Source organism: Spermophilus citellus (assembly GCF_964194105.1).
Source record: "Spermophilus citellus genome assembly, chromosome: 4".
In the NCBI taxonomy this organism is placed as follows: domain Eukaryota; kingdom Metazoa; phylum Chordata; class Mammalia; order Rodentia; family Sciuridae; genus Spermophilus; species Spermophilus citellus.
In genome coordinates, this window is record NC_138185.1 from 108,057,746 (window position 1) to 108,490,000 (window position 432,255).

General features: G+C 41.7%; 6 protein-coding genes, 1 long non-coding RNA gene and 1 pseudogene across 11 annotated transcripts; 3 read left to right on the top strand and 5 right to left on the bottom strand.

Moving 5' to 3' along the window:
* Window positions 1–12,133: 12,133 nt before the first annotated feature.
* LOC308648176 (CD276 antigen-like) lies at window positions 12,134–13,482 on the bottom strand (the record flags this gene model as incomplete). Its single annotated transcript, XM_081292855.1, has 3 exons — window positions 12,134–12,706; window positions 12,871–12,960; window positions 13,479–13,482. The coding sequence occupies 3 exons, from the start codon at window positions 13,480–13,482 to the stop codon at window positions 12,354–12,356; spliced, it is 447 nt and encodes a 148-aa protein (XP_081148981.1). The 3' UTR covers window positions 12,134–12,353.
* Window positions 13,483–15,233: 1,751 nt separating this feature from the next.
* LOC308646312 (45 kDa calcium-binding protein-like) lies at window positions 15,234–16,725 on the bottom strand. The gene has a single exon (XM_081289069.1). The coding sequence runs from the start codon at window positions 16,478–16,480 to the stop codon at window positions 15,413–15,415; it is 1,068 nt and encodes a 355-aa protein (XP_081145195.1). The 5' UTR covers window positions 16,481–16,725; the 3' UTR covers window positions 15,234–15,412.
* A 59,771-nt stretch (window positions 16,726–76,496) lies between these two features.
* On the bottom strand, window positions 76,497–95,207 carry LOC308646314 (CD276 antigen-like; annotated as a pseudogene). Its single transcript, XR_014024411.1, has 6 exons — window positions 94,752–95,207; window positions 81,553–81,690; window positions 78,488–78,862; window positions 78,085–78,399; window positions 77,216–77,554; window positions 76,497–77,051 (listed from the first exon to the last, which is right to left on the bottom strand). The product of XR_014024411.1 is annotated as a CD276 antigen-like (transcript).
* A 16,209-nt stretch (window positions 95,208–111,416) lies between these two features.
* Window positions 111,417–112,924, top strand: LOC308647876 (45 kDa calcium-binding protein-like). Its single transcript, XM_081292392.1, has one exon. It carries the CDS (start codon window positions 111,678–111,680, stop codon window positions 112,743–112,745), a length of 1,068 nt encoding a protein of 355 aa, XP_081148518.1. The 5' UTR covers window positions 111,417–111,677; the 3' UTR covers window positions 112,746–112,924.
* Window positions 112,925–145,137: 32,213 nt separating this feature from the next.
* Window positions 145,138–232,649, top strand: NPTN (neuroplastin). 4 transcript variants are annotated; one of them, XM_081291637.1, is made up of 9 exons: window positions 145,138–145,419; window positions 179,818–180,165; window positions 185,041–185,212; window positions 189,533–189,627; window positions 201,419–201,555; window positions 202,975–203,248; window positions 210,332–210,353; window positions 211,310–211,384; window positions 231,192–232,648. In XM_081291637.1, the coding sequence occupies exons 1-8, from the start codon at window positions 145,329–145,331 to the stop codon at window positions 211,368–211,370; spliced, it is 1,200 nt and encodes a 399-aa protein (XP_081147763.1). In that variant the 5' UTR covers window positions 145,138–145,328; the 3' UTR covers window positions 211,371–211,384; window positions 231,192–232,648. The 4 variants fall into 4 exon arrangements, with proteins under 4 accessions (XP_081147763.1, XP_081147762.1, XP_081147764.1 ...); XM_081291636.1 differs by lacking the exon at window positions 231,192–232,648 and adding an exon at window positions 211,914–212,937; XM_081291639.1 differs by lacking the exons at window positions 179,818–180,165; window positions 231,192–232,648 and adding an exon at window positions 211,914–212,937 and having other exon boundaries at window positions 145,140–145,419.
* Window positions 212,484–311,423, bottom strand: REC114 (REC114 meiotic recombination protein; the record flags this gene model as incomplete). The annotated part of the gene is made up of 6 exons (XM_081291640.1): window positions 212,484–213,199; window positions 217,238–217,324; window positions 221,848–222,057; window positions 230,566–230,649; window positions 283,925–284,014; window positions 311,265–311,423. The coding sequence occupies 6 exons, from the start codon at window positions 311,421–311,423 to the stop codon at window positions 213,035–213,037; spliced, it is 795 nt and encodes a 264-aa protein (XP_081147766.1). The 3' UTR covers window positions 212,484–213,034.
* Window positions 311,424–313,403: 1,980 nt separating this feature from the next.
* Window positions 313,404–383,700, bottom strand: LOC308647467. The gene is made up of 3 exons (XR_014021628.1): window positions 383,566–383,700; window positions 357,126–357,209; window positions 313,404–313,568 (listed from the first exon to the last, which is right to left on the bottom strand). It is a non-coding gene; the product is annotated as an uncharacterized lncRNA (long non-coding RNA).
* A 344-nt stretch (window positions 383,701–384,044) lies between these two features.
* HCN4 (hyperpolarization activated cyclic nucleotide gated potassium channel 4) lies at window positions 384,045–426,018 on the top strand. Its single transcript, XM_081291076.1, has 8 exons — window positions 384,045–385,625; window positions 405,958–406,381; window positions 415,148–415,309; window positions 417,491–417,709; window positions 420,588–420,734; window positions 420,827–421,067; window positions 421,769–421,933; window positions 422,048–426,018. Exons 1-8 carry the CDS (start codon window positions 384,829–384,831, stop codon window positions 423,514–423,516), a joined length of 3,624 nt encoding a protein of 1,207 aa, XP_081147202.1. The 5' UTR covers window positions 384,045–384,828; the 3' UTR covers window positions 423,517–426,018.
* Window positions 426,019–432,255: the final 6,237 nt, after the last annotated feature.

Below are 432,255 nucleotides of genomic sequence, written 5' to 3' on the forward strand. Positions count from 1 at the left end.
CCCCTGCCCTGGCTCCGGCCCCGGCCCATTAGGCGTTCGGTCTTCTGCTAGGGAGGATGTCGGGCCCGTCGCTCCCCAGCGCCCTGGCCCTCTCGTTGTTGCTGGTCTCTGGCTGCCTCCTCCCAGGGCCAGTCGCCGCTCAGAACGGTAAGCGGGGCGCCGGGGGCGGGCCGGGCGGGGGCTGTGGGAGGTCTGCTATTGAAGGAGTTGGCCCGGGCCCGGAGGGGTGCCAGAGCCAGGGGAAGGGGGCCGGGCGGGAGTCTGAGGGGCTGCGGGTCTGAGGAGAAGATGGTGGTCAGGGGTTTGAAGAGGTGCGGGTATAAGGTCTTCCGGAGACCGCCTGTTGGAGAGGTGGGGGCGTCCGATGTGAGCCCTACGTGTTGGCGACTTTGGGGCTCCACCTCGCTTGTCCCTCCGGGTCGGCGAGGGGACACCGAGGAAGCCAACATGAGGAGGTGGAGTAGCGGGGGCGGATGAGGAGGGGGCGCGTTTCTTATAGACGGTGGCAGGAGACAGGCGTTTGTGTTCTTGGAGGTGGAGGGATGGTGTCGGTCGGCTCCCCGAAAGAACGGGATTCCCGGGCACTGGGATCGACTAGAATTTTGTTTGGGCCCCGTAAAATTGGTGACATTTTTAAAAATAAGGGGAAAATGAGGAAGGTCATGAAGAATATTGAGTGAATTGAGTACTAGAACCCTAAGGAGGGGGTGTAGAATCGAAGAACCTTGGATGTGGGGGTGGGGGGAAGATAAAGGAGTGGGTTGACTGCAGTAGGGGACCTTGTACGAGAAGCAGCAGTGTGTCTCCAAAGGAGCGGAGGGAAGAGGGTTGGGTTTGCTAAAGAGGGTGGAGTGCCGGGCATTCTAGTTTAGTGGTTGGGAGTGCAAAAAGGAGTTTCTAAATAAGGAGATGAAAATGAACGGGAGGATGGGGAAAAAGAGGTGAAACTGAGGTAGGGGAAATATTAGAAAAGTAAGGGTGTCTGGGTATAGAGACGAGGGTATGAGGAAACTAGAAATCATGGAAGGGAATAAAATGCAGGAGGATATATTAGGGAAGGGAGGGCATTCAATGAGTTGTGGCAGGAGACTGTGTGGTATTGGATGGGCCTTTGGAAAGGCAGGGACACAGCTGCGACTGTGCGGTGGTGGGATGAAGGGTAGTTGCTGCCCAGAGGGATGTGGAGGAAGTAGGCTTTTCAGATCTAAAAGTTTCAGGACCGAAGAGTTTCAATATCTGAAAAGATGTTATTTGCGAGGAATATAAAAGTAGCCTCTGGGTAATGCAGGGTACAGTGGAAATAAGAGAACTTGGTTTTGAACTGATTGACGTTCTTTAGAGAAGATGGAGAAATGGTTGGGAATCATAGGCATGGGGGCGTCTAGGCAAAATAGATTCCGGTTGAAGGCATGTGTTACCAGTTCAACTGCTGAATTGATCTTTCAGAAGCAAGACTAGGAGTGTGAGTCTGTTTCTGCTGTTGTGGAAACAGATATTTAGAGGTTTAAAGTTTTTTAATATGAAAAAAATCAGTGCTGGAGAATGAAATATAAATTATTTTTTTTACTGATCTCAGTGTTTATTGTTTTGATAGAGCAATTCAAATTACTCTTGTAAAAAGGACTCAAATTTAAATGACTTCAGTTTAAAAAAAATCAGAGAAACCAGGCTTAAATGTTAAATATTAAAACGAAAATATATCACAGGATTGAAAAAACATCATTGGCTAAATAAAAGTATTGTACCAAATTGTATTTTTCAAATTTTATGTATGCTTTATGGTTTTGGATAATCACTGTGGGGGGCAGAGGGAGTTAGGAAAGACATTTTTCTTTCTCTTGTGTTTGAATATGCTAAGTATAATGGGTGTTTTTTCCTGTTTTCCTCCAAGTGTGAAGCCACTGTGGAAGACACAGTAGAGTTAATCTGATTTGTCTTATCAGGTTTTTGTCTGTGCTTACAGAAGGAGTTAAACCTAATTTTGATTTTGGCTATTCAATTTATGGAAATAGCTTGGTTTGTTTGTACAATAGGTGAGATTCTCGATCTTATGTGTTTAATCTCATCCTTTTGATGATTTATGGTGAAATTGTAGTTTCTTAGCAACTAAAGCAAGGTTTTTGGATGGGTCTTCAAAGACATCTGGCTGCTGTCAGTGATGTGTGTTCTAAATACAGTGTAGAACAGCCTTTCTCTTGAAATGAGCTTGAATTCAATCACATGACATGAAAGAAAAATGAAGATCATTGGGTAGTTGACCCAAATGAATGTACAAATTGAATTCAAGGAAGAAATACCTGTTTTTTGAATTTGAGTTTATATAGTTAAGGATGCCATTTTATAGCATTCTATAACATACCTTATGATAATATACAAACTTAAAATTAGTAAGATAGTCCTGCAGTGGTCTGACTTCATGTCATTAAGTTGTTTTTTTCTTAGTGTTTCAGAAAGGGATATTATATTCTGTATGATGTGAAAATGTTAGATTATTTATGAAAAGGATGTTTCAAAAAAAGTATTTCTGGATTGAGAATCTGGTAGTTTATGTTGAGAATAAATGTTTTTCAAAAGGCCCCTGTTTTCACTATTCTTAAAATCAAGAGTTTGGATTAGATGACCCCCAAGATCTCTTCAGCTCCAAAATGAGTATGTGACCCATTACCATATGGATTCAGGGCTTTCATTCGGATGGATTTTGTTTCCTATCCAAACATGTAGACTTGAAAAAACAGTTTCAAGTAAAATCCTTATTTGTTGATTTTTGTATGTATCCTCAAAGATGTGGTTCATTTTAAGGAAGAAACATAAGACATTTGAAAGCTTTACTTAAAATTGAGTGAGTATAAACCAGCCTGTATAATGTGATCAAGAGCACAGGCTTTGGACTCCCATAGAACTGGGTTTGAGTTCTACTTTTTGTAGCTGAGTGACCTTGAATAAGGCAGGCCTCAGTTTCATTTCTGAAATGGGGATTACAATCTCCTGGGGAGAATGTGAAGATTAAATGAGATAATGGAGATTTAGTTTCAATGCCTGACATTGGATCACTAAATGTTAACTATTACTATTATTACTTTAAAAAATAACATTATTCTTTATTTTTCTTCATGTGTATGTATATTCTGAACACTTGCTAGTGCTTCTGTCATCTTGAATAAAAGTAAATGGGTCTTTGAAGACCCCAAACAGAGATTTGTGCTTTTGCTATATATACAACGTACATACATACATATATATATATATAATTATTTTTTTTAAGTATCCACTTTAATTTGCACATGGTTGAGTTGGTGGGAGACATATTTAATGTTCCCTAGAAACCTGCTGGCTTTTTGTTTTAAGACAAATGACATGCTAAACATCATGTAACAGATTTTAATATAATTAATCCAAATAAGATTTGACCAGAAGTTTGCCATGAACTAAAGACTTTCCTCAGGAGATCATATTGCTTTCAGTCTCTCAAGCAATTGACTAAAAATAATCACAATTGATATCAGTGGAGCACCCAGGCATGAGAAATTGATCAGGAGTCTGGGAGGAAAGGCCATGTTTCTACATTCAGGATCTTTTCATGGGTTTTTTTTACAGGGTGGCTGTGGCCAAATTGGAGAGGGGAGGGGGGAATGTAGAACTTAAATCTGTGAATATACCAAGGTTTTTAAAAACAATATAAGGGGAAAAATAACCTACTTAAAATATAATCGTGCTCCAGAGTGAATTTATTTGACACAGATTAAGATTGAAGTTCATTACAGGTCTGATTTTGTACTAGTTATTCAGATCCTCATGAAAAAGTAGACTTTTTTAAGAAAAGCCTTTTCTTTATCTGTACCGTTCAGATGTAAAACATATTCTCTTGTGGAATATACCTTTAAACACTAATAAAAGGCAACATGTTATTGTACTGTCTTTATAAAAATGTTTTTGTTATCACATTATATTATATAATATCTTTATTTTTTAAATAAAAAGTACTTAATTAGGCCTTCAGAGATAACTACATGTGACTAAAAATGTGCTCTGTTTGGACCTCGTTTTTTTATTTAATTAATTTGAGGTAACTTTTTGAAAGTAAGGTGTTTTATATGTGAAATTTGAAACTTTGCTCCATCAGTGTAAAGGTTTTTTTGTTTGTTTTTAAATATCAGACAATATGGGAGGGTGATAAGGTGTTAGCATCTATAAAGTGAAATGTGGAGAGAAACAACCAAGGTTTGTTGAATCATACAGGAGATGTTCAATAAAAGTTTGAATAAAATTATGCTGTTTTGGAAAAAGTGAGATTTGTGAACAAATTTCTGATGCATTTTATTTAGTTTATTGTTACAGTGAGCCCAATCTAGACAGGGTCAGGCATAGAGAATGAAGTTGTAGGAGAAAGGAAAAGACAGAAGAAAGACTTCAGTAATACCAGGAAAAAGCAGAATATAAGAATGGGGGATGAATCTTCATTTAAGGAGCATCTGGAAAGATAAAAGCTGTCAGAATAAGTCTAGAACAGAGGACTTTAAAGTAAATTGACACAGTGAAATTAAAACAAAGGTGCAGAATTACCTCCTGTACCTAACTGGCTTGGTTTTTAGTATGCCTCATAAACAAAGCATTTTATATAATTAAAAAATGACACTGATAATATGGAGTTTAATTTAAGAAACTTAGATAATGCATTTTTAAACTTGTTTGTGAAGTTTTGGTGGATTTTTCTTCAATTAATACTTTTAGATGCTAAGAATTAGCTTTGGGAAAAGAGGAAAACCTCTCCAATAAAATTAATTGAATACAAACTATTTTATAGGCTTAAATATATAAAGAAATTCACTGAATGTAAAAGTGATACCATATAAAAAACTTTATCTCAGTGATATTGATTATTAAATTTATAAAAGAGTGAGTACACAAGTAAAATGTATCTGTTTTTCTAGAATTCATTCAGCTTGGGAGCAGGAGTCAAAATTTGTACCTAATTTCAACTTAGTGTTTTATCTAACATTGAAAGTAGGCCTAACTTTTTTGTTTGATTTTCGTGTGTATAAAGACAAATGCTTATCAGTAAAACCTAATTAACTTGAGGTTATTTGACCTGATCACTTAGAACCTTTTAAATTAGTCTATCTGAATGGCAATAAGGTTTACTAAATAAAGAACTTCCTAAGTATCCACTGTAATTTGCACACAGTTGAGTTGGCGGGGAGACATATTTAATGTTCCCCGGAAACATGCTGGCTTTTTTGTTTTGTTTCCTTTTTTTTTTTCAGCAGGAACAACAACCAAAACCTCAAGTCTTATCTGTTCTTTAAAACAGATGTGATCAGCTTGATGGAAACATACTGTGTTATGTTTCTCATATTAAAAAGTGCTAAATGGTATTCTTCTGCTGTTTTGGAAACAATTATGGAATGTTTTAAGACTGGTCTTCTTACCAAATAATGTTAATTACTGGAGCTTTATACCCTGCTTTATTGTGTTTTTGAGAAGTATATCAATTTGGATATGCTTTGCTTCCCTTTGTTTTATCATTGATAGAACTTGGGTATTACTTCAAATTGACTAGACAGTGAAATGTAAATAATAATGTGAAATCATTCTCAGATTGTCAGGGTTCTATATGTTGTGTAAGGTTCTATTTTGAGAAAACATTAAGTCCCAAATTATACCAGTATTTTATTTTGTTTTGTTTTTTTGTGGTGCTGGGGAGGAGACACAGGGTTCGCACATGCTCTACCACTGAATACCTCCCCAGCCCATACCAATGGTTTTAATCATATCCAAGTGATACTCAAATTCTTAATGTGATTAAATATAAAATCATGACAAAACCTCAGTGCCTTTTCTGATGGAATACTAACAAGGCACAATGTTACAGGTTTAGTAAGATACATAAAAATGAATAGGTAAGAGTGTGTTTGCATATACAAATTATGCCATTGGTTCTTCATTTTTTCCTGATGGTAGTATTAGCTATCATTGGATTAGATGATGTCTAAAATTCACTTCTAGTTTTACAAATTGCACAGTGCTTAGGCACTTTCTCCAATTGGAAAAGAACCCAGAGAGATAATACTGTTTTAAAACGTTTTTAGAATTTACTTTTAGAAATAATGAAATTGATTTTAAGGCATGTACTTTTTTGAAATCTGACTGCCTTAAAATCTACTTCAGACAACACTTGGAGTTCTTGTTCAAGGAAGGCAGAATGGTATCTGTTAAACAGAGATCTCATATTAAACTTGCTGGGAAAATTGCCAGCATGAATTAAAACAATTAAGAATTGAAAAATCCTATCAGGTAGGTAAGGTATTTTGTATTCCTTTCTATTAGTTGAAGGCTGACTAATAAGATAATGAAATAACACTGAACTATTGTTATTTATGTTATTTTGTCCTCTTAGGTAGTTTTTATTTTATTTTTTTTTAGTTACATGTGACTTATTTTCATCTATTCCTTTTGTATTTAAGACCTCTAAACCAGTCTGTTGTAGTTGAAGAAGGCAATCCAAACGTTACCTGAATTAAATCCATGGAAGTTCCTAGATTGATATTCCTTAGAAACAACATGTTTTGTTTTTAAACATTCTTTTAGTTGTAGATGGATACAACACCTTTATTTTTATCTGGTACTGAGGACTGAACCTAGCGTCTCATTTGTGCAAGGCAAGCGCTTCACTACTGATCTACAACCCCAGCCCGAAACAGCATGTTTAACGGTCCCAATTTATAAATTTATTTGTTGTAATTATTATCTGTTAGATCCATTTCTTTACTGTTCTTTTCTTCTGTATTTTTGATAGAATTTCAAACATGCAAAAATAGAGCAAATGATGTAGTAAACCCCTATACACTGTAATCTAGCTTCAATAGTTATCCTTTACATCCTTACTGCTTATTAATTAAAAGATAACTGTAATTTTTTCATTTCAAACTGGAATTTTCCAGAATCTAAAATACAGTTGGCAGGGCTTAGTTTGTTAGTAAAATGGAATATTCACAAGTAATCATGTTGAAATAACTTCAAAAATACAAGAGCGCTTTAGAAAAAAGCTTTAAAGCTTTTTCTTTTTTCTTTTTTTGGTCTCTGACCCAGATACAAAAAGTTTGTGACTAAAGTAAGAACATAACATTGTTACATACATAGTATATAAATCATTTAGTAAACCAATGCCTATCCCTGTTCTATATGGATGTATTTAAGATAACCATAGTGACCACCTAAATTGATTTCACAGCTCATGAGTGGGCTGTGAGATTTAGTTTAAAAACCAGCATTTTCACTGAAGGGGTAGTTTTTGAATTTTGTTTTATTTTTCATATACTTTATTAGTCTAGGAATAATCTGATGTTTTTTATAAACAGGATTTTCACAAAATGTTTATCAATAATATCAGCATATGATGTTACTAGTCCTTGTTAGTAAAGAAAGTACATTGTAAAGATCACACATTAGTCATTTTTTTATATAAGGTACTCTCTCCCGCCCCCTATTTTTAACCAGAAGGGGGGGAGTGAAACTGCAGAAATTTTAATATCATAATCAAAATGTAACTTTTCTTCCAGTATGTTTAGTTATCCTTTCTTTTAAATTAGAATTTGTGTTCCTTATTATCTAGCCCCTGCCTTTGAGTTATTGGTTGAGTACAGGGATGAGAGTATTACTGTTTATTCTTATCTGAATGCTCACTGTAATGCTGTTTCAGGCACATTTCTGGTGAGTACAGATTGACTTGAATACTGGCCAAGGGAAGGAAGGGAGAGGGGAAGCAGGATCATGACCAAAGAATCATCTGCCTTTTGGGTTTAAGGTCCTAGAGTAGCAAGATTATTTTCTTGATTTTAAATATTGCTTCTGGTAGGGAGAAAAGGGCAACAAGATGTTCTTCTTTGTTTGCTACTGTCTATGAAAATACTTCTCAATCCATAGATGCAGGAATTTGTTAAATTTAACTTAGATTTTTTTTTTATTGTTTTTATGTGTATGTGGTACCAAGGATTTAATCTAGGGCCTTGCACATGCTAGGCAAGTGCTCTACCACTGAGCTACAGCCCCTTTTTAAAATTTTATTCAGATAGGGCCTAAATTGTTCCAGTTGGCTTCAAGGTTGTGATCCTCCTGCCTCAGCCTCCATAATAGTTGAATTAAAGGCATGTACCCCCACACACAGCTGGCTTTTTTTTTTTTTTTTAATTATACAAGTTTAGTAGATTTGTGGACCATTATGGAGCAGCTGAAGGAAAAAACAAAAAACAAAACAACACAGTTCCAGCACTGAAATCATTAATGCTGAATTTCAAGTTTTTCACCAAGGGATATGAAGTAAGTGGTCTTAATGCAAACCAGGAAGCTGCTACCTGGAAAAAAGCAAGCATAAAGAGGTTTTAAATAGCTTGCAGTGAACTGTCATTGAACTACTCTTAGACAAATAACAGTGATCATGTTAAAATTAAGGTACTGCTAATAGTGTTATAGTTTTCTTATTAAGATTGAACTCCAAATAATTAAGAATACTTTCTAACCATGTTTAGGAAAAGATAGATAGTTCTATTCTGATGGAAGCTTAAGATTTAGGAGAAAAGCCTGAAGGAGCTAAACATAGGAAAAGGGAGCATAAGGGGGATGTGATTATCTATTAATACCTTCAAGGTAGCAGTGTAAATGAAGTAAGGGAATTAGGCAGTCTCCAAAGATGGATGGGCTGTATCAAAGAGCAAAGGCCTAAAGCATGTGGAAGAAAAGGATAGGTTTAATATTAAAAAGATGATTTTAATGAAACTAGCAGTTGTTTGTGCTCACTCATTGTCAGAATCATTGTAAATAGGGCAAAGGACTGGTGATAGGGACCTCATAAAACAAAGGGAGGAGCTTTTTCTACTCTACCTAGTAACTGTTTAGTAGCTCAGGAGAGGGGAAAAAATATGGAAATTAATGTGGAATGTAATGAATTTTCCAGACAATTTTTAAAGGATCAGAAATTAGTATGTTTCTGATGTTAAAGTTCTGATTATGAATTCAAGAAAAATGATAGTTTAACTTTGAAATCGTTTAAAGTAGCTTTTAGAAACTGCTTGTAATATTTTAAACAGGATCCTGTTTACTATAACCTTCATAAACAATTTCTTTTTGTTGTTATCATAAACCTAAATTATGAAATTCTTCCAGTCTGTTTAATACCCAGTAGAATAACCAGCTTACTAGACTTTGGTCAGAACCAGTAAAAGTTTAACATTTGGCTGTTAGAAATTAGACCTTCCTTTTTTCTGTGGCAAATATGAACGATTAAGAAAGCCTCACCACCTGGAAAACAGCACTTTCATCCTAACTTCTAACACTTTATTAGCCAAAATTCTGTTGTGATAAAGCCCCAGCCTGTCTTTTAGGAGTGGGAGCTAGTGTTTTATGACCTCCCAAAGGATGGGAGCTCACTTTAGTTGGAAGAGTAGAAGATTGCCAGTTGCCAGATAAAATGTGCATGCCCAGTTACATTTGAGATAAATTTTTATTGTTAAATCTGGTAACCATTTATTTATTTGTTTATTTTTGCTATTTTGACCTTCCATTTCAACTTAAAAGACATAGAAGCTTGTAACTTGTTGAGCTTTTGTGTATTAAAAGAGATCTTTTTGAAGTAGATTTTTTAAACCTTTATTTATTTATTTATTTATTTATTTATTTATTTATTTATTTATTTTTATGTGGTGCTGAAGATTGAACCCAGCGCCTCACATGTGCTAGACATGCTCTCCACTGCTGAGCCACAAATCCAGCCCTTGAAGTAGATTTAATATGGGCAAAATTATGTTACAATGAACATTTTGTATGAGAGGATATAGTTTTTAGGATAGTGATGTTTTATTTTGGTTGCATCACAGTTCTATATGTTTTCTTTAGTTCATCTGCCTTATATTTGACAGAGTAATTTTAAAATTTATCCTCTGAAAATTAAAACTATTCAGAAAGCAGACGAGCAAAGGGCTTTAGGCTATTTTTGAGCAATTTCCCTCTTACAGAAAATACTTTAAAACTTAGGGTATTATTGCCTGATCATTGATTATAAGAATGTTTCTGGGCTATTAGCTAAAGGCTTGTCCTTTTTCATATATTTGACCAGAGGCTTGGAATATACCATATTCTTGGCTTTGAAGAAGAAAATGGTATGAATGAATAAATAACTGACAATACCCTTTTCTTCCTAGTGAGTTCAGAATAATTTTGAGTTGCTGAATCATAGTCAGTTGATTTAGACAGTCAAAGGAAAGTGAATGTTAGCTTTGCAAACCAAGGAAGTAATTTCTTTTTTTTTTTTTTTTTTTTTTTTTTTTTTTTTTTTGGTACTGGGGAGTAAACGAAAGGCTCACTTCTCAGTTCGCCACCGCCAGAAAAGCAGGCGGAGCGTCCCCTAGCCCCGTCACGTGGCCAGAAGCGCCTTAGCACGTGACCTACAACAAGCTAGACCAATCAGTTTCTGCAGGGGCGGAGACACCGAGTTTGAGGGGCGGGAATATCAGACGAAGCCTCTTTCTCTCGCGAGCTTTTCAATTATTCCTGCTCAGCCGCCAACGGCCCGGAGCGCAGGTCTCGCGAGGCTTGGGCGCTGCAGCGGTAGGAGGAGGACGGGGAAGGACGGAGCGGAGTCGCTGCTTCCTCCCTCGCTTACTCCCTCGCGCGCTCGCCCGCCCCCTCCCTCCCTCCCCTCCCTTCCCCTGCCCTGGCTCCGGCCCCGGCCCATTAGGCGTTCGGTCTTCTGCTAGGGAGGATGTCGGGCCCGTCGCTCCCCAGCGCCCTGGCCCTCTCGTTGTTGCTGGTCTCTGGCTGCCTCCTCCCAGGGCCAGTCGCCGCTCAGAACGGTAAGCGGGGCGCCGGGGGCGGGCCGGGCGGGGGCTGTGGGAGGTCTGCTATTGAAGGAGTTGGCCCGGGCCCGGAGGGGTGCCAGAGCCAGGGGAAGGGGGCCGGGCGGGAGTCTGAGGGGCTGCGGGTCTGAGGAGAAGATGGTGGTCAGGGGTTTGAAGAGGTGCGGGTATAAGGTCTTCCGGAGACCGCCTGTTGGAGAGGTGGGGGCGTCCGATGTGAGCCCTACGTGTTGGCGACTTTGGGGCTCCACCTCGCTTGTCCCTCCGGGTCGGCGAGGGGACACCGAGGAAGCCAACATGAGGAGGTGGAGTAGCGGGGGCGGATGAGGAGGGGGCGCATTTCTTATAGACGGTGGCAGGAGACAGGCGTTTGTGTTCTTGGAGGTGGAGGGATGGTGTCGGTCGGCTCCCCGAAAGAACGGGATTCCCGGGCACTGGGATCGACTAGAATTTTGTTTGGGCCCCGTAAAATTGGTGACATTTTTAAAAATAAGGGGAAAATGAGGAAGGTCATGAAGAATATTGAGTGAATTGAGTACTAGAACCCTAAGGAGGGGGTGTAGAATCGAAGAACCTTGGATGTGGGGGTGGGGGGAAGATAAAGGAGTGGGTTGACTGCAGTAGGGGACCTTGTACGAGAAGCAGCAGTGTGTCTCCAAAGGAGCGGAGGGAAGAGGGTTGGGTTTGCTAAAGAGGGTGGAGTGCCGGGCATTCTAGTTTAGTGGTTGGGAGTGCAAAAAGGAGTTTCTAAATAAGGAGATGAAAATGAACGGGAGGATGGGGAAAAAGAGGTGAAACTGAGGTAGGGGAAATATTAGAAAAGTAAGGGTGTCTGGGTATAGAGACGAGGGTATGAGGAAACTAGAAATCATGGAAGGGAATAAAATGCAGGAGGATATATTAGGGAAGGGAGGGCATTCAATGAGTTGTGGCAGGAGACTGTGTGGTATTGGATGGGCCTTTGGAAAGGCAGGGACACAGCTGCGACTGTGCGGTGGTGGGATGAAGGGTATGCACCTGGGCTAACTGGGACCTGAAAAACAGATTAAGGGATCACCCAACAGGCAGTTTGGGTCTAGTGGGCATCTTGACCACATGGGGGCAGCAGAGACAGCCCTGGCCAATCCAACCGGTGCCTTTAGGGAGCTCCACCTGAGGAGGCCCCACTGTCTCCCAGAGCTTTAGAATCAAATGGTGCCCATGGACTCAGCAATGCCTTCACATCACCCAGAAAAGTTCCTATAGGAAAGCACCCTCACCAAGTCCCTGGGTGTGCCTTGTGGCTGCCCCAAAATTCCTACCCACTCCTCCAGATTCCAGGCAGGCACTTTTCCTGTATGTAAGAAGCATAAGCACCATCTCAAGTATGCTTAAGAGAGAAAATATTATAAATGATTCTTATCAGCTCATTAAAGCAAGTCTCTTAAGGACTTCTTGTTTGGGAGATTTTGAGACACCCAAAATCGGAGTGATTTTTAAAAAAATTTTCTGACCATCTTGAGATTCTACTTAAAAAAGAGGCAGTTGCTCCCTCTGTCCTTCCCCAACTGATCTTGCCCCCTCACCTGTGATGGTGACAGAGCCATGTGCGTCCTGCTGCAGCACAGGGTTGCGCACCAAGCAGCTGTAGGTGCCATCAGCGCCCAGCACCACCCTCAGCACGCTGCGCACGTCGAACAAGCCCTGTTCGTTGGCCATCTGCGACGTGGTCACGTTGCCAGTCAAGGGTGTACCCTGCCCATCCTGCCAGATCACCTCGGCCTCAGGGTAGCCCCGGTGACTGAAGCAAGTGATGGTCACCATGTCCCCAGGCCGCAGGTCCTTGCTGGGCTCCAGGGTCATGCTGGGTTTTGAATAGGGGGCTGGAGAGTGGCAGAGAGCAGTGAGTCAAGGACACAATAAGGGTAGGGGGATGCAGAGCAGGGTACGTGTGACTGTGAGCACACGGGTCAGCAGTGGGGCTAGGGTCCTGGGATCAGTGGTGGGGCAGTGGGTCAAAAGATGGCACCCCGCTCCTGGTGCTCACCTGCCACCTGCAGGCTGACAGCAGCACTGCCGAAGTCCCGAATGCTCACAAAGCAGGTGAAGCTGCCTTCATCAGCCACACGCACGCCACCTTTTGGTTATTATGGATAATTCTGCTATGAAGATTAGAGTCCAAGTATTAACTTTTGATTCTTTTGGCTATATACCTAGAAGTGGAATTGCTGGATCATATGGTCATCTTATATTAAAGATTACAGGCATGTGCTGCAGTACCTGGCTCACTGTGGTTTTGATTAGTTTTCCTAATAGCAAATGATACCAAACATCCTTATATGTGTTTGTTGGCCATCTTTTTTGAAGAAACTTCTGTTCAACTTCTTTGCCCAGTTTTGAATTGAATTGTTGTTGATGTTAGTGTTGTTATCAAGTTGTAAGAGTTTTTCTGTTTTACTGATCTGATTTATTATTATGTTTCTCCTGAATTCCCAAGAAGCATACTTTGAATCTGCCAGAGTTATCCTGTTCAGTATGTAGCCACTAGCCACCCATGACTATTAAAATTTACATTAAAATATAATTAAAAGTAAATAAACTTTAAAATCCAGTTCCTTAGTGGCATTAGCCACATTTTGAGACATTGATAGTCACCCATGGCTAGTGGCTATCATATTCAACAGGACAGAAAGAACGTTCCTGTCATCGCAGAAGGTTCCACTGGGCAACACTGTTCTGGATCTACTATCCCCACTTCTTATTTTTTTTCCTCTCATGTTTTGCACCTCTGTTTTATGGTCTTTATTCTGAGAGATGTTCTTGGCTTGTTACGAATCAGACATTTAACTGATCTTCAACCCTAACCATCATATTATTGACCTTTAATATTTAATTTTAAATTTTATCTGGCAACTAGTTTTACAATGTCAGTATTTCTTTTGTTTTCTTTTGTTTTGACTGCTACCTTTTTGTTGCAGCATATCCTTATTTTTTTTTTTTTTTTTTTTTTTTTATATTGCTAGGTCCGAGACGGCTCGCCTCCCAGGTTCCTGCCTCCAGCCGCCCAGCAGGGCAGCGAGGATTACTCAGGGCTAGCAGGAGAGAGAGAGCGAACACGCCTGGGAGTAGCCTTTTATTGGGGAAACAAGAGATTCAGGGGAGAATTCCATCCAATGAAGGTTGAGGGGGGGCTGTACTCCAAGGTCATGGTCAGTGATTGGGTCTCCGGGGTCAGTGGTCAGGCACACCCCCACACGGATGGGCTCTCTCATCAGGAAAGGGTCGGGTAAGCTCCGACACAGCCAGAGCGCCTCAGGCCCTTAACGGGAGTCACCCAATCACGTGTCAGAATGGCTCCCCACAGGAGACGTTACAGAAGGCAGAGCCGGTGGGGACTTTCCTGCTGACACGACGTCTGGGATCTGAAGTCTTTCTTCTGGTCTACAAACCCATCCAGATGCTCACACACCCTCACAGCTGTCAGGGTCCCCCCCTACTGCACAGAAGCAGGTCCTGGAAGATGGCCAGTCACACGGGAAGGCAGGTGGCACATCAGCCATCCTCAGGCACCGTCCTGCTCTCCACACCCCCCCACCGTGCTCTGCTGCTGACCCCCACACAAAGGCGACTCATTGAAGCCACCCACCAGCTCCATGGGCACAGTCCCCACTGGTCACTGCTGTCTCATTTTCTGCAGGCTGCCCTCTTCCATCTTTAGTACAATCAACTGTTTAACAAAAGCTGGGAACCCCTCACGTTAACCAAATGCCCACCTCAAAAACTTCTAGTGAGGGCTGGGGCTGGGGCTGAGTGGTGAAACACTTACCTAGCACTGGGTTCGAGTCTCAGCACCACATATAAATAAATGAATACAGTAAAGGTCTATCAACGTCTTAAAAAAAAAAAAGATAGAAACAAAGACAGACTCTAGTGGAACTGCCTGGCCTGAGACACTCCCAGCTGTCGTGTTCGTTTTTTCCACCAAAAGGAGGGAGCATGAGAAAAACCAACTTATTCTAGATCAACGGTCCTTGTGACAAGGAATGCTGGCGTTTTCCCAGGTTGCATGCGGTCCCGTGTGGTCCGACAGGCCCCAGGCCTGCCCAGTGACCCACCCAGCCCTCGTCCAGGAAGCAGGGCCTTCCTGACTGCCCGACCACTGCCAGTAGAGCTGATTCTGTCCTTTCAGTTTTCCAGGAAATGGCAGGAGGTACGCTATTTCCCACGGTGTGGGCAGCCCGCGAGGGGCCCAGTGCTGACGCGGTCAGCACCTTCAGCAGAACTCAGCAGTTCTCAGAAGAGATGGAGCCATGGAGGCCCAGAGGGCAGAGCCATGCTGGGCACGCTCAGCTCAGTCTGGCCTGGGGACTGGCCACCCGCTGGACCCGCACTGCGCAGGGACACACAGGATAGTGAGCAAATCTTTAATGAACCTGGGCCACGCTGTGGTTGGGAACTGAGCCAGAGCTGTGCATGGCCCGCAGGAAGGAAGGTTCTGGGCCGCACACTGTGGCTGGTGGTGACCCCTGCAGGTGGGACGACCCCCCCCCCCCAGGGCCAGAAGCGAGCTGGGCCCAAGTCAGGGCCACTCAGAACTCCTCGTGCACGTTGCGGGCATAGTCCATGAGCTTGCTGCCCGTGAAGAACTCGCTGTACTTGAGCACCTCCTCGGGCTCCAGGTGGTGGTTCTGGTTCTCGTCAGCAATGGCGATCATCTGCTTGGCCTCGTTGAGGGCGTTGTACTCGTTCATGGGGTCCATGTAGTTCTCCAGCTCCTCCATGGTCACAATCCCATCGTGATTGGAGTCAATTAGCTCCTCAAACTCTCTCTTCCTGTCTTTCACCCAGCTGTCGTCAATGTCCTGGCCCTGCTGGTTTTCAACGGTGCCCACAGGCAGCGAGATGAACTCAGGCAGAGAGAGCTGCTTGTCGCCGTCCTGGTCCAAGTCCCGGACGATCTCCTTGACCATGAACTTGAGCATGCCCCGGCTGTGCTCAGGGTGAAGGAAGGACAGGAACTCATCCTCCGTCAGCAGCAGGTCTGCAGGGGGATTGTCTGCCTGATACCAGCGGTCTCTGAGGTTCTCCAGGACTTCCTGTGTCTCCTCATCCACCTTGAGCTCCTCGTGGTTCCTGATTGCATCAGCAACCTCTTTCTCACTGTGGCCTTTGCTTACCAGAAACTTCACTTTGTACTCATCCCAGGAGACGCGGCCATCGCCGTCAGGGTCCACAGCGCGGAAGTGCATCTTGTTCTCCTTAACAGCCTCCTGGAAGTGCTCGGCCGTCTTCTCCATGATCCAGCGCTGCATCTCCTTGGCACTGATCCTCCGGTCAGTGTTCACATCCACCTTGGAGAAGATAACCATCAGCTTTCTCCGGCTCCTCCGTGGCTCCGCATCCTCATCAAACCCGTCCATGTCTTTCCCCAGGAAGACCTCCTGGTGGAAGTCCTTGTTAAGGTGCCCGTCCATCTCCAGCTTCACCCCATTCAGGTGGTCTGGGGGCAGGATCTCGTTCTCCTCCCTGTTGACTGCCCTCTCCCGAGTGGAAGAGTGGTTGGCGGGTCGAGCAGATGCGTCCATCAGAAGGATAACGCCCAGGAACCAGAGGCAGTGTGCAGCCAGGCCACAGAGGGGAGCCTGCCTGGACACCATCGCTGTGAGCCAGAAAGGGTGGACAGCTGGTAATGTGCAGGCCAGGAGCTGGACACAGGGGAGCTGCAGAAGGCCGTGGCTCCAAGCAAAGCCCCAGGCACCACCAAGGGCTCAGGCACGGGTTGAGGCCCGGGGCCCAGAGCCTCCAGACCTTGAAAAGCAGTTAATGGTCGCCTCCTGCACGCGCCGGTCCCGGAGCGCAGCGGAGCGCTCGCACCGCTAGCCACCTCGGCTCAGGCCGCCGCCATCTTTCTTCCGGGAAGAGGCGGGCCAGCCAGAGGGCCGTCGGGGACGCGGGCGCCGCCATCTTTCCCCCGGGCGGAAGCACCCGCCAGCATATCCTTATTTTATAGATTCAGTTTCCCCTTGATTATCTCCAAGGACACTAATTCATTTTAAAAATTATTTTTAAGTTCTTCTGTTTCCTGAATCAACTCCATGTCCTCCTGGGTTGAATGTCCTATTTGTTCATCTTGGTTCTTCTCTTCCATGCTTTCATTTTCCTTACATGTCTACAGATTCTTACAATTTATATTTCATAAATGCAAGCCCAGGCTGACAGATAGCTTACATTCACCCTCAACAACTGAGGCTTCATTCCCACAACTGGCGTTTTTCCTTAGTTGCAAGATTGGTATCAAGCTCACAGGGTAAGATCAGGAGCATAGGTGCTAAAAAGGAAAGCCTTACTCTAGAGATGAATGCTTTATTTTAATCGTGGGTAGTACTGCCTTTTTTTCTTCTTCTTTTTTCCTTCCTTACTTTCCTCCACTTATATTTTGAATTTACAGAATTGTCCTGGGCCTAATCAGATTCTCTGGTCTCAAGATCTGACTCAGGCTCCCTCTGGGGCAGATTCTCCAATTCGATTAGAGAGTGCTAATCATGACTTCATCCTGCCGTCTAGCACAGCAACCATCTGCTCTATAAAGAGAGACAATGGAGAGCTAATGACTGGTTCAGTTGTTCCAGGGCAGACCTTCATTTAGTTTACTCCAGGTTCCACTTCTGTTTCCTGCCCCTCTTGACTCCTTGAAGATCTTTGAGGAAAAAAACAATCTCTAGTTTACTTTTCAAATTTCTGCTATATCTATTTAAGATGTGGATTTCTCTGCTGTGCTTTCTTCATCAATGGAATGCCATCTTCCTTCATTGACCTTTGCTTTTGCAGACCTCTTGTGCACTGGATTGAATTAGTCTTTAATATGTAATAATCTGTTATCATCCATCTACAATGTTCTTCTATCATCATCATCATCATCATCATCATCATCATCATCACTGTTGGTTTTGGTCTTCAGGCATTATGAAGACTCTCTCCTTGGACCAAAACTTTATTTAGGTTCTTTTGAGTCTTCTGCTTAACAGACTCAAGCTTGGGCTTCTCTCTCTGTCCTTGTAGAATCCAGCTTGAGCAAGAATCCTGCTAAGTGAGCTCAGTGAAAATTTACCCCTCACCCTTGGTATCTGACCACCCCAGCTTGCCTTCAGTAAGAATTCTTTCAAGGGGCTGGGGATGTGGCTCAAGCGGTAGCGCGCTCCTCTGGCATGCGTGCGGCCCGGTTCGATCCTCAGCACCACGTACAAACAAAGGTGTTGTGTCTGCCGAAAACTAAAAAAAAAGAATTCTTTCGAGTCAGTCTAGCAAAAATCACCCTATCCTTGATGTTTCCTCTTGGCAATTTACTGTTCATAGATCCCTACCCTGTTTCATGGATATAAATTTCCATTTATCCTTTTTGGAATCACAGTTGGGTCCAATCTTTGTCCTATTTCAAAATCCCATTGTACTGGTCCCTATACCTTTTATCATGGCCTTTTTAAAAATAGAGTCATCATTACCTTTTTTTTTCTTTTGGTACTGGGGATGGAACCCAGGGGTGTTCCATCAGTAAGCTACATCTCCAGCCCTTTTAATTTTTATTTTGAGATAGATCCCACTAGGTTGTTGAGGTTGGCCTCAAACTTGCCATCCTCCTGCCTCAGACTTCCTAGTAGCTTGGATTATAGACAGATGCCACTGTGCCCAGTTTCATTACCATCTTTTTAAAAAATTTTTTAGTTGTAGATGGATGTATACCTTTATTTTATTTTTTTAAATCTGGTGCTGGGGTTCAAACCCAGTGGCTCACTCATACAAGGCAAGCCTGCTACCACTGAGCCAGAACCCCACCCTCATTACCATCTTTGACAAGTGTTATCAATCATTTTTTTCTTTACTAGGAACCATCTCAACTCCTAACCCTCTTCATAGAATGAGTGTATTTTTTGCTTTGTGTATATTTGTATTTTTAGCATGTAAATATTACCAAAGTTTTGTTTTGCTGCTTTTTTCAGTCAATGTTGTGTTTTAAGTACACATCTATGATATCCTATAGATTACCAATTAATGCTTAGAGTGTATAATCCTATTCTCTGTCCAGAAAGAAAAGAACTGGAAATATTTGGGGAATAGCACTAATGGCAACAGCTGTCTGTCCTTCTGGCCAACATATATTCAGTTTGCTTTCCTCCCTCATAAAAAACACACTCCCTCCCTACCTAAGAGAATTGTCTGAAACATTCCACCCAGTCAGCCTCACCCTTTATCCTGGGGATGCACCTGTTCCCTCCTTTGGCCCTGACTTCCTGTCCTGGGAGTAGCTACCCGTGTCCTTTGTTCTTTATAACCTCTGGCTTGCCTTCTTTCTTCCCTATTATCTGAAGAAGGCAGCAGCCCATTTCCTGCCCACCCATAGTTGAGGGCCCAATTTTACATTCACAATTTATTTGGTTTTAAAATGATTTTTTAAAAAAAAATTTGGAAGCCTTCTTAGTTATTTGATTCTAGTCAACACCAGCTGTACAGGCCATCTACAGTTTTCTAGATGTACTTCTTGGATTTGCTGCATTTCTGGTCTTCTCATCCCATCCACTCCTTCCTCTTCACTTAACTATAGGAAAATATGGAGCTATCAGGCTTTGGTGGAAAGGCCTCACCTTTAGTTTCTTTTCCCAGAACCGTTTTGTCAAATAAAAGGAATTATTGCCTACCTCACCCTTAAGTAGACATTTTCTCTGAGACATCTTCATCCATTCAAAGGTTTTTCTTTTTTTTTTTTTTTAATATTTATTTCTAGTTTTCGGCGGACACAACATCTTTGTTTGTATGTGGTGCTGAGGATCGAACCCGGGCCGCACGCATGCCAGGCGAGCGCGCTACCACTTGAGCCACATCCCCAGCCCCCATTCAAAGGTTTTTATCAGCAGATAAAATGATCATAAAACTTGACTTGATCCTTGCAGAAAGGCTGAAATTTTAATTATCTTTGTCTTCCAAGGTCCTTTTGATTTTTTCTTTTATTTGACAGGGTTGAGAAGAAGTTCTTACTTCCAACTATTCAAGACTCCAGTTTTTTGCTCTCTTTCAGTATTTTTTTTTTTCATTCCTGCTGGGAAACTTCCCAATTATTTTCTGGCCTTATCTCAAATGCAGTCATTAGAAGCTAAAGCTTGTCACTGTCTTCCTTTCCCCTAAGGTTAAAAGACAGACTCAGCTTCCTGATCATTACAGGTAGAAGTTTTATCCAATATTTTGTCTCTGTATGTCATGAATCACCATTCTTTCAACTTTTTGTTTATTTGTTTTTAAGGCTGGCCTCCAACTTGAGATCCCCCACTTCAGTGTCCTGAGTCTCTGAAATTATAGGCATGTGCCACTGTAACCAGCCAGTACTATTGATTTTTTAAAAACATTTATTTTTTAGATGTAGTTGGACACAATGCCCTTATTTTATTTATTTATTTTTATGTGGTGCTGAGGATCGAACCCAGGGCCTTGAACATGCTAGGCGAGCCCTCTAACGCTGAGCTACAACCCCAATACTATTGATTTTTAATTTAAAAAAATATTTTGACTGTGCTTATTTATTCTAATAAATTGTCTGATGTTCTGTTACATTTTCTATACATATGATCATAGATATCATTTGAAAATAATGATAATTTTGTCTCTTAATTCCAAACCCTGAATTTCCTTCTTCTCTTTTGGTATTATAGTGCCCAGTTCGAATAGCAGTGGGGATATCATTCAGCTTTGGCTTGTCATTTTAAATGTGTGCCTTCATTATGCATGTTTTTTTTTTTTTTAAATTGAAGTATAAGTCCCATGTGTTGAAATCCATAGGTCTTCAATGAACTATCCAATCAGCTTTGGTGGATACAGAATATTTCCTTTCCCTTAGAAGTTCCCCATGTGCTCCTTTACCTCAGTCCTCCTTTCAAAAGCAACTATGATTCTAATTTCTATGTTATATGTTAATTTTGCTTATTCTGGAATTTCATGTATATAGCATTATAACTGAATGTCTTTGAATGGTTTCTTTGGATCAGCATCATATTTTTAAGACTTATCATGTTGTTAGTTGCTTCATTAATTTGTCCTTTTTGTCACTTAGTAGTATTTAATTATACAAATATGCCACACTTTATTTATTCTCCTTTTGATGGGCATCTGGGCATCTGGGACTATTATGGATAAACTACTATGAGCAGTTTTATACAGGCTTTTTGCAGACATGTTTTTATTTCTCTAGGTGTGGAGTTGTTGGGGCATAGGATAAGTGTATGTTTAACTTTTTAAGAAACTATCAGTTTTCCAAAGTGATTGTCCTATTTTACTCTTACCAGTAGCTTCTGAGAGTCCCGTGATCCATATCTTCTCCAGCTGTCAATCTGTTTTTCATTTAGCTATCTTATCAGGTATGTGGTGATACTTCATTGTTGTTTTTGTTTATATTTCTCTGATGAATAATGATTCGAAGCATTTTTCATCTACTTATTGGCCATTTGTGTATCTTCTTTCGTGAAATGTCTGGCTTTTAGGGTATTTAAAAATGGTGTGATTTGTCTTATTGTTGAGTTGCAATAATTCTCAATATATTGTGGATACAAACACTCCAAACTTAGATATATGTGTTATGAATATCTTCTCTCATTCCATAGCACACCTATTTATTTTCTTAACGGTGCTTTCTGGTGAATGGAAGTTTTTAATTTTGATGCAGGCCAATTTATCAATTGTCTTTCTTATGATTATGCTTTCTGTATTTTCCTTAAGAAATATTTGCTTACTTTGAGGTCACAGTAATATTCTCCTAGAACTTCTAGTAGGTTTATTATTATTTTAGCTTTTCTATGAACCATCTATTTGCCTACTCTGTATAGTGTGAGGTAGAAATTGAGGGCCTTTATTTCCCATATGGGTTTTCAGTAGTTCCAGCACATTTGTTGGGGATATTTTCCTTTCTCCATTGAATTATTTTGATACATTTATAAACAATTATTTGGTTTTCTATATTTATGTGTGTGTTTGTGTATTTACTTTCTATTGATTTTACTAGTTAATTTGACTATCTTTTCATTAAACACACATTATCTTGGCTACAGTGTTTTTTTTTTTTTTTTGTTATTGTTGTTGTTTTTGGTCCCAAACTTCTTCATTTTCCTGGATATTTTTACTGGATGTAGAATTATATATTTTCAGATATTTTTCATTTGACATTTTAAAAATATCACTCAATATCCTTCTAGCTTCCAAAATTAACTTTTCTAATTTTGATTCAAAATTATCAAATGTTACTATTACTCCTTTGAAAGTAATATGTCTGTATTCTCTACTGCCTTTAAAGTTTGCTAGTTAGCTTTGGTTTTCAACTACTTAACTATGAAGTGCTTAGGTGTGGTTTTCTTTGCATGTATCCTGCTTGGGTTTCAATGAGCATCTTAAATGACATATTTGATCAGTTTGGAAAAGTTCTCAATCATTAGGTCTTTCAGTTTTGCTTCTGTCTCATTCTCTCTGTTTTCTGGGACTCTATTTACATATATGCCTGAATTTCTGACTGTGTCCTAGATGTCTCATGTTCTGTTTCTTCCATTTTTTTTCTCTGTAGGGCTCAATTAGATAATTTATATTTATCTTTGAATTCTTTAATCCTCTTTGTTGATAGTAAATCCATTTAAATGAATTTTTAATTTCAGATATTATATTTTGCCACTCCAGAAAGTCCATTTGCTATTTTATACATTAAAAATTCTCTGTTGAAGTTTCCTTTTTAACCAATTTGTTGCATTTTTTCATTGTCATCATTAACATATTTATAATATTTATTTAAAATGCCTGTCTGTCAGTGACTGTCTACAAGCTGCAGAAAAAGCTTTCATCAGATTTGGGACTTGTAGATTCCAGAAATGTGATAAAATTAATTCTGTTATTTAAGCTCACCAGAACTGTGACATTTTATTATGGCAGTTTAAACAAATGAATATACCCATTTATAAATTTCTACTCTTAATTAATTTAGCCTGAATAGTGTCTTCAAACCTAAATAGTTGATAGCAACATCTCCTCTTTGGTGGTGAAATAAAATATCTGGATTTTTTAATTATATAAACTAAACAAAACAAAGTGCCCATCTGCTAACCTCATTGACTCATCTGTGAGTCTTCTTCTTTTTTTTAATTTTAGTTGTTGATGGACCTTTATTTTATTTATTTGTATGTGGTGCTGAGAATAGAACCCAGTGCCTCACGCATGCTAGGCAAGCACGCTACCATTGAGCCACAACCCCAGTCCGAGTCTTCCTCTTTTATCCTTTTCTTTTCTCAGTATGTGTGGTCTTATTTCTCACCCTTTCATATGACACACAATTCTTTATTGTTTGCTGGAAATAAATGGACTGAAACTGAAGATGATGACATTTTTGTTCCGGTAGGTTTTGCCTTTCTCTTATTAGACAGGTACTAAAAGGGGTCAATCAAGCCAATACGATTAGAAAACAAACTGACTATGGCTGTGCTGATGTTTTCTACCCACAGAAGTGAAGGAAAAGGCCTCCATTGCCTGGGGAGAAAAGTCTACAACTAGAAATCCCTCCCCAGATATATCCATCTATCATGTCTGACTCTTTCCCTTCCAGCCACAGTACTTGCCCAGACTGGGACACATCTTTTTCCAGAGGCCATCCCTCTTGCACTTAACCAGTTTCTCCAAGGTGTAGTTGGGGAGGGAAATCTACAGTTCACTTAATACAGCATCAGCATGGGAATCTGAAACCCCTATCTACTTTCCATCAAGTTCCCAGATATTTCTGGACTGCTGATGGTTCCTCACCTCATTTTTTCTAGCACTGGTATATATTAGTTGGTTGTTAAATTTTGTCTATCATTTCTGCCATTTCAAAGTAAGACCATGTTCTAAAAGCTTTTCTTCTTTTTCTAAAGGATCTAGTAGAAGCAGTGATTTTTGTGTGGCTTTATAACTTACATTCATCCCCTCCTCTCTTCCCACTTTCCCATTTGTAAAGTGGGAACAGATAGACCAGAGGATGTTTAAGGGTCTTTCCAACCCCCATGCATTGTGACTCCAGGTATCAAGCCCAAGTGTTGTTTGACAGGTTTTCTTCTTTATATTCAGTATCAGTTCAGAAATGTGAGTGGCAGCACCATATTCTCCCTGATTTCACTTGGTAATAAATAGTCAGATAGCAAAATGCAGATCTGGGAAGTGAAGACTGTCTTCTTTTAGGAAACAAACAAACAAACATACAAAAAAAGAGAGCATAGACCATCTACAAAAACCATTCCCATGCTAAGCAGCTGGGTTAACTGACGAGGGGATTATTCTGAGAAATGTAAACTTGGTGGCAGCAGGTGGGTATATAGGAGGAGGGGCAGTTCAATGGTGTTTTGCTCCTTCCCAAAGCAAAAACAGACTTCTCACTAATTTTTGTCTTATAATCTGGCCTCTTTCAGAGCCCTTTAAAAACTGCTAATGATGAATGCAAAACTAAAACTCTCTAGATGATGCCAAAAAACAGAATGACCTCCAAGAATCATGCCTATCAGATATTCAATTATGGATTTGTTGAAGCAGAAACCCTTAATGGTTCTGGGAGGGACTAAAATCTATTCTGAGAAGGGTTGGAGGAATTGAAAGGAGCACTAGGATGCTCATTCTCTCTTAGATCCAATGTTGGATTTAGCTGGGGACCCCCAGCCCTAAAGACCTGAGCCTAATGACTCTGGAAGTAGGAGGGCTAGGTGACAGGTGACAGATTCCCAAGAAAAGAGGCACACAGGTCCATGATTGTGAGCATCAGAAAGCCATAGACTATTGGCAAGGGCCTCAGTTCAACCCTCATATAAGATGGGGAGACTGAGGCTGAGAGAGCAGAGACTTGCCTGATGTTACATAGGGAGTCAGTAGCTAAAGTAAGAGTAGAATTCAAAGCCTCTTACTCCAATGCAGGAGTCTGATACTGTACCCACATGCCTCAGGCAAGACCCTGATACTTCTAAGCCCCCCACTGACTCTGAGGGTGCCCCTGGCTTAAGCATAGAATAAGGGCTAATTAAATGTGTGCTTCTGGATAGATACTGTGGTACCCTTCATGGCTGAAGGACTTATTTCTCCAGCTGCTACAAGTCCTACAGGAAGATGACTCTCAGGTCCAAGCCCTCTTTTTTTTTTTTTTTAAGAGAGTGAGAGAGGAGAGAGAGAGAGAGAGAGAGAGAATTTTTAACATTTATTTTTTAGTTCTCGGCGGACACATCTTTGTTGGTATGTGGTGCTGAGGATCGAACCCGGGCCGCACGCATGCCAGGCGAGCGCGCTACCGCTTGAGCCACATCCCCAGCCCTCCAAGCCCTCTTTGGGAATTGCCTCTGCTCAAGAAAGTAACTTAAATCAAGGTCATTTCTCCTCCTAGGAGATCCACATCCTGATTTGTGGTTGGGTATAAAAGACCTGCTGTGTCCCCCACACAGGACAACTCCGAAGAGGTGACCCCAGCTTCAGAGTGCTCCCTATGGTTGGCCAAAACCTTTTTTGAAACTGTTCTGTAACCCAACTTATGCTGCCCAATCCTCTTTTCTTTCCTTCCCTAGTGGAGCTCAAGAACACTCTTTACAAAAATTCCAACATGCTAATCTCAGTGTATGCTTGCTAAGAACCCATCCTGCCATACTTGGCCTAACTAACAGTCTTGAGGCAGCCAGAACCTGGGTTGGGGCTGGGGTCTGGTGGTTTCAGTCATGGTGAAAGAGCAGCTGAAGAGAGACAGATCTTGAGGTAGGGCATAGATTCTGTACCTGCATGCCTGCATTCCTGCATTACCTCCTTCCCATACCAACTCTTCTGCCCAGTTGTGATCTTGCCTGCAACCCCAACAACAGAAGAGAGAAAGGGTTGCGTGATTATTGCTATTCTAAACCATGACCTTCATCATTGCTTAAAAACCATGCTATATCACTGGAAGATCAACTGCTGTTTATTATAGCCACTACCCAAAATCTTCACACCTCTTCTCAGGCTTCACCTATTCCCACTTATCTCACTCTGTGTAGGTGATCTTGCCTTATATGTCACAGAAAAAGAAAAAATTATCAGTGGGTTTCCATCAATTTCCAATCTCACATTCTTATCAATTACCCATCCTCATGTTTTTCCCTCCAGACCAAGGGAAGGATTGTTCTCCCCAGGCTCTGTGTTCTGTCCATTCCTGCTTCCTTAGAGATCTCCATATGCCAATTATTATTCCCCTTCTCCCTCATGAGACTTATGGTCTTCCTCTCTCAGGGTATCTTCATATGGGCACATAAATATATTTCAATCTCTTACATCTTGAAAGAAGCATCAACCACAGACTAGGAGAAAATATTTGCAAAATACATATCTGGTAAAAGACTATTATCCAAAATATACAAAGAATTCTTATAACTCAATAATTAGAAAACAATGGCACAAATCTATAATCTAAGCAGCTCAGGAGGCTGAGGTAGGAGGATCTCAAGTTCAAAGCCAGCCTCAGCAAAAGTGAGGCACTAAACAACTCAGTGAGACTCTTATCTCTAAATAAAATACAAAATAGGGCTGGGCATGTGGCTCAGTGTCCGAGTGCCCTTGGGTTCAATCCCTGGTACCCCATCCCCCCAAAAAAGTGGACCAAAGACCTTAATAGACACTTCACCAAGGAAGATATACAGATGGCAAATAAGTACATGAAAATAAGTTTCACATCCCATATCATTTCAGCAATACAAATTAAAGCAATGAGATAATACTACACATCTATTAGAACAGCCCAAATCCAGAATTTTGACAATATCAAATGCTGGTGAGGATGTGGAGCAATAGGAAGTCTTATTCATTTCTGGTGGAAAAACAAAATGGTGTAGACACTTTGGGAGACAGTTTGGAAGTTTCTTACAAAATCAAACATACTGTTACCATACAATACAGAAATCAGCAAAGGGAAGAGTGGTAGGAAATGAGATCAGAGGATAGAAAAGGCCAGATCATGTAGGGCCTTGTAGGTCAACTTAAGGACTCTGCTTTTACCCTGGAGAATTCTGAGCAGAGAAATGACAGGATTTGCCTATTTTTGAGAGTATCACTCTAGCTTCTATGTAGAAAGTAAACTATAGAGTGTGAAAGTGGAAGGAGAGAGATCAATTTGGAGGACACTATAGTTGGGGTGATGGTAGTGGAGACAGTGAAGGATTGCTCTCGTTCTTTCAAAGGCCAAGCCAGTAGGATTGCTCCTGTGGATTTTGAAAGAAAGAGAAAAATCAAAGATGACTGTAGAATATTTGCCTGAGCTATTTGAAGAGTGGGATTTTCATCACTTGAGAGAGGGGAAAGCTACAGGACCAAACAGTTTGTTGTTTTGTTGGCATTGTGGTGGGGGTGGGGTATTAGAGACATGTTGAGTGGAGATGTTGAGTTGGCAGTTAGATGCATCAAATTCAAGAACATGTTCCAAGCTGGAGATTTGAATTGGACAAGTCCCACTCAGCACATAGATGGCATTTAAAGGCATCAGCCTGGATGAGGGGACCAAGGGAATAGGCAAAGACCAAGGAGGAGAAAGTTCTAAGTACTAAGTCCTGGGGTTCCCAGCATTAAAGGGTTGGGAAAAGGAGGACCTAATAGAGGAGACTAGAAAGAGTGTTCAGTGAGGTGAGAAGAAAAGCAAGAGAGGATAGTGTGGTAGAAGGCAGAAAGTGTTTCAAGAAAGAGAAGGGGGTGATTCAGGGGACAGTGACTGAAGCAGAGACCTCCAACGAGTAAGAAAGTAGACCTCTTCAGCTGCACTTCCACCAACCACCAGGAGGGGGCTCAGTAGCAATTGCCCATAGCAACCTTGATGGGAAGCCCTTGGGAAAGGGTAGGCAACACAGAGGCAAACAGTCCCTTCCTGGCTTTGCAGGGTGCTTGTCTGTAGCGCTGCCCTGCTTCATTAATACTCCTGCTACAGGATGGAAGAGGAGATCCTTCTGGTTCTCTCTGAGAAATAGTCAGTGGCTCAGCATCTGCTGAGGAGCCTGGGGAGGATTTTTTTGGAGGAGGATATCTGGGTCCAGCACAGTTAACACACTTCCCCAGGCCACACAGCTAGTTCTTGGCAGGGCTGGGAGGTAAGCCTTGGTGCCCTGGTCTGCAGCCTGCTGTACTGTCTACATCCCACTTCCGTCAGCTAGGGTTAAGGCCTTCCCTCCAGAGTTCAAACTCTCCTATGGTACAACATTGGTGGGGAATGGAAGAGCATGAGGAAGCTCTCAAAATGCCAAGGGAGATATGACACGGATAGCACAGGAGAGCAGAGAACACTGTGGGCAAGGTGCATATTAAGTTGCCCTGTTTCTTAGAGGAGACTTTGGGAAGTGAGTGGATCTGTCTAGTTAGAGAGGAACCACTCTGATAGAACTGGACCGTGTGAACATTTATGGAGGGGCGTGAAGTGTGGAAGGGATGGACAGAGGCCACATTGTTATAAGGCCAGGGATGAAAACTTTGCTGCTGCTAAAGTTTCTGTTAGAAAGCCCAAGGGCCACCGCCTGGCACTCCTGCCTGTGGAGTGTCAGGTTTCCTATGAGAGACTGGTTGTAAGGATTTCTTAAGAAGTTATACTGTGATGATCTCATCATGGGAAATGAGGGAAGGAGAAGAAGTGACAGATATGTTATTGTGCTGAAAGTCCTGTTTCAAGAAAACAATGCAAGATTGTATTCATCAGCAATCACTAACCACAAAACATGGAAGAAGTAGTTAAGCCAATAAGAAATAATAATCCACATCTGATGTAGTAATCTTGGATGATTTGGGTCCCCGGGCAGAAAGGATCACTTCTGGCAACAGAAACAGAATGGAAGGGAAATTATAAGAGGACTGACAGGTTCCCCTGACCCCCGATGCTGGGGATGGACCTGGAAACTTGCACAATCTAACATGTGTTCTACCATTGAGCTACACCCCAGGCCCCAAGGGCTGGTGGATTCAGAGTGCCCCATTAGAAGAGGATGGGTACATTTCTCTCATCACTGCAGCAACTGAGCATTCCTTTGAGGGCTAAGACTATGGCAAGTTGCCCTGGAGATAACCAGGCAGTGCCGCAAGCCCGTCTGAAAACAAATGTCCAAGGGACCCTGTGACTCTGAAGACAGCAAGATTAGTAGTTAAGGTTCAGTATCTAAATTGAGATTATGGTGTCTGGGTTTTATGGGGCTTATTTACTGTTTTCCATAAGGGTGTCAACCCTGCCAGCATCACATGCTGGACTCCCTGTTCTCCAAGCCAGGGCACTTGATCTTATTCTTCTGTCAGAACCCTTCGTCATTCTGATCTGTATTCACTTCTTGGAGCCTGTCATGGTCCAAATCTAAGAGCAGGGCCAGGACTAGAGGAGTGAGGCAGGAAAGGACCCTGTGGTGCAAAATTAAGGGAGGTGCTCACTTTTAGGTGAGCACAAGTGTGAAACCTGATTTGAATAATCTAATTATTTGTATATGGGAGCTATTAGTAATCAACAACTCCCAATAAGATGGAAAGTTTACCCTTGTATAATGAATTACCTCCATTTTTATCTGTTGTTTTGCCTTTTAACTGTCTCAGACCTCCTATTAGGAGGACACCAGTGACTCACTAGCAGCAGGACACAAGCTCCGAGACAGATTCCTGGTATTGGGAATGTTGTCAACCTGGGCTATGGAGAAGGAATAGGAAAGAGAGAGGAGCTGGGGAGGGGGAGAACAAAATGGGAAAGGGTGAACAATAAGAAGAGGACACAGTGGGTCAGAAGGAGGCTGCTAATTATACAAGCTTGTTTATAGTTTGTTATTTCGTAGTGTATAGGTTGAAGTTGGGGTGGGGAGTTCCTGGATGATCCTCCTTGGAGGATCTGTTCCTCTCTCTCTTTATGTTGCTCCTGTTATTTTGCCTGCCAGATGCTTCCAGATGTAAGCATTTGGATCTAGACATGTGAAGCCTATTTTAAGATTCAATTCCCAGGAATAGGAAGATAGAAAGCAGGAACCTGCAGCGGTCACTGTGTCCCATACACAGCCCTATGCTGGATTCAGTCATCAGGGGGAAATGTGGTTGCCTTAGACTAGACTGGATTGAATGACTCTGGATGGCAGCTCTGTGAGCCCTAAGTGAGTGGGCAGAGCCAGGTGATGGGGGCAGTGGCCTTTGCCAAGATGTCAAGGACCCGAGGCCTGAAAATGCAAACAACTCGGGAAACCAATGCCAAATTAATTGGTTAAGTGTCAGAGCGACCCTCAAGAAAATGCCCAACTGGGGCCCTTAAGCCCAGGCATGGCCAAAAATTGATTTTTCTTTCTTAGAGAAGCAGACAAAATTAATAGATTTGAGTATCATTCTTAAGCAAGGCATCCCAATTTCTCTGAGCTGCTTTCTAAAAGATGGGTTGCTTTGCTGCTCTAAATAGCCAGGAACGTCTTTACAGCCCCCACTTTTAAGCTCTTAAGGGATCCAGTTTGTTTAAGTGCATTTAAATGGATGAGAGAAATACTTGTCCTTTTATATGTCAAAAGGAGCAAAGGGAAGTAATTTCTGATTTTTCACAGTAATCTTATAATTTCTGCCCTGATGTAGTACTCAGCCTTCTGGTACTGTAAGAAATAAATTAGATAATCCACTTATAAAGAGAAAAGTTTGGACTGGGGATGTGGCTCAGTGGTAAAGCATTTGCTTTGTATGAATGAGACCCTAGATTTTATCTCCACTACTGAGAAAAGAAAGAGAGAAGGTTTATTTATTTATTTATTTATTTTTTTCTCCCAACTTCTGACCAGTGAGTTTCACTTTCATCTCATTGGCCACTCCAGCTGCAAGGGAATCTGAGAAAGGAAGTAGTTGCAGCTATGCATAGAGCTTCTTAGAACAAAACTACTCTGTTGGTAAGGAAGATGAAAATAAATTTTAGGAGACCATTAGTCTAAGGGCAAATGAGAACAGTGGAAGAGCTTCAAGTGGCAGAGGGACAATATAGGAGGAGTCATAACTTTAAAAAAAGTTCTCTGGCAGCTGAGGAATTAGAAGAATAAGCAATCCTCACAGCAATCCAGTGAGGAGTGATAGGACCCCAGATGAGGCTGGGGTGGTAACAGGATATTCAGAGAAGGGATGGTTTCCCAAGATGTTTCTGTGCATCCCTTCATGCCAGTTTGGATATTGGCAGTGAGGGAGTGGGAGAAGTGTAGGCTGAATCCTGGTTTGGGGCTTGGGTTCTTCCAAGATATCTAGGAGGAGAAATGGTTTTAGGAGACAGGTGATAGTCCAATTTTGCACATGTTGAATTTAAGGAGACCAGAGGATGTGTATGTAGGGAAAGAAAGTGGGAGAAGGCCTGTCCCAATCTGGATTTTCTAGTTTGTAACCTCTTTGGGGAAATTGAGGCAAAACTGGAGACAGACTGCTCTGAATCATCCATGTCGGTGCTGGCTTAGGAAGCAGGAGGGGAGAAGCGGGTGGGGGGTTGTCCAAAACAAATTTCCATCCTAAATGTCTCTGCTTTTTATGGGAATCTCTGTGAAGCATCCCTACTCCCAAGTAGGCAACCAGAAAACATCTGTGAACTAAGGAGACTCCTATGTGCTAGAATGATCACACTAGCTGTCTATGTCCAAGTGTCTGGCCCAGTGTCTGAGTGTCAGATGAGCTAGTCCTACACACATACCATCGGTGCCTTGATGAAGCTGCTTCTCTTTCCTGAGGGGTAAGAGAGCCCTAAATTCTGTTTCCAGGAATGACAGCTGATACCCATTTCTTTCCCTCCTGGCTTCTGCTCTCTGTCAGTACAGACTGCCCTTACTGTTCCTTCATTGTCCATCAAGGCTGAGTCACATCTTCCCTGCCAGATTCTAGATCGTCTAGAACAGGACCTGTGTCACTAATGCAGGGCCCACACTGACTCTTCATGAAAGGAAGGAAAATTCCTTTAGATCAGTTCAAATGCTATCTCTAGGGTCCTGCTGCAGGGTTTCTGGGTCTCTCAGCCCAGGGACACCTCTGCCTGGGATACTTTGCCCCCAGGCTGCTGGACCTACAGAGGACTATTCATTCTGAAACTTGTGAGGCCTAAGGGACAATGGGAAGCAGTGTGAATTCATCCACAGTCCCTAGAGGTGATGACCATTCTCAAATTCTATTCAGAAATACTTGTGCACATAGACACAAATACAGAGAGTTGCTTGAGTGTGTTCACAAATATACACACCTGTGCCCCACTGCCCTACTCATACCTCAGGGATGAAGTTCAGTTTGACCAAAGGCACATATATCAAGGGACAAATCCTGTCTCCTCCCTAAAGAGCTGAGTGTCTCCAGGTAAATTACATAATCTTTGTGTCTGAATCTTCTTATCTGTAAAACTTAGAATAATAGCATTCACCTGAGTTGCCATGAAGATTAAATGAGATAAAATGATGAAGAGCTTAAAATAGTGGCTGACACATCAGACAGACACAACAGTTTCATGTATATTTCCTAAGTGCTCTTCAATATTGCTGCTGTCACTTGATGGCAAGTCTGGCAACAGAGCAAGGTTGGAATCACTTCGCCCCTCTGAGCCTCGATTTTCTTATCTGTAAAATGGGAATAACATTATTTTCTTAATAGGGCTGTTTTGAGGATCTAAGAGGTCCAGGACAGAAAGCTCCCAACCTAGACTCTGGCCTACAGCAGTCCCTCTACATTTGAGCCCTTCCTAATTGTGTGAGGAAGAACAGATCCAAACACAGGTGTGGGGGCCAGATGCACAGAGGTAAAATCTGGTAGGGCCTGACTCCCATCTCCTCCCAGGCTGGAGTTGGAACCTGTAAGGGCCAAGCCAAAGGCAGAGGTGTCAGGTCTACTCTTTTGGAGCCTGGGCTGATCAGCAACCTGGCATGGGGTCGGGGACAGGGCTGGTCTGATAGTCGTGGGTGGAAGGAAAAGAGGAAACCAACTCAGTAGAAATTGCCCTGCGGTTGGCTCAGGCGCCCACGACACTGTATTTATAGAGAGCTCCCAGCAGCTCTTAATTTCTCGTGGTCGAGTTAACCCTTTCCGAGCCGCTGTGCCTGCCTAGAGTCGAGGGAGAATAGAGGACTGGGATCGGACAGCCAGAATCGAGCTCTGCTCTGCGGCCAGCAGCCCGGAGGGTGGGAGTGGTCAACGGCCAGTCACCTGTCCTCTCTCACGGAAAAGAAACTTTGGCTTTTGAAGCGTGAGATACGGGTGGGGGAAGGGCAGTGAGTAGACCGTAGACCAGCGCCACCTTCCCAGAGTCTTTCCCTCCAGGGTCGCGACTGGGGTCTGGGGCGGGGTCCAGGCCCGCGGCCCTGCCCAGCGGGCGGGCTCGCTCCAGCTTTTGCCCCAAACTGCTGCTGCAGGGCCAATCCGGCCTCTGGGGCTCACCCGGGCCGCCTTTCTGGGCCCGCGGCTTCCTCCAGCCCGCCCCGCCCCTCGGACTCTCCGCCGCCCCCGGCCCTCCTTCGGGCCGGGCCTCGCGGCGGCTGCGGCGACTCGGCTGCGCTCCGCCGCGTCCCTGAGTCCCGGGAGTCGGCGCAGCGCGGTGAGTGCTTGCGTGGCGCGGCACGGAGCGGCGCGGCGCGGAGCGGGGTGGGGCGGCCTTTGTCTGCGGCGGGGCCAGGGCCGCGCGGCCTGTGGCAGGGTGGCCGGAGCGCGGCCGGCGCCCCCTCCCCCGCAGCGCCCCGCACCCCAGCGCTCCTGGGCCCCTCCTGCTCCGCACTTGTGAGCGCGCTGAAGCCGGGCCGCCGATCGGGCCCTGGCGCTCGGAGTCAGCTGCGGGCTCCAGGACGCACCGCACCCCTAACCTGGCTTTCCCTTCCCTGGGGCCGAGAGCCGGCTGGGGCACTGTCCGGCCCGCGTAGAGCCGCTGTGGGAGGCTGCGTGGGTGACTGTGATGACTGAAGCCCTGGGTGTGGAGCTGGGATGGGGGCAGATCTTGTCATTGTTGGCGGTTTTGGAAGCTTAACGAAGCGGCTGTCCGGGGCTGGGAGGGAAGCAATCTCTGGGGCCCTGCCGAGGCCAACACTCTGCCTGCCAGCTCTGAGGAGGGGGAGCGCGGGTGTTAGGAGGGTCCACCGTGTTTGACCCTGAAGAATGAAGGAGTGGATCATTGAGGGACTTCCACTGGCTGCAGTAGAAATGAGAACAGATTCGGGGAAGGGCTGGTAGGGGCAGCTTAAGAGGACCAAGAATAATAGGTGGTGATGCGGGAACGGTATGGGGCAGTTTGGGCTTGGAAAGTCCTAGAGAGATTGGGGTGAGGTAGGATGGAGAGGAGTTGGGGAAGACAGTGGAGGGAAGGTAGGGGTACAGGGTGGACACACTAGAGCAGAGGAGGTTGAATCTCAGTGCCCCAGGGGCCCTCCATTGCTAAGGTTTACTCACCAGTTGGCCGATTTGGGGAGCCTAAGGCAGTGAACTGGCAGAAAAGGGGATTTATTTCTAAGCCAAACCTGCCTAATGAGAAATGTGTGATGGATGACTCAGACATGGGATCTATCATTGAGGGAAAACATTAAGCAAATAGTAAAGCAAAGATTTCTGTGTGTACTTGGTGGAGGTGGGGTGTTTGATTTAATTGAGAAAACCTATTTATCCCCTTTAAAGTGATTGTGGATAATCTGTAAATGAGCCTGATCTCTTCATTGAATTAAGGCCCCAAGTCCTTTTCTTATGAGCATGAGTGTAGTAGTTACTTTCTATATTTGAAAGTAAGGAAGCTGTTTGAACTGTAAGAGAGCTCTTTATTTAGTTGAGCCTCCTCTCTAATTCCCTTGGGCCTCCCAGAAATCCCTAGGAAATCTGATGCTGGGCAGCAGTTTCCTTGTAGCTTGGGGGCCTGCAAATTGATGGGACATTTCTGAAAGCCAGGGAAATGGAAGTCTGTACTTGAAGTTGAATTCTAAACCTGTGGGATGGGTTGGGTGGATCTGAGCAGCAGGCAGAGATGGAGGGCCCTGGGGCTGCTGGGTAGGAAGTGGTGGCTCAGGTTTCCAGTTTGCTTGGGAATGGGAGTATTGTGGATGTATGCATTTCCTTGATTGCTGGAGTTTCCCAGCTTAAGCACTAATCCTTAGTTAACTGTGGGCCGTGGAATCCCCCCCCCCCATGTTGGCTGTGCCACAGTCAGCTTAAAGAGTGTCCTGATGTTAATGAAAAATTTCCACGTGATTTTTGGATCAGCCCTGTGAACATCAGTTTTGGCTCTAAGACATCATATGGCAAGGAGATTCTTAAGGGAGAAAGCTTTTGCTGGTGCAGTAAGTGGCGTCAGCTGCATCATTTGTCCCATGACTGATCTCCAAAGTTCTGTACGCTCATGGCATCAGTGGGGTCTTCTGCACCCCTGCAGGGAGCTTTCTAATACACTATAGACTCCTGTGCTCTGAGAGATCAGACCATCGAGCTTGTGAGAGGAGAATCCTGAGCTAATGCAGCATCAGTGTGAGAAGAGGTGTTGGGATTTTGACCCAGTTTTCCTCTTGTCCTTGTCCTTTAGCTCTGTCCCCCCCATCTGATGGGACAGGTTGACTGAATGTCCGAGATGCTCAGATGCCTGACAGCTGGGTTGGGTGCTTTAATGCTTTTAAGGGGAGTTATAGAAGTGGTGTTCTTTCAGAGTACTCCTTTAGGGAGTCTGTGTCATGATCCTAGTGAGGCTGGCTCTGAACCTTCCTGTGGGAATCCCCCTTCCTTAAACACTGGCCTTCTCTGCAGTAGGAAATCTTTATTATTTGGAGTAGGATTTGGATTTGATACTGAAGTGGGCAGTACTATTTGGGGTCAGAGATACAGTGTGGTCCTAGAGCCATGAGTTATATTCCATACACTGGAAGAGACTGCTAGGAAGTATTGTACAAATGCCTGTTGCCAGATGATTCTTCGTTGGACATACAGGGCTTGGGCCATCTGCAGAAAAATGACCAAATCCAAGCAACCTCTGAGATTATAACTGCATGGGGGCTGCTGAGCTGTGGTTCTGAGTCACAGGGTCAGGGGAGAAGTAAGAAGGGAAGGATGACATCACTACCCATTATCCTCTGAGTGGATAGGACTTTTCATTGCTGTCCTTTTCCCATGTCCCTGGGCAGTAGGGTCAGGGAAGTCCACCAGCTAAAGAGAAGGGTATAGCCAGGTCCTGGGAGTGTGATGGGGTCAGATGGGGTCAGAATGGATCACACTCTGGGGAAGGGTCACAGATACTGTTAATGTAACCCTTGCCTGCCACCCTGGTTCAGCCACCCTGTAGTGTGCTGGATTGGAGCATTGGGTTTTCACATTTTGGGGACAGATCTATACTGGGTGTTTAATAGATGTTATCTGATGTGATTATCATAGCAGTCCTATGAGATTGGGGATCCTTAGCACCATTGCACAAACAAGGAAACCCCAGGCCCAGGGAGGGCAAGTCATGTGCCCAAAGACACACAGTTGGCAAATGGTGGAAGTGATCTATTGTCTGCCTAAAAACTGGCTCTTTCTGACACTCTGAAGGCAGCTGCCAGGTTTTATACTCATTTTGGAGCCTAGCAAACAGGTTAAGTAAGGGTCCCCTAGGGTGGAGAAGACTCATCTGGGGAGCTAGGGAGAAGGACGCCCCAACCTGGAGACCCAGAGACTAGTGTTCCTCACAGTATAGTCAGGGCCATTGCTGCTAGTTCTCGCTGTCCCAGAGGCCTGGTGTTTGTCATAGTGGGCCGGGAGTCCCTCCTACACCATCTGCTTCTGACTTATGCTACCACCACAGCTGACCCCACCCTCCCTCTCATTCTCTTTGTGATCCAGAGAATAAACGCTCTCTCCACACCCTTAATGTCTTTGGATATCTGTCCTTCCCAGGGGAAATGCTGGAACGGGTGCTTAAGGGTAAGACCTGTCCTGGGAGAGCCAGAGGGGTTTGCAGCTTAAGTGGAGAGATGTCAGCAGAGTCGTTCTGACAGACTGAGTCTCTTTCTGGGTAGAATCTGTAAGAATTTGGAGGCAGGGAGGCATTGAGCAGAATGTACCTGGGGAAAATGTGCCCTTCCTTGTGTAGAGTCTGGAAAGGCTTCTGACAGGGGTGGGACTTGGAGGCCTGTTTAGATGGACACCTGGCAGGGCTCTACAGATGCAGGTGCAGGTGCACATGCTGAGGCCTGCTGGCATTTGACCTGGGATCTGCTCTCTGGTGTGGTCTCCTGTTCTCTCATCCCTTCTTGTCCCCTCTTGTTGTTCCCCTTGTGGCCATCCTTTCTTCTGGCTGGACCTCCTTTGGTGCTCAGTGTGGCTTTGACTTCTTTCAGGGCTCTGTGCCTTCAGGGGTGTGTGCATCCCTGTGCACATACAGGTCAGCTTCTCAGCCACTGCACAGATCTCTCTTCAAGATGACATCGTACCGGGCATGCCCATAATCCTAGTGGCTCAGGAGGCTAAAGTAGGAGAATTGTGCATTCAAAGCCAGCCTCAGCAACTTAGTGAGGCCCTCAGCAACTCTAAATAAAGTATAGGGGCTGTGGCTGTGGCTCAGTGGTAGAGTGCTTGCCTAGCATGCGTGAGGTACTGGGTTCGATCCTAAGCACCACATTAAAAATAAATAAATAAATAAATAAAGGCATTCTGTCCATCTACAACTACAAAAAAAATTTTAAAAAATAAAGTATATAAAAGGGCTGGGGATGTGGCTCAGTGGTTAAGTTTCTCTGATTCAATCCCCAGTACCAAGAAAAAAAAAAAAAGATGGCATCACACTGCCTTGTCAAGTGGCTGTTGGTCCCTAGAAGATGAAAACACATTTTGGGGCAGCCCCCTGGTCAGAAGGGAGTGATGGAGGCAGACTCTCTGCTGTACATGAGTCTCCCCATGTGCTCAAGCCTGCTGAGGCCTATGGTTTTGCCCCCTCCAGGTTCTGAGCCTTGACCTCGGTGTGGAAAAGATGTTTTAGTGAGGACAGTGTGTTTGGGGAGGCCACTCACTCTGTCCAATGCTTGTTCTGTTCCCTTCTCTTCCTTGTGCTTCCTCCAGGCATGGGGGAAGCAGGTGGAGGATGCCAGGGAGACCTTGGGCTACTCTGCCTGGCAGCCCTGATGACAAGCGGCAGTCCTGACTCACACAGAAATCACTTGGAGAGGAAGACTGGATTGCTCTCTTGGGTGGGATCATGGGACTGGGGCGTGGTGCCCAGTGGACAGCCTTGGACAAAAAAGGCCCACACTGATTCAGATTGTCAGGAAAAGGGAAGGGCAACAGAGGCGCTTCCCAGGCAACTCTGGAGACCCCACTTCCTTTTCCCCAGGGCCTCCACCCATTTATGGAGCCCCTAGTGTTTATTAGGTCTGTTTAGATCCTTTTACTCAGTTGAGTCCTATAATTATCCCCTGAGGATAGGGTTTATTATTCCCATTTTACAAGTGAGCAAAATGAGGATCAGCATATTTCCCTTAAGCCACCTGACTTTGGAGGTGGCATTGTGAATTTGAACCTGGCTCTCGGACTCCAAAGTCATCTTCTTAATCAGTAGAGCTCATTTCTTGTGATGTCACCAGCCCAGCTTGTGATTATGATCATAGCAAGGGATGGTGGCTTGAGCTCTTCTTTGATGGTTGAGGGGATGAGGACTCAGAGAGGCCAGGGATTTGTCCTAGGGAATGGAGCAAGTGGTGGTGGCACCTGGTCTGAAATCCATATAAATCGTCGATGTTGTGTTTTCCTTTTTATTTTTTTCTTGTTAATTGCAAAAGAATTACATGTTTACTGCCAAAGTAGAAAGGAAATGTAGGCTCACCCTCACTCCCACATTCCAAGGTTGGGTTCATGGTCAGGTTTCTGGATCCTTTTCCTACATACAAACATCTGTCCATCCATCTGCTCTCCATCTGAACACACATGTACTCCTTCAGTGAGCAATGCACCAAGGTAGAATTAAGGACGTGATAGCTAAATAAAGCAGACAAGGTTCCTACTCGGGGAGGTACCAGTATGACATGGGGACCACAAACGGAATGCAGTGGATAACAGGGACCTCCTTTGAGTGGCAGACCTCTGCCTTGGCTTTCCTGCCAAGGGCATCTTCAAGGTAAAGAGGTATTAGCCATGTCAACCAGGATGAAGGATGCATGTTGGCAGAAACCCTGTGAGGTTGGAAAGAGGGTCTTAGGATGTAGGAGCAGGAAGCAGATCCCTGTCCACGCAAGGGGCAGGTAGGGAGAAGTGAGTACTGGGAGGTGGGCAGGGCCAAGCCAGACTAGGCTCTGTAGAGGCTGAGATCTTAGCCCAAATAAAATGAGCAGCCCAGGGATTAACTGTCAAAGGTGGTTACTTGATGCAGTTTATGATTTTATAGCAGTTACTCTGGCTGCTGTGTAAAGCATAGGTCATATAGGTGGGGGAGACAGTGAAGAGGCTTTGTAGTCCATCCAGGAAGAAATGATGGTGACTTGGAATAACCAGGAACAGAAGCAGAGGTGGAGAGAAACAAGATATATCCAAATATATTCAAGGACTCCTAGTTCAAATGGCCTTTAAAAAAAGAAAATATTGGTACAAGTATTTGTTAAATATTTGTGCAGCCTGCTTCAGGTATCAGAGCTTAAATCATGATATTAGGGTTCTTTGTCTCTCTAGTTTTCATCTCTGCCTCTACTTATTTGTTTGGATCTGTTCTTTAGATGTTTGGTACTGAATGGTTACTAACAGCCCCAGACCACATCTTTCCCAGCAATCAGCAACAAAGAGCCTTTACTTGAGACTCTTTTGGCTCTTGCAGAAAAGCTCTGGGGAAGTCTCGATTGGGTGCAGCTTGGCTCACAGCCCATTCCTGAACCAATCATACAGAGGGGGTGGGGCAGGGGTTCTCCACTGAGTCAGATCTGGTCACATGCCCACGCTTGCTGCTGGTTGCAGGCTCCCTTTACCTTCCCCCCAGCATCCTAGGAACTGGGTTCCTTGCAGGAAGGTGGACCCCTATTATCCGAAGGAGCTAGTCTGGAAGGAAAGGGGCATACTACGATGAAGAATACAGAGGAAAATAATTAATTGTTAAAGACTAGCTGCTAGAGACACGGATGATCTGCCTGGCAGCTGTTTTGCTTCTTTGTCGACTAAGTAAGGAGCAGATATTCAGAAGGAATGGGATGCAGGCCAGGTGGGGAGGTGAGAGTCTATTTTAACTGGATTTGTAATCTAGCCCTTGGGATTACCTGTCCCAGTGCTGAGTGAACTTGGAGATAATATCTGTGATAAGCTGTCAGGGATATTTCAGGACAGTCAGTAGAAAGTGGGAGAGGGGGCAGAGGAGTGGTCACTGTTTCTCACTATTCCTGCTTTTCACCATGTACAGAATCAATCAATCCTTCCAGAATCCTTAACTGACCCCTGAGTACTTCCCTTGCCTCATCTTTGACAGCCTCTCCCAGAGCCCTGTCTTCCTAGAATGTGATGTCATGTCCACTAGTTCATGCCTCTGTGACTGTTCCCCTCCACCCTCTGCCAGGCAGCTGAGTGTCCCCCTCTCTGTGCAGTTGTTACTAAGCCTCCCAACTCCATTGAGTTGCTTTACCCTGTGTGCCCAGACTACCTTGTATAAACCTAAACCTGTGTCAAAGATCTCATCACAGTTCTTTGTTTCCCAAACCCTTTCCCCTATTATTATTATGAAAATTTGGCATTTTAAATATTTATGCCACTTAGCAGCTTTGTACCCTTGAGCAACTTATTAAATCTCTCCATCCCTGAATTTCCTCATCTGTAAAATGATATAATAATAGTACGTAGCATGAATGAATAAATGAATGCTGGAAGGCTTGAAATGGACAAATAACTAGTTTTAGAGGGAAGAAAACAGATTGCAGAAACAGGAAATTAGTGATCTGTGCTTGATTCCTGGCAAAGTTCTGGAACCAGTTATCAAATAAGCCCTTGAGGAAGAGCCCGTCAGGAGGAGCTGGCAGGGCTTTACTATGGTTTTGCAAATGGGCCTTTTTCCTTGTTCTACACCATTTGATTGGTCCCCAGCCAGAAATAGTGAAACCCCTCCTGACAGCCTTGGGGATGAGATGGATAGAGGGCACTGGGTGGCAGCACAGGAGGAAACTTCCTCTGTCTCAATGATGAATTGTGGATGGCCATTAATCTGGGGGCAGATACTGCTTTGGGTCTTTCCTATTCCTGTCCTTTCCCTGAGGACCTTGATGACATATGACCACAGCATGGAGGAGAGAACAACGTTTCTATATGATATTCTTTTTTAAAATTTATTCACCAAAAACTATTAAGCATCTTCTGTGCACCAGGAACTATCGAAAACAATACTTCAAAAGCTCAAGGCATGGCTACACACACTGTCAGTGTGCTTACTGCCACTGAATTGTTTCCTTAAACAAGGTTAAAATTGTAAACTTCATGTTACAGGTATCTTACTACATTAAATAAAGAGATCATGGTATGAAGGGATGGACTTGGTTTATCTGGGTAATTATAATAATAACAAATGGAACATTCTACAAGGCTCCACTCCCTCCCCAATTCCATCAGAGGAGGACAGCAGAGAGGTGAGACAGCAGCAATGAGTGCAGATGACTTCCACTTTGTTTTTTGCTTTTGTGGTACTTGGGATTGAACCTAGGGCCTTGTGTATACTAGGCAAGCTGTCTATCACTGAGCTACATCCCCAGTCCTGCAAATGACTTGTGATCGTAGGCCACAGATTTTATAGCCTGTTAGTTTGGTGACCCATGTGACATGGCTCCCCGGTGGTAACTTTGTCAAGATCAAATGGTTTAGGTCTATAAGGAAGGAGGCATGCTTGTTCCTTGTGGTCCAAGGGATTGAATGTGTGGTTCATGGGATTGAATGAGGTCAGTTGGACCATCGTAGACTATATTAGAAGACACACATTGGCTCAGAATAAGGAAGTGCTTTCCACTGAAGAGAGCTGCCTGAAAGCAAGTGGACTATGCTAGGAGGTAGTTGGCACTTGTCACTAAAGAGGGTGAACAGGTGGTAGGGGTGGGCAGAGAGGGGTCCTCTGTTTTCTGTCTCTGTCTTTCTGAGCCCTTGCTGTGTGTCCAGGAGTCCATGAGATATTTTGGAGTGGAAGCTCATTAGCTTGAGTTCAGTAGGAATGGTTCTTCCCCTAAGCATGCTTCATCTCCAGGTTTCCCCATTCTATTCTGTGTACCTGGGACCATTTGTTCTTTTTTTCTTTTTTAATTTTTATTTTTTGGTACTGAGGATTGAACTCAGGGATACTCAACCACTGAGCCACATTCCCAGCCCTTTTTATATTTTATTTTAGAGGTAGGGTCTCGCTAAGTTGCTGAGGCTGGCTTTGAACTCATCATCCTCCTGCCTCTGGGATTACAGGTGTGAGCTGCTGTGCCTGTCTCACTTGTTCTTGACTTCCAACCATTCTTGACTCTTCTCCTTTTCAAACAATACCCAGGTCCCTTCACCCTTGAAATATCCCCTGAGCTGGGCTAAGTGACTGTGATGAGACAGTCTCCAGTTCATATTTTGAGATACTTATTTTAGATGTGGTTTCCTTTTGTGGCTCTGAGCATGGCAATTTTCATAGCCTGGAGAGAGGGGGAGAAGAGAAGGGGGAAAGTAAGGGAGGGATGGCTCCCTAAATTAGTTAGTTCAGATGCTGTAAGAAAGACCCAAAATAACAGTGACTTATGCTAGAACAGATGCTTATTTCTCACCCATGTGACCGTCTGGGAATATCCAGGACTGATGCCGCAGCCCTGCAGGATCCTTCTGTCTTGCTGTTCTGCAGTGCCCAGAGTGTTGTCTTTGGCAGTGTGGCCCTGGAAGCCCCTGTCTGTGTGCCAGCCAGTGGGAAGCGGGAGGAGAAAGAAGAAGATAAGTTCCTCCTCTTCAAGGGCATGACCAGAAGTTGTATATATCTGCTTCTCTCAGATCCTGTTAGCCAGAAGATGGTCATGTGGCCACATCCGCCTGCAAGGGAGGCTGTGATCTGTAGTCTATCTGAGTGGCCCTGTGCCTAAGTAAAAATTCTACAGAAGGGGAAAATGGCTAGAAGGGAACTGCTACTGGTTTCTGCCAGTCACTATGTACATTTTAATGTGATGATGGCCGCTAATAGCCTGAAGTTTAAGGATATAGTACATAAAGGCTTAAAATACTGATGAAGTGCTATCAGCTTCTAGCAAATATTTTCTTTTAGAATGGGAACATGGAGCTCAGACAGGGGAAGGCACCTCATTAAGACTGAAGAGCAAGGCTGAGCATGGTGGGTGGCTCTTGCCTGTAATCCCAGTGGCTCAGGAAGCTGAGGCAGGAGGATTTTGAGTTCAAAGCCAGCCTCAGCAACTTGTAAAAAAAATAAAAAGGGCTGGGGTTGTGGCTTAGTGGTTAAGCACACATGGGTTCAATCCTAGTACCAAAAAAAAAAAAAAAAAGATTGAGTAGCAAAATATCAGAGCAGGAACTGGAGACCAAACTTTAGACTTACTTTCTGCTATTTCAAGGAAGTCTGGTTGAGTGGGTGACAGAGCTAGGACTGGTCCCTTGAGGTCAGAGAAGGGGTGACTTTTTCTTTCTCCAGCCTTACCTGGGGAGCTACTCATTGTTCTTCAGGAGTCTTGGGGCTATTAGGACCCTGAGGTGCTTTTCAGGGGCCCTCACTATATCTTAAAATGTATCCTGTACTGAACTGTACCAATTTATGTGCATATCCATCTTCCCTGTTGTAGTCTGCTCCTTGAGAATAGACAAACTTGGTCGCCTCTGACCCTACTGTCTCCCCACCCCTCCAGGCACTCAGTGAGTAGTTAAATGAATTTCTGAGTACATGAATGAATCTATGTTGAAGGACTTCTTCACTTGCAGATAATAGAAACTTGACTCAAATGGCCTTAAAGAAAAAAACAAAGATTGGCTCAAGTATTTGGCCGTCTAGGCATGTAGCTTGCTTCAGATATAGCTGGATCTAGGAGTTAAGATATTTTCAGAGCTCTGTGTCTCTCTGATCCTTCTCATCATTTTTGTGAGAAATTTGCCCAAGGAGCCCCTGCAGGGATTGGAAGGAGTTGGGGCTTGGGAGATTGAGTGATGCTGGTGGTCATGGAGGGGTTAAGCAGTTCTTATGGGGCATCCCAGGTTCAGGGCATTTTGACCCAGAGCCTAGTCTCAGCCCCGTTTGTTTTGGGTTCATGGGGATGCATCTTGGGTCCTCTCTTGGGAGTGTCCCTGTGGCAACTACTTCTGCTGGGCTCTCTTGGTGCTGTGGAATTCTCAGTTCTCTTTGATTCTGGCTGTCAGGCCCACAAGGGTGGGCTTCCTGGGTCCATAGTCTAGGAAAGGAACCCAAGGAAGCAGGCCAAGTGCCCACCCATGAAAGCCCCTCCTCCTTCCTCTGGAGGAAAGGACAACTTGGCCCTTTGGGGAGTCCTGATCAAGAGAGGTGCTTCCTGTGCTCCCCAAATGCACAGAGTCAGCAGACATGCCCTGGTGACCCTAGGTCAGCAATCACCTTGACCAATATGGACTACAGGTACGGACTAGCTTATCATAAGAAGGGTCTTGAGAAGCAGGCAGAGGAATGTGGGTTTCCTTCTGTAGTGAATAGGGAACCACAGGAGGTTCTTTTTTTTTTTTTTTATTGGTTGTTCACAACATTACAAAGCTCTTGACATATCATATTTCATACATTAGATTGAAGTGGGTTATGAACCCCCAATTTTACCCCAAATGCAGATTGCAGAATCACGTCGGTTACACATCCACAATTTTACAAAATGCCCTATTAGTAATTGTTGTATTCTGCTACCTTTCCTATCCCCTACACAGGAGGTTCTTGAGCAGGGGAAGAATGTGAACAGATTCCTGTTTTGGATGCAGCTGAGAGAATGAGTTTGGAGGGGGAAAAAGTGGAGGTGGCAGGCACCCGCAGCAGTGGGGCGGTGGGGGAGGCAGCCCAGGAAGAACAGATAGGCCTTGGTTCTGTCTGGGGGTGAGAGAGGAAGGAATCTGGGAGCTCCTTCGCCCTTAGTGCTGGTGCTTCCTGCAGAGTGTGGGTAGGCACTGTGGAGGCAGCTGCTGAGGTTGTCCTGTGGGCTGCAATGGCCCTTGTAGGGCAGGAAGTGGTGCCTGCCAAGGGTGCCTTTATGAATGGAGCACGGGAGGCTGCTGACTCAGCAGGCAGCAAGGCTTTGAGGCCACCAGATTTTGGACCGGAAGTGTCTGGAAAGGAAGTGGCTGCTCAGGGCTTCCCCACTGTGGGTGGCTGTGGCGAGCCGCTTCTGCGGACTGTGGTCGCCATTACAAGATGGCGCTAGCCTCGTGGTGGTCTGTGATAAACAACTCCTTATTTGGGAGAGTTGGCGCATGGTTCTTTGACACCCTATGAGAAAGTTCCACGTGGCAGCTTCGCATTGGGGCTTTAGATACTTTATTAAGGCTGGGAGGGGTTTCCGGGGAGTAGTAGAAGAAAATTCAAAGATCCGAATAAACGGCTGAAAGAAGATTCCTGGTGTTGCGTCTTCCTTGCGGGCGAGGGGGTCACAACAAGTGGTGCCGAAACCCGGGAAAAACCAGGCCTCTCAGTCGTCAAGAGTGGTGCACCAGATCGTCCCGGTGAGTGGGACCCCATCGTCTCGGAAGAGCGAGACCCCATCGTCCCGGAAGAGCGGGACCCCTCGTCTCGGAGAGCGAGACCCCATCGTCCCGGAAGAGCGGGACCCCTCGTCTCGGAGAGCGAGACCCCCAGCGTCCCGGAGAGCGGGACCCTATCGTCCCAGAGGGTGGGACCCCTTTGCAGCTGCACTGTGTACTTTCGTGTTTGTTTTCTGTGTTTGCTTTGTTGTTGTGTCATGGGTGTCACATCTTCAAGTCCACTCCTTCTGGCCTTGGACGGCCTGTTACGTTCCAAGGGCCTGAAGGTGAAACATAGCACTTTACAGAGATTTTTACAGAAGATAGATACTGCTGCACCGTGGTTTGCATATTCGGGCAGTCTTACCATACCTAGTTGGGACAAGCTAGGCAAAGATCTTGACTTTGCTTCTGAGCAGGGCATATTGGAAGGTGGGGTAATTCCCCTTTGGAAGATAGTCCGTAGTTGCCTCACAGATGGCAGATGTCATGACGCACTTGCTAAAGGACAGGAAATTCTAGAAAAGTTACATGAGGAGAAATCAGAGACGGCAGACAATGTGGTATCTCAGGGGGATGGAAACATGCAGAGCGTAAAACAGGGGAGGAAACGATTGTCTCCGGCAAAAGGTGAGGTATTTCGGGAGGATAACAGTGTGCGAAGCGAGAAGCAGAGAAGGAAACGCTTGTATCCAGATCTCAGTGCACTGCGCACGCCCCCATGTGAAAGTGGGTCAGAGGAAGAGGCGAATGAGGAGGAGGAGCTTGGGAGGCTATCTTGCCAGCTAGGGAGTTTGGCTGTAGGAGACGAAAACAGAGATAGACAGGGGTTTAAGACATGTGATCCTCCGGATCCACCGCCGTATGGTGGGGGTGTTTCGGGGAGAGCTTTCCACGCTCAAACATGGAAAGCTGTTAACGCTGAGATGGGTCTTGCTTATCCAGTTTTTCAGGATGAGAATAGGGGAAGATTTTCGGAGCCTTTAGATTTCAAAATTGTGAAGACCCTAGCAGAATCTGTGCGCACTTATGGAGTGGATGCCGCCTTCACATTAACTCAGGTGGAGAGTCTATCTAGATTCTGTATGACTCCCTCTGATTGGGCTAGCCTTGTTCGGGCTTGTGTTTCTCCAGGCAAGTATTTGGACTGGAGAGCATTTATGCTAGAGGGCGCAATAGAGCAAGCCGCTCAAAACAATGCAGCAGGGCATCCTCACTGGGATAGGGACATGCTTTTGGGGCAAGGTAGATTTGCTAATCAACAGACAGGATTCCCCCCTGAGGTATATAATCAAATTAATAACATTTGCATTCGGGCATGGAAGTCACTTCCTAATAGAGGAGAGATATCTGGTAATTTGACCAAGATTTTACAAGGCCCTACAGAACCCTTTTCAGATTTTGTAGCAAGGATGGTGGATGCTGCTGGAAAGATTTTTGGAGATCCTGATAGAGCCATGCCCCTTGTCAAGCAATTAGTCTTTGAGCAATGCACCAAGGAATGTAAAGCAGCAATCGCTCCTTTTAAGAACAAAGGCATAGAAGCATGGATGAAGGTGTGTAGAGAGATTGGAGGACCTTTAACTAATGCAGGTCTTGCAGCTGCTGTCCTTCGGATTGCAAAAGGGGGCAATCCTGCTGCCGGAACATGCTTCCATTGTGGGCAACCCGGTCATATCAGACGTGAGTGTCCCAAACTAAACAATTTTACTGGACCTCCTCACGGTGGCCCTTCCAATGGCCTTCGTCCACCGGGATTGTGTCCAAAATGCAAAAAGGGGAGGCATTAAGCAAGAGAGTGTAGATCAGTGAGGGATATCCATGGACAGCCTGTTTCAGCTGGGCCAAAAAACGGCCGACGGGGCCCCCGACCCCAGGGCCCGCAAATATATGGGGCAATGGAGAATGTCACACCCGAACCCGAGACATGGCCGTCTCTACGCCATCCCATGCAACGCGGAGAGCCACTACAGGTGCCACAAGATTGGACCTCTGTTCCACCTCCAGACTCGTGTTAACACCTAAGATGGAAGTTCAATTGGTGGAAACTGAGTTCAAAGGGCCTCTACCACCTGGCACTGTAGGTTTGCTAATTGGACGTGCATCTTCTATTTTACAAGGTCTTCATGTTTTCCCTGGAGTCATAAGTCCTGATACTGTAGGGATAGTAAAGGTTATGGTGGAAGCTCCAAAGGGCATTGTGTCCATCTCTCCAGGGGATCGGATTGCTCAATTACTAATTTTGCCTAGTTTACATGATCACTTCCCTGCGGGCTCTAAGTCACGGACAGGGAATAAGATTGGTACCACCGGAGGGAATTATGCTTATTTGTCACTAGATATGAGCAATCGCCCTACTTTGGAATTAAGTATAGAGGGTAAATCTATTGTGGGCTTACTCGATACAGGGGCAGACCATAGCATTATTGCACTTAAGGACTGGTCTAAGGGATGGCCAGTGCAGACTTCTGATCAGTCTCTGAGAGGACTTGGATATGCCCAGGCTCCTCAGATTAGCTGCAGGCATCTATGCTGGAAAGACCCGGAAGGACATAATGGTACCTTTCAGCCTTATGTGCTTGATTTACCTATCTCTTTATGGGGCCATAACCTGATGAAAGACATGGGGTTCATTCTTAGTAATGACTATTCCCCAGTATCTCAACAGATTATGCAAAATATGGGGTATAAGCCAGGTCTGAGACTAGGAAAATATCTACAGGGACATAAACATCCTGTACAAGGTCATCAAAAGCTTGACAGATTTGGTCTGGGTTTTTCCTAGGGGCCGCTGAGGCTCAAATACCCATAACATGGCTTACCGAGGAGCCTATTTGGGTGCCTCAATGGCCTCTCCCCTCGGTTAAATTGGCAGCAGCTCATGCTCTAGTTAAAGAACAGCTTAACTTGGGTCACATCCAACCCTCTACTTCTCCATGGAATACTCCCATATTTGTCATTAAGAAAAAATCAGGGAAATGGCGCCTACTGCATGATCTCCGAGCAGTTAATGCTCAAATGCAACTTATGGGGCCCATTCAAAGAGGGCTGCCTCTGCTCTCCTCTGTTCCTCAAGGCTGACACATTATTGTTATTGACATCAAAGACTGTTTCTTTTCTATTCCTTTGCATCCTAAAGACTCACAGCGTTTTGCCTTCACCCTTCCCTCGTGTAACCACGAGGAGCCAGATCAAAGGTACGAATGGATAGTGTTGCCACAGGGAATGGCTAATAGTCCCACGATGTGTCAGATGTATGTGGGGCAAACACTCGCACCTCTCAGGTGCAAGTATTCCTCCATCAAGATCATTCATTATATGGATGATTTATTATTGGCTACTAAATCAGAGCAAACAATTCATGAGGCCTATGCAGACCTAGTGAAATTGTTAGCTCAATATGGACTGCATATCGCACCTGAAAAGGTTCAAACAGGGGACTCTATTAAATATTTGGGAGCAACAATTGGGTGTGACAAATTACGACCACAAAAAATCACCATACGAACTCAGGATCTCCAAACTCTAAATGATTTTCAAAAATTGCTGGGGGATATTAATTGGATACGAGGATATTTACATATTTCTAATGTTATGCTGCAGCCTTTGTATGCTATTCTTAGGGGTGATCCAGATCTTACTTCTCCTCGTAGCCTCACCAAAGAGGCTAGAGCAGCCCTTATGTCGGTAGAAGAAGCTATACAACATGCAACTTTATGCAGACTCCAGTGTGACAAACCTTTCCAGCTATGTGTGCTTGCCACTATGCGGCAACCCACTGGAGTACTATGGCAAGAGGGACCTTTGCTATGGATACACCCACATGTATCCCCAGGAAAATCCTTAGAATATTATCCTGATGCTGTTGCAGCACTAGCACTTAAAGGGATTCAACAAAGCATTCAATTTTTCGGACAATCACCTTCTTCTCTTATTATACCCTATACTAAAGCTCAACTTAGTGTTTTGTGTGCTACTCTAGATAACTGGGCTATTCTATGTTGCTCGTTTCAAGGAGACATTAATAATCATTACCCTTCTCATCCGTTACTCCATTTTGTTAAAGAACATCCTATCATTTTCCCTAAAGTAACTGCATCCAGTCCGATTCCGGGGGCTGTTAACATTTTTACTGATGGTTCCAAATCTGGAATGGGAGCTTATGTACTTAATGATTCTCCCCCTGTCCAGCATCAATTTGCTCCTGGAAATCCACAATGGGTAGAACTGCAAATTGTTATTGAGGTTTTTAAACAGTGTTCTTTTCCCTTTAATCTCATTTCGGATTCCATCTATGTAGTGCAAGCCCTAAAAATCTTGGAGGTTGTGGGAGCTATTAGTGATACCCGTAATGTATCTGCTTACTTTAATCAGCTTCAACAGCTTATCTGTAGCCGCACTGCTCCTTTTTATCCAGTACATATCCGGGCCCATACCTCTCTTCCTGGCCCATTATCGCAGGGTAATGCCTGTGCAGACTTAGCCACTAGAGGTCAGTTGATCTGTTTGGCTTCCTCCTTAGAGGAGGCTAAATTGTTTCACCAAAATTTCCATGTTAACGCCTTAACACTGCGCAGGCGTTTTTCCATTTCAAGAGCAGATGCTCGGCAGATAGTATTACACTGTCCCCATTGTGTCACATTTCTTCATCCCCCTACTTATGGAGTGAACCCACGGGGATTAAAACCGTTGGTTGTCTGGCAAATGGATGTGACACACATACCTGACTTTGGTAACCTCAAGTATGTCCATGTTTCTGTTGACACGTACTCCGGAATTATTCATGCTTCTGCTTTATCAGGAGAGAAGGCACATAATGTCATTACTCATTGCCTGGAGGCCTGGGCGGCGTGGGGTGCGCCCACGTCCCTTAAGACTGATAATGGACCTGCTTATACTGGCAGACAATTCACATCCTTTTGTTCTGCTATGGGAGTACAGCTTACTCATGGTTTGCCTTACAACCCTCAAGGGCAAGGCATTATTGAACGTGCTCATCGCACCTTAAAGGAAACTTTACAAAAACAAAAAGGGGGAATAAGAGCTGAACATACTCCTAAAGAACGCCTGTCCTTAGCTCTCTTTACCATTAATTTTTTGAATTTGGATATTCATGGTCGCTCTGCGGCCGATAGACATGTGTTCCCTCAGCCCTCTGTGATTGGCTATGTTAAGTGGAAAGATGTTCTTACGGGCCAATGGAACGGCCCTGACCCCGTGCTGACATGGGCACGAGGATCTGTATGTGTTTTCCCCCAGGATCGCACGGAACCGTTGTGGGTCCCGGAACGCCTGACAAGAAGAGTCTTGGCGCCAGCTACTCAGCAACAAGAATTACCACGGCAATCCCGCGATGAGGATCTTCATTCTGCTGAGTGCCCTGCCTCTGGTGCTGATGCCGATGACGCAGACGACACCGATGCAGTGGTGGGCAGTGGCACGGGCTTGGCCAATGCCGATGCCGGTTCATGGTAATTCTAGTGTCCTTCCCACTCTGTTCTCTACCTCGTGTGAGATGTCTGCTCCCTGTGCCTCTCCTAGAGGGGACATGGAACGCACTTACAATCAATCTCAAGTTAATCTCACAGGAGTGTTTTGTTTTAGCCTTGGGAACGCTCATTGTATCCGTCTTAAGACCAAGAATTTGACTAACTGGGACAACCCATTGCAGTCCAATCAAGTCTCAGGGAGCATTCTCAGTGCTGTATTGGGCCAAGTAGTCTCAGGGGAACAATCAGGCTCAGGAACCTCCGTAAATAGCTCTGCTTTAACCATAACTACCTTGGCTAGTATCTCCGAGGTATTAATCCCAATGCCCCCATATTCTAGTGGACTTCCTTATGCCACTCATTTTAAGGCTTCTCCTTACTGTACCCCTAATCTTGGTTTCCCCCCAACATTCACGCCCTGTCAGGATTATTCTTGGGAAAAACGTCAAGTTGCTAAAGGTTTCTCCCTTTCCCCCTCTCTTAAGAGGTATGTTTATAACTTTGACAACAGTGCCAACTCCTCTACAGGAGTGGGTTGGTCCTGGTTTCAATGGCTGATTTCCAACACAAAGGGGGCCTCAGCTGATATTTCTGCACTGGCTCAATTGCTGGGAGCCAGAAGTTGGCTGGCTAATGTTTCTGGCACTGTTTACGAGAGTGAGCGAGGTAGTAGACTCACATCTGTTTCGTTCAACTCTCTGTTGGATAATGCCACATTGCCCCCTGCAGCGGTTTGTGTTCAATCTCCGTTCTTACTCCTTTTGGCTAATGACACCACATCAGAAATGCTAGATTGTTTTAATGTTAATTGTTTCTTATCTGAGTGTTGGGATGGTTCTTCGGCTGTAGCAGTGGTTATGAAAATTCCAACCTTTGTTCCAATCCCAGTCATTGCGGACCCTGATACATTCCCCATTGTTGAGCTACTTAGAGTCCGCAGGGATTTTGGAATCACAGCTGCTATAGTGACAGCCGTGGCGGTATCTGCTGCTGCAGCGGTCGCGGCCAAAGTGGCCATGGCCAATCAAGTGCAGACTGCTGCCACTGTTCATCAAGTGTGTCTGCGTTTGCGTCACGTTTGTGTTTTCTCCCTGCACTTCAGAGTGGCCCACCCTCGAGTTGAATGGCCCCCAGGAGAGTCCCTCCCGTTTCAGCCGGGGCCTCATGGCCATCCAGATCATGGTGATGGGTGGGGTCTGTGCAGTCCGCTGGGAGGATTCCACCCGGCGGTATGGCGGATCTGTCCTGTCCCTGTTCCTCCCGGCCCCTCCACCCACCTGTCCTCTCCGCCCCCTGGCCGTCTCCCCTCCCGGGAGGAGAGAGGGGTGCTCCAGCAGGCGCGGTGGACAGGCAAACGGAATGGGGGTGAGGTCGGCGGGGGACCGCCCCTCCTCCCCCTCCTCTGCCGGCAACCGGCTGCTACCGGGCGTATTTCCACCACAGCGGGGCAGATGGGGTTGGAGTAGGAATCTGCAAGGGACTGCGTTCCCCCTCCCCCTCCGTCCAGCCAGCGAGCAGAAAAAAAAAGCGGCTCAGGGGCACCTGGCCCTCTCCCTCCCTTGTGGGGATAAAAGGGACCGGGTCCCCAAACCCCCCCCCCCCCGAGTGTTACAACCCTCCCCGGCTGCAATGATCACCAAATCCCGGGGCAAAAGAATCGAACGGGTCTTCCTTGAGTCAGGCTGCTTGAAAATGAAGCCCAAGGCCGGTGATAAATTCCAACTAAGGCTAAATACTGAGACTAGGAAAGCAATGTTTTCTCTCCCTCCCGTAATCAGCTTGAGTGCAAATAGAGATGCCTGCTGGAGATTTAACAACTTTGACCTCTCGCTTTGACTTTTCTCAAAGCCCTGTCCTCATTATTAAACTGGTGTTAATTGGCTTTAGAGATGGGAACCAAATTTTCAGTCACAAATTTGAGTCTCCACTCAGCTTTCTTGGGGAAGCCTAGCACTCAAACAACTGTAAGCAGAGGATGAGCTTTTTGGGAGCTGATTACTACAAAGTTAGGAAAAAAAAAAAATGCCTAGTGCCTAAGGTCAAACCAAACTGGAGGAGCTGATCCTGTGGGTGAAAGATAAGATTAAGGGACTCCCAGCAGCTGCCAGAGCCATTTAGCTCTGGGGAGTTCCCTGGGTCATTATCTGAATCTTAAGGATTAAGCCACCTTTGTTTACTTAAAAAAGAAGGGACACTGAATGCAGGAAAGACAGTCACACTGAGACCCTTGATTTTATGCCCCTACGTGAAAACATTTGGTCCACTCGTGGGGAAAGTCTATGGTGCCACTGATGGGAGTCATAATTAAATGAAAGTTCAAAATTTGGAGGGATATATTCTTATCTGGTTGTCTGATTGTTTCTTAAAGATAAACTAGGTTAAATGTGTGTCTAAAAAAATAATTTTTATTGTAACAATCTGGTATCTGAATGGGTTTCTAAAGCATTGCACTATCTTGCAGTTAAAAGTTGGATTTAAGCAATTGTTTAGTTTGATTTCAGATAGTTCTAAAGAGTTTCAATTTTGAACTGGGTAGCCTAAGGAGATTTCACTAGGTATACCAGTGCATTGATTGGGGCAAGGATAGTAAATTATGATTTGGTATCTGTTTCTCTCAGTGTGTAAGATTTAGGAAAAAGTGTTAAATTAAAATGTTGGTCTGGCTTATTGAAATGACATTGATTAGCAACAGTCTTGGGAATTTTCAAAGCTTAATTTTAGATATACATGGTAGTGTGTGGATTTTTCCAGGTGATTTAATGTAACCTAATACTACTTTAGGAACTCCAGAACAAAGAAAGTAGCTTAATGATCCTGAAGGAACTTCTTCTGATGGTGGCTTTTATATTATCAAGAAAGATCCTATTTTCAGTTTTGTGTGAGCAAGTATCTTAAATTTACCATATTTTCAACTTCCAAACCTGACTTAGGGTTAAAATGCCTTAGGCATGAAGTTTCTGCTCAGAATTCCGGTTTTCCCAGTTCCTTCCAGACCTCAGCCAGGACTTAAATTGATATGCAAATAGAAGAAGCCTGGAGCACTCAGTAGGAGACAGATCTGAGGCCCAAGGAAAAAAAAAAAAAAAAAGTAAAGGTGTCTTTTACCTGAACTCAAACTAGATTAAACCAGAGTAAATTGTATGGCATTTACTAATTACTGGCCGGTCAATTTTTTCTAGGACTTTTGCCTTTTCTTAGATTCTATGTTTTTTTGGAGCTCATGATTTTTATCCTACAGACAAGTTAATGTTTTTCTGATAAGTTCTATTTTTGATCAACTGGAGTTTTTTTTAACATTGCAATGAGATTTCACCTGAGAAAACTGCAATGCCTTTTGTGTTATGTGTTACTCTTGTTATGTGTTGTATGTCGGTATGTCTGTATGTGTGTATGTCCATATATCCTGCAGTGATATGACAATTAACAGATGTGGAGCGCTCATAAAAAAATTAAAAATGGATCCAAATATCTTTGATTCACGTGATTCAAATGGCTCAATTTAGATTGGGTAAACAGATGAAAGTAAAGATGTCTTTAAAATTAAGCTTATAAGTTTTTCTAGGTGTTCAAAAAGGCCCTAATAAAATGTTGATGTCTATGAAATAATCTGCTTAAATTAAAAAGTTTACAAGTATTGTTTCAAGATGTGAACAGAAGGAGGTTAACAGATAGAAAAGAGAAACTAGAAGGTTCTAGGTATGGATTTAATAGAGGGAAAATGTGTTTCTGGATAAGAGAGTCTATGTGATTAAGTAATTAAGAGGGTTTAAGTAAGTGATAAAAAAGGTCTGTGCAAGTTGGTTATAAGTAAGTTTTTGAACAAGTAATTTGAACAAGAAATTAAGCAGCTGGTTAAACAAGTGCTGTTGTTTTAGAGAATTGTGCTATGTTATTTCTTTAAAAGCCAAACTTGGTTAGCATAAAATCATCAATGTAATTGTGATATTACTAATGTGTTCATATCTTCCAGGTATACAAGTCTGTAAGGTAGAAGCTTTACAAGCTGGTGTTCTAAAGTTGTATGGTAATTTTAGGTTCAAAGAAAAAAAAACATGTTGGAAATTTATTTATCATTTGTGTTCTATAACTGGACTTGTTATCAGTAAGATATGTAGAGTTCTATGTTGCTTTCTACACTGAGATACAATTTAAATGTATTTTTAAGTCAATGAGAGCTTAATCTGGGTGAAGGTTTTATTGTGAGACACAGAAATACTTTGCTACTTTCCAACAAGAGGTTAGAAGCTTCCAGCCTTCCTTTAATTCATGTTTTAGATGTGATATTATGTTGTGTTAGCTAATATTCATGTGAACTTGAGCAACAATTTATGTAAACTTTGTAAAATGATGTATAAAAAGCAAAGATCAGCTTCAGAACTATAGTATTTAAGACTTATAAAGAGCCCCACCTTACTTGAGATAAGGCTCTATGTCACATCTCACTGCATGTGAAAGTGACTATGAAAGAAGTAGGCCAGATTTCAGTGCATTTAAAGTTGTGCCCAAAAGCTGGTTCTTGTCACGATTGCCAGGATACCAAACAGGGGATGTACTCTGCCAAAAATTCTAGATAGCTATTACATAGACTAAATATGTTTTTACCCTAGTTAGTTTTGTTTTGCAGTTTGCCTATAGATGGTTTAAGAATTGCCTGTTAATGTTTTAAAGAGGTACTGCTTTAAGAACTCACAACCTGGGTTAATTTAAGATAATGAGTTATAGGGAGTTGCCACCTACAGGATAGAGAGATAGACATAAAAGTTCAGCACCCTTAATATAAGGCTGTTGACTTATTTGCTAGATGTTTAAGATTAAGTCTTAAAATTAAAAATTTGGCTCTTGCCCTCTGAGTCAGTCTGAATCAGGGGATAGGGGACTTCTTCAAAGGGCTCTGCAACTCTAGGCCACATAACCTCCCGATCAGGGAGATTAATGAGACCAGTGGAAGACAGGAAGCCAGTCAGTGCATTTGCTGTGAAGAGGAGGGTCATCAGAAAAGGGAGACATCCCTGATGCTTCAGAGGGAAGCCACGTGGTCAAGCAAGGCCTGGACCCATCCTAGCGCAAATGGCACTAGCAGAACTGAGAAGCTGCTGTGAAGTTCCCGAGGACTCCCAGAGTTAACTCAGCTGACTGTTAACAATAGATTGAAAGGAAAGTCAGTTTGACTTGCTTCATCTTAAACACTTAGCAAAGACAGTCAAAGCCAAACACAGCTAAACTGGAGGCTACAAAAGAAATTCTTAGACAAAAATGCCTGATAACTGTCAAAGGGACTGCTAGAGTAGTTTTAGTCTAAGGCCTTTATTTCTAACCAACGCAGGTAGGCTTGACGTTTGCTAGTATGGTTATTCAGCCCTAAGTAACAGAATTAAAGATTTCTCTATTAGACACAGAGGTCATACTAGCAAAGGATTTAGCAGGATCAGATGGCATTAAACTATTAGACTATATCTTAAGGAAAAAGACATCTGTAAACCTAAATATTAGTTGTTGTGTTTACATCCCTGACATTTCTGACAATGTGACAAATATCCTTAAAGATTTACATGCTCAGATGGAAGCTATGTCCTCAGCAACTTGGTTGTGAAAACAATATCTTAGCTCCTAGTTCCTGGTATTGCCTGATGGAAAACATTGTTGATCTTTGTCTTGGTCGTTATACTCATTGGCATATTCCTGTGCTGTGGCATTTATTACTGCACCAATATGGTTCCAGTACTAATGAGTTCTTGTTTCTCTTATAGACCACCTATCATTCGAATGGCCCTCCAGCCTATTACTTCTCAATTGGACTTTTATCATGGACCACTCGATAGACCCGATATTTTTAACGGGGACTCCAAACTGCTTGCCCCACGCCGTCCCTTTTCAGCCTGAAGAAGCCAGAAAGATTCTCTTCGTCCCCCTTCCTCACAGCAGTAAGGAGTTCCCGAATTAGAGGGGGAAATGAAGCCAGATTTAAAGTTAGGTAGTCAGTGTAGTTAGATAATACCGAGTGAAATCTAAAATGGAGGCCATGCTAAAAATGTTTCCAGGAAACACAGGACAACCCATGGTAATCGGAAGGCAATATGCTCCACCGACAGAGATGAAAAATGAGACTCCCCAATAATTATGATTCATTACTTTTAAGATTAAAAGTAGTCAGAAAAAGGAGTGGGGAATGAAAGGGTAAAGATTCTAAGCTGGAAACCTTGAATTAAAATGTAAAAGATTAAGTACTATTAAGTCCCTCTGTTACACCCAGATTCCTGAGATAGTTAAGACAACGCCCCTACTGGCCATTCAGCCTAGGGCCCTGTGCAGTTTTTCACAGGGCCCGAACCAATCAGTTTGAATGTGTACCCAGTTTAGAAGTGACCAATCACCCCTGCCCAGCCTGTTCCCGCCAATGAATGGACTAATCATGTATCAGAGTTGTTGTTCAAATTTCCCGCGCCTCATGATGATTTGTTCTGATGTATGCAAAGCCCCCCGCCCTCTCCAAAAAGTGTACTTAAGCCCTGCTTGACCTCTGCTCTGGGCTCTGGGCTGCTCTCCCTTCTTGAGTAAGCACAGAACCCCAGCGCGCTGGAATGGATCCCTAATAAATCCCCCTTGCCATTGCATGGAGCTAGTCTCGTGTGGTCTCTCCTTCTCCGACGCTTCGCCGGACCCTTACATTACCACTGTGAAATTTCAGAACACCCAAAATAAAGTTTTTTAAAACTTCTAAAAGATTTTTTTAAGTCGTAGAAAAATCAAATTAATAATATAATTTTCATCATTTAACGCTTGAAGAAAATAGAGCAATGCCTTAATAGTTCTGAGGGAAAGTTATTTTCAAGCTAGCATTGTCTGTCCATTCCAACTGTCAATCAAGTATGAAATAAAATAAGGATTTTTCTAACATGCAAAAACTAAGAAAGCTTCTGTCTCACAGACTTTGTAGGAGGGAGATTCTTAGGGACATAATTAAGCAACATGAAGGTGAAAACCAAGGAAGAAAAAGATGTTGAATTCTTGATGTATTCTCTTATAATGCAACTAATGGCAGCTTAAAGAAATATGGTTTTATTTTTCTCCCATCACAAAAAGTCTAGAGACATTTTATGATTGATTTAACCTTGCAGGGATGTCTTTAAGTTTCTGAGCATCTTCTTTTTCCAGTTCATTCATTCCTAGAATTTGGTTTTCATCTTCCCTAATGCAGGATGGCTTCAGTAACCCCACGCATCAAATATCTATTCCTAGGCATTCGGGAGCTCAGGCAGGAAGATTGCAAGTTCAAGGCCAGCCTGAGCAATTTAGGCAGAACCTGTCTCAAAACTAAAAAACAAACAAAACCCCCCAAACACTTAAAAGGGTGGGATGTAGTTCAGTGTAGAGTGCTTGTCTAATATGCACAGGTTCCTGTGTTCAACCCCATCCCTGTACACAAAGCATGAACGCGCACACACACAAAAAGAATATGTGGAAGACAGGCTTGGTTCAAATGTGGGGAGGGAGAAACAGAATCCATTTCTTTTGGACTCCTTCAAGTATCATAGGCTCATGTTGTTGATCTTATAAAGAAGGAAATATAAGCTGATTACAGTGCTTGGCTCTGCAGTAAATGATAATATTAATTTTTATCAGTTTTCAACTTTTGGGATCAATCTGTAGACAAAATACAGAAGATTTAAACTTGTTTATCCAACGAAATATTAATGATAGCAACTACAGCAATGTGGAAGTAGGGAGTTGGAAGTCAGGATATGGAGTTGAAAGGATGAGTAGAGTAATTGAAGATCCAAAGATACTATTAAAAGGTGATGGGGGGGGGCTGGGGTTGTGGCTCAGTGATAGAGCACTTGCCTAGCATGTGTGAGGCCATGGATTAGATTCTCAGCATCACTTATAAACAAATTAATACAATAAAGGTCAATCAACATCAAAGCAAAAATTGGGGGAAAAAAAAGGTGATGAAAGGCTGGGTGTGGTGATGCACTCCTGTAATCCCAACAGCCGGGGAGACTGAGACAGGAGGATTATGAGTTCAATGCCAGCCTCAGCAACTTAGTGAGGCCCTAGGTAACTCAGTGAGATGCTGTCTCTAAATAAAATATATATTAAAAAGGCTGAGGATGTGGCTTAATGTTAAAATGCCTCGGGGGAGTTCAGTACCTGGTACCAAAAAATTAAGTTAAATTTAAAAAAATGTAAAAATATGATGGAGGGAGAAATACCTTATTGAAAGACATAAAATAATTAATATTAATTAAAATAACAAAACCTCATAACATTAAAACAGGAAAAGGGAGGGAAAATATGGAGGGTAGTGTGAACTCTTGATCCTTCATACAGGAAGTTGGTAAATTAAAAATATTAGCTCAAGAATATTATTTGGACTTATGGAAGTAACTGTTTCGAAGAACTAAAGGAGAAACAGTTAAAAGCAGTTGACTTCCACTTCTTTCTATAAAGGAATAAGTGCTGCAAAAATTACAATCCCATTAGAAGCAACTAGAACACAAGATAAAATATATGAAACAACACAGCCCAGAGATGCAATTCCTGAGAGATGGGAAGCAAATGTAGGGCGTCCTATAATTGCCCAGCTTGCTGCCTCAAGGCAATTTTTTGACTGCAGTGTAGGTGGGGGTGTAACCAAAAAGTACCAGCCTTGTTGAGCTGAGGAGACAGTGATTGGAATTTGGGTAGACTGAGGTAGCTAGGGTGTATGGGCCTGTACCAGAGAGGAGGAAACTGCATAAATAGAAAGCTCTAGACTCCCATCAGCTGAGTACTGATCTGTACATGCTGAGGGTGAAATTCCATTGAGGCTGAAGAAGGAAGCACTGGAAAGCACTGAGTCAAAACCAATTCCTGGAGCTCACACATAACTGGGTCTAGTGTTTGTTCCCACCAGCTAGAGTAAAGAGACTATAATACATGGGGCATCCTCAGAGGGGGAGGGCCTTCAGAGGAGGCCTAATCAAACTTAGGAAAATGGATCCTCTGATGCCAAAAGAATGTAGAGCAGCAAGTTTCAAAAGGATCAAACAGATACACATAACTTGCATGCCCAAATGAAGCTCAATACTCTTTTAAAGAAATACAATAAAATGTAGCCTTTAGTAAGATCAAATTTACCATGTAGGGTATCCAATGAAAAACCACTGACATGCAAATAAGCAGGAAATAGAACCCATAGCCAAAAGAGAAAATGATCATTAGGAATGAACCTAGAAATGACCGAGATGGTGGAATTAGTAGACAAGGAATTTTGTGTGTGTGTGTGTGTGTGTGTGTGTGTTGCTGGGATTGAACTCAGGGCCTTGCACTTTCTAGGCAAGTGCTCTACTGCTGAGCTACATCCCCACCCCATAGATGAGTATTTTAAAGTAGCTACTGATTTTTTTTTTTCTTTTTGCAGTGCTGGAAATTGAACCCAGGACTTTGGATGTGCTATGCAAAACACTCTACCACTAAGCTACACTCTAGACTGTTATTTTAGATCTTACAAAGAGCTGAGGATTTGGCTCAGTGGTAGAATACCTGCCTAGTATGTGTAAGGGTTTGGGTTCAAACACACAAAAAAATATAAATTTTATTTTAAGTATTACAAACATGCTCATGATGGAAAAGAAAGCAAAACAATGAGGCGACATTAAAAGACTCAAATTGAATGTCTAGGAATGAAAAATACAATTATCTGAAATGAAATCTAAATAGGATTGGATTAAGACCAAATTAAATAGTACCTGTAATCCCAGCCACTCGGGAGGCTGAGGTAGGAGAATTGAGAGTTCAAAGCCAGCCTCAGTAACTTAGTGAGGCCATGTCTCTAAATAAAAAAAAGGGCTGGGGATGTGACTCAGTGGTTAAGTGCCCCTGGGTTCATTACCTGGTATAAAAAAAAAAAAAAAGAGGGAGAGAGAGAGAGAGGTGGGGGGCATTGGTGACTGTGAACACCTAGCAATAACTATCAGAAAAGAATCATTCAGAGGAAAAAGACTGCAACACACACACACACACACATACACACACACACCAGACTGGAACATAAAAACTGGAAATACAAAAGGGTAAGGGGACAGAAACCTATCAGAAGAAATAATGGCATAAAATAAAAAATTTTCCAAATTTGATCAAAGCTGTAAACCTGTAAATCCAAGACTCTCAATGAACTCCAAGTAGAAGAGAAAGAAAGAAAGAAAGAAAGAAAGAAAGAAAGAAAGAAAGAAAGAAAGAAAGGGAGGATTATAACCAAACTGAAAAACTAGTGATCAGAAAAAAATTCCAACAGCAGCCAGAAAAAAAGAGACACATTATGTTCAATGAGACAAAGGCAAGAATTATAGTGTCACAGGGAGCCGCCTCAGAAAACACTCTAAATCCAAATTCAAACAAAAAAAGGGCTTTATTCACCTGGCCAGCAACTGTCACCCACCAATAGAGACTGATGCTCTATGGGAGAACAGCAATTTCCTGGCCTGTGTCTTGGGAATTCAAGGACAAAAACCACAACTCAGGGGCTTTTCTAAGCGTCATGCAAGCAAGCAAGTCACAGAAGCTAAAAAGAGCCGTTAGCTTACAACTTGGTTAACCACATCTGGGGTCCCAGCAAGTGTTAAACAACTATCCTGAGTTTCAGCTGAGCGGGGGCAATAATCTATTTCAAAGTCTCCTAAACCCATAAATGTACTCAAGCCCAGGATGTAGCTCACCATGACCACCATCATATCCTGAGTTGGGGACATTCTATGGGGTATAAAGTACAGAAAAACAATTTTTTATAAGAAGACAGCTTTCGTTTCTGTTTCTCAGAAATGGGTCATGCAGTTCCCTCTTCACAGGAGCAGTAACAGAAAAACTAAGATGGAGTCTAGAACAGCTAAGATGGAGTCCCTACTGCCATGCTTTTTGTTTATATAGCCACAGTAACTCCATCCCGCTGTTACCGCTGTTGGCCGGTGACGAGTCCTTGCTTCCCGGATGTTGAAGAATAACACCAGAAAAGCATATGCCGAGGCAAGTACGCGAGGCAAGGTCAGAGTAGAGATTAGAAGTTTATTAAAGGACAGCAGAAAAGACTTCTCCCGGAGGAAGAAGGAGACCCAAGAGGTGGAATCCAGTTGGCAGGCAAATGTGTTTCCCTTTTTATAGGTTTGGTGATGGAATGTAGGTTGGAGGGCCCGAGGGGTGGGACACAGGTGGGCCAAAAGGGCAGGAAGGACTTAATTATCACCTTTTGGGATGGGCTTATCATTTCTCTGGGATGGGCTATCCCCAAATCTGTTGGGGGCTGTTCATTAACACTTCTTTGAGGTGGACTTTCATTAACACTTCTTTGAGGTGGACTTTGGCCTAGGGCCTCGGACTTCATTAACATTCCATGAGTCGTCCTGTGTTTTCCCTGAGTCATTCTCAGCATGGCCTGCATTTTAGATTTCACTCGATGTTAGACCCAATTTACCTAACTACACTGACTACCTAACTTTAAATCTGGCTTCACCGCTATCCCAATACTTATTTGATGCTTGCAGTTATCTCATTTACTCATCATTTTACTACTGATATCTATAAGCCTTATGTCTATATGATCAAGCTAATACCAACTATAACCTATAACTTATACTCTTACTGATTTTATTGATTAGTTTATACCACAACAATAGTAGACTTCTCATTAGAAATTATTTGAGACCAAAAAATCATTAAAGAATTGAAAAAAAAAATGATCTGTTGACTTAGCAGAATTCCATACCTGGAAAAAATACCCTTCAAAAGAGAGGATGAGCGCTGGGGATGGAGCTCAGTGTAGAGCACTTGCCTAGCATGTGTGAGACCCTGGGTTCAATCCCCAGTGGAGAGCGAGAGAGAGGAAGCCGGAGAGGGAGAATATGAAGATTTTTTTTTTCAAATAAACAAATACATAGAAAATTCATCACCAGCAAACTTGTCAATGATGTCTTTAGGCAGGAGAAAAATGATCCAAATGGAAATTTGGATCTATGTATAAGAATAAAGAATACTGGAAATGATAATATATATATATAAATATAATAAATATTTTTCTTATTTTTAAATATCTTTATAACATACTGGATTATTCAAAAAATATTTTAGAATTTCCTTTTTTAATTGATTTTATTTTTTTAAATACACGACAGTGGAATGCATTACAATTCTTATTACACATACAGAGCACAATTTTTCATATCTTTGTATGCAAAGTATGTTCATGCCAATTCATGTACTTTTTTTGCATTACAATTCTTATTACATATATATACCAAAAATTTTCATATCTCTATTTGTATATAAAGTATGTTGACACCCAATTCAAGTCTTCCACATGTACTTTGGATAATGATGTCCATCATATTCCATCATCCTTGCTAATCCCCTGCCCCCTCCCTTTCCCTTCCTCCCCTATTCCCTATATACAATTTCCATTATGATCCATTCCTGAGTTTTTTTTGGAAGTATGTTGTTCAATTTCCAATTATTTGAGGATTTTCTCATTGATTTCTAAGATATTCCTTTCTGATCAAAACACATACTTTGTATGGTTTCAGTACTTTTAAATTTGCTGAGACTTGTTATATAGTCTGCAAAAATGTCTATCTTAGTGACTGCTCTGTACTCTTAGAAAGAATGAAAATCCTACTATTTTTGAGCAGAGAAATGTTAAAATATCCAACTGTAAATGTGGGCTTGTCTATTTTACTTTTCGGGTTTTGCTTCATGTGCTTTGAAGTTCTGTTATCATGTACCTAGAATTTCAGATTATTATGTGCTCTTGGTGACTTGACCCCATAGTTATTATGTAATCTCTTCATTATTCCTTGATAGTATTCTTCCAAAATCTACTTGATATTAATATAGTCTTTCCAGTTTTCCTTTAATTAATATCTGCATGGGATACTTTCTCAATTCTGTTACTTTAAATCTATTTGTGGCTTCATGTTTGAAATGGTTATCTTTTCAATAGCACATAGTTGAGCCTTTTAAAATCCAATCTGACAATCTGTACCTATTCATTGTGTAAGGGTCCGGCGAAAAGTCGGAGGAAGAGACCACCAAGAGACTGACTCATGCAATTGCAGAAGGGGATTTATTGAGGATCCAATTCAACGCGCTGAGGCTCCAGGCTCACTCAAGAAGAGAGAGCAGCCCAGAGCCCAGAGCAGAGGCTAAGCAGTGCTTAAGTACACTTTTTGGGGAGGGCGGGGGCTTTGTATACATCAGAACAAATCAGCATGAGGCACTGGAAAATTGAAAAACAACTCTTATACATGATTAGCATATTCATTGGTGGGAACAGGTCAGGCGGGGGTGATTGGTCACTCCTAAGCGGGGTACACATTCAAACTGATTGGTTCGGGCCCTGTATGCCTACGTGACAAGCTGCACAGGGCCCTAGGCTAAATGGCCAGTAGAGCGTTGTCTTAACTGCCTCAGGAATTTCAGGTTCTGGGTGTGGCAGAGGAACTTAACAATACCTGGTCCTTCACTTTTTAACTCAGGCTTTGCAGCTTAGAAACTTTACCCTTTCAATTGGAGTGTATAAAAATCCTAAACTTGGGGCTGGGGTTGTGTCTCAGTGGTAGAGTACTCGCCTAGCATGCACGAGGCACTGGGTTCAATCCTCAGCACCACGTAAATGTAAAATAAAGATATTGTGTCCACCTGAAAAAAAAACTTAAGAATAAATATTTTTTAAAAATCCTAAACTTATGGAATTGCATACTTTTAGTATGTACAGTTTGGTTTTTGCCAATTATATCTCAATCAAACCATTTATAATATTTACTGACACTCTACCCTGTGCCACTTACCATGCTAGACACTGGAAAATTAACAGTAAATAATAGCCCTTGGGCATTCTGACACTAGCCACAGTATGGCAAACCCTCTATTATAAAATTAAAACCCATTAACCCTCTTGAAACACCAAGTGGGCCAATTTCACCAATTTTGACATAATTATTATTTTAGAGAGCTTTAGAGATGAAAGTTAAGACCTCGTAATGGCTGTGTCATCTGAGGGAGGTAACACTTGGGACAGTTCTTGAAGTGTGGTCTCCAAACCAACAACATCAGCATTCCTGGGGAACTTGTTGGAAATGCAGAGAAGAAATGCGGGATGTAGGTCCAATCCCAGGCCTACCAAATCAGAAATTCTGGAGATGGGGCCCAATGATCTGTCTTTTAACAAAACTTCCTTTTGATTCCACTGCATACTCAAATTTGAAACAACATGATTTCATTTGAACACCTATTCTCAATTTTGACTATATATTGGAATCACCTGGGGAGGTTTAAAAACATACTAAGTCTCCCCTCCAGAGATTCTGATTTAATCGATGAGTTCTAAAGATGGGGATATTTTTTTTAAGTTCCCCAGGTGACTTAATGTGCACCAAGGCATGAAATGCAGAGCATTTGCATTATATTAGAGCACACCACTCTGCTGCATGAACTGGGCCCCATCCCAGAAAATTAAATTGAAATCTCTGAGCCTGGGACCTGGACATCAGTGTATATACCTATTTTAGTACCGGTACTTTTTTTCAAGCTCCCCAGTTGATTCTAATGTGTAGCCACTCAGAATCATTTCATTATTGTAACATTCGTGGCCTCCTTTTACTTGCTTCTCTCATGGGCTCTGGAGTGAGTTTTCTGGTAAGCAAATTGGCAGAAAGACTTGAGTGAGCTTCAGACCTGCCCCTGTCAGAGAGCAGGTTATTTGGTTCCACTTCTCCATAATCATCTAAGTTTTTCAGTGTCAGAGTCCTGGCTATCTTGTGATAGTTGGACTGCCAATGTCTCTGCCTGGATACATCTGGCAAATTCAGGGACAAAGTGTTAACCAGCTCATGTGGCCAGCGAACCCATCCATGTCCTCCAATATCACCTTCACAAGGGGGCTATTTTTGACCTCCATATGCCTACTCCTATGTCTCTGAATTGTTTCTAAATTTGAGCAAGGATTAAATGGTGTTATGTTTTAGACCCTAAAACCCAACCTAAAACATGGAGAGTGTAACTTGGCTGTTGAGTTGCCCTGTCCCATCCCTTCATTGATCATCTGAGTAGAGATGATACCCAAGGCACTTCCTAAAGAAATGTGTATCCCAAGTGCTGGGGATATAGCTCAGTTGGCAGAGAGCTTTCCTTGTATGCAAAAGGCCCTGGGTTCAATAAACAGCATCACCAAAAAAAGAAAAGAAAAGAGAATGCGAAATTACTGGCATAGTGTTATGCTAACCTTAGGAGACCTTGAATGGAAAACTTGCCCAAGGACATTGCTTAATCCTCAGGGAAGATTCATGCTGCCAGAAGAGGGTCATGCAAGAGACTGTCTTCCCCTGGATGGTGACTCAGAGTATTTGAATCTTCAGTATATTCCCATTAAGGTCCAAAAGACTTATATTCAAAATCTTCTTTTATTATCTGCTAGGGACTGGGAACAGGTCTTTCTCCTTTCTGAGCCCTGGCTATCTTGTTTATGAAATGGGGTTGTTGTGATAACCAAGTGGAGTAATATGGAAAACTTTTCTAAACTGAGAAAAGCTGCAATATACAGGGTTGTTAAATGAACTCCCGTTGTAAGATGAGAGGCTGGATATGGAGATGTGTGAAATTAACCTAACATGGAAGGGTTGATAACAATTTTCAATGATACTGAGAGGAGAAAGGAAGCTCCGAGGGCTGGTCATCTGGTAATCACCAGAGTCTCCTTGTCTGGAGGGATAACCCATCCTCCCTCACGATCCACCACATTGGTATCTGTTTTCTGTGGTTCATTAACTTTCCACATGGAGACAGCAGCCACCACACCACAGCCTTAGGGGAAGCTTTCTTCCCCTTTATGGTCTAACCCGAGGGACACATGGCCCTTCTTTAAATTCCCCACAGCACAGCTGAGTCTGGAGGGGGCAGCTAAAAACTGTTATTAATTAAAAAAAAGTGGTAACAGAGAGTAACTTGTGATCTGGATTAAAGAGAACACAGCTTAACTATTCCTTTGGCTGCAATATACTCTTTATTTACTTATTTTTGGTGTGTGCTTGTTTTGAGACAGGGTGTTGCTGTGTTGCCTAGGATGTCTGGATATCTGGTCCTGAACTCCTGGGTTCAACTTGAACTCTGGCGCTCCAGCAATTCTCCCACCTTAATCTCCCAAGTGGCTGGTATTTCAGGCATGCACCACCATGCCCTCCTACTCGGTTTCCTTCAGGGCCAACTGAGGAGGTTCTGTACTAACCTACAGGTTTCTTAATAGATGACTGAAGTCTCGAATCCTTCACATGGGCTCGAGGTGTTGCCTGATCTGGCCCCAGCACCTTCTTCCAGCCTCAGCCTCCTTTTGGACCCTTTCCCCTTACTCTCTGAGCTCTAGGCACATTGGACTCCTCTGCACACTTTGATAAGCTCCTTTCTGCTTCAGAACCTTCACATTCACCTGGGAACAGACCTCTCCTGCCCATGCCTGTCCCATCTTTGCCTGAGTGACTCTTAAGCATTCTTCAGAGTCCAGCACTGTGCCTTTCTCCAGGAGAATTTCTTGTCCATTCTTCCCACCCCGGACTCAAGTAGGTTTCCCTATAATATACTCTCTTATGTCCAATATGTCTACATTTACCACAGACCAAAATTATAATTCAGGAATTGCAATTTTTATTCATCATTGTCTATGTTTCCCACTGCAATGTAAGATGTTCACCATTGTATACTCAGACCCTTGCACAGAATAGGCACTGAACATTTGTAGAATTAATGAGAAATGAATGAATGGTGAATGATGATGACTTCCCAGAACATGTAGGATTACAGTTGGGCTTTGAGGCATCGAAGAGATTCTATTGTCAGAGCAGTAGAGTGGAAAGAACTCTAAACCAGTCAGGAGACTTTGATTCTGAATCCAGCTGTGTGCCTCACCTATTCACCCAAAGACAGTTATTAAACACCCACTGTATGCCAGGCAATGTGTTAGGCACTGGATCACAGTAGCCTTCTCATGGAGGTCTAGAGAAGGAGCCAGAGGCAAGCAAGGAAGCAAGCAAGCAAGCAAGCAAACAACAAAAAACAAACCATACCTGTAAGTGTAAAATCCCTGCAGTGATGAGTGCTATGAGGAGAAGTGTGTGAAAACAGGAATGTATGCAACAGTGAGGTTTAACTGAGTTAGGGAGACCAACAAAGGCTTCCCTGACCAGAAGATGATTTTGATTTCATTTTTAAATTGAGGTATAGGTTCAACAAGTCTTGATAAGTGTATGCAACAGCATAATTATCACCCAGATAAAGATGTGGAATTTTCTATCACTCCAGAACATTCCCTCATACCCCTTTCATCAATCTTCTCTGCACTCCAGGAAACCACTGATGCAGATTTTTCTTTCTATATAGATTAATTTAGCCTATTTTTCTTTCTATATAGATTAGTTTAGCCTATCCTGGAACTTGGTATCAATGGAACTATACAATATATATTATTTTATTTGGGGGGGGTGTTCATTTTTTTTCACTCTGCATTATTTTTCTGGGATTAATCTCTACTGTGCCATGTATTAGTAGTTCATTTTCTTTTTTATGCTACATGGTATTCCATGATATGACTATTCCACAGTTTGTTTATCCATTCACCTGTTGATGATTACAGTATGTGGGTTGTTCTTTGTTGTGGCTATTATGTAAAACTGCTGTGAACATTCTTATACTAATCATTTTGTGTTTTCATATCTCAGACTGTGGGGATACAGAAGTAGAATTGCTAGTCATAGATTAGGTATGTCTTTCACTTTATGATAAACTGCCAAACAGTTCTCCAAGGTAGTGCTGTCATTTTAAAATGCATACTATGCATGAGTTCCACATTCCCACCAACATTTGTACTGTTAGGTTTAAAAAAGATTATTATTATTATTTACAGGGGATTGAACTCAGAGGTGCTCTACCACTGAGCTACATCTCCAGTTGTTTTTATTTTTTTAATTTGAGACAAGGTCTTACTAAGTTGCTGAGACTGGCCTTGAACTTGTGATCCTCCTGCCTCAGCCTCCTGAATTGCTAGGATTATAGGTGTACCGGTTAGGTTTTTAAAATTCTTAACTTTCATTCATGTGTGTAAAGTGGTACCTCACATTGGTGCTAATTTTCATAATGGGAAGAATGATTTGAAGCTGACATTTAAAGGATGAGAAGTATACCAGGTGAAGAGGATGGAGTGTTAAGCAATCTGGACAAAAAGAACGAAGTACACAAAAGGCCCCAAACTAAGAAGCAGCAAAGCAGTCACCAAGAACTGAAAGGGAATTGTTGAATCACGACACAAAGAAAAGACCACCGACTCCAATTTAAATCAAATTGAAGCAAGCTTATTTTGTGTACACAAAGAAAGCTGGCCAGCGACTGTCTCTCCCAAAACCAGGCTAAAGAGATCAGCTCAGCTCTCAGGGGAAAAAAAGGTTTATATAGCATAAAAAGTTACAAACGGGGGCGGGGGGTGTCTTGGGAACTTATAGCTAACAGGGTTCTGGCAAATGTAACACAAGGGCAGATAGCAGATTATATGGCATGATATTTCAAGGTAGGGAGTAAATTCAGATCCCAACATCAGAATTCATGAGGCAACTCTGAGGTTTCATAGAGGGTTGTTATCTGGTCAAGGAGAGCCAGGCACTGGTGAGTTCAGAGCACAGGCAGGAATTCCAAAGTTTAGAAATCTCAGTAATTTATAGAGAAACAGAAATTAACTTTTCATGACTTTGTGACGAGATGGCTCCCAATCTTAAAATGGAATTAGGCTGGGTTCATCAGGAATGTGGTGTGGAGTGAGGCTGCTGCAGGGGGTGGTGTGTAGCACCAAACCATTCACTTTGAGGGATTGTACAGGCCTGGGCAATGGACACAGAGCAGTGATCACAGTTAACAACAATAACAAAAGCAAATATCTACCATAAGAACCCAGGAATTTCATATAACTGGGAATTAGGGAGGAAGGCTCAGAATGACCCAAGTTGAATTTCTTGTCATCCATCTTAGCAGAAAGGTGATCAGAATAGATTAAATTTAATTCAGAGAAAGCAATAGGCATTTCTTGCATGTGACCATTGTACTTGCAAATTCATGCTTGTCGCTTATGAAAGGGTGGAATCAATGGGTGAGGATGAGTTCCCTTTTGAGCTCTGAGATCACTAATTCAAAATGAAATCATTCATCCTGTGTGTGATTTTTCTCTGGCAACCTTCAGCAGCTCAGGTGCAGGCATGAAACCTCATTTCAGACTGTAGTGCTCAGTCAGGTTGTGATTTTCCCAGAAATATTCTGGAGACTGAGGCGACAAGAGAATGATTGTAATGATGAGCTATGGGCTCTAAACTGGACCATGAAGGAAATGAAGAATGGACAAAGAGAAATTGGTGGGATTAGCAGATCAGCAGTCTTAATGAGACTGAAGAATTGGAGGAAATGGAGAGTGGAGTATCACCTTTTCACATGTTAAAGATGGAGTTCTTTGAGGGTATTATTAAAATGTTAAGGGTGTAACTTAGGTGAGGAAAAGATTGCTGGATATTAGAAGGTAGAAAAATTGAGACACCAAGATAGTAAATAATAATCAGGCTGGTCATTAACTTGAATTTTTTTAGAATAACAATATTTTATTTTTTTCCAATCTTTATTTGTGCATTATAGTTGTACATATAGTGGGACTCCATGTTACATATTTGCACATGTACATAGTATGACAATATAATTCAATATAATTTGGGCAATATCCCCCCCATATTTCTCCTTTTTCTCTCCTCCTCCTTCCCCACTTCCTTTTCTCTACTAATCTTTTGATTTCTATTAGATCCTTCTCACCCCACATTTCTTTTCCTATTTCCTCTTTAGCTTTCACATATGAGAGAAAACAAATGGTCCTTGACTTTATGAGTTTGGCTTTTTTTGCTTAACATGATGTTCTCATGTTCCATTTATTTTCCTGAAGATGACATTTAATTCTTCTTTATGGCTGATCAGAGCTCCATTGGGTGCATGTTTATTCATTCATCCATTGATGGACACCTAGGCTGCTTCTAGAGTTTGGCTATTGTAAATTGTGCTGCTATAAACATGGATATGCACATCTCACTATAGTATGCCAACTTTAATTCTTTAGGATAAACACCAATGATTGGGATAGCTGGGTCATATGGTGGTTCTATTTCTAATCTTTTAAGGAAGCTCTATACTGATTTCTATAGTGGTTGTATTAATTTACAGTCCCATCAACAGTGTTTCTTTTTCTCCACACCTTCTCCAGTATTTATTATCATATGTATTTTTGATGGTTGCCATTCTAACTGGACTGAGATAAAATCTCAGTGTAGTTTTTATTTGCATTCCCCTAATTGTTAATACATCATTAACAATGTTCAACATCTGAGTATATTTTCATATATTTGTTGAAAAATGCCTGATTAGTTCATTAGCCCATTTATTAATAGGTTTTTTGAATTCTTGCTATAGTCTGTATATTAATCCTCTGTCAGAATAATAACTAGCAAAGATTTTTTCCCATTCTGTAGATTTTCTCTTCACGTTTTTGTTTCCTTTGATGAGAAGAAGGAAGCTTTTAAATTAATGCTATCCCATTTATTAATTCTTGGTATTATTTTCTGAATATTTGAGGTCTGATCGAGAAAGTTTTTGCACGCACCTATACATTAATATGGGTAATTGGGGCTGGGGATGTGGCTCAAGCGGTAGCGCGCTCGCCTGGCATGCGTGTGGCCCGGGTTCCATCCTCAGCACCACATACCAACAAAGATGTTGTGTCCGCCGAGAACTAAAAAATAAATATTAAAAATTCTCTCTCTCTCTCTCTCTCTCTCTCTCTCTCTCTCTCTCCCCCTCTCTCACTCTCTCTTTTAAAAAAATATGGGTAATTGGATTCACTATGGAGTTCAAGGATGGTACCAGGAGTTGGAAGGGGAAGGGAAAAAATTATATTGACTGGAAAGTCAGAAGATGACAGCAATTAAGATGGGCAGGGTTTAATATCTGAATAGCAAGAACTTTCAAGGAACAAGAACTTTCCAGGAGGAAGAGGGAACTCCAATAGGAAGTTCAAAGAACTTTAGGAACTTTAGGAATATTATTACTGTATTCTTCTGACGGACATCCTTCCAATGGCTCAGTGAACCACACCAAATCAACACAAGTGAAGCCTTTCGATTGGGAATGTTTTATTACAGGTCTTTCCACCAGGGGGCGATATCAACACAGGAAAGTCGACCTCCAAAGTCGTTTTTCCAGGCCAGGAAAAATATGTCTCAGCCTAACCTCTGAGGACCTCTAGGGCTCTTTTGAGGTATTGCAATGAAGCTCAGCGATCACTTGGCAAAGCTATACTTGAAGAGATTTTTCAGTGTACATAAATATTAACAACAAAAATTCAAATCCCTAAATTCCTTTAAAGAAAACTGAGTTAATGTAAATTTTGTTTATCATGTATTACTGCTACAGAAGAAGACTGAAAGTACATCAACTATCATGTGAGATTTGGTGACATTTTCTTCAATGTAAAAAGGTTCCTCTTAACTGCATGTTTTGAGAGTTGATTGGTCACACCCATCCTTAACATTTTTCTTCCTGAATGTTTTTGGTAAGCATGACACAGTTGGAAAAATTTACTAGGCCAGAGTCAGAGTTGGAGTACTATCACTATTATCAAAATTGGAGCATTTACTATGTACCAGAAATTGTTCTAAACATTGCACAAAAGTCTACTCATTTATTCCTCTTGTGGTCTTATGAGGTTGGAACTATCGTTAGCTACACTTTACAGACAAATAAGCCAAAGAGAGGTCACCTTCCAAGGGCCACATAACTAATAAATGCTAGTGGTGGTGCTGAGGTGGACTTGAATTTGATCTTTTCCCCAAACGGAATAGTCCAGGTTATGCTCTTTGGACAAACATCCCTGATCTCAGCAGCTTAACTCAGCAATTGCTATCTGGGCTATGTGGGTTGACAGCAGGGCTTAGCTTATCTTGCTAACTCAAGAACCCAGGCAGACATAAGATTCACGTTGACATGTGTGTTCATCATCATTGATTACCAATCATCCCCAAGGCAAGGAGTATGCAACCCTAAATGTGCTGGAAGTGCTCCAGGTTTTGAATCCAAGTCTTCTGCTTGGAAATGATGCATGTCACATGTGAGACATTTCACTGACTGAAAATAAGTTGCATTTGGGGCTGGGGATGTGGCTCAAGCAGTAGCGCGCTCGCCTGGCATGCGTGCGGCCCGGGTTCCATCCTCAGCACCACATACCAACAAAGATGTTGTGTCCGCCGAGAACTAAAAAAAAATAAAAAATAAAAAAAATAAATATTAAAAAAAAAGAAAATAAGTTGCATGCCATTCCCAACTTCAAAAGGGCAAGAAAATGCACTTCTCTCATGAGCCTAGAAGCAGGTAAACCAGACTGTTTGGCATTAATGATTAACACAAACACTTTGAGCCCCTGGGCAGGTCATGTTCTCTCAGCCTCAATTTCCCTATCCACAAAACAATTTTATAAGGCTCATTTGCTGCAAGGATCAAATAGAGAATATTTGTTATGGTTACTATGACTGCATCAAGGAAAGCTTCCATCAACTTTGATAGTCCTTCTTATAGGGCTGTGTAAGGGCCTTTGTTCAGATGAAGATACATGCCAACTTTTTCTTTTTCTTTTCTTTTCTTTTTTTTTTTTTTTGGATTCACACACCTGAGATTTTGAAGAAATCTAGTTTTCACTTCAATCTACAACATTTCATAGTTATAGTCCTAGCCCTTGCTAGAAAGCTCAATCTGGAACTACCAGCTGTCTGGTTCCTGTTGAAAGCTTGAGACTACATTAGCTTCAGAGAATGTGAGGATCGCCTTCCTCCAGGTTCTCCAAGCCCTCTTTTTGAATCGTCAGGGCAGCTGGACTATTCACTTGGCTCCTCATTGTTTTACTCCAGACATTCCCCAGGATGTCTGCTGTGACTCAGAGATGAGCCAAGCAGTAGAAATTCCTTTGCCAACCACCAGCACTGAAGGTAGTACAAAAAACACCCTTAAATAAGAACATTTTCCAAACTTTCATGAAACCAGTAGTGACCATATAGCCAATAAACTTCCACAGGGCTTTGTTGGATGCCCTATAAGTCATTTGGCTCTTCCTCACTCCTCTGACGGACTAGGCTGTGAACTCTGTGAGGACAGGAACTGTATTCTCACATGGATTTCATCGTGTCTGGTACACAGCAAGTAATGGATAAACAATTCCGAGGAGTATTTATATAAATTGGTACATGATGACTTCCTTGTGGAATTGTGTCTGTGGACATGCAATTAGGCTAGTTGAACTTCTGGCCCTGAAAGACTGCGGAGCTAAAATAAGGCCAAACCCGGGGTGCAGGGAGTAGGCAGGGGTGGAAAAGGAGGACATTTCAGGCAGGCAGGCAGAACAGATGTCGAGGCAGGAAGGCACAGCCAGCGCAACACTTTGTCTGGAAGTGAAATATACGCGAGGGGAGGCTGGGGTCTGTTATCGGTAGAGGTCTATAGTCGAAGTCTAGAAGGAAGAAGTAGCTCTGAATTGATAGGGGATACAGAATTGATAGGCGACAACGAGATGAAGCATAAAAGCGGAGATGGCGTATCAGATTTTACAGCCAAGAGCGCTAACGCATGGCTAAGGAAATGTATTGTGTTCGCAACGCTTCCAGTTATTTACGGGAACGCCCGTTGCAGAGATGAGTAAACGAAAGGCTCACTTCTCAGTTCGCCACCGCCAGAAAAGCAGGCGGAGCGTCCCCTAGCCCCGTCACGTGGCCAGAAGCGCCTTAGCACGTGACCTACAACAAGCTAGACCAATCAGTTTCTGCAGGGGCGGAGACACCGAGTTTGAGGGGCGGGAATATCAGACGAAGCCTCTTTCTCTCGCGAGCTTTTCAATTATTCCTGCTCAGCCGCCCACGGCCCGGAGCGCAGGTCTCGCGAGGCTTGGGCGCTGCAGCGGTAGGAGGAGGACGGGGAAGGACGGAGCGGAGTCGCGGCTTCCTCCCTCGCTTACTCCCTCGCGCGCTCGCCCGCCCCCTCCCTCCCTCCCCTCCCTTCCCCTGCCCTGGCTCCGGCCCCGGCCCATTAGGCGTTCGGTCTTCTGCTAGGGAGGATGTCGGGCCCGTCGCTCCCCAGCGCCCTGGCCCTCTCGTTGTTGCTGGTCTCTGGCTGCCTCCTCCCAGGGCCAGTCGCCGCTCAGAACGGTAAGCGGGGCGCCGGGGGCGGGCCGGGCGGGGGCTGTGGGAGGTCTGCTATTGAAGGAGTTGGCCCGGGCCCGGAGGGGTGCCAGAGCCAGGGGAAGGGGGCCGGGCGGGAGTCTGAGGGGCTGCGGGTCTGAGGAGAAGATGGTGGTCAGGGGTTTGAAGAGGTGCGGGTATAAGGTCTTCCGGAGACCGCCTGTTGGAGAGGTGGGGGCGTCCGATGTGAGCCCTACGTGTTGGCGACTTTGGGGCTCCACCTCGCTTGTCCCTCCGGGTCGGCGAGGGGACACCGAGGAAGCCAACATGAGGAGGTGGAGTAGCGGGGGCGGATGAGGAGGGGGCGCATTTCTTATAGACGGTGGCAGGAGACAGGCGTTTGTGTTCTTGGAGGTGGAGGGATGGTGTCGGTCGGCTCCCCGAAAGAACGGGATTCCCGGGCACTGGGATCGACTAGAATTTTGTTTGGGCCCCGTAAAATTGGTGACATTTTTAAAAATAAGGGGAAAATGAGGAAGGTCATGAAGAATATTGAGTGAATTGAGTACTAGAACCCTAAGGAGGGGGTGTAGAATCGAAGAACCTTGGATGTGGGGGTGGGGGGAAGATAAAGGAGTGGGTTGACTGCAGTAGGGGACCTTGTACGAGAAGCAGCAGTGTGTCTCCAAAGGAGCGGAGGGAAGAGGGTTGGGTTTGCTAAAGAGGGTGGAGTGCCGGGCATTCTAGTTTAGTGGTTGGGAGTGCAAAAAGGAGTTTCTAAATAAGGAGATGAAAATGAACGGGAGGATGGGGAAAAAGAGGTGAAACTGAGGTAGGGGAAATATTAGAAAAGTAAGGGTGTCTGGGTATAGAGACGAGGGTATGAGGAAACTAGAAATCATGGAAGGGAATAAAATGCAGGAGGATATATTAGGGAAGGGAGGGCATTCAATGAGTTGTGGCAGGAGACTGTGTGGTATTGGATGGGCCTTTGGAAAGGCAGGGACACAGCTGCGACTGTGCGGTGGTGGGATGAAGGGTATGCACCTGGGCTAACTGGGACCTGAAAAACAGATTAAGGGATCACCCAACAGGCAGTTTGGGTCTAGTGGGCATCTTGACCACATGGGGGCAGCAGAGACAGCCCTGGCCAATCCAACCGGTGCCTTTAGGGAGCTCCACCTGAGGAGGCCCCACTGTCTCCCAGAGCTTTAGAATCAAATGGTGCCCATGGACTCAGCAATGCCTTCACATCACCCAGAAAAGTTCCTATAGGAAAGCACCCTCACCAAGTCCCTGGGTGTGCCTTGTGGCTGCCCCAAAATTCCTACCCACTCCTCCAGATTCCAGGCAGGCACTTTTCCTGTATGTAAGAAGCATAAGCACCATCTCAAGTATGCTTAAGAGAGAAAATATTATAAATGATTCTTATCAGCTCATTAAAGCAAGTCTCTTAAGGACTTCTTGTTTGGGAGATTTTGAGACACCCAAAATCGGAGTGATTTTTAAAAAAATTTTCTGACCATCTTGAGATTCTACTTAAAAAAGAGGCAGTTGCTCCCTCTGTCCTTCCCCAACTGATCTTGCCCCCTCACCTGTGATGGTGACAGAGCCATGTGCGTCCTGCTGCAGCACAGGGTTGCGCACCAAGCAGCTGTAGGTGCCATCAGCGCCCAGCACCACCCTCAGCACGCTGCGCACGTCGAACAAGCCCTGTTCGTTGGCCATCTGCGACGTGGTCACGTTGCCAGTCAAGGGTGTACCCTGCCCATCCTGCCAGATCACCTCGGCCTCAGGGTAGCCCCGGTGACTGAAGCAAGTGATGGTCACCATGTCCCCAGGCCGCAGGTCCTTGCTGGGCTCCAGGGTCATGCTGGGTTTTGAATAGGGGGCTGGAGAGTGGCAGAGAGCAGTGAGTCAAGGACACAATAAGGGTAGGGGGATGCAGAGCAGGGTACGTGTGGCTGTGAGCACACGGGTCAGCAGTGGGGCTAGGGTCCTGGGATCAGTGGTGGGGCAGTGGGTCAAAAGATGGCACCCCGCTCCTGGTGCTCACCTGCCACCTGCAGGCTGACAGCAGCGCTGCCGAAGTCCCGAATGCTCACAAAGCAGGTGAAGCTGCCTTCATCAGCCACACGCACGCCCTGCAGCCTCAGGGACGCGTTGCCCTGTGCCAGCAGGTCTGGGAAGAGCATGGTACGGTTGGCATAGGCACTGCCCTGGTCCCGGCCCTCAGCAAAGCTATGCACCAGCTGTTTGGTGTCCGTCAGCTGCCAGATGAGGTTGAGCTGTGCCAGGCTGAAGCCAGGCTCAGGTGAGAAGGAGCAGCGCATGGTGGCATCAGTGCCCACCAGGGCCACCACCGGGTCTTCAGGGACCTGGACCTCCACAGCTCCTGAGGATAAGACCAGAGGGGTAGGCAGTGAGGACGGGCAGGGACTCTATACCCCCCACAGCCTCCTCCACCATCAAACCCCAGTCCCTGTTCCATCTTCCTATTTTCTCTTTAGACCCCCAAACAGGATTTTCAGATATGGAGTCCCCCTAGTCTGAGAGGAAACAACAGGTTGGCCTTGGACTGACAAGATCCATCCCAGGGGTCCAGGACTGGGGCTGAGTGATTCTCAGGGGTTCCAGCCAGCAATCTCCCCTTCTGAGAAGGACTGCTCCCCTTCCTATACCAAGGTTCCCTGCTGACCAGATGCATCTCTATCCTACCCTGAAGTTTGAAAAGCCTTGGAGTCAAGAAAGCCTACAAACACTGATACCATGCCACCACCTGGGGTCCCCTCAGCTTTCTCCTCATCATTGTCAGACATCTTGTTGTTCTGGGAGATTGTAATAGAAGACAGATTTATATCCTCCCAGCCCCTGTAGAAAGAACCAGAAGCCCCCTCCCTCAGAGAAATATTTAAACAAAAAAACCTGTGGGGCTGCTGTGAGATGTGATGGTGACAGAGCTATGTGTGTCCTGCTGCAGCACGGGGCTGCACACCAGGCAGCTGTAGGTGCCATCAGCATCCAGTGCCACCCTCAGCATGCTGTGCACATCGAATAAGCCCTGCTCATTGGCCATCTGCGACATGGTCACATTGCCAGTCAAGGATGTATCCTGCCCATCCTGCCAGAACACCTTGACCTTGGGATAGCCCCAGTGGCTGGAGCAAGTGATGGTCACCATGGATCCAGGCCACAGGTCCTTGCTGGGCTCCAGGGTCATGCTGGGTTTTGAACAGGGGGCTGGAGAATGGCAGAGAGCAGGGAGTCAAGGACACAATAAGGGTAGGGGGATGCAGAGCAGGGCAAGGGCATGTGTGGCTGTGAGCACAAGGGTCAGCAGTGGGGCTAGGGTCCTGGGATCAGTGGTGGGGCAGAGGATGGCAACCCACTCCTGCAGGCTGACAACAGCGCTGCCAAAGTCCTGGATGCCCACTAAGCAGGTGAAACTGCCCTCATCAGCCACACACACACCCTGCAGCCTCAGGTAAACGTTGCCCTGTGCCAGAAGGTCTGGGAAGAGCACTGCCCTGGTCCCGGCCCTCAGCAAAGCTATGCACCAGCTGTTTGGTGTTCATCAGTTGCCAGATGAGGCTGAGCTGTGCCAGGCTAAAGCCTGGCTCAGGCGAGAAGGAGCAGTGCAGGGTGGCATCAGTGCCCATCAGGGCCACCACTGGGTCTTCAGGAACCTGGATTGCCATGGCTTCTGGGGGAAGGGTTATGGGGTGGGTGGTGAGGAGGGGACTCCCCGATCCTCCTTCTCTCCTCAGCTATCCCTAGGCTCTGTCCACCCTGCCTTTTAGGTCTGAGACCCAAAGTAAGTTCATTGCCTTTGTTCTTTATTCAGTCAAAAAGAATATGATGAGCACCTACTATGTGCCAAGCATGAGTTAGGAAAGCAACAGAATGAGACCAAGGTTACATTCTGCAGAGCATATATCTTAATAGGAGAGAGGGACAAAGTAGCATACAAATGCTCACAGGCCTGTGATTAGGGTATGAAAGAAAGAAAGAAGCAGAGGATGGATTAGAAAGCAAGGTGGTAGCCAGGCACAGTGATGCATACCTTTAATCCCAGTGACTAGGGAGGCTGAAGCAGAAGGATCACAAGTTCAAGACCAGCCTCAGCAATTTATTTGTCTCAAAATAAAATAATAATGTAACTCAGTGATAAAGTACCCCTAGGTTTTACCCCTAGAATGGAAAGAAAGTAGCTTTTTACAAAATCTGGAGGGTACTGTTTTAAGTGTTTGTATGCAGTATTGTGGATTGAAACCAGGGACAGGGGTGCTCTACCATGAGCTCCATTCCCAGCCCTATTCCTATTTTATTTTGATACAGAGTTTTGCTAAGTTGCCCAGGCTGGCCTTGAACTCAGGATCTTCCTGCCTCAGCCCGTGAAGTCACTGGGTTACAGGCATGCACCACTGGCAGGTACTTTACATCTGCTGGGCTAGTTGCATTTTCTCTAAGCACATTCTACTTTTACAAACTGGGAAGTGGAACCTAACATGGCATTCACCAAGATGCTAATAGCGATTTTCTCTGGATAAGAGGATGACAAGTGCTTTTTCTTTTCTTCTCTTCCTAAATAAATATCATTAGCTTTTATGCAAGAAAAAAAGAATAGCCATGCCTTTAAATATGGTGGTGGTAAATCACAAGCTCTTGAAAGAGTCCATATTCAGCTGAGATAGAAAGCCGGTGTAAGAGTGTCCCAGGTAGAACAGCAGGTGGGAAGGCTCTGAGGCAGGACCCAGAATGAAACCATCCAGAAGGTACCCTGATGGGAGAGGGCATGTCTGAACCATATGCAGAGAATTTTGAGAGACCAGAGAAGGAAATTAGGGGCTTTTGTTTGTTTGCTTGATTCTTGTTTTTTTATCTGTAATGGGAAGTCATGGGGTTGGGGGTGTTAATCAGGCATAATGCTTAAAATTCACTCTGGCTCCACTGCAGAGGGAGACTAGATGGTAGAAGGGCAGGAGGGAAAGCAGTTAGGGGTGACATCAGTGGTCCTTATAAGAAGTGGTGGTGACTTGGCTTTGGAGAGTAGAAATAGATGAAGAAAAGTGGCCAGATTCAAAGTTGATTCAGGAGGGGGAATAATGAGTGTGCTGATGGGTTGGGGTGAGGGGAAGACAGGAGCCTGAATCCTGGAAGCATAGGTCAACTCCAGCCCTAAAGCAGGCCCCAGGACATGTCCAGTTCTCCCAGACAGGGGCAGGATCCTCTCTCCCATTCCTGCCACTGTCCCTTGGAGTTCTCCTGCAGTCTCCCAACCCAGGCACCTCTGCCTCCGCTGTAGCTCTCCTCCACTGCTCTGGAAGACTGGGCAGGGTCTGCTGCCTTTCTCCGGGAGGCTAGCACTGCCGTTCCTTAGGTAACAATTACATTAGGCAAGGGCTCTGGGTAGGCACACTCAAGATATGTGAAGCTCGGTCTTGAAATGAAGCTAACTGAATATAGCACCCATGGACGGTTTAGGAAAACAGCATTTTATGGTTAATACTTTTACTGTAAATTACACACATAATCTTTGCAGTGTGTGAAGATCTCAAAAGGTCTTAAGTTAGCTCCGGATCTCTTACTGAAACCCATGAGAATTTGAGCAAGTTCTCATCCCCTTCCAGCAGGACCAGAGTATCCCTTCTAAGGGACATGTGGAGCAGCCCCTGGGGAGTCACTCATACAAAGCCCTGTCTTGAGAAATCAGACCCGCCACAGTAGAGACATGCATTACCTCCTTATGACCACTAGATGGCGCCAGACACACGACTCTTTCCCCTCAGAGGCAGACATTTCTTTACCATGTACCAAGAACTGTGTGGGTATACATCATTCCTTCAATATGGTTACTGATTACCTACTATGTGTTAGACGCTCATCCTGACCTTGGAGATATACCCTGCTCTTTGAGCAGGGTAGCAGCTCCCAATAACCAAGTACAGTATGTCAGGTGGAAGTGAACACTTGGAAGAATGCAGTGAGGTAGGGGATGGGGAGGGACAAAGGGTGGCATGCTATTTTATACAAGGTAGCCAGAGAAACCTTGCAGAGATGTCATTTGAGCAAACACTTGAATGAAATAAGGGATGGAGTCATGCTGGTGTCTAGGGGAGAAAGTTCCAAGCAGAGGAAATGGTACGTGCAAAGGTACCTGAGGAGGGAACACGCGGTGTGTTCAGGAAACTGCATTATCACCTACATTAGTGCACAGTGCTCACATACCCATTCTACAGACAAGATAGTGGATGCTAAGAAAGGTAAAGAAGGTTGCCTCCTGGATCCCAAGAGGTGGAAATGAGTGTGGCCCTGCCAGACCAGCTTAGCAGGAGCCCAGGTGGGAGTGAGTACTCTCACACACACTACCATGATGGCTGACCCTCCCCTCACCTGTGAGGCAGAAGCACAGTACCCCCAGGGCTGTGCCCACATGTACACCCATGCCAGGGCTGACCAGTCTGTGCAGCATCTTCCCGTGAGGCAGTCGACAGCTGGGCTCTCCGTGGTGGAAGACTGCCCTGCCCCTGCCTGTGGAGAACAGGAAAAGGAAATGAGGTCTTTGTCTGCAAAGGTCCTACCCAGGCCCTTTCTTCTCAGCTCCCCAGAACTGGCTTGGAAGAATACTGCAACTGCCCCCACCTGCAAGACTCCTGGCTGTGGGAGCCTGGTGAGGTGCTGCAGGAGGAAGTCAGTGGGAAGGCTGGACCAGGACAGGTGGGCAGGGGCAGCTGACATCCACTCTCAGTCCTATAATGTGAGCATCCAAATGTGAGAAGGTGGCCAGGCAGCAAGGAACACAAGGCCAGCCTGCTGTGGGTCAAGGCTGTGCACAGATCACCTTTACTCTAGACAAGAACTGCTGGGGACAGTAAGAACTCAGACTGCAGCCAGACTCGGGGATCAGCCCTTGGTGTACACTCTGCCCTGAAGGCAGCTGGGAGCCACTGAAGGTTCCCGAAGAGTGGGAATGGCATGGTCAGAGCTGAGCTTCCTAAAGTTTAACCTGACAGGTACTGCAGAATAATCAAGGGGACCTGGACCAAAATGACAAAGCAGGTCTGGGTAAAAGTGACAGCAGTCGAGAATGTGGGGAGCAAGAAAGGAAGTAGCAAGGCTGTCCTTGGTTGGCTGTGAGCCCCAATGACTGGGAGGGCATTCACTGAGGCAAAGAGCGTGGAAGGGTTCAGTGATGGGCATGTGAAGCAAGTGGGAGTTTACAGAAACTCCCAGTGGGGAGGTCTAGGAGGTAGCCGAGTATGTGAGTGTCGGGCTTCAGACGCTTATTTGCTAGTTAAGCACATGTGTACTGAGTCACCAAGACCCATCAGAAATGAAAGAGGCCAGGAATGGGGGTGACATCTAAGGCTGAAGTCAGGACTGAGAGAGAAGTGGATCTATGGCCACAAATCAGGCCTAGGCCAGGGGACCCTAAACTTCCTGGGTACAGCCCTGCTTCCAGTCTGATCTCCCCCAAGGTGCCCAATTCAGGCAGGCTGCACATGCCTCTTCCCTGTGTCCCACAGGCTTGATTGCTCAAGCCACGTAAACAGTGTCCACCTATGCCAGCTGACCCCGATCAGCAAGAATACGAATGGTCCCCATCTCCTAATGACCCTGGCAGACAGGCTGCATGACTTGGTTGTATTTGTGCAGGAGAAAAAAAAAAATTCCATCCCAGATAAATTAATTTGTTAATGTCATGTCAATTGCCAGTTAACACAGCTGAGGCCAGGCCTGCTACCTCTCTGCCTGTCCACGCAACAAACTTCACCTAGAGCCAAAGCATCGGTTCCAGTCACAGATGCCCAGGCTCAACCCTTCCAATCCCTGCCAAATTTCCCCCATCCCCAACAGCTGCGCTGAGGGAGTCCCTCAGCTAAGCCAGGTGCATCCTGGCCAGCCCCAGCCACCCACAGTGGGGAAGCCCTGAGCAGCCACTTCCTTTCCAGACACTTCCGGTCCAAAATCTGGTGGCCTCAAAGCCTTGCTGCCTGCTGAGTCAGCAGCCTCCCGTGCTCCATTCATAAAGGCACCCTTGGCAGGCACCACTTCCTGCCCTACAAGGGCCATTGCAGCCCACAGGACAACCTCAGCAGCTGCCTCCACAGTGCCTACCCACACTCTGCAGGAAGCACCAGCACTAAGGGCGAAGGAGCTCCCAGATTCCTTCCTCTCTCACCCCCAGACAGAACCAAGGCCTATCTGTTCTTCCTGGGCTGCCTCCCCCACCGCCCCACTGCTGCGGGTGCCTGCCACCTCCACTTTTTCCCCCTCCAAACTCATTCTCTCAGCTGCATCCAAAACAGGAATCTGTTCACATTCTTCCCCTGCTCAAGAACCTCCTGTGTAGGGGATAGGAAAGGTAGCAGAATACAACAATTACTAATAGGGCATTTTGTAAAATTGTGGATGTGTAACCGACGTGATTCTGCAATCTGCATTTGGGGTAAAATTGGGGGTTCATAACCCACTTCAATCTAATGTATGAAATATGATATGTCAAGAGCTTTGTAATGTTGTGAACAACCAATAAAAAAAAAAAAAAAGAACCTCCTGTGGTTCCCTATTCACTACAGAAGGAAACCCACATTCCTCTGCCTGCTTCTCAAGACCCTTCTTATGATAAGCTAGTCCGTACCTGTAGTCCATATTGGTCAAGGTGATTGCTGACCTAGGGTCACCAGGGCATGTCTGCTGACTCTGTGCATTTGGGGAGCACAGGAAGCACCTCTCTTGATCAGGACTCCCCAAAGGGCCAAGTTGTCCTTTCCTCCAGAGGAAGGAGGAGGGGCTTTCATGGGTGGGCACTTGGCCTGCTTCCTTGGGTTCCTTTCCTAGACTATGGACCCAGGAAGCCCACCCTTGTGGGCCTGACAGCCAGAATCAAAGAGAACTGAGAATTCCACAGCACCAAGAGAGCCCAGCAGAAGTAGTTGCCACAGGGACACTCCCAAGAGAGGACCCAAGATGCATCCCCATGAACCCAAAACAAATGGGGCTGAGACTAGGCTCTGGGTCAAAATGCCCTGAACCTGGGATGCCCCATAAGAACTGCTTAACCCCTCCATGACCACCAGCATCACTCAATCTCCCAAGCCCCAAACTCCTTCCAATCCCTGCAGGGGCTCCTTGGGCAAATTTCTCACAAAAATGATGAGAAGGATCAGAGAGACACAGAGCTCTGAAAATATCTTAACTCCTAGATCCAGCTATATCTGAAGCAAGCTACATGCCTAGACGGCCAAATACTTGAGCCAATCTTTGTTTTTTTCTTTAAGGCCATTTGAGTCAAGTTTCTATTATCTGCAAGTGAAGAAGTCCTTCAACATAGATTCATTCATGTACTCAGAAATTCATTTAACTACTCACTGAGTGCCTGGAGGGGTGGGGAGACAGTAGGGTCAGAGGCGACCAAGTTTGTCTATTCTCAAGGAGCAGACTACAACAGGGAAGATGGATATGCACATAAATTGGTACAGTTCAGTACAGGATACATTTTAAGATATAGTGAGGGCCCCTGAAAAGCACCTCAGGGTCCTAATAGCCCCAAGACTCCTGAAGAACAATGAGTAGCTCCCCAGGTAAGGCTGGAGAAAGAAAAAGTCACCCCTTCTCTGACCTCAAGGGACCAGTCCTAGCTCTGTCACCCACTCAACCAGACTTCCTTGAAATAGCAGAAAGTAAGTCTAAAGTTTGGTCTCCAGTTCCTGCTCTGATATTTTGCTACTCAATCTTTTTTTTTTTTTTTTGGTACTAGGATTGAACCCATGTGTGCTTAACCACTAAGCCACAACCCCAGCCCTTTTTATTTTTTTTACAAGTTGCTGAGGCTGGCTTTGAACTCAAAATCCTCCTGCCTCAGCTTCCTGAGCCACTGGGATTACAGGCAAGAGCCACCCACCATGCTCAGCCTTGCTCTTCAGTCTTAATGAGGTGCCTTCCCCTGTCTGAGCTCCATGTTCCCATTCTAAAAGAAAATATTTGCTAGAAGCTGATAGCACTTCATCAGTATTTTAAGCCTTTATGTACTATATCCTTAAACTTCAGGCTATTAGCGGCCATCATCACATTAAAATGTACATAGTGACTGGCAGAAACCAGTAGCAGTTCCCTTCTAGCCATTTTCCCCTTCTGTAGAATTTTTACTTAGGCACAGGGCCACTCAGATAGACTACAGATCACAGCCTCCCTTGCAGGCGGATGTGGCCACATGACCATCTTCTGGCTAACAGGATCTGAGAGAAGCAGATATATACAACTTCTGGTCATGCCCTTGAAGAGGAGGAACTTATCTTCTTCTTTCTCCTCCCGCTTCCCACTGGCTGGCACACAGACAGGGGCTTCCAGGGCCACACTGCCAAAGACAACACTCTGGGCACTGCAGAACAGCAAGACAGAAGGATCCTGCAGGGCTGCGGCATCAGTCCTGGATATTCCCAGACGGTCACATGGGTGAGAAATAAGCATCTGTTCTAGCATAAGTCACTGTTATTTTGGGTCTTTCTTACAGCATCTGAACTAACTAATTTAGGGAGCCATCCCTCCCTTACTTTCCCCCTTCTCTTCTCCCCCTCTCTCCAGGCTATGAAAATTGCCATGCTCAGAGCCACAAAAGGAAACCACATCTAAAATAAGTATCTCAAAATATGAACTGGAGACTGTCTCATCACAGTCACTTAGCCCAGCTCAGGGGATATTTCAAGGGTGAAGGGACCTGGGTATTGTTTGAAAAGGAGAAGAGTCAAGAATGGTTGGAAGTCAAGAACAAGTGAGACAGGCACAGCAGCTCACACCTGTAATCCCAGAGGCAGGAGGATGATGAGTTCAAAGCCAGCCTCAGCAACTTAGCGAGACCCTACCTCTAAAATAAAATATAAAAAGGGCTGGGAATGTGGCTCAGTGGTTGAGTATCCCTGAGTTCAATCCTCAGTACCAAAAAATAAAAATTAAAAAAGAAAAAAAGAACAAATGGTCCCAGGTACACAGAATAGAATGGGGAAACCTGGAGATGAAGCATGCTTAGGGGAAGAACCATTCCTACTGAACTCAAGCTAATGAGCTTCCACTCCAAAATATCTCATGGACTCCTGGACACACAGCAAGGGCTCAGAAAGACAGAGACAGAAAACAGAGGACCCCTCTCTGCCCACCCCTACCACCTGTTCACCCTCTTTAGTGACAAGTGCCAACTACCTCCTAGCATAGTCCACTTGCTTTCAGGCAGCTCTCTTCAGTGGAAAGCACTTCCTTATTCTGAGCCAATGTGTGTCTTCTAATATAGTCTACGATGGTCCAACTGACCTCATTCAATCCCATGAACCACACATTCAATCCCTTGGACCACAAGGAACAAGCATGCCTCCTTCCTTATAGACCTAAACCATTTGATCTTGACAAAGTTACCACCGGGGAGCCATGTCACATGGGTCACCAAACTAACAGGCTATAAAATCTGTGGCCTACGATCACAAGTCATTTGCAGGACTGGGGATGTAGCTCAGTGATAGACAGCTTGCCTAGTATACACAAGGCCCTAGGTTCAATCCCAAGTACCACAAAAGCAAAAAACAAAGTGGAAGTCATCTGCACTCATTGCTGCTGTCTCACCTCTCTGCTGTCCTCCTCTGATGGAATTGGGGAGGGAGTGGAGCCTTGTAGAATGTTCCATTTGTTATTATTATAATTACCCAGATAAACCAAGTCCATCCCTTCATACCATGATCTCTTTATTTAATGTAGTAAGATACCTGTAACATGAAGTTTACAATTTTAACCTTGTTTAAGGAAACAATTCAGTGGCAGTAAGCACACTGACAGTGTGTGTAGCCATGCCTTGAGCTTTTGAAGTATTGTTTTCGATAGTTCCTGGTGCACAGAAGATGCTTAATAGTTTTTGGTGAATAAATTTTAAAAAAGAATATCATATAGAAACGTTGTTCTCTCCTCCATGCTGTGGTCATATGTCATCAAGGTCCTCAGGGAAAGGACAGGAATAGGAAAGACCCAAAGCAGTATCTGCCCCCAGATTAATGGCCATCCACAATTCATCATTGAGACAGAGGAAGTTTCCTCCTGTGCTGCCACCCAGTGCCCTCTATCCATCTCATCCCCAAGGCTGTCAGGAGGGGTTTCACTATTTCTGGCTGGGGACCAATCAAATGGTGTAGAACAAGGAAAAAGGCCCATTTGCAAAACCATAGTAAAGCCCTGCCAGCTCCTCCTGACGGGCTCTTCCTCAAGGGCTTATTTGATAACTGGTTCCAGAACTTTGCCAGGAATCAAGCACAGATCACTAATTTCCTGTTTCTGCAATCTGTTTTCTTCCCTCTAAAACTAGTTATTTGTCCATTTCAAGCCTTCCAGCATTCATTTATTCATTCATGCTACGTACTATTATTATATCATTTTACAGATGAGGAAATTCAGGGATGGAGAGATTTAATAAGTTGCTCAAGGGTACAAAGCTGCTAAGTGGCATAAATATTTAAAATGCCAAATTTTCATAATAATAATAGGGGAAAGGGTTTGGGAAACAAAGAACTGTGATGAGATCTTTGACACAGGTTTAGGTTTATACAAGGTAGTCTGGGCACACAGGGTAAAGCAACTCAATGGAGTTGGGAGGCTTAGTAACAACTGCACAGAGAGGGGGACACTCAGCTGCCTGGCAGAGGGTGGAGGGGAACAGTCACAGAGGCATGAACTAGTGGACATGACATCACATTCTAGGAAGACAGGGCTCTGGGAGAGGCTGTCAAAGATGAGGCAAGGGAAGTACTCAGGGGTCAGTTAAGGATTCTGGAAGGATTGATTGATTCTGTACATGGTGAAAAGCAGGAATAGTGAGAAACAGTGACCACTCCTCTGCCCCCTCTCCCACTTTCTACTGACTGTCCTGAAATATCCCTGACAGCTTATCACAGATATTATCTCCAAGTTCACTCAGCACTGGGACAGGTAATCCCAAGGGCTAGATTACAAATCCAGTTAAAATAGACTCTCACCTCCCCACCTGGCCTGCATCCCATTCCTTCTGAATATCTGCTCCTTACTTAGTCGACAAAGAAGCAAAACAGCTGCCAGGCAGATCATCCGTGTCTCTAGCAGCTAGTCTTTAACAATTAATTATTTTCCTCTGTATTCTTCATCGTAGTATGCCCCTTTCCTTCCAGACTAGCTCCTTCGGATAATAGGGGTCCACCTTCCTGCAAGGAACCCAGTTCCTAGGATGCTGGGGGGAAGGTAAAGGGAGCCTGCAACCAGCAGCAAGCGTGGGCATGTGACCAGATCTGACTCAGTGGAGAACCCCTGCCCCACCCCCTCTGTATGATTGGTTCAGGAATGGGCTGTGAGCCAAGCTGCACCCAATCGAGACTTCCCCAGAGCTTTTCTGCAAGAGCCAAAAGAGTCTCAAGTAAAGGCTCTTTGTTGCTGATTGCTGGGAAAGATGTGGTCTGGGGCTGTTAGTAACCATTCAGTACCAAACATCTAAAGAACAGATCCAAACAAATAAGTAGAGGCAGAGATGAAAACTAGAGAGACAAAGAACCCTAATATCATGATTTAAGCTCTGATACCTGAAGCAGGCTGCACAAATATTTAACAAATACTTGTACCAATATTTTCTTTTTTTAAAGGCCATTTGAACTAGGAGTCCTTGAATATATTTGGATATATCTTGTTTCTCTCCACCTCTGCTTCTGTTCCTGGTTATTCCAAGTCACCATCATTTCTTCCTGGATGGACTACAAAGCCTCTTCACTGTCTCCCCCACCTATATGACCTATGCTTTACACAGCAGCCAGAGTAACTGCTATAAAATCATAAACTGCATCAAGTAACCACCTTTGACAGTTAATCCCTGGGCTGCTCATTTTATTTGGGCTAAGATCTCAGCCTCTACAGAGCCTAGTCTGGCTTGGCCCTGCCCACCTCCCAGTACTCACTTCTCCCTACCTGCCCCTTGCGTGGACAGGGATCTGCTTCCTGCTCCTACATCCTAAGACCCTCTTTCCAACCTCACAGGGTTTCTGCCAACATGCATCCTTCATCCTGGTTGACATGGCTAATACCTCTTTACCTTGAAGATGCCCTTGGCAGGAAAGCCAAGGCAGAGGTCTGCCACTCAAAGGAGGTCCCTGTTATCCACTGCATTCCGTTTGTGGTCCCCATGTCATACTGGTACCTCCCCGAGTAGGAACCTTGTCTGCTTTATTTAGCTATCACGTCCTTAATTCTACCTTGGTGCATTGCTCACTGAAGGAGTACATGTGTGTTCAGATGGAGAGCAGATGGATGGACAGATGTTTGTATGTAGGAAAAGGATCCAGAAACCTGACCATGAACCCAACCTTGGAATGTGGGAGTGAGGGTGAGCCTACATTTCCTTTCTACTTTGGCAGTAAACATGTAATTCTTTTGCAATTAACAAGAAAAAAATAAAAAGGAAAACACAACATCGACGATTTATATGGATTTCAGACCAGGTGCCACCACCACTTGCTCCATTCCCTAGGACAAATCCCTGGCCTCTCTGAGTCCTCATCCCCTCAACCATCAAAGAAGAGCTCAAGCCACCATCCCTTGCTATGATCATAATCACAAGCTGGGCTGGTGACATCACAAGAAATGAGCTCTACTGATTAAGAAGATGACTTTGGAGTCCGAGAGCCAGGTTCAAATTCACAATGCCACCTCCAAAGTCAGGTGGCTTAAGGGAAATATGCTGATCCTCATTTTGCTCACTTGTAAAATGGGAATAATAAACCCTATCCTCAGGGGATAATTATAGGACTCAACTGAGTAAAAGGATCTAAACAGACCTAATAAACACTAGGGGCTCCATAAATGGGTGGAGGCCCTGGGGAAAAGGAAGTGGGGTCTCCAGAGTTGCCTGGGAAGCGCCTCTGTTGCCCTTCCCTTTTCCTGACAATCTGAATCAGTGTGGGCCTTTTTTGTCCAAGGCTGTCCACTGGGCACCACGCCCCAGTCCCATGATCCCACCCAAGAGAGCAATCCAGTCTTCCTCTCCAAGTGATTTCTGTGTGAGTCAGGACTGCCGCTTGTCATCAGGGCTGCCAGGCAGAGTAGCCCAAGGTCTCCCTGGCATCCTCCACCTGCTTCCCCCATGCCTGGAGGAAGCACAAGGAAGAGAAGGGAACAGAACAAGCATTGGACAGAGTGAGTGGCCTCCCCAAACACACTGTCCTCACTAAAACATCTTTTCCACACCGAGGTCAAGGCTCAGAACCTGGAGGGGGCAAAACCATAGGCCTCAGCAGGCTTGAGCACATGGGGAGACTCATGTACAGCAGAGAGTCTGCCTCCATCACTCCCTTCTGACCAGGGGGCTGCCCCAAAATGTGTTTTCATCTTCTAGGGACCAACAGCCACTTGACAAGGCAGTGTGATGCCATCTTTTTTTTTTTTTCTTGGTACTGGGGATTGAATCAGAGAAACTTAACCACTGAGCCACATCCCCAGCCCTTTTATATACTTTATTTTTTAAAATTTTTTTTGTAGTTGTAGATGGACAGAATGCCTTTATTTATTTATTTATTTATTTTTAATGTGGTGCTTAGGATCGAACCCAGTACCTCACGCATGCTAGGCAAGCACTCTACCACTGAGCCACAGCCACAGCCCCTATACTTTATTTAGAGTTGCTGAGGGCCTCACTAAGTTGCTGAGGCTGGCTTTGAATGCACAATTCTCCTACTTTAGCCTCCTGAGCCACTAGGATTATGGGCATGCCCGGTACGATGTCATCTTGAAGAGAGATCTGTGCAGTGGCTGAGAAGCTGACCTGTATGTGCACAGGGATGCACACACCCCTGAAGGCACAGAGCCCTGAAAGAAGTCAAAGCCACACTGAGCACCAAAGGAGGTCCAGCCAGAAGAAAGGATGGCCACAAGGGGAACAACAAGAGGGGACAAGAAGGGATGAGAGAACAGGAGACCACACCAGAGAGCAGATCCCAGGTCAAATGCCAGCAGGCCTCAGCATGTGCACCTGCACCTGCATCTGTAGAGCCCTGCCAGGTGTCCATCTAAACAGGCCTCCAAGTCCCACCCCTGTCAGAAGCCTTTCCAGACTCTACACAAGGAAGGGCACATTTTCCCCAGGTACATTCTGCTCAATGCCTCCCTGCCTCCAAATTCTTACAGATTCTACCCAGAAAGAGACTCAGTCTGTCAGAACGACTCTGCTGACATCTCTCCACTTAAGCTGCAAACCCCTCTGGCTCTCCCAGGACAGGTCTTACCCTTAAGCACCCGTTCCAGCATTTCCCCTGGGAAGGACAGATATCCAAAGACATTAAGGGTGTGGAGAGAGCGTTTATTCTCTGGATCACAAAGAGAATGAGAGGGAGGGTGGGGTCAGCTGTGGTGGTAGCATAAGTCAGAAGCAGATGGTGTAGGAGGGACTCCCGGCCCACTATGACAAACACCAGGCCTCTGGGACAGCGAGAACTAGCAGCAATGGCCCTGACTATACTGTGAGGAACACTAGTCTCTGGGTCTCCAGGTTGGGGCGTCCTTCTCCCTAGCTCCCCAGATGAGTCTTCTCCACCCTAGGGGACCCTTACTTAACCTGTTTGCTAGGCTCCAAAATGAGTATAAAACCTGGCAGCTGCCTTCAGAGTGTCAGAAAGAGCCAGTTTTTAGGCAGACAATAGATCACTTCCACCATTTGCCAACTGTGTGTCTTTGGGCACATGACTTGCCCTCCCTGGGCCTGGGGTTTCCTTGTTTGTGCAATGGTGCTAAGGATCCCCAATCTCATAGGACTGCTATGATAATCACATCAGATAACATCTATTAAACACCCAGTATAGATCTGTCCCCAAAATGTGAAAACCCAATGCTCCAATCCAGCACACTACAGGGTGGCTGAACCAGGGTGGCAGGCAAGGGTTACATTAACAGTATCTGTGACCCTTCCCCAGAGTGTGATCCATTCTGACCCCATCTGACCCCATCACACTCCCAGGACCTGGCTATACCCTTCTCTTTAGCTGGTGGACTTCCCTGACCCTACTGCCCAGGGACATGGGAAAAGGACAGCAATGAAAAGTCCTATCCACTCAGAGGATAATGGGTAGTGATGTCATCCTTCCCTTCTTACTTCTCCCCTGACCCTGTGACTCAGAACCACAGCTCAGCAGCCCCCATGCAGTTATAATCTCAGAGGTTGCTTGGATTTGGTCATTTTTCTGCAGATGGCCCAAGCCCTGTATGTCCAACGAAGAATCATCTGGCAACAGGCATTTGTACAATACTTCCTAGCAGTCTCTTCCAGTGTATGGAATATAACTCATGGCTCTAGGACCACACTGTATCTCTGACCCCAAATAGTACTGCCCACTTCAGTATCAAATCCAAATCCTACTCCAAATAATAAAGATTTCCTACTGCAGAGAAGGCCAGTGTTTAAGGAAGGGGGATTCCCACAGGAAGGTTCAGAGCCAGCCTCACTAGGATCATGACACAGACTCCCTAAAGGAGTACTCTGAAAGAACACCACTTCTATAACTCCCCTTAAAAGCATTAAAGCACCCAACCCAGCTGTCAGGCATCTGAGCATCTCGGACATTCAGTCAACCTGTCCCATCAGATGGGGGGGACAGAGCTAAAGGACAAGGACAAGAGGAAAACTGGGTCAAAATCCCAACACCTCTTCTCACACTGATGCTGCATTAGCTCAGGATTCTCCTCTCACAAGCTCGATGGTCTGATCTCTCAGAGCACAGGAGTCTATAGTGTATTAGAAAGCTCCCTGCAGGGGTGCAGAAGACCCCACTGATGCCATGAGCGTACAGAACTTTGGAGATCAGTCATGGGACAAATGATGCAGCTGACGCCACTTACTGCACCAGCAAAAGCTTTCTCCCTTAAGAATCTCCTTGCCATATGATGTCTTAGAGCCAAAACTGATGTTCACAGGGCTGATCCAAAAATCACGTGGAAATTTTTCATTAACATCAGGACACTCTTTAAGCTGACTGTGGCACAGCCAACATGGGGGGGGGGGGATTCCACGGCCCACAGTTAACTAAGGATTAGTGCTTAAGCTGGGAAACTCCAGCAATCAAGGAAATGCATACATCCACAATACTCCCATTCCCAAGCAAACTGGAAACCTGAGCCACCACTTCCTACCCAGCAGCCCCAGGGCCCTCCATCTCTGCCTGCTGCTCAGATCCACCCAACCCATCCCACAGGTTTAGAATTCAACTTCAAGTACAGACTTCCATTTCCCTGGCTTTCAGAAATGTCCCATCAATTTGCAGGCCCCCAAGCTACAAGGAAACTGCTGCCCAGCATCAGATTTCCTAGGGATTTCTGGGAGGCCCAAGGGAATTAGAGAGGAGGCTCAACTAAATAAAGAGCTCTCTTACAGTTCAAACAGCTTCCTTACTTTCAAATATAGAAAGTAACTACTACACTCATGCTCATAAGAAAAGGACTTGGGGCCTTAATTCAATGAAGAGATCAGGCTCATTTACAGATTATCCACAATCACTTTAAAGGGGATAAATAGGTTTTCTCAATTAAATCAAACACCCCACCTCCACCAAGTACACACAGAAATCTTTGCTTTACTATTTGCTTAATGTTTTCCCTCAATGATAGATCCCATGTCTGAGTCATCCATCACACATTTCTCATTAGGCAGGTTTGGCTTAGAAATAAATCCCCTTTTCTGCCAGTTCACTGCCTTAGGCTCCCCAAATCGGCCAACTGGTGAGTAAACCTTAGCAATGGAGGGCCCCTGGGGCACTGAGATTCAACCTCCTCTGCTCTAGTGTGTCCACCCTGTACCCCTACCTTCCCTCCACTGTCTTCCCCAACTCCTCTCCATCCTACCTCACCCCAATCTCTCTAGGACTTTCCAAGCCCAAACTGCCCCATACCGTTCCCGCATCACCACCTATTATTCTTGGTCCTCTTAAGCTGCCCCTACCAGCCCTTCCCCGAATCTGTTCTCATTTCTACTGCAGCCAGTGGAAGTCCCTCAATGATCCACTCCTTCATTCTTCAGGGTCAAACACGGTGGACCCTCCTAACACCCGCGCTCCCCCTCCTCAGAGCTGGCAGGCAGAGTGTTGGCCTCGGCAGGGCCCCAGAGATTGCTTCCCTCCCAGCCCCGGACAGCCGCTTCGTTAAGCTTCCAAAACCGCCAACAATGACAAGATCTGCCCCCATCCCAGCTCCACACCCAGGGCTTCAGTCATCACAGTCACCCACGCAGCCTCCCACAGCGGCTCTACGCGGGCCGGACAGTGCCCCAGCCGGCTCTCGGCCCCAGGGAAGGGAAAGCCAGGTTAGGGGTGCGGTGCGTCCTGGAGCCCGCAGCTGACTCCGAGCGCCAGGGCCCGATCGGCGGCCCGGCTTCAGCGCGCTCACAAGTGCGGAGCAGGAGGGGCCCAGGAGCGCTGGGGTGCGGGGCGCTGCGGGGGAGGGGGCGCCGGCCGCGCTCCGGCCACCCTGCCACAGGCCGCGCGGCCCTGGCCCCGCCGCAGACAAAGGCCGCCCCACCCCGCTCCGCGCCGCGCCGCTCCGTGCCGCGCCACGCAAGCACTCACCGCGCTGCGCCGACTCCCGGGACTCAGGGACGCGGCGGAGCGCAGCCGAGTCGCCGCAGCCGCCGCGAGGCCCGGCCCGAAGGAGGGCCGGGGGCGGCGGAGAGTCCGAGGGGCGGGGCGGGCTGGAGGAAGCCGCGGGCCCAGAAAGGCGGCCCGGGTGAGCCCCAGAGGCCGGATTGGCCCTGCAGCAGCAGTTTGGGGCAAAAGCTGGAGCGAGCCCGCCCGCTGGGCAGGGCCGCGGGCCTGGACCCCGCCCCAGACCCCAGTCGCGACCCTGGAGGGAAAGACTCTGGGAAGGTGGCGCTGGTCTACGGTCTACTCACTGCCCTTCCCCCACCCGTATCTCACGCTTCAAAAGCCAAAGTTTCTTTTCCGTGAGAGAGGACAGGTGACTGGCCGTTGACCACTCCCACCCTCCGGGCTGCTGGCCGCAGAGCAGAGCTCGATTCTGGCTGTCCGATCCCAGTCCTCTATTCTCCCTCGACTCTAGGCAGGCACAGCGGCTCGGAAAGGGTTAACTCGACCACGAGAAATTAAGAGCTGCTGGGAGCTCTCTATAAATACAGTGTCGTGGGCGCCTGAGCCAACCGCAGGGCAATTTCTACTGAGTTGGTTTCCTCTTTTCCTTCCACCCACGACTATCAGACCAGCCCTGTCCCCGACCCCATGCCAGGTTGCTGATCAGCCCAGGCTCCAAAAGAGTAGACCTGACACCTCTGCCTTTGGCTTGGCCCTTACAGGTTCCAACTCCAGCCTGGGAGGAGATGGGAGTCAGGCCCTACCAGATTTTACCTCTGTGCATCTGGCCCCCACACCTGTGTTTGGATCTGTTCTTCCTCACACAATTAGGAAGGGCTCAAATGTAGAGGGACTGCTGTAGGCCAGAGTCTAGGTTGGGAGCTTTCTGTCCTGGACCTCTTAGATCCTCAAAACAGCCCTATTAAGAAAATAATGTTATTCCCATTTTACAGATAAGAAAATCGAGGCTCAGAGGGGCGAAGTGATTCCAACCTTGCTCTGTTGCCAGACTTGCCATCAAGTGACAGCAGCAATATTGAAGAGCACTTAGGAAATATACATGAAACTGTTGTGTCTGTCTGATGTGTCAGCCACTATTTTAAGCTCTTCATCATTTTATCTCATTTAATCTTCATGGCAACTCAGGTGAATGCTATTATTCTAAGTTTTACAGATAAGAAGATTCAGACACAAAGATTATGTAATTTACCTGGAGACACTCAGCTCTTTAGGGAGGAGACAGGATTTGTCCCTTGATATATGTGCCTTTGGTCAAACTGAACTTCATCCCTGAGGTATGAGTAGGGCAGTGGGGCACAGGTGTGTATATTTGTGAACACACTCAAGCAACTCTCTGTATTTGTGTCTATGTGCACAAGTATTTCTGAATAGAATTTGAGAATGGTCATCACCTCTAGGGACTGTGGATGAATTCACACTGCTTCCCATTGTCCCTTAGGCCTCACAAGTTTCAGAATGAATAGTCCTCTGTAGGTCCAGCAGCCTGGGGGCAAAGTATCCCAGGCAGAGGTGTCCCTGGGCTGAGAGACCCAGAAACCCTGCAGCAGGACCCTAGAGATAGCATTTGAACTGATCTAAAGGAATTTTCCTTCCTTTCATGAAGAGTCAGTGTGGGCCCTGCATTAGTGACACAGGTCCTGTTCTAGACGATCTAGAATCTGGCAGGGAAGATGTGACTCAGCCTTGATGGACAATGAAGGAACAGTAAGGGCAGTCTGTACTGACAGAGAGCAGAAGCCAGGAGGGAAAGAAATGGGTATCAGCTGTCATTCCTGGAAACAGAATTTAGGGCTCTCTTACCCCTCAGGAAAGAGAAGCAGCTTCATCAAGGCACCGATGGTATGTGTGTAGGACTAGCTCATCTGACACTCAGACACTGGGCCAGACACTTGGACATAGACAGCTAGTGTGATCATTCTAGCACATAGGAGTCTCCTTAGTTCACAGATGTTTTCTGGTTGCCTACTTGGGAGTAGGGATGCTTCACAGAGATTCCCATAAAAAGCAGAGACATTTAGGATGGAAATTTGTTTTGGACAACCCCCCACCCGCTTCTCCCCTCCTGCTTCCTAAGCCAGCACCGACATGGATGATTCAGAGCAGTCTGTCTCCAGTTTTGCCTCAATTTCCCCAAAGAGGTTACAAACTAGAAAATCCAGATTGGGACAGGCCTTCTCCCACTTTCTTTCCCTACATACACATCCTCTGGTCTCCTTAAATTCAACATGTGCAAAATTGGACTATCACCTGTCTCCTAAAACCATTTCTCCTCCTAGATATCTTGGAAGAACCCAAGCCCCAAACCAGGATTCAGCCTACACTTCTCCCACTCCCTCACTGCCAATATCCAAACTGGCATGAAGGGATGCACAGAAACATCTTGGGAAACCATCCCTTCTCTGAATATCCTGTTACCACCCCAGCCTCATCTGGGGTCCTATCACTCCTCACTGGATTGCTGTGAGGATTGCTTATTCTTCTAATTCCTCAGCTGCCAGAGAACTTTTTTTAAAGTTATGACTCCTCCTATATTGTCCCTCTGCCACTTGAAGCTCTTCCACTGTTCTCATTTGCCCTTAGACTAATGGTCTCCTAAAATTTATTTTCATCTTCCTTACCAACAGAGTAGTTTTGTTCTAAGAAGCTCTATGCATAGCTGCAACTACTTCCTTTCTCAGATTCCCTTGCAGCTGGAGTGGCCAATGAGATGAAAGTGAAACTCACTGGTCAGAAGTTGGGAGAAAAAAATAAATAAATAAATAAATAAACCTTCTCTCTTTCTTTTCTCAGTAGTGGAGATAAAATCTAGGGTCTCATTCATACAAAGCAAATGCTTTACCACTGAGCCACATCCCCAGTCCAAACTTTTCTCTTTATAAGTGGATTATCTAATTTATTTCTTACAGTACCAGAAGGCTGAGTACTACATCAGGGCAGAAATTATAAGATTACTGTGAAAAATCAGAAATTACTTCCCTTTGCTCCTTTTGACATATAAAAGGACAAGTATTTCTCTCATCCATTTAAATGCACTTAAACAAACTGGATCCCTTAAGAGCTTAAAAGTGGGGGCTGTAAAGACGTTCCTGGCTATTTAGAGCAGCAAAGCAACCCATCTTTTAGAAAGCAGCTCAGAGAAATTGGGATGCCTTGCTTAAGAATGATACTCAAATCTATTAATTTTGTCTGCTTCTCTAAGAAAGAAAAATCAATTTTTGGCCATGCCTGGGCTTAAGGGCCCCAGTTGGGCATTTTCTTGAGGGTCGCTCTGACACTTAACCAATTAATTTGGCATTGGTTTCCCGAGTTGTTTGCATTTTCAGGCCTCGGGTCCTTGACATCTTGGCAAAGGCCACTGCCCCCATCACCTGGCTCTGCCCACTCACTTAGGGCTCACAGAGCTGCCATCCAGAGTCATTCAATCCAGTCTAGTCTAAGGCAACCACATTTCCCCCTGATGACTGAATCCAGCATAGGGCTGTGTATGGGACACAGTGACCGCTGCAGGTTCCTGCTTTCTATCTTCCTATTCCTGGGAATTGAATCTTAAAATAGGCTTCACATGTCTAGATCCAAATGCTTACATCTGGAAGCATCTGGCAGGCAAAATAACAGGAGCAACATAAAGAGAGAGAGGAACAGATCCTCCAAGGAGGATCATCCAGGAACTCCCCACCCCAACTTCAACCTATACACTACGAAATAACAAACTATAAACAAGCTTGTATAATTAGCAGCCTCCTTCTGACCCACTGTGTCCTCTTCTTATTGTTCACCCTTTCCCATTTTGTTCTCCCCCTCCCCAGCTCCTCTCTCTTTCCTATTCCTTCTCCATAGCCCAGGTTGACAACATTCCCAATACCAGGAATCTGTCTCGGAGCTTGTGTCCTGCTGCTAGTGAGTCACTGGTGTCCTCCTAATAGGAGGTCTGAGACAGTTAAAAGGCAAAACAACAGATAAAAATGGAGGTAATTCATTATACAAGGGTAAACTTTCCATCTTATTGGGAGTTGTTGATTACTAATAGCTCCCATATACAAATAATTAGATTATTCAAATCAGGTTTCACACTTGTGCTCACCTAAAAGTGAGCACCTCCCTTAATTTTGCACCACAGGGTCCTTTCCTGCCTCACTCCTCTAGTCCTGGCCCTGCTCTTAGATTTGGACCATGACAGGCTCCAAGAAGTGAATACAGATCAGAATGACGAAGGGTTCTGACAGAAGAATAAGATCAAGTGCCCTGGCTTGGAGAACAGGGAGTCCAGCATGTGATGCTGGCAGGGTTGACACCCTTATGGAAAACAGTAAATAAGCCCCATAAAACCCAGACACCATAATCTCAATTTAGATACTGAACCTTAACTACTAATCTTGCTGTCTTCAGAGTCACAGGGTCCCTTGGACATTTGTTTTCAGACGGGCTTGCGGCACTGCCTGGTTATCTCCAGGGCAACTTGCCATAGTCTTAGCCCTCAAAGGAATGCTCAGTTGCTGCAGTGATGAGAGAAATGTACCCATCCTCTTCTAATGGGGCACTCTGAATCCACCAGCCCTTGGGGCCTGGGGTGTAGCTCAATGGTAGAACACATGTTAGATTGTGCAAGTTTCCAGGTCCATCCCCAGCATCGGGGGTCAGGGGAACCTGTCAGTCCTTTTATAATTTCCCTTCCATTCTGTTTCTGTTGCCAGAAGTGATCCTTTCTGCCCGGGGACCCAAATCATCCAAGATTACTACATCAGATGTGGATTATTATTTCTTATTGGCTTAACTACTTCTTCCATGTTTTGTGGTTAGTGATTGCTGATGAATACAATCTTGCATTGTTTTCTTGAAACAGGACTTTCAGCACAATAACATATCTGTCACTTCTTCTCCTTCCCTCATTTCCCATGATGAGATCATCACAGTATAACTTCTTAAGAAATCCTTACAACCAGTCTCTCATAGGAAACCTGACACTCCACAGGCAGGAGTGCCAGGCGGTGGCCCTTGGGCTTTCTAACAGAAACTTTAGCAGCAGCAAAGTTTTCATCCCTGGCCTTATAACAATGTGGCCTCTGTCCATCCCTTCCACACTTCACGCCCCTCCATAAATGTTCACACGGTCCAGTTCTATCAGAGTGGTTCCTCTCTAACTAGACAGATCCACTCACTTCCCAAAGTCTCCTCTAAGAAACAGGGCAACTTAATATGCACCTTGCCCACAGTGTTCTCTGCTCTCCTGTGCTATCCGTGTCATATCTCCCTTGGCATTTTGAGAGCTTCCTCATGCTCTTCCATTCCCCACCAATGTTGTACCATAGGAGAGTTTGAACTCTGGAGGGAAGGCCTTAACCCTAGCTGACGGAAGTGGGATGTAGACAGTACAGCAGGCTGCAGACCAGGGCACCAAGGCTTACCTCCCAGCCCTGCCAAGAACTAGCTGTGTGGCCTGGGGAAGTGTGTTAACTGTGCTGGACCCAGATATCCTCCTCCAAAAAAATCCTCCCCAGGCTCCTCAGCAGATGCTGAGCCACTGACTATTTCTCAGAGAGAACCAGAAGGATCTCCTCTTCCATCCTGTAGCAGGAGTATTAATGAAGCAGGGCAGCGCTACAGACAAGCACCCTGCAAAGCCAGGAAGGGACTGTTTGCCTCTGTGTTGCCTACCCTTTCCCAAGGGCTTCCCATCAAGGTTGCTATGGGCAATTGCTACTGAGCCCCCTCCTGGTGGTTGGTGGAAGTGCAGCTGAAGAGGTCTACTTTCTTACTCGTTGGAGGTCTCTGCTTCAGTCACTGTCCCCTGAATCACCCCCTTCTCTTTCTTGAAACACTTTCTGCCTTCTACCACACTATCCTCTCTTGCTTTTCTTCTCACCTCACTGAACACTCTTTCTAGTCTCCTCTATTAGGTCCTCCTTTTCCCAACCCTTTAATGCTGGGAACCCCAGGACTTAGTACTTAGAACTTTCTCCTCCTTGGTCTTTGCCTATTCCCTTGGTCCCCTCATCCAGGCTGATGCCTTTAAATGCCATCTATGTGCTGAGTGGGACTTGTCCAATTCAAATCTCCAGCTTGGAACATGTTCTTGAATTTGATGCATCTAACTGCCAACTCAACATCTCCACTCAACATGTCTCTAATACCCCATCCCCACCACAATGCCAACAAAACAACAAACTGTTTGGTCCTGTAGCTTTCCCCTCTCTCAAGTGATGAAAATCCCACTCTTCAAATAGCTCAGGCAAATATTCTACAGTCATCTTTGATTTTTCTCTTTCTTTCAAAATCCACAGGAGCAATCCTACTGGCTTGGCCTTTGAAAGAACGAGAGCAATCCTTCACTGTCTCCACTACCATCACCCCAACTATAGTGTCCTCCAAATTGATCTCTCTCCTTCCACTTTCACACTCTATAGTTTACTTTCTACATAGAAGCTAGAGTGATACTCTCAAAAATAGGCAAATCCTGTCATTTCTCTGCTCAGAATTCTCCAGGGTAAAAGCAGAGTCCTTAAGTTGACCTACAAGGCCCTACATGATCTGGCCTTTTCTATCCTCTGATCTCATTTCCTACCACTCTTCCCTTTGCTGATTTCTGTATTGTATGGTAACAGTATGTTTGATTTTGTAAGAAACTTCCAAACTGTCTCCCAAAGTGTCTACACCATTTTGTTTTTCCACCAGAAATGAATAAGACTTCCTATTGCTCCACATCCTCACCAGCATTTGATATTGTCAAAATTCTGGATTTGGGCTGTTCTAATAGATGTGTAGTATTATCTCATTGCTTTAATTTGTATTGCTGAAATGATATGGGATGTGAAACTTATTTTCATGTACTTATTTGCCATCTGTATATCTTCCTTGGTGAAGTGTCTATTAAGGTCTTTGGTCCACTTTTTTGGGGGGATGGGGTACCAGGGATTGAACCCAAGGGCACTCGGACACTGAGCCACATGCCCAGCCCTATTTTGTATTTTATTTAGAGATAAGAGTCTCACTGAGTTGTTTAGTGCCTCACTTTTGCTGAGGCTGGCTTTGAACTTGAGATCCTCCTACCTCAGCCTCCTGAGCTGCTTAGATTATAGATTTGTGCCATTGTTTTCTAATTATTGAGTTATAAGAATTCTTTGTATATTTTGGATAATAGTCTTTTACCAGATATGTATTTTGCAAATATTTTCTCCTAGTCTGTGGTTGATGCTTCTTTCAAGATGTAAGAGATTGAAATATATTTATGTGCCCATATGAAGATACCCTGAGAGAGGAAGACCATAAGTCTCATGAGGGAGAAGGGGAATAATAATTGGCATATGGAGATCTCTAAGGAAGCAGGAATGGACAGAACACAGAGCCTGGGGAGAACAATCCTTCCCTTGGTCTGGAGGGAAAAACATGAGGATGGGTAATTGATAAGAATGTGAGATTGGAAATTGATGGAAACCCACTGATAATTTTTTCTTTTTCTGTGACATATAAGGCAAGATCACCTACACAGAGTGAGATAAGTGGGAATAGGTGAAGCCTGAGAAGAGGTGTGAAGATTTTGGGTAGTGGCTATAATAAACAGCAGTTGATCTTCCAGTGATATAGCATGGTTTTTAAGCAATGATGAAGGTCATGGTTTAGAATAGCAATAATCACGCAACCCTTTCTCTCTTCTGTTGTTGGGGTTGCAGGCAAGATCACAACTGGGCAGAAGAGTTGGTATGGGAAGGAGGTAATGCAGGAATGCAGGCATGCAGGTACAGAATCTATGCCCTACCTCAAGATCTGTCTCTCTTCAGCTGCTCTTTCACCATGACTGAAACCACCAGACCCCAGCCCCAACCCAGGTTCTGGCTGCCTCAAGACTGTTAGTTAGGCCAAGTATGGCAGGATGGGTTCTTAGCAAGCATACACTGAGATTAGCATGTTGGAATTTTTGTAAAGAGTGTTCTTGAGCTCCACTAGGGAAGGAAAGAAAAGAGGATTGGGCAGCATAAGTTGGGTTACAGAACAGTTTCAAAAAAGGTTTTGGCCAACCATAGGGAGCACTCTGAAGCTGGGGTCACCTCTTCGGAGTTGTCCTGTGTGGGGGACACAGCAGGTCTTTTATACCCAACCACAAATCAGGATGTGGATCTCCTAGGAGGAGAAATGACCTTGATTTAAGTTACTTTCTTGAGCAGAGGCAATTCCCAAAGAGGGCTTGGAGGGCTGGGGATGTGGCTCAAGCGGTAGCGCGCTCGCCTGGCATGCGTGCGGCCCGGGTTCGATCCTCAGCACCACATACCAACAAAGATGTGTCCGCCGAGAACTAAAAAATAAATGTTAAAAATTCTCTCTCTCTCTCTCTCTCTCTCTCTCTCTCTCTCTCTCTCTCCTCTCTCACTCTCTTAAAAAAAAAAAAAGAGGGCTTGGACCTGAGAGTCATCTTCCTGTAGGACTTGTAGCAGCTGGAGAAATAAGTCCTTCAGCCATGAAGGGTACCACAGTATCTATCCAGAAGCACACATTTAATTAGCCCTTATTCTATGCTTAAGCCAGGGGCACCCTCAGAGTCAGTGGGGGGCTTAGAAGTATCAGGGTCTTGCCTGAGGCATGTGGGTACAGTATCAGACTCCTGCATTGGAGTAAGAGGCTTTGAATTCTACTCTTACTTTAGCTACTGACTCCCTATGTAACATCAGGCAAGTCTCTGCTCTCTCAGCCTCAGTCTCCCCATCTTATATGAGGGTTGAACTGAGGCCCTTGCCAATAGTCTATGGCTTTCTGATGCTCACAATCATGGACCTGTGTGCCTCTTTTCTTGGGAATCTGTCACCTGTCACCTAGCCCTCCTACTTCCAGAGTCATTAGGCTCAGGTCTTTAGGGCTGGGGGTCCCCAGCTAAATCCAACATTGGATCTAAGAGAGAATGAGCATCCTAGTGCTCCTTTCAATTCCTCCAACCCTTCTCAGAATAGATTTTAGTCCCTCCCAGAACCATTAAGGGTTTCTGCTTCAACAAATCCATAATTGAATATCTGATAGGCATGATTCTTGGAGGTCATTCTGTTTTTTGGCATCATCTAGAGAGTTTTAGTTTTGCATTCATCATTAGCAGTTTTTAAAGGGCTCTGAAAGAGGCCAGATTATAAGACAAAAATTAGTGAGAAGTCTGTTTTTGCTTTGGGAAGGAGCAAAACACCATTGAACTGCCCCTCCTCCTATATACCCACCTGCTGCCACCAAGTTTACATTTCTCAGAATAATCCCCTCGTCAGTTAACCCAGCTGCTTAGCATGGGAATGGTTTTTGTAGATGGTCTATGCTCTCTTTTTTTGTATGTTTGTTTGTTTGTTTCCTAAAAGAAGACAGTCTTCACTTCCCAGATCTGCATTTTGCTATCTGACTATTTATTACCAAGTGAAATCAGGGAGAATATGGTGCTGCCACTCACATTTCTGAACTGATACTGAATATAAAGAAGAAAACCTGTCAAACAACACTTGGGCTTGATACCTGGAGTCACAATGCATGGGGGTTGGAAAGACCCTTAAACATCCTCTGGTCTATCTGTTCCCACTTTACAAATGGGAAAGTGGGAAGAGAGGAGGGGATGAATGTAAGTTATAAAGCCACACAAAAATCACTGCTTCTACTAGATCCTTTAGAAAAAGAAGAAAAGCTTTTAGAACATGGTCTTACTTTGAAATGGCAGAAATGATAGACAAAATTTAACAACCAACTAATATATACCAGTGCTAGAAAAAATGAGGTGAGGAACCATCAGCAGTCCAGAAATATCTGGGAACTTGATGGAAAGTAGATAGGGGTTTCAGATTCCCATGCTGATGCTGTATTAAGTGAACTGTAGATTTCCCTCCCCAACTACACCTTGGAGAAACTGGTTAAGTGCAAGAGGGATGGCCTCTGGAAAAAGATGTGTCCCAGTCTGGGCAAGTACTGTGGCTGGAAGGGAAAGAGTCAGACATGATAGATGGATATATCTGGGGAGGGATTTCTAGTTGTAGACTTTTCTCCCCAGGCAATGGAGGCCTTTTCCTTCACTTCTGTGGGTAGAAAACATCAGCACAGCCATAGTCAGTTTGTTTTCTAATCGTATTGGCTTGATTGACCCCTTTTAGTACCTGTCTAATAAGAGAAAGGCAAAACCTACCGGAACAAAAATGTCATCATCTTCAGTTTCAGTCCATTTATTTCCAGCAAACAATAAAGAATTGTGTGTCATATGAAAGGGTGAGAAATAAGACCACACATACTGAGAAAAGAAAAGGATAAAAGAGGAAGACTCGGACTGGGGTTGTGGCTCAATGGTAGCGTGCTTGCCTAGCATGCGTGAGGCACTGGGTTCTATTCTCAGCACCACATACAAATAAATAAAATAAAGGTCCATCAACAACTAAAATTAAAAAAAAGAAGAAGACTCACAGATGAGTCAATGAGGTTAGCAGATGGGCACTTTGTTTTGTTTAGTTTATATAATTAAAAAATCCAGATATTTTATTTCACCACCAAAGAGGAGATGTTGCTATCAACTATTTAGGTTTGAAGACACTATTCAGGCTAAATTAATTAAGAGTAGAAATTTATAAATGGGTATATTCATTTGTTTAAACTGCCATAATAAAATGTCACAGTTCTGGTGAGCTTAAATAACAGAATTAATTTTATCACATTTCTGGAATCTACAAGTCCCAAATCTGATGAAAGCTTTTTCTGCAGCTTGTAGACAGTCACTGACAGACAGGCATTTTAAATAAATATTATAAATATGTTAATGATGACAATGAAAAAATGCAACAAATTGGTTAAAAAGGAAACTTCAACAGAGAATTTTTAATGTATAAAATAGCAAATGGACTTTCTGGAGTGGCAAAATATAATATCTGAAATTAAAAATTCATTTAAATGGATTTACTATCAACAAAGAGGATTAAAGAATTCAAAGATAAATATAAATTATCTAATTGAGCCCTACAGAGAAAAAAAATGGAAGAAACAGAACATGAGACATCTAGGACACAGTCAGAAATTCAGGCATATATGTAAATAGAGTCCCAGAAAACAGAGAGAATGAGACAGAAGCAAAACTGAAAGACCTAATGATTGAGAACTTTTCCAAACTGATCAAATATGTCATTTAAGATGCTCATTGAAACCCAAGCAGGATACATGCAAAGAAAACCACACCTAAGCACTTCATAGTTAAGTAGTTGAAAACCAAAGCTAACTAGCAAACTTTAAAGGCAGTAGAGAATACAGACATATTACTTTCAAAGGAGTAATAGTAACATTTGATAATTTTGAATCAAAATTAGAAAAGTTAATTTTGGAAGCTAGAAGGATATTGAGTGATATTTTTAAAATGTCAAATGAAAAATATCTGAAAATATATAATTCTACATCCAGTAAAAATATCCAGGAAAATGAAGAAGTTTGGGACCAAAAACAACAACAATAACAAAAAAAAAAAAAAAACACTGTAGCCAAGATAATGTGTGTTTAATGAAAAGATAGTCAAATTAACTAGTAAAATCAATAGAAAGTAAATACACAAACACACACATAAATATAGAAAACCAAATAATTGTTTATAAATGTATCAAAATAATTCAATGGAGAAAGGAAAATATCCCCAACAAATGTGCTGGAACTACTGAAAACCCATATGGGAAATAAAGGCCCTCAATTTCTACCTCACACTATACAGAGTAGGCAAATAGATGGTTCATAGAAAAGCTAAAATAATAATAAACCTACTAGAAGTTCTAGGAGAATATTACTGTGACCTCAAAGTAAGCAAATATTTCTTAAGGAAAATACAGAAAGCATAATCATAAGAAAGACAATTGATAAATTGGCCTGCATCAAAATTAAAAACTTCCATTCACCAGAAAGCACCGTTAAGAAAATAAATAGGTGTGCTATGGAATGAGAGAAGATATTCATAACACATATATCTAAGTTTGGAGTGTTTGTATCCACAATATATTGAGAATTATTGCAACTCAACAATAAGACAAATCACACCATTTTTAAATACCCTAAAAGCCAGACATTTCACGAAAGAAGATACACAAATGGCCAATAAGTAGATGAAAAATGCTTCGAATCATTATTCATCAGAGAAATATAAACAAAAACAACAATGAAGTATCACCACATACCTGATAAGATAGCTAAATGAAAAACAGATTGACAGCTGGAGAAGATATGGATCACGGGACTCTCAGAAGCTACTGGTAAGAGTAAAATAGGACAATCACTTTGGAAAACTGATAGTTTCTTAAAAAGTTAAACATACACTTATCCTATGCCCCAACAACTCCACACCTAGAGAAATAAAAACATGTCTGCAAAAAGCCTGTATAAAACTGCTCATAGTAGTTTATCCATAATAGTCCCAGATGCCCAGATGCCCATCAAAAGGAGAATAAATAAAGTGTGGCATATTTGTATAATTAAATACTACTAAGTGACAAAAAGGACAAATTAATGAAGCAACTAACAACATGATAAGTCTTAAAAATATGATGCTGATCCAAAGAAACCATTCAAAGACATTCAGTTATAATGCTATATACATGAAATTCCAGAATAAGCAAAATTAACATATAACATAGAAATTAGAATCATAGTTGCTTTTGAAAGGAGGACTGAGGTAAAGGAGCACATGGGGAACTTCTAAGGGAAAGGAAATATTCTGTATCCACCAAAGCTGATTGGATAGTTCATTGAAGACCTATGGATTTCAACACATGGGACTTATACTTCAATTTAAAAAAAAAAAAAACATGCATAATGAAGGCACACATTTAAAATGACAAGCCAAAGCTGAATGATATCCCCACTGCTATTCGAACTGGGCACTATAATACCAAAAGAGAAGAAGGAAATTCAGGGTTTGGAATTAAGAGACAAAATTATCATTATTTTCAAATGATATCTATGATCATATGTATAGAAAATGTAACAGAACATCAGACAATTTATTAGAATAAATAAGCACAGTCAAAATATTTTTTTAAATTAAAAATCAATAGTATTGGGGTTGTAGCTCAGCGTTAGAGGGCTCGCCTAGCATGTTCAAGGCCCTGGGTTCGATCCTCAGCACCACATAAAAATAAATAAATAAAATAAGGGCATTGTGTCCAACTACATCTAAAAAATAAATGTTTTTAAAAAATCAATAGTACTGGCTGGTTACAGTGGCACATGCCTATAATTTCAGAGACTCAGGACACTGAAGTGGGGGATCTCAAGTTGGAGGCCAGCCTTAAAAACAAATAAACAAAAAGTTGAAAGAATGGTGATTCATGACATACAGAGACAAAATATTGGATAAAACTTCTACCTGTAATGATCAGGAAGCTGAGTCTGTCTTTTAACCTTAGGGGAAAGGAAGACAGTGACAAGCTTTAGCTTCTAATGACTGCATTTGAGATAAGGCCAGAAAATAATTGGGAAGTTTCCCAGCAGGAATGAAAAAAAAAAAATACTGAAAGAGAGCAAAAAACTGGAGTCTTGAATAGTTGGAAGTAAGAACTTCTTCTCAACCCTGTCAAATAAAAGAAAAAATCAAAAGGACCTTGGAAGACAAAGATAATTAAAATTTCAGCCTTTCTGCAAGGATCAAGTCAAGTTTTATGATCATTTTATCTGCTGATAAAAACCTTTGAATGGGGGCTGGGGATGTGGCTCAAGTGGTAGCGCGCTCGCCTGGCATGCGTGCGGCCCGGGTTCGATCCTCAGCACCACATACAAACAAAGATGTTGTGTCCGCCGAAAACTAGAAATAAATATTAAAAAAAAAAAAAAAGAAAAACCTTTGAATGGATGAAGATGTCTCAGAGAAAATGTCTACTTAAGGGTGAGGTAGGCAATAATTCCTTTTATTTGACAAAACGGTTCTGGGAAAAGAAACTAAAGGTGAGGCCTTTCCACCAAAGCCTGATAGCTCCATATTTTCCTATAGTTAAGTGAAGAGGAAGGAGTGGATGGGATGAGAAGACCAGAAATGCAGCAAATCCAAGAAGTACATCTAGAAAACTGTAGATGGCCTGTACAGCTGGTGTTGACTAGAATCAAATAACTAAGAAGGCTTCCAAATTTTTTTTTAAAAAATCATTTTAAAACCAAATAAATTGTGAATGTAAAATTGGGCCCTCAACTATGGGTGGGCAGGAAATGGGCTGCTGCCTTCTTCAGATAATAGGGAAGAAAGAAGGCAAGCCAGAGGTTATAAAGAACAAAGGACACGGGTAGCTACTCCCAGGACAGGAAGTCAGGGCCAAAGGAGGGAACAGGTGCATCCCCAGGATAAAGGGTGAGGCTGACTGGGTGGAATGTTTCAGACAATTCTCTTAGGTAGGGAGGGAGTGTGTTTTTTATGAGGGAGGAAAGCAAACTGAATATATGTTGGCCAGAAGGACAGACAGCTGTTGCCATTAGTGCTATTCCCCAAATATTTCCAGTTCTTTTCTTTCTGGACAGAGAATAGGATTATACACTCTAAGCATTAATTGGTAATCTATAGGATATCATAGATGTGTACTTAAAACACAACATTGACTGAAAAAAGCAGCAAAACAAAACTTTGGTAATATTTACATGCTAAAAATACAAATATACACAAAGCAAAAAATACACTCATTCTATGAAGAGGGTTAGGAGTTGAGATGGTTCCTAGTAAAGAAAAAAATGATTGATAACACTTGTCAAAGATGGTAATGAGGGTGGGGTTCTGGCTCAGTGGTAGCAGGCTTGCCTTGTATGAGTGAGCCACTGGGTTTGAACCCCAGCACCAGATTTAAAAAAATAAAATAAAGGTATACATCCATCTACAACTAAAAAATTTTTTAAAAAGATGGTAATGAAACTGGGCACAGTGGCATCTGTCTATAATCCAAGCTACTAGGAAGTCTGAGGCAGGAGGATGGCAAGTTTGAGGCCAACCTCAACAACCTAGTGGGATCTATCTCAAAATAAAAATTAAAAGGGCTGGAGATGTAGCTTACTGATGGAACACCCCTGGGTTCCATCCCCAGTACCAAAAGAAAAAAAAAGGTAATGATGACTCTATTTTTAAAAAGGCCATGATAAAAGGTATAGGGACCAGTACAATGGGATTTTGAAATAGGACAAAGATTGGACCCAACTGTGATTCCAAAAAGGATAAATGGAAATTTATATCCATGAAACAGGGTAGGGATCTATGAACAGTAAATTGCCAAGAGGAAACATCAAGGATAGGGTGATTTTTGCTAGACTGACTCGAAAGAATTCTTTTTTTTTAGTTTTCGGCAGACACAACACCTTTGTTTGTACGTGGTGCTGAGGATCGAACCGGGCCGCACGCATGCCAGAGGAGCGCGCTACCGCTTGAGCCACATCCCCAGCCCCTTGAAAGAATTCTTACTGAAGGCAAGCTGGGGTGGTCAGATACCAAGGGTGAGGGGTAAATTTTCACTGAGCTCACTTAGCAGGATTCTTGCTCAAGCTGGATTCTACAAGGACAGAGAGAGAAGCCCAAGCTTGAGTCTGTTAAGCAGAAGACTCAAAAGAACCTAAATAAAGTTTTGGTCCAAGGAGAGAGTCTTCATAATGCCTGAAGACCAAAACCAACAGTGATGATGATGATGATGATGATGATGATGATGATGATGATGATAGAAGAACATTGTAGATGGATGATAACAGATTATTACATATTAAAGACTAATTCAATCCAGTGCACAAGAGGTCTGCAAAAGCAAAGGTCAATGAAGGAAGATGGCATTCCATTGATGAAGAAAGCACAGCAGAGAAATCCACATCTTAAATAGATATAGCAGAAATTTGAAAAGTAAACTAGAGATTGTTTTTTTCCTCAAAGATCTTCAAGGAGTCAAGAGGGGCAGGAAACAGAAGTGGAACCTGGAGTAAACTAAATGAAGGTCTGCCCTGGAACAACTGAACCAGTCATTAGCTCTCCATTGTCTCTCTTTATAGAGCAGATGGTTGCTGTGCTAGACGGCAGGATGAAGTCATGATTAGCACTCTCTAATCGAATTGGAGAATCTGCCCCAGAGGGAGCCTGAGTCAGATCTTGAGACCAGAGAATCTGATTAGGCCCAGGACAATTCTGTAAATTCAAAATATAAGTGGAGGAAAGTAAGGAAGGAAAAAAGAAGAAGAAAAAAAGGCAGTACTACCCACGATTAAAATAAAGCATTCATCTCTAGAGTAAGGCTTTCCTTTTTAGCACCTATGCTCCTGATCTTACCCTGTGAGCTTGATACCAATCTTGCAACTAAGGAAAAACGCCAGTTGTGGGAATGAAGCCTCAGTTGTTGAGGGTGAATGTAAGCTATCTGTCAGCCTGGGCTTGCATTTATGAAATATAAATTGTAAGAATCTGTAGACATGTAAGGAAAATGAAAGCATGGAAGAGAAGAACCAAGATGAACAAATAGGACATTCAACCCAGGAGGACATGGAGTTGATTCAGGAAACAGAAGAACTTAAAAATAATTTTTAAAATGAATTAGTGTCCTTGGAGATAATCAAGGGGAAACTGAATCTATAAAATAAGGATATGCTGGCGGGTGCTTCCGCCCGGGGGAAAGATGGCGGCGCCCGCGTCCCCGACGGCCCTCTGGCTGGCCCGCCTCTTCCCGGAAGAAAGATGGCGGCGGCCTGAGCCGAGGTGGCTAGCGGCGCGAGCGCTCCGCTGCGCTCCGGGACCGGCGCGTGCAGGAGGCGACCATTAACTGCTTTTCAAGGTCTGGAGGCTCTGGGCCCCGGGCCTCAACCCGTGCCTGAGCCCTTGGTGGTGCCTGGGGCTTTGCTTGGAGCCACGGCCTTCTGCAGCTCCCCTGTGTCCAGCTCCTGGCCTGCACATTACCAGCTGTCCACCCTTTCTGGCTCACAGCGATGGTGTCCAGGCAGGCTCCCCTCTGTGGCCTGGCTGCACACTGCCTCTGGTTCCTGGGCGTTATCCTTCTGATGGACGCATCTGCTCGACCCGCCAACCACTCTTCCACTCGGGAGAGGGCAGTCAACAGGGAGGAGAACGAGATCCTGCCCCCAGACCACCTGAATGGGGTGAAGCTGGAGATGGACGGGCACCTTAACAAGGACTTCCACCAGGAGGTCTTCCTGGGGAAAGACATGGACGGGTTTGATGAGGATGCGGAGCCACGGAGGAGCCGGAGAAAGCTGATGGTTATCTTCTCCAAGGTGGATGTGAACACTGACCGGAGGATCAGTGCCAAGGAGATGCAGCGCTGGATCATGGAGAAGACGGCCGAGCACTTCCAGGAGGCTGTTAAGGAGAACAAGATGCACTTCCGCGCTGTGGACCCTGACGGCGATGGCCGCGTCTCCTGGGATGAGTACAAAGTGAAGTTTCTGGTAAGCAAAGGCCACAGTGAGAAAGAGGTTGCTGATGCAATCAGGAACCACGAGGAGCTCAAGGTGGATGAGGAGACACAGGAAGTCCTGGAGAACCTCAGAGACCGCTGGTATCAGGCAGACAATCCCCCTGCAGACCTGCTGCTGACGGAGGATGAGTTCCTGTCCTTCCTTCACCCTGAGCACAGCCGGGGCATGCTCAAGTTCATGGTCAAGGAGATCGTCCGGGACTTGGACCAGGACGGCGACAAGCAGCTCTCTCTGCCTGAGTTCATCTCGCTGCCTGTGGGCACCGTTGAAAACCAGCAGGGCCAGGACATTGACGACAGCTGGGTGAAAGACAGGAAGAGAGAGTTTGAGGAGCTAATTGACTCCAATCACGATGGGATTGTGACCATGGAGGAGCTGGAGAACTACATGGACCCCATGAACGAGTACAACGCCCTCAACGAGGCCAAGCAGATGATCGCCATTGCTGACGAGAACCAGAACCACCACCTGGAGCCCGAGGAGGTGCTCAAGTACAGCGAGTTCTTCACGGGCAGCAAGCTCATGGACTATGCCCGCAACGTGCACGAGGAGTTCTGAGTGGCCCTGACTTGGGCCCAGCTCGCTTCTGGCCCTGGGGGGGGGGGGTCGTCCCACCTGCAGGGGTCACCACCAGCCACAGTGTGCGGCCCAGAACCTTCCTTCCTGCGGGCCATGCACAGCTCTGGCTCAGTTCCCAACCACAGCGTGGCCCAGGTTCATTAAAGATTTGCTCACTATCCTGTGTGTCCCTGCGCAGTGCGGGTCCAGCGGGTGGCCAGTCCCCAGGCCAGACTGAGCTGAGCGTGCCCAGCATGGCTCTGCCCTCTGGGCCTCCATGGCTCCGTCTCTTCTGAGAACTGCTGAGTTCTGCTGAAGGTGCTGACCGCGTCAGCACTGGGCCCCTCGCGGGCTGCCCACACCGTGGGAAATAGCGTACCTCCTGCCATTTCCTGGAAAACTGAAAGGACAGAATCAGCTCTACTGGCAGTGGTCGGGCAGTCAGGAAGGCCCTGCTTCCTGGACGAGGGCTGGGTGGGTCACTGGGCAGGCCTGGGGCCTGTCGGACCACACGGGACCGCATGCAACCTGGGAAAACGCCAGCATTCCTTGTCACAAGGACCGTTGATCTAGAATAAGTTGGTTTTTCTCATGCTCCCTCCTTTTGGTGGAAAAAACGAACACGACAGCTGGGAGTGTCTCAGGCCAGGCAGTTCCACTAGAGTCTGTCTTTGTTTCTATCTTTTTTTTTTTTAAGACGTTGATAGACCTTTACTGTATTCATTTATTTATATGTGGTGCTGAGACTCGAACCCAGTGCTAGGTAAGTGTTTCACCACTCAGCCCCAGCCCCAGCCCTCACTAGAAGTTTTTGAGGTGGGCATTTGGTTAACGTGAGGGGTTCCCAGCTTTTGTTAAACAGTTGATTGTACTAAAGATGGAAGAGGGCAGCCTGCAGAAAATGAGACAGCAGTGACCAGTGGGGACTGTGCCCATGGAGCTGGTGGGTGGCTTCAATGAGTCGCCTTTGTGTGGGGGTCAGCAGCAGAGCACGGTGGGGGGGTGTGGAGAGCAGGACGGTGCCTGAGGATGGCTGATGTGCCACCTGCCTTCCCGTGTGACTGGCCATCTTCCAGGACCTGCTTCTGTGCAGTAGGGGGGGACCCTGACAGCTGTGAGGGTGTGTGAGCATCTGGATGGGTTTGTAGACCAGAAGAAAGACTTCAGATCCCAGACGTCGTGTCAGCAGGAAAGTCCCCACCGGCTCTGCCTTCTGTAACGTCTCCTGTGGGGAGCCATTCTGACACGTGATTGGGTGACTCCCGTTAAGGGCCTGAGGCGCTCTGGCTGTGTCGGAGCTTACCCGACCCTTTCCTGATGAGAGAGCCCATCCGTGTGGGGGTGTGCCTGACCACTGACCCCGGAGACCCAATCACTGACCATGACCTTGGAGTACAGCCCCCCCTCAACCTTCATTGGATGGAATTCTCCCCTGAATCTCTTGTTTCCCCAATAAAAGGCTACTCCCAGGCGTGTTCGCTCTCTCTCTCCTGCTAGCCCTGAGTAATCCTCGCTGCCCTGCTGGGCGGCTGGAGGCAGGAACCTGGGAGGCGAGCCGTCTCGGACCTAGCAATATAAAAAAAAAAAAAAAAAAAAAAAATAAGGATATGCTGCAACAAAAAGGTAGCAGTCAAAACAAAAGAAAACAAAAGAAATACTGACATTGTAAAACTAGTTGCCAGATAAAATTTAAAATTAAATATTAAAGGTCAATAATATGATGGTTAGGGTTGAAGATCAGTTAAATGTCTGATTCGTAACAAGCCAAGAACATCTCTCAGAATAAAGACCATAAAACAGAGGTGCAAAACATGAGAGGAAAAAAAATAAGAAGTGGGGATAGTAGATCCAGAACAGTGTTGCCCAGTGGAACCTTCTGCGATGACAGGAACGTTCTTTCTGTCCTGTTGAATATGATAGCCACTAGCCATGGGTGACTATCAATGTCTCAAAATGTGGCTAATGCCACTAAGGAACTGGATTTTAAAGTTTATTTACTTTTAATTATATTTTAATGTAAATTTTAATAGTCATGGGTGGCTAGTGGCTACATACTGAACAGGATAACTCTGGCAGATTCAAAGTATGCTTCTTGGGAATTCAGGAGAAACATAATAATAAATCAGATCAGTAAAACAGAAAAACTCTTACAACTTGATAACAACACTAACATCAACAACAATTCAATTCAAAACTGGGCAAAGAAGTTGAACAGAAGTTTCTTCAAAAAAGATGGCCAACAAACACATATAAGGATGTTTGGTATCATTTGCTATTAGGAAAACTAATCAAAACCACAGTGAGCCAGGTACTGCAGCACATGCCTGTAATCTTTAATATAAGATGACCATATGATCCAGCAATTCCACTTCTAGGTATATAGCCAAAAGAATCAAAAGTTAATACTTGGACTCTAATCTTCATAGCAGAATTATCCATAATAACCAAAAGGTGGAAATGACCCAAATTTCATTAACAGATGAATGCATAAACCAAAAAAATGTGATATTTATATATATTGTGTGTGTTTATGTACATATAGGTAACATATATATAATATTATATATATATAATATTTTATATATATATACATACATATATATATATATATATAATATTCAGCCTTAAAAGGGGCTGGGGTTGTACCTCAGTGTTAGAGAGCTTGCCTAGCATATTTCAGGCACTGGGTTCAATCCTCAGCACCATGTAAAACTAAACAAATAAAAAATAAAGGTATATAAACATAAAAAAGGAATGAAATTCTAATACAATGAAGATGAACCTTGAAAATACATAGTAGTGAAGTAAGCCAGACACAAAATGACAACTATTTTATGATTTCATTCATATGAAATGCCTAGAATAAATAAATTCATAGAAAGTACAATAGAGGTTGTCAGAGATGAGGAAAGAAGGAATGGTGTGTTAGTCAGCTTTCTGTCACTAAAACAAAATACCTGAGGAAATCAACTCAAGAGAGAAGAAAAGGTTTATTTTGGCTCACAGTTTTGGATGTTCCAGTCCATGATCAGTTGGCCTCTTTGCTTTGAGCCTGCAATGAGGCAGTACATCATGGCAGAAGCTACCCTCATGGCCAGGAAGCACAAGAGAACAAGGAGGGGCCTGGGATTCCACAATCCTCTTCAAGGGCCTACATCTAATGACCTAAAGACCTCCTACTAAGCCCCACCTTGAAAGGTTCACTACTTCCCAGTATTGCCATGCTGGGGACTTCAAAGTATATTCCCAAAAGAATGCTAAGCCTTTGAAAACATGGGTCTTTGGGGATCATTAAAGATCCAAACTATAGAAAATGGGTAGTGATTATTTAATGGGTTCATAGTTTCTGTTCAGAATGATGAGAAAGTTCTGGAAATGGATAGTGATGATGGTTGCATAACATTGTGACTATGCTTAAAATTGTACAATTAAAAATATTAAAATAACAAATTTTATGTTATAAATGTTTTAACACAGTAATACATTAAAAAAAAAAATAAAGAAGTCCATGTGCCTGTAATCCTAGCAACTTTGGGAGGCTGAAGCAAGAAGTTGGCAAGTTTGAGGTCAGGTTCACCAACTGAGCAAGACCCTAGGAACTTGATGAAATCTTGTCCCTGTCTCAAAATAGAAATAAAAAGGGAGAAGGATGTAGCTTAGTGGTAAAGTGCCCCTGGGTTCAATCCACTATACAAAAAAAAAAAAAAAAGAGAGAGAGAGAGGAGAGAAGAAAGGAGTGTGAAATAAAGATTAAAAAGAATGATTGCAAAGGTAATAAGAAGTTAGTAAGACCCAATTTTTTATGAATACATTTAATAGACTGGATGATTTCTTAGGAAGTGCATAAAGTACCAACAACAGATTCAAGAAGAGGCAGAAGAATTAGACTGTAGGAGAGAAGAAGAAAACTTTTTCCTCTTCCCTCCTAGTTTCTCTGTCCGGGGACCCAGAAATTAACTAAGAAAAGAAGATAAATAAGGGAAAAGTAACCAGTACATTTGCATGTGCAGTGCACAATACACAGAAGAGCTCAATGATGAAACACTTAGGGGTGGTTAGAGCGTGGGCCTATCTAGCACCTTAACAAAGAACAGTGAATTTGTAGAAAAGTGATAAGAAAGAGGGAAAGGGTTTTAGGTTTCCAAAGGCAGCCAACCATGGGAAGGTACTTCTGGAGACACTGATGGAGTCGGTCATTTGTGTAGCCCTTCCTGGCACTGACTGCCTACTTTGCGTCCATAAGCCATCCCTGGGACAGGGGATTTTGTCATTGCTCACTTCTCAGTAGAGTCTTCTTTCTGTCAGATAAAGGAAGCTCCGGGAAGGTTGCTTTCTGCATCTGTTGATTCTCAAATGCCTTCAGCTTAAAATAATAGTACACCAAACTGGCATATTTAAGGGTGGCATTTTCTGATCCCCTCCAAGAAAGACATATAATTGTTAAAAAGAAGTCAAGAACCACCTTCCACCACCTGCCCCTCCCTTCACCACCAATGCTCAGGCCTGTAGGATTTTATAGGCAAGTAATTTCACATCTTCAAGGAAAAAATAATTCCTACAATCTTTTTTTAAGTATTTTTTTAGTTGTAGATGGACACAATATCTTTATTTATTTATTTATTTATTTATTTTTATGTGGTGCTGAGGATTGAATCCAATGCCTCACATGTGCCAAACGAGTGCTCTACACTGAGCCACAACCCCAGCCCCAGTTCCTATAATCTTTATACTTACAGTTTTCAAACTTGGCTGCATATCAGAATTATTTGGGTCCTTAAGTAATTGATTAATTAATTAATTAGGTGGTGGGGATTGAACCCAGAACCTCACCCATGTTAAGTACATACTTCACCTTTGAGCTACATCCCCTACTCCTACCCTGGGTACATTTTAAAAACATATTTTCTGGCTTCTCACACTCAATAAACTACAGTCTCTAAAATTTGGCCTGGGAATCTATTTTTTCCATAAAGATTTTTTTTTAAATTTCAGAAGTTATATTTAGTGATTGTAAAACAAACAATGTAGACGTGTATTACAAAAAAGTAATTCTCTTTGATTTTTCTCCCTAATCCCTGTAGTTCTGAAACAAATGTTATCAATTTATGTGTATGTGTATTAATTTATGTATATCCTTTTGTATTTTTTCCTGTGATTACACAAAGACAAATGATATCTATGCTTTAGAATATATTTTCAGGTGGCTGTAATGCAAAACTTTCTTGGATGAGTGTTTTGATGAATTAAACTATCCCAAAGCATAGGAAAACATGGAAGTTTGAGTTCTGTAAACCTGAACTCAAACCAAAGAAAGATCACATGAAGGGAAAAAAAATTATAGATTAATCTCATTCATAAAGACAAATGAAAATTTAAAAATAAAATTTAGCAAAGATGACGGACTAAGCACATTGGTATTTTCTTCCTCTTGAAGCTGCAATAGAATGATAGTCAGATTAGAGGATCTAATAGAACAAAAGGAATGAAAGTGGACCATCCCAAGATAACAGACTCCAAGACTTCTGGCAAACAAACACAGACAAAATCTACTCATGCTTGAGACAGAAAGTGCCTCCTGTTTGGAGGCTGAGAAAGAATCTGGTACTTCAAGAAGAGCCCAGGAGTTTGCAGGTGAAGAGAGAAGAGTTATGAGGAGAGTAGAGGTTAAGTGGATGTCTTTCCATAGCAACTTTCCAAGATGCCCTCCTTAGACCACTCTCCTTGCTATCTCTACTCACTGGAGGTCAGCCAGAAAGGAGTAACCACAGAGAATAAAGGTTGTTAGGTGAATAACTATAGCTCAGTAGAAGGCCCTTTCCTTTTGATTCTAAAAGTCATCTCTAAGCCCAATCTTGCTAAAAATAACAAACCTCATCCCTTTATCCCTGAAACTTGTGGTTAGCCTTTTCCTTCAGGGAGACATTAGATAGGAAAACAGGGTTAAACTCATAAAACATACAGGGAATTCATACTGTAAGGGTCCGGCGAAGCGTCGGAGAAAGAGACCACGAGACTAGCTTCATGCAATGGCAAGGGAGATTTATTAGGGTCCCGTTCTAGCGCGCTAGGGCTCTGTGCTCACTCAAGAAGGGAGAGCAGCCCGGAGCCCAGAGCAGAGGTCAAGCAGAGCTTAAGTACACTTTTTGGAGAGGGCGGTGGGCTTTGCATACATCAGAACAAATCATCATGAGGCGCTGGGAAATTGAACAACAATTCTGATACATGATTAGTCCATTCATTGGAGGGAACAGTTTGGGCAGGGGTGATTGGTCACTTCCAAGTGGGGCACACATTCAAACTGGTTGGTCCTGGGGCCTATATGCGTATGTGCCATGTTACCTGGAGCCCTTAGCTATTAAACAACCAGGGAATCAATGGAGATATTTACTGAGCAGCTCCCGCATTGTCCTAACAACTTTACAGACATTACAGGTTCCGGGGATAGCAGGGGAATTGTTTACTTTTTAGCCCAGGCCTTGCAATCTAGAAGCTTTACAATGCCCTAGTCTTTTACACTTTAACTCAGACTTTTGCAGCTTAGAATGTAAGGGTCCGGCGAAGCGTCGGAGAAGGAGAGACCACACGAGACTAGCTCCATGCAATGGCAAGGGGGATTTATTAGGGATCCATTCCAGCGCGCTGGGGTTCTGTGCTTACTCAAGAAGGGAGAGCAGCCCAGAGCCCAGAGCAGAGGTCAAGCAGAGCTTAAGTACACTTTTTGGAGAGGGTGGGGGGCTTTGCATACATCAGAACAAATCATCATGAGGCGCGGGAAAATTGAACAACAACTCTGATACATGATTAGTCCATTCATTGGCGGGAACAGGCTGGGCAGGGGTGATTGGTCACTTCTAAACTGGGTACACATTCAAACTGATTGGTTCGGGCCCTGTGAAAAACTGCACAGGGCCCTAGGCTGAATGGCCAGTAGGGCGTTGTCTTAACTATCTCAGGAATCTGGGTGTAACAGAGGGACTTAATAGTACCTAATCTTTTACATTTTAATTCAAGGTTTCCAGCTTAGAATCTTTACCCTTTCAAGAATCAGCTTAGAAATTTTACCCTTACATTACCATCTGTTCAGAAAAAAAAAACATTGTTTCTCTTCCATAAACATCAAAAAGCAAATATAGACTATTGCTCATACAAATAAAAGCAAAAGACCATGAAAAAAAATATATATATAAAATACTGGCTCAAGGGCTGGGTTTGTAGTTCAGTGGTAGAGCACTTGCCTAGCATATGTGAGGTTTGCTCCTCAGCACCACATAAAAATAAATAAATAAAATAAAGGTATTGTGTCCATCTACAACAAAAATTTTTAAAAATACTGGATCAAGATAGGCACAGCAGCATAGGTCTGAAATCTCAGCGACACAGGAGGCTAAGGCAGGAGGACTGCAAATTTGAAGCCAACCTGGGCAATTTAGTGAGGCCCTATCTCAAAATAAAATTTAGAAAGAGGGCTGGGCAATGTAGCTGAGTGGTAAAGAGCCCCTGGGTTCAATCCTCAGCACTCACCCCCAATCCCAGAAAAAACTAACTCAAGGGCTGGAGTTGTGGCTCAGTGGTAGAGCGCCTGCCTACCACGCCTGAGGCATGGGTTCGTTCCCCAGCACTGTTGGGAAAAGTATAAACGGCAGCCGTACCCCAGAGAAAAAACCCCAACATGGCGCCTAAGGACTTCTTCTTCCTACCTTCTTCTTCTCTGCAGTGGCCCGAAAAGTTCCCGCCCTTGTGAACTCTCCCGCTGGCGCCAATTTCAAATCTCGCTGGCGGGGAACCTTAGCCCCAATGAGAACTAATTCCTGGGCGCGGGAGCTGATATCTGGAAGAACTTGCCAATAAACGGGTGGCCTGCCATTTATCTAAGCCCTACCATCTCCCCTTTAGTTCTATATAAGCACACAGCTTTTTGCAATAAAATTGGAATTCTCCCGGCGAAGTGTCTTTGCGTGGGGAATTCTTTCAAGCACCACATAAGAAAACTAAACAAAATAAAGGTATTGTGTCCATCTACAAATAAAAATATTTTTAAAAAATCTGACTCAAGCGGAATAAAGATTGTAGAGAAAACCTTTATAAACTCTATTTCCAGAGAGATTTTTAAATGATATATATCCATAAAACAAGTACAGATTGCTATGTAACAGTTATGGAATAAGAAATCGCTCCTAGAATTTTAAGTATAATTGCTGAAGTTAGAAATGTAATAAAGGAATTGGCAGATGAAGGAAATCTGTTAGAATATAGAGTAAAAAGCAAAAGGGATGAGAGTTTTAAGAGAAAAGATAAGAGAGAATTGACCCAGAAAATCAAACATTCTGAAAGAGAATAAAAAGAACATGAAAAGTCAGAATTCATCCTGAGTGGTAAAGAGATGACTTGCAGATTAAAAGATCCCCACAAATATTGAGCAAAGTAAATGAAAAAGACCTATACCTTGACATACTGAAAGGGTAAAGATTCTAAGCTGGAAACCTTGAATTAAAATGTAAAAGATTAAGTACTATTAAGTCCCTCTGTTACACCCAGATTCCTGAGATAGTTAAGACAACGCCCTACTGGCCATTCAGCCTAGGGCCCTGTGCAGTTTTTCACAGGGCCCGAACCAATCAGTTTGAATGTGTACCCAGTTTAGAAGTGACCAATCACCCCTGCCCAGCCTGTTCCCGCCAATGAATGGACTAATCATGTATCAGAGTTGTTGTTCAAATTTCCCGCGCCTCATGATGATTTGTTCTGATGTATGCAAAGCCCCCCGCCCTCTCCAAAAAGTGTACTTAAGCCCTGCTTGACCTCTGCTCTGGGCTCTGGGCTGCTCTCCCTTCTTGAGTAAGCACAGAACCCCAGCGCGCTGGAATGGATCCCTAATAAATCCCCCTTGCCATTGCATGGAGCTAGTCTCGTGTGGTCTCTCCTTCTCCGACGCTTCGCCGGACCCTTACATTTGGTGCGTTGGCCGGGAACTGCACATCGCCGGACAGGAAGACCAACGAACTGCTCCGGGGGTAAATAAGGCGCCTTTCTCTCTCTCTTTCCTCTCTTTCTCTCTCTCTCTCTCCTCCTTCTTCTCTCAGGTGCGATCGCTCAGGTTTGTTTGGTCTCTGGCAACTCTGGTGGGACTCAGGTTTGTCTGGTCTCTGGCGGCTCAATGGTGGGCGTAAGTCCCCAGAGGGCATAAGCTCTCAGAGCCTCGGGTGGGGTTGGCAGTGTGTGTGTGGCTGTCAGTGGAAAGCGTAAGCTCCCCCTGGCGGTGACTGGCAGACGTGCCTCAGGAGTCACAAGCCACGCCCCCGAGGGACGCTTTGGGGGACTCGGGGGGATGGAGGTGCCCCCCATCAGGTAGAGGGGCAAATGAACCCTCGTCGGTGTATTTACTGCCAACCCGTCTGGTTTTGCCGGCAACTCTTTCTGTTGAATTCACTGTCTGTCTTTAATTTTTGCTTCTGAATTTGTGTTAAACTTTACTGTGTGTCTGCGTTTGCGTCACGTTTGTGTTTTCTCCCTGCACTTCAGAGTGGCCCACCCTCGAGTTGAATGGCCCCCAGGAGAGTCCCTCCCGTTTCAGCCGGGGCCTCATGGCCATCCAGATCATGGTGATGGGTGGGGTCTGTGCAGTCCGCTGGGAGGATTCCACCCGGCGGTATGGCGGATCTGTCCTGTCCCTGTTCCTCCCGGCCCCTCCACCCACCTGTCCTCTCCGCCCCCTGGCCGTCTCCCCTCCCGGGAGGAGAGAGGGGTGCTCCAGCAGGCGCGGTGGACAGGCAAACGGAATGGGGGTGAGGTCGGCGGGGGACCGCCCCTCCTCCCCCTCCTCTGCCGGCAACCGGCTGCTACCGGGCGTATTTCCACCACAGCGGGGCAGATGGGGTTGGAGTAGGAATCTGCAAGGGACTGCGTTCCCCCTCCCCCTCCGTCCAGCCAGCGAGCAGAAAAAAAAAGCGGCTCAGGGGCACCTGGCCCTCTCCCTCCCTTGTGGGGATAAAAGGGACCGGGTCCCCAAACACCCCCCCCCGAGTGTTACAACCCTCCCCGGCTGCAATGATCACCAAATCCCGGGGCAAAAGAATCGAACGGGTCTTCCTTGAGTCAGGCTGCTTGAAAATGAAGCCCAAGGCCGGTGATAAATTCCAACTAAGGCTAAATACTGAGACTAGGAAAGCAATGTTTTCTCTCCCTCCCGTAATCAGCTTGAGTGCAAATAGAGATGCCTGCTGGAGATTTAACAACTTTGACCTCTCGCTTTGACTTTTCTCAAAGCCCTGTCCTCATTATTAAACTGGTGTTAATTGGCTTTAGAGATGGGAACCAAATTTTCAGTCACAAATTTGAGTCTCCACTCAGCTTTCTTGGGGAAGCCTAGCACTCAAACAACTGTAAGCAGAGGATGAGCTTTTTGGGAGCTGATTACTACAAAGTTAGGAAAAAAAAAAATGCCTAGTGCCTAAGGTCAAACCAAACTGGAGGAGCTGATCCTGTGGGTGAAAGATAAGATTAAGGGACTCCCAGCAGCTGCCAGAGCCATTTAGCTCTGGGGAGTTCCCTGGGTCATTATCTGAATCTTAAGGATTAAGCCACCTTTGTTTACTTAAAAAAGAAGGGACACTGAATGCAGGAAAGACAGTCACACTGAGACCCTTGATTTTATGCCCCTACGTGAAAACATTTGGTCCACTCGTGGGGAAAGTCTATGGTGCCACTGATGGGAGTCATAATTAAATGAAAGTTCAAAATTTGGAGGGATATATTCTTATCTGGTTGTCTGATTGTTTCTTAAAGATAAACTAGGTTAAATGTGTGTCTAAAAAAATAATTTTTATTGTAACAATCTGGTATCTGAATGGGTTTCTAAAGCATTGCACTATCTTGCAGTTAAAAGTTGGATTTAAGCAATTGTTTAGTTTGATTTCAGATAGTTCTAAAGAGTTTCAATTTTGAACTGGGTAGCCTAAGGAGATTTCACTAGGTATACCAGTGCATTGATTGGGGCAAGGATAGTAAATTATGATTTGGTATCTGTTTCTCTCAGTGTGTAAGATTTAGGAAAAAGTGTTAAATTAAAATGTTGGTCTGGCTTATTGAAATGACATTGATTAGCAACAGTCTTGGGAATTTTCAAAGCTTAATTTTAGATATACATGGTAGTGTGTGGATTTTTCCAGGTGATTTAATGTAACCTAATACTACTTTAGGAACTCCAGAACAAAGAAAGTAGCTTAATGATCCTGAAGGAACTTCTTCTGATGGTGGCTTTTATATTATCAAGAAAGATCCTATTTTCAGTTTTGTGTGAGCAAGTATCTTAAATTTACCATATTTTCAACTTCCAAACCTGACTTAGGGTTAAAATGCCTTAGGCATGAAGTTTCTGCTCAGAATTCCGGTTTTCCCAGTTCCTTCCAGACCTCAGCCAGGACTTAAATTGATATGCAAATAGAAGAAGCCTGGAGCACTCAGTAGGAGACAGATCTGAGGCCCAAGGAAAAAAAAAAAAAAAAAGTAAAGGTGTCTTTTACCTGAACTCAAACTAGATTAAACCAGAGTAAATTGTATGGCATTTACTAATTACTGGCCGGTCAATTTTTTCTAGGACTTTTGCCTTTTCTTAGATTCTATGTTTTTTTGGAGCTCATGATTTTTATCCTACAGACAAGTTAATGTTTTTCTGATAAGTTCTATTTTTGATCAACTGGAGTTTTTTTTAACATTGCAATGAGATTTCACCTGAGAAAACTGCAATGCCTTTTGTGTTATGTGTTACTCTTGTTATGTGTTGTATGTCGGTATGTCTGTATGTGTGTATGTCCATATATCCTGCAGTGATATGACAATTAACAGATGTGGAGCGCTCATAAAAAAATTAAAAATGGATCCAAATATCTTTGATTCACGTGATTCAAATGGCTCAATTTAGATTGGGTAAACAGATGAAAGTAAAGATGTCTTTAAAATTAAGCTTATAAGTTTTTCTAGGTGTTCAAAAAGGCCCTAATAAAATGTTGATGTCTATGAAATAATCTGCTTAAATTAAAAAGTTTACAAGTATTGTTTCAAGATGTGAACAGAAGGAGGTTAACAGATAGAAAAGAGAAACTAGAAGGTTCTAGGTATGGATTTAATAGAGGGAAAATGTGTTTCTGGATAAGAGAGTCTATGTGATTAAGTAATTAAGAGGGTTTAAGTAAGTGATAAAAAAGGTCTGTGCAAGTTGGTTATAAGTAAGTTTTTGAACAAGTAATTTGAACAAGAAATTAAGCAGCTGGTTAAACAAGTGCTGTTGTTTTAGAGAATTGTGCTATGTTATTTCTTTAAAAGCCAAACTTGGTTAGCATAAAATCATCAATGTAATTGTGATATTACTAATGTGTTCATATCTTCCAGGTATACAAGTCTGTAAGGTAGAAGCTTTACAAGCTGGTGTTCTAAAGTTGTATGGTAATTTTAGGTTCAAAGAAAAAAAAACATGTTGGAAATTTATTTATCATTTGTGTTCTATAACTGGACTTGTTATCAGTAAGATATGTAGAGTTCTATGTTGCTTTCTACACTGAGATACAATTTAAATGTATTTTTAAGTCAATGAGAGCTTAATCTGGGTGAAGGTTTTATTGTGAGACACAGAAATACTTTGCTACTTTCCAACAAGAGGTTAGAAGCTTCCAGCCTTCCTTTAATTCATGTTTTAGATGTGATATTATGTTGTGTTAGCTAATATTCATGTGAACTTGAGCAACAATTTATGTAAACTTTGTAAAATTATGTATAAAAAGCAAAGATCAGCTTCAGAACTATAGTATTTAAGACTTATAAAGAGCCCCACCTTACTTGAGATAAGGCTCTATGTCACATCTCACTGCATGTGAAAGTGACTATGAAAGAAGTAGGCCAGATTTCAGTGCATTTAAAGTTGTGCCCAAAAGCTGGTTCTTGTCACGATTGCCAGGATACCAAACAGGGGATGTACTCTGCCAAAAATTCTAGATAGCTATTACATAGACTAAATATGTTTTTACCCTAGTTAGTTTTGTTTTGCAGTTTGCCTATAGATGGTTTAAGAATTGCCTGTTAATGTTTTAAAGAGGTACTGCTTTAAGAACTCACAACCTGGGTTAATTTAAGATAATGAGTTATAGGGAGTTGCCACCTACAGGATAGAGAGATAGACATAAAAGTTCAGCACCCTTAATATAAGGCTGTTGACTTATTTGCTAGATGTTTAAGATTAAGTCTTAAAATTAAAAATTTGGCTCTTGCCCTCTGAGTCAGTCTGAATCAGGGGATAGGGGACTTCTTCAAAGGGCTCTGCAACTCTAGGCCACATAACCTCCCGATCAGGGAGATTAATGAGACCAGTGGAAGACAGGAAGCCAGTCAGTGCATTTGCTGTGAAGAGGAGGGTCATCAGAAAAGGGAGACATCCCTGATGCTTCAGAGGGAAGCCACGTGGTCAAGCAAGGCCTGGACCCATCCTAGCGCAAATGGCACTAGCAGAACTGAGAAGCTGCTGTGAAGTTCCCGAGGACTCCCAGAGTTAACTCAGCTGACTGTTAACAATAGATTGAAAGGAAAGTCAGTTTGACTTGCTTCATCTTAAACACTTAGCAAAGACAGTCAAAGCCAAACACAGCTAAACTGGAGGCTACAAAAGAAATTCTTAGACAAAAATGCCTGATAACTGTCAAAGGGACTGCTAGAGTAGTTTTAGTCTAAGGCCTTTATTTCTAACCAACGCAGGTAGGCTTGACGTTTGCTAGTATGGTTATTCAGCCCTAAGTAACAGAATTAAAGATTTCTCTATTAGACACAGAGGTCATACTAGCAAAGGATTTAGCAGGATCAGATGGCATTAAACTATTAGACTATATCTTAAGGAAAAAGACATCTGTAAACCTAAATATTAGTTGTTGTGTTTACATCCCTGACATTTCTGACAATGTGACAAATATCCTTAAAGATTTACATGCTCAGATGGAAGCTATGTCCTCAGCAACTTGGTTGTGAAAACAATATCTTAGCTCCTAGTTCCTGGTATTGCCTGATGGAAAACATTGTTGATCTTTGTCTTGGTCGTTATACTCATTGGCATATTCCTGTGCTGTGGCATTTATTACTGCACCAATATGGTTCCAGTACTAATGAGTTCTTGTTTCTCTTATAGACCACCTATCATTCGAATGGCCCTCCAGCCTATTACTTCTCAATTGGACTTTTATCATGGACCACTCGATAGACCCGATATTTTTAACGGGGACTCCAAACTGCTTGCCCCACGCCGTCCCTTTTCAGCCTGAAGAAGCCAGAAAGATTCTCTTCGTCCCCCTTCCTCACAGCAGTAAGGAGTTCCCGAATTAGAGGGGGAAATGAAGCCAGATTTAAAGTTAGGTAGTCAGTGTAGTTAGATAATACCGAGTGAAATCTAAAATGGAGGCCATGCTAAAAATGTTTCCAGGAAACACAGGACAACCCATGGTAATTGGAAGGCAATATGCTCCACCGACAGAGATGAAAAATGAGACTCCCCAATAATTATGATTCATTACTTTTAAGATTAAAAGTAGTCAGAAAAAGGAGTGGGGAATGAAAGGGTAAAGATTCTAAGCTGGAAACCTTGAATTAAAATGTAAAAGATTAAGTACTATTAAGTCCCTCTGTTACACCCAGATTCCTGAGATAGTTAAGACAACGCCCCTACTGGCCATTCAGCCTAGGGCCCTGTGCAGTTTTTCACAGGGCCCGAACCAATCAGTTTGAATGTGTACCCAGTTTAGAAGTGACCAATCACCCCTGCCCAGCCTGTTCCCGCCAATGAATGGACTAATCATGTATCAGAGTTGTTGTTCAAATTTCCCGCGCCTCATGATGATTTGTTCTGATGTATGCAAAGCCCCCCGCCCTCTCCAAAAAGTGTACTTAAGCCCTGCTTGACCTCTGCTCTGGGCTCTGGGCTGCTCTCCCTTCTTGAGTAAGCACAGAACCCCAGCGCGCTGGAATGGATCCCTAATAAATCCCCCTTGCCATTGCATGGAGCTAGTCTCGTGTGGTCTCTCCTTCTCCGACGCTTCGCCGGACCCTTACATTACCACTGTGAAATTTCAGAACACCCAAAATAAAGTTTTTTAAAACTTCTAAAAGATTTTTTTAAGTCGTAGAAAAATCAAATTAATAATATAATTTTCATCATTTAACGCTTGAAGAAAATAGAGCAATGCCTTAATAGTTCTGAGGGAAAGTTATTTTCAAGCTAGCATTGTCTGTCCATTCCAACTGTCAATCAAGTATGAAATAAAATAAGGATTTTTCTAACATGCAAAAACTAAGAAAGCTTCTGTCTCACAGACTTTGTAGGAGGGAGATTCTTAGGGACATAATTAAGCAACATGAAGGTGAAAACCAAGGAAGAAAAAGATGTTGAATTCTTGATGTATTCTCTTATAATGCAACTAATGGCAGCTTAAAGAAATATGGTTTTATTTTTCTCCCATCACAAAAAGTCTAGAGACATTTTATGATTGATTTAACCTTGCAGGGATGTCTTTAAGTTTCTGAGCATCTTCTTTTTCCAGTTCATTCATTCCTAGAATTTGGTTTTCATCTTCCCTAATGCAGGATGGCTTCAGTAACCCCACGCATCAAATATCTATTCCTAGGCATTCGGGAGCTCAGGCAGGAAGATTGCAAGTTCAAGGCCAGCCTGAGCAATTTAGGCAGAACCTGTCTCAAAACTAAAAAACAAACAAAACCCCCCAAACACTTAAAAGGGTGGGATGTAGTTCAGTGTAGAGTGCTTGTCTAATATGCACAGGTTCCTGTGTTCAACCCCATCCCTGTACACAAAGCATGAACGCGCACACACACAAAAAGAATATGTGGAAGACAGGCTTGGTTCAAATGTGGGGAGGGAGAAACAGAATCCATTTCTTTTGGACTCCTTCAAGTATCATAGGCTCATGTTGTTGATCTTATAAAGAAGGAAATATAAGCTGATTACAGTGCTTGGCTCTGCAGTAAATGATAATATTAATTTTTATCAGTTTTCAACTTTTGGGATCAATCTGTAGACAAAATACAGAAGATTTAAACTTGTTTATCCAACGAAATATTAATGATAGCAACTACAGCAATGTGGAAGTAGGGAGTTGGAAGTCAGGATATGGAGTTGAAAGGATGAGTAGAGTAATTGAAGATCCAAAGATACTATTAAAAGGTGATGGGGGGGGGCTGGGGTTGTGGCTCAGTGATAGAGCACTTGCCTAGCATGTGTGAGGCCATGGATTAGATTCTCAGCATCACTTATAAACAAATTAATACAATAAAGGTCAATCAACATCAAAGCAAAAATTGGGGGAAAAAAAAGGTGATGAAAGGCTGGGTGTGGTGATGCACTCCTGTAATCCCAACAGCCGGGGAGACTGAGACAGGAGGATTATGAGTTCAATGCCAGCCTCAGCAACTTAGTGAGGCCCTAGGTAACTCAGTGAGATGCTGTCTCTAAATAAAATATATATTAAAAAGGCTGAGGATGTGGCTTAATGTTAAAATGCCTCGGGGGAGTTCAGTACCTGGTACCAAAAAATTAAGTTAAATTTAAAAAAATGTAAAAATATGATGGAGGGAGAAATACCTTATTGAAAGACATAAAATAATTAATATTAATTAAAATAACAAAACCTCATAACATTAAAACAGGAAAAGGGAGGGAAAATATGGAGGGTAGTGTGAACTCTTGATCCTTCATACAGGAAGTTGGTAAATTAAAAATATTAGCTCAAGAATATTATTTGGACTTATGGAAGTAACTGTTTCGAAGAACTAAAGGAGAAACAGTTAAAAGCAGTTGACTTCCACTTCTTTCTATAAAGGAATAAGTGCTGCAAAAATTACAATCCCATTAGAAGCAACTAGAACACAAGATAAAATGTATGAAACAACACAGCCCAGAGATGCAATTCCTGAGAGATGGGAAGCAAATGTAGGGCGTCCTATAATTGCCCAGCTTGCTGCCTCAAGGCAATTTTTTGACTGCAGTGTAGGTGGGGGTGTAACCAAAAAGTACCAGCCTTGTTGAGCTGAGGAGACAGTGATTGGAATTTGGGTAGACTGAGGTAGCTAGGGTGTATGGGCCTGTACCAGAGAGGAGGAAACTGCATAAATAGAAAGCTCTAGACTCCCATCAGCTGAGTACTGATCTGTACATGCTGAGGGTGAAATTCCATTGAGGCTGAAGAAGGAAGCACTGGAAAGCACTGAGTCAAAACCAATTCCTGGAGCTCACACATAACTGGGTCTAGTGTTTGTTCCCACCAGCTAGAGTAAAGAGACTATAATACATGGGGCATCCTCAGAGGGGGAGGGCCTTCAGAGGAGGCCTAATCAAACTTAGGAAAATGGATCCTCTGATGCCAAAAGAATGTAGAGCAGCAAGTTTCAAAAGGATCAAACAGATACACATAACTTGCATGCCCAAATGAAGCTCAATACTCTTTTAAAGAAATACAATAAAATGTAGCCTTTAGTAAGATCAAATTTACCATGTAGGGTATCCAATGAAAAACCACTGACATGCAAATAAGCAGGAAATAGAACCCATAGCCAAAAGAGAAAATGATCATTAGGAATGAACCTAGAAATGACCGAGATGGTGGAATTAGTAGACAAGGAATTTTGTGTGTGTGTGTGTGTGTGTGTGTGTGTGTTGCTGGGATTGAACTCAGGGCCTTGCACTTTCTAGGCAAGTGCTCTACTGCTGAGCTACATCCCCACCCCATAGATGAGTATTTTAAAGTAGCTACTGATTTTTTTTTTCTTTTTGCAGTGCTGGAAATTGAACCCAGGACTTTGGATGTGCTATGCAAAACACTCTACCACTAAGCTACACTCTAGACTGTTATTTTAGATCTTACAAAGAGCTGAGGATTTGGCTCAGTGGTAGAATACCTGCCTAGTATGTGTAAGGGTTTGGGTTCAAACACACAAAAAAATATAAATTTTATTTTAAGTATTACAAACATGCTCATGATGGAAAAGAAAGCAAAACAATGAGGCGACATTAAAAGACTCAAATTGAATGTCTAGGAATGAAAAATACAATTATCTGAAATGAAATCTAAATAGGATTGGATTAAGACCAAATTAAATAGTACCTGTAATCCCAGCCACTCGGGAGGCTGAGGTAGGAGAATTGAGAGTTCAAAGCCAGCCTCAGTAACTTAGTGAGGCCATGTCTCTAAATAAAAAAAAGGGCTGGGGATGTGACTCAGTGGTTAAGTGCCCCTGGGTTCATTACCTGGTATAAAAAAAAAAAAAAAAGAGGGAGAGAGAGAGAGAGGTGGGGGGCATTGGTGACTGTGAACACCTAGCAATAACTATCAGAAAAGAATCATTCAGAGGAAAAAGACTGCAACACACACACACACACACACATACACACACACACCAGACTGGAACATAAAAACTGGAAATACAAAAGGGTAAGGGGACAGAAACCTATCAGAAGAAATAATGGCATAAAATAAAAAATTTTCCAAATTTGATCAAAGCTGTAAACCTGTAAATCCAAGACTCTCAATGAACTCCAAGTAGAAGAGAAAGAAAGAAAGAAAGAAAGAAAGAAAGAAAGAAAGAAAGAAAGAAAGGGAGGATTATAACCAAACTGAAAAACTAGTGATCAGAAAAAAATTCCAACAGCAGCCAGAAAAAAAGAGACACATTATGTTCAATGAGACAAAGGCAAGAATTATAGTGTCACAGGGAGCCGCCTCAGAAAACACTCTAAATCCAAATTCAAACAAAAAAAGGGCTTTATTCACCTGGCCAGCAACTGTCACCCACCAATAGAGACTGATGCTCTATGGGAGAACAGCAATTTCCTGGCCTGTGTCTTGGGAATTCAAGGACAAAAACCACAACTCAGGGGCTTTTCTAAGCGTCATGCAAGCAAGCAAGTCACAGAAGCTAAAAAGAGCCGTTAGCTTACAACTTGGTTAACCACATCTGGGGTCCCAGCAAGTGTTAAACAACTATCCTGAGTTTCAGCTGAGCGGGGGCAATAATCTATTTCAAAGTCTCCTAAACCCATAAATGTACTCAAGCCCAGGATGTAGCTCACCATGACCACCATCATATCCTGAGTTGGGGACATTCTATGGGGTATAAAGTACAGAAAAACAATTTTTTATAAGAAGACAGCTTTCGTTTCTGTTTCTCAGAAATGGGTCATGCAGTTCCCTCTTCACAGGAGCAGTAACAGAAAAACTAAGATGGAGTCTAGAACAGCTAAGATGGAGTCCCTACTGCCATGCTTTTTGTTTATATAGCCACAGTAACTCCATCCCGCTGTTACCGCTGTTGGCCGGTGACGAGTCCTTGCTTCCCGGATGTTGAAGAATAACACCAGAAAAGCATATGCCGAGGCAAGTACGCGAGGCAAGGTCAGAGTAGAGATTAGAAGTTTATTAAAGGACAGCAGAAAAGACTTCTCCCGGAGGAAGAAGGAGACCCAAGAGGTGGAATCCAGTTGGCAGGCAAATGTGTTTCCCTTTTTATAGGTTTGGTGATGGAATGTAGGTTGGAGGGCCCGAGGGGTGGGACACAGGTGGGCCAAAAGGGCAGGAAGGACTTAATTATCACCTTTTGGGATGGGCTTATCATTTCTCTGGGATGGGCTATCCCCAAATCTGTTGGGGGCTGTTCATTAACACTTCTTTGAGGTGGACTTTCATTAACACTTCTTTGAGGTGGACTTTGGCCTAGGGCCTCGGACTTCATTAACATTCCATGAGTCGTCCTGTGTTTTCCCTGAGTCATTCTCAGCATGGCCTGCATTTTAGATTTCACTCGATGTTAGACCCAATTTACCTAACTACACTGACTACCTAACTTTAAATCTGGCTTCACCGCTATCCCAATACTTATTTGATGCTTGCAGTTATCTCATTTACTCATCATTTTACTACTGATATCTATAAGCCTTATGTCTATATGATCAAGCTAATACCAACTATAACCTATAACTTATACTCTTACTGATTTTATTGATTAGTTTATACCACAACAATAGTAGACTTCTCATTAGAAATTATTTGAGACCAAAAAATCATTAAAGAATTGAAAAAAAAAATGATCTGTTGACTTAGCAGAATTCCATACCTGGAAAAAATACCCTTCAAAAGAGAGGATGAGCGCTGGGGATGGAGCTCAGTGTAGAGCACTTGCCTAGCATGTGTGAGACCCTGGGTTCAATCCCCAGTGGAGAGCGAGAGAGAGGAAGCCGGAGAGGGAGAATATGAAGATTTTTTTTTTCAAATAAACAAATACATAGAAAATTCATCACCAGCAAACTTGTCAATGATGTCTTTAGGCAGGAGAAAAATGATCCAAATGGAAATTTGGATCTATGTATAAGAATAAAGAATACTGGAAATGATAATATATATATATAAATATAATAAATATTTTTCTTATTTTTAAATATCTTTATAACATACTGGATTATTCAAAAAATATTTTAGAATTTCCTTTTTTAATTGATTTTATTTTTTTAAATACACGACAGTGGAATGCATTACAATTCTTATTACACATACAGAGCACAATTTTTCATATCTTTGTATGCAAAGTATGTTCATGCCAATTCATGTACTTTTTTTGCATTACAATTCTTATTACATATATATACCAAAAATTTTCATATCTCTATTTGTATATAAAGTATGTTGACACCCAATTCAAGTCTTCCACATGTACTTTGGATAATGATGTCCATCATATTCCATCATCCTTGCTAATCCCCTGCCCCCTCCCTTTCCCTTCCTCCCCTATTCCCTATATACAATTTCCATTATGATCCATTCCTGAGTTTTTTTTGGAAGTATGTTGTTCAATTTCCAATTATTTGAGGATTTTCTCATTGATTTCTAAGATATTCCTTTCTGATCAAAACACATACTTTGTATGGTTTCAGTACTTTTAAATTTGCTGAGACTTGTTATATAGTCTGCAAAAATGTCTATCTTAGTGACTGCTCTGTACTCTTAGAAAGAATGAAAATCCTACTATTTTTGAGCAGAGAAATGTTAAAATATCCAACTGTAAATGTGGGCTTGTCTATTTTACTTTTCGGGTTTTGCTTCATGTGCTTTGAAGTTCTGTTATCATGTACCTAGAATTTCAGATTATTATGTGCTCTTGGTGACTTGACCCCATAGTTATTATGTAATCTCTTCATTATTCCTTGATAGTATTCTTCCAAAATCTACTTGATATTAATATAGTCTTTCCAGTTTTCCTTTAATTAATATCTGCATGGGATACTTTCTCAATTCTGTTACTTTAAATCTATTTGTGGCTTCATGTTTGAAATGGTTATCTTTTCAATAGCACATAGTTGAGCCTTTTAAAATCCAATCTGACAATCTGTACCTATTCATTGTGTAAGGGTCCGGCGAAAAGTCGGAGGAAGAGACCACCAAGAGACTGACTCATGCAATTGCAGAAGGGGATTTATTGAGGATCCAATTCAACGCGCTGAGGCTCCAGGCTCACTCAAGAAGAGAGAGCAGCCCAGAGCCCAGAGCAGAGGCTAAGCAGTGCTTAAGTACACTTTTTGGGGAGGGCGGGGGCTTTGTATACATCAGAACAAATCAGCATGAGGCACTGGAAAATTGAAAAACAACTCTTATACATGATTAGCACATTCATTGGTGGGAACAGGTCAGGCGGGGGTGATTGGTCACTCCTAAGCGGGGTACACATTCAAACTGATTGGTTCGGGCCCTGTATGCCTACGTGACAAGCTGCACAGGGCCCTAGGCTAAATGGCCAGTAGAGCGTTGTCTTAACTGCCTCAGGAATTTCAGGTTCTGGGTGTGGCAGAGGAACTTAACAATACCTGGTCCTTCACTTTTTAACTCAGGCTTTGCAGCTTAGAAACTTTACCCTTTCAATTGGAGTGTATAAAAATCCTAAACTTGGGGCTGGGGTTGTGTCTCAGTGGTAGAGTACTCGCCTAGCATGCACGAGGCACTGGGTTCAATCCTCAGCACCACGTAAATGTAAAATAAAGATATTGTGTCCACCTGAAAAAAAAACTTAAGAATAAATATTTTTTAAAAATCCTAAACTTATGGAATTGCATACTTTTAGTATGTACAGTTTGGTTTTTGCCAATTATATCTCAATCAAACCATTTATAATATTTACTGACACTCTACCCTGTGCCACTTACCATGCTAGACACTGGAAAATTAACAGTAAATAATAGCCCTTGGGCATTCTGACACTAGCCACAGTATGGCAAACCCTCTATTATAAAATTAAAACCCATTAACCCTCTTGAAACACCAAGTGGGCCAATTTCACCAATTTTGACATAATTATTATTTTAGAGAGCTTTAGAGATGAAAGTTAAGACCTCGTAATGGCTGTGTCATCTGAGGGAGGTAACACTTGGGACAGTTCTTGAAGTGTGGTCTCCAAACCAACAACATCAGCATTCCTGGGGAACTTGTTGGAAATGCAGAGAAGAAATGCGGGATGTAGGTCCAATCCCAGGCCTACCAAATCAGAAATTCTGGAGATGGGGCCCAATGATCTGTCTTTTAACAAAACTTCCTTTTGATTCCACTGCATACTCAAATTTGAAACAACATGATTTCATTTGAACACCTATTCTCAATTTTGACTATATATTGGAATCACCTGGGGAGGTTTAAAAACATACTAAGTCTCCCCTCCAGAGATTCTGATTTAATCGATGAGTTCTAAAGATGGGGATATTTTTTTTAAGTTCCCCAGGTGACTTAATGTGCACCAAGGCATGAAATGCAGAGCATTTGCATTATATTAGAGCACACCACTCTGCTGCATGAACTGGGCCCCATCCCAGAAAATTAAATTGAAATCTCTGAGCCTGGGACCTGGACATCAGTGTATATACCTATTTTAGTACCGGTACTTTTTTTCAAGCTCCCCAGTTGATTCTAATGTGTAGCCACTCAGAATCATTTCATTATTGTAACATTCGTGGCCTCCTTTTACTTGCTTCTCTCATGGGCTCTGGAGTGAGTTTTCTGGTAAGCAAATTGGCAGAAAGACTTGAGTGAGCTTCAGACCTGCCCCTGTCAGAGAGCAGGTTATTTGGTTCCACTTCTCCATAATCATCTAAGTTTTTCAGTGTCAGAGTCCTGGCTATCTTGTGATAGTTGGACTGCCAATGTCTCTGCCTGGATACATCTGGCAAATTCAGGGACAAAGTGTTAACCAGCTCATGTGGCCAGCGAACCCATCCATGTCCTCCAATATCACCTTCACAAGGGGGCTATTTTTGACCTCCATATGCCTACTCCTATGTCTCTGAATTGTTTCTAAATTTGAGCAAGGATTAAATGGTGTTATGTTTTAGACCCTAAAACCCAACCTAAAACATGGAGAGTGTAACTTGGCTGTTGAGTTGCCCTGTCCCATCCCTTCATTGATCATCTGAGTAGAGATGATACCCAAGGCACTTCCTAAAGAAATGTGTATCCCAAGTGCTGGGGATATAGCTCAGTTGGCAGAGAGCTTTCCTTGTATGCAAAAGGCCCTGGGTTCAATAAACAGCATCACCAAAAAAAGAAAAGAAAAGAGAATGCGAAATTACTGGCATAGTGTTATGCTAACCTTAGGAGACCTTGAATGGAAAACTTGCCCAAGGACATTGCTTAATCCTCAGGGAAGATTCATGCTGCCAGAAGAGGGTCATGCAAGAGACTGTCTTCCCCTGGATGGTGACTCAGAGTATTTGAATCTTCAGTATATTCCCATTAAGGTCCAAAAGACTTATATTCAAAATCTTCTTTTATTATCTGCTAGGGACTGGGAACAGGTCTTTCTCCTTTCTGAGCCCTGGCTATCTTGTTTATGAAATGGGGTTGTTGTGATAACCAAGTGGAGTAATATGGAAAACTTTTCTAAACTGAGAAAAGCTGCAATATACAGGGTTGTTAAATGAACTCCCGTTGTAAGATGAGAGGCTGGATATGGAGATGTGTGAAATTAACCTAACATGGAAGGGTTGATAACAATTTTCAATGATACTGAGAGGAGAAAGGAAGCTCCGAGGGCTGGTCATCTGGTAATCACCAGAGTCTCCTTGTCTGGAGGGATAACCCATCCTCCCTCACGATCCACCACATTGGTATCTGTTTTCTGTGGTTCATTAACTTTCCACATGGAGACAGCAGCCACCACACCACAGCCTTAGGGGAAGCTTTCTTCCCCTTTATGGTCTAACCCGAGGGACACATGGCCCTTCTTTAAATTCCCCACAGCACAGCTGAGTCTGGAGGGGGCAGCTAAAAACTGTTATTAATTAAAAAAAAGTGGTAACAGAGAGTAACTTGTGATCTGGATTAAAGAGAACACAGCTTAACTATTCCTTTGGCTGCAATATACTCTTTATTTACTTATTTTTGGTGTGTGCTTGTTTTGAGACAGGGTGTTGCTGTGTTGCCTAGGATGTCTGGATATCTGGTCCTGAACTCCTGGGTTCAACTTGAACTCTGGCGCTCCAGCAATTCTCCCACCTTAATCTCCCAAGTGGCTGGTATTTCAGGCATGCACCACCATGCCCTCCTACTCGGTTTCCTTCAGGGCCAACTGAGGAGGTTCTGTACTAACCTACAGGTTTCTTAATAGATGACTGAAGTCTCGAATCCTTCACATGGGCTCGAGGTGTTGCCTGATCTGGCCCCAGCACCTTCTTCCAGCCTCAGCCTCCTTTTGGACCCTTTCCCCTTACTCTCTGAGCTCTAGGCACATTGGACTCCTCTGCACACTTTGATAAGCTCCTTTCTGCTTCAGAACCTTCACATTCACCTGGGAACAGACCTCTCCTGCCCATGCCTGTTCCATCTTTGCCTGAGTGACTCTTAAGCAGAGTCCAGCACTGTGCCTTTCTCCAGGAGAATTTCTTGTCCATTCTTCCCACCCCGGACTCAAGTAGGTTTCCCTATAATATACTCTCTTATGTCCAATATGTCTACATTTACCACAGACCAAAATTATAATTCAGGAATTGCAATTTTTATTCATCATTGTCTATGTTTCCCACTGCAATGTAAGATGTTCACCATTGTATACTCAGACCCTTGCACAGAATAGGCACTGAACATTTGTAGAATTAATGAGAAATGAATGAATGGTGAATGATGATGACTTCCCAGAACATGTAGGATTACAGTTGGGCTTTGAGGCATCGAAGAGATTCTATTGTCAGAGCAGTAGAGTGGAAAGAACTCTAAACCAGTCAGGAGACTTTGATTCTGAATCCAGCTGTGTGCCTCACCTATTCACCCAAAGACAGTTATTAAACACCCACTGTATGCCAGGCAATGTGTTAGGCACTGGATCACAGTAGCCTTCTCATGGAGGTCTAGAGAAGGAGCCAGAGGCAAGCAAGCAAGCAAGCAAGCAAGCAAGCAAACAACAAAAAACAAACCATACCTGTAAGTGTAAAATCCCTGCAGTGATGAGTGCTATGAAGGAGAAGTGTGTGAAAACAGGAATGTATGCAACAGTGAGGTTTAACTGAGTTAGGGAGACCAACAAAGGCTTCCCTGACCAGAAGATGATTTTGATTTCATTTTTAAATTGAGGTATAGGTTCAACAAGTCTTGATAAGTGTATGCAACAGCATAATTATCACCCAGATAAAGATGTGGAATTTTCTATCACTCCAGAACATTCCCTCATACCCCTTTCATCAATCTTCTCTGCACTCCAGGAAACCACTGATGCAGATTTTTCTTTCTATATAGATTAATTTAGCCTATTTTTCTTTCTATATAGATTAGTTTAGCCTATCCTGGAACTTGGTATCAATGGAACTATACAATATATATTCTTTTATTTGGGGGGGGGTGTTCATTTTTTTTCACTCTGCATTATTTTTCTGGGATTAATCTCTACTGTGCCATGTATTAGTAGTTCATTTTCTTTTTTATGCTACATGGTATTCCATGATATGACTATTCCACAGTTTGTTTATCCATTCACCTGTTGATGATTACAGTATGTGGGTTGTTCTTTGTTGTGGCTATTATGTAAAACTGCTGTGAACATTCTTATACTAATCATTTTGTGTTTTCATATCTCAGACTGTGGGGATACAGAAGTAGAATTGCTAGTCATAGATTAGGTATGTCTTTCACTTTATGATAAACTGCCAAACAGTTCTCCAAGGTAGTGCTGTCATTTTAAAATGCATACTATGCATGAGTTCCACATTCCCACCAACATTTGTACTGTTAGGTTTAAAAAAGATTATTATTATTATTTACAGGGGATTGAACTCAGAGGTGCTCTACCACTGAGCTACATCTCCAGTTGTTTTTATTTTTTTAATTTGAGACAAGGTCTTACTAAGTTGCTGAGACTGGCCTTGAACTTGTGATCCTCCTGCCTCAGCCTCCTGAATTGCTAGGATTATAGGTGTACCGGTTAGGTTTTTAAAATTCTTAACTTTCATTCATGTGTGTAAAGTGGTACCTCACATTGGTGCTAATTTTCATAATGGGAAGAATGATTTGAAGCTGACATTTAAAGGATGAGAAGTATACCAGGTGAAGAGGATGGAGTGTTAAGCAATCTGGACAAAAAGAACGAAGTACACAAAAGGCCCCAAACTAAGAAGCAGCAAAGCAGTCACCAAGAACTGAAAGGGAATTGTTGAATCACGACACAAAGAAAAGACCACCGACTCCAATTTAAATCAAATTGAAGCAAGCTTATTTTGTGTACACAAAGAAAGCTGGCCAGCGACTGTCTCTCCCAAAACCAGGCTAAAGAGATCAGCTCAGCTCTCAGGGGAAAAAAAGGTTTATATAGCATAAAAAGTTACAAACGGGGGCGGGGGGTGTCTTGGGAACTTATAGCTAACAGGGTTCTGGCAAATGTAACACAAGGGCAGATAGCAGATTATATGGCATGATATTTCAAGGTAGGGAGTAAATTCAGATCCCAACATCAGAATTCATGAGGCAACTCTGAGGTTTCATAGAGGGTTGTTATCTGGTCAAGGAGAGCCAGGCACTGGTGAGTTCAGAGCACAGGCAGGAATTCCAAAGTTTAGAAATCTCAGTAATTTATAGAGAAACAGAAATTAACTTTTCATGACTTTGTGACGAGATGGCTCCCAATCTTAAAATGGAATTAGGCTGGGTTCATCAGGAATGTGGTGTGGAGTGAGGCTGCTGCAGGGGGTGGTGTGTAGCACCAAACCATTCACTTTGAGGGATTGTACAGGCCTGGGCAATGGACACAGAGCAGTGATCACAGTTAACAACAATAACAAAAGCAAATATCTACCATAAGAACCCAGGAATTTCATATAACTGGGAATTAGGGAGGAAGGCTCAGAATGACCCAAGTTGAATTTCTTGTCATCCATCTTAGCAGAAAGGTGATCAGAATAGATTAAATTTAATTCAGAGAAAGCAATAGGCATTTCTTGCATGTGACCATTGTACTTGCAAATTCATGCTTGTCGCTTATGAAAGGGTGGAATCAATGGGTGAGGATGAGTTCCCTTTTGAGCTCTGAGATCACTAATTCAAAATGAAATCATTCATCCTGTGTGTGATTTTTCTCTGGCAACCTTCAGCAGCTCAGGTGCAGGCATGAAACCTCATTTCAGACTGTAGTGCTCAGTCAGGTTGTGATTTTCCCAGAAATATTCTGGAGACTGAGGCGACAAGAGAATGATTGTAATGATGAGCTATGGGCTCTAAACTGGACCATGAAGGAAATGAAGAATGGACAAAGAGAAATTGGTGGGATTAGCAGATCAGCAGTCTTAATGAGACTGAAGAATTGGAGGAAATGGAGAGTGGAGTATCACCTTTTCACATGTTAAAGATGGAGTTCTTTGAGGGTATTATTAAAATGTTAAGGGTGTAACTTAGGTGAGGAAAAGATTGCTGGATATTAGAAGGTAGAAAAATTGAGACACCAAGATAGTAAATAATAATCAGGCTGGTCATTAACTTGAATTTTTTTAGAATAACAATATTTTATTTTTTTCCAATCTTTATTTGTGCATTATAGTTGTACATATAGTGGGACTCCATGTTACATATTTGCACATGTACATAGTATGACAATATAATTCAATATAATTTGGGCAATATCCCCCCCATATTTCTCCTTTTTCTCTCCTCCTCCTTCCCCACTTCCTTTTCTCTACTAATCTTTTGATTTCTATTAGATCCTTCTCACCCCACATTTCTTTTCCTATTTCCTCTTTAGCTTTCACATATGAGAGAAAACAAATGGTCCTTGACTTTATGAGTTTGGCTTTTTTTGCTTAACATGATGTTCTCATGTTCCATTTATTTTCCTGAAGATGACATTTAATTCTTCTTTATGGCTGATCAGAGCTCCATTGGGTGCATGTTTATTCATTCATCCATTGATGGACACCTAGGCTGCTTCTAGAGTTTGGCTATTGTAAATTGTGCTGCTATAAACATGGATATGCACATCTCACTATAGTATGCCAACTTTAATTCTTTAGGATAAACACCAATGATTGGGATAGCTGGGTCATATGGTGGTTCTATTTCTAATCTTTTAAGGAAGCTCTATACTGATTTCTATAGTGGTTGTATTAATTTACAGTCCCATCAACAGTGTTTCTTTTTCTCCACACCTTCTCCAGTATTTATTATCATATGTATTTTTGATGGTTGCCATTCTAACTGGACTGAGATAAAATCTCAGTGTAGTTTTTATTTGCATTCCCCTAATTGTTAATACATCATTAACAATGTTCAACATCTGAGTATATTTTCATATATTTGTTGAAAAATGCCTGATTAGTTCATTAGCCCATTTATTAATAGGTTTTTTGAATTCTTGCTATAGTCTGTATATTAATCCTCTGTCAGAATAATAACTAGCAAAGATTTTTTCCCATTCTGTAGATTTTCTCTTCACGTTTTTGTTTCCTTTGATGAGAAGAAGGAAGCTTTTAAATTAATGCTATCCCATTTATTAATTCTTGGTATTATTTTCTGAATATTTGAGGTCTGATCGAGAAAGTTTTTGCACGCACCTATACATTAATATGGGTAATTGGGGCTGGGGATGTGGCTCAAGCGGTAGCGCGCTCGCCTGGCATGCGTGTGGCCCGGGTTCCATCCTCAGCACCACATACCAACAAAGATGTTGTGTCCGCCGAGAACTAAAAAATAAATATTAAAAATTCTCTCTCTCTCTCTCTCTCTCTCTCTCTCTCTCTCTCTCCCCCTCTCTCACTCTCTCTTTTAAAAAAATATGGGTAATTGGATTCACTATGGAGTTCAAGGATGGTACCAGGAGTTGGAAGGGGAAGGGAAAAAATTATATTGACTGGAAAGTCAGAAGATGACAGCAATTAAGATGGGCAGGGTTTAATATCTGAATAGCAAGAACTTTCAAGGAACAAGAACTTTCCAGGAGGAAGAGGGAACTCCAATAGGAAGTTCAAAGAACTTTAGGAACTTTAGGAATATTATTACTGTATTCTTCTGACGGACATCCTTCCAATGGCTCAGTGAACCACACCAAATCAACACAAGTGAAGCCTTTCGATTGGGAATGTTTTATTACAGGTCTTTCCACCAGGGGGCGATATCAACACAGGAAAGTCGACCTCCAAAGTCGTTTTTCCAGGCCAGGAAAAATATGTCTCAGCCTAACCTCTGAGGACCTCTAGGGCTCTTTTGAGGTATTGCAATGAAGCTCAGCGATCACTTGGCAAAGCTATACTTGAAGAGATTTTTCAGTGTACATAAATATTAACAACAAAAATTCAAATCCCTAAATTCCTTTAAAGAAAACTGAGTTAATGTAAATTTTGTTTATCATGTATTACTGCTACAGAAGAAGACTGAAAGTACATCAACTATCATGTGAGATTTGGTGACATTTTCTTCAATGTAAAAAGGTTCCTCTTAACTGCATGTTTTGAGAGTTGATTGGTCACACCCATCCTTAACATTTTTCTTCCTGAATGTTTTTGGTAAGCATGACACAGTTGGAAAAATTTACTAGGCCAGAGTCAGAGTTGGAGTACTATCACTATTATCAAAATTGGAGCATTTACTATGTACCAGAAATTGTTCTAAACATTGCACAAAAGTCTACTCATTTATTCCTCTTGTGGTCTTATGAGGTTGGAACTATCGTTAGCTACACTTTACAGACAAATAAGCCAAAGAGAGGTCACCTTCCAAGGGCCACATAACTAATAAATGCTAGTGGTGGTGCTGAGGTGGACTTGAATTTGATCTTTTCCCCAAACGGAATAGTCCAGGTTATGCTCTTTGGACAAACATCCCTGATCTCAGCAGCTTAACTCAGCAATTGCTATCTGGGCTATGTGGGTTGACAGCAGGGCTTAGCTTATCTTGCTAACTCAAGAACCCAGGCAGACATAAGATTCACGTTGACATGTGTGTTCATCATCATTGATTACCAATCATCCCCAAGGCAAGGAGTATGCAACCCTAAATGTGCTGGAAGTGCTCCAGGTTTTGAATCCAAGTCTTCTGCTTGGAAATGATGCATGTCACATGTGAGACATTTCACTGACTGAAAATAAGTTGCATTTGGGGCTGGGGATGTGGCTCAAGCAGTAGCGCGCTCGCCTGGCATGCGTGCGGCCCGGGTTCCATCCTCAGCACCACATACCAACAAAGATGTTGTGTCCGCCGAGAACTAAAAAAAAATAAAAAATAAAAAAAATAAATATTAAAAAAAAAAGAAAATAAGTTGCATGCCATTCCCAACTTCAAAAGGGCAAGAAAATGCACTTCTCTCATGAGCCTAGAAGCAGGTAAACCAGACTGTTTGGCATTAATGATTAACACAAACACTTTGAGCCCCTGGGCAGGTCATGTTCTCTCAGCCTCAATTTCCCTATCCACAAAACAATTTTATAAGGCTCATTTGCTGCAAGGATCAAATAGAGAATATTTGTTATGGTTACTATGACTGCATCAAGGAAAGCTTCCATCAACTTTGATAGTCCTTCTTATAGGGCTGTGTAAGGGCCTTTGTTCAGATGAAGATACATGCCAACTTTTTCTTTTTCTTTTCTTTTCTTTTTTTTTTTTTGGATTCACACACCTGAGATTTTGAAGAAATCTAGTTTTCACTTCAATCTACAACATTTCATAGTTATAGTCCTAGCCCTTGCTAGAAAGCTCAATCTGGAACTACCAGCTGTCTAGTTCCTGTTGAAAGCTTGAGACTACATTAGCTTCAGAGAATGTGAGGATCGCCTTCCTCCAGGTTCTCCAAGCCCTCTTTTTGAATCGTCAGGGCAGCTGGACTATTCACTTGGCTCCTCATTGTTTTACTCCAGACATTCCCCAGGATGTCTGCTGTGACTCAGAGATGAGCCAAGCAGTAGAAATTCCTTTGCCAACCACCAGCACTGAAGGTAGTACAAAAAACACCCTTAAATAAGAACATTTTCCAAACTTTCATGAAACCAGTAGTGACCATATAGCCAATAAACTTCCACAGGGCTTTGTTGGATGCCCTATAAGTCATTTGGCTCTTCCTCACTCCTCTGACGGACTAGGCTGTGAACTCTGTGAGGACAGGAACTGTATTCTCACATGGATTTCATCGTGTCTGGTACACAGCAAGTAATGGATAAACAATTCCGAGGAGTATTTATATAAATTGGTACATGATGACTTCCTTGTGGAATTGTGTCTGTGGACATGCAATTAGGCTAGTTGAACTTCTGGCCCTGAAAGACTGCGGAGCTAAAATAAGGCCAAACCCGGGGTGCAGGGAGTAGGCAGGGGTGGAAAAGGAGGACATTTCAGGCAGGCAGGCAGAACAGATGTCGAGGCAGGAAGGCACAGCCAGCGCAACACTTTGTCTGGAAGTGAAATATACGCGAGGGGAGGCTGGGGTCTGTTATCGGTAGAGGTCTATAGTCGAAGTCTAGAAGGAAGAAGTAGCTCTGAATTGATAGGGGATACAGAATTGATAGGCGACAACGAGATGAAGCATAAAAGCGGAGATGGCGTATCAGATTTTACAGCCAAGAGCGCTAACGCATGGCTAAGGAAATGTATTGTGTTCGCAACGCTTCCAGTTATTTACGGGAACGCCCGTTGCAGAGATGAGTAAACGAAAGGCTCACTTCTCAGTTCGCCACCGCCAGAAAAGCAGGCGGAGCGTCCCCTAGCCCCGTCACGTGGCCAGAAGCGCCTTAGCACGTGACCTACAACAAGCTAGACCAATCAGTTTCTGCAGGGGCGGAGACACCGAGTTTGAGGGGCGGGAATATCAGACGAAGCCTCTTTCTCTCGCGAGCTTTTCAATTATTCCTGCTCAGCCGCCCACGGCCCGGAGCGCAGGTCTCGCGAGGCTTGGGCGCTGCAGCGGTAGGAGGAGGACGGGGAAGGACGGAGCGGAGTCGCTGCTTCCTCCCTCGCTTACTCCCTCGCGCGCTCGCCCGCCCCCTCCCTCCCTCCCCTCCCTTCCCCTGCCCTGGCTCCGGCCCCGGCCCATTAGGCGTTCGGTCTTCTGCTAGGGAGGATGTCGGGCCCGTCGCTCCCCAGCGCCCTGGCCCTCTCGTTGTTGCTGGTCTCTGGCTGCCTCCTCCCAGGGCCAGTCGCCGCTCAGAACGGTAAGCGGGGCGCCGGGGGCGGGCCGGGCGGGGGCTGTGGGAGGTCTGCTATTGAAGGAGTTGGCCCGGGCCCGGAGGGGTGCCAGAGCCAGGGGAAGGGGGCCGGGCGGGAGTCTGAGGGGCTGCGGGTCTGAGGAGAAGATGGTGGTCAGGGGTTTGAAGAGGTGCGGGTATAAGGTCTTCCGGAGACCGCCTGTTGGAGAGGTGGGGGCGTCCGATGTGAGCCCTACGTGTTGGCGACTTTGGGGCTCCACCTCGCTTGTCCCTCCGGGTCGGCGAGGGGACACCGAGGAAGCCAACATGAGGAGGTGGAGTAGCGGGGGCGGATGAGGAGGGGGCGCATTTCTTATAGACGGTGGCAGGAGACAGGCGTTTGTGTTCTTGGAGGTGGAGGGATGGTGTCGGTCGGCTCCCCGAAAGAACGGGATTCCCGGGCACTGGGATCGACTAGAATTTTGTTTGGGCCCCGTAAAATTGGTGACATTTTTAAAAATAAGGGGAAAATGAGGAAGGTCATGAAGAATATTGAGTGAATTGAGTACTAGAACCCTAAGGAGGGGGTGTAGAATCGAAGAACCTTGGATGTGGGGGTGGGGGGAAGATAAAGGAGTGGGTTGACTGCAGTAGGGGACCTTGTACGAGAAGCAGCAGTGTGTCTCCAAAGGAGCGGAGGGAAGAGGGTTGGGTTTGCTAAAGAGGGTGGAGTGCCGGGCATTCTAGTTTAGTGGTTGGGAGTGCAAAAAGGAGTTTCTAAATAAGGAGATGAAAATGAACGGGAGGATGGGGAAAAAGAGGTGAAACTGAGGTAGGGGAAATATTAGAAAAGTAAGGGTGTCTGGGTATAGAGACGAGGGTATGAGGAAACTAGAAATCATGGAAGGGAATAAAATGCAGGAGGATATATTAGGGAAGGGAGGGCATTCAATGAGTTGTGGCAGGAGACTGTGTGGTATTGGATGGGCCTTTGGAAAGGCAGGGACACAGCTGCGACTGTGCGGTGGTGGGATGAAGGGTAGTTGCTGCCCAGAGGGATGTGGAGGAAGTAGGCTTTTCAGATCTAAAAGTTTCAGGACCGAAGAGTTTCAATATCTGAAAAGATGTTATTTGCGAGGAATATAAAAGTAGCCTCTGGGTAATGCAGGGTACAGTGGAAATAAGAGAACTTGGTTTTGAACTGATTGACGTTCTTTAGAGAAGATGGAGAAATGGTTGGGAATCATAGGCATGGGGGCGTCTAGGCAAAATAGATTCCGGTTGAAGGCATGTGTTACCAGTTCAACTGCTGAATTGATCTTTCAGAAGCAAGACTAGGAGTGTGAGTCTGTTTCTGCTGTTGTGGAAACAGATATTTAGAGGTTTAAAGTTTTTTAATATGAAAAAAATCAGTGCTGGAGAATGAAATATAAATTATTTTTTTTACTGATCTCAGTGTTTATTGTTTTGATAGAGCAATTCAAATTACTCTTGTAAAAAGGACTCAAATTTAAATGACTTCAGTTTAAAAAAAATCAGAGAAACCAGGCTTAAATGTTAAATATTAAAACGAAAATATATCACAGGATTGAAAAAACATCATTGGCTAAATAAAAGTATTGTACCAAATTGTATTTTTCAAATTTTATGTATGCTTTATGGTTTTGGATAATCACTGTGGGGGGCAGAGGGAGTTAGGAAAGACATTTTTCTTTCTCTTGTGTTTGAATATGCTAAGTATAATGGGTGTTTTTTCCTGTTTTCCTCCAAGTGTGAAGCCACTGTGGAAGACACAGTAGAGTTAATCTGATTTGTCTTATCAGGTTTTTGTCTGTGCTTACAGAAGGAGTTAAACCTAATTTTGATTTTGGCTATTCAATTTATGGAAATAGCTTGGTTTGTTTGTACAATAGGTGAGATTCTCGATCTTATGTGTTTAATCTCATCCTTTTGATGATTTATGGTGAAATTGTAGTTTCTTAGCAACTAAAGCAAGGTTTTTGGATGGGTCTTCAAAGACATCTGGCTGCTGTCAGTGATGTGTGTTCTAAATACAGTGTAGAACAGCCTTTCTCTTGAAATGAGCTTGAATTCAATCACATGACATGAAAGAAAAATGAAGATCATTGGGTAGTTGACCCAAATGAATGTACAAATTGAATTCAAGGAAGAAATACCTGTTTTTTGAATTTGAGTTTATATAGTTAAGGATGCCATTTTATAGCATTCTATAACATACCTTATGATAATATACAAACTTAAAATTAGTAAGATAGTCCTGCAGTGGTCTGACTTCATGTCATTAAGTTGTTTTTTTCTTAGTGTTTCAGAAAGGGATATTATATTCTGTATGATGTGAAAATGTTAGATTATTTATGAAAAGGATGTTTCAAAAAAAGTATTTCTGGATTGAGAATCTGGTAGTTTATGTTGAGAATAAATGTTTTTCAAAAGGCCCCTGTTTTCACTATTCTTAAAATCAAGAGTTTGGATTAGATGACCCCCAAGATCTCTTCAGCTCCAAAATGAGTATGTGACCCATTACCATATGGATTCAGGGCTTTCATTCAGATGGATTTTGTTTCCTATCCAAACATGTAGACTTGAAAAAACAGTTTCAAGTAAAATCCTTATTTGTTGATTTTTGTATGTATCCTCAAAGATGTGGTTCATTTTAAGGAAGAAACATAAGACATTTGAAAGCTTTACTTAAAATTGAGTGAGTATAAACCAGCCTGTATAATGTGATCAAGAGCACAGGCTTTGGACTCCCATAGAACTGGGTTTGAGTTCTACTTTTTGTAGCTGAGTGACCTTGAATAAGGCAGGCCTCAGTTTCATTTCTGAAATGGGGATTACAATCTCCTGGGGAGAATGTGAAGATTAAATGAGATAATGGAGATTTAGTTTCAATGCCTGACATTGGATCACTAAATGTTAACTATTACTATTATTACTTTAAAAAATAACATTATTCTTTATTTTTCTTCATGTGTATGTATATTCTGAACACTTGCTAGTGCTTCTGTCATCTTGAATAAAAGTAAATGGGTCTTTGAAGACCCCAAACAGAGATTTGTGCTTTTGCTATATATACAACGTACATACATACATATATATATATAATTATTTTTTTTAAGTATCCACTTTAATTTGCACATGGTTGAGTTGGTGGGAGACATATTTAATGTTCCCTAGAAACCTGCTGGCTTTTTGTTTTAAGACAAATGACATGCTAAACATCATGTAACAGATTTTAATATAATTAATCCAAATAAGATTTGACCAGAAGTTTGCCATGAACTAAAGACTTTCCTCAGGAGATCATATTGCTTTCAGTCTCTCAAGCAATTGACTAAAAATAATCACAATTGATATCAGTGGAGCACCCAGGCATGAGAAATTGATCAGGAGTCTGGGAGGAAAGGCCATGTTTCTACATTCAGGATCTTTTCATGGGTTTTTTTTACAGGGTGGCTGTGGCCAAATTGGAGAGGGGAGGGGGGAATGTAGAACTTAAATCTGTGAATATACCAAGGTTTTTAAAAACAATATAAGGGGAAAAATAACCTACTTAAAATATAATCGTGCTCCAGAGTGAATTTATTTGACACAGATTAAGATTGAAGTTCATTACAGGTCTGATTTTGTACTAGTTATTCAGATCCTCATGAAAAAGTAGACTTTTTTAAGAAAAGCCTTTTCTTTATCTGTACCGTTCAGATGTAAAACATATTCTCTTGTGGAATATACCTTTAAACACTAATAAAAGGCAACATGTTATTGTACTGTCTTTATAAAAATGTTTTTGTTATCACATTATATTATATAATATCTTTATTTTTTAAATAAAAAGTACTTAATTAGGCCTTCAGAGATAACTACATGTGACTAAAAATGTGCTCTGTTTGGACCTCGTTTTTTTATTTAATTAATTTGAGGTAACTTTTTGAAAGTAAGGTGTTTTATATGTGAAATTTGAAACTTTGCTCCATCAGTGTAAAGGTTTTTTTGTTTGTTTTTAAATATCAGACAATATGGGAGGGTGATAAGGTGTTAGCATCTATAAAGTGAAATGTGGAGAGAAACAACCAAGGTTTGTTGAATCATACAGGAGATGTTCAATAAAAGTTTGAATAAAATTATGCTGTTTTGGAAAAAGTGAGATTTGTGAACAAATTTCTGATGCATTTTATTTAGTTTATTGTTACAGTGAGCCCAATCTAGACAGGGTCAGGCATAGAGAATGAAGTTGTAGGAGAAAGGAAAAGACAGAAGAAAGACTTCAGTAATACCAGGAAAAAGCAGAATATAAGAATGGGGGATGAATCTTCATTTAAGGAGCATCTGGAAAGATAAAAGCTGTCAGAATAAGTCTAGAACAGAGGACTTTAAAGTAAATTGACACAGTGAAATTAAAACAAAGGTGCAGAATTACCTCCTGTACCTAACTGGCTTGGTTTTTAGTATGCCTCATAAACAAAGCATTTTATATAATTAAAAAATGACACTGATAATATGGAGTTTAATTTAAGAAACTTAGATAATGCATTTTTAAACTTGTTTGTGAAGTTTTGGTGGATTTTTCTTCAATTAATACTTTTAGATGCTAAGAATTAGCTTTGGGAAAAGAGGAAAACCTCTCCAATAAAATTAATTGAATACAAACTATTTTATAGGCTTAAATATATAAAGAAATTCACTGAATGTAAAAGTGATACCATATAAAAAACTTTATCTCAGTGATATTGATTATTAAATTTATAAAAGAGTGAGTACACAAGTAAAATGTATCTGTTTTTCTAGAATTCATTCAGCTTGGGAGCAGGAGTCAAAATTTGTACCTAATTTCAACTTAGTGTTTTATCTAACATTGAAAGTAGGCCTAACTTTTTTGTTTGATTTTCGTGTGTATAAAGACAAATGCTTATCAGTAAAACCTAATTAACTTGAGGTTATTTGACCTGATCACTTAGAACCTTTTAAATTAGTCTATCTGAATGGCAATAAGGTTTACTAAATAAAGAACTTCCTAAGTATCCACTGTAATTTGCACACAGTTGAGTTGGCGGGGAGACATATTTAATGTTCCCCGGAAACATGCTGGCTTTTTTGTTTTGTTTCCTTTTTTTTTTCAGCAGGAACAACAACCAAAACCTCAAGTCTTATCTGTTCTTTAAAACAGATGTGATCAGCTTGATGGAAACATACTGTGTTATGTTTCTCATATTAAAAAGTGCTAAATGGTATTCTTCTGCTGTTTTGGAAACAATTATGGAATGTTTTAAGACTGGTCTTCTTACCAAATAATGTTAATTACTGGAGCTTTATACCCTGCTTTATTGTGTTTTTGAGAAGTATATCAATTTGGATATGCTTTGCTTCCCTTTGTTTTATCATTGATAGAACTTGGGTATTACTTCAAATTGACTAGACAGTGAAATGTAAATAATAATGTGAAATCATTCTCAGATTGTCAGGGTTCTATATGTTGTGTAAGGTTCTATTTTGAGAAAACATTAAGTCCCAAATTATACCAGTATTTTATTTTGTTTTGTTTTTTTGTGGTGCTGGGGAGGAGACACAGGGTTCGCACATGCTCTACCACTGAATACCTCCCCAGCCCATACCAATGGTTTTAATCATATCCAAGTGATACTCAAATTCTTAATGTGATTAAATATAAAATCATGACAAAACCTCAGTGCCTTTTCTGATGGAATACTAACAAGGCACAATGTTACAGGTTTAGTAAGATACATAAAAATGAATAGGTAAGAGTGTGTTTGCATATACAAATTATGCCATTGGTTCTTCATTTTTTCCTGATGGTAGTATTAGCTATCATTGGATTAGATGATGTCTAAAATTCACTTCTAGTTTTACAAATTGCACAGTGCTTAGGCACTTTCTCCAATTGGAAAAGAACCCAGAGAGATAATACTGTTTTAAAACGTTTTTAGAATTTACTTTTAGAAATAATGAAATTGATTTTAAGGCATGTACTTTTTTGAAATCTGACTGCCTTAAAATCTACTTCAGACAACACTTGGAGTTCTTGTTCAAGGAAGGCAGAATGGTATCTGTTAAACAGAGATCTCATATTAAACTTGCTGGGAAAATTGCCAGCATGAATTAAAACAATTAAGAATTGAAAAATCCTATCAGGTAGGTAAGGTATTTTGTATTCCTTTCTATTAGTTGAAGGCTGACTAATAAGATAATGAAATAACACTGAACTATTGTTATTTATGTTATTTTGTCCTCTTAGGTAGTTTTTATTTTATTTTTTTTTAGTTACATGTGACTTATTTTCATCTATTCCTTTTGTATTTAAGACCTCTAAACCAGTCTGTTGTAGTTGAAGAAGGCAATCCAAACGTTACCTGAATTAAATCCATGGAAGTTCCTAGATTGATATTCCTTAGAAACAACATGTTTTGTTTTTAAACATTCTTTTAGTTGTAGATGGATACAACACCTTTATTTTTATCTGGTACTGAGGACTGAACCTAGCGTCTCATTTGTGCAAGGCAAGCGCTTCACTACTGATCTACAACCCCAGCCCGAAACAGCATGTTTAACGGTCCCAATTTATAAATTTATTTGTTGTAATTATTATCTGTTAGATCCATTTCTTTACTGTTCTTTTCTTCTGTATTTTTGATAGAATTTCAAACATGCAAAAATAGAGCAAATGATGTAGTAAACCCCTATACACTGTAATCTAGCTTCAATAGTTATCCTTTACATCCTTACTGCTTATTAATTAAAAGATAACTGTAATTTTTTCATTTCAAACTGGAATTTTCCAGAATCTAAAATACAGTTGGCAGGGCTTAGTTTGTTAGTAAAATGGAATATTCACAAGTAATCATGTTGAAATAACTTCAAAAATACAAGAGCGCTTTAGAAAAAAGCTTTAAAGCTTTTTCTTTTTTCTTTTTTTGGTCTCTGACCCAGATACAAAAAGTTTGTGACTAAAGTAAGAACATAACATTGTTACATACATAGTATATAAATCATTTAGTAAACCAATGCCTATCCCTGTTCTATATGGATGTATTTAAGATAACCATAGTGACCACCTAAATTGATTTCACAGCTCATGAGTGGGCTGTGAGATTTAGTTTAAAAACCAGCATTTTCACTGAAGGGGTAGTTTTTGAATTTTGTTTTATTTTTCATATACTTTATTAGTCTAGGAATAATCTGATGTTTTTTATAAACAGGATTTTCACAAAATGTTTATCAATAATATCAGCATATGATGTTACTAGTCCTTGTTAGTAAAGAAAGTACATTGTAAAGATCACACATTAGTCATTTTTTTATATAAGGTACTCTCTCCCGCCCCCTATTTTTAACCAGAAGGGGGGGAGTGAAACTGCAGAAATTTTAATATCATAATCAAAATGTAACTTTTCTTCCAGTATGTTTAGTTATCCTTTCTTTTAAATTAGAATTTGTGTTCCTTATTATCTAGCCCCTGCCTTTGAGTTATTGGTTGAGTACAGGGATGAGAGTATTACTGTTTATTCTTATCTGAATGCTCACTGTAATGCTGTTTCAGGCACATTTCTGGTGAGTACAGATTGACTTGAATACTGGCCAAGGGAAGGAAGGGAGAGGGGAAGCAGGATCATGACCAAAGAATCATCTGCCTTTTGGGTTTAAGGTCCTAGAGTAGCAAGATTATTTTCTTGATTTTAAATATTGCTTCTGGTAGGGAGAAAAGGGCAACAAGATGTTCTTCTTTGTTTGCTACTGTCTATGAAAATACTTCTCAATCCATAGATGCAGGAATTTGTTAAATTTAACTTAGATTTTTTTTTTATTGTTTTTATGTGTATGTGGTACCAAGGATTTAATCTAGGGCCTTGCACATGCTAGGCAAGTGCTCTACCACTGAGCTACAGCCCCTTTTTAAAATTTTATTCAGATAGGGCCTAAATTGTTCCAGTTGGCTTCAAGGTTGTGATCCTCCTGCCTCAGCCTCCATAATAGTTGAATTAAAGGCATGTACCCCCACACACAGCTGGCTTTTTTTTTTTTTTTAATTATACAAGTTTAGTAGATTTGTGGACCATTATGGAGCAGCTGAAGGAAAAAACAAAAAACAAAACAACACAGTTCCAGCACTGAAATCATTAATGCTGAATTTCAAGTTTTTCACCAAGGGATATGAAGTAAGTGGTCTTAATGCAAACCAGGAAGCTGCTACCTGGAAAAAAGCAAGCATAAAGAGGTTTTAAATAGCTTGCAGTGAACTGTCATTGAACTACTCTTAGACAAATAACAGTGATCATGTTAAAATTAAGGTACTGCTAATAGTGTTATAGTTTTCTTATTAAGATTGAACTCCAAATAATTAAGAATACTTTCTAACCATGTTTAGGAAAAGATAGATAGTTCTATTCTGATGGAAGCTTAAGATTTAGGAGAAAAGCCTGAAGGAGCTAAACATAGGAAAAGGGAGCATAAGGGGGATGTGATTATCTATTAATACCTTCAAGGTAGCAGTGTAAATGAAGTAAGGGAATTAGGCAGTCTCCAAAGATGGATGGGCTGTATCAAAGAGCAAAGGCCTAAAGCATGTGGAAGAAAAGGATAGGTTTAATATTAAAAAGATGATTTTAATGAAACTAGCAGTTGTTTGTGCTCACTCATTGTCAGAATCATTGTAAATAGGGCAAAGGACTGGTGATAGGGACCTCATAAAACAAAGGGAGGAGCTTTTTCTACTCTACCTAGTAACTGTTTAGTAGCTCAGGAGAGGGGAAAAAATATGGAAATTAATGTGGAATGTAATGAATTTTCCAGACAATTTTTAAAGGATCAGAAATTAGTATGTTTCTGATGTTAAAGTTCTGATTATGAATTCAAGAAAAATGATAGTTTAACTTTGAAATCGTTTAAAGTAGCTTTTAGAAACTGCTTGTAATATTTTAAACAGGATCCTGTTTACTATAACCTTCATAAACAATTTCTTTTTGTTGTTATCATAAACCTAAATTATGAAATTCTTCCAGTCTGTTTAATACCCAGTAGAATAACCAGCTTACTAGACTTTGGTCAGAACCAGTAAAAGTTTAACATTTGGCTGTTAGAAATTAGACCTTCCTTTTTTCTGTGGCAAATATGAACGATTAAGAAAGCCTCACCACCTGGAAAACAGCACTTTCATCCTAACTTCTAACACTTTATTAGCCAAAATTCTGTTGTGATAAAGCCCCAGCCTGTCTTTTAGGAGTGGGAGCTAGTGTTTTATGACCTCCCAAAGGATGGGAGCTCACTTTAGTTGGAAGAGTAGAAGATTGCCAGTTGCCAGATAAAATGTGCATGCCCAGTTACATTTGAGATAAATTTTTATTGTTAAATCTGGTAACCATTTATTTATTTGTTTATTTTTGCTATTTTGACCTTCCATTTCAACTTAAAAGACATAGAAGCTTGTAACTTGTTGAGCTTTTGTGTATTAAAAGAGATCTTTTTGAAGTAGATTTTTTAAACCTTTATTTATTTATTTATTTATTTATTTATTTATTTATTTATTTTTATGTGGTGCTGAAGATTGAACCCAGCGCCTCACATGTGCTAGACATGCTCTCCACTGCTGAGCCACAAATCCAGCCCTTGAAGTAGATTTAATATGGGCAAAATTATGTTACAATGAACATTTTGTATGAGAGGATATAGTTTTTAGGATAGTGATGTTTTATTTTGGTTGCATCACAGTTCTATATGTTTTCTTTAGTTCATCTGCCTTATATTTGACAGAGTAATTTTAAAATTTATCCTCTGAAAATTAAAACTATTCAGAAAGCAGACGAGCAAAGGGCTTTAGGCTATTTTTGAGCAATTTCCCTCTTACAGAAAATACTTTAAAACTTAGGGTATTATTGCCTGATCATTGATTATAAGAATGTTTCTGGGCTATTAGCTAAAGGCTTGTCCTTTTTCATATATTTGACCAGAGGCTTGGAATATACCATATTCTTGGCTTTGAAGAAGAAAATGGTATGAATGAATAAATAACTGACAATACCCTTTTCTTCCTAGTGAGTTCAGAATAATTTTGAGTTGCTGAATCATAGTCAGTTGATTTAGACAGTCAAAGGAAAGTGAATGTTAGCTTTGCAAACCAAGGAAGTAATTTCTTTTTTTTTTTTTTTTTTTTTTTTTTTTTTTTTTTTTGGTACTGGGGATTGAACTCAGGGGCACTTAATCACTGAGTTACATTCCCAGCCCTTTTTTATGTTTTGTTTAGAGACAGGGTCTCTCTGAGTTGCTTAGGGCCTCAATAAGTTGCTGAGGCTGCCTTTGAACTCATGATCCTTCTGCCTCAGCCTTCCAAACCACTGGGATTATAGGCGCACACCACTGTGCCCAGCTAATTTCTTCCCTCCCTCCCTCTCTTCCCTTGTCTCTCTCTCCCTCCCCCGCCTCCATTCCTCCCCCCTCTCCCTCCTCCCCAGTTTGCTTGTTTTATTCGGGGAAGGATCTTCTCCTTTTTAGTGGAAGTACTTAGTTTCTTCAGCCACTACAAGGTGGGGCCCGCCATCTATGATGGCAGAGGGTGGGTACTTTGGGCATGTTCTTATCTCATAGTGGCACTGGTAGTTATGGGTGTGGTCTCATTCATCATGATATCCTATTTGGTATAGGAGCTGAGTGAGGGCAGAATGAGGCTCCCAATGGTGAAAGACAAGACCAGCCTCAGCTCTTTGCACCTAGCAGCAGTCCAGGGATATAATTTCTTTACAGTTAATGAGGCTCCCAATGGTGAAAGACAAGACCAGCCCCAGCTCTTTGCACCTAGCAGCAGTCCAGGGATATAATTTCTTTACAGTTAAATTTTAATCCTAAGAAAAACCATGATTTCATGAGGGGTTTTGGTAGTGGTTTTTATTTTTACTTTTTTGTGTACTGGGGATTAAACCCAGGGCCTCATGCATGCTATTAAAATTTATTAATTGCTTAGGTCTGGTTACCCAGGAAGATAATAAAACAGCACACTGTATGTAGAAAAACTAAGAATGTAACAGTTAGAATGTAACAATTACATACATATGTTAACTGATAAGAGTTGTGTTGTAATGGTGACTCAGGTATTATAGGTGGAATTGATATTGATTATGTGATTTCCTGAAAAGCGAGCAACTCTTGGTAAAATTCCAAATGTAACAAAGAACAATCTATCCTCACTTTACCCTAATTGCATTCCTGGAATACTGAGTGATGATTAAAACTGTGCAAGAGTACTTTGTGTCATGTTTAAAACAGGTTCTTGGCTTAGAACAAGTTTTCCATCTTCTTGACTGTCACTTGAAAGTTTGTGTAGGAAGAAGCACAATTATTTGTTGTATAAGATGTTTCCCTACTTTGTGGGATATTAAGGATCCTTGGGACCAGTAGTGCCATTTTAGTCATTGTATCAACAAAAAAGTGTCCTCCCAAATTTGCAAAAACTCCTTATAAAAGGAAAAGCAGCCCCTATTAAGGATAATTCTAATTCCAGGGAATCAGGAGGCTGGGGCAGGAGAATCACAAGTTTGAGGCCAGCTTCAGCAGCAAGGTCCTGTCTCAAAAATAAATAATAAAATAAACATTTTTTAAAAAGAGGGAAAGAGAAGGAATGAGGAATGCTTAGTGGTAGAGTTCCCTTGGGTTCAGTTCCCAGAAAAAAAAAAAATTTCCCCTTTTGATACTGCACTTGTAAGTACCTCTGATATAGGATTGTAGCACTTAGTCCCCTGGACTGCTGTTGGTCAGAGCCACACCTTTTCTAGAAATGGAAAGGCAAGGAGAGCAGCTATTTACTTGCCTTTGTGCTTTTGGTTAACATGAATGAAAGCATAAATTTTGAACTCATTTACCATTGGAGTGAGGCGAAAATACCATATACTAATTTGGAAAATTTGTGCTTTGACTGAAAACACTGAAAGGTGGACTTGTAAAAACTCTGTGCTGGTCAAATAAAACTGTCAATGGCCCCCATTTTGCAGCCACTTCACGAAAGGATTATATTGTGAATTTTGCAGCCTCAGAGATTGGATTGGAATCCTGATATTTGGCAAATCTCTTAATAATCTCTCTTAGCTTCTGTTCCTCATGTATTAGGCATAATGCACAACTCACAGAAGGTGGTTAGAATGAGATTGCATACATAAAGCACCTATCCCTGACCTGATATGTAATTGGTAAAATTTTCTCTGTGCCTAGATGCATTCAGTTATCTTGATTTATTTTTAATCTATTGTTTGAAAGCTAGCTGTGTGTTCTTATAGTGAAACGGTTTTGAAATTTGAAATCTTTAACATAGGAATATTTGTACCCCCCTTTCTTCCTCTCTAATTTTTAACAGAAGCAAGGAAGTAATTAAAATGAACTGTTTTGATTAACACATGAAATACCATTTAGGGTACTTGGAGCCTGATGCTTACAACAGTAACATGCTGATTTCCAAACTATTTTAGTAGATCACCTTTCTTAGCCTTTCAGGGTAGCTTTTAACATTAGCATATACCTAATAGTAATGATCTTTATTTTTGAAGTAATCTTGGAGCAGGTAATTTGCTAAATACTACAGTAATTTATTCCACCTCAAAATTAGATTGTACCATAAAAGTAACATGTTTTAGGATAGAAATTTAGTGACATGAATTTTACTAGGAAAGTCTGGTGTATGATTTTCTTCCAGTTATTTCAGTGAATATTTTGAAACCATGTTTTCTGGGTTCTTGTACAATGCTATAGAGGCATGTCATATTTCACTATGTAATTGTCACAAATTTTATGTCTTTTTTTTTTTTTGCAAAAATGGGATGCAACCATTTGAAGCTTTTTTTAAAAATGTGTGCCCATTTTACTTAAAAATCATTTATTACTAAATTGTTTTTGGTGAAAGGTTAGGATGCATGGACTATTCACGAATATATGGATAAAATTAACTAGTCCAAATCAACATGCATCATTTCTTATGTTCTTTCTGACAGCTTAGCAAACATTTTTCTGGTCTGGGAAAAAAACAAGTTGTTATTGATTTGTGCATTATAGTTGAAATATTACACTTGAGAAAATTTACCACAGTGTTGAAAAATATGGAATTATAAAATTGAAGTCTCTGTGTCTGAAAATTCTGCACCACTATCATTGGTTTTGTTATCTGACACTGTCCTCAGTGCTACTCTCATATAAGATGTGTATAGCCTTAGATCTGCAGGGATTTAAACAAACCATACAGCTTGGCCTTTGGAAATATAGTGATATTTCTCACATGCTGAGGATTCTAGGCTTTCACCTTGCAGTGCATGAGAAGAAAAAATGCAACCCCCTATGCTACTAGGAATGTTGCTGTTCTGTTTACCTTTTTTTTTTTTTTTTTTTAGTGTAGAGGGATACAATACCTTTATTTTATTTTTTTCTGGTGCTGAGGATGGAACTTGGTGTCTCACATGTACTAGGCAAGTGCTCTACCACTGAGCTACAACCCCAGCCTTTTGTTTACCTTTTAAGCAGCATAAGAAACAGGATATTACCATACAGTAATTATGGGATAAAAAGTTATAAACGAGTTTTCGGGCTGGGAAAAACAAACAGGATGCTGCAATTATGTGGTAGTGATGATTATAGTGAAATATGGTATATATTTTGCTATATGTTTTGCTTGCAAACTTTAGCAGCAGAAAGGTTTTTTTCTTTTTCTTTTTTTTTGTCTTTCTTTTTTTGGTGCTGGGGATTGAACACAGGGGCACTTAACCACTGAGCAGTACCATTAGTCCTTTTTATTTTTAATTTTGAGACAGGGTCTCACTTAATTACTTAGGACCTTGCTACGTTGCTGAGGCTGTCCTCAAACTTGCAATCTTCCTGCCTCAGCCTCCCAAGTAGCTGATGCCCAGCCAGCCAGCCTGCCTTCCTTCCTTCCTTCCTTCCTTCCTTCCTTCCTTTCTTTTCCTTCCTTCCTTCCTTTCCCTCCCTCCCTCCCTCCCTCCTTCCCTTCCTTCCTTCCTTCCTTCCTTCCTTCCTTCCTTCCTTTCTCCTCCTCTTCTTTTTCTTTTTGTTTAGTACTTAAGACAGTGATCTAAATGGTTAGAGCAATTTCAAGAAACATGTTTTTTTCCCACATTCTTATATTTCTGTTTCTATCTTTGTTTTCCTTCACAATATGATATTGAGTCCTTTAAAGAGATCTATTCCCTGGTTATATTGTGTACATATAATCACACATAGGCATTTGTGCGGGCGTACACACACAGACACACACACATGTTTGTAATATATCTATACACACTGTATGTGTGTGTGTATGATTTTTAAAATATTTTTTCTTCCTATATTTTACATTTTAATTTTCTTCTCTTCCCCATACCTCCTTGGTTCTGTTTCATCTGGTGTCTTCAGTTGTTATAGATTTGGCTCTTTTTAAGTCTTTATTTATTCAAATTCATTTTAGGCAGAGGGATGGCATATTCTAGTATGCTTATAATAAAAAGTTTTGTTGACTGGTGTCTTTGATCAGGAGTGTTTGCATCTGGGACTTCTGAGTATTTTTGCATTTCCTTGTAGCTATTTAAAGATTTTTCTTTTATGGTAGAGCTTTTTCTAATATTCTTTTTTAATCTTTTAATCCTCACAGGGTCATAATGTTCATATTTTTCAGAAACAGCTCAGCTAGTCTTCAAGGCCTAGTCACAAAGGAAATTAATTCCTGATGGATCTGGACATCAAGGCAGAAAGAATTCCAGGCAGACGGCTAGTAATGAATATTGATTGGGGACTTGAGGTACTTTCTGTGGGCTGGTAAATTTTAGTGTTTTCCTGCAAGGCTACCACTTACTATTGTACATCAAACCTTCTGAACTGTCTGCCCATGGAGTATATAATTTGCTACCCAGTGACAGATAGACATTAAAATTCAATTATGGGATGGGGGTAGTGATAGGGAGTAACCAGATTTTGTACCTGGAAGATGAAAGGGCAAATTTTGATATTCATCAAAGGGAAAAATCAAAACAAAAGCCTCTTATGAGTATAGAAAGTAGCAGTTCTTGTTTTAGGAACATTAAACTACAGTGAAAATTGCTCAGAAATTACCAGAAGTAAAAGCTTTCTGGCATTTGTAGTTCAATAACATGTATATTTTAGTAGCTTTTAAAAGCCAGAGTGGGAGAGTTTGGGTGGAATGTGTCTTTAGTGGCATTTTAGAGTGTCACCTTACCATTCTGTAACACTATCTGTCACTGAAAGAATTGTATCAAGTCTTAAGTTCTCAAAATACACCTTTGGAAAAACTTGATAGGCCCAGTAGTACTAGGTGAGCTTGAGGAAACCAGATACATAAGCTTGTCATTAAATTCTCTGCTTAGAATTCTCTGAGTCTCTTTGAAGGACTCAAAATCATATTGTGAAGGAAACAAAGATAGAAACAGAAATATGAGAATGTGGGGAAAAAAACATGTTTCTTGAAATTGCTCTAACCATTTAGATCACTGTCCTAAGTAGCAGAAGAGGAGGAGGAGGAGGAGGAGGAGAGAGAAAGAGAAAGAAAGAGAAAGAAAAGCTGGGCATCAGCAACTTGGGAAGCTGAGGCAGGAAGATTGCAAGTTTGAGGACAGAGAAAAGAAAAGAAAGAAAAAAACCTTTCTGCTGCTAAAGTTTGCAAACAAAACGTATAGCAAAATATATACCAAATTTCACTATCAGGTTTAATTTTCAAAGAATAGAGGGAATATCAGCAGATAGGAAGATGACCCTCCATTGGATAGTGGCTAATCAATATTTTTACTTAAAATTATTTCATTTGTTTTGAAAGAATGGAAAAGTTACTGGATTTTTTAAAATTATGAAAGGACTTACATTGAACTTTAAAATAATATGTAGGTGTTTCGAGTAAGTGTTCGAATATTCAAGATTTCTACCCAAAAGAATTGGGATTAAAAAAAAATTCAATGATATATTGTTCTTTTCTACTTTATTATTATTATTTTTTTTTAATGCAGCACTTTTACCCCTTGATTTCTACTCCCCAGGAATAAGCACTGATAGTATTTGTGTATACTTGCAAAACATGTTCTCTGAAGATACATACATACTGTGATGCTTTTCATGTAGAAGTATTAACTGTTATAATTCATTTTGATTTTTAAAATTTTCCTTTTTTCAGTATAGTAATTGGCTTGACAGATATTTAAGTTATACTGATGATGCCCCATTCTTGATAATGAAATTTGCCTTCTAAGCAGGCCTCTCTTATTCCATATAGGGAAAAGCTTCATTAAGTGGAAAAGAACAAGGTAGGAGTATAGCTAGCTTAGTGACTGAGCACTGCCTAACATGTGGGATGCTGAATTCACTCCCTAGTGCTGCATTAAAATAATAATAATAATAATAATAATAATAATGTAGAAAAAACAATATATCACTGATTTTTTTTTTAATCCTCAGTCATTCTTTTGGGTAGGAATCTTGAATATTCGAACACTTAATATTTTAGCCATATGGATAATTTCTGGGACACCTAATTTTCAGCAAAAGCATTCTAGAAATAATTTTGCTATCCTTTTTATACCTGCATGGAAGGGGTCCTATGTATACTTTGCAGTCAGTGGTTAAAATACTTACACATGGATGAAATAAGGCCAAAAGAACAAGACAGTTCCTTTAAGGTAGAATCTATAAAATTTTACAAAATAATCATCCTATACAAAATGGATTTAATAAAATAATTTTTATTACAACGTTTGTCAGCCTATTTGTGGGAAAGAGCTACTTGTCATTTACCCTGAGTTTTGAAATATAGGAATATGCACATGATAGGAGAGTGCAGAGGTGTGCTGTTAAGTTCCTGTTTGGAAAGGAGAGGAAAACACTATTTTCACCCCTTTTTCATGGAAAGAAAGTGTTAGGGTATGTGGTTTCAGCAACCACCACGGAGATCTGCTAGGAAGAACTGGAGAGCTATAAGGTTCTACTTTACTAGTTAGGAACACCGGCTTAAAGTATTAGTCCCAATTAGTTATGCCAAACACTTTTTAAACTCTGTATCTACATAGAATTTCTGTAGCATAGGTAATTCAGATAATTGGGGAATGGATGTGTAGTAATAAAGGCCTGAGCTGATTCCCTTATAAGAAAGAAATAGAATGACTTGTTTCCCTGTCATTCCAAGATAAAATGTTCTTGTATTAAATAGTGTCTATAAGATATTATTTAGTTTTAATTGTCTGTAGTAAACAAAGCATTGCTGTTGGTGAGGCAGTACAGTATAGTGTTGTAGCCTCTGGAATTATACTGCCAGAGTATGCATCCTGTCACTGCACTCTGTAGAATGGGAATAATCTTTAAAGTGATAGATTGTATTGTTATGTAGTAAATTAAATTGTATGATATACTTTGCATTATGTCTGATGCATAGGTAATCAGTTGCTTTATAATGAATTTGCTTTCAATGATATTAGTTATATTAGTTATATGTTCAGTATCTTTTGAAATGTTCTTCATTTTTTTAAAGAATGTTCTACTCAAGTTTGCACAGTGGTTTTCTTCAGGGTTGGTCTTAAAAGAAAAAAAGAGATTTCTAGGCTGTATTTTTTGAGTCTAGGAGGTTTGCAGAAAATCTGAACTTCTCTTTTAGAATTGATGATGAGTACCATGTCAGAGTAATTTGAAAAAGAGAAATTATATTCTAACTGTAAAATAAAATCTCAGATTAAAAAAAATTTTTTTTTGAAATTTTTTTGGTTGGAGATAGACACAATACCTTTATTTTTTATTTTTATGTGGTGCTGAGGATTGAATCCAGTGCCTCACACATGCTAGGCAAGTGCTCTGCCACTGAGCCACAACTGCAGCCCCTAAAAATCTATTTTCTACTCAGTTTTAGTTGCCTTGCGGTTTAGTTTTTTCAATGAAAAGTAACTGCTGGGATATCTATAAGAAGTTTAAAATATTATCAAAATCTGATTTCCTGGAACATAAGATTCTATTGATATTCAGAAAAGAATATCAACAAAGAAACATGGTTTTGTTTATTTTACTGTTTATGAATGTACTAATGATTTCCAGTGCATCTTAAGGGTTTTTTATTTTTTATTTTTTGTACCTGGGATTGAACCCAGGGGCACTTAACCATTGACCCACATCCCCAGCTCCTTTTTGTATTTGATTTAGAAACAGGATCTCACTGAGTTGCTTAGTGCCTCTTGCTAATTTGCTGAGGCTGGCTTTGAACTCAAAATCCTCCTGCCTCAGTCTCCTGAGCTGCTGGGATTATAGGTATGCACCACCATGCCTGGCTTAAGTTGTTAATAGGTTTAAAAATAATTTATTCTTAATCCTCAGTTAATGAGAATCTTACTTTTCATCATTTTTTAAACAAACATTGAGTGTATTATATAGCATGGCATTGTAGAGATATAAAATGTGAGAGAGACATATCCTCATTTCCAAATAATTTATAATCTATTAAAATTTATTTTTTGCCTCATTACTTTATTTCAATTAATTGACTTTTCCTAATAATGTAGGTTTGTAGAATATTAGAGCTGAAAGTATCCTAGAAATCATTTATTCTAATCTTTTGATTGAATACATGAGGGAATTGAGTATTCAGGTTTTTACATATCTATGTATGTGTATATATATATTTATTAAGTAAAATTATTTCTATACATTAATATTCTTTTTTAAAAAAATCAGTTTACATTGATATATGTTCAGCATTTTATTACCATAAAGTTTGATGTTCATTTCTAACACATCTGTCAGTACAGGATAATACATTCTATAGTCAGTGCTAGCCTACACAGTCTTGTCCTGTCTTCTACCAAGTTATGATTTTACTAGATATGATAATACCCTGATACTGCTAAGACAATACTCTGATACTACCTTTTGTAAATATTAGGGTTCATTGATCTTTACATAGACTGTATTTAAAATTAAGAGGTATTTTCTTCTGTTTGGGCAATAGGGCCTTGATTTATGTACTATAATTTATAAAGACAAGAGATTCTGGTTAGTGGTAAAATTATCCCTCTGTACATACACATACATAATTGTTTTGATATAAATATCAAGTAATATTAAATGTAGAAGAATAAGGTGGAAGATACCAGTTTTTTTTTTAAACCTTTATATTTTATTTTCGAACCCAGTGCCTCATGCATGCTAGGCAAGCGCTCTACCGCTGAGCCACAACCCCAGCCCAAGATTTTTTAAAGATTATTTTTTGTAGCTGGACACAATACCTTTATCTTGTTTATAATTTGTTTATTTTTATGTGGTGCTGAGAATTGAACCCAGTACCTCACATATGCGAAGCAAGCACTCTACCTCTGAGCCACAACCCCAGAAATAGAAATAAAAAACCAGGAATTTGGAAGTGCCTTGAAGAACTTTATATATTTGAGTCTGAGACACAAATATTTAATAATTACAAGGTTTTTTGGAAAATTGTTGTTCAGAGTTCTTGGGAAAATCAACTGTATTTAGAATTGGAAGTTAATTGACCTGAAGCTTTATTCTGGGGTGGCTCTACTCTAATTGCTTTATATTATACAATACATCCTCTAGGTTCCTTTTAAGTTGAGTAACCATGATTCTCAATTTGTGCCTGTTGCCCCATCACAATTATTAATAGCATTCCTTTCACAGAAGCGTCCTAGTTACTGTACCTGTAAGTATAACATCTGCTCCTGGGTACTTGACATAATGAAGGCTTATGAAATTTCCTTGTATATTGGGCAGCATTCTTTTCCTTAAGATGAAAGATTTCCTTTTAATGGTGTTGGGAGGGCATTAAGATTAACCAAATAAAAGCCTGGGAGATCTCAAGCTAGAAAAACATCCTGTGTTTTCTGTTCTTCAGTCAGAAACAGAAGACAGATGGATTTAACTAGCATGTCTGGGTTGAAGCAAATTCTCTTTGCTCAAAGGTAGTTTTACATTTATGTATCATTTTGCTTTTTGAATTTATGATCAGTGTACTCAGTCCCAAGGCAAGTAATTTCAGTACCTGATTAGGAAGTGTTTTTCAGTTAAAACTTTTTATTTAAAAAAATATATAGACTTGAAATTTTAGAATCATTTTAGGTTCACAGCAAAAATGAATAGAAGGGGCTGGGGATATAGCTCAGTTGGTAGAGTGCTTGCCTTGCATGCATAAGGCCCTGGGTTCAATCCCCAGCACCACAAAAAAAAAAAAAAAATGAATAGAAGGTACACATAGAAAGTTCGCCCATATTCACTGCCCCAATACCTATACAACCTCCCTTACAATCAGCATCCACTACCAGGTTGGTATTTTTGTTACAGGTGATGAACCTAGATTGACACATCATTAAATGATATGTATCCACCGTTATAGTACCAGTAGTTTCACTGCCCTAAAAATTATCTGTGCCTTACCTATTTATCTCTTAACTCCTGGCAACTACTGGTCTTTCTACTGCTTCCTTAGTTTTGCCTTCATAATATCTCATACTAGAATCATTCTATGTAATAGCTTTTTTAAGCTGGTTCTTTCACATAGTAATTCGTATTTAAGGTCCCTCCATGTCTTTTCATGACTTGCTAGCTCATTTCTTTCTAGTGCTAAATAATATTTGTTTGGAAGTATATTTGATTTTAAGAAAGTATTATCTATCTAGAACGCATACTAAATTCTACAAGTAGAATTTTAAAATTCTTTTTAACAATGGGTTGTGAATATATGATAAATTCCCATTTTATGAGGGTAAAATTGCTTGTTGCTTTAAAAGCGATTTGTTCTATGTTACTGAATGAACTATAACTATGTAAGTTGTTGAGAATTTGGGAAGAAATACAGGTTTTCATAAATAGTGTAAAATACTAAGTATTTCTTAGACTGTTGCTTAATCTCTCCATGAAAGTAGTTTTTGCTACTAATATGACTTAAGTGATAGGAAAGTTTGCAGTTTCAACACCTTGTTAGTATAGACTATAAATAAAGGAGCCAAATTTGTCTTATTTCATAACTTTTTATAACATTTTTAAAAGTTCAAAGTAAGACTCTTAAGTTCAGTTGGGTAGTCTTAATTTGTTTAAATTGAGAGACCACTGGATCCTAGAAGAGACAAGGAAATTTCCTATTTCATGTCATTTTTGAAGTGGAGAGTCTCTTGGTCACTTGTCTGTGTCAGTCACATCCTTATTTTCCAGAATCATCTGGTTAATCTTTACAGAAGTATTGAAGACGACCAGAAGGTAGGAAAAAGAGTATAAACACAATGGAATACTAATGAACTTTATCACAGTCTATAATAGAAATCAATATTTCTGTTGATATTTTCCCTAGAAATGTCTGTGGTGTGTGTGTGTGTGTGTTTCTTTTTTGGTACTGGGGATAGGGCCTGGCTAAGTTACCCAGCCCAGCTTTGAACTCGTGGTCAGGCTCCTGCCTCAGCCATTACAGTACTCATTATAGTACTCTTAGTATAGGATGGAGCCAGTTTATCCTTGGGCTTTAGGCTGAGATTTCATACGTTTTCCTTTCTAAAAGTTGAGGAAATTTGCTTGGAATTATGTGTTAGCTTTTTGGGTTTTTGTTTTTTTTCCGCCCCTCTTCCAACAAAAAGCATTTCCAAAGTCAATCAAATGAGTGCTGTTTTTCTGAAAGGTCGAGGATTCTTTGCAGAAGCTAATAGCTTCATACATTCTACTCAAGTGAGCCCAGTGCTGCTGCTAGTTTGGATATTGTGCCTTCTGTCTGAACATTGACATCAAATATGTGAAAAGAAGAATAAAGTGTTTACCTATCATCATTAAAAGTATTTTTCCAGATATGCAAAGCATCTAGTTCCTAATTTGATTTATTTTACACTAATAAAAGTGCATTGCATTCAGTGCTGAGTCATTTGGAAAGAATAATAATTACGTAGAAAGTTCCATTTTCGGTCTCATTTTCATCCACCATGAATGATTTAATCTTCTCCCAGGGTTTCAGCTTCTGCCTGTGCAGATGATTCCCTAGTGCATGTTTCCAGCCTCCACCTCTCTGGATTTTAGATCCTTATTTTTAACTATGTCTGGATGTCTCAGCAGGATAACTTACCCTGTATATTCCTCCAAAAACAATTCTCAGCCTGCCTTCCCTTATTCCATTTATGGTTTCACACTATCCCATGTTCAACAAGTTCACTTAGTTGTATCTTGTGAACATTTCTCATTCATCACCTTCTCAACATTCCCACAGACACTCTTAATTAGTTGACTCATTTTTCATTTGGATAATTGAATGAACTTCCCAACTCCTTCCTGACTTATTTCCTTACTTCTGACGTCCTTTGTACTGCCAGCAGCTAGCTTATTCACACCCATTTTTCTATGAGAAGAAGCCCAAGCTGCATAGCTTTGGAATACATGCTCTTCATAGCTTACAGGATGCCTTTCCTTCCTAAATTGTGATGTGTGTCTGATGTAGTCTGCCCTATTTTCTGAGTAGCTTGGGCACTTAACAGGTGCTTTGGATATAATAACATTCAAAGAATGTTGAATTTTTCTACTTTTAACCAGAACTGCTCCTTCCTACCATTTCTCAACACTGTTCACATTAGTTTATCTTGCCCAGAACAGGACTGTCTCTTCCTCACCCCTGGACAAAGCTAGATTTAGAATGGATTTCTGGGTATATATCAGCATAAATGTTCTAGGTGCATATCAGCTCTCTTCCTCAGCAAAATTGGTTACTTCTCATATCTATTCCTGTTAAGTATATCTGTAACAGAAAGAGTCATTATCATTTGTATTTTGATTATTCTTGTGTCTTACATTTTGCAAGATTGAGAATTAGGAACAAAGTTCAGTTACCCCTGTGCATACTACCTGGTAAGTGGTAAATTGAGTTGAAGGCATGTTCTCAATTTATAGATTGGTAAACTGAAAAATGTAAGATGAAATCATTGTTTTGGAGTCATAGTGAATGACACAGTTCTTTAAGCATCAATTTTTGCTGCTTTTCTTTTTTTGGCCATGGTTACAGACTCAACTGCTGGGAGAGTCTTTATATGGTCTCAGAAATATCCATGTGGCTTTTGTGTGTGTGCGTTGGGGGGTACTGGGAATTGAACTCAGGGGCACTTGACCACTGACCCCACATCCCCAGCCCTATTGTGTATTTTATTTAGAGATGGTCTCGCTGAGGATGGCTTTGAACTTGCAATCCTCCTGCCTCAGGCTCCCGAGCAGCTGGGATTATAGGTGTGTGCCACTGTGCCCAGCTCCATGTGGCTTCTTTGCCCTTATTTTTCCTCTGTTTGGATGTTAATGGACCTTTATTTGATTCATTTATTTATTTGTGGTGCTGATCAAACTCAGTGCCACACACATACTAGGCAAGTGCTCTACCAGTCAGTGATCCACAGCTCCAGACCTTCCATTTGAACACGATAAAAATGTTAACAGTTTCAGAATCTCTTAGACATTAGTTGTCGAAGGATGGTCCCTGGATCAGCAACACCAGCATCACCTGAGTACCTATATAGAGCAAAATCTCAGCCCCCACTTCAGATCTACTGACTCAGAAACTTTGGGGGAGGGGTGCAGCCAGCAGTCAGTATTTTAGTAAACTCTTCAGATAGTTCTGATACATGGAAAGGTTTAAGAATCACTGCTTGGGCTGGGGATGTGGCTCAAGCGGTAGCATGCTCACCTGGCATGCGCGCGGCACTGGGTTCGATCCTCAGCACCACGTACAAATAAAGATGTTGTGTCTGCCGAAAACTAAAAAATAAATATTAAAAAACTTCTCTCTCTCTCTCTCTCTCTCTCTCTCTCTCTCTCACACACACACAAAAAAAAAAAATTAAAAAAAAAAAGAATCACTGCTCTAATGTATTGCTATCTTAAGTAAGGAAAGTATTGTCTTTGATGTATAATAACTGTTCCCAATATGGTTTTCACTATAAGCTATTTATGCCTTGGAAATAATTCATTAGCTTGGAAGACCAGGATTGATATTACCTAACATCCTAGGATGTGATTCAAAGATTGAATTTCCCTCTGTGAAGTTAATTGACTCAGTGGTGAATGACTGTTTTTTAAAAAGGAGGTGGAGGATTTCTACCATTTGGAATTAAAATATCTTCTAGATTATGCTCAGGTGATCAGCTTGGCTGCTTGTGTTCATTGGCATACTCATGGGATATATGATGATGGAAGAATGGCATGAATTGTGTTATTGTTAACATTTAAATCCTGATTGTAGTATGTTGTTAGAGAAAGTGAGCTTGTCATCAGAAATCATACTGACTCAATAGACAAGCACATTTTATAGAAAATGTAATAAGATTAGCTCTTGACTAGTAATTACTCATAGCTTTTGAGAATGACTTATATAACTTGTTAAAGAAAAAAAGTATTCAGTTATGCTTGTTAAAGTATAGTGAATAAGACTGTTCAGACCGCCACATAGGTATAGGGACTGCTGCAGTGGAATTTTAAAGTGGGGAGAGATTTGATTCAGCTCTGAATACAGCATGCACAAAGAGGAATTTATAGCCAAAGAGCAGTGTGGTGGTCAGTGTGTGGAAATTTGCTAGGAGGAGACATTTAGAAGTAAGGGAGATTCTGGTTGAAGAGACTTAACAGGATTCTTACTGAAGACAAACCAGGGGGATCAGACCTCACTTGGGGCATGGCAGAGGATGAGAAACCTGCTCAGTTATTATTGAGGGTGATTATATGTTGAAGATGGGAAATTTCTTCTTAACTTGTCTTAGTATAGGGTTATTTGCTAAAACTGAATTTTACAAGGGCATGGGCACATCAGAAAGTTCAGAAGCTCAGTTGAATTTTGATCTAGCAGAGAATCATTGTCAAACTGGAATGTTCAACCTTTCCAACATATTGTTTTCATTTTACCTTTAATAAATCCTAACTACAGCATGATCTTAAAATGCTTTGTGGGCTGGGGTGTGGCTCAGTGGTGGAGCACTTGCCTAGCACTGAGTTTGAGTCTCAGCACCATAAATAAATAAAGTAAAGGTCCATCAACAATTAAAATATTTTAAAAATGCATTGTAACTTCATTTTGTTGTTGTTTGTTTTTAAATTGTTTCTGGCCTCAAAGCACCATTTTGGCTGTAGTTGTAGATTGGTCCATAGCTTTTTTTTTTTTAAGAGAGAGAGAATTGTTTTTAATATTTATTTATTTATTTTTTAGAGAGAATTTTTTAATATTTATTTTTTAGTTTTCAGTGGACACAACATCTTTATTTTATTTTTATGTGGTGCTGAGGATTGAACCCAGCGCCCCGCGCATGCCAGACACGCGCGTTACCGCTTTAGCCACATCCCCAGTCCAGTCCATAGCTATTTTTAGTAGTCTTTTGCAATGAGAGAGTTTTTATGTATGTTTGTTTAAATATGTGAGGGTTTCACTGCTTGAATCAAACTTTTCATTAGAGCACTCTTTGAGATACAAACAGATTGAAAAAACTAGTTTTTCCCCTTGTGTACCAGAAGCTTGAGCTCACTTTGTGGAATTAGAAAGTTGTTTTTGTATTCCTTTTCTGGGGGAGGTACTGGGGATTGAACCCAAGGGTGCTCTACCACCAGTTAACATCCCCATCCCTTATTTTTTTTTTTTATTTTGGGACAGGGTTTCACTAAGCTCAGGCTGACCTCAAACTTGTGATCCTCCTGTCTTAAGTTCTGAAATCTCTAGGTTTGCAGGAGTGTGCGACTGCACCTAGCCCTAAGTTTCTTAAAATGGAAAAACAAAATAAAACAACTAGTTTCACAGCAGTTTACTCCCTTGGACCCATCCTTAGTTTTTAAGAAGTTGTGATCATTTTGATGTCAAAGTCAGAGTGGGACCTGATATTATTTTTTAGCCTCACTTTTTTTTTTTTGGATCTGACTTTCTTTGCTCAATATTAAATTCCCCTGGAGGAAGAAATATTGTTAGTCTTAAGAAATATTTTTGATAATGGAGCCATTTACCTGAGAACAATAAAAGCATAGACTAAGTGACTAGAATTTGCTAGTATGTTTCCTGATAACAATCTCCCTGATATCTTAGAGCCCTCACAAGGAATATGCAAACATGGAATATGTTTGGAACATATGAGACAAGCAGGAAGAGATGCAAGAAAGGCTCACTCTGAGCTAATTCTTCTCTGCTGTTAAAAGTTTTCCACTTCATTTTGTTATTTTGGGTTTGGTGTCAAATTCTGTGTTTATAAGAGCTTTATTTTCTGTTTAAGCTGGAATTTATTTTATTTTATTTTATTTATTTTTTTTTTTAAAGAGAGAGGAGAGAGAGAGAGAGAGAGAGAATTTTTTTTTTAATATTTATTTTTTAGTTCTCGGCGGACACAACATCTTTGTTGGTATGTGGTGCTGAGGATCGAACCCGGGCCGCACGCATGCCAGGCGAGCGCGCTACCGCTTGAGCCACATCCCCAGCCCCTGGAATTTATTTTAAATCATTTTTACTTATTGCTGGCAACATTATTTTAATGTCACTTTCTGTTTGAAACATTGAAATTCTTTGAATTGGTGGTTTTCAATGCTTTCTTCTTTTGAAAATTTGAAAGATTCAGATGAAGTCAGTCCTGTAGTCAACCCCTGGGTAAATCTCTGAGCCCTGCTACCATTTTCTTCCAACTGCTTTTGATGTAACCTCCACAGAATACTCAGGACTAGCTTAAATTGTTCTTTAAGTTACGGAGTAGAATGTTAGCATAAAATTCCCCTTGAATATTATTGCATTTGTAGCTTTATAGGTTATAAGCTCTTTATATATATTGTTCCTGTGAACCTCACCATGACCTTACAATAGGAATTATTGTCCCCATTTTTCAATTAGGAAGCTGAGGTTGAAGAACTTGAAGAACATAGCCTGTATGTTATAAATCATGGTTCATTTCCATGTAAGGCGAACTCTCTATTCATCAGTGTGCAATCTAGATTTAGGAGTGTCAAACCCAGGATCTGAATCACCTCTGAAATCCTATATGTGTTTTTATGGGATGAGAAGAGCCGGTGACTTTTAATCATACTTGTTTTTTTTTTTTTTTTTTTTTTTGGGTCATTGACTTTTTCAGACCCATGAATCTAAGAAGATTATACTTTTAGATTGTCAGTGGAAATTGACAACAAAGCTGAATGAAAATCCTTGTTGAAGGAAATCAGTCACATCAGATGCTTATCTCTTGTCTGTTCTCATATATTTTAACATTTTCTTAGAATGTTAAATGCTTTACAGTTTACAGATCTCATCTACATAAGTATGGTACATGACTTTCACAACTACCTGTAATTATAGTAGGTGGCACTTGAAACTATGCAAAGTTAAGAGAATTTAAGTTGTAGAACTACTTGGACAAAAAGTGACTCTCTTTTTTAGGCTAAAATTAATCTAACTTGGTTCAAAATCCTCTAATGCCCTTTTAAATTTTGTGAATTTACAGTTTGACCTAACTAATATCCATTATCTTCCTACATATATATCATTGTTAATCTGATACATAATTGGTAGGTTTATATTCTCTCTCTCTCTCTCTCTCTCTTTCTCTCGGTACTGGGGATTGTACTCAGGGGTACTCGGCCACTGACCCACATCCCTAGCCCTATTTTGTATTTTATTTAGAGACAGGGTCTCACTGAGTTGCTTAACACCTGGGTTTGCTGAGGCTGGCTTTGAACTTGTGATCCTCCTGCCTCAGCCTCCCAAGCTGGGAAATCAGGCCTGCACCAATGCTCCTGGCAGTAGGTTTATTCTTCTTCTTTTTTTTTTTTCCATTTTTTTAATTCTTAGACTTTCTGTATTGTTCATAATATCTCAGTATAATGGTTTATAACTTCAGTGAAGTTTGCCAAGTCCTTGGGTCTATTATCACTCTCCTCATTCTAGTTTGCTCAAAAGTTAGGAAGGAATAAAGAATTTTCTTTCTTTTCATTGCCTTTTACAGTTAAATTTCCATTTTGGTTCTCATTTTATTTGAAAGGTAAATGTTAATTCTATTGTTTCTTGAAGAAGTTGGATTCTAAGTTAAATTCATTTTGAATATAAAGCTTTGCTTCCTAACCTGTTGTGGAGCAGTGCTGAAGGCTGCTGCAAGTGGCCTGTTTAGCACTTATTTCTATGGAGACATCCTGTAATAAGTAATATTATTGAGCACTTATTATGTGCCAGTGCTAGGCACTGTTTGAAGCTGTATTATTTTATGTAATCCCTACAATAATCCCTGTAAGGTAGCTGCTATTATTAGCTCTATTCTACAGGTTTGGGAAGTGAAATTTAAAGGTTAGGTCATTTGCCTAAGGGTATACAATTAGTGTCAGAGCCTCATGTGTACCCAGGCAACCTTTTTAGGCTCTGCAGTTTCTTTCTTTTTAAATTCTTTTTGCGGTGCTGGAGATTGAATTCAGGGCCTCACACATGCTAGGCAAGTGCTCTACCACTGAGCTACATCTCCAGCCCCTTAGAGTTTGCTACTTTTAATCACTAACTTATATAGTTTTTCTTGGCACCAAATAGACTTCCCTTTCTCCAAAGCAGAAATCTGGTTAATATAGGCCAATCACAATCCTTTAGTCATTTTGGATAGTAAAATTTCTAGAAGTTAGTGATGGGAAAGATCTTAATTTCCAGACTTTTATCATATCTGCCTGATTAAGGCAGCTGTGAAAGGAGCGGTTAGAATTTGGAAAATGCTTTGTAATGGCTGCTGTCTCTACCAAGAGATCAGATTAATCCATGAGATCAGACCCATATATTATCTTCCTGCCACAGAGAATGAGGTTACCCTATTTCCATTCATTCCCAAGGCTTCAGGCCTGCCTTTAACCCTTGGTTGGTACACACAAAATGAGTGCAGATGGACTTCTGATCTGCCTTTGGTAATAAGGATAAATGATCTGTTTCTTAATAAGGATAGGCAGGCTATATAGTAGTTTGTGGAGGCTAAAGTCGGTGACAGCCTTACAGCTGTTATTAGTCATTCAGACAAATTTGAAATAGTCCCTAAAACTACATTTATATGTCAGTGGGTCTTGCTTAGTCTTTTTTTTTTTTTTTTTTTTTTGAGGTAGATGATTTGAATTTGTGTGTGTGGGTTGAGGGTGGGGGTGAAAAGAGAGGGGAATATTCTTGTGTCCCTGGCTGTCATTTCCTCCTTATTGTGAGGCATGAAGGAAGGAACAGCATGAGCTACCCACAAGGAATTAGTGGTAAAGGGGGCTTGAAGAGAATAGCTATTAGATAAAAAAAGACAAAAGAAGGCAAGATTTAAAGGCCTGGCCTTGGCAGAAGTCAGGTGAGGGAAGTGACTTATTACTTGTTCTGTGGTTGCCCTGGAGGTAAATGAGAATTTTGACTACAAAAACTACTGATGGTCCCTCCTTGAATAGGGTTAGGCTAGTGTACCCCCCCACCCAACACACACACCCTTCTTCCTTTAGAGTGTATGTAAAAGCAGTTCTCTTGGGATTGGGCTCAACTTTCTCTTCTGTGTTCCCTTTTTCTTCTCACTCTCTGCCACATATGTATGCATCAGGTTTTTTTTTGCCAGATAGCTCCTCCTTTTCTCCGGCTGCTAGCCCCAGCTGTCATCTCTGCTTCCCATCCCCCAACTTTAGTTATGCAATTTTACATTCAACTTTTCCTGGTTTTGCTGTCTCCATTTTTAATGCTTTGCCTTTGCTGTCCCCTGACCCCAGCTTCTAATCTCTCCCTCCACCAAAGCCAGTAGCCACTGTTCAGTTTCCCTGTCATTATGGATCTAAGTGCATTGATAGTGATATTTTCTTAAAACTCAGATCTGATCCCAGCTTAGACTGTGGGTGGAGGTGATAGCTGGGAAGGGTGTGGAGTTGAGGTAGACATGATTATTCTAAAATTTAGGCTTTTGCCAAAATAGTGGGTGAACCTTGATCTGGAGATCAAAGAGATGCTTCTCTGCTGGCCTCCAACTCTAAGCACTTATGTGCTTTTGTGCTGAGGGTATATACTTGTTTGAAAGCCCTTGGTAATGAAAGGAAGGGCAGTGAGAAAGGTAGCTTACTGTGTAACTGCTTCTGAGAGCTGGTTTTTCTCCTGAATTGGAGCTAATTTTGGATAGATAATGAAGTGGATGGTTGCTAATAACTTTCCCTTGCTAATTGTAATTTCACTGTACTGTTTTAGAGAATTTTTTTTACACTCTTCTTTCCTTGCTGTTTGGAGGAGAAATAGATTTATTTTTATAATTTTTGATGGGTGTTCAGCTATCCAGAAATCCCATAGTTGGTTTGTGTAGAGGTAGTGCAGTTTATTGGAAAGAACTCGAGCTGAAGACTTCCATTCTAGTGCCAGTTTCAGTCAGGATTAGCCACCTGTGTGTTCTTGGGCAAGTCATGAACCTACCTCTATATTTGCCCTATGAACTTTACAGAACTGTGTGAGTGAAATGAGGTCTATATGCACACACTTTGCAAAATGTAAAATTTTATAAAAATGTCAAAAAAAATCTGGCTGGGCATGGTTGTGCACACCTGTACTCCCAGTGATACCAGAGGCAGAGGCATGAGGATTACAAATTCAGGACCAGACCAGACAATTTAGCAATACCCTGTCTGGGGAAAAAAAAAAAAAAAAAGATTAGGAATGTAGTACAGTGGTTCAGTCCTCAGTACCAAAACAACAACAACAACAAAAACCAGTCAGATCTGCCCTTTATTGTAATATTCACAGAAACATATCGAATGTCTTAAGTTCCTTCCTCCTCTGAAGCCAGTATTCTCAAAACCAGGGCATTGGGATCCTCAGAATTAGGGATATTTCTTGCCTTTGAATTATCTTTTCAGGCTGGGGATATAGCTCATTGGTAGAGTGTTTGCCTTGCATGCACAAGGCCCTGGCTTCAGTCCCCAGCACCACACACACACAGAATGAATGAATGAATCATATTTTCCTTTGTTTTCTCATTGTTTACCCCCCACTGCCCCAGTTGTTTTAGGAAATCTTTGACTCAGTGCACCTCTTCCTGCATCCTTTAGTGAGATAGAGAGTAATTTTAAGGAGTTACTGGTCATAGGGTGCTGCATGTTCCAGTGGAGGGTCCCTAGTTTTTGTGGCTAGGAATAATTTATTTATTTAAATGGCGACAAAGTGTATCTTTTTTGGAGGGGCGGGCAGGGATTGAACCTGGGGTGCCTAACCACTGACCCATATCCCTAGCTCTTTTTTATATTTTATTTAGAGATAGGGTCTCCCTGAGTTGCTTAGAGCCTTGCTAAGTTGCTGAAGCTGGCTTTGAACTTGTGATCCTTCTTCCTCAGCCTCCTGAGCCACTGGGGTTACAGGCATGTGCTACTGTGCCCGGCTTATCTTTATCTTTTAATAACTAATGAAGTTTTTCCTGTCTTGCAAGACATGTTGATTGCATTTGGGGAAATTGTTGATAACTGTGCTTTGGCTTTGGACACATCTGGATTCCAGGCAAACTCCTATTATTATTAGCTTGTGAATGGGCAAAATATTTAACTTTTTGGACCTTAGTCTCCGCATATTTAAGGGGATAAAAGTGTACATATCTATAAAGCAGTTGTGAGGATAATGAATGCAAAGTGTTTAGCACATTGCCCAAAATATATACTTAGAAAATGTTACCTCTTTGTATAAGCCTAATAATAATGGCTGTTTAAAAATATTTTTAGTTGTAGATGGACACAGTACCTTTATTTTATTTATTTTTAGGTGTGTTAAGGACTGAACCCAGTGCCTCACATGTGCCAGGCAAGTGTTCTACCACTGAGCCACAACCCCCATCCCTTATAATGATCTTTGAAAAGAGCATAGAAAGATGTTCATTGTCAGTATTTTAAGGGATTTTAAATGTCATTCTTAACCAAATTTGTTTAAATATACATCATATAATTTACCAGTTCAAACAACAGTTTTGACCTAGTCCTATTTGTTTTGATAATAGATATAAAATAGAACTGCATCAAATTAACATTTCTTCCTCCTTAATAGGATGTCTTCTTGGGGATGGCATGGTTAGGCTGAGTGACTTGCTTAGTTTGGTGTAGTGGGAATCACATTCAGACTGTTTCTCAGCTGCCTTTGAATTGTGTGATATTTGGATTTGGGGTTACACTGGAATTGGATGGGTTCATGGTGATTCTGAACGTTTCTTTTATATTAGCATGATCAACAGTTTGATAAGCAGTTTTTAAGTGTAAGCCTGCTTTGAAGTGCAATTCAGAAGAAGGAAAAATATGCAAAACAAATCCACTAACAGATTTCCAGTGCATAATCTGCATAATTACAGCATTTGAGAGGATACAAACTCCTGAGGTTCACAAAGAATGTGAAAAGACAATTTGTGATCATTGCTACTTAATGGTCAAGAGTAGGATTAAAGCAGAGTAATACTCTTTACTGTATTCCAGGGATTTATTAATACTCAGTTTTCTCTGTTAAAAGTAATAAATTGAATGAAACCAGCTTCTTTTGCCTTGACTGTATATTTGTTGGCATTGTCTTTCCAGATGGGCAGGGGGTAGTTTGAGACAGAACAAGGTTCCTTGTTTTGCCAGTTCCTTTATCTGCCAGTGAGCTCTGTTCTTCATATAGGGCTTTGGAGGTTCCTTTCTGCAATTCTAAAAATTTTGTGTCTGAGAATGACATCTGTTTATCTATTTGGGGTCTCTGTTTATTACAAGGAACAAATGTGAATCTGAAGGAGGTAGTTTAGAGTAACATATTCAAGGCAGAACATTTAGTCTAATTAATTAGTATATTTCTGTGATCTCCAGATTCTATTTCAGTAATTGGAAGACTAGTATGAATTTGGAGGTCTTGAGGTCTTGACCTCTACTTGAGTTAAGTATAGCACTTCCCTTAGCATTCTTAGATCCATGGGGTGGGGTTTATCTACGAAGGTAAATATTACTTTGGATATAAACAAATGTTCCCACTTAGCAACCTCCATTTTCAGTTAGCCCCATTACATTCTTGGCTTCTGGACTGTAGGAACACTGTTCTACTTTATTCTTTCTCTCCAGAATATTCTTAGTCTACTATTGGTAGCTCCTGACCCCACTCTGCTCACTTCAGGGGAACTTTCTTAGCTCATGAGCCACAACTCCAAAAGGAAGTTGCCAAGCCACTTAAGATGCCCTCTTTTAGCTTCTTGCCCTTATCTTAGGACACTACCTGAATTGGCAGAAATGCTGCATGAACCCTAGGTGGAGTGAATGAGTGAGAGAAAGTATGCTTATACTATGATTTCTTTTCCTGTGGGCCTAACTTCCAAGTTTTTCGAATGAGCCTGAATGAAGAAGACAATGATGATTTTACTCTCTGCCATTGCCACTTTGTCTTATGGAAGTATAACCTCAAACAAATTATGGGCAAGTGGAAATAGGCATCAACTTTATTTCCTGGGCTGTGCCTGACAGTGTTGGCCGAGACCTGGCCTTCTCCTTAGAATTTAGTTTTAATTCTTCACTGTACATACCTCATCTTTTTAAGCTGCTTCTAGAAGTCAGGCAACTAGACTAGGTAGAGAGAGCCTGTAAGAAAGCATGGCATTTTCAGGAGATATTTCTAATTGTATGGAATTATGGAGGGCATATTCCCTATATTCACTAGCAATGAATTGGGTTGCTGTTAACTGCTGGGTCAACTCCTGAGCTGACCCCAATAGTAATTCTCAGTCTGCTGTGAAGTGTACATTGTCCAGTTCTGTGCCTGAGGATCTGCATTCAAGTAGAAGCTGCCTGGTTATAGAAAACTGCGTTTTTTTTTTTTTTTTTGTTTGTTTTTGTTTTTGTCATAGGCCTCTGAAAGAATAGGAGGTGGGGAAAATCAAATCTAAACTCATGGTAGAATCCTGCATGAGAGAAATGTGCTACCTTTCAGCCAAAATTTGGGACTCTTGAGTCCCAAGAGAAGATACCAGTAGGTCAGATAATACTTCTTGTTGAGGCTTACTAAAGACATTGCATCTCAAATGAAATGCTTACACATCCAAGAGAGATCCTGACTTGGCATATAAACCTACTGCCACTTCTGGTTATCTTTCATCACTTGCTTGAGTTTGAAAAGGTAATGGTTTATGCTCTAAGGAAAGAGGCTCTTTCCCAAAACCTGAGGCTTTCTCATTCCTACCAGCTGGGCCCATTGCTAAAATGCTTTCCAGTGGGCTTGCTTCTGCCTGGCCAGCACCTGGGCTGCCCCAGCTTGCAGTTGGCCTGCCTTTGCTTCATAAGCTTCCCAGGGTGGTTTTTCTTCTAAAAGCTTGTATGAATTGCTATTACTGTCTCTTTATAGTTTAAAAATGAATCCTTTTTTGTTCTTTGCAACTCATTTGCTTTTTTCTTTTCTTTAAATTACTATTAACACCTGTTGATTCTTTTTTTTTTCTGGTTGGCCTGTCACTGCATTCCTGCTCCCCCTCCCTCTAGCTGGGTTTGTCAAGTCGCCCATGTCAGAAACTAAGCTCACGGGGGACGCCTTTGAGCTGTACTGTGACGTGGTCGGGAGTCCCACGCCAGAGATCCAGTGGTGGTACGCAGAAGTCAACCGGGCAGAGTCTTTCAGACAGCTGTGGGACGGTGCTCGGAAGCGCCGTGTCACCGTAAACACCGCCTACGGGTCAAACGGCGTGAGTGTGCTGAGAATAACCCGGCTCACCTTGGAGGACTCTGGGACTTACGAGTGCAGGGCCAGCAACGACCCCAAGAGGAATGACTTGAGGCAAAACCCCTCCATAACATGGATTCGAGCCCAGGCCACCATAAGCGTCCTTCAGAGTGAGTCCAGCACCCTACAGTAGTAGTACTGTAGTCATTAGAGGTGGCCCGATGACCCTTCCCTTCTGCTACCTTTTCCTCTTCCCCAGTATGATCGCTCACCCCACCCCTTGTCTTCGTTTTTTCAAACCCACGACCCTTCTGGTTGTAGTGTATGAAAACATCTGTGGCAACTTTTTTTTTTCTTCTTTGCCGTCCTCTCTGCCTCCCTTATTTCCCCACCCTTCTCTGTGTCTTTCTCTTCAGGAACAAAGAACTTGAGGAAATCCATGACTGTCCAAAATCATCCGTGTTGGGGAGAGGTGGGAAGGGAGAACTGGGGAAGTTAAAAAAAAAAAATCAAATATAAAACCAGGCAGTCAAACAAGGGTAGTGTTGAAATTGTTTTTTTCCCTTCCCTTTAATTTTGTAGTAGGTTTCCTGCTATCCTTTTGCTGGTTTCTCCTCTGGTGCCTTTCTATTTTTGTTTCTCTCCCCAGTCTAACTACTTTTTATTTCTTCTGTTCATCTGTTTGAAGCTCTCTGAGTAGCTGCCTTCACCTCTATGGTTTTAAGTTTGTGTCTGCCCAGCCTCTTCCCTCACTGTAACTTAGTGTCATCCTGTTCTGTGATGGGAATGTTGCCATGGGTGCAGTGTGGTGATGTGTTTTGATTGTTGGATGGCACATAAGCTTGGATATTTCCATAGTTTTAGCTCTTTTTCTTTTCTAAAACAGTGGCATGTTCTTCTCTGACAGCAACCCTCCACTGCAGCAGTACATCCCTCACTGGGCCTATACATTCATTTCCCTGTTTTTTGTTTGTTTTTAAGCAGCAGCCCAAGATTACTTCCATGTCTTGCCTGCCATTAGGAGCTAGGTGATACAAAGCTGCAAAATATTTTTTTAAAGCCCCATCACCATGTCTCAAAAGTCCAGTTGCATCTGATTTCTATTTACAGATAGTTTGACTTTGATGACTGTTGGCACAGTGTTCCTCATACCAGAGGATGGCAGCCTCTGAAGTAGTTTGGAAGCCATTCACAATGGCCTTCTCTTTATGTCTTAAAGAAAGATATGTCTTAAATACAACACTATTTCTCAGAGTGATGGAGTAAGCTGAGTATAGGGGTCAGAATTCTCCCCTTCATCTATTATAGTGGGCACAAGTGAGACATCTGACATAGCAGCTTTTGTGCTCACTTCTTTTTTCTAGATAGTGACTTTTGCTTTGTATGACAGGAAGGAGGAAGAGGCACCATAGAACTAATGCTCTTGACCAGGAAGTGTTTCAGCCCCATCTTAGACCTAGTTATAATTGAGGTTACATTCTCTATTTGATAGAAGAAGAATGTGGATTTATCACATTATCTTCAAGGGCTCAGTGAGAGACCTATAGCCACTTCTAGCTTAAAGACCTGACTGATAGAGTAAAAGTAATAAAGTACTATTTTATGAGGAATTTGGTAATAACACGGGAGGTAATGTGACATGGGCTCTGAATCTGCATATGGAAAATAGCACATTAATGTCTGTTCTTTGTAGCTATTTGGGGAAGATTTCTGTGGGGGTTGGGATAGGCCTTAGAGGAGAGAGAGGATAGGCTGCTGCAGTTGGCACTGTTGAATCGGAGAACCTGCTCTGTAAAGAGGGAAAAGAAAACCTTGTCTATGTGAAATGGGGAACATTAACCCAGCAATTTTTCTTTTCTTTTCTTTTCTTTTTAACAATTTTTTCCCTTGCACGCCTCCTTCTCCTGCCCCCTTGCTCCTTTCCTTATAACATCAGAATTTCTCATATGGCCACAAAAGTCTGCAGAAGTTTAGGCATGGACAGGACTGGGCATTTGGTAGTTATTCTTCCAAGAGCCTGGCTCATAGCTAGAAAGGCTAGGCCTGGGGGCTAGAAAAAGATGAGGTGCCTACCCATAAATCCCAGAAGTACACAGCATTCTCCCATTTACTTAGAAATAAGCTTCCTACCTTAAGAGTGTTTGTATGTAGTTAACCAAATCCTGGCCAGTCATTCTTACTCTAGACTTCCCAATCAGTCACTTAACCCAAGTTAACTGTTTGTTGCTCCCTACCCCCCCCTTTTTTTTCTTTCATGAACACCCTAAATTCAACTGTAATTGTTTTATCTTAGGCATCCAAGAAGAAATTGCCTCTCTGGGGAGGTTGAAGTCTTCTAAGAATAACCCCCTGGCAATACTTTTCCCAAAGTTCTTTGAATGATGTAATGCAGGAAGAGAAATGTGCCCTGTTTTTAGGGTGTCTCTGTGGCCATAGCATTTTCTTTATACATGATGACTAGGATAAGGGTCTCCTACCTGATGCTTCTAAATAAAAGTCAGTGGCAGATAAAAATGTTTGAACTTCTCCTAAATGTTCATCTCTCTCGAACTTTGGACTTGGCCACAGAAATAAAAGTCCCACCTTCATCTGGGTGCAGAATGCAGATATGGCGCCATGGCCAAGGATTGGTCAAGCACTGGTTTCCATATACAGCAATACATAGGAGGCAGGCTACCTACCCCACAACCCTCCTATGCTGCAGAATCATATTTAAGCCTATTTAAATTATCCACTTGCTCCCAACTGACTCTCTCATGGATCTTTTAACATTAAGGGGAAAAGTGCTTTCCTTTGCCTTCCAAGAATTCTTGGCAGAATGTCTACCAGATTACTTTCATCAACTTCTTAATCTCCCTGAGCTGCAATGGTCATTTGCATCGCTACAGGTAAGAATAGCATTTATTTTGGCCTCCTTGTATTTAAACATCTGGAAACTCTTGGCCTCATTCTCAGAGTTCAGCCTTTCTCAGTGCAATCTGAGAAGAAGAAACCAAAGGAGAGTCCCAAGCGGGGCGGAAAATGAAATCGGATAATAAAAATTTAGTAAAAACCTGAAAGTGTGTTTGGATTTTAATGTTGCCTTGATATTTTTTAATTTCTCTTCTGTGGAGTACTGGTTCTTTTTTCTCTTTTGTTTTTGCTTGGTTTTGATTTTTCTTGGAATTGTGATGCTTTCTGCTGATGGTGTGTGTGCGCCTTTCATTGCAGGGTTTGCAGCCATTCAGCTCTACTTCTTAAAGCCCAGGGATTTGGCTTCTGTCCAGTGTGTCTTGGAAACCATGGGGACACCACTGCGCTAACATGTTCACATGCATCTGCTTTTGTCTTAGTGGCTGCTATGCCTCCATTATCTGTACATAGAGACCCTGTTTGGTGTTACTGATAAGAACCAGTGCTGAATGGAAGATAACCACTATCCTTTTGCTAGAATTGGAAATTAATTAGAACCACTTTGTTAATTGAAAAACTTACGGATTTGCTTTATCACAAGTTTGTTTGACAATATGAACTTTGTAGTCAGAAATGTTAAATTGGTTAGGAGATCTTAAGGCATTATGTTTTCCAAGTATCCCATGACTGTTCCATCCTCTTCCCCTCCCTCAACAACAACAGAATGGTTCCAGTAGAGGAAGATGATTCTGTTCTTCATAATCAGAACTATATTACATAAAATGGCGAAGAGAAAATGCTTGGGACAGGAAGCTGCTATAGGCAGGAAGTAGTCAGATACAGGGTAATGGGAAGTCAATCATGGGTTTCTGAGAAAGAACTGGGGGGCGCACAAATAAATACCCCTTAATGTGATGAGAAAAGATGGTTAGTGTAGACCTCACCTGAAAATGTTTGACCAAAAATAGAAAAATAATAGCCTAGGAAAAGATTAAAGACTAATAATAATAGCAACAAAAGATAGGATAACCTAGAAACCTCCAGACTTTAATATAGCAACGAAGATTTCAAAATGCTTTAAAGATAAGCCTTCTAGGAATGATAGTGTGACTTAAAGTTTTTCTGCCGTGTTATATTTGACTAATATATAGGTTATTTTTGTAGGTAAACTGGTGATCCCAGTTTATCTAAGCCCAGGATAGAACTAGAAAGTAAAGTTACATAACTTGCCTTAGGTTGGAAGTTTGGGTGAGGTGTGTGTTTTGGGGGGTGGGGGTAAGGGATAGAGAATTCAATCAGATGTGTTTTCTAGGTCCATTTTTGCCACTAACAATGATTACAGTCTTGTCATTTCACCTTCCTAGCTCTTGAAAAGAGGTATTTAGTAAACTCTTAGGGCCTTGCAGCTCTAAAATTCTTGTAGCTCATAATTCCAAGACATTGCACTATAGTGTATTATTTTGAAATTGAATGTTTTAAAGTGCAATTGTGGAAAAAAAATGTTTTGGGAATAAATATGGGCTGAAGAGAAGAAGAACTGATAGTTCTTTAAGAATTTTCCCTCCTTAAAATTCAGAAAATTCAAGAGACTTCCAGTGGGAAGTTTGCTTTTAGGATATACACTTTTTTTGCATAAATAATGGCCATGAATGGTTTGCCACAGGTTTAACAGATTTAAATGTGGGGAAAGCCATACATGTATTATTTAATTACACTTATTACTGTTCCAATAGGTGTAGACTCCAATGATTCTCATAGAGAATTTATTAGTTATAGAAATGATATTGCCTTTGTTTTTAGAACTGCAAAGTAAAGCCTGGTTTTCTAGTTGAAGCTGAATTGGTCGATGATTCTTATATCAGAAAAAGGTGGTATTCAAAAATTGTTGCCAGTACATATACCTGTAATATTCCCATTCTTTCACGTCTAGGCCAACTGGTCTTCAGGCTTTGTCTGCACTAGTGGTCATTTGCTTATAATCATTGTTTTTCCTTTTTTGACTTCCTCCAAAGTGATAAAGTGAAAGTCCTCATGTGGTCCTGTCTGCCCTCCCTTTTCTTCTAATTTCCCCTTCCTATCCCACCCAACTCTAAGGCCAGGGTTACAGACAATGGAAGGCTCTGGCCCCCTATCATTGTACACTCTAATTGCAGAGCCAAGAATTGTCACCAGTGAAGAAGTCATTATTCGAGACAGCCCTGCCCTCCCTGTCACCTTGCAGTGTAACCTCACCTCCAGCTCTCACACACTTACATACAGCTACTGGACAAGAAATGGGGTAGAATTGACTGCCACTCGTAAGAATGCCAGCAACATGGAATACAGGTGAGAGGGGCTAGCACCTCTTAGGAATATGGGTGGGAGTGTGGGTGAGCTTACTTGACTTTTTGTAAGTCATAATCATTAAGACTTTACATACACATGTTGAAATGACGAATCTGAGAATGATGTTTAAAAGGTGCGTTGGGAACTGTTTTCTCACAGTGAATTGAAATGTTTCTTAAACTGTTACCTATTTATTGACACGTTTCGACTTGTTTCTCTACAGGCCTTTCTCACTAATGCTGTTCAAGCCTTATTAGGAGTTTACATATAGATGTTAAAAAGATTAGTCTGAGGCCATTATTTAACAAATGCAATGTAAACTTTTTCCTTTCACTTCTTTTCTCTTTTTAAATTGGTGCATTATAATTGCACATAATAATGGGATTCATTATGCTATATTCATACATGCATATAATTTACCAAATAAATGCTATGTCCATGTACAGATGTGCCATATCAAATTCCACTTATATATAATTATAATGCACTAATTAAAATAAAAATCATAGCACTAATAATAATAATAATAGAAGGGAGATCAGTAGATTAGGGTAGTAGAATTGTGGGAGCAAAGAAGAAAAGAAAAGGGAGGGAAGGTACTGGGAAGTGAACTTTTATTTCAGTGAATTTAAGTATTTACTAAACTATGAACTATGATATGAGATATATTTGTTCCTGTCCTGGATAGTCTAGTCCAGTATATCTGATGTGAGGTTCAAGAATCTTTAGTAAAGATTTCCAAATGATTCTACTAAGTACCCAGGTTTGAGAGCCATAGATTTCCCCTTACTCTGATAAAAGAGAAATTGAGGGCAAGACATAGTCAGCAGTAGAGTCACGGTTAAAATTCAGGTCTCTCAACATAATCCAGTGATTTGAGGGATCAGATCAAAATCAGCTTTGAGCCTCTTATTAAAGTAAGAGTCTCTCCAAGTGATTATTCTACTGGATAGGTACCCTAATGGATTACCTTTTTTAAAAAAAATTTTTTTAGTTGTAAATGGATCTTTTAATTTTTATTTATGTATTTATATGCAGTGCTGAGGATGGAAACCAGGCAAGTGCTCTACCACTGAGCCACAACCCCAGCCCCATGAATCACTTTTTAAGAGTGTTTAATATTGGGGCTGGGGATGTGGCTCAAGCGGTAGCGCGCTCGCCTGGCACGCGTGCGGCCCGGGTTCGATCCTCAGCATCACATACAAACAAAGATGATGTGTCCGCCGAAAACTAAAAAATAAATATTAAAGTTCTCTCTCTCTCTCTCCCCCCCTCACTCTCTCTTTAAAAAAAAAAAAAAAAAGAGTGTTTAATATCACCATCACCTGGTCAGAAACAGCAGATACAGGGCCTTTTGGTAAACTATAGTAAGGATGGTGGCCTGGGAATATCCTCTGAAAAAAGGACCATACTTGGTGGTCTGAGTTATCTGGCAACCAAAGATTTGGTGTGCTTTTTGGATAATTTAGAATGCATAGCACCTTAGCTTTCTTAAGTATGTTTCTGTTTGGAAATTGATCTGGAAAAGGATCAGCTAAACCTGCTTGGCAGGTTGATAAAAGTATAAGGAATAAACACTGGAGTGAGGCTGGGAAAGCCTGTGTGCGCAGTAGTAGCAAGGACATTCTCCAGTATTTTGCAGCATTGAGATCTTGTCAACCCCTTATTTAATCCACATGAATTTGTAGATCCTCTTCCTTTTGTTCAGGTGAGGAAACTAAGACTCAAAAGAATAATTCTTGCCTGCTTTTAGGCCAAATAATATATTTAATAAGTTTTAGAACCAAAGCAATGTTCCAAGTCTTCAGACTTTCTAGAATTATTTTTTGAAAAATTTCTCCCCGCTATTCCATACTATTTAGTGGTATATTGGTTAACCTTTTTCCACTGTAGTTTCTTCTGATAACATACTGGAAATAGAGCCTTGGCTATATCCTTGATAGCTTGGAAAGGGTTAAATCAGTTTACGATGTTGAGTGGAATGGAAGGCATTTATTCATGGTCTGTCCATTAGTTTTACAGATCTGTTTTTTATAATATCTCTTTCAAGGTGGCAGACATCCAGTCATACTTCTCTTGGATTTTGTGCAGTTGTCCACAAAGCTTTGAGCTGTTAATGTTATGGAGATTTTGACCTGATTATAAAGTGCCTCTTCCCCTATTTTTCTCTTGACTTATCTGAAGCTCTTCAGGGATGTTTTGCATCACCAGAGTTTTCCAGGGATTCTGCATTTTTTTGGAGTAACAACTTGGCTATTCAATAAGTTAGCCATGGAGCCAATTTGAGAAGCCTGCTTCTGCCTACCTTATAGGAAATATTTTCTCTTTGACTCTCTGTCATCTTCAATTTTTCTTCTTCTCTTTCTTTAATTTTTTATTTTTTTTTTTGGTGGTAGAGATTGAACCCAAGACCCTGTGAGTATTAGGCAAGTTATCTATCACTGAGCTACATCCCCAACCCTCTGTTGGTTTCAATTTCCTCCCAATAGTGAGTCCACCGGGGAATGGTGTAGGGAGATTTTGTGCCCTAGACATGGCCTCAAGTTTGGGAGTCTTATTCCCAAGTATTTCTAAAGGAACTTAGAGTTTGTCTGAGCCCTGAAAATACAGCTACTCTTTCTCCTTCAAATTCTGGAGTACTTATTAAGAGGAGCTTAATTGTGTGTCTCTTCTTACTGGGAACATATAGATTTAAAACAATGCATTTGTGTCAATTTGGAAGACATTTTGACTACTCCTCTTAGAATGGTCTCCTGCTGTGGATATTTATAGACAGTCCTGGGGATGAGCTATGCATCTCCTCAATCTATAATCTCTCTCATTTTTTTTAAACATTCATTTTTTTTTTTAGTTGTATTGGACACAATACCTTCATTTTATTTATTTATTTTTATGTGGTACTGAGAATTGAACCCAGGTCCTCGCATGTTGAGATGAGTAGATGCTTTTGGGCCAGTCAGTAGACAAGATTGGGAGTTTCTATTAGACATTAATTAGTGCAGTGGAGATTTGATCATCACAAGTATCATATTTTAATGACTGAGCAAAAGAACAGGAGTTCAGTCTTATGTAAGTATCCTATGATCTGGAGATTATTGATTCTGTTTTCTGTTATTGCTAACCACCCTTTCTACATGTGTTTGGTATATGTATATGTAGACCAGAGTCTACTGAAGTGGAATGGAGTTGGCTCTCAGGGGCAAGAAAACTTATTTGGGCTCACCTGTAAGATTGAGAAGAAGGACATGCTATTCTGGCCACACATGCTTCTTAACAGTTATTCCTGTCATTTAGTCATTCATTCATTCCTCTACTGTACTCTAGCACCAAGTAAGGTGCTGGGTATAGAACTGTGTTCTAATTAAACAGTGTCTACCTACATAGAACTTGATCTGTTAGGAAATCAGATATTAATCAGACTATTGCATAAATACATAATTAATTACACATGGTAATAAGTGCTGTGAAGAATCATAGGGGATAGTATGAGAGAGAATGTCAAGGAGGAGGATGAAATTTACATTTGGACTGGGAGGAAGTGACATGTAAACCCAGACCTAATGGAAAAGGAGTTGGGTAGGCTAAGAGTAATGGGAAGAATATTTCATGTAAAATAACATCTTGTATGAAGGTTTTGAGGTAGGAATAAGCTTGGCACTTTGGGAAAAAAACACAAAAACCTAGCACGGCTGGAAATTGGCATGAGATGAGGGAGGCTAGGGTGGTAGGCAGGAACCAGATCATGCAGGGCCTTCTTTAAAACTACATTTCTGTGGCTAATTCTTTGTTGGCAGATTTGGTTCTTTGCTTGAAAGCAGAAAAACAAACAAATTATACCTGGGTCCTGTTAGTGAGTAGTAGACTTACCTGAAAGGCATGCTTCTAAATAAGGTCTTTAGAAAAGCTCAAAAAGGCTTGTTTTGTTTGTTTCTTCTGCTCTTAGTTTTCTGATTGGAACCAAGAAGTTTTTAGTGATGGTTGTATATAAACTGTACTAAGTATAAATTATAGTACTTTGTGTGGCATTATATTTTAATTACTTAACTTTGTAGTTTGTTTCCCCCATTGGACTGGAGTATCTTAAGGTTAAGGACCATGGTCCATTCCATCTCTTTATTCCTGGCACCCAGTAAGGAATAAGGCATTAATGTTTTGGGATATACAGAGGGAGGTTTTTGCTTTCAGTTAGGAAGAAGTGAGTTGCATCAAGGAACAGGATTTGGAGAGCATGGTCTCTGCTTGCTCCTTTTAAGTCTCTTTTTGTTTATGTTTTAACCATTCCCAGTTAACCTCACTTCATTTTTCTTCCCATCTCTACAGGATCAATAAGCCAAGAGCTGAGGATTCAGGTGAATACCACTGCGTATACCATTTTGTCAGCGCTCCTAAAGCAAATGCCACCATTGAAGTGAAAGGTATGACCCAGCAGAGGCTGAGGTGTCAGTGTCTTACTCCTGAGACTTTACTTTGGTCTGGACTCCTGGTGTTCAGTTCTTCTTTTTTACCTTTTTACATTTCAAGAAGCAATGTATTATTATGGTTAGGACCCCAGACTCAGGAGCCTAGCTGCCTGGGTTTAAATGCAAACCCAAACATCTACTACCTGTGTGACTTTGGCAAGTTACTGGGTTTTCTATGCTCCTGTTTCCTTGTTTGTAAAATGAAGATATCAGCAGTATTTATCTTGTGAGTTTGGTAGGAGGATTAAAAGTAATTTAATAAGCTGGGCACTGTGGCACATACCTGTAATCCCAGTAGCTTGGGAGGCTGAGGCAGGAGGATTGGGAGTTCAAAGCCAGCCTCAGCAAAAGTGAGGCACTTATTTAGAGACCCTGTCTCTAAGTAAAAATACAAAAAAGAGTTGAGGATGTGGTTTAGTGGTCAAGTGCCCCTGAGTTCAATCCCTAATACCCCACCTTTCCCCCCAAAATTAATAGAGTAGGTTTGAGTTGAAGAAATTGCTGTTTAGGGGCTGGGGTTGTGAGGCACTGAGTTCAATCCTCAGCACTATATATAAGTAAAGTAAATACCCATTGACAACTTTAAAAAGTATATTTTTACAAAATTGCTGTTTTTATACAACAGAAATGTTTAAATGTTGGCAACTCATATGGCCCAATCTTAGGTAGAGCTCTTAGAATAGCACCTTACAGGTATTATTACGTAGGGTTCCAGTGGGCTAACAGGATTTGGGAAAATATAGTGTGCAAGGTGAATATAAGCTGTTTGTAGGTAATTCATTAGAAATGTGCCTGTGGGTATATGGCATCATAAAGATGAGTCTTAGAGTTTTAAGAAGGGTAAATAGAACTATAAAAGTTAGAACCACCTAGTAACATCATTAATCTGTTTTTCTGTTACTCACAGGAAAAGTGAAACCACTAGCTCTGTGTTCTCTGGTGAGTTTTTTGGCAGAGCTGGCCTAGGGCCCAGGTCTCAATTCCCCATCCAGTGTTTTTTCCATTATTATAAAATGACCAGGGGAGGCAGGTCTACTATTTGAGGTCACACTGAAAAGAGGAATTCTTTTATTTTTAGTGTTTTTCATTTTGCTTATGAAGGACCTAAACTTGTCCTTTAAATCCATATGCTCATTTCTAGAAGCTAGAAGGATAGATTTAGGAAAAAGTAAGGGCCTATGTAACAAGTATTCAGGTCTTCCTTAAAATATTTATAAGATTAAAAATACAGATTTAAGAAAGGCTTGCCTCGTGAGTGTAAGGCACTGGGTTCAATCCTCAGCACCACATAAAAATAAATAAATAAAACACAGGTGTTATGTCCTGTACCAAAAAAAAAAAAAAAAAAAGAAAAGAAAGGTTTAGTCAAATCCCCCAACCAAAGACTGAATATTCTGATATACAGATGCTAACTCGTAATAACAGGGTAGGGGGTAAGGGAAAAATAGAAGTGCTTTGGATTTAGACAAAGGGAATGAATGGCAGGGGGAATGGAAGTAAGAAAGATAGTAGAATGAATAAGATATTATTTTCCTATGTTCATACATGAATACACAACCATTGTAATTTATCATGTAGAACCAGAAGAATGGGAAGTTTTACTCCATGTATGTGTAATATGTCAATATACATTCTATGTCATGTATAACTAAAAAGAACAGATAGAAAAACTAAAAAATAAATAAATACATAAATAAAAGGCTTAGTCACATTCAGAGTTTCCCTTACATGGTATAAAATGAAAGTAATAGCTTGGTGATGTGATTCTAGCATTCTGAGTTGAAGAAGGGATAGGTCACTGCCTCCTCTGGCTGCCAGATTTTAATTTTGAATGCCTCAAGGATTGGAGTTACAGTGGTTATAGGTCCCAACAGGCCAGAACCTGGCTTTTGATTTCTCCCTTTTCATGGAGGGATCTAGATTCCTCTCTGTTTTTGAAGAATGCCACATTTGTTCAACATGAGGAAGAAGGTTGTGAGAAACTGTTTTCTCTAAGCCATCAAGGACCTTCCCCAGCTTAGACGAGCTATGCTATATGGGAAGACTTTTGCTTTGTATGAAATGCTGCATTGTTCCTGGCTGAGCTTTGAGCATAAATTCCCAAGTATAGAGAGCAGGATAGATGAGGGAAGGGGAAAGTGGTGTGTCTAGCTAGTGGTCCTCAACGTGAGGGATAATTACACATAATGCAAGTCTTGGCTAACTGTAATCCTATGGATTTGGAGTTAATGATTTCTAGATAACACTTTAAGAGTAGAAACAGAGATAAGTTTTTCCATTGGTTTGACTGCCTTAAAAAGTGGGGTTCAGCAGCCCCAGAGACATTTTTCTTCACTTTTTTTTTTTTTTTTTTTTTTAGCAGATATGAAGCAGTAGTGGAGAGGGACAGAGAAGAGGAGGCTGCTGGAAGGAGTGTTTTCAGATAGAAGTTAAGACATGCATGGTATCTGTTACATGGTATCATATTCAAAGTGCTGATTGCACATTGCATTTTTACTGTACCACCCTACAATAAGGAAGATGGAGTAGGCGGTGGTATCCTGATTTTAAGGAAGCAGGCCTTGAGAAAAATTGTTTTATGAGATTCTAAAGCTTGTTCTTAGGTAGATAATTTCTTTGTTAAATCTCTGAAGAAAATTCCTAAGGAATTCTAATCTTTTCTCCCCCAACATTTGGGCAGAGTAGCTAAATAATTAATGTCTTAGTGTTTCAGGTTATGGATAGTTGAGTCGAGTAAAGACTGAGTATTTGGCTTTTTCTGTATTAAGTTTAAGTTTATATAGGCTCAAGATCATATTCTAAGCTAGTTTCCAATCATGGTTGGGCAGAAAAAAGTGGTAGAGGCACACTCCATACATTTAGAGTGGAGTGTGTGTGAATTCCCAAACCATTGTCATATAAACTCTAATTTTTTTCCCTCAGTACCTCCAGGGTGGGGTTAGAGACAGTTAACTTTTTATAGTTACAGTGATTTGAAAATTTTACTGAGTAACTGACAGGTAAGAGGTGATTGTACTTAAGAACAGAGAAATTCTGGGAACATAAGTGACCTCTTTGCTGAAAGAAGGCTCTGAGAATCTTTCCCATTTATGGCTTTAACTGCATCAGCACTTCAGGGTAATTTAATTCAGACCATATGTGTATATTTCTTATATTTCTAAGGCAGTCAAACCAATGTATTTATTGTACATTCAGCCCTTTTTTCCCTTCTTGCTTTTCCTGTCTTTCAGAACGTCTCTTGGGGGGTGTTTGGGGAGTGAAGGAATTAACCTAACTATGAACTGGGTATTATTTGTCAAATTACCAAATCTTGAATTACCTGTGGTATACAAAAGAAAAGAAGGCTACAGGAATCAGGAGGGACATGTGTCTGGGAGTAGACTGAAGATGACCATGCATTTTCTCCCTAGCCTATAGATTGCTGTCAAGAAAGAATTTTGATGGTGATATCATCTCCCAATGATGAAGGCCTTGCATCTGAAGTAGGTTTTTTCTCCCATCTTTTATAAAAGACAAGGATGAGGCACAGTTTAAGAAGAAAGATACTGTACAGTTAAGGGTTATGTTTCTTAGGTAATTGGCAGGTGACCTGAGCAGATGCAGAGGTTGAAGACAGAGCAGGGCTGTGTAGGAGAGGGGAAATAGCCATGTGACCTTTGCCCCTAAACCCAGCCTCTCAGGGATCTGCTTAGCTCATTCCAGGGAAGGCATTGCTCCTGGTTTTTTGACACTTCAGAGGCTGTGGCTTCCTCATCTTATAGAGGATTTACGAAAGCTCTACAAAGATTTTGAAAATTTTTAGCCCTATAATTGTTCAACTCTTTGCCTCTTATTCCCTCTCTCTTTGAGCCCTTCACTTTCTAAAATTGAAAAAATATGCTCATAAAAAAGCAAATTTAAAATTTCTATGTAATTTACAAAGTAAAAAGAAAATTTCTGCCAGGATTCCCAAGCCCTGTCTTTATCTCTCAACCTTTTGAATTTTAATGCTATTTGTATTAAATGGTCTTAGTAGTTACCAAATCCTTGACAGAAAATGTACCACTGACTCTCATGTGAGGTACATTCCAGCCCAGAAAAGTTTGAACCTAGTGACATACTAGGACCATTTCTCCCTGTTCCCTGGATATTCTTAACGAGTTTCAGTCTTTTGGTGGCTACAAAAGCCAAATTGATCTTTTTTTTTTCCTTCCTACCTGTTAGCTTTTTTTTTTTTTTTGCACTTTAAGATTTTTTTTTAGGAATGAATTTTAGGATTTCTAGAAGAGGCCTTTTCATTACTTCCCTGTTTCCTGCTTGTTAACATGCCTTATAGGTGACAGATCACAGTCCAAACTGGCTGACGTGGATTGTGTGGTGAAAGTGAATATCATTATTGAGAGGAATAATATACATTTCATATTTGTACAGTCCCGTCACTATATGCAGCATTTTCAGAGTCATTTCTTCATTTGATGTGAAGGAAATATAGCTAGTTTGATAGGTGAAGATGCTTAGAGATTGTGACATCATTTAGGTCAGAGCATATGCTAAAGCTGATCCAGAATTGTGATTACTTGAGAAGTCTTTGAAAGCATGATGATAATACCTTGAAGCTCTGGGACATTTTGAACATCAGCCTTAGCCCAAACAACTATCTCTACTCTTTTTCCCCCTCCTTTTCAGGGTGCTATTCTGACTTTTCTTAATAAGAACAACTAACATTATTGCCCACTTACGATGTGCCAACACTATTTGTTCCTTTCCTCTCTTTGAGTCTTCACAGATGCGTGGGGTACATGCTGTTGTAATCTCCACTTTCCAGATGAGAAAAATCAAAGCTCGGGAGTTAAACGGCTGATCCAGTGTGACAGACTTAGCCAGTGGAGCCAGGTTCTTACCCAGGCACTCTAACACCAGAGACTGCTCCTAAGCATAAAACCATACTGCTGCGTTCAGCATGTAATAATTAAAACGCCTTGGACTGAGAGAAGAAATGGGTTCTAATCTTGGCTCTGTCATTAAACTTGATGTGACCCTGACTAGTCACTTTTCCTTCTCTGGGCCTCAGCTTCCCAAGTATTAGATGAAATAGGATGAGAGATAGATGATTTTTTTTATTTTTATTTTTATTTTTTTTTAGGTATAGATGGACACAACACAATGCCTTTATTTTATTTTATTTTTTTATGTGGCACTGAGGATCGAACTCGGGTCCTGCCCATGCTAAGCGAGCATTCTACCGCTGAGCCACAATCCCTGCCCTAGATGATCTTTAAGGTTCTTTTGTTCTGTACAGCTCTGATAAGTCTGTATACTAAAGGCAAGGAATTCTAAACTCATTTTCCTAGTGGTGATGACTGTAACTTTCCAACCTGAGAGTTCTACCTCATTTCACCCTGCACCTCCACCCATTCATCTCCCTGTCTCATGAGAACACTCCCTCTTTGTAGTCTCTGACTTCTATCACTGGTGCCAGGAAAAGTCAAGGGTAGCACCCTGAAAAGGTGGGGGGAGGGAGAGTAGAGATAGTTATTTGGGCTAAGGCTGACGTTCAAAATGTCCTAGAGCTTCAAGGTATTATTATCATGCTTTCAAGGACTTCTCAAGTAGGACTTCTTATGTGTTTGAGCAGTTGATTCTCAAACTTTAATTTGTCTGAAACGTGGCCTGGGCATCATACTTTTTAAAACCATCACAGATAATTATAGTGTTCAGCCAAGGTTGAGAACCAATGTCTTTGAGGAAACTTGTGTGTCGTCTTAGTGGTTTTACCTGCAGAAGGCAGTACCGGTCCTAGGATTGTTGAGTCTTCACAATCAATGATGAGTCTACACATTGTGGAGAATGCTTCTTGAGCCAAAAGCATACATCCTTCTTGTTTCCCTCTGAACCATTCTCAGATTTCTTCCTATATTCCTCCTCATAGTCCCTTGGCTAGCAGTAAATCTTTGCTCTCCCTCTGCTTTCTGTACAGCCTTATTTTGCCTGCAGCAAAAGTGAGGTGTCTCTGGTATTGGATAGATTGCATAAAAAAAGCAAAAAGACTGTAGAGAATGAGTGTGTTTACTTAGAAACAACACACTTGTTGATAACATTTTTAAGAGTAGATATTTTGTGCAAAAGAGTTGCTAGGTTATAAGTTTGCTTTGAAAAGTAAGCACCAGATACAGTCTATGTATGAGGCCTCATTCCTTGGTCCCTTTTTCAGGTCTCTTCTGTTAACTTTATTTAATATCAGCTTCATCTGAACATGCCTCCTTGCCTGAGTTGACATACAGCCCGGCAGAGAAGCTGGTTACTTTGCTTCTAAGTACAGGGAAGTCAGGCAAACAGAGGGTACTGAAGAACAGGCCAAAAGCCCAGATTCCCCAGAAAATGAAAATGAATCAAGTGCTGAGACATTTTGGGATCCCTGCATTGCCATTCATTAGGGTACTGGAAGGATATCCATTAACTTACATGATTAGACAGTCTGACAGACAAGGCCAGAGAGAATAATATTCCGAGTGGGTCTCTTTGTTGTTCCTTCCCCTTACTCTTGCCACTCAGTCTATGCCCCCTTGAGAGGGTAAAGGGAAGAAGGATTGTTTGGTCTCTTTCATGATACACAGGCATAGTGAGACTCCTCAAACCAGCAGACCTGGTCAAGGGGTGCCTGGTTAAATGGCAAGCCCATTTAAGGTGAGGCACTAAAAAAGGCCATTAATCAATATAATTTGTCAGTATCTCACCTGATTAAACTGTTAGAGTCACAACAGAAATCCTGTTTATGTCATCAAGAAGGGAAAGCACATAGTAATCAGCACCTTTTTGATTGCCTAGACCTAACAATGCTGGAGTCTAAGCCTTTGCCTTTCCTTTCCCTAATAGCTCAAATCTGAGTTCTATTTTTTGATCCTGAGCTCTAACCTTAGTATAGTGGTATACTTTAATCCCCACAAGATCTCTGTGAAATATGTGGGTATTATTTCCCTTTTATGAAAGTAAATATTGAAACTCAAAGGACTTTAAATGATCAACCTTAGATTAATTGATTGGTGAGTAATAGAGCTTTTTTAAAGTGACCAGATCCAAAGCTCTGTTCTGGTCCATACATTATACTATATGAGGTAGTTAAATTCTGACAGGTAAATCAGTCCCACATCAGGTCTAGAGACTTCTGGTACATCTATAAGTAAAAATAACATTTGGGCATTTTACTGTGCAGTTATCAGTAATGCATATTAAATATTTCAATTTTTGTCAACCCTATGCTGATTTATTTTCCCCTCACTACAGTAAAGTACAAAATTGCATAGTTTCTTGAGTGATAACAACCCTGAATTGAATTCCAGTTTTACCATTTACTAGCAGTATAATTTTAGACACTAAATAACTTCTTTAAACTGAGTTTCCCAATTTATAAAAATGGGGTAATATCTACTTCATCATTTAGTATATCTATTCCTGTGTAATAAATTATCCCAAAACCTAGTGGCTTAGAAAAACACTTTTCATGTCATAATTTCCTTGGATTAGGGATCATGGAGCAGCTTAGCAGGGTTTTTGTTTCAGTCTTTCCTGAGAATTCATTCAAGCTGTTTGTTGGGGTGTACTCATCTGAAGTCTTGGCCAGGGCTCATGGATCTACTCTCAAAGGTGGCTCCCTCGCATGTCTGTTGGCAGGACTCTGAGGGCTTTTCCATATGCTGTTTGAGCAACCCCCTAGCATGGCAGCTAACATCCCCTCAGAGTGTGTGATGACAGAGATTAGAAAGCCACAGTGCCTTTTCTGAACATTTTCAGAGTTGCTTTATTTTACTCATTAGAAGGGAGTCACTGAATCTAGTCCTAACATTTAAGGGGAATTATGCTTCATCTCTTTGAAAGGCAATGTATCAGGGAATTTGTGTACTATGTTAAAACCATTACTGGTGGTTCAGCCCTAACGGGCCTGTCTCTACCACTGCTGATATATACTCTGATTGCACAGTTACCTTTCTTTCTGTGGGTGCTCTGTCCTGCCCAGCAGGTGGGACAGGAACAGGCATTTTGATTAAGCAAGCAGCTACCATAAAAGATAGAAGTGGGCACACCTTTTCTATTGATCCAAAGGCAAAAGTCACAGTTGTTATAATCACTTCCTTTAGGGGTAGAGTGGTGTGGCTTAGGTTAATTTTCTCTCTACCTAGTATAGTAGTGATACTTCCCTTCATCCAAGATAATCAAGGCATTATTTTTTGTAGTCCATTAGGTAGAGGAAATACTTTCTCCTCAACTTCACACAGTACTCTTTGGTAAGATGAGGAAAAAAAACATTAGTTGATATAACTAATGAAAAGATTTTCTTATAGGCTTATGCTCTGTAAACATGGCCAAAAAAGGTGCTTTTAAGGCTATTGTTCCATCTCTAAGTAGAAACCTTTGTAGAATAATGCGCTAGATGAATGAAAAGGAAGGTGGCATTTTCCTCCTCCTGAATACCAAGGCAAGAGTGAAAACCATTCCTACCCTTCTCCCCATTCCTGACCTTTGAAGTCTGGGCTCTTTCAGAAAAATGACTTTTTAGAGGCCGTAGAGCACTCTGCCAACTTAACTTTAAGCCTTCTAGGTGGTTCTAATGTGTAACCCAAAGCAAAAGCTAATAGTACTTAACTATAGTACTTAACTAGTGCTAATGGCATCGGCCTTATATATGGCCCATAGTGTTCTCTTTGAGGCAAAGGAGAGTGAAAATGGGAAAATACACCACTGATAAGCTGATTTCTGAAATTTATATCTTCACTCTAGAGCACTTCCCGAGGTTCCAGAATTAATATTCAGCTGCCTAGGTGACAACTTCATTAAATATGCTTCTTAACCTTAATATGTCCTGTCCACTGTTGCTTTCTTCCCTAACAAAACAAGAATAATCAAACAAAAACTGCCCTCAGCATCTTAGTAATTGGCGACTCCATTCTTAATGATTAATTAATTACTCAGGCCAAAATCTTGGAGTCATCCATGGCTCCTTTTTCTCTCTTGTCCCATATCTAAGTCATTAATAAATATATTAACTCAACCTACAAAATATACCTAGAATCTCATTACCTCTCCCCACTTCCACTGCTACTCCCTTCATGTGAACCATGGATACCACCCACACCCTTGTCTGGATTACTCAAGTAGCATCCTAGTTTGGTCATGCTTCCACTGTTGTATATGTACAGTTGTCCATATAATAGCCATAGGGAGTCAGTGAAAGCATACAGATCATTTCATATTTGCATGTAATAGGCACTAGTGATTTCTAACAGACTCAGTGTAAATGCCCAAAGTCATTGTAGTGGCCTACCAAGTCCTATCTAGTCTGGATCCACAGTCTTTCTGATTTCAGCCCTGTGTTCTTGTGAACTGTGTTCCAACCAAACTTCTCTTTACTGTTCCTTGTATATAATAAACACACACCTGCCTCAAGCCCTTTGCTTCTCTTTCCCTGGAGTGTTCTCTGTACACATATACATGCCCTACTCCTTATTTTCACATCAGAAAGACCTTTTCTGATCCTTTTGTTATCATCTCTGGCATGTAGGGTATGTTCAACAGATGCTTGTCAAGTGAGTGAAACAAAGTTGGAGGCAACGTGTGTTAGCTCTTCTGCTTACTATGTCCTTCAGTTTCCCCTTGATGGTGTTTTAAGATATGGCTTTGGAGCTTACTCCTTGGAGTAATAGTATTTGGCTGAAGAACTCTCTAAGGAAGGATAACCAGTAGGCCTGAGAAGTGATAAAGTGGCAGTGGGGAAAGTTTGGATTAGGACAAGATAGAGCTAGCCTGATCACTCCCTTTGGTAGTAAAGAATTTTTCCTAGAAAAACAAAATGAGGTTTCCTTTATAACACCCAGTCTAGGAAACATTTCACACACTAAGTGGTCCTGAACAAGCCTCAGTTTAGCAAGGATTGGTTGTAGAGACAGCTTGGGTTTTTGTTCATTTCATTCATGTCCAGATGCTCTAGAAGTTAAGTACAAGACTAAGAAGCACAGTCTGTGAGTAGTAGAACTTTGGACTCTTAAGCCAAGAAAAGCAAGCTCATCAGAGGTAGTACCTGATGTCAGTCCATCATACAATACAATTCTACAGGACTTTACAGCCTCAAAATGAATGTTTTTGACATCTTATTTATCTATTCAAGAACAGGGAGCAGCTAGGAAGGCTGAAGTGGGAGGATCGCCAGTTCAAAGCCAGCTTCAGCAACTTAGCAAGGTCCTAAGCAACTTTGCAAGACCCTATCTCAAAATAAAAAATAAAGGGAATGGCGCTGGTGATGTGGCTCAGTGGTTAAGTTCCCTTGGCTTCAACCCCTGATAAAAAAAAAAAAAAGGAACAGGGAGGTAGTGTGGCGTAAAAATTATCTCTGTTTGATACTGGGAATAGAAACAAAGCATGGAATTTGTCAAGAGCCAGCAAAACTGGAATTTGAACAAAGTCCTATTGATTTTCTTCCCTACTTTGGCCAACAGTAAAGTCTAGCCTACTTTGTATTTCACTGCTATCAGGTTCCTGTAACTGGTCCAGCATTAGTGGAAAGTATAGTTAAAAGATTAAATTCAAAGAATTAGCCCCATCTCAGGCTTCTTGGATCATTGAAACTGACCTAAGTTTTAGATTATAGGTACAGTTTATTTGTTCCTTTGTGATCTCTAAAAGTAGAAAAGCCCAACAGCCTCTAGGAACTCCAGAATTGGGTTCATCAAGATTGTTGCAAATGAGGTAATCAAGTCAGATTCTTTTTTTTTTTTTAAGGGATGGGGGTACCGGTACCAGGGATTGAACTCAGGGGCACTTGACCACTGAGCCACATCCCCAGCCCTATTTTGTATTTTATTTAGAGTCCCGGTCTCACTGAGTTGCTTAGCACCTCACCATTACTGAGGCTGGCTTTGAACTCCCAATCCTCTTGCCTCAGCCTCCAGAGCCACTGGGATTACAGGCATGTGCCACCATGCCCAGCAAGGCAAGTCAGGTTCTTTAAAAAAATTTTTTTTTGTAATTGTAGATGGACAGAATGCCTTTATTTTATTTATTTATTTTTATGTGGTGCTAAGGATCGAACCCAGTGCCTCACATGTGCTAGGCAAGTGCTCTGCCCAGAGATACAGCCCCAGCCCTTTAGTCAGATTGTTAAACTATTAACAAAAGCATATGAGACACTGGTTGAATTTCCTGTTCATCCATTTCTTTCATTCTTTCCTGGGAGAACCTAGGTCATTGATACTTATAGAGTACCTTATCCAAGCACTTGTTGTTTTTATGTACCTTGATTGCACATGTTTGACCTCAAGCCTCTTTGTTTCCCTTAGGGGAGTATGTGATATTTGACATGATCTATAGTTGTTATTAGTGCAAATATTTGAAGAAAAACCCTGGTTTTCTTCAGAGGTGATAATGACTTTTGTTTGCATTTTCTTTAAAGAGGAGGAAATTTAGGGCCATTGCACTTGTATCTTTTTCCTGTAAGTTGGAGAATCACCTACTTGAGTAGAACTTCATATGTTAATAACCCTGGTACCTGCTCTGATGCTATGGTGGGTGGGGGTGAGGAATGGAATTGGCTCCATTATCCTATCTGAAATGCTCTTTATCAAAGCTGAATAGGAAGGGTGCCTAAAGGCCAATTATATTAGAAGCAAGACTCTGAGCCAGTAGGTTAGGCCTTTGTAACTTATTTAGAGTAGGCTCCTGTGGTAACTGTTTTCTGTTTTTTTTTTTTTGTTTGTTTTTTGTTTGTTTTTTTTTTTCACAGCTGCTCCTGACATCACTGGCCATAAACGGAGTGAGAACAAGAATGAGGGGCAGGATGCCATAATGTACTGCAAGTCAGTTGGCTATCCCCACCCAGAGTGGATCTGGCGCAAGAAGGAGGAGAATGGTGTGCTCTCAGTGAGTAGGAAGCAGCCCTGGCTCTTGGTGCCTGAGTCTCTGTGGTTGCTGGAGTTTCTACTAGGGACGTCCAGACATCTGGACCAGTTGCTTCAACACCTATACTCTTGGATGTGTACAAGGCTTGAATCATCCTTTCTAGGGTGATGAATGCTTTACATCTGAATCTGCAGGACAATCTCTATCCAGCATGGACTATGTACATGATTTGTTAAAGCTGTCTATCTGGTAAGGGATTAGATTGATTGCCTTCAGGGTAGGACACAGAAAGATCCAAGCCTGTTTTAAATATTTTACTATTCCAGTCCATTAGAGTATGTTTTGATTTTGGTAAGATTGAAGGCAGTTATAAGTATATTCCTAGAACTCAGAAATACCGATACAACCCAAGAAGGGCAAAGGGCAAGCTTAGGCACTGGTATTGGACAATGTTTGCTATACAAAAGTTCAAAGAGAACATCTTTTCCAACCTGTGGGATGATTTTTGATGGTTTTTGGACAGTGCCTTAAACCCTCCTACTTTTTGTTTGACCAGTTTTCCTTTTTAGTAGAGCAGGTACTATATATTCTTCCTAACCCCAGGTTTTTACATATTCAACATTATGCTTTTTAGGCATCCTCTTTGATTAATAGTCTTTAGAGTCAGTGGCAAAATCAACAGCCATATCTAGTTTTTTACATTTCAGGTCCCCTTTTCTTCATGGGACTTCTCTTAAAAAAATACATTCCTGTAGTCAGTCATCCCTTTGGATGTCTGTTCCCTCTTGAGCTTAAGCTCCTTGTGCATTTTGTTTATATTTCTCCCTCTCTGACCTTCCCTTTAGTAGGATATAAAATATGTAGTGTGCATTAGTAGATAATTGTTGATTGATGGAATAATCTCTTCTTTAACCTTATAGTCCAGAAAGGAAAGGAAAGTTGGGAATTTTATCTGCCCTAAGAAGTTGTTCTTAGCATTGTGAAAGAAGTTTAAGGAGATCTCTTAGGACCCATGAAGCATGAAATTCTTGTGCTAACTCTGATGTCGACAGGGCTGGGGTTCCCAGATGTAGGAATAGGTGAGTCCTTTGTGCTGCTCCTTCCCCATCTTCTTCCTGCTATAGTTTCTCATCGGGTGTTTGAAGTAGCATTAATTATGTCATCAATCTATACCAGTAAGCCTGCACTCTGTGGAAGCTGGAAGAGTCTGGAGGACTAGCACATGAGAGGCTTATGCCCTGCTTTTGTAGAAGCTTGTTGATTTTGTTGTTGATATTGAAGGGAAGCCATCAATGATGTACTCAAAATTCGCTGAGCAAAAATGGTACTAGATACTGCCATCTCACTTCCACCAGTGTCCTGGTAAGAGGGAGAACTTTACCCTCCCTTGATCACTGGCTCACCTACTCTGACCTTTGTGTTCCCCATTTTTTTCTGCAGGATATTGGCAATGCCTCTGGTCGCTTCTTCATCATCAACAAGGAGAATTATACAGAGTTGAGTATTATAAACCTCCAGATCACAGAAGATCCCGGAGAGTATGAATGTAATGCTACTAACTCTATTGGCTCCGCCTCAGTGTTCACCATCCTCAGGGTACGAAGCCACCTGGCCCCACTCTGGCCTTTCTTGGGAATTCTGGCTGAAATCATCATCCTTGTAGTGATCATTGTTGTGTATGAGAAGAGGAAGAGACCAGATGAGGTTCCTGACGGTAAGAGCATACCTACAGAACAGTAATGTTGGATTTGGTTCTTTGGGGTGGTTTCTAAACACCCAAAGAAGACTATATGGATGTTGGGATTCCCAAACATTCCAAAAGGAAAAAGAAGGAAAAATTTTATTCCCAACTCCCTACCTCTCAGATCTTTGTTTTTTTGTAGGTGGAGTGGTACTGAGGATTGAACTCAGGGGTACTTGGCCAATGAGCCACATCCCCAGCCCTATTTTGTATTTGATTTAGAGACAGGGTCTCACTGAGTTGCTTAGCATCTCACCATTGCTGAGGCTAGCTTTGAACTCACGATCTTTCTGCCTCAGTCTGCCAAGCCACAGGGATTACAGGCATGTGCCACTATGCCTGGCTCAGATTTTTTTTATATTAGGCATCAGTAGCTATAATATGCTCTCTCCCTCTTTAGGTATCCTCCAAATCCTAGGCTCTGCCCTTTAGGCCTTGTGGTAAATGAACAGCTGTCAGTCTCCTTGTTGAGCTTTGTCTTCCTTCAATATAGATCATAAGGAGCTAAGCTTGAAGAGAATCCAGGTCAAGCCTGGAAGCCACCCCAAGATGGTAGGCCACCTGTTCATTCAGGCAGATTTAAAGTATCTAACTGGTTGTCAGATGGTTGACTGGTATAACTCCTGTAAGTAATAGTCCCAGTCCAAGTCAGACTATCTTAGGAAAGCCATTGGAACAAGCTGCCCTGTGGTTCCTTGATTGGTCTCTTTGGTAGATTTTCATTATTCTCTACCATATGGCTCTTCTGCCTGTGTTGCAAAGAGAAGAACAGTGGAGAGTGTCTGATGTATCCCTCCTCCCAGTTTAAGATAGCTAAGTGCTAATACCTGGACCTGGAGCCCATGTCCCAAGGCAGGCCCAGGGTCGCAGAGTAGAGTGACAGTAGCAGTAGAATCATGGTGAGTCATTAAGCACTGTAGAGGTAACAGCTGATGTCTTCTCTTATTGGACAAGCCTGGAATCAGGAAAGCTTTAGGATATTGTTGTATTTTTTTGGTCGTAGATTTTCATTTTTTAACCCTTTGATTAAAACCAGGGGGAAACTATCTATGGAGACTCCTATCAGAACTTCAAATTCCTAATAGTTCCATACCCCCACCCTCCCACTCTTCCATCCTTTCATATCACTGGCAAAAAGAAAAATGCCTAACCAACCATTGCCAACACTTGCTTTGCTGCCAAGCTAGACCAGAAGTGTGTGTCACTAAGCTCAGTGCAAACTGATCTGGAGTGATGGTGGGATCACCAGTTCTGGGGATTATGTTTATGTACCCGTGGCACAGTATCCTACCCCAGGGTTGACTGTCTCTGTGGCTGAGCAATAGGACTGCAGCCTTTGTATATTTGGCAAACACAGGTTTCTTGATCCATTGAAAAGAGTGGAGGAGCTTCAAAGGCATGCCAATGACTTTTAGACTCTCTGAAAAGGACATGTTTGAGAGCACCAGCCACTTCCTTTTCTTTTCTTCTCAGCAGCTCTAAATCTCTTGTCTGCACTAAGTAGAGTGAGTATTTGAATGAGTGCTGAGATTGATGAAGAGATTTTTGTTGACACTATGATACCTGTAGGAAGACCTGGTAGATGGATGCCTCTTTGATTGTACTTTCAGCAGTGAATTGAATGGAGGAATGGGGTGGGTGTTGACTGGAAGCAGAGAGACCTTTGTAAATACACGGTCTAGTTTCTCTGAGATAGAGGATGGTCCCCCAGGAGTTTTACTTTCCTACGCTATGAAGTAAAAACTACTTCATGGGATTTTCATGTATCCCTAATGGTTTTTCCTTGAGATTTCTCCCTTTTCTGCTATATATTAGGATTCCCAACACAGAGTGCACCTATATTTAGACTTGAGAGTAAAGGGAGAGAAGAGTTGCCTGGTTTTCATGTGCTCTTTGGGAGCAGTTATGCCTCCTTCCTGACAAGGGCTTTTGCATTCCCTCCCACAGTGCTACATATTGCTTTGCCAAATACCGCTTTTTCTCAGCCTGTCCTTTGCACAGGTTGAAGAGCACACAGGCAGGAAAGAATTGGCAGAGATGGGCTCTAAAAACTCATTGAGAATTTTTTAGACAAGGCTGGCTGCTTCTCCTAAGAGTGGTACATTGGCTTAGCATGTCCCTGCCACCGGTTCTAATCTTCCTCATAAGTGCCCACTTTGTTGTTAAGGATGCTATCCCAGCTTAGGAGTTCATTGGTTAATCAAATGGGGAGACCAGTTTGTTATAGGAGACATCTATGGCCAGCCAGGCTTCTGAACAACTTCCTGGAGGGAAAGTAACCTCTTAAACTAAATTGTTATAGACAGTGAAAGAATCCTACATAAAGAGAGATGACTACAGGGTAAGTGCAAAGTTAAACTTCTTTGCTCTTGTCTCTTAGGAATAATGTAATGCAAGCAGCTTTTAATACTTTGTTGTTGACTTGGGGTGAAAAATCTGGGATGCTAGAATGATTACAGTGTTTGCCTTCTCTCCCTCCCTTCCTGACAGCCAGTTTGGTTCAGGCTCCATTCTCCATCTCAACATCCCTACCCTCACTCCAGCATTTTCATTCCAGTTTTCTCCTTTGTTTCTCGACTTCTTTCTCTCAAACTTCTCTGTTTCCACCTCCCTTCTTTTCTACCCTGAAAGTAATCATTAAAAAAAAAAAAATGTGAGTGAGCTTTCTTATGCTCTTGCTTTTTCTTCTTTAGCCAGTTCATACTAACCAGATCAGAGGCTTATACCCTGCTTTTTGTCAGAAACTTGATTTTTGTTGTTGATATTGAAGGGAAGGCATCAATGATGTGCTCAAAATTTGTTGAGCAAAAAATGGTACTAGCTACTGCCATCTCACTTCCACCAGTGCCACATATACACTTTCTTCCCATTTGCTCCTTCCCAAATTTAAATGTAGATTATATGTATACACCCTTTTGGGGATGAAGAGATACATTTTTTCTTATATGAACTTGGTTGTTCAAGGTGGTGAATTTTTATATATAACCATTGTGGCACTGTCTTGGCTTATTTATGCCACTTTGAAATTGGGAAGGATTTTTTGTTTTTAAGGCCTAATGTACCTTTTCTCTGTCAAATAGATTCTTCTTTCATAGAGAGGGCATGGGGAATTGTCATTCTTTAAAGCGCCAGGTTCACATTCTTCATTTCAACCAACTAGGCCTGGTAGTGCTCATTATAGTGGAATATATGCCATTTTAAAATGGCTTGCAAGAGCAGTGACAAAACCTAGTTTATTTCAGATTCACTGAACTTTTTTATATGAACTCATAGTATTCCTGTAAGGGGCATTCTGTGAGTTCTTAGACTAAGTATAAAAGTAAAAATACATTTGAACTTAAACAGTTTGTGTTCCACTAGAAAAGCAAATACCACTTTAGCTGAAAGTTGAGGTTCAGCTGCTTTAAAAGAAAAAAAAAAAGACCCATGTCTTTTTATAAATGAAATCTAGTATTTGTATGCTTTATTATGTTATAGTTGGAGGATCAGCACCCAATAAGTTGTCTTGTAGGATTATCGATGTGTGTTTTTAGGAACATGCGAATCATGGAGCCAAATCAGAGCTTTGGTTTTTCACTTTGAGTATGTTCCTCCAAAATGTTAAACAGTCTAGCCATCCATTCATGTTACAGTTGGACACATGTTTGGAGCCCACCTGTGTTGGCTCTCTGCTAAAGTAAAGAGCAACTGATATGTGCTCTCGGGCTGCTGGGAAATGTGCTCTTTGAGCCCCCTGGGTAATGGGGCGATGAACCTGAGCAGTCACTGGGGCCTTCAGATCTACTGTACACTTTAGTGGATTCACAGGCATTAAAATTAAATAATGGGAAATGATTTAAGAAACGTGCTGGCATCAAGAGTTTCTTTTTCACACTGGGATAATTTTCATAAGCAAGTCAAAATGACTCTAACATTAAGTTACTGGTGGAGAAGATATTTGAGGTTTTATTTTATAAGAGTGTTTTGATATATCTGATATATCCATGCTCTTTTAGACACTTTAAAGAGGTCTTCCAGTATTCCCAAATCTACTAGTTGGTCAAAACATTTGGTAGCATATGAAGCTTCATGGCACACTATGGAAGTTGAAAAAGAAACGTGACTTTTTAAAACAACATCCAGAACATATTCACTGTCTCTTGACTAGGGGTCATTTTATCAGTAAGAAGTTACCTTAAAGAAAAAATGCAATAGGACCAAACAAAGGAGGAACTTGGAAGTGATCATGAATCTCTTAGTTAATGCTACTCTGCTGAAACCAGGCAAAATTTTAAGTGGATTTAGAAATATAAAACCTTTTCTTCAGTGATATGAATGCAATGATGAAGGAACTTTGACCAGAGTCAGCTCTTGGGTTGTTTTGACTCTGAAGCTATCATTTTTGGAGGTGATCCTGTACCAGGCAATCTGTTATTTACTACACATCACAGAGCACCCTTTCTAGATTATGAGGTGGGTGTTGGGAGAGGAGGGCTATGGTACCTTCAGTGGGGAAATTTTAAACATGCAGAAAACCAGTGTGTGCAGCAGCTCCACCAAGAACTTCATTCTCACCATGTGGATTCCAGAAGCATCTTTGTTTCCATTTTCCCCCCAGTCCTCTTCCTCTCATTTAGCCAGTGGCTGTGAGTAATTCCCAGGTGGAGAGAACAGTCATTGTTAGGCGGCTCTTTTGGCCTGAGGGTTTGGGGGTGTGTTGATGTTTGTCGGTTACTATGACTTCTTTTTTTTCCCCCCTCAATTGCATCAAACCCTTAAAACATGGTGGTAAGTGAGCGATATGCATGCTTTTGGAGTTTGTTTAAATCTCCGCTTCAGTCTATATGATGCACAGTTCATATGTTAACACTTTTCTTCAAGTTACTTCATTCACTTTCACAACTAATTTGGATTTCAGTTTGCTGTTTAATCCTCATTTACTTTGATTTTTGTACCTTTTTTCTGTAGTTCTGTTCTTTCCCTCTCTCCTGACTTCCCTTTTAGGGGTCAAGTCATTATTTTGATATCTATCTATCTATCTACCTACCTATTTATTGTATGACCTATAAAGGAGAGTGGTGCTGCACTTAGTAACTCAGTGCAGGAGAGAAGGGAGACAGGAGGCTCTTTGTTTGTCAGTGTGAAAGTGAATCTGGGGAGAGTTTGAGAGGGCTCCTGGGATTTAGACCCCAGTGTGGAATCATGGCTGCTCCACTCAGAGGCATGGCAGCTATGCCAGAGGCACTGTTGCTGAAATACCTACATGTAAGCCCTTTGCATGTTGCTATCTTGTTAGGTTGGAAAGTGATATTTCTAATCTGGCACCAGAGAATACCCTCCCACCAAAAAAGAGAGAAAGAAAAAAAGGCCTGTGTTCTGAGGTGCTTGGGTTGGTTGCCTATAGTGTCACGCTTTGAAAAGAATAGTGGCTATTGTGATTCTCCCTTCCCTTTTTTATTTTAAAGTTGGGACTAAATTGGTGATATATTCAATTTGGTTTCCTTGTATTAGAATTTTGTATTTTGGGATGCACATCTAGAGCACTAAAAATACTTTTAAGTTGCTCCTGTGTTGTCTTCAAATCCCTGAGGTGCTTAGCTCCTAGCATGTAGCTGAGCTGGCTTGGCTGGATGCTGAGCAGTAGGCTGTCGTGAGGGAAGGGTTTAGTTTGGGCTTGTGTGTCTTAGTACTTGGTATGTCTTTGTATCTTTCCACTGCGCACACACACAGCACACATATATGTCTTGGGTGTCCTGGAGTTGTTTGCTGTACCTGTTTTGATAGTGTACTGTTGTTAGTAATGGACTCCGGTGGACACTGGTATGTCACTAGCCTATTGTTTTGGCTTATGAGTCATTGGTTTGTGGTTGGTTCTTTTTTTCTTTCTTTCTTTCTTTTTTTTTTTTTTAAATCCTTTTTTTTTTGCTCCAGTCACTTGTGTGTGCTGGCGGTGGCTTTGCCTCTCCGTTGCCTGGAAGGAACAGGTGGAGCAATGTCTCCCTCTGACAGACATTACTCCCAACATGTGCTCCTGCAGATGCCTACACTGAAATTGTAACCTCCATAATTGCTTCATGTGCACCAAGCCCCCTTGTGGAATCCTGCTGAGAGTTTTTCTAGAACCCTTCAGCAAAATCAAACTGTTCTGAATCATTTAGGAAAAACAAACTAAGAGCACTTACTTGTTTCCCTCCCCTTTGTGGATTAAAAAAAAAAAAGTGTATATCTCATCTTGAAAGGGATCAAGTTGCCCTTAGTTGAAACATGAAAGAAAACCTAATGAGAACCATAAAGTATCAATTTGAAAAGGCTTCTGAGCTCATATAAGCCTTTTGATTTAAAAAAAGATATCTCCTGGGTGTTCTGGTTTTGGCCAGGGCACAAGAGTGAGCCAGTCTTTCTATCTGAAGTCTTTTCTAGAGGGATGTCACTATTCAGCTCTCCCTGAAGTGTCTCAACATCCTCTGGTATGCATATGCTAATTGCTGGCATAGTCCAGCATGGCTGACTCAGCATTAGCTTGAACTATGATGGCTTCCTCTTCTCAATCTCCAGACTTAAAGACTCTCCTAAAGATTCCCAAAACAGAAAAACAGTGCCATTTGGGGAAGTAAGGATGTGTGGCTAAACATATAGGATTTGCACATCCATTTACATTGCAGGATTGAGCCAAAACTGCATGCATTCACCACAAGAAAACAAACAGCAGGATTTTACAACTGAAATGTTGGTTTGTCTTCTCATCTATTTAAGAGTGAACCACTGGAACTTGGGGACAAGATGAGTATAATGATATTTCAGCCTGTCTGTCCACTACAGTTGCAGTTTTTCATGACAAGCATTCAAAGTGTCAACTAAAACCATTGAAACAACATACCTGCCATTAAAACTTGAATCTAGAAATAATAACTCCATGAGTGTTTTGCACCTCCAGATGGAATGGCCTTTAATAAATGCTATGAATAGCCATGTCTGCTACTTGCAGTAAGCTATCCTATTAATCCTTATGCAGAATCTAACAATTTTCTTCTTTCTCTTATTTTTCGTGGATTTATTAAAAATTGAACACCCATATAGATGATGAACCAGCTGGGCCAATGTAAGTACTTTATTGGACACTGACTTTTAATAGTTTCTGATTGAATTATCTTGTGTTTACAGTTTTGTCAAATGGAGTAGCTAAATTCTTAGGGGAAGACAGTGAGTAGAAATATCCTTGCAACATAGAGAGAGTGTGAGAGAGAGAGAGGGAGAGAGAGAGAGATAGAATATTTTTTAATATTTTATTTTTTAGCTTTTGGCTGACACAACATCTTTGATTGTATGTGGTGCTGAGGATCGAACCCGGGCCGCACGCATATCAGGAGAGCGTGCTACCGCTTGAGCCACATCTCCAGCCCAACATAGACTTCTTAACCAGACAAAGACTGCAGACCATTTTGATTCCCAGGACAGGTTGCAATCTTGTTTTTAGCCATGCAAGTGTATTAATGTGCAAAAAGTTGTTAAAATTTTGCACGTTACGCATGCTTAATATGAGAGGCCTAAAGTTTTAAGTTAATTTCAATCTGGATTATAAGATAGCATGGATCAACTGGTTAGCTCCATTAACAATTACTGCTATCCAAGAGAGATGGAGCTGCAAGTGTAGGATCAGTCCAAGTCTGGCAATCTATCCTCGAGTTAGGGACTAAGATGCAAGTATTTAGTTAAATGACTGAGGGTACAGAACAGCCAGTTGATGGTTGTCTTTTATCAATTGAAAAATAACAGGGGTGTTCAGTGAAGTAAATGTTACTCTCACTTTTATAGTTCTGAAATATAGTTTAGAAATCAAAGGGCAAGCTGCCTGTATGTTGTCTGCCTTGGGAGTCAAAGAATCTATTAATTGAAGTTATGTAGGTACTTTTTATAAGGTATATTGTTACAAACTAATATTGTGCAGTAAAGTTTCTTCTTATACCAGGGATGGCAGTAAGTGAAAGAGTCCCTGTATTTCCATGTGTTTCAAACATTGTTACTAGTTTAACTCACAATGCAATTTTTCCTCCAAAGGAAAACCAACTCTACCAACAATCACAAAGATAAAAACTTGCGCCAGAGAAACACAAATTAAGTACTGCTTATAATGTAAGTATGGCCTTCTAGAAATTTAAAAAAATTATATTCAATTGCATTTTACTTCTGTTGACCTTGTTACAACTTCAATAGTTGGTGTTATGTGGTAAGACCTTTTAAGTTCATTTCAGAGCAGTTGGTTCTGCTGAAACAAGTTCTCTGCTCAATTTAGTGGCAGAAAGGAACATTTTTCAGCTTTTACATAAATTCCATTTCAGAATACATACGATGTTTTAAAATAAATACTTTGCACTACTTGGTTTATATCTTTAAAAAAGAGAAAAAGAGTAAATTGTCACTTTAGGCAAATTGTTCCTAGAGGCCTGTTAGTGCTGCTTTACTTCTGAGGGCAAGGACAGGGACAGTGGCCAAGAAGCAACAGGGCTGGATACCATTCTCTTAGGCACATGGAGATCAGAATTTCACACCACATCCTTGAGCATGCTGTTTGAATCAAAGTTTATTTTATGTGGTGCTTGGTATAGTCCTGAGGGACAGTGCATATTCCCTTTAATTTCCAAATACATTTTTCCCCCCACAGATCTTTAGGTTCCTGAAACTGGTGGCATCATGACCTGCTAAATTTTCTGCTTGGACCTCTTTGGTCTCCCTTTTCAAAGTGAGCAACACCACAATGACCGTCTAAAGCATGCCTTATTTAGCCTCTCCTATAAGGGTGACCTAGCCAGGTACATTTTAAACAGTGCTTCAGTGTAGAAGGTGTAAACTATTTTGGGCTTGATGTGCTGTGAATGTTGCTTTCTTTCCTTTGTTAAAATATTTAAATAGAAGTGAAAAGGTCCTCTGAGGACCAGATCGTGCATGCGCCATTTTTTACTTAAAGCAGCTGTTCAATTGGCAAAGCTCTAAAATGCACTGCTGCCATCTAGTGATACATTTTTGTAAAGTACTCAAAACCTACAGATATATACAATATATAAATATATATATATATATATTTATATTTTTTGGGGCGGGAGAAATCCAAAATAAAATAAATGCTTGTTTCATGTTTAAAATGCTGATATTCATTCCTTATTGTATGTTGTCAGATGAGGAAATGTGCAGTTATGGTACATAAAGATAGATAATTTATAAATTCTGAAGTCTGTAATTTTAAGGGCTTAACCTACAACTTTAATAAGATGATGGAATAGTCCACTGAAGGGATATAATGAATTGCAGTATATATGTATGATTGCTTTTAAGTGACTATTTTTTCTTCTGTTAAATCATGTAAATTCTTAAATCCTTTTGCACTGATGTATTGAACCTTATTCTTGTATATTTGATCAAGGCAAATTTTATAATTTACCTTTTGTTTTCAATGACCTTGAGATGTTATAGCATGGTGAAACTCTATGCAACTCTAGTTATACTTTTTGGTTTGACACTATTTTTTCACATTGATTAATGGTTGATGGTAGATTTTATAACCTGACCAGGTTCTCATGCAGTACGTAACTATAGATGCATGTACTTGTGTTTTGTGTAATTGTTGAAGTGCAGTGATGTATTAAAAAAGTGGATTCACCTGTTTTTAACAATAAAACATTGACAAAAGGTGTTTGGAATAATACTCTTTACTATCTTTAACTTTTTAGGAGAAAGCATTTTTCAATACTTTAGAAGTTCCTTAGGTTTATGCATTTACATAGAACATTAATTTCTCAACCCCGTCAGCTTTTTAAGTTCCTTTTCTACCTCATCCACAAATGCTGGGAAGTTTTGATCCATGAGGCACAAGCGCAGAAAGGGGCCCAACTCTTCCACACCCCAGGCAGACTGTTCATAGACAAGGGGCAGCTCCTCCGATGCCAGGATAGACTGCAGGGATACCAGAAGAATAGTTTATTATAGGAGAAAAAGTAAAACCCTGAGTAAGAAAACACACATACCAAAGAATTAGTTGTTAGCTTTACAAAGAGATAGTTCTACTGTTAAATGGAGCTTTACAAAGAGATAGTTCTACTGTTAAATTCACCATTTTGTATTTATAATTTCCTGAATACATAGCAAATAAGATTGTATCCTTAAGGAAAGTATTTCAGACATGTTGTTGAAATGATCTGTAAAGTTGAGATCTTGCTAATAAATACTGTGTTGATAATGTGTGGACTGACAAGAAACCTATCAATGGATATAGTTCTCAGCTTAGTTCATCTTCCCACCACATAGGTGGCCAAATGGGTGGGAGTAGTTCATCATGTGGAAGCTAGGTTCTGAAGGGAAGAAAGAGAGGGTACAAACTGAATGCCCAAAGGACACAATTAGCTCACACATGCCATTTTTCAGCTATATAAGGGATTTGATAAATAGTCAAAACAAAATACAGAACATTTCACATCCCCCAACATTCCCTCATTTTTGTCAAACCCTTAATATAGGTAACCACTGATCACCATACCTTATAGTTTTGCCTTTTCTAAAATGGCATATACTCTAAATGAAATCATAGTACGAACAGTACCTGCCTTACTCTGGGTCAGCTTACAAATTTTGTACTTCATGATGATAAATAATGTAATACATGTTAAGTAGAAATTGTACTTCACATTTTGCTCTCTACCCAGGCAGTGGTAAGCAGTGAGCTGCAGCTCCGCATCACTCATAGGATCACAAGGGGAAACCACCAACATTCTATAGTGTACAGTAATGTGTTCTGTAGATTAGGTATACTAAATGCATTTTTGACATAGGATATTTTCAATTTACAATGGTTTTCTCAGGATATAACCCCATTGTTAAGTTGAGGAGCATCTGAATGAATCTGTCTTCTTTCACTTAGCATATGCATTTGAGATTATGTTAAGTATTTGCAGAGTTTATTTCTTTTTATTGCTAAGTATCTATTGTTTGGATGTACCAGTTTGCTTATGCACTCTCTGATTGAAGACTGGGTTGTTTTGCTTTTTGCAATTATGAATAAAGCTGCTATAAATGTTCATATACAGGTTTTGGTGTGAACACAGGTTTTCATTTCACTTGGGTAAACACCTAGGAGTAGGACTGCTGGTCATATGGTAAGTATATATTTAACTTTGTAAGGAACTGCCAGACTGTTTCCATAGTGGCTATATCATTTTACATTCCATCAGTAGTATTCCTGTTCAATTGCTCCTCATCCATCCAGCACTTGGTGTTGTAAGTTTTTAATTTTAGCTGTTTTAGTAAGTATACAATGATATCTATTGTGATTTTAATTTGCATTCTCCTAGTAACAAATAATATTGAGCATCTTTTCATGTGATTATATTACATTTGTATGTTTTCTCTGGCAATTTGTAGTGTTTTAAAACTAGTTGAGTAGCCAAGCACATTGGCACAGGCCTGTAATCCCGGCCACTCTGGAGGCTGAGGCAAGAGGATTAGAAATTCAAGGCCAGCCTCAACAATTTAGGCCCTAAGCAACTATGTGAGACCCTGTCTCAAAAAGGGGGGTGGGGTGCTGGGGATATGGCTCAGTAGTTAAGTGCTCAGTTAAGTGCTGGGCTCAATTCCTGTACTCTGCCCTACTCCCCCCGCCCCAAAAGAAAACCAGTTGAGTAAATTGCCAGTGTTATTAGGAGAGTTTAAATAAAATCTGACTGTGCTTGATAATTGGAAGATCTGGCAATTCTGAACCCCTGTGGTGATAATGATGGGCTCCAACTCTGTTGGGAGCTGCTCTTTGATTTAGTTATTGTATTGATTCTTCACATTAATCCTCTGAGGTATGTGGTTTAATTCCTTTTATATGGATGGCATGATTTAGTGCATAGTGTACAATTGACATTTCTCTAGGAGCTATAATAGGAATTTACTTTGCTAAAATTCATATCAGCTTTTCATTCTACCTAAATTTATATAGAAGAAAATGAAAACAACTTGGAGCCCTATTCACTATTGAGAGCCACTTTTAACATGCCAGTGTATATCCTTCCAAAAGTAGAGATGTGTTTAATACAGAAATGTGGTCATGATGCTGTTTTGTAGTTGTTTGGGGTTTGTTTGCTTTCCTTGTTTCCCTTGTAGTACAAGGGATTGAGCTCTGGAGTGCCCCACTACTGAGCTACATCCCCAGCGTTCTTTTTCTTTTCATTTTTGGTACTGGTGATTGAACCCAAAGGTGCTTTACCACTGAGGAACATTTTTAGCTCCTTTTATTATGAGTGTCACTAAGCTGCTGAGGCTGGCCTCAAAATTGCAGTACTCCCACCTTAAGTTTCCTCCATCACCGGGATTACAGGCATGTGCCACTGCTCCCAGCTCCCAGCCCTTTTTTGAGACAAGGTTTCACCTTGCTTTGCTCATGCCTGTCTCCTGAGTTGCTGGGATTATACATCAGACTTACAGCCACTTAAAAAAAAAAAAAATGCCTTGTAGTATCTTTCCGTGTCAGTGATAGGGGCAACATCACTATTATTAATTACATTTTAATCCCACCACTTCAGCTACTCAATATCCTATTACATGAACATTATGTTGTTCCCAATTTGTTAAAAACAACATAATTTCTATTATAGCTCTTAGAGAAATGTCAATTGTACACTATGCACTAAATAATGCCATCCATATAAAAGGAATTAAACCACATACCTCAGAGGATTAATGTGAAGAATCAATACAATAACTAAATCAAAGAGCCAAAAGTTAGCAGCTCCCAACAGAGCTGGAGCCAATGAACCACCATGTATATATTTTTGTGTAGCTGAAATGGAATTATAGGTAATGAAATGTTAAATTGGATATATTTTGCTAAATTGCCTTCTAAAAAGTTTGATAGTTTACATAGGATCACTTGTCCAAAAGGTTAGAGCAAATTCATAACTGAGTCTCAAGCCCAGCCTCATGCTGTTTCTTATTTGTATATAGTTCTTCTATACTATATAAATAAACTAGGCTACTGTTACCTCCCTTGTGAGGACATTACACCCTGCCTCTCTCCTTGACTTTTTGCAGTTCGAGTATTGTTGGAAACTGTGATTCAACCCCTAACCCCAAGGCCAATATGGACATTGAAGTCTGCCCTGCTGCTGAAAAAATTAGTTTTAAATTTTTGTCACAGTTGTTGGGTTATTAAAAGAAACAGACAAGAAGTCTGTGTCTTTTGGGGGGCAGAGTGCTGGGGACTGAAACTAGGCGTCACACATTGTAAACGCGTATTCTACCACTCAGCTGCACCCCTCAGTCCAAATCTTTTATCTCAAGTTATTTATTTTTGTGAATGTCCATTTATTGTGAGTTAGTGGTAAGCCAGGTGGAACAAATGCCCATATCTTCTATACCACTGAATATTGAATATTGATGAACTCTATGCAGAATTCTGTGGAAAGCACAAGTTGTTGGTTTGAGCACCTGCTGCCCAGTGCAGCCAAGATGAAGGAGACAGTCTTCATGGAGCTCCCAGCAGAGAGAACATCAAGCAGTTGTGATTCTGAATGAAGAGGTTTTTGCAGGAGGACACTTTGGTGATAGCAAACTGCAAGAGGTCAGGAACTGTCTGAACGCAGTCTAGGAAGCTTAAGTGACTCCTACATACCCTTAGCTGAGGTCTGAGCACTCAAGAGTTTGTCCCTACAGAAACCTCTAGAGATTTAGTTCCACATTCATTTTGATAATTGTTTTAGAACAGTTCCCTTTATTCTTTTTGGGAAAATGGTGATTAAACTTTATATCTGATGTTCAACTCTTTTTATTTCCTTAGGGCTTTTTTGCATATGTGCCTTGCTGTCTAATCTCACAGTAGGGGTGGATGACAGTGGCCTGTTTCTGACATTACCTTCTATAATAACAATTTAGGTTTCTGTTCTAGTAAACAGAAATACAAATTCTCAGGGACCATTGCTTTTCATGACAAGAACACAACATAGAAACAGGCTCTACCTGAGCTAATTGCATCACTGAGGTCCTTTCCTCTGCAGTGCCTGTGCTGGCTGCCACACACCTCTGCTGTTCCATGTTCTGGTGGGACTAGAATAAAACATGTAGTTAGGAGACTAGACTTAAGACACAGGCCATTGAAGTGGACATACATTCTCTTCAAATAAAAGAGTGTCAGTAAAGCAATCGTTAGTCATGCTCCATGTAGGTCCATGCTGGTAATGGGTTACTTATCTACCACGTAGAAGTACCTATTCCTAGTGTTCTCAGTGTCTATTGGGCTGTTAGCTACCTTCTCATCAGACACTTCTGGCCGGGCCCACAAAGGCCTGGCCCAAGAGTCATAGCAGCACCCAGGTAGGTAGGCAGTGTTACTGTGCTGGCCTCTGTGCAGACAGATGAGGCCCAGCTTCTGACTGACATATTTGCACCTTCTAAAACTTGCTATTCACTGTAATGTGTTGGTTGCAGAAATGCAAAATGAAGAGAAAAATTCTGTAATTTTGAGACAACTGTGTTTTTAATAAAACTTTTTTTTTCATTTCAGACATTCTGAAGGAATGAGTTCAATAAAATTCCTAGATATTCCCACTCAATAACTGTTTGTACATACTCTATATTAGACACTGTGCAATGTGGGGATGGGAGTTAAGGAACAAGCTAGAGATCCTGCACCCTAGTAGCATAAAACCTAGTGAGAACCAAGCAAGGAAGCCTGGTCACCCTGTAGCTCAGCACTGGAAGGGAGGATGTGCTAGGGCTTGTCACAGGAAGGGAAACTGGTGGCTCTGTGGGAATAATGTGAGGAGTCTAGAGGGGCAAGGTCCAGCTGCTGCTCACTCAATGCTTGTCCAGAGACACTTGTGGCAGTTGCTATCTCTAGCCAAGCAGTGTTCTTGCATTAGGTGAGCTAACAATGTGATAGGGGAGGCAGAGAATGCCAGATTCTGTCTTCTGTGTGACACCTGCCTGTTGAGAGAAGGTAGAAAATTGGAAGTATCAAAAGAAATGGGGGGACAGAAGGGAAGAAAACAAAACTAGTCAATGTTAAAGTGAGCAAAAAGACCAAGGCACTTGATAGAAAGGGCCCATAGACAAGCCCTATTTCTCTGTTGAATTTCTTCAGTTTTCTCATTTATAAAAAGAATTTAATATATCTAGTCTTCCAGGTCTAATATTTGAGTTTTCTTAGGATACCTATAAATTCAGCTCGCACACTATTCAAACAACTGAGAACAATGTTACCCAAAATTCTATGCCAAAAACACTGGCCAAGTGGGACTGAAGCCCTTGAGGCTAGTGTGCTCTAGGAAGAGGCAGTCCACCCCACCAACTGCAGAGAAAAGGAGGATTCTTTGTATCCAACTGCTAGCATCCATGGCCACTTTCTTCTGAACTTTTTATGCCAACAAGGGGAGGAAGTTCACATACAAACTTCAGTCTCCCCCTCCTATCTTTCCTACCTTCTATTCTGGGGTGGGCTGGGTTGCCTCAGGAGCCCTCAGAAACACCTGGTTAGGCCGCAATTAACAAAATTACAAGGCTGAGGAAAAGTAAAAACTACAACAGGAGCCAGGAAATGACTCAAGAACTTTTAAATAGACATGGAATTATCCCTATTTGTAAAGCAGGGAACTATTTTAGACTAAAACATATATAGGTACTGGAAAAATGACACCTGGGTGGCCAGAACTTGGCCACACCTTACAACTCTTCAGGTGGACTCTGAGAAAAAGATCATGACACCAAATGTGTACACTAACCATTAGGGGCCCATCTGAGAATATTTTTGTCATTGGGAAGACAATGTTCTAGGCAGTGCCTCTATGTCTGCAGTCCAGAACTGACCTCTCTTACTTGTCTTCTGCTCTACAGATATTGTGAAGCACCCCAGCCCACCCCAGAATGGAGGCTGGGAAAGACAGGAAGGGGGATTGCAGTTTGCATGTGAACTCTTCCCTTTATTAGCATAAAAAGTCCAGCAGAAAGTGGCCACTAGGGCACCAGCAGTTGTGTACCCAGAACCTTTTCCCTACTTGACCTGGATGCTAATTGGTTCATTTGCAAGGAAAGGCAGATCTGAAAAGGTAACAATACTGGAAATAATAGCAATAATGTAATGTGATTTAGGTTAGGTTTGGCAGGCGCAGTACTCATTCTTTTCTATGCAAAATTTTACTTTCGCCATTCTACAGTTGAGGCTTGGTGGCTTGCAGAGATCACAGAGCTACCAAGAACTAGGGCCAGGATTCTAGCTTCAATCTGTTTGATTCCAAAGCCTGTGGTCTTTGTACAATATCGTGCTCTCTCATCTAGTCAGAACAGCAAGTTACATATCAGAAGAGTCCCTGAATATAGACCCAATAAAATACATGAAAGCTTTCTAACCACTTTCAGGGTATTTCTGTGTAGACATTAGGACCAGCATTTAAAATTAGAGAGCTGGGGAATTCATCTGCATTAGCTCACAACTCAGCCTACATGCATCGCCATGGGGTACAACTGCAATTTATCTTGTATTTTAAAATATTTAGATAATTAAGTAGCCTGATGTGTCTTCATTACTTTTATAAGGCATTCCAAATTTAGTTCCCAAACCGTGGATCCTACTGGGTTCCTGCTGCTGCACTCCAGGCATTGGGTAAATTATACATAATCTGAATCTACTGGCCAATGAAAACTGGAAAAAAAAATTCAGTTTGAGGGCAAGGACTCATAAGCAATAAAGTACTTCACAGTAAACCATCCCATCCCATTTGTATGGAGAGCACTCTTAAAGAATATAGCAGGAGCTGATGAGGCACATTGTATGTAATTGGATCCAGTGTCTGTGAGACAAGCTCCAGCATTTTCACAAAGAAGATCAAATGAAGGGAAAGAATTCTAAAACACCAGAATCTGGCAAACCAAACACATTCAGAGGGAAATCAGCCTATGCTTAATGAAAAAAAACTTTACAATGTAAATTAATGTTCACCTAAGAGAAATTATGAGTGACAATACAGACAATGTACATTTATATTCACATCAAAAGGTGAATGAAAAGAAATTTTGTGAACAAACAGCAAAAATGAATTGTCTTGGTGAAGGGGAACTAAGGAGATGAAGGGATTGGAAAACCAGACTTTGGAAAATCACTTCTCAAAGTAGAAAACAAAAAACCCAACTTGGAACTGGAAATCCATCTCCAGAGCAGAGGTAGATGCTCATTTTAACAACGTTTAGGGCTGTGCCCAAGAAATGCTGAGATACACACTTTCAAACTTTCTATCTCTAGATTCTCTTGCACTCTCATATGATACTGTGGGCCTCACCTCACTTGAGTTATAAATTAAAACTTTACTCACTTAAAACTCATTGAATATTAACATTAAAAACATTTTTATAAAAATAACACTTTTCTAAAAACAAAATGTAAAGATTTCTATAAATCTCTTTACCATCTAGCTCAATAAAAAGTAGCTGGATTCTTCTATCTGCCTTTGCATGCAATCTGCTGTTGCATGTCATTTTAGCTCAAGTACTCAAACAAAATCTGACCTTACACACACATGAAGATGGAAGACTGAGTATTTTAAAACAGCTTTTTCATATAATTGCAGGTATTCTTGATATGACACCCAATCCTAAGTGGTGGTTGTTTAAATGTTTTATGCAACATAAAATCTGAAACCACAGTAATGAACTACTATTACACTAAAATCCACTGGTCTGTCTAGCATTTTGAACAGCTGTTTTATCCACATATAATTTTGTAGCAAATGCACAGGTCATTTGGAAAATATTAGTTCAATGAACTACACAAAACTTCCAAAGGTTGACACATTTCATGATGTCATCTATTAAAAAAAAATGTTCATTAAGCACCCTCAGAAAAGTCACCTGGATTAGGAAAGTGTGAAGCTCATATGGTTTCGACACAAGCTTTCCAAGATTTTAACTTCTACTTGAAAGCTTCCATTTTATTATTGTCAATAAATACTACCAGTTGCTATCCTGTAGTGAGAGGATCACTTCATTCATTTTGAGAAGGCCTCCATCAAACACCCAAATCTGAATGACCCTTGTGTCAGGGGTACCCTGGTGCAGTGATAAATGCACCACAAGAGAACAGTCAGTGCAGCTCACGATGCAAGTGCCACTCAGGTGCTTTCCTGAAAAAAAAAAAACATGGTGGTTTTTGCTGGAGTAACCAGTGAAGAATCTGACTGCTGGCATAGCATGGTGCCACTGCTTGGTTTGTACTGACAGTAGCTGTACTCAGGATGTTTGTCCCATCCATGTGGACAGTGAAAATGGCAAACAATGTCTTATTATTATGTAAATAACAACCTGTGGGCTAGGTGAAAGGGCCTCAAGAGAGGGGACCATGGACCACACATTGGGAAGCACTGTTCTGTAGTGACACCCAGAATGCAGCTGAGACTCCCTATCTCATTTCTAGGATTATAATCACCTACAGTGGTTATTGGCCTTCCAATTTTAAAGTCACTCAACATTAGGTATCTTTGAACTACAAACCCAATAGGTCTGACAATTCTGTTGAGATTCGGGGGCCCATCCACACATTACACTGCCAGGTTTCCTGCATGGCCAACGCCCAGCATACTTACCCCATGCTGCACTGGGGACCTCTTTGCATAGTCCTTCCCTTGGCTTCCACCTGCCCATGGGCCAGGTCTTGGCCGGAGCTCTTGAATGATTCCCTCCGGCATCTGAACAGTTACGTACTGGGACAGGTTTTGCACACAGTTGCAGCAGTGTTCCAGCGCTTGTTCCTTGGACTCCCCACCAAACTGTATGCGAAACATGCGGCTCTTATTCTGTTTGACAAATCAAAAGTTATCCTGAGAGACCCTTGTCGTATCACTTGATCATGATTTTTTTTTCTTGGTACCAAGGATTGAACCCAGGGGTGCTGAATCACTGAGCCACATCCCCAGTCCTTTTTTATATTTTATTTAGAGACAGGGTCTCCTGAGTTGCTCAGGGCCTTGCTAAGTTGCTGAGGCTGGCTTTGAACTCATAATCCTCCTGCCTCATTCTCCCAAGAAGCTGGGATTTCAGGCATACACCACTGCACCCCACCTTGAGTTTGATTTATTGTAGGGTCTTCTAGTGAGTGGGTTCCCTTTGCCTGGAAAGGGCAGAGCAGCACATGTGGAAGCAATAATCCTTGCTTGTTAGTGGAGGTACAGAGAAATCAAAAATTTGTTTCCTTCTCCCTCTGGAAGTTATTCCTCATACTGAAATTCATTTCCCTTAGGGAACTAATACCAGCAAAAATGGAAATGTCTGTACATAAAGACAAGGAAGGTCACTATAGTGGCTGCAGTGGAAGATCAATGCTTTGTCTTGCTTTGGAATACAAAATTTAGAGCTTCAAATTCCTTAAATGGAGAATCAGGATAATGCTGTATAGTCTGGCTCAACAAAAAAATTTCTAAACTGAAAAAGTGAAAGCACAAACCTGGTAGATGCCACATTAAACAAGGGAGTGAATTTAGTACTGGAGAAGAGGGTACAGGCAAATGCTGACAGCAAATGTCATAAATAATCTCTAGTGCCTTTATTCCTTGGGAGGCCAGACCACCACACAAGTCACACAGGGACTGGGGTCTTTAATTTGGTATGAGTTACATCCCTTGGCAAATTAGCAAATTAGTTAAGTCCCTTTGCTAATTTGCCAAGGGATGTAACTCATACAACAAATTAAAGACCCCAGTCCCTGTGTGAACAGATGCCATTAAAATTTTAGTAAAATCTGCCAACTACAAAGTTATTTGATTGTAAGTTTAAAAAACAGACCAAAACTGTAACATAGAATCATTAGTTTAGTAGTAGTATCCTCTTTCTAGTCTAATATTCTGCCTAGTGTAGATGAGTCAACTTGGATAAAAGCTACCCCAAACAGGACTGTATTCAGTTTCTTCTGTAAAGAAATGCAGGTGCCAATATCAACATAGTGACAGTCCTTTTCACTTAGTGAATATATAAACCACATTGCTACTATGAAAACATTTCTAATTAAGCCACTGAAATCCTGAAAGTTTCTATCAGCAAATAGTCCCTGATTTTCCTATTCACAATTTATACTATTTCAGTACATTCATCAAGGGGCTAGGGGTGTAGCTTAGTGGTGTAGAATTGCCTAACATGAAGAGATCCTAGATTCAATTCCCAGGACTTCACAAATAATTTAAAAATCCATTAAGCAAAGCCATGTGTTTAGGTTCTGGGGCACTTGGCATGACTCAGAAATGGTAAGGTATCACAGTCAGAAGAATAGATGTCCCTACCCCTTTTTATTGATAATGTTGGCTTCTTTTGGAAAGTTTGAATTAATTTTTTCCTTGCATGTAAAAGTAATCTATTATCATTACCCCCTTTGATACTGAAAAAACTATGAAAAAGAAATATTCTCATATATACACATATGCATGCACATGTTTTATATACATATAACAAAATTGTACATAAATATGTAAAAATATATAATACATAATATATAGGTTATATATATTGTGTACGTATATTTTAAGCCACACTGCTGTTCTGTAACCTAATTTTTTATTTAACAATAAGTATGTAAAAATAGAAGTGTACCTCATTACTTTGAAAGGCTAAAGTATTTCTTTATTTAACTGGCCCCCTACTGACAAACATTTAGGTTATTTCCACCCTTTTTTCCTATTATAAACCAAAAGCTTTGAGTTAAGCACACTTATACATACATCTTTGTATATAAATGCCTAAAAGCAGACTTGCTGGGTCACAGAATATGTGTATTTCATAGTTTGGTACATAATGCCACACTGCCCTATAGCAAGAGAGGATCAATTTATTCCCACTAAAAGTATGTACCCATTTCCCTGAACCCTCCAACACTGGAGATTCTTATTCCTTTTAACTTTAACCAACATGGATGATAAAAATTTTGTTTCTTTGATTACAAGTGAGGTTGAATTATCCTCCTCCCCCTCCCCTCCCCCTCCCTCTCCTCCCTCCCTCTCCTCTCTCCCTCTCTCCCTCTCTGGTTTTGGGGATTAAACCCAGGGACACTCTACCACTTTTTTGTTTTTTATTTTGACTGAGTTGCTGAAGCTGGCCTTGAACTTTCCATCTTTCTGCCTTAGCCTCCCAAATAACTGGGATTATAGTGAGCCACCATGCTCAATGAGGCTAAACATTTTTCTTACACTTACTGGTCATTTGTATTTTTTTCTTTTGTGTATTGCCTGTTCAATACCCTTAGCCAGTTTTCTCTTGGATGAATAATCCCCAAATTATGAAGAGTAATTAAAAGCTAACTTTCCCTGAGGAAGGGAAAAGAACTGATAAGAGAATTATACTTTCAGCTTGTAGTAATATCTGTTTGCTTTTATTATTAATATCTATTAGGATTTTATAATTGTCTAATTAACCTTTTGAGTAACAACACATCAAAACTTGTACTTCATAGCCAGCTGAAAAGCTTGTATGCACATGCAGACAGATACTAATTATAAACAGAATAAAAAATCTGAGACCAATTATGTAAGTCTAGAGGCACCTACATGTGAGTGCACTAAGAATCAGTTTGGTAGGGCTGGGGTGTAGCTCAGTGGTAGAGCCCTCCTAGCAAGCATGAGGCCCAACACCCCTACTACCACCACCAAAAAAAAAAAAAAAAGAGAGAGAGAAAGAAAGGAAGCAAGGGAGGGAGGGAGGGAGCAAGATTCCAGGCAGGAAGTATCAGTTTGGATAGTTAAGGTTGCTTTGGAGTGTACTTCCAAAAAGGTAGGAGGTTATATATCTGATGGTCTTGTTCCATGTTTGCTTCTATAAAATTCTCAGAATTTCAGCTTATCATCTGAAGCCAGAAATACGCCTTTCAATGCATGTGGACCCAAGATAAAACCAATGTACATCAGAAAAAAAGTCTGAAAACAAGTTATATCTTCATCATACATCCTTAATGTCATGGGGTATCACAATGGATAACCAAAAGGACTGCTTGGCTTGAAGAGATGTTTTTTGTAATACTAATACTTAAAAGTCAGAAAGAACAATTTGCTTCGAAATGAATTATACCCACAGTCATGAAGTGCCCCAAATTTCCAGTTTCGATTATCTAAGGAGGTCAGCTCATAATTACTGTATTTTAAGTTGTGGTTTACATGATAAGTTGTATCCACCCTACTACCAAATACTTAATTTCAAGTTATAAGAACTTACAGAAAATGCCATTTTGCACAGACTTCTTTTTAAATATTTATTTATTTAGTTGTAGTTGGACACAATATTTTTATTTATTTATTTTTTATGTGGTGCTGAGGATTGAACCCAGGGCCTCACACATGCTAGGTGAGCGCTCTACCGCTGAGCCACAACCCCAATCTTGCACAGACTTCTTGAGGAAACAAAAGTTAAGGACAAGTGCCAATCTCTTTTACACTTAACTACATGTACAAGAAAACCAAGACTTCAATTTAAGGAGGGAGTAATCCCCTATGTGCTGCTGCAGGCATGCTTTATCTACAGCCTCTGTAGCAAATGGCTGACAGGCATCAGGCACCTGGGATACAGGTAGCACCCAGGTAGCACTATATCACAGAACAGCAAGGGAGATATCAGAGGTCTCAAACTCAGGGGCTTTTCTACTGGTTTCAGGTTCATCACCTAGATCTGTAACGTCTCCAGCACCACCAGGATACCCAAATGGAAATTTTCTTCATCACTAATGGTGACTTCCTAAACTACAGAAAATACATGGCAAAGTACCAATAAAGGACTTAACCAGTGCTATGGCTTGGATATGGTTTGAATGAGTCCCCCAAGAGATCATGTGTTGAAATTTAGTCCCCACCACAAGGCATTGAGAGGGTGGACATTTAATCTGACTGCTCTTTAAAGGTGTGTTTTGGGAAGTGATTAGGATTAGATAAATTCATGAGGGCAGAGCCCTAGGATTGAATCCTTTACAAGAAGAGGAAGAGAGGCTAGACAGTGTGTGCTCCCTGGGTCTTGCTATGTGATGCCCTGTGCCATTTCAGGATTCAGACAGCAAGAGGACCATCACCAGATGTGGTCTTACACCCTCGGAACTGTTAGCTAACTAAAGTAATATAAAATATATTATAATATAAAATGGACTTAATAATACCAGAGGATGAACTTGAGTATTTTCTTTACTTTGAAACATATCCTCAAAGCCTAGGACAGACAAAATCATCAAAAAATTCTTCAGTGGCCACTAGGGGAGAGAAGTAAAAGAGAACAGTAGCTTAGGTTCACTCCTTTGAGCCCAAAGTGCCCTTCAGATAAAGAATTATATGTCTACCATTAGCTGATAAGCCAGGATCTATTTGCTCAGAATTGCTTAAAAAAAAAAGCAGCCATAATTTACTCAATCTGTGATTTCAACCTCCCTTAAAAGACATAATTTATTCAAATCTATGAATGTTAATCCAGAGAGAAAAGAAATATAATGTGTATTACCTACAGAATTTAAGTTTTATTAAACTTCTATTAAAAGAATGAAATTTTTAATTTAAACAATAGTGTGTGCTACATAATACTTAGTAACTAAAAGTTATGCAAGGCAAAAAGCACCAAAAATACTCCTTGACAGGTAAGGCAAAAAGAAGCATCTGATGATGTTTTTGTTTTGTTTTGTTTTTACAATACCTTTGTTTTATTTATTCATTTTTATGTGGTGCTGAGGACCAAACCCAGGGCCTTGCACGTGCTAGGCAAGTGGTCTACTGCTGAGCCACAACCCCAGCGCTGCCCCTCTCCCCCTGCAGCTGATGGTTTAATATTATTATATGACATCAAGTCAATAGATCAAAGGTAGGAAAAACAATATCATCTTGATAGACTCAAAAAGCATTTGCTAAAATTTAATATGTAATATTGAAAAAGTATTAGCAAATAAACTATTATTGAAAGAACATCTCCCTTACATAGTAAAGAATATACAATCAACAGCTAGAGTTGTACTTAATGTTTAATACTACTTCCTGAAGCCGGGTGTGATAGCACACACCTAAAATCCCAGAGACTTGAGAGGCTGAGGCAGGAGAATCCCAAGTTTAAGGTCAGCTTCAACAACTTAGCAAGACCCTGTCTCAAAAATAAAAATGGCTGGGGATATAGCTCAGTGGTAGAGCACCCCTGGGCTCAATATCTTATATATATAACCTCAAAGCCTAGGACAGACAAAATCATCAAAAAATTCTTAAGGTCAGCTTCAACAACTTATGTATGTTTACTTATGTTCTTTATCTATCTATCTATCTATAATATATATATATATATATATATATATATATATATATATATATATCTTTTGAGATAAGGAACATAAGCCAAAGGTTACCAACCTTAATTTTTTTTTTATACTAGGGATTGAACCCTGGGTGTTTTACCAGTGAGCCACACCTCTAGCCCTTTTTATTCTCTACTTTGATACAGGGTCTCACTAAATTGCTTTGGGCTTTGCTAAGTTGTTGAGGCTGGTCTTGAACTTTCAATCCTCCTGCTTCACGCTCCAGAGTCTCTAGTTGTTCCCCATTCCAGCCTTAAATATTTTAAAAATATCTATATGTGATATATACTCAACTATATTAAAACATAGCTATGCAGATTACTCTATACACATAGTATCTAAATACTTTAAGAATTAAAGCAAAAAAAGTAGATGATTCTCAGAAGAAGTACAGATTCTAACAATGTTCACTCTCATTAGGAATCAAAGAAATGCAAATTAAAGGAATATGCTCATTTCTACTTCAAATTAGAATCTAGTTGGTAAATTTAAATTATATCACTGTCTTGGAGAGGATCTGGATAAGTGAATATTCTATACACAGCTAGTGCAGTAGAAACAGGGACAACCTATCTGGAGGGCAAATTTACAAAATAAATGTTCATGCTTCTAGGATTTCTATTTCAAGAACCCTCTAAATTTAATGAAAATCAGAACATTTTTAATAGTGAACAATTGGAGATTAGTTAAATCACGGTGTATTCAAAGACTAATATGCTACACAGCTATTATGAATGTTTTTAAAGACTACATAATAATTTGATATAATGTCCCTGATTTAATGCTATATGACACAATAGCAGAATATTACAGTCTTATTTTTATGAATTATGTATATGGCAGACACTGTTAATTGCCATAAGTCAATCCAAAGGAGAGACTGGAAAAACTAAACACTAGTCTTTGCAGTCTATGACAAGACACATAGCAGACATCTAGGGGTTATTGGAGGGAGAGAACCTTATAGGAGATGCTGACCTTTCTCAAATAGAAATATAATAGAGCTGCCACTGTGAGGAACAGGCCGAGAGAGAGAGACATTGAGCTTGACACTGCTGAGCTGCTAAACCAATGCTGGAAATGGCCTATTTTAAAATTATTTATTTATTTATAGTACTAGGAATTGAACCCAGAGGTGCTCTACCTGTGAGTTACATCTCCTGCCCCTTTAATTTTTCATTTTGAGAACAGGACCTCACTAAGTTGCTAAGGCTGACCTCAACCTTAGGATCCTCCAGCCTCAGCTTCCTGAGTAGCTGGTATTACAGGCATGTGCCACCATATCTGGCTTTGATTTCTTATTAAGTGAAAAAAAGAACTATGTGTGTGTGTGTGTGGGGGGGGTCATTATAGCTGAGTTTTCTGTTACATTCATCTGAACACAGTCCTAATGTATGCCTAGTCAAAATTCTAAAATGTTAATAATGGTTACTTTTGAGGAGTCACATTACAGTTGGTTTTTACTTTGCACTTTATACTTCACTAAAATTTTTAATAATCTGGGCACAGAGTCATACACCTGAAATCTCAGCAGCTTGGGATACTGAGGCAAGAGGATTGTAAGTTCAAAGCCAGCTTCAGCAATTTAACAAAACCCCGTCACAAAATAAAATATAAAAAAGCACTGGGGATGTGGCTCTGGGTTCAATTCCTAGTACAAAAAAATTTTTTAAATAATAATATGTAATTAGAAAATATTAAAAATCAAATATCAAACAAAGAACATGGGTGACTTTTAAAACACCGAAACATTCATCCAGTCTTAAGCTGAGAGTCAGAAGACCAATGGGCAGCTGGTTCCCTGAGAGCTAGTCTTAACCTTGGCTATTGGCTTACATCTAATTCAGTTTCCTCATATGTAAAATTTAGACAGGGGTTCTTGAACGTTTTGGAATGTGTGCCCCAGAACCCTTTGGTAGTCTGGTGAGACAGTGAATCTTTCTCAGAACAATGCTTTTAATCAGATAAAAGGCAAAGAAAAACAACCAATTATAGTAAATTAGTTTATCACAATATTAAAACACTAATTTGTGAACTGATAGGATATGCTTCTTTATTAACATATTCAATAAAAGGATTTAAAAGTAGAACTAATAACCATCTTAATTTTGAGGTTTGATGAGTATAAATGACATCTGAGATATCTCAAACAACTATAATGTGATATGAAATTACCTGTGATAGCCATTGATGGGAAGGTCTAACACTACTATGCTCTGTAAACTACATTCAAAAATAGAAGGAAATGATAAATTTCAATTAGAGGTCAGTGAAAATCCCTGCAAGTTCATAGATACCTTGAACTCTATGGGGACCATCTGGAGGTCTGTGCACCCCAGGGTAAGACCCCTCCACTAGATGCACCTGAAGACTTCTTCCTCTTTCAATTCTCAAGGTCTACACATTCGTTAAAAATTAGTATCTTTCACATAAATTTCAATATTATTTACTCAGTGAATGTTAACAGATTGGTTTTTATAGTTATAAAAGAAAATAATCTTTTATAGTTATGAAAGAAAATAATCCAGGTGATTCATTTGCATGTTTCTTTGATGAGGTTCGTTCTTTATGTTTAATACAGCTAGAAGGCAAATAAAGGGGAATTATATTTTTAAATATTAAACAGGGAAAAACTAAAAAGACATATTCAGTGAAGCATTCAACTATATACACCTTTTAAAACATCTAAGGAGCAAGCCAACCCATGCTGTATGCCATCTCTTCCCGGTTTGTGCTTGGGGGACTGAGAAAGGTTGCACAGCTCCACTTGACACATGGTGACAAATCCACCAAAGTCTTTCACTTTAGAGATATCCTCCTGCTACCGAGGCTTCTGCCTTTATAGCCCTAGTTTCATGTTTGGCTCACAATGCAAACCCTTCTTCAACATGTGTGTTCTTCCCAGCACCCATTTTCTACAGAGAGAAGCCCCGTATACCCCACCATTCACACACTGGAGATGAGAAAAGACTGATCATTAGCTTAAAAATAGTTGGCTACACAGCCCACTTTATCTTGCCTTTATCGTTGTGCCAAACAACAGACAATCCATGCGTCTTACAATCTTCAACCAGTTCTTGCTATCAACGAGTGAAAAGCCTTCCTGCAACAAAGTAATTAGGCAAAATTAGCAACAGAAGCAAAAAGGGACATGAGGAACAATTATGGTATAGCTGTTTCCTATTAAAAAGTTGTGTACCAATTTGCAGTTCCACCAGCAATGTATGAGTGTACCTTTTCCCTCACATCATCATCAACATTTACTGGTCCTTGTATTCTTTAAAATTGCCATTCTGACTGGAGTGAGATGAAATCTTAGAGTAGTTTTGATTTGCCTAATTGCTAGAGATGTTGAACATTTTTTCATATATTTGTTGATTGATTGTATATTTTCTTCTGTGAAGTGTCTGTTCAGTTCCTTAGCCCATTTATTGATTGGGTCATTTGTTTCTTTGGTGTCAAGTTTTTTGAGTTCTTTGTATATCCTGGAGATTAGTGCTCTATCTGAGGTGCAGGTGGTAAAGTTTTTCTACCATTCTGTAGGCTCTCTCTTCACATTACTGATTGCTTCCTTTGCTGAGAAGAAGTTTTTTAGTTTGAATCCATCCCATTTATTAATTCTTGATTTCACTTCTTGTGCTTTAGATCCTAAGCCAACATGGTGAAGATTTGGGCCTACTTTTTCTTCTATTAGATGCAAGGTCTCTGGGCTAGTGCCCAAGTTGTATGAAGCACCCATCCTCAGATGACAACCTGTTTTTCCCCAACCAGACTTCAAATGGAACTGACTTCTAAAAGGAAATTCACATCCCCCACGTCGTCTTTGATCCACCTGGAGATTCCTCAGAAAACTTGGAAAGGAACCACCATTGGACCCACCTATCCCATTCCTCGGTTTATACCCAAAGGACTTAAAATCAGCATATTACAGTGATACAGACACATCAATGTTTATAGCAGCTCAACTCACAATAGCTAAACTATAGAACCAACTGAGATGCCCTTAAATAGATAAATAAAATTTAAAAAGATATATATATGAATGTCACTCAGATTTAAAGAATGAAATTATGGCATTTGCCAGTAAATGGATGGAACTGGAGATTATCATATTAGATGAAATAAGTCAATCCCAAAAAACCAAAGGCCAAATGTTTTCTCTGATATGTGGATGCTAATTCACAATAGGGGTCAGGGGGACTAGGGAAGAATACTTACTTTAGATTAGGTAGAGGGGAATGAAAGGAGGGGAGAGAGTATGGGCAGAGGAAGGATACTAGGATGAATCAGACATTATTATGCTATGTACATATATAACTATATGACTGGTGGAATTCTACCTCATGTACAATCAAAAGAATGAAAAATTATACTCCATTTATATATGATGTATCAAAAGTGCATTCTATGGTCATGTATAACTAATTAGAACAGAAAAAGAATTTTAAAGATATCTCTCTCTCACTCACACACTCTCTCTCTCTCTCTCTCTCTCTCTCTCTCTCTCTCACACACACACACACAAGTTGTATATCTTTTTGTTTTTTAACTTCCACAGAGTAGAAATGACCCAATAGCACCCATCACTAAGGTGACTTCAACATACAGGCCCTGTGTCCAGCTGCTCTTCTTCATGATCAACATCAGCAGTCAACATTTTTTTTCTCTTTCTTAATCTTTGCATACTGAGAATTAAGAAAATCCCCCAAAAGTAAATGTCCATAATCACATTTGCAATAAAATGCATTTATGTGCCGCTAGGATTTGCCAAAATGATTTTTTCTATTCACAAGAAACATGTGTTTCATTATACTAATTTATGAACTTATCTGGCACATCCCTCACAACATAGTGACATTTCTCTTCACAAGAATCTTATTTTCAGATTATTATGAATGGAAAATTTGAAGTTGCTTGTTTCTGGATACTGAATGTTCAGTTCTTCATTTCCATCTGTGAGGTGAGGGGAGGCACTAACAAAAAAGGCAGAGAGGGCAGTTGGTCTGCTCCTTAAGGTGAAAAGATGCCTCTCAGCGTCACTAGTTGCTGTGTGTGCGTGGAGGACCAAGCTAGCTCGCAATAAACACCTCTTTGCTGCTTACATCAATCTTGGTTTCTGGTGGTCTTTTGGGGGTCTGGAATTTGAGCATAACATATGGAGACTCGTCCAGGATCCCCCTTATAAGCCTACCCAGACACCCCGATCGAGAGGTGATGAAAACCTGGCCAGTATACAAGTCTGTAAGGTAGAAGCTTTAAAAGAGCAATTATATCAAGCTGGTATTCTAAAGTTGTATGAAGCACCCATCCTCAGATGACAACCTGTTTTTCCCCAACCAGACTTCAAATGGAACTGACTTCTAAAAGGAAATTCACATCCCCCACGTCATCCCCCAGGTCGTCGAGCCCCCTCACATTCAATGCCCCCTCTCAGCTCTGAAGTAGCCAGAATGAGCCATCACCCCTTCTCCTTACAGCAATAAGGAGTTCTTAAAATTAGAGGGGGGAATGAAGTCAGAAATAGACAGTGTAGATAGGTAAATTGAGTCAGGTTGGATCTAGGAGGCCAATTTTGAGTGAGTCTGGGAAGCTGAAGACTGTTCCCTGAGGGTTACTGTTTATTAAGATGTAGAGCCTGCCCAAATAGGCCCCCAACTTAGGGAACTATGATTGGTTCCCAAGTTTCCAGACAAAGGGGGGAATGAGAAACCAGCCTCTACCTCAGAGCAAAGCCTGTCCAAGGAAGGGGGTGTGACCCTTGTCCTTGGAAAAACCCACAGAGCACTCCTAGGCACATACCCACCCTGCTGAGCTGTTTATCTACAAATAACAGGAGAGATCTGCGGAGCCAGGTGTCCCTGACTCAGTCGGGCTAGGTGAGGACCCATAGCAACCCCCTAGCAACCACCAATCAGCATGAGACAGGGAAAATACCTGGGATGCCAGATGAACCCCCCAGTAGTTTATGGTGGTTGATAACATGTTGGGAAACCACGTAGTTCAGCATATACTCCCCTCATGGCCTAAACCAATCAGTTCAAATGAATCCCCCTCTTGTACTAACCAATCACCCTTACCAACTTGTACCCGCCAGTGAATGTGCTAATCATGTTTTAGAGTTATTTTATGTTTTTCCCACAGTGTGTGATGATTTGTTAAGAGATGCTATGATGTATGTGAAGTCCCTGCCTTCCCTAAAGAATGTATAAAACTACTACAAACCCTGGGTTCAGGGCCTCTTAGCGTCACCAGTTGCTGTGTGCGCACAGAGGACCGAGCTAGCTCACAATAAACACTTCTTTGCTGCTTAAGAAAAAAAAAAGGTGAAAAGATGAGCTTTTTTTCTGCAGCTTTTTAATAAACTAAATAGAACAGACTATCTAATGATTATGACAACTCTGAAACTCTAATTATGTGGTCAGTCCTTGGTGAAGCAGCCTATGTGAGAATGTATTTTAGCATATAGTAAAATTAATCCTGAGGCCATTTAATGGACAGTTATGCAAAAAAATTGCAAGCAAACTGCCTTTTTCTGCTGAAATATGAGTCCACTACAGCCAGGGGGGGCTACTGGCATAATTCAAGAAATTTTTAACTCTTGGAAAATAAAAGAAAATATTCCTTATCCATCTGAGTCTTCCCCAAATCCCTCTTTCTAAATCTAAGTATGATGAAAGTTGGACCTTGAATAGAAATTTACTTCCAGGAAAACAGTTTGGGCTAATTCTTCATTTTCATTTTTTAAAAAAGAAGTCAATTCTAAAAGGCAAATTTTAATAAGACTTTTAGCACCAATAGTAGGTATTCTTTACTTTTTTTTTAAAACAGAAAAAGAAGCTAGGCAAGGCATCTGCAATTTCTTCTTAAATGCTCTCAGAATTAGTAAGAAATTTATTTTATATTACCCAAATATAAATAACTATAGTTTCAAATGGCAGTATATGGGGAAACTTACACACATTACTAGAGGATCATTACAAATAGATACAGGACAATTTTTAGTAATATCAAAATTACAAAAACACTAACCTCTGTCCTAGCAACCCCAGTGCTGGGCATTGATTCATTTTACAGATCAACCTGCACACATGTGAAATGATAAATGGACAAGGTTAAGCATTTCTTAACTTACCAAAAAAAAAAAAAAAAAAACTGAAAACAACTCAGTGCACATCTAGGTGGAATTGTTAAATTAATTATGGTACTATGTACAATGGAATACTATACAATTATAAAAAGTAATGAAAGCTCTGTATCAGTGCTCTCCACATATGTAAAATTTTATAGAATCACTTTAAGAAACAAAAGGAAATTGGCTGAATTTTAATATTTTATTTTACCTAATCTATTAAAAATGTTTATTTTACCTTATATTAAAACATTAGTGAGACTGCAAAAAAGAAACTTAAATCTTTAAAATTGAGGTGTATATTTTAGAGCATATCTCAATTTGAACACTGTATTACTGAGGGTTAAAGTGAAATGTAGTCCTAACCCTAACAAAACAGTAAGTAAAATCAGTAAAGTCAGGTTTGAAATGAAGTTTCTACATTGCTTCCACTTTAAGTCTAAATTAAAATGAAATAAAATTTAAAATTCCATTTTTTAATTGTATCATCAATCCCCGAAGTGAGCACATATCAATTGCTCAGTAGCTGGTTACATATGGTTTGTAGTGACCTTCTTGGACAGTGTAGCTCTTATAAACCAGTCTCAAAATTCCTTTGGTATAAGAAAAGGAGGAAACAGAATGTATATTCTTATTTGCTTGCATTTGCATAGAGAAACAGGAAGGACTGATACACAAGTAACTAAAAGATGTCTGTAGGGAATGAGAAGGAACAGTGTGGATGGGGCAGGGGTGGGAGTAAGTTTCCACTGTATGCCTTATACCGCTCTGATTTTTACACTGTCTCTTATGTATAGGAGAACATTTGTGCAAACAAGATTACCAATATGGCATGAGCATAAGGAAGAGGTAGAAGCAGAACCTAAAAAAATGATCAGTTTACGGAACTCTACTATCTTTACAACTGTTCTGTAAATCTAAAACTACTCTAAAATTGAAAGTTTATGAAAAGAGAAATGCTTAGCTCTTAGCCCTGCCCTCACCTTGTCCCCTCATATCTCTAGTCTAATGGGACATCTCTTCTTGCTGCTCCACAGATCTGAGAACTCTACAGCTTCCTCCATGCTTGCTGCTGACTCTGCAAATGGCATTGAGCACCATCAGTCCCTGAAGTGACGGATCTGGTACCATGCTTGACTCCTTTTCTTACTCCTCTCTCAATACCAATTAATCTCTAAGTCTTAGCAATCCTAGCCCCTAACAGCTTTTCCATCTTGCCATTCTCCCCATTGACACTGTCACTGCCCACATCAGGCTGCCCATTATTTCTCCCCAGAATTACCACAATACTCTAAATGGCCCCCTTCCTCCAGGCCCAATTCTTTCCACAATCTGTCTATACTACTGCCATAGTTATATAAAAAAAAAAAACTTGCTGCAGTCGCTTCTTTTGAGTGTGCTATCCCTTTTCCCCTACACACTCCCACTACAAGAAACATCTGCAGGATAAAGTCCAAATACCTCGGTGCATATAAATCTCTAATACTTGGCTTCTGTCTCTCATGCATGAGTATTTCCTTCAACTCTTGTGTAAACCCTGTTAGCACCTCTTTTAAAGCTTGTCTGTCTGGTGAGTGCAGGTCACTCATCAGACCGTACCGCCTTTCAGTGTGCTTCTCACAGTAAGGTGACCTGCTCTGTGTTCCACAGCATGCAAGGCCCACTGCTAAGACACCGTCACTGAGCTCTGACAATGGCTGGCTGCTGTGCAAGGGCTAAAAACAAAACAAAAACAAAACCACAGAATTTGCCCAATGGGATGAGGACATGTGTCAAATCAGCTTCTCTGACTGATGCTTGGGATACTACTCCCAACTAGATCAGAATCACTGATGTTAAGAGGCTACTGACAACTGATGAGAGTCAGTCATGATCCTTGGAATAGATGAAATAGAAAAATGACTGAACTAAATTTCTTTTTTTTTTTTTGTATCTGGGATTAAACTCGGGGACACTCAACCATTGAGCCACATCCCCAGCCCTATTTTGTATTTTATTTAGAGACAGGGTATCACTGAGTTGCTAAGCACCTCACCATTGCTAAGGCTGGCTGTGATCTCTTGATCCTTCTGTCTCAGCCTCCTGAGTGGCTGGGATTACAGGCATGTGCCACCATGCCCAGCTACTAAAATTAATTAAATTAATTAATTACAATTAAATTAATTAATTTAATTAATTAAATGCAAAAAAGAGATCCGCCTTGCTGACTGCGCAAGAGCCAGGGTCCAGGGTAAGCTTGGGTTCACTTCACCCCCACCCCCACCAGCACTGGGAGCTCAGGTCTAATCCACTTTAATCTTGAGACAATGCAGTCATCCCCATAGCCTTCCCCATGCAGTAGCCTCTACCTTGGGACAACAGACAGGGCCTAGAAACAGCTGCATCTTGGAGCTGGCATCCCAAAGCCAGTAAAAGGCCCACCTTTCAGCCCCATCTCTGAAAGATGTTGCATCCATCTTGGGCACCTCCACTGCTCTCTCAAGTTACCTCTTGCTATTGCCGCTACCACCTAGAGTTGCAGTAGCATCCATCCTGGGACACTGGCAGATCTGGAAGCCCAACACCAAGGTGAGATACAGATAATCTACACAGATACTACAAGATTATAGGGTAGAAACTGTAATACCTCAGATCCACACTACAAGTAAGGAAATCACATAGAAAACATGAAAAAACAAGGGAGGAAAGTGCCCCAAACAAACCAAGATACTGCAATAACAGAACCCATGGATAGCACAGTTGGTCAAATGTCAGAGAAGGACTTCAGAATGTTCATAATTAAAATGATCTGTGCATTAAATGACCTACATGAGCAAATACAGGCAAAAATTCATCACTCCAACAAAGAGATAAGAGAGCAAATATAGGTAACCATTGATGACACCAATAAACAGATAAGGGAGCAAATACAGGTTGCAAAAGTTACTTCAAGAAAGAGATAGAGATTCTGAAAAAAATCAGAAATCCTTGAAATAAAGGAAACAATAAACCAAACCAAAAACTCAAGAGAAAGCATCACCAACAGACTAGAAGATCACTTGGAAGACAGAACATCAGATAATGAAGACAAAGTATACAATCTGGAAAATAAAATTGACCACACCGTGAAGATGGTATGGAACCATGAGCAGAATATCCAAGGATTATGGGATAGCATCAAAAGACCAAATCTAAGAGCTATCGGGATAGAGGAAGGCACAGAGTTTCAAACCAAAGGAATGCACAATCTCTTCAATGAGATAATATCAGAAAATTTCCCAAACATGAAGAATGAATTGGAATATCAAATAAAAGATGCTTACAGGACACTAAATCTACAAAATTACAACAGATTTATACCAAGGCATATTATAATGAAAATGCCTAGCATATAGAATCTTGAAAGCCACAAGAGAGAGGAATCAGATCACATATAGGGGGAAACCAATTTGTGTATCAGCAGATTTTTCTTTTTTTTTTTTTTTTTAAATTTTTAATATTTATTTTTTAGTTCTCGGCGGACACAACATCTTTGTTGGTATGTGGTGCTGAGGATCGAACCCGGGCCGCACGCATGCCAGGCGAGCGCGCTACCGCTTGAGCCACATCCCCAGCCCCTCAGCAGATTTTTCAATCCCTAAAGCCAAGAGATGCCAACCAAGAATCTTATATCCAGCAAAATTAAGCTTTATATTTGATGATGAAATAAAAACCTTCTATGATAAACAAAAATTAAGAGAATTTGGGCTGGGGATGTGGCTCAAGCGGTAGCGCGCTCGCCTGGCATGCGTGCGGCCTGGGTTCGATCCTCAGCACCACATACAAACAAAGATGTTGTGTCCGCCGAGAACTAAAATAAAAAATAAATAAATAAATTCTTTCTCTCTCTCTCTCTCTCTCTCTCTCTCTCTCTCTCTCTCTCTCTTTAAAAAAAAAAATTAAGAGAATTTACAACTAGAAAGCCTGCACTATAGAACATCTTTAGCAAAATATTCCATAAAGAGGAATTGAAAAACAACAATGAAAATCAGCAAAGGGGGGTATTACACTAAAGGAAAAACTAATCAAAGGAGAAATCAAGTCAAGTTAAATACCAAAAATAAACAAAAATGGATGGGAATACAAATAATTTCTCAATAATAACCCTAAATGTTAATGGCCTAAACTCACCAATCAAAAGACATCAACTGGCAGACTGGATTAAAAAAAATACCCAACAATATGCTGCCTCCAAAAGACTTATCTCATAGGAAAAGACATCCACAGACTGCAGGTGAAAGGTTGGGAACTAGAACAAGGCAGGGATGCCCTCTTTCACCACTTCTATTTAACCTAGTGCTTGAAACACTGGCCAGAGCAATTAGACAGACAAAAGAATTTAAAGGGATATAGATTTTTTTTAAAGGGATACAGTAGGTAAAGAAGAACTCAAATTAGCCCTATTTGCTGATTCTATACCTAGAAGTCCCAAAAAATTCCACCAGAAAACTTCTAGAACTAGTAAATGAATTCAGCAAAGTAGCAAGATACAAAATCAATACCCATAAATCAAAGGCATTCTGTATATCAGTGACAAATCCTCTGAAAGGGAAATGAGGAAAACTACCTCATTTATAATAGCCTTAAAAAAATACTTGGGAATCAACTTAATGAAAGAGGTGAAAGACCTCTACAACGAAAACTACAGAATGCTAAAGAATGAAATTAAAGAGACCTTAGAAGATGGAAAGATCTACCTTGGATAGGCAGAATTAATAGTCAAAAATAAGCATACTACCAAAAGCACTATACAGATTTAATGCAATTATCATCAAAATCCTAATGACATTCCTCATAGAAATAGAAAAAGCAGTCATAAAATTCATTTGGAAAAATAAGAGACCCAGAATAGCTAAAGCAATCCTTAGCAGAAAGAGTTAAGCAGGTAGCATCACTATACCACACCTTAAACTACACTACAGAGCAACAGTAACAAAACAATATGCTATTGGCACCAAAATAGACTTGTAGACCAATAGTTCAAAATAGAGGACACAGACACTAACCCACATAATTACCGTTATCTTATATTAGACAAAGGTGCCAAAAATGTACATTGGAGAAAAGATAGCCTCTTCAACAAATAGTGCTGGGAAAACTGAAAACCCATATGCAACAAAATCAAATTAAATCCCTATCTAACACCATGCACAAAACTCAACTCAATGTGGATCAAGGACCTAGGAATTAAACCAGAGACACTGCGTCTATTGGAAGAAAAAGTAGGCCCAAATCTCTATCATGTCGGATTAGGCCCCAACTTCCTGAATAAGACTCCTATAGTGCAAGAATTAATAACAAGATTAATAAATGGGATGGATTCAAATTAAAAAGCTTCTTTTCAGCAAAAGAAACAATCAGTGAGGTGAATAGAGTGCCTACAATTTGGGAACAAATTTTTACCACACACATGTCAGATACAGCACTAATCTCTAGGATATATAAAGAACTCAAAAATCTTAATACCAAAAAAAACCAAATAACCCAATCAATAAATGAGCCAAGGAACTGAACAGACACTTCTCAGGAGAAGATAACAATCAATCAACAAATATATGAAAAAATGTTCAACATCTCTAGCAATTAGAGAAATGAAAATCAAAACAACTCTAAGATTTCATCTAAATCCAGTCAGAATGGCAGCTATTAAGAATATAAACAACAATAAGTGTTGGCGAGGATGTGGGGAAAAAGACATGCTTATACAGTGCTGGTGGGACTGCAAATTAGTACAGCCAATATGGAAAACAGTATGGAGAATCCTTGGAAAACTGGAAATGGAAGCACCATTTGGCCCAGCTATCCCACTCCTCAGTATATACCCAAGGACTTAAAAACAGCATATTATAGGGACACAGCCACATCAATGTTTCTAGCAGCACAATTCACAATAGCTAAACTGTGGAACCAACCTAGATACCCTCCAGTAGATGAATGGATAAAGAAAATGTGGTATATATACACAATGGAATGTTATTCAGATTAAAAGAGAATAAAATCATGGAATTTGCAAGTAAATGGATGGAGCTAGAGAATATAATGCTAAGTGAAGTTAGCCAATCCCAAAACACCAAATGCCTCTCTGATTTAAGGATATTGATTCATAATATCTGTGTGTGGGGGGCATGGGAGGATTAGATGAACTCTAGATAGGGCAAAAGGGAAAAAGGGAGGGATGGCGGGGAAGGGAGGGGGTATGATAGGGGTAGGAAAGACGGTAGAATGAGATGGACATCATTACCCTAAATACATGTATGAAGAAAAGAATGGTGTGACTCTACTTGTATACAACCAGAGATATGAAAACTTGTGCTCTATATGTGTATTATGAATTCTAATGCATTCATATATAACATAGTTAAAATTTTTAAAAAATGAAAAAAAAATCTGCCCAATCCAAATTAGATGCTGGCCTTATAAGACATGCCCTAAAATCACCCAGCTTAATCTCTAATATTCTATCCTGCCATCCACCTTCTAAGATACTACTTAGATTCTACTAAGATAGTGTTCTCCTATATCTCAATACACATACAACACTTTACTCCAATTTTAAAAATAAAATAAAATGCAGGGGAAAAAAAACACAAAAAACTGAGATCATTCCAGAATAAGGTGGGTCCTCATCCTATGACTAATGTCTTTATAAAAAAAATTAAAAGAAGCACAGAGAAGGCAGCCATGGAGCATCAAAGGCAGAGACTGGAGTGATGATGTGTGAGACTATGCCATAGTTCCAATGTAAGTCCTATATAAGTTCCACTCCTATGTAAGGAAGGCCAAGGAGAACCCACAGCATCACAAACTACAAAAGAGATGTTAGACAGAGACACCATGATTCTGCTAACACTTTAATTTAAGACTTCTGTCCTCCAGGGCTGTGAGACAATAAAGTTTTGGTTTCTGTAAAAAAAAAAAAAGAAAGAAAGAAAAATGACTGAAGAACTTACCACAATAGAATAGACCTATAATCCCAGCTACTCAGGAGGCTGAGGCAGGAGGATACCAAGTTCAAGGCCAGCCTCAGCAACTTAGTGAGAGCCTGTCTCAAAAAATATAAACAAATAAATAATGAGGTCTAGGGACATAGCTCGTGGTAGAACACTTGCATAGAGGCCTAGGGCTTGATCCCCAGTCCTGTCAAATCAAATAAATAAGTGAAAAGTGGCTGGAAATTGATAGTATAAGATGGGAAGGAAAAGAGTAGAGAACTCTAGGAAATAAAATTTACCATTGGACAAAAGAGCAGGAGCCTATATCCAAGACAGAGCAGTATAGAAGTTGAGAGGCATTAGTTTCAAGTTGCAAATGATCGCCAGTGTCAGGTGACACACAAGGATTAAGTAAAACTAAGGGCTGAAAAGCCTGCATGGGGCGGGGGCTGGGGTTATGGCTTAGTAGTAGAGTGCTTGCCTAGCATGTGTGAAGCACTAGGTTTGATTCTCAGTACCACATATAAATAAATGAATAAAATAAAGGTTTGTCAATATCTAAAAAAATACTTTTTAAAAAAAGCCTGCATGGAATCCAGCAAATGGAAAGTACTGCACAATGCCACCTCCATGTCTGTGCTGGCCCCTTTACCTGTGTTCTCCTTCCAGCCCCCACCTCACTGAAAACTCTGTGACAGCAAGAGCTATGTTCCATTCATCATTGTATCCAACATATCTGTGAAATTAAAAAAAAAAAAAAAAAGCATCGATCTCTGGCATCTCCTCTTTCCTCCAATGAAACTTTGACTGTCCTTTCATCGTGTCCAGCTCTGGCACAGTCTCCCCAAGGTGCAGTGGAATCTTGATTCCAAGGTGGGTGCTGCAACTTCACATCAACTTCATGTACTATACACTGTGAAGTCAATTTCTAGATTCCAGTGACCCATGTTCTCCTTGGCCCATGTTATCACACATAATTAAGAGTTACCATAAATAAAAAGGAAACCATCAAGGGAAGAGGGGAAAAAAGGATCTAAATAAAATGGATGCAGAGATAAAAGTAAAAATTGAAGTTCAAGAACAGTGGGAAAGGGGCTGGGATTGTGGCTCAGCGGTAGAGCGCTCGCCTGGCATGTGCGAGGCCCTGGGTTTGATCCTCAGCACCACATAAAAATAAATAAAGATATATTTTTTAAAAAGCTATTAAAAAAAACAGTGGGAAAACCCACCAGTGTCCTTGCCCTCACAGATTTGTTTCCCTTGCTATGGAACTGTCACTGAGTTGATCACTTTAGTGGCTCAGATGCCACTCAGTTCTGACTTTGTGTACCAGGGTGAGCAAACCAGCCAGGAAGATGTCATGGTGGGGAGAGGGTCACTGATATTTAAGAGGTAAACTGGCTTCAAAACCATTCCAGGTATGACTTCATAAATACTTTGAAGAAGACACAATATTTTACTTTCATGGAAATGACAAAAGTGTTCACACCAGCTACAAATACTCTGATTCAGAGGAAAACAGGATAGGAGACTAAGGTTACAAAAATAACTTGATGACTAACCATTTGACAATCCACCTAGTCCCCAAGCCCTGAGTACCAAAAGGGCTTCTTAGTGAATGTGAGAAGATGTTTTGGTGCCAGGTGATTTATTTAAAAATTAGATCCTGGCTTAAGTTTTAGGGTTGTTTCTGACTCACTTTCTGGAGCCTAAGGTTTGTGAGGTTCAAATTGTCAGATCAGGCAAGGCAGGTAGCGACCAAAGGAGGCAGATTTAAAAGCGCCACTGAATGAGGCTTTATTAAGATATCACTCCCCGGTGGAACTCGATCAGACCCACAGAGGGGACAGGAGAAGGGTCTGAGGAGAAACCGTGTGGGAGCTCAACCAGACTGGACTTTTATGGGGCTTACAGCAGGAAGGGAAGGGCTTGGAATAGGAAAAGGTGTTTTTAGGGTCCCTTGTCCCCTTGGAGTTGGTCAGGGGAGTTGGCTGAACTTCAGGATTGTATACAACCAGAGGAAATAGCTTTTGAATTGATTTTTTAAAATAGTTGATTTATTTTTTATAAACTATAATATAATTTTAAAACTATATATACAGGAGTCCCAGTGAATCAGGGGAGTGAGTCAGGAAGCTCACAAGTTCAAAGCAGCCTGGGAAACTTTGTAAGACCCTGTCTCAAAAAAAAAAAAAAAATGAGGTGGAGCTGGGGATAGAGCTAAGTGGTAAAGTGCCCCTGGGTTTTAATCCCCAGTACTGAAAAAATAAACAACAATTCCTTAATGTTACCAAATACCTTTCTTGCTTTCACATCTCCCTGATTATCTTGTGCTTTTTATTCTACACTTTCATTTTTTGAGTAAGGATCCAAATAAGGTACATGTATTGTGATACTTGATTGATATGTCTCTGAAGTCTCTTACTTCAAACCTTCAGAGTAAGTTCCCCTTTTATCTTCTTTCCTTGCATTTTTTGTGGGGAGGTGTGTACTGGGGCACTCAACCACTGAGCCACATCCCCAGCCCTATTTTGTGTTTTATTTTGGGACAGGGTCTCACTGAGTTGCTTAGTGCCTCGCTGTTGGTGAGGCTGATTTTGAACTCATGATCCTCCTGCCTTAACCTCCTGAGCTACTGGGATTACAGGCATATGCCACCTCGCCAGATCCTTGCAAATTTTTGTTGAAGAATTTCAGTCACTAGTTCTCTAAATCAGGGACTGAGAAGTTTCTTTCTATACAGGGAAAATGAGTAAATAAATATTTCAGGCACCATGGGCCACATAGTCTCTGTGGTATCTACTCAACTCCAGCCTACAGCATGAAAGCAGACATACACAATACATGGTGCATGGCTGTGTTCCAACAAAATTTTACTTATGGACACTGATATTGGAATTTCATGATTTTTATTCTTTCTAATTTTTTCATCCACTAAAATTTGTAATCGTAGCTCAAAATATATAAACAAAAACAAACAATGGGCCAGCCATGTTTTCTGCCCAAGACTTACCCTGGCTAAATTCTGTTACTCTATCTCCATAGTGTCTTTTAATGTTCACCCTTGTCTCTTAATCCTTATAGATTGGTAGTCAGATGGAGAAATAATCAAATTCACGTTTGTTTGTTTGTTTGACCTCAGTTTTTGTATGACTCCTTCCTAGGCAGTGATGTGTTGAGAAACTGAAGTGACTCCATTTTTGAGAAAGCAACCTCTACCTCAGGGCAAAGCCTGTCCAAGGAAGGGGGCATGACCCTTGTCCTTAGAAAAACCCACAGAACACTCCTAGGCACATACCCACCCTGCTGAGTTGTTTATCTACAAATAACAGGAGAGATCTGTGGAGCTAGGTGTCCCTGACTCAGTCAGGCTAGGTGAGGACCCATAGCAACCCCCTAGCAACCACCAATCAACATGAGACAGGGAAAATACCTGGGATGCCAGATGACCCTCCCAGTAGTTTATGGTGGTTGATAACATGTTGGGAAACCATGTAGTTCAGCATATACTCCCCTCATGGCCTAAACCAATCAGTTCGAATGAATCCCCCTCTTGTACTAACCAATCACCCTTACCCAACTTGTTCCTGCCAGTGAATGTGCTAATCATGTTTTAGAGTTGTTTTATGAGTTTCCTGCGTTATGTGATGATTTGCTAAGAGATACTATGATGTATGTAAAGTCCCTGCCTTCCCCAAAGAGTGTATAAAACAGCTGCAAACCCTGGGCTTGGGGCTTCACCAGTTGCTATGTGCACAGAGGACGGAGCTAGCTTGCAATATGCAATAAATGCCTCTTTGCTGCTTACATCGATCTTGGTCTCTGGTGGTCTTTTGGGGGTCATGAACTCAAACATAACATTGTGAGGTTAGCAGCTATTGATGATCACTGCCTGCACTCATTAATTCATCAGGGGTTGCAAAATGATATTTTAATTTTTTCCATTCATTTTCCATTTAAGAGCTTGAATATCTATAAAGGGGAATTTTGCCTCATCAACTATTTTGTTACTCTAAGTAAAAATAGCAAAGGCAGGATAAATGCTCACTTAATTTCTTGTATTTGCCAGATTTAAAAATATGGTTTCTTAGTATCCTGCAAAGATGACAATGAGGTTTTTTCTTTTTTTTTAGCATCATTTGGACTCATAAATTTAAATATATTTTGTGTTTCTAACCACTGCAATTATTGATCCTTAAGTTGCCTTTCTTTGGTTAATAAGGTTCTTTTCAAATTGACTCTAGAGTCCATCTCCAGATACCTAAGGCTCTGATGCTTCCCCGTTTCTTCCTGAGCAGCTGATGAGATCGCACAGGTCTTCTGGATATCAGTTATTTTGGAGGTTCACAGGAATGCCTAGTCATCTTATTTTGAGGAAATTAAAAAACTATCATGCCATTTTTGCCTAAGAGAAATAAGGGGGTCAAAAATTCTACTTCTTCAGGTGCAGTGGCACACACCTAAAATTCCAGCGGCTCAGGAGGCTGAGGCAGAAGAATCAGGAGTTCAAAGCCAGCCTCAGCAAAAGTGAGGCACTAAGCAACTCAGTGAGACCCTATCCCTAAATAAAATACAAAATAGGGCTGGGGATGTGGCTCAGTGGTTGAGTGCCCCTGAGTTCAATCCCTGGTAAACCACCCTCAAAATAATAATTCTATTCCTAGCCAGGTGTGGTAGTACACCAGCCACTTGGGAAACCGAGACAGGAGGATTGGGACTTCAAAGTCAGCCTCAGCAATTTAGTGAGGCCCTAAGAAACACAGTGAGACCCTGTCTCTAAATAAAACATAAAAAGGGCTGGGAATGTGGCTCAGTGGCTAAGTGCCCTTGGGTTTAATCCCTGGTACCAAAAACAAAACAAAATCTATTCCTGTCATAAACAACTAAAAGATTGCAGCAACTATTTTCAGACAATGAAAAACAGGTAGTTCAGGGCCATAATAACTTAATAAAGAGAATGAAGAGAGTCCTATCATCACCCGGGCTTTCTGCCTGGAATGAATTTTTGTTATGAGGAACAGAAAAGAGAAATCCAAAAAGAATCTGTAATCTCAATCAGTTGAGGAAAGTCAAGGAGGCTGACCTGGCTGGAATTTGCAGGGTCAAGTCCCTGAGAGACAACTACTGAGAGGTACCGGATTCAGAAACCTGCACAAGGGGTCCTTGAGTCTCTGGCTGAATAGCATCTGTTTGTATGCAGAATGAGAAAGAACAGCTTTTAGAAAAACAAGTACCAGGAAGTGTAAACCAAACAGTCCTAGAATTCCACAGGTCTGGGAACAATTTAAATTTCAACTAGTTAGAGAATAAACTTCACAGGATACACAGGACCTTCAGCAGAAAGCACACCCTAGAAGTATTACTACATGGCTATAGGGTAAAGGCTACTACAGATCCACCCTAAATGAGAATAAAAACAAGCTTCAAAAGGTCAAACTGTTTTCAAGTAATTTAATGGCTAGCTGGGAGGGGCATTCTTTAAAGGGATACAACAAGAACCAGCGCTCAGCAATATAACACTGAAAATATCTGATATCTGATCAAAAATTGCTAGACAGTCAGGCAAGGTAGTACACACCTATAAACTCAGCAGCGACTTAAGAGACTGAGGCAGGAGGATTGCAAGTTCAAGGTCAGCCTCAACAACTGAGTGAGGCCCTAAGCAACTTAGATCCTGTCTCAAAATAAAAAATAAAAAGGTCTGGGGATGCAACTCAATGTTAAAGCACCTGTGGGTTCAATCACCAATATCAAAAATACAAAAATTAATAGATGAAATTACTAGATCATCATCAATGACTCACACCTCAAGAAAAATATGTCAATAGAAACAAACTCAGAAATTGATGATAATAGGATTAGCAAAAATGTTTTCAAAAGTTATTTTATAAGTATCAGTGTATAGTATGGCACAACCACTTTAGAAAAGTTTAGTGGTTTCTTAAAAAGTTAAAATACCTATACTACAACACGGTCATTTCACACTTAGGAAAATGAAAATATATGTCCACATAAAAACCTGCATACTGGGCTGGGGCTGTAGCTCAGTGGCAGAACAGTTTCCTAGCACATGTGAGGCACTGGTTTTGACACTCAGCACCACATAAAAATAAACAAATAAAATAAGGGCTGGATGTCCATCTACAACTTCTAAATAAATAAGTAAATAAATAAATTTTTAAAAAAGAAAAAGCACCTGTAATCCCAGCTGCTCAGAGGGCTGAGAGAAGGGGATTGTAAGTTCAAGGTCAGCCTGGGCAATTTAGGGAAATCTTGCTTCAAAATAGAAAGTAAAAAAAGGGGAACCACAGGGGTAGGGATGTAGCTCAGTGGTAAAGTGCCCCTGGATTCAATTACCATTATTGCTTAATTAATTAATTAATTTGAAAGGATGGATGGATTTATATACTGCTATAACTTATATGAAGAGCTACCAGGCTTAATTCTTATGAGAGAATCACTGTAATTTTTATTATTTTTCTTCCAGTACTGGGGATTGAGCCCAAGGGCACTCTCCCACTGACTTATATTCTCAGCACCACCACCATCCCACCCACTACTTCTTTTTGACACAAGGTCTCCCTAAGATGCCAGGGCTGGCCTCAAACTTGTGATGTTCCTGCCTCAGATACTGGGTAGATCCATTCTAAAGTGTACTGCAAAAGCAGGTGTTCAATATACTGGGCCAAAGACTTCTTTACAATTGAAACAGGTGTATGTGTTTTTGCCTGCCTCTCATGCATGCTTCTACTGGAAACAACATCCTAATTTTCCTTTGAGAAATCATGACTCCCACTGTTCACATAATTCAGACAAGGCTACTTCCTTACCCAATCCTGCTCTGGAGGTGAGCATGTGTCAGCATATCTAACTGCTTTTCACTTAAGTGATTAAGTTTATGAATAAGCATGTAAATTTATAAAATCCAAATAAACCCTGGGACTATTTACTGCAACTAGAAAGGAGACATTCTCATACTAGAATTATTCACCATAAGGATAAAATAGGCCTGAAGTTGCCAGGGACCACCAGGAGAGACCTTTCTTTACAGGAAAGCAGAGCAGAACTGAGAGAAAGAGAAACAGAGATATAGACACAGACACAGATACAGACAGACAGAGACATAGAGAAACATCTTAGTAATATTGTTGGAGCTCCTAGATTCAATTGTGTTGAAGGCCACTCCTATCCTTGAACATTTAAATTTAATGATGAATAAGTTTACTTTGTTTAAAGGAACCTGTTTGGGTTTCTGATATTTACAACTCAAAGAATTTAACATATAACTAAAGAAGCATAATAGAAAATCTGATTCAGTTCTTTCACTGCTTAGTTATCCATCCATATTTCCCTATCCAAGTGTCATACCAATTCCACAACTCCACACCTCCTCATTTAGCAATATAGCAATTAACAAAACTGTTTTCTCTTACTATATGTAAGAGAAAACAGTTGACCACTCCTTCTTTTTCAGAACACTTGGTTTTGGCTTCTATGATCCTCACCCTCTCCCAGCTTTCCTCTACTCCTGACAGCTCCTTCTTTTCCTCCTTTGCAATCTTATTCTCCTTACTGTCCTCTTTCTCTTGGTCATTCTTTTGCCTTCTGCCAGATTATCTTCCCCCACATCCATCTCAATTTCAATTTAAATCTATGATTCCCACATCATGTCTCCAGCACAGACCCCTCTCTGACCTTCAAAGAGGGCTAATGGTTAAAAGACAAGTAGAACTGACATCCCTGCTTAAGTATCTCAAAGACACCTCCAACTCAAATGGTCTAAAACCAGATATGTGGCATCACAAATTCCTGCTGTCAACCCTGGCTCTTCTCTGAAGATCCTAACTTCAGTGAATTCCGGAAGCCACCTCCAGATGAGCTGTATAAGCCAGAAGCCTTCACACATCTCTTCCCACCATCTCTCATTTCTAAACTGCCACTAGTCCTGTTGATTTTCACTCTTAAATAGCTCCTTAATCAATCCAGTCCACCATCATCCAAGCTACCATCTTCTTTCTAGCCTCCCTTGTAGGCATCTTGTGTCCTCCTGCCCACTCCTCCTCTGTCCCATACTACCATGAGAAATACCATGAGAGAGAGATACTGTTTATATCTAGAAACATACCTGGCACTGGCACTCCCCGTTTAAAGTCTTACTGCTCTCAAGATTAAAAACCAAATCTTTTACATGACCTATCAAGAAATACAAGGGAAAGGTGAAGTATATAAACATCACATACCTACTTGATAAATGGAAGACTTTTGAACATCATCAACTGCCAAAAAAATCATAAGGGCAATTTAGGACCTATAAGGTCCAAGGACAAGAATGAGCCTCTGTCCCAGTGAGGTGCTCTCAAGTTCCTCCCCAGTGCAATGTTGTGTAAGGGACCGGCGAAACGTCGGAGGAAGAGACCACAAGAGACCAGCTTCATGCAACATGCATAAGGGGATTTTTATTGAAGAGGATCCTAATTCAGCGCGCTGAGGCTCAAGGCTCACTCAGGAAGGGAGAGCGGCTCAGAGCCCAGAGCAGTGGTCAAGCAGAGCTTAAGTACACTTTTTGGGGAGGGCGGGGGGCTTTGCATACATCAGAACAAATCATCATGAGGCGCGGGAAAATTGAACAACAACTCTGAGACATGATTAGTACATTCATTGGTGGGAACAGGCTGGGCAGGGGTGATTGGTCACTCCTAAGCGGGGTACACATTCAAACTGATTGGTTTTGGGGCCTAAAGGACTACATGCCAAACTACACAGAGTCCCAGGTTATTAGACAACCAGGGAGTCAGTGGGAATATTTACTGGGCAGTTTGGGTATTGTCCTAACAGAGGAATTTAACAATACCTGGTCCTTCACTTTTTAACTCAGGCCCTGCAGCTTGGAAACTTTACAATGCCCGGTCTTTTACACTTTAACTCAGGATTTGCGGCTTAGAATCAGCTTAGAAATTTTACCCTTACAGTTGGAAGAAATGGGAATGACAGGAGTGGTCTTTCAAGAAACGAAAATCCTGGAGCCATAAGCATCTTTTACAGTGCCTAAGTAAGACCTGGCCCAGAATGCTGTCTCACTTTCATATCCTCAGGTCTTTCATTCATTAGTACACTCTCCAGGTTCTGCTGGCCTATCTTAATTTATCTTTCTTTGGGACTCAGCCTGGGAACAATCTTATCTCCTTATCTTCTTTGATTTTTACACTTTAACTCTCCCAGGGAAATGTATTTCTTTTGTTAGACTGCTGAAGACTATAAACATTAGTGGTGAGCTATTATCAGGCTACTGGTGGGTCTCACTCTACATCCCCTGCTCCCTGGAAACTTAAAACACTAATAATCAGAACCTTAATTTTCTTGATAGCTTAAAGCTGTAGAAACTGTTTATGTTCTGTTCCTTCTTAATAAAATGATGTGGACAGGGCTGAGGTTGTGGCTCAGCAGTAGAGGACTCACCCTAGCACGTGCGAAGAGCTAGGGTCCTCAGCACCACATAAAAGTAAATAAACAAAGGTCAACAAATATATGAAAAAATGCTCACCATCGCTAGCAATTAGAGAAATGCAAATTAAAACTACTCTAAGATACCATCTCACTCCAGTAAGAATGGCAGCCATTATGAAGTCAAACAACAAGTGCTGGCAAGGATGCGGGAAAAAGGTACACTCATACATTTCTGGTGGGACTGCAAATTGGTGCAGCCAATTTGGAAAGCAGTGTGGAGATTCCTTGGAAAACTGGCAATGGAACCACCATTTGACCCAGCTATTCCTCCTCTTGGACTATAATCAAAAGACCTAAAAATGGCATACTACAGGGACACAGCCACATCAACGTTTATAGCAGCACAATTCACAATAGCTAGACTGTGGAGCCAACCTAGATGCCCTTCAATGGATGAATGGATTAAAAAAAATGTGGCATTCATACACAATGGAATATTACTCAGCACTAAAAAATAATAAGATCATGGCATTTGCAGGGAAATGGATGGCATTAGAGCAGATTATGCTAAGTGAAGTTAGCCAATCCCAAAAAAACAAATGCCAAATGTCTTGTCTGATGTAAGGGAAGTAACTCAAAATGGGCTAGGGAGGAAGAGCATGAGAAGAAAATTACCTCTAGATAGGGAAGAGAGGTGGGAGAGAAAGGGAGGGAGAATGGGAATTGCATGGAAGAGGGAAGGAGACCCCCTTCGTTATACAGAATACAGTTATGAAGATGTGAGGGGAAAAAAAAGAAGTGGGTCACATTAGATAGGGTAGAGAGAAGAGATGGGAGGGGAAGGGTGGGGAAGGGGGGAATGGAAGGACAGCAGAATAAAATAGACATTATTATTGCTGTGGGTATATACGTGACTGCATGACCAATGTAATTCTGCAACCTGTACGCTCAGAAAAACGAGAAATTATATCCCATCTGATTCAAATGTATGCTTTGTCAAGATAATTGTACTGTCATGTGTAACTAATTAAAACAAACAAACAAACAAATAAAGGTACTGTGTCCAATTACAACTAAAAAATATTTTTTAAAAAATGGATGTGGACAAAATATAAAAGTAGCTACTGTGTACCTTCAGCATCATTCTGTATTCATGAAAAATTGCCTAAAATTTAAGTCAGTTTGCTAAAACAAAATGCCACAGACAAGATGGCCTAAATAACAGACATTTACTTCTCAGAATTGTGGAGGCTGGCCAGGCTCATTGGTTTACACCTGTAATCCCAGAGACTCAGGAGGCTGAAGCAGGAGGATCTCGAATTCAAAGCCTGCTTCAGCAACTTAGCAAGGCCCTAAGCAACTCAGTGAGATTCTGTCTCTAAATAAAATACAGAAATGGGCTGGGGATGCAACTCAGTGGTTAAGTGCCCCTGGGTTCAATCCCTGGTACCAAAACAAACAAACACACAAAAAACAAAAAAATTGCAGAGACTGGGAGCTTTGAGATCAGGATGCTATCAGGCTGGATGTCTGATGAGCACCCATGACCTGGCCTATAGGCAGCCACCTTTCTTGGGTATGTGCTCTGAAAGAGGGAAGACAGATTTCCTTCTCCTCTTCTTATGAGGGCACTAATCTCATCCTGGGCTCCACTATCATGATTTCATCCAAACCTGATTACCCCTCCAAATACCTCCAAATACCATCACACTGGAGCTAGGCTATCAACAGAGGAACTTCGGGGAAGACACAATTCAGTTGATAGCAGCCCATAAGAGTCAACTGTCAAGGTATCTTGGGAATTTGTAAACAACATCATCAAGACAATACCTGTAGCAATGAGGTAAGAATAAGATCTTACTATATTTGCTGAGATATGTAAGTATTTTAGATATGTAAGTATTTTAAAAAATAAAATAATTATAAACTGTCAAAAATCTCCCAGACTTCAACCAAAAAAAGAAAATAAGATATTTGAAAGTACTGATATATCTAAAGAAAAAAATAAACCTGTCAGTGTCAAATGCAAACATTGGCAGTACCCATCCAAGTACTTTTTTTTTTTTTTTTAAGAAAGGGAGTTTTAGTCACTGTACTTAAATATTCTAGTTATAACAGACAGGCATTCCTTTCTGTTTCCTCATTTTAAAATATTTCCTTCTAGTCTTTCTTTATATTTTGCTATTTTTATTAAAGTAAGTTTATTCTAAATTTTACTGTCTTTAACATTTTACTGTCTTTATTTAACATATTTCATAAGTATTTCTTCATGCTGCTAAATTTTTGTAAGGATTATAATTTTTAATCCCTCCCGTATGGTACCAATAACTTTTTTAAAAACATCACTTTAGTGTTGGCTCTTATGGATACTTCCACTTTATTCCTATTATGAAGAATACTGCGATGAATGTTTTTTAATGTATATATTTTTATATTTTAAATTATTCTTTTTAAGACAGATTCTGAAAATAGAATTAGGTCAAAGGTTGATAACTATGGACCTGCTGGGAGGGGTCTTGATAAATATTAGCAAATAATGAAAACATTTTAGAAAAACAATGCATTATGCCACTAGCAATAATAAGGATAATATTTTCACCACATTCCTATCAATATGCACACTGTGTATTAAAATTTAATTTTCACTTACTAAACAAATGAAAACATTTGATTTTAATTTCTTCAATTCCTATTTACTCTATCCATTTAATCATACAACAAATAGCCCTCTGTTGCCAGAAACAATGGCAGACTTGGGGAAAAATAACAGAAGACACAATCTCTGACCTCAAAGAGCTTGTAGTTTTGAGGTATAGACAGGAAAAACAACAAACAAGGTAGTGATTGCAGTAGATGTTAAATGCCACAACAAGGGAAGTACAAGATACTGTAGTGATAGGGAGAAATGATACCTGATTGAGAACAGTTTCCCAAGAAGCTTTATTCTGGCTATTACTGAGACTAAACACATCTCTATATGTTTACTCATTCAGTTTTCTCTTTTGTAAGTGCTTGCTCATATGTGTTTGCTTATTTACCCCAGTCTTATTACTTTTGTTAATTTGAGTGAGCTCTTTGTTACAACAAAAAGTCATTTTATGCTCTAAATATTATTTTTAGACTTTTAACATAAAAAATATACATAAGGGTATATATATTTATATGTAGTATATGTAATAGATACGTATTTCATATTTAATACACATATAAAATCAAAAGAGTAAGTCCTCTTCTCATTCCTATCCTCCAACCATGCAGTTCCTCTTCCTGAGGGCAACCACTGAAAACCAAATGCTTGTGAAGCCCTTACATATCTTACATATACTCTATGTTATATAAGCAGGTTATAAATTTGTGATATACATTTATCTAGTTACACATACACAAACTCCATTGATGTAGACAGTCTCCTTGTATGCTCCCCCCCCCCAAGTACTGGAGATTGAACCCTGGGCCTCATGCATGTGAGGCAAGCCATCTACCACTGAGCTAGCTCTGTCATTTTTTATTTTGACACAGGTCTGGCTAAGTTGCTCATATTGGCCTTGAACTTGCAATCCTCCTGCCCTCAGTCTCCTGAGTAGCTGGGATCACAGGCATGTACCACCAAATCTGGTTTTCTTTGCCCATTGTAACTAGGTTATAGTTAATTGATTTATGGACATTATATAAACAAGAAATGAACACTTTGTCTTAAGTTAATATTTTATCAGTTTTCTTTTTAAAATGGTTATTTTTCTCTATGTAGAAGGTTTTGATTTTTTATATGGCAAACTTTATTAATTTTTACTTTCATAGACTGATTTAGAAAGGACTTTTTACCCTGAGACTTTTTTTTTTTAAGTTTGGTTATGGATTTCATTTTTTTTAAGTTTGGTGATGGACCATTTTTATATGGTCACTATCTATTCATCTTTTTTTTTTTTTGGTGATTTAAAAATCCTTTATAAGGTCAGAAGTTATGGTGCCTGTACACAAACTCATAAGTATTTTGTCTCAGACCTGTCTTACTGTTGATGTTCCAAGGAGCCCTCTAAATTTGTGTAATCATTAGCCTCTCAGGAATATAAGACAGGATTTATGAAACCCACTCACTCGTTTATATTTATCCCCCCCAAAAAAATTTACAACTGTAACAACATTGATTCTACAAATAACTGGATTTAATTTTGAATAGAAAATATATATGGCTGAATTTAACAGTAGTATTTATCAACCAAGTATACCTACATTGTTCACAGTTAACACCAATTTTTGATTTAATTCTTGAAAAATTCAAAAGAGTGCTCCACTTGCATTCATTTCTAGTGGCACTTCAACCATATTATATCAGCACCACAGGCATCTTTTTAAACTTTTAATTTTTAGATTTTGGGGCTGGGGATGTGGCTCAAGTGGTAGCGCGCTCACCTGGCATGCGTGCGGCCCGGGTTCGATCCTCAGCACCACATACCAACAAAGATGTTGTGTCCACCGAGAACTGAAAATAAATATTTAAAAAAATTCTCTCTCTCTCTCTCTCTCTCTCTCTCTCTCTCTCTCTGCCTCTCCTCTTTAAAAAAAAAAAAAATTTTAGATTTCACAGGTAGTAGTAATTATAACAGCACAGTGAACCAGTTGAGTTAGGTAAATTGCCACCTCTTGCTATTTCAGTACACCTTAGACAATAATAAGTGACATTAAAAGCAGAATCAAGGCAACATAGCAAAGTTAAAAAAAAAAGGAAGAAGGGTCACAACTCAGAGCCCTATTTCTCAGTTCTCAGTATCCTCCATTATTAGAAAATAAATGTGATAAAAGACCAGATGCAAAAAATAAATAAATAAAGCTTTTAGCTTCTAAGAAATAACACAATTTTCCTTGCTTTTCATTTATGGAGCCTACTCCATAAGTAATAATAATTCCACTTTTAGAGGTTTTCTGTATAAAATGATTAAATCAATGAAAATATTTATAAAAAGGAAAAAGCAGTGGGAATGTTCATTCTTCGTTGATTAAAAAGGAATGTGCTCTGCACAAACCACGTTTCTCAGACACATCCTCTTCAAGTGCTCCATCACAGGAATAAAAATAAAAAGAACCTTTTCAAACTAAGAGCATGATGCTCTATAGCTGTAAAAGTCAATGTGCAACCAGGAAATTTTCTATGAATTATAATTTTACATGCAGAGTCAAAGGACAAAAAACCAAAATCCTATCTTGATAAGAATCTTAGTGACATTAGCAAATTTGAAACAAACAAGTTGTGAGTATACATGGTAGGATAACAATAACACTGTAAGTGTCAAACTAAATTATAGAAAAAAATTTAAAACTTTGATACTTGAAGAATATAATAATCATAGATAAGATAATCCATGAACACTTATTTAGGGCACTTATATTTTAGTAGCTGGGCAAAGTAAATGGGATTCAAAGATAAATAAGACATGGAGGTCACAGACTAGCTAAGAAGACCAACAGGCAGGAGAGAAGAAGAAAAGAATCATTTGTGAAGACAACAAACACAGATGTACAAGAGGAACCTTGCATCAACAAGGAAAAGAATGTAATCTAGTCTTACTAGAAAGGAGGATGCAATTTTAGGCAATGTAAGGTTCAGGGAAATTTAGGCAATGTAAGGTTCAGGGTTTCTTAATCCACATTAAAATAGACTACAATAAAACATATATATTATCTAAAAAAGAAACCCTTAAAACAAAACCCATAAAAATTTTTACACAATACAAATTAATGTGCACAATCCATGCTTCATTAAGTAAAAGTGATTTAAAACAGTTTATTATAGATCAGCCCAACTCCCACGAAGTATTATTCTTGAGGAAAAATAATAAATGACCCATTATGGAAGGGAAGCAGAGCCAAAGCAGTAGGCATCCACAATAGTTCTAAGCAACCCAAGAGGAAGGGAGGCAACTTCTGGTTGTGGGAAGGAAGGAAGGACTAGGACTCTTCTTGTCAAATAGGATCTAATCCAGGAAGGGAATCAGGCAGTCAGGTGATGAAATGCTGTAAGGTGCATTCCAAACTGATAGCAAATGAGAGTGTAAAGACAACTGAGTGTCCAGATGAAAAAATGAACACTATAATACACTATACACAAAGATAAATTCCGAAAGGATAGAGACATATGTTGGGATAGAGACATATGTTGGGAGTCGCCCACTTCAAAGACTAACCTCCCCATCCCCTGAGAAGAGCCTTCCAATGGTGAGTCCTGCTGATTCACATGATCCTTATTCACCAATTAGAACGCACCCCATGCCAGCTACCAAAACCTTTAAATTGGTAAACTGTTTCAACTGTCAGACCACCCCCGCTCTATAAATATGCAGAGCTGCCTCCATAAACGGGCATATTCTCCGATGGCAAGTCTTGATCGTTCTTTCAACATATATATGAAAAACACAGAAATATGAAAATATTTCTACAGAATTTCTGAAACACTATATCAACACACAAAGCACAAAGAAATAGATGCATCCAACTACATAAAAATTAAAATTAAGATATAGCGGGCTGGGGATGTGGCTCAAGCGGTAGCGCACTCGCCTGGCATGCGTGCGGCCCGGGTTCGATGCTCAGCACCACATACCAACAAAGATGTTGTGTCCGCCGAGAACTAAAAAATAAATATTAAAAATTCTCTCTCTCCCCCTCTCTCTCTCTCTCTCCTCTCTCACTCTCTCTTTAATAATAAAAAAAGTAAAAAAAATAGATATAGCAAAGCTATTATAAACCAATTTAAAAGTCAATCAGACTAGGAAAAGAGATTTATCATCCACATTACTGCCCAAGGACTGGTATTCAGAATATATAAAGGTCTAATATCAATATGTAAAAGACAAACAAGCTAGTAGGAAAATGGGCACATGACACACATACATGCAAAAACAATTCATAAGTGAGAAAATCTGAATTGCCAATATGAAAGATGCTAAAGTCCACTGTATTCAGGAAAATAAATTTTAAAACATGAGATTCCATTTTACATCCTTCAGATTAACAACAATAAAAAATATCATTAGGCATTTTAAGCACATAGAAAAGTAGAGAGAATAATAAAAGAAACACATGCGCACTCATCAATGTAACTAATGTAACTACACTTCCTTCATGGATAATTTCATTTCATCTCTACCTCTACTACAAGACAATTTTGAAGCAAATCCAAGACATCATAGCGCTTTTTTTTAACCTGTAGACATTTTAGTTATATCTGTAAGATAGGAAAAAATTTTAAGTCAGATTTATCAAGGTATAATTTACAGTAAAATTTGCCCTTTTTAGTGTCGAGTTCTGAGTTTGACAAATAACCACAGTTGTGTATTCACCACCATAATCAAGATAAATAACATTCTCATCATCCCCCAAATTACCTGCTGCACTTAGCAATAATCCCTAACTCCTCCCCCTAATCTCAGCCCTTGGCAATTACTTGTCTTTTTCTGCCCTCTTCCAGAATGTTAGATAGATGACATGACACAGTACATACTTTTTGATTCTGGCTTCTTTCACTTGCAAATGCATGTAAGATTCACCTATGTTGTTGGACAAATCAACAGTCCGAGTATTACACTGCTGAGTAGTACTGCAAAGATGGGCCACAGTTGTGTTTATATCTTTACTAGGTAAATGATGTTGGGTTGTTTCCAGTTTGGAGGCTAAAGAATAAAATCTCTGCAAGCATTTGTAAACCAATTCTTGTGTGAAAATACATTCTCATTTCACTTGAACAAACACCTTAGAGGCTTTACTGCTAAGTCTTATTATTAAAAACACATTTAACTTTATAAAAAACTGCCAAAATTTTTGCCAAAGTGGCTGTTACCACTTTGCATTTCCAGCAGTAAAGCTTGTATCCATGCAAATGTTTAGGTTTAATTTGTGGTTTTGTTTAATCTTGGCTATTCCAATGGATATGCAGTGGTATCTCAATGGGATTTTAATCTGCATCTCTCTAATCAATGCAATCACTTCAATAAGAATTAGAGCACATGCTGAAAAATATTAGATTGGTTAAAGCTGGGTGGTAGATAATGTTTTTTTGCTATTTTGTTGAAATAGTTTCATAACAAAATATCTTTAAATAGCCTCAATCTTCCTTTATAATTCCCTAAATGGTCCAAATAAAATTATTTAATTTCTGTACCACTAGATTCTTGAACAGATTATCCTTTATGCAAATAACAGTATGCAAATAGTTGGGGGGAGATAACAGTACTTAAAAAATGGACTAAGATTTCATAAAAAAAAATCAATGTAAAAAATTTAAATACTTATATGCCCTGATCAAATTTTAGTACTAAACTTATTAAATGAGCTAAAAAAACTAATTAGTGTGATAAAGTGATATTACTATAGAAATTTAATCTTCATCTTTGACATTTTCATTATTTTCCATAAGATTTATTATTTAACAATGACATGGAGAATATAAAGTATACAAATATTATATTAAAACTAAAATCACTGGCTCTCCTAACTAGGATCAATACTCATAGAGGTATACTTTTCACAACAGAACTCTCTCTCTTAAATCCTGAGAATCTTTACAAAAGAATATGATTTTTTTTCTTTCTTCTTTTTTTGGTACCATTTTTTAAAATATATTCACTTATTTGTTTGTTTGTTTGTTTTATGATTGAACTCAGGGGCACTCGACCATTGAATCACATCCCCAGAGACAGGGTGTCACTGAGTTGCTTAGCCTCACTTTTGCTGAGGCTGACTTTGAACTTAGCTTCCCGAGTCTCTGGGATTACAGATGTGTGCCTCCATGACTGGCAAGAATATGATTTTAATAAAATAATTTCATGGGGTTGGGACTGTGGCTCAGTGGTAGAGCACTTGCCTAGCATGTGTGAGGCTCTGGGTTCGATCCTCAGCACCACATAAAACAAACAAATAAATAATAAGTAAATGTATTTTTAAAAAATAATAATTTCACAAGAAAATATACTCTATCCAGGAACTGAATATATCTAAATACCCACAGCTCTAATTGTTGAACTGCATCTTATCACCTGCTCTCTGGCTCTTTAAAACATATATTTTGAAGAATAAAAAAAATAAACTTTCTTAAAAGTGAGTCAGTTTTGTCTTTCCTCAATAATAAAACTAGAAAAACCTTAAAGGATGAATTCTCATCTGTTTTGGACCTTTCCATTGACTTTTACTTTCACTACCTTTCCTTCAGTAGAAGAAAAATGACAAGGAATCTTTGTGTAAAATGTATTTTGCCCTAAATTGTCCTATACACTTTCCATGTTTAATAATAACTTGTCTATTTTAATTTTTTTAAAAAAATTTTGTAGTTGTAGTGTTAGACCAGGATGCAAGAAAAGACCACTGACTCTAATTAAAATCAAATTAAAGCAAGCTTATTATTTCGACTGGCCGGGCTATCTCTCCCAACAAAAACAGAGGGAACAAGACAGCACTGCAGCTTTCTTGCAGCCCAGCTTTATAGCCCAGAAAGTTACACAAAGGATTACAGATAACAAAATTCTGAGGAGCATAACACAAAGGCTAGTTTACATTTTTGCTGGCCCCAACATCAGAATTTATGAAGGTCATTAGAGCCTCAGAGAGGGTCATTATCTGGCCAGGGAAGGCCAAGATTTATGAGGCGTCACTAAAGTTTCAGAGAGGGCTGCTATCTGGTCAGAGAGCCAGGCATGGGTGAGTTCAAGGCACGGGCAGGCATTCCAAGCTAGTTCAGAATTTGCAGTAATTTATAGTAAAACCGAAATTATCTTTTCATGGCTTTGTGGCAAGATGGCTCCCAATTTTAAGAGAAAATCAGGCTGAGTCTATCAGTAGATGGACAGCATACCTTCATTTTATTTATTTATTTTTTATGGATTGAACCCAGTGCCTCACACATGCTAGGCAAACACTCTGCCACTGAGCTACAACCCCAACCCTCTCTTTTAAATTTCAATTAACATTTACTTGACCAGATTGAACAGTACACCCCCATGAATGTGCTGCATATGACACACACTTGACAAAAATAGTACTTGAAGTTTTTTTACTTTAATGTCATCCTTATTCATGTGGATATTCTTATGTATATGACTTAGTGGACATGATTTAAATTCTCACATAATCTATATTAGCAATGTGGATCACTGCCTTTCCAAACTACAACTCCTTTGAGGCAAGTCCCACCCAGAACTACTGTTAAGTGGATAGTAAGCCAGATGACTCCCTTCCTCAACTCTTAAGGCAGGGGGACACCTTACACAAAGTGAGCCAGTTCACAGGCTGATTTGCATACTAAGGGGCATACTGGGGATGAATAAGAATGAAAATATTCATATGCTATTTACAAAATGGACTCATCAGAGGAGAGGAGGCAGGAGAAGGAGCCTGGAGCTACTCCCAGTTTTTAAATTTAGGCTATCAAGAAAATGATGATTCTAACAAGAAAATAAATAAAGGAATATGTTTTTTAAATCATGGTGCAACTTACAAATAACAAGGAAAATAAATCTTAAGTATACCATTTAAATATGTGTGTGTGTGTGTGTGTGTGTATTTTTTGTACTGGGGATTGAATTCAGGGGCACTCAACCACTGAGTCACATCCCCAGCCCTATTCTGTATTTTTTATTTAGAGACAGGGTCTCAATGAGTTGCTCAGCACCTCACCTTTGCTGAGACTGGCTTTGAACTCGTGATCCTCCTGCCTCAACCTCCCCAGCCACTGGGATTACAGGTATGCACCACAGCGTCCAGCCCACTTGATATATGTTATATACATATATTTAACCATCACCCAGGTCAATCAATCTTAAAGGCTCCTTCATGCATGATCACTTCAACAGTGCCCCACCCTCACCTGCTATCAAAGTACCACACCTCTGACTTCTATGACCATAGATTAGTTTTGCCTTTTCTTGAGAACATAAAACACACACATACACACACACACACACACACACACACCACATACACACAGTCTTTTGTATCTGGCTTCTTTGGGGCAACACATTTATTTTTATGTATCCATTTCTGGGAATCAAAGAGGAAAAGATGATAGCAAGTGAAGATGAAGAGGGCTTGAGATTGGCTTAACCCATTGTTCATATTTATTAGGCATCTATTATGTGTCAGTATCTATGCCAGGCACAGAGAACACCAGGTGAAAAGAGCCTGATACCTACTCTTAGGGGATTTACAATCTAGAGGGAGAGAGGGGTAAATGAGAGGTAATGGTAGCAAAAGGTAATTGTAAGAGCAGAATGGTAAAGGTGCTAAGGAGAACACAGGGAAGGAGTGGCTTACTTTGCTTAGGAAGTCCTGGAGGGCTCCAATAAAGATAAATTGAAAAAAAAATGTTGCTAAATGTTAATACTTGGAAATTGGGTAATGGACACATAAGGGTTTTTGTTTGTTTGTTTTAATTAGTTACAAATGACAGTACAATGATCTTGACAAAGCATATATTTGAATCAGATGGGATATAATTTCTCATTTTTCTGAGTGTACAGGTTGCAGAATTACACTGGTCATGCAGTCACGTATATACCCACAGCAATAATGATGTCTATTTTATTCTGCTGTCCTTCCATTCCCCCCTGCCCCTCCCCTCCCATCACTTCTCTCTACCCAATCTAATGTGGCCCACTTCTTTTTTTTTTTCCTTTACATCATCATACCTGTATTCTGTATAATGAAGGGGGTCTCCTTCCCTCTTCCATGCAATTCCCATTCTCCCTCCCTTTCTCTCCCACCTCTCTTCCCTATCTAGAGGTAATTTTCTTCTCATGCTCTTCCTCCCTAGCCCATTTTGAGTCACTTCCCTTATATCAGACAAGACATTTAGCCTTTGTTTTTGGGGGGATTGGCTAACTTCACTTAGCATAATCTGCTCTAATGCCATCCATTTCCCTGCAAATGCCATGATCTTATTCTTTTTTAGTGCTGAGTAATATTCCATTGTGTATAAATGTCACATTTTTTTTATCCATTCATCCATTGAAGGGCATCTAGGTTGGCTAATTGTGCTGCTATAAACATTGATGTGGCTGTGTCCCTGTCACATAAAGTTTTATGATATTAAACTCTCTACTTTTTTGTATGTTTGATGATATTCATAATAAAAAGTTTTTTAGAAGTTTAAATTGTGTCTTGAAGCATTACTGGGAAGTAAGCAATAAGACAATGGAATTCCAGGCAGAGAAACATTAAAAAATGAGAATGAAACCTACAGTTTTCAGGGAATCACAAGTCATTTGGGGAAATGTTATTCTTTGGACTGAAAAGCCAAAGATTCCTAGATCATTAAGATCCTACATTCCGATGGAGGGGGGAGCTGAGGTTGTGACTCAGTGGTAGTGCACTTACCTAGCATGTGTGACGTACTGGGTTCAATTCTCAGCACCACATACAAATAAATAAAATAAAGGTCCATCAACAACTAAAAAATATTTTTAAAAAAAGATCCTACATTCCATACTAAGAAAGCTGAGTTTTAGCCTAAGGCAAGTGAGTGTCATTAAAGAAACTATAAACAGACAGGTAAAGTGGCACATGCCTATAATACCAGCAACTTGGGAGGCTGAGGCAGGATGATAGCAAGTTTGAGGTCAGCCACAGCAATTTCACAAGATCCTGTCTCAAAAAAAAAAAAAAAAAAGGGACTGGAGATGTAGCTCAGTGGTTGAGGTTCCCTGGGTCCAGTCCCCAGTACAGCATGGGGGTGGGGAGGAACTATAATGACCTAACTGGACTTGCATTTTACAATGATCATTCAAATATCAGTACAGAGTAAATTAAAGTGATTGGTAGGCAGTTACTGAAAGAACCCTGACAAGAGATAATAAGGGCCTAGTAATAAAGAAGAGAACAGTGTTGAAAATATTTGGTTCTAATATGATTAGTTAAAAACTACCTTACAGTTGTTCTTTGTTAACCAAGCTAAAAGATTTACAACAAAGGGCTACATTAGAGAATAAATGGTCAAACTGAGTTCTGGTAAATAAATATTTAATTTTGCTATTTCAAACATTCTCCACAGAGCTTCACAGCAACTAAAAATATTTTTTTCCATAATCACTGCCCCTCACAATTGTTTAAATGAAATTAAATGAATCAGAGTAATTAATTCAGAAGTTCTAACACTGTAACAGGTGTTCCAAGAGCATGCCCACTGCCCTTGCTGTTGTCATCTGGGGAGTTTTAAGTACTTGGTAGGCCAGTGACATGGGAGAATTCAGCTGAACACCATACTGCAAAAAGGTCAACAGTTCAAGACCAACAAAAATATGAAATTCCAAACTAAGGCCAAGAAAAAAGCCAAGCTAAAGACCAAAGTTTGAAGTTCATTCACAACATTTCTCATTGATTTGATGTTTCCATGGATTTTACAAATCCACTTTTTGGGGACATCCATCCTCAAAATCATTGGCACAAATGGCATCCCTTAATAGCTTAATACCTTCTGTTAGCTTTTATGAACATACACAGAGTGAAGCAAGTCTATTTCTAATCTTTTACTATTTTAGAGAACACACAGATGCCAACTGAAGTAGCCTAAATCCACTAATATAATCATTCACTGTGATCTGTTCTTTTTTCTCCCCATTCCAGTTTCATGACTTTATTTGGTCATATTCATTAAAATAAAATAGGAAAAAAACCCACTATGGTGTGAAGTCTATTTTCTCAGTTACAAATGTTAAACAAAGCGGAAACTCACTTATTCTTCCTTAGATATTTGAAGTTCAAATACTGCTATTTCTACTCCCTGTTCCCATTGCTGATAACTGCTGAAGTTAGGAAATCTCATTAGAATTTGCCACCTCACGGTGCTCAGGCAGGTCGACCTACTTAGCAGCTTAGTCTACTATTTTTTGCCTGCTTGTTGTGACAGGAAGAAATAAAACCTGCATCCCTAAAGACAGGGGGGTGGGAAACAAGTTAAATCACAAATTTAGCATTCAATAGATCCTCTAAATACCTACAGCAAACAGGGTGAAGGAACAAATGATCTTGGGCAGTGGATATATGTATTGATTCAAAAACTTAATGAGAAAAAGTCACATCAAGGACTTGTACAAACAATATTGTTGTAGGTACCTAAGAAGGCTCACAAGGCAAAACTGGAAAAGAGCCAAGAACAATAACATTCACAACACCATATGGTTTTGTATGTTTCACATATCCTTAATAAAGTATATTGGAGATGACATTTCCTAACCAAACAACAATTTAGGGTACAGAAAAAAAGTAAGTTAATGTTTTATAAGCCACATTCAATTTCACAATATATTTTGCTATATGGATCAAGGGAGTTTTCAAAACTAATATATAATCAAAGAATGAGATTTACTGTCGGTTAATATTTTGGGAAATTCACAAAGAATTGATTACACAAAGCAGAATGTGAGAATGCATGCTACTCCCCATGCTAAGATTCGCTTTTGGCTTCCTTCTGCCTCTGATTTCCATACCTGGTTCTCTCCACCTTTGTTCTTAGGCCTCCCTAAAGAAACAAGTGGGTGTCTAAAAGAATTAACTCTCCAGTCTTTGCCTAAAAAGAAACTCTGTTCTCTGATCACCCACATACATTAAGCAACTAAAGAATGACAATATTATCATTTGTATCACATTTTATAGTTGACAAATATATTTTATATACAGTAGAGCAAAAATTATTCCCATTTTACTACTGAAGCACTAAAGGTAAGAATAGTCGAATATTTTGCCTAAAATTTCATGGTACGTGGGAAATAAGAAGCCTAATATTATAACTGATAACATGATGCTAGGGGCAAAATGATAGTAATGAATGGTAGCCTATTGAATAAAATGAGTATCCATGGGTCCATACTAATATAATAAAATAAATCATTGGGACAGATCTTTATTAAAAAAGAATTCCAATTAATAAATATAGAAGGAATGATAGGAATAGAAAATTGCCATTTAGCATACATTAGAGCACAACTGTTGGAGGCAAGAAACATCAATGGATGCTAAAATTAGTGGGCAAAAGAATAATGAGAAACAGGATATTTGCATACCTCAGAATATCTCCTCACAAGATGCTAATTAATTACATAGGGAAAAAGAGCACATAGTGGAGGAAGATGGTAGATACCATCTTAAACAAGTGACCAAGGTTAATGTCACCAGCAATAAGACATATCAATATCATGAACCTCCTGAGATGAAGGAAAAAGGGTTGAACATCTCTTCTATCTTTCAGAGACACTCTACAAAATAACTGGCCAGTATTCTTTGATGATTTCAAGGTCATAAAAAACAAACACCAAGAAACTTTACCAGACTGCAGGAGTCTGAGGAGACATAAAGACTAAATGCATGTATATATGTATCAAAACATCACATTGGCTTATTAATATGTAATATCTTTATATTTTATGTATCTGTTAAAAATAAATTTATGAAAAGAAAACTAAATGCAATATAGGATCCTACTTAGACCCTGAACCAGCAAAAAGATCACAAGACAACGGCAGAAAGTTCAATAAGGTCTGCAGGCAAATGTAATAGTATTGTCTCTGGTTCTCATCACTATACTATGCTAAATGTTAATATTTGGGAAGATGGGCAAATAATATATGGAAATTCCTTATATTATTTTTACAGCCTCTCTAATAAGCTCCACTGATGTAGTAAACATTTCAAAATATTAAAGTTTTTAAAAGTTTAGTAGTAATAGTCATAGTAAAATATGTACATTTCCCCTTCATCAATGATTAATGTTTTTTAAAAATGACTTTTCTCCAATAATAAAAAGATTTACTATTTTAAAAGAATACAAATAAAGCTAATCCAAATTGAAACTAGTGTAGACTTGAATCCTGGGGGAGGAGGCATATTATACCAATGGTCCATTTTCAAAAAGACCCTAAATTCTATGGGATCTTAATGAGAGAAGGAATTTAGAACCCTGGAAGAACATGATCAAATAATTAAGCTCTCATGTAATTTGATAAGAGAGTAAAAAGATATATAAGTAAATCTAATAATTATTTTGTTGTAGTCAAAAATAATAAGAAAACTTTTCAAGAATGGCACTAAGTCTCTAATATTTATAATGTTTTCTTTCAGTTTATGATACTAATGGTACAACATACCACAGATAACTACTGAGGTACATACTGATGCAACTTTCAACATACACTTCAGGAATCAACCAGAATTTTGCCTCAAACTGGCACTTTTTCTTTCAAACTACAAACCCTAGTAAACTAAATGGGAGCTCTAAAAATACACAGTCTACAAAATCTGGCAAATACGCTTGACTCCAATATGTTAGGAAATGAAAAAAAAAAAGAGGAGGAAAAAAGCATTTGGGTTTTTAAATGTGAAAATTACTCTTTTTGTGAACAGAACCCTTGCAAAAGCATTTTTCCAAAGTTAAGACTCACTTTACAGAGAAAAGATGAGAGGGGAAAAAATCAAATGGTCAATATTACTGGTTCACATGCTTAAGATTCTCATACTAAATATATAACAGAGCTTTTTCAAAATTTATTGTCAAGAAGTAGTCCCTAATGAAAGAAGAACAAGAAGAACATATAAAGGTCACAATGTAAGTGCAAAAGAACAATGCATAATTCTAGTTTTAAAAGCAAAGCAGGCTGGATAATTGAATTCCTTATCAGAGCTATTACCATCTCAGTGGCGCTGGATAGATACACTCACTTTCCATGAAACACTTAGTGTGACAAAGCTTAGGTCAAAGATCTATACTTCAGCCACCCAGTTAAAGTGCTTCATTTGTCTGATCCACTACAGAAAGTGAATTATTTACATCTACATAAATGTTCTTGATTTATATTTGGATATTCTAACCTACTGATAGCAGAGCACCCAATTACAGAAACAACCTCATCTGAGGTACCATGGATAACCTAACCTAAAAAACTGCAAAACTTTAACTGTTCATTACCCTACAGAGAGAAAAGGCATATTTTTTTGTGTTATTTACAATATTTTAGTTGAAAAGAAAAAAAATCAGAAAAAATAATCTAAAAGACTTCTGACTCTCAAATAAGAAAAAAAAAACTGAACAGAGGCTTTTAACTCATACCTTTATTCCAAAACTAAAATGCTAAAACAAATACAAATTGGGAGAGAACTATATCAATACTAGGAACTAGGAATGATATGACAAAAGTGTTAACAGGATTTGTGCAACACATGGTAAGATCAATCTGGACACATTAGGTACAACCACAAGAATGGGTAGTTACACTCCATGTATGCACAGTGTGTCAAAATACAATCATGTATACTATCATGTATAACTAAAAAAAAGAGAAAAATTTAAAAGAAAAAAAAGCATTTGAAATAACTGTGCCCTAAAACATATCTTGCAGTATATCAAACAATAACCTAGGAAATCAAAAGAATTTCTCTTAGAAACAATGGCAGAGGAAGGTGGATAAATAACTACAATATACAATTGATACTGTGCTAACAAAATAATGATTCTTTTTTTAAACTTTTATTGTTGGTTGTTCAAAACATTACATAGTTCTTGACATATCATATTTCACACATTTGATTCAAGTGGGTTATGAACTCCCATTTTTACCCTGTATACAGATTGCAGAATCACATCAGTTACACTTCCATTGATTTACATATTGCCATAATAGTGTCTATTGTATTCTGCTGCCTTTCCTATCCTCTACTATCCCCCCTCCCCTCCCCTCCCCTCCCCTCTTCTCTCTCTACCCCCTCTACTGTAATTCATTTCTCCCCCTTGTTTTTTTTCCCCTTTCCCCTCACTTCCTCTTGTATGTAATTTTGAATAACAATGAGGGTCTTCTTCCATTTCCATGCAATTATCCTTATCTCTCCCTTTCCCTCCCACCTCTCATCCCTGTTTAATGTTAATCTTCTTCTCATGCTCTTCCTCTCTACTCTGTTCTTAGTTGCTCTCCTTATATCAAAGAAGACATTTGGCATTTGTTTTTTAGGGATTGGCTAGCTTCACTTAGCATAATCTGCTCTAATGCCATCCATTTCCCTGCAAATTCCATGATTTTGTCATTTTTTAGTGATGAGTAATACTCCATTGTGTATAAATGGCACATTTTTTTAATCCATTCATCTATTGAAGGGCATCTAAGTTGGTTCCACAGTCTAGCTATTGTGAATTGTGCTGCTGTGAACATCGATGTAACAGTATCCCTATAGTACGCTCTTTTAAGGACTTCAGGGAATAGTCCGAGAAGGGCAATAGCTGGGTCAAATAGTGGTTCCATTCCCAGCTTTCCCAGAAATCTCCATACTGCTTTCCAAATTGGCCGCACCACTTTGCAGTCCCACCAACAATGTACAAGTGTACCCTTTTCCCCACATCCTCGCCAACACTTGTTGTTGTCTGACTTCATAATGGCTGCCAATCTTACTGGAGTGAGATGGTATCTTAGGGTGGTTTTGATTTGCATTTCTCTGACTGCTAGCGATGGTGAGCATTTTTTCATGTACTTGTTGATTGATTGTATGTCCTCCTCTGAGAAGTGTCTGTTCAGGTCCTTGGCCCATTTGTTGATTGGGTTATTTGTTTTCTTATTGTTTAATTTTTTGAGTTCTTTGTATACTCTGGATATTAGGGCTCTATCTGAAGTGAGGAGTAAAAATTTGTTCCCAGGATGTAGGCTCCCTATTTACCTCTCTTATTGTTTCTCTTGCTGAGAAAAAACTTTTTAGTTTGAGTAAGTCCCATTTGTTGATTCTTGTTATTAACTCTTGTGCTATGGGTGTCCTATTAAGGAATTTGGAGCCCGACCTACACAACATGTAGCCAACTTTTTCTTCTATCAGACGCAGTGTCTCTGATTTGATATCAAGCTCCTTGATCCATTTTGAGTTAACTTTTGTGCATGGCGAGAGAAAGGGATTCAGTTTCATTTTGTTGCATATGGATTTCCAGTTTTCCCAGCACCATTTGTTGAAGATGCTATCCTTCCTCCATTGCATGCTTTTAGCCCCTTTATCAAATATAAGATAGTTGTAATTTTGTGGATTGGTCTCTGTGTCCTCTATTCTGTACCATTGGTCCACCCACCTGTTTTGGTACCAGTACCATGCTGTTTTTGTTACTATTGCTCTGTAGTATAGTTTGAAGTCTGGTATCGCTATACCACCTGATTCACACTTCCTGCTTAGAATTGCTTTTGCTATTCTGGGTGTTTTATTTTTCCATATGAATTTCATGATTGCTTTATCTATTTCTACAAGAAATGCCGTTGGGATTTTTTTTTTTTTTTTGAGAGAGAGAGAGAGAGAGAGAGAGAGAGAGAGAATTTCAATACTTATTTTTCAGTTTTCGGCAGACACAACATCTTTGTTGGTATGTGGTGCTGAGCATCGAACCCGGGCCGCACGCATGCCAGGCGAGCGCGCTACCGCTACATCTCCAGCCCCGCCGTTGGGATTTTGATTGGCATTGCATTAAACCTATAGAGAACTTTTGGTAATATCGCCATTTTGATGATGTTAGTTCTGCCTATCCATGAACAGGGTATATTTTTCCATCTTCTAAGATCTTCTATTTCTCTCTTTAGGGTTCTGTAGTTTTCATTGTATAAGTCTTTCACCTCTTTTGTTAGGTTGATTCCCAAGTATTTTTTTTTTTTTTTGAGGATATTGCGAATGGAGTGGTTGTCCTCATTTCCACTTCAGAAGATTTGTCACTGATATACAGGAATGCCTTTGATTTATGCATGTTGATTTTATATCCTGCCACTTTGCTGAATTCATTTATTAGCTCTAGTAGTTTCTTTGTAGACCCTTTTGGGTATGCTAGGTATAGAATCATGTCATCTGCAAATAGTGATAATTTAAGTTCTTCTTTTCCTATTTTTATGCCTTTAATTTCTTTTGTCTGTCTAATTGCTCTGGCCAGTGTTTCAAGAACTATGTTGAACAGAAGTGGTGAGAGAGGGCATCCCTGTCTTGTTCCAGATTTTAGAGGGAATGCCTTCAATTTTTCTCCGTTCAGAATGATGCTAACCTGAGGCTTAGCATAGATAGCTTTTACAATATTGAGGTATGTTCCTGTTATCCCTAGTTTTTCTAGAGTTTTGAACATAAAGGGATGCTGTACTTTGTCGAATGCTTTTTCTGCATCTATCGAGATGATCATATGGTTCTTATCTTTAAGTCTATTGACGTGGTGAATAACATTTATTGATTTCCATATATTGAACCAGCCTTGCATCCCAGGGATGAATCCTACTTGATCATGATGCACGATCTTTTTGATATGTTTCTGTATCCGATTTGCCAGAATTTTATTGAGGATTTTTACATCTATGTTCATTAGAGATATTGGTCTGTAGTTTTCTTTCTTTGAAGTGTCTTTGTCTGGTTTAGGAATCAGGGTGATGTTGGCCTCGTAGAATGAATTTGGAAGTTCTCCCTCTTTTTCTATTTCCTGGAATAGCTTGAAAAGTATTGGTATTGGTTCTTCTTTAAAGGTTTTGTAAAACTCTGCTGTATACCCATCCGGTCCTGGGCTTTTCTTAGGTAGTCTTTTGATGGCTTCTTCTATTTCCTCAATTGATATTGGTCTGTTTAGGTTGTGTATATCCTCCTGACTCAATCTGGGCAGATCATATGACTTAAGAAATTTATCAATGCCTTCACTATCTTCTATTTTATTGGAGTATAAGGATTCAAAATAATTTCTAATTATCTTCTGTATTTCTGAAGTGTCTGTTGTGATATTGCCTTTTTCATCCCGTATGCTAGTAATTTGAGTTCTCTCTCTTCTTCTCTTCGTTAGCATGGCTAAGGGTCTGTTGATCTTATTTAATTTTTCAAAGAACCAACTTTTAGTTTTGTCAATTTTTTCAATTGTTTCTTTTGTTTCGACTTCATTGATTTCAGCTCTGATTTTAATTATTTCTTGCCTTCTACTACTTTTGCTGTTGTTTTGCTCTTCTTTTTCTAGGATTTTGAGATGAAGTGTGAGATCATTTATTTGTTGGTTTTTTCTTTTTTTTAAGGAATGAACTCCAAGCAATGAATTTTCCTCTTAGAACTGCTTTCATTGTGTCCCATAGATTTCGATATGTTGTGTCTGTGTTTTCATTTATCTCTAAGAATTTTTTAATTTCCTCCTTGATGTCTTCTATAACCCATTGATCATTCAGTAACCTATTGTTCATTCTCCAAGTGATGCATGATTTTTCCTTCCTTCTTTTATGGTTGATTTCCAGTGTCATTCCATTATGATCAGATAGGATGCATGTTATTATCTCTACTCCTGTATAATTTCTAAGAGTTGCCCTGTGACATAATATATGATCTATTTTTGAGAAGGATCCATGTGCTGCTGAGAAAAAAGTGTAACTGCTTGATGTTGGGTGGTATATTCTATATATGTCAATTAAGTCTAGGTTATTAATTATATTATTGAGTTCTATAGTTTCTTTATTCAACTTTTGTTTGGAAGATTTGTCCAGTGGTGAGAGAGGTGTGTTGAAGTCTCCCATAATTATTGTATGGTGGTCTATTAGACTCTTGAACTTGAGAAGAGTTTGTTTGATGGACATAGCTGCACCATTGTTTGGGGCATATATATTTATGATTGTTATGTCTTGTTGGTGTATGGTTCCCTTGAGCAGTATGTAGTGTCCCTCTTTATCCCTTTTGATGAACTTTGGCTTGAAATCTATTTTATCTGATATGAGTATGGACACTCCTGCTTGTTTCCGAGGTCCATATGAGTGATATGATTTTTCCCAACCTTTCACCTTCAGTCTACGTATGTCTTTTCCTATCAAATGCGTCTACTGGGGCTGGGGATGTGGCTCAGGTGGCGGCTGGGACCCTCCTCCAATTGGGGTGATCTGTCTACCACGCCAGCGGGCATGGATGCGGCCCGGGTTCGATCCTCAGCACCACATACAAAAAAAACAAAGATATTGTGTCTGCTGATAACTAAAAAGTAAATATTAAAAAATTCTCTCTCTCTCTCTCTCTCTCTCTCTCACTCTCACTCTCTCTTAAAAAAAAAAGAAAAAAAAAGAAAGTGATGCAGGAAGCATCACAACACCAGACCTTAAATTATATTTCAGTACTAGAGTAACAAAAACAACATGATATTGGCACCACAAAAGACATGGAGACCAATGGAACAGAAGACACAGGACATGCCCACATAAATACAGTTATCTCATACAAGACAAAGGCACCATAAACATACTTTGGAGAAAAGATAGCCTCTTCAACAAATGCTGCTGGGAAAACTGGAAACCCATACGTAGCAGAATGAAACTGAACCCTTATCTCTCACTCTGCACAAAACTCAATTCAAAGTAATCAAGGACATAGGCACTAGACCCGAGACTCTGCACCTACTAGAAGAAAAAGTAGGCCCAACACTCCATCAGGTCAGCTTAAAAACCAACTTCCTCAATAAGACTCCTGAAGTGCAAGAAATAAAATCAAGAATCAATAAATGGGATGGTTCAAACTAAAAAGCTTCTTCACAGCAAAGAAAAGCCTATAGAACAGGAGAAAATCTTTGCCACCTGAACCTCAGATACAGCATTAATCTCCAGGATATATAAAGAACTCAAAAAACTTAACACTAAAAAAGAAATAATAACCCGATCAATAAATAGGCAAAGGAACCAAACAAGCACCTCACATAAGAAATACAAATGTTCAAAAAATATATGAAACAATGGTCAACATCTCTAGCAATTAGAGAAATGCAAATTAAAACTACACTGAGATTCCATCTCATTCCAGTCAGAATGGCAATAATCAAGAATACAAGTAACAATACATGTTGGCGTGGATGTGGGGGTTCACTCATACATTGCTGGTGGGACTGCAAATTGGTGCAACCACTATAGAAAGCAGTATAAAGATTCCTCAAATACTTGAAGTGGAACCACCATTTGATCCAGTTATCCCACTCCTTGGTTTTTACCCAAAGGACTTAAAATCAGCATGCTACAGTGACACAGCCACATTAATGTTCATAGCAGCTCAAATCACAAATAGCCAAGCTAGGGAATCAACTTAGGTGCCCTTCAACAGATGAATGGATTAAGAAAATGTGGTATACATACACAATGGAATATTACTCAGCCATAAAGAAGAATGAAATCATGACATTTGCTGGTAAATGGATGGAACTGGAGAATACCATGCTAAGTGAAATAAGGCACTTCCAAAAAACCAAAGGCTAAACATTCTGACTGATATATGGATGCTAATCCACAACAAGGGAGGGTAGGGAGGGGAAGAATAAATGTTCACTGGATTTGACAAAGGGGAATGAAGAAAAGGGAGGGGGGATGGGAATAGGAAAGACAAAATAAATTGGAAATAACTTTCCTTTGCTCATATATGAATACATGACCAGTGTAGCTCTACATTATGTACCACAAGAACGGGATCCTTATTAGGTTGGATTGTACTCCATGTACGTAAAATATGTCAAAATATACAATGTCATATATATCTAAAAACAAACAAACAAAAAAGGCACTCTGGATGAACAAAATGGAAATTTTTATTAACCAGATCTCTTTTGTAATATTTTAAAGGAAAATCTATCCATATTCAAGGACAGTGAGGTTACTGCACATGATTCCACCCTCTGGTCTCTCTAGATGAGATGTCTCCATGTATAAGGCTGAATACAAAAAGGACAAGAAGTAGGAGAAAGAAAAGGGGGAAATGAATTGGGGATAGAAGTAGAAAGAAGAGAAGGAGAAAAAAAGAAAAAAATCAGGATCTATGTCAAAATTCTGTAACCAAAATAAAAGAGAAAACATAACACAGTTTTGAAAACAAAACTAGAAATAGAAGTTTTAATTAAAATTGTACCATATGAAACTGTGCTATATAAACTTAAATACAGAAAAAATGTAGTATTTAAAACAGGAGATGAAAGATCAAATATTGAGCAACAATCTGAGCCAGCCTAAGCAATTTAGCAAGGACCTAAGTAACTCAGTGAGACCCTATCTCTAAATAAAATATTTAAAAAGGACTGGGGATGTAGCTCAGTAGTTAAGCACCCCTGGGTTCAATCCCTGGTACCAGGAAAAAAAGAAAGAAAAAAAACAAGACACACAAAAACAATGAAGTTAAATTGATATCAGTGGTTTTTAAGTGTGAGAAGAGGTGATAAAGTTATAAAGAGCTATGTGTTCTCTTATCCCTTAGAAAAAAGCAGCCAAAGAAAAGATGGGTTCCAATTTAAAGAGTATAATTGTGTGAGTGACTTTTTAAATTGCTGCTCTTAGAAAATTCTGAAATTGAGACTGATATGGACTTTTTAAAAACTAAGTCAATTAAAATTAGTATTTGAAGGATTCAAGGTTCACATAAATAAGAATAAAACATTTTTACTGGTAAATAGAGCATTTCTTTTAGAAGAATATTTGGGCTGGGTGTGAAAAATACAAAGGGAAACTAAAACTAAAGCAAAACACCATGACTCTCATTTCCAGGATGACCCATGTTTCCCAAACAAATTGAATTAAAATTTTCCTGAGACTATTTAACTTCTGTGTCTCAGGCATAATTTTATTCAGGTGAAGACACTCCAGCTGGATTGGAACCAAATGAGATAAAAAGGAGTGGCTGGAAATAGCAGCTAAAGTCTTGGGAAATAGTTTGCTCTACTTGAATATCTTCAGAACCATGGCTTGAGTCTTTGGCTTCACAACTTCTAAGCCCCAAAGGGTGATGAATAGACTGTTTTTCAATTTGGAGAAATACTCCCCAAAGGAGTTTGAATTATTCCACTTTTTAAAAGAAGGTTTAAGATGTAAGGAAAAATGATAGCCCATTGAAGGGAGCTCCAGCACCAGAAAAGGAGAGGCCAAATTGGTAGCAAAGAAGCAGGTGACAGTAGCCATCTCACACCTAAGGGCAACTGGAAGAGGGTACACCAAGGCCTAGAGCTCCGTGCCCCAGAAAAGCCAAACTTCCAAAACCCTACATTTCATACCCACTAGAATGGCCACGCTAAAAAAAAAATTATAAAAAGGCTCACAGTGCTCAGCCTACACCTACCTAGCCCAAGGCAAAAAAAGAGACAGGTGAAGATCAACAGAGACTTAGCATCCCCCCCCCAAAAAAAAACTATATTCAGTAGTTGTGTATATGTTTGTATATATGCATGTGTGTGGAAGGAAATTACAGTGTAATTATAGTGTATAGGGGGAAAAGTCCCAATCCCACAACTCAACAATCCCAGTCAAAATTTTTTTTTTATGATGTTGAGGATCAAACCCATGGTCTTAATACATGCTAGGTAAATGTTCTACCACTGAGCTACATCCCCAGTCCAATCAGAAAAGTGAATAGGTATTTTTCTAGAGATACATAAATAGCCAAAAAGCACATACAAAATGCCTGACCTCACCAGTAATTAAAGAAATGCAAATCAAAACCTATGAGATGGCATCTCATACCCACTAGAATGGCTACTGTAATTTTTTTTTTTTTTGCTGTGCTGATAATCAAATCCAGGGCCTACTGAATATTAGGCAAGTACTCTACCAATGAGCTACACCCCCAGCCCCAGAAAGAGAGAAGAAAAAACCCAGAAAATAACAAGTGTTGGTAAGGAGGAGGAGAGAATGAAACCCTATACACTGCTGATACAGCCACTATGGGAAACAGTATGGCACCTTCTCAAAAAAATTAAGAATAGAACTATCATATGGTCTAGCAATTCTACTTATGGGTACATTCCCAAAAGAACTGAAGGCAAGGTTTCAAAGAGACTTAAATATTCATGTCCACAGGAGCAATATTCACAACGGGTAACAGGTAGAAGCAATCCAGTGTCCACTGATGAATGAACTGATAAACAAAATGTAGTATTTAAATACAATAGAATATATTCTCCAGAAAAAACAAACAAACAAACCCTGATACATGCTACAACACAGATGAACTTTAAGGATGCTAAGCTGAGTAAAATAAAACAATCTCAAAAGACAAATACTGTAGTATGATTTCAATTATATGAGGTACCTTGAGTAGTCAAATTCATAGAAAGTAGAACAGTGGTTACCAAGAGTGGGAGGTGAAGTAGAGAGTTTTTAATGGGCAGTTTCAATTTTGCAAGGTGAAAAGAGTTCTAGAGATAGATGATGGTGATGGTGATGGTTGCACAATGAGGAATGTGTTTAATGTTACTGACATGTACTCCTAAAAATGGTTAAGAGTAAATTTTATGTGTGTTTACCACAAACAGAAAAAAAAGTTACAAAAGCCCCAAAGTGCCAAGGTCTTGGTATTCAAATACTAAGACCAGTAAAGGAGAAGTCAGTTGAGCCCAAGTCCAAGACAGATACAGAACTGATCTCTCAGCCTCCTTACTATATCAACCCTTTGACCTAAATAACAATGGAATGGCCTAGTGGTAGGTCTTATGATGCCCTCCAGCAGTGACATCCCAGCTGAATGCAGATACTAAATGAATAAGAAAAATGGAAACTTATAGAATTAGTAAACAATATGTTAAGCATTAAGTTCCCATGGGCCTCAGAGGAGGTAGAATCAGAACCCTATGAAGCTGAAGGGGAATTAAGTTAAAATAGCTACTTAAGACCAAGCAGAAAGCCCAAAGCCTTGTTGACCTGTTTGGATTTCTGTTAAAAAAAAAATCACACACACAAAGCTGTTATTGGGCTCTAGCCATCAGTTTCCTGAAAGAAATGACTTTTTGGGAGGAGGAAAACAGGTGCAGCTTCGACAAAAATTTGTTAGTATAAATATAGTACATTTCAATCCATGCCAAAAATTAGATTCTCAAACTAAAACAGAAGTGGCTAAAACTTTTCATAGCTGTCCTGTTTCTACCTTTTATGAGAAAAAGTCTAAAAATATATCATAACCAGATTAGCATGAGGGGAAAGAATATGTAAATATAATATCAGCATAAAATTACAATTGAAATGTGTTATAACCCAAATGTGTTTGCTTTCTATGAGTTGATTTTTTGTGGAACCCAGAAAATACTGTGAATAAATTATATGAACTGACAAAAGCTGCTCTTTAATTTAGGGAGTAAAATACTTCTTAAATACGTATTCTTTTTTTTTTTTAGAGAGAGAGAGAGAGAGAGAGAGAGAGAGAGAGAGAGAATTTTTTTAATATTTATTTTTTAGTTTTCGATGGACACAACATCTTTGTATGTAGTGCTGAGGATCAAACCCGGGCTGCACGCATGCCAGGCGAGCGCGCTACCACTTGAGCCACATCCCCAGCCCTTAAATATGTATTCTTACTTTTTAATCACACACATATATATGATTTTAAAATTCAAGTACTTCTACACTAAAAATTGATTCAGTAGAACTGAATACTTTTAAAATTATATTAGCAAAACTAAAAAAAGAAAATTCAACTCCTATTCACAATTAAAAACTCAGTAAACAATGGCAAAGAAAACAACTAACAAAATGAAAAGGCAACTCTACAAAATCGAAGAAAATATTTGCAACCATAAATCTGAGAAGAGATCAATATCCAAAATATAGAACTCATTTGATGGCAAAAACAAATAATTCAATTTACATGTGGGCAAAGGACCCTGTGTTAAACCAGCTTTCTATCACTATAATAAGTACATGAGATAGTCTCACAGTTTTAGAAGTTCCTGTCCATGATCAGTTGGTTTCACTGCTTTGGGCCTATGTCCAGACATCATAGTGGGAGCACACGGCAGAGCAAAACTGTTCACCTCTTGGCTGGGAAGCAAAACAGAGGAATAGAAAGGGACGGCACTATTCCCTTCAAGGGCACTTCCCCAAAGACCAGACCTCCTACTAAGCCCCCCTCTTAAGATTCCACAACTTCCCACTAATATCACTCTTGAGAACAAGGACCTTCTATAAGTACTTCTGCTATAAAGGTTGATTCATTAAGAACTGAATACTTAATATTTAAGTTTAAATAGCTACTCAAGACCAAGTAGAAAGCCCAAAGCTTTGCTGACTTCTGAATTTCTATAAAAAACATTATCATACATACAAAGCTGTTATTGGGCCCTAGCCATCAGTTTTCCTGAAATAAATGACTTTTTGGGAGGGGGGAAAAGAGGTGCAGCTTCAACAAAAATTTGAGAATATAAATATAGAACATTTTAATCCATGGACCTTTGGGGGATGATTAATATCCAAACTTAGTAGACCTGAATAGATAATTTTCCAAAGACCAATAACCAACAGGCCTATGAAAAGGTTGTCAACATAACTGATCATCAATACCCCAATGAAGTGTCACCTCCTACTTCTTAGAATGACTATTATTGAAAAGACAAACGATAAATGTTGGTAAGGATGTGAAGAAAGGGAACCTTTATACACTGTTGCTGAGAATATAAATTGGTACAGCCACTATGGAAAACAGTATGAAAATTCCATAAATAAATTAATAAATAACTACTGTATGATCCAGCAATCCCAATTCTAGCTATGTATCCAAAGAAATGATATTTGGAAGACACATCTGCACTCACATTTATTGCAGCACTAACTATTCACAATGGCCAAGAAATGGAAACAATCTAAATGTCCATCAATGGATAAATGGATAAAGAAAGTGTAATGCATGCATACATTTACACGTTTTTGACAATGGGGATGAACCTGGAGTACATACTCTAACTGAATTAAGCAAGACACAAAAAGGAAAATATTTCAAGATCTCATTTGTATATGGAATCTAAAAATGTTGAATCCAGGGCTGGGGTTGTAGCTCAGTGGTAGAGCGCTTGCCTAGTATGTGTGAAGCACTGGGTTCGATTCTCAGCACCACATATAAATAAAGGTCCATTGACAACTAAAAATATGTTTTAAAAAAAGTTGAATCCATACAAATAGATAGTAGAAGGGTGAATACTAGGGGTGGTGAGATGGTAAAGAGGAAATAGAAGATGTTGGCATAAGGATTTAAAGCTTTTGTTGTGTAGGATGAATAAATTCTAGAGACTTAAGGTACAGCACGGTGACTACAGTTAATAGTATACTGTGTACTTTAAGTTTTCTAGGAGAACAGATCTTAAGTATTCTCACCATACACATCCACACACAAAATGGTAACTATATCAGGTGATGACATGTTAACTAGCTTGATTATAGTAATAATTTCAATGTATATCAAAATATCACACTCGATACCTTAAATACATACACAAATTTTATCTAAAAATAATCAGAATCTCAAAGAGGGAATAATATCTCTTCGAAAACTAGGAATAGAAGGGAACTCCTCAATTTTCTAAAGTGCATCCACAAAAAACTCTATAGCTAACTTTATACTTAATGGTGAAAAGACTGAATGCTTTCCCTCTAAGATCAGGAACAAGGAAAGGATGTCAAGTCTCACCATTCTTTACATCCCCAGCCATATTTTGTATTTTATTTAGAGACAGGGTCTCACTGAGTTGCCTAGCATCTCGCTTTTGCTGAGGCTGGCTTTGAACTCACAATCCTCCTGTCTCAGTCTCCCAAACTGCTGGGATTACAGACATGCACCACCATACCCAGCAAATCTCACCATTTCTATTCAATACTATAAAAGATGTCCTAGTCAGTGTAATCTGGAGAAAGAGTGTAGAGGGGGTCAGAAGAGTGCACAGATTGGTAAGGAAGAATGTCAAACTCTCTTTACTTGCTGACAAAAGATCATTTATGTAGAAAATCCTAAGCAATCTACATAAAAGCTACAGAACTAATAGATGAGGATACAACTGTTTTTTTAATATTTACTGATCCCATGTCTCTACCTACACACCAGCAAAAAACTATTGTATATCTATTTTTACTATTTACAATAACAAAAATTAAATATTTGGACAAATTTAGCAAAGTTTGTGTAAGACCTGTAGTGTAAAAATCACAAAACACTCCTGAGAAAAATTAAAGATAAAAATAAATGAAGAGTTAAAACATGTTCACAGTTTGGAAGGCTCAATAATAAGAAGTCAATTCTCCCCAAATTGATTTGTAGATTCAAAGGAGTCCCAATCAAAACTCCAGCAAGCTTTACTGTAGGAAAGCTTACTCTGAAATGTATATGGAAATGCAAATAACCTAGAATAGCCAAAACAACTTGGAAAAAGAACACAATTGGAGGAATTATACTACTTGATATCAAAAATTATAAGAAAGCAAAAATAATCAAGAATCAGGAATAAGGATAGACATATAAGTCAGCAGAACAGAAAAGAGTCCAGAAATAAACCTAGCAAATTGATTTTCAATAAAGGTGCTAAGGTAATTCAACAAGGGAGGAAAAGCTGTCTTTTCAATAAATGCTGCCAGAATAATTGATATCCACATGTAAAAAAGCAAGCCCAAATCCTTAACTTCACCATACATTAAAAATTAACTCAATGATTTAAAATGTAAATTCCCTAAGATCCATGATTATATTGCATAATAAAATAATTTTTATCAGTGTCACATTGCTTTGAGGGAAAGAATTCTATACAAAATAAAAATAATATTAGCAAATAATACTAAACATTTAATAATATACCACAGGCCTAAATATAAGAGCTACAACTATTTAAAACCAGAAGAAAATAGTAATCTTTGTAAACCTGGAGTAGATAAAAATTGATTAAATAGCATTCAAAGAGCATGAATCATAACAGGAAAAAAATGAACCTCAAAATTTTAAACTTGTTTTTCAAAAGACACTAAAAAATAAAAACGCCAGCCACAAACTGGAGAAATATTTGCAGTACATGCTCTGATAAAAAGAGGTGTAACTGAAACAAAGACTTTTATAATTCGAATACAAGAATGTAAACAACTCAACTGAAAATAGTTAAGAGACAGGAAGAAACACTGCACCAATGAGACCTGCAAATGACAAGCAAACACATGAAAAGATGCACAATTTCATTAGTCATTAAAGAAAAACAGATTAAAACCACCTTGAGATATTACTGGGTACTAGAATAGTTAAAAAAAAAACAACAACAACAAGCATTGGTGAGTATATGGAACAGGTAGAACCCTCACACAGTGCTTATGGAACTGCAACTTTAGAAAGTTGTTTTGTACTTTCCTATAAAGTTAAAAAGAGACATTTCATTTGACCCACCAGTACATACCTTCCTTTCTTAGGCATTTAACCAAAGAAAGATAAAAACATACACAAACAAAAGCTTGTTTAAAGATTTTTTTGTTTGTTTGTTTTTTAATTTTTTTACTTTTTACTTTTTATTTTTAATTTTTTTTTGTTTTAATTAGTTACACATAACAGTACAAGATTTTTTATTACTCAATATTGAAGTTACAGATGCACATATGAATGCATCAAGTTGTAGAGTTAAGAATTACCCTTCTATTTCTCAGTAGTGGTTATCTTGGAATTTAATAAACTTGGTTATTTAACTGCATTGCAAAAATCATTCCACATATGATACAAAGAAACTTTGACCATTTTGTAATGACACAACTGTGCAAAAAAGATGGAGCAAGACAATCCTGAGAAAGTCAAGCTGTATTAATATCACCATTCAACAAAGACCTATAACACTGAAAGGGAGAACTAGATGTGCTAGGCATCCCTACGGCTATGGTCTGGAGTATTCTTCATTAAACATCTAAAGTGCAAGGAATACAGGCCCTGACAGTGGCAGATAAAACAAAACAGTGCAACTCATACTGCAGTTTAAAAGTCATGAGGAGCACAAATATGACTCTGCAGGTCACTTCACATTCAGGGATAAAGCCATATTTCCTTTAAGTAGAAAGATGAATCATCACAATATACCCTACCATCACCATCATATCAGAGCAGAACATGTAAGGGATTCACCAAAAAATTAATGTCTTTTAAATATATTTGGCCTACTTGCTTATTAATGTTTCTCCTCACTAGAATGAGGACAGTCCACAATGATAGGGATTTTTGTCTGTACTGTTCACTGCTATGTCACTAGTTCCCAAATTAAAATGCCTAGTGTACAAGAGTGTTCAATAAATACTTGTTAATTGAGTAAACTACATCTAGGTATATATTCAGGAAATATTTGTTATTTGAATTTATTATGCCTATGTAAACATTATTCATGGCCAAATGATGTAATATCCTTCTATAACCTTTTCCTTCTTTTTTAAAAATAGTTTTAGTTGTAGATGGACACAATTCCTTTATTTTATTTATTTTTATGTGATGCCCAGGATTGAACCAGTACCCCACACATGCGCAGCAAGTGCTCTACCACTGAGCTACAACCCCAGCCTCAACCTTTCCCTATTTATATGATTTTTTTGATTAAGAGTTAATAATTCTTTGTTATTTCAATATACTAAAAAAAACCCTAAACTTGTAAGCAAGATTATTCTTATTTTTTCTTTCACATATTTCTTAATTCTAAAATTTTCTAAAATGTATACATACACAGAGTAAAGAACAAATGCTTCTTCATAAATAAGAATTTTTTGGAGGAGTCTACCAATCAATAACAACATCCTTGGTTTTCGTTCAGCTAATTCCTCAAATCCATTCCCTCTGCATATGCTGTTTTCCCTACCTGGAAAACCCTCTGGCCTTTTCTATACATCTAGCCTTTCTTCAAATCAATCTCCCCAATTAAAAAAATTTTATCATACTGGTTAATCTCAATCCTTTGATCTACTTTGATTCACTAAATCCTAAACATCTTTAGAGCAGGTGATACACAGTATATTTCTCTCTCTACTGTTATAGCATGTTTGATAATGCTTAATTTGTTGAACTTACAGAATTTCAGTGAGAATGAAGAAGTTTGAGGGTACAAAAATGAATGTAAAACTAAGAAGATAAAGAAACACATTTGCATAATAATTAGGCATAAGACCTACCAGTAGTGTCTGTCCCTGGGAAATGAAGAAGTGACCGGATATAACTATGGTGAGAACAAGATACCCAGATTCTTCATTGGAATCGAAAACCTTGAAAAAGAGAAAAATATGTTTAAAAAAATGTTTCTGTAATACTAATAAACATAATTCTAACAATCCAACTATTTTCTCAAACAGAGAAAATATGAGAAACATTCTCCCTACCCTGAATGTTCCCTTGCCTTTCATTTAATCTGTAGCCTTTCCCTCATAGCTTCCAAGTTTTTCCTCATATTTCCTGAGACAACAGCTAAGCTTTTAAGAAATAAAATTAAACACCAATATTTTTAAACAGAAAGAATACCAGATTAATAATCAAGAGATGTGGGTCCTTTGTGTATATATACCACAGTTTCTTTATCTATTCATCTATTGAAGAAGACACGAATGGTGTGACTCTACTTTATGTACAACCAGAGAAATGAAAAATTGTGTTCTATATGTGTACTATGAATTGAAATGCATTCTGTTGCCATGCATAACAAATTATAATAAATAAACAAATTATAAAAAAGAGATCTGGGTCCTGAGCCAACCACTTTTCAATTACATACATTTTAATAAATAATTTATTCTCTCTGAGCCTCAATTTTCCTCTCTATAAAATGGAGATAATGCCTTATAAAGTTGTTATGAGACTTCAGGGTCCTAGTTTCTTCAGCCAAATAATCCATTTTTCACAACCTCTTGAAATATGCAGCCTTCCTTTGGATGAGCTATAGTTTGTCAATGTCACACAAAACATGATGCCACAAATTTACCATAATCTTGCTATGATCTAGTTTTATCTCCTATTACTGAAGCAGTGCAGCCTACAATCATTAACCTTTTCAGGGGCAGTCTCATTGAAGAAGTAGATCTTAAATAAATTAACACCCTGAAACTTATCACCCATGTTGGTAAATTATACTTTTCCTTTTTTTCATCTTAAACCTTGTAAGGCCTTGCATTTATCCCTCTTAAATTTTATATTGTTAGATTTGGTCTATAGTGCTAACTATTTGAACTGTGGTAAGAAATTGAGGCAACTGAAGTATCAATGAGGACATGACCAATACATATGTAAGTGTAGGATTTGGTTCTTAAGTAACTGTACTATGTAGGTTACTTTAATAGTTTGAATAAACACTAGAAGACAAACATCTTTGTATAAAGGAGAAATTATAGCACACCTTAATGCTAAAAGAGCAAAATAATTAACATAACTAACCCAACTTAAGATATATGTTTATAATGTCCTGTAATCTATTGAGTAATAATGCTCTATCTTATAGTTATGTTTACAGGTTTTGGAGCTTTAATGTTATACTTCCATGCACAATTTCCTATTGAGTTCTAATTCATTTTAAAGCACAAACTTAATAATAAAAATTTTCGATGTCAAGGGAAACAGGCTTAGCTCTGCACTAATTCTTTCAGTGACTGCTATTCTGCCTCTTTCCCAGTATTGGGAGCCTGGTTACTTGTGGAACAATCTTCCCACCATAGTTTACACAGGTTACCTTTTATAATTCATGACCACTTAGAAAGAGGATAGCCAGGACTCAAGCACAGCTTGGAAAACTAGAGCCTAGACAACAGATTTTTCCCAAGGAGGTATGTTAACATGACAGTTTAACATTTTTTTTTTTAAAAAATGTAACATGTATGCCAAAAAGTATCCAAAACTAAATGTGCAGCTCAATGAAGGATAATCAAGCAAATAAATCACCACTACCAGGAGAAAGTAAAACATTACCAGTTTTCCAGAAGAGCTCCCAGCACTGTTTAACCACTATTTACATTCTCCTCCCCTCTAATAATGTCCATCCTGACTTCTAATAACATACTTTAGTTTTATTTATAAAAATAGAATCATACAGAAATACTTTTTCTGTTTGGCTTCATAAACACTGTTGCATGTACATTTTTTTTCTTATTGTAGAATACCATTCAGTGACCATACCACAGTTTATTCTTTCACTGTTTTGTGTATGTGTATGCTTCTTTTTTGTTCTAATTTGTTATATATGACAGCAGAATGCATTACAGAATGCATATCACACATATTGAGCACAATTTTTCATATCTCTGGTTGTCACTCTGTTTTTATTGGTGAATATTTTTTTCTCATATTGGGTCTATGTCCTCTATCCACTTTGAGGTTTTTAAAATATATATATTGTTTTTAGTTGTCCATGGACCTTTATTTTATTTATTTATGTGCTTTATTTATGAGAATTAAACCCAATGCCTCACACATACTAGGCAAGTGCTTTACTACTGAGCTACAACCCCAGCCATTGAGTTGAGTTTTGTACAGGGTTAGAGATAGGGGTTCAATTTCATTCTCTACATATGGATTTCCAGTTTTCTCAGCACCATTTTCTATCTTTTCTCCAAAGCATGTTTATGGTGCGTTTGTCTAATATGAAATAATTGTATTTATGTGGGCATGTCCTGTGTTTTCTCTTTTGTTTCACTGGTCTCCATGTCTGTTTTGGTGTCAATACCATGTTGTTTTTATTACTATAGCTCTGTAGTATAATTTACCATCTGGTACTGTGATGCCTCCTGCTTTACTTTTCTTGTTAAGGATTGCTTTTGTTATTCTGGGCCTCTTATTTTTCCAAATAAATTCCATGACTGCTTTTTATATTTTTAATGAAGAATGTCATTGTAATTTTAAAAGGAATTGCATTTAATCTGTATAGCACTTTTGATAGTATATACATTTTGACAATATTAATTCTGCCTATCCAAGAATATAAGAGATCTTTCTATCTTCTAAGGTCTTCTTCAATTTCTTTCTTTAGGGCCCTGTAGTTTTCATTGTGGAGGTCTTTCACCTCTTTTTTAAAAATTTATTCTCAAGTATTTTATTTTTTGAATTTACTATAAATGGGATAGTTTTCCTTCCACAAATATTTTATAATTCTTCCAAGTGGCAACCAGTGACTTGCACAAGAATCCCAATTTGGACTTCTCTCCTGCTCTCCAGAATGTTACCTCTAATTTCCCAATCCACATCTCCATGTAATGGTCTAACAGTCATCTCAAAATTAACAGTCCTAATCTTGAATTCATAACCTCCTCATACATGGATTCATCCAATATTTACAAAGTACCCATCATATGCTAGGTGGAGGCAGGCATCTGACTCTTAGTTTTCCCACCTCGAAAAATAATTCTATCCATCCATTTCTTTAGGCCAAAGCCATGGAATCATTACCCGCTCCTTTTCTCATACCCATATCCAATCCATTAGCAAATCCTTCACACTGACCTTCAAGATATCCAGAATCCAACCACTTCTCACAGGTCTGAGTTACTGTCATCATTGCTAAATGGATTATTATACCAGCCTCCTGACTCACTGTGTTCTTGCTCCCACTCTCCAACACAGTTCATTTTCAAAATAGAAGCCACAGTAATCCTTTTAAAACTTAAGTCAGATCAAGTCATTTCTGATTCAAAGCCCTGTAGTGACCTTTCACTTCATTTAATACTCCTGTGAGGCATTCCATAATCCAACCCTCACTGCCTCTCTGTTCTCATCCTCTGGTTTTCCTAACTAGCCCATGAAAATCCCCACAGCCCAACCAGAATGTTTCTATTCCCTTCTCCATAGCTCTTATTGCTTTTTTTGTCACTTTATATTGACTTATTTGTTATCTGCTACCCCAAGAAAAATTTAATTTCCATTAAGACAGTTTTTCCCCCCTGATTTGGTCACTGCTATATACCCAAATGTCTAGGAGAGTACCTGGCAATATAATAGGTACCTAATACCCATAAGTACCTAATAAGCACATAATGCTTTTTTGACTGGAAAAGTAAATATGAAATTCCCAATGAAGACAACAGATTAAAATATAAGATTTTCAAAGGAAACAAAGACGTTTTCAGAAAGAATTTATTACCAGCAGATCTGCGATTAAAAAAAATACACACACACATACACACACACAAATACACACGCACACATTAAAGGAAATCCTTCAGGAAGAAGGAAAATAATATCAGATGAAAGCTGAGATCTCTGTAAAGGAATGAAGAATACTGGAAATAGTAATTACATGAGTAATTATATGAGAATTAATTATTTAAATATCCTTAAAATATAATTGGTAAGTGGGATTATAAACAATACTCATTTCAAAAGAAGGCAAAATAAAAACAAGAAGAATAAAGAACAGATGGGATAACTACACAACAAATATCAAAATGATAAATTTAAACCTAACCCTATCAATAATCACAATAAATGCAAATGATTTAAAAAGCCCAACTAGAAGTAGAGGTTGTAAGGATTGGGGTGGGGGGACAAGACAGCTATTTTCTGCCTGAAAGAAAAATGTTTTAAATATAAAAACACAAGCAATTTTAAAATAAAACAATGTGGAAAAATGAGAGGCCCAGAATAGCCAAAGCAATCATCAACAAGAAAAGTGAAGCAGGAGGCATCACAACACCAGACATTAAATTATAATCCAGTGCTATGGTAACAAAAATGGCATGTATTGGCACCAGAACAGAGATAAAGACCCATGAAACAGAAGAGAAAACACAGAACATGCCCACTTAAATACAGTTATCTCATACTAGACAAAGGCACCATAAACATACTTTGGAGAAAAGATAGCCTCTTCAACAAATGGTGCTGGGAAAACTGGAAATCCATATGTAGCAGAATGAAATTGAACCCCTATCTCTAACCCTGCACAAAAATCAACTCAAAGTGTTTCAAGGACATAGACCTGAGACCCTGCACCTACTAGAAGAAAAAGTAGGCCCAACTCTCCATCAAGTCAGCCTAGGAACCAACTTCCTCAACAAGACTCCTAAAGTGCAAGAAGTAAAATCAAGAATCAATAAATTGGATGGTATCAAACTAAAGAGCTTCTTCACAACAAAGAAAAGGCTATAGAATGGGAGAAAATCTGGAGCTGGGGCTGTAGCTCAGTTGTAGAGTGCCCGCCTTGCATGTTGAAGCACTGGGTTAGATCCTCAGCACCACATAAAAATAAATAAAGATATTGTGTCCAACTATAATTAAAAAATATATATATATATAAAAGAGTGGGAGAAAATCTTTGCCACCTGAACTTCAGATACAGCATTAATCTCCAGGATATACAAAGAACTCAAAAAACTTAACACCAAAAAAGAAATAATAACCCGATCAATAAATGGGCAATGGAACCAAACAGGCACCTCACAGAAGAAATACAAATGTTCAAAAAATATATGAAAAAATGTTCAACATCTCTAGCAATTGGAGAAATGCAAATTAAAACTACACTGAGATTCTATCTCATTCCAGTCAGAATGGCAATAATCAAGAATACAAGTAACAATAAATTTTAGTGTGAATGTGGGGAAAAGGGTTCACACATACTCATAGCTAAGCTCCATGGAACCAACCTAGGTGACCTTCAACAGATGAATGGATAAGAAAATGTGGTATATATGCATAATGGAATTTTACTCAGCCTTAAAAAAGAACAAAATTATGTCTTTTGCTGGTAAATGGATGGAACTGTAGACTATCATGCTAAATGAAATAAGCCAACCCCCCAAAATGATATGTGAATGTTAACACACAATAAGGGTTGGGGGATAGAAGTTCACTGGATTAGACAAAGGGGAATGAAGGGAAAGGAAGTGGGTAGAAAGATAGTAGAATTAACTGGACATAACTTTCCTATGTTCATATATAAATATTTGGAACTCCATATCATATACAACCAAAGAATGGGAAGTTATACTCCATGTATATATGATATGTCAAAACACATTCTACTGTCTTGTATAATTAAAAAGAACAAATAAAAAATTAAAAAAAAAAACAGAAGAATCAACACAAAATGGGTTAAAGACTTAAGTGTAGGGGCTGGGGTTGTGGTTCAGCGGTAGAGTGCTCACCTGGCATGTGCGAGGCCCTGGGTTCGAGCCTCAGCACCACATAAAAATAAATAAATAAAATAAAGATATTGTGTCCATCTACATCTAAAAAATAAAACATTAAAAAAAAGACTTAAATGTAATAGCCCAAACTACTACTAAGAAAAGGGGAGAAATACTCTATGACTATGGTCTGAGATAGGATGAGGATCCCAAAAGCACAGGCAATGAAAGCAAAAATAAGCAAATGGAATTACATCATAGTAAGAAATGGCTGCACAACAAAGGAAACAATTAGCAGAGCGAAGAGACAATCTACAAAATGGGAGAATATATTTGCAAACTACAAGGAACTCAAACAACAACAAAAACAGCAAACAATCCGGTTAAAAAATGGACAAAGGACCTGAAGAGACACTTCTCAAAAGAGCACATACAAATGGCAAACAGGTTATATGAAAAAATTTTGACATCACTAATCCTTTGAAGAATACAATTTAAAACCCCAATGAGGTCATCACCTCACTCTCCTAAGAATTACTATTATCAAAAAAAAGAACAAAGGCCAATAAGGATGTGGGGGGGGGGTGGAGGAACTCTTGTACACTGTTGGGAATTTAAATTAATAGAGTCATGATGGAAAACAGAAAGGAGGTTCCTCAAAAAATTAAAAGAACTAAAATGTATGATCCAGCAATCCCACTACTGGCTATGTTCTCATATGAATGTATGTTCCAGAAATAACCAGCATGGAAAAAAAGAATAAAATCCTGTCATTTGTAGCGACATGGATGAAATGTGCCAGGCACCAAAAGACAAATTCTCTCATTCATAATGGAATCTGAAACATTTGATTTCACAAAAATAGTAGAAGAGTAATTCCAGAGACTGGGGAAAGAAGTGGGGATAGGAAGACAGGGAAATACTGGCCAATGGGTACAAGGTTACAGTTAGGTAGCAGGAATAAGTTCGGGTGTTCTATTGTACAGTAGGATAACTATAATTAATAATATTGCATTGAATATTTCAGAATAGCTAGAAGATAGGATTTTGAATGTTCTTACTACAAAGAAAAGATAAATGTATGAGGTATGAATATGCTAAAGTTCTGATTTGATTATTATACAATATATATGTACAAAACAACAAATTGGACTCCATAAATATGTACAATTCTGTCAATTAAAGCCAAATAAAAACAAACGTTCTCTGAGAACTGAATTAAATTAGAATTCAATAACAAAGATCTCTGAAAAATGGCCCAAATATTTTGAAACTAATGTACTTCTGAATAATGTGTAGATAAATGAGAAATTAAAAGGGAAATTAGGAAGCATTTTGAACTCAGTGTCATTCACCTGTTTACATACTTAAAAAAAAAACCTATATAATCACTTCAATAGATGAGATTGTAGAAAAAGCATCTGATGAAAATCCAACATCCATTCCTGATTTTAAAACTCACAGAGTATCCATAAGAAACCTATAGTTAACCTCATATTTAATAGTGAAGATTTCTCCCCATGATAAGAAATAATACAAGATATCTGCTCTCATCAATATCTGCTTCTATTCAATATTGCTACTTAACATTTTTCCTGAAGGTTTTGTATTTTTTTAAATATTTTTAAGTTGTTAATGGACCTTTATTTTATTTATTTATATGTGGTGCTGAGAATCAAACCCAGTGCCTCACATGTGCTAGGCAAGCACTCTACCACTGAACCACAACCCCAGCCCCGTTACTGGAGGTTTTAATCAATGCAATCATTCAAGAAATAAAAAGCACTTATACTGGAAAGAAGTAAAACTTTCCATTTATAGAATGTATGATTGTCTATGTAGAAGATTCAACTGATTTTACTAGAATAAGTGAATTTTAGTAAGGCTATATGCATAAAACCAATAATTAAAATCATACAAACATATATGAATGGAGAAAGAGAGAGAAAAAATAGAATTTATTTTCAGAAGTATTAAAATATACAACAGTATCAAAAATATGGAATACTTAAGTATATGCCAGTGCAGAGGCACTCATCTGTAACCGCAGCACAGGAGGATCACAAATTTGAGGCCAGCCTGGGCAACTTAGTGAGACCCTGGTCAATCCCCCGAAATACACACATGAATACATACATAAACACACACACACACTTAGGGATAAATATAATAAGCAAAATGAAAGACTAGCTCATTGAAAATTGAAATTTAAAAACTCAAATACATGGATAGGAAGATTTAGTAATATTAAGATATTGGTAGATAAGAGTAATGGTCCCCTAAAAGTATCATGTTCTAATATTGTGAATGTTATCTTACATGATAAAAGGAACTCTGGAGATGTGATTAGGTATCTTAAAATGGGAGATTATCCTGTATTATTCAAGTGGGCCCAATGTAATCACAAGAATCATTATAAGGGAAAGGCAGAAGTAGAAAGAAAGAAATGTGGCTTCTAACACTGGAGATAGAAGGCAGACGTAAGGAATGCAGACAGTCTCTATGATTTGGACAAAGCAAGAAATGGAGTGGTCTTCCAGTAGGAATGCAGCCTTGATTTCAACCCCATTAAATCCATTTTAGATTTCTGACCTCCAGACTATAAACCAATTAATGTGTGTTGTTTTAAGTGATGTTTGTGGTAGTTTGTTACAGCAGCAATGGGAAAGTAGTAGTAGAGATGGTTTTTATCCCCAAATTGATCTATCTAATCTAAATCAAACCCTAAACTTTTTCTAGCAATTAAGCTAATTCTAAAACTTATGTGGAAATGCTAGGGTCCAAAGTAAAGAGACCATATACCAAACATTTCATTTATTCAGTTAACATTAACAAAGTACCCACTATGTACAGATCCCTCTCCAAAATAATTTGGGACAGAAAAATTTAAAAACACAGAAGGAAAGACCCTTTGACCTTAAGCTTCATTCATTCCTTTGTTAGTTCAACAAATACATGTTGGACACCTACTAGATGCCAAATGCTATTCTAGCTGGAACAAAAACAAACTTCCCTGCCCTAATGGAGCTATTGTGGGATGGAGATTTAAAGAAAGGGACAGACAATAACAATAAATATAATTAGTGAAGTACTAAGTCTTACCAATAACAAACAGTTAATTAACATATTTTGTAAGTCACATGTATTAAATACTCCAGAAAACCTGTGAAATCACTTTTTACTACAATAATCATTTTCAAGTGTGAAAAATATTCAAGAACCCCCAGGAGATGATTTTTTACTGTGACAGGCAATTTACTAGAGAGACAGACTGCTCCAACAGAGATTATCAGCATCACGGGGGGGGGGGGGGGGGGGGTGTTTAAGTGGACACTTGGAACACTTGAGCTCAATGCAATAACAACAGGTGGTTATGAAATTATAGTAGTACAGGATGTACTATAGTTTTTTTGATGCACTACTAATTTAATACTGAATGTTTACGTTTGTTTACATTCTCTTAACTGTGAAAGATGCCATATACAGTCTGTTTGTATGTATAAATTTTGATTAAAAATTTTACACTTATTGTATGGTAGTAAATTACAAAACAGGCTATTATCTTCATATATTTTAAACATAAATAATATATCTAACTTTACCTTGATTTTTTGATAATTCTAAGCTATATAGTTAGTCTGAGTTTTTTTCAAATTGTCACAAATCTCCAAAAAATAATCTGGATATAAGTGGATCCAGGCAGTTCAAAGGTCAACTGTAACTGCTGCAGTATCTGTTGAGTTTAAATAATACTATGTAAATGTCAAATTATCAGGTTTTTATTATTGCTTCTTACATAATTGTTTTCTACACAGAAGTTCACTAGGCAACTTCCAGTTAGAGCTGGCCACATCCAGGCAGATCTGGCTGCATAATTTGTTTAAAGAGTAGTTCAGAATTTTTGTTATACCTGAGCCTGGTTCACATGAAGGACCTCTCTCCAGTCTTTTTTTAGAATCTTGTCTTAGAATGCAGTTCTCTTCTCCAATCCTTTGGTACTAACAGTCTTCTGCATTTGAATGGTAGGTTTAAAAAGTAAAACAGCACAGTAATTTAAAGACCATGAAACAATTTGGACTATACTAATTCTGTTATTTTATGGGATCTTTTGGTACTTTTTTTGTGCTTTAAATCTAAAACAATGAAATATAGTGCAGAAAGGAAGATAATATTTCTGTTTGGTGAAGCGCAAATTTTAGTTCACACTCAAAATATCTGACTAAATTTGAATAATACCTTTAACAATGAAATTTATGCTTTCTACATTGTTAAGTGTTTCAAAAATTAAAAACAAACAAACAAACAAATAAATAAATAAAACAAAACAGTAATTTTATGAGTATTTGCCTAAATTGTACCTTTTGGAGATGTTGTTTTATTAAAAAACAAAAATCACTTATTAATGGGCAATTAATTACTTATATCAGCCTGTAACCACAGAATCAAAGTTCAGTTAATTAGTAAATAAAAACAATTGCTGCAGGGTGTAGTAGTGCATGCCTATAATCCTAGCTTTTCTAGAGGCCAGCCTGTGCAATTCACTAAGACTGTCTTAAAATAAAAAATTTAAAAAGGACTGGGATGGGTCTCACTGGTAGCAGCACTTGCATGGCATGTATGTGACCCTCAATCCTCAGTACTGCAAACAAATAAAAAAGTAATTTGATTGCCTAAATAGTTGTGGGTTTGTTTTTTGTTGCATTTTAAAATTCTTTTGGTGTGGGGGTACTGGGGATTGAACTCAGGGGCACTCAACCACTGAGCCACATCCCCAGCCCTATTTTGAATTTTATTTAGAAACAGTATCTTACTGAGTCGCTTAGCACCTCACCATTGCTGATGCTGGCTTTGAACTCTCCATCTTTCTGCCTCAGCTCTCGAGCTGCTGGGATTACACACATGTGCCACCACATCCAGACACATTTTAAAATTCTTTTTTGTTAACCTGCTCCAATTCAGTCCCCAGAACCTCCCCCCACTCTTCACCTCCAACTAATCCCTCTTCACCTCCAACTAATCCCTCTTCAATTCATTTACAGTTTATGGTTTTTTTTTTTAAATTAGTGTCCTGTAGATATACCCAATGTTGGGACCCATCATGCCACATCCATAGATGTACATACAAAAGTTTGGTCAAATCATTCCACTGTTCTTCCCCTATCCTTTTCTTCTGCCTCCTCGATTCCCTTCATCTATTTTATTGATCTTCCCTCCATTTTGATGAAATTTCTCTCTTCCTTTTTTTTTTCTTTCTTTTTTATTCCTCCACTGTCCTTATTTTGGATTAGCTTCCTCATATCTGAGAAGATATTCGACCTTTGACTTTTTGAGACTGGTTTACTTCAGTCTCAAAAAGAGACTGAAGTGATAGCATCCAGTTCCATTCATTCACTGGTATGGGCCATAATTTCATTCTTCTTTGTAGCTGAGTAATACCTCATTGTATTTATATACCACATTTTCTTTATTCATTCATCTGTTGAAGGGCACCTAGGTTGGTTCCAAAGGTTGGCTGTTGTGAATTGTACTGCTATAAATACTAAAGTGGTTGTGTCACTGTAGTAGGCTGATTTTTAAATCTTTTTAATATATACCAAGGAGTGGATATATACTGAATTATATGGTCGTTTCATTCCTAGTTTTTTGAGGAATCTTCATATTGTTTTCCAGAGTAGTTGCACTAATTTAGTTAGCTATGATTTTTTCCCCTGCCTTATACTATAATATATTTTTTTTCTTATATATTTAACTGATATGATTATAACAAAGCTTGAGAAATTTTTCACTATCTGTATAATAAATGAATGTCATTATTCACTTAATTTCATAATTCTGAAAATGATTTCACTTAGGAAGGAAGGTATTAAAAATTGTTCATTCTGGGTGTCAGATGTTCTAAGCATATCACTGAAAATAATGAATAATCTACCATATAGGATAATGATAAGAACTAGGGGGAAAACTGAGCAGAGTAAGGGGACTGGAAGGCAAAGACAGGGCACAGAAGTTAGAATATAAATGGGGAGGGGGGAGTAGGCATCACTGAGAAGGTTAGCCTTTAGCAAAGACCTCAAAGCAGGAGAGAGTTAACCAGATATCTGGAGAAAAGGAGTCCAGGCTTACTATTTTTTCAGATATCTTCTGCAATACTTTATTCAAAGAGTCTATATAGTGAACTCATATAATTTCAAAAAGTCTAACTTAAGAACTTTTAAGAGAGTTGGGCGCATGCCTATAATAGCAGTGGCTTGGGAGGCTGAGGCAGAAGGATTACAAATTCAAGGTCAGCCTCAGCAATTTAGCAAGACCCCATCTCAATAATAAAATAAATAAATAAAAAACAACTGGGGATGTATCTCAGTGATAAAACACTCCTGGGTTCAATCCCCAGTATAGAAAGAAAAAGATATTTTAAAAGTTTCAGGAAAAATGGTAGCTTAATTGCATCTCTGTGGTTTCCCCTTTGCCAATCTAATCAAAATACCAGTTACTTCTCCTTAGGCAGTTATTAAGATCAGCATCAAGTGGATCTAAATGGTGGAATGAAATCTTAGGGTCCAGACTAAAGCAGCTGGTATAAAGTTTTCCCATCTATAACAAGGGAGGCCCTGGAAACCTGAGCAAGGAGCCCTGGAAAAAGACAATGCTGTAGTTCTAAGGAAAGCCTGCCCACTGGTCTACCGGTCTCTAAGGAGTTATGTTACAGCTGGATAACTTAACCCAAGTCCTTAGATTCCTCTGCAGAAGGCCCATAAGACTGTGATTCCTGCATCTCCCAATACTTACCACTTAAAAGTATCCATTGAAAGATTTGAGGCCCAGTGTCAAAGAGCCATAAAACAGCAAGGGAAAACCACTGGAGGAGATCAACAGCTTGAATCAAAAAATAATTAATTATTATTAATAACACATAAAGAGAATCTTAGAGCTAAAACTACTCTCTATGGATAAAAAAAAATCAATAGATACTTAAGAACTGCATGGACACTGCCGAGACCAAATAAATGGTCTGAAAGATCAAGTAGAAGAAATATTTAGAAATGCAGAGCAAAACTACATAGAAGAAACCATGTGTAACAATGTAAGATACATGAAACAAAGATTCAGAAACAGCCAGGCACGGTGGCATGTGCCTGTAATCCCAGCGGCTCAGGAGGCTGAGGCTAGAAGATCCGGAGTTCAAAACCAGCCTCAACAATTTAGCAAGGACTTTGGCAATTTAGTGAGAGCCTGTCTCTAAATAAAATATAGAAAAGGGCTGGGGATGTGGCTGGGTGGTTAAGTGCCCCTGGGTTCAATCCCTGGTAACCTCCCCCTTCACTTCGATGAAAGATTCAGAACCAGGAGTACAAATGTTAATGACAGAGCTAAAGTGCATGTAGGAAAACAGACTAAGGAAGGGCACTGATAAAACAAATAACCGAATAAATTATCCCATAACAGTAGAAAGACATGAGACTTAAGAAGATGGAAAGGATCTCTAGCAGTCAGAGAAATGCAAATCAAAACCACCCAGTAAGATTGGCAGCCACTATGAAGTCAAACAACAACAAATGCTGGCGAGGATGTGGAGAAAAGGGTACACTTGTACATTGCTGGTGGGACTGCAAATTGGTGTGGCCAATTTGGAAAGCAGTATGGAGATTCCTTGGAAAGCTGGGAATGGAGCCACCATTTGACCCTGCTATTGCCCTTCTCGGACTATTCCCTGAAGTCCTTAAAAGAGCGTACTATAGGGATACTGCTACATCGATGTTCACAGCAGCACAATTCACAATAGCTAGACTGTGGAACCAACTTAGATGCCCTTCAATAGATGAATGGATTAAAAAATGTGCCATTTATACACAATGGAGTATTACTCAGCACTAAAAAATGACAAAATCATGGAATTTGCAGGGAAATGGATGGCATTAGAGCAGATTATGCTAAGTGAAGCTAGCCAATCCCTAAAAAACAAATGCCAAATGTCTTCTTTGATATAAGGAGAGCAACTAAAAACAGAGCAGGGAGGAAGAGCATGAGAAAAAGATTAACATTAAACAGGGACAAGCGGTGGGAGGAAAAGGGAGAGAGAAGGGAAATTGCATGGAAATGGAAGGTGACCCTCATTGTTATACAAAATTACATATAAGAGGATGTGAAGGGAAAGGGAAAAAAATCAAGGGAGAGAAATGAATTACAGTAGATGGGGTAGAGATAGAAGATGGGAGTGGAGGGGAGGGGAGGGGGGATAGTAGAGGATAGGAAAGATAGCAGAATACAACAGTTACTAGTATGGCAATATGTAAAAATGTGGATGTGTAACCGATGTGATTCTGCAATCTATATACGGGGTAAAAATGGGAGTTCATAACCCACTTGAATCAAATGTATGAAATGTGATATGTCAAGAGCTTTGTAATTTTTTGAACAACCAATTAAAAAAAAAGAAAAAAAAGAAAACCTACAGTCATATTTGGAAAAAAAAAAAAAGAAGATGGAAAGGGGTCAAGTTCCAGTCACTAATAGGGTGGAAGAAAAATCAACAACTAGACACATTCTGATGAAATTCCTGAATTGCAAGCATAGAAAAAATCTTAAAAGCTTCCAATTAAAAACAAAAATGTCCTACTTGAATGCCAACAGATTCTAGGGAACTAACTTGTTTCCTGTAAATGAAAGGAAAAAATCAAGCATTATCTTACTTCTTCTATCCAACTTGACCACCAGATAACCTACAGTTGATATAGGGAAGTTTTTCTTTACAGAAATATTCCAAGCAATAAATGAAGAAAAATGATATAATCACATCAACATTCTATAGCTCCTAATTAATGTAGGCATCAACAGTTATGTCAAAAAAAGAGGGATATATACATTACATACCTCCTAACAGAAGGAAACCAAACAACATAATCTGTAATCTTGCCCCAAAGAAATCAACCTGAACTTAATCAACCTCTAGATTCAACTACCTTTCATAAGAAATTCAGAGTACTAAAGAACACCTTACACTACATCAGAGAGATGCAATCAGTAAAATCCAGACTTTTAAGAATGTTCATAACAATTTTGTTTCTTCAACAAATAAACTGTAAGGAAGGGAGAGAGGCAGAGTGGGGGAAATGGACGAATGGAAAACCTAAAGAGTAAAAAAATTCACCAACCAATCACAATGTGTGGACCTGTTTAAAGAATTAGGACACTCATGAGAGACTACTTGAAATTGGAGCACTGATTACTTGATAAGGACTTGTTATCAAGGGTAATATCATTATTTTGTTTGGTTTTTGGTGGGATGTCTTGCTTATTTTTGTGGTGCGAGGATCAAACCCAGATCTCTCCAGCCCACAAGCCCATCAGTTAGTAATTCTTGAAGCTGGGTGTTTTAGTCAGCTTTTTCTTTTTAAAAAAATATTTTATTTTTTAGTTATAGATGAACACATATCTTTATTTTAGTTATTTTTTTAATGTGGTGCTGAGGATTGAACCCAGTGCCTCATGCATGCTAGGTGAGCACTCTACCTCTGAGCCACAATCCCAGACCCTTAGTCAGCTTTTTCACTGCTGTGACCAGAACAACTATAGAGGAAGAAAAGTTTATCTGAGGGCTGTTTCCGAGGTCTCAGTCCAAAGACAGCGGCTCCATTCCTTGGGGCTCAAGGTGAGCCTGAACATCCTGGCAGAAGAGTGTGGTGGAGGAAAACAGCTCATATGATGATGAGGAAACAGAGAGAGGGATCTACACTTGTCAAATACAATATATACCCCAAAGGCACACCATCAATGCCCACCTCCTCCAGCCACACCCTACCACCTTCAGTCACTATTCAATTAATCCTATTAGGTGATTAATTCACTGATTGGGTTAAGGCTATCATAACCCAATTATTTCTTCTCTGAATCTTCTTGTATTGTCTCACACATGAGCTTTTGAAAGACACCTCACATTCAAACCATAACACTGGATAATTTTTTATACACACACACACATACACACACACACACGTCATACATATCTATATATATTCAATCTACTATTCTTTCCAACTCTAATTATTCTTGAAATTATTTAGAATGAAGTGTTACAAGAGGTTTCCATGTTCTTTATTGGCCAGATGAAATCAAGGCTAAGGAAAATATTCAGCTTAGCACATAGGTCAAGGAAATTACACTTCGGATTTGAGTGTAATGTCCTAATTCTACAGAAAACTTCCAGTATTAGGACACCTAACATAATCAAATATTGAAGAGGGTAAAACTGTTTGTTTCTGACTTTTGGGAAATATCTTTAATGAGTGATAATTTAACATTTCATGGGAAAGTTCACATTAATGCAATATGAAAGTTCAAAGAGAAGTTTATCCCTAAAGACCAAGTTACAACAGAAAAAAAAAGATTAACTTTAAGGTATAACAGAGAACAAGAATCACAATCACATCTTCATTCCAGTTGCTAACCTAAACACAGTTTATGGTTTGCATCAACCTGATCCATCTATTGCACTGTTTTGCCATTAACATAATAGCAGAGATATAAATTGGAACCTGTCTATCACAGGCTTATACATTAAATAAACAGTGCACAGCTTATACACTGATTAAATAAACAGAGAATCTTCTCATCAATATATGCATGTATTTGCGTACACAGCATTATAAGAGAAATCTAAAATGAAACAAAAAATGTTAAAAGAACTCCATTGAGACAAAGAAAATATGGTATATACACACAACAGAGTTTTATGCAGCCATAAAGAAAAATGAAATTATGTCATTTGCAGGAAAATGAATGGAACTAAAGACCATAAGTTCAGTGAAACAAATTAAACTCAGAAGATCAAGGGGAATATGTTTTCTCTCATACACAAAAGCTACAGAGGAAAAAGGAAAAGAAAGGTGGGGTGGATCTCATGAAAATCAAAGGGAAAAAAAAGAAAATCAAAGGTAGCTCAGGAGAGGAAAGGGATGAAGGGGTAAAAGGTGGGAAGGGAGGGGGGAGTGCTGGGGAGTGATACTGTTGAAATTATATTGTTACAGTATGTGCATGTCAAATATGTAACAACAAATTCCATCATTATGTACAACTATAATGCACCAATAAAAATGTGGAAAAAATAAACATGAGAAAAGAACATTAAAAAATAACTCCATTGAGAATAGAGAAAAGTATTTCAAATATACTTAGCCTAAAGTAAATTATATCTGCATGAACAGCTAAAATAGACTATACTTCATACTGTAATGAATTAGATTATGTACTTAAGGGTTTTGTTTTCTGCTTTAAAGACCCCTCAAAAAGTGTCACAGCTGCTGGGCACAGTAGCACATATCTGTAATCCCAGCAACTCATTAGGTTGAGGCTCAGGGATTGCAAGTTTGAGGCCAGCCTGGGCAACTTAGCAAGACCTCATCTCAAAAACTAAAGAAAAAGGACTGGGAGTGTGGTTCTACCCATGGGTTAAATATCCAGTGCCCCCCAACAAAAACAATGTCACAGTTTTATATATTGGCCCAACCTGCTGATTTATGCCTTTAAAAATATTTAAAATATGCAGAATTACTAAGTAGGCTATTAACTGCTTCCCCACTGACTCTTGGTAACTAAAGAGTCTCAAATGTATTTCAACAAACTTATGGAGCATATTATGCTAACAAGCATGTTCCCACTACGTACTCATTACCAAACTATAAAATTCAGCTTTTTAAATTATTTTCACAAAAATGCAGAGTCTTAACAGTAATTAATGAAAACAATTACAAGAGCAATAACCCCCAGACCTTCCCCATCCCAGCACCCCCAAAGTAACTTCATATACATGGTGAATTTTCTTTCAGAATCTACAAAAATGATCTCATATACCAAAGAATGAGGCATGATTTCCCTCCTTTTATCACATATCCCTAAGATTACAGATCATAAAAGCAGCAGTCTTTTTAAACCCAGCTCCGAGAGTTAACTTATATATCTACTAAACATACTTTCCATGCAATTTAGGAGTAAGCAAGCTCTTTAAGTTTTTAAAATTGCCAATCCAGGACTCTTGATTAGTATTCTTTTTACAACAGATAATCTTAGGACACTTCTACAATATGTTCAAAACATCCTTAAAAATTTCCCAGACGAAGGGCTGGGGCTGGGGCTCAGTGATAGCACACTTTCCTGGCTTGTGTGAGGCACTGGGTTCAATTCTCAGAACCACATATAAATAAAATAAAGAGTCTATCAACAACTAAAATAACTACATACATTTACATACACACACACACACACACACACACACACACACACACACATATATATATATATATAATTTCCCAGACTAATAAATTCTACAAAAATCACCAATTAGACCAGAAAGTAGATCTTCCCATTGGCACACCTATCCTACCTAAGTATCTAAACTCTCACAGTCACCTCTGCTATCCTCATAGGTGCTTTCTTCTATTCATTCACAAAGCCCATTTAAGCTCTCAACAGTCCCAATATCCAAATTGTATTTCTAAATCATGTAAACAAATACCTTAATGTATTACTCAACTACAGTGTTATCGCTAGCAAAGTAAGATGCACTCTATATTCCACACTAGCAGGTACCTGAGCTTAATTGCCTAGCTCAGTGTTGTTGGCTTAACCATCTCTAAGGAGCTTGGGACAGTGTCCGACACATTGTAGGTGAGGGATAAATCCTAAAAATAAATGAATTTTAATACTACTGGGCCTCATGCTCAATCATAACTTCCTCAAACTCCATAAACCACTAAGCTGAAAACTGTCTTCACTCTATTTGTCTACCTTGAATCATATTATATAAATAAGCCATGGCGCCTATGAAAACTATGTCTGTTACACAATAAAATTAAGCTTTTGTTTTTGAAGGACAAGAACAGACACTGACCCCAAGGTAGAAATATGTACTTATAAACTGGTGCTTTGGAACAAACAAGATTCTATTATAGAAGAAAAAAAGAACATCAGCTTAAAGGTTCTTCCTCCAAAGTCTGTACAATCTACAAAGCATATGACATATAATCCAATTGAACATAACCACAAATACACAAATACTTTTCTGTATCTATCAGTCAGAATAGAATGGAATATGCTATAGAAATTAGTGCCCCCCCCCAAAGCGGGTTTATTTCTTGTGTACACACCCATCTATCCTCACTCTACCTATCTTCACTCTCTACCTCATGCTGCCCATAACTCTCAGTATAGAACCTAGGCCAACAGAGAAGTTATATCTGCCAAAGGAAAAGAACAAGATGAATTGGGCACTGGCTCTTAAAGCTTCTGCCCATGAACTTCTGCTCAAGATATTTACTAATCATACTTAGATTTCATTGGCCAAAACCAGGTATATGACACACTTAACTTCCAGAGGTAAGAGATTTGTTATCTAAATATATTTGGTGAATACCAGTAATAACTACCACTTTATAAAAGACATTATCTGGAATTAGATACACCTAGGAACAAATCCCAGCCTTGCTGCATAGAAGAATAATTAATTTCCTTATCTGTAAAATAAAAATAGTAATATCCACCTTATAGCATTATCTGATAATCTTCTAATCTTCTATGTGAGATCAGATGCTTAGCAGAATGCCTGATTTTGATTCATTCATTCATTCAATAATATTTTGGGGCCATCTGCCAAGCACTAAGCTAAATATTTGCTTACAGTAATTATGCACTAAATAAGGGTTATTTCTATTAGTCCATTTTATGTAGTTATATTAAAATTCCCAAGGCTGGGTACTTTATAAGGAAGTTTTATTTATGTCATATTTTGAGAGGCTGAAAGTACCTACAACTCTAAAGATCAGGTGGCTCCCCTTGTGGCCTCTGGTGAGGGTCCCCGGCCACATTATAAAACAATTGAGAAACAGAAAGAAAAAATGGCTAAGTGCAAAAAGGACCAAGCATATGGGATGACCTCATCTTAGTTTTCATGAGAACCTACCGGGTGAGACAAGCATTAATCCTTTCTGGGACTGGTGCCCCCATAGCTTAATTACCATGCTCTAGACTTCAACTGTTAAAGGTAACATCACCTCAACAACACCACACTGGGCACCATGCTTCCATCACATCAACCTTTGGGGAACACACCCAAACCATATCCAAGCCATGGTACTGTTATTAGAAATGCTTTTTGGGGCTGGAGTGTGGCTCAGTGGTAGAGCGCTCACCTAGCGCGTGTGAGGCCCTGGGTTTGATCCTTAGCACCACATAAAAATAAATAAATAAATAAATAAATAAATAAATAAATAAATAAATAAATAAATGTATCGTGTTCAACTACACCTAAAAAATAAAAAAAAAAATTTAAAAAAATGCTTTTTGAGTTCCAATCAGGAATTCCAGGAATGTCTTCATTTCTTAGTAGTCTCCAGATTCAAAAGAAAAAGATGTGTACAAACTGCCAACTATCAGTTTTTTCCTTCTTATATGCTAATAGAACCCCTGGCTTTTCCCTAGACACATGACCTCAGGGAATACAGACTGCAAACATCAGCTATCTATGTAGCTAGCCTGGCCATGGGTCTAAGTTCTGGCAACTGTGTTGTAGGAGGAAGTGTCACATGGTGGCCTACAGTTTCCTTAGGAAACTGTGTTAGTTTTTTATCACTGTGACCAAGATATCTGACAAAAACAATTTAGAGGAGGAAAAGTTTATTTTGGGCTCATGGTTTCAGAGGTCTTGGTCTATGGTTGGCTAACTCCATTGCTCTGGGTATGAAGTAAGGCAGAAAATCATGGTATGGTAGAAGAGTGTGGCAAAGTAAAGCAATCAGCTCATGGCAGCTGGGAAGAAGACAGTGAAGAGGAGCCAGGGGGACAAGATATAATTCCCCCAAATACCCACAGAGACCTATTTCCTCCAGCCACATCCCACCTGCCTACAGTTACCACTCAGTACAGTAGTCCTTTCAAATGATTAATCCACCAAATGGATTAATCTACTGATTAGATTATAGCTCTCATAATCTAATCATTTTACCTCCTGAATTAACACAGGCACTTTTGGGGACACCTCATATTCAAACCATAACAGAGATCACAAATGTGTACCCTTCATGTACTTCATCTGCTCCTCCATAAGATGTCGAATATTAATTCTGTCTCAGACTATGAGACCATAGCCATGCATGATAGAAGAATAAAGTGGAAGGAGCCTCAGTTCCTGACACTGGACTGTCATACAAGCTCTGGATTAAAGTGAAAATAAACGGTCATTTTACTTAATTGTTGTTTTGCATTTTCTGTCACTAACAGCCAAACTTAATCCTAACTAGTATAAAATATAACCTAACTCTTAAAAATAAAGCTGGGCACAGTGGTGCATGCCTATAATCCCAGAGGCCGAAGCAGGAAGATTTTTGAGTTTAAGGCAAGCCTCAGAAACTTAGCAAGGCACTTAGTAACTCAGCAAGACCCTATCTCTAAATTTAAAAAAATATATATTTATATATAGTATGTGTATGTATATATGTGTGTGCGTATATATATATATATATATACACACACACATACACACATATGTTATATATATATACACACATATATTTATACATATATATAAAGTGTGACTCAGTGGTCAAGTGCCCCAGGGTTCAATCCCCAGTACCAAAAATAATAAATTTTTTAAAATAATTAATTAATTAAAGCATGCTCCGGGAAAGAATAATAATTCTTGATGAGACTTCTACATCCTTATGAGAAGAAACTAACATAGGAAGTAGCAGCACAGAGCACAATGAGGATTGACTTAAATAAGACTGGAGTTTTTTAATCAGTTCCACTTTTTACGTTAACCTTTGGTAAGCTATTTAAACCTAGCTGGGCCTCAGCTTCTTGTCTATAATATCATAAGACTTAAAGATTTGTGGAAAATAAATGGGAAGAGGTTTAAGAAAATATAAATTGCATAGCATTTTGGCTATAACATCAGTACTACCTTGTTAATTGTTCCCTCTTTCCCCGCCCTTCCTTCAGAATTGGGGCATAAGAACTGGCTTCAGTACAAAAGAATCACATGAGAGCCACTCCAGAGGCTCTGATTCAGTAGGTCTAGCCCAGGAACCTGAAGCTGCGTTTCCAACAAGCAGCCCGAGAGACTCTGATGAAAGAAGTCTGCCCACCTTGGGTACCTGGCTCCAGCGTTCAGGTCCTACTTATTCTTGTAATCCTGCAACTTGAATCCTCTAATACAATCTTGGCTGCTTAGCAATGTTTCAATCAACATGGACCACATATAAAACAGTGGTCCCATAAGACTATATCACCAAGTGACATCATAGTTCCAGGTTGAAGTGTAAAGAGGAGAAACCCAGGCATGGCCTGGCAAGGTCTCACTGAGTTTAGAAGACAGAGCTGAAAATTCAAGGAGGTCAGAAAGGCTAGAGTTTGCAGGACAGAATATCAGATAGGAGAGAGTGGCACTCAGAGTGAACTTCAGATGCTTGTAAAGCTCCACCCTTCAGCTGAGTACAGATGAGCATTTATTTGTGAGAAAACACAGAGGCTGGGGAAAGAATCAACTGAAAGGATTTAAGGAAACAATCCTTAGCACTCACACAGGGCAGGGAATAAAACCTGTTCTGATCACCAAGTACAAAAAAGCCTCTTAATTTATGGGGCATTGAGTGGAATAAAGAGTTCTGCCTCAGGAATGGGGAAAAAAAATTAGCCCTAGACCAAGTACTGCTCTGGTCACACCTGACACAGTTTAAAAGCAAGACTTGAAAGGATCCAACTGTTTCCAAGTAACTTATCCCAGAAAAAAAAAAAAGCTTAAGAATATTTATAGGAATACAGAAATATCCTGTACCCAACAAGGGAAAATTCACAATAGGGATCCAATCAAAAGTCATCAGGCATGCAAAGAACTATTATTTTAGTATTTTAAAGAGTAATTTCCTTGGAATTTTACTGAATCTTAAATTTTCCTTATAAACAAAAACAAAATTGTCATCTTTGTTATTTTCACCCGGGTGCTAATCTCAAAATTCCTCCTCCACATCATTTCACTGCTATTCCCCATAAGAAATATTAACACTTCTAAGGCAAGCAGCATAATAATTAAAAGCGCAAGCTTTTGAGACAGGAAAACCAGGATCTGAATTATTTCTTCCCAACTTATCTCTGTATTCCTGGAAAAGCCATTGAACCTCTCCATGTTTTAGTTCACTTATCTGTAAGATGGGTATAATAATATTTGCTTCACAGGGCTACTATAATAAATAAGCCAAAACAAACAATAAATAGTAACTATCATTTCATAATATCACATTATCATAAGAAAAGTTACCATACACACATGCAAAAACATTTACTAAGTGCCTATCATTTGCTGGGTAGTTTACAGACACTAGGCATACAAAAGGGAAAAAAGGAACCCAAAGTATATCTTATGTTGAACCCACATTTAAAAGTTAAGTACAAACTTCATATTCTATTTCTCCATTTCTAAGTAGGGCAATTATTTTAAGTTCTTCCTATAAAAATTAAAGAATGATTTTTTTTCTCTTTGAAAGGAAAAAATAATCTTAAGAAGTTGTCAGGTTCGACCAATTAGGGCATGTCTGAGGAATACTTGGAACCTGAAAAACATGGTAAATTTTTAATTTAAAAGCAACCTGCAATTAACATCACCTTTCAAAATTATTCTCAAATTAGTAGACTAAATTATATTCAGACATAAAATACATAAAATGGACCAATCTGTTATTATGATAATCATTCCAGAAAGGCTGGGCCAACAGATGTAAGGAACAAAAATCAAGTTCAAGTTTGTATTTCATTTGCTCATTCCACTTAAATGACTTCAGATGGTTTAAATATTAACCTTATTAATAAAATATCTGCATATTCACTATGAATCTGATTAACTTACCCTAACTCCATAAATTAATTTTATTACATGGCTTCCCACTTCATCCAAGGTCCTCTAGACCCCCATTGCTCAAAGCATGGTCCTCAAACCAACAGCATCATTGTCACCTGGGAGTTTGTTAGAACTATAGAATCCTATTCCCCATACCAAATCTATTCTGACTGAGTCAGAATTTGCATTTTTAACAAAATCCTTAGATGATTTCTATGCACAATACAGTAAACTGTTGTGGGGTATTTTTTTCTCACCTTTTTTTTAACTGTCAGAAAAGTTTATTTGCTTATTAATAAGAATAATTCAATTCAGAGAAGTAAATCATATATATGCTAGATATCAATATATATACATATGTGTGTATGTGTGTGTGTGTGTGTGTGTGTGTGTGTATGAATCTTTATATCTCAGACTTCATCTTATCCCTCAACTAGGACTTCAAGTCTTAAAAGTCTTGTTATACTATTCATTTTTTTCTCTTGGGTTGACATTTTTGTCTTAGCATGTGGCCAGTGTGATGAAAGTCTTCTCTGTAATTAAGCAACTATATAGTACAGAGCCAGGAGAAGAGATTTTCTCCATAATTTGGGGAGAAAAAAAGAAAAAATTCAAAATAGGTTTATCCAAGGTTGAACCTGAAATTTCTTTAGAGAAAAAAGTTACAAAAAAAATTACCAGAATGATTCTATCCTCCACTATAATATATTTCTGTGCTTTACCTAACATATATTTTTACTGCAGGTACCACATATTTTTAAAATAAGAAATTCACATGGGACTTGAGAGAGTACAGGTCTTTAGATGGCATCATCTTTTATTATTATTACTGCACAACAGTCACAATGTCCATAAAATAGAACAAATCTTGTTTCTCTTTCATTTAAAAAAATGACAAACCTAAGCTGAAACTGATCACAGCGGGCAGGATGGTTCGGCACAGATTCAAAGGAAGGTACAAATGTTTAGTTTTCAAAAGCTCTGCAAAAGCCAGCTTCATCTCTTGTCACTGTGGCCATGGCTTCATGCCAAACATTTGAAAACTGCTGAAAAGTGCTGTTCCTTCTAAACAATTATGAAGAGCTTTGCAAAGGGAAACAAATGTAATGACAATCAATTTCTTAAAATGGTCAAATGTCCATGGCTTCTGGTTTGCAATGTAAGAGTTACCCAGCTTCAGAGACAGTGCACCCAAACCAGATGTCTTAGAAGAAGGGGTTAAAAAGTTTTAAGTTATTAAAAAACCTATTGGAGCAGTCTCAAAAGTTAAATATGTCCTCAAACAAACACAGCTTTTTATAAAATCCAATTATAGATCCATCATCCTTGAATTTAACTCTTTCTCGTCCATTTTTGTATTTTCAGACTATATCATTTTTCAGTACACAAAGTTCCACGAGAGCACAACTAGGTATTTAATGGTTTTTTAAAATAGGTCCATTGATTTCAAGCTTTTAGGAGAGCTCTTTATTCTAATATTCTAGAAAGTGATGCCCTATCTCTACTCACATTCAAAGCCAAACCTCTTAGAATTGTCTATGTACTTTGACTTCATTTCCTCACTCTTCAGTCCACTCCTATTGGCTTCTACTCCCTTCACTCCACTGAAGCTTCTCTTGGCAAAGACTGTAAGGGCCATCATGGGGCTAAATGCAATGGACATCCTTTAGTCATTATTTTCTTCATTTTGCAGCATCATTCAACAAAGTTAATCAGTCTTTCTCTCCTTGACATAACTCGTTAGCACTGATGAACCTTTATTTTCCTGGGTGCTACCCAACTCTCTGTCCCTTGTCAATCTTCTTTGGAGGCTATAGCCTCTCTACCTGACCTACAGATGTTGGACTACCTTGGGGTTTGGTTCTGGAATCTCATGTGATCCCAGGCTATAAATATCACCTTTATGGTACTAACTCACACCTTCACATCTTTAGCCCAGATCTGTCTTCTAAATCCAGAACAGTATATTCAACTACCTACAGTTGGGTGCTTAATAAACATTAAACTCAATGCATTCAAAATTGAAGTCCTGGATCTTTCCCTCACTGTTCCTCCCCCATTGCTTCTCTTTCCCAACAGTTTACCAAGTTTCTTCTGCCAGAAACACTACAGTTCTTTACTTTCACCACTCACATACAATTCATCATCAAATCCTATCATTTTTGGTCTCTAAAATACATACCCAATTTCCCCATCTCTACTGCCATCCCCAGGTCTAAGCCATTACCATCTCTGGTCTACAACACTGCAACAATATTCTATATGACCTACCTGAATCCACTCATATTCCCCCACACTGCAGCCAGAGTGATCTTTGAGATGAAAATGCTCCTGCTTAAATCTTTTCAGTGGTTTCTTATTGGTTTTTAGATAATATTCACAAGACATCTGCCTGCCCCTACAGAAAGCCTCACCTCACGCTATCATTCCCTTTGTTTCCTAAACACCTATTGTCCTTCTCTCTAAACATTATAATGTTGAGATTTTTTTTTCCAAGTGTGGAGCCTTTCCGCATGTTGTGTCTTCTACCTAGAATATCTGTTTTCTTCTTTTACTTACTGTTGCCCAAAATACACAAAACATGCACACACATGCACACGCATCTTGTACAAGTGTGTGTCCATAATCCAAAACCCCAGGGTCCACATCAAACAATCAATCAAACCAAGGTAACTGAATGACAGGTAATCGATGGTGTTAAAACATACCACCGCTCACATACAAAAAAAAATAATGACAGCAAGCCCTTAGAAAACTTAATATATACTAGGCACCATTTTAGGTGATTGATGTATATTAGTGATTTAATTCTCAAAACAATCCTATAAGATAGGACTGCTATCTATTATCTATTTTCTCTCTGTTATTAAGATGATATTAAGGTATTTTTATTTTAGGATAAACAAGATACAGAAGATTAAGTGGCTTAATCAAGTACATGGAAATTAGTGGCAAAGTTTGAACTCAGGGACTGGCAATGTGGCTCAATGGTAAAGTATGCATTTAGCATGCAGGGCAGGAAGCCCTGGGTCAATACCTGTTGGGCCAGGGCTCGGCACACACATATACACGCACATAGAAAGCTAAAATTCAAATTTAGTCCCGTGTGAGTGCTTGAGTACCAAAGAGCATGACAACTTGGTTATGGATGATTCAAACTTCACTTCCATAATTTACATAGTTATTTGGATATATATGTCCTCCTCTAAACTAAAAACATCAATGATAGAAGCCATTTATACCTTGCTCATCGCTAGAACTGTAGCACCCTGAATAGAGTCTAAGCATATGTCTGAAGCTCAATAACTTGTTTAATTTAAGAATGTTTACTATTCCCTTGCATAATTATTTTGAGATTATAGTGGATTCCAATTATGCTTATTACTACACACACATCTTATGTAAGCTGTCGGCTTGCCCATTCCTCAACATGCCTGTCCTTCTGTGTCCTCTCCTCCTATCCTTTTGCGACCACTGGTCATGGTACTGTCTCCCCCGGGTTGTGAGCAGGCAGCCATGCCTGAATTTTGGCCTCACCTTCCACGTGGTGGAAGCGCTCTGCTCAACTTCTGAGCCAGGACCAGGTGGCTCTCCGGTACCCAACAGCATGAATCGGCCATACCGCTGTAGTGGCCACTGTGCAGCTTCTCCTCCGGGAAGGCCAAGGCCCAGGGCCACTTTTCCCGCCTGCGCCATGTCTGGGTCTGTCACGCATAGCCTGCTGGGACCTGCCAATCTGTACAGCTAGCCAATCAGAAAGCGAAGCAATCCAAGACCCACCCTTCCCCTCATCAGAAGCCAATAGGCAGGCTCTGGATGCTCTCCTAGCGGGTACTTAAGGCCTTAGGGTCTCTTTTCTCCATACGTGCCCAGCAGAAATGATCTCGATTTCTGCTTTGAAGCAGGTTGTGATACTTATATGATAGTAGGTCTTGCGGCTGCAGCAATGGAATGGGGCCCTCACCTTCCCTCAGGCAGCCCATGTCACTGTCCAGCAGCTCTGACTCTTGGGGAAATTTTGCAAACTGGCTGACTCCTCGTAACTGCTGTACCCTGACCAAGCCCCATCCTTGAGGCTGCCTACAAGGGTTTCCCTCTTTGCAGCAGCCTTTCAGATGACAGTATCCCGGCCTCACCATAACAGCCCCAGTTCTACCAGTCATTCAAGGAGTGGATTTATTTTCTCATCATTTTGTTCCCCCTGTAATACTACCCCAGACTGTCATTTTTTTTTTCATCCCAAGAAAGTAGCAGATGGGTAGGGGGCGGCCCGCAACAAAAGCAGCAGGTGCAACTAAACGACATTTCTGTGTGATTTATAGTGGACCAAACACTTCTACATCTGTTATTTCATTTACCTTCCAATAACCTTGTGGTGAACTGAAGAAGCAAAATGGGGAGTGTTACCCCCGTGGAATAGAGGCAGACAAAATAAGGTCCAGAGAGTAGACGTGATTTATGCAAGGTTACACAGTGAGTGAATGGCAGAGCCAGAGTAGAACTGCGAATTCCACAATTTCTCCCAAGTGTCAGCCCCAACTTGCAAAGAATTTAGGCATTCATAGAGTCTGTGTCAAGTCAGAAGCAAAGTATACAGAGGGTGGAGGCTATGTTAACCAAATATAAGATAAAATACAAACTATTTTTTAAACTATGCACACCAAAGTATATTAAATGCATAGACAATGTTTGGGAAGGTGGTAATTTATTCACTCTACAAAGCATCATGTATCCACAGTTTGCAAATAACTATGTCAGTCAGCATCTGGTTATAGAAAGAGGTAAGGTATCCATCTCACTTCTGGGACCTCAGGATCTAATAGGAAAACAAAACAAGGTACAAACACTTTAATGATACCTGACAGTTCATGAACTCTAAGGATTCAGATAAAGTAAAAAACTACCAACTGGGAATGCAGTGGTATTTGAGTTAGGACTTGAAGGGTGAGATTTCCCAAGGGATGGATGAAACTGGTATTCCTGATGCAGGGGGAGGTGGGGAGCAAAGGTGCAGAGATGAGGATAATGACATAACTAGAAAGAACATAAAGATGTTTTTTTTAAGAAAGAGGGGATTACAAAGGCGAGTTGGGGCAAAAGATTATGGAACAGCAGCTAAGGAGCATGGATTTCTCATGGTAGGTAGTGAGAAATGTGGAAAATATGAGCAGGGGAGTGACACTATCCTAGTGGTAGTCCAGTTAATTGCTCAGTGGCATGTGGAATAAGTTGGATTAAAGGCAAGGGGAGTTCGTTATCTTATCTTTTCATTAGTCCAGCAAAGCTTACCGAAGGAGTCAGATTTCAGAAACTTCTTCTGAAGGTCCTTAAATGACACAGCAACACTGTACTTAATATAGTAGGACATGGTTAAAAGCTTGGTTGGAATCCCAAGTCTGTCACTTGCCAGCTGTGTGACCTTGAAGAAGTCATTTAACTTTTCTGTAAAATAAGGTTATTAAATCATTAATCTTTCAGAGTCATTGAGAGGATAAAATAAGAACATACATGGGAAAACACTTGGTAGATTGCAAAGTAGTACATGTGTTGATACTTTCTGTTTCCAGGGTTAAAGTGACTTTCCATGGGCTTGCTATAGGAAGGGAGGATGGGAATGGGAGCCTGACATTGGGTCTCAGAGGCACTCACCTTCCAGGTCCAGGGCTGCAGCTGCTGTCAGACACCCTTCACAGGAGCAGATGGTGCTCACAGTTGGGACCCTGTCAGTGCCCAAGGACACCCAGGGCCCTGCTGGGTTCCCACCTGCAAGCTCTCTTCCTAGACAATGCACCTGCACTCAAGCTTCTGGGGCCACCAGTGTCTGCCAAGAACAGGTAATGTCTGCAAAGGGAGATATGATAAAGCCACTGCTCAATCCACGGAGGCTCATACAAATTTATAATATTAACAACCCTCAAGGGGACCTAAGCAATGTACAAGACACTGGGGATACTGTAGAGAATAAAACAGAGCTTCTGCCCTCCTACAGCTTACACTGTAGGAGTGGGATGGGGTGGGGGAAAACACTTAACAAATCACTTCATATTTTTTAATGTTCAATATCCGTTCTTTTTAAAAAAGTGAACTGTAATATTTATTAAGGTACAACTTCATACAACACAAAGTACAGTGCTGGGGATATAGCTCAGTTGGTAGAGTGCTCACCTCACATGCACAAGGCCCTGGGTTCAATCCCCAGCACTATAAATAAATAAATAGCACAGATCTCAAATGTTCAGCTATGACTTTTTTAATGGTTTTTATTTTTTATTGATTTTTATTTTTTAGTTGTAGTTGGACACAATACCTTTACTTTTATATGGTGCTGAGGCTCGAACCCAGGGCCTTGCACATGCTAGGCGAGTACTCTACCACTGAGCCACAACCCCAGCCTCAGCTATGAGTTTTGACATTTATGTACACTCATGTAACCATCATACAAAATAAGATATAGAGCATTTCTAAAACCCCCCAAATTTCCATGTAAGTACCTCCCTTCAGTTAACCCCCGACTCAACAAGGACAACCACTTGTCTGATTTTTATCACATAGTTAAGCTTTCCTGTCCTGGGTCTTTATATTTGAAACCATACAGAATGTACCCATTTATATCAGCTTCTTTGCTCAGTGTAATTTTTTCTTTTAGCTGCATTCATTTTGTATCAATTGTTCATTCTTTCTTTTTTAAAAAAAATATTTTTTAGTTGTTGATAGATCTTTATTTTTTTATTTATTTATACATGGTGCTGAGAATCGAACCCAATGCCTCACACATACCAGGCAAGTGTGCTACCACTGAGCCATAGCCACAGCCCCTGTTCATTCTTTCTTAATGCTGAATAGTATTCTAGTGTATGACTGTTTCACAATTTGCTTGTCACTTGTTGGTGGACATCTGTATTATTTTCCAATGTGTTTTTATTTAAGCTGTTATGAACATTCTTGTACAAGTCTATTTTGTAGATATGCACTGGCATTTGTTTTCAATAAGTACATACAAATGGAATTGCTGGGACCTAGAAAGATTCATATTTAATTTCTTATTTTTTATTTAAAAAAAAAAAAACTTCCAAAGAGTTCTCCGGTAGTGGTTGTACCATTTTGTACTGCCATGAGCAAAACATGGGAGTTCCAGTTGTTCTACATAGTGGGTGACATTTGCATTGTCATCTTTAATTTTAGCCACTCTGGTGAGTGTGCAGTGATTTCTCATAGTGATCTTAATTTGCATTTCCCTGATGATGAATCATGTTGAGTTCCATTTCAGATGGCTTATTGGCCATTTGTGTATCTTAGATTGTGAAATGTTTTCAAGTCTTTTACCATTATTTATTTGTAAAAATTCTTTATATATTCTAGATACCAGTCCTTTGTTAGATATTTACAATAAAAATACTGTCTCATTCTGATTTGCCTATTCATTTTCTCAACAATGTTTTGCAAAAAGCAAATATTCAATTTTGATGAACTGCTTTCTTAAATTGTCAAGGTTTTTTTTTTTTTTTGGTGTGTGTGTGTGCATGTTACATTCTGACTAAAAGAATCCTACTGACTCTAAAGTTGTACACATATTCTTTGAAAGTTTTCTTCTAGAAACTTCATGTTTTGAACTTTTACATCTAGGCATATGTTCCTTCTTGCGTTTAATTGTTTGTGTGGAATGAGGTAAGGACAGATATTCAATACTTTCCATATGGATAGTCACTTACTGTGTCATAGGATCAGGCTTCAGCCAACTACTGATGGAAATTGGCATATAAGTATCTCAGTTTCCTCACTCCTCAAGTGGAGTAACCCTGAGGTTTGTGTTATATCCTGTTTTCCAGAATACCCCAGGGGGATTAAGCTCCACATGGTAGGGGTTTGGGGGGAAGGTTTGTTAATTTGTTTCCTAATTTACCTTCTTTGTCTCCCTCCCCTACCAGTTTTCTTTTGATCACCTCTTAAATGAATTACTTGCACTTGAATCCTTCTTCCAGGATCTGCTTCTGGGGAAGCATAAACTAAGATGGTAAAAAGCAAGACCAGCAGTCCTTGCCCCGGAAGATTTAGATTAATATAGTTACATGCAAGCTCGTGGTGCAAAAGGCATTCAGAGGAAGAAGTCATTCTCACATCCAAAGAAGACCCTCCCATGCCTTGCTGATAAGCAGTAACAGAACAACATTTGTGGTCCAAACTAATAAATGACAGGTGACTCTGAGCTAAAACATCTGTTACCAGATTGGGGGGGGGGGGGGAACAACTGGCCCCTGAAGTTTAAAGAAAAAAAAAAGTATTTACTTCCCTAAATTTTTTTTTGTCCAAAATCCTTTTACTGTGTAACTCTCTTTTGAAGGTGATAATCAGCATCATTTCAGGAAGACACTGCAGAACTGGTTTTGAAACCCTAGCATGTCTCTTTCAAAGCAAACTAGGGACCCTAGCCATCCCTAGGCTTTTGAGTCAGTAAAGGAAATGATGGCTCTTGTTTCCTTGGGTCCCCTAGGTGACAGAATGACAGAGGAATCTGCACCTTCGCTCTTCCTCCTGTGTCCCTCAGCAATAGCACACAGAGTGGTTGAGAACTGCAGAGCACTATGGGGGACTGAGGGGTTTTCCTGATTGCATCAGTGAAGCCAGATGAGCTGTCAGACCTGGGGATGCTGTGTATAGAGGCGTGTTCCCATGGAACTTATACTCACGCTAGAAAGCAATTATTTTTGTTTCTATTGTGTATCTTTCACATACAAAAAACAGCTGCTCCATTGCAGGTAATTGAAAGGATTTCTATGCAATACAGAAAATCCCAACTTGTCCACAGGCTGCTGTTCATTGGCACAACATGAAAAGAGATTAATGCTGACTTTTCCCATTTATTAAAAGCACAGAGAATAATAAGCTAGTAAATATTGTTTGCCAGATGGTAAATTTGGGAGCACACTTTACAAAGGTGGGTTGGCATCAGAAGTAAATCCTACAGAAAGACTAGGAACTCACACCTTGAAGAGAGGGACTGTATTTGATTTATGTTTCGATCTCAAGTTCCTGGCACAGGGTAGGTTCCCAATTTTTCTTTCAGTGAAAGGACTGCAAATGAGAGAAAAGGGGTGATTTAAAAATCACTTTACATGCATAAAGGACTAACACAGGGAAATGGTTAATAACCCTTTCCCATCTTTATATCCTCATGCTTTGATGCTAAAGTTAAAGGAGAAAATTTTGTGTCTCAAAACCTTAATCTGGTAGTGTGGAATGTCTAACCCTGGCAGTTATAATTACATGGTCAATACAGGAACGTGGACCCCCTAGAAATCTTTTCTAATTTGATGCATCCTTTATTACATAGTTTATTGCCTGACCCTAGAGAAATCATTTAGCCCACCTCTGTACAGTGAGGCTGCGAAATTTGCAATTTACCCCTCAGAGGACAGATGAAAGATCGTAAAGAAAAGACTTCGTGCTGGAGAGTGACTCAGCAAAAGCATTTTGAGTTTAGTTGCTGGGAACCCTTTGAATAATTTAGCCTGAAGCCATTGCGACTATACCTCTAGCTGATGTTAGGTTCGAACTGTGTGAACTTGGGAACTCAGTTTAGGGGACCTTTGGGAATAGTTGGGGATGCTTACACTGTTTCCTCAACTTAAAGCTTTGCCTCTGAGGGCATCACCATGTTTCAGAATGAAAATCCTTTCCCCAAGAGATAATTCTAAGGACAAACTGAGAGACCCAGAGGAAGAATGACTTTTTGTTTTGTTTTGTTTTGGAGTGGTCATGTCAGTTTGACTAAATTGTTCATTCATTTATTCAGCAAAGATTTCTTGGACTGAATAGGTTGCAGGTCTTTTCTTGAAAATGCTTCTGGGTTGATAGAGGAACATACACAAAGAAAATAATTCCTAGCATAATATGAAAGATGCTCAATAAAGATAAGAACCAGGATTGTGTTGGTGCAAATGAAGAGTGATAAACTCAAATGAGCAGTTAGGAAGGTATACAAAAGGGTAGATAATCTCTTTTATTTCTTGTGGTAAAATTCATCATAATGCAAAATTCATTATTTTAACTCTCCTAAAGTGTAAAATTGCGATGTATACTCACTACACTGATAATATGGTCCAATCACCTCCACTATCTAGTTACAGAATGTTTCCATCACCCCCAAAAGAAACCGCTTGTCCATCAGCAGTCAGTTCCATTAATTCCCTCTCTCCAGCTGTTGGAAACCACCAATTTTCTTTCTGTTCCTATGAATTTACCTATTCTGAATATTTCATATAAGTGGAATTATACAATATATGGCCTTCTATATTTGGCTTCTTTTACTTAGAATAATGTTTTCTTGTTGATGATTGCAGTGCCAGTGCTGGAACCAGGGCTTCACACATGCTAGGCAAGTGTGAAGCACTCTACAGTGAGCTACACCCCCAGCCCAGCATATTTTTTTTTAGTTGTCAATGGACCTTTATTTTATTTATTTATATGCAGTGTTGAGAAGAGAACCCAGTGCCTCACACATGCCAGGCAAGCACTCTGCCACTGAGCCACAAACCCAGCCCTCCACCCCCAGCATGATATTTTTAAGGTTCACTCATGTTATAGGGTAAATAAGTATCCATTCTTTTTAATGGATGACTAGTATTCCATTGAATAGATATACCACATCACATTTATCCATTTCTCAGTTGATGGACATTTGGATTGTTTCCACATAGGTGGAGATTCTTGAATATCACTTTATTTATTTCAGGATAAAAGTGGCTTTGTTATTCTCTGATGAAACAAAGCAATACAGACTTTGAGGCAGCATTATATAGTTAATTTCTCTCTTCAATAACTTCTCTCCAGATACATAGCAATGACAGGTCAAATATAAAAAAGATAACCAAAAGGAGAAAACTGGGATCAAAGACAGGGCAAGTATCTCTGGAACTGGAAATCCACAGTTGTGTGCAAAAAGGAATCCAGGGTCATTCTAGGTTCTGGCAGAAAAACAGGAAACAAAGAGCTCCATACCAGACGTGGAATAGAATCAGGCCCTCGGCAGGAAGCCAAGGAGCTGGAGTGGATACCCCTTTTAGGCTGCCACCCTACTGCTCGGTGTAGTTATTTCCAGGAACACAGGGGCTGAACGAGACATGTTGATAATGGTATGAGCAGAACCTGAGCCAAACCTCCTACAGGGCCTGGGACTGACTGTCCCCAGCGTGGCAGCAGAAGAGGTATTCTGAAACAGCTTATAGAACTTAGCTCTGGATGGGGTCTGGAGGCAGTAGTGCACTACTCCACTAATAGAAAGTAAAGAAAGATGGAAAAATATAGAAAGCTTCCCACTTAAAATGACCCTGGAATTCAAAAGTCCAAAATGGGAGAAAATACAGTTCCAGGAAAGATGAGCATCAGAAGCAAAATAGGAATACAAACTCATTTCTCACAAATTAATTGTATAAAACAGACGAACAGAAAGGCTTTAAAACAACCAATACTAGTATGAACTTTGACTACATAGTAAATAACATCACATTGAAAAAAGAAACCAAACACACATGAGTGCATAACACACATTTCCAATGCTGTACTGTGAAAAAAAAAAAAAAAAAGCAGGATGGAGGTTATACTCAGAAGAGAGCCCAAGGAGATTTTGGAAATGTTATATTTCTTGACTTGTGTCCTTGTGACCCGGCACCCTATCTTTGCAAAAAGTCTTATTTTATGTATAATCACTACTCATCATCCACTGATTGCGTATTGGCAAATTTACCTACTCATTAATATTTATTTGTAAACACAAACCAATACTTAGTGAGCTTGGTGGCCATCTGTAGACGTATACAGTGAGGAGAAACATTTGAGTCATCACACATGTTCCCAGCTGAGGTCAGATAAAATGACGCTCTGCCCGTTTGTTTCAGCTCTCATATTGTCAACCCATGTCTTTTTCACAGTCTATGTAGCCCTATGTTGTTTGCGGGGAGGAAGGGATTATTTGCTTGTTTCTTGCCTTTGTGTGTGTGTGTGTGTGTGTGTGTGTGTGTGTGTGTGTGTGTAAAGGATTCCATTGTTTAAAATGGACACCGATCACAGTGCTGAAGTGTGGTCTGATGTACAAGACTGTGATGTGCCTACAGAGGAAAGCGTGTGACAGTGTGATAGACCCAACATGATCTTTTATTAAAATTGGGAGCCATCTTGCCACAAAGCCATGAAAAGCTAATTTCTGCTTTACTATAAATTACTGCAAATTCTGAACCTGCTTGGAATGCCTGCCTGTGCCTTGAACTCACCCATGCCTGGCTCTCTGACCAGATAGCAGCCCTCTCTGAAACTTTAGTGACACCTCATAAATATTGGCCTTCCCTGGCCAGACAACGACCCTCTCTGAGGCTCTAATGGTCTTCATAAATTCTGATGTTGGGGCCAGAAAAAAAAATGTAAACTACCATTAGTGTGATGCTTGTCAGAGTTCTGTTATCTGTAACCCCCCTTTTGTGTAACTTTCTGGGCTATAAAGCTGGGCTGTAGGAAAGGTGGGGCTGCTGTCTTGTTCCCGCCATTTTGGGAGGGAAAGGCAGCCCCGCCGGTCGAAATAATATGCTTGCTTTAATTTGATTTTAATTGGAGTCAGTGGTCTTTTCTTGTGTCCTGGTCTAACAAGTGAAGTCTTATTCAGGCAGAAGTTACAGTGATGCTGGCAGTAAGTTTGATGTTAATGAATCAACCACATATATACTAAGCGTGGTGTCATTAAACAGAAGCCCATAAAACAAGGTCATGTGTGGCTTGGTTGATGATAATGTGACCAGAGGCCTGTAGGAGCCTGATCCTATTTTTTGCCTGGAGCCATGGTTCAGCCGTCACTCATTCAGTGTTCGTGGTGATTTTACAGAATATAGCTTTTGCAAATGACGAGCAACTGCATAGAATTGTATGTTTCTTTATGATGTTATACTTCAGCAGTATATAAAAATAAGTAGGGGCTGGGGATGTGGCTCAAGCGGTAGCGCGCTCGCCTGGCATGCGTGCGGCCCGGGTTCGATCCTCAGCACCACATACCAACAAAGATGTTGTGTCCGCCGAGAACTAAAAAATAAATATTAAAAATTCTCTCTCTCTCTCTCTCTCTCTCTCTCTCTCTCTCTCTCTCCTCTCTCAGTCTCTCTTTAAAAAAAATAAGTAAATAAAATAAAGGTCTAAAGTATTTTTTTAAGAACTATATGAGGAAAGGTAACTGATAAAGAAGAGCAGAGGAAGCTGCAGCCTGGAGCATTCAGGGGGAAGGAGGAACCCTGGAAAAAAGCCAAAATGTCAGCAGAGATGGCTGTATCTCCAGAGGGCAGGAGTGGGGTGAGAGGCTGAAAACAGATGGGTTAATTGAAAGTTTATAAACAGAACACCCTCTCAAAATGTGAGGGTAAAACCCTAGCCACAGGGCACCTCTCCCCAGGCAGAGCATCTTTGCAGAAAGAAATGATATAACTCCCATTTATGTGACATTGGAGACCACTCAGAGGAGAATCAAACTTCTTGAAAACCTAAAGCAAAACTTTTTAAAGCCCAACGTGTTGTATATCTCCAGCTTTTCAAGTGCCTCATTTTTAATTAAAAACCAACAATAGATATTAGATATAAGATTAAAAAATCTCCACTACAAAAAAAGGAGCAAGAAAAAGGATAAATCACACAAGTGAACACAGATAACATAGGAGAAGAAAAAGATAATTAAAATCTTCAGTGAGAAATGAGAAACTGTACATCTATAAAACAAGAACAGGTTGCTGTGAAGAAAAAAAAAGAAGCAATTAGAGGAAAAGGAGTGCTCAAAGAAAATTTAAAATATATATATATTGGTCAAACGTAGATCAAAGAGAACAGTTGGAAAATAAAGTTGGGGTTTTCTCCTAGAAGTAGAACCAAAAGCCAAAGAAATAAAGCACATAAAAGAAAACAATGATCCTAAAGTTCCAGTGAGATCCTGCTAAGCCCTTTTGAACTATGTAGGTCATGAAAATTTGAGGGAGTTAAATTCCTATGAGGCACTCAGTCTTTGGCCAATAGAAGCTAGAAGCCCATGGATAAACGTTTTCATTTTTTGTTCCTGGGGCAAATAATTCTATGGTGCATCCATGTGGTTCCCAAAGGAATCTCTAGTGGGATCAAAACCCACAAGAGTTGCCTAAAAATCCCAGCAGCTAGAGAGGCTGAAGCAGGAGAAACACAAATTCAAAGCCAGCCTAAACAATTTAGTGAAGCCTCAAACCTCCATCATGTCAGCTTAGGAACTGAATTCCTCAACAAGACTCCTAAAGTGCCAGAAGTAAAATCAAGAATCAGTAAATGCAGGCTGGGTTTGTGGCTCAGTGGTAGAGTGCTTGCCTAGGACATGTGGGCACTGGGTTCTATTCTCAGAACCACATAAAAATAAATAAATAAAATAAAGGTATTGTGTCTATTGTGTCCATCTACAACTAAATATAAATATATATATATATGAATCTATATATATATAAAAGAATCTATATATATGTAAAAGAATCTATATATATGTAAAGGAACCAATAAATGGGGTGGTGTCAAACAAAAAGCTTCTTCTCAGTAAATGAAACAATCAAGAACATGAAGAGAAAGTCTACATAATGGGATAAAAATCTTTGCCACCTGCATCTCAGAGTGTTAATCTCCAGGATACATAAAGAACTCAAAAAACTTAAAATCAAAAAACAAACAAGTTGGGCATGGTGGCGCACACCTGTAATCCCATCAGTTTGGGAACCTGAAGCAGGAGGATCATGAGTTCAAAACCAGCCTCAGCAAAAGTGAGGAACTAAGCAACTGAGTGAGACCTGTCTCTAAATAAAATACAAAATAGGGCTGGGATGGGGCTCAGTGGCTGAGTGCCCTTGATTTCAATCTCCAGTACCTCCCCCCAAAAACAAATACCCAGCCAACAAATGCGCAAAGGAACTGAGCAAGCACTGCACAGAAGAAGAAATATGAATGGTCAACAAATATATGAAAAAGTGTTCGACATCACTAGTAATTAGAGAAATGCAAATTAAAACTACACTGAGATTTCATCTCACTCCAGTCAGAATAGCAATTATCACAGATACAAGTAACAGTAAATGGTGGTGAGGATGTGGGGGAAAAGGTACACTCATATATTGCTGTAGGACTGCAAATTGGTGCAACCACTATGGAAAGAAGTATGGAGATTCCTCAGAAAACCTGGAGTGGAACCACCATTTGATCCAGTTATCCCACTCCTCAGTTCATACCCAAAGGTCTTAAAACCAGCATACTATAGTGACATGGCCACATTAATGTTCATAGCAGTTCAATTCACAATTGCTAAATATGGAACCAACCTAGGTGCCCTTCAACAGATGAATGGATTAAGATAAGTGGTATATATACACACAATGAAATATTACTCAGCCATAAAGAAGAATGAAATTATGGCATTTGCTGGTAAATGGATGGAACTGGAGACTTTGAATCTAAGTGAAATGAGTGAAATAAGCCAATCCCAAAAATGTATATTGTTCTCTCTGATATTCTGATATTCAGATGCTGGCTCACAATAGGCTGGGTGGAGGGAAGAAGGAGAGGAGTTTCATGAGATTGGGGCAGGGGAAATGGGGAGGAGGTAGGGGGAATGGGAATGGGAAAGACAGTAGAATGAGTCGAACATTTATGTTCATATATGGTATATAACTTCCCATTCTTGTGGTTTTACATGATGTGGAGTTACACTGTTCATATAACCATATATGTATAGTATGTCAAAATACCATATACTGTCATGTATAACTAAAAAGAACAAATAAAAATAAAAAATAAAAACAATTTAGCGAGGCCCTAAGCAACTTTGCAAGACCCTGTCTCAAAAAGAAAAAAAAAATAAAGAAAGAAAGAAAGCTGAAGATGTGGCTCAGTGGTTAAGCACCCCTGGGTTCAATCCCTGGTACCAAAACAAACAAACAAACAAACAAATGTGGCTTGAATGTGGCCCATTCTGTACATATCCTTGGATTGGCTTTCCTTTTTTCCTCTTTCACTCTTTCCAGTCCTCCCACCTCTGTTTCATGAGATCACTTTCAAATTAACAGTAGTTGGCTGTCTATTTTCCTGGGTTCCTCATCTGTGGATTCAATTAACCATAGATTGAAAATAGATTTTTAAAAGTCGCATCTGTACTGAACATGAACAGACTTTTTTCTTCTTATCCTTTCTCCCTAAACAACGTAGTATCACAACTATTTACATAGAATTTACATTTAGCTATTATAAGTAATTTAGAAGTGATTTAAACTAACTATATGGGAAGATTGTGTAGGCTAAACCCAAGTATTAGACCATTTTATGCAAGAAACTTGAGCATCTGTGGATTTTGTTATCTACAGGGGTCCTGCCACCAAATGTCAATGGGGACCATGGAACCCCTGGACTAGATCTTTTTTAAAAAACTTTTTTATACCTTTCTTTTGTTTATTTAGAGTTTGTTGTTGTTGTTGTTGTTGTTGTGCTAGAGATTGAACCCAGTGCCTCACACGTGCTAGGCAAGCACTCTACCACTGAGCCACAATCCCAGCCCTGAACTCAGTATTGATTTATGCTTTTAGAGGGAATTTAAGCTAAGACAAAAATTCTAGAATATTTCATTATTACAAAAAAATCCTGCTAAAAAAACCTACTTTATTCTTTTACACGGTGCCTGTGACCATCCATGTGTGAGTTATTCTCTGGGGTGCAAATCTGAAAGTAGAACTCTTTAGTCACATAATGTGTGCATTTTCAATTTTATTTGAAATTGACAGGTTACTTTCCCATGTAAATAGTGCTAACTTACATATTGTCCTCAATGTTGAAAATTCCCATTTCTTTATATTCTCTTTAGTGTTGATATGGTCTGATTTTATACTTTGCCAATAACATAACCTCATTTTATTATTTTTAAATAACAATATTTATTTGAATGCTTATAGCATACCAGATTCTGTTCTAAGCATTTATAATGAGCTAATACCATGTTTTTATTAGTGCATTATGGTTGTACGTGAAATTGGGATTCATTTTGAAAAATAGGAATGCTTCACGAATTTGTGTGTCATTGAGCAGGGGCCATACTAATCTTCTCTGTATCATTCCAATTTTAGTATATGTGCTGCCAAAGCAAGTGTTCATTATTTTTGATGTGGATTGCCTTGATCACTATCAAAATTAAGTATTTTTATATGTTTATTGCTCATCTTATTTTCCCCTTATGTGAATTACTTATTCATATCCTCTGCACATTTTCTTTTGCTTTCATCTTTTTCTTATTGATTAACAGCAGTTTTTCAGGTATGCTAGGTACTATTCCATTATCTGTTAAATACTTTGCAAATCTTTTATCCCAGTGTTTTACTTGTTTTCTAATTTCTCCTATGATACTTAGGGCTTGTTAATTTTTAACATAATCAAATTAATTTTTTTCCTTTTATTGTTTGAGAATTTTTAGTATAATTTTTCGTGTCTTGTCTAAGAAATCCTTTTTTGTGTGTGGAGTTTTGTTATTTATTTATTTATTTTTGGCACTGGGGATTGAATACATGGCACTCAACCACTGAGCCACACCCTCAGCTCTTTTTGTGGAGACAGGGTCTCGCTAAGTTGTTTAGGGCCTCGCTAAGTTGCTAAGTCTATCTCTGAACTTGCAATCCTCCTGCCTCAGCTTTAAGAGCCACTGGGTTACAGGGTGTGCTACCATGCTGGGCCTGTGGAGGTATGTAATGATATTTATTATTTTCCTTTTTATAGTCTTACATGTTGGTTTTACCTTGGGTCTTTAATATACCTGGAATTTATTTTCAAGTATTATGTGGGGAAGTTTTGTTTTTGAGCTAACAAGCATATAGAAGAAACATTCCTTTGCATTCAAAAATGCTTCTTGAAGAGACATTTTGGCATTCTGAATAATGTACATTTGTCAGAATGTACCTAGAAATGGAAGAAAGGTAGAGAAGGGAAATAATCATAAAGAAACCAGAGAAATTTCACATGTCATCCAAATGTGAGTACTAAGACCTTATTTGGGCAAAGCAATCATACAAAAACCACTTTGAAAAGTTTTCAGAAGGTCTCAGTTGTCTACAGTTGGCACATTAGTGAGTATTTTTGGATTCACTTCCATTATTCAGTTGAAATATACTCTGAAAAATTGCAAAAACTGTGAAAGGGGAAAATAAGTAGCTTCAATCAGCAAAAAAATGGGAAAGGTTTGTGGCAAGAAAATTATTTTTTAAAGACTAAGTGAAAGCATTTAAGGATTTTCTACTGGTTTGGAATAAATAACCTATATTCATTCATTCATTCAACAAACATACTGAGCACCTGCTCCATTCCAAGGACTGTCCTAGAGGTATGGGAGATAGAGAAATGAGTAAGTCCCTCTCCTGCGGTTCAACAAGTTCCTTCTAGGCAAAGAGACAAATATGTAAGGAAATGACTCATCATTCTATATGATGAACTAAATGAAAGCAGACTATTCAAACTTAACACGGAGTAGGAGCAATGAAGTATCTAGTCTGGGGAGGTGGAGGTGTTCCTGGAGAAGCCAGCATCTGAGGAAATACTTAAGGGTGAACAGTGGTTGGCCAGGTGGACCAGAGGGTAGGTATGAGGTACCTTCAAAGACATTGCAATGGGAGGGAGCAAAGGAAGCAGACACAGGAGAGGCAATTGTGCCTCCAGGGGGTAGGGAAGGGTCTGAAAATGTCACACACAAAAATCAACTCCAGCCAGGCACAGTGGCACACGCCTGTAATCCCAGCAACTTGGGAGGTTAAGGCAGGAGTTCAAAGCCAGTCTCAGCAACTTCGGGAGGCACTTAGCAACGCTCAACAAGACCCTGTCTCTAAATAAAATATTTAAAAAAGGGAATGGGGATGTGGTTCAGTAGTTAAGCACCCCTGGGTTCAATCTCCGATACTAAAAAATGAATAAATAAATAAACTCCTCTCAAATTCTGTTGCAATGTGAACTCGTCTTAGTTCCGAAGACAAGTTACACATTTAGCAAGAAAACAAATGTGGACTGAAATCGACCTTCTTTTGCATCTATGTCTAGATTTCATTCATCCTTTTTGTTCAGCACCAGTTTGTGCCAGGTGCTTAGAGATACTCAGGAACTCTTATGAAAAGAGAGACAGAAATACAGATGTTAATAAGACAGGACCTCCAGGCTGGGGATGTAGCTCAGAGGTAGAATCTTTGTCTAACATGCACAAGGCCCTGGGGGCAATCCTCGTACGGAAAAAAAAAATGAAAGAAAGAAAATAGACCAGACATAGCCTATTGTAGTCGTCCTGCGTAGGAAGTGGTACCCCAGGTACGGTATTAAAAATAGTGCCTGATTCTGTCTGGGAGAATCAGGAAAGATAGACTGAGGAATGGGGTCCTTGAGCTGAGGCTTGACAGGTAAGTTTGCCAGGCAAAGAAGTAGGAAGTAGATCATTGCAGATGGTGACTGTGGGATGTTATGCTATAAACATGGTCGGTCACCTTGCTTCTTTTAACTGCAACTGTCTCAGCCATAACACCGGCCCAGGGAAGAGAAGCAAAGCCATCCTTGGAAGAATGATGGCTATAGAGATGTTCTCCTCATCATTATATAGTGTTCTGTGAAGTAGCCAGTCACCAAATTACCCAATTAGGATCTAGCCAATCAGACAGTATCCCTCAAGAATTCAGAGAATGTGCTGCTTTGGTGGCACACACCTGTAATCTCAATAAGTTGGAAGACTGAGGCAGGAGGATCACAAGTTTGAGGCCTGCCTCAGCAACTTAGTGAGAGCCTGTCTTAAAAATAAATAAATAGAACTGTGGATGAGCCTCAGTGGTAGACTGTCCTGGGTTCAATCCTCAATTTAAAAAATAAAAATAATTTAGAGAATGCAAATTGGAGTGTCTAGTTAGAGCAGGAGGATAATGAAACCAGCACTCAGAAAAAGGGATGTGGTTAGAGTGTCTGGTGCCTAGAGTCCCCTTGGGCCCTGAACAATATTTTTTTTTCTTTTCTATCTTCTTTTTATTTTTGATACCAGGAATTGAACCCAGGGGTGCTTAACCATTGAGCTACATCCCAGCCCTTTTTTTTATTTTTTATTTTGAGATGGTCTTGCTAAATTTCTGAGGCTGGCCTTGAATTTATAATCCTCCTGCTTCAGCTTCCCCAGTCACTGGGATTACAGGAGTGCACCACTGTGCCTGGCCCTGAACAGCTTTTTGATTAAGATTCAGTCCACATGTTTCTCTACAATAAGGCTCCTTGCTTTCTAGTAGTTTTATTACTCCAGATCTTGAAGCTAAGCCCTGCATGCCTACATATGTAGTGTACAAGGTACTGGAGGGTTGATTAGTCTAATATTTCAGGGCAATTCAAGGTAAGGCATAAGGAAGGCCATAAGCATGAACATTTACTGAGTGCTTACTATGTGCCAGGAATTGTTTTGGGTGCTTCACAAATATGAATGAATCTACTCTTCAAAATAACCTCCACGAAGTACTGTAGCCCCATTTTATCATTAAGGAATCCAGCGTACAGAGAGGTAAAGCAGCATACCCAAGTTTGCACAGCTAGTAAGTGACAAAGGATTTGAACACAGGCAGTTTGGTTCTAGAACCATCAAACTTGGCCCCAAATCAAGCTGCTTCTGTAGAGTTAAGAAATGGTGCTGTGAAGGTAGGCAGGGACAGATGATGAAAGACTTTGCTAAGAAGTCTACATGATTCAACAGAGAGTTCTGCATTTATGTGCTTTACATAGTACATTTCTGTTTGAAGATTCATTTAGATATAGGGTTCTGCTTCTAAAACTGCTAATGGCAATGGCAGTGACCTAGGAATTTTAAGCTAGTGGGTGATTGGGTCTGATTTGTCTTTCAGAAAGATCATGCTGGGAGCAGTGTGGAGAAGGAATTGGTAATGTCGCAAGCAGGGACAAGCCGTGGTCTGGATGAGAGATGAAGAGGTTTGATGTAGAACAGTGTAGTGGGAATGAAAAGCAGAAGTAGGTGTGAGGTATATTTAGGAGGGAAATCAACAGGACTGAAGAGGCTCGTTGGATGTGGAGGAAGAGAGAGAAGTTGGGGTCCCAAGTGACTACTCAAGGGCACTCGTCACACACATGCACATCCACTGGTGGGCACATAGAGGAGCACGGTTAATGCTGGGGAGGAGTGAGCATCCTCAGATTCACAAATGCATTTCCATGCTAGGTGACATCACTCATGGTTACAGCTACAAAGCTCCTTTTCTCCTCTTACTCTTTATCAGAATCCTGACATGAAATGAAATGTTGCTCTATCTATTACAGATAGGTTTATTGTCCATCCATCTAAGTGGTTCTCTGCCTGGGTCATGCCATCACACCCTCTACAAAGGAAGGGTTGAAAATTTGTGGAGGCGATTTTAGTTGTTCAGTGACCCAGGCCTGCTGTAGATCTTCAATTCTCAGGGACCAAACTGCTAAACAGCATTCAATGAAATATCATTCTGGCCAAAATTTCAATAGTGCTACTTCTGAGAAATAAGAACTTGGTCATTAAAGAGACCTCCGTTTGAAACAGCCCCTTCTCTTAGCAGGTGGGGTCACTTAGTTAATATCTTTGAGCCCTAAGATGAGAATCTGTCACCCGCCTGCCAGACTTCTCCTAAGGATTCAGCCAGGTAGCACGGCATGTGACATATACGGGGTTCTTGGGAAGAAGAGTTTCCCTTCTTTGTTTAGAACATCATATCCCTTTTTTCGGCTTCCTCTTATGGGTCATGAACCAGTATGCTAATTTCCAAGAAGCAAATGTTGTTCCCACCCCTCTCATGATCCTGGGCACTAAGTAGGCCTGTGCAGTCCACTTAGAGGTATGTGATTGACAGCAAAATGTCCCTTGAAATAACTCGTGAACAGCTTGTGGAAGTTGAGCTGTCAGAAATTCCAGCTCAGAAAGAGCTGTTGCCAGCACTGGTGACTGTCAGCCTGTTATATTTATAGAGACGGGGGCAGTGTAGATGAATGGATGGTTCAAAACCAGAACTGGGGTGAAATCATGAAGAGGTCAGTGACTATGTCCTTACTTCAGAAATCAGAGAGCTAATCGTCCTGTAAGGACATTTGTAAGCCCCTTGGTTGTCTCAGTTTTTTTTTTAACCAGTCTCTTGAGATGGTAATAAAAGGTACTTATCACTGATTAACTCCCTACTATGTCCAAGTCCTGAGCTAGACATTTCATTTTCTTGACTTCTGTACTGTAGTCTAGATATGGGTTTCCCCCACCCCCAAAGACTCAGATGTTGGAGGCTTCAACCTCTGTGTGGTGATATTGAGGTGACGGAATCTTTAAGAGGTGAGGTCTAGTGGCACATGGTTAGGTCATTGTGGGCACAGTTCTGGGAAGGGATTAAGGTATTCCTCATGGAACCCCAGTTAGTTCTTGAGAAGGTAATTTGTTGTAAAAGAATGCACCTGAAAAAAAAAAAAAAGAATGCACCTGATCACTGGCTTACTTTCTTGCCATGTGACCTCTCCCTCTGACAAGCTCTTCAGCCATGATACCATTGCCATGATGTGACACAGGCAAGGGGGCTTTCACCAGAGGCCCAACAAAGGAGATCACCCATCTTAGACTTTCAGCCTTTAAAACTGTGAGCTAAATAAAATTCTTTTCTTTATATATAACCCAGACTCAGGTATTTTGTTATAGCAATGGAAAACTGACTAATATACTAAATGTTCATTTTAAAGTCAATTCTTAGTATGTCTCAATATCTCTTCACAAAATGCAACAGAGGACCAGGGAGGTATTTTAGTTTTGCTCTCTTTAAACTGCACCTCTGTTGGTGTTTGACAGTGACCCTTATGATCTCCCTTGAAGGTACATGCTGGTGGTAGGGATCCTTATGTCCTGGCATGGTGATGGGCTAGGTAATAGTGAGTTTGTGAGTGGCTGAAGGTAAAGTAGAAAATGTACATGATATTTGTAGCTGATAGTGACTGTTAAATGAAAATGACTGCAATTGTGGCTCAGGTCACTAACAAAGTGTAATGGCCAGTGACCATCTTCACCATTGTTTGTGTTCCTCCCTCAGATTGATTGATAACAGTGTCATATTACTCAATAAATATTTTTAGTATCAGACCTAATTGTATCATCAGCTTGATTTCAGAATGCTGACCTTATTCTATACATTACTATGTAAGAGGCTAGTAAAATCAGTTTGTTACTTTTTCTGCATATGAAGAATATTATTATGAGCATAAAGGAGCATTATTACATTTATGGCTTCTAAATCTCTCAAAGAAATACATGTTTATTCTAAAATTTTATAATATACTTAAATACAATTACTTGTTAGCTTCTCAGTCAAAATTCATTTCCTTTTCTCTTCTTCCTAATAATATCCAGAATTTTTTTCCAGGTGTCTACCCCTCCCTGTTGTAGACCATCTGCTTTGAGGGTCCGGTTTGGACTAAGATTACTCAGAATAATGGTTCAGAGATGGAGATGTGACACAATATGGTCAAGGAGACTCCAGCATCAATTGTCTGTGGCTTATGAGAAAGACATTTCCTTTACTTTTGAAAGAGCTGCCAAGAGAAGGATCCTGGCTCCAGGGCAGCATGGTATGATGATATGTGAATGCACAGACTGGAACTTCTGTGGCCATTCTGACACCATGCAGAGAACCAACCTTAGAGTAAAGCTGAAGCCATGGAATAAAGAGGAAAGGGAACGGGTTCCTGATGGCAAACCCCTAAACCAAATCATCCCTGAAGCCTTTTCAGTTATTTGAGGTAGTACTCTATTTTCCAAGCCAGTTCAAATTGAATTTTCCATTTCTTACAACTGAAAGCATCCTAAGTGGCACACTACTAAAATAGATTTATAAAAAATAGTTGACCACCCACAATTCTTTTTTTTTTTTCAGTAGTGGTGGTTGAACCAAAGGGTATCATACCATTGTGCTACATCCCCAGCACTTTTTAAAGATCTCACTAAGTTGCTGGTCTTTAACTTGCAATCTTCCTGCCTCAGCCTCCCAAATAGCTGGGATTACAGGTGTGTGCCACTGTACCAGCTTAACCTCACATAATTCTGTCAAATTCTCTCTCTCCCAAATTCATTCTCTCTCTCTCTCTCTCTCTCTCTCTCTCTCGCTTTTCTCCCTCCATCTAGAAACCACTTGGCATTCTTTCCCTCTTACTCTCCCTAAACGGAAGAGAACAACAATCATCAATGGGAAATGGCAGTTGCAACAAAACAACACCCAGTACCTGTTCACACTGCACCTCCTTGGTTTCTGGTTCTTTATGCAATCAGAGAAACTTCTCTAGTAAGTCATTATAGAAATAATACTTGAGGCCAGGTGCGGTGGTGTACACCTATAATCCCAACTGCTTGATGGCTGATGAGGCTGATGAGGCAGGAGGATTGAGAGTTCAAAGCCAGTCTCAGCAACTTATCGAGGCCTTAAGTAACTCAGCAAGAACTTGTCTCTGTATAAAATATTTTAAAAAGGCTGGGGATGTGGCTCAGTAGGAAAGCACTCCTGGGTTCAGTCCCTGGTACCAAAAAAAAAAAAAAAAAAGCCTGAAAGTATAGTATTAGCATAGTATATTTTCTTAAACCTTTTCCTTCCCTTGTAGGCATATACATTTTTTCACAAGTGATATTTTATACAGTCGTATGTCCCCCCCTCTCTTTCTAGCATTCTATCATAAGCTTTCTCCTTGCCATTAATTTTTTTTGTTAAGCATCTTTTTTTAGTATAGTAAAGAACAAATAACTCAAAATTTACCATCTTAACCATTTTTAAGTGTACTCTATAGTAACGTTAAGGATATTCACATTGTCACTGAACAGATCTCCAGAACTCTTCCATCTTGCAAAACTAAAACTCTATACCCATTAAGCAACTCCTCTTTTCTTTTTCCCCCTAGCCCTGCTTCTAAGTATCACTTTAATGGTTCATCATTTGCCCTTATCAAAAATCATCCCCCTTCTGTCAGTTATTTTAAGTTTTATGAAGAATTTTTTACTTCTTCATGTGCTTATGCTAAGCATCATTCCATGAGTATCACTGGCCTAGGAAAAATTTTATATTAATTTCTTAGGGTTTCTAGTCCTTCAAGGAGTATAAATTATAGCAGCAAACATGCCAGGTACTAAAATCCCTCCCTGGTCCTCTGTTGCATTTAGTGAAGAGATATTGAGACAAACTAAGAATTGACTTCAAAATAAACATTTAGTATATTAGTCAGTTTTCCATTGCTATAACAAAATACCTGAGTCTGGGTTATATATAAAGAAAAGAATTTTATTTAGTTCTATAGCCAGAAATTCTTTTTTAAAAAACAATTTTTTAGTTGTTGATGGACCTTTATTTTATTTATTTATATGTGGTGCTGAGAATTGAATGCAGTTCCTCACTCATGCTAGACAAATACTCTACCACTGAGCTACAACCCCAGCCCATATAGCCAGAAATTCTTAAAGGACAATTTTTTTTTCCTCCAAGAATGATAAATTTCCTCAACATCTCCTTTGTATGGGGTGGTAGAAGTGGAGGTGGAGATTGTTTCATTTTCTTTTGATACTGGAGATTGGACCCAAGGGCACTTTACCACTGAGCTACAACCCCAGTCCTTTTTATTTTTTGTTTTGATACAAGGTTTCACTAAGTTGCTATGTGGCCTCAAACTTTGAGATGCTCCTGCCTCAGCATTTCAGGTAGTTGGGATTACAGGAAGGCAAAGACCCACTAATTGAGAATTTTTTATCTACTTTACTGTAGTACATGCTGTCAGTGACATTCTCTTGTCCCATCAGCATTCATCATCACCATGCCAACAAATGCCATCCCTCTGTAAACACCTGTGACTCTTCTGGGGAGCTTTCACTTGGTTCATGGGTGAGATAAGCCAGAAATTCATTTTATTATTTATTTATGTATTTAGGTACTGGGAATTGAACCCAGGGACACTCTAAGGACTGAGTCACATCCCTAATCCCTTTCGTTTTAAAATTTTTATTTTGAAATAGGATCTTGCTAAGTTGCTGAAGCTGGCTTTGAACAAATAATCTCGTGCCTCAGCCTCCTAAGCTGCTGCCATTACAGGTATGTGCCACCATGTCCAAGCCAGAAGTTCTGGGAAGAGAAGGTTCCTGGAGTGATGAATGGGAGGAGAGGGTTGGCCTCTGTGGTAGAAACCAGCTCATCAACCTCTGTTGTCCTCCTGTCTTTCCTTCTCTCTCTTTTCTATCTTTATACTACTGCTATCTGGGAACACCTTCAAAATAAGTCACTAACACTGAAATCCTTTTTTCATCCTAAGAAGATTGTTTCCAAAGTGACCTGAGGAAGCAGATTCTTAGTATGGAATTCTGAGATTCTATCATCGGACAACCAGATGTCAATTCATGGTACATGGGATGCCAATACTGTCTGTTATGCTGTCTTATCATCCCTAATACAATTCTTACCTATGGATTAGAATAGATATAGGCACAAGGAGACGCAATGCTCATTCAGTAGCTCTAGCACCTGAAAGTTATGAGGGCAAAGGTAATTACCGGATGGCAGAGTTGATTGGCTATTGTTTTCTGACAAAGTAAAGTAGAAGGAAAAAAAATAGCAAGCTCATGTCAGCCTACTATGAGATCAGGATACATTGTAAAGGCCACAGGGCCTGCATGGCAAATTTTAAAGTGATTCTCTGTTGCAGCTAGTGGACAAATTGTGTGAAAAATAAGGCCAAGATTTGATGGCAAGAGTGGTGGAGTTACCAAGGAACGCAAATTCATAGCCCTAACAAGGCTTCTATGCCACAGCCAGGGCCCTGGGAAGGTAAGATCAGGATATTTGGTTAGATGCTTTGGGGAATCTGGAGCCATCTAATCCTGTGTGCTGGCTCTGTTCCTGCCTCACTTATTAGGAAAGCAGCTTCCCATTGCCACCCCTTCTTACTTCTAGACTAATAACTAGGGTCAGGCCTCAGCATGGCTTTTAGTGGGAAAGTATTGTTCTTGCCATGGAATAAAAGCAATTATTAACCAAAGGAGCTACAGGCTGATTCACAGGTGGGAAAACATAGGTGGGAATAAATTCTAAGATTGCCAGACTAAATACAGAAGATTTAATGATACGGAGACACTCCCATGGCCTTGGAGACATCCTGGTAAGGATGCCTGAAGAGGGTCCTGATACAGAATGGCTCTTTGAAGCTTGAAACCATGGTGCTGTATAGGAAGTAAGGTGGAGATGCCTTAGCAGAATACTGAGGAGGAGGTTCAAAGCCCCAGAAGACCAGCATGTTAGACTGGATTTATTATGTAATACTCTTCAGCAGTTTGTGTTCCCTGGAAAGGCTCAGAAAACACTCCTTTCCTTAAGGTCATGAGGAATATGCTAGTGAAGAGGCTCAGTGATGGTAGTTCTCTGGTGGAGGGTTGATGGAAAAAGATGTCCAATGGGGTCTCTAGTGTCAATGAGATGATAGAATTCTAAAAAAGCAACCAGGGGGAAGCTCTTAACTGTCAGAGGCAGTATAGGTATAATTATAATGATGGACATAAAGACCAGAAGAAAACTGAGATCCCTAAACCACAGGAATCCAGAGAAATGGCTAATAAACAATCAAGTTTCTAGGGGCAAGATAAATGGATGACCAGTGAAATGTAGCTTAACTTGTACAATGAAAACTGATCAAGAGAGGCTGAGCAGAAGGTTGACTGGAGTAGAAAAACGTCATTATCTCTCAACCACCTTCCAGACCTGAACCAGTTTTTAGAGCATTTGATTAAAGGGGACTATGCCCCTTTTAAGAAAGACCCTGTAATACTACATCAAGTACATGAAGTAGGTGTACTTCTGTTTCCTCTCCCAAAGGGACCTACAGTCATTTATCACAGCAATTATGCACTAGTACAGGGGAATACCCAGGTCTTCTGAAGGCTCTTGGATATGGAGTCTGAGCTGGCATCAATACTACAGGACACAAAATGCCATTATAGTCCTGATGCTTAGGTTGGGGGCCAAATGTTAGATGGTCTCCTAGTCTAAGTTCATTTTCTCAGTTTTTGATTGCATAATTGAGACAAATATTCTTAGTAGCTGCTTTCCTGGCCATGAGATAGGAGTTATTGTAGTATGAAAGGCCAAATGGAAGTCCCTTAAACTGAGATAGAAAATTAGAAGAAAATAATACTGCATCCTGGGTGGATTCCTACAGATTAGCACTACTATTAAGGAACTAAAAATCAGATTGGTCCAGACAAAAGCTGGTGAATTGGTAAAAATTTAAATAAGAAGTAGTCCCCAATTCCAGCTGTTGTGCCAGATTTAATGTTTTTACTGAACAGAGCAACACAGCATTTGGTACTTGGTAGCACCTATTGAGCTGGTGAGTTTGCTTTTCTTAATCTCCATTAGGAAAGCAGATCCTCAGCAGTTTGCATTTATCTAGGACAGAGAACAGTTCACATCCACTGGTTTTACCCCAGAGCTAGATTTGACTCTCCTACTCTCTCCAGACAAAAGGGATCTTGATCATCTCAATATTCTGCAGAACTTCATGCTGGTCAACCATATGGATGAAACTCAATCAAATCTGGTAAAGAGGAGGGGATAAGCATTCTGGAAGCCTTGACAAAGATACCCAAGTACCAGAGGGTAAGAGACAACACTTATAAAAATTCAGGGAGTCTAACATACCAGTGAAGTGGAAACTAGAGTAAGAGTGGGCTCTTCAGAAAGTCTGAGATATAGCAAAATTAGCCCTGAGCTGGTCATGGTGCACATGCCTGTAGCCCCAGTGATTTGGGAGGCTGAGGTGGGAGGATTGCCAGTTCAAGACTAGCTTGGGCAACAGAGTAAAACCTCATCTCAAAAAAAAAAAAAAAAGATTAGACTTGTCTAAAGGAGCAATATGTTTTAGATAAGCTAGCATTGTTATTAGGAGACATTTCAACGAACCAACCTACATTTCGAAAGGAAATGCATAAAAGGAACACTTATCTTTACTCTGTGGCTCTTTCTTCATTGTGAATCTCTCCTATTTTTCCTTTCTTCCAATAAAATATATAATAAAAAGAAGTTTCTTGCCAGGTGCTGTGGTGCACCTTTGTAATCCCAGTGGCTGGGGAGGCTGAGGCAGGATAGAGTTCAAAGCCAGCCTCAACAAAAGTGAGGTGCTAAGCAACTCAGTGAGACCCTGTCCCTAAATAAAACACAAAATAGGGCTGTGGTTGTGGTTCAGTGGCCAACTGTCCCTGAGTTCAATCCCTAGTACCCAAAAAAGGGGGTTTATGATATGTGGCATAATTGACATAGAAATATGATGCTATTAGCAAGGCATAGGGTTTTGTTGAGGAGATGGGCACCCAGACACAACAGAAGGAGAGAAATGGGAGCTTCTTCTAAGTCCAAAACCTTATCATGCTCTAGGTTTAATTTATCTAGTCCCACATTTTGAAATATGGGATTCTAACTATATCCAAGTGACTATCCAGACTACCCACCAGGTTGTCAGTATGACAACACAGTTGCAATCATTCATTTATTTGTTCAAACAATAAGTATTAAGCATCAAAGGCCCAGCATTGGGAACAGTAGCAACCACTGTTCTAGGCACAGGACAAGAAGACAAAGTAGGTTCCTGCTTTCACAAATCTCATGTTGCAGCCACACATGAAACTGGATAGCCTCTGGATGTTCCTGCTATTCCCCCTCTTGCACAGTTTCTGCCCTTAGGACAATCACTTCTTCAAGTCAGCTCCCATGGCACCGTCAGAATGCAATTAGAATGATCTAGATAGAGACTGTCAAGTGTGCACTTTCATAAAGAGACAATCTGGATTTAATTAGTGAGAGGATTCCATTAACCCATTATTCAATCAACTGAAAGGCCCTCTAACCTGAAAATTTGGAAATGCAAATGAAGGCAGACACAGTCGGAGAGATTCTTAATATCTGAGTGTCCAAGGGCCAGATTATAGCTTTCTCCACATGCACAGTAATTACTGTAAAAAGCTTTGAGATACCTTTAGCATAATCACAATTCCAGGAAAACACATTAGACAGCACATTAATTACATTGGTTGCTGAAAATATGGGGGGTGGGTGAACAACTGCATAAGGGTTAGGTCCATGGGACAACCAGGACGAAATAATGTACTTCAACCTATAAAAAAAAATGCAAACCAGGACATCTGGGTGAACTGTCATCTGAAACCCAGATGGTCAGGGGAAGAACACTGCTGACAGAGGGCCTGACCATCCAAGGGAGATTTAGTAAAGCTGCTGAGTACAGGTCCGGACAGAGCTCTGTGAGGTATGACCCTGCCCTGCAGGAGCCTCTGCTATGATGAGGGGGAGCAGTGAGCCCCCAAAAGCTTCACGAAGCTCTATGGCAAGCTCCACAGAATGCCACATCAGAAAGGGCAGTGAGATACTCTGCTCAAACCCTGATCGACTTCCACAGGAATGGTTACTAGGATCAACTAATCACTGTCACCAGTGCTGGCCTAGAGTTTCCCCACATTGCTGCCACTGTCCATGCTGAAATATCCTCCATTCTTCTTCCACTTATCAATTCCTATTTATCATTGAAGACTCAGTTCAGGTATGACTTCTCTGATCTCTCCATCTCTGAAACATTAGTGACTTACAAAGGCCAAATCCTGATCGTGAAACTGCTCTGCATAAGGAATGGAACCTATATTTAGTGTCAGACATTCCTGTCTCACCTCTACCTCCATCTGCCTAACAGCCCTCCTAGCCAATCACTCAATAAATGACCAATAAACATTGCCTGCTGAGGGCCATTGCCAAGTAGGAATGACGCATCAAAATTTCCTTGCCAGCATACCCCATGTTAAATGGACTTGCCTTGGAAATTCGCTGTTGACATTGCATGTAAGGTGACCTTGCTCAAGGACCAAGGCAGATCCGGGTTTAGAGCTGATCAGGTTTGAGGAAGTATCCCGGTCCTTGGGTTTAGGGCGTTCCCGGTTTAAGACAATAGGGGTTTTAGGGAAGTTGGAGGTTGAAGATTATTGCTGCCGGGATTAGGGTGTTCCTGCTGCTTGTTCCCGTTGAGTTCTCGTGAGATTCAAATGGGATATTGGAAAAAAGCCTCGTGGAGTAGGGGAATTGGGCGGAGGAGAGCTGGGATTTCCCCAGAACGTGTGTGTAGAGGCCGGTGTGAGTTCGGGAATAAAGAATTGCTGTTTGAATCTACAAGGTGTGTGGTGGCTCGTGATCTTGTGCCCAGCCAAGACATTGGCAATTGCCTGAGATTTTTCATTGTGCCAAACTACAGGGAATACATATAGTACCTGTGAACAAACCCCAATGGTTCCTGCCCTCTTAGAGTTTATATTCTACATCTTTTAGGTAACTCTCTTTTTGACTAAGAGGTAATAAAACTACAAATCCAGCCAGGCATAGGTCCAGAAGGAGCCATCCAGGGAAAATGGAAATAAGAACAACTATAAAGAGCCTCAGAAGCCCTGGGCAGCTGCTGGAGCCCTCAGAGTTAAGTCTCCAGTCCTAGTTCCTGAAACCTTCTGGATTATCAGGTGGGCTTTGGCCCTGGGGAGAAGGATGAAGCTTCCTAGCCAGCCGTAGTGATGATCCAGGCTGCTTGGAAAATTCTCCTCTCAACTGTGCTGCTTCGCTCTTTGAGAACTGAACTACTGATGTTTAGGCTCAGAGAAACGTAAAGTAGGCTGGAAAGAGTCATTAACTGGGAGGCAAAGGTCTGGGCTCTATTCTTGGTTCTAATGGTTATTGCTGAATGGCTTGTGATATGCCTTTTAAAGCTCTCAGATTCAATTGCCTCATCTGAAAATGGAATTAAAGATATCTGATCCCCTTGGTGGAGTGGACCTAAGCCTGAGGGCCTCTTGAAGTCCTTTCCAAATCTAATATGTCTTATTTTACACCTTTTTATTCTGGAGTATAATACTCAGGAAGTATATAAAACATATATGGGGGTTTACATCATTCTTATGTAATGACCACCCAGGTAATCAGCATAGTTCAAGAATGAGAATATTTCTGGCGCCACTGAAGCACTCCCATGTGCCCCTTCCAAATCACAACTTTGTTCCTCCCTGGAAAGGTACGCAGTATCCTGATAATTACAGTAATCTCATCCTACCTCAGTATACAAGCCTATACTGGGTAGCTTGGTTCACTAGTTCTTAAAATTACATGTAGATATTTATTATTTTGGGTATAGCTTCTTTTGATTAAAATTGTGTTTGTGAGCCAGGCATGATGGTGCTTACCTATAATCTGAGTTGCTGGGGCAACTCAGAAGGCTGAGGCAGGAGGAAAGAAGTTTGAGGCCCAGCCTCAGCAATTTAGACCCTGTCTCAAAATTAAAAAAAAAAAAAGTCTAAAGTTATAGCTCAGTGATAAAGTGCCGCTGGGTTTAATCCCCAGTAACCAGCGCCCCCAAAATAGTGTTTTTGAGATTCATCTATGTCATTATAGCTGGGATAATTGTGTTGCTGTATATATTTCCATTGTACAAATACATAACAGTCTATCCATTCTGCTGATGGACATGTGGGTTGTTTCTGGTTTGAGGCTATTATAGACATCACTGCTATGAACGTTCTTATGCATATACATTCTTGTAAAGGAATCTGGATCACTGAGTATGCACATCTTCAACTTTACTAACAAATGGCAGTTTTCCAAAGTAGTTGTACCAAATTATACTCCATCAATAGTAGAAGAGTTTCCCATACTCCACATGCTAGCTAATCCCTAGTGCTGACAGACTTTATTTTTTTTCCATCTATGGATGTGTGATAGAATCTCATTATAGCTTTTCCTGATTAAAAATAAGATTGAACCCCTTTCCTTAAATGTATTTACTATTTGGACTTTCTTTTTGTGACATTCCTGTTTAAATACTTTATCATTTTTTAAATTACCCTGGTTTTTTATTATTGATTTATAAGAGCTTTTTCTTATCAGTTATATGTATGGAAATATCTCTTCCCACTCCATGGCTTAACTTTTTATTTTCATACTAGTGTCTCTTGATGAACAAAGATTTTAGTGTAGAACAATCTTTTCTTTCATGGTCAGTAGAGTTTTGTGTCTTATGAAATATTTTCCTATTTCATGAAGGTGTTCTTCTATATTATCTTTGAAAGGCTTCATTATTCTGCCTTTAATTTTTAGGACTCCAATCTATCAAGAATTTTCCAATTCATTTGAAATTTATTTTTCACACTTGATGTGAGAATAAAAGATTTTTTTTTCTTCCCCCCCCCCCCAGATAGGTACCCTTTCATCATAAAGTGATCTTTTCCCCAGGGCTATGCATTGTTAAACTTGTCATATATTAAGTGTCTATCTGTACACAATCTATTTCTAGGTCATCCATTGTATTCTGTCAGTTCAACTTTCTTTGTACCAATATTACAATGTCTTAATTATTGTCACTTCACAGTAAATGTTGATATCTGCTAGAACAAGTCCTTTTGCTTTGTTCTTTTTGTTTGTCTTTGATTTTTCATTTGTTTGATCAGATTTTTGTGATTCTGGGTATCAAACCCAGGGCTTTGCACATGCTAGGCAAGCACTCTCCCACTGAACCATATCCCCAACCCTTTCCTTGTTCTTTTATAAAAGTGTTTTGAATAAACTTTATCTTTTATATTTCCATATAAGTTTTAAAATAAGATAATTTTGGTTTATTAAAGACTCTTGTAATAATAATCAGGATTATACTAAATCTGTCAATTAATTTAGAAAAATTTTACATGTTTACAATATTGACTTCCATCCATGAACATGGTATATTGCTCAATTTATTTGGGCTTTCTTTAAGCCCCTCAAAAATTCATAGTTATCTCCAGTAAAGTAGTTAGACTATCTTATAGTAGAAACTATGCTTGGGATCACCTCAGTGCTCCCCTGTGATGTCGTCATTCACTGCAGATCTCCCTTTACACAGCTCCACTCTCCCCTCAAGCCTAAGCCAACAATTCCAATGAGGACAAAGAATGTTCCTGTACCTCTACCTTCCCAAGCCATTTACTTGTCCACCATTTATTTCCCCCTCCCCCCCCCCTCTTTTTTTTTTTTTTTTTTTTTTGTACCAGGGATTGAACACAGGGGCACTTAACCACCGAGCCACATCCCAGACTTTTAAAAAAATCTGTATTTTAAGACAGGTTCTTACTAAGTTGCTTAGGGTCTTGCTAAGTTGCTGAGGCTGGCTTTGAACTTACAATCCTCTGCCTCCCAAGATTCTGGGATTATAGGCATGTTCCACCATGCCAGGCTTCACCATTTCTTTTTAAAATTATCCCAAATGCTGTAGCCCACCTCTATATCAACTCAATGGTGAATTCAATTTCCTTGAGTCCCAGATGCTCCCTGCTAGTGTCACACAAAACTTCTGGCTAATGACCTTGATGAGTAGGTAGTACTTGTTGTGGAACTCCTCTCTTCAAAGAGGAGCCTGCCTATTCTATAATATTGTTTCAATTCCGGGAAGGTCACTCATGTGGTAAGATAGGTTTCTCAATTTCTAGGTTTAGAGATGTCAAAGACTACACTTCTTCAAATCCACACATCCTGTTCAAGGGTTCAAGTTCTGGAGACCTACAAGAAGCATTGAGGTCAAAGAGTCTGACACATAGTGACAAAGGCCACACTTCACCTCTCTCAGTGCAATGCATAGATGCTACACAAGGACAGACTCCACATTCCCTTACTTAACTCAGGCATATCATGTGTCTCTTCTCAGACTTAGATTGCTCATTTGTAAAATCGCATAACACTTTCCCTAGCAGATACTATAGATTAGTTGATTCAGCAGCTGTCTTAACCATATTTTCTTCTGCTTTACTTTATGACAAAAGATAGCAAGTGAAATGCTTATATCCCAAGTTCCTTTTGCAGAAGAGTGGGCCACGATACAACACAGCTCTAGCTAATGAGATGCAGGCAGAAGACCACAAGAAGGCCTTCCCTTCCAGACTAAAAAGGCAATGCATGAGAAGGAGAAGGCTACTATATTTTGCCATTTGCTTTTTGCCTCCCTCAATCGTCCTTCTTTTTACCTAGAACTTGGGTGGGATGTCTAGAGGTGCAGCACGTAGTCTATTCTATGTAAAAGAAACACACACACACACACACACACACACACACACACACACATGGGGCTGGAATTGTAGCTCAGTGGTAGAGCACTTGTTTAGCACATGTGAGACACTGGGTTTGATCCTCAGCACCACACTAAAAATGAAGGTATAAAAAAATAAATACACATGATGGCAAGGTAAATAGGAAGAAGACGTTTATATTGGGTCCTCATGTCAACATCTGTCTGTATGGGAAACACAAACTTCATACTTATTTAGGTAAATGGTAGGTCTCCTAATGCTGATGACCAAAAACATTCCCAATACACATACATTATAGGATTGTGATGAGAAAGATAGTGGACATAAAGTCCCATTAGTACCTTGTACTTGGTAGTTGCTCAATAAATAGCATCTATTATTACAGACCCCTGAGTATGAGTCCATGTGCCCGGATGGACTGGGAACTTCTTGAAGATAGGACCCAATGAAATGGACTGGGCACACAGTGGTGGTCAGTAAATACTGAATTGAACTGAACTGAGATTAATTCTTTCCTGAGAAAAGTGTTATATGTTTACAGGACCTAACAGGATAATGCATCAATCAGTTCAATGCTGCGGGGGAAAAAAAGAAATTGCTCTAATTATTTAATGAAGAATGGGACTTAGGAATAAGGTAGGTTTGAGGAAGAGATTTGAGATGTGGAAGTCAGGGTTCTGCCACTGAGATAGTGGATAAATGGCCACACCTCTAAAGCTATCAGGAACCTGCTGCTGCTACCACCTCTGCAGACACCATGGCTGACCCTCACCTACAAAACTGGACATGAGAAAGAAGAACTCCAAGCTGCTTCCCATCCTCCAAACCCTCTCAGCCCTGCTTATCATCAGTAGCAGATGGTCTCCCCCTCACCTCTTACTTCCAAATAGAATTTGAGTGCATTTTTTTTTTTTTTTGGTAAAAACTACTTTGAACCCAGCAGTCTATAAGCAAAAGAATCTGAGAAACCTAGTTTCTAGTTTTTCAATATTTCTAACTAGGAAGAATGTGGAATAGAGGTTGCAATAGGGGTATGGAGAGGAGAAGAGAAGAGTTGGGGAAGAGAAATGGGGGAGAGAAAAATGTGATCCATGCTTTTTCTTGATTTTTTTTTAAACAGCAAGGAAAGGGGATCAACCACAGTATTTTCTGATTGCTGATGGTTTTGCAAGAATAAATTCTGACAAGCAAGCTGACAGCTCGTGGGGAAAAAGTAAAGCAGACCGCATGCCCATATGTGTCTCATTCTTTTAGTGAAATAGAATAAGATAAGGATGAACTGGAAGAAGTCATTGGGGGAGGGTGCACCCCTGTGGATTGACTTGCTTCTGTCACTTTTCTTTTGTCTGGCTCCATCACACTTTAGGGAGGGCGTGTAAAGAGGCCAGGGAAGGGGAGGGAGTTTGGAGCTGCTCTCTCATTCCAGGTTTGGTCAGGGAGATAGGCTTTCTGAGTCTGTGAAGGTCTCTATCCATCTAATAGCTCTCTAACCAACACCCAGAGCTGCCCCACTACCACTTCCACATCATTGTGTGCCAGGCCCTGTGCTGACTTGTGTATGAGTGTCATTCAATGATCAACACATACTCATTTAACAAATATTGGAAAGGTAGAATACCTTTTGTGTAGTAGGCTGTAGTCTAGGTGAACAAAGGAAGTAAAGACATCTTTCCATATAATAGGTGTGAATGAGAGCTACAATCCCTCAGGGGTAGAGATTTCACATTATTTTTATAGGCCAACATAGATCAGCTATGAGCACCCCAACCCTTCATCATAGAAAGAAGCCTTGATAGTCTCTATGCCAGGGCTGTGATTTCCTTTTACCATTACTGGGCCACTTTGATCCAAGGGTTTCCTGGGACATGGTCTTTAGCCCTGTGTGGGTAACATGGTTCTTCTTCAGCCTCCGTTGTCAGTCGTCCCTCACCATCGCCTCCCTGATCCTTTGCAAGTCTCCTGCACTGCTGTTCTTGGTGGGCTACAGACTTACTCATCAAGGTGATCTTATCTATGCCCACCACTTCTGTGCCACTCTGGCCTTCTTCTGACTCAAGCTTCTTTTCTGTCTAAAAGTAAGTTCACATAGTGGGGGCCTCCACTTGCAAGAAGACTCCAAGATGAGAGTTTTCTGCCTGTGATAGTGGTCCTCAGAGAAATCCTCACATTCTCGAAATGAGAGGGAAAATAGCTCATCAGAGAAGCAGCTGCAAAGTCTGAGGACACTGCCTCACTGGGACCTGAATTTCAGTTGCAGCTGAGAAAGAAATGGTAGCAACCTGTCTTACGGGTGGTGGTTAGAGGAGACCATTTTTTTGGTTTTGTTTTCGGTAACAGAGATTGAACCTAGGGGTGTTTAACCACTGAGCAACATCCCTACTCCTTTTATTTTATTTTTCCTCAAAATAGCAGGCCTTGTTAAGTTGCTCAGGCTGGTCACGCTCGAACTTGTGATCCTCCTGTCTCAGGCTCCCCAATCTCTGTGATTCCAGACATGCACCACCATGCCTGGCTTGGATGAGACCTTCTTAAGAGATGTAGAGAAAGCAATTGATTCAACATTCATTCAAGCTAATCATTTAAAAATATTAACACGATAAGAAAAAGAGGGCGTTTCTTCCTATTTCCTTTAAAGTATTCCTTTTAAAGCATGAAATAAGGCAGTGATACTCAATATGACTTCTTTTCAGTAAAGTAATGGAGGTCATAGTCAGGATGGGGGTGGGGGGAAAGATATTGGAAAGTAAAACATCATACCACTATGAAAGCATGTATCAATAATGCAGAGATGTCAAGAACTATCGGAAATAAATGAAACATCACTGAACCTGGAGATGTGGCTCAGTGGTAAAAGGCTTACCTGGTATGCATGAGGCCTAGGGCTCAAACCCCAGCACTTCAAAAAAAAAAAAAAAAAAGAAAGAAAGAAACTATCATAATATGTAGAATATTATTTGTGTAGAAAAACCCCCACAGTAATCCGTAGTGAAATTATTAGAACTAGAGTAAGGTAAGATGGAAATAGCAATTACATTCATATAAAGCAGCAATAAATGCTAATGGATATATTTTTTTAATACTGTCAAAACAGCAAAACAAAACTAACTACAAAGTAAGGATAAACCTTACCAAAAATTCAGGAAGAAAGTTCAGTGGAGAAAATTATACAACATTTGTGAAATATTTTAAAAGAGACCTAAATAAACATGGAAATATGTAAGGGTGGTAGTTATCCCCAAATTAATACATAAATCAATATTGTTTTGAGAAATAAGATTATCTATAGAAATGAACAGTCTGATCCTAATATTTATAGGAAAAGTGAAGTATCAACAACACCAAAAATTTTTTTGAAGATAAGAGAATGGACCCCCGCCCCCAACCAGATAGTAAGATTTCATACAATGCTATCATGGCTAAAAGAGTATGTTAGTGGACTAAACCATGACTAACAGAAAAACCTAGTAAGATAAAGAGTCCACAAACATGTCTATTGCTATATGGTTATGTAACATATGATATGGCTATAATGTTGAATGAAAAGTAAGTAGTGCTAAAAACACTGGTTATTCATACATAAAAAAATTAGATCTGGGGCTGGGGTTGTGGCTCTGTGACAGAATGCTTGCTTAGCACTTGTGAGGCACTGGGTTCAATCCTGAGCACCCCATAAACATAAACAAATAAAATGAAGGTGTTGTTTCCATCTACAACCAAAAAAAATTAGATCAATGGCATGGTGAAACATGCCTATAATCCCAACTATTTGGGAGGCTGAGGCAGGAACATCATGAGTTCAAAGCCAGCCTCTGCAACTTAGCAAGACCCTGTCTCAAAATAAATAAAAAGGGCTGGGGGTGTAGCTCAGAGGTAGAACACCATTAGATTCAATCTCCAGTAACTAACACACACACACACACACACACACACACACAATCTGTAGCTTGTGCTATACCGCCCCCCCGAAATAAAATTCAAATGGACTAAACATCTAATTGAGAAAGGCAAAACTTTAAAAAATTTAGAGGAAAATAAAAGAATATTTATATGACCATGGAATAGGAAAGGATGTCTTGAAGTAAGGGGAAACGTATCAAAAATAATGAAAAATAGATGAATTCAATCACATTAAAAAGAAAAGTTTAGTGCAAAAAAATATCATAATTAAGAAATCAAGGGGCTGGGGATGTGGCTCAAGCGGTAGCGCGCTCGCCTGGCATGCCTGCGGCCCGGGTTCGATCCTCAGCACCACATACCAACAAAGATGTTGTGTCGGCCGAGAACTAAAAATAAATATTAAAAATTCTCTCTCTCTCTCTCTCTCTCTCTCTCTCTCTCTCTCTCTCTCTCCTCTCTCACTGTCTCTTAAAAAAAAGAAATCAAATTATTGGCTGAAAGAAAATCTATGCAATGCATAAAGCCTACAAAGCATCCACATATAGAATATATAAAGAATATCAACAAATCATTTAGATTCAGACCAATAATGCAAAGGAAAAAAATGGTCAAATAGGAAATTCCTAGATTGTGGGAGAATTTAAGTGGTCAGTAAAAGGGAAAAGATACAGCCTCATAAGTAATCAGAGATATCCATAATTAAGATAATATGATATAACATGTCTCACTCAATCAACTGGCAAAAATAAAAACTGTGCTGGGATAGCAACTCTCATACAACTGCTTTTGGAGAAGAATATAAATAAATATAAAATGTATGTACCCCAGAAATCAACAATTATTGTACTAGCAACTGAATAGAAACCCTCATAGATAGGCCTGAGAAAACAGGTACATGAATTGTCATATCAGTGTAGACTGTAATAGAAAAATATTGAAATCAACTTAAATGTCCATCAACAGAAAAATGAATAAGTGAATAATTTGTAATTTATTCAGAATCAATAAAGATAAATCTTGAAAACTGAGTGAAGAAAGCAAATTGCAGAAGGACATTTAAGCATGATATAATTTGTATAAAGTTTAAAAATATGCATCACAGAGCTATGTGTTATTTGTAGATATATATGCAATTTAGATAGAAACAATGGACACCAAATTCCAGCTAGTTGTTACCTCTGAGGACAAAGTGAAGAGACAGAGATGAGAATTCAGATTGGCTCACATGGGTTTCAACTCTATATTATTTTATTTCAGTTTACAAAAAGTGGTTTGAAACAAAGATGGCAAAATGTTAAGATTTGAAAGGTAAGTGGTTGGTACACAAATGTTTGTTAAACTATTTTTATGTGCTTTAATTTTGGTACCTGACCAATCTCCTAATTTTAAGAATGATATGGAAAAGTGCTACCCTGGAGGGCAGATCTTGGCCTCAAAAATTCTTTTGTCAGCTTAGGCAGACTTCTTTGGAAGGGAGGAAGGTGACCGTCCTCATGAAGGCAATCATGCTGTCAGCTGGTGCACAACTAGAATCCCTGAGAAGGTTTAATTAATCCTTTAATTCAAGTCTAAATGATATGATCCCATTTTTAATGGAGCTGGTTTGTAGAAAAGGTTTTTTAAATATTTTTTAGTTGGAAATCAACTCAAATGTCTGTCAACATGAGAATGAACAAATGAATAAATTGGGACACAATCAGGATCAACAGATAAATCTCAATCCCAACCCCCTTGTAAAGGTTCTTGCATTGGGGTCCCAACTCCCTTCCTGGTTGTCTGACCTTTATCCTTTATAAGTAAAAGCACGCGGCCGTCAACTCAGCAGGCAGGGAACACCTCTGGACCCACTCCCTTATTCGCTTGCTATATTCTCCCTTCTCCCAAGATCCTTCTGTTCTTTTTATTATTTTTAACTTTGTATTATGAAACATTTCAAACCATAACAAGTAGAGAGAATGATAAAGTGAACCCTCATATATCATCACCCAGTTTCAACAATTATGAATATTAATGCTTTGCCAATCTGATCTCATAAATCTCCCTGATGCTTTTTTTTTTTTGCTACAGGATTATAAAGCAAATCCCAGACATCATTTTATTTCATCCATAACTACTTCAATACTTCAATATTATCGGACATCTTTAATAAAAGTTTACCATAATGTCATTATCACACCTAAGAAATCAATGATAATCCTTCAATATCTTCTTTTGGTAGGGGTATAGAGGATTGAACTCAGGGGTACTCAACCACTGACCCACATCTCCAGCCCTATTTTGATTTTTTTTTTAAATTTAGAGACAGAGTCTCAGAGTTGTTTAGCGCCCCGCCGTTGCTGAGGCTGGCTTTGAACTTGTGATCCTTCTGCCTCAGCCTCCTGAGCTGCTGGGATTACAGAAAAGAGCCACCTTGCCCAGTTCAATCTTTTTTTTTTTTTAATATGTATTTTTTTAGTTGCAGTTGGAGACAATACCTTTATTTTATTTAATTTTATGTGGTGCTGAGGATCAAACCCAGGTCCTCAAACGTGCTAGGCAAGTGCTCTACCACTGAGCCATAACGTTAGCCCCAATACAATAATATAATAAAACTTCCAGATCTGAGCCAGACCCCAAGCTTTAGAAGTTCCCCATGTCTGTCTGTCTGTTTTCTGTCTGTCTGTCTGTCTGTCTCTCTCTCTCTCACACACACACACACACACACACACATACACACACAATTTCTTAAAGAACACCTGGAACCTATAGCACCCTGGGTACAGCATCCATCCCTGGCAAACAACATCTGCTAACATTTGCTCTCTGACTAACACCATTCAGGCCCCAGAATTCCTTCTCCACCCTTCTTACTCCAGGCCTTCAAGTAAAAGTTGTCTACATACGAACACTAAGTAGACAGGGCAGTGAGCTCTTGAAGTTGAGATGGGTCCATCACCCAATGCCTACGGATTTTAGCAGCAGAATCACTTAAGTAGAAAAAGACAAATTAATTAACTTGTCAAACCCTTCCTCTCAGAGAATGTGAATGCAATAGATTCTTGCGTAATGAAGTGTCTGTCCCAGTAGTGTCAAAAAACCATTTTCTTGTTTCTCTTTATATTCTAGTTCACAATTCTGGAGATAAATATTTGCAATAGTTATATATATGGTGATTGAAGAATGTTTTGCAAGATTAAATAATTTATGTTTTTATGTTGCACTTTGATTTGTAATATGTTAGATCTAGATGTAATATCACTGAAGTATGATACTGATTCTTTACATTGACAATAAATTTAATAGGCAATGTTAAATTTGTGATTATTTTTAGTAAAAATACTTCAGATATAACTTAAATTTAAAACAATAAATAAAAAATCTCGGTTTTAGCTAAATAATTGAGATTTAAACTAGTTAATTAATCTGGATTTTGTTGTTGTTGTTGTTTTTAGTGCTGGGGATTAAACCCAGGGTCACTAAGCTGCATCCCCAGAGTCCCACCCCCCATACACTTTTTAAAAATATATGTATTTTTTTAGTTGTAGATGGACACAATACCTTTATTTTGTTTTATTTTTATGTGGTACGGGGATCGAACCCAGTGCCTCACGTATGCTAGGCAAGCTCTCCACCACTGAGCCACAACTGTAGTCCCATCCCCAGGACTTTTAATTAATTTATTTTTTTGAGACAGGATCTTGCTAAACTGCCAGGACTGGCCTTGAATTTACAAACTTCCTGCGTCAGGCTCCCAGGTAACTGGAATTACAGGGATGCACTACTGTGATCAGCTTGGATTTAGACTTTTAGTACTCATTTACTATAATTTTTACGTTGCTTTTTAGTTCTATAGATAATTTAGAACTTCAGGCCAACATCTGGCAATTTTTTTTTTCTGTGAAGAGCCATATACTAAATATTTGAGGCTTTTGAGGCCACATAATGCATGCAAGTCTCTGCCCTACATTTTTCCTTGTATTCCTTTGTTTTATGTCAACCACATTGAGATACCACTTCATAGCAAATAGCATGTTTAAAATGAAAAAGGGAGACAATATCAAGTATTGGTAAGAATATAGAGAAACTGAAACCAGCACACATTGCTGGGGGCAATGCAAAAGGTACAACCTCTTTTAAAAAACGATTTGGCAGTTACTCAAAAAGTGAAGCATCCAACCCAGGAACTCCACTCCCAGGTATACTTAGGAGAATTGAAAACATTTGCTATATTGAAACAATTGAAAACTATTGCTATAGTTTAGCTATAAGGTAGCTCCCCAAGGCAGCTATGTTAATGCAGGAACATTCAGAGATAAATGGCAGATTCTGAGAACTGCATGTAATCTAATCAGTCCATCCTAATTTGAATGGACTGGGTGGTAACTATAGGCAGGTGGAGCCTATTGGAGGAGGTGGGTCACTCTGTGCTAATGCTGAATAGTTAGTGTCAGAATTGAATTGAATTATTGGACTAGTTGGTATTGGAAAATTGGTTGTTGGCAGATGTGGAAAAATGACAATTATTTGGTGTCAGAGAAAAAAACACATTTGGTGTCAGCAGGGGTATCAGAAAATACTGTACATATATTCATGCAATGGAATGTTATTTATATATGACACATTGTACATGGATAATTCTTGAAAAATATTATGCTAAGTAAAATAATTCAGATATAATAGGCCACATATTACATGATCCTATTTATATGAAATGTCCAAAAAAGGAAATTTGTAGAGACTGAAATTATATTAGTGGTTTCTAGGAATTGGAAGATGGAGGAATGAGGATAGAGGAATAGGGTGTGACTGCTAATACATCATCTTTGTTTTTGGAAAGATGAAAATGTTCCAGATTTAGATTGTGGGGATGGTTACACAACTCTGTGCATATTCTAAAAATCACTAAACTTTAAAAGAGTGAACTTTGTGGTATGTGAATTATATCTCAATAAAGCTATTATTTAGAATATATAAAAATCATATTTTTTAACTCAAAAGGCCATAAAATGTCAAGGGCTGGATTAGAGCCTGAAGGTTAGAGTTTGTCAACTCCTGTTTTAGGTTACAAAACTGCTTTTTGGAAACATGGAGAAAACAACTTAAGCTTCTACCTTTTAAAAATGTTTCTTTTTGTACTACTGGGGATTGTACCCAGTGCTTCTACATACGCTAGACAAGTACTCTACCACTGAGCTACATCCCCAGCCCCAATTGCCCTGACTGGTCTTGAACTTGGATCTTCCTGCCCCAGCCTCCCAAGTAGCTAGAATTACCAGCATGCACCACTGGCTAAATTTCTACTCTCGACTAAACTCTGTTAACATAAAAAGTGGTCTCAATCTTCTACCATCTATTTTCAAATTTTATCAATTTTCTCACAATGCGCTTTTTTTTTGTACCAGGTATTGAACCCAGTGCTGCTTAACCACTGAGCCACATCCCCAGCCCTTTTTTTATATTTTATTTAGAGACACAGTCTCACAGCCTCACTAAGTTGCTGAGGCTGTCTTTGAATTCATGATCCTCCTGCCTCAGCCTCCCGAGCTGCTGGGATTACAGGTAAGCGCCACCACGCCTGGTCTCAAAACACTTCTTAACACATTCATTCGCCTCCTCTTGAGGTTTTATCCTCTCTCATGTGTCCCTTCAGTGAATGGGGCAGAGAAGAAGGAGATCCTCATGTAGCTAGATTAAATACCTAAAATTCAAGGAGACCTTTCACACTGTGAAGGGTCAAGGGCATAAATCCCACACTTTCCTTGTCATTATGAAATTAAGGCAATGATGGTAAAATGGTGGTCAGAGCTGGTGATGTTGGGGAGGATAGCAGTGGTGGTGGGGGACAGTCCTGATACAGAAAATAGTGGTCCATAACAGAATGATCACCAAAAGAGAGATGTTTTTTTTTTGTTAGCAATTTTGCTATTTTCTCCTATTCTTGAGTTAGCTTGGAAAATGAGTCTCCGCCAGGGTCTAGGCAAGTAGGAGTCTGTAGTAATATTTAGAGTTCTATTTTGTGATTTTATGGAACTGCTGAAAAGGTCAAGAACATTTCTTTAAATGTCAATGGCCTGAGGGTCCAATTACTCAGGGGAGGACATTCTTGGAAGAGAAGCTTTGTAAGTCTGGCAGAATGGTGTGGGAGGAACTCAGCAAGTAGGAAGTCAAGGGGTGGTCCCAGGCTTCCAGGGGACAGGGTCCTGGGCAGAGCTCAGAGGGAGGATGGGGCTTCTGCAGAAGCTCTTGATATCGTCTATGGATGGGGAAGACCTGGTAAAGCATCTTCTCTAAGCAGAGTCTGCTGCCCCCCTTCACCTGTTCTTCTGAAGCTAAGTCCATAGAGCTTCAGGAGCATAAAGAGCCAGGTAGGAGCTAGAGAGGGTACACCCTCTTCCCAAACTGCAGATTGAGTACTCAGAGTCCTCTGTGAGAGCCCTGGGACTGATCTGAAGAAGCCCAGCTACTCCCTTAAAGGCCATGTATTCAAACCCCTGGCCAGGTATTGTTATATTTTAGTGAATTCAAGTGATACTTAGAGAATTTGAAAAATATAAATTTCTGAGCCCTACCATAGCAATTTGGAGTCAAAGGCCTTACAATGAATGTAAGATTTTTTTTATAATGGGAGGAAAACTATTTTTATGAGAGACAGCTTATTAAAATGCATATTCCTAGGCTGCAGACCCACTGAGTCAGTACTTGTAGGAAGCATGCATGGAAAGGAGTCAGCACCTCAAAACTTGCACTTTCAGCAACTTCCCCACATGACTTTGAGTCTGAGTCTCTCCAGGCCTCCCTGCAAGAATCTTCTGTGCCCCGTGAATCTCTCCTTTGGAAAACTGGGTCTATTGTACTACCCACGTGGGCAGAAGAACAGGGCTTTGAAACTAGACAGTACAATCTTGAGCAAGTTACTTAACTCTTCAGGCTTCCAGCTCCTCATCTGTAAAAAGGAAAATTAATGCCCACTTCCAGGGGTCATGCAAAGGATTCAAAGACATAATGCACTCCAAGAAGTCAGCCCAGTGCCTGGCACATGTTAAGTAAACACAGGATCAATTACTATTCTTAGGCATCTGAGAGGTCTCAGGTAGGGCTTCTGGTTCCTACCATCTGTTTTCCTCTGTACTAGGGGCTATCACATATATGTCCAAAAGTGTAATTGTACCTGTGTGTCCATGTTTTTGATCTTCCTTTTTGTCAGTACTACCACCATTATTATTATGTCCACTAGCCAAAAGCTCAGAGATACTGACCCAAACAGGGAGGACTGAAGCTGAGATGAGTGTGCCAATATCCTATACCTGGTCAGAAAGGACAGCCTGTGCTGATACACAAGGATGATCTGGGTTCAATGCAGACCACAGCCTCACGGGACTCTGTGATCAGGTTTCCCCTGTGGCCTGAAACATTTAGAAGCTGAATCTTCCACAGAACAGATGTGGCCAGGGTTCTGTACAGGGTCTCTCTTCCCAATTTACTCTGCTCTCATGATGCACTTTGGGGAATTGGTCCTTTTCCTTAATGCCAAAGGGGGCCTTCAAGCTTTCACCAAGACCTTGACATTGGCCCAGGAAATAGGGACCCCAGCTTGGCCTGAGGAATGTGCATGGGTTTCACTGAAAGGGAAGTTCAGGTTTTCTCCTCCAGCTTGCAGCTGGATGGAGGCCAATCCCTAAACCCTTCTGAGGCCAGCTACAAATAGGATCTTGCTGTTGAAAAGGGAACTGAGAAGATTCTATATCTTGATGTAGCTTTTGTCAGGCTGTCATTTCTTGAGTGCTTACTATGTGCCAAGAGTTCACATTCACCATCTCTGTAAACCCGCACCACAACCCTATTGTTTAGGTACCAGTATCTTTTCCATTTTACACCTGAGGAAATAGAACCTCAGATAGGTAGTAAATGGTGGTATTTAATTCAAACCCAGGTACATCTGACTCCAGATCCTGGGATCTTATCTTTGAGCTCCATTCCAACCACTAAGCAAAGGTGACCAAGACAAGAGGTTGCCAGAATGAGGTGGCAGATGTGGGTTACCAGGGCCAGCATCTGGAGTAACTGGTAAGAACAGTCTCTGAATTGGGATGACTGATTAGGAGCTGTGAATGAAAGCTCAAAGCCAGTCTCAGAAAAAATGTTCAAAAAGCTTCTCTAGTGGGACCTGCAAAACAATCCCGAGGTCTTCTATGTGAGAGAGGAGTTGAAGTAGACGCCGACTAATAAATATATCACCAGTGCTCCTCTTGATAGACCCAACCTGATTTTCTCTTAAAATTGGGAGCCATCTCGCCACAAAGCCATGAAAAGATAATTTCGGCTTTACTATAAATTACTGCAAATTCTGAATTAGCTTGGAATGCCTGCCCATGCCTTGAACTCACCCATGCCTGGCTCTCTGACCACATAGCAGCCCTCTCTGAAACTTTAGTGACGCCTCATAAATCTTGGCCTTCCCTGGCCAGATAACGACCCTCTCTGAGGAGCTAATGATCTTCATAAATTCTGATGCTGGGGCCAGCAAAAATGTTATGCTCATCAGCGTTTTGTCATCTGTAACCCCCTTTTGTGTAACTCTCTGGGCTATAAAGCTGGGCTGCAAGAAAGCTGCGGTGCTGTCTTGTTCCTGTGGTTTTTGGTGGGAGAGGCAGCCCGGCCAGTCAAAATAATAAGATTGATTCTAGTTGGAGTCAGTGGTCTTTTCTTGCCTCCTGGTCTAACACTCTCAGTTTCTGGGGAGAGCCCTCACCCTCTAGTGAACTGCTGCCTCCTCCTTCCTATCCATAGGGTTGACATTAGAACAGCCATGTGACTCCATCCTCTGGTCATGGTTGATGGATCCAGGGACAGGAGCTCGACCCAACATGAGTCAATTTGACTTCTTTCCTGAGATTTTTTTTTTGAAATAGTACTGAGATAAAGTATCTTTCTTCAGGACCTGAGGTTGTAAGTGTGACCTCAGGAAGTTTAGAAAGTCCATCTACAGTCAGAGAGAAGCAGACAATGAAGGGATGAAGTCAGAAGGAGGAAGACAGGTTCCTGGCAGCACTGATTGGGTTAAAGTGTTTTGGAGACCCAGCATTGTCCCTGATGTTCCCTAGGTTAACTGCTCCACCCTCCTTCCATTAGGATATGTTTACAATATCCCATGCCTACTCCTCAAAATGAACAATTTGGGGCTGTGGTTGTAGCTCAGTGCTTAAGCGCTTGCTTAGCACATGTGAGGCACTGGGTTTGAGCCTCAGTACCACATAAACTAATAATAATAATAATAATAATAATAATAATAATAATATAATAAAGATATTGTGTCCATCTACAACTAAAAAAAAAAACACCAACAATTTGATACCACCACATCTGTCTACAGTGTCCCTTTATGTGCTGAATTTAAAAGAACTAGGTACTGAACATGATGGCGGGCGCAGAGAGATCAAGTCTCTGACCTCTTCAGCTGTGCAGGCATAGGGAGTCGTAAACAACCTAAATCTGTTTGCTCAGGATCACTAGGCAATGCTGAGCTGACGTGGATCTGGGGCAAACAGTCTGGGCCTCTCAGAACACACACTGAGCCCGGATCAGCTGAATTCAAGCTCCCGTTCGCCTGCTTCCCACAGACAAACAGCTATGACTCAGGACTAATCCATCTGGCTGAAACAACTGGTCAGCCCTTCTGATCCTATGGAGGTAAATGCCTACCGAGCCTTCATAGGTAGTGGCCACAGGTTTGAAACGGGGCTTGGGAGAGACAGTAAGGACCCACCTGTTGCATTGGTCACCCAGCAAAGGGAAACGAACTGTCGCCATTTGCAAGAGATACCACCATGGCAGAGAACTGACGTCATCAGACTGCGGTGGAGGAGATAACCTCATTGAAACCTGCGGCTGCAGGTGTGTAATTCCCTAGCCTTCCTTCTCCACACATCGGGGAAACCTTAAGGGCCCCTCCCAGCTCTCCCGTAAGGGCCCCTCCCAGCTCTCCCGTGAGCACGATAGCCAGACCGAGGGAATCAGAGGTGGCGCAGGACCCACGGCGCGGAACTACCACTTCCACCAGTGCTGACAGCTGAGGTCTCTTGCACCAGCTACCGGGGGCGTGGCTACCGGAGGGCAAGTAAAATTCGCTGAGGATTCTCAGCCCCAAGCTCTACAAACTTAGGGTCTGAGGGAATGGCAAACTGGAAGAGTGTGCCCAGTCGTTCATGAAAACAGGGCTCCCAGGAGCAGCAGACCTGGCGTGTAGCCAGTATTGTGGTGAGCGGCACCTGTGAGAGGGGCCTGGCTAGAGGAAAAGTGGGACGTGACTAGACACAAGAGGAGGCCCTAGGCACTCAGGATTGGAGACTCGCCCAGTCTGGGAGGAGCTGCTGCACAGTGATTGGTTCCCGCGAATTGACAGGAGAAACTTGGCCTGGTGGGCACAGCGCCACTTACTGGAAGAGAAGTTAATCAAACTCTAAGACTGCATTTATTAGTTTTTTTTTCTTTTTTTCTTTTCTCTTTTTTTTTGATTTGGGTTTTTCTTTCATTTTCATTTTTCTTGTTTTTTTTTAAATTTTTTTTTACAATTTTTTTAAAATTTTTTTCTTCTAATTTTAATTTTAATTTTTTTTATTATTTTTAAAAAAATTTTTTTTCTTTTTTTTATTTCCTATTTTTTTTCTTCTTTTGTCTTTTCATTTCTTTTCAATTATCTTATCCCCCCTTCCTTGAATTCTACCTGCTTACTCTCATTCTCTTTAGTGACTTCTTTCCTTCCCTTCTAATACCTTTCCTCCCAAGCATCTAATAAATTTATAGGAGTAAACAGTAACTCATCAGTCAAACAGAACAAGAAGTAACGTGAGCATCTTCAAAAAGCAAGGAAGAAAAGGAGTACAAACAATGCAGGACAGCCTAAACATTCAGAAGGACCTAGAGTCATCAGAAAAATGGTCATATAAAGAACTCAAGGAACACCTTAGACAGATGGAATGGAACCTTAAAGAGGATACAAGACAGCAAATTCAAGCAGCGAAAGAACACATTGAGAATGAATTACATAAACAGATAAAAGAAGAAGTTAAGCATCTTTATCAGGAGATAGAGATTATAAAAAATAATCAAACAATAATTCTAGAAATGAAGGAAACGATAAACCAAATTAAAAACTCAATTGAGAGTATCACTAACAGAGTGGAGCAAGTAGAAGCCAGAACGTCAGATAATGAAGACAAAATATGTCATCTTGAAAAGAGTCTAGCCAACTCAGAAAGGCTGGTAAAAAATCACGAGAAAAACATCCAAGAGTTATGGGATAACATAAAAAAACCAAACTTACGAGTCATCAGGATAGAAGAAGGTACGGAGATTCAAACCAAGGGAATGAGTAATCTGCTGAATGAAATAATTACAGAAAACTTTCCATAAATAAAAAAGGAAACAGATATACAAATTGAAGATGTATACAGGACACCGAGCACACAAAATCACAGTAGACCAACGCCAAGACACATTGTTATGAAGATATCCAATATACAGAACAAAGAGAAAATATTAAAAGCTACAAGAGAAAGGAGACAGATTACATTCAGGGGTAAACCAATAAGGTTAACAACGGATTTTTCATCACAGACACTGAAAGCAAGAGGGTCATGGAACAATGTATTTCAAACACTGAAAGACAATGGATGCCAACCAAGAATTCTGTATCCAGCAAAATTAAGCTTCAGGTACGACAACGAAATAAAAATCTTTCATGATAAACAAGAGTTAAAAGAATTTGCAGCCAGAAAACCAACATTGCAAAGCATTTTGAGCAAAACACTACACAAGGAAGAAATGAAAAACAATAATCAAAACCATCAGTAGGAAGTGCCTCGGTAAAGACAGAGGGCGAGGGGAAAGATAATCATGGAGAAACAAACTAAATTTTTTAAAAAAAGGATAAATAATCAAACATGGATGGAAGTACAAACCATATATCAATAGTAACTCTGAATGTTAATGGCTTAAACTCTCCAATAAAGTGACATAGGCTGGTATCATGGATTAAAATAACAAATCCAACAATATGCTGCCTCCAGGAGACACATCTGATTGGAAAAGACATACACAGGCTGAAGGTGAAAGGATGGGAAAAATATACCATGCACACGGTCCTCGTAAGCAAGCAGGGGTGGCCATCCTCATATCGAATAAAATCGACTTCAAGACTAAGTTAATCAAAAGGGATAAAGAAGGACATTATATACTGTTAAAAGGAACCATTCACCAACAAGGCATAACAATTATCAGTATTTATGCACCAAATAATGGTGCTGCGACATTCATAAAACAAATTCTCCTCAAATTCAAGAATCAAATAGACCACAACACAATAATTATGGGTGACTTCAACACACCTCTCTCACCGTTGGACAGATCCTCCAAACAAAAGATGAATAAAGAAACTATAGAACTCAATATCACAATCAATAACCTAGACTTAACTGACATATATAGAATATATCAACCATCATCAAATGGATATACTTTTTTCTCAGCAGCACATGGATCCTTCTCAAAAATAGACCATATATTATGCCATAGGGCAACCCTCAGTAAATATAAAGGGGTGGAGATAATACCTTGCATTTTATCTGATCATAATGGAATGAAACTGGAAATCAATGATAAAAGAAGGAAGGAAAAATCCTACATCACATGGAAAATGAACAATATGTTACTGAATGATCAATGGGTTACAGAAGACATAAAGGAGGAAATCAAAAAATTCTTAGAGATAAATGAAAATACAGACACAACATATTGGAATCTATGGGACACAATGAAAGCAGTTTTAAGAGGAAAATTCATCGCCTGGTGGTCATTCCTCAAAAAAAGAAAAAACCAACAAATAAATGAGCTCACACTTCATCTCAAAGCCCTAGAAAAGGAAGAGCAAAACAACAGCAAATGTAGCAGAAGGCAAGAAATAATTAAAATCAGAGCGGAAATCAATGAAATTGAAACAAAAGAAACTATTGAAAAAATTAACAAAACTAAAAGTTGGTTCTTCGAAAAAATAAATAATATCGACAGACCTTTAGCCATGCTAACGAAGAGAAAAAGAGAGAGAACTCAAATTACTAACATACAGGATGAAAAAGGCAATATCACAACAGATGCTACAGAAATACAGAAGACAATTAGAAATTATTTTGAAAACCTATATTTCAATAAAATAGAAGATAGTGAAGACATCGATAAATTTCTTAAGTCATATGATTTGCCCAGACTGAGTCAGGAGGATACACACAATTTGAACAGACCAATATCAATGGATGAAATTGAAGAAGCCATCAAAAGACTACCAACCAAGAAAAGCCCAGGACCGGATGGGTATACAGCGGAGTTTTACAAAACCTTTAAAGAAGAATTAATACCAAGACTTTTCAAGTTATTTCAGGAAATAGAAAAAGAGGGAGCTCTTCCAAATTCATTCTATGAGGCCAACATCACCCTGATTCCAAAACCAGACAAAGACACCTCAAAGAAAGAAAACTACAGACCAATATCTCTAATGAACCTAGATGCAAAAATCCTCAATAAAATTCTGGCGAATCGAATACAAAAACACATCAAAAAAATTGTGCACCATCATCAAGGGATGCAAGGATGGTTCAATATACGGAAATCAATAAATGTTATTCACCAAATCAATAGACTTAAAGATAAGAACCATATGATCATCTCGATAGACGCAGAGAAAGCATTCGACAAAGTACAGCATCCCTTTATGTTCAAAACATTAGAAAAACTAGGGATAACAGGAACTTACCTTGACATTGTAAAAGCTATCTATGCTAAGCCTCAGACTAGCATCATTCTGAATGCACAAAAGTTAAAGGCATTCCCTCTAAAATCTGGAACAAGACAGGGATGCCCTCTATCACCACTTCTATTCAATATAGTTCTCGAAACACTGGCCAGAGCAATTAGACAGACGAAAGAAATTAAAGGCATAAAAATAGGAAAAGAAGAACTTAAATTATCACTATTTGCAGATGACATAATTCTATACCTAGAAGACCCAAAAGGGTCTACAAAGAAACTACTAGAACTAATAAATGAATTCAGCAAAGTGGCAGGATATAAAATCAACATGCATAAATCAAAGGCATTTCTGTATATCAGTGACAAAACTTCTGAAACGGAAATGAGGAAAAACACTCCATTCACAATATCCTCAAAAAAAAAAATAAAATACTTGGGAATCAACCTAACAAAAGAGGTGAAAGACTTATACAATGAAAACTACAGAACCCTAAAGAGAGAAGTAGAAGAAGATCTTAGAAGATGGAAAAATATACCCTGTTCATGGATAGGCAGAACTAACATCATCAAAATGGCGATATTACCAAAAGTTCTCTATAGGTTTAATGCAATGCCAATCAAAATCCCAACGGCATTTCTTGTAGAAATAGATAAAGCAATCATGAAATTCATATGGAAAAATAAAAGACCCGGAATAGCAAAAGCAATTCTAAACAGGAAGTGTGAATCAGGCGGTATAGCGATACCAGACTTCAAACTATACTACAGAGCAATAGTGACAAAAACAGCATGGTACTGGTACCAAAACAGGCGGGTGGACCAATGGTATAGAATAGAGGACACAGAGACTAATCCACAAAGTTACAACTATCTTATATTTGATAAAGGGGCTAAAAGCATGCAATGGAGGAAGGATAGCATCTTCAACAAATGGTGTTGGGAAAACTGGAAATCCATATGCAACAAAATGAAACTGAATCCCTTTCTCTCGCCATGCACAAAAGTTAACTCAAAATGGATCAAGGAGCTTGATATCAATTCAGAGACTCTGCGTCTGATGGAAGAAAAAGTTGGCTCCGATCTACATATTGTGGGGTCGGGCTCCAAATTCCTTAATAGGACACCCATAGCACAAGACTTAATAACAAGAATCAACAAATGGGACTTACTTAAACTAAAAAGTTTTTTCTCAGCAAGAGAAACAATAAGAGAGATAAATAGGGAGCCTACATCCTGGGAACAAATTTTTACTCCTCACACTTCAGATAGAGCCCTAATATCCAGAGTATACAAAGAACTCAAAAAATTAGACAATAAGATAACAAATAACCCAATCAACAAATGGGCCAAGGACCTGAACAGACACTTCTCAGAGGAGGATATACAATCAATCAACAAGTACATGAAAAAATGCTCACCATCTCTAGCAGTCAGAGAAATGCAAATCAAAACCACCCTAAGATACCATCTCACTCCAGTAAGATTGGCAGCCACTATGAAGTCAAACAACAAGTGCTGGCGAGGATGTGGAGAAAAGGGTACACTTGTACATTGCTGGTGGGACTGCAAATTGGTGTGGCCAATTTGGAAAGCAGTTTGGAGATTCCTGGGAAAGATGGGAATGGAACCACCATTTGACCCTGCTATTGCCCTTCTCGGACTATTCCCTGAAGACCTTAAAAGAGCATGCTACAGGGATACTGCCACAACGATGTTCATAGCAGCACAATTCACAATAACTAGACTGTGGAACCAACCCAGATGCCCTTCGATAGATGAATGGATAAAAATAATGTGGCATCTATACACAATGGAGTACTATGCAGCAATAAAAAATGACAAAATCATAGAATTTGCAGGGAAATGGGTGGCACTAGAGCAGATTATGCTTAGTGAAGCTAGCCAATCCCTAAAAAACAAATACCAAATGTCTTCTTTGATATAATGAGAGCAACTATGAACAGAGCAGGGAGGAAGAGTAGGAAGAAAAGATTAACATTAAACAGAGACATGAGATGGGAGGGAAAGGGAGAGAAAAGGGAAATTGCATGGAAATGAAGGGAGACCCTCATTGCTATACAAAATTACATATAAGAGGTTGTGAGGGGAATGGGAAAATAAACAAGGAGAGAAATGAATTACAGTAGATGGGGTAGAGAGAGAAGATGGGAGGGGAGGGGAGGGGGGATAGTAGGGGATAGGAAAGGTAGCAGAATACAACAATTACTAATAGGGCATTATGTAAAATTGTGGATGTGTAACCGACGTGATTCTGCAATCTGCATTTGGGGTAAAATTGGGGGTTCATAACCCACTTCAATCTAATGTATGAAATATGATATGTCAAGAGCTTTGTAATGTTGTGAACAACCAATAAAAAAAAGAAGGAAAAAAAAAGAAATAGAGCTAAGACTTCCAGAGAGAAAGAAAGAGGGAGAGTCCTAGCAACATTGTTTGGGTCTCTGAAGTCCTTGAGGTCACTTCTACTTCTGCCCTTCCCAATTTCTTGGGCCAATAAATTCCCTTTTTTGGTGAGCCAGTGAGTTGAATTCTTGTTATTTCAACTCAAAAGAGCCTCTAATTGACACAAGAACTTTCTCACAGTAAGAGCTGTCCAAATGGAGGCTGGACTGCTGCAGGAGGTGGCAGCTCCCTAGGAAGAACAGGACAACCTTCCTGCCAGGGACACTGTGGAGGAAACTTCTGGATTTAGTTGCGTTAGATACCAGCTAATATTTATGTAGTACCTGACATTTCATAATGATAAACTTATTTAGTCTTCACAATCCCCCTGCAGGGGCATTATTTCTCCCATTTTATAGATAAAGAAATAGAGTCTCTAGGAGGCTCATTACCTTATCAAGGTGGCTTGGATCCAGGGCCAAGTGCAAGTCTTTATGACTGCAGAACTCATGCTCCATAAGCCCAGAGATTTGGAGGTCCTTTGCCCATACCCTTCCTCAAAGCCTGGATACCTCTGGAGGGGGCAAATGCAGGCCTGGTTTCTGCAGCCAGCTCAGCAGCTCCTAAATAGGGCAGTCGATAGAGGCACAGCACTGTGTCCAGGTGAGCAGAGAGGCACATGGCCCCAGCTGGCTCTGGGGACAAGCTGTCTGCAGAAGCACAGGAGCAGAAGAAACCCAGAAGAGGGGAGGGGAACCTCCCAGGAGGGGGCAGTTGAGTGGGAGGTGCTTCTTCCTCTAAAGCCCCAGATGAGGGATTCTGCAACTTTTTGTGTATTACGGATGCCTTTGGGGGATCTGATGGACTCTGTGGGCCTTCTAGAAACAAGGACACACATCCAAATACATGATGTTTTGCAACAAAGACTTCCTAGAGTCATGCATGGAACTCCAGTAGCCTAGTTAAAGTCCTTATCAAGAAACATGAAAAGGGAGGGCTCAGAGGTCTGCCCCAGGCCAAGTATCAGTAGCAATAAAATCTTAGAGAAGGTTAATCTCCCTTAGCTGATTATTTTATCCAGCATGTCCATATGGGAAAGGTGATGAGGTTTCCTTTAAGACCCTAACCCCCAGTATCTTGCTGACCCATGACTGTCCTTTTTCTACTTCCTGAAGGGCCTCTGACTGATACATCTGACCCTGTCCATGTTAACTCCCCTTGAGAGCTAGGATGAGAAAAGGAAGAAGGGCAAGAGTGTGGTTCTTCCCCTCTCTTCATCTCTGTCTCTACCTCCACACTCTTCCAGAAGAGATTGAACTTTAGAAGCTATTCAATGAAGAAAGATGGAAGAAATGACTCAGGGTAGGCTGATGAGGGGTGAGTAGGCAGTGAGGTGGAGAGTCAGCTTATAACTGGGAACTAGATAGGCTGCCTTTGCTAAAAAGCACCAACCCTTCACTTAGACCTGTGCCCAGCCGGTAACTAAAAACAGGATAAAGCTTGGCATCTTTGCTTTCATTTTGAATCGGTCTTCTTCATTACCTTAAACTTTGGGTCAGATAGTTGTGTTAATAATTTAAGGAGTGTTCATCTAAATCTGGTAATCATTGCCTTTGAGGTTGAAGATACCAAGAGAAGAGTAACTAAGGTAATTTCAAGATTTGCATGTACAGTCAACTCTCCCTGAAAATCTGTCAATTTTTTCAGCATCCTGTTCCAGACCCTTGGAGCAGGGCTTAGAATAGTCATTGCCCATAACCTTTCAGAAACAGCAGAGCCTTGCAGACAGATCATCCCCCTGATGAGACTGTCCTCCTAAGCAGAAGCAATCACCTCATGGGAACCAAACTGCCCCCTTTCAGGATCACAAGTCTATGAGGTAAATGGAGATTGTTCCCTCAAGCAATGATAAGGACTTCATCAGAGCCACCTTGCAGAACCAGAACTGACATAATGATCGGCCAGACCACAGTTTGACCAAGGCCCCCTGCCTTAATTCTTCCTATATTAAACTTAAAGCTTATGTCAGTACACCAAAGACAGGGCTGAGATGCTTGATTTCATCCATCTTTCTAATATGGCTATCTTGACTAAAGTCTCTTTCCTACCATTATTTTTTTTACTTGTTTTTTGGGGGCAAATGGCAACATCTGATTTGTTTGGATGTACCTCCCCTAATTGGGCCTCTAGCCTAGGACTCCAACAACAAGCAGATGGGAGGAGGGAGGCAGAAAAGGAGAGGAGAAAGATGGAGTCTCCTGGAGAAATTTATCCTCAAAACAAGACTGAGGTACACAGTTGAGGAGCAGGCAGTATGATTGTCTGGGTTGAGAGGGCCTCCACATCACTCCCCCTTGTCTCTGAAACAGGCCCTTCTTTCCCAGAGCTTTCCTATGGAGCCTGACCTGCATCCCTGGCGAAGGCCCCCTCCATCAGAGCAGCCTGTCCTGCCTATCTGTCCCCTTGGCCTCTGAGGTGTGACTCTTATCTGGAGAGCTTGGGTCCCTGGAGCCAGGCACTCACAAGCAAGTAGGAGACAGATAGGCCCAGAATGCCAGGGCAGGGGGGTGGGGATGGAGTAAGGAGGGAGATGTCTCCAGGAAGGCTATCAGAGGAGTGTGTGGGATCTGTGCTCCCCACTCAAACTCCTCCACCTGACCCTTCATCTGGCTCTGGAATAGGCTTTCCTTCTCCAGGCTTCCAAAGCTGGGTGCAGTTTCCTTATTGGGATTGCTTGATGGATTGCCTATCTGCTTCCCTGTCAAACCACTATCTAGTCCACCATTACATCTCCAGCACCTAGCAACTTGCTTGGCATGTAGTGGATATGCCACAGATAGTAGATGCCTAACCAATACTTATTTATAAGGGGGAACTCATCACACCTCCTCCCTCTGGGAAGAAGGTTTAAAGTGGCTCTGCATAAGAGGTACAAGGTGGAAGAGTCCTGCAGGACTGGAAAGCAAGAGATTGAAGCTTGTTTTAATTCCACCAGACTGTGGGTTTGGATACTCCCTTCTCTTTCTGGACCTCAGTTTTCTTATCTGAAACTTGGTCTTGATTGGACTTAAGTAATCTGTCATTCTGTTCCCAACATAAGACTTTTTAAAAGTATTATGATTAATACATAACATTTTTGATTCACAGTCACAAACCTTGGCAACTTAGCCTTTCTTTTCTCCTCGTGGCCAGACACTGAGTATTTTTATCTTTATGTTCCTGGTCTAAAAAGAGCCTGTCTCTCCATTTAGCCATGTAAGGTCTCCAAGCTCACAAAATTAGTTAATTAATTAATTTGCTCATTTTCTCACTCATTTTTGCATTCGAAAATATTTATGGAATGCCTATCATGAGTCAGAGATAAATCATATTTCCTACCCTGTCTTTGTGGGAAGCTCAGAGGGACTCTACAGGTACAAGGGATGATGTAGAATATTTACGTGAGCATGAGGTATGTCAGGAGAGACCCTTCCCTCCTCACCTGTCCCTTTTCATTCCTCCTCCTGTTTAGCAAAGGTGCTGCTCCTGGGTGACAGATGGTCCTGCTGTGCTGAGCAGAGAAGCCCGGCTGTCTAAGTTGCTTCCCATGGGACAGGTGGTGACATCTGATTCAGGAATCAAAAATCTCAGGGATCTTGAAAGAGCAGAAGGTGGGTAGCCCTCCTCCCTGCCAAATTCCACATAGCCCTATAGAAACCCACTTATATCTACCAACTACTTCCTGACACATACCTGCCAAATTTGGATGGGAAACATCATTAGGTTCCTCTCCACTAGATTTACCTAGAGCAAAGCCTCTGGGCTCGGCAATTGCCCCAAGGCCTTTGCTGGAGTCAGACTCAGTGATGTGTGAAGAGTGGTCCACTAGCTGAGGCCAATGTGAGTGTGCTGACCTAGGACTTCTCAGGAACCCTGGCCTTCCTTCTGGCTGGGCTCTGGCCTAGCAACATGCCTTTGCCGGGGTCTGACTCTTTCAGTGTCTCCCCTTTCTTCCCCCCATAGCTTTGTGAAGCATGGTAATACAGAATTCATGTAACCAGAATGACAGCAACAGCCGTCCACTCCATCTAAGATCCTCATTCATTTTACCCTTTCTAAATCCTCATCTTTCCCATTTGTTTTTGGGTGCCAAAGGCTCAGGACAGTTGTGCAAGGGCCCAGAGAAGAGGGAAAGTTTCACTGATGTCCTCATGACCTGCCACACCAGCTCAAGGGTGGTCTATAGAGCCCCAGGTGGGAACTATAGAGTACTTCCCCCAGGTGTGTCCCAGGGGTGACCTGTTAGCAACACTAGGCTAGGTGCATTGCTAAATTTGGCCAGGTTGTTTCACCTTCAGTTTACACAGCTATGAGCTGTTCCTGCTGAGTGCAGCTGGAGACAGCACACCCAGTTCAGATACTGGCTTCTCAACAGATTTCTCTTCAGACTCAGCTGGGGTGCCCTTACAGCTTAGCAATCTTTTTAAAAAATAACTTTGCTATTTAACTTCCTAAAAGCAATGCAAGCACCTTGTAGAAAATTTAGAAAATAAAGGTTAAGTCAAAAGAGAAACCGCCCACAATTCTAATACCCAGAAACAACCACTGCTCATTGGTATATATTCGTATAATCTTATATCTATCCATATATAGAAATATATATTCTTGGTGAAAATCAGATTATTGTGGTCATACTGGTTTTTCAATTAATATGTCCTGAATATTTTTTCATGTCATCAAATAGTATTTTCCAACATCATTTTTTTTTTTGATACCAGGGACTGAACCCACAGGCACTCAACTACTGAGCGCCAACCCCAACCCTTTTTTATATTTTATTTAGAAACAGAGTCTTGCTAAGTTGCTGAGGCTAGCTTTGAATTCGTGATCTTCTTGCCTCAGCCTCCCAAGCCTCTGGGATTACAGGCATGTGCCACCACACCTGGCCCTACATCATTTGAATGGCTGCATATCATTCTATTATATAAGCTTTCTTTATCAAATTGGATTACAAATTACATTAATATTTTATAAATACTCATATTAACCTTGGAGTCTACCCAAAGTAACAAGAAATCTAGTGTCTTTCCCTGAGGACTTCCTCCTCCCCAAATTGTCCAAGAACACTGAGGACTTCCTGAATCCAAAGGGCTGCTTCATCCACAATCAAGTGGTGAGAATATCAGAGCCTCTGATTAGCTATGGATTTCATTGCCACCCCAAAATGTCACAGTACAATCTAGTCTGAGCATTCTTGTCCACGGTACAGTGATAACTTCACTGGTTCAGAGTTTGACAGGCATTGTGAGTGTGGCCCAGTAGGGAAAGACCCCAGTGTGCCAAAGTACCTAGGGTAGGAGAGGCTTCTAGCTCCTTAGAGCCTGGCACTGGGCTTGGACAAGCTGTCTAGGTTCCTACCACCAGATGATCTCAATCCATCGGGGAGAGTCTAACCATATTCATTCCCAAGGGACAGGGTCAAAGATTTCCAACCCTTTCTTTTTGGAGGCTCTTTGCCCCTGAAAAGTTGTCCACCCCTTTCTCAATCACTGCTAAGGAGCTGAATGCCCTTACTCCCTTCTTTGCACCTTAGCTTTCCACTGGCTTGTCATACATTCTTTTATTTGCCTGTCCTGTTAGGAGCTGTCCTTCTTTCTCTTCTAAGATAATCCCATGTTTTCTACAGGCTGTTGATATTGGCCCCTCCTCTCCTGTATTTTCTTTTGTTTTGTTTTCCTGTATCTTCTTTATTAATTATCCCTTCTATATCTTGCATCTTCCATCTCTCCCTCCCTATTAAGTCCTTTCTCTCCTATGACGGACAAGTCTCTAAAGCTTAGAAAACGGATAAGTACACATACTCCCCTTCAAACTTAATCCCTCTCTTCCTATAGCCCAACTTTCTCCTTATCTTGTTGGGCAAGCTTCTAAAAAGAACAGTCTACTCTCCTGTCCTTAGTCCTCAATCCATACAGCTTGGGCACTGTGGCCTTCCCTCCATTGACTGAGATCCCTTTCTCAGACATCTCTACTAACTAGGAATACACATGTCCTTCTTGCCAGGAATAATCCTGGCTCACCCTTGCTCTCTCAGAGTCTTCGAGTGTCCCCGTTTGAATATTATATGATATGATCACCTCACCACTCACCAGTCACACCCCACACAACCCACGCTCCATGGAAGTCATTCCCCACAGCAGCACAGGACTCTGTCATCTGTGCTGCTCTTGAACTGACCCCTCCCCCAGCTTGATTGACACTGCTCTGCTGGTTTCTGGCCTTTCACTCCTGTATGCTTTCTCTCGCCCACATTTGCTGCACTCACCCTCTTCGTAAATGTTGGCACTTTGCAAGGCTCTGTTCTTCTCGTTTAGCATTTAATCTCCTCTGAATTTCACCCACACCCACAGTTTAGCTCATCATCCCCGCCTTCACCCTCAATTCAGGGCAAATCTAAAGACTTCTGGGAATCATGGTGGCTTAAATGCAGGTTTACAAAACTACCCTCCCCAAGCTTGACAGAAATGAACAAAAAGAAACAAAAATGAGAGAAAAGGCTGCACCAGGGCTGAAACCATGGCATGATTCTCCCCAGACACAAAAGAAGACTTAAATAGAAGAAGATCTTCCTCCAAGAGGGGAAGATGCAATGATATAAAGATCATCCATTGGCCCTAAATTATTGATATATTCAGTTCAATCCTAATCAAAATGCCAATATGATTTTTAATATGATTAATTATTTTAACCAGATAGTTAATCTGGTAAACAATCTAGGTGATTTTTGGAAGAGATAAATAGTACAGGATAAATATTTATTTGTTTAAGATAATAGTATGTCATAGAGATGGGGGCGTTGGTATAGAAATAGGGCAATAAATCAATGAAACAGATATAGAATCCAGATTCATTTATATAAATTTAGGGGGTTAGAGTTATTCCTCAGTGGTAGAGCTTTGGCCTACCATGTGTCACATGTGAGGCATTGGCATCGATCCTCAGTACCAACTAAAAATAAACAAATAAAATAAAGGTATTGTGTCCATCTATAACTAAAAATTTTTTTTAAAAATTTTAGTATATGAGAAAGGAAGTATTGCTGATTAAAGGGAGAAAGATAGACTGTATGTACATATGAAGATTTATTTATAGAAAGAAAATTTAAGCATTTCTTTTTCTTTTTCGGTGATGCTAGGGATTGAATCCAGGGCCTACACATGATAGACAAGCACTCTACTACTGAGCAGCCTCCCCAGCCCTAAGGGAGTATTTCTCCATATGGGGAAGAGTTCTTTTTGTGTGATATATAAGTCAAAAATCATAAAAGGAAAGGTTGATGTGCTTCACTACATAAAAATGAAAACCTCTGCATGGCAAACATTGCGTAACAAAAACTTAAAAGTCATGACAAACTGGAGGAAGATGGGGATTTGTAGCAATAAATGGCAGAGAAGAGACTCCTTGCCCTAACGCAGAAAATCCTCCCTCAATTCAACAAGAAAAAGATAAAAACAGAATGAAAACAGGAAAGGGGGCTGAAAGAGTTTGGAAATCATCATTAGCTCAATCAGCTTGTGTAGAGGGCGGTAGAGGGTGGTCAGCTAGGAGACAAACATTATCAGACCCTCCCAGTCTGTGATTATAAATAAAGTTCCATTAACATCCCTAAGCCAAAGTCCCTGCTGTTTCTCTTCTTGCACCTACAGGACCTCTGCCCTCTTCCTCCTCTGCCACAAGTATTTCTGGGAGTTCCAAAAAGGGAGCATACATATGTGAAAGCATCACCCTGTCAACCAGAATCCCCATATGGCTTCTCTGGAATTCTCCTTCTCCTGTCTTAGTTCAACGCCTGCTGCCAGCAAAACTCCTAGAATCAGCCTGAGCGTGTCACTCTGACAGTGACCTGTGTGTGACCGCTGCTCTGAGGGAATATCACCTTCCAATGTTTCCAAAGCCTCCAAAGCTATTTCCTTAGAACCAGAGTGTGCTGGGCACCAACTAGAGTTGACGATGGCATTTTCTACTTCTTTGTGGCCATCCTCTGCTTAACTCAGGACTCAGCCCAACTAGAAAGAAAGTCAAGGAGGATGGAGGGAGACTGTATTGGTTTCTTACTGTTGCTGTAACAAATGACCACAAACTTGGTGCCTTAAAACAACATACTTTTGCCAGGCGTAGTGGTGCACACCTGTAATCCCAGTGGCTCTGGAGGCTGGGGCAGGAGGATGGCAAATTCAAAGCCAGCCTGAGTAACAGCGAGGTGCTAAGCAACTCAGTGAGACCCTATCTCTAAATAAAATACAAAATAGTGTTGGGGATGTGGCTCAGTGGTTGAAAGCCTCTGAGTTCAATACCCAGTATGAAACAAAACTAAACACACTTTAAACAAAAAAGTTCTTATCTTCATTAATAAATATAATTTATGATCACTTCATAATAATTATTTCACAGGGGAATAAAAGAAAAGGTTTAGATTTAATAGGCAAGGAAAGTAGAAAAGGCAGAAAACAGCTTAATAATATGAAAATAAAGTTATCTTCATTATTAATAAAAATAAGTCATTTTTCTAAAGCACTGAAGAACTGTGAGTCTTTGGTTCTCATTTTTCAACTTGGGAGGTTATTTTGGATTTTAGAGGTTCTATGAAAGACTAGAGGCTTAAAAAAAAAGAAGAAGAAGACGACGAAGAACACATATTTATTCTCTCATTGCTCTAGAGGTCAGAAGTCCAAAATCAGTTTTACTGGGCAGAACCCAAGGTGTTGGCAAGTCTGCTCTCCCTCTAGCCATTCTCAGGAGACTCTCTTTCCTGGCCTCTTCCCACTTCCAGCTGCATTTCTTGGCTCCTGGCCCTTCCTCCATCTTGAAGGCCATCAGGCTTTAGTGGTCACATTGCCTTATTCTGTGTCAAACCCCTCTTTGCCTCCCTCTTATAAGGACAACAAAGATTGCATTTTGGCTCTACCTAGATAATCTGGGATAGTTTCCCCATTTTAAGATATTTAGTCACAGGGGCAAAATCTCTATTGTTATACAAAGTAACATTCACAGATTCCAGGGATTAGAACCTAGTTATCTTTGAGTACTATCACTCAACCTACCTAGGTTCATATATACCTTCCCATCATCCTCCAGTCTGCTTATCTTCTTTCTTCCTAGCCCCCAGCTGCCTTCCTCAGTTTAGGAAAGCAGCCTCCATGCATATTCATAGATGGAAATAAATGCCAATATTGGGGAGGGATGTTGTCTCCATCAGGAGTGTCAGACCCCTGGCCTGGCAGGCCCAGTGTCCTTTGATGGGGGTCAAACCACCAGTCCTGGATGTATCTGGAGAGTGACAGGTCAGGCCTTACAGAGCCTGGCCTCTGAGAAGGTCGAAGCAGCCCTCTCAGTTGATCATCAAAGGAGTCAGCTGCAAAGACAAGACTTTGCTGCACCTCCAGTGGTTCCTCTTCTGAGGTCCCCAGCATCTGTGTTTGTCTCTCCACTAAGCAAGGATAGCATTATATCTTTATGTGTGTCACTATTATCCTCTACCATCATCATTATGCTCAACGCATCAACTCAAGGCTGGAAAGAGATGAGCGCTAAAAGAGGTAAAGGCTGACATCTAAGAGTAAATATGGGAACTAGCCAGGGCCCTGACCAGAGGGTCCAAAAATAGCCCTGGGTGGAGATGGACCCAAGACAGCATGCACAATCAACCTTCCAGGAGACAGGAGCAAGGAACATCCATTGGATGGAGTCTGCCCCTAAAGACTGCCTTAAAATAAAGAGGGCAGTATTTTAAGTTACTTCCATAATCCTCAACTACTAATATCTCCATAATCACTGTTGTAGCCATGACAGCATTGTCTCCATTGCCACTAACAGAAGGGCTCTGAAAGAGCATGAGCTCACAGAGCAAGAGAGGGAGGGAACTCGTTGGAGTGAAGGCTGAGGACATAATGGCAGCCGGCCATAAGCAGCTTATTTGCAGAGGAGTTTGGGCTTTATCCTAAGACCAGTGGAATTCATCGAAGACTTTTAAGCAGATATAGTCAGATTTACATTTTGCAAAACCACTCTGGCAGTATTGTGGATAATGGATCATAGAAAATACAGGGCTGGAGGCAGGAAGGCCAGTTAGGAGGCTGTTGCCATCATATAGGCAACAAATCACCTAGAATTTTATTAGTGAGCATGGGAAGAAGTGGATACTTTTGAGAAAAATTTACGAGGGAGAAAGAATAGCACTTTTTAATTAGATGTGGAGGTGGAAGAAGGAATCAAGTATGATACTCATGTTTCTGGCTTCAATCATTGGAAGGATGGTGGTCTCCATCATTGAGCAGAAAGAGCAGGGGTCCTTGGGGAGGGTGGGTTTAGACATTTGGAGGGTCAGGTGCTTTTAAGACAACCAAGAGGCCAATGAATAAGTAGTTCTGCAGCACAGAGGACAACTCTGATCTGAGGACATGGATGGTAACCAAAGCCAAGGGTATGGATGACAGAGTCCAGGAAGAGAGATCATGTGGGAAAAGACAGGGCACGCAACAGAGTCAAGGACAACACCCACATGTGAGGTGCCAACAAAGGAGAACAGGACACAAAGGAAATGTAGAAGTGACCAGAGACATACAAAGAAAGCCAGAAGGATCAGAGTGTTTTACTTTTTTTTTTTTTAGAGAGAGAGAATTTTTTAATATTTATTTATTTTTAGTTTTCAGTGGACACAACATCTTTATTTTATTTTTATGTGGTGCTGAGGATCGAACTCAGCACCCTGCGCATGCCAGGCAAGCGTGTTACCGCTTAAGCCACATCCCCAGCCCTCAGAGTGTTTTTAAGGAAGAAGAAATGGTCAGCAGTATTGCATGGTGCTCAGAAGTCAATCAGGAAGGAATGCAAGATTTCACTGGATACTCAGGAGGTCACTGGTGGTCTTGCACAGACCTGATGGGGAGTCAAGCCTGATAGCTGAGGACTAAGGACTGAACTGGAGTTGGAGTTGGAAAAGGAAAGCAAGTGAAGCCCATGCTCTCAAGAAGTTTAGATGTGATGGAAAGGAGAAAAAGGGACAAGAAAAAAAGGGAGAGCTTTTTTGGATAGTAATAATTTGATCTAGTTTAAGGGCTGATGGGAATGATCCTATAGAAAAAGGCTGAAATTGCAGCAGAGGTGGTAACGGACAGAACTGGATGAAGACGTGGCAGATAAAGAAAATACAATGAGATTACCAAACAGTGCCAAGGCACATTAGAGACTGAATTTGAGGAAGCCCAAATCTGCGCAGCTCTGTGTTTTGGTCAGGCTGTATCATGGGGTTGCTATAGCTCATGCATCTGCAGAGAGGGTCAGTCGTTGGATTGACCCAGAGCTGGAATTTCCAGGTTGACCAAGAATATAAACTAGAAGGGCTGGGAGTGAAGAACACTGACAAGATTAAGGTGGTGCATCTTGGGAGCTAAGCTGGGGAGAGGAGATACTAAGAGGTGGACAAAAGTAGCTATTGTCAAAGATAAATGCAGTCAGACACCAGTTAAAGTGGTTAGGATACATTTTATTCAGCAGTAACTACTGCAATAGGGAAGAGAGTCCAAGGTAAACTGAACTCATCTTCTCTGAAATGAAAGGCAGGAACCTTTTAAAAGACTGGTTGTACTAGGAGAAAGATGAAGGGAGAAAAGGGGGAGTTTGGCCCAAGCAGCTAGACCATCTGAGTTTTCTAACCCATTAAAGTTAGATTCCTAGCATCCCACAGAGACTGGGAGATAGAGACCCTATCTTCAAGTGATTACTGGAACAAATGGTAAATCCTTTGGCAGTCTTGAGCTTTCCCAGGCAGGAACTACAAGGGGCTGGAGCTGTCATCCTAGGGACACAGAATTGAGTTATTAGAAACTATGCTAGTGTTTGTTTAAGACTCTTAGGATTTGGATGGAGTCTTCATGTGCTGAGAGTTCTTTTGCAGTTCTCACTATGCCCTTGAAGAGCAAGTAGAAGGTACAGAGGTTGAGCTCAGCCTGGGGAACCTGAGTTTCAGATTTTAGAGGTGGAGCCTTCCTAGGTCAACCTAGAAGTGGGTGGCCAAAGGTAAGAAAAAGGCTGATGAAAACCAAAGGTCAGGGCCAAGGTTCGTGTGAAGTCTCTTGCCTGAGGGCAGGAATTGGGTGGGAAAGAGGCCTGGGTGACAGCCAAGGGTGTTGGTAGTGAGAGCCTCAGAGGAGCATGTGGGTGGAAGAATTTTATGGGTAGGTTAGGGCCATGGTCTGGGAGGAGCTATAGGGAGTCACCACTTTAATTTCTAAAGAACAGCAGAGGAGTTATCGCCTGATGTGAAATCTTGACCAAGAGGACCAAAACAACCATAGTCTTAAAAATTTGTAACAGCTACTTCTGTGCACCACTGGGCAGAAATTCATGTCCTATTTGTCCCCAGTGGCCAGCACCCAGCCTAGTGCCTAGAGTAGGGGCAGACAAGACAGAGTTCCACAAATGCCCACAGACTGAAGGAATGCTTCAGTTAGTTCTCAGCCAGTTCAAGTATGAGGAAGCCTTTTTCACTGAAAACATTTCTGACTTCACACTTCAAAATATTTGTGACACAATAGCAGCTTTGGTTGAGAAATCTGCTCATGGTGGATGAAGATAAGAACAGAGACGAGGTTAGGTGTCAGGTGTCCTCAAGCTCCATCTTTTCCTCTAAACTTGAAGCTTGGGCAGGTTAGTCAACCGTTTTGAGCCTCAATTTAATCATCTCTAAAGTGGGGATAATACCTTTACCTGATGGGGATCCAGCAAGGATTATATGGAACTAATTGGAGCCAAGCACTTGACATGGTGCCTGGCACAGAGCAAGTTATCCGTAAATTAGTTATCCTGACCTGAATGCACTTGTCCTTTAACATCATCACTCATACAAGTGGAAGATATATTATTGACTCAATCAGCAGGCTGTTATTCAGGAGACTGGAGATTTAGAGACCCCTTCCAATAACTTGGGGTCTCACAGGGACCCCCATCAGTCCCTACCTCACTCTGTTATCTGCTCTCCCCAGATAAGAATTATCCAGGAAACTGAGGCCCAGAGAGAACCAATTTGGTAGTCACCTTTTTACTGCTGCAATAAACACCTGAGATAATCAACTTAAAAGCCAGAAATGAGCTGGGTGCAGAGGTATGTGTCGATAGGCCCAGCTACTCAGGAGGCTGAGCACTGGAACCAAAAGGGCAAGGAATTGAAGACCATCATAGGCAACATAGAGAGACTCCTGACTAAAAACATAAACAAACAAAAACCCCAAACAGAGGAAAAGTTTATTTTGGCTTAGTTTCAGAGGTGTCATCCTTGGATGCTTGGCCCTGTTCCTTTGGGCCTGTAGTGGCTCAGGACATCATGGTGTGGTACTTGTGCTGCTCTCCTCATGGTGATAGGGGATCAAAAGGAGGGAACCCCCACACAAGATTCCCTTCAAGGGCTCACCTCTAATAACCCAACTGCCTTTCCCTAAGTCCCACCCGTAAAGGTCCCATGGCCTCCAAGTAGCACCACAGGGTGGCAATCAAGCCTTCGACATACAGCTTTCGGGGACCCTTAAGAATCCAACTGTAGCATCCAGAACCTGCCATAGACACACAGGAATCCCTGGTGGAGCTGAGTGGGGAGTGAGGCTGCCCCCCACCCTGCCGCTAGCCACCCGTGGCAGCTTCAGCCTGCCCGCGTTTCCACAGATGCCAGGCCTGGCTGGGCCCGTGTGTTTGCTGTGTTGCTGCTGTCACCGCCAACTGCTCTGTCGGCCGTGGGAGTGTGGGCTCCGGCAACTGTTGTCCCAACTCTGATTGTGGTTCCAGATTTAGTCATATTTCTGTCTCAGTCCCTGTCACAGTCCCTGTTGCAGCATCTGTCACAGCCTCTATCCGTCCCCGTCACAGCCTCTATCACAGTCCCTGTCACAGTCCTTGTCACAGCCTCTATCATTATCTCTATCGTAGTCTCTGTCAAAGCTCCTGACAGAGCCTCTATCACAGTTCTTGTCACAGTGCCTTTCACGGCCTCTGTCCCAGTTCCTGTCACAGTGCCTGTCATGGCCTCTATCACAGCCTCAGTCACAGTCTCCATCACAGTGCCTGTCACACTTTCTGTAACAGCCCCTGTCACAGTCTCCATCACAGTCCCTATCATGGCCTTTATCACAGCCTCTCAGTCTCTGTCACAGAACATGTCATAGTCTCCATCACAGGCCCTGTCAGAGCCCTTGTCACAGGCCATGCTACAGCATCTGTCACAGCCCCTTGCCATAGCATCTGTCACAGCTTTGGTCATATCCCCTGTCACTGTCTGCCACGGTCCTTGTCACAGCCCATGTTGCCATCTCTATTGCCCTCTGCCTGGCTCTGCCTGTTCTCTGGGCCCTGCAGGGTGGCCTGTGGGGCACAGCTCTCATTACACAGCGGAACTGTCTCTCTTTGGAAGGCGTCCAGCGGAAGGCTCATGTAATAGCAGGTTATCCTGATGTGCAGGGCTTGTGGGAGGGAGGCTGGGCCATGGGGCCCGCACAAAAGATGTGCTTCACAGGGAGCTGGAGAGCACAGCTCCCAAACCAGGAGCCTGAGACTATCTGTGGCTCATTCCATGTGCACACAGGGCTCAGGGTTCAGGCCCTGCCTCCCACAGGATGACAGCATTACTTTCATCTCCTTGACCACACTGTGAGTTTCCAGAGGCAGGGACTGTCTTTCTGGCTCACTTACTGCAGAGCTGAGCTCAGGGCTGGCTCTCAGGGCACAATCTGATGGTTCTCCCCGAGGTCCTAACCTGTCTTAAGTTTCTTCCAGTCATCCCCATTGCCTCCAGAACCAACCCCACTCAGCATCCCTGTGGCTGCAGGCTCCCAACCTGCTCATTCATCCCAGGACAGAAGCTCTCTTTGGACATTGTTCATACCATGTCCTTCACCCGGCATGTCCCACTTTTCTGCCTTTGCTTCTCCAAACCACATCTGCCTTCTTCGAAGACCCATCCACACCTGTCTCCCTTGCCTCTCCTCCATGTTCTTCTCCTCCTTCCTCTGCTCTCCAGCCACTTGTCCACATCATATGCTCTCATCCCTGCCTTCTTTCTGTGAGTTCTAGAATTTCATTTTTGCCCAGCCTGGAGGTGCCTGGAGATTAGGGCTTAGATCTTCTAGCATCCATCATACAGTAGGATCATATAGCACCATCAACATGTTTGCTAGATAAATAAATGGGTAAATGATGGAACAATTAAAAGGAATGATGTGAAGTGAGACAGGGAGAAAATGTAGGGGAGCAGGGAAGGAGCAGAGGAGACAGCAAGGAAAGCAGTATGAACATGAGCTGCTCTCCCTGGGCAGAGGGAGAGCCCAGGGGTCCTGGGGGATCTTGAACCGAGTCTACTCTTTGGGCCACTCCGGGGTCCCTGGAAAAGTCTCATTACCTAGCTGTCTTTACTCCCCTTCCTTCCACCCCCTGCCCTGCCCTGCCCCATTTACAAACCCTCTTCCTTCTCTTTCCCATTATGTCTCTTTCTTCCCTCCCTGATGCCTGCAGCCAAGGTTGTTGACCACCCCCCCAGCCCCAGTGGGAGCCCATCTGAGCCCACTTCAGCCTTGATCTATGGTGAATTCCAGACTTGGAGGCAGACGAGTCTCTGGTACTTACTTCTTGGCAGCTGGGCTCAGCCAGCACCCCGGGAGCCTTCCCTCCCAGTGCCTTCCTTTCCAGCCTGGCTCCAAGTCCAGGTGGCCTAGACGTCCTGGAGCCCTGGCAGGACACAGAGACACAGTCCAGGCCTGGCTGAGCTGTCAGCACATCTTCTCCAGCTTTTCCTGGTTGGGGGTGGTGGTGGCATGAGATCCCACCCAGTGCCTTGGCAGAGTCCCCAGGGAACAGCCAGTGCACAGGATGGGGGAGAGTTGAGAGATCAAGAGCAACAGAGGCAGGGCTGGCTTGGAGATGAAAGGGCTTTGGGCTCTGCTGGGCTCTGGGTGCTCACAGGTGGGGTCCTGCACAGAGCCCGGGATGGAACAGAGGACAGTTCAATAGTCCCTGCTCCTAGATCCTAAAGAAACCAGGCAGAACTGAAAAGAAAGCAGATGGCAAGCCCAACGGGAAGCTGCATCTGTAGGGGCTCTCTTGTTCACTATCACCTTAAAGTGATTAGGAGGAGGGTGGGCATATGGGCTCTTGTTATTTTTTATAGGCTGTGTGTGTGTGTGTGTGTGTGGGTGCTGGGGGGAGGAGAGGGATCAGAGGGACTCAATACAGTCCTATGGACTCAGCAGACTTTCTCTGAGAGCCAGCTTAAGCAACAGCTTAGTGGTTCCCCAAATGGGATGTTGGCACCTAGCCCTACCCTTACCTTTGTTAACCCTTCTGAGAGAATGTCACAGGACTCATTTCTGCCAAGCTACTCCACTCATTGTTTCCACTGTAAACACACATACACATACACAAACACACACACACACACACACTTTATCTAGAAAACCCAGGTTACTATTTACCTCCTCCAAGAAGTCCACTCTGATCATACTTAGGAAATCCATTGTTCCTAGCTTCTGAACCACTTTCTCTAACCCTCAGTTATAAACCTCTGGGATGGCCTTCTTCCGTGTTAATCAGATCAGACACTGATAAGCTAGGGCACCCCTCTGCCTTCTCAGCTGCCAGCCATGTGTGTCTTATGCACAGGATTGGGTGCCCAAGGGTTTGGCCAAGGGTTTGGTTGATTTATTTTCCCTGTACGTCCATATCTGATGCAGCCTGACCCCCTGTGCTCTTTCCCATTTCCAGTGAAACCTGTAAGAATGAGGCTGATACCCGCTGTCTCTCTCAGATGCCTCATCTCCAAGTCAGGACTCCCGGCAGCAAGTCTGTATATCCCTGAGCCCTGTCTACCCTGCAGAGCACAGCTGCTTTAGAGCACAGCAGAAGGTGCACTGGGCAGGGCCACATCTACCATAAAAGATGAAGTTGCACCCATGTATGGACACCCAATCTCCCCAGCCTTCTCAAGGGTGTGGACTCTGGGTCAGTTCTCACTGATCCCACTTAGGCAGCTGCCTAAAGGGCTTGGGGACAGGGTAAATATCTGTCCCAGAAAGAAGGTTTGCATTTCTGGAGACCCAGCCAGGGCTTACCAAGGATGGAGAACTGAGAGGAAACAGTCAGTCCTATATAATAAGACATCTCCTCTATGCCAACAGGAAATTGTTGTTGCTATTGTTTCGCTAGATGGAGGACTGAATTCAGGGGTGCTTTACCTCTGCCACTAAGTTACATCCTTTTTATTTTATTTTTTATTTTGAGACAGGGTCTCGCTAAGGTGCCCAAGCTGGTCTTGAATTTTCAACCCTCCTGCCTCAGCTTCCCGGGCCACTGGGATTATAGGCATGTATCACTGTGCCAGGCCCAACAACAATTTTTAGGATAAATATTGTAAACTAAATAGGATTCCAAAGGCCAAGTGTCTTCCCCTCCACTGGCTAATGCAAGTTTTATTCAACAGTTTTATCATTTCGTGTTTAATGAGAATTGGCTAATAATGAGATTGTATACTAGGTGCATTCATTTTCTCACTTAGTCTTTACAATAACTTGTGAGGTAAATCATCAGTAAACCTATTTTACCTATAAGGAATACTGAGGCTTTCACAGGCAGCCAGTGACAGAGAAGAATTTCATTCCGTAGCTTTTGTTTTCCAGCATCGCGCTCTATTGTTTACAGCTGAGATGCACAGACTTTTGGAATTCACAGACCAAAAACATTTCAAAAATGATTTTTAGGAATAAACACAGAACCCTATGCCAACTTTTTATTTGGCCAAAGACATAACAAATATCATCTCCCAGCACCAGGATTTCATAAAAGGGCATTTTCACACAGAAAAATGTGGCAAGGATATAATCTCAGAATAGAGACAGCCTTCTAAGAAAGGACAGTTGGCGACCTCAAACTAAAATATCCTATACTGTTCTCTGTGTGTGTGTGTGTGTGTGTGTGTGTGTGTGTGTTTCATTTCAAGCAGGACTGGCCAAAATTTTGGCATTGCAGAGTAGTATGGGATCCACTGCACTATCCTGGAGCTGCTTCTTCAAGCAAGAAGAATGCCCTTGGTCTACAGGCAAGTAAACTTCTGGAATTTTCCCCCTATGCCCATCCAGGTCCCTACCAAATAAGGTCCAAGGTTGATATATATAATCAGCTACATGCCTACTCCATCTCCGCCAGGTCTTCTGAATTTCACTAACATTTAGTATCTCTTTCAGGGAAGGAAGCCCATCCTTCCCAGCCGTCTTCTCTATTAGATCCAGATCTTTTTTAGGTTTGCATTCCAGGAATACCCAGGTCTCCTGCTTATGCCCTAGTACCCCCACTGATGCTGAGAGCAGCAGGTCTACTCCTTATCCTAGTCCTAAGTCAGGCCCTTCCCCTTGCTGGGGTCCATAGTTCCTCACAGCAGTTCAGTGGAATTCGAGGAACCAGAGCAGACCCCAGGTATTCTGGGAGTGAGCAATGGGAAGAGTATGGAATGTGGGAGCTCCATTCCCTCTCCATTCTTGGCTACCTCTATCAGCCATGCCAGACTCAGAACTACCCCTCCCTCATGTTTCTGTGCCTGTCTCATACTACCTGTGTGAACCATCTAGGCTATAGGGCAGAATCTGACCTGTGAACTCTTGGTCAGAGCTCCAGCTCTACCATTTTCTTGCTATGGGCCTTTGGCAAGTTACTTGACCTCTCTGTGCCAATTTCATGTGGTTTAACAAATGAGATGTACACTATAAAGTGTTGGACACATGTCTCTCACCAAATCTAACCGCTACCTCTAAGAAGTTCTTCCAACAAGCTCAGTGAGGTTTTCCTTCTCAAATCTCTCATGATTTCCTGTCCCTAGTTTTGTCCTTTATTCCTGAGCATAATTCTAGCTTCCTCACCACATGGAGCCCTCTCAGGGCAGGACTAGTAGTTCTTCCTTCTCCTCTATTCCCCAGATTGCTGGTATAACTACGGACATCCTCCATTAGCACTTTCAGAAAGAGGAGACAGGAGAGACTCAGTCTCAACAGGGGTCCCTGTGGTCCCGATTTCTAATGGACATTTCTGAACCTGAAGTTTGTCTTAGATGGTTGTGAATAGGTGGTGCTAGCCAAAGTGAGGATAGGTGAGGTGTCAAAGTGGAAGAATTAGGTGGCCTTGACCTCTATCCAGCCACTGGCAGCAGTTCCCAAAAGTTGTGTCTTGGCCATATCCTCCATCTTTTCCCAGAATTCCCTTCAATGACATTAGCTAACTTTCAGGGTTCCTTACACATTCTTAGAGTTGACACTTACTGATCTGCTCCCTATCCACCCTTGTGTTGGTGCCCAGGTGTCTCAGATGAATAGAACCTGTCTTATCCCTGGGGAGCTCTGTCCAGAAGGGACATGAACTGCATGTGCTGTGTCATTGGTACTCAGGTTGATGGGAGTTCATGGACCATGGGAATGGGGGACCCGAATATGATCAAGATTTGGGTGGTCAGGAAAGTGTTCCTTTCTGGAGGAGAAGATGCCCTGTCATGGGTAACTGGGGATTCTGTGTGGGCTGCCTTCCTGAAACTGGTTAGGGCACACTAGCACCCAGTGGACAAAGAAGTGAGCTAAACAAAGGTCTTTCCCCTCCTCGTGGCTTGTACACCAGGGAAGGCAGGGCTCTTAGCCAGTTAAGAATATTCCTTCTCAAGGAGACCCAAGGACATTCAAGGATTAGGCCTCCCAGCATCTGTGCAGAGAACTGTCAGAACAGAGCTGCTCAAAAGTAGAAATGCCAGCTATGGGTGATGTCACCACCCTAGTCATCCCCTCCCCCTTGGGAGGTCCTGTGGTCGAAGAACAGCCCCTGAAAGGCTGCACACTTCCCAACTCCCCTATCCTACCTCCAAAATTCCTGCCCTGAGGGTGTGGGGGGGGGGAGGTGGTCACAGTAGGCTAAGAATTTGGATTGAGAAATCATTGAAGAAAAACTTCATGCTATTCTTCAGAGTTGGGGATCTTTTAGCCTCCTTCCTGTCAGACTTGGTTGAGGATCCACTTCACTATGAACCAGACTGCAGCCTTCCCTGGCTAACCCCTTTCTTCTAGTCCCAATCTATCCCCACTTCCCATATCTGAGCTAATCTGGGTCTCAGACTGTCTCAGGGTGTTGGAGAGTAGAGCTTATACATTAAAGCTGAGCTAGTGGGATTTGTCCTTAAGCCTGCAGCATGTAACACCGGGAGGGAGGACACCCAGCTGGATTCCTCGGCTGGCCTGAAGAGGGGGTAGCATACGGAGTGGGGGCTGTGCAGCTGCTTATGGGGGGTCTGGATGGAGTTGGAACTCCCCTAGGCTGGATCACATAGGTGATGTCTGGATGGAATGGGAACATAGCGAGAAGGTGATCCAAAGCCAGTCCCCTAGTGCCAGCTCACCACAGGAGCCCTCACACAAGCTGCGGGTTGCAGCCCGCTCATCTCGAAAAACCCCATCAGATCCTCCCGGGGAGAGGCGCGTGCGGGGGGTGGGGGATCCGGCCTTTGGATCCCGAGTTGGTGGCTGCTGCGGGCGCATTTCCTCGAAGTCTTACCTCGAAGGGCTGGGTCCCACCCGCGCCCTGTGAGTGCCTTACGAATTTCCCCTACGCCCTTCTGGCTGGGCCGCCGGGAGGCTTCGCATGGGAAAGACCAGCGTGGGGTTCGCCCCCCGCTAGTGTCACTGGAAAACCCTGGGAGCCGCCCCGACGCAGCACGTTTCCCGGAAACCCCCTCTCCAGGCTGGTTGCGGGAAGGCAGGAGCTCCGCATCCATACAACCGACACGCCTCCCCGGGGGAGGGTCGGAGACCCAGGCAAGAAGCAAAACGGACAGGAAAAGGAGAGCCCAGAGCTCGAAGGAGACTGGAAAACCCCGCCCCCGCCCCCAATCTTGAGGTGGGGATTTTGCAACAGAAGCCAAAGCCCTACACTTGGCGGGGGGCGGACCCAGCCCTTGGTCAAGGAGAGATAATTGAGGGAGCGGGAATAAAGACGCCTTCTAACCCGGTCTCTAAGGCCCAGAAAGGGTCCACCCCGCGCCCACGGCGGAGCCCGCCCCTGCCCCCCTCCCGACCCCCCAGCCCGTGCGCCGCTGCCCCTTTAAGAAGCCCAGGTAGGCAGGCCCGGCTGCGGGAGCCGCTCCTATGGCAACCCGCGAGCTGCGGCGGCTTCATGAATATTCCGGGGCGCGGGAGCCCAAGAGCTGCCGGAGGGCACTCCGGGGGAGGCGGCCGCTGATGTAAGCCCGGCGGGCCCCTGGGCTCCGCTCGTCTGCGGCGGGAGCCCCGGGACCGGCCGGCCCAGCTCAGTCAAGGAGGCGAGGCTAGCTGGCGAGGCACCTGCCACAGAGCCCCGGCGGCGCGACAGACTGACAGCCCGCCAGCCCGCGGGACGCTTGCCCGGGAGGCGCGAGAGCAGTGCGCTCTGCGCTCCGGAGTGGTCCTTGGAGCACCGCAACCGCAGCACCGCTTCTGCCCGCGCCCATTGTTCCCCGCGGGGGCGGGGCGCCTGGAGCCGGGCCGCGCGCCGCGCCCCTGAACGCGGGAGGGAGGAATAGGGAGGGAGCGCGGGGTCCCCGCGCCCAGCCCGGCCTGGGAGGAGGCGCAGCGCGGCGAGCCGGGGGACCCGGAGCCAGACTGGGAGCCACCCCGTGGCGCGCAGCCTGCCCGAGTATGGGTTCCTGAGGCAGCCCCGCGCTGGCGGCGAAGGACGCGTCCCCACAGGCGGACTGACAGGCGGGCGGACCTGGAGCCAGCCCCCAGCTCCGCACCCGCACCCCTATCCCCGGCCGGGTCCCGGCTCCTGGCTCCCGGCACCATGGACAAGCTGCCGCCGTCCATGCGTAAGCGGCTCTACAGCCTCCCGCAGCAGGTGGGGGCCAAGGCGTGGATCATGGACGAGGAAGAGGACGCAGAGGAGGAGGGTGCTGGGGGCCGCCAAGATCCCAGCCGCAGGAGCATCCGACTGCGTCCCCTGCCCTCGCCCTCGCCCTCGCCCTCATCCTCGGCAGCCGCGGGCAGCACGGAGTCTCGGGGTGCGGCCCTCGGGGCGGCGGACAACGAGGGGCCGGCCCGCAGCGCGGGCAAGTCCAGTACGAACGGAGACTGCAGGCGCTTCCGCGGGAGCCTGGCCTCGCTGGGCAGCCGGGGCGGCGGCAGCGGTGGAGTAGGGAGCGGCAGCAGTCATGGGCACTTGCATGACACCGCGGAGGAGCGGCGGCTCATCGCGGAGGGCGACGCGTCCCCCGGCGAGGACAGGACGCCCCCAGGCCTGGCGGCCGAGCCCGAGCGCCCCGGCGCCGCGGCGCAGCCCGCAGCCTCGCCACCGCCGCCCCAGCAGCCGCCTCAGCCGGCCTCCACCTCCGGCGAGCAGCCCTCCACGGACACTGCTATCAAAGTGGAGGGAGGCGCGGCCGCGAGCGACCAGATCCTCCCGGAGGCGGAGGTGCGCCTGGGCCAGGCCGGCTTCATGCAGCGCCAATTCGGGGCCATGCTTCAACCCGGGGTCAACAAATTCTCGCTGAGGATGTTCGGCAGCCAGAAAGCCGTGGAGCGCGAGCAGGAGAGGGTTAAGTCAGCCGGGTTTTGGATTATCCACCCCTACAGCGACTTCAGGTAAGATGCCCGGGTGGGTATCCTGGGTGCTTTGAGCGATCTCAGGCATGCTTCCTCTCCCACCCGTTGTCTCCCGGCCGGAGTTAACTTTCCCTCCTTGCGCTGGGAGCTCCAAGAAAAGCCAGGCGCCTGTAGACTCCCAGACACCCCCAGATCTCCTCCTGAACCTCGCTGGGAACTTTTCTGTTCTCAGGCTCCTGTCTTGTCTCTTCTGGCTGGCACTGGAGAAGGCTGAAAAGGTGTTCTGAGCCTGGCCCAGCCTTGCCTACAGCCAGGATAGGGCTCTGCCACCTTAAGCCACACATTCCACCTCCCCCCTCAAGGCTGCAGAGTCAAGGTGGCCATCCCAGAGGCGCTCCAGGTCATTTAGCCTGCAGAGCACGGCTGTGAAGGGAGACAGACTTCTTAGTAGCTGGGCCAGTTCCTTGGGTGCTGACTGCAGACATCAATATCCTCCTGGCACCCTGGGAAACTGCAGCCAGGCCCCTGTATGACTGAGGTCACTGGGGTTTCAGGCCCAGGATGAAAGCCACCTACGTTTTCTCAACCCTAGGTTCAATGCTCCTTGCTGAATGTTGGACCCAGAGCAGGCACCCTGGGCATCTGGCTTCCAGCCTGGTAGTGCAGAATGACCTTGCTTATAGTGGTCAGTGAAGATGCCTGGTGTCCTGACTGATGTGCAGCTGTCCTGTGACCCCAATCTGGTCCAGTGCCTCATCTCCACCAGAGTGGCCCAAGCTTTAGTAACTGCTAGATCTCTCATGTCAGTTGTGGGTCTGCAGGCAAAAGGTGTGACTGCCAGTCAGGGAGAGGGACCCTGCCCCCTCCTGCATCACCTGAGTCAGATGCCACTGAACAGCCGATGCCAGCTGGGGCCTGTGGGACATATGTATGTAAGAGGGATTGTTGTTGCCTCTGGGGTTGGCATCAGGGATGGCCTTACCTAAGCCAAGGATGAGGTCTTCCATTGCCCCTCTGGACTTTCCTGACACACCAGGTTGAGATGACAGTCTGGGAAACAGTCATTCTTTTTAGCTGGGTTTCTCTCATTCTCCCTCTCTCTGGACCCTCCCCCCTATTTATCTCTCTCGCTTAACTAGTCTTCTTGCTTGCCTATATAAATGAGCATTTTGCCAACCTAGAGCCCTCTTTGCAAACTCTAGGGAAACTGGATTTGTAATGAGAGCAAAGCCATTTTCCATCCAATGAGAGAGATTTCTCTGGTTGGGAATGACCAGTCAGACAACACCGGATGGCTTAAAATAGGTGGTGAATAGAGGCCCCTCTCTCACTCTTTTTTTTTTTTTTTTTTTTTTTGAGGGACTGCTCTTTCTTTTCTTTTCTTTTTTTTTTTCCCCAGGGGAAGGGTTGGTTACCTGGGATTAAACTCAGGGGCACTCAACCACTGAGCTATATCCTCAGCCCTATTTTGTATTTTATTTAGAGACAGGGTCCAAGTTGCTTTGTACCTTGCCCTTGTCATTGCGGAGGCTGGCTTTGAACTGGCAAATATCCTGTCTCAGCCTCCCCAGCTGCTGGGATTACAGGTGTGTGCTGCTGTGCCCAGCTCTCTCTCTTTCTCTCTCTCCCTCTCTCTCTCTCTCTCTCTCCCCCCCCCCCAGGGACTGCTCTTTCTAACCCTAATATTCAGGCTTCCCAGAGGGCAAAGAAGCCAAGGGGCAGACTGAACAAAGCTATAGTCATTAAAATTGTGAGCAAATGCTTGACCCTCCCCTCAGAAGCTGTGTCTGGATTTCCAGTGCATGGTTCCTAAAGAGCGAAGTCCTCCTGGCCAGGACTGGGACTTGAAGATCCCAAGCTGAGCCAGGGAGGAGTGGGCAGGAACCATGTCTCCTCCATCCTCTGGGTGTTCTAAGCTTCTCCTCTGAATACCTCAGTAGTGGCAAGCAGACCATTCCTGTATCATCCACTTCAGATTGTTGAGGGGCCCTTCCCTCCTGTGCTCAACCCCTGCCTGCCTTTGTGGTAGGAAAGTTTCCTTTTAGAGTTCTTGTCACCAAGCCCATTGCCAACCCCAGGCATGCTTAGCCTCCATCAACAAAAAGCACTAATTGGGGACCTTCTGGGCCCTGGGCCTTGCCCTGCTGGCCTCCCTTATCTGGGGTGGGGAAGTGCTAGGACTGGGTAGATTTCATCCAAAGGAACTTCCCACTTTCCTGTTCTTACCTCTGCTCTTCCTGGTGCATCAGTCTGCAGTCCCCCTGCTGTGGAACCTTCCACTTAACTGCAGGCTGCCTGGGACATGGAGTTGGGAGGAGGGTGGGTGACACAGGGAGAGATTGGATGCAACAGGACTGATAAATGGATAGTGAGAAAAAGGTCCAACTGGACTTTGAATTTGGGTTGGTGCAGCAAGCAACAGGGACTGGTGGCGAGAAGTGTGCATCCCTATGTGCAGCCTTGTAGCTATGTGATGCTGGGTCTGGTGGGAAAAAGAAATCCAAGAAAGATCCTCTCTGTGTATGCATGTCTAGAGGGGTGTTGGTCATACCTCTCCTGACTCTAGGCCAAAATAACTAGCCTCATCTTCAGGTCAAAGAGGCAAGGGCCTGGCTAAGTTGCCTAAGCTTAGAGAACTCATCACACAACCCAGACTAATCTACTCCCGCCTTAGTCAGCACCCAAGCATTGGTTCCTAGAGTTTCAGCCACCAGCATTGGGCCCTGTATGGAACCAATCATCATTGCTGTCCTCCAGTTTCACCAGAGTTTCTACAAGCATTGCCCAGGCCAGTTGAGGATTTATTCATCATTTTGACGGGCAGGAAGCATTGATCCAGCAGAATTGGTTTAATAAAGAATCGCCAGCAGACCATGATAGATTGAGTTTGTGGTTTAGAGTTCAGAGCTGGCTGTGATGGGCTGCTTCTGGCATCTGTCCTGGGGGAGGAAGACTGGATGCCTTTTCCAGGGCTGGAGTGGACTTGCTATGAGGGACCACCATAACCTGGGCTGTGACTAGTAGTAAGCTTTTCTTGACTACCTCTGCTTCTTGTCACCCCCAACACTGTGTCCTACCTACCCACATGGCTCCTCCAGTCTACAAGGACTTTGCCTTCCCCTCCCCTTCTGTTCCCCATTTGCCTTCTGAAACTTATATTTATGGTTAAGGGAAGAGGCCAGCACATGACAATCCCTGAGAACATTGCTCCCCAGGCTTCTGCCTAAGGCTGGCTTGGCTCCTTGGTCCCAAATGGATCCTTCCTTCCCCAGGTGCCATGTCCTAGAAGTCAAGGCTTGGTGGTGGGAACTTGAAACAAATAAAGTGTAGTGTCTAGATAATTTGTTTTTCCAAGAAGGGGGGAGGGGAGAAAGGGAGTGGGGACAGCAAGGGAAGGTGTAGCTGGTTTTGTTCCCAGAGGCTGGTGAGCCTTTAAGCGTTGGACTCCAGGGTTGGCCTGGATGTATGTACCTAATTATCTGTCTAAGTGGGTGTCTTGGGGGCTGTGAGGGTGAATGTGGAGGCCAGCAGGGAAGTCCCTAGGCAAGATGTCAGTTCTGGGACTTCTGCTGTGCCCTCAAATCTAGCTCAGCCTTGAGAATGAGGGTAGGCAGAAGCTTGGCTTTTCTCATTCCCCTGCCTCTACTCTCTCTTGGCCTGAGCCTCCTAAAGCTGTGAGCAAGGGAAGGGAGAGGAAGGAAGGGCCTAAAGTATTTTTACCTTGGGGCAAAAACAGCTGGGCTCTGAAATCATGGACACTGGTACAATGGCCTAGCAGGTCCTAGGTATTGTCCTGACTTCCTGCTGCTGGTCCTGGAATACACTTATTGTCACTGCTTATCTCACATCACCTCTTAGCCCTGTCTGCCAAGAGGCCCTGCTTGAGTTAGGAACCTTCTTTGAGCCTCAGTTTTCACACATAGAAAATGGCAAGTTCTGTTGCCTTTCCCTATGTCAGTGGTGAGTACCACCTGGAGGTAAGAAGTCATAGTGAGCTGCCTGAAGACCAGGATGCTGTTGTGAGCCACACCTCCCCTGACCACACTGCTTTTTTCTCCTGGTCCTGGGCAGAGCTGTGGTGGTACAGTGGGCAGCTGGTTCTCTAGCTGTGAAGCATGGCCACCTCACAAGACTGGGGCTGGTGAAGCTCAGGACTTGGTGTTCTCAAAAGGCCTGGTGCACAGAAACAGGCTGAAACCGAGAGCCAGGACCCTCAGACAAGCTGGGTAGAGAGGCCTGGTTGTCTCTGTGGCCAGGCTCCAGTACCCTGGTCTGGCGGCAGCATGTGGGGCTAAGGGCTGTCTTCTCCCCTGCCTGGCCTTGTCCCTTAGTACCTCAGTGCTATGGCCGCAGACCTTTAGCCTGTCAGGTAGCCTACTTTGCATAGGGAGCTCCCTACAGTATTGGTTTGTCTGCCTGTCCATCTTCCCTCTTCTCCCAGGCTTTAAGGCATTCCTATTGTGAGCCACATCTCCCTGACCATACTGCTTGGGTCACTCTGGCCACCATCTTCTGTCCCTCACTGGCCACCTCATTGCATTTGGTTGAAGCTCTGTTTGTTATGATGCTGCTTCTCGCTGTAGCGTCCTCCAAATCACCCGAGGATTTTGTTGAAATACAGACTCTGATTTCAGTAGGTCAGGGTTGGGATCTGAGACTCTGCACGCCTGATAAGCTCCCACTGATAAGCTCCTAAGTGGTGCTGCTGCCGCCACTGCCCCAACTAGGACCAGCACCAGGCTTAAAGTACTGAGTTTACACCTCCCGTGCTTTTTCTGTACTTGGCCTGAGTCCCCTGAGGGCAGATCCTATGTCTTCTCCCTTTGGTTTCAGAGCCCTGGGCCTCCAGCACCAAGCTCAGAGTGGTGGGTGAGTGCTGTGACCTGGGTGCAGCCAAGCCGCAGAGGTCTGCTAGCAAACTTGGGGATGTGAGATTCAGTCTGCTTTTCTTCCCTTCCTGCACTGCTGTGTGAACCCTGCTGGCCCTGGATGCTGGTTTCTGGAATAGGGGTGAGCAGGGAAAGCCATGTGGCTTCAGGACGCTTGTTAATTTATCTCATGTCACCACTTTCTCAGCTTCTGTCCCATCCAGTGGACCAGAGGGCTTGTCCTGGTTGGGGGAGAAGGGGCAGGTCATATGGTGACTGCTGTGCTGCAGTGAGATTCCCAGAAAGGAACATATGTTGTCTGTGAGAGAGTCCCGAGGTGACAGAGCAGGGGAGCAGGTATGAGGTGGCTCTGACAGTGGCCAGTTGGGAGGAAGGCAGAGGCATTTGGGAACAGCAGCTGCCTTAGCACTTTGAGCAGGGGCTTGGCCCCAATCTGTTCTTCTTCTGTCCCAGAGTCTGCCCAGCAGCCTCTCCTGTGGGCTGGGCTTGCCTGTCACTTCTCCCTGCCCCCTCCTACCTGGAAGGCACCAGTCTCCATTCAGATGATGGGGCTGACAAGTGTCATAGCAGTCCAAGTGGCCCTTGTGCCGGCCACAAGACTGGCAACCGTGAGGGAATTCACCCAGATCTGAAGGTCCTGGCCCAGTCCCTCTAGGGGCTTGTCATATAACTAAAGAGGCAGCAGCTCCAGCTTGGCTCAAGGGCTCTTACAAAGCCGCTACTGCCAGTTTCTAATTAATAGAAGGGCCACTGAGGCCAGCCAGGCAGTCCTGCTCCAGCCCAGGGGATGCTGAAGAATCCATACTTTCCAGCCAGAGAGGGCCATGGAAGGGCAGGGGCATTGTCTTGGCTTCAAAGAGGATGTTTTCTGCCAGCCAGGCATCTTTACTGAGAAAGCATTTCTATGGCCCTGGAAATCTGTGGTCCCAAGGGCCAGGAAGCCACTTGGAAACACTCTCTACTGTCAGCACCACTCAGAACTGAGGTGGGAGGTGAGCTCCATCACTGACGGTGCTCAAGGTAAGACCCAGAGAAGTACCGAGATCAGAGCTTGCCAGACAGCATCCTGTGGGCCAGATACCCCAAACCCAGAGACGCTGTGTTTGGCCAGCATAACGCATTAACAAATCTGAGCCAGCGTTTTAAAAGGGAAAGATGTAGGGGCTGGGGTTGTAGCTCAGTGGTAGAGCGCTTGCCTAGCATATATGAGGCAGGGTTTCCATCCTCAGCACTGTATATAAATAAATAAATAAATAAATAAATAAATGTCCATCAACAACTAAAAATATATATTTGAAAGGGGAAAAGAGGTAATATAAAAATATGGTTTGGGGGCTTCTTTTGAAAAAACTAGAAACTCTTGATGGCTCTGGCCTCACATTCCCACACCACAGCTAGCAGCTCGGGGAGACTAGAGGCTGTTCCCTTTAAACTGGCTTTTGCTGTCCAGTTTGCCCACAGATCCCAGTTGTCCCTAATGTATCTGTTTGTCTTACTCCCAGCTGTGTCACCTGGTCACCTGAACCCTGCAGGTTTCTGAATGTGTAGTCCTCCACTTGAGGTTCACAGACCGTAGCCACTAACCACAGGGCACCTGCCGTGGGCTGGCAGCTTCACATCTCTTGCTTATCACTCTTCACAGTGGCCCCCCAAGTAGTTTTATTGTCCTCAATTTATAGATAAGGCTCTGACGGGGATAGAGGAGAGATTGCCTCAAATTATATCACTGTGAAGTACCAGAACTGGAATTTGACCCTGGTCTCTCGGACTCTGAACTCATATTTGTCTTTCCTTTTCTCCCTTCCTCCCTCTTCTTCTCACTCTCTCCTCCTCTTATTCTTTTGTAACTTTTTTTTTAAAAGTGTAATTACATGACTAGATCAAGAGAATATTCTCCTGAGAATTAAAACATTGAGAAGGGACTCAGCAAGGGGGTGGTGGTGGACGGTAGGCATAGGAAATAGATCAGGTCTCAGAATCCCAGATCTGGAGAGGCTGTAGCAAGCCCTGGCATAGAGACCTTCTTGTATAGAGAGCTGGCAGAGAAACAGAGAGGGATAGTGACTGGTCCAAGGTCACAGAGGAAGTCTAGTCAAAAACAAAATCAGAACCAGTTGGTTACATCATGTGTCTACAAAGATCTTAAAGTTTAGGTTTCTTCCTGTCTTCCCACTTGGAGGGTTTTCAGAGAAGGCTTTTCGTGATTGGTTTTGTCACTCGAAGCTTCTTATCATTCCAGCCTCACACCTATTTTTCTGGACTAATAGTATTTTCAGGGTCCCATCATAATTTAGGTTTGGGCTGGGTATGTATGTTGCTCAATGATAGAGCACATGCTTAGCACATGGAAGCCCTGGGTTCAGTCCTAGCACTGTAATAATAATAATAATAATAATAATAATAATAATAATAATATAATATCATCATCACATGATAAGGGAATCTTTCCATATCTGAAGATGTGGAGTCTGGGGACTGAGCCATGCTGCTTGAAACCCTAGTCTGATGGCTGCCACTCCTGGGTTTGTAAGCCAGGATGACTGCCAACCTGCTCCTTCCTTGGCAGGTCCTAACTTCTGTGGAGCCCATTTTGGTTTTTGAAGTGTATTTGGGTACCACCAATGCTCCTATTCCTGGATGAGAATGATCGTGGCTCAGAGGGGAGGGGGACAGTAGTACCTGTGTTCTATCCGCCAGAGAAATAGATGGTCACTTTGTCTATTCATTATATCCTTCAGAGAAATGAGGATAATTGGTTGGTGGATTAGGACTCAGCATGTGACCAGACCATGGTCAAAGTTCAGTCTCTAATGAAGATGAGGTTCAGTGTGTAACCAAGATCGGGACTCAATCTGAGAACATGGATTGGGCTCAGGCTGTGACCAGGGTCAGGGCTTAGTCTGTGACTAAGGTCAGGACTCAGCTAATGACCAGGATCAGGGTCAGTCACGACTAAGGTCAGGGCTCAGTCTGTGACCAAGATAAGGTCCTGGTCCAGGGTCAGGGACTGAAGTCCTTGAACAAATCCTTTGAACCAATCTCAGTGCCCTCCCTGAGGCCCCAGGGTCTGGGGGCAGGTGGGCTTATTGCCCCTGTCCTACTCAGGGCCCACCCCTTCAGGAAGCCCTCCCTGCATTCCCTGAGCTTCCATACCCCATGGTATGTGAGCCAGCCACCTCTGCTTCTCTCTGGGAGGTAAAGTACAAATTATAAATAAACAACAGTGCCCCTTCGGGAACCACCAAATCCCACACGTGACCACTCCCCCGCCCCACTCTGCTTTCTCATTGTTGGGTCTGGTGTCTGGTATTCCCAGCCAGGCAGCAAACTCAAGGCGCCTGCAGAGCAGTGCTCAGGGCTGGGGACACGAGGCGTACCGGCTCAATAGAGGGACTCCCTTGGCCCGGCTGCACCCCCAGCTCTGGGCTACCACAAATTACAGAGAAAGCAGCAGGGCCTCCAGGTCTGATCACGGCAGCTGCGGGGGCCTGATAATTGGCTGCTGATGATTTTGTGTCTGTCTAAGCATTTACCCATGTGGGTGGAAGTGTTATGTCTGTGTGAACGAGGCTTTCAGAAATTAATACGTAATGGGACTGACTTAAGCATTGTTTTCTGGGCTTGGAGAGGGGCAAGCAAAGGGGGTCATGCCCCAGGAGACCATATAGTCCATTCTAACACTGTGTCTGTGATGGGGAAGGGGGACTCACAACAAAGAGGAGGATAGGGTTTCATCTCCTCTTGAGGTACCCAGGTCTAGTCTGGGGGAGTATAGACAAGTATAGTCCTGTGTGAATTGATAGTTAGGGGAGGCTTCCTGGAGGAGGTGGATCTGGGCTGGATCTGAAGAAGAGAGAATCATTCTACACACTTTCTGGAAAGCAGGTGTCTGAGAGCTTGAGCTAAGAGGCCACTTAGTTGGGGAGGATGTTGGCAGACACTGAGGGCAAGTTACTCTGAACCATTTCTCCTTAAGTTCTGTCCTTCCCCCCGATGGTTCTATGTCCATAGCCTGGTCTCTCTGCCATGCTGCCTGAGCACCTTGGTCTTTGCAGCCTAGGGGAGCTCTCAGGCCGCAGTCCCAGGTGTGCAGCCCTGGAGAAGACTCCTTTCTCTTGCCCTACTAGGCCTGGGAGGCAGGTGTTGCTGCTGCCTTAGTGTCACTGAGCATATGGCCATGAGCCCAGAAGTAATTACCCTGTGGTTCCCATTGAAGGCTGGAGCAGCCCCTATCAATGATTAACATGAATCCCAGTCACTGGAGTATCCAGCCACAGGCTTTTCCCACCTACAGTTTGTCAGAGGACATGAGGCATCTGTTCCCTTCCCCAGGGACAGGAAGGACCCTCAGTCACACAGATCTCATTAGAAGGTCCAGCAGAAAAGCCTCTGCAGACAGGCCATCTTGTTGCAGCCCAGAGGCTGGTCCACCTGGAGCCCTGGGGCCTCCCATCCTGAACTGGCCTAGCTTGTGATGACCCCCTCCCACTTTAGAGTTTGCCCCTCTGACCCTCATCCTGTTCTGCCTGGTGACTTCAGCAAACTCCTTTCCTCTCTCCATGTCCAGGGTCAGGGCTCAGTCTGAGGCTGAGAAGAGAGCAAAGCTAATTGGACAAATAGGTATTGAACCCGTAATCCTGACCCCATTAGTGCAAATTGAGCTGGCAGGGCAGGGACAGTGCTGCCGACCAGTAGAGCTGATGAGAATCTCCTTCCTCTTCCTGGGGATTCTGCTGAGGCCCAGCCAGGCATGACCCTGGAGCTACACAGCCTCCATAGTCCTGGAGCAGATGGGGGATCCCTTACCTATGGGCATCTTACTGCTGAGGTTTTGGGAACCTCAGGTGGGGTCTCCTTGGTCGTGTAGTTACACACCCAGCTGCCCAATTATAGCATGGCCCCTGTAGAGTGGTGGTTATTCTTTCCTTATTCCCTGGACATCCTATCCAAGGACTGACACACAGGGACCTAATGAAAACAAGCTGAAATGTTGCACTTCTTCAAAGAGCCCCAACTATGCCCTCCCGGCTCCTAGGGGTCAATTCCTAGCGGCTCTTGAAGCTTAGACCTCAGAAGAGTTCAGTGTTGAGCACCCATGGAGACCCCAAGTCATACTGGAAAGTGTGTTTGGAGGATCCCTGTGAGACACGTCAGCAGGACTGTCCACTATGGGTTGGCAGAAGAAAGAAACTAAAAAGGCTGTCTCTCCTGCCCCAGAGGCTCTGGGGAGGCAGCTTCTGGGGATAGGGCCGAGAGGACAGCCCTGTGAATCAGAAGCCAATCATGTGGGCTTAGTTAGGTGAGGCCTCACTTTCCTGTACCTTGCTTTCCCCAGCTGAAAACGGGACTGAAGAGGGGCTGGGTTTTAGCAAGATCTCAAAGCCTAAATTGGCGATTCCTGCAGAGTTCCCTGGGGGCTTTATATAATCATGGTGCCTGGGCCTCCCCAACTTAGGCTTGGCAGGTACAATTTTGGAAAGCACCCCAGGTGATTCTGTTTCCGTCACTTTGGGAGCCCATGAACGGGGGCATCCCTATGGCCCTTTCTGTGTTAACAGTCTGCAGTTTTCTGATGGCTCCGTGTGCTTCCGCCCTTCAGTGGCTCCCCAGAGCTGGGTGTAAAATCCTGACTTCTGGGCCCAGCATCCAAGCCCATTGGTGATAGGCCCACCTCTCCAGGGAGCTGTTCCCCTTTCTTCCATACAGGTGGTTAGGAATCAGAATCACAAAAATGTGGGGCCGGGCGGGACCTCAGGGAACAAGGCCCTTGCTCAGCTTCTTTGTTAGACTGTGTTTTCCTGGAGAGAAGGCACAGAGACCCACCCAGCTTCATATCTTTGGAGCCCATACACTCCCCGGGGATCTTTATTGCTTGACCTGCCCTCAACCCCATCTCAGAAGAAGGGGGGTTATGTATAGCCGTATTTAGCTCCCCTTTATGGGGCAGCCCTCCCATAGCTTCCTCATCGGCCCTTCCATGACCAGTGCTGACTGGCCTTAGGACATTCTGCCCCAAATCCATCCCCAAGCCCTATATTGCAACGCAAGCCTGCTTCCTCCTTCACACTGGTGCACTGTGGCACCTTCCAGCGTGAGCAGGTGAGCTCTCCTACCCCATTACCCCAGAGGTTGTGCTCACGTGCTACTCCACAACAATATCTATTTTTGTTCCATTCTCCTGAGTGGTAGAACAGGAGGTTCCCGGGGGAGTGGTGTTTGAGTCGTCTTTGAATCTTGTAAGCTGAGCTGAGAAGTTCTCCAACTGCTTGTCCTCTCCCTAGTTTTCCCCAGATGGTCTTGTCAGCTGGGCAAAGCACAGAAGAGTTAGGCTATTAGCTTGAGGGAACACAGCATCTTGGCAGCCTGGAGCATTATAGAGCAGAGGAGATGTCCCCTGCTGTGCAGTTTGAGAATGTGTGCTCTCTCTCTCGCACACGTACACATACACTAATGTGAGTCTGTGTGTGCACAGACTTCGGGACTCCAGAGTTCTCGGTCCATCAGAGAAATGATGGATTGTTACCTTGAACTGTTCCTTTGGCCAGCTGTGCTGTCAGGATGGTGCACCTACAATCTTTTCCTTAAGGAATTCTCTTCTACAACTTTCAGGGCTGTTCATGGTCCCCAGAAGAGTCCTGACTTTTTAGTCTGGTGTTCAGAATGCCCTCCATCTTCTCCTCAGACCCATGTCAGACTGGTGGGGGAGTCTGAGTTCTCTGAGGTGCTTCCTTCCCTTAGCAGCTTCCACCCACTCAGCTGCCCCGGCTGGCCTCCAGCCTCTAAACTGAGGACTCATGGAATCTGGTGTGTCTTTAGACACCACTCTACAGGGGCCATCATAGAGGTCCATTCTCTCTAGAACCAGTAGGGAATCTAAGAGCCAAGACTTGTTCAAGGTCACACAGCAAGTTAGTCCCCATCAGAGACTCCTTCCATTGTGTGGCATGGGCCTCGAGCCACCGTGCCGACCTTCCTGACCCATCGACATCCCGGGTCCCACTCCATCTCTGAGGCTTTGGTAAACAGCAGGCCATGCTGCCCTCTGCTCCTGCATCCATATCCTAAAGCCTGGCTGAATTTCTCCTCTGGTTGTCCCCAGCCTATGGCCAGACAAGCTCCTCATCTCATTCCCCAGCTTAGGACCCTGTCTCTCATGGAGCTGGCCTGAGTCCTCACTCTTGTGGAGTGGGTCTGCCCTTCCCCAAGACAGGGCTGCTTGAGGTGGGGCCAGTCCATCTCTCTCAGAATTCTCATAACTCTCAGTCCGAGCCCTGCATCTTAGTGGTCACAAAAATAACTATGATGATGATGATAATGGCTAAATATATCAAGTATTTATGCTGTAGAGTGTGTTAGAAATACCATCTTGTTTCATTCTGCCAGAGTCCTGGGACATGGGCATTAATGGTCTCATTTTGCACATGAGAAAATGGGCTTGGAGAGGTTAAGTGATTTGCCCAGGGATGCACAGAGGTGGCCAAACCCTGGAGCAGCCTTGTCATCACTGTGGAGCTTATTAGCAATGTGGATGTCAGGCTCCACCCCGCACCTACTAAAGCCCACTAGTGTGGCCCTTAGGAGGATCCCTGGGTGTTCATATGTGCAGAGGCACTACACTGTGTGACAGAAGGGTCGCAGACATGGAAGAGAAGTTCAATCACCCTCAGACAGCTCACTTTCTCCCTGGAAAGTGGCCAAGATTAGCCCTCAATGTATCATGACAGGCTAGGACCTCGGCCCAGGTCAGAAAAGGGCCAAAGAGCTAGGGGCATAGGGTCATTTGGAGTTTAAAACAACAACAAATCTTGTTACTCAAAAGAACTATCATCACAGAAAAATTAGAAAATAAAGGTATGCCAAAATCCAAACCTACCTCCACCCCCAGCCCCCATGAACCAAGCACTAGGTGCCCTTGGCTTTAAATCTAACTGTCTGAGGCAGCCTCTAGCAGCCCAGGGAGAAGCTACCTGGGAGCCCTGTGATTCTGAGTCAGAGATTTTGAGGTGGGTTAAAAATAGAGCCCTAGTGGCTAGGCAGTGGTGGGAGGAAGAAAGCAATTCATCTATTATAGTGGAGAGACCCTGGGGTCAGTGAGGGGAGGCTGGGCAGGAAGGAGGCAGTGGTGGGGGGCAGGAGGGTGTGTGTGGGTATTCTGTCCCCAGTGATCTATGCAGGTCAGGCTGGAAACAGTCTCAGCCTCAGTTGCCATCTTTAGGGAGCCTAAAAACAAAGGTGATGGAAAAGATCGATGGGAGAAATTGAAGAGATGGACAAGAGAGGGGATCTCCTATAAGGTCCCTGGGGAGGAAAAGGTCTGGTATAAAGCAGGTAAGTGGAAGAGATCCTGATTCCCTTGGGACTGGAAGGAAAGGAAGAGGTGAGGATGAGGCATACGTAATCAGGTCTGGTTGTGGAAAGAGGAAGCGGACATTCTGGTGGCTTCCTTCTTCTCTGTGGAGTACAAGGTGGTGTCATCCACTGATGGTGAAGGGGAACATGGCAATCAGTCTCAGAGATGTGAGGTGAGAGGCAGTCATCTGAAATAATTGCTCTGGAGAATGGGTAGGGAAATTAGCTAGAGGTTCCTGGGGGATGGACCCGCAGAGGCAAGCGCCTGACTGCATTTGGATATTCCATGAGAATGTTGAGGCACAGGGAGCTAAAGGAAATTGGATACTTAGTAGAACTGGTCTGAGATTGTGGGGTTTTCTGCAAAAATCCCATACAATCTGGCCCGGGGTTCTGGTTTTTGAAGAGGGCTCCAGAAAGGCAGGGCATAAGGATTAGTATATTAGAGAGGTGCATGAACTAGACCATTATGTCTAGGGTGAGCAGATTACAGGGAGGCAGGCCGGCTCTTTTGGGGAGGATCTGAGGAGTCAGCAGACTGTGAGCTCTCAGGACACTGCAGGATAGATGAAGCCCAGCTGCATGAGAGCTGGGCAGGAAGGAGGCTGGAGGGGTTGGCTCACCTGAGACTGCAGAGATGGAGCAAGGGGATGTGGTGACGTGGTCCAGAGTGTGCAGCTGGGATGGATGCCTGGCATGGAGTTGTTAGAGTCAGGGCTTTCACCTCCCAAGAGCTGGGGGTTGTCTGCGTCGATGATAGGGAGTAGAAGTCACTCAGGGTGATGGCAGGATTTGGCATGGAACAGAAGGTTGAAAACCAGGTGCCAGTATTGCCGTGGTCCCTGAGGGTAGCAGATGGATGCTGGAAGGATGGCCAGCAGATGACAGGATGCCCAAAGGATCTTATAGACCTTTCTACCATAGGAAGGAAGTGGCAGCAGTAGGGAGAGGGGACAATGCTGACTCACCCCTGATCTTGAGGCATGAGGGATTTGGGAGAGTGCTGATCTTACGATGCAATTAAGGTTCACTTAAGGGGAGAAGCAGAGGGGGTAGGGAGTGAAAAAGTTGAGATGAAGGTTCCTGGAAGAGAACACAAGAGAGAGATTAGGGAGGGAGAGGAGGAGGAGGTGGAGGCACAGAGACAGGGAGTAATAAAATATCATTTGCCAGATTCATATTTCTGTAACATAGTTAGAAAGTGGGATTCTATAGTCAGCTTATTTGTGTTTTAATTCTTTTTAAATTTTTTTTTAGTTATAGGTGAACACAATATCTTTATTTTATTTTATTTTTTTTATGTGGTGCTGAAGATCAAACCCAGTGCCTCACGCATGCTAGGCGAGCGCTCCACCTCTGAGCCACAACTCCAGCCCCTGAATTCTTTTTTATTTATTTATTTTTTGGTACCAAAAAGGGATTGAACCCAGGGGCATTTAACCACTGAGCCACATCTCCAGCCCCTTTTTATTTGGAGACAGGGTATCACTAAATTGCTGAGGCTGTCTTTGAACTTGGGGATCCTCCTGCCTCAGCCTCCAGAGCCACTGGAATTATAGGCATGAGCCATCATGCCCAGCTTGCATTCAAATTCTTGATCTACCACATGTAACAAAGTTCTCAACTTTGTGTGCCTCAGTCTCCTCATCTGTAAAATGGGCACAATCACAGTATTTCCTTCATAGGGTTTTATGAGGATTAAATACATCCAAGGTGCTAAGACTAGTGCCTATCAAACAGTAAGTGCCAAACAGAATTTGACTGCTGCCCTTCTCCATTTACATTGTCTTTATTATCACTTTGGGTGGTATCTTCATTGGTCCTGGAAAACCAAAGGCTAGATCATAAATGGAAGGGAATCTCCCAGCTTCCATCACTTTCTCAGACATGAGGACTCCTAGATCATTCAGTTCTACGTTTTTTGCAGGGGTTGGAATGAGGGTCATGTGTACCTGATGAAGGGTATGACATTTGCTAATATAGACATACAAGCCCAGAGTAGGGACCATGGTTAGGCAAATCCCAAAGTGGAGGAGGACACTTGGTCTTGATTGAGGGAAGAGATTTCAAAAGATGATGGTTTTCAGAAAGGGAACAAGGATGTGGATGTAGATGGGCCAGCAAGGGGGTGAGTGGGGGACGAGAGCAGGAGATAAGAGGGAGAAGAGGGAAGGAACGTCAGGGTTCCAGACCCAGGAGCCCAAGCTTTCTTCAATAATGGTGATTCACCACAAGAGTTCAAGATAGGGGCGACTTCCTCATAATTTGGAAATAAAATGCAGACAGTGTGTGAGTTGGAGAGAAAGAGGTTGGGGCTGGAGACCAGGCAGGAAATGGGTGCAAGGGTCCAGGTGAAGAGCAGATCTGGGCCAGATCAGTCAGAGGGAGATTCAGAAATCATGATGGAAGAGGCCAGGTGAGACTTGGTAGCTTTGGGGGGGATTTGTGGGCATGGGTGGAAGGTAAGAGAAGGCTCTGGAGGGGGGTGACTTGAGATTTGGAGCCCAGGTGATTGAAATGCAGACTGCGCTGCCCTCCAAGGGGACAAATTTTGCAGGCAGGTGGGAATGCAGGTCTGGTGGTAGGAGTGGTGTCTGACTAGAGCTGTCCACTCGGTGGGAGCGGGAGAAGATGGGCACTGGGTGTGCTGCTTGTTTTGGAGGGAGCATGGAGACCATGGGATCTGCCTCTCACTACTTCTCTCCTGGCTCTCCAGAGCCCAGCTGTGACCTTCTGATCAAGACTCCTGTTAGCTTAGAGAGCCCTGGGGTAGAGGAGGGTCCTCTGGCTTTAAACAGAATGAAGCCTTGGATTCAGGCATTTATGAACTCCAGTATGTCAGTCTGGCTGTCCACTGGTTGATTCTTTATCAGTACATGACACTGCCACCTTGGTTACATAGCTTGGATTTTGGGACTTATTCACAGGTGATTCTGGGGCAGAGCATTGCTAGGGGAGCACTGGGTATCTATTTCAAGGCTTTGGGAATACTACTATTTCTTCCTTCATGGGTCTTAGTTTTCTGTTCTTCAGAATGGGTGCAAATGTTCCCAATTAACTGACTGCTAGTGACCAAGGTGCTTTTTTTTTCGGGGGTGGTGTGTGGCACATACTGGTGATTGAACTCAGGGGCCCTCGTCCACTGAGCACATCCTCAGCTCTGTTTTTTATTTTATTTAGAGACAGGGTCTCACTGAGTTGCTTAGCATCTCGTTTTTGCTGAGGTTGGCTTTGAACTCACCAGCCTCCTGCCTCAGCCTCCTGAGCCTCTGGGATAAGTGTGTGCTACCACACCCAGCTCAAGTTGCTTTTAACATTTGAGAGGTATACTACATCCCTACTCAGGAAGTTTCCTCAGAAGACTCCAGGATCAGGAAGGTAGGTCCCTTTGCATACTCTTTGAAGCCCCCACTTCTCCTGTCTCTGGGACAGGGGCTGCACCTGCTGCGTTGAGAAACATGCCAGAAAGGCTTGTCTTCCTCCTGCCTCCCACTGAGGTGCCTGACACCCTCAGACTCTAGAGTCCCACAGATCTCTCTGAATCTTGCCTCTGTTCCTCATTAGCTATGTATCTTGGGCAAAGACTTCTCTTTGAGCTTCAGTGTCATTATCTATAAAATTAATAGCAAGCATAGTGTTGGTGTGAGGGTTAAATGAAAAAAATTCATGGAAAACACAAAGTAAGTGTGATATTTTGGGGTCTTTTCTTTTTTTGGTACCGGGGCTTGAACTCCCAGACAGTGAACCACTGAGCATTCCCTGGTCATTTTTATATTTGATTTAGAGACAGGGTCTTGCCAAGTTGCTGAGGCTAGCTTTGAACTCACAATCCTCCTGCCTCAGCCTCCTGAGCCGCTGGGATTACAGGCATATGCCATGGCCCCTGACTGGGGTCTTTATGAATAAAGGTTTTTCTGTCACCAAGGAGTCCCTGATTAAAAAAAAAAAAGAAGCCCAGACACATTAAGGAATGTGTCTCATCTCTTGAGAGGGTTATGACCATCAGAATTGGGAATGAAGATAGACTAGGGAGCTGAGGATGCCAGGGGGAGGCTCTTGCCAAGTTTCTGGGGTTGGACCTGCAGATCAGGGCTGGCAGGCGTGATGGGCGCTGTCCATGGTGCTGAACACAATTCTTGGCTCATGCCTGCCCAGGCTTTCAGAGATCTGTGCAACCATCTGGCAAAGAGCAAGGAAGGGTAGTCCACAAGGCCAAGGGCAGCTTCCAAAGCCTGAGTCCTCTCACTCCATTTAGGATCACTTTCCTGACTTCACCCTTCTAGACCACCTTTTGGATGCCGGTGCTGCATGGGATGTTTTTCACATCACTGCCCAACTTGCCTTCTACCCAAGCCTTAGCCTCTGATGGGATCATGAATTTTCAGGTTATTGCATCTGGATGCTGGAGTAAATAGGTTCTGTTATCTGATTAATCAGGTACTGTGGCCCCTGCCGTCTGCCACTGGCTTTCCTGAGTTTAATAGAGGTTTCTCTCCAATCCCATTCCCAGTAGATGCTTTGCTTTATCTCTTCTCTGAAAAATGTAACTTCCACATCTCTCACCTCATTCCTGAAAATCTGTTGGTTTGAGTTATTTATTCACTCATTTCATAACACGGAACAAAGGCCAAAACATTTACATATAACAATTAACTTCATTCTCTTAACAAGTTTACTAGTTAGGTACTGTGATTATCTTCATTGAGCAGATGAGTAAACTGAGGCAGGGAGAGAGTGAGTGATGGAGTAGGAGTAGAACCCAGGTGGGCTGGCCCCAGAGCCTGTGCCTCTTCCCACCAGATTATGCTGCCCCCCTCAAGCAGCTCTGTGAGGCTCCCAGACAGTGATTTGTGGAGACAAATGCTCTGGTGTTCCGACCCCAGCCCAGACCAGGCACCAGAAATATCTTGAGCATCTGGAAACTCAAGATTGAAACAATTAGTCAGAATGTAAGGAAATGGGCGTTTTTGCCTCATGTAATTTGGTTTTATGAAGACCACTAAATGCAAACATTCTCCTGTTAATTACTGTCTTGAATTTGGTCTATAATTGAGAGAACTAGAGCTGGGGGGAGCGAAGAAACCCGCTGGAGTGGCAGGCCTGCCCAAGTCAGCATTCCCAGCCACCTCGCGCACCCGATCTGTTAATTTTAGAAACTCCTCTAGCCTGGGCATATTATTAGCTTTATGTACAGAGGACCACATGGCCCTCAGTGGCTTCTCTATGCCACAGTTGTTTTTTTTTTGGTTTGTTTTCCTTACCCCAAGAAATTAAATGGAAAGGAATGACGGTGGTGTGTACACAGGGGTGTTTGTGTACTGTGTGTGTGAATGGGGATACCTGGACGTGGCTTCTAATGAGTATATACAGCTGTCTTGGAGTGACATGTGTGCAGCTGGGCAGAGAGTGTACACAGCTCAAAAACACCCCATGGAAGCTGAAACCATTCTCCTCCAACACTCATTAGGGGATGTGTTGTGAGTGTATTCTTTGCAGGAGGGTGTGATGGCTGGGGTGTGGCCCCAGACCTTCACTGGGTTGTCCCAGTAGCCATAGGGATATTGGAGCTGAAGAAGGGGTGGTGGGTCCTGGAGAAGGGAAGAAGCAGACATTGACATCTGGGCACCAGCCTTAGAATGAGAAGTTTTGGCTCCTCTGAGGCCCTGACTTTCAAAGGAGCTGCTGGAAGCTGCCTTTGCAGAAGCCACCGTTCCCTGAGCGGTGTGACTTGGGACAGCTCTCTTGCCTACCTTCAGTGAGGTAGGCCCTGCCCTCTCCTTGACTCACAGCACCATTTTGAGTCTGCCAAAGAAAACAGTTTGCTGTGAAGTAATTTCTTTGCAAACCTGGAACTCTTTGGGCAGGAGCACTTCAGTTTTGGGGGGAGCCCTCTGAAGACTTGAAGAGAGAGAGCTCGTCTTTCTCCCATTTACTTCCTTCTGGCTTCTCTGCCGTGGAGAGTGAAAGATGGCTGAAAGGTTATTTATTCTGGAAGAAGATATGCTTGTTTCTGCCTGACTCAGTACCTTCATCTGTCTCTGTGTAATTGTCTGAATTCATAGTAGAGAGAAAGAGCTGTGCGGTGCAAGTTCTCAGTCTTGGGACCAGCCCTGGGATGGTTGATGCTTGGGTGGGATCTTTGGAATGATTGGCCTTATCTTCTAGATGCAGGGTCTGTGCCTATCTGTACAGTCTCCACACTCCAGGAGGCCCCCTGCTGGACCAGGCAGAATGATCACCCAACACCAATGAGTTGACTTTATACATCTTCACATTGCTCAGCTTCTCAGAGGCTTTTCCCTGAAGATCCCTTCGACCTCCCTGAGGAAGGACTTGCAGGTGCTTTGAGGCCTTAGGACAATGATGCTGGAAGCCCTGAGCTGGTCTCCCTTGATGGCACTGAGTGGTACCTCACTGGTGCATGAAATCCCCTCCATTGACACTTCCTGCTTTGATGCTACCCCTGCCCCATTCATACCTCCATGCTAGGATGCAAACCTCTGAGGGAGGAAGATGGTCAGACATTTTCTGGCTAAAGGGGACATCAGAGAGCTAGTGTGGGAGAAGGAGAAAACGGAGGTCCAGAGTGGGGAGAGCACGTGCTGTATATTACATAGATACCCCTGACAGAGTCAAGGTTAGAACTGAGGCCTCTGCCTCCCAGGCACTGCTACACCTAGACTTTCCCTGCTCTCTGATCTCTGTCTGATAACCTGTCTCAGGTCACAGCTAACCCTCAAGGAGGATGGCCTGGGCCTGGGGTGCTTGAGGTGAACTGCTCTTGTCATTAAAACAACCTCTCACTTTCTTTTGGGTGTCATTGTTTGACTTGCTTTTCAATCTGACTCTCACTAGAAGGGTGGGGATAAGTGGAGGAGTCTTGTTACCTGGGGCGCTCACCAAAGGGCAGGAAGGAGGTTATCCTTAGTGAATGAAGAGCCTCTTTCTGTGTCATTTCCTGTGTCTGCAATCTCCACATCTTGCTCTGGTATCCATGAGCCTGTCTCCCTGAGTCTTGGAACTTTCCAAGACTTCTCTCTCTCCCATCTGCTCTCCTTTGGAGCTTTCTCTCTTAGTCTTGTAACTTGTCCTCTCTCTCCTTCTGGTGATTGACATCCTGTGTCTCTGGGCAGATTTTACTGGGATCTGACCATGCTGCTGCTGATGGTGGGAAACCTGATCATCATTCCTGTTGGCATCACCTTCTTCAAGGATGAGAACACCACACCCTGGATCGTCTTCAACGTGGTATCAGACACATTCTTCCTGATCGATTTGGTCCTCAACTTCCGCACAGGGATTGTGGTGGAGGACAACACAGAGATCATTCTGGACCCACAACGGATAAAGATGAAGTACCTAAAAAGCTGGTTTGTGGTGGATTTCATCTCCTCCATTCCTGTGGACTACATCTTCCTCATTGTGGAGACACGCATTGACTCAGAGGTCTACAAGACTGCTCGGGCCCTGCGGATCGTCCGCTTCACCAAGATCCTCAGCCTCCTGCGCCTCTTGCGTCTCTCCCGCCTAATTCGATATATTCACCAGTGGGAAGAGGTGAGTGGTCAGACCAAATCTCTTGGGATAAAGGGATATTTTCTCAGGTGAAGAGAAGAACCACAAGCAGGTAATTTCAGATAGTTGGACTGTACTGTCAGATTATAGCAGGCATACCTGCTCCAAGAGGAGAAATATTGGTAATTTCTTGGTCTCTTGTCATATGTTAGATACTACACAAAGCACTGTGCACACGGTATTCCACTGAAGTCCATAGCAACCATAGAACATATAGGTACATGGAGACCCTTGTTTTTCACATGAAGAAACTGAGAAACAGAGATGAAATGATTTACACAAGGTCAAATGCCCGAGAATTGGTGAACCTGGAACATGGAGCTGACTGACTCCAGAGCCTGCCCTGATAATGACTGCACCATATTTGGGGGGTTGTAAACTCTAAGTCTTTGGGGGCCTGGCAGGAAATGTGAATGGGTGAAAAGAGCCAGTTGGGGACAGTAATGAGGGTGATGGAATTGGGTTAACTGAGGAACATACCTTCTGTCTGTATTGAACAGCCTCTTCTTGGTTCTAGCTAATTGCTGCCACATAGGAATAGGCCAAAGAGGTTGCTAGATCTACAGCTATATCATGAGAAGCAGAAATCTTGATTTTTATACAGATTTTGTTGGCAATTATCTTAGATTGAGTTTTTCTGGAGCAGACCCTCAGAGGAGGATTATGTGAAAGTGATTTTCGTGGTAGCATTCCTAGGTAAATCTGATAAGGGAATGGAGAAGAGGGACAGGGAAAGGTCCAAAGCCAAGCAAGTGTAGGACATTTAGCAAAGTTCCATGGAGGGTGATTTTGACCAATCTCATGAAGAGCTCTGCAGACAGTATACACCATACATTGATGTTGTCCCAATTACAGAAAAGAGTTGGAATGTTGCTATCCCTTTACCTGTCAGTCAGTGGTTTGGGGCCTCCCCACCCTCAGTGCAAGCAGCCAAAGCAGTTTCCAGCAGTCTGGGAAAGGCCTCTGATACAGAAACTGGAGGAGGTAAAGTGCCTGGGGAGCCTGGAGTCCTGTGCACAATCACTGTAAAGAGATCCTAGGGGCTGTGGGAATCGGCTACTGCAACTAAAGAAAAAATTGTAAATGAACGGTGTGGGCCAGCACCATTCTGAACAATCCTAACTCATCCATGAGCTGGAGCAGTTTTATCTGTAGGAGGGAAAAGGAGGACTTGGGCCACGGGGAAAAAGCACGGGTGACCTTGCTGGGCACTTCAGTCTGTGTTCGCCACCCACCCATGTTACTTGTTTTGGCAGCAACAGCAGGCAGGCTAGCCTGGGGGTACCTGGAGTTGTGGGGAGTCGTGTTTTACGAGACACCCACCTCGGCATGTGGAGTGGGCTATGCTGGGGAGGCTTCTTGCTGATTACATTTCTCGCTGCTTCTCGCTGCTGGTCTCCTGACCTCCAGGACCCCTGCTTGATCAGATGGAAAGTTCCATGATCAGATTACAAAGTCCTCTACCCCCACCCCTAACAGCAGCCTGGGCCCTGGCTGGCAGCATCCATGGCTGATGGTTGGGGCACCGGCAGATTCAGGTCAGAGGCGTCATGAACACATGTGCCGTGCAGAAGTGCCTACACCAGCTTGGCAGAATTGCTCTGTGGCAGAAATTCTCTTTGGCTTAGAAATTTACATTATTCCTGCTGACAAAGAGGAGCAATGACTTGCCCAAGGTCATGCAGCAGACCTTTGGCAGAACTGGGGCAGAATCCAGTTGGCTCTCTTGGCTCCCAGCAGTGTGGCAGTCTCTGCCTGGTGTAATGGAATTCTCAGGGGCTTTGGAGCTAGAATGACACATTTGAGACCAAAGTTAAAATGCCAACTCTGCATTCCTAATTGTGTGACCTTGGTGCCACCTTGACTCTCTGAGCTTCATTCTTTTTATCTGCACAATGGGTGTGAGAATTTCCTGATGGCTGTGGAGGCCTTCACATGAATCCTGGTGCAGAAGAGCCATTTAATAAATATTACCCTGTTGTCTTGGTAATATTTCATTGTTTCCTCACACATAGCTGGAAAGGTAGACAGGGCAAAACTTATCACCCCTATTTTCCAGAGAGGAAATTGAAGATGAGAAGGGTCAGTTGCCCCAGGGGTGGTATTTTTGACCAAGACTTCTGTTCTCTGATTCCATGACTTTGACTCCATTAATATTCTCTCTGATGGCTGGGTACATCCCCAATGGGTGATGGACTCCATTCAGTCCAGCAGGTCCTTGCTGAGCATCTACCTGTGCTCTGTCCTGGGTGGGACAGTGGAGACTAGAGGAGTAGGGACGACTCCCAACTGAGATCAGAAAGGGGAAAAGTGTGGTGGGTGATGGGGTGGAGAGCAGGGAAGAGTTTGTGTCAGGTTGATTTGTGTTACCTGTGGGACATCTAGGTCCAGAGAGATGTTACCATGTGGGTCTGAGCTCAGGACTGAGAAGGGACAATTCCTATAGTGGTCGGTGTCTGTGAAGGAAGGTTAGAGGCATATTTCGCAGGATGCCCTGAGAGGCTAATCTCCTGGTTTCTGTACCAGGTAGAAATGGCTCCCTCAGAACCTGAGAAACCCTTCAACTTCTATTGGTCTTGGACTCGGAATTAGACCGTCATCAAAGCAGAGATGTGTTGGCCTCCCTCCCTTCTCTGGCACTGGTTTTGGTCTCCAGACTCCAGCACTCTGGGGGCTGATTTGCTCCCCACTTAGGGCTGGGGTTCTAGTGGCCATGCTATTTGGTGGGAGTTGGCAGAGTTGCTGGCTGCCGGGCCAGGTGAATCTTGGGACAGAGCTAAGCTCTTCTTTACTGTCCCTGCGCTGTACATTCTGGGGCTCAGGCCCAGGGTTACTGTCCCCATTGTTCCTCTGGCCTGGCTAACCTCTGGACTCCCCAGAATTGATCTGGCAAGCTCCAGTCCCCACCTCTCCTTAGGGGAGGTAGAAGGCCCAGGAGGCCTTAGGTCAAGTCTCTGAACTATACATCACTATCCTTTCTCATGGGGCAGGAAGGGAGATCCCAGGAGGCCAGGTAAATGACTCTCCACTCCCTCCACATATGTCCTTATCTCTCCTACCAGCTGGGGAGGAAATTGCTTTGAGCTAGTTTCTGCCAGGCACACAGCCCTGCCAAGGGCTCCACTCAACCCCTGGGATTGGATTGGGGTTTCCCAGCTGGCCTCGGCATCCTGTCTCCAGGTCCTTTCCAACCCATCTCAGCCCTAGGACTTCTCCCAGCCTTAGTTTGTTCTGGAACAGCAGTATGAAGACCCTTTGAGGCCTGGGGTCTATAGGAGAGCTGGGGAGGGAAGTATATAGTATATACTAAGTATATATCTCCTCTTCAAGTCCTTATGTGAATCTCTTTCCTTCTTTGGGTCTCAGTTTCCCCAACTGTCAGGGAAGTGCTGGTGTCTGAGGCTATGGCTCCCTGAGGCTTAGTCCCCAGCTCCCATTTCTCTTGGTAAAAATGGTGTTAGCAGATCCTGAGCACAGGGTTGTGGCTGATGGGGCCTAAAGGAGGAAGCTCCAGGGGCGGGGGCCATGGGGAGTCTGCTTCTCCCAGACTGGGAAAGCTTTCCAAAGATGAAGCCGTGGAGTGGTGAGGCTCCTGACCCTCAGGTTCAGCTGTCTTCCTGAGCTAGTCCCAGCTCTACAGCCCAGGAGGTTTCCCAAGTGTTGGTGGCAGGAGGATGAAGTGTTCAGGGCAGGTACAAGCCACCCTCACAGGGGATGCAGCCTCTGCCTCCATCCTAGGCGATCTAGGTCAGCAGCCTCCTTCCCAAGCCTCTCCCAGCCAGCCTCTTCCCTCCCTCTGAGGTGTGAGCTTGTTACAGGCATGCAAGCTATTGTTAGAAACCTTGGTTTCCCCCCTTCAGATGTTCCCCTGCAGGGCCCAGCACTCCAGTGACCCATCCCAGAAGCCTCTTCTCTCCCTCAGCAACCTAGAACGGCAGAAAGAGGGCTGTAAGCTGTGTGGCCTCTGACAAGTCCCTCCCTCTGAGGGCCTTGAGTTCTCCATCTCTCTGACTTGAGTGGTAGGGGATAACACAGAGGAGTGGCCATGGGAGCCGGAGCTGGCCCACTCTGCTGGCCCTAGGAAGGGACCCAGTGTGACTCTCAGTCCAGGTGCTACAGGGTGTGCTCAGGATACCCTTGCCTGGTCACCCTCTCAGGCTTGGATTGCTGCCCTCCATGCAGGAACACTTGTTCCTGAGACCCAGGTAGACGTGTGTTCTTTTCCTTAAAGAGCAAATGAGTCTCTGGGAGGGAACTCAATCAGGTCCCAAGAAGAGATCTTGATGGAAACTCATGGCAACCTGAATGCTGATTTCTGGGGTCCCCCAGGACTGAGAAAGCAACTCTGTTTGAAGGGCTGGGAAAGAGGGGGAAAGAAAATAACTAACAGAGTACCTACTGTGCAGAATAGCACTGTGTACCACCCGGGGACATTATTTCACCTGGCCCCCAAGACATCCCTGAGAACTGACAGTTACTGACCCATTCCACAGATAATGAGGCTCTGAGGGGAAAGACACTTGCCCAAGGTGAAAGGCATGTTGCTATGTCCTGCACTGCAGATGACAAACTGCAGGAGTGAGAGTGAGCCATGCCGGGTGGGCAAAGTGTGAGCTGCCTGGACCTTGCCTGGCAAGGCCTGTGGTAGCCTGGAAATGAAGGTGCTCAACCCCCACAGTCAAAACCAACATCATAAAAGGGGGTTTTAATGAAAATAAAGAGCAAGGCAAATATTTGCACAGTGCAGCTGAGTGGCACATGGGCTGTGGCCCTAGCCCATAGTGGGGACATACGAGTATCAGGCAGCTTCTCCCAGCAACATCCTGTCTTGTTCTCAGCAACCGAATTGTGGGTGCTGTTGAGTGCTGGGGTGGGTGAGTGTACTCCTAGCCCGAATGGATGTGCCCCCGACCCACGATTCCCAGGAGGCTCAACTCTGACCATGATGGTACGCTGGCTTTGCAATGTCTGGGAACCAGCTGCAGTGCCCTCCCCCACCCCACAGCCACCCCACATCTGACTCCTCCTTCCTTCTCACCAGGCACTACCACCACATGCTCTGTGTGGGACGCACCAGTCTGCCCTTTTTTATTTCCACTGTATACACTGGCAGGAGCCCTGTTCACCACCAGCCCCATCCCTGTCATTGTCACCTTCACCTTCGTCATTAAGCACTTCTCAGTTCCTGAGACCCTGCCACGTGCTCTGTGGCATTTTCATTGCTGAGATCACAATAGGGCAAAATCAGACAAAGACTTGATCTTGGAAGGTTAGTTACGAAGAAAAGAAAAACGTAAGTGATGCGAAAGAGGGCCCTGCGTGAACACATGCCAACCCCGATGCCTTAGGACCCAGAGCGATTTATAGAAAGGAGCAGTATGTATGGACTGTGACAGGCTGGGGCACTTTGTAGACATGGCCGGAGGCTTCCCGTAGCTCCTCTATGTTCCCTTCATTCATTGAAGCATACACACATATATTCAGGCAATCAGCAGATGTTTCTCATGCCCCCTGTGCTAAGCATGGAGGAATGCAGAAGTGAAAAATACAGAAAAGAGCCTTGCCTTGTGGAGCTGTATGACAGTAAGTAAATGTCACTTTAGATAGTGAGACTTCCACGGAGGAAATAAATGAGGGCGAAAAGTCATAATGAGGGTGGGAGGTGAGGGCCATTGGCTACTTCACATAGAGGGGTCAGGAAGGCCTCTCCAGAGAAGCAGTCAAGACAGGAGGAGGAGGAGGAGCTGGAGGAAAGACAATGGACTAGCCAGCCCCGTACTGAGCCCCGAGGCTGGCCCATTCAAGAACCTGAGGGAAGGCCAGTGTGGCTGAAGGTGGAAGGCCATGGGCTGAGGGTGGGATGTGGGTTGGGCAGATAGTCAGGGGCCAGGACGCTGAGGCCACAGTTAGCAGATAGAGTGTACTCAGAGGTGCAATGGGAAGTCACTGGAAGTTTTGAAGTGGAAGAGTGTCAAGATCTGATTAAGGTCTCGAAGAGCTCTGTTTCTTGGTTGAGAATGGATTAGAGATTCAGGGAGCCTCATCGGGAGGTTGGGGTAGTCATCTGGAGTGTTTGGAATAGGGTCTTACTGGGATTGCAGTAAAGTATATTATTTGAGGATGTCTTCATGGGAAGTGGGGCTTAAAGGAACTAGATTGGTTCTGGATTGGGTGTGGGGCTGGGGTGAGAGAATGGGAGGAATCAGGCTGGCTGTTGGGTTTTTGTTGCTCAGCTACATGAAGAGTGATGCCAGTTGTGAGCTGGGAGGAACAGTTTGGGATGGATCCATATGGAGATAGACAGGGAGACAGCTGGCAGATGAGCCCATCTGTCACTCTTGTCTACCTGTGTGTCGGGCATAACGGAAACAAGGAAGTGGGATATCTCAGGGATTGGAGAGAGAACAACAGGAAGGCCTCAGGTAAGATCATCATTCCTTGAGGTGGAGGCAGAACAGCAGCATCCTGGGGATCCCCTTATCCAGTGAGACTCCCTACAGGGTTTGCATAGAGATGCCCCAGACTGATACCCTCCACAGCCAGGGAAATCCTCAGCTATGTCTGTGTCTGTGGCTGCAGGATCTGTGGGCAGCTGTGCAGGACAGCAACACCTGGAAGCGGGTTGCTGAGAGCCTGGCCAGTCTGCTGCATAGCCCACTGCACCCTGCGTATCTGTCTCTCATGCTGGGTTCCTACCCACTCCTTCTCATGTTGCTCTTCTGGGTGTGACTGACTTCCCCAACAACACTCTGGGCTCTGGGTGAGCAGGGGCACTTTCTTCCCTGCCCCCCACAGGGAGGGAGAGTTATTGGGTACTGACACAGGCTGACCTTTTGCAGATTGTGGAGTAGATGTTTGGGTCCCTCCGAGGGTACTGCCCTGAGACCCAGGGAAGAAGGGCCCTGTTGGGCTCATAGTCTGGGGGCTCTCTGAAACTCTTTCTAGATCAGACTGGGGTACCTGGACCTAGCATTCCTGACCCAAACAGCCAGAAGTCTGCTTCCTGGGCCTGTGTAGGCCCCTACTCAGGTCCCTGCTCATGTATACTCCCCTGACCCTTCACAGGAAGCTGTTGGTAGTGGTGGCATGGATGGAGCTTGGTTGTGGCCTGAGGTTCCTCGCTGTGGAACAGAGTCAGAGAAGAGAGGTGGCCCATGTTCTGGTGTGGTTTTCTGAAGTTCTAGTTTAGAGCTGGGCCCTCCAGGGTGTTATGATGGTGTATTCTGTCAAGGTAGGACCACAGAATGTTTCCTTTCACAGTTTTTCAGCCTGATTTACAACTTGAAATACATAAGCTTGTAGTTTGTAGAACAATTTGTCCCCTTGTCTAGACACTCCAGTATCAGGGGTAGGCATATATCTATGGAGCTAGGCATATAGCTCAGGAGCTAGGTACTCAGTCCAGTGAGTCCAAGAGGTTGCTGTCCTGCCCCCTGCTGATCACTGTCTCTGCAGCCCGTGTCATTGGCTCTCAACCGAGAGTTGAAATATTTAGGTTCTGTCTCTTTGGGCCTCAGTTTCCCCTTCTGAAATGGATTTCAACTAAGTCTCTGTGACATTCGATAGTCCCATAATTTTGACCTAATGCCTCTGTCTAAGAGGGGTGTCTCTGCCTGGGAACAGTAATGGAGGGACCAGAACTGGATGGCTGGAGGCACCCCCATAAAGTCTCCCAGGCCAGAAGCAAGGCTAGAACTTCCACAGACCTTCCTCAAGATGTCCCTTCACCTCTCCATCCCCTGACTACCCTGTCCCCACGACTCCTGCCATGCATGAGTCCCTATCATATACTAGTGTGGCAGATTTGGGAGGATGAAGGTGAGTCAGGGATGAATCCCCACTTGGATCCTACCCTGCCACACTACAGCCTCCCACTCGGTACTACCAGTGGAAAAGGGCAGGTGCAGTGGGCTGGGCTTATGAGCGTGCTTCTCATACTTCTTCACTGAAGTATAAAGGAACGCATATTGCTAATACATATTAACTAATCATAAAGATTAATTATTAATAACAACTTATCAGTTCATAATGACTTATAATTTATTGAATACTTCTATACTCAGTACTACTCAGTACTAAGTACTTTATATGTATAATTTAATTATTTTGACAACTCACTCAGTTAAGGATTTTATCATCATTTTGCAAATGACAAAATATGATCAGAGAGGTTTGGGGACACTCTCAAGGTCATGCAGCTAGGAGTTGTGTCAGAACTGGGACTAGGATCATCTGTCTGAACATGGAATCTGTGGGCCTGTGCAGCTCTATCTACAGTTCCATGGCTGGCTTTGGCAGAGCCCACTGCTCCTGGGTGGGTTCTGAGAGTTCAATGACAGATTTAGGAAAACATCATGCCCTGAGCTTGATTCCAGACCATGGTCCCTAAGGAACCCTCAGGATGACAGGCCAGAGAACTCTGGTGTATCAATGCCCTAGCCAAGCTGAAAAGGTGGGCTGCAAGGGGCTCTAGGGAGCCTTTTCCCACATGTCTTGGATGGCTGCACCTCCTGTGGGAGGTGCCCGTATCTGCATGGATGCCCAGAGCATCCCTCTAAGACCCACACCTGCAGCCTGCGTCTTCTAGTGCCCTCCCTCCCCGGCCCCAGCCTGATCTCCTGCTGAGCAGGTGCTCTGCGTTGAAAGTGGAGATAGTGCCTACAGTTGCTCAGGATCTGGCCAGGAGGGGGTCACCACTCCTCCTGTCCTCTCACCTAACTCTGCCAACATCTCCACCTCTGCTGGCAGATCTTCCACATGACCTACGACCTGGCCAGCGCCGTGGTGCGCATTGTGAACCTCATCGGCATGATGCTCCTGCTCTGCCATTGGGATGGCTGTCTGCAGTTCCTGGTGCCCATGCTGCAGGACTTTCCCGACGACTGCTGGGTGTCCATCAACCACATGGTGGTGAGTGCACCCAGAAGGCCCTCGCTCTGGGCTGGGGGTTCCTTCTCTAGAGGTCCAAACGGTAGAGAGGATTGATAGCTCAGAACTCCTGAATCCCGGCACGTGACTGCCCGAAGGGCACATGTCCATATTCATTCCAGGCCGAGCTTTGCTCAGTCCAGGAATCTGCTCCCAGGGCTCTTGGCTGAGGGCTGTTACCACCACCTTCTTACAGCCTCACCTGTTGCGGGGAGCTCTGATATTTGGCCTAATTTTACCCAAGGAGACTAAACCTAGGTGACCTCCTGTTCTATCAGTGTGACAAAGCTGGGCTGAGGGTTCCCACCCTCTTACTTCTGGCCCCTAGAAGCTGAGCCCGGGAAAACAGAAGCCTGCAAGGGCACTACTGTGTCACACATGTACCACCAGATTGTACAGTGTGACTTTCTGCTCCAGGGGCAGAGCTGGGCTGTCACCGTTCCCCAGTGGATACATGGGTGGCATCTTGAGCACAGAGGACAGAGAGGACAGAGCCTGCCCCCTCCTCTAGCCTTGTGGGTGGGTGAGAGAAGTTGGACTTGGGGCCTTGGAAGCCCTAGGGGAGAGTCCCCCAGCCCTGCTGTGCATGGGAAGGGCTCCTGCAGGGCGGGGACGGTACCTGTGAGCCCTTCTCTGGCTCTGTTGAGCTCCTGCTTTCCTATACTCCCTCCCAGATTGTTTGGTTTGGCCTGAAAGCAGATCCCCAGGGCACCAGTGGAGGAAAAACTGGCTTTGAAAGAGGTGAAAGAGACCCTGAGGCATCTTTCAGCATCAAATAGGCCTTTACAAAACAGCTTTTTGATGAGCTAAGTGTAAATGAATTGGCCATATGGGTTGAATTTCCTGGTCCCCAGAGGCTCAGCAGTGAAGGCCAGCCAGAAGCCCAGACTAGAGCACCTAGGGGCTGCCCTTGTTCCCCAAGGCAGGTGGGGGGGATGACACAGGACACAGGACACCCTTCCACCTCTGGGGACCAACCCTGTCCATCCTGCCCTCATCTGGATTGAGCCCCCAGGCCCCAGGAACGAGCCTGGCTCCACCTAGGATGGTCTGCATGACTGGAACATGGAGGCTCTGTGGCTCTATGCTTTACTTCTTTCAGGGACTGGGGACATCCTGGTGCCTGCAGAAGTGCTTAGAGCTCTGTGAGTTGTGTCCTGGGTGGGTTTCTGCGTTGTTACTAACATCTCCACCTTGTGAGAGAGGCACTGCGAGAGGGCTATGGCTGGGGTTCTGGCAGCCCCCTTGTTTGGGGCAGGTTCCTCTGTGTGGAGATGACAAGCCCACACACGCACTAAATTTGTGATGGTCCTTCAGAGCCCAGTGTTCCCCCACTGAGCCTTCCCTGAGAAACTGACTGGCTTTGGAGACAAAAATAGCCAGGAGGGTTGGGGCTGCAGCTCAGTGGCAGAGCGCTTGCCTATCATGTGTGAGGCACTGGGTTCGATCCTTAGCACCACTAAAGATAAATAAAATAAAGGTCCATCAATGACTTAAAAAAAAATAGCCAGGAGCCTTGCTCCCTGCCTCCCTTCTCCTGCCCCACACACCGTGTTCCAGAGAGTCACCTTTTGGGGCATTGGGAAGAGAACTGGTGGCCGCTGCCCTGTGGGTACTGGCCGGTATTCTGTAGGAAGCCAGTTAACTTGGCAGCTTTAATTTTTGCTCACCCAAAAGGAGGACAGTCTGCTACAGCCATCCCCCCAGGGAAAGCATATTGGTTTTATAATTGAGGTCAGTGGGGAAATGGGCTTCACTTGACAGCTGATTAGAGGTGGGGGATGGAGTTATTTCAGCAAGGGAAGGACAGCAGGGTGGCTCAGCCTGGAGCCTGTTGCTACTCAACCAGGAGGCTCCAGGGCAACCCTCAGGGCTGAGGTCAGACCAAGGCTAGGCCAGCTCCCAGCCCTTTGATGGGTCTTCCAGTCTGACCCCTGCCCTCCACTGGAAGAGGATAGCCTAAACGGAGGATCCACTGACACCATAGTCCTGGCCTCTCTGCCACTCACCTAAAGCCTTCGTCTGTCAGCAAGATGGGAACCTGGGGCTCAGCCATTGGGGAGGAGTTAGGTAGAGGGAGACAAGGCAGCAGGGAATGTCCTAGGTGCCCCTGAGATGGGCCTTCCCCCTCACTGGTCCACGCCCATTTGTGTCTGTCCACAGAACAACTCGTGGGGGAAGCAGTACTCATATGCCCTCTTCAAGGCCATGAGCCACATGCTGTGCATTGGATATGGACGGCAGGCGCCCATGGGCATGTCTGACGTCTGGCTCACCATGCTCAGCATGATTGTGGGTGCCACCTGCTACGCCATGTTCATCGGCCATGCCACTGCTCTCATCCAGTCCCTGGACTCCTCCCGGCGCCAGTACCAGGAGAAGGTAGGTTGGAGAGCCACGTCCACCCAGGGCTCTCTCAGGAGGACCTGCCCACTGGTCCTTTGTATGAGGGAGCACATGTAGCCAGCCCTCAAATGTCTAGTGTGAGCGACAGAGCAGGGGTCACCTCCTGAATGAGAACTGCTTCCCTCCCTGGATTTAAACTTATAAATGTCTCACTATCTGTACCTTCCATGCCTTCCCTGTCCCGTAGCTGGGGGCCTGTCTCTCTGCACTGAGGCATCAGCGCTCTGGGTGTTGTTGAATCCAGTGGGTCTTTTGGGGCCTCATCTTGCTTGGCCTCCTGGTATTTGCAGACTCCTGCTCCTTCTTGGCCTTGCTTGGTTTCCATGACTGCGCGCTCTTGGCTTCCTCCTACCTCTCTGACCAGTCCTACTTGCTCGCCTTTGCTGGCTTCTCTTCTCAGCCGTCACATGGTGGCTGGGCCCTAAGCTCTTTGATTCTCTGCCTCAGTTCCTAGGTGTTCCCGTTCGAGCACCCCCACCCCCGCGTGCTCTGTGTCCATCAGTGGGGCCCAGTTATATAATCAGCTCCACCTCATTGTCAGCCCTGAAGTGTTCATTGGATGCCTCCCTGGATACCTCGACCTCATCACATCCAAAATCAGAACAACCTCCCCGGCCCCCTTCACTCCCAGCGGCCACTCTTCCCATATGTGTTCTCTATTAATGGACACGAGGAGCACAGATGCCCAGCCAGAAACCAGGAGCCATGCTTGCCATCTCTGTCACTAACACCCACCTCAAAGCTGTGTCTCCCTTCTCTTCCTCCCAGCCGGCCTCTGTCCACCCTCACTGCCAGCTTCTGCCTCTCCCCAGGTCACCACAGCAGCTTCAACCACAGCAGCTGAGCTGTGGCCTGGAGTCGGGTTGCCTTGGGTCTCCCCTAGCTTCTTCATTGATGAGTTCTGGGAGCACGGGCAGGTTCCCTCTCATCAGGTTAAGCCCTGACCTTTATCACCGGATTGGTGGATTCCGACTGTATGATGGGAGAGTATGTGGAGTGCTGTCCTAGGGTTTGTGAGGAGTAATGCAAGTCAAGCCCGCAGCACCGCATTCGCACAGAGCACAGAGCAGGCCATTCAATATTCATTAGCTAAGCAGGCTCCTCTCTGCCCTCTGTTCTACCCATCACACGGTATTTTAAAAATATATCAGTCTGATTGTATTGTTCCTCTGACTGCTGTCTCCTGGTGGGGTGACGGTCAGATGGCAGCCATTCAGATGTGGAGGCCCAGGTCCTGTGACACTAAGAGGAGAGCTTGGGAGAGCCTGCAGAGCTGGGGTGGGTAGGAGAGCTCACTCCAGGGAGGCAGAAGAAGGTGGAAGAGAATTCTAGGTCAGTTGTCAGGGTGCGCATGAGCAAAGGTGAGTGGCAGGATGGTAAAGAAATTGGTCTGGTTAGAACAGAGGGTTCTGGGTTGGGAATTCGTGGGCTAGGGAGGGGAGGTACAACAGGAATCAGGTGATAAAGGTCAGGGCTTAACCCAGGTCCAGTTAAGGATTAATCTGAGGCCACCATCAGGGCCTAGCCTGTGACCAGGGTTGGGCTCAGTATGTGACAACGTCAGGCTTGGTGTGTGGTTAGGGTCAGAACTCAGTCTGAGATGAGTTTGGAAGTTCTTTCTGGGACCAGAATCAGGGATTGATTTAGAAAATGCATCAGGGTTTATAAATAGGGCCAGTGTCAAGCTGCATTGTAACTTCCCATTTGAGACTTTTTCCTAGGCTAATAGCTCTCTGAGTTTTTCTGATTCACCCATGAATCTCTCTTAAATGTCTTCCCTACCCACTATCCCCCTAGATCACTTCACCAACCTTTGGGTTCCTGCCCACTGTTCCCTCCTCTCTGTTCACTGTAGGGGGAGTCTCTACAACACAGCTCCAAAAGTGCCAGCTGCCTGTGCCCCCACAGCCAGCCAGGAAGTCACTCCCCCACTGGGGCTTTGCACAACTTAGAGAGACAACTTAGGGCAGGTCGACTGGAAGAGCTTGGAGAACATCACCCCTTGGTCTTCAGTTGCCCATTGATATCTCTGTGGAACACTAATATTTGAGAACTGGCTCCCCTTTTCTGATTGTTCCTGGGGCTATTGGGACTAACCTTCCTTCCCAGGTGGGAAAAATCTGTGTTAGTGCCTAATCAATACCTCCTGTCTTCTACTCTTGAGGACTCCACCCTCCACCCAAAATGCAGGGGCAGTTGGAGCAAGGTTCACCTGGCACTGCCAGGAGGGGCAGGATCATTCCTTATTTGGTTCAAGCCCCAGGGACTTAGGTTCACAAAGCTCTTGCACTTGAACTTCTGTTTGAAGGTCCTGCTCCACCTTGTGTTTCCCTTGGGCTGGAGCTACTGAGGCCACCATTACAGACATACCCTAAAAAGGGCCAGGCCTCCTTGCCTCTGCCTCTAGCCCTTCTGACCTGCTGCAGTCCTGTCCTGATGACTGTGCCCATTTGTCACTACTTGCAGGAGACAGCTCCTCCTCTTCCAGAGTCAGTGTCTTGTTTGTACTGTAGAAATGACAGACATTCAGAAGAAACTTGATTACCCTTCTGGGCAGTTGGTATCCTCTAACTGGACGTTGGACAGTCCCTGTTCCCCCCACCCCTTCTCCACATCTCTATAGTATGGAACACAAGAACAGACACCAAGGGAGCCCCTTCCCCCATGCCCCATGCACTCCAAGAGTTGGAGTCAGGGCCATTGTTTTGGGCACAAGCATAGTCATACCCACACCAAGGACATTTAATCTCAAGGAACCAGGGTTGGCCAGAAAAGCCCCCAGGATTAGAGCCCGGCTCTGGTCATCAGCTGGGGGTGCCCGGAGGTGACACCCATCTCTTTCCCCCATCCTCAGTATAAGCAGGTGGAGCAGTACATGTCCTTCCACAAGCTCCCGCCCGACACCCGGCAGCGCATCCATGACTACTATGAGCACCGCTACCAAGGCAAGATGTTCGATGAGGAGAGCATCCTGGGCGAGCTGAGTGAGCCACTGCGGGAGGTGAGCCTGCAGGTGGCCTGGGCAGTGGGGGGAGCCCTGCCTTACTGGCAGGCATCGCCCCTCACCTCCTTCTCCCGTCCCAATCTGTGCAGGAGATCATCAACTTTAACTGCCGGAAACTGGTAGCCTCCATGCCACTGTTTGCCAATGCAGACCCCAACTTTGTGACCTCCATGCTGACCAAGCTCCGCTTTGAGGTCTTCCAGCCAGGGGACTACATCATCCGTGAGGGCACCATTGGCAAGAAGATGTACTTCATCCAGCATGGCGTGGTCAGTGTGCTCACCAAGGGCAACAAGGAGACCAAGCTGGCTGATGGCTCCTATTTTGGAGGTGAGGTGTCCACGGGGGTCTGGGGTAGCAGGGGCCACTAGGGAATAGGCTGGAGAGACTCTGGAGGACAGAGGCACTGTCATGGCCTCAGCCTGGAGGTGGGTGTCTTTGAACCCAGTATAGAGGTGTCTTAGTCCATTTGGGCTGACAAAGCACTACAACCTGGTGACTTAAGAAGAATGGAAATTTATTCCTCACAGCTCCAGAAGCTGGAGTGTGAGGCCAGGGTGCTAGCATGGTCAGGTTCTGGTAAGGGGCCTCTTCCTGGTTGCAGACTGCTGCCATTTCTACTTCCTCACAGGGTGGAAAGAGTGTGCTCTCTCTCTCTCTCTCTCTCTCTCTCTCTGGAGAGTACCATTTATGAGGACTCCTCTCTCATGACCTGGTCACTTCCAAAGCCCTGCCTCCAGATACCATCACATTGAGTTTAGGGTTTCAGCCTAGGGATTGTGGGATGACACAGATGATCAGCCCTTGCAGGGGATGGTCCCAGAGATGGTAAACAATCCCACATCCATTTGGTGGAGGGACTGTTATCCAGTATGATCACAGCCTGGGGCGGGGGGGGGGGTGGGTCTTGTGAGCCTGTGAAGCTTCTGCACCAAGCAGTGGGGGACCAAAGTCAGAGCAGGGAAGCCCCCACCCCCACCATGGCCTGGGAGGCTGTGCACACCCCACCCTGATTTCTGATATCCTGGCAGAGATCTGCTTGCTGACCCGGGGCCGGCGCACAGCCAGTGTGAGGGCCGACACCTACTGCCGCCTCTACTCACTGAGTGTGGACAACTTCAATGAAGTGCTGGAGGAGTACCCCATGATGCGGAGGGCTTTCGAGACTGTGGCGTTGGACCGCTTGGACCGTATAGGTGAGGGGACAGGCAGGAGGGAGGGAGGGCAGGAGGGTGGGAGGGCAGGTTCCCTCCTGCAACCTTGCCACCTTTCTGCTCTGCCTGAGCGCTTGCTCTTGCACTATGCCCTAGGCAAGAAGAACTCCATCCTCCTGCACAAGGTCCAGCATGACCTCAACTCCGGCGTCTTCAACTACCAGGAGAATGAGATCATCCAGCAGATCGTGCAACATGACCGTGAAATGGCCCACTGTGCGCATCGTGTCCAGGCCGGCGCCTCTGCCACCCCAACCCCCACTCCTGTCATCTGGACCCCGCTGATCCAGGCACCACTGCAGGCTGCCGCTGCCACCACGTCTGTGGCCATAGCTCTCACCCACCACCCTCGCCTGCCTGCTGCCATCTTCCGTCCTCCCCCAGGACCCGGGCTGGGCAACCTCGGGGCTGGGCAGACGCCAAGGCACCTGAAGCGCCTGCAGTCCCTGATCCCTTCTGCTCTGGGCTCCGCCTCACCTGCCAGCAGCCCATCCCAGGTGGACACACCATCTTCATCTTCCTTCCACATCCAACAGCTGGCTGGATTCTCTGCACCCGCTGGACTGAGCCCTCTCCTGCCCTCGTCCAGCTCGTCCCCACCGCCAGGGGCCTGTGGCTCCCCACCAGCCCCCACACCGTCCACTGCTGCAGTCGCCTCCACCACAGCCGGGTTTGGTCACTTCCACAAGGCTCTGGGTGGCTCCCTGTCTTCGTCCGACTCCCCGCTGCTCACCCCACTGCAGTCAGGGGCCCGCTCCCCACAGGCTGCCCAGCCACCACCCCCACTGCCGGGGGCCCGGGGAGGCCTGGGACTCCTGGAGCACTTCCTGCCTCCTCCACCCTCATCCAGGTCCCCGTCATCTAGCCCTGGGCAGCTGGGCCAGCCTCCCGGGGATTTGTCCCCAGGTCTGGCCACTGGCCCACCAAGTACACCAGAGACACCCCCACGGCAGCCCGAGAGGCCATCCTTCATGGCAGGGGCCTCTGGAGGGGCTTCCCCTGTAGCTTTTACCCCCCAAGGAGGTCTCAGCCCCCCTGGCCAGAGCCCAGGCCCCCCAAGAACTTTCCCAAGTGCCCCACCCCGGGCCTCTGGCTCCCATGGTTCCTTGCTGCTGCCACCCGCCTCCAGTCCCCCACCACCCCAGGTTCCTCAGCGCAGGGGCACGCCACCCCTCACCCCAGGCCGCCTCACCCAGGACCTCAAGCTTATCTCAGCCTCTCAGCCAGCCCTCCCCCAGGATGGGGCACAGACTCTCCGCAGAGCGTCCCCGCACTCCTCAGGGGAGTCTGTGGCTGCCTTCCCGCTCTTCCCCAGGGCCGGGGGCAGCAGCGGGGGAAGCGGAAGCAGTGGAGGCCTTGGTCCTCCTGGGAGGCCACATGGTGCCGTCCCTGGCCAGCATGTCACTCTGCCTCGGAAGACATCCTCAGGTTCTTTGCCACCCCCTCTTTCATTGTTTGGGGCAAGAGCCACCTCTTCTGGGGGCCCCCCTCTGACTGCTGCACCCCAGAGGGAACCTGGGGCCAGGTCTGAGCCTGTGCGCTCCAAACTGCCGTCTAATCTATGAGCCGGGCCCCTCCCTCCCTCTCCTTTTTTCTCCCTTCTTTTCTTCCTTCAGGTTTAACTGTGATTAGGAGATATACCAATAACAATAATAATTATCATTTAAAAAAATCCCACACACACAACCCAGAAAAACAAAAGACAGCAGAAAATAACCAGGTATTCTTAGAGCTATAGATTTTTGGTCACTTGCTTTTATAGACTATTTTAATACTCAGCACTAGAGGGAATGAGGGAGGGACGGGGAGGGAGCCGGAGGGGAGCAGGCAAGGCCCAAAGGCAAAAGCCAGAGGAAGGCAGGTGGGTTCTCTGGGGTGGGACAGGGATGGGGGTGACCCATGTCTGGGGTTCCTAGAGCAGACCTGTCATTGTACTCATTTTAGAACAAGAGCTACCATCAGCCCCTTGGCTGTGAACTTGGAGCCCCACTCTGTTGGGGGTCGTCATATTCCCCCAGGAAGAGGCTGTCCTTGGGTGTGTTCCTGGGGAGGCTCAGACACTTGAGTCCTTGGGACAAATCGGGGCCGGGGCCCCAAGGGCCTTGCATTTTTTTCTACTGTTATCGTAGCAAGATATGTATATGAATATGTATATGTATATGTATGTAAGATGTGTATATGTATAGCTATGTAGCGCTCTGTAGAGCCATGTAGATAGCCACTCACATGTGTGCACACATGTGTGCAATCTAGTTTAACCCTATGTTGCCAGGACACCCAGGTCACCTTACATCCAGCAATCCGCCGTGGCCCGCAGGCTGGGCACCGCAGGGTCTGGGGATGTACTCTCTCCAGTCCTCAGGGAAGAGGACCCCCAGGACCTCGCAGCAGACCCTTCTTTCCCCATCTCTGGGCCCAAATCCAGTCCTAGCCTGACCTCTCACCACTGGGAAGCAGAAGACTTGGGGCTGAACCTCGCCCTTCCCAGGGCCTCAAGCACACCGTCACCTCCGTGGCCCTCAGTGTTCCCAGCTAAACAAGGGAGGTGAGGGAGCTTCTGTTTATTGAGTCTGCTCTGTGCCAAGCACTGGTTTTGCACTTTACACACATTAACTCCTTCAGTCTCACAAAGACCGTGAGGTAGGTACTTTGATTCTCCCCATTTCACAGATGAGGAAAATGAGTTCTTGGTAATTTTTCCAGAATCATGTAAGCAGGAGCAGCTGGGCTGGGACTAATGAGATGTAGGTCTGTGCCCACCCAAGGCCAGAGCCTATCAGAAAAGTGTGTGGCGAGGGGCTGAATTAGATGGCCCCAAGCCTGGTGCACAGGGAAGACACCAGAGTCTGGCCACAATCAGGCTTAGGTTCTAATACTAGCCCTGCCACTTAGCTTTGGGACCTTGGGCAAATTATCTGACCTTTCTGAATCTGTTACCTCATTTGTAAAATGAGAATGATTATGGTACTGCCTCACAAGGATCTATGAGAACCAGATAAGAAAAAGAATATATGTGAAATGCCCAGCCCGGTGCCTGGCATACAGCATAGTAGGTGCTCAATAAATCACGTTTCTTCTGCCCCCTCCTCATGTGCCCAGCCCATTACTCCAGCGAGCTGTGGTGAGAACCCAGGAGCTTTGCTTGAGGACTCCAAGTCTTAAAAAATCTCAGGACTCAGGAGGTGGCCAAGGGAGATGTGTGGACAGTGGTAGCTTGGGCCAGGCCTTGAGATGTAGGAGGAATTGGAGAGAGGGAGGAAGGCAGGGGGCATGGAGTGGCAGGTGTGGGCCAGAGCACTTGGGGGGCGATTACCAAGGCAGATGTGGAGCTGGGCTTCGGGAGGAGACTCACGGGCTGCAGGGCAGAGGCAGGGCCTTGGATGGCAGGCCACGAGGCTGAGTTGTACTTGGCTCTGAAGGCAACTAGAGGCCACAAGCAGGTTCAGGGGGGACGGGCACAAAGTGAAAGCGGCTGAGGTACCCCAAGGTTCAACTGTCCTCTCCAATAGGACACTGGCAGAGCCAAGGGCAGAGGCAGGTGTGGCCATAAGACCTGCATGAGGACTGCTTGTCCACGCAGAGCTCTCCATGCTCCAAGCCAGAGGGTAGGCAAGATCAGGTTGCCCTGTGCTGTTCTGGGACAATAGACAGGCTGAGTTAGTGGCCTGTAGATGGTGTCAGGGAACTGGAGGCAATATTCCAGGAGAGAAGGGGCCAAGGTCCTGGGATCCTAGGTGAAGACTAGCAACCGTTGGCCCGAGTTTCCACAGAGCTGGAAAGGCCTCTTAGGACCCAGAGAGTTCTTAGAACTGATAGGATCTAAGCTTCAACCTGAGTTCTACAAGCCCCCCACCTTCGTGCTCCCCCAAGGAAGGCAGCTCAGAGGAGGCAGCAGGCCTGGAAGGGGCAGGAGTGGAGTGGGAGGGTCCAGGGCACATGGGGTGAGGAGCCCCTTGAGGCCGGGCCTGGCCTAGCCACCCTCTTCTTGACTCACACCACCATTTTATAAACTCTGACCCAGCTGGCCTCTCTGGGGAGACTTTCGAGAGGCCAGGTCATCAGTGGGCCCTCCCATCCCTAATCCCCACAAGCAATTTTCAAATCTTCCACTTTTAAAACAGAAAACGGTAAATGCACCGTGTTGTATATTTTATTTAAATAAAAAAATTCCAGCAAATGCTGCCTTTTTCTAGGGGACAGGGTCGGGGTTGGGTGAGGTTAATGGGAAATCCTGGAGTCTTAGAAGCCCAGCTGTGCAGGGGTTTGGAACACACATGGGCGTGTGTACAAACCTTCACTCTCAAGCCCATTGGGTCGAGCTCTGTGCCCAGAGGTGTGCATGGGAGTATATAAGGCCCAACACAGGTGTGTACCTGCAGGTGGGTCATTAAGTCTGCATCTTTGCTACTGCAGGGGGAGGCAGAGCTGGGGGAAGTGTAGACCCTGACTCAGATCCTTCCCGACTGCCAAGACTCCAAGGTCCTAGGTGGTAGTAAACATGCTAGAAGCTGAGAAGGGAGATTCCATCTTTGCCTGATCAGGCAGGGCCCTCAGAAGAGTTGGAGGGAAGCTGGGGACCTGAGGTGGCAGGCTGGGGGGAAGGCATCATGGGGGTGGCTGAGGATGGGGGCACAGTGCTGGACCTCTGTGTGGCTCAGGCAGACTGGGTAGAGGTGCCAGAGCTGGGGCCCAGTTGGAAGGAGGTGTGGCACCGTCTTTCCCCCTCCAGTGCCAGTGGTGGTTGGGGGCTGCTGGGTCTGGTCCCCTCCACCAACCCTGCAGCAGACGGTCCCTACAGGCCCTCATACCTCACTGTGTGGGGAAGGCCTGAGGCTGGGAAAGCCGAGTCCCCCGGGGCTCCCGGTGGTGCAGGGAGTGCCTTCTTGCCTGTAGGAGAAGGGGAAAGTCCTCCAGAAAGGGCAGGGATCCCGGTGGCCAGCCGTTCCCCATCATTGCTTGCTGAGGCCGTTTCCGTGGCAACCAGCCTGGGAGTCCCGTTGCGTTGCTAAGGAGGCAGCTCAGCAGGGCCTGGCGTCCCCATGACAACTGCCCCCTGTGGCCAGGCAGTGGTGCTTCCTTTGGGACCGAAGGCACAACACAGGGACAGGCCCAGGTGCTGCCAGGCAATCTGTGCTTAGACAGCTGCCGCCACCTCTGGGTAACTGGCCTCGAGCTGGGGAAATCTTTTCAGCTGGACAGCCACTGTAGGAAGCCTGGGGGAGGGGGCTGTTCCTGGGGTTCACTGGGGATTCCAACCAAACCGCTAAGTCGGTGGCTATATCAGTCACTATCTTCCCTGTTCCCTACCCCAGAAGGACACTCAGTAAGTGCCTACTGCATTCTAGATACTGAGTGTTTTCCTGTTACCTTATTCCATCCCCCCCAAAATCCTATAAGGTCAGAATGAGCCCCAATCACAGTGAGCCAAGGACTCTGAAGCTCAGATGGGGCAGGAACTCATCTTACCCCCGTCAGCTAGAATGGAAGGAGCCAGGGTGCACGCTCAGGGCCCCGAGACTCAAACCTTGCCCCTTCTTGCAGCATGGTAGGAGCTGTTGTCCTGGGAGAGTATTAAAAACAACAATGAAAATGACTTCAGCGCTAGTTTGCTTTCCCTTATCACCATATGCTGCCGATTCAAGACAACGTCAGTGATAAGACACCCTCCCCACCAGGGCAGACGGCTTCCCCTCACCTTGAATTGCCACTGCCCACCCCCGTGTTTCAGCCTCCAGGGGCACCTGCTGTGTTCATGGCAGCCAGAAACAGTGGGAAGGCCTGAGACTTCCCTTCTGCCTCAGTGGGACTAAATCAGACTAGGAAATTTGCAAGACAATTTTAAAAGATGTAATAAAATCCCTCCCCTTTCCCTTCCCAGCTGACACCCCTCTTTCATCTCAGACATCTTGAGAGTTGTCCCAACTTCCTGTCCTCATTTCCCTCCTTGGGCATCACTTCTTCCTCCCCTGCAATCTGGTTTCTGCCTCTCCCCGCTGCTGTCCCACCTGGAATGGCTCTGGACAAAGTCCCCATGGTCCACACAGTGGAATCCAGGGGCTGCTGACCTTGTTGACCAGGCCCTCCCCAGCTTCATGGTCCCTGCTGTCTCCTCACTGCCCCACCTTTCTGCTCAGCCTTAGCTTTAAGGGCTCCTCTTTCTTCCAAAAGGTTGGTGCTCCTTGGGCCTCTAGCCGTGACCCCTATCTTGTCACTCCATACATGCTCCCAGGGCGACCTCACTTATGCCCATGGCTTCCCACTCAGAGGCAAAAGCCTCCCAGATTTCCCCTTCATCATAGGCCCCCAATCCTGAGCCTCAGCCGGGGGTTCTGCCACATGGGCTGCTCACCCTCCTCTGAAGGAGCAGCCCTTTCACCCTCTTCTGAGCATGCAGGTCCCAGTGCACCCAGAGTGTGTCCTCCCCAGCCGCTGCCCCTTGTTGACTTGACTTCTTCAATTTCATTTCTCTTGAAGGTGGAATATGTCATTAATGCAGAAGAAGACATATCACACAAATAAGACATGAAAAGTAAAATAAACAGCCATTTACCAACCACCCAGTTTAAGAAATAGAACAGAAGGAGTACACCTAGAAGCATCTGTGAAGATGCCCAACTATTTTATTCCTCTAAGGAAAACCACTCATCTGGGCTTTAATCGTGTCGTCCCCTTACTTTCCATGATCCCTCCACTAGGGAAATAAATGTCTCTAAACAATGTTACACACCAAGGTGGGGGAGTGGGGATTGGAAGTTGTTTCCTTGAGGGGGAGGAGGATACTGATAGTACTACTGTTCAGCATTGCTGGTACATGGTGACAATAAAAATCAACTTACGCTTCAGTTAGTTTTATTTTTGTTTTAAATTTCTTTACAAACAATGTATCTTTTTTATCATCGGCACTAGGGACTGGGTCATACCCACCTCCTGTTCATAGACCACTCAATGCATTTGTGATTTTTAAGCTTTACATACATGATGCGTCTATTCATAATTCTTTCTTTCTGTTCAATAGTATAATTTTGAGATCCTAATAATGCATGGAAGGTAGTTGATTCGTTTCCCTTGCTGTATAGCATTCCAGTCCTTGAATAGTCTACAATTTACATTTGTATTCTTCCAAAGAAGGGTGTGTCTGTCGATTCCAGTTCTCACCAATATCAACTTGGCTGCGGCAAGTGCTCTTGTTCATGGCTCCTGATGAAGATGTGTACGGGGTCTCTGGACTCTATAGCTAGGGGTGGAATTAATGAGTCAAAGGGTGAGTTAATCTTCACTTTACACGATAACATCAAGGGCTAGAGCTGTAGCTCAGTGGTGGAGCCTTGCATGTGTGAGGCACTGAGTTCGATCCTCAGCACCACATAAAAATAAATAAATACAGATGTTGTGTCCTTCTACAACTAAAAAAAAAAAAGATATTGCCAGCTGTTTCAAGTATTCTAACCACTTATCCTTCCACCTGCAGGGCATGGGAGTCACTCTTGCTCCATGTTTTTGGTCAATTACTGGAATCCTTTGCTAAATGTTCCAGTAGAAAAAGTCTCAGATTTCAACAATATGTCACAACAATATGGCCCAGTGTGGGCCAGGCTGCCACTTTCTTTACTGATATCAACTTAAAAAAAAAAAAAGTCCAGGTCTTAAAGATCCCCGTGGGAGAAGAAGAGACCAATGGGAGAGATGTGGAATCTGAGTCATCTCTCTAGCAGGGACACATATCACTGCCTCGAATATTCCATTGCCAAGGGCCATAACATAGCTGCAAGAACTGATACGAGGGGATCTGGAATATTTGCTGGGCATTAACTATCCTGGCCAATCCTTTCAATATGGTCTTTAAATTTTCTTCATCAAGTTTTCTATTAGATTGATTACCAGTTCCTTGTATGTTTGTTGCTGCTGCTAATTGTATTTCTTATTCAGCTATAATTTCTGTGTAACAAAATCTAACAATTTAAATGTACAGTTCAATGAGATTTGACAAAGAGACACACTCCTACAACCATCCCCAGTTAGGACATAGAATATTCCATTACTCCCTAGAACTCCCTCTGCAGTCTCCTCCTTTCAAACCTGACCCTGGGAAATCTGTTTTTTTTTTGTCACTCAGGGTTTGCCATTTCTAAAATGTCATCTAGGTGGCATCACAAATTGTTGAGTCTGTGTCATTTGTTTCATTAGCCTTGTGCTGCTGTGCTTGGTCAGTGCCACGTGCAACATTATTCTCCTGTATGGGATGGCACGAGTCATTCACTCTTCCACTGATGAACGATGGGCTACTTCTGGCTTTAAGTTATTAAGAATAAAGTGCTGACGAACATTCATGTTTCAGTCTTCATGTGAGTGTAGATTTTCTTTTTCAAAAAAACTTTAAATTGACAAATACAAATTGTGTATGTTTATCATGCGCAGCATGAGGCTTTGAAATATGTGTGAGCAGTGAGATGGCTAAATCATTGTGTGTGTGTGTATGTGTGTGTTTGTGTATGTGTGTGTGTGTGTGTGTGTGTGTGTTAAGTTCTACTCTTAGCAATTTTCAAGACTAATATAGGTTTTTGTTGATCTTAAAGACTTAAGAGCTGGGTATGGTGGTGCACACTTGTTAATCCTGGAGGATCAGGAGGCTGAGGCAGGAGAATTGTGAGTTGAAAGCCAGCCTCAGCAATTTAGTGAGACCCTGCTCAAAATAAGAAATAAAAAAGTGCTGGGGATGTGGGTTAGTGGTTAAGTACCCCTGGGTTCAATTCCCAGTACCCTCCCCCAGGAAAAAGACCTAGGAGTGGCACATAAGTATGTTTTTAATTATATAAGCAATGGTCAGGTGGGGTGTGATTGCAAGTATGAGGTCTGTCTGAGCAAATAGGGAGGCCCTATTCAATCCCTGGTTACTCCCCACAAAAACGAGGTAAAAGAAAAAGCTCAGATTTCCCCCCCCAAAGTTGAAGTACTGTCTCGCATCCCCATCAGCAGTTATATGATAGTGCTGGTCACTTCCTACCCTTAACAATACTTGATGCTGTCAGTCTTCTTGATTTTTTACCATTCAAGAGAGTGTGTAATGTTAATTCCTGGTTTTAATTTACAGTTTCATAATGACTAAAGATGCTGAGCATCTTTTTAGGTATTTATTTGCTATCATGCCTGTCCTTTGGTAAAGTGACTGTTCAAACCTTTCTTCATTTGTTTTTATTGAGTCATTTGTTTCCTTATTATTGAATCATAATACATTTAAGATACAAGTCCTTTAAAAGAGAGATGTTCTACAAATATTTTCTCCTAGTTTGTGGAATACCTTTTCATTTTCTTAACCATGTATTTCAGAGTGAACATTTTACTTTCTCTTCCCAAGCATTTCTTCTTTTAAAACATTTTTATATTGGTGCATACTAATCATATAGAATCCTGGTTTCATTGTGGTACATTCCTACGTTCATAGAACATAATATGATCCATTTCCCTCCTGGGGGAAGGAGGAGGGAGAGGACAGGTAGGTACCAGACCCTCTTTCTCTACCCCATGGTCTCCATTCTACTTTCATGAGATTCCGTTTTTTTTCTCATTTTTTCCCCTTCAGCTTTCATATGTGAGAGAAAACAAATAGGGAGTGGACTAGAGGACCTCAGTTTAGCTGGGTCTGGTCACTTTGGGCTCTGAGCTCCACTTGTCCACTAGTCTTCTGAGTCTGAATTATCTGACTTAATATAATATCCTCCAGTCCCATCCTTTGTCCTGCACTTGACATAATTTTCTTCTTTATGGCTTTTTTGGTTTGTTTTGTTTTTGAAATGGTGTCTTTGCAGCCCAGCTCTCCAGGAAGTGCTGAATACTCCTTCCTTCCCCACATCACTTCATTCAGGTCTGCTAGCTGTCCATTAAATGTCCGTGCTCTGTCTAGGCAATGAATGCAGACTGTCTTCCTAATTTTGCATCCTTAGTGCCTGGCACACAGTAGGTCCTCAGGAGTATCCCAAAGCAATAAATGACTCCCAGATTCTTGGGTGAGGAAGGCCCTTCTTCACGGACCAGTGCTAAGGGACTTTGACAAGTTCCTAATTCTTCCGGGGGAGCACACTTAGGAAGGTTTTGCAGAGGAGGTAAGGCTAAGCCGAGTCTAGGACGTGGTAAGAGGGATCTATCTTCCGTGGGGAGGAACAGTCCTTCTCTCATGTCACCTGCCCACAAGATTTCTTTGGTTTCAGTTCCAGTTGTTTCGTTTTGGCTGTCCTGGGGATTGAATCCAGGGGCACTCTACCCCCGAACTATCACCCAGCCTTTTTAAATTTACTTATTTTTATTTTGAG

Coding starts and splice junctions, on each gene's coding strand:
- LOC308646312 (XM_081289069.1), bottom strand. CDS start 16,480: ATGGTGTCCAGGCAGGCTCCCCTCTGTGGCCTGGCTGCACACTGCCTC.
- NPTN (XM_081291637.1), top strand. CDS start 145,329: ATGTCGGGCCCGTCGCTCCCCAGCGCCCTGGCCCTCTCGTTGTTGCTG. Junction 145,420..179,817: donor GCCAGTCGCCGCTCAGAACG/GTAAGCGGGGCG, acceptor CCCTCCCTCTAG/CTGGGTTTGTCAAGTCGCCC. Junction 185,213..189,532: donor GCCAGCAACATGGAATACAG/GTGAGAGGGGCT, acceptor CCATCTCTACAG/GATCAATAAGCCAAGAGCTG.
- LOC308647876 (XM_081292392.1), top strand. CDS start 111,678: ATGGTGTCCAGGCAGGCTCCCCTCTGTGGCCTGGCTGCACACTGCCTC.
- HCN4 (XM_081291076.1), top strand. CDS start 384,829: ATGGACAAGCTGCCGCCGTCCATGCGTAAGCGGCTCTACAGCCTCCCG. Junction 385,626..405,957: donor CACCCCTACAGCGACTTCAG/GTAAGATGCCCG, acceptor GTCTCTGGGCAG/ATTTTACTGGGATCTGACCA. Junction 415,310..417,490: donor TGTCCATCAACCACATGGTG/GTGAGTGCACCC, acceptor GTCTGTCCACAG/AACAACTCGTGGGGGAAGCA.